Source organism: Oryctolagus cuniculus, chromosome 1 (assembly GCF_051225735.1).
Source record: "Oryctolagus cuniculus isolate XC-2025 breed Fujian yellow rabbit chromosome 1, ASM5122573v1, whole genome shotgun sequence".
Classification (NCBI taxonomy): domain Eukaryota; kingdom Metazoa; phylum Chordata; class Mammalia; order Lagomorpha; family Leporidae; genus Oryctolagus; species Oryctolagus cuniculus.
The window spans coordinates 232,081,820-232,577,500 of NC_142867.1; the positions used below are offsets into that span (position 1 = coordinate 232,081,820).

A 495,681-nucleotide genomic window follows, 5' to 3' on the forward strand; every position below is an offset into this window, starting at 1 on the left:
GGAGAGAGGTCTTCCATCCACTGGTTGACTCCCCAGTTGGCCACAACGGCCTGAGCTGCGCCAAAATCCGAGGCCAGGAGCTAGGAGCTTGTTCCAGGCCTCCCAAGCGGGTGCAGTTGCCCAAGGACTTGGACCATCTTACACTGCTTTCCCAGGCCGCAGCAGAGAGCTGGATTGGAAGTGGAGCAGTCGGGACACGAACTGGCGCCCATATGGGATGCCAGCACTGCAGATGGCGGCTTTACCCACTGCGCCACAGCACCGGCCCCCTCTATTTTATTAAGTCTTTGAATGTGGACACAATGAAATGAACTCTGGGAAGGAATAGGAGCCAGGAAGCCTGGGCTCCATTCACTTTTTTTTCAGTCTTGTTGCTTTGAGTTGGTCATTTAACCCCTCTCTGAACCTCAGCATCCCCACCTGAGGGCAAGAGGACTGGGCTTGTCACTGTCTGGTCCCCAGAAACACGGGACCTCAGCTTGGCGAGCCGGCTGCCACTCAGACTTCTCTTTCCTCTTGTTTTATTACAAATGGCGTCAGTTTGTACCAGGACTGACTGCAGGGCTGGGGGCGTTTGTGCCGATTGCAAGGGGCGTCCCTTCCTTTAGGGCACTGCCGCCTCTGGTGGGGAACTGTCCCGTGCCCGATCCCTGATGGGAGGCCCAGCAGGGCTGTGCAGCTTGCCCTTTGCAGGCAGGAACTGGGACCCTCTATGCCACAGCTGGGCCAATCCGAAGCCAGGAGCCTCTTCTGGATCTACAGTGTGGGTGCAGGGGCCCAAAGACTTGGGCCATCTTCCTCTCCTTTGCCAGGCCATTAGCAGGGAATTGGATGGGAAGTGGAGCAGCCGGGACTCCAGCTGGCACCCATATGGGATGCCGGCACTGCAGGTGGAGGCTTAACCTTCTACATTGCGGCACTGGCCCTTCCACAGTACTTCTGCTTGGTGTGCTGTACATAGTGGGGTTTCCGTGTAAGGTAATTACGGGAAACTCATTGGTGGGACTGGCACTGTGGCATAGTAGGCTAAGCCTCTGCCTGCAGTGGATTCCAAACGGAATCCCGGTTGGATGCCGGTTTGAGTCCCGGCTGCTCCACTTCAATCCAGCTGCCTTCTAGTGGCCTGAGAAAGGCATGGAGGATGGCCCAGGTGCTTGGGCCCCTGCACCCACGTGGGAGACCCGGAGGCAGCTCCTGTCCTGGCTTTGGATGGGCCCAGCTCCAGCTGTGTAGCCATTTGGGAAGTGAACCAGCAGTTGGAAGACCTGTCTGTCCTTCTCTCTGTAACTCTGCCTCTCAAATAAATAAATACATCTTTTAAAAAATGATGATGATACAAGAATACGTCAAAAGTTTATGAGGAAATGGAATTAAAAGATGAGTTTATTTTAAAAAATGTGAGGGATGGGCATTTGGCCTGGTGGATCCCACACTGGAGTGACAGCTCAGTAGTTGGACCCCCGCCACCCAAGTGGGAGACCCAGACCGAGTTCCAGGCTCCTGGCGTTGGCCTGGCTCAGCCACAGCCTTGCAGGCATTTGGGCAGTGAACCAGCAGATGAAGAACTTCTCTCTCTGCTACTCTGCTTTTCAAATCTTAAAAAATTAATAAATAAATAAAAATCACTGGCAGGACAGTCTGGAAGTCTCTTCCACTCTGAATTTGTACCGCTGCGCAGAGAATACCTCTTGGGCTGTGTGACTGCCCTGCCCCTGGGTGCGGTCACCTGCTGTGCACGTGTCATCTGATGCTGGTATCCTGGTATCCTGTGGGTTCCCGGTGGTAACCAACACGGAGGGCGGGGAGGCCGGGGTTCTGATCCTCGGGATAGGGTCGCCCTCAGGGATCCCTGCCCCTGGCCGACCGGGCACTCCTGAGGGTGACGGCATCGGGTTCCTCACAGAACGCAGGACTGCGTCATCTTTCAGTTCCAGGACTCACTCCTCTGCTTGCCGCCTTTCGAGCTTGACCTCATTGCTGAGACAGGGCCCTGTCCTTTGTCACAGCATTGTCCTGTATTACATTTGATGATGCCTCGAGAATCCCGACAGGACAGCATCTTACACCCCTCAGACAGAGTGGACTCGTGTAGGTTTCCCATCGGGCTCAGAGCGTTCCTTCCCGCAAGCTTCCTGTGATGACAGCCGTGTCATAGTGGGAGTTGGACATCACCGGTCCCAGTGCCACCAGGACAACCAGAAGCCGTGGCAGAGCCACAGGGCTGAGGCTGCTTGTGGTGTAACAGGTTAAGCCACCAATTCACAGTGCCGGCATCCCATATGGGCACTGGTTCAAGACCTGGCTGCTGCACTTCCGATCCAGCTCTCTGCTAATGTCCTAGGAAAGCAGTAGAAGATGGTGCAAGTCCTTGGGCCCCTGCACCCAACTGGGAGACCCAGAAGAAGCTCCTGGCTCCTGGCTCCGGTCTGGCCCAGCCCTGGCTGTTGCAGCCATTTGAGGAGTGAACCAGTGGATGGCAGATCTCTCCTTTTTTCCCTCTGTAATTCTTTCAAATGAATAAAATATATCTTTTTTATGATTTCTTTATTAGAAGATTTACTTATTTATTTATTTGAAAGAGTTACAGAGGAGAGGCAGAGAGAAGGCAATCTTCCATCCGCTGGTTCACACCCCAAGTGGCCACAGTGGCTGGAGCTGGGCTGATCCACAGCCAGAAGCCAGAAGCTACATCTGGGTCTCCCATGTAGGTGCAGGGGCCCAAAGACTTGTACCATCGTCTGCTGCTTCCCCAGGCTCGTTAGCAGGGAGCTGGATCAGAAGTGGAGCAGCCAGGACTGAAACCGGTGCCCATTATGGGATGTCAGCATTGCAGGTGACAGCTTTACCCTCCACGCCACAGCACCCACCCTTTAGATAAATCTTTTAAAGAGGAGAATGTTGGGAGCGGTGTTGTGGCACATCGGGCTAAGCCACTGCCTGCCACACTGGCATCCAGTATGGGCCCCAGTTAGTTCCAGCTGCTGTACTTCCGTTCCAGCTCCCTGCTAATGCGCTGGGGAAAGCAGCAGAAAATGGCCCACCTGCCCTACCCAGTGAATTTTTTAAATAATTTTTATTTATTTGCGAGGCAAAGAGAGCTCCCATCTTCTTACTCACTTTGCAAATGGCCTGCTGTAGCCTGGACTGGGTCAGCGGAATCCAGGAGTTAGGAACTCAGTCCAGGCTCCCACGTGGTTGAGCTGTCCCCTGCTGCCTCCCAGGGTGTGCATTAGCAGGAAGCTGGAGTCAGGAATGGAGCCAGGACTGGACTCCAACGTGGGATGCAGTGTCCCAACCAGCATTAACCTCCAGGCCAAACACTTGCATTCTTTTTTTTTTTTTTTTTGACAGGCAGAGTTAGAAAGGTCTTCCTTCTGTTGGTTTACCCCCCAAATGGCTGCAATGGCCAGCATGCTGCGCCAATCCAAAGCCAGGAGCCGGGTACTTCTCCTGGTCTCCCATGCGGGTGCAGGGCCCAAGCACTTGGGCCATCCTCCACTGCCTTCCTGGGCCACAGCAGAGAGCTGGCCTGGAAGAGGAGCAACCGGGACAGAATCCGGCGCCCCAACTGGGACTAGAACCCAGTGTGCCGGCACCGCTAGGTGGAGGATTAGCCTTTTGAGCCGCGGCACCGGCCCCAAATGCATTCTTGTTATCAGGTTTCCTGTAGATGCAACTAAAGCAGCTGAAAGCTCCAATCTAGCTCTTCACCAAAACACTGCTGTAAAGGAATTTTTCCTCTGGTTTACAGCCAGGCTCCATTTAGAAAAAAAAAACACTTCATACAAATTTATGTATTTCAGAAACTTTGTTTCCTTCTGGCACCTTCTGCATGTGTGCATTAAATGTGGGATGTGACCCTGGAGGGGAACCTGGGCCAGCAAAAATGATTTTGCCATTTTTTTTCTTACAAAGGACATTGAGACAATTGACACAATTTGAATCAAAATATACTAAAACTTTTTTGTAGAAAGTTTTATTTATTCGAAAGAAGGAGAGAGACAAAGAATTCTCATACCAGTGGATGGGAAGTTCTCCAAATGCCAGCCATGGTTAGAACTGGGCTGAAGGGACTGGCGCTGTGGCATATGTCCCAGCTACTCTGCTTCCTATTCAGCTCTCTGCTATGGCCTGGGAAAGCAGAAGATGGCCCAGTGCTTGGGCCCCTGCGTCCACATGAAAGACCTAGATGAAGCTCTTGGATCCTGGCTTCGGATCAACCCAGCTCTGTATGGTCTTAGTCCACCCAAACGAGGATGGACTGGGTCCAAGGAAAGGTAAGCCCACCACTCGCCCGTTCCCCAGCCTCCCAATCCCAGAGATAATCAGACGCAGTTGGGAGTCAAGTCAAGCAAGAACTCATTTATTGTGTGCCTAGCAAAGCCTTTTAAAGCACAAAACTGCAGAGTCATTGGGGCAGGGCATAAGGATCAACCAGTTACTTAAAAGGTCATTTTATGGGGCGATTTTTCATAGTACTAGCTATATGTCTACACTCGTCATCAGTTGTCGTCACTTCCCCTGATGCTGTGCAGCCAATCAGCTTTGGTGGTAAACAACTCTGGGTTCCGCCCACCTTACTTCCTTTGGGTGCCATCTTTGAATTGCCTGGTGTGTCTAATTTCCCCACACAGCTCTGGCTGTTTGAGTCATCTGGGGAGTGAACCAGCAGATGGAAGACCTTTCTCTCTGTCTTTCCCCTTCTCTGTAACTCTACCTCTCAAATAAATAAGCAAAATCTTAAAAAAAAAAAAAAAAAAAAAAAAGACGGGGCCAGCGCCATGGCTCACTTGGTTAATCCTCCACCTGCGGTGCCAGCATCCCATATGGGCGCCGGGTTCTAGTCCTGGTTGTTCCTCTTCCACTCCAGCTCTCTGCTGGTGCCCGGGAAGGCAATGGCAGATGGCCCTTGCTTGGGGCCCTGCACCCACATGTGAGAGCAGGAGGAAGCACCTGGCTCCTGGCTTTGGATGGGCGTAGCTCCGGCAGTAGTAGCCATTTGAGGAGTGAACCAATGGAGGGAGAACCTTTCTCTCTCACTGTCTATCTGTCAGATAAATCTTAAAAATAAATAGGAAGAAGAAAAAGAACGGTGCTGAAGCTTGGAATCCCAATTCCACCTGCCCCCTTCCAGGGCACACAAGCTGGGATTGGGAGTGGAACAGGGACTCAACCCCAAATATTCCAGTATGGAACGGGGGCACCTTAACATCCAGGCCACCCACCCACCCGTGCTCTACACGTATTAGATAATAGTATTCTGCCAATGTTATTTTCATGACTTTAGTAATTGAACTAAGATTATGAAATTGAATTTCTTAGGAAACTGGAATTGATTTAAATGGGTATGATGTCTAAAACATTTTCTAGTTTTTCGGGGGAGTGAGTATATGAGGGCAATTCAAGGACATGGGAAATGAAAATAAAAGGTATATTTATTTTGGCATAAAAATGTTGAAGTTCATGCATAGTTTTTTCATAATCACATTTTCCACGAACTTTTTAAAGTGCCCTTATACCTGTGTGCATATGTGTGTGTACATGTGTATGCAAGCACATACAGGGAGGATAGTAAAAGCAAACGTAGTCAAACTGAGGAGTATCTGAAAGAGAGGGAGAGACAGAGAGACCGTCCATTCACTGGTTCACTCCCCACGTGGCTGCAAAGGCAGGGATGGGCCGGGCCAAAGCCAGCAGCTTCATCCTGCTCTCCCATGTGAATGTTGGGGCCCAAGCACTTGGGCCATTCTCTGCTTTCCAGGTGCATGAGCAGGAAGCTGGATTGGAAGTGGAACAGCCAAGACTTGAACCAGCATCCAGTGTGGGATGCTGTTGTCACAGGCAGCGACCTATCGTGCTGTCCACAATGCCAGCCCCAAAATTACTATAATTTGTCTAAATTTGACATTATTTCATAATTAAAAGGAACCCCGTCTGGAGAACCAGGCCACTGGCTGTTTTAATGAGGTGACACAATCAAGCTCTAGAACTTACCACTCTGAAAATGGGCTCTGGTGACTAAGGTGATCTTGAGGTCATCCTGTAGTGGGGGGGAAAGTTGACAGGAAACACATTTTGTAAAAGTACTTCCTTTTTGGGGCCATGCTGTGGCGAGCTGGAAGGGCAGCTGCCTGCAGTGCCAGCATCCCATATGGGCGCCGGTTCGAATCCCAGCTGCTCCTCTTCTGATCCAGCTCTACTATGGCCCGGGAAAGCAGGAGAAGATCGTCCAAGTCCTTGGGCCCCTGCTTCCGTGTGGGAGACCTGGAAGAAGCTCCCGGCTCCTGGCTTGGGATTGGCACAGCACCGGCCACTGAGGCCAATTGGAGAGTGAACCAGCAGAGAGAAGACCTCTCTCTCTAACAGACTTTCTAATAAATAAATCTTAAAAACAACTTCCTATTTAAAGGTGGTGGGTGAAACAAGTAGGATTTTATTTCATATGTTACTTGATAAGCAGAGAGAGGGCATTCCCACCCATTGGCCCACTCCTCAGATGCCTGCTACAACGCCTGGTTGAGCCATGGCTGGGAGCCTGGGACCAGGAACACAAGCCAGGTCTCCCATGTGGACGGCAGGAGCCCAATAACTGGTCGCTACTGCTGCCTCGCAGGGAGTACGTTAGCAGGAAGCTGGAGTCAGGACAGAGCCGGGTATGGAACCCAGGCAGTGTGGCAGGGACACAGGCATCCTAATTGCTAGGCCAAACCCGCTCCAGAATCGTAACCCAACGCAGAATGTGATTTAATACGTGGAGTGCCTGCTTGATGGTTTGGGCCGAAAGAGGAGCACAAAGGACAGGTTAGTTTCATCCAGGGCAGTTTCTCCCACAGTGCTTTTCTTCAAGTTCCTGAACAGAAAGGACTGGACAGCCAAAGAAGCTGGGGGAGTGTCATGCTAATGGCACACCAGGTAAGGAGCAGGCATGGAGCAGGCAGAGTAGACAGACGGAGAGACAGACGGAGGTTCACTCCCCAGATGGCCACAACGGCCGGAGCTGGGCTCATCCAGGCCAGGAACCAGGAGCTTCTTCTGGGTCTCCCACGCGGGTTCAGAGGCCCAAGGACTTGGGCCATCTTCTACTGCTCTCCCAGGCCATAGCAGAGAGCTGGATCGGAAGAAGAGCAGCCGGGACTAGATCCGGCACCCATATAGGATACCAGCACCACAGGCGGAGGATTAACCTACTGGGCCTTGGCGCTGGCCCCAAGACCTCTCTCTCTGCCTCTCCTCCTCTTTCTCTGTAACTCTGACTTTCAAATAAATGTAAAAAAAAAAAAAAAAAAAAAAAAAAGACTGACGTTTATTTACATGTGTCGACCCCTCAACTAACAGCAAGGAAAGTGGAAGCGATGAAAGGAGGGTGAGCTGTCAGTTACTGAGACACAGCTCACACTGGAGTCCTCATCCAAACAACCGGAAGGCGTCCGGCACCGCAGGTGAGGTGTCCGTGTGCTCCCAAGTCCAGCTTCCTGCTGATGTGCATCTGGGAGGCACGAGGGACCGCCTCAGGTCTCTGTCCCCGCCATCCACGTGGGAGACCTGGACTGGGTATCAGTTCCTGTCTCTGCCTGACTCCGCCAGAGAGACAGAAAGATCTGAGTGTGGCATTGAGGCATAGTGGGTTAGGCGGCCACCCGCGACACCAGCATCCCAAATGGGCACCGATGCAAGTCCCAGCTGCTGCACTTCTGGTCCAGCTCCCTGCTAATTAACCTGGGAAGGTAGCCCCTGTAACCGTGTGGGAGACCCAGAAGAACCCCTGGCTCCTGGCGTCAGCCTGGCCTGGTCTTGGCTGTTGTGGCCATTTGGGGAGTGAAGCAGCAGAAGGAAGATCTCTGTGGCTCTCCCACTCTTTCTGTAACTCTGCCTTTCAAACAAAATAAATCTTAAAAAAATCTTCCATCCACTTGCTCACTCTCCAGATGGCCGCAACAGCTGGAGCTGAGCCAGGCCAGAGCCAGGAGCCAGGAGCTTCATCCAGGTCTCCACACGTAGGGGGCAGGGGCTCAAACACTGGGGCCATCTTCCACTGCTTTTTCCCAGGCTATTATCTGGGAGCTGGGTTGGAAGCGGAGCAGCCAGGACCCAAACCAGCACCCATATGGGACGCCGGCATTGCAGGCAGTGGCTTTACCCACTGTGCCACAGTGTCGCCCCCCAAAGTGAGGTACTTTGCCATAGACGGGGACGTCCCAACTATTAGGCTGGATGCCTGCTCCCAAGTGCGGCCATTTTAAAGTTCCAGGACTTGAAGTGCACTCCGTGTTCTGCAGCCCTCACCATCGTCCATCTGCAGGAGTTTTTCATCTTTCCACACGGAAACTGTCCCCAGGCAGCAGTAGCCCCCCATGCCTCCCCATCGTGGGCAGCGTTACTCACCTTGTGTTTCCACGCACCTGACAGCTCTCACGTGTGCAGTCTGTCCCGCGTCTGGCTTCAGGGTTCCTCCAGCCGCTGCTGTGAAACCAGGGTGCCCCTGCAGCAGGGCAGCCTGCCTGCCAGTGACTTCTGAATCCGCCCCTCCATGGGCAGGAAAACAGTGACTGCCCTGTAACCTGAGGGGCCCGGGGCGTGGGCGGGAGACCGCTCGGCAAGCCAGCATCACCCACCGCCTGTGTCTCTCCCCACGGTTGATGTCTTGCATAAATGCAAGAGGTATTGGGACCGTGTAGGTGCCCGCAAGGGAAGGGAGATACAAATCCCGCCCCACCCCGTGCTGCTCAGCCCCCCAGGAGAGATACCGGGTGGGGTGGGGGGACAGGGAGTGGATGGGTTACAGAGCAGAGCGCGGCCTGTGCTGGCCCTTGTCTTTCCCTTAATGGGTTTCTCAGAATGGGGGCGGGAGGGTCATTATCTGCCTCTTCCCACACCTAGCAGGTGTCAGGCTTGCGCTGAAATCGGTGGCAGGCGAGGGAGGCAGACAGGAGAGCCCAAGAATGACTTTGTAAAAACGGCTCCTTTCCAGTGCCAAACGCAGACAGGGGCGGGCGAGTGAGTAGGAGCTGCGGCGGGCTGGGAATACGGGTTCTTGGCCATCTCAGAGCAGACAAAGGAGCCACAAAGCAAGATGGGAGGTCCTGCCTCCCTCCAGAGCTCGCTCTCTCGCGTCCATCTCCAGTTTCGTTTGTGTTGCCGGTGGCAGAAGCCGCAAAGCCCCCTCTTCACAATGGGAGCAGGATGACCTCAAAGACCCGGTGTTTGCCGGAAGTGCTGGAGAGCTAAGCTGTGTAAGCCATTTTCTACCCAGAACTAGATGTTGGCCTAAACATTTTGCCAAAACGGCTGCAAGAGAGGCCAAGGATGCCATTAGCTGTTTCCAGAAACGCACCCCCTCCCCCGGGGAGGAGTTGCTAGGCCCTGTGTGTGTGTGTGTGTTTCTTTCTTTTCTTTTTTTTTTTCATGCAGAAGATTGCAGGGAATGTCTCGCAGCTCCTGCGTCTAGCTGCGTCTGGGGTGTGGCCGTGTCTCAGCTATGGAGCAGGCACAGAGGAGCTGCCCACCCATCACCCAGCCGGGGCGGACCGCAGAGGCCCGGCCCGGTTCTGCTGCAGAGCCCAGCACCTCGACGCTTCTTCCAAGAGGGCTGCTCCTTCCTGGGCCTGACTGCACGGGCATGAGCTGGGGTCGTCCCCCGGGGCAGCCCCCCAGCTGCCCCCGCGCCAGGGCAGGGACCCCAGCCCGCAGACGGCTAGGGCAGTGAGCCCCAGAGATTGGGGGACGCGCCTATCCTGTCCCTCCTCAGCCGCTGGGAGGCAGGGTCCACACCGCCGAGCCCGCGTCTGCGGACCCGAGCCCCCAGGTCACGCTGGCCCCGGAGGGGGCAGTACCCGCCCTGGGGAGCGAGCCGGGGGATGGGAGCCCTCTGCCTCTCCCTCTCTGTCGCTCCGCCTTTCAAATAAACGTGATTTTTTAAAGACTATCTACCTCATAAAATAACTGCAACGGCTAGAAAAATAAAACCAGAATCTTAGCCTGGTGCCTGGCACACAAGCAAAGCTCAATTCGTTGCAGGGGAAGAAGCGTCAAGCCCAGGTACGCGACGGACGCGAGCCGTGAGGAGCCATCAGGCCCCCGAATCCGTCGGCTTCGTTTTTCCCGGTCTGGATCTGGCCTCCGCCTCTGCCCACCCCCTCCAGCCCCCGGGACCCCCAAACCACGCTCCCCTTCGCGACGCCCCCGGCCTCCGCCCCGGGAGGAAGCGGGGCTCGGGTGACCTCAGCATCCCCGGCCACACTGCGGCAGCCGCCCGCGCCCCGCCCTTCGCCGCAGTCCCGCAAGGGCTCCCGGGGGCACGGGGCGCGGTGCAGATGCTCCGCCGGGCCGGATTGGAGGACGCGGGCTGCGGCGAGGGCGCCGCCCGGCCCGCCGGGGCGGGGGCGGCGGCTCCACTGCGCCACCGCCCCCGCCCCCCGCGCGCGCCCCAGTTCCCCATCCCCCAGGGACCCGCCCCCGCTCGCCCCGTCTCCCCCACCCCGCCCCCCGCATCGCCGCTTCGGCTGCTTCCGGGAGCGCTCGGCCCTCTCCGCCGGCCGCTCGGGCGGCGAGCCGGCGGGAGCTCCGCCCCCTCGCGCCGCGCAGGGCGCTTCCCCCGCGCTCGCGCCCGCCCGCCGCGGGAGCGCGCGTTTCCGCCTATAAAAGGGGCGGGGCACGCGCGTCGTCGCCACTACCGGACCGGAGGCCGCGGAGCCGCTTGGGTCCCTCAGCGCCTCAGCAGCCGTCAGCGCGCCGCGCCCACGCCCCTCGCCCCCGACCAGGAGCCGGTGAGAAGGGCCGCGGGGACGCTCGGGGCGGGAGCGGGGCCCCGGGCGGCCGACCCCGGGGCGGGGGCCGCGCAGCCCCCGGGCGGGGCGGGGCGGCGCGCGGACAGGTGAGCCGGGCCGGCCTCGCCGCTCGCTCCGGCCGCCGCCTTTGCGGCGCGCGTGGGCCGAGCCCGGGCGCCGGCGCTGGAATGTCACGGCCGGGGGGAGGGGGCGCGCTGGGCCCCTCCCCGCCCTCGCCCTGCGCCCGGCCGCGGCCCGGCGCTGCCCCATCCGGCCTCGGCAGGTAGCTGGGGGCTCCCTGGTCCGGGTCCGGCCACCGCCTCCTTGCGGGGCGCCCCCACCGCACCCCACCGCATCGCCCCGACCCCTTTCCTGGCTGGGGAGCGGCTTGAGCGGATCCCCACCAGCAGTGCCAGCCCAACCCTCGAGGGAGGCAGGGCCCGCGGCCCGGGGCTCTCCGACCTCGGTTTTATCCTTCTTGGCAATTCTGGACCCTGTCTGGGCGAGGGCGAGGTGGCGGCCTCCTCTTTCCCTGTAATGGACATTTCCCTCCCCAGTTGGGATTCGCTGGCAAATAATGGGGAGATGTTGCACTGGCTTGGTTTGAGACCCGAATCAAATAATAGGTTACAGGCCGCCCCCTCCCCTTTCATTTTTTTCTGAGACGGAGTCTTTCAGGGGGGGAGGGCAGAATATTAATTTGTTAAAAACCCTACGACCAGGCTAGCGCGGAATGACAGAGCAGTCTTTTGTTTGAAAACCATCCTGCGAGTTCGCTAAGACGCTTCCCAAAGAAAATTGCTTTTCAAAGCCTCGTGTATGGGAATAAAATGTATTTTAGATATGGGGCTTGTCAAAGGTGGGAGATGAATACGTTTCTGCTTTATTTCTGAGAAGTCTGCACAGCCCAGAAAGCTGGGGCGGGGCGATGGGCGCGCTGCTGCAGACCTCTGATCTCTTATATAATAGACCCTAAAATACTCAGTCCCTTTGTTCTGGCTTCATCATGGAATTTCAGAAAAACTTGCCATCATGGCTGTCAGGAAGAATAGAGGGAGACCATCTGAAGTATTTCCATGTGTTGAGAAATTGCGTCGTCATAGCAATTGGACTCAAGTGAGACAGAACGCATCGAAGATGGAAGAGGGGGTGCCGCAGCCAGGCGACGCGGACCTGAAGACTGGCGGCCAACGCTGGGCTGTGCGGAGCCCCCAGCCGGGCTTCCCGCTTCTGGAACCGGGCTTAATTCCCTTTCCTGACAGCCGATGTCTTCCATGTTGAAAACTCACCTCGAAGTCAAAGTTTAAAAGACGTGCGGCAGGGTGAAAAAAAAAATGCCGCCCGCCACCAGGGCCTCTGTATAGGAAATGAACAGCAAGCCTTTACTAGTAACTGGGCTGGGAATTCCCCAGAGGGACCCTCGAAGTGTGTCACCTGCTCTCCAGGGACCCACGCATTTGCTGTGGACTAGACAGGGGAAGCAGTCCTGGGGGTAGGCTGGGGCCTGGTAACTGGCTCCCTGATAGGCTTTTGGTCTTGGCAGTGTGTTTCCTCGGAATCTAGTAATTGGAGGAATCTGATATGTTGCAGGCTGCGATCTGACGGGGAGGCGGAGGTGGGGTGAGCGGTTGAAGTGGATCCTTCGGTTCCCTGGGTTAGGATTCTCCTTCCTTGCCTTCGTCCCGGGGTGGGGTTGGCTGCAGATCCCGAGGGAGAAGTCCTCAGGAATAGTCCCCGTCCTGTGGCTGCTGGACCTGCACGTAGGGCAGCGGGCCCCAGGGCGCCTGCCTTTACAGTCAGTCTTCTGTGGCCGTGGGAGGCCTCCAGCAGTCACGCAGCCGGGTTTGCGTCTGCCCATCAGCTGTGGCCGAGCAGTGGAAGAATGCGGCGCCCTGGTGGCCCTGCTGACTCCAGGAATGTGTTGGAGGACCCAGACCGCATAGCTGATCACTTGAGCCACTTGACTGGAGCAGCTGGGCCGTGAACCGTCCCCTCCCTTCCACCTGCTTTGCATATTCCTCCTGCACCAGTTTTGAACAGGAAATAGTATTTTGTCAAAGGCGTGTGCCAGCCAGGCCCAAGGCAGTGCGCTGCGGCTCCAGTCCTTAGTTTCTGATGATTTCATGAAATCAATGAAGGGATTTAGGAATCCAGTCCTGGGGTTCTCAATTAATTTATCAGAATGTGGGTCAAGGGGAGGGCATGTTTAGTTTTAAAAGTTTATTCACAAAAGAATAAAAAATATATCAATTCACGCCTGTCAGGCTTCCTCCACCCGACAATAAACCTTGCCTCTAAAAAGTATGTTCAGTATTATTACTCTGACAAGTGAGAGAACAGGCTCAAAAGAGGGAACGACTTGGCTACAGTAACACATTTATTTATTTATTTTGGATATTTATTACTTATTTGAAAGGCAGAATTAGAGGCAGAGGCAGAGAGAAAGTCGTCTTCCATTTGCTGGTTCACTCCCCAAATGGCTGCAACGGCTGGAGCTGTGCCGATCTGGAGCCAGGAGCTTCTTCCAGGTTTCTCACATGGGTGCAGGGGCCCAGGGACTTGGGCCTTCCGCTGCTTTCTCAGGCCATAGCAGAGAGCTGGATCAGGAGTGGGACTTGAACCAGCGCCCGTATGGGATGCCAGCACTGCAGGCAGCAGCTTTGCCTGCTACACCACAGCCGGCCCCAGCACATTTAGATAGAAAATGAAGTGCCGAGACCTAGAGCCTTGGTTCCCGCTCCACGTTTATAAATGCCCAGTGGGATCTGGATGCCCTGTGGACCGTCAGAGAAAGTGCTGGGAAGAGATCTGAAATTGGATTTTTACCGGTGCCCACGTAGCTGACAGATGTTTTCTTCACCTGAAGCCCTCTCATTCAGTGTGCGCTCAGTCGCTTGTGATCTTGCTCTCCCTCCCTCCCAGACTCCGCATTCCTCCGTCATGTTGTCATCGTTTCGTAAGCGCAGAGTCCAGGTATTTGACCAGCATGCAGAAATGTGTTGCCTTCCTGGTTTTGCTTGGCTTGCAGTGCAGGCGCGTGTGGCGTGCGGGCACGAGGGAATAAAGCCCTGTGTGCATGACCTTTCTGTTCAGCAGATCGGTTAGGCTTTGTTGGAGCTTTTGGGCGTTACTTGATCAGCAGTCATTATTCAAAACCTGCAGCGCCCTCCCGGTTTCGCCTTCCTCTCTTTCTCTTTAAAGCATGAATATGTTAATTTCTTACCACCATCCTGATATTTGCATGTAGTTTGCTGTTTTTTTTTTTGAACTGATGGCTGCTTGGTTCTTGGGAACCAAGGGACTTAAATTGCCCTAGATAATTGGAAAAGATAATCTGAAAAGATAGTAAAAATAAAATTTTAAAAATTTGACAAATATTGTGACCTTGGGTTTGTTTTCCTTTCTCTTGAGTGACTTCTGCCACGGTTCCTATAATGAAAAGGCTGTTGTTACCTTTCCTTGTTTAAAATTTCTTTTGTCTCTTTTATTTGTGTATAGTTTTTGCATGTTTGCTAAATTTGACCTTTTTTAAGAAGAAAAAGATGCATAAAATCAGAATCTTGATAGTGCAACATGAGAAATTGTAAACTTTGGAAATTTCTAGTGATTACGGGTGATAACGCAAGCCCTTTTACAAATCAGATCAGTTAATTTGTGGGGTTTATAAAAACAGGTGACATTATAATCTTCCTGTTGTGAGTTGTAGAAGCAGTGTGTTTTTAAATACCTCTCGTCTGGATTTTGCAGGTTAAGCGGTAAGTAGCAGCGAGATAGCACTTGGGAAGCACCCAGAAGTGAGTTCTCAGCACTACCGTGCGTGTCTGGGTTTTGATGCAGTGCAGTATGAGTCTGCTTTCTGAGAGTGAAGGCCGCTCACCTCCGCAGCTCTGCGCTGAGCGGTTGAAGTGAAGCAGTCAGTGTGAAGGCTGACGGAGATCCACAGTCCTGACTGGAATGTGGCTGGATCAAGAGTACTGTAGTTTGTAGTCCTGTGTCAGAGCCTCACTTTGTGAATTCTTAGCTCTGTGCTCACCGTCAGATCTGCAGTAAAGCCGGCGGCTCGGCGGCTGTGCAGGTGTGTGAGTCGGCTGGTACGGTGTGGTTTCGTGGTGCTCGCCAACTCTGTGAGATTGGTTCCCTGGAGAGCCCTCCACGTCCACGGGACTTCTTTTGCTTTGCGGATCTGGAGTTTGGCAATAGGCTGGTTCCCCAAGCCATGGAAGAAGGGATTGTCAGTCCTGCACATCTGGGCTCTGTGCAGCAAAGCAGAGCTATGAGTAACGTGTCCGTGACCTTTGCTTTGGGTGAAGTTTATGAATTTTTCCATGGAGCCACGAGATCCGTTCATCTCATCAGTCCCTAAAATTCCCTTTCTAGGGAAACAGTATGTCTTGTATCCTGTCTGAAAACCAGAATTCATTTTCTGTAGCATTCCAGACCCCTCTTCGCGTGCCGAGAGAATGGCAGTCCTGATGTTCTGTGTCTCGCTGGCTTCCACAGAGACAGTGGTGCTGAGTCCCTGCGCTCTGAGGTCTGTGTGAGGGCGCCCAGAACCACTCACTGCAGGTGCCAAGTTCGCAGAGTCCAGAGCATTTGACCTTTGTTTAAAAATGTTTGCACCTGCAGTTTTTGTGTTGCTGAACACAGTGTGACTCCCACCCACCGCCTCTCCCTCGCTCCTCAGAGATAGACATGTCCCCTTGTGCAGAGGGCATGCTCCTGCAGTGTCTGTAGATTGTGGAAAGGCATTAAACTCGCCTCCTGGGATGCCTCGCACGGTGACCTCTTGGCCTGCGTCAGTAAGGCGGACATGTCCGGCCTGCGTCAATAAGGCGGACATGTCCTGCCTCCTGCGGACATCGGTTTTCAGCGGTGACCTGGGGAAGTCTCCGAGATGGAGGAGTCCTTCTGAGGCGTGCTGTGTCCTTGGATTGAATCACAACTTTCTAGCCAAGGTTCATGTCTAGACCCTGCTCTTCCTCCCCAAGACCTTCTGATTTATTACAGTGGAGGACATAGTTGTCTTACTTTATCTCCCTGAGATCAATTCACAGTACTTGATGAATGACGTGGTGAACAGTTTGCTGCAATGCAGCATTTATAAATAGCCTGCCCGTTCAGTCTTCTGTAATACAGTTTGCAGAAATGTGACCTTCTCCTTCATGCCTCGATGGGAGGCTGTCCTTAAACATACAGAGAGTGCATTGAGCACTTCGTGCCCCCGCTTCATTCTCTGTGTACGGGAACTCGATGGGCAAAATCAGTTCCACCACTTTGAGATAAGCAGTCAGTGGGTTGCATTCTGAGAAATGGTCTCTGCTGCAGTTTTTAGGCAGTCAGTGGAATGGATAGATAGGCTGAGATTGCTGATTTTTTTTTTAGTAGCACATTTTCCAGATTCTTCCTTTCTAGCACTCTCTAAAGGTGTTAATCTCAAAAGACTAGGAGCAGCCTGGAACACGCTGTGCAGAGCGCCTTATCAGTCTGCCGCATATTGCCAGGGGAGAGGCCGGCTCTGGGTGCTGGAAGCAACCGGCTGCCTGAGAGCAGGGTCCGAGAAATCCCAAGGAACTTTGTTGCAGTTTTGGGTTAGAGATTGTAACACCTTCTGGTGGCAGTAGTTCTTGATGATATTCACGAAAAGTTTCCCATGTTTAATGTGGTCTGAAAATGACCCTTTCAGGAACAAAAGGAGACCGGAATTTATTTATTATTATTATTATTTTGAGAGGTAGAGAGATCAGAGAGGGGCTAGCGCGGTGGCACAGAGGATTAAGGCCCTGCCTGCAGCACTGGCGTCCCATGCAGGCACCACCTCGTGTTCCCACTGTTCCACTTTCAGTCCAGCTCTCTGCTGTGGCCTGGGGAAAGCAGCAGAGGATGGCCCAAGGGCTTGGGCCCCTGCACCCATGTGGGAGACCCAGAAGAAGCTGATGGCTCCTGGCTTCAGATAAGCCCAGCTCTGGCTCTTGCAGCCATTTGGGGAGTGAACCATCGAGTGGAAGACCTCTCTTTCCATCTCTCTTTGTAACTCTTTCAGATAAATAAATCTTCAAAAAAAAAAAAAAAAAAGAGAGAGAGAGAGAGACCGGAGAGAGAGTCAGCTCTCATCCATTGGTTCAGTCCCCAAATGCCTGCAACAGTGAGGGCTGGGGATTCAGTCCAGGTTTCCCAGGTGTTTGGTGCACTTGAGCCATAACCTGCTGCCTCCCAGGGTGCACATTAGTAGGAAGCTGGAGTCCGGAGGTAAACTTGGGCTTGAACCTAGGCACCCTGATACGGGCTGCAGGCATCCTAAGCAGCACCAGGCCGAATGCCCATCCCCTACTGGAACTCCTGTAGATAAACTAGGGACAGCTCTCTATCAGATTAAGAGAGGGGAAACTTGGGGCCTGCACTGTGGCATGGTAGGTTAAGCCTCCGCCTGAGGCACCAGCATCCCATATGGGTACCAGTTTGTGTCCCGGCTGCTCCTCTTCTGATCCAGCTCTCTGTTATGGCCTGGGAAAGCAGCGGAGGTGGCCCAAGTCCATGGGCCTCTGCACCACGTGGGAGGGAGCTCCGGGCTCCTGGCTTTGGGTTGGCCCAGTTCGGGCCGTTGCGGCCATTTGGGGAGTGAACCAGCGGATGGAAGACCTTTCATCTGTCGGTAATTCTCAGATGAATGAATAAAAAAAGAGAGGAAACTTACTAATCCCTAACTTTTTTATTGCCTCTTATAATCACAAACAGTGAAAATTTCAGTGCTGCCTGCGGTGGGAGTGACTTGGTGACTTGCAGATGCTCAGCTCCCTGCGCCAGCCAGCGCAGCTTGGCAGAGCGCCCACCTTCTGACGGCAGCTGATCTACTGCAGGAAGAACAGTCCATTATTGCCTGACCAAAGTACTTGGTGTAGAATTGACTTGTTCTACTTCACTGGGGCCACAAAGAGGGCCTTTTAGGTTGATGATTTCAGCAGGGCCTCACCGAGCCTCCCTGGATTCATGGGGTCGAACCAGCACTCCTGGCCCACGCAGGGGGCTTGCTCAGGTGGAGTCTCGGCTGTGTTAGGATGGAGTTTTTGTTTTTATTTATGTGGTTGAAAGGCAGAGTTTACAGAGAGAGGGAGAGGCAGAGAGAAATCTTCCGTCTGCTGGTTCACTACCCAGATGTCTGCTGTGGCCGGGGATGGGCCAAGCTGAAGGCTAGGAGCTTCCCCCCATCCCCGATGTGGATGCAGGGCCCCAGCACTTGGGCCATCTTCCGCTGCTTCTCCAGGCCACAGCAGAGAGCTGCATCAGAAGTGGAGCAGCCGGGACTTGAACCGATAGCTGTAGGAGATGCCAGCGGTGCAGGAAGAGGCTTACCCACCGTGCCAAAGTGCCAGACCCACTGGGATGGAGATTCTTTTCCCGTTGGGAAAGGCCGCTCCCAAATGTGATTTCCTAGAGAGCCCCGTGGCAGCTGAAGGATTTCAGAAATGCCGTGAGGCTGGCGGTTGGGGGCAGGACACATGCCGGCCACTTTAATCCTGCAGGCTTGGACATCTTCCAGGAGCCCCGTGCTCCTGTGCTGTGTGGTTTTTATTTCATGTGTGATTATCCTTTTCTTTGGAAAATCTCTTTGCGAGAAAATTTTGTAAGCGAGCTAATTAGATACATAATATTCTGATGTTTTCCCATCTTAACTGTTTGTTGAGGGGTGAGAACAAAGGAGGCAGGGAACAAATGACTCTAATCCTGATTGTTTACCAACTGAAGAAAACCCAGTTTTAAAAAACAGCAAATGGTTGATATAGCCCCTTCTCCTCTTTTTGCCTCTGAAGTGAGGAGACGGAAAAGAGAAAGGAATTAATAAATAACCCAAAGGCTGTCAATAAAAGATACATCAGCTCCAGTCATGTTAGGAATCACTGATTCTAGTGTGCAAGCCTGGGAAGCCAAGGACGCTGGGTCACCTTGAATTTTATACTCAGTAAGGTTAAGATGAAACCTTTTTTTATAGTTCCTTTTTGGTATGTTCCTTAAAGAACTTTTAAATATGGTAGGGAAAGGCCTGGCGAAAGCCCTGGCCTGCAGTGCCGGCATCCCATATGGTCACCGGTTCAAGTCCCAGCTGCTCCACTTCCGATCCGGCTCTCTGCCATGGCCTGGGAAAGCAGTGGAAGATGGTCCAAGTCCTTGGGCCCCTGCACCCGCATGGGAGACCTGGAAGAAGCTTCTGGCTCCTGGCTTTGGATCAGCTCAGCTCTGGCCGTTGTGGTCATCTGGGGAGTGAACCAGCAAATAGAAGACCTCCCTGTAATTCTTTCAAATAAATAAAGATAAATCCTTAAAAAAAAATTAAAAAAAAATATGGTCGGGAGGAAAAACTGAGGTGACAGAATGTGATAGTGCTGAGATGAGAGGTTAGCAGGTAGAGACCGCTGAGGCAGGGCTGCGGAGGGAACAGGTTTTCCTTTGACTTGGAGATTTGCATGGTTTCAGTTGGCAGAGTTGGGAGAAGGGGACATTCCTGGCCGAAGGCACTGTGCTGGGAGAGGAAGCCTGCCCAGGGCTGGGACGTGGGGTGCAGCTGTTGGAGGCAAGTGCAGGGCGTGTGAGGGACAAACATTTGACTTGCAGTTACTGTGGTGGCAGTGGCAGTGTCCCCTGCCAAGTCCCTTGTTGAAGGCAGCCTTCCCCCAGCCGATGTACTTAGGACGCAGTGTGGGCCAGAGCGCCTGTGCAATTAAGCATCACTTCAGAAACTGGCCGGAACTGGCCCTTGGTTTTTCATGGTCACCCTCAGTGTTTGTTTGAGACTGTGCTCTTCCACAGCTTTTTCAAGCTTTTTCAAGTTCCAAGGCTGCGAATCTGTGCCGCGTTGAGCTGGTTCCCTGCGGTTCCGCCCTGTCGCAGCATAAAGAGCAGCTGCTTTGTCGGTGCTGTGTCCAGGAGTCACTCCCCCTTCTCCTTGGATGGACACCTGGTCGTAAAGCTGTAATCAGGCCAGCGCCGCGGCTCACTAGGCTAATCCTCCGCCTGCAGCACCGGTACACCAGGTTCTAGTCCCGGTCGGGGCGCCGGATTCTGTCCCGGTTGCCCCTCTTCCAGGCCAGCTCTCTGCTGTGGCCTGGGAGTGCAGTGGAGGATGGCCCAAGTCCTTGGGCCCTGCACCCCATGGCAGACCAGGATAAGTACCTGGCTTCTGCTATCGGATCAGCGCGGTGCATTAGCCGCAGCGCGCCAGCCACGGCGGCCATTGGAGGGTGAACCAACGGCAAAGGGAAGACCTTTCTCTCTGTCTCTCTCACTGTCCACTCTGCTTGTCAAAAAAAAAAAAAAGCTGTAATCACATCCTTTGTTTGCCATTCTTGGCACAGACCTAGCGTTCACCTGTCTAGGGTGCCTGATTTACAATATGGGAGTGAAAGGTTGGTAACTGCCCCCCGTGCACCCCTCACACACTGCTTCAGGGCTGCTGTGCAGCAGCTGTAACAGCTAGCATGTCCTGGGGCATTTATTCAACAGACTTCTCTCTTTATGTATTTGAAAGGCATCGTTAGAGAGAGAGAGAGAGAGAGAGAGAGAGAGGGAGGCAGGCAGGCAGAGATTTTCCATCTGCTGGTTCACTCTAAATGGCCACAACAGTAAGAGCTGGGCCGACCCAAAGTTAAGAGCCAGGAGCTTCATCCAGGTCTCCCACGTGAGTGCAGAGGCCCAAGTACTTGGGCCCTCTTCTGCTACATTCCCAGGAGTGTTAGCAGGGAGCTGGATCAGAAGTGGAACAGTTGGGACTTGAACTGGTGCCCGTATGGGATGCTAGCGCTTACCCACTATGCCACAGCGCCGGCCGACATTTCTTAATGACCTCTGTGTGCTAGAAACCATGGATAGAAAGATTAGGTCAGGGTTGCGGGTGGGAGGGAAATTATGGGGCCGGGGGGAAGCCATTGTAATCCATAAGCTGTACTTTGGAAATTTATATTCATTAAATAAAAAAAAAAAAGATTAGGTCACTCAGTCTGATCTTACCGTGGGAAGTAGACATTAGTGCTTTGCTAATCTACAGAAAAATGTGATTACATCAGGAAGGAGAGGGGAGGAATGTGGTGTGCAGCTTGGTAAGGAGGCCGACGCCTGCAGTGTGCTCCTTACAGCTGCCCTCCGATGTACGCAGGAGCTGCCCAGGCAGAGAGAGGTGGGACATTGAGACAAGGAAGCACGTGCACGTGGCCTGGAGTCTTCATGGCAGTCGCGTGTTTTATGTGCCGAGAGGACAAGGCCGTGGTGAGACGGTCCCAGGCAGGTGTGTGGAGCCGGATGGGGAAGGGCGTGCTGCAGAGGGAGCCGCCACGGGCTGGGAGTGGTGTGGCGTAGGGTTTATGTGAAAAAAGGCTGGAAAAACAGGACGACAACACAAAGAACTGGTTTGTGGTTGCTGTGTGGGGAATAATGTGGAAGGGATGGTGATGCAGCTAAAGCCATCTCACGTGCTGTCCCCGTCCTCAGAGCCCGGCAGGTGCATGCGATGCGGCCTTGCCACCGCCAGAGCGGCTGCGGTCACTAAGAGCTGGAATGTGAGCTCCCAGCCTCGGGAGTTGACCTCTTGGCTGAGCATGGCGGAGCTCCCTAGCCAGCTTCCCTTCCTGATCCGTCTCCTGCTTGCCGTAACTTTTCCCTCAGCTGGGGCTGGGACAGGACGATGGGAGGAGCCCCAGATGTTTCCTGGGTAGCCCAGTTTTTATACCTTTTGTAAACAATAAGCTCTGGAACAATAGCTGGAAAAGCAGAAAGCTTATCTGGTTTGCTTCCTTACCAAACCCCACGACCACGCCATTTTCACTTGCCATTTTGGGTCACACTAGGGTTTTTCTTTTTTTTTTTTTTGACAGAAATTTATTAACATTGAAAGATGCTTAGTGCTCGCTCCGGCAGCACATATACTAAAATTGGATGTTAGTGCTCGCTCCGGCAGCACATGTACTAAAATTGGAACAATACAGAGATTAGCACGGCCCCTGCGCAAGGATGACACGCAGATTCGTGAAGCGTTCCATATTTTTAAACCCTGGTGCCACCGTCAAAAAAAAAAAAAAAATTTAGTCTTCTGTGCCATGAGCATCAGTGCCTTCCAGAGGGTGAGCTGCACGCTTGGAGTTCTGAGGGTGACGGAACACCAGTTTTCAGGATCCCCGTACTTCTACAAATGTGAATTCTTAATCCTTTGCTTCAAACTTCTTGCTCTGTGCATTGTAGCTAAGGTGACTTTCATACCTTTGTTTAAAAGATCTCCGAAATCTACCATCCATGGATAAGCTAGTCCAGATAAGTGAGACCTCGTCATTTCAACTTCTAGCTTCCTATTAGCACCTGTGTCACTGTGGCCAGAGTGAGGCCTGCCCGTGAGGGCCTCAGTTCTCGTCCCTCTGAGGCACAGAACTGCCCATGTGGTGCCAGCAGAAGCCACACTGTACCCAACCCAGCACACGTTTTCCGCCCCCATACACCACGCTCCGGGTCACCGAGGCAGAGAGGGAAGCTGGCCTTTCTGAGAGGGCATGCTACAGAAACATTCTGTCAGTAGTCTGTACCTGTCTCTTCTGTAGTCCTTGATTGGTTAGAGGACAAAGTAGCTCTTTCTTGATTAGATCAAGGAGCATATTCTGGGCTTCTCACAAAAATAGGCCAAGTTCTCATTTTGACATTAAAATTTGATGAAGGTGCCAGAAATCTGAGAGCTGAAAGTTGAGGCAGATTGAGCGCTGAGGGTAGTGCCGCCTGCCTGATTGGCCTGCACTGGGGGGCAGTTTGAAGTTGGTGCTGAACTTACATCGTCTGTTTGCTTTTTCAGAATAACAATAACAGAAGCAGGGTAAATCTTCCACAACACCTTTTTTTTTTTTTCCAAGCTACACGGTGACTTACGCTTGCCTGCGTTCTGATGAACTAAGCCTGTTCGTTTTCCGGGCTCTAGGGCAGTCTGAGGACTTGTAGGGTTGGCGTTTAGGAGCAGCTGAGACATGAGCTGCTCTAGGCAAATGGTTGTTGTTGACATTAAGGACCCAGGTACGTGTTACAGGCCGAGGTCTGGAAAGATGCAGAGGGACGCTGGTCTAGATGTGAGTCAGCTCATTCTAATCTCCACGCAGTGACATGCATAGACCCACTGCAGGACTTGATCTCCACGCGGTGACACGCAGAGACCCACTGCAGGACTTGGGATCTCCACGCAGTGATGTGCAGAGACCCACTGCAGGACTTGGGATCCCCACGCAGTGACGCGCAGAGACCTCTGCAGGACTCGGGGATGGACTTGCCGAAGGGGCTGTTTCCTTGGGTGCCCAGAGTCCTGGTTGAGCGGACAGCAGACACCGCCGTCCTCCCATCCCTGTCTTTCACTTGCTTTGTTGCGTGTTGGTTAGGCGCCCTCTGACGTGTGTGTGTGTGTGCCGGGGAGGGGGGGGGTTGTCATTTTTAGCTACACGGCCAGGATCTGGGCTTCATTGTTAGGCCATAGAAGGGGCTCCCTTCTCAGCGTGTGGCTGCCGGGCTGCTGGTCGTCCCTCTAACCTCCAGAGAGGCTGGTCCCAGTGAATCCGTCACCATGTCAGGCACTGTGTCTTTCCAGAAAATGGACCCAAGCGGCGTCAAAGTGCTGGAAACAGCCGAGGACATTCAGGAGAGGCGGCAGCAGGTCCTGGACCGATACCACCGCTTCAAGGAGCTCTCAACCCTGAGGCGCCAGAAGCTGGAAGACTCCTACCGATTCCAGTTCTTCCAGAGAGATGCGGAGGAGCTGGAGAAGTGGATTCAGGAGAAGCTTCAGATCGCGTCTGATGAGAACTACAAAGACCCGACCAACCTGCAGGTACGCGTGGCCCCGGGACCCTGCCGAGTCGGGCCCGACCATTCCGGCTCCAAAACCAAAGCTGTTCCATGATGGTGTTGGGAGACGGCGTGGCAACGAAAGTGTAGCTGGGATGTAGGGCAGGGTTTATGTATGCACTGCTCCGAATAACCCGTATAGTGAGGGTGAATGGGAACTCTTGCAGGAACGAGCTGATTTATCTTTTCTGAATATTTTAAACTGATGGTTCTCACACCAGTGTTGAAATTCCTGGGGATCCTTTTACATTTTTCAAGGAAGGTCTGGGTTGATCTCTTAGAATGTGTGTGTGTGTGTGTTGTGAAAAGCACACTGACAGTGTTGTTGCTAGCACATTTATACTGATGAGCCTTTAAAGAAGTTCAAGTCTTATCAAAAGCAAAGCCGCAGAGAGAGAGGAAAAGATAGAGAGATCTTCATCTACTGGTTCATTCCCCAGATGACTGCAACTGCTGGAGCTGGGCCAGGCTGAAGCCGGGATCCTGGAGCTTCGTCTGGGTCTCCCACGTGGGTGCAGGGGTCCAGTCACGTGGGCCGTCTTCTGCTGCTTTTCCAGGTTTACTAGCAGGGAGCTGAATTGGAAGTAGAGCATCCAAGACTCAAACCGACACCACTGCAGGCAGTGGCTTAATCTGTTATGCCACGATGCTGGTCTCATAAATAAATCTTAAAAAATAAATAAAGGCCTACTCCCAAAACTGTTCTTTTGAAAAAGGGAAAGCCGTTCTTGTCATTGATTTTGGTGAGAGATGTTTCGGGAAAAAAAAAAAGTCTGGTAGCAAGTGGAGCAGTAGTTGGGCTTCTGGGTTCTTTCACACAACACTGGCTGAGGTACAGTTTCACCTAGGCCTGTGCTCAGTACTTGGTGTCAAAGCTATTAAGAAGTGGAATGTCAGCACTTTCAAAGACTTTGGCTTCTAGAACCAGTGAAATGAAGTATCATGTTGTGAGTGAATATGGATGAATTATTCAAGGGTAAACACAGTGTGGGGTTCTGTATTTCTTGAAGGGGTTGTCCACACAAAGGCTAATTTCCTGATAGAAAATTAAAATGAGGATACTTTGTAGCCTAGCTGTCTGCAGAATGGTGGTCATGGAGAGCCCTGTGTCCCAGGGCCAGGAGAGATGCAGTCAGGGGATGTGCGTGTCTGAGCGGGTGCAGAGTGATGTTCCGTACTGGAGGGCGTGGGGGCACGGTGATGAGTGCCGTGCGGCCCCGCCTGTGCTCACTGCCTTGTCACCTCAGGGGAAGCTTCAGAAGCATCAAGCCTTTGAGGCCGAAGTGCAGGCCAACTCTGGAGCCATCGTCAAGCTGGACGAAACTGGGAACCTGATGATCTCAGAAGGGCATTTTGCGTCTGAAACCATCCGGGTGAGTAGAGCTGGGGCTGGGCGGATGGGGACGTGGAGCGCGCCTGTGTAGCAGTTTGCATTGCTGACAGATAGCCTTTGCCAGCGTTTTCCAACAATTTATGAAGTTTCCTAAAGCAGTTGCCAAATCTTGCCTCGGTTATGTGGTTCAGCATGAAGTATTTGTACAGTCAGTGAGGACATCAGTGTTCTTTTTATAGATTATACTCTGAGTGAGATCCCATAAAATACACGTGTAGATGGGCTTCAGATGGGAGAGCCTGTTAGTGCCCTCTGGGGTTGGGATGCAAAGGTAGGAGCCGTTGCAGCACTGAACGGAAGTCGTCTCAGTGCGGAGGGCTGAGTCTCGGTGGCTTGCCCTCAGAGCTGGTGACAGGGTTCTGGGCGGCCAGCCAGTTCGAGGCTGTGCTCCGAGAAATGACTCGTGGTGCCTCTGTTCCATGGTGGTGGCGAGAGGCAGGAGTCCTCGCTCACTCTGGCCCAGCTTGCGTTGGTGCCGGTACGTTGGAGTGGAGCAGCGGTTGGTCTTTCTCTGCTTTGTTTCCCGTTTCCAGTCCCAAGGTGCTGAGGGAGAGCAACACCCTTATGACGAGGTGTGCACACGAGTTTCTCACGACTGGACTCTCTCTTTACTAGACCTTGTGTCTGGCTGTGTGTTTGGTTTGGTTCTTTGTCATCTAAAGGCCATTGCACTAGGACCCAGGCTTGTCTAGTCCTTGTCACGTCGCAGCAGTCCTGGAAGCCGTGTTCTTGAGCCTCAGCTGGAGGGTGGGGAGTGACCCTGCCCTCGTCGCCCTTCGCAGTCTCCATGCCCTCTGTGACTGTCGGTTGCCCCACATTTGCCCTGCTGATCTCAGTCTCATCGTGAAGACCTGCCATTAGCTCTGGGCTTATGACTAATAATTATTAACTATGACTACTAATAATTGCCAGTCAAAAAATGGATTCCGAATGCCATATGACCAGCTGTTTATACATTCAGCTTATTTGGGCAATATAATATATATTTCTGTAATTAAATGCAAATATTTATCTGCCCATTTTCCCATTATTTTGTAGAGTGTCTTGCAGTAAATGAAATCAGTACGCCTGTTCTTTCCTTGATAGAAGTTGTTTTCCCAGAGTACATGGGGTTGCTGCCTAGTGGTGTAAGCAGGTCCCAGATGGTGAACCCGAGGACTGGGTCACGGGCTGGGTCCAGTGAGTGACCTGGCAGGAGGGGAGACCCCACCGCTGACCTTGTTCATGTCGGAGTGCCCTCTGTCCTGTTAGAGAGCTAATTAAAGCAACAGTGAAAGTGCTGTGCACTGTTTGCCGAGTCGCTGTTTGGCTCTGGAGAGTTTGCTGATCTCGAATGTTTGTAGTAAGCTGGCAAGGTGGCCCTGCCCTCCATGTGATAGCAGTGCAGAAACAGGGGCTCAGTCTGGGGAACTTTCCAGGTCACCCCTCTCTGAGGCATGGCAGGCTGCTCCTTCCTCTCCAGTCCCATTTATTGGCTTAATTTTCATTCCCGTCTTCTTGCCTCAGTTTTTCCACAGCTGCTTCTCTGAAAGCTCCTGTCCCTGTTGAGACGTCAGACCAGGCTTTCCTGTCCGCCACCCCGCCCGCATGGGGTGTGTGGGTGACACACCTGCCTCCCTGCCCACTCACTTTCTCAGACCGTAGGAAGCCTGTGAAACCGGACTCTGCCTAACCTGTAGTCTGCAAGATCAGATACAGCACCAGTGGGAAGGTTGTTTAGTCCTGGAATCAGCCTTGCCCTAGTTCCTGAGTGTGTGAAAACGAAGTTTGTGCGAGGTTTCTCTCGAGTCTCCTGTGGCCGGGAGCTCTTGACTTTCACGCCCACAGTTCCGGTAGTGATCCTGGCTCGGGAGCTTAGTCGGCCACATAGCTCAGCACTTCAGTTTGGCAGGAAGCCGTAGCACAGAGGAGGGCGGGTGGGTGGGAGGCCTTGTCTGTGTCCGTTATAACCTGTGTGTCACTGGTTTAGACTTTCACACCGTACCGGACGGCGTGGCGCCCCATAGTCACGGCCACCCACATCGGGTCCCACATCCGAGTAGGTGGAGCACCGACTTGTGTGGTTGTCTTTCCGCCTTGCCTTGCAGTGCCTCTCGCTTTCTCCTCCGTGGAGGCTCGCGCTGGTCCCAGCAGCGCGCACGTGAAGGGTGTGACGTTGATTTCCCTACCGCTTTCTCCTTTCCAGGGAAACACACACCCTGGTTTCCAAGGGAATCCACCCGTGTTGACTGTCTCCCTGGCTTCCACGTTTATCTTGCTGGGAGTGGCCTGTCAATGATGGGTGGATCCCAGACTTCTCTCCTGTTGGTTTTCTTCTGTCTCTCAGCGTTTTCACAAGCTCCCAGGATCTCGGGTGGGTGTCATCACGGCACTGAGGTTGGATTGGCCACCGGATTGATTGTCACTCCCCCCACTTCCTGACAAGTCCTTACTGTGCCTGTGCGGTGAGCACCTGAAGATGCTGGGAGCTGAGTATGTTTGGCCTTGTGGCTGCCACTTGTGGAGTTTGAAATAAGCCTCGTGAAATGTTATACCACGAGCTGCATTTTTCCATCAAAATCCCAGAACTTCTGCCGAGAATAATTTTTGGAATAATTTCAGGACGTCCATCCTTTCCACGTTTATGCTGAGGTTTTCCTGTTGTGCCTCGTCATCTCTGCAGTCATGTCTGGGAGGCATCTTTGTGTTTCTGCTTGCCTCTGTGGCTTCCGAGTGTGCCCTTCAGTTACTTCTCAGTTCCCGTGTTAATTCCTCACTTCCCTTCCCTAGCTCCAGCCTAGGAATCCCACTTTAATTATTTAATAGTTTTCCTAAAGTGAAGTAGAATAAACCTTCCTATGAAAGGTCGGTTGTTGTTGAAAACACACCAAGCCACTCTGAAGGGTGCGCTTCCACCCCATTCCGTGAAGCGGTAGGTAAGCTGTCGGACCGTGCGGAGGAGCGCGATCCCGGAGCGCCGCTTGTAGTCTGACGGGAGGTCTGCTTTTTACCCGCAGACGCGTTTGCAGGAGCTGCACCGCCAGTGGGACTTACTTCTGGAGAAGATGCGGGAGAAGGGGGTGAAGCTGCTGCAGGCCCAGAAGCTGGTGCAGTATCTGCGCGAGTGCGAGGACGTGATGGACTGGATCAACGACAAGGTGCGCCTGGGGCGGGAGCGTTTGCCACGCCCTTCCCAGTGCGGGGAGAGGCCCCTCCAGGATCTGCAGCTGAGAGGCGCGTGGGTGGGGGCGGGGAGTTGCTGTCGCCTGCTGGGTCTGTTCTGCTCCATGACTCTGAAACCAGAGTCTGAGGCAGGAGTGCTGTGAGCTCAGCCTCTTCACTGTGGGAGGAGCCCACGCGCCCTGCGTCCATTGACGCTAACATGGCCCCATTTCCAGTCTGTGTGTTTCCTGGTAGGTTTCTGGGAGCCTCTGCCCCCAGGCTGGCTGCTGACACTGCTTTGTTGTGGCCCTGTGTAGGAAGCAATTGTGACTTCCGAGGAGCTAGGCCAGGACCTGGAGCACGTGGAAGTCCTACAAAAGAAATTCGAAGAGTTTCAAACAGATATGGCTGCTCACGAAGAAAGAGTTAATGAAGTGAACCAGTTTGCTGCCAAACTCGTTCAGGTAAACAGCCGAGAGCTGTGTGCTGCTCACGCACGATCACGTTGACTCTCCAGTGTATTCTGACGGCGATTTTGGTTACTGGCTTCCCAATTTCTGAGAGCACGTTTTTGTAAGCACACACACCTGAGACTGTCGTTGAGGTCTGAGGAAGGCCAGTGCTGATCACTCCTCGTGAGAGCATGCTTTCAACTTGCAGGAAGGGCAGAGTTCATGTGGTCTGTTTCCTCCACCGGTTTTCGGGTGGAGCCAGAGGAAGCTTTTATTGGGCTGTGGAAGCTGGGTCTCAAGGTTTCTCAGACGAGGGTGTGGCGGCAGCTGCTTGCTTGGCTTTGGCAGACACCCATGGGGCCGGCCTGCTCCTCCCTTCCCTTTTGACTTGAAGCTTCCTTGGACTCTGTTGGGAGCCGGGGGAACCCTGTATTCACTGGGCTCTTCCCCTGGCAGGCAGCTCTGGAGCCCATTAGGTGGGGAGCGACATCCCTTCCCCAGCACCTGTGTGTGCTGTTCCCTGAGCGGCTCCCTTATCCTCTCCTTCCACTGCGAAGTTCAGGGTGCTCCGGACACGTCAACAAATGGGAATTCTAGGGAGATTGGACTCGGGAGGTATGGGTTTCACATTTGTCGATCTGCTTCAGGCCTGGTAAGTGTTCCCTTTCTCTGATGAGTGATTAAGAGGAAGGACAGCCAGTGTCCCTCAGAAGACCTCAGCCTTCCACAGTGACGGGTGTGCCTCCGCACATGCTGGGCCATCCCAGGGCTGTGCGTGAGGGGAGCAGGCAGGCCAAGCCCCCGGGCTCACAGACAGATGGTGCTGGACCCTTGAATTACATCACCTCTTTACCTTACATACGTATTTTTAAAGATTTATTTATCTATTTGAAACGCAGAGTTAAAAAGGGAAAGACAGAAATCTTCCATCCACTGGTTCACTCCCCAAATGGCTACAGTTTCCAGGGCTGGGCCAGAGGGAAGCCAGGAGCCTGGAGCCATACTGGTCTCCCACGTGGGTAGTGGACCATCATGCACTGCTTTCCCAGACACAGCAGCGTAAGCTAGACTGGAAGCAGAGCAGCCAGGGCTTGAACCAGTGCTCCCGTAGAGGATGCTGGTGTCGCAGCACAGCCCATCCCACCGTGCCACAGTATCAGCCATCCTTTATATGTTTTTTGTTGTTGTGTTAAGATTTGTTTTATTTAAAAGGCAGGATTACAGAGAGAGGGAGATACAGAGAGAGATCTCCCATCTGCTGGTTCACTCCCCCCATGTCTGGAATGGCTTGGGCAGGGCCAGGCCAAAGCCAGGTGCCTAAAACGCTGTCTAGGTCTCCCATGTAGGTACAGGGGCCCAAGTACTTGGGCCATCTTCTGCTGCTTTCCCAGGCACATTAACAAGGAACTGGAAGTGGAGTAGCCAGGACTCAAACTGGTACCAGCTTAACTCACTGTGCCACAACGCCAGCCCTAGTTGTTATTTTTAATGGAATCAAAACAAAAATACCAAAATGTGGCTGATGCAGAAGGATATTTTTATTTTTAAATTTTAAAATTCTATATATCTTTTATTTATCTATTTATTTATTTTTGGACAGGTAGAGTTATATACAGTGAGAGAGAGAAGAGACAGAGAGAAAGGTCTTCCTTTTCTGTTGGTTCACCCCCCAAAATGGCTGCTACAGCCGGTGCACTGCGCCAGTCCAAAGCCAGAAGCCAGGTGCTTCCTCCTGGTCTCCCATGCAGGTGCAGTGCCCAAGCACTTGGGCCATCCTCCACTGCCTTCACGGACCACAGCAGAGAGCTGGACTGGAAGAGGAGCAACCAGGACAGAATCCAGCGCCCCAACTGGGACTAGAACCTGGGGTGCTGGTGCCGCAGGCTGAGGATTAGCCTAGTAAGCCGCGATGCCGGCCAAAATTCTATTTATATGGAATTCAATTCTATTTATCTATATGGAATTCTGTGTATCTATAGATCCTCTACCCACTGGTTCATTCCCAGATGCCCACAAACAGCTAACCCTGGGCCAGCTAACCCAGGTACATGGTGCTACATCCAAGTCTCTCATGGGCAGCAAGGACCCGGATACTTCACCCATCAGTGCTGCCTCCCAGGGTGCGCCTGGCAGGAAACTGATTCAGAAGCAGAGAAGTGGGGCCGGCACTGTGGTGTAGTGGGTAAAGCCGCCACCTGCAGTGCCCTCATCCCATATGGGCTCTGGTTCAAGTCTTAGCTGTTTTACTTCCAGTCCAGCTCTCTGCCATGACCTGGGAAAGCAGTAGAAGATGGCCTAAGTCCTTGGGCCTCTGTACTCGCGTGGAAGACCAGGAAGAAGCTCCTGGCTGCAGGCTTTGGATTGGCCCAGCTCTGGCCATTGGTGGCCATCTGGGGAGTGAACTAGTGGATGGAAGACCTCTCTTTTTGACTCTCTGTAACTCTGCCTTTCAAATAAATAAATAATTAATATTAAAAAAAGGAGGAGCCGGGTTCTAGCCAGGCACTCCCAATATTGGCTACAAGCATCCCAAACGACATTTCAACTGCTGTGCCAAACACCCACCATGGAGCAGGAGACTCAGAAATGTTTCAAGTCTAGAGCAGGAGCAAACCCGTCAGCCCCGAAGCCTCGTGAACTCGGCAGTGCCCGGTTCCTGAGCAGGTGGGTAAGGCAGTCACGGGGTTGCAGCCCAGGTGTTTGTTAACATAAAGGTGTTTGTTACTGATGCGCAGAACCACTGTCCACACTAGCACCCTACCCTGAGGGACAGGCAGTGGATCTCCTCTTCTACGTGAGAAGTAGAAGCTCTTCCGAGTTGCAGTTCATTGAGTTTCAAACACAAGACCAGTATTTCTTCTGCTGGGATTTTCTTCGGCTTGATGAAGATTTGCTCGGATACCCGGAGGAGCCACCCCCAGTGTAGCAGTGGGAGGAGCCTGAGGCTGTAGACCCCACCCTGTCTTCTGCTCTGCCTTGTTTAGGAGCAGCACCCTGAGGAGGAGCTGATCAAGACTAAGCAGGATGAGGTGAACGCGGCCTGGCAGCGGCTCAAGGGGCTGGCTCTTCAGAGACAGGGGAAGCTGCTCGGGGCAGCCGAGGTCCAGCGCTTCAACAGGTACTGAGCCCGAGTGGGTGCCTTTCTGCCGGGCAGGGCTCGGTAATGGTGTGCGTGGCGTGTATGTGGGGTGGCAGGGCAGACTGGGTCTTGGCCCCGTGTAGTACTCACTGTTCCCTGCACGGTCATGCTGCTAACGGGTGCCCTGTTCTGTAGGGATGTGGATGAGACTATCAGTTGGATTAAGGAAAAGGAGCAGTTAATGGCCTCTGACGATTTTGGGCGAGATCTGGCAAGTGTTCAGGCTCTGCTTCGGAAGCACGAGGGCCTGGAGAGAGATCTTGCCGCCCTAGAGGACAAGGTGGGTCTTGAAGGCTGCTAATCCTACAGGCGGTTCCCCCGGGTCAGGAGAGGAGCTCTGACAGGGTGTGTTTCTAGGTCAAAGCCCTGTGTGCCGAGGCTGACCGCCTGCAGCAGTCCCACCCTCTGAGTGCCACCCAGATCCAGGTGAAGCGGGAAGAGCTGATCACCAACTGGGAGCAGATCCGCACTCTGGCAGCGGAAAGACACGCGCGACTCAACGACTCGTACAGGTGGAGACCCTGCCCCGTGCTTCCCAGCCGCTGTCGCTGACTTCTGCAGAGAGCAGGGGCGGGCGGGGCTGAGGGTACCCACCAGGTAGAGCCCACCTGCCTAGACAGTGCCATCGCTTCTCCTTCACTGTGTTTGGCTGGAGACGGCAGCTTTAAAGTGCATGACGTGCGTGTAGTCTACAGCTTCTTTAGCCTGTATCACTGCAGAGTGCCCGGGCACGGAAACGTGTCCCTGCAGCTCTCTGGGCGTCCTGTGGCATAGCCTGGTAGCGAGTAAACAGGGACTGGAGAGCAAAATCATGCTTCGTCCCCGCCAGGGGTTGAACCCAGGAATCAGTAGAGAATCTGGGATGAGATTGGGGCGTTATAGTGAGGGAGAGAACTCAAGTGTTTTGGTTTTTTGAAGGTTTATTTACTTATTTGAAAGGCAGGGTTGTAGAGAGAGATCTCCCATTTGCTGGTTCACTCCCTGGATGGCCACAGTGGCCAGGGCTGGGCCAAGCTGAAGCCAGGAAGCAGGACCTGCTTCTGGCTCTCCTATGTGAGTGTCAGGGGCCCAAGCACTTGGACCATCTTCCATTGCTTTCCAGGTCATTAGCAGGGAGCTGCATTAGAAGTGGAGCAGCTGGGACTTGAACCGGCGCCCATTTGGGGTGGTGGCGTCCCAGGTGGCAGCTTAACCTGCTGTGGCATAATGCCAGTGCTGGAACCTGAGTCCTGAAGGATGATTTCAGCTCTCTCTCTCGCTCTCCTTTTCATTCTGCACTGAGCAGAGTGTGTATTTCCCAGACGAGAGTTGGTATGGTTTTTCAGAATTGGGAGAACATGGAAGAGCCGTGGGGAGGCCGTTTGCGCCCTGGGACCTGCACTGGAGACGTCTGGGGGTTGACCTGTGCTTCTCCCTAGGCTCCAGCGCTTCCTTGCCGACTTCCGGGACCTCACCAGCTGGGTGACTGAGATGAAAGCCCTCATCAACGCAGACGAGCTTGCCAACGACGTGGCCGGGGCCGAAGCCCTTCTAGACAGGCACCAGGAGCACAAGGTAGTGTGCAGGGCCTGCCAGAAGTGAGGCCGTTAGCCTAAACGTGAGCATGTCGCTGAGTGGTGAGGACCGAGTGGGAGTTGTCAGCACGGTATCCACAGGTGGCTGTCCCCGTAAGGATTGTTGGGCTTGTCTCTGGAGACCTGCTCTACCTGCTCTGATCGAGAGCTGACTGGATCCATTGTCAGATTACCTGGGACCTACAGAAGCAGAGAGGCTGGTTCTAGTCGGGTACAGCTGCACAACTTCACATACCCCTGTGCCATCTGAAAAAATGTCTTTGTTAAGCCAGATTTCATGGTTGGTTTGAATAAGTCTAAGTGTGTTTTTCTGGTATTTCCCCGAAGTATGTTCCATGGGAAACGAGTTATGTGAGCTGTAATAGGTATTATCTTGAAAGGGAAGCAGTTTTTGTTTTTTTTTTTTTTAAGATTTATTTATTGAGGCCGGCACCACAGCTCACTTGGCTAATCCTCTGCCTGCGGCGCTGGCACCCCGGGTTCTAGTCCCGGTTGGGGCGCCGGATTTTGTCCCGGTTGCTCCTCTTCCAGTCTAGCTTTCTGTTGTGGCCCGGGAAGGCAGTGGAGGATGGCCCAAGTGCTTGGGCCCTGCACCCCATGGGAGACCAGGAGGAAGCCCCTGGCTCCTGGCTTCGGAGCATGCTGGCCGTAGCAGCTACTTGGGGGGTGAACCAATGGAAAAGGAAGACCTTTCTCTCTCTCTTCTCTCTCTCACTGTATATAACTCTACCTGTCCAAAAAAGAAAAAAATGATTTATTTATTGAAGGAGTTACAGTGGGTGAGAGAAAAGGAGATACAGAGATCTTCCATCCACTGGTTCACTTCCCAAATGACAACAACAAACCATGCTGGGCCAGGCCAAAGCCAGGAGCTTCATCTGAGTCTCCTACATGGGTGCAGGGCCCAAGCACGTGGGCCATCCTCTGCTGCCTTCCCAGGCGCATTAGCAGGGAGCTGGATGGGAAGTGGAGTGGCCAGGACCCAAAGCAACCCATATGGCATGCTGGTGCTGCAGGCCAAGGCTTTAACCCACAGAGCCACAGTGCCAGCCCCAGAATGGAAGTTCTTTAAGCAAGCTTGGGAAGCACTGCTACATAGGATTTTTTTTTTTTTTTAAGATTTATTTTATTTATTTGAAAGACAGAGTTACAGAGAGAGGTTGAGACAGAGAGAGAGAGAAGTCTTCCATCCGCTGGTTCACTCCCCCAGATGGCTGCAATGACTGGAGCTGCGCCGATCCAAAGCCAGGAACTTCCTCTCGGTCTCCCACGTGGGTTCAGGGGCCCAAGGACTTGGGCCATCTTCCACTGCTTTCCCAGGCCATAGCAGAGAGCTGGATCGGAAGTGGAGCAGCTGGGACTAGAACCTGCGCTTATATGGGATGCCGGCGCTTCAGGCCAGGGCTTTAACCCGCTGTGCCACAGTGCTGGCCCCTAAATAGCATCTTTAAAATTGTTACTCTGAAGCCGGCGCCGTGGCTCAATAGGCTAATCCTCCACCTTGCGGCGCTGGCACACCGGGTTCTAGTCCCGGTTGGGGCGCCGGATTCTGTCCCGGTTGCCCCTCTTCCAGGCCAGCTCTCTGCTGTGGCCAGGGAGTGCAGTGGAGGATGGCCCAGGTGCTTGGGCCCTGCACCCCATGGGAGACCAGGAAAAGCACCTGGCTCCTGGCTCCTGCCATCGGATCAGCGCGGTGCGCCGGCTGCAGCGGCGGCCATTGGAGGGTGAACCAACGGCAAAGGAAGACCTTTCTCTCTCTGTCTCTCTCTCTCACTGTTCACTCTGCCTGTCAAAAAAAAAAAAAAAAAAAATTGTTACTCTGAAGCCCTCTGAGAGAGTCTAAGGCTCTGTTAGCAAATCAGTGTACAAAAGTCAAACATTGTCCCTGTGTGCTAGCAACAGAAGCTGAGTTTTGAAAATACTGCTTATAATCACAGCAGAAAATGTAGGGTACTTGGGAATAAATGTAACAAAAGTTACTCACATTTGTGGAGAAAGTGATAAACTGTTGAAAGACATGCCAGGAAACTGAGACAGTGACTGAGCTGGCGTGCAGCTGGCGTGCCCTGTTGTATAAATTCTCCCCAGGATATCCATGAGGGCATGTCCAGAAGTTCATGGGAAAACTACTTTGCTTTCAAAATTTTTTGCACCAAGATAAACTTATCTTTTAATTCTACTTTTCCATGAACTTCTTGGATTATTCTCATATGTTCAGTGCCAGTCAAAAGCCCAGTGTGTGTGTGTGTGTGTGTGTGTGTGTGTGTGTGTGTGTTTGTGTGTGTTTGTAGATAAGCGAATTCTAAAATTGACTTGGAAGAAAAATGGTCAAAAGTAGCGGAGGTAATTTTGAAGATTTCAGTGGAGCCTGGGGAGGGACCCACCCTGTCCGGGGCTATTAGAAAGTTAACCTGCACCAGGGGACAAATAGACCAGTGGAGGAGACGAGCCAGCTCGGCCAAGTGAGTGGGCGGAAACTCGGTGAATGGCGAGTGGCACACAGCTCCCGCGCAGTCGACTTCTCGACTTCTCGGTAAGCGGTGCACGCTGACGACCCAGACTGCTCTGGGGGAGCCTGGCCAGGCCTGTCGTCTTCTTCATTCAGGAGGTGATGGTCTGACTGCAGTGACTGGGAAAGTCCACCACTTGCTCTCTGAGCAGCTGCCGGCTGTAACTCGAACTTTGCCTCCCTGCAGGGTGAGATCGATGCTCACGAAGATAGCTTTAAATCTGCAGATGAGTCCGGACAGGCATTGCTTGCTGCTGGCCATTATGCCTCGGATGAAGTGAGGGAGAAGGTAAGAGGAGAACAGGAGCTCCAGGGAGGACACGAGCTTCTTACCGCACGTCCGACAGCTGTTACCGCCCCGTAGAGGACCCGTAGTGGAGCTGTCCTGCACCAGTAGATAGCAAAAGAGGCAACAGATCCTTATAAAGCGATAATATAGGTATAAAATTTCCTGAGGAACATTAGGTACATACACGAGAGCCCTCCCTTACCTGCAGTTTTGCCTCCCATGATTCCAGTCACCTGTAGTCAACCACGGTCTAACAATATTGATGGAAAATTTAGAAATAATTCATGTTTTCAATAGCCTTGATTACAGTGCATTATAATTTGTTATTTATTATTGTTGTTAAACTCTTACTATGCTGAATTTGCTGGATTTACACATGTGAAGGAGAGAAAACCATGGAGTTCAGTGCTTTGCTCCCAGTCATCCATGAAACAAACGTCCTTACAGCTTAGGGAGACTACAGTGTACATTTCTCTTTTAATAAACAGGAGAAGAGATGTTGCGAAGACATTGTTACCAGTAGCTCCAAGCCTCAGCTCTGTCCTGGGCCTTCGTGGGTCTAAGGTGTTTCATGAAGCACCCCTTGATTGAGTTTAAACGGCTGTTTCACTCACTTCACATCCATGCACTTTGCTTTGACCTATGCATTTACTTAGCATTTTTACCTGAAACAGTTGTAATCACGTGCCAACAAGCTACCACTTGGTTCAGTAGAACAGGGCCTGCCTGCTTGTGTTTGGTGCACACGCAAGGTGTTTCATGTATTTCTTGTGACCTGATTTCCACATACAGCTGAATGTAGCTCATCCCCTTTCACACATCAGAAAAAGGCCTGAGGTTAGCGCTAGGATCAGAAATTGTAGGGCAGCCTTTGCATCCGGCGAAGGCCTCAGGACTAACGCTGGCTCCCCTCCTTCCCAGCTGACTGTCCTCTCGGAGGAGAGAACCGCCCTGCTGGAGCTGTGGGAGCTGCGCCGGCAGCAGTATGAGCAGTGCATGGACCTGCAGCTCTTCTACCGCGACACCGAGCAGGTGGACAACTGGATGAGCAAACAAGAGGTGAGCCGCGAGCAGGAGCCCGGCCTCTTCACTGAGCGGGAAGCCCGAGCTCTGTCCACGTCTCAGGTGGTCAGGGTGTTTGTTTGAGGAACTTGGCCTCATTTCAGTCCTGAATCAAGTGAGGAGAGGACTTGGCCACCCTCTGTCCCTGTGCAGAAAACAGGGCCCTCAGGAAAGGGCCCCAGAGTTTGAGGTTAGTGTGATGGGCATTTCCTTCCCTCCCTCCCTCCCTCCCTCCCCTTTTTCACTAAAGTTTTGTGTTTTAGAATTTAGTGTTATGGATAATCTAATTCTCGTAGGAACTACAAAAGCTATTTGTAAAAAGTATTAGTGGAACAAGGAGTTCATGATGATGCCAGATTGACGTTCAGTGACTCTGCAAGGACTTCAGACTTGGCGGCAGAGCTCAGAAGTTACTCACCTCTTTCTTTTTGTGTGTTGGCCAGAATACCCTTTGCTTTCAAGTCTTAGGTGATTAGAGGGCTAGGGCATCGCTGTGAACACTGTGTGTCCTCTTGCAAGGCGTTCCTGCTGAATGAAGACTTGGGCGATTCCCTGGACAGCGTGGAGGCCCTTCTGAAGAAGCACGAAGACTTCGAGAAATCCCTCAGCGCCCAGGAGGAGAAGATTACAGTAAGGCCCCTGTCAGAGCCTCCGCCGATCCTTAGAGGACACCAGAGGCCTCTTTTTCTTTCTTTCTTTCTTTCTTTCTTTCTTTCTTTCTTTCTTTCTTTCTTTCTTTCTTTCTTTCTTTCTTTTTTTTTTTTTTTAGCTTTATTTATTTATTTGAAAGAGTTAGAAGGAGAGGCAGAGAGAGAGAGGTCTTCCATCCACTGGTTCACTCCCCAGATGGCCGCAGTGGCTGGAGCTGGGCCAGTCTGAAGCCAGGAGCCAGGAGCTTCCTCTGGGTCTCCCACACAGCTCTAGGGGACCAAGGACTTGGGCCATTCTTTGCTGCTTTCCCAGGCCACAGCAGAGAGCTGGATTGGAAGTGGAGCACCTGGGATACAAACCGGCGCTCATATGGGACACCGGCACCACAGGTGGTGGCTTTGCCCGCTGCGCCACAGCGCCAGCCCCCAGAGGTCTCTTTTTCTAAAGCATCTCTGAACAGATTGTTGGAGGATCTGTGTCCCGAGCACTTAAAATCGCAGGTGATGATACGCCGTCTTGTTGGAGACAAAGCGATGAAATACCTGCTGGGTGGCAACCTGGCAGCTGAGGAATTAGGAGTAATTCAGTTAGGCTCTGCATCTGACCCCTGTCAGACACCAGGTCGCTGCTGTTATCTGCATTCTTGAGTGGAGCTAGCACGGTCTTGCTGTATCTGGCTACTAACACCAAGCACAAGTTACAGGAGAAGATGTCACCAGCCTTGACGCTCGCCTCGACCTGTGCTGACTTCACAGTGTTCTGTCCCTGAGCAGCCGTGGCCTCTCCCTTGAGATGAAGGTAGGGAGTCGTGTGCTTACCAGTGAGAAACTGTGTCTTCCTCTCTAGGCTTTAGATGAGTTTGCAACCAAGCTGATTCAGAACAACCACTATGCAATGGAAGACGTGGCCACCCGCCGCGATGCTGTAAGTGTCCAGGCTCTGTGTGTGCCTCCCTGTCTGCACGTGAATATCCCCTCTACGACAGATAATGCAGTGGAATCCCGTGAGCTGGACATCTTGTTGGGCGTGAGGACTGGAGACTCACGGGAATCCTTGTCTTCCAGCTACTGAGCCGCCGAAATGCCCTTCACGAGCGAGCCATGTACCGCCGCGCCCAGCTGGCCGATTCCTTCCACCTGCAGCAGTTCTTCCGTGATTCTGACGAGCTCAAGAGCTGGGTCAACGAGAAGATGAAAACGGCCACGGATGAAGCGTATAAGGTAAGGCGCTGTGGCACTGCTGTGCAGCACTGGTCAGCCAGCCAAGCGCAGCTCCCACAGAGGCAGTGCCCAAAGAGCGCCCAGTCTAACGTCCACTGACGTGCATTGCGCGTGAAGAGGAGTACGGAGGTAACGTGGCAGCGCAGGTTTAAGGTCGGCTCCCTTCTTTCCTTTGTCGGCAGGACCCATCCAACCTGCAGGGCAAAGTTCAGAAGCATCAGGCCTTTGAAGCTGAGCTCTCAGCAAACCAGAGCCGCATCGATGCCCTGGAGAAAGCCGGGCGAAAGCTGATTGACGTCGACCACTACGCCAAGGATGAAGTTGCAGCTCGCATGAATGAGGTCATCAGCTTGTGGAAGAAGCTGCTGGAGGCCACCGAGCTGAAAGGTGGGGACAGCGTGACGCTGCATTGTGCCGGCCTTTCCCTCTCGTGCAGGGTTTGAGGGACACACCCCACCCCGCCAGGCAGGGTGTGGGGGACTGCTTGCTGTGTAGGAGCTGGCCTGGGTTCTTGTCGCTTTGCTGGCTTGGTCCGTGTGGTCGAGCACGTGAGGTTGACAGGGGAGTCTGAGAAGGAAACAGTTGGGCTCCACTGTGAGCCAAGGGCACGAGTGCTTCTCACGGCCTGTCTCCTGACGTCTGGAAGGCTTTCCCAGACAGCTTCCGATTTACCCTGTAGGAAGTAGGACAGAGGTCACAGAGTGTGCTTTCATCATCTCTGTAATACAAGTGAAGCGCTGTTGGTGCCAGCGTCGTGTTAACCAGCAGGAACTGGAACTTCCCTCCCTGGACAGGAATAAAGCTTCGCGAAGCTAACCAGCAGCAGCAGTTCAACCGCAACGTGGAGGATATCGAGCTGTGGCTGTATGAAGTGGAAGGTCACTTGGCGTCCGACGATTACGGCAAAGATCTTACTAATGTCCAGAACCTCCAGAAGAAGCACGCCCTGCTGGAGGCCGACGTGGCCGCGCACCAGGTAGCCTGCGCCTTGGGGGCTGGACGCAGGAGTGGCGGGACTTTGAAGACCAGGCTAGTCTGGGGAGGGATGCGGTGTGCTGGCTTTCCTAGATGACTCGGGTGCTTCTGCTGCTCACATTAAGTAAGTGAAGTCTCACCTGATAGCCTCTGGGAGCCTGAAATGAGGAAGGAGACGGCAGCCAGACCCCCGTGGGGATGGCAGCAGGCCCATGTTAACTTTTTTGGAGATACCATAACCCCTTACCCAAAAGATCAACGTTAGCCTGAAAACGTCCAGAACATAGTGGCTCAACACCAGTCCAAACTCACGACTTTGTCCTGTGCTGTTGGCAGGATCGAATTGACGGCATCACCATCCAGGCCCGCCAGTTCCAGGATGCTGGCCACTTTGATGCTGACAATATCAAGAAAAAGCAGGAAGCCCTCGTGGCTCGCTATGAGGCTCTCAAGGAACCCATGGTTGCCCGAAAGCAGAAGCTGGCCGATTCCCTGCGCTTGCAGCAGCTCTTCCGTGACGTGGAGGATGAGGAGACGTGGATTCGAGAGAAGGAACCCATTGCTGCATCCACCAACAGAGGTCAGTCTGCCTGCACCAGGTGGGGATCAAGCCAAGGAAGGGCCGTGCGGTATTGGCATGGAGGGGACGCACGTCGGAATAACAGGGTCAGGTTTAAATTATTGCCCTGGTGCCGTAGGGGTAGTGAAGAGTTACAGGTTGGTGCTGACCTCTCTCTTCGTGGCTGGGTAACGAGGGAGTGTTTCCTGCTTCCAGGCAAGGATTTGATTGGAGTCCAGAATCTGCTGAAGAAGCACCAGGCCCTACAAGCAGAAATCGCCGGACACGAGCCCCGCATCAAAGCAGTCACGCAGAAGGGCAGCGCCATGGTGGAGGAAGGTGAGTGGGGTCGTCTCCGGACACGGCTGGTTTTGCTCTGTGTGTCCCCGCCCTTGGATGTGGGCACGGCTTCCTGGGCTAAGGGGCTGGGATCCACCTCTCTCTTACTGTGTCACCCGGACGGGGCCTCACGTTTTCTGAGCCTGGATTTCCTGCATTCACAACACCTCCTCCTGATGAAGTTGTGAGGATCACATGAGCTGCGTAGGTGGAGCGGCTGGTGGAGGCCTGCGTGCGTGTCGCAGTAACTGAACCGCGGGGCGCCGGCTTCACTCTGTCTATGATGTATCAGGATGCCTACTGTGGCGTCTGCTTCTTAGAGTCTAGAAAGATCTACAAAAGGAGTTGGAAAGGGCCTGGCCCGCCGGTCACAGCAGTGAACGTGCCAAGAACACACAGAGGCTGCTTCTGATCCCTCTGTGACTGTCCGTCCTCAGTTCCCCTGCCTGGAGTGGCCACTGTGGCACACTGAGTCCTGGCTGCTCCTCACCTCCAGCCCAGCTCCCGCTAATGCACCTGGGAGGCAGAGGTGATGGCCCAAGTACTTGGGTTCCTGCCACCTGTGGCTGGCGTTCCCAGTCCTGGTTTTGGCTCAGCCTCATTGCAGTTGTTTCGGGCATTTGGGAGGCGAACCAGTGAATGGAAGATCAGTCTATCTATCTTTCTCTCCTGCCTCTCTGGCATTCTACCCTTGGAATAAATAAATGGTTAAAAGAATTCCCATTGCCTTGCAGGCCATTTTGCGGCAGAAGATGTGAAGGCCAAGCTTAACGAGCTGAACCAGAAGTGGGAGGCGCTGAAGGCCAAAGCCTCCCAGCGGCGGCAGGACCTGGAGGACTCACTGCAGGCCCAGCAGTACTTTGCGGACGCCAACGAAGCCGAGTCCTGGATGCGGGAGAAGGAGCCCATTGTGGGCAGCACGGACTACGGGAAGGACGAGGACTCTGCCGAGGTGCCGTGAGCCCAGAGCACAGGCGGGGAGAGCGGGTGGTGTGGGACGTCGGCATCGCAGTGCCCGTGTCTGGAGGCGTTTGGAAATCTGTTCTGTACCTGCGGAGGGCGATTACCTGCCACCCGCATTGGCCTTTCCTGTGTCTTTGTCCTCTGCACCACACACATACGTGCAGTACAGACACACCAGCGTGCACAGGAGCACAGCACTCACGCCTGCGTCTGCTGATCGTCTGTTCTCTGACCCTGACTCAGACAGGCCTGGGTCTAGTCTCCAGACCTGCCTCTCTGCCTGCTGGTCTTCACAAACCAGAGGGAGCTGAATATTAACATGAGCTGCACACGATTCTCCCCAAACCTGGGAGAACTGCACACCCTTTGAAGAGGGAGGTGGTGGGAAATGACCCAGCCCAGAATGCGGAAGGGGAAGGGCGGTCTGGTAGCCAGCTCTCACTGAGCTGCTGATGCCCTGGTTCTTAAGCTGGAGGGTGGCGGCTTCGCGACGTTCCTGTGTGTCCAGATGTGTCCAGATGTGTAACGAGGGAGAGAGTGTCGCGCAGGAGAAGACAGGCTCCGGGGAGGGGCATGCTGGGAGGCAGCCGAGGCCGGAGATGGCTGGGCGGCCGCTGCAGCTGTGGCTTCACTTCCAGGCCCTACTGAAGAAGCACGAAGCCCTGATGTCTGACCTCAGCGCCTACGGCAGCAGCATCCAGGCTTTGCGGGAGCAGGCTCAGTCTTGCCGGGTAAGTGTCTGGTTTCAGGTCACTTGTGGCGGGGTGGACAGCGCGGGGACAGGGAGAGATGAGGCCAGACACTGCCAGCAGGTATTATGGTCTCAGCAGCATTCTTTTTTTTTTTTTAAGAATTATTTTATTTATTTTGAAAGAGTTAGAGAAGTCGTCCATCTTCTGATTCATTCCCCAAATGGCTGCAACAGCCCAGGATTGGGCCAGACCAAAGCCAGGAGCTTCTTTTAGGTCTCCCGCATGGGTGCAGGGTCCCAAGGACTTGGGACATCCTCCACTTCTTTCCCAGGTTCATTAGCAGGGAGCTGGATGGGAAGTGGAGCAGCCTGGGTCCCGAACCAGCACCCATATGGGATGCCAGCACTGCAGGCAGAGGCTTAACCTACACCACAGCACCGTCTCCAAGATTTATTTATTATTATTTATTTGAAAGAAGGAGTAACGGAGAGGGAGAGACAGATCTTCCATTTTTTGATTTACTCCCAAAATGGCCACAATGACCTCAGTTGAGCTGGGCCAAAGCCAGGAGCCTGGACGTCCATGTCAGTCTGCCACATGGGTGACAAGGGTCCAAGTACTTGGGCCATCTTCTGCTTTCCCAGGCACATCAGCAAGGAGCTGGATGGGAAGAGGAGTTGCTGGAACTTGAACCAGCGCCCGTACAGGATGCCAGTTTTGCAGGGAAAAGATTCTTAACCAGCTGCACCACAGTGCTAGCGCCACAGGCACATTCTTGTGACTTTACTGTTAACTCCTGTGAGGCACAGGCTTCCAGACAGTTTAAAAAGAGAGTGTTAAAAGATCCGAGACCACTACAACTCCTGCTTTGGTGAAGAGTGGTCTTCAGTGTGCATGTGGTTAGTTTGGGGCTGCTGTTAGAGCCGAGTGTCGGTGTTCCTGTGCCACACCGTGGGCGTCCTCTGACCCGCCTTGCTTGTCTCGGTTTTTCAGCAACAAGTTGCCCCCATGGATGATGAGACCGGCAAGGAGCTGGTCCTGGCTCTTTATGACTATCAGGAGAAGAGTCCTCGAGAAGTGACCATGAAGAAGGGGGATATTCTCACTCTGCTCAACAGCACCAACAAGGCAAGCATGGAAATTGGCTGTGTTCCCATCACAGCACCACCGTGTTTGCTCAGTGGGTGTCTGTGGGCGGTCTTGTCTCCCTGAAATGAGGCTGGCTGGAACTGGAAGCAGTGAGGGCCTCCTGTGGGTCACCCCCTTCAGATGCTCTTACCTATTCTTCCTGTGGCTGTCTCTGAGCTGCTGTTGGGCAAGTAGTGCAGAGTGGCAGTCTCCAGGGCGACCTTTCCCACGACTGGACAGGGGACAGGTGCCGATGGACCCCTCTCCCTTTAGCCGCAGTCTACCTCTAACTCGTATGTCTTGGTGGTTAATCTGGACTGCAGGCTGTGTCATCGCCCCACAGGCCCGCAAGCCTTGTCTTCCCCAGGCTAAGTTCTGCCTGGTTTATCTTACCACCTTTCTGCCTTGACATATTCTGGTTTGGTAGTGGCCTTGCGAAGAGGCCCACCATCTTCCGTGTGTTACCTGACTAACCCTGAGCGATCCTGCCTCTTCTGTCTTAAGACATTGCCAGGAACTCACCCTCATCAGATAGCTTGAGACAACCGGTGATTCCCAGCTTTTTGTTGACTGACTGACAGCCATGCCAGCCTCTGCTGTAACCCTGGTTCATACAAGAGCAGTGTTGTCCAGCAGCACTTCGTGTGATGGTGGGAATAGTGTGTCTGTGCTGCCACTTGGGCAGCCACCAGCCATATGTGACAGTTACTTAAAACACGACTAGTGCAACTGAGTTCCTAATTGAGTCTGCTTCCATCCTGCTGAAAGGTAGCACTGTGGCCGGTGGCTGCCCTGCTGGACAGCAGTTGGGGTCAGCAAAGAGAAGGCCAGCATGCCCGGCAAACGGCACTGCTGCCGCTTTTGCGGCCCTCTCCATGCCTGGTTGGGCAGCAAGAGAGCCTTGTACAATGTGACTTAAAAAAAAAAAAAAGTATATTTATTAACTTGGGAGGCAGGCACGCAGACAGAACTCCCAGTCAGTATGGTTCATTCCACAATGAAGGCATTCCACAGTTCCTGCATAGCTTGAGCAAGCCTGACCGAAACCAGGGTCCAGGAGCTCAGTCCAGGTCTCTCCTACAAGTGGTAGGGACCCAACTGCTTGAACCATTGCCTGCTGCCTCCCAGAGTGTGCATTAGCAAGAAGCTGCGATCAGAAGCAGAGCCAGAACTTGAAACCGGGCCCCGGGGTGCGGGACACAGGTGTCCCACGCGGCAGCTCGACTGTTGGGGCAGATGCTCCTCACAGGTAGTGTTACTGTCACTGGCCTCTTAACATGAGTAGCAGTCTGTCTTGTGCATGTAATACACACAGGCACGCAGGCCTCTCTTGGGTAAGGAATTTGCTTTCAGTTATGTTCCTACTGTTTCTCAGGACTGGTGGAAAGTGGAAGTGAATGACCGTCAGGGTTTTGTGCCCGCCGCGTACGTGAAGAAGTTGGACCCCGCGCAGTCAGCCTCCCGGGAGAACCTTCTGGAAGAGCAAGGCAGCATAGCGCTGCGGCAGGAGCAGATTGACAATCAGTAAGGACCATGCGGTCGTGCCAAGGGCCGGCTGGCACTGGGGCTCCGTCGGTGTCTGTGGCGGAAGTGTGGGCAGTGTCCTGTGGCTTCTGGAGCCCGGCCACACTCTCCCTGCTGTCCCCACGTCCCTTGTATTTCACAGACCTCCCTGTGTGTGCCACAAGTCCCTGACTGGTGGTCCTGTTCCTGTGTGTTGTTTTCTTCCCTAGTTCCTAAGTTTCTCTCCCCTAACGGCATCGTCCCGAACCCTGGCGTCCTAACCTTTCTGTCCGTGCTCAGGTGCTTGGTGCCGTCCGATCTGCAGAGGTTCCACGTGCCTGCAGCTCCGCTGGGAACGCTGTGTCCCCAGCGGCTGTGTGTGATGAAATGGAAGTTACTGTTCCCAAGTGGCCCTGTCCACTTCCGTATGCCAAGCCCTTGTGGTACCTGTGTCCCTCCTTCAGGGCGCATCTTTCCGCACTTAAATGAAATCAACAGTTGTGGACATTTAGGAAATATTCAGAAAAGACATTCCCACTGGGGTCGAGAGTAACAGCTCTTCTGACCCTGATGGGGGCAGGGTTATTTGTTTCTGTTGAGCCAGCACAGGTTTGAGTGTGGCTTCTTATTGTGGCCTAGGTCACACATGTGAGGATAGTTCAAAAAGTTCCTAGAAAATGGAGCTAAAAGATACGTTTACCTTGGAGCAAAAATTCTGAAGTCAGTACTCATTTTCTGTGAACTTTTTGAAGACCCGCATAGGAGCACAAAAACAGTAGACTGCCTGTGTGGCTGAATCACCTGTTAGCGCTCAGTACAGTTTCTTTCTAGGTTCGTTTGTTCCCTGGCCTTGCTTTGTGAAATTGCCAGCGTTTCCAGTACAGGAAAGCCTGCCTTAAGTACGGCAGACTTGTCAGGAAGGTGAAGGTGAACTAACCCTCTAATTCAACTCGGCTGCTGTTTCTTACTGAGATTCCCGTCAAGGCCTGGACTGCTTCTAAGAGCCTTTGAGCGACTCCTTCATTTTCCCCACTCGAAGCATCCGCCATCGCGGCACCGGTTGGAGCTGCTGCTCTTCGTCCCTGTGGATTAACCCCACTAATGTGTGCGTGCTTTTGCTGTACCCCTTCTGTGCAGGACGCGCGTTACTAAGGAGGCCGGCAGTGTATCTCTGCGTATGAAACAGGTGGAAGAACTGTGAGTAGGCGGAGAGCCTTGCTGAGCACCCATGTCCGCTGCTGCCCCGGCCACGCTCCCTCTGCCGCTCTCTTGAAGGCCCTTGCTCATCCAGACGTGAGGTGGCGGCAGGAACCGCGTGTGCAGCTTTCACTCACAGGGAAGAGGTTTTGGTGGAGCTGTGTCAGTCAGTGGTGCTTTTCCTTGGCTGCCTCTGTGCACAGCCGTGTGTTCAGAGTGGTGCTGGTTTGCTTCCTGTTAGTTTTGTGGTGGGGAAGTGCCGTCCGCGTGCACCTGAGAGCCGGTCCACAGCGCTGCCTGTCGGGAGAAGAAAGGCCTCTCACAGTGTGCTCTGATTCTCCGTAACCGACTGCTGGCTTAGCTGTTCGGGAAGCTCAGATTTGGCGGTTATTCTAGACTTTTTTAAATCTTTTAACTTTAATTCTGATCAAGTTCATTGTTGTCATATCTCCAAATATATTAGGAGTTTGACCTTTTGTATTTTACTTCCCACGAGTTATACTGTTTTGATTCTTCCTAAAAAAATCTTCCAGAAATGGAATAGTACAGGTATCCTGTACTCTGATTTTCCTTCTGAACTTGACAAAACTTCCTGAGAAAGGTTTCACTTTGTAAGTGACCTGCCAATCGGGAGATACAGACATGCTGTATCAGACTGTTTTAACCCTCAGTGAACCTGTCCCCCGACACACATACCTGGGGGCTGCTCAGAGAATGAGCCAAAGGAGGGAAAAAGTGCTGTGCGTGCATTGTGCCCAGCGAGTTCATCTCATCTCTCAGCTGTAGTCGCATGAACCCTGTGTCGCCATGCTGAACGCTTGGTTGCCGCCATTTGTGGTTGTGATGCTGTGAGCGCAAACTTGGCCTGGGGATGAGTGTACCTGGCTGGCACAGCCAGCTGTGAGCAACGAGGCGCGTGCTGCCCCTGACGCTGTAGTGTGGGTCCCTGGGATCGTCATCTTCATGTGTGTCCTGGCCCTCTCACTAGGGCATCATCATTGCACACTCACACCTTGGATCCACACCGCAGAGATGCCTAGTGGTTTGCCTTTCTGTTAGTGTCTGCAGGCAGCTAACCGCCTTCCTTGCCCTCTTGTCACCCTCTTGACGTGCGTCAGGTATCACTCGCTGTTGGAACTGGGAGAGAAGCGCAAAGGCATGTTGGAGAAGAGCTGCAAGAAGTTCATGTTGTTCCGTGAAGCCAACGAACTCCAGCAGTGGATCAACGAGAAGGAGGCTGCTCTGACCAGCGAGGAGGTCGGCGCGGACCTGGAGCAGGTCGAGGTGCTGCAGAAGAAGTTTGACGACTTCCAGAAGGTACAGGAGGCCTCACGGCTGTGCTGAAAGCTTGTTTCGATGTGGTTCTTGTGCCTTTTGCCTGCAGGATACTGGGATGAAAATTCCGCAGGTTACTTCCCACCGTCCTTGTGGGCGGCCTCTGCTGCTGTCCCCCTCGGTGGACTTCAGTTGAATGTTCTCGGATGAGTTTAGTTGCAAGGAAAGAAATTCTGTTTTTCCTACATGTTTTAAGAATTTTTCTTTTTTTAAAAAAGATTTATTTACTTATTTGACAGTCAGAGTTACACAGAGAGAGGAGAGGCGGGGAGGGGGGGAGGTCTCCCATCTACTGGTTCACTCCCCAATTGGCCACAACGGCTGGAGCTGTGCCGATCTGAAGCCAGGAGCCAGGAGCTTCTTCTGTGTCTCTCGTGTGGGTGCTTTCCCAGGCAATAGTAGAGAACTGGATTGGAAGTGGAGCAGCTGGGACTCAGAACCGGCACCCATATGGGATGCTGGCGCTTCAGGCCAGGGCATTAACCCACTGCGCCACAGCGCCGGCCCCAAGAACTTTCCTAAACCCAAGATAAAAAAGGTGTAAAAGGATTCCTTTTTGAACTGGGTATGCTTTGCCTAACATGCAGTCAAGCCCAGGGTGCTCGGCAGTGTGTAGCCGTCACCTTGGCCATTGCCATCACCCGTGACTCCACAGCCCCAGGCGGCAGCTAATCTACTCTGCCGTCTGGATTGAGCTGTTCCGGACTCTGATATAAGTGGAATCACACATGACTGGCCTATTTGAAATAATGCAATACATTTTCTTTGTGTGTGTGTGTGAAGATTTTATTTATTTACTTCAGAGGTAGAGTTACAGACAGTGAGAGGGGGAGAGAGAGGGAGAGGGAAGTCTTCCATCTGCTGGTTCACTCCCCAACTGGCCACAGTGGCTGGAGCTGCGCCACTGCAAAGCCAGGAGCTTCTTCCGGGTCTCCCACGTCGGTGCAGGGTCCAAGAACTTGGGCCATCTTCCACTGCTTTCTCAGGCCACAGCAGAGAGCTGGATGGGAAGAGGAGCAGCCGGGACTTGGGCATCCATACGGGATGCCGGCACTGCAGATGGTGGATTAACCTGCTGCGCCACAGCGCCTACCCTGCAATACATTTTCAAGTTCTGTCCTTCCTGTGGTTTCCGTTAGAACTGCATTCCTTTTTTTTTTTTTTTTTTAAGATTTATTTATTTATTTGAAATTCAGAGTTACACAGAGAAGGAGAGGCAGAAAGAGAAAGACAGGTTGTCCATCTGCTGGTTCACTCCCCAATTAGCCACAATGGCTGGAACTGCGCCAGTCCAGAACCAGGAGTTTCTTCCGAGTCTTCCACGTGGGTGCAGGGGCCTAAGGACTTGGGCCGTCTTCTACTGCTTCCCCAGGCCACAGCAGAGAGCTGGATCGGAAGAGGAGTGGCAGGGACTCTAATCGGTGCCCATATGGGATGCCTGCACTGCAGGCAGTGGTTTTACCCGCTATGCCACAATGCCAGCCCCAAGTATTGCATTCCTTTGTATTGCTGAGTAATATGAGAAGACTTCAAAAAGTCTGTAGAAAAATTAAATTAAAAGGTAAGTTTTATTCTTCTACAGAAAATTTTGAAATATGCTTATAGGAGGGGTCGTCAACAAGTTAATGCATTTTTTTCATAGGACACATTTTTCTGTGGACTTTTTGAGGACCCCCAGAAACTTATCTTAAGACAATTCCATTTTTCCTTCTTTTGAGCAAAAGCTCCCATTTACTCCCCAGATCTCTGGGGCTGGGCCAGGGGCCTCTGCCAGGAGTTGAGAACTCAACCCGGGTCTCCCACATGCTGGCAGAACCCAGCACTTGAGCCGTCACAGCTGCCTCCCAGGGTTTACGTTGGCAGGAAACTGGAGCCACGTAGCAAGCCCAGGCACTCCAGTAGGGGATGCAGGGGCCTTTACCCAGCATCTTGTTATAATTACTGTTATTTCAAAGGTTTATTTATTTATTTGAAATTAGAGAGACAGAGAGGTCTTCCATTTGCTGACTCATGCCCCAAATGGCCACAATGGCTGGAGCTGGGCAGGTCTAAAGCCAGGAGCATCTTCCTCTGGGTCTCCCACATGTGTTCCAGGGGTCCAGGGACTTGGGCCATCTTCTGCTGCTTTCCCAGGCACATTAACAGGGAGCCGGATCAGAAGTGGAGCAGCTGAGACTCAAACCGGCACCCACATGGGATGCCAACACCTGCTACACCATAGCACCAACCCCTTTAACTGGCTGCTTAACCCACAAGGCCAAGCTGCCTGCCCCAATGAACTTTTTTTTTTTTTTTTTTTTTTGACAGGTAGAGTTATAGACAGTGATAGACAGAGAGAAAGGTCTTCCTTCTGTTGGTTCACTCCCCTAATGGCCGCTACGGCCGGCGCTGCGCTGATCCGAAGCCAGGAGCCAGATGCTTCCTCTGGGTCTCCCATGTGGGTGGCAGGGACCCAAGTACTTGGGCCATTATCTGCTGCTTTTCCCAGGCCATTAGCAGGGGGCTGGGTTGGAGGTAGAACAGCTGGGACGTGAATTGGCACCCACAAGAGATGATTGCTGTCCCAGATAGCAGCTTGTCCACTGCTCAGTGCTGGCCCCGCAACTGATTTAGGATGCATTTTTGTTTGAAAGTCAGAGAGAAATCTATCAGCTGATTCACTCCCCAAGTGGCCTCAATGGTCAGGGCTGAGTCAGGCTGAAGCTGGGAGCCAGGAGCTTCATCCAGCTCTGTCACTGGATGGCAGGGGCCCAAGCACTTGGGCCATCTTCTGCTGCTTTTTCCCTGGCCATTAGCAGGGAGCTGCATTGGAAGTGGAGAAGAAGGACTTGAACTAGCACCTATTAGGGATGCTGGCTTCACCGGTGGTAGTTTCACTGGCTAGGCCACAATGCCAGCTCTACTTGTAACCAATTAAAATAGCGGCGGCGGGGGTTGGGGGGCATTATCCTACGGCCGTGCATTAAAATTTCATCACATTGGGGCTGGCATTGTGGTGTGGCGGGTTGAGCCACCACCTGAGACACCTGCATCCCATATGGTTGCCAATTCATGTCCTGGCTGCTCCACTTCTGCTCCAGCTGCCTGCTGATGTACCTAGGAAGGCAGCATGGTACCTAGGAAGGTACCCATGTGGGAGACCCAGGTGAAGCTCCTGGTTCTCAGCCTCTGCCTGGCCCAGGCCTGGCTATTGTGGCCATTTGCAGGGGGAGAGGGGTAGGGGGTGAACCAACAGATGGAAGACATCTGTCTCTCCCTCTCCCTCTCCTCCATCTCCCTCTCCTTCTCTCTCTCTCTCTCTGCCCTTCAAATAAAACAATCTTTTGAAAAAAGTTCATCACATTTTAAAAACAGTATTTCTTTTTTATTTTTTTAAAATATATTTGTTTATTTGAAAGACAGAGTTACAGAGAGGCAGAGGCAGAGAGATTCTCCATCCTCTGGCTCACTCCCCAAATGGCCTCAACTGCTGGAGCTAGGCTGATCCAAAGCCAGGAGCCAGGAGCTTCCTCTGGGTCTCCTGTGGGGGTGCAGGGGCCCAAGGACCCAGACCATCTTTCACCACTTTACCAGGCACATTAGCAGGGAGCTGCATCAGGAGTAGCCAGGACTCGAACCAGCACCCGTGTGGGATTCCAGCACTGCAGGTGGTGGCTTTACCCGCTCCACATTGCCATTATTTCTTTCCTCCCACAATTTCTAAAAGTCTGTATTTGACAAGAATAATGAATTAATTATATATAGCAAAGTCAGCATGAGACCGTTCGCCGGACTCTCCTGTTGGCTTGCTGCTTCAGTAGTCAGTGAGACCTGGCTGTCAGGACTTTCCTGACCTAGACCGCTGTTGAGGATAGAAAAGCCCATCCCAAGTTCGCTGTGGAATGGGTCTTTCTAGGTTCAAGCCCGTGTCTGACTGCCTGTTGGTATCCTCTGCTTTGACTTGTGGATTTTCTTATGTCTGTATGGCTTGTGCTTTAAAGGATCTGAAGGCCAATGAGTCCCGGCTGAAGGACATTAACAAGGTGGCTGAAGACCTGGAGTCGGAGGGGCTGATGGCCGAGGAGGTGCAGGCTGTGCAGCAGCAGGTGGGTGTCTGCGTTGCCCGGGGGCTTCGCTGCCTTGAGGAAGCACCTTGGTCCCCTCCTTTGCCTTCTCGGCCCAGCAACAGCGTTTCCTAGTGGAGAACTGTAGCTCGGCCCCAGGTTGTTGAGGGCTCAGGGTGACCTAAGCCATTTCAACTCCTTTGGGCCAGTATCCCTCTACGTACCGTGGGGACTCCTGTCTCCTGCATGTGCCTGTTAAATATCAGAGTTCAGTGTTTGAACAGCCCCCAGTTAATGGTCATTTTATGAGTCCTTAACTGAGTGAGATTTTACATGTAAATACGAGGTTTGAAGTTCTGCTGGCCAGTTGGGCTGGCGTTTGATCTGACAGCTGGGAGCATTCCTGAGGGGGGTGTTTCCTCGTAATGACGCTGATCTCCCCTCTTCTCGTAGGAGGTGTATGGCGCGATGCCCAAGGTAAGTCCAGGGGCCCTGTGTGGACCTGAACATGAGAAGGGTGCAGACCCTGGGAGGAGGTGGCACCAAGTGCAGAGGAATCCGTGGGGAAGAAATGCTGGGAGCTGAGGGCTGCTCGCCATTCTCCAGCAGACCAGAGACATCCTGTATCTCTAGTGGCTTCTCGTGTCTTATTGTTTTTATGTGAAAGGCAGAGAGACCTACAGAGACAAATCTGTCCTCTGCCGGTTCACTCTCCAAATGCCCACCACAGCTGAGGCTGAGCCGGGCCACAGCCAGGAGCCTGGCGCTCATCCCGGGTCCGCGTGGCAGGCAGGGCCCCACGTACATGAGCCGTCACCTGCGGCCTCCTGGGGTGCAGTAGTGGAAGCTGGAATTGACGCAGAGCCGGGAGCTGAACCCCAGCTCCCTGCTGGGAGGTGCCGGTGTCCCAGGTGCTGTCTCTGGCTGCCGCACCTGCCCGTCCTCAGTTTTCTAACTTTTCTCCCAGCGGTCATTTAAGTCTGCTTACGACCCTTGTCAGAACTAATCCTAGGAGCGTGCCCTGAAGAAAAGCTGGTTGCTTTCTTAGTGAATTTCCTCATTCTCCCCATTTATTCTACTGGGTAAAAAGAATTAGAATTTTTCTCCCGTTTGCTTAATTTTTCTCTACCAGCCTTGCCACGAGTTCCCTGCCAGTGATAGGCTCTGAGGTATGGTGGGGAAATGCGCTCTTGCGTCATGTAAGTGTGCACCGCCCTAGGCCACACTCGAGGCATCCACAGGAAGGGCTGAGCGCCGTGTTGGGTGCGTGCTGCACGGCTGCTAAACTCTTTTCTCCTGTGAACAGGATGAAGCGGATTCCAAGACGGCCTCCCCGTGGAAGGTAAGAGCGCCGTGGCCAGTGGCTGCCCAGGGGTCGCGGGAGCGCTCCCTTTCTGATGTGCTTTTCCGAGGACTGAGCTTGTCTCGAGCCTGTGGCCATTTCGGGACTTGTTTGGGCTGGTTTCTCTCTCACCTTGGCATTCCGCTCTTTGACGCTGTTACGTCTTGAGATTTGACGTAGAGAAGGAAGCCGCATGTTCACATGGAATGCTCAGTGTGGCTAAGTTATGTTTCCCTCCCTCTGTAAGTGGGCACTGCGTCGGAGCAGGGTCCCGCTGGTAGGGTTGCAGTTGGCACAGAAGTGACCAAGCACACAAGGGAGGGTGAACTTTCCATTTGTCTGCCTGACCCCTTGCCCATGGCCTAAGAAGAGCTTTGCAGAAGGTTCCAAATCCAGGGGAGAGTCACAGAGGCAGACAGGAGATGCCTTCCAGCTGTGCAGACGTTTCTGCAGACATACAGGTGTGGTGCTCAACCAGTGTGGGCGCCACTGTGGCCGGAGTGCAGGGACGTGTGTGTGTGTGTGTGTGTGTGTGTGTGTGGTTTCCACAGCTGTGGCCGGAGTGCAGGGACGTGTGTGTGTGTGTGTGTGTGTGTGTGTGTGTGGTTTCCACAGCTGTGGCCGGAGTGCAGGGACTTGTGTGTGTGTGTGTGTGTGGTTTCCACAGCTGTGGCCGGGAGTGCAGGGACGTGTGTGTGTGTGTGTGTGTGTGGTTTCCACAGCTGTGGCCGGGAGTGCAGGGACGTGTGTGTGTGTGTGTGTGTGTGTGGTTTCCACAGCTGTGGCCGGGAGTGCAGGGACATGTGTGTGTGTGTGTGTGTGTCGTTTCCACAGCTGTGGCCGGGAGTGCAGGGACGTGTGTGTGTGTGTGTGTGTGTGTGGTTTCCACAGCTGTGGCCGGGAGTGCAGGGACGTGTGTGTGTGTGTGCCGTTTCCACAGCTGACATGCCAGTGTCTGCTTCTGGCATCTTGCTTCTTCGCTCCTGACCCAGCTCTTCAGGAATCTGTCAGTTGAGCTTTAGGCAGGTTAGAGAGCAGATTTCTACTTGATCAGCGTATGTCTTCTTGAAATGCAAAGACATGAAAACCTAGACACAGGCCCCAGGCTCTGTGGGCATCCCTCACGGAGACTCTTTACAAATTGAAGGTTTTGGGCCATTGTGTGTCAGGTGAGTCTGTCGGCATCCGTTTTCTAAGAGGTCAGATAACAGGTTTGTTTTCTTTTTTAAGCAGTTAAGTGTTCTTGATGAAGGCATGCATACTTTTTTAAAGCTATAAGGGCTATTAGACTCTTAATAAACTACAGTTTAGCATAAACATAACTTTTCAAAAAAGATTATTTATTTAAAAGACGGAGTTACAGGGGGAGAGGCAGAAGCAGAGAGAGAAGGCTTACATCCACTGGTTCACTCCCCAGATGGCCACATCAGCCAGCACTGGGCCAGACCAGAGCCAGGAGATTCATCTGGGTCTCCCGCATGAGTGCAGGCACCCAAGCACTTGGGCTGTCTTCGCTACTTTCCCATGTGTATTATCAGGGAGCTGGATCAGAAGTGGAACAGCTGGTACTCGAACCAGTGCCCTTATGGGATGCTGGTGCTGTAGGAGGCGACCTAACCCCCTAAGCCACAATGCTGGCCCCATAACTTGTTTTTAAGATTTATTTTATTTATTTGAAATGGTGACAGGGGAAGAGACAGAGAGACAAGAGCTCTTCCATTCATTGGTTCACTTCCGAAATGGCCTCAACAGCTAGGGCTGGGCCAGACTGGAGCCAGGAGCCCAGAACCCCATCCGCGTGTCCCACATGGGTGCAGGGGCCCAAGCACTTGGTCCATCTTCCACTGCTTTCCCAGGCACATTAACAGGGAGCTGGATCAGAAGTGGAACAGCTGGGACTAGAACTGGTGCCTGTATGGATGCCAGTGCTGCAGGCTGAGGCTTTAACCCACTAAGCCACAGCACCAGCCCCCCTCTTTTTTTTTTTTTTTTTTTTTTTTTTTTTTTTTTTTCAGTTGTTTCTCTTTGAGCTGTTATAGTCCTGGCTTTCCACTTGTCATCACTGAGCAGTCTGACTGTGCCGCTGGGTTCCTCATGACTGCGGGGGGGACTTACAGACGTGACTTGTAGACGTCCCTGCTCAGGGTGTTGGTGGCATCCCTTTGGGGTGATGCTGGCTGACCCTTGGGACCTGGCGGGCGCACCTGCCGCTCAGGTCGCTGCCTGGGTGGCAGACCTTTGATGACTTTCCCTTCTGCTTTCCTCCCTGTGTAGTCTGCCCGTCTGATGGTCCACACCGTGGCCACCTTTAACTCCATCAAGGTAAGTGGTTTTCTTCATGGCCTTCCTTCCTGTCCGGTGGCGCTCTGGGCCTCGTCCGTCAGCTGTGACGTTTCTCAGTCTCTGTGCTGGTGTGTCCTGGGCACAGCAGTCCCCATGGCTGCAGGGAGGCGTGGTGGCCTTTCCTGGTCGAGAGCTCGCCACTTTGCAGTAGAGTAAGTTTTGCCTTCAGCCACCGGCAGGGTGGAAGCTGTAAGGAGTCTGCTGTCGGCAAAGAAGGGATGCCCATTTCACGCCTTCTGTGAGGCCCTGGGTGCAGCTGGGGCTCTTCCTGGGGGCTGTGGCCCAGGGTAAAGCTGGGCAAGACAGCAGCTTTGTTGGGATTTGCCCACTCGCAGTGTTTGCAGCAAGTGCTCCCTGCCAGGCACCAGGCTAGGAGTGGGAGGGAGGACACGTGAGCTGCGTCCCTTGCTGCTTCTGAGGGGATTCCTAGGTCCAGTTCTTGCTAGCGTTCAAGACATTGAACTTGGTTCTGACTCCAGCTTTGCTGTTGTATAGTAACCGGTGAGGCAGGGGGCAGCGGGCAGCTGTTTTCCCAAGGCCTGGCTGTGCGTGTGACAGGAGGGTTGCAGCGGAGCTGACGCTGGCTGTCGTCAACAGGAACTGAACGAGCGCTGGCGGTCCCTGCAGCAGCTGGCTGAGGAGCGGAGCCAGCTCCTGGGTAGTGCCCACGAGGTGCAGAGGTTCCACAGGTGAGGGCCCGCTGCTGGGCCAGGGAGGGGGGCGTGCGCCCCGCCCTCGCTGACTGAGATTGCCACGGAAGAGCTGCGCCTGCCGCACCAGGCCTGGACCTGACCCGGGGGCAGGCGGGCACACTGCCGAGCAGATGCACGTGTGCCCTCCTGCTTGCCAGAGGTCTTGGGGGGCCACCGACAGACGTTCGTGCGTGTGTCCTGTAACCAAGGAGCGGTGCTCAGCAGTCTAACGTGCGTGTGTGGGTCTTCCCCGTAGGGATGCTGACGAAACCAAAGAATGGATAGAAGAGAAGAATCAGGCGCTGAACACAGACAACTATGGCCACGACCTGGCCAGTGTGCAGGCCCTGCAGCGCAAGCATGAGGGCTTCGAGAGGGACCTTGCGGCTCTTGGTGACAAGGTAAGAGCTGGCCAGGGTGGACACGGTCTCAGGACAGACTCCCTTTCCTTCTGCCTTCTCATCACTGTCTTCCTGCAGGTAAATTCTCTTGGGGAAACAGCTGAGCGCCTGATCCAGTCCCACCCTGAGTCAGCTGAAGACCTGCAGGAAAAGTGCACGGAGCTGAACCAGGCGTGGAGCAGCCTGGGGAAGCGCGCCGACCAGCGCAAGGCCAAGCTGGGCGACTCGCATGACTTGCAGCGCTTCCTCAGTGATTTCCGGTGAGGAGGCGGGCGTCTCCCGGAGCTCTGGCGCCCGGAGCCTGCTGGGCAGTCCTGGTTCCTCCTGAGAGCACGCAGGGCGGCACTGCAGACTGCCGATGCCGGGAAGTCTCCATTGTGGCCCACGCACGCACCCGCCCGATCCCCCGCCAGCAGTGCGGTTTCCGCGTGCATTCCATAGATACACCTCTTTCCCGCCAGCGTCTCTGCCTCAGCAGTTTTAGGGCCACACAGAAGCTGAAAGACGAACACAGTGCAAGCGTCTGTGTGCCTTCGTCTGCACTCCCGGTTAGCGCTGGCCCTCCCCGTGAGCACTGTAGCCTGTCCCTCGCAGGAGAGGACCTCCTGTGCGGTCTCGTTTCCACACGTCCACACTCGCGTGTTTCCTCTCGGCCTCACACGCTATAACCGGGGCCCACCTGCTGATCAAGGGTCCGGCTGAGGACCTCCACTGCACTTGCGGGGCCTGTGCCCGTGGCCCCTCTCCCTAGAACAGTGCCCCTCTGCCCTGCCCTTTGTCTTTCCTGACACCCTGCACGCTGGCTTTATCCTCATGAAAAGCTTCTCACTCAGCTGTTACTTCACAGCGTGAAAGGATCTTCATTACAAACCTGTTTATTTTAACTCTGAGGAACTCTGGGTTTGTTTATTATTATTATTATTATCCACCAAGAAGAGGCGGTTTTGAGACCCTTTGCTCACAAACTAGCCCCATTTGATAGATTTAACTACATCAGCCCAAAATAACCTTTCGAGGCAAGAACTAGGTGCTTCCCTGTTTCCTGGGCAGAAGGCCTGCCTGCCAGTTAATGTAACAGCTGCCACCCTGTGGATCTGGTTTCCAGGGACCTCATGTCTTGGATCAATGGAATACGGGGCTTGGTGTCCTCAGACGAGCTCGCCAAGGATGTCACTGGAGCCGAAGCCTTGCTGGAGCGGCACCAGGTGGGCCGACCTGCCTGCCGAGCGGCAGACACGAGGCCGCCCTGGGGCTGCGGCCCGCCTCTGTGTTGTGGTTGGTGGGGACGCTGCTGGGCACCACTGCCAGTTATCTCATCCTGCCCTCCTCTTGGCAGGAGCACCGGACAGAAATCGATGCCAGGGCTGGCACTTTCCAGGCATTCGAGCAGTTTGGGCAGCAGCTGTTGGCTCGCGGTCACTATGCCAGCCCCGAGATCAAGGAGAAACTCGCCATCCTGGATCAGGAGCGCGCAGATCTGGAGAAGGCGTGGGCTCAGCGCAGGATGATGCTGGACCAGTGCCTGGAGCTGCAGGTGCGTGGCCCCGGTTCTGGGCGGGGCTCTCCCTGCCGAGGCCGCACCGCCTCACCTGCCTCTCCCCTTCTTCAGCTCTTCCACCGCGACTGCGAACAAGCCGAGAACTGGATGGCTGCCCGGGAGGCCTTCCTGAGCACGGAGGACAAGGGGGACTCGCTGGACAGTGTGGAGGCTCTGATCAAAAAGCACGAGGACTTCGACAGAGCCATCAACGTCCAGGTGAGGCCTGCGCCCTGGCGTCTGGAGCTGGAGTCCTCCCGGTTGGGATCGTCTCTGTCGGCTTGTTCCCCTCTCCTCTCAGTGATGAGAATGAAAGATGGCTGTCAACTCAGTTTTCTCAGCTGAGGGCTTTCGCGGCTTCTTTAAAGTCAAACACTTGGTCTCAACTCCAGAAAACAAGTACAGTGTGCAGTCACATCTCCAGGCAGTGGTTGTGTCCTCTGGGAAGAACGCTCTGGGCGTGACGAAGCAGAACCCCTTTACGTGCAGAATGATACCCTTGAGGTTTCCATCATGGAGCTGCCAGTGGAAATGATTGAATGATTTATTTAATGATTCCAGGGGGGAGCCAGCAGACATGTAGGTGGGCTAGGGAGTACGTGGATATAAACCAGGAGGTCACACAAGTCTTTGATTTAGAAATGTTTTGTTGAGAATCTGCCCACCTTGTCCTGTGGTGAGGCCTACCTTCTGTGTGGTATCAGTGTTCTAGCCCCTGTGCCACCTGGAGCCTTCCTGAGTGCAACTCTCCTCCAGTAATGATTAAAATCAAGCTGGCTTCTGGCTTTTACTCTCCAGCTTCTAAAGTGTCATTGTATTCTGATCCTGTCGCCGGCTAGTTCCCAGTCACCCAAAACAACAGCTTTCTTCTCTAGAGTGGCCGGCCGTCTGGGAAGGCCCAGTCGCCGCTCACTGACCTCACGCCTTCGTTTGCCGACAGGAGGAGAAGATCGCTGCCCTGCAGGCCTTCGCCGACCAGCTCATCGCTGCTGGCCACTATGCCAAAGGAGACATTGCAAACCGGCGCAATGAGGTCTTGGACAGGTGGGTGTTCCCGGTGCTATGTCGCCACAGCTCCGCGGGGATCTGTCCCCTCCTGTGAGAGCGCGGGTCTGCTCCGGCTTCCGGCTGCCTCCTCCACGCAGCTGGGCTCACTCTGGGCTCCTGGTTTCTCAGGTGGCGACGTCTGAAGGCCCAGATGATCGAGAAGAGGTCGAAGCTGGGAGAGTCTCAGACGCTGCAGCAGTTCAGCCGCGACGTGGACGAGATCGAGGCTTGGATCAGCGAGAAGCTGCAGACGGCGAGCGACGAGTCGTACAAGGACCCCACCAACATCCAGGTGAGCCGGGCCGAGCGGGGGTCTGCAGGGAGCCCCGTGGTCTTGTAGCTGCTGCTAACTAAGGGGTCTTTAGATGGGGAAGTCCCTGCACAGCAGTGGGGCAGCCAGTGAGAAATGCTTTAATAACCTGAGCTGGTGGCAAACACACTGATTCAGAGCCGTCTAAGAACTGCCTCCCTCACTCGTCTGTGCTCGGAAGTCTAGAGCCCTCTGGGCACGGGCCGCACACGGAGCTTCCCAGCAGTGTGACGGCAGGGTGAGTGTGGAGTAGCTGCTGCGTGCGTTCACACCAGTGTACTGAACTGTGTTCTTTCCATCTGTTTTTGTAGCTTTCCAAGCTGCTGGTAAGTGTTTGATTCTCTAAGAGTTGTAGTTAAGTGAGTCCTGGTACTTGTGCTCCTCTCATACATCACTGTCGTTGTGGCCACACGGCCTGCCGGTGTCTTCTCATCCATCCTGTCATTCCTAATCTCCCCGCGCCCTCCGTCCCAGTGTCCCTGTGGGATATGGCTTTCTCTGTCGTAATTAGCCTGCAAGCCCTACTCCTGCGCCCGCAGTTCATCCCTTAGCCAAGTTCTGTACAGTGTTTGATTTGGGGGGCAGTAGTTTTACTGCTTTCCTTCAAGGGGTGCCTGTTGGAATAGGCATCTTCTGTATTGATTTTGGTCTGGTCTTTGGTGGCCCAGCCAGGGAGTCTAGCCAGGGGTGCGAGTTCTCTGCATACCCAGGTCTCTGGGCAGGAGCAGTGAGAAGGCTGTGGAGAGGCAGAGGAGCTGTGTCTGGATCTGAGCGGCCCAGCCAGGGAGAGGTCAAGGTCAGAGCAGACCATGCTGAGCTCAGATTGGGAAGAAATGAAGATACAAGTGGGTTTCAAAAAGTTTGTTCAAAATGGAACTAAAATATAAATTTATTTCTTTCGGTGCCAATAAATTTTTGATTTCCATGCATGGTTTTTTATTTTTTGTTGTTACTATGTACTTGAATGGTAGAATTACAGAGAGAGGGAGAGACAGACAGAGTTCTTCCATCCACTGGTTCGTTCCCCAAATAGCCACAATGGCCAGAGCTGGACCAGTCCAAACCCAGGAGCCAGGAACTTCTTCCCGGTCTCCCACATGGGTGCAGAGACCCAAAGACGTGGGCCGTCTTCCACTGCTTTCCTAGGCACCTTAGCAGGGAGCTGGATTGGAAGTGGAGCAGCTCGGACTTGAACCAGCCACCCATATGAGATACCGGCACTGCCACGGTGGCTTAATCTACGCCACAGCGCCAGCCCTGCATAGGTTTCTCTTAATGCACATTTTTCATGAACATTTGGAAGACTCCTTGTAGAAGAGAAGAAAGGGGATTTGAACCAGAGAGGTCAGAACCAGCAGCAGAAGTGGGCCCTGGGCTCCTGTGAGGGTCTGTGGTTGTGCGCTCGGAGCAGGGACAGGGACACTTCGCGTTAGTGCCACCTTGTTCCGCAGTGGCTCCACCCTTGGACAGTTGCTGCCCCTGAAAATGAAACATTTGCTGCAGAATTCTTCCCTGGCTATACTGCTTTATTTCCTTCTACTGTTTCTTCCCGAATAACACTGTTCCCAAGACCCTGCCTTTCTCTCCCTGCCCAGTGTTTTCCTGGAACTGTGCCGCAGCTGTGTCCGTGCAGTAGTGTCTTGTAGTCATTCAGCACCTGTTTCGTTATGAATCCGTCCGACACCTCGGGCCCGGCTCCAGCTGCCCTCGCTCCCCCAGCCCTCTCTCCCTAGTGAGAATAAAGCCTGCCCGCAGTCAGACCTGGGTTTTGACAGCACCCAGTGATTGGATTCACGGTGACTACCTGCTGATGGGCAGGGTCCGCAGCCGCTGTCCCCAGGGAGAAAGCTGCCCTCGGGTGGCTGCAGCCTTCGATGGCGGCGTAGTGCCGCTGTGGTCACAAGCCAGCGGGGCGCACACTGATGGACAAGTAGAGCAGCGCTGAGATTGGCCAGTGCCGCCCTCAGTGTGAACAGGATGTCCCTCCCACCAGCTGGCACGCTGCGTCCCTCCGTGGGGCCCCTCATCCCTCAGAGCCCCGTGACGCTTCCCACAGATCCTGAGTGCAGGCGCCCCGGCTCCTCACACTGACCACTGCTCCGTCCCCCGCGGCGGTCCCCGGCAGGAGCTGGTTTTGAGAGGTGGTTTTTGGTGTTTTAGAGCAAGCACCAGAAGCACCAGGCCTTCGAGGCTGAGCTGCACGCCAATGCCGACCGGATCCGCGGCGTCATCGACATGGGCAACTCCCTCATTGAGCGTGGGGCCTGTGCTGGCAGTGAAGACGCCGTCAAGGTACCGTCCCGCAGCGCCCGCTCGGCCCCAGCGCCCCACGTGCGACCCTCGCGTTGTCCTGACTTGGAAATGCGGTCTCAAGAAAATAAGTGGGTTAATAAGGCTTGGCTGCATTGCACGTGGGGCGTGCCCGCGCACGTGGCCCCAGGAGCGCCTGCCTTCTGCTCACCGATGGGCCCAGATCCGGCCTCGGGAGACAGGGTTCTTTGTGAGTCTCGCCATCTGAGGGCGTCCTCTCTTCCAGGCCCGCCTGGCTGCCTTAGCTGACCAGTGGCAGTTCCTGGTGCAGAAGTCAGCCGAGAAGAGCCAGAAACTGAAAGAGGCCAACAAGCAGCAGAACTTCAACACGGGCATCAAGGACTTCGACTTCTGGCTCTCCGAGGTACCCGGGACGCGGTGCCCTCTGCCAGCAGCACAGTTCTCACCTCCGGGCACTCGCTCTGTTAGCTCTGTTAGCAGGGCCAGACCGCAGGCGCCAGGGCTCACCACCAGCCCTTGTGATAGAACGCGCACCAGAGAGGCGTTTGCTGCGGCAATCACCGTGGCTCACTGCCCGCCACGGGCGTGAGAGGGCGGGGTCATGGGGCCTGGGGGCCGGCAGCCGGATTCGTTCCTTGGAGGAAATCTGGAAAATGCAGAGCGAATGAAGGAACAGGGGCGTGTTAGAGAGCTGCGCTGCTGGTGTTGTAGAGTATGTCTTTCCGTTCCACACTTGGCCTTTACCCTGGTCAAGCTCACCGTGTAATTTCTCATTGCTGTGTCTTGGCCGTGTGCTCCCAAGTCCCTAACAGTTCTTCCTGACACGTGAGTGACTGCATACGTGCCCTGCAGGGCTGTACCACAGGTAACCGCTCCGTGGTCTTGGCTGCCCGGGGCGCTCCCGCTCTGGGGTAGAGATTTTGTTGGGACGGTCACCTTTGTCTGTCAGCCTTTGCCTGCACTAGGGAGCTCCCCGGGCGAGGACTGCGGTGCCTTCTGCCCCCGTGCCCGTGACGGCTTCTGCCCAGCTGCCGTAGTGACGGACACAGCGGCTCTGCATCTGCGTTTGACTGCCAGAGGAGCATGGCGGGCGGGGTAGACGACCCAAGCCAAGTGACAGCTCTTGATGGAGAGGTGTCCAGCTGTCCCAGCAAGGACCCGAGGGACAGGCAGGCCTCCGGGATTCCCCAGAACACTCACCGGCCGTTCCCTGGTGTCCCCCTGCCAGGTGGAGGCCCTCCTGGCGTCTGAAGATTACGGCAAAGACCTGGCTTCCGTCAACAACCTGCTGAAGAAACATCAGCTGCTGGAGGCGGACATCTCCGCGCACGAGGTGGGTGGGGCTTGGGGGGCCCCAGCGCGGCGCTGAAGGCGGCGCTGCCCCAGGCTGCTCTGGCTAAACGGCTGCGGGGCCATGGAAATGCTGCAAGTGCGGGCTTGTTGTGTGTGTGTTGTTCTGCTTTTGGAGGTTATGCTGTTCACGTGAAAGGCAGAGGGAAAGGTTGACTCCCCAGATGCTGCATAGCTGGGGCCAGCCCAGCTGCAGCCAGGAACCAGGAGTCCTGTCTGGGTCTCCCACGTGAGCGGCTCCCGGGAACAGTAGGAAGCAGGATCAGGAGCAGATCCGGGACTCCTGTGTGGGAAGCCAGTCCCAGCTGCCCATCACCGCGTCCCTAGACTGCACGTGCAGATTCTGGTTATCAACAGCCACCATTGAAAGTGCATTCTTAGGTGAATGTTGAAAGCCCAGTTTCAGAGGCCTGCTTGCTTGCAATCCTGTAGTGCTCTGAGGGGCAGGCTGATGGGCTGGAGACAGGCATCACGGGGTGGAGGGGTGGGGGCGTGGGGGCAGGAGAGGCCTGCGGGCCCCAGGGGCTGCCAGGGAGCCCCCGGGCACGGGGAGGACCAGGTCTGTGTCTTGAGGTCGGAGGTGGTCCCGGGAATCTGCGCTCACCGTAACAGCACACAGAACATTGTGTGGGCTCAGGCACACGGACGCTGCGTGGAAGAGTTGCTGAAAGCTGAGTATGGGCCGTGGACTGTGGGTGTCTGCCGTGGTGCTCGTGTTGCGCCCGTAAAAGATGCTACCCTTGGGAGAAGCTGGAACACCACTGCTTTTGCAACTTCTCGTCAATCTGTAGGGGTTTTTTTGTTTTTGTTTTTGTTTTTTGACAGTTAGAATGGACAATGAGAGAGAGACAGGGAGAAAGGTCTTCCTTTTACCGTTGGTTCACCCTGCAATGGCCGCTGCGGCTGGTGCGCTGTGGCCAGCGCACCGCGCTGATCCGAAGCCAGGAGCCAGGTGCTTCTCCTGGTCTCCCATGGGGTGCAGGGCCCAAGCACTTGGGCCATCCTCCACTGCCTTCCCGGGCCACAGCAGAGAGCTGGACAGGAAGAGGGGCAATCGGGACAGAATCCGGCGCCCTGACCGGGACTAGAACCCAGTGTACTGGCGCTGCAGGCGGAGGATTAGCCTAGTGAGCCATGGCGCCGGCCTCTGTAGTTATTTTTTAAATATTAAATAGCTGATAATTCAGTTCAAATGGTAAACTTGTTTAAGTTAGCATAAGTAATATTTTTATGATCAGTAGCTGTTTTCCTGAAACATACAAACAGGTAGTGAGGATAGTGGCATTAGTTACGTGTTCGCCAGCCCCTTTTAATGTCCCACGTAATAGAAGACGTCTGGCCTCCATGGCTGCTGCTGATTCATTCTGTTGCAGCGTGTCCCGTCACGTATGTGGAAGAGTACGGCTTTGGGCTGGACTTGCGGGGCAGTAGCCTAAGCTGCCACTTGGAACACTGGCGTCCCATGTCAGAGTGCTGGCTCTGTCTCGGCTGCCTGCTAACGTGCTGTGAAGGCAGCAGAAGACGGCCCTGCCACCCACGTGAGAACCCAGCATGGAGCTCCTGGCTCCTGGCAGCTGCCTGTCCCAGCCTGGCTGCAGGCTGTGGCAGCCACCTGGGGAGTGATCTAGTGGATCTCGTAGATCTCAGTCTCTCTCTGTCTCTCTCTTTCTCTCCCCCCCCCCGTTGCTTTTTTTTTTTTTTTTTTTTTACAATACAGCTTTACATAGGCAGAAAAGAAAGGGATACCTCTTTGTTTGTTTAAGATTGATTTTAGGGGCCGGCGCCATGGCACACTAGGTTAGTCCTCCTCCTGCGGTTGCTCCTCTTCCACTCCAGCTCTCTGCAGTGGCCCAGGAGCGCAGTGGAGGATGATCTGGGTGCTTGGGCCCTGCACCTGCGTGGGAGACCAGGAAGAAGCACCTGGCTTCTGGCTTCGGATTGGCATAGCTGTGGCTGTTGTGGCCATTTGGTGAACCATTGGATGGAGGACCTTTCTATCTGTCTCGCTGTCTGTGACTCTACCTGTCAAATAAATAAATAAAAAGATTTATTTTATTTATTTGAAAGGCAAAGTTAGAGGGAGGGAGAGAGGCCTTCTGTCCGCTGGTTCACTCCTAAATGGCCTCAGTGACTGGGGCTGGGCCAGTCTGACGCAGGAGCCAGGAGCTGCTTCCGGGTCTCCCACGCAGGTGCAGGGCCCAAGGACTTGGGCCTTCCTCTCTGCTTCCCCAGGCGCAGCAGCAGGGAGCTGGAGTGGATTGGAGCAGCCGGGACTGGAACCATGGCGCGCCCACGTGGGAGGCCGGCACTGCAGGCGGCAGTGTTGCTTCCACACCACAGCTTCTGTTTAGCTGCAGACTGCCAGTTGTCTTGGAAGTGACAGGCCCACTTCATTCATTCGGAGCAGCGTATCTGTCAGATACTCAAATCCGAATGACCACGGACTGTTCTTTCAAATAAAAAGATGGATATTGAGTAAAACTAACTTGTGCTGCCTTTTTGAGGACATTTTCAGTGAAATGGCATTTTTTATTGCAAGGCAGCAGTGAAGAAGTAGGTTCTGCTGGTGCCATATGCCATGCGTGCATTCCAGCCGAGCCCCCGCCACTGCCACACCTTGGTGCAAACGGCAAGGAGGGCACATCATGTCCCAGTTTGGTTATGAAAATAGTTGTGGGGGCCGGCACTGTGGCACAGCGGGTAAAGCCGCCGCTTGCAGTGTCTGGTCCCACCCGGCATCGCATATGGGTGCTGGTTCAAGTCCCGGCTGCTCCACTTCTGATCTCTGCCATGACCTGGGAAAGCAACACAAGATGGCCCAAGTGCGTGGGCCCCTGCACCGCATGGGAGACCCAGAGGAAGCTCCAGGCTCTTGGGTTCGGATCGGATCAGTGCAGCTCCAGCCATTGAGGCCATTTGGGGAGTGAACCAGAGGAGGGAAAACCTTTCTCTCTGTCTCTCTGTAACTCTGCCCCACAAATAAATAAATCTTAAAAATAATAATAATACTATGTGCAACCTCCCAGTAAGGAATCCCAGCTCATCATTGTCCAGCAGAGATTGCACGGGAGCCCAGACTTCTGACCCCGCCTCGTGTCTCCACACCAGGACCGCCTCAAGGACCTGAACAGCCAGGCCGACAGCCTGATGACCAGCAGTGCCTTCGACACGTCCCAGGTGAAGGATAAGCGCGACACCATCAACAGCCGCTTCCAGAAGATCAAGGGCATGGCGGCCTCCCGGCGAGCCAAGCTGAGCGAGTCCCACCGCCTGCACCAGTTCTTCCGGGACATGGATGACGAGGAGTCCTGGATCAAGTACGTGCTGCTGGGGCGGGAGGCGGGCGCCGCTTGGACTGGCCGGGGCGGCAGGCCCCCCGGGACCGTGGTGGGCAGACAGGAAGGGCACAGGCTTGGGAACCTGCTGCCTGGGTCCCCGCTCTGCCACACTCACCTGGCGTGCCTTGTGCCCCCTGGCCAGGTGCGTGGCAGGCAGCAGTGGCCCACAGTGGTCACACTGCCCTGCCCTGGGCCCCGTGAATCCTGGGTGTATTGAGGAGTTGCTGTGTGGCTGGGGGGAGGCCTCGTGCTCACAGAGGGAGAGTCGGGGTGCTTTTGCTGTCCTCTCCCAGGCTGCCGGATCTGTCTCCCTTCTGCAGTTGGTGTGGTGTGTGACAGACCACTCAGGACAGCCTCCTCCACCCTCACTCCGGGTGCTGAGTTACTAGCGTGGGTGTAGACGCCTCTGTGCTCACACGCAAGCGTGCAGCAACATTTGCGGGAAAACAGGATTAAAGGATGTTTATTGTGGTGTAAAAATATTTAGAAATCCACGCACAGCTTCTTTTTATTTATTTATTTTTTATTTTTTTTAATTTTTTGACAGGCAGAGTGGACAGTGAGAGAGAGAAAGAGAGAAAGGTCTTCCTTTTGCCGTTGGTTCACCCTCCAATGGCCGCCGCGGCCAGTGCGCTGCGGCCAGCGCACCGCGCTGATCCGATGGCAGGAGCCAGGTGCTTCTCCTGGTCTCCCATGGGGTGCAGGGCCCAAGCACTTGGGCCATCCTCCACTGCCTTCCCGGGCCACAGCAGAGAGCTGGCCTGGAAGAGGGGCAACCGGGACAGAATCCAGCGCCCTGACCGGGACTAGAACCCGGTGTGCCGGCGCCGCAAGGCGGAGGAGTAGCCTAGTGAGCCGCAGCGCCGGCCATCGGCTTCTTCGTAAAACCCACTTTCCGTGGCTGTGTGAGTCGGGCTCCTGAGGGCAGCCCTGGTGCCTGCCGTCATCACGCGCGGCCCCTCCTCTGTGGAGGCCGGCATGGTGAGCAGGGCTTGCAGGCCCGTGCAGGACGGCGCCATCTCGGGCACGCTCACAGGGGAGGTAGATTTGGTTTTGTGGGTGGTTTTGTGGGAAACTGGCCGGAAGCGTTTTTCCTGGAGATAGGTAGACGTAGGTGGGCTCATCCGGGTCCGAGGCTGAGCTGACCTCTCCCTGAGAAAACGCAGGCGTGCAGAGGCCGACTGCTCCGCCGCCCTGCAGGGAGAAGAAGCTGTTGGTGAGCTCCGAGGACTACGGCCGGGACCTCACAGGCGTGCAGAACCTGAGGAAGAAGCACAAACGGCTGGAGGCAGAGCTGGCTGCGCACGAGCCGGCCATCCAGGTGGGGCCCGCGGCCGCCCTGCCCTGTCCCTGCCCTGTCTCTGCCCGAGGTCGCGCGGCACTCGGGACCCCTCGGCCCAAAGCAGCAAGGTGCTCTCCCTGGAGGCATGAGCAGAGGCCCCTGGAAGCAGACGCACGGCACCCCCGTTCACCTGACCGTTCCTGCCCAGGGTGTGCTGGACGCCGGGAAGAAGCTGGCTGACGACAACACCATCGGCCAGGAGGAGATCCAGCAGCGCAGGGCCCAGTTCCTGGAGCACTGGCAGGAGCTGAAGCAGCTGGCGGCCGCCCGGTGAGCGCTCAGCTCTGCATGCGTCAGCCCGCGAGTGGGGTTCCAGGGCTTGGTGGCACGCAGAGGGCTTGACTGAGCTGTCATGTCCCCCTCCAGGGGTACCGCCAAGGACAGGGGCGCTGTTGGAACCCCAGGGGAGCTCGTGCCCATTTGCGTCTTCTCTGTCCTCAGGGGTCAGCGGCTGGAAGAGTCCCTGGAATACCAGCAGTTTGTCGCCAACGTGGAGGAGGAGGAGGCCTGGATCAACGAGAAAATGACCCTGGTGGCCAGCGAGGACTATGGGGACACTCTCGCTGCTATCCAGGTCAGACGCGCTCGGGCTGCCACCTGCTTCCCTCTCGGCCACTGGTTGGGTAAACAGAGTCGGCCACGAGCGCTGCGTGCGTGTGGCCCTCTGTGAACAACACTGCCTGCCCGGTAGCACCCATGCCCTCGTCCTGGCTTCTGGGTCGCTCTCAGCTCCCCGCGGCCACACACAGCACAGCGTCTGTCTTCCACCCCGGGAGGGCGCCTGACGGGAGGGTGTAGGCGGGGCAGCGCCCTCTCCAAAGCCCCCCAGGGCGGGGGTCCTCCCTGTGAGCCTCTGCTCGCAGCCAGGTTCCCGGCCACCGGGGCCTGCTTAATTCTGCCCTCTCCCTCTGCGTCTGGTCCCACCCAGCAGTCCCGTGTCTGCCCAGATGTCCGTCTTCCCACAAGGACGCGGTCACACCGGCTAGCGTCCGGCTGCTCAGGAGGGGCAGTGGAACTTCGTGCTTGAGTTGCAGGAGCCTGGGAGGGCGTTGTCCCCGCTTACCCACTCCAAGGAAGGGAACAGGGACAGTGCTGGGGACATGCAGCCGAGTGAAGCCCAGTTGTCTTAAGCCCGCTTCGTGTCCGCTCCTGGGGCCTGCCGGAAGGAATGAGGGGCGCCCCTTCCGAGAAGCCTTCCCTGACCACGCCCCCTCGGCCCCTCTCCCTGGGGTCGTCCTCGCTGCCGCCTGCTTCTGCTCCCTGTGTGACGGCCTCCTCCCCAGGAGCTCGCCAGCAGCTCACCCCCACCTAGGCTCGGCGTGGGGCGGGCAGGTGGGTGGTGTCCGGTGTTCACCCCACAGTGCGCCTGCCCCCAGGCTCTGAGGAGCCGGCCTGGCCACTTCCTCCGCAGGGCTTACTGAAGAAGCACGAAGCTTTCGAGACGGACTTCACCGTGCACAAGGACCGCGTGAACGACGTCTGCACAAACGGGCAAGACCTCATCAAGAAGGTGAGCCTGACGGGGCTCGCTCCGTGTCCCTCCCCCAAAATTAAAAAAAAAAAAATTCATAAGGAAGCTGAGCCTGGTCCTGTGATGAGACGGTCGCTCCTGCTCCCAGGCACCCACACACGGGTCGTGTGGAGCACCCTGCTCCCAGGGACCCGCACACAGGCCGCGTGTAGCCCCCGTTCCCGTGTCATGTGCCCAGGGGAGACGGTGACCGCCAGCGCCTGCTGCCACAATGCTCTGCCGTAATTAAGCAAGCCCGGAAGTGCCACTGGTGGTCCTTCTGCGAGGCTGGCCCACTGCTCTGCCCTTGGCTCACTTCCGCATAGACGTTGTACTGCCACGGTAGAAACCACGAACAGCAGAGTGTGGAGCTCGGGTCGCCCATCCCCGCCACCTGTGCAGAGCCACGTCAGGCGAAGCGGCAGCTGACCCCAGCTTACCCGGAGCCTGGCCGCTCCCCAGGACGCACTGGTGTGGACCGGTGTCCATCAGCAGCCCCCCTACAGGCTCCTGCTACCTCTCCCAGCACCGCCAGGCCAGGGTCCCACGTCCCCGGCAAAGCCACTCGGGTGTGGTGGTGTCACAGGGGCCGTCTGCTGCCACAGACACGAGTCAGGGTGCTGACTCAGCAGGGAACAGCACAGAGTCGGTGTTCCCCGAGAGCTTGCTCGCCCTGAGCAGCGGATAGCCAGTGTGAGGGAGCCAGGCAGACCCAGCCGCGCCACCCCAGCTGCTGACTCCGCTCCCTGACGCTGGGAGGCCGCTCACTGCGGATGCTGGTGGAGAGCCCCTGCTTCACCCTGCAGGATCTGTCTTCTCCCTGAATTTCTTCTTCTTTTTAAGGTTTATTTATTTATTTGAAAGAGTTTGGCCGGCGCCACGGCTCACTAGGCTAATCCTCCGCCTGCGGCGCCGGCACCCCAGGTTCTAGTCCCAGTCGGGGCACCGGATTCTGTCCCGGTTGCCCCTCTTCCAGGCCAGCTCTCTGCTGTGGCCCGGGAAGGCAGTGGAGGATGGCCCAAGTGCTTGGGCCCTGCACCCGCAAGGGGGACCAGGAAGAAGCACCCGGCTCCTGCCATCGGATCAGCCCGATGTGCTGGCCACAGCATGGTGGCCATTGGAGGGTGAACCAATGGCAAAAAGGAAGACCTTTCTCTCTGTCTTCTCTCTCATACTGTCCACTCTGCCTGTCAAATAAATAAATAAATAAATAAAAGTTACACAGAGAGGGGAGAGGCAGAGAGAGAGAGAGGTCTTCCATCTGCTGGTTCACTCCCCAATTGGCCGAAACACCAATCTGAAGCCAGGATCCAGGAGCTTCTTCCGAGTCTTCCCCAGTGGGTGCAGGAGCCCAGGCACTCGGGCCATATTCTGCTGCTTTCCCAGGCCATAGCAGAGAGCTGGATTGGAAGTGGAGCAGCCGGTTCTCGAACTGGTGCCCATATGGGATGCTGGTGCTTCAGGCCAGGGCGTTAACCCGCCTGCGCCACAGCACCGCCCCCCCCCCCCAATTTCTTTTTTTTTTTTTCGGCCCCCGCAACTTTTTAAGTTGTATGCTAACTTGTGTTCATTTTCACCAAGACTGAACTGGGTAATTAGAGATGAACAGTTTTCAGCGTACGTAGTGTCAGAACCTGCTCCTGAGCTGTTGGTGCTGCACACAGCTGTTAGCTCATATTTAAGGGATAATCATTTAGGCTTTTTCAGTTCTTTATTCTCACAAATGCTGACGACTGCACCATCATAAGTTAAAATGTCGGCACATTCTTCACGATTTCTTAGAAATAGATTTGCCTGGGCTGGCGCTGTGGCGCAGCGGGCTAAGCCACCTCTTGCGACACCAGCGTCTCATGTGGGCATCTGTTCAAGTCCCGGCTGCTCCACTTACGATCCAGCTCCCTCCCTGCTAGCACGCCTGGGAAAGCAGCAGCAGACGGCCCAAGGCTTGGGCCCTGCCACCCACACGGAAGGCCGGATGGAGCTCCAGGCTCCTGCTCAGCCTGGCCTGGGCCCTGCCCTTGCAGCCATCTGGGGAGTGAACCAGCAGATGAGCGATCCTTCCCTGTGTGTCTCTCACTCTGCCTTTCAAACAAATCAGTAACTCCGAAAGGCAGAAGGAAGGAATGGGGCCGCCAGGAAGAGCGTTCGTCTGGGGGCCCTCACTCTGCCTTGCGGTGGGAAGTCAGCCTCCCCTCCCCCCACAGCGGGCAGGAGTGGGAGCAGCCCAGGGCCTCCCAGGGGGCACGGAGGCGGTGCTGCGGCGGGAGGGCCTCACCCCCGCGTCTCCTGTCGCCCAGAGCAACCACCACGAGGAGAGCATCTCTGTGAAGATGCAGGGCCTGAGCGGGAAGGTGTCGGACCTGGAGGGCGCCGCGGCGCAGCGGAAGGCCAAGCTGGACGAGAACTCGGCCTTCCTGCAGTTCAACTGGAAGGCAGACGTGGTGGAGTCCTGGATCGGTGAGCCGCCGCCCCAGGCAGGACCGCCTGTCCCACGGCCAGGGCTGGGCCGACCCAGGGTTAACAGCTGCAGGCCTCGCAGCCCCCACGTCGCGGGGCTGCCTCAGCACAGCCTGGGGCCTGGGGCGGGCGAGGCTGCATCCCGCAGTGGCTGCCTGGTCCAGCTCCCATCTCCCAGTCTGGACTCGAGTTCCTGCTAACGCAGACCCTGCGAGTCAGCAGTCACAGCTCACGGGATTGGCTCCCGGATTGAGTTCCTGGCCCAGCCCGAGGCAAATGCCAGTGCCGGCGTGTGGGGAGTGAACCAGCCGGTGGGAGAGCGCTCACATACCCCCCTCTCTCAAGACGGTTTTGTCACTGGCACACGGGAGGGGACTGAGGGCCCCAGGCCTACTGCGCCTGTGCCCTGGTCAGAGCCCCTCTCGGCGGAGGAGCTCCTGGGGTTCTGACCTCGAGACCCCGTGCCCCTGGTGGTCATGTGACAACAGCGCTCCTGCCCCACATCGGGCCAGGCTGGACGTGAGGTGCAGGCAGGGAGCGGCGGCTTGGGCGGGTTTAGAGACCTCGGAAAGCACGTGGTGGTGTGGCTGGGGCTCATCGCCTGAGTCCGTGTGCGGCGCTGGGGAGCAGGGGGAGTTCTCCACGCTCGGTTTCTGGTAGGTGAGAAGGAGAACAGCTTGAAGACGGACGACTACGGCCGCGACCTGTCTTCCGTGCAGACCCTGCTCACCAAGCAGGTGGGTGTGGCGGCTGCTGGCCGGTCGCCTTCGCTGCCGTACTGGATTGTCACTGGGCAGTGCTCATGACCAGGTGCTCCCCGGGGAGCAGCCACATGCACAGCGCAGGGCCCCGTGGACCTGAGATGCAAGGGTGCCTCTCGGGGGCGCCTCTCGATCCGATCCTCAGCCTGCCCGGGCTGTGGGGAAGGGAGAACGGGAGGGGCCGCTGGGAGGAGGGCGAGGGGCGGGGAGGGGCGGGGCCGCAGGGGCCGAGGCTGCAGCCGTCTGCAGTCTGAAAGGGCAGGGGCTCGGCCGACAGTGGCCTGGCGCCCTGGGGGGCAGCTCTCGCGTCACTGCAGTGGGCACTCATCGACCTGCCACTCCTCGTTCCAGGAAACCTTCGATGCTGGCCTGCAGGCCTTCCAGCAGGAGGGCATCGCCAACATCACCGCCCTCAAAGACCAGCTGGTGGCCGCCAAACACGTGCAGTCGAAGGCCATCGAGGCCCGGCACGCCTCCCTCATGAAGAGGTGGAGCCAGCTGCTGGCCAACTCGGCCGCCCGCAAGAAGAAGCTGCTGGAGGCTCAGAGTCACTTCCGCAAGGTGAGGGGGCCGGGGGCGGGCTGCGATGGCGGCACGGAGGTGGCGTTGGCAGAGGCCACAGCAAGCCAGACCTTTGCCTGGGGAGGCTGCTGCTCCCCGGCCCAGGACAGACACAGGCACGCGCCAGGGGCCGAGGGGGCAGGTGTGGGGGACGCCCCCGCCTTTCCTGCTCCAAACCCGCCACCCCCCGCCCAGGACGGCGCCTCGGCCTGGCCCCTGATCCATTCCACTGCTCCAGGTGGAGGACCTCTTCCTGACCTTCGCCAAGAAGGCTTCGGCCTTCAACAGCTGGTTTGAAAACGCGGAGGAGGACCTGACGGACCCGGTGCGCTGCAACTCCCTGGAGGAGATCAAGGCCTTGCGCGAGGCCCACGACGCCTTCCGCTCCTCCCTCAGCTCCGCCCAGGCCGACTTCAACCAGCTGGCCGAGCTGGACCGGCAGATCAAGAGCTTCCGCGTGGCCTCCAACCCCTACACCTGGTTCACCATGGAGGCGCTGGAGGAGACCTGGAGGAACCTGCAGAAGATCATCAAGGTGCGCCCCGCCCCCAGGGCCAGCCCGGGCTGTCGCAGAAGCGGTCAGCGCCGCGGGGGGCCGCGTTCCTGCGTGCTCGGCCTGGCCGCAGGGGACGAGCGCCGCCCGCTGTGTCCGCAGGAGCGGGAGCTGGAGCTGCAGAAGGAGCAGCGGCGGCAGGAGGAGAACGACAAGCTGCGCCAGGAGTTCGCGCAGCACGCCAACGCCTTCCACCAGTGGATCCAGGAGACCAGGTGCCTGCCGGCTGGCCCCGCCCCACACCTGGCCCGGGGGGCGGGGGGGCACAGAAGGGCCGGCCCGGCCTGCTCAAGCCTGGAGCCGGAGGCGGGCCCTGCCCTCCCCAGAGGAAGTCGCTGGATGTCCTGGCCCGGGTGCGAGCACGCGTGGCCCAGTCAGCCCGCAGCAGCTCGGCCGCGATGGCGGCGCAGGCTCACGCAGTGTGGGGCTCTGACGTTCCTGGTTTTGTTTTTCTTCTTTCTCGTGTCTTCTCTGTCCCCCCCGCCCCGACTGCCGCTGCCGTGTGGACACCACCTGTCCGGCTGCTTGGATCCCCGCTCCGCAGAACGTATCTCCTCGATGGGTTAATATCGTCTTCTTCTTTCCCGGGCTCGCGTGTGCTGTCTCGTGTGCTTGTCCGTCTGCCCCCGTCCCCGTGGCCTGGCTTGCAGAGGATCCAGGATGGGCCTTGGTGCCCGGGCAGGCTGTGCGGCCCCTGCCCCCACACCCCTGCCCCTGCCCCCGCCGGAGCCCCTCCCGCCTTCCTGTCCAGACTCCAGGGGTTCTGTCCGGGGAGGAAAGGTGCCCAGGCGAGGACGCCAGAGCCTCCCCGGAGCCTGGTGCCTGTGCAGCCGCGGGGCCACGTCAGACTTCCCTCATGCCCATTTCCCTGTCTGCCCAAAGGGGCCAAGTTCAGCGCAGGCGGCCAGCGGGTGTGAAGCCACAGGGAGCTGGCAGGCTCAGGCTGGTGCAGTCGGTGCACAGCTGGGGGGGGGGGGGGCTGTGTGGTGACGCCCCCCAGGGCTGAGGCAAGGAGGGAGGAGATCAGAGCTGTGCCCTGCAGAGAGCAGGCGTGTCCAGCGCTGCCTGGGGAGGGGGCCGCCGGGCTCACCCAGGCTGCAGCCGCCCACACGGCCACCGTTGAGGTTCTGCAGACAGGAATCCGGCGAGGGCCCCGCCGACCTACGCCGTGGCGGTGTCTGGCTTGAGCCCCGGGACCCAGCCTGGCTGCCTGGCTCTCCCCCCGCTCCCACCCTGCCTGCTGCTCTCGCCCTTCTTTTCCCGAGGTGCTGTGCTCCCCTCCCGTGTGGCCCAGGCCACGCGAGCTGCTGCAGGGCGGCCTACCTGGTGCACAGGCGCCACCGGCTCAGCTCGCCTGGCCCTGGCCCGCGGCGCCGCCCCTGCGTGCCCCGCTCCTCCTCCCGCGTATTCATTTGGTTTCTCTTCTCTGACTAGCATAGCATATCGCCGGGTCATCCGTGTCTATCAGTATGAAGTTGGGGATGATCTGTCTGGAAGGTTTCTCTCCTCTTTTTCTTTTCTTCCCTCACTGTGGTTTTACCGGTGCACTCTTGACTCCCCAGGCGGCTCCGCTTTCTGACTAACCCACCGCCCCCGGCCGCTTGGGAAGGAGGGTCTGTCCCCCTCGCCGGTGCTGGCACCCAGGGCCTGGGGATGTGCTTGTCCCTGGGGGCCGTGGTGTGACTGTGGGTCTGACCTGCTGGGGCAGGAGGAAGCTGGCGCCTTGCTTTGCTAGAGCACTTTGAACTTGGGGGGAAGCTCAGCGCTCACCCCGGCCCTCGGGGTGTAGAGGGTAGGTTGGGACAGGGTACGGGGAGGCTGGGCTCAAACCCCCAAGGCTGTGTGCACTGTGTGACCTCGTGCCTGCACGTGACCCAGCTCTCGTCTCTGTTCACTGGTGCCCGCCTGTGACTTGCACTGTTTGCTGGGAGGGAGGCAGCTCCCACTGCCACCTGCTCTTCAGGCCCTGGCCCTGGCCCTGTGCGTATGGAGCCCAGGTGTGGGCTCGCTCAGCCCCTCCCTCCTCGGGCAGACGAGAGCCACGTCTGGTCCCAGTCCTCGGCCCCGGCTCGCTGGCTCATCCGAGGGCCTGTGCTCTCACCCTAGAACGGGCCCCTCCCTGGGAGCCTGCAGGAGGCTCTCGGGTGCTGTCAGCTGCTCGGCCCCGCCTCTCCTGACGCGTCCACTGAGGCCGCAGAGAGTGCTGCCAGGGCCACCCGCTGGTTCCCGGGTCGCCCTCCAGGGCCTCGCTTCTCTGGGGCGGAAGAGCCACACGGACAAGGGTCTCAGGTTGGGAGCAGGCTGAGGGGCTGCTCTGGCCCGCAGGGTGGCCAGCGGAGACGTCACCTCCCCTCCCTGGCTCCCAGGGCCGGCAAGGAAGAGACACGATAGCAGGTGGCTCCGCTTCCTTAGGATTCGGAGGCCGCCAGGCAGGGCTCCAGCCGGGGAACCTGAGCTCGAGATCGGGCCCTCCTCACTGCGCTTCTCTGTGCAGGTCCTGCATGGTGGAAGAGTCGGGAACCCTTGAATCCCAGCTCGAAGCCACCAAAGTGAGTAGCATCAGCCGGGAGCCAGCGCGGGCACTGCTGGCTGGTGTGTGACCCTCCTCCCTGTGGCTCAAAGCGGCCTGGGCTCGGCAGCTTCCACCTGATCCCTTCTTGCCAACACAGAGACCGCTTTGGTCTCAGTTCGGGGACAGCAGGACTGCCGCTGGCTGTGGCTCCCTCTGCCGGGGCGGCTTGGGCCTCTTCAGCCTCAGCCGGAGCACAGCGCCCAGGAGGGCACCCAGTCCCACATCCGTGTCCCTCCCCAAAACCTCCCCAGCGCAAGCACCAGGAAATCCGGGCCATGAGGAGCCAGCTCAAGAAGATCGAGGACCTGGGGGCGGCCATGGAGGAGGCCCTCATCCTGGACAACAAGTACACGGAGCACAGCACCGTGGGCCTGGCCCAGCAGTGGGACCAGCTGGACCAGCTGGGCATGCGCATGCAGCACAACCTGGAGCAGCAGATCCAGGCCAGGTGCTGCCGCCGGGCTGGGGCCGGGGTCACGGTCACGGTCACGCGCTGCGGGGGGCCCGCTCCTCACTCACTCACTCACTCTGTGCCATTTGCAGGAACACAACGGGGGTGACTGAGGAGGCCCTCAAAGAATTCAGCATGATGTTCAAGTGAGTACAGCCGCCCCCTGCGGCCGCCCCTCGCGTGGGAGCGGTCGGCACCCCAGGTCTGAGCAGCCCTCGGGCCTGTGCCGCAGGCACTTCGACAAGGACAAGTCCGGCAGGCTGAACCACCAGGAGTTCAAATCCTGCCTGCGCTCCCTGGGCTACGACCTGCCCATGGTGGAGGAAGGCGAGCCGGACCCCGAGTTCGAGGCGATCCTGGACACCGTGGATCCCAACAGGTGAACGCCTGCAGGGGCGGGAGCGGCAGCGGCTCTGGCCTCCTGCCCGCCACCCGGCTCACGCCGCCCGCCCCTCTGCCCCAGGGACGGCCACGTCTCCCTGCAGGAGTACATGGCTTTCATGATCAGCCGCGAGACCGAGAACGTCAAGTCCAGCGAGGAGATCGAGAGCGCCTTCCGGGCCCTCAGCTCCGAGGGCAAGCCCTACGTGACCAAGGAGGAGCTCTACCAGGTGCGGCGGGGCCGGGCCCTCGAGGGGGCGTCCCCACTGGAAGTGGAACCCGGGGTCTGCTCGGGAAGGGGCAGGAGGGCGCGGCCACTGAGCCGACCTGGGCCCCTCCCCGCAGAACCTGACCCGCGAGCAAGCCGACTACTGCGTGTCCCACATGAAGCCCTACGTGGACGGCAAGGGCCGCGAGCTGCCCACCGCCTTCGACTACATCGAGTTCACCCGCTCGCTCTTCGTGAACTGAGGCTCCGCCCCGGCCCGCCCGCCCACTGCATGCCCGCCCCCACCGCTGCTGCTTCCCCTAACCGCGCCTGCTTAGCTTGGGATGAGGCTCAGTAGAGGGGGCTTCACTAACCGCTCCCGGCCCAGTGCCAGCCCCTGCTGCCGTGGGGACCCCGAGCCCGCTGCCCTCATTCCGACTCAACCTCGGCAGCGGCCCGCGCTCCGCTCTCCTGCCCCCAGACCCCGTTCTCACGAGAAAATAAAGGACGAGACACGCCCCTAAAGGCTTTGCTCCTTCATTCAGCTCAGAAACATGCCCCGCCCCCGGCGCCCTCAGGTGGCCACTTCGGCAGCCAGCCGGTCCAGGTCCTCTGTTTCCCGGGGTCCCTGCGCGGTGAACTCTGTGCTCAGCTGCCACACCTTCACGGTGCCCTTGGCATCACCAGCAGCCAGGAGCTGCGTCTGCTGGTGGTTGAATTCCAGGCAGTAGACGGGGCTCCCGTCCTGGGTCTGCTTGATGGAAACTGTGGGCTTCTGGGAGCTCCTGTGGAGGTCAAACAGCAGCACCTCCCCTGCAGGCAGGGAGAGCGGCGGGGGGAGGCCGCGCAGTGAGGCCGGGGCAGCGGCCCCCGAGCCCCGTGAGCTTGGCCCGGGAAGCGGGCGTCCACGGCGCAGGTGCAGTTCCCGCCCGTGGCCAGCGTGCTCAGTGGGGCGTCCGGAGGGGGGCCAGCCTAACGCACGACAAACCCGCGCCACCAGGGCCCCTGCTTCCTACCTTCCCCAGAAGCAGCTGCGAAAACCAAGGGGCGCACTGGGGACCAGCGCACAGCGAACAGGTACTTGTGCGACAGCTGCAGCGAGGCGAGGGGCTGCGCCTGCAGCATCGAGTACAGGTGCACGTGGCCGTCAGTGCCCGCGCTCAGGAAGAGATTCCTAGACAGGGCGGGGCAGAGGGAGGCGCCCCGGCTCAGCCCCCAAAGACCCCGGCCCGCGGCGGGGCCGTCACGGCTGGTGGGCGCCCTGGCCCACCCTGCGTCTGCCGCCTCTACCTGTGGAAGGGGGAGCAGCTCACGGAGTAGACGGGGCCGCCGTGCGGCGAGAAGGTGAACTGCGCCGGGGCGCGCAGGGGCACCGAGCTGGGCATGCGCGTGAGGGCCGCCTCCTCGGCCGCCCGGGAACACTTGAGGGGGAAGCCGCCTTCCGTGCCCAGGACGAAGAGGCTGGGGTCAAAGCTGGAGAAGCTCACCGCCGTGGCGCCCACCTCCGTCTCCCCCCGGGAGGGCTGTGGACAAAGGGCAGCAGCCGGGTCGGCGCCAGGCCGGCACGACGCTGTCCAGGCAGGCGGCCACAGCGCGGGCCCGGCACCCCGGGCACCCCGGGCAGCACCCGGAACCCGGGGCCCAGACCCCTACCTTCTTCAGCTTGGTGCTGCGCGGCAGCTGCTGCGTGGCCAGGGCGAAGCCCTCGGCGAGCTGCAGGCGGCCGGCGCCGCCCGCCTGCCAGAGCAGCACCTTGCCGTCGGGGGCCACGCTCAGCACCTGGAAGCGGTGGCCGTGGCGGGGCTCGGGCAGCCAAACCACCTGGGGGAAGCGGGCCGGGCACAGAATGGAGGAAGGGGGCGCAGCTGCACCCCCCCCCCGCGGGGAGACCCAGGGAAGGCTGGGAAGGCCGGAGCCAGCTGCACCCAGGCAGGGCAGCTGCCCGGTCCCAGCTCCGCCCCAAGGCTGACCTGGTACACGGGGTCCGTGTGGGTGTCGTCGGAGAGGCCTGTGCGGCACAGCAGCGGGTCCTCGGGCCGGCTCATGTCCCACACCAGCACCTCACCACTGTACAGGCCTCCTGCAGGGACCAGAGCCGTGCCCACCCCGTGGAGCAGCACCCGGAGCCCTCCGGAGGGGACGTCCCAGCCCCCACCCCCCGTGCCCCGGGGGCAGCCGCTGCCCAGCTCCTGGCCGCTCCCTGCAGGCCGCCCGCCTCCTGGGGCCTCTCCGCCCGCCCCGCACCCTCTGGTCCCTCCGAGCGAGCTCCCTGCCCTGCAGCCCCAGGCTGCCAGGGTCCAGGCACCTGCTGCGTCCTCCCAGCAGGTGGCCAAAGCCAGGCCCACAGGCAGGAGGGTGGACAGTCACGGCGGGCGAGGCGGCAGGCGGCGGCGCTCACCTGCGACGTGGGCTGGCTGCGTGGGGTGGAAGGCCAGGCACGTGACGGCACTGGGCACCTCCACCACTGCCGACGGCTGCCGCGGGTGCAGGCCTCGCCGGTCCAGGTTCCAGGCACACACGTAGGACCTGAGTGTGCTCCAGTCCCCATCGTCCAGCCTGCACAGGGACAGGCCTGAGCGGCTCCTGCCACCCCCGCCTCTCGCTCCCAGACGCTCCGGGTGTCCGAGGGGCACGCGACGGCAGGTGGGAAGCCGGTGCGACAGGGAACAGGCACCAGCGACGGCTGAGGGGCAGGCGCGGCGGGAGCAGAGCTCATGGCCCCAGGTGGGCCTGTGCCCCGCAGCCTGACGCCTGCTGCCCCTGCTCTCTTCTGCCAACCTGGCGCCAGCCCTGCCCGGCAACCCTGGGCAGGAAGACTCCCAGGACAGCCGCCCCACACCGCGCGCCCCCACTCACCGGCCGTAGGCACAGGCCACCACGGAGCCGGTGCTGTTCCAGGAGACGCTGGTCACATGTAGCCCCTGCCCTTGGGCGGGGGGGTAGCCCAGAGTGTGCAGACAGGACACCTGCAGACAACACCCCCACCTGAGCGCGGCAGTGGCCTCAGACGTGGGGTCTGCTCAGGGCCACGTGTCCTGGAGGGCGGGGCCCGAGACGCAGGCCGTGTGGGGATCCGGAACGGCCTGGGGTATTCCTGGGGCCACGCAAAGTTAAAGCATTCAGCACGGAGCTGGGAGGCAGGGATGAGGCCGCGACTGTCCTCGCCACGACGCTGGATGCCGTGGTGCGGCCGTGAGGCCCTGCTGGCGACTCCAGCGTCCTGCATCCGAGCAACAGCCCAGTGCCGGCCGCCCTGCCCCTGGGGAAGCAGCGGAGGGAGGCCCAAGTGGCTGGGCCCTGCCACTGTGTGGGCGACCAGGACGGAGTTCCCAGCCCCGGCTTCAGCCCGGCCCATCTGGGAGTGAGCCAGTGGATGGAAGTCCTCTCTCTCTGTCTGTCTCTCTGTCTCTGTCTCTCTCTCTGTCTCTCTGTGTCTCTCTGTCTCTCTGTCTCTGTCTCTCTCTCTGTCTCTCTGTGTCTCTCTGTCTCTCTGTCTGTCTCTGTCTTTCTCACTCACTCTGCCTTTCAAATAAATCAACCTTTACAAATGAGAAGAGCTGCAGTGGTCTAATGTCATGTAGCGTGCAAAGCGTTTCCCGCAAAGCGTGGTCTGGGTGTCAGCACCGGCGGGCACACAGGAACAAAACCCCTCCTGCAGCGCCAGCATCCCAGGGACGCCAGTTCGAGTCCCGGCTGCTCCACTTCCGATCCAGCTCCCAGCTAATGCAGCTAGGAAAGCAGTGGAGGATGCCCCAAATATCTGGGCCCCTGCACCCGCGTAGGAGACCTGGAAGAAGCTCCTGGCTTCAACTGGCGCAGCTCTGGCCAGTGCAGATATTCGGGGAGTGAACCAGCAGATGGAAGACCTCTGTCTCTGTCTCTAACTCTCCCTTTCATACAAAATAAATATTTAAAAACAAAACAAAACAAAATGCTGGCACCGTGGCTCACTAGGCTAATCCTCTGCCTTGTGGTGCTGGCACTCCAGGTTCTAGTCCCGGTTGGGGCACCGGATTCTGTCCCGGTTGCCCCTCTTCCAGGCCAGCTCTCTGCTGTGGCCCGGGAGTGCAGTGGAGGATGGCCCAGGTGCTTGGGCCCTGCACCCCATGGGAGACCATGATAAGTACCTGGCTCCTGCCATCAGATCAGCGTGGTGCGCTGGCCGCGGCGGCCATTGGAGGGTGAACCAACGGCAAAAGGAAGACCTTTCTCTCTGTCTCTGTCTCTGTCTCTCACTGTCCACTCTGCCTGTGGGAAAAAAAATAAAAAGAGCTGTCCATGGTGCCAGCACGAGGGACAGGGACCTGAGATCACGAGGTCTCGGCCACAGTCACACCTGTGGGCCCCACGACCCAGCAGCAAGCGGCCAAAACCCCAGAGAAGCCGCCCAGCGGCCCGTGGGCACAGGGCAGAGCCGCTGGGCGGAGGGCGGCAGCTGCATGTTGAGGGCCCCGAGAGCCGCACGGGGACACGTGCGCCGAGTTCACAGCCGTGTCGCCCACGATGGCGAGGAAGCGGGCGCGGCCCAAACGCCCGACAAGGAGCAGCAGAAGCGCGCGAGGCCGGGAAAGCGAAGGGCCACGGGAACCTCGGCAAGGCACAGGCGCCCCGAGCCGGGGACGGGGACGGGCCCGGAACCAGGGTCATACGGCACCACGTCAAGCCACGCAGACGCCCAGAAGACGCCACCCAGAAGGCGGTAACCCTGGAGCAGCTGCCAGAGGCTGGGGGAAGCGAGGCAGCCGGCTGGCGGCGACACACGGGCTTCTTTTCTTCTTCTTGTTTTTAAAATATTTATTTATTTACTTTGAAAGAGTTACACAGAGAGAAGGAGAGGCAGAGAGAGAGAGAGGGAGAGAGGGAGGGAGGGAGGGAGGGAGGGAGGGAGGTCGGTCTTCCATCTGCTGGTTCAATCACTAAATGGCCGCAATGGCTAGAACTGGGCTGATCCAAAGCCAGGAGCCAGGAGCCTCTTCCGGGTCTCCCACGCAGGTGCAGGGGCCCAAGGACTTGGGCCATCTTCCACTGCTTTCCCAGGCCACAGCAGAGAGCTGGATGGGAAGTGGAGCAGCCGGGACTCGTACCAGCGGCGCCCATGTGGGATGCCGGCACTGCAGGCGGCGGCTCCACCCACTACGCCACAGCGCCAGCCCATAAGCTTCTGAGTGAGGCCAACGTGTTAGGGTGGGGATTTGGTGGAGCAGTGAAGATGCAGCAGAGGGCAGGCTGGCGCTGTGGCGCAGGCTAAGCCGCCCCCTGCAGTGCCGGCATCCCACGTGGGCGCCGGTTCAAGTCCCGGCTGCTCCACTTCTGATCCAGTTCCCTGCTGATGGCCTGGGAAAGCAGTGGAAGATGGCCCAAGAAGAGACGCAGAAGAGGGCCCAGCCCTGGCCATTGCAGCCATCTAGGGAGTAAACCAGTGGATGGAAGACCTCTCTGTAACTCTGCCTCTCAAATAAATAAATCTTAATAAATCTTTTTTTTTTTTTTAAGATTCATTCATTTGGTGGCCAATGCCGTGGCACAGTAGGTTAATCCCCTGCCTGCGGCACCAGCATCCCATATGGCCGCAGTTCCTAGTCCTGGCTGCCCCTCTTCCCATCCAGCTCTCTGCTGTGGCCAGGGAGCGCAGTGGAGGATGGCCCAGGTCCTTGGGCCCTGCACCCCATGGGAGACCAGGAGAAGCACCTGGCTCCTGGCTTCGGATCAGCGCGGTGCGTCAGCTGTTGCAGCCATTTGGGGGGTGAACCAACGGAAGGGAGACTTTGTCTCTGTCTCTCCCTCTCACTGTAACTCTACCCCTCAAATAAATAAATAAATAATTTTTAAAAACTAGGTCTTATCTAAAAAAAAAAAGATTCATTTATTTGAAAGAGTTACAGAGAAAGGTAAAGAGAGAGGGGCCTTCCATCCACTGGTTCACTCCCCAGATGGACACAACAGTTGGAGCTGGGCCAATCTGAAGCCAGGAGCTTCCTCCAGGTCTCCCACGTGGGCGCAGGGGTCCAAGGACCTGGGCCATCTCCCACTGCTTTCCCATGTGCCCCAGCAGGGAGCTGGACTGGAAGTGCAGCAGCCGGGACTCACACTGGCGCCCATACGGGATGCTGGTGCAGCAGGCCAGGGCTTTAACCCACTGTGCCACGGCGCCAGCCCCTGTAAGTAAATCTAAAAAACAGAAGGAGCAGCTTGGGACACCAGCAGGACGTGCAGCCGCAGCTGGGTCTGGATCCCACCTCCACTCCCTGCTCGCGGGGACTGGCCCTGGGAGACAGCAGACAGCTGAGTGGCTGGGTGTCTGGCACCCACATGGGAGACCTGGACCGAGTTGCCGGCTTCTGGCTGCCAGCTCTGGCTGTGGGCATTCAGGAAGTGAACCAGCAAACAGGAGACTGCCATCCCTTTCCCCCTGTCTGTCAGACAGAAGGACAAACTGATGGCGAGGCCTGCGCCGCGGGCAGACAGACTACAACGTCCCGTGAGCTGTACTGACAGGGTGTGAGGGTGAATGACAGGTGAATTTTTTTTTTAAGATTCATTTATTTGAAAGGTAGAGCATCAGAGAGAAAGGGAAAGACAGATCTTCCACGCACTGGTTCCCTCTGGCCAGGCCGGAGCCAGGAGCCCCATCCTGATCTCCGATGGAGGTGGCAGGGGCCCAGGCACTCTGCCCCCACCCCCACCCCCACCCCCACCCCGCGCACTGGCAGGAAGTCCGATCAGAAGGAGCAGCCGGGTCGTGCCCTGCACCCCGGTGCAGCCTACACACAGGCGTGGCCACTGGTGCAGCAGGTAACCCAACCCTTGGGACGGGGACGCCTGCGTCCCGCAGCTGCGAGACCAGGACCAAGACCCACTGACCTGGTCAGTCCGCCCCTCCAACTTTTTTTTTTTTTGACAGGCAGAGTGGACAGTGAGAGAGACAGAGAGAAAGGTCTTCCTTTGCCGTTGGTTCACTCCCCAGTGGCCGCTGCGGCCGGCGCGCTGTCCATTTCAAATAACATTTTTACAAAATTAAAATTCTAAACCCATTTTTTTCTTGAACTTTGACTTGACGGTTAGGGGTTCGAGATGGAGTGTGCGGCCGCAATACCCACAGCCCGCCTCAGGGCACAGACGGGAGCCTCGGCCACTCTGCCTCCCACCCAGCCTCCTGCCAGCGTGCACCTGGGTCGCAAGAGCTGATGTCACCTCCCCGGAGATCAGATCCATGGGTCTGCCCTCAGCCTGCCCAGACCTGGCTTCTGTGGGAGTGAACCGCAGGCGGAGGGTCTCTAGTTCTCTGCCAGCCTCTATCTCGCTACCTTTCAAAGAAAATTTTTAAAAAAATTTTTTTACATTAGAGATCGGGGCTGGGGCTGTTGGTACAAAAGTGGCTTAGGCTGATGCCTACAGCACCTGCAGCCCACATGGGCACCAGTTTGAGTCCCGGCTGCTCCACTTCCGATCCAGCTCCCTCCTCGTGTGCCTGGGAGAGCAGTGGAAGATGGCCCAAGTGCTAGGGTTCCTGCCCCAACATGGGAGACCTGGAAGAAGCTCCCGGCTTCGGCCTGACCCAGCCCTGGCCGCTGTGGCCTTTCAGGGAGTGAACCAGGAGAGGCAAGTCCTCTCTGTCTGTCTCTCACCTTCTGTCATTCTGCCTTTACATATTTTAAAATATTAGATATCTAAGTAAATGTTTAGACTCTAAAATGAGTCTTTTTCTCGCAGGGCCTGGTTAGTTCTTGCTATAAAAGACTGAGCTCAAGGCCTCCCAGACACCCTGACACCGTCTGGCCTGACCGGAGAGCACACGGTCTCTCCATCTCACGCCTGCTCCCACACCGCGATGCCGTCCAGTGAGGCTCTCACCACGGCCAGGCCAACGCCGGCTCAGCTCGCTTGCGCCTCCATGATCACAAGCTAAACAACTCCTTTTCTGCATTAAGCAAAACCATTTTTAGAAGTAAAAACTGATTTTTTTTTAATTTGAGACAGACAGGCACAGTGGGGGCCGGTGCTGTGGTGTAGCAGGTGAGCCACGGCCTGCAGCGCCGGCCCCCACGTGGGCGCTGGCTCATGTCCCGGCTGCTCCACTTCCGATCCAGCTCCCTGCTATGGCCTGGGAAAGCAGCAGAAGATGGTCCAAGTGCTTGGGCCCCTGCACCTGCGTGGGAGACCCGGAATAAGCTCCTGGCTCCTGGTTGCTGCAGCCATCTGGGAAGTGAACCAGCTGATGGAAGATCTCTATCTCTCCTTCTCTTTCAAAATAAACAATTTTTAAGATTTATTTACTTACTTGAGAGGTAGAGTTACAGAGAGAGGGAGAGACAGAGAGAAAGGCCTTCCATCCACTGGTTCACTCCCCAAATGGCCACAACGGCCGGAGCTGGGCTGATCTGAGCCAGGAGCTTCCTCCAGGCCTCCTGTGAGGGAGCAGGGGCCCAAGCACTTGGTCTGTCTTCCACGGCTTTCCCAGGCCACAGCAGGGAGCTGGATCGGAAGAGGAGCAGCCAGGACATGAACTTGCGCCCATGTGGATGCTGGCGCCACAGGCAGAGTCAGCCCAGTACACCACAGTCCCAGTCCCAGTAAAGAAATCTTTACAAAAATAAACAATGAAAAGAAGCAGGGATCCACACATGGACCAAAGGCAGCCACGGGAACGGGGAACCCTGACGGTCAGCAGCCAACACTTTCCCTCCCGAGAGGAGGGGGCCGCACAGACTCCTTAGGTCGCGTTCTCCCCCTTGTTCTCTTCCTCTGAAGACTTATTTACCTGTTTATTTGAAAGGCAGAGTTACAGGGAGAGAGAGACTTAGGTCCAAGCACTTGGGCCATCTTCCGCTGCCTTCCCAGGCCATTAGCCGGGAGCTGGCTCAGAAGTGGAGCAGCCGGGACTCGACCTCTGCCACGTTTCCTAGGAAACAGGAGGACGGCACGCGAGGAGTGAAGGCTGGGAGGAGGGCTAAGGGCTCCGGCTACCTGACCACCCAGCTCGGTAAAGGGAAGGGCACGCTGCCCGCATCCCGTGAGCCAGCTCTGCTTCCAATCCAGCTCCCTGCTAACGCGTGGGCCATCGCCCACTCTTCCCCAGGGGCGTCAGCGGGAGCAGAGGAGCCGGGACTTGAGCAGCGTCCGTGTGCGGTGCCGCAGCTGCAGGCCGTGGCTCTGCCCGCTGTGCCACCCCACCCGGCCTCATGGAGTCTGTGGCTCCTGGCTTCTGGCTTGGGCCAGCCCTAGCCCTACCCGTTGCAGCCATTCGGGGAGTGAGCCAGTGGATGGAAGATCGGTCGATCTCCCTCTCTGTCCCTCCCTCTAACTACCTTTCAAGTAAGTACAATAAATTTTTAAAAGAAAAGAGGCCGGGGGCCGGCGCTGTGGCTCCCAGCCTCGAATCCTGCCTCTGCTGCCACCCGGGGTCCACTCCTCCAAGTGCAGAGACAGGAGCGGAGGAGCGCCACGCCTCACCCCTGCAGCAGAGGCGGAGCGTGCTGTCCAGACTGGGACGACTGCGACTGGGGGCAGAGCAGAGTGGCGGCACCTACCGTCTGCTGGTGCTCGGTCCAGTTCACCTCGAAGCCATCGAAGGCGTGGCTCTGCCAGTTCTTGTTCAGCTCCCGGATGACCATGGCCTCCACTCTCCGAAGAAAGGCTGCAAGCCGGGGGGCGTCATGGTGCGACAGCGGCTGCACGCTGGGCGGCTCGGGGGCCTCCGTCTGCACCTGGGCGTCCACATGCTGCCGGGCCTGGGCAGAGGCCTCCGCGGTGGCGATGCTAGCCGTCTGGCAGCTTTTCTGGGGGCAGGGATCAAAACAAGGGTCACGGCTGGCGCCGCGGCTCACTAGGCTAATCCTCCGCCTTGCGGCGCCGGCACACCGGGTTCTAGTCCCGGTCGGGGTGCCGGATTCTGTCCTGGTTGCCTTTCTTCCAGGCCAGCTCTCTGCTGTGGCCCGGGAGTGCAGTGGAGGATGGCCCAAGTGCTTGGGCCCTGCACCCCATGGGAGACCAGGAGAAGCACCTGGCTCCTGCCATCAGATCAGCACGGTGCGCTGGCCGCAGTGCGCCAGCCGCGGCGGCCATTGGAGGGTGAACCAATGGCAAAAAGGAAGACCTTTCTCTCTGTCTCTCTCTCTCATACTGTCCACTCTGCCTGTCAAAAAAAAAAAAAACAAACAAGGGTCACCTCCCCGCCTCCGGTGACCCACACGTTTCCCTGTCGAGAATCCCAGTGAGAGAGTATGTGGTCACTTTGTCTGCCCCAGAGGAGTCCCGTGTGGTTTCAGCTGGAGAGGACTTGGCAGCCTCTCTGTGCCGCTGAGGGGGGCGGCAGTTCCATCTGGCCATCAGAGAGCCAGGGACTGCTTCGGGGGCGGCCGTTGCCTCCAGAGGGCTCTCAGGTCCCCCCAGCCCCAGCCCCGGCGTTTGTCCCCTGATCGCGGGGTAGGGGTGTGGACGAGACTGTGGGAGGAAACACCAGCTGCCCTCGTGCAGGGAGAAGTCCAGTCTTTACCAACCAAGGGCTCTCTGGGAGGTGGCCACCGTGTGGACACTGCGGCCCGCGAGAGGCTCTGCTCACGTGGCCTCTCCCAGGACAAGAACAAGGCCTGGACGCGTCCCGGCTCAGGAGGCCGAGCCCAGGGGAGGGCAGGGGCTGCCCCGTCCTCTCGGCTTGTCTCCCGGGACACCGCGCCCCTCCCGCATCAGCCCTGGCTGTCTCTGGTCGTACCCCGGGCCCTGTGCATGGCAGCCGGCGTGCAGCCGACCAGCCTCTGTATGAAAGGGACCCCAGACGCTGGCTTGTCTGGGCACTCAGGACACAGCGAGGTTCCTGTGTCCCTGGTGCTCACACGGGGCAAGCACGACACAGATGAGGGAGAAACCAGGACAAAGTCGCCACCCGCAGGGCTGAGGCTCACCCATAGGCCACGGCGGGAGGGGGACGAGGAGAGGCTGGGTAGGGAGGGTGGGAGAGCAGCAGACCTCGCTCAGAGAGGGTGGGGGAGGCAGAGACCTGAAGCCACACAGCCCCAGGTCATCAGGAGGGGAGTGTGGGAGGATGGGACAGGGACACAGGGCCGTCCCGCCGAGGCCAGGGGTCTGCCTCGAGACCGGGCCAGCGCGTCCCCAGTGCAGGGCAGGTGCGGGAGAGGCAGGCACCTGGCAGCCATGCAGGGCCTGGCCCAGACCCAGACGCCTCCCGCGCTCACTCATGGAGGCATCCAAGACTCCCCAGTCACTGGGCTCTGGGCAGAACCTGGGAACAGACAGGTGACTGGAAGCCACGGCCCAGAGAAGGCCACCGCCCTGGCACACTGAGGAGGGCAGGGCCGGGCCACGGGGCATCTGCTGGTGGCCCAGGACCTTCAGAGGCCGTGTGTGCACCGCAAACTCCCTGAAGCCATGATGGCAACAGTGCAATGATTTTTTAAAGATATTTATTTATTTATTTATTTAAAAGGCAGAGTTAGAGACAGGGAGGGAGAGAGATCTTCCATCTGCTGGCTCACTCCCCAGAAGGCCACAACGGCCAGGGCTGGGCCAGGCTGAAGCCAGGAGCTTCTCCCAGGTCTCCCACGTGGGTGCTGGGGCCCAAGCACTTGGGCTGTCCTTTGCTACCTCCCCAGGTGCATCAGCAGGGACTGATTAGAAGTAGAGCCGCTTGGGGGCCAGCGCTATGGCACAGCCGGTAAGGCCACCGCCTACATCCCACGAGGACACCGGTTCCAGACCCAGCTGCTCCACTTCCAGCTCTCTGCTGTGGCCACAGATGGGCCCAGCTCAGGCCATTGTGGCCATTTGGGGAAGGAACCAAAGGGCAGAGGATCTCTCTCTCTCTCTCTCTGCCTCTCAAAATAAATCTTAAAAAAAAAAATAGTTGACTCAAAAGAATTTTTTTTCTTTTTTCTTTTTCTATTTTTTTGACAGGCAGAGTGGACAGTGAGAGAGAGAGACAAAGAGAAAGGTCTTCCTTTGCCGTTGGTTTACCCTCCAATGGCCGTCACGGCCGGCGCACCGCGCTGATCCGAAGCCAGGAGCCAGGTGCTTCCTCCTGGTCTCCCATGGGGTGCAGGGCCCAAGCACTTGGGCCATCCTCCACTGCACTCCCGGGCCACAGCAGAGAGCTGGACTGGAAGAGGGGCAACCAGGACAGAATCCGGCGCCCCGACCGGGACTAGAACCCGGTGTGCCAGTGCCGCAAGGCGGAGGATTAGCCTAGTGAGCCGCGGCGCCGGCCTGACTCAGAAGAATTTTAAAAAAGTGGACCAGCTGCTGGTACCCACATGAGATGCTGGGGCTGAACACAGCACCACCCCAGCGCAACCATTTTTTTAAAGACTCATTACAAAAAAGAGATAAATATAGATTAATTTTCAATTAATCTATGTACCTGAAAGGCAGAATTAGAGAAAGTGGGAGAAACAGATCTTGCACCTGCTGGTTCACTCCCGAGATTCCAGCTGAAGCCAGGAGCTTCTCCCAGGTCCAGGCACTTGGGCCACCACCTGCTGCCGTCCAGGAGCGTTCTCGGGAAGCCAGATCAGAAGCGGAACAGCCAGGATCCAAACTGGCGCTCTAACGTGGGGTATGGTTGTCCTGGGCGGTGGCGGCTTAACCAGCTACGCTACAGCGGCCGCCCCAACGGTGGCAACCACTCAGGGCTAACCACCAGACTCTGTTTCCACAGCTTTGACCTCACCACCCGCGAGGACTCTCAGGCATCCTAGGAGGGGGGCCCCTCATTACAGGTGGAACAAACCTAACCCGACACCGCAAACCCTCAACTTCCTAAGCACGGCTGTGACACCACAAGTGGAATAGTCCACACCTGACCTCATGTGACGGGTTCCAGTCCAAACGCAGGTGCACTACACACCGAATAAAATTACGGTCTGGGCCACCCGGGATACCCCAGTCCGCATCGGAGGGTCAGCTGAGTACCAGCTGCTGCACCTAAGAAGTCGGCACACAACGGCTGATCGCTGGGGTCCCTGCCACCCACGCGGGGCGCACACACGGGGCACACGCGGGGTTCCGCACTCCCAGCTTCGGCACGGCCCAGCCTCAGCCGGGCAGGCATCTGAGGAGTGAGCCGGCGGATGGAGGAGCTCTTTCCCGGTCTCTCCCTCTCGCCACTCCGCCCTCCGATAAATAAAACTGGGGCCGGAGTCGGGGCGCCACCATCCCACGCGGGTGCCAGTCGGGTCCGACTGCTCCTCTCCCAATCCAGCCTCCTGCTCATGTGCCCGGGAGAAGACGGCGCATGTACCTGACCCTCCTCCCCCGTGAGGGACCCAGCTGAAGCTCCTGCTTTGGCCTGGTCCAGGCCTGCTGTTCCGGCACCTGGGGAACGAACCAGCAGATGGAGGATCTGCCCCATCCCGTATCACTCTGCTTTTCAAATAAAGAAAAACAGAGTGACAGAGAGAGGGAGAGGCAGAGAGAGGCCCTCCGCCCTCCACCTGCCGGTTCACTCCCCAGATGGCTGCAACGGCCAGGACTGGGCCAGGCTGAAGCCTGGAATCCCATCAGTGTCTCACGTGAGCAGCAAGGGCCCGACTACTTGGTCCCACGACACTGACCTCGGCTTTTTGTTGTTGTTGACAGGCAGAGTGGACAGAGAGAGAGAGAGAAAGAGAGAAAGGTCTTCCTTTACCGTTGGTTCACCCCCAAATGGCCGCCGCGGCCGGTGCACCGCGCTGATCCGAAGCCAGGAGCCAGGTGCTTCTCCTGGTCTCCCATGGGGTGCAGGGCCCAAGCACTTGGGCCATCCTCCACTGCACTCCCGGGCCACAGCAGAGAGCTGGCCTGGAAGAGGGGCCACCGGGACAGAATCCGGCGCCCCGACCGGGACTAGAACCCGGGGTGCCGGCGCCACAGGCAGAGGATTAGCCTAGTGAGCTGCAGTGCTGGCCAGGACCTCAGCTTTTTAAGATGTTAAAAGCCTGCCCGGGGGCTGGCGCTGTGGCACAGCAGGTTAAAGCTCCGGCATGCAGTGCCCGCTCTGCCGGCTCCACTTCCCATCCAGCTCCCTGCTGTGGCCTGGGAAGGCAGTGGAAGATGGTGCAAGTCCTTGGGCCCCTGCACCCGCGTGGGAGACCCAGAGGACACTCCTGGCTTCAGATTGGCCCAGTTGCAGCCGCTGCGGCCATTTGGGGAGTGACCCAGAGGATGGAAGACCTCTCTCTCCCTCTCTTTGTAACTCTTTCAAATAAATAAAATAAATCTTTTTTTTTTTTTTTTTGACAGGCAGAGTGGACAGTGAGAGAGAGAGAGAGAGAGAAAGGTCTTCCTTTGCCGTTGGTTCACCCTCCAATGGCTGCCGCGGCCAGCGCACTGCGGCCAGCACACCGCGCTGATCCGATGGCAGGAGCCAGGTGCTTCTCCTGGTCTCCCATGGGGTGCAGGGCCCAAGCACCTGGGCCATCCTCCACTGCACTCCCTGGCCACAGCAGAGGGCTGGCCTGGAAGAGGGGCAACCGGGACAGAATCCGGCGCCCTGACCGGGACTAGAACCCGGTGTGCCGGCGCCGCTAGGCGGAGGATTAGCCTAGTGAGCCGCGGCGCCGGCCCAATAAAATAAATCTTTAAAAAAAAAAAAAAAAGCCTGCCCGCTCATCTCCAGCCAGCGGCTCCCCCATCACCCCTGCTCAGGACGCTGCCCGAGGAGCGCCCCCAGGGACCTGGGGCTCAGAAGCCCTCAGGCCCCCTGCACCTCAGCCCTCCCCTCCCTCTGCTTTCCTAGGAATCCCGCGTGCACACCTGGGGAGGAGGGGAGGGAAGGGGAGGGGAGACCCCAGCCCCAGGCAGCGTCCCTTCATCAGCACGGAGCCTCGGAACCGCACTCAGGTGTGAGGCCCGTGCTGCTGGCCAAGCACAGGGCCAGGGGGCGGCGTGGCCACACACAGCGTCCACCGCGCGGGTCCGTGAGGCCTCCAGGGGCACGGGGAACAATGAGCCAGCAGCAGGCCGTCTCCTGTTTACTCCAGGTTGCCTGTGCAGTAAACCAGGGCAGGAAGCAGCTCCTCCAAGGCCAGAGTCAGCCACGCACAGAGGGCTGCCCCGGCTACCGCCCACGCCAGCAGGCCGCCTCTGCCCACACTAAACATACTGAATAAAATCACGGTCAGGGCCCGAGAGCAGAGCTGCCCGGCAGACTCAGAGGTCCAGGGGCAGCTTGCACTCTCCTTGAAGAGAGGCCAGACACACGCGCACCCGCACGCGCACGCACGCCAGCAGGGGGTGACGCGGGCACAAAACCTGCTGAAGGTGCACCTGGCCCAGGGCAGGCAGCAGGTCTAACACAAAACAGGAACCAGCTACTCTATTTCCGATCCAGCTCCCCGCTAAGGCACCTGGGGGGGGGGGGGGCAGCGGAGATGGCCAAGATGGCCAAGACGGATCCAGAAGAAGCTCCCGCTCCCGGCTCCAGATCCAGCCAGCTCCGGCCGTTGCTGCCATCTGGGGAGTGAACCAGCGGACGGGAGACCTCTGAGAGGACAGGGCCCAGGTGAACACCTGAGGCTCGTGAAGAGATGGCACTAAGTCAGGCCAGAGCAGGAGATTTCAGAATGTTCCAGAGACAGGCTGTGAGCCGCACTGTAACCAGAACTTCTCCACGTGGGCGGCGCTGTGGCACAGCGGGTAAAGCCGCCGCCTGCAGCTCTGGCATCCCATAGGGGCACCAGTTCTAGTCCTGGCTGCTCCTCTTCCCATCCAGCTCTCTGCTGTGGCCTGGGAAAGTAGTAGAAGATGGCCCAAGTGCTGGGGCCCCTGCACCCGTGTGGGAGACCCGGAGGAAGCTCCTGGCTTCGGCCTGGCCCAGCCCCGGCCACTGCGGCCATTTGGGGAGTGAACCAGCGGAAGGGAGAGCTCTGCCCGCCCCGGCCCGCCTCCGTCTGTCTCTTTAAAAAATAAATAAAAGCTGGGGGGTGGGGGGGAGCCCAGGCTGGCCCAGCCGCAGGGACGAAAACACCAGAGAAGGGCTCAGTGATTTTCATCTGAGGTGGAGATGCACACTCGAGGGTCTGCTCCCCCAGGCGGGCACAGCCTGCACTCAACCAGGTCTCCCAGAGGGCGGTGGGGGTCCGTCCACCCGAGCCAGCACCACTGCCGCCCGGTGCACAGTGGCGGAGGACGGAGCCCAGCCACGGCTCAGCCCCGGGCGGAGGACGGAGCCCAGCCACGAAGCCACGACTGAAACCCAGGTAGAGGACGGGCCAAGCCACGGCTCAGCCCCGGGCACTAACCACCAGGCCAAACCCCCACTCCTGCGGGGGCTCCTATTACCCTTTTTTGCTCGTCTAGATTTTTCTAAACTTCAGTTCACTTGGAACAAGCAACTTCCCGCGCTCCTGGGGCCCTCGCCATCCTGCGACTACCGTCGCCCAGGGAGCCAGAGCTGGCGGGGAAGCGCCCTCACCCCCAGCCCTCAGGGTCGGGGCCAGGACCCCCCAGGGGGCGGGGCTCAGGAGGCCAGGTGGGAGCCCACTCCCCACACCGGCAGTGCAGGCCCAGCCTCGGCTTCCAACTCCAGCTTCCTGTGAACACCCCCCCGGGGGGGGGGCAGCAGGTGCGGCTCAAGCATCTGGGTCCCTGCCACCCCACGGGAGACCCCGAGGGAGCCCGGCCCGGCCCCAGCGGTAGCGGGCACCTGAGGGACGGGAGATCTTGGTCTCTGCCTCTCATATAAAGTGAACTAACAGGTAAGGGGTCGGACAATCACCTGGCTAATCCTCCACCTGCGGCGCCGGCATCCCGGGTTCTAGTCCCGGTTGCCCCTCTTCCTGTCCAGCTCTCTGCTGTGGCCCGGGAGGGCAGAGGAGGATGGCCCAGGTCCTTGGGCTCTGCACCCCATGGGAGACCAGGAGGGAGCTCCCGACTCCTGGCTTCGGCCTGGCCCCCGCTGCAGCCATTCGGGGAGTGAACGAGCGGATGGAAGACCTCTCTCTCTCTCTCTGCCTTTCAAATAAATAAATAAATAAATAATAAAGTGCAAAAACAAAAAGGCCTGGCCTCAGAACCCCGCCCGCCCGGGGCCCGCACCCTCACCGTCTCCCCGCGGATGCCCTGGACGCCCCTCCACTGCGAGGGCACGGACGCCACGCCCAAGGTCTCATCCTTAAGCGGCCCCGGCCGCCCGGGCCCCTCTGCGCTCGGAGCCCCGCCGGTAGCCAGCGCCGCGACACCCTCGCCTCCCGCCGGACACAGCGGCCCGGGCAGCGCGCGGGTTGCCATAGAGACGGCGCCGCCCCCCCCTCGCGCCGGCGCACTCCGGCGCGACCGTCACCTCCCCCTCCTCCCGCGGGTCTCCGCGAGCTGAAGCCTGGGATTGGAGCCTGACGGCACCATTTTTGAATGGGTCACAGCGCCTAGTCTAAGAGCCAAGAGAAAAAGAATGATGCTTTATCGACGAAGGCGAAAAGCGTGACTAGTTTTGAGTAGTCCCTTTACACCTCGCTCCTGCCCAGAAAGTGCATACTCGGGTTAGGCGTGACTACTCCTGACCGACAGGAAGTGCGGAAGGGCAGCACGGGTGCCAGGCTCAAAGATGGCGCCGAGCAACCCCGCGCAGAGGCGCGGGCAGGGAGCGGAGGTCCTGGCGGGCGGCCAAGTTCAAGGCCTCTGAGGGTTGGGTGCTCTCTCGGAGCCTCGCGGGGCGCCCCTGGGGTTGGCGGGCAGCTCGGAGTCGAGTGTTGCCCTCCGGTCCTGGTTTCTGCCTCAACACAGTGATGAGAAACATCCCATGCGCACCACAGGTTGAAGAATCGCGAGGCCCCGCTGAGGTGGATACAGAAAAGTGCTTTTTAAATCAAAACTGAGGGGCCGGCGCCATAGCTCACTCGGTTAATCCCCTGCCTGCAGCACCGGCATCCCATATGGGCGCCGGTTCTAGTCCCGGCTGCGCCTCTTCCAGGCCAGCTCTCTGCTGTGGCCCGGGAGTGCAGTGGAGGATGGCCCAGGTCCTTGGGCCCTGCACCCCATGGGAGACCAGGAGAAGCACCTGACTCCTGCCTTCGGATAGCCGCAGTGTGCCGGCCATAGCGGCCATTCCGGGGGTGAACAGACCTGTCTCCACTGTCTATAAGTCTACCTGTCAAATAAAAAATAAATCAATCAATCAAAACTGAGGACACAGGCAACTAGCAATTAGTGAGTGCCTGCCAGACGTGTTGATCGTCTTAAACCCTCCCCCGAGGGAGCAGCTGTTTTTATTGTACGTCCACGAGGGGGGAGGAGGGGGCGTAACTGACCCAGGCCGCTGAGTAGGACCCCACGCCTGGTCCTGAGGCTCTGGGCAGGAATGCACGGCCACAGGTTCCTCTTGTCTCAGAAATGGCTGTGGCCTGGGTGCCGTCCGGGCCGCCCAGTACCAGAGTCCTCCTTGGAACCCCTTCCGGCCAAGGCCCCGGGACCGATTCCATCAACAACGCCGGGAAACCTGAGTGCGATAGAAATTACTGCCTAGAAAGGAGCTGTCACCGGCCGGCTTGCCTCAGCTCCTTCTCGCCGAGGGAGTTCATGAATCACAGTTGAGAGACACAAAAGTAGGGGTAGCAAAGCAAAAGTGTGTTTAAGTACTTCCCAAAAACGCAGTGGGCCAGTGGAGAGAGCAGGTGGCAACCTTCCTTCTGGGGTCGGCTTTTTATGTCTTAAGGATGAAGGGTGTTGACTGATGATGTCGCTGGATTGCTCATGATTGCTTTGTTTTTTAAGATTTGTTTATTTATTTATTTGAAAGGCAGGGTTAGAGTGAGAAGGAGAGGCAGAGAGAGACAGGTCTTCTATATGTTGGTTCACTCCCCAGATGGCCTCAATGGCCAGAGCTGGGCTGATCCGAAGCCAGGAGCCAGGAGCTTGTTCTGGGTCTTCCACGTGGGTGCAGGGCCCGAGGACTTGGGCCATCTTCCACTGCTTTCCCAGGCCCCAGCAGAGAGCTGGATCAGAAGTGGAACAGCCGGGACTCGAACCAGCACCCATATGGGATGCCGGCCCTGCAGGCGGTGGCTTAACTCCTCGCAATGCCACAGCACCGGCCCCTGTTGGCATTTGTGACTGACGTCTAGGAGTTGCATACCTTTGGGCTCTCCACGCTCTGACTCCAAAGCTGAGCTCCCATTTTACGAGGACGCTTTAACCAGGAGGTAAACCCCTAAGTCTTGGGTGGGACCTGTAGCAGTGTCTCTGGTCCCTCCCCCTGGGTGAGGGTTTCGTAGCCCCACCCCACTGCTCATGCTGAACCATGTACCCGAATTAGACAAGGTTCTCCTTGTGAGGCCGTCTTAAACACTGGGAGAATTTGCAGGCATCAGTAATGAAGTGCATAGCTATGGGATTGAGGGGTCTGGATTTGAAGCCCTTCTTGGACTTGGGGCTGAGACTGGGACCACAGGTGGAGCTTCCCTAGTTTCCCATGTTTGAAACCAAAAGTGCTTCAGAGTTGACACTTTTTTTTTCCAGGTTTTGGAATATTTGCATGTCCCTAGTGAGCCATTCTGACAATGGGAGCCAAGTCTGGACATGAACACGAAATTCATGTCTGCTTCCTAAACACCTTATACACATAGCCTGAAGGTGAACTTACACATGTTTTTTAGAGTATTTGTTCAAAATGCCAAATGGCTGCAATAGCCAGGGCTGGGCCACGCTGGAGCCAGGAGCCAGGAACCCAATCTGTGTGTCCCACGCGCATGACAAGGACCAAGTACTTGGGCCATCATTCCCTGCCTTCCCAAGTGCCTTAGCAGGAAGTTAGATCAAAAGCGGAGTACAGGAGCCAGAGTTGTGGCACCACCCTTTTGACACCAGCGTCTCCTGAGTTCCTCTTTGAATCCCAGCTGCTCTGGTTCCGATCCAGCTCCCTGTTTATGTGCTGAGAGACCCAGGAAGAGCTCCTGGCTCCTGGCTCCTGGCTTCCGCCTGACCCAGCCTCAGCTGTTGCAGCCATTTGGGCTGTGAACCAGTGGATGGAGATCTTTTTCTCTGTGTGTTTCTGTCTCTATTTCTCTGTCACCCTGTCTTTCAAATAAATAAATAAATAAATCTTCCAAAAAAAAAAAAAAAAAAAGCAAAGGAGGCAAAGTAGCTGGGACTCCAACTGGCATTCTGATATCTGATACTGCACCACAGCACCTGCCCCCTTTATGCAGTATTTTTAGTGCACCTGTGTTTGGACTCTGAGGGTTTGAATTTTCCAGTTGTGATATCAAAAATTTTAGATTCAGCCGGCACCGCGGCTCACTGGGCTAATCCTCCGCCTGCAGCAACGGCACCCCGGGTTCTAGTCCCTGTCAGGGCGCCGGATTCTGTCCCGGTTGCTCCTCTTCCAGTCCAGCTCTCTGCTGTGGCCCGGGAAGGCAGTGGAGGATGGCCCAGGTCCTTGGGCCCTGCACCCGCATGGAGGAGGCACCTGGCTCCTGGCTTCGGATCGGTGCAGCGCACCGGCCGCAGTGTGCCAACTGTAGCGGCCACTTGGGGAGTGAACCAATGGAAAAAGGAAGACCTTTCTCTGTCTCTCTCTTTCTGTCAAAAAAAATGTTTTAAATAAATAATAAACTAAAAATAAAAAAGTTTTAGATTTAGGGGATGGGCAGTTGGTGCAATGGGTTGAATTCCCATTTGGAACATTTGCCTTCCACGTTGTAGAGTCTTGTTTGAATCCTGGGCATTAGCAGGGAGTTGGATCAGAAGTGGAGCAATCGGGCCTTAAAGGAGTGGGCACCACAATGCTGGCCCCCACTCTTCATTTTAAATAAATAAATAAATAAATATTTATAAATAATGGTAATAAGTACTAATGATAATAATTACTAAACACGTAGTCTTTCAGTCATTATTCCCTAAGCAATGCAGTAGAACAATTACAGAGCACTTACATTCCATCAGGTTTATAAATAATCTGGGGGGAGCCGGCGCTGTGGCAGAGCGGGTGAAGCCACCGTCTGCGGTGCGAGCGTCCCACATGTGCGCAGATTCGAGTCCTGGCTGCTCCACTCCCAATCTAACTCTCTGCTGTGGCCTGGGAAGGCAGTGGAAGGTGGCCCAAGTCCTCGGGTCCCTGCACCCGCATGGGAGACCCAGAAAAAGCTCCTGGCTCCTGGCATCAGATCGGCACAGCTCCAGCTGTTGCAGTCAATTGGGAAGTGAACCAGCGGGTGGATGGAAAACCTCTCTCTCTCTCTCTCTCTGCCTTTCTTTCTCTCTCTGTGTAACGCTAACTTTTGAATAAATAAATAAATATTTTAAATAAAATAATAATAACCTGGGGGCCAGCATGTGGCAGAGCAGGCTAAGCCACCATGTCTGAGCACCAGGTCTGGTCCCAGCTGCTCCACTTCTGAACCAGCTCCCCGCTCGTGGGCCTGGGAGAGCAGCCCGTGCCTGGGCTCCTGCCGAATGGAATTCCTAGCTCCTGGCTTCACCCCAAGCCTGGGCCAGCCAGCCAGCGTTCAGCCATTTGGGGAGTGAACCAGTAGATGGAAGATACCTTTCTTGTTCGCTCTCTGGCTCTGTCTTTCAAATAAATAAATCTTAAAAAACAAATCTCATGCTCCATGTTGGAGTGTCGGGGTTTGACTCCTGGTGCCACATCTGACGCAGTTTCCTGCTGAGGAGGACCCGGGAGGCAGCAGCAGTAGCTCAAGAAGCTGGGAGACCTGGATTGAGTTCCCGTCACAGCCTCAACCCAGCCCTCGGGAGCATCCGGAGTGAACCAGTGAATGTCAGCTCCATCTCCTCCACTCTCTGCCTTTCAAATAAATACTTTTTAAAATTCGTTTTATTTGTTTCAAGAGCAGAGATACAGAGTGAGAGACAAAGAGAGAGAGAGAGAGAGAGAGATCTTTCTTCTGCTGGTTCGCTCCCCAAATGGCCATAATGGCCAGGGCTGGGCCAGACCAAAGCCTGGAGCCAGGAGCTCCTTCTGGTCTCCTACCTGGGTGCAGGTGTCCAGCACTGGCCATCCTCTGGTGCTTTCCCAGGTGCATTAGCAGGGAGCTGGATAGAAGTGGAGCAGCTGGGACTCAAGCCAGTGTCCATGCGGGATGCCGGCATTACAAGTGCAGCTTTGCCTGCTACTCCACAATGCTGGTAGCCCCAGTAATAATTTCTTTTTACGGTGATCTGTGTAGCCAGTGTTGTGGCACAGCAGGTTAAGCAGCTGCCTGGGATGCCAGCATCACATGTGAGTGCCGGCTCCAGCGGGAAAGCAGTGGAGGCCCTGTCATGGCCCGTGGGCCTGGGCTCCTGCACACACGTGAGAGCCCAGGATGGAGTCCCCGGCTCCTGCTTTCGCTGGTCTGGCCCTGACCATGTTGGCCATTTAGGGAATGAAGCAGAGGATGGAAGAGCTTTCTCTCTTTGTCTCTCCCCCTCTCTCTGCCTTTCAAATAAATAAATAAAATATTTTTAAAAGAAAAAGTAATTTAGGACAGATTTAAAGTGTATGGAAGGAGGTGAGCATTGTGGTACAGCAGGTTAACCCGCCACTTGGGACGCCCACATCCGTGTCCGCTGGTTGAGGCCCAGCCCAGCAGTCCAGCTTCCATTGGACAGAAGCAGAACACCCAGGACTCAAACAGGTGTTCCTGTATGGAATGCCAGCGCCGGCCTGCTCTGAGCAGAGAATTTCTAAAATTATTTGTTTACTGTCATTTATTGGGAAGCAAAAAGACAGAGAGAGAGATCTTCCACTCACTGGTTCACTCCCCGAATGCTCTCCACAGCCACGGCCGAGCCAGGCTGAAGCCAGGAGCTTGGAACACATTCCAGGTGTCCCACGGGGTGACCTTGCTTGAGCCATCACCTGCCGCCTCCCAGCTTGGGCGTCAGCAGCAACTGGAGTCAGAAGTGGGGCTGGGAGTGGAACCCGGAACTCCAGTGTGGAACGCAGGTAGCCCTGGTGGTTTCTCAACCATTGCCCCATGCCGCCCCACCCCCACCCAGACACCTGACATGTGCTAAGCAGATCAGTAGCTACAGAGGGAAGAGTGATCCCAGGAAGTAGGTGCTGCCAGGTGGTGTTCACCGCCCCGGGGTGGAGGTGGGGGTGACTCCTACAGAGGAGATGGACCCAGGGACCAGGTGGGGGCATCTGGGGACTGTGCAGCCAAGGAAGGACCCTGGGCAGGGGTGACACCTGAGAAGTCAAGCCACCCCTCCAAGGCCAAGATTCCTTCTCTGTCTCCCTTCCCTCCCCACCCAAGCCCTCCCCTCAGGCCCCAGCCCACCTCCTCCCGGAAAGGCCCCAGTCAAAGGTGGACCGAAGACAAAAGGAGCCTCAATAAACTCATTAAACCGCTCTGTGGGGGCAGCCAGGAAGGGAGGGACAATGGCTGCCGCTCTCCCTGCTGGGGCCCGGGGCAAAGATTCCGCTCAGCTCCGGAGGTCACTGCAGGAGCAGCCCCAGCCCCGAGCCGAGCCGCCGTCCACCCTCCCGGCACCAAGCCAGGGCAGGCTTTTGGGATCTGCCGCCCGAGCTCCATGCCAGCGCTGTTAATGAAGGGTTAGTAGGATCATGGATGGGAGGGGCAGGTGCTAGGGCCCGGCAAGTTAAAGAGCTGCCTGCTACGTCCTGCCCTGCTTCCAGTCCTGTTCCTACTGTGCACCTGGGAGGCAGCGGAAGGCGGCCCCACCACCCCTGCGGGAGACACAGAATTCCAGGCTCCTGCTTGAGCTGTTACTGGTATTTGGGGAATGAATCAGTGGAACTCTGTGGCTCTGGCTCTGTCTGTCATTCTGACCTTTTAAGTAAATAAATAAATTATATATATATATATATATGTATGTATGTATATTATAGGTGTTGTGGATGGGAGTTAGGGGCCTGGGTTTGAAGTCTTGCTTTTCTGTGCGGCCTGCTGTGTGATCGCACATCCTCCCTGTCCCCACTCTGAGCTGCACCCTGCTCTCCTGGATTCTTTGTCTTCCAGCTCTGCTGGGCACTGGCTCCTGTTTATTTCTAGACTGAGATACAAAATTATCTTCTATCTTCTTTTTAAAAATGTTTTAAAGGATTTATTTCTTTGAAAGAGTTACAGAGAGGGAGACACAGAACCAGAAAGAGAGATCTTCCACCTGCTGGTTCACTCCCCAGCAGCAACAACCAGGGCTGGGCCTGCCTACAGAGGTGACCGTTTTGTATAGGCTCTTTGTGTTGGCGGCTTTGAAAGACCCCACAAATGGACAATGGAGGTAAAACAACCAGACATTCCTGGTCCCAAGCCCCGGGTGCTACAGTCCCATTATAAAGTTATGATGTGGCCAGCGCCACGGCTCACTAGGCTAATCCTCCACCTGCGGCGCCAGCACACCGGGTTCTAGTCCCAGTCGGGGCACTGGATTCTGTCCTGGTTGCTCCTCTTCCAGGCCAGCTCTCTGCTGTGGCCAGGGAGTGCAGTGGAGGATGGCCCAGGTGCTTGGGCCCTGCACCCGCATGGGAGACCAGGAGAAGCTCCTGGCTCCTGGCTACAGATCAGTGCAGTGCAGCCATTTGGGGGGTGAACCAACAGAAAAAGGAAGACCTTTCTCTCTGTCTCTCTCTCTCACTGTCCACTCTGCCTGTCAAAAAAAAAAAAAAAAAAAAAAAGGCCGCCGTGGCAAAAAAAAAAAAATTATGATGTATTTATTCTGAGGCTATGGTTCAATTCCATCTGATAATAACTTGGCTAGTTTGGGAGACCTGGAAGACGTTTCTGACTTGTAGCTTCAGTTTTGGCTGTTGTGAATATTTGCAGAGTGAACCAGTGGATGGAAGATCTTTGTCTCTTCCTCTCTCTCTGTCGCTCGCTCTCTCTCTGTTGCTCTGCCTTTTAAATAAATAAATAAATCTTTTAAAAAATAATTTTTGTAGGGGCTAGCACTGTGACTTAGTAGACTAAGACTCCCTGTGGCACCGGCATCCCATATGGGCACTGTTCGAGTCCCAGCTGCTCCTCTTCCAATCCAGCTCTCTGCTGTGGCCTGGGAAAGCAGTAGAAGATGGCCCAAGTCCTTGGGCCCCTACACACACGTGGGAGACCCGGAGGAAGCTCCTGGCTCCTGGCGTCAGATCGGCGCAGCTCCGGCCATTGTGGTCATTTGGGGAGTGAACCAGCAGATGGGAGACTCTCTCTCTCTCTCTGCCTCTCCTCTCTCTGTGTAACTCTGACTTTCAAGTAAAATAATTAAATCTTTTAAAAAAATTTTTTTAAATATTTATGTGGGGCCAGGACTGTGGCAAAATGGGTTAAAGCCCTGGCCTGAAGTGTCAGCATCCCGTATGGGCACCAGTTCTAGTCCCAGCTGCTCCACTTCTGATCCAGCTCTCTGCTATGGCCTGGGAAAGCAGTAGAAGATGGCCCAAGTCCTTGGGCCCCTGCACCCACGTGGGAGACCCAGATGGAGCTCCTGGCTGCACCTCGGCCCAGCCCTGGCTGTTGTGGTCATTGGGGAAGTGAATCAGTGGGTGGAAGATCGACCTCTTTCCTCTGTCTTGGGCCACCTTCTGCTGCTTTCCCAGGCCATTAGCAGACAGCCTGAATCAGAAGTGGAGCAGCTGGGACTCGAACTGTTGCCCATATGGGATGCCGGCACTGCAGGTGGCAGTTTTACCTGCTACACCACAGCGCTGGCCCTAACCATGCATATTTTTAAGGAGCCAGAGCACACCGTGTGCAATAAAACAGCGATCTCTTGTTTCCATACGGAACTCTGCCAGGAGCAGCCTAGCGCCCTGCCAGCGCTGGTCTTGTGGACCAGGGATCTCGGGACGAGCCTTGCAGGCCAGTATTGTGGCCCAGAGGGTTACACTGTGGCCTCCAGTGCCATCATCTGTTGTCAGAGTGCCAGTTCAAGTCCTGGCTGCTCCACTTCTGGTCCAGATCCCTGCTAATGCAACTGAGAAAGCAGAGGCTGAATGATTGGCCCTATGGTATAGAAGGTAAAGCTGCGCCTGCACCCATATGGGTGCTGGTTCAAGTCCAGGCTGTTCTTCCTCCCATCCAGCTCCCTGCTGTGGCCCAGGAAGGCAGTAGAGGATGACCCAAGTGCTTGGGCCCCTGCACCCACATGGGAGACCTGGAAGAAGTTCCCAGCTCCTGGCTTAGGACCAGCTCAGCTCCAGCCATTGTGGCCACTTGGGGAGTGAACCAGCAGATAGAAGACCTCTCTATCTCTCCCTCTCTGTACCTCCGCCTTTCCAATAAATAAATGAAAGCCGAGGTGGATGGCTCAAGTGCTTGGGCCCTGCCACCCTAGTAGAAGACCCACATAGAGTTCCAGCCTGGTCATTGTGGCCAACTGGGGAAGTGAACCAGTGGATGGAAGAGATATCTCTCTCTCTCTCTCTCTCTGTGTATCTGTCTTTTCTCTTCTCTCTCTCACTCTGTCTTTCAAATAAATAAAATAAAAAAAGGGAACAGGGTCTGGGAGCCTCGGGGCTGGGTTAGCCGTCAGCCTGCCTGAGCAGCCAGTGCCAGGTTAGCAGAGTGAAATCAAGGAGGCCGCGGCTCAAGTCCCGACTTTCTGGCCCTTTGGTGCCAGGGCAAGTGACCTCTGAGCGTCGATGCTTCATCTGGTGTTGGTTCTCTTGCCTGTAGAAAAAGAAGATAACACGATTTGGAAAAAGGGTTCAAAAGGATCAGGCTACAGAGGCTAAAGCTGTGTGACGTGCCTCTCCTGCACAGAGCCGACGCTCAGTACTTGGTAAAGTCAGTCTTCCTGAGCCCGCTGGTGTGCACACAGCTACACAACGCTGTGTTTTGGAAAGTTCTTGCTCCCAGAGGGAGCTGGGCCCCAGGGTCACGGAACATCTGGCCACCTCCCTGCCTGCCAAGCTTTAGGTGGGGCTGAGGAGGCCATTCTCTTTGCCCCGCCCCTTGCAGCCTGTTTGGGATCAGAGCACCTAGGTGGAGTTGCTACAGTTGCGGAGTGACACCCCAGGAATCCAGGAAGCTGGAGAGGAAGGGAGAGGGCCGTCTCGCACACTAGAACTGAAGCTGCCGTGTGCTGAGCCCGAGCCGTGCTGGGTGGCAGCGATTCTGAGCACTGGAGCGCAGGTAATCTTTGTGTGTGTGTGTGTGTGTGTGTTTTAAGATTTAGAAGTATTTACATTCTTTATAGGAGAGGGAGAGGGAGAGAGGAGAGAGAAACAGAGCGCCCATCTGCTGGTCCATTCTCCAAATGTCCTCAACCGCAGAGGCTGGGCCAGACTGAAGCTTGGAGCCTTAGAGCTCAACCCAGGCCTCCCACACTGAAGGCAGGAACCCAGCTACTCGAACCATCGTCTGCTGCCTCCCGGGGTCTGCATTAGCAGGAAGGCAGCAGTCAGGAGCCGGAGCTGCGCCCTGACCCAGGCACTCTGATGAGGAATGAGTGTTCCAACGCCCATTCTTGGGTCTTTTTTGTTTTACATGATGGTTATCTTGCTGGTTACAAATTTTTAATTTATCACTAATTTTTATTTTATTTGAAAAGCAGAAAGGGAAGGAGAAAGATTTCTTCCATCTGCTATTCGCTCCCCAGATGTGCAGCTGAGCACTCCCTCTGGTTCTCCTACCTGGGTGACGAGGACAAGGTTTTCAGCCATCACTACTGCCTCCCGGGGTCCCCACACGCAGGGAGCTGGAGTCTGAGGTGCAGCCCTGACTGGAACCCAGGCATTCCCACACAGGATGCAGGGGTCCCACGAGCATTGCTGTTCTGTGCCAAGTGCCCGCCTCTTTTCTCTCTCTCTCTCTTTTTTTTCCCTTAAGATTTATTTATTTGAGGCCAGTGCCACAGCTCACTAGGCTAATCCGCCACCTGCAGCGCCGACACCCCAGGTTCTAGTCCCAGTCGGGGCACTGGATTCTGTCCCGGTTGCTCTTCCTCCAGTCCAGCTCTCTGCTGTGGCCCAGGAAGACAGTGGGGGATGGCCCAAGTGCTTGGGCCCTGCACCCGCATGGGAGACCAGGAAGAAGCACCTGGCTCCTGGCTTCAGATAGGCGCAGTGCCGGTCATAGCGGCCATTTGGGGGGTGAACCAATGGAAGGAAGACCTTTCTCTTTGTCTCTCTCTCTCACTGTCTAACTCTGCCTGTCAAAAAAAAAAAAAAAAAGATTTATTTATTTGAATGGCAGAAAGAGAGAGAGAGAGAATTTTCCATCTTCTGGTTCACTCCCCAAATAGCTACAACAGCCAGGGCTGGGCAAGACCAGAGCCAGGAGCCAGGAGTCAGGAACTCCATCGGGGTCTGCAACGTGGGTGGCAGGGACCAGTTGGGCCCTCTTCTGTTGCCTTCCCAGGCACATTAACAAGGAGCTGGACAGGAAGCACAGGGTGACAGAATGACCTTCCCTGCCCCTTTTGTCTTTTAATGTGATATAGTCACAAAGTTCAAAATTCAAGATGTGGGGGAAGGTATTTGGCACAGCAGCTAAGAAGCCACTAAGGACAGCTGCACCCCATATCCGAGTGCATGGTTTGAACCCTGGCTCCCCTTCCCATCCTGTGTCCTGCTGATGTACACCCTGGGAGGCAGCAAATGACGGCTCAACTACTAGGGTTGGGGCTACCCACATGGGGGACCTAGAATGGGCTCTGGACTCCTGGCTTCAGTCTGGTCCAGCCATATCTGTTGTGAGCATTTGGAGAGTGAACCAGCAAGATCTCTGAGTCTCTGTCCTTCAAGTAAAATGAAAATGGATAAATAAAAAATGTGTTTAAAAAATTCAAAATGTATAACATGGACGAGAGAAAAAAAATCAGATCTCCCTCCCAGCCAGTCCTCTGGCCGCTCAGTCCCCTTCCAGAGAGAACCCTGAGATTTGTTTCCTTAACACGTGCGCGCATGCACACACACACACACACACACACACAAATCAGTGAATGTGTGTCTTTTTGTTGTTAAAGATTTTATTTACTTATTTATTTGAGAGGTAGAGTTACAGAGAGTGAGAAGGAGAGACAGAGAGGTCTTCCATCTGCTAGTTTACTCCCCAAATGACTGCAACAGCCAGAGCTGAGCTGATCCGAAGCCAGGAGCCAGGAGCCAGGAGCTTCTTCCGGGTCTCCCAGGTGGGTGCAGGGGCCCAAGGACTTGGGCCATCTTCTACTGCTTTCCCAGGCCACAGCAGACAGCCAGGACTAGAACCTGCAACCATATGGGATGCGGGCGCTGCAGGCGGAGGATTAACCTACTGTGCCATGGCGCTGGCCCCATCTGCTCCCCTTTCCCACCGACGGTAACATACTAACCAGGGGCTCTGGACTTTGTTTTCCCGCTTCCCCAGCTCTGGTTCCCTCGGCTTTTATGACTGCAGGGCATTCCAAGGTATGGCTGTAGCCTTTGTCCCCAGCAGCCTAAAGAAGTCATTAGGTTGTTTCCTTTTGCTTTTACAAACCGAATTGTCCTGCGAGAGGCCTTGTTCACGTGTCACCTGACAGCTGTGCGGCCACTGCGGAGGGTAGACTCCTTCAAGGGGAACTTCTGAGTCAACCTGTGTGCTTTTAACAGCTGCTCTGATGGCTAAACTGCTGTCCAGAGAAGCTGCATCCATTGAAGCCGCCACCAGCAGAGACAGTGCCTCTTCCCACCCCGGCTCAGGCACGCAGCCAGGGCGCAGGGAGGTGGAGTCTAGAGCGCCCCCGACGTGCGTCTGGCACGGCGCCTCTGAGTTACTTCCCAGTTAGTCTTTCCTTTTCAGAGAGGTCCCGTTCTGGCCGGAAGCTGGACCGGGAAGCAGACCCAGGCGCTCTGGTCCGGCATGGCGGGGTCCCCGGCAGCACGCTAACTGCTGCCCTACACCAGATTTCCACCCCTCCCACCAAGTTTATGGGGTACCCTCGAATTAGTACCCATCTTACAGGTGTAACTCCCGAGACTGGGGCTTCACGATGAGGTAACACTCAGTTGTTCTCCCCCACCACCTGGGGCACAGCCTAAAGCCAAGACACTCGTGACTGTCAAACCTCTCGAGTGAGCAGGGTCCCTCAGAGCGCCCCAGGAATGTGCAGGCTGGAGGGGACGGTGGGGGCCTCTGCCTTTTCTTCCATCTGGGAGTCCTCGGCTTTTATCAGCGGTGACGTCATTGATTTATGCCTCGGATCCGTCTCATTAACAGGTGACTAATGGTGTGGAATATGCAGAAGACAGGGACCATCGCGGACTGTCTCAGAGGCTGCAGAGCCACGCCCCTGGGTGACAGTGGGCGGATGATATGTTTTGTGTGATCTATCAAGTGCATTTGTAAAAAGCTGAATGAGTTGCCAACTTCTAAACACCCAGAGATCTCATATAAAATTGTATCTCTATTTTACTGTTAGAAAAATCAAAGCTGGGAGGGGGAGGCAGGGTACAAAGGAAGACGGTTAATGGCACAGCGGAGCGGGCGGAGAAGGGAACTGGCGTCTGGTGTTCTACGCACTGGAGGGTAACTACAGGTAAGAACACTTAATTGTAAATTTCAAAATAAGGAGTAGAGTGAATACTCCCATCACAAAGAATATAATTATACATGTTCCAGGTGATGGTTTTGCCAATGACCCTGATCTGACCCTTACAATGTATAGGCGTATTGAAGTGTCACACTGTATCCCATAAGTATGTACAAGCATTATGTGTCAGTTAAACAGGAAAAATACTTTTTAAAAAAAGAGCACTTGGGGCGGATTAAGCCTGGAACGCCTGCATCCCATATCAGAGCACCTGGTCTGGGTCTCACCCCCTCTGATTCTTTTTTTTTTTTTTTTTTGACAGGCAGAGTGGACAGTGAGAGAGAGAGACAGAGAGAAAGGTCTTCCTTTTGCCGTTGGTTCACCCTCCAATGGCCGCCGCGGCCGGCGCGCTGCGGCCGGCGCACCGCACTGATCCGATGGCAGGAGCCAGGAGCCAGGTGCTTTTCCTGGTCTCCCATGGGGTGCAGGGCCATCCTCCACTGCACTCCCTGGCCACAGCAGAGGGCTGGCCTGGAAGAGGGGCAACCGGGACAGAATCCGGCGCCCCGACCGGGACTAGAACCCGGTGTGCCGGTGCCGCTAGGCGGAGGATTAGCCTAGTGAGCCGCCGGCCTACCTCCTCTGATTCTAACAGCAGCTGATGGCTCAAGTACTTGAGTTCCTGCCACCCCCCTGGGCTATTTGGGGCGTGAACCAGCAGATCTCTCTCTCCCATTTCTGTCTCTGTCTTTCACATGAATACATACAAATCTTTACAAAAGAAAAGAAGGAAGAAAAACCAAAGGCCTGGCAACCACAGGGTTCCCACATCAAATACACTGGTGTAGCAAAGCCCTTGGCCATCACCAGGACCCCGGGGGCCCCAGTGCCCCCTTTCGGTGACAACCCTGCTGCACCCATGGCAAAGGTCGCCCCTCCGGAAATCTAACAGCAGAAAGCAGTTTTGCCTGCTCTTGTACTTTATACGATGAAATTGCCATCGCACAGCGTCTGCTATTCTGTGTCTGAACACCGTGCTTGTGGGCTCCATCCACGGCACTCTGCAGCTGCTGGTCATGTATCCTCACTGTCCAACTCTCACAGCGCGCCTCCTGCTGCGGACAGTGTTTCCAGATGTTGGCTGTGATGGATCTCGCTGCACGTGACACTCTCACCTACACACCTCTCACACCAGGCCGCAGCAGTGCCGCTGGTGACACGGCCAGGAATCAAATTCCCGGGAGCCGAGTGGGCCCGTGCCTTGCCCAGCACAGTTTTCCTCGCTGGTTGTACTGACCGGCCTCCCAGGAGTTGTGGTGAACTCACCGGGTGCCCTACTCCTTGTTATGATCTGGCAGGCCCCGAGAGGCACTGGGCTTTGCGAACCCTGGACAAGGCACCTTCGGAAGGTCCTTCTAACTCCTAACCTCCATCCTTCCTGAAACAAATGGGAAGCCAAAGGCTCTCAAAAGGGTACCTGCTTTCCCCTCCTCCTCCGTCATTCTCCACTGGGGATCCTTTTCAACACGCCCCTGCCTTTCGGGAGCCCGGAGACCTGGAGGTGGGGAAGGAGTTGGCCAGATGTGGGAGGGGGGTGACTGAAGAACGTTCTACACTGAGGGTAAGCAGCAGCGCATACTGAAATCTGGATGCCGAGGGAAGAAGACCCGTTTCTAATGAGGGCAGGGCTGCCTAAAGGATTTGGGACCCATGGGGGATGGGCTGCGGGCACCGCAGTGGAGACCAGGATCTGAAAACACCGAGCAGATTAAGGAAGAACCTGCCCCCCCCCCACCACCACCACAGTGCCCCTCTGGAGAGAGGCAGAGAGCTAGGAAGAGTGGCTGTGGGTTGGAGGGGGGTGGGAAGGGAAGAGCCTGGGGGAGGGGGAGGGGGCGAGGGGTGTGTGTCCCATTGTCATGTAAATATCCCCTCCCGGCGGCTCCCGGGCAGATTTAAATTCCCGGCAATTGGGGAAGTCGCAGTCCTCAGCTTCCTCCTGCCCGGCGCTGGGGTCAGCGTTTCCTGGGAGCATGGCCCCCAAGCGCCCGTCTTTGCTCCTTCCTCACGCGAAGAAGCCAAGAGCAGCTCCTGGCCCGAGGCCGGCGGACACATCGGCCTCTCGGGGTTTGTTGACCGGAGGTATGTCCATGCGGCAACTTTTTTTTTTTTTTAGACTTAAAGAGATTTACGAGGATCGGCACCGCTTTTTTCTCCCCCTCCCAACCATCCATTCTTGAGATGGGACCCCAAGCTCCCTGTCGGGTTTCACTCGTGGAGTTGAGTGGATTCGGCTTGTGGGAAGGGGGAGCCAGAAGGGGCGGAAGTGAGACCCAGAGCACATGGGCGCTCATCCCCGCCGCGAGCTCCCTCCTCTGGGGCTCCGTGGCTGGGCAAGGGGAGCAGCAGCCAGCCGAGGGCTCTTCCTCCGTGCAAATCGGCCAAATTCCGGGTCCCAGTGCCTCTATCTTTCCGCTCCGACCTGCTCCCCTGTGTCTGACGCCAGTGACCCACAGCTCTGACCTGAACTGCCACCTTCTCCTCCCTTCTATCCAAGCCAAGCCAGTCACGTGACTCACCCCCAGGTCTCAGGTCGGGACTGGACTTCCGGGTCTCGCGCACCTGGGCCCTCCGACCTCTCCAGGTTCTGCTCTGGACACGCACCTGGACGCCTCCCTCACACCCTGAACCACTCCTCAGCTCCTGCTCTGCTCTGTCCTCTCATCTGGCCCCGGATGCCCGCTTGCTCCGGGCCGGGGCTATTTCCTCTGTGCCTACCCTGCCCCGGGGAGCCCCCCTCCAAGCTCTCTTGAGGTCTTGTCCTTTGAGCTTCTGCTCCAGGCCATCAGGAGTCCCCTAATGTGCCCTGCTGGCATCATCTCACCCCTGCCCCCACTAGACCAGCAAACTTGGAGCTGAGGACTGTATGTTGCTGACAAAGAGCTTGGAACAGGACACAAAGTTGACTGTGGTGGTGCCTGGGGTCTCTCTGGTAGGGTGGGAGATGGCAGGGGCTTTGGGTAGGTAGGAGCCACCGAGTGGGTCGCTGGGGAGTGGGGAAGGAGCACTGGGCTCGTCTCCGCCCTCCCGCGGATCCCTTCTGCCGTTTCACTTCCACTGCGTCCCAGGCCCACCACGCGGGATGCAGAGGCCTCCCAGCGTGGGCAGCGGCAGGGGTTGAGACCCGTCCTGTGGCCAAGTCCTCTTCCCTGACAGGGTTTAGCGGGGCTGTTTCTCAGGCCTGCCAGTCTCAGCAGAGCCCTGAAGCAGGCGAGTGGTGCAGAAGCACAGAGCAGCACAATGTGGCTCAGGCCTGCCTCCTGCCATTCAGCTCCCTGCGGCGCTGGCAGAGCGGAAGGGCGAAGAGGTGCAGCCTGAGCCCTCCTGAACCCTAGCAACTGCTGTGCAGCTGGTTGCCGACAGCGGGTACCCCACGTATCAGAGGGGGAGAAAGGAGGCGCAAGGCATGGGCGCCTGGTCAAGGCCGGGCTGCTGAGATTTCCCAGGCTCCTCTCTGGTTCCCCTCGTTCATCCCTCTTCAAAGGAGGCTGGGGAGGGGAGAGGGTCAGGAGCCGACGCCAGCTGCTGGTGGGAGCCCGCGGGGGAGACCCAGTACTTGGGGCAGGCAAGTGCTCTCTCGGGGTGCCCGGGCCGCCCCCGTTTCCTGAAACGCGGCCCTTGCTTTGTTTCTCTTCCTGATGTGCCTCTCCCAAGGGCTGCTGGGAGGCTGGGGGAGCCCGCTGGCTCCTGCGAGCGCTGCAGGGTGCCGGGGCCCCCGTGCGTGCCCGGGAACCGGGGTCCCCAGTGCCGTCGTGGGGCGCAGCCTGTGTGCGCGTCCCTGAGCATGGTGCGGCCAGGAGCCAACTGCGACTTAAAAAATAACAAAGTCGGAGTCCTATCCGCTTCAGTGAGGGCGAGCGTGGTTTTGTGCGTGGGTTTGTGCCGCTCGCGTGGACAAAGTGGAAAAATCGCTGCAGCGCCAGGGCCTTGTCCCGCGCCGGCCTTCGCGGGTGTGACGAGGGTAAAAGCTGCCTGGCGCTGGGGGAGACTGAGCGAGGACGACAGAGCCGTCCACCCGCGGGGCCGGCCGTCCTAGTCCCCGCGACTCCGCTCAGTGCCACCACTGGGCAGCCGCGACTCGGCCACGGTGAAAGCGTCCGCCTCGCCGAGTCGGCAGATGCTGCACACCGGGGTTTTGTTTTTCCCTCTCTTTTTCCTCGGGAGCTGGCTGTCAGACATGAGCAGTGTATCCCAGATGCGAATAACTTCCTTCAGAAAGGTGTCCACTGCGAGAGCTGGGCTCGCGGAGGGACAGGTTCACGCGCGGCCGCGTTCGGGAAAGTTCCAGCAAGTCAGCTGTGGTTCCAACCAGAGCGTTTCCGGCCACTCGTGACGTGAACAGCATCCGAGCCTCGGGAGCCGGCAGGACCTTGTGGGTGCTGGGACCCTCGCGGTCCGCGTCGCGTCGCGTCGCCCGCGCGGGGGTCGCCGCCTGCCCCCCGCGGACCCGCCAAGGGCCCCAGCGTCACGGCTGACTGGGCTGTCACTTCCTCAGAGGGACGCGGGCTGCGGGGCGCGGGGCCGCTTCGGGTTCCGCGAGCGCCCCCCGAGGGAGCGCCCCGCACGCCGGCCTCCCCGTCTGCAAGACCGGACGAGGGCGCCGCCGCTCGCAAACTCCCGCGAAGAGGGAGGCGCCCAGGGGCCCCCGGGCTGGCGCACGTCCCGGGGAGCAGCCCCGGCTCCTACGAGGCCTGCGCCGCCGGGGGCCCGCGAGCTCGCAGCCCGCGGACAGGGGAAGCCGCGCCGCCACCACGTGACGCGCCGCCGCGCGAAGCCCCGCCCCTCGGCCGCCGCGCGCCAGTGTCCCGGGTCGGGCCTGAGAAGGGGACAGACGGGGGGAGGGGAGCGCGGCGCTGGGGGGCCGGCCCCGGACGTCGCCGCGTTCCTTCCGCCCGCCTCTTCGCCCAGGCCCTGTGTCTCCTCGCGGCGGCTCCGCCCCCTCGCCCCGGCGCCCCGGCCAATGGCGAGGCGGCGCGAGCCTCTCCGGCCGGGGGCGGGGCGTGCGCGCGGGGCCTGGCGCGCCTGCGCCCTGCCGCCCGCCCCTCGCCGCGAGGAGGAGGTGGAGGAGGAGGAGGCGGCTCGGGGAGAGCGAGCAGCGAGCTGGAGCGCGGAGCGCGAGTGAGGGAGCCGAGCCGCCCGCCCGCCGCCGCCGCCGCCGCCGCCGCCGCCGCCCCTCCGCGAGCAGCAGCCCCGGCCGGGGCCCGGCGCGCCGCCCCAGCCCCTCCCGCGTCGTCAGGCCGCGAGGGCCGCGCGCGCGAGCGAGCGAGCGAGGGGGAGGGCGAGCGAGCGGCGCCGGGAGGAGGCGGCCGGACCGAGCGAGCGAGCGCCCGCGCGTGTGGCGTGAGGGGAAGCCGCCCGCCGCCCCCCGCGCCGGCCCTTCTCTCCCCCTCCCCGCTCCGCCCCCGACCGCGGAGCAGCACCATGTCGGCGCCGGCGGCCAAAGTCAGTAAGAAGGAGCTCAACTCCAACCACGACGGGGCCGACGAGACCTCAGGTGAGGAGCGGCGAGGCGGGGGCCGGCCGCGCCGCCATCTTCGGCTCCCGCCCCGGCCCGCGGGCGGCCGGCGGGGCCCGGGGCGCGCGCGCGGGGGGCGCCGGGCGGGGGGCGGCGCGGCCGGCGGGGGCCCGCGGGCGCGGCGCCCCTTTTTGTGCGCGGCGGGGCCGGGGGCCGGGTGGCGCCGCGGCGGCGGGGGCGCTGCGGCCTGCTCGGCGCGGGCGGAGGAGACCCCCCCTTCCTCTCCCCCCTCCCTCGCTCTCCTCCCCCTCCCTCCCTCCCGAGAAGCCGCTCTTTATTGTGCTCCGCCATGATGCCTCGCTCCCATCAGCCGCCGCCGCCACATGGTGCGGCCGGACGCGGCCCCGCGCCCGGCCTCCCCGCGCCGCCCGCCTTCCCGCCCGGCCCGCGGCGGTGCCCCCGGCGCCCCCCGCCCGGAGGCCGGGCCCGGCGGGGCCTGCGCCGGGGCCGGCCGGGAGGATGCTCGGGCCGGCCCGGGCGCGCTCCCCACGTGGGCCGGCCGCCGCGCCGGGGGGCTCGGGAGCGGCCGCCCGGGAGCCCGGGCCGCTCCGGGAGAGGCGCTCGCGGCAGGGCTACCGGAAGTGGCCCGCGCGCTCGGGCCCCTGCACGCCCACCTCTCTTTGTGGGGTTTGCAGAGCTCCCCGGACAAAAGGGCAGCCGAGCCGGAGCACACCCCCTTCCCCCCTGCGCCTCCGAGTGGCCTGGCCCCGTAGCGATCGCGCGCCGACGTCGCGTGGGGCTGAGCTGAGGTCAGCCCGCCTGAATTGGGGTGGAGGACTGGGAAGGTCAGGTTCGAGTCTCGTGGTTCTTGTTCGAAGAAGAAGGCGAGGCCGAGTGGAGTGTTCCGGTGGCGAGGGGCTGCCGCGTGCCCTCCCTGGCCGGGGGGCGTAGCTCGCGTGCTTTGTAGCTGGTATCCAGCGGGGCCTCCGACTTCGGGCAGGGGCTGTCGGGGTGCCGTGGAGGTGGCGGCGGCGGCCTGACTGACGCCTCTCACGATCTCTCCAGCAGCTGGCTCTGTGTGCAGTGCGGGCAGAGTAAACACGGGTTTCCTCTCCGCTTCATAGTAGAAACTTTAATGTCGGGTCCCTGATTTCTTGTACTGGAACTTTTTGAAGCGATGGGACAGCAACATTGCTGGGTGTAGCCAGCGAGTAGCATGATTGGTGAATGGTCTTAGTGAAAGTTATGTGTCAGCTACATGCGTGAACACGTGGAGAGCGTGCCTTGTGGTAGGCACTTTTTAAAAAATATCTTTATTGAAACGTCACATCGGTGTTGCTTAATACCAAAACCAGTGCTTGTTAAATTTATCTGTTAATTAGTATTGAGTCTTATGCTCCTTTTTCTTGCAGAAAAAGAACAACAAGAAGCAATTGAACATATTGATGAAGTACAAAATGAAATAGACAGGTAATACTTCCCATAGCTTGCATTGGAGGAGTTTTCTGAGGAATCTAGTGGCCTGGTAATTGGTAAAATGCATGTGTATCCACTGGCTAAAGGGAGCTAATTCTGTGTTGGTTACAAATACTACCCAGATCCAGTGTTATTTTTTCTGTGAAATATTTGTACAGTGACAAAGTTCTCAGTGAAATTCCATTTGCCCTGCTAAGACGGGTTTGCGATATTAAAGGCTACAAATTGTCTGAATGAGTGTAGGATCTCTAGTAGGTTAGTATGATTGGCATCAGTGTTGCTCTAACTAGTCTTAGAATTTTGTTACTTACTAAGTGACTTTGTTGAGAAAGTGCTTGAGGGACACAGTTGAAGTTTGCCTGGAAATAAGGTAGAGAGACGAAGTGAATTTATACAGTGTTACCAGGATGCTCAGCTTGGGCGCTGACGGAACTGCCCTGTGGAGTGCTGGCTTCAGCTGTAAACCAGGTGAATTGACTGTGTAAGTAGGTACTCTGTACAGTCGTAAGGCTAATAAACGTTCGGTTCTGTAGTCTTGACCAAATCTTGTGTTTGTTAAATACTGTCATTGTCAACATGTCCTTTTCCATTTGCTTCAGACTTAATGAACAAGCCAGTGAGGAGATTTTGAAAGTAGAACAGAAATATAACAAACTCCGCCAACCATTTTTTCAGAAGAGGTCAGAACTGATCGCCAAAATCCCAAATTTTTGGGTAACAACATTTGTCAACCATCCACAAGGTATGTTTGTGCTGTGGGCAGGGCACCGTTAGAGGATGGCGGGTGTGGGGTTGTTAGCGTGGGGAGGCCCCGCTGAGGACTTCTCCCAGCTTGCTGGTCAGAGGGTTGACTTCCTCAGAGCGGGGACGAGACTTGCAGGTGATTTCTTGTAGTTCATTCAGAGAGGCCCGTTCTAGCTAGGAATTGAGTTTAACTGCTTGATGAAGATGGGGACAGCTCTCTCACCGAGTGCTCTGACTTTAGTTAACTTAGAAACACTAGAAAGGGGTCACTGAAGTCAACGTCTGTGTGAGCTCACGCTGATGTGTGAATTGCTGGTTTAGTGTCTGCACTGCTTGGGGAGGAGGATGAAGAGGCGCTGCATTATCTGACCAGAGTGGAAGTGACAGAATTTGAAGATATTAAATCAGGTTACAGAATAGATTTTGTAAGTATCAAGAATCCAGCTTAGCAGTGTGGAAATTAACTTGAACTTTGGCTAGAAGAGCCGTTTGTGTTCATTTCTGTTCTTCTAATCATTTGTTTTAGTATTTTGATGAAAATCCTTACTTTGAAAATAAAGTTCTCTCCAAAGAATTTCATCTGAATGAGAGTGGTGACCCGTCTTCGAAGTCCACCGAAATCAAGTGGAAATCTGGGAAGGTATGCTTGAGGACTTGTTGGTGGGTTTGGTTGCACCACTTGGCAGTACCTGCTGCTCTGGGCGTCTGGTACACACAGAAGCTGAAGAGAAGATGCTCCAGTATGTCAAATCCAGATACAAAGCTTAGAGCTCTCGTTGGAAGTTACCCTGCGGACTGAAGATTGGAACTGTAGCTCTTTGGGTTTCTACATTGGTGGTGGAGCTTATCAATGTCTTGATACTTCGCAAAATCTTTATGTGTGCATTTAAGGAGTAAGATACGTAACACATGCTTAGTGGTTGTTAAGGCGGAACTAATTTTAGATAAACTTAGCTGGTAGCTTCCCTTTGGGAAAAGCATCGTAACAGCACTGGCAGCGTGTGTGACAGGTGCTGTGTGTTTGATTGTTCTTATCAATAACGCAGCTGTTACTGTACTGATGACTTCTGCTTTGGGCCAATTTTTTTTTTTTTTAATTATAGAGAAGTTTAGATGTGAAGAACTTATTTAAAGTTCCCTCCATTTGAATTTAGGATTTGACGAAACGTTCAAGTCAAACGCAGAACAAAGCCAGCAGGAAGAGGCAGCACGAGGAGCCAGAGAGCTTCTTCACCTGGTTCACTGACCATTCTGACGCGGGTGCGGATGAGTTAGGAGAGGTCATCAAGGATGATATCTGGCCGAATCCATTACAGTACTACCTGGTGAGTTGAGGCTGTTCGTTTGTGCGAGGCTGCTTGTATCTAAAAGTGAGGACTTAGGGAAACTCTGTTTCAGGTTCCTGATATGGATGATGAAGAAGGGGAAGGAGAAGAAGATGATGATGATGATGAAGAAGAAGAAGGGTTGGAAGACATTGATGAGGAAGGCGATGAGGATGAAGGGGAGGAAGACGAGGATGAGGATGAAGGGGAAGAAGGGGAGGTAAAGAATCTGACTAAATCCCAAAAGATGACTTCAAAGAATTAACTGTCTTGTACGTTATGTATTTAGTATCAAACTGTCCCAGAACTGATACTGGGGGATTTGTGAAGACGACTTCAGACAGTTGTCTGGGGGTCCAGGAAGTGCTTGATAAGCTCCCTGTACTAATGATGGCACTGGCATCGTCCCCTTGTCTTTCCTAGCCAGTTTTTAAAGTGACAGCGTCCAAATTGTAAACCATCACTCAAATACGAGAGCTCTGCACGTTTTGGACAGGATTTGTTAAAAAGTCCAATTAGAAGAGATAGGCTTTGTTTGGGATTATTTGGTCAGAAATAAATGGGTCCAGTAGTTTGCTTAGGGCAGAGAGTCAGTGGTTGATGTAAGGCAGCACCGCTGGTCTCTTCTGTCTGGATTCAGTGTAAGTGGGTGATAGAGATGGAGAAAATGGGCACATTGTCATTGCATTCTGGGGGGTCCGTTGTGGTTCCTGTCAAAGCTAGCAGGGGACCTTAGAATTAACCCTGAAGATTAACTCCCACTTTCTCTTTCAGGAGGATGAAGGAGAAGATGACTAATAGAAAACACTGATGGATTCCAACTTTTTTTTTTTTTTTTTTAATTTTCTCCAGTCCCTGGGAGCAAATTGCCGTCTTCTTTTTATTTTTTTCCCTCTTGTGCTCAGTCTCCCTGTTTTTGAGGTCTCTTTTCTCTACACCATGGTTCTCACCTTATTGTGGGGAAAATACCTGAAGCAGAATACAATGGGAAAAGAATCTCTACCCCTTTCTGTTCCAAATTCATTTTATCCCTCTCGTCTCGACAAAAACTGTATGGAATCAACACCACCGTGCTCTGCGGGAAAAAGAAACCCTCCTGCTCCCGGCTCTGCTGGAAGCTGGAGGGTGCCAGGCCCCTGTGTAGTAGTGCATAGAATTCTAGCTTTTCTCCTCCTTTCTCTGTATATTGGGCTCAGAGATTACACTGTGTCTCTATGTGAATACGGACAGTTAGCATTTACCAACATGTATCTGTCAACTTTCTCTTGTTTAAAAAAAGAAAAAAAAACCTTAAAAAAATGGGGTTATAGAAGGTCAGCAAAGGGTGGGTTTGAGATGTTTGGGTGGGTTAAGTGGGCATTTTGACAACATGGCTTCTCCTTTGGCATGTTTAATTGTGATGTTTAACGGACATCCTTGCAGTTGAAGATGACACTTTTAAATAAAATTCTCTCCTAATGATGACTTGAGCCCTGCCACTCGATGGGAGAATCAGCAGAACCTGTAGGATCTTATTTGGAATTGACATTCTCTATTGTAATTTTGTTCCTGTTTATTTTTAAATTTTCTTTTTGTTTCACTGGAAAAGAAAGATGCTCAGTTTTAAACGTTAAAAGTGTACAAGTTGCTTTGTTACAATAAAACTAAATGTGTACACAAAGGATTTGATGGTTTTCTCTCAGAACAGAGGAACTGAGTTTGACTTGTAAGTAACGTTACTGTCAAACTTTTATCACCGTAATTGCGTAGTTTTTGATATGCACTTTGCAGGACGACCTCAGGACTATGTGGATTCAGTAAAGGGGTTTGAATTAATGTAGTATTGTCTCCCCACACCTGGGAACCATGGGCATGGCTTGCCTTTGCTTTCTTAAAATATCACATCGTTTGGAGAGCATCTTGCTCAGCTGAGTTCTGAGTGTTGTACTTTTACCAAATTGGCAGTTTTTTTTAAAATGGGCTTTTATTTACTTGAATATGTTAGTGGCTGCCACCACCATCAGACAGACCTGGTGCCTTGACGCCAAGGGAGACAGGAGACGGTCGCTGTCGGGTCTTCGCTGGCGCTTCAGTGTGGCCCACGGGAAGAGACTGTCAGAACGGTCCCCTTGAGGCTGGGGGTGTTGCCTCAGTCCCGGTGGGAAGATGCCCACTGCCCTTGTACAGAGCGTCTTTGAGAAACTCTCAAAGTGGATAAGCTTTTGAATGCTGTGAGTGGGCTGAAGTTAAATGCCACTTTTTTCACAGATGAATTATTGAGCACCCTGGACAAATCCAAAGCTTGGGATGTACCAGTAGGCGAAGTGTGACAGGCTCGGCGGGGTGGGGAGTGCGTTGTGCTCAGGTCTGGAGGGAATCCCTCACTGTGTGCTCCAATAAAGGAACATGAAGATGTTTGTGGATGGGTCATTCTCGTCTTTGGTTTTAGACATTCACGTTCTCAGAGACTAGAGAAAGGGAAAATTACAGTACAAATTACAGTGCAGATAACCTGTAGAAAAGGGTATAAGCTGGGCTGGCGCCATGGCTCACTAGGCTAATCCTCCGCCTGCGGGGCTGGCACACCCGGTTCTAGTCCCGGTCCGGGCGCCGGATTCTGTCCCGGTTGCCCCTCTTCCAGGCCAGCTCTCTGCTGTGGCCCGGGAGTGCAGTGGAGGATGGCCCAGGTGCTTGGGCCCTGCACCCCATGGGAGACCAGGAGAAGCACCTCGCTCCTGGCTCTGGGTTGGCGCAGTGCTGGCTGTAGTGGCCATTTGGGGGGTGAACCAATGGAAGGAAGACCTTTCTGTGTCTCACTAACTCTTTAAAAAAAAAAAAAGGTATAAGCTAGGCAGTATGAAATTCATTTTAATTGAAATGTAAGTAAAGGTTTCTAAAGAAATTATTGGGTAACTTGGGTTTTAACTATTCAGGAGAAAGTTCCTCAATAGGTAAGCCTGCAGTGCTGTTTTTTGTTTGTTTTTTTTTGGCCACAGCTGGTGGTGTCTTGGGTGCTGGTGAGATCCTCATGCTGTTGGGTTTTCCATCACTGATTTTAGAGTTTGTTGAGAAACGGAACTGGCAGCCACACACCCGTGAGGGCTCTGGCTGGGCTGGGCCTGGGCCTGACCAAAGCTGGGATCCTGGAGGTAACTGGGGCTTCTGTGAGAGGTAGGAAGCTGCCTGAGCCGTTACAGCTGCTGGCCAGGGTGTGCTTTAGCAGGAAGCCGTAGTCTGGACCCCAAGCCCGTGATAGCCAGGTGCTTCCAGGAAGGGAGGTGGGTCAGGACCCCGCAGTGTGGCTTAGTGGAGCCACGTCTTGGGATGTCGAGTTTGCCAGCTCTGCCAGTGGCACCCGGGGAAGCAGCCGAAGGTGGCTGAGGTGCTTGGGCCCCTGTACCCACGTAGGAGACCTGGTTGGAGTGCCCAGTTCCTGGCTTTTAATCTGGCCCAGAGCTGGCTGTTTTGGCCTTGGAGTGAACCTGGCAGTGGAAGGTCTCTGAGTCTGCCTTTTAAATGAACAGAAAGTGAGCAGGCAAAATGGCAGCCTTCACCCACCAGCCCTCGGCCCCACTGTCGCCTCCGGGCGGGCTCTGGGACTTTCAGCGGGCTGGTGGGACAGTTGGAGCGGCTGGTACTGAGCTTGATTGGCTGGCACGCGTGCGTCACATCTGGTGTTAGCTGCTTGGCTCTGACACAAACATGAAGTTTTGGTTCTTGCATGCATTTTTGGGGGGTTTTGGGCTTGATAATCACTGCTGTTTTCAGTCCAAGAAATAGGTTTCTGCCTTTTTTTTGTGGTGGTGGATTTTGCTTAGGGATCTTGATTATTACAAAAACAGTTCTGTGTAAGGGCCGAAACTCAGGGTTTCCTGGGGAAGTTCTTTGATGAGATCCGTGAACAGTTTACTCTTTATTTGAAAGGCAGAATTAGAGGTCTGCCATCTGCTGGTTCACTCCCCAAATGGCCGCAATGACTGGAGCTGGGCCAGGCGGAAGCCAGGAGTTTATTCCCAGTCTCCCACATGGTCGCAGGGCCCTCGGGACTTGGGCCATCTTCCACCAAGCAGGGAGGAGGATTGGAAGTGGTCCTCACAAAACGGGTGTGTATATAAACAAGGACAAAAGGGTGTGTTCCAGATGGACAAACACTGCGAAGGTAGGTGTGCGGGGAGGGGGAGGCGTCTATACAGCCTGGTGGGGAGTTCTAGCTTCCCTCCAGCCTGGCGGTCCAGTGATGGCAGTTAGCTGGAGAGTGGGCTGCACTGTTCACGACCCAGTGGGTGCTGGACATGAACCTGAGCTCATGAGGAGGCCCATCTCCGGGTGGTCCCAACAGACACTGGCGGGCTGCTCAGAGCCAGCCCAGGGCTTGCTCTCCCAGTGCAGGTGTGTTAGGTGGGTTCTGCTAACTGAACCCTTTTTTCTGCCAAGGGTCGTTTGGATATAACATTCCCAGGCCTAAAACATTACCAGCTGTTGTGGAATAGTGGGGAAAGCTGCCGCCTGCAACACTGGCATCCCATGTGGGTGCTGGTGTGAATCCCAGGTGCTCCCTGCTAACAGCCCGGGAAAAGCGGGGGAGGATGGCCCATGTGGGAGACCCGGACGAAGCTCCTGGCTCCTGCCTGGTCCGGCCCAGTGACTGGCCATTCAAGCACTAGGCCAGCAGATGGAAGTACGTCTCCTGCCTGCAGTTGCCTTGGCAGGCCAGACGTTCCCGCCCCTGCTAGTGTGGGGTGGGGAAACACCTCAGCAAACTTGGACAGTGAATTCAGCTCTGGCTGTGGGGAGAGGAGGGAAGCCTTCCCAGGAAAGTGATTTCCAGTTATTGGGAAGTAGCCTTCACCCATCAGTTCAAATATGGAGATCTATTTGAAGGGAGACAGCTTTCATCTGCTGGTTCACACCCAAAACAGCTGCAAAACCTCCGGGGCTCCACCAAAGCCAGGAGCCAGGAACTCCAGGTCTCCCAGACAGGTGCAGGGACCCAAGCACTTGGGGGTAGGGAGCTGGACTGGAAGGGAAGCAATCAGGACTTGAGCCAGCACCCACAGGGGATGTCCACGTCGCAGGCATGGCCTTCGCCTGTGTACCGCACCACCAGCCGACATTTCTAAGTGCTGCTTGGCAAGGCTGGTTAAACTTTTATTTATTTTTTTGACAGTGGACAGTGAGAGAGAGAGACAGAGAGAAAGGTCTTCCTTTTGCTGTTGGTTCACCCTCCAATGGCTGCCGCAGCCGGTGCACCGTGTTGATACAAAGGCAGGAGCCAGGTGCTTCTCCTGGACTCCCATGTGGGTGCAGGGCCCAAGCACCTGGGCCATCCTCCACTGCACTCCCAGGCCACAGCAGAGAGCTGGCCTGGAAGAGGGGCAACCAGGACAGAATCCGGCGCCCCGACCGGGACTAGAACCCGGTGTGCCGGCGCCGCAAGGCAGAGGATTAGCCTGTTGAGCCACAGCACCGGCCTTTTTAAACTTTTAAATGGTGGGTAACAACACACAGCTCAGGACAGTGTGATGACCCCATTTAAGGGGTTGACGCTGCGGCGTAGCAGGTAGAGCTGCCCCTGTGGCACCAGCATCTGGGCGCTGGTTCAAGTCCCGGCTGCTCTGCTTCTGATCCAGCTCTCTGCTGTGGCCTGGGCAAGCAGTAGAAGATGGCCCAAGTCCGTGGGCCCCTGCACCCACATGGGAGACCGGGAGGAAGCTGGCTCCTGGCTTCAGATCAGCGCAGCCCCGGCTGTTATGGGGAGTGCACCAGCAGGTGGAAGACCTCTGTTTCTTGCCTCTGTTTTTCAAATAAAATCTTAAAAAAAAAAAAAAAAAAAAAAAAAAAAAACCTAGTATGTGCCAAGTGCTTGTGTTAAATGTCCAGCCCTCAAAAACTGGGCGGCTGGCGTGGTGCAGCGGTTACGCGGCCAGCTCAGCGACGGTGTGTGAGCCGCCCTCACTTCTGACCCCTTGGACGAGGTGCCGTCCAGTGAGGTCTTGGCACGGTCCTGGGAGGCTGGAGTGCTAGGAAGTGACGAAGCAGCCGGCCCTATCACGGAGAAAGAGCCAGGGTCCCTCGTTAGGGCTACTTTCCTGAGACGGTGGGGGTTGCACCAGCGTGTCTCCCGGTGAGGCGGGCTTGGGTGACAGCCCAGTGACCGCACCTGCGAGCTCAGGTAGGTGGGGGCCTGAGGGACACTGGGTTCATTCAGCGTCATTTGCCATCATTCCAGGGAAGCTTTGCTTCCTAACGACGTCCGTGTTCTTGTAGTGACTGACGCCTAGACAGAGCCAACCACTCCGTGGGGTGACTGCTTTGGGATTAGCCCATTTCACACCAAGGACATCCCGACGAACTGGCCTGGAGCCTTAGCGGGGGTGGGGGGCGCCCAGAGGCGGTCGCAGCCCCGAGCGCACTCGCTACGCCGGTGAGCAGCCGCCAGGGGGCGCCTCCCGGCCCGGGGCGAAGTTGGAGAGCCCGGGTCCGGCCCCGGGGCGCGGGGCCTGTGTCACACCGAGCGTGGCCTGCAGCCCTGGGGCCGCGGAATTTCAGAACTGGGGCCTCCAACCTCATGAAGGCACGGGATGCGGGGCGCGAGTCCGGTGCGGCCGAGGGGCGGCGCTGGTCCCCAGGCGCCGGGCGGGCCAGCAGGTTTCGGGAGGGGGCGCCCGATCCCGCATCTCCGGTGCCGCTTCCCGGGAAGTTTCAAGTTTGAAAGTCCTGGCGGAGGGGCTGGGGCTTCCGGCACCGGAGTGGCGGAGAGGAGGGGCCCAGCGTTCGGAGCGGCGCCATGGAGGAGGGGGCGCCGCGGCAGGTGAATGGCGCGCGCGGACGGGGGTGCGGGGCTGCCTCGCTCGCCGCCCCGGGCGCCCCAGTCGCTGGCGCGTCTCCAGCCCCCGGCTCTAAACCGGCGGCCGGCCCCCGCGACTCCTAGGCTGGGCAGACCTGAGCGCTGGGAACGTCCCCAGGGTGGGTGACGCAAAGCCCCGGGCGGGTCAGCCCCGGAGCTCCTCTCGGTGCGCCCCTGACTTGCCTGGAGGCAGTTCCTCCAGGCGGGACCCTAGGGCCAGTGGGAATTCGCTGGGAGCGCACAGCCGGTGCAGGCTGGCGCGCGGGAGCAGAGGCGGGTGTGTGCCCCAGGGGGCGCCTCCCAGGGCCCAGGGGCACCGTCGGGAGTGTTCGGTTCGGCGCGTGCACGCCCGCGGAGGGCCCGGCTCTGGGCCAGGGCGGGAACCTTCGGATACGCAGAGCGCCCCGGGGCGAGCTGGCGGCGGGCGGCGCGAGCCCAGGAGCTCCGCTGCGTGCGTCGTGGAGGAGGGACGGGGCGGGGGTGTCCCACCCTGGAGCGCGTGCGGCGGGGTAGCGTGGGGAGGAGGACTCCAGCCCGGGGCACGCAGCACCGGGGTGTGCCCGGCTGAGGTATAGGAGCCAGGGGCTGCCTGGTGCCCCCACCGCGCCCACCCCGGCAGCCTGCAGGTGGCCGGCCTCTTCCACCCACTGCGCCCAGAGCCTCTGCCGGTTCCAGGCGCAGCGTGTACACATTTTCCGATTTCCTCCCAGCCTCCGCCCTGCCGCGGCCCGGTGACTCAGGACCCCGGCGGCCGGGCCCCCAGCTCCAAGGGCTCTTTGTTTGCTCAGGGCTTTGGCTCCAGCCCTTCTGCCTGGGGCGGTCAAAAGGATTTCCTGAGCCTCGCCCTGGCCGCTGACGGCCTGGCCAGTGGGCCCTGAGGAGGCCTGGGGTGGGGGTCCCCGAGGCAGGGCAGCCAGCCCCAACACTGGGCTGGGGAGATGGCCGGCAGAGAGGTAAGTGGTGGGGGTGGGGGGCGGTGGCTACCTTGGCCGCCACCACCGTGGGCTTTGGCACGGGTTGGTTTGAGCACAGGCCTGGGGAGGTTTTCCTCTCCGTGGCTCCATCCTGGGGTGAAGCGAACTTTCTGCTTCCTCCCGGGCCCCCCTCAGCACTGCTGCCCCGCTGCCCGTCGTGGCTTTGGGGTGTTGGAAGGAAGCCCCTTGGTCCAGCCCGGATTCTGCTTTGATTCCAGACTAGGAGGCCGCAGTGTGGCTGGCAGGCAGGGGCCGGGGCCTCCTCTCTGTGTTGGGGGTGTGGGCCCGGTTCTTAGCTTCTCTGTGTCCGTTCCCACATCTCCAGGCCCAGCACGCCGGGCAGTGAGAGTGGTGAATGACTGCCCCGTGTCTTCTTGGCAAGAGTGTGTTCTGAATCTGGGCCGGCAGTTAAGACACTGGTGGGGGCACCCCATCCGACGGCCCAGGGTCCACGCCCGCCCGCAGCTCTGGGTTCCAGCTTCCTGCTCGTGCCCACCCGCAGAGACCCGGATGGAGTTCCCAGCTCCTGCCTTGACAGCACTTGGGGAGAGAACCAGGAGATGGGAGCTCCCTGTCTCTCAGATACATTTCTTTTAAAAAAAGATTTGTTTATTTATTTGAAAGGCAGAGTTACAGCAAGGCAGGGCGGCGGGGGGAGGGGGGCTTCCGTCCGCTGGTTCACTCCCTAGATGGCCACAATGGCCTGAGCTGGGCCAATTCAAAGCCAGGAGCCTGGAGCTTCTTCCAGGCCTGCCTCATACGTGCAAGGGTCCCAGCACTTGGGCCACCTGCTGCTGCTTTCCCAGGCCATAGCAGGGAGCTGGATCAGAAGTGGAGCAGCGGGGACTTGAACCAGTGCCCATATGGGATGCCGGCGCTGCAGGTGGTGGCTTTACCACTACGCCACAGCACTGGCCCCTCAGATAAATTTTTTGTCTGGGTGCTGAGCACCAGAGGCAGAGATGTGTCCCAAGATGTGTCCCCGTGTGGGTCCTGCGCGCCGTCTGCCCCAAGCCCCCGTGTGGGTCCTGCGCGCCGTCTGCCCCAAGCCCCCGTGTGGGTCCTGCGCGCCGTCTGCTCCTTGCCCCCGTGTGGGTCCTGGGCGCCGCCTGCCCCAAGCCCCCGTGTGGGTCCAGGGCCCCGTCTGCCCCAAGCCCCCGTGTGGGTCCTGCGCGCCGTCTGCCCCAAGCCCCCGTGTGGGTCCTGGGCGCCGTCTGCTCCTTGCCCCCGTGTGGGTCCTGGGCGCCGCCTGCCCCAAGCCCCCGTGTGGGTCCAGGGCCCCGTCTGCCCCAAGCCCCCGTGTGGGTCCTGCGCGCCGTCTGCCCCAAGCCCCCGTGTGGGTCCTGCGCGCCGTCTGCCCCAAGCCCCCGTGTGGGTCCTGGGCGCCGCCTGCCCCAAGCCCCCGTGTGGGTCCTGCGCGCTGTCTGCTCCTTGCCCCCGTGTGGGTCCTGCGCGCCGTCTGCCCCAAGCCCCCGTGTGGGTCCAGGGCCCTGTCTGCTCCTTGTGCTGCGCCCTTGGAGGACCCACCAGGCCTCACCCTTCTCCGTCCGCAGCAGCCTGGATCCGGTCAGCGGCCCCTGGAGGAGGAGAAAGAGGCCGTCCGCCGGGCCATCCAGAAGGAGCTGAAAATCAAGGAGGGCGTGGAGAACCTGCTGCGTGTGGCCACGGACCGCCGCCACCTGGGCCACGTCCGGCAGCTGCTGCGGGCCTCCAACCGCCGCCTGGAGCAGCTGCATGCTGAGCTGCAGGAGCTGCATGCCCGCGTCCTGTTGCCCGGCCCGGCCCCGGCCGGTGAGTGGGGAGTCGCCTTCTCCCACAGCCCCTGCTGAGTGGCCCAGGAGGGGAGGGAGGGAGGGAGGAGAGGGCCAGGCCCTGGGTGAGAGCGGGGCCCTGGGTGACGGGTCCGTGTGCCCCACCCTCCCTGCACACAGAGCCTGTGGCCTCGGGCCCCTGGCCACGGGCGGAGCAGCCACGAGCCCGGCACCTGGAGGCTCTGCGGAGGCAGCTGCAGGTGGAGCTTAAGGTGAAACAGGGGGCTGAGAACATGACCCACACGTGTGCCCGCGGCACCCCCAAGGTAAGGCCCGGGGGAGGGGCGAGGCTTGGCTCACGGACGTCAGGGGAGGTGCATCCCAGCCACTGACCCCGTCCTTGGTCTGATGGGGACATGCACCCTCAGGTCCCAGTCGGGTGGGAAGGCGTGGCCCTCACCCCTGGTCCACCAGGGAAGACCCCGACACTGGTCCAGTGGGGTCCCAGCTGGTCCCAGCCTCGACTCCCAGCTTGATGTAGGGAACCTGGCCCAGTGCTCCTCTGACAGGAAGGACCTGATGGGGGAGGCGGCTTGACCCCTGTCTGATCTGATGGAAGAGGCTTAGCCTTCCTTCGATCTGATCTAATGGAAACAAGCTTAACCCTGGCCCTGGTCTGATGGAGGAAGCTAGCCCTGGTCCTGATGTGAGGGAGGAGGCTTGATCTTAGCCCTTGCAGGTCTGATGGAGGAAGCTCTGCCCGCTACCCTTGCCCTGGTCCGAGAAGGGAGGCTCGGCTGTAGTGTCTGGTTTCGCTCTGTGGGGGGGGGGGGCTAGGCACTTGGCTTTGACTCTGGTAGGATGGGGGTGTCTCTGGCCAGCCCTGGTCTCATGGGCACGGGTCACGTCCCCGTAGGAGAGGAAGCTGCTGGCCGCTGCCCAGCAGATGCTGCGGGACAGCCAGCTGAAGGTGGCCCTGCTGCGCATGAAGATCACCAGCCTGGAGGCCAGCGGGGCCCCTGAGCCAGGTGAGGCTTGGGGAGGCGGGGCGGGAGCGGCGGGGTGGGGGCGGGGCGGGGCTGCTGACCGCTCTCCCCCGCCAGGCCCTGAGCTGCTGGCCGACGAGCTGCAGCATCGACTGCGCATCGAGGCCGCTGTGGCTGAGGGCGCCAAGAACGTGGTCAAGCTGCTCGGCGGCCGGAGGACGCAGGACCGCAAGGCCCTGGCTGAGGTCAGGCCGTGCCCCTCCCTCGGGGGTCTGCCCGTCTCCATGCGCAGCGGCGGGAGTCACTGCTGGACGGGCCACGCAGGCTGGCAGCGGAAGCAAGGGGCACATGTGGTGGCGACCTCAGGCGGGGTGGCTCCGGGTGGCGCGGGCCAGTGCCCCCCACCCCGTGCCCCATGGCCTGCCCCTGCCCGTGTCTCCTTTGCAGGCCCAGGCCCAGCTCCAGGAGTCCTCCCAGAAGCTGGACCTCCTGCGGCTGGCCTTGGAGCGGCTGCTGGAGGGCCTGCCTCCCACCCACCCTCTGCGCAGCCAGGTGGCCCGGGAGCTGCAGGCGGCGCCGCTGCTTGGGAACCCCCAGCCCTCAGCGACACTTGGGAAGCCCACCGCCCTGACAGGTAGCCGGGGGTCCCTCCCGCTGCGGAGCTCCCCTTCTCTTTGGGGGACTATGGCAGGAAGGAGCTTCGGGGGAGGGTTCCAATCCTGGCCCCAGCACCCCAGCGCCCACTGGGTTAGGACCCTGGGCAAGCGACGGCCCTTCTCTGAGCCTCAGTTTGTGCATCTGTGGAATGGTGGTGCTGAGAGCCCCTGCCTCTTAGGGGTGATGTAATCAGTGCTCAAACACGGTAGCCGTTACTACTTTCAAAATTATTTAATTATTTGCTTGTGCTTAATTAAAAGGCAGAGAGAGAGAGAGGAGTCTTCCAACCCTTGGTTCACTCCTCAGATGCCTACAATAACCAGGACTGGGCCATGCCAGAGCCAGGAGCCAGGAACTCAATCCGGGTCTCCCCTGTGGGTGGCAGGGACCCAGTTACGTAGCCGTCGCCTGCTGCCTCCCAAGCTGTGCGTTAGCGACCACAGTTTGTACCCACGAGGGTGGGGGGAAGAGCTGGGTTTTACCCTCACTGTTCAGATGGAATCTGAGGCCAGGGCTAAGTGGGATGGAGCCAGGCTTCTCCCTCGCCACCCAAGATCGCATCCCTGCCCTGGTGCGGAAGCTGGCGCGACCTGTGGCTCCCAGCAGCCTGGCCTGGCCTGGGCCCAGCTCCTCTGCCCGTGATCCCGCCCCCTGGTGTAGGAAGGAGGGCTGCTGGGCTGTCTCAAGGATACCCAGTGGCCTCCAGAGCCTGCTCTGGGGACCTAGGGCCTCGGGCAGCCATGTCCCTGGCGTCCAGGGCGCCGTGGGGGCAGTGGGACGAAGGCGCCTGACAAGCAGTCCACGGATTCTGCGCAGGGACCCTGCACGTCCGCCTCCTGGGCTGTGAGCAGCTGCTGACCACCGTGCCTGGGCGATCTCCAGCGGCCGCGCTGGCTGGCAGCCCCTCTGAGAGCTGGCTTCGGGCCAGGGCCAAGCAGCCGCGCGGCGGAGGCGGCCTGACCAGTGAGTTGGGGAGGAGCTGTGAGGGGCGGCCATGGGGAGAGCCTGTCCTGAGCCCGTCCTGAGTCCCCGGCCCTGCCCTGCAGGCGAGGTGCTGGCAGTGCTGAAGGTGGACAACCGCGTGGTGGGCCAGACGGGCTGGGGACAGGTGGCCAAGCAGTCCTGGGACCAGACCTTTGTCACCGCCCTGGAGCGCGTAAGGCTGGCCGTGGTGCGGTCCTGGTAACGGTGGGCCACGGGCTGGAAGGCCCTCCGGGGCAGGTCACCTGCCGCACCCCATGCCCTTCAGCCTGGCCTCCCCAACGTAGGCCCGCGAGCTGGAGATCGGCGTGCACTGGCGGGACTGGCGGCAGCTGTGTGGCGTGGTCTTCCTGAGGCTCGAAGACTTCCTGGATAATGCCTGTCACCAGCTGACCCTCAGCCTGGTGCCGCAGGGGCGGCTCTTCGCGCAGGTGCCCCGAGAGCCCCCGAGTGTATCAGGGATACTGGAGACAGGGCCGGCCGGGGAGGGCTCCACGCCCCGGGGCCTGGGTTTCCCCCAGGGACTCATGAGAATGGGGCTGCTGTGGCTCTGGGCCCTCCGGCTCCCGCATTGGTTGAGGGGGAGCACGGGCTGGGGTCGGAGGGCGGGGAGGCACTGTGGCCGGTGGGGAGGGCGGGACCGTCTCCAGCCCTGTCCCTGGCCTTGCAGGTGACTTTCTGCGACCCAGTCGTTGAGAGGAGGCCCCGGCTACAGAGACAGAAATGCATTTTCTCCAAACGGAGAGGTGTGCAGGGGCCAGGGCTGTGCATGGATGGGGCGGGGCTGGGGCATGGGGGGGCGGTTCCCTGGCACTGAGCCGCCCTCTCCCCCCAGGGCAGGACTTCCTGAGAGCGTCCCAGATGAACCTCAGCATGGCAGCCTGGGGACGCCTGGTCATGAGCCTGCTGCCCCCCTGCAGCTCGCCCAGCACCATCAGCCCCCCAAAAGGGGGGCCCCAGGCCCCGACAACACCACGGGGCCCCTCGGAGCCTGTGTCACCCAGGTAGGCGCCGCCTCGCCCCAGACTGCCCGCTGCTCTGTGGCATCCGCCTCTCCCCAGGGCCAGCCGGTGGCTGTCTCTCCATCCCCCGCCCCGTCTGTTTGTGTGACCCGCTGTCCGTCCACTACCCCCTCCTGCTGTGCCTGCTGCTTCCTCCCTGTAGTGACTTCCTGCCCAAGAAGATCCCCTTGGGAGAAGAGATGCGGCCCCCGCCCAAGCCCCCTCGGCTCTGCCTGCCCCAGGAGCGGACCCCCGAGGAGACTCCGGTGAGGGGCGGGCAGGACTGGGGGGCCCTGTGGGAGGGTGGCAAGCCTGGCGGGAGGGCAGGAACACAGCTCAGCCCTGCCCTGCCCTGGGCCCCCTCTACCTCGCAGTGCACCAAACGCCCGCACATGGAGCCCAGGCCTGGACTCGCGGCGCCCCAGCCGGCCTCCCCCACCAGGTATAAGCGAGTGTGTCTGTTCACCACCACTGCCTGGTGAGTGCCTACGCTGGCTCGCTCTCCGGCTCTTACTTGCCAAGCTGACATTATTGAGCGCCAGGTGTATGCCAGACTCCTGGGAATTCCTGTCCAGGAACCTGCACCCTGCAGGGCTCTGCCGTGAGCCCCTCAATGGGCAGGGCCTCCCAGGGCTGGGCATGGAAGGCTTGGAGTGGCCCTGGGTGGAGGCCCAGACTTTGACCTGGGGTGGGGGCTTCCTGTGCTCAATCTTGCAGGAAGACCCCCCGGCTTCAGGACTTCCGCTGCTTGGCTGTGCTGGGCCGGGGACACTTTGGGAAGGTGAGGGGTGCGGGTGGGAGGACCCCTGGGGTAGTGAGAGGCGAAGGGAAGGCTCTCCACACTGCCCCCCTGCAGCCACCCCCCTGTGGCCCTCAGGTCCTCCTGGTGCAGTTCAAGGGCACGGGGAAGTACTACGCCATCAAAGCGCTGAAGAAGCACGAGGTTCTCAGCCGAGACGAGATGGAGAGGTGTGCAGTGGGGCTGCAGGCACCCGGGACCCTGGCCTTGGGGGGACCCGGGGTCGCTGGCGCCCAGGCTTCCGCTGAAGGCTCCTGGGCTGTGCAGTGGTGACCCTGTGCGCTCAGCCCAGGCCTCGTTTCTGTCTTTTGTGTGTGCGTGTTTGTGCGTGTGTGTGTGTGTGTGTGTCAGAGTTCACACTCCCATCTGCTGGTTCATTCCCCAAATGCTCACCAAGGCTGGGGCTGGGCTATGAGGCCAAAGCAGGAAGCTGGGACCTCACTCCAAGGGCCCCACCTGAGTGACAAGAACCCAGTTACTGGAACTGTCACCACTGCCTTTGGGTTCCGCATGAGCTGGAAACTGGAGTTGGGAGCCAGGGGCAGGGTAGCACCCAGGTGCTGCACTATAAGACGTGGGCACGCAGTCGGCGTGCTGACTGGTAGGCTGAGCGCCTGCGCCTGGGTCCTGTTAGCGCCTGCAGCCGTGACCGGGGTGCCCTTGGACAGGGCCCCCATTCTCTGAACCTCAGCTTGCTCTTCTGTAAAGAAGGGTGCAGGCCCAGTGACCCCTGTGAGCTCCAGTTCATGGAGAGCGGTCACTGCCTGCTGACGCCCCAGGGAGCCAGGGCTGTCGTGTGAGCGGCGGGGCACAGCCCAGGGTCTCTCCTCTGAGCCGCTGCCTTCCCCGCCAGCCTGTACTGCGAGAAGCGGATCCTGGAAGCCGTGGGCCGCTCAGGGCACCCCTTCCTGCTCTCCCTCCTCGCCTGCTTCCAGACCTCCAGCCACGCCTGCTTTGTGACAGAGTTTGTGCCCGGGGGTGACCTCATGATGCAGATCCACGAGGAAGTCTTCCCGGAGCCCCAGGCCTGGTGCGTTCCCGCCTCTGCCACTGCGTCTCGCAGCCGCCTCCCCGGTCCCCTCTCGCTGGTAGCCCCCATCCTGCTTCCTCCAGGGTCCCCCGTGGCAAAGACAGGCCTTGGTTCAAACCCTGGCACCAACTCTGGTAGTATTTGTTTTTTTCAAGCATTTATTTATTTGAAAGATAGAGTTAGAGAGAGGTGCGTTAGCCAGGAGCTGGATCTGAAGTGGAGCAGCCGGGACTTGAACTGACGTTCATGTGGGATGCCGGGGTCCTAGGTGGCTTAACCAGCTGCACCACAGTGCTGGCCCCACCCACAGGTTTTGTGATCCTGGACCTCAGTTTGTGTAGCTGGTAATTGGGCTTGTGGTAGCTTTCACTGGATCGTGGCGTAGAGGAGAGGAGTGAGGAGTTAGCACAGGGGCTGCAGCTGGAGTCACTGTTCGCCCTCTGCAGCTCCGAAGTCCTGGTTGGCACAGCGGCTCTGCCATGAGCCAGGTGACCCCGGGTGCCCTCTCACCCGGAGTCGCCGATCCTCACTAGAACCACGGGCAGGATGAGTTGGGTGCTGGGGGATGCCGGGAGAGTAAGGTGTGCCGAATGCTTGGCACAGTTGAGCCCAGGGGAGGGTGGGCTCTGGGTGCACCCAACCTTGGGACCACTGAAGAAGCCCCCCAAGCCCAGGCCTGATGCGTGTCCCAGTCTCTCGCCCACATCTGACTGCTCAGGACACCTGGGGCCTCCCTGGGGCCTGTCCTGGGCCTGAGCTTACCCACTCCTTCAGCTTCTACTTGGCCTGCGTGGTCCTGGGGCTGCAGTTCTTGCATGAAAAGAAGATCATTTACAGGTATACCAGTTATCCCAGAGTGCCGGGGATGGGGTGGGGCGGTGGGGGGTGAGGAGGGGGCACGGTGGGGGGCGGTGGGGGTGGAGGAGGGGGCACGGTGGGGGTGGTGGGGACCGAGGAGGGGGCATGGTGGGGGGGCTGCCCCCCCGGGCAGGTGCTCTTCCAGGATGCCGGGGGTGGTGGGGGCTGAGGAGGGGGCACGATGGGAGGGCTGTCCTCCTGCGGCTGCCCCTGCGGCAGGTGCTCCTCCCAGCCCCCCGTGATCTGCCCCTTCCTTGCCGTCAGGGATCTGAAGTTGGATAATCTCCTGCTGGATGCCCAGGGCTTCCTGAAGATTGCAGACTTCGGGCTGTGCAAGGAAGGTGGGGGCTGCGTCCTCCGCTGTGCCCGCCTAGCCCAGGCCGACCGGCGTCCCCCACCCCCACCCCCACCCCGAGCCCTGCTTCCCCCGCCTTGGCCTTCCCCGGAGCGGGCAGCTGGCCCGTCAGCTCTTCTTCCTAGCTTGCACTGCACCCTGGGCCAGAGCGAGAGCCCGCAGACAGGGCTGGGAGAGGGCACTCCGTGCCGCCTTCCGTGTGACCTTGGCACAGGAGCGTGGCTGAGACAGCTTCCTCATACAGCCGGACGGTTCCACTTCCTAGTGCACGTGGCCGGGCTTGGCGCGGAGGGTTCTGGGACCGGGGCTCACCAGGCAGCCTTTGGCGGGGTGTTGCAGGCATCGGCTTCGGGGACCGGACCAGCACCTTCTGTGGCACCCCGGAGTTCCTGGCCCCCGAGGTGCTGACCCGAGAGGCCTACACGCGGGCTGTGGACTGGTGGGGGCTGGGCGTGCTGCTCTACGAGATGCTGGTGGGGGAGGTGAGTGCCGGGGGTGGGGGCGGCCTGCCGGGGCCTGTGGTTGGGGTGGCCAGGCACCCTGCTGAGCCCCGTGCCCACAGTGCCCGTTCCCGGGGGACACGGAGGAAGAGGTGTTTGACTGCATCGTCAACGCGGATGCCCCGTACCCCCACTTTCTTTCAACCCAAAGCCTGGAGCTCATTCAGCAGGTGAGTATGGCAGGGTCCCGGCTGGGCGGGGGTGGGGCAGCTGCTCCTGGGCTGGGGCCTCTGCCTCCGGGTGGCGCTCGCCGCTGCCCAGTGCACTTGGGGGGCCTGCGGCGCCTGGCAGTGCCGGGCCCGGGTGCCCCACGTGCGCTCCTGCCCTGTCGCAGCTCCTGCGGAAGACCCCAGAGCAGCGTCTGGGGGCGGGCGAGCAGGACGCAGAGGAGATCAAGGCTCAGCCGTTCTTTAGGGTGAGCGGCCGGGCGGCACGGTGCCCGGTGCCTGGCAGGGTGGGGGTGGGAGGAGGGGTGGGGTCACAACCCCCAGGGCTGCGGCTGCTGGCCCCTCAGTTCCCCCTCTGCTCTTGGCCCCAGGCCACCGACTGGCGGGCCCTGCTCGCCCGCACCGTCCGGCCTCCCTTCGTGCCCACCCTCTGCGGCCCCGCAGACCTGCGCTACTTCGAGGGCGAGTTCACGGCGCTGCCGCCTGCGCTGACCCCGCCTGCCCCGCAGAGCCCCCTCACCGCCCGCCAGCAGGCCGCCTTCCGCGACTTCGACTTCGTGTCTGAGCGATTCCTGGAGCCCTGAGGCCCTCTCCCGGCGCCTCCGCCCCAGCCCCGGACTGGCCAACCCCCCGCTGCCCGCAGGCCCAGGCCTTCCACAGTGCTTCTACGCTTTGGGGCCCCAGGTAGCGGCCTGGGGACTGCCAGCGTGGGCTCCGCCCAGCGTCACTGGGCAAGGTGCACCCTCCCCGGCCTCCCGCCCTAACCCTGCCTCCTGGGAAGACCTGGGCCAGAAAGGGTGCCACAGCGAGGAACAGTTTATGTTTTTAATACTTGACTTGCTTTACGGATCATTAAATTTGTACAACTGTGCATTGGAGGCGGCCCGGCTTGGGGGGGTGGGGTGGAGCCCGGCGTCCATCTGTGCGTGAGCCCTGGAAGCCACCGCTGAGTGAGGCTGGGATCCTGCCTGGCAACAGTGCAGAGGCCAGGGAAGAGTGGGCAGCGCCGAAGAGCCCCAGGCCACACCAGGGGCTGGCCCCGGGCCGGGCATACACAGCCTCTCCGGTTTTTAGGCACGAGATGGTGGCCCTGCCTTCAGTGGCCCTAAACAGCCTGGCCGCTGTCCTCGTCCTCTTCCTCCTCGGCCCAGAGGGTCTCCCAGGACCCCGAGGGCCAGCCGCAGAAGAAGTGGGCCAGGTTGCGGGTCAGGCCGCGGTCGAAGGGGTTGCTGGGGCGCTGGCGGAGGTAGGCGATGCGGTGCGAGGAGAGGAACTCCCAGGTGGTGGTGTTGCTGGCCACCAGGTAGAGGTGCGAGGCCAGCAGCAGGCTGGCCACCAGCGAGAAGAGGCAGAGTAGCAGGAAGGCGGCGAACAGGAGCCCGCTGGAGCGCAGCCACAGCCCCCAGGGCTGGAAGAAGCGGAGGCCGGACCTGCGGGGCGGGGACAGGGCGTGGGGCTGGGGGCGGCAGGGGAGCCCGCTGCCCCTCGCTCCGCCCAGGCCACCCCCGCTCGCCGGGTGGTGGCGGTGGCACCTACCAGGCCAGGTAGAGGCCCCACAGCAGCACCACCAGCTGCAGGGCCAGGTAGGCCACGAAGAGCGGGTGGTTGCGCTCCCCGACGCAGTTCTCCATCCAGGGGCAGTGGTGGTCGTAACGGCGGACGCAGCGGCGGCAGTCACGGCAGTGCCGGGACCGCAGGGGCTGCTGTGGGCATGGACGGGATTGGGGCTCAGTGCGGCCCTCCCGTGGGGCCAGGAACTGGGTCTGGGAGGCCTTCCTCGAGCGGGGGTGGGGTGGGGGTGGCTGGGACACCAGGCAGCACTCACCAGCACCAGGCAGTATCTGCAGCGCCGCAGGGGCATGGCCGGGGGAACCATGGCCGTCTGCTCCTCCTTGGGCTCCTCCTGGAAGTCAAGCATGTTGGGGGTGAGGCGGGGTCCCCTGCGGAGACAGATGGCACCGGCGGGGGTGGGGCCTGCCCCGTGCAGAACGCAAGGGTGGAGTGGGGAAGGACCCCCGGCCTGTGAGGCTGTGTGGCCTTCAGGCTGCTGGCCCGCTCTGGGCCGTGGTGGATCCATCCCTGGGGCCAGGTACGGGGCGTAACAAGAAAAGCCGCCACCAGCAACGCCATGATCCCATGGCACAGCACTGTTCCTGTCCCGGCTGCTCCACCCACCCGCCCTCCCCTCCTCCCTCCCTTCATTTATTTGAAAGACAGAGTTAGAGAGAGAGAGAGAGAGAGAGAGAGAGAGAGATCTTCATCCACTGGTTCACTCCCCAGATGGCCACAATGGCTGGAGCTGAGCCAGGAGCTTCTTCCGCGTCTCCCACGCAAGTGCAGGGGCCCAAGGGCATTACCCCGCTGCACCACAGCACCGGCCACTGCTCAGCTTTCAATCCCGCTCCTTGCTAATGCGGATGGTGGCACAAGCCTGTGGGTCCCTGCCACCCACCTGAGAGCCGGATGAAGCTCCTGGCTGCAGCCTGGCCCAGCCCTGGCCGGCTGCGGCCATTTGGGGAGTGAATCAGCAGAGGGAAGATATTTCTCTGTGTCACTTTGGCTTTCAAATAAATAAGTCTTTTTTAAAAAGCATTCAGGGACCAGCACTGTGGCGCAGTGGGTTAAAGCCCTGGCCTGCAGTGCCGGCATCCCATATGGGCACTGGTTCGAGTCCCAGCTGCTCCACTTCCGATCCAGCTCTCTGCTGTGGCCTGGGAAAGCAGTAGAAGGTGGCCTAAGTGGTTGGGCCCCTGCACCCACATGGGAGACCTGGAAGAAGCTCCTGGCTCCTGGTTTCAGATCAGATCAGCTCTGGCCGTTGGGGCTAATTGGGGAGTGAACCACTGGATGGAAGACCTCTCTCTCTCTGGCTCTACCTCTCTCTAACTTTCAAATAAATAATATATATATATATATATATATATATATATATATATATATATATAAAATAGCATTCACCCAGTGCCACAAGAAGCCCGCAGCACAGGCCCGGTGTGCAGGCTGTCGCTGGGGTCTGGATCCCCGTGGGCCCCTCGGGGGTCTCGTTACCTGGGCCTGGGGCTGGGCGTTCACGTAGCCTGGGTCCATGAGCGACACAGCCAGGTACAGCAGCAGGGAGCCCAGCACCAGCAGCAGGAAGGTGAGCGGCAGCAGCAGCTGCCCCTGCTCTTCCCACTGCCGCAGCTCTGGGGGCCGGAGAGGGTGGTGAGGTTTCGGCTGGGCGGGACCAGAGGGGCAGGGGCGGGGACGGGGGCTGGGCGGGACCAGAGGGGCGGGGGCGGGGCCGGACCAGAGGGGCGGGGGCGGGGCTGGGGCTGACCAGAGGGGCTGGGGCGGGGTGGGGGCGGGGGCAGGGGCTGGGCCTGACCAGAGGGGCTGGGGCTGGAGAAGGGGCAGGGGCAGGGGCTGGGGCGGGGCCGGGGCGGGGCTGGACCAGAGGGGCGGGGGCGGGGCGGGGGCGGGGCCTGACCAGAGGGGCTGGGGCAGGGGCTAGGGCTGGGGCGGGGGCGGGGGCGGGGCCGGACCAGAGGGGCTGGGGCAGGGGCTGGGGCAGGGGCTGGGGCGGGGGCGGGGCCTGACCAGAGGGGCTGGGGCAGGGGCTAGGGCTGGGGCTGGGGCGGGGGCGGGGCCGGACCAGAGGGGCTGGGGCAGGGGCTGGGGCAGGGGCTGGGGCGGGGGCGGGGCCTGACCAGAGGGGCTGGGGCAGGGGCTAGGGCTGGGGCTGGGGCGGGGGCGGGGCCGGACCAGAGGGGCTGGGGCAGGGGCTGGGGCAGGGGCTGGGGCGGGGGCGGGGCCTGACCAGAGGGGCTGGGGCAGGGGCTAGGGCTGGGGCTGGGGCGGGGGCGGGGCCGGACCAGAGGGGCTGGGGCAGGGGCTAGGGCTGGGGCGGGGGCGGGGCCGGACCAGAGGGGCTGGGGCAGGGGCTAGGGCTGGGGCGGGGGCGGGGGCGGGGGCGGGGCCGGACCAGAGGGGCTGGGGCAGGGGCTGGGGCAGGGGCTGGGGCGGGGCCGTGGGCTGGGGTGGGGGGCGTGGCTGGAGGTGAGCAGGTGCTCCTCGCTGAAGGCAGGCCTGGAGGTGGGGTCCCAGCGTGGCTGCTGCCCAGCGTGCAGGCCCGAGAACAGGGTGGTAGGGAGCCATGGACGGTTACAGGCAGGAGCTGATGGGTGGGGTGGGGTGGTTGGGGGAGCCTGGAGGAAGGGGTGGGGGCGAGTGACGCCTGGCAGGGGGGTGGAGGGGAGGGAGAGCAGCCTGGGCCCGGGTGGGGCTCTGGGGAGGTGGCGAGGGGGGTCTCGGGGGCGTGCCACGGCCAGACAGCGGAGCGTGGCTTTGAAAGGCGGCCCGAGGAGAGGTCCTTTTCGGATGGGGAGACCTGAGCAACCCCTTCAGGTGGAGGAGCGGGGCTGGGGGGATGACAGGAATGGGGGGCGGCGGTGGGAGAATGATGCTATCGCGGCGGCCGGATAGGGGACGGGAGGGGTCCGGAGGGGGGCGCTCAGCGCTTGGCTCTGGCGGGCACCGGATTGTCCCAGGATGGCCAGGGCGGCTGGGTTAATGAGGGGTCAGCCGGGTCGCGGGCGGAGGGCAGGTGGCTCTCGGAGTGACGGATGGGGAGGGGTCTCGGCAGCCGGCGGATCTCGGGGGAACAGGCAGGGGGCTCCGGGGAGCCCCAAGCGTCTGGGGAGCCACGCGGGGTCGGGTGGTCCGGCTCACCGGTGTCGTGCAGAAAGAGCACCAGCGTGATCCCCCAGGTCAGCACGGTGTGCCCGGTCCGCACCAGGACCCCGGGGCTGAGGAGCGCCCAGGGCGCCATCGCCTCGGCCCGGGGACCCACCCGGAAGAAGCGCCCAGAGGGGCGGGCCCTGCGAGGGAGAGGCGCCGCAGCCGCCCGAGGATTGGCGGGCCCGGGAGGTGGGCGGGGCATCGTCGGGCGAGCGAGGCTTCCTATTGGGTGACAGCTGAGGCCGAGCGAGCCCTCAAGCCAACAGGTGCCCGAGGAGGCGGAGGGCGGGCCCGGCGCGCGCGCAGCCGGCGAGCGCCCCACGCCGGCCCCCGCCAGCCAGGTAACTTTTGGAAGCCCTGGGCGTGCGGACCCCGCTCTCTGGGCTCCGCCCCGACGGCATCGCGCATGCGTAGAGCTCCCGCTCCAACAGTCAGAGGCTGTGCGTGCGCGGTGAAGGCTGGCACCCGCCCCGCCTCCGGTCGTTGGTCAGGTGTGGGAGGTCAGCGGGGGCGCGTGGGCAGCCGTGGCCGGGGGACCCCCAGCCGAGCCCGGGACAGGCGTTGAGGCCCTGCCCCGCTCACCCATGCGGCCTGCGGTCTGCGGGGCCCGCGTCCTGGGGTTGAGTAAGGGGGTGCGCTGTCCCGCGGGGACCGCCTCGCCTCGCGGTGCGCTGTCCCCTCGCGGGGTACTGTCCCCTCGCGGTGCGCTGTCCCCTCACGGGGTACTGTCCCCTCGCCTCGCGGTGCGCTGTCCCCTCACGGTGCACTGTCCCGCGGGGACCACCTCGCCTCGCGGTGCGCTGTCCCCTCGCGGTGCGCCGTCCCCTCGCGGTGCACTGTCCCTTCGCGGTGCGCTGTCCCCTCGCGGTGCGCTGTCCCTTCGCCTCGCGGTGCGCTGTCCCCTCGCGGGGTACTGTCCCCTCGCGGTGCGCCGTCCCCTCGCGGTGCGCTGTCCCCTCACGGGGTACTGTCCCCTCGCGGTGCGCCGTCCCCTCGCGGTGCGCTGTCCCCTCGCGGTGCGCTGTCCCCTCACGGGGTACTGTCCCCTCGCGGTGCGCCGTCCCCTCGCGGTGCGCTGTCCCCTCGCGGTGCGCTGTCCCCTCGCGGTGCGCCGTCCCCTCGCGGTGCGCTGTCCCGCGGGGACCGCCTCGCCAACACCCTGCAGAGTCCAGCCCGACCCCCGGCTGTCCGCCTGGCCCCAAGGCCTCCCGCCGCCGGCTCTGTCTTCCCACGGGTCCTCCTGCAGCTTCCTCTGACCAAGGCTGTTCTGATCGCTCCACATCCCTGTGAGTGTCGGTGGGCAGAGGCGTCTCCGTCCTGCGGGGTCCACGCCCCCATTCACCAACCTCATAGCCCTGGGGCAGCTTAGGGGGTGGGCGACTCGGCAGGGCCAATCAGAACCTTTCTGTGCGATTTCAGACGCCTAAAACTTTTTTTTTTTTTTTTTTTTTAAGATTTATTTATGGGGCTGGCGCTGTGGTGTAGTGGGTAAAGCCACCACCTGCAGTACCAGCATCCCATATGGACGCCTCTGTCTCTCTGCCTCTCCTCTCTCTAACGCTTTCAAATAAATAAATAAAATTATTTATTTGAAAGTCAGAATTACACACAGATTGAAGGAGAGGCAGAGACAGAGAGAGGTCTTCCATTTAGATGCTGGTTCACTCCCCAGATGGCCACAATGGCCAGAGCTGCACCGATCTGAAGCCAGGAGCCACGTGTTTCTTCCGGGCCTCCCAAGTGGGTGCAAGGGCCCAAGCACTTGGGCCATCCTCCACTGTTTTCCCAGGCCACAGCAGAGAGCTGGATTGGAAGTGGAGCAGCTGGGGGCCGGCGCCGCGGCTCACTAGGCTAATCCTCCGCCTTGCGGCGCTGGCACACCAGGTTCTAGTCCCGGTTGGGGCACCGGATTCTGTCCTGGTTGCCCCTCGTCCAGGCCAGCTCTCTGCTGTGGCCAGGGAGTGCAGTGGAGGATGCACTGCACCCCATGGGAGACCAGGAGATAAGCACCTGGCTCCTGCCATCAGATCAGTGCGGTGCACCCGCAGCGCTGGCCGCGGCGGCCATTGGAGGGTGAACCAACGGCAAAGGAAGACCTTTCTCTCTGTCTCTCTCACTGTCCACTCTGCCTGTCAAAAAATAAAAATAAAAAAAGTGGAGCAGCTGGGACTCGAACCAGTGCCCGTATGGGATGCTGGCACCGCAGGGGTGGCTTTACCCGCTACGCCCCCGTGCCGGCCCCTTGGGGTCCTTAAGCATCAGGAATAGGATAAAGGGCAGCGGTCCAACTCCCTGAGAGGCACAGAAGTGAGAGGGAGTGAGAGGGAGGCTCAGCCTGGCCTGGGCGTCCAGATCCCGCGTGCTGAAGCTGGTGCTAGCCGCTTAGTTGGCGTTTCCCACCTGTGGCCACGCCGGGTCGGCACTGAGCTGTTTCCCACCTGTGGCCACGCCGGGTCGGCACTGAGCTGTTTCCCACCTGTGGCCATGCTGGGTCGGCACTGAGCCACGCCGGGTCGGCACTGAGCTGGGCGCCGGTGACTTGCAGCTCAGCTGTGATCTCTGTGCCCGTCACCCACGCAGGTCACCCTGCAGCTGCCTGCTCTGAGCCCACCGCTGTGCCCGTGCCACGGGTGAACAAAGCTGGACGCTTGCTTGAGTGGCAAGAAACAGGTTTTTTTTTTAATTTTAAAAATGTTTATTTTCATCTTACAAGGCAGAGTGATCCAGAGACTCTTCCATCCGCTGGTTCACTCGCCAAATGCCTGCTGCGGCCAGGCATGGGCCAAGACAAAGGCAGGAGTCCAGAGCTGCCGTGATGGCCGGGACCAGGCACTAGGGCCGACACCTGCTGCCTCCCAGCATGCATCAGGAGGGGGCTGCATCGGAAGCGGAGGTGCGGATGCGGCCAGTTGTGTCTGTTAGCTGGCCATCATGGAAATTAGGACTTTCCTCCACAGGCGTGGCTCTCGGTCCTTGAGAAAGACCCTCCCCAGTGGCCGGGATGCAGTCTCACTAAAGGCCCAGGCAGGACCTCAAGTGTGAGTCGTTTGGGCAGGTGCTCTGCGCACAGGTGCAGGGGCTGGCCACCAGGGGTCGGCCACACACACCTCGAGGGGACCGGGGTCATCCAACCATGTGGCCTTGGACTGTTAGCCTTTAGGACTTTCCATGTGTGAGTGGGGGTGGCAGATGAAGTCATTTGTACTCAGAGTGTGTGGTTTTTGTAGGCCCGGGGTGAGGCCTGGCCAAGGAGAAGGCTCCAGGCACGGATGCCAGGAACACTCCCGCCTGGCTCCCACCCTCCCTCCAGGTGCCAGGCCCCGCACTGCCGTGCCCTTCCTCCACTGGGTGCTGCTGTGGTGGCACCCGCAGGGTGCTGGGGCCTCCGCCGCCCTCCGTGACCCTGGGTGTGGTCTCCTGAGGCCTGGGAGCCCAGCCTGTCCTTGGCTCTGGGAGCCCGGCCACACCCTGACATGCAGGGTGGGTCCCTGCTGCCTGCCCCTCAGGCACCTACTGCCCCAGGTCCACACCCATGCCTGTCTTGACAACTCCCATCTTGCCAGGGCAGAGCGCAGTGGGTGCACCCCAGGAGGGCGAGGGTGGCATCCAGTGTGATGGTGCTGTGAGGACGCTGGCTCCTGGGCCGCCCATGCCCTCACGCTGGGAGACTGTGTCCCCCTCCCCCGGGCGTCTTCCAGTGAGCTTCCTGTAGGTTTGCATGGCTCTGGTTCTCGTCAGGTGGTATTTCCTGGGGAGCCGTGATACAATGGCCCTCTGGCTTAGCTATCAGCGTGCTTTGGGAGAGGATGGTCGTGTCTGAAGGCACTGCATGGCGATATATATCTCCTCTTTTACGTTCGCTTTTATTTATTTGAGAGCGAGATCTTCCATCTGCTGGTTCACTCCCTACATGCCTGTAACAGCCAGTGCCGAACTAGACTGAAGCCAGGACCCTGTAACTTGATCCGGATCTCCCACGTGGGTGGCTGGAGCTCAGATCACCTGAGCCCCATGGCTGCCTCCCGGGGTCTGCATTAGCAGGAGGCTGGAATTTAACCCAGGCGCTGAGCCAGCGTCTACATGTCTACCCTTCATCTGGCAAGTTTTTTATGTTTTAAAATATTTATTTATTCATTTATTTGAAAGGCAGAATGACACAGAGGGAAGGCCAGAGAGTGAGCTTCCATCTGCTGGTTCACTCCCCAAGCAGTACACGTTCTGTTTATAAACGCCCCAGCGCGGGGGACCCCAGCAGAGGTGGACTAACAGAGCAGGGATGCGGGGGAGGCTCTGGGCACGGGAATGGTGGGGACACAGGCTGGGGAGCTGCGGGAGGGCGCGTGGGCCCATCTGGGAGTTCCTGCTTCCGCCCTCGCTGTGGCCTGAATGTGTCCCCCCGGAGATCTGCGTGCTGGCAACTTAGTCCCCGATGCCAGCGTAGGTCACGGGGACCCCTCTCTCCTCTGCCTGCCAGGTGAGGACCCCTCGCCCTCCCGCCTCCCGCCTGCCGAGGACACAGGAGAAGGCGGGACCTTCGTCTTGGCCATTCAGGCCAGAGAATAAACTTCTGTTCTTTATAAATTCCGGGTCACAGGTGTTGTATTTTGCAGCATGAAGTGGACTCAGATACTGCTGTGGTTCGCGTCCCTGAAGGGCTCCCGTACCGGAAGGCTGGGTCCCTTGGGGAGGTGGCGCGGTGCGGGTGCTCAGAACCGCAAGGACCTCTTCCTCCTCGGTGCCCGCGCCAGGCGTTTTCCCGGCGTGACGGAAGCTGACTCATTTGCAGAGGCCTCCTTTGCCGTGGCAGCCTCGAGGCCATGAGTCACTTGACCTCTCGGAACCTCAGCGTCGTCGTCCGTGAGATGGGCCGCTGGGTGGACTACCGGGCAGCGCGACCCACACGACGCACTCAGCACTGTCGCCTGCCCGGGCTGGCACGGCCCTCCCTCCCCGGAGTGACCACTCCCCAGATCCCAAGACGGACCAGGCTCCCCAATGTCCTTTCTGCCCAGGCCCCGAGCCCCTCGGGTAGCCGTGGGCGGGGCTCTCACCGGGAAGGAGAGGCTTGGTCCAGGCCCTGGTCAGGGGGTGAGAAGGGGGGACCTCGTTCATGGAGGGGGGGAGGGTCAGATGCTCAGGTCCCAGCACATTCAGTCCCAGCCTGGGGCTCCCACGGGAAGCCTTCACTCAGGCGCCTTCCACGGAGACGGGGAGCCACAGGCTCAGCGTGGCCTCAGGCACGGGAGTGCAGGGCACCTGACACTGGGCACCGTGGCCCCAGCGCCGGGGTGGGAACCACGCATCCCGGCACCCCAGCTGCGGACCCTCCGCGGGAACGCACCCCCACGCCCCTGGGGCCAGGCCTGGCAGTTGGCATCGTCTCTCTTCTCTGAAGTCTCTTGGAAGAAGCCTCCTCCAACTGCACCGGGGACACAGGTGGGCTCTTCCCTCTCCCAAGCCCCCCACCCAGCCAACTCCTGCTGCCCTGAGCCTGTGCACACCAGCCTGCAGGGGGCGCCACATCTCCTTCCCGTCTGTCTCCCATCACACAGCCCTCCTGGGCACAGGCGTGGGCAGAGAACGTGGAGGAGCCAGGTGCCCGAGCGACGGACCCACCCAGCGCAGCCCTCCCCCCAGAGCTCCCGCTCCTCAGGCCCCTCTGGGGCCCTGGAAGCCAGGCGGCAACCCACACCCCCGCGCAGGAAAGACACTGCTCTTCTGCACTTCGCACAAAAATGTATTTCTGTGACATCCCCAAGTACAGACGTTTGCCCCGGCCCCAGGTGGTAAAGCGACGCGAGGGGAGCCCTGCCGGGGCTCTGGCTGGGCCGAGGCGGCCGTCCACCACGCGGCGGGAGCACGGGGCCACCGCCCCCCTCGGCCAGGGGAGACTCCAGGAGGAAGGGCTGGGCACCGTCCCTGAGCTGCCGGCTGCGGGGCAGGACTGCTGGCAGAGTCCAGAGCAGGCCCAGGGGCCGCCTGCGGGGCCGGCTCCTTCCTTGGCCTCCCCACCTGTGTCTGATGAGAAGCGTGCGGGAAGGAGGGGCGCACAGGTGCTGCTTTTCGGAGCAGAGCCCGGGGCAGGCCCAGTGGCCACCACGGCGGCCCAGCTGCTGGTCTGGAGGCGGCCGCCCGCTGCTGCCCTGAGGGACTGCGGTGGGAACCTCCTGCCTGGGGAGGCGCATGGCCTCTGGGCAGCAGGGTGCGCGGGGTGCAGGAAGCAGGCTCAGTTCTGCTGGTGGGGGTGCCTGGGCACCTTGGGTGCTTGTGGGCAGAGGAGGGTGAGGGAGGGCCGGAGCAAGCCCCCGGCTCCGGAAGGTGCAGGCGGGACGTGTTGGCAGAGGGGCAGTAGCTCACCCCTGAATTTCTGATGTCCCTGGGCTGGGGCCTGCGGTAGCCTGGGGCCTGGTGGGAGACTCAGAGGCAGCCTCCGTAGCAGCGTGGCCGCAGGCAGGCCTGGCCCAGGAGCTGCAGAGCCGCAGGGAGCCCCGCTCCTCCAGGGGCCTCTGGGGCGGGGACACCTGGCCCTAGGCCTGGGAACGCGCCCTCTCCTGCCCCGATGGCCTGCAGCTGGGAGCACCAAGGCGTCGGAGAGACCCGGGAGGACCAGTTTTCAACTCTAAGCCCCGTCAGCCGCACCCAGGGGCCCAGACGGGCCTTCAGGGGTCTGGGTGCCAGCCGGGGAGGGGCGGACAGGACAGGTCCGGGCTCTCGCTGGTCATCGGCCTTGGGGCCTCGGGCGGGGCAGGGGCAGGGTAGGGTGGCAGCGATGCAGGCTCTCGGTGGGGTTTGAGAATGGCCATAAAGCTGCGAGGACTCGGGGAGGGTCTCTTTTGTTTCCGTACAGAAATCATACACACAAAACTTCACACTTCCTAACCAAAAAAAATAATATATATATATAATATATATATCTCACTAATGTTAAGGAAAAGCGTCGGTTGTGCAAAAGTCCCCCGCGTCTTTGTGTCCTGCGGGAGGCTCCCAGAGGGCCTGCGGCGGGGCTGCGTGAGTGGTGCCCCGGCCCCGGGTGCGGAGCGCTGGCGGGCGTGGCGGAGCCTCTATCTGGACGCGTCCATGTTCTCCTCTTTGAAGGTACTGCAGTGCTCAGTCACCTTGCTGGAGACAGGGGGCGGGGTAGGACAAGGCTGGGGCCAGCAGCCCGCCCGCCCCCTGGGGGGCTCACTGGGGGGCTCTGATGCTGGGGACACAATGGCTGGTGGCGCAGGCAGGAAATGGCACCAAGGCCACCGTGGCCGCCAGCCTCCCTGGCTCCTTCACCCCACCCCTGGGTCCCAGGGTGGCTGTGGACCCGGGTCTCTGGAGGCCGCTCAGGCCTGGCCCCCAAGCCCTCTGTCCCCCTCTGCCCTCTCCCTTCCTCTGTCCCCCTCTGCCCTCTCCCCTTCCCTTCCCACGAGCCCACGGGCATTCCCACACTGGCTGCTCACGTATTTGCTGGGGAAAGGCGGGGACAGCTGGGCTGGCACAAGGCCCTGAGGCACTGTGGCCACCAGGCCCCGGCGCCCCAGCTCCGCTCTCAGCCTGGCCCCCCGCGACTGCTGACTGCGGCTGTCGGTGTCACCCGACCCTGGCCAACACGGAGCCGCGAGGCCGGGGCTCGCTGCAGCCTGCCTGTGCTGCTGGGGTCCCCTGGCCAGGGTGGGGAGGGGGCTGCCTCTGGGCCTGCTCCAGGGTCACTGGCTCAGGCACTCACCTCAGGCCCCGTCTCCCCGGGCCTTCCCTAACGTCCTGGGGAGCCTTGCGGACTCCGCGTAGACCCGCTGGGCAAGGACCGGCGTGGCCTGTCCACGTCTAACGCTGTCTCCGGCTGGCTCTTCGCTCACTCTACCCAGCCTCACCCTCATCTGCCAATGACGGTGTAGGCGGAGCCTCCCGCTGAGAATGATGGCAGACCCCTGCAGCCCTCAGCCCAGCGAGGGCGGGGCCCCTGCCCCTACACTCGGCGCCGCGTTCAACTGGGACTGCAGGCCCAGGGCAAACCTTGACCGGGCTCCCTCCTGCTGGGCCCTGGCTGTTCCTGCTCATTCTGCCTCGTGGCGCCTCTGGCACTCAGCTCAGGGGGCGAATCAGAGCCCACGCGGTCTCGGACACCGCGGTGAAGCCAGCAGCTTCGCCGTGTCTGAGCCTGGCGCCCAGAATCCCACGTGCCTGCCCATCTGACGTCCAGGACGTATCTGAGCCCACCGAGCCCTCCTTTTGGTTGGAATGTCTTTGGCTAAGAATAACCAACAGCTCGGACTTGCTAACGTCCAGTGATGAGCCGATGGGATTTGTCAGGAATAAAAGAAAAACAGAACTCACAGAGAGGCTTACAAGGGGCTTCTGTCCTGAGCTCGGGCCTCTAGTTTCCTGCCCCCCGTGGCTGGAAGGGCGCTGAGAGAGGCCCTCGCTGGCCACACATACACTCCACCTCCATGCTCCGCCCTGAGTGTCCCTGGGCATCTCGGCCGACATGCCACACCGCTCTTACCGGGCCATCTCCTTGGTTTCCTGCCGCGCCGTCGCCATCTGGATCACGTCCCTCAGCAGGGGCAGCCCTCCTTCTTTGATCAGCAGGGGGCAGTACTTGTCCGCTGTGGGTGGGGCACAGCAGATGATGGGGTGAGTCTCACCAGCCGAGGCCTAGGACCACCTGCGCCCTGCCCCTTTACTCCCTACCCCTGGGAGAGCGGATGGAGACCCAGGCCTGGGCTGAGGGTCCTGGGGGAAGCGGGGATGAACCACAAGGCCCAGCCCCATGGCCAGGAGTCCCTGTGGCCACCTGGGGGAGCAGGCGGAGAATCCTGGGAACGGACCCTTCCCGACTGCGGTCCAAAGCGGCTGCTCCCCCCCCCCCCCCGAGCTTGTCCTGTGGAAAATCTCACCCAAACCAGTGGCTCCTAAACATGACCCTTCGGAAGCTTTGTCCCTGGATCTCCTGACTCAACAGCTCCGGGGACGTGTGTTTGTTTGTATTCCTAACGAAACCCCACCAGGTAATTCTGGTAACTGGCCAGCGATGTCTGACTATCCACTCCTAGGGAGGCGGGGAGCAGAGAAGGTTCTCTGTGGGGCTGGCACCGTGGCCGCCACCTGCAATGCTGGCATCCCATACGGGCATCGGTTTGAGTTCCGGCTGCTCCACTTCCGATCCAGCTCCCTGCTAATGTGCCTGGGAAAGCAGCGGAAGATGGCCCAATCCCTGCACCCACATGGGAGACCCAGAAGAAGCTCCACACTCCTGGCTTCAGCCTGGCCCAGCCCCAGCTGTTGTGGCCATTTGGGGAGTAACCAGCAGATGGAAGATCTGTCTCTCCCCTTCTCTCACTTTGTAACTCTGCTTTCAAAAAAAAAAAAAAATTTTAAGAAAAATAAAAAACATGGGACTGGGCTGGCGCCGCAGCTCACTAGGCTAATCCTCCGCCTTGCGGTGCTGGCACACCGGGTTCTAGTCCTGGTTGGGGTGCCGGATTCTGTCCCGGTTGCTCCTCTTCTAGGCCAGCTCTCTGCTATGGCCCGGGAGTGCAGTGGAGGATGGCCCAGTTCTTGGGCCCTGCACCCCATGGGAGACCAGGAGAAGCACCTGGCTCCTGGCTTCGGATCAGCGCGATGCGCTGGCCGCAGCACGCCGGCGCGGCGGCATTGGAGGGTGAACCAATGGCAATGGAAGACCTTTCTCTCTGTCTCTCTCTCTCACTGTCCACTCTGCCTGTCAAAAGTAAAAAAAATAAACAAACAAACATGGGACTGGCACTGTGGCGCTGTGGGGAGCAACTCGGACTAGACTAAGTTACTGGAATTAAGACTTATTCTATGCATCTGTTCTCCCACAATATGGCGCTGGGAGAGGAGAAAACAGCTTCTACGCAGCTGCCTCTTGCCAACTTGAGTGATGACCTCCAGGAGCTGATCCTGCTCCTGATTGGAGGAGAGCAGCGTACTCGGCGTGTGGGTAGCAGAGTTGGGATTGGTGGAAGAGGACTATAAAGGAGGAGAGAGACAACATGCACCAGGAACATCTATCTGAGGGAACACCTGTGCAGCCCCCGAGAGAGCCGGCCGACGGTGTGCCACTCCCCTGCGGAAGTGGGGAAGGTGGCAGGGGGCCCGCCCCTCCATGGAGGTGGAGGGACGGTAGCCAACCTGGGAAGAACCAGCAGCAAACCCGGGGAGGGCCGAGCAGATGAAAGAACAGCGCAGGGTCCTGTGTCGTTCCTCCACGAAGAGGGGGAGCGACATAATGGTGCCGTGACTCGGATATGAAGCCTAGGCAGGGCTTAGTGTCGTTCCTCCACGAAGAGGGGGAGCGACATAATGGTGCCGTGACTCGGATATGAAGCCTAGGCAGGGTTTAGTGTCGTTCCTCCACGAAGAGGGGGAGCGACATAATGGTGCCATGACTCGGATAGGGAACCTAGGAGGGAAGAAGCGGATAGGAAACCTAGGAGGGAAGAAACGGGAAGAAGTGGGAAAATACCGGAGAGAGAGACTAGCAAAGAGCCTAGGGGAAAGCCGGACGGAAAAGGTGCCAGAAGAAGCTATTGAAAGCCTAGGCATAGACTCGGATACGGACTACGGGGGGGAAGCTGGGAGAAATCTCTAAGGTCGAAAGCGAAAGTGAAAGCTAGAACAAACAGACTTGGATACGGACTGTGGGGAGAAGCCAGGAGAAATGAGGGAGGAATATTGTTGGAAGAAAAGTTAGGAAACATACCGGGTAGAGAAAAATGTTAGGGAGGATGTAGCCGCGGGGGCAGGCCGAGGCGGAGACGTAAGCCAGCTTGGAATTCTTTAAGTCAGCCCGGGGAGCAAAAGGCGAAAAGTTAAACCAGAGGCGGAAACGTGGGCCAGGTTGGAATCTGTCAGATTAGCCCGGGGAGCAAAAGACTGGAAGCCAAACCGTGAGGCGGAAGCGTGGGCTAGGTTGAATTCGCCAGGTAAGCCCGGGGAACTTGGATTGAATGCTAGTGGCGGAAACGTGAGCTAGGCTGTGTGATTCGCGGAAGCCGCCGCGTGCAGAGAGAGCACGGGGCGTGAATAGATAGGGAACGTGGGGCTAGTGCGAGGCCGTGGTGTGGGCACGAAGGGGCGCGGAGACCGCGGAGTGCGCCCGCGAAGCCGGGAAGCCGCGCAGATGAGAGAAGCGCGGGCTGAAGCGGCTCAGCACTGGGAAGCTGCCGAGAAGCAGCCTCGGGGCGGGCGCCAGGAAGCCACAGGGATAAGAGAAACAGAAGTTTAGAAGTAAAATGAGAGAAATAGGAATGCTGGTAGATAGAAGTAAAATAGGTGAGATAGGAATGCCCGGAGATAGAGAAATAGAGAAAAATAAGGCCTCCCCTCAACATGGCAATGAGAGAGCTTGGATTCGGTCTGCCTGATTAGGGAGGTGGTGAGCACCTGCGGGCGGCTAGCAGCTTATGCGCCGCAGGTCACCGAAGACAGGCACGAATTAACATCAATAAGTCTCCCCACAATACCGCAATGAGAGAGCTTGGATTCGGTCTGCCTGATTAGGCGATAAGCACCAGCAAGCAGCTCGACCAGAGTATGAGCTGCAGGTCACCGAAGATAGGCACGAACCAACACCAATAAGTCTCCCCACAATACGGCAATGAGAAGGCTTGGATTCGGTTTGCCTGATTGGTAGGGCTTGTAAGTACCTGCAGGCAGTTCTAGCAGAGCAGAGCATGCGCTGCAGGGCACCGAACACAGGCACGCATCAGCGCCTAAAAACCTCCTCACAACATGGCGAAGAGAGGACCCGGATTCGGTTTGCCTGACTGGTAGGGCTTGTAAGCACCTGTGGCAACTGTAGCAAGCAGAGCAGAGTGTGTGCCGCGGGGCACCGAAGACAGGTGCGTATCAACGCCAAAAAATAAAAAGAAAGGGGGATCTGTGGGGAGCAACTCGGACTAGACTGTTACTGGAATTAAGACTTATTCTATGCATCTGTTCTCCCACAATATGGCGCTGGGAGAGGAGAAAACAGCTTCTACGCAGCTGCCTCTCACCAACTTGAGTGATGACCTCCAGGAGCTGATCCTGCTCCTGATTGGAGGAGAGCAGCGTACTCGGCGTGTGGGTAGCAGAGTTGGGATTGGTGGAAGAGGACTATAAAGGAGGAGAGAGACAACATGCACCAGGAACATCTGAGGGAACACCTGTGCAGCCCCCGAGAGAGCCGGCCGGCGGTGTGCCGCTCCCCTGCGGAAGTGGGGAAGGTGGCAGGGGGCCCGCCCCTCCATGGAGGTGGAGGGACGGTAGCCAACCCGGGAAGAACCAGCAGCAAACCCGGGGAGGGCCGAGCAGACAAAAGAACAGCACAGGGTCCTGTGTTGTTCCTCCACGAAGAGGGGGAGCGACATGGCGCAGTGGGTAAAGTGCCGCCTGCAGTGCCGGCATCCCATATGGGCACTGGTTGGAGTCACAGCTTCTCTACTTCTGATCCAGCTCTCTGCTATGGCCTGGGAAAGCAGTAGAAGATGGCCCGGCCGGCGCTGCGGCTCACTAGGCTAATCCTCCGCCTAGCGGTGCCGGCACACCGGGTTCTAGTCCCGGTCGGGGCGCCGGATTCTGTCCTGGTTGCCCCTCTTCCAGGCCAGCTCTCTGCTGTGGCCAGGGAGTGCAGTGGAGGATGGCCCAAGTGCTTGGGTCCTGCACCCCATGGGAGACCAGGAGAAGCACCTGGCTCCTGCCTTGGGATCAACTGCGGTGAGCTGGTCGCAGCACGCTGGCCGCGGCAGCCATTGGAGGGTGAACCAACGGTAAAGGAAGACCTTTCTCTCTGTCTCTCTCTCTCACTGTCCACTCTGTCTGTCAAAAAAAAAAAAAAAAAAAAAAAAGAAGAAGAAGAAGAAGAAGAAGATGGTCCACATCCTTGGGCCCCTGCACCCACGTGGAAGACCCAGAGAAAGCTCCTGGCTTCAGATTGGTGCAGCTGCAGCCACTGTGGTCAATTGGGGAGTGAACCAGTGGATGGAAGACCTCTCTCTCTCTCTCTCTTTCTCTCTGTTTCTCCCTCTCTCCCTGTGTAACTGACTTTCAAATAAATAAATAAATCTTTAAAAAAATAGATAAACCACTAACTAACCTAATTTAAGAAAAAAATAGAGACAGCAAGCTGTCTGGGGAGCTGGTGCCTAGTCCAATGCTTGGGATGCCTGCGCGACTCCTGGCTCCAGCTCTTGACGCCAGCTTCCTGCTAATGCAGATGACACAACGCTAATGGCTCAAGTGAGCCGTCTCTGGCGCCCGCGTGGAGACCTGGCCTGAGAACCTGTCTCCCGGCCGAGGCACAGCTGTTGTGGGTTTTTGGGCGATGAACCAGCAGATGGGAGCTCTCTGTCTCTCAAATAAATTTTTAAAAAGATTTATTTTATTTACTTGAAAGGTAGAGTTACAGAGAGAGAGAGAAGGAGAGAGATGTTCCATCTACTGGTTCACTCCCCAAATGGCTGCGGTGGCCAGTGCTGGGCCAAGCACTTGGGCCATCTTCTACTGCTTTTCCCAGGCCATTAGCAGGGAATGGGACAGGAAGTGGAGCAGCTGGGACTTGAACTGGTGACCATGTGAGATGCTGGCATTGCAGGCAGCAGCTTGCCTGCCAGGCCCACTTGCGGAGACGAGGCAGGGGCCGGCCGCCCCCGGCACTCCCGTCCTGGGCTGTGAGCCCCGGGTAGGCTGGCCTGCTTTCTAGCTGGGGGTGTCTGAGCCCAGGACAAGCGGACACTCACGGTAGACAGACACGAGGTTGTACAGGGCCCAGGTGGCCCAGTGCTGGCTGACAGGAGAGATGCCCTGAGGCAGGAGGCGGAGAATGGGCTCGAAGGACCTGCGGGAGGAGAAATGGAGGTCACTGCTGAGGCTGGCCGGGGAGCGGGGAGTGCGCCTTCTTGTCCAGTGCTGCCCGGAAGGTCCTAAGGACAAACACGATGCCGGGGCGGGGGAAGTGGGCCCTCGGGGGCACACTGAGCAGAGGAGGCGGGGCAGGGAGCTGGAGCCCCGGCAAGGAGGGGGCCCAGCCTGGGGCTGTGTGCAGCTGCGCCTCCTACAAGGGCAAGCCACAGTCATGCTCCAGACACCCGGGAACCATCCGTGCAAACACGCGGGGCCGGCATGGCTTCTCCCTCCCCGGGAACCACAACACCTGGAGGCAGGCCTCCCCATGCGGGACTTTCAACTTCAAGGTCCGTTGGAAAGTGACTCACTCGCAAGAGAATGTGGACGCCCACGCCTGGCGACGGTGAGCCCCGACGCCAGCCGGGCTTGGGGTGCGCGCTCTGAGCGTGCGGGAAGGGGCTGAGGAAGGAGGGAATGAACGGGCAGGCTGGGGGCACGCGTGGGGGCAGACGAGCGGGAAGGGGCCGAGCTGCACAGGTGGGCTCCGTGCCCTTTGCCCCGTGCCGCACCTCCATGGCTGAGAACGGAAACCCAGCAGAGGCCTCGAGGGGCGCGCCCCTGCACGCGCCCGCCCGCCCGCCCGCACACCTGTAGTTGATGTTCCTCCGTGAGTTTATGTCCCAGCTCTGGATGGCTGCCCACATGCGCTCCTCCACCTCCGCCCGCCGGGGTTCACAGACGCCCCAGGCCTCGGGCCCGTCGAACATGATGTGGGAGAGGACGCCGCAGGCATTGTAGGAGACCTCGATGCCATCAGCCTTGCTCTCCAGCAGGTTGCTGTGGGGGGGGGGGTGGGGTGGAGAATGCAGCCCACTGCCTCGGCCCCCGTCGGACAAGCCAGAGGCCCCTCGCTGCTGACAACCGGACGACTGCCACAGGGGACTCGGGGCCCCTAGGACAGGCTTCCGGGAGGACCATGCACGCAGGGTTGAGAGAGGAGCCCCGTCACAGAGGACAGGCCGGGCGCAGGGAGACGTGCCAACCTGAAGACACTGATGAACTGGGACGTCATCAGCTGCGGCCGCAGCTCCTTCACCTCTGCCACGTTCCCCAGCAGCCCCAGCATGTTCCGATGCAGCTCCTGCTTCTCTGGGAATTCCTGGAAAAACGCCAGCCATTGGGGCCACAGCAGCGGCCCTTGTGCAGGGTCTGGTGGTGCAGCTGAGAGCTCTGGGCGTCGGTCTGGCTGTTCCAGCCGGAAAGGCGGAAACAGGACCTGCTGCCCACGACCTCCCAGTGCCCAGGCGATGCTGGGTGCACACGGGCAGGGATCAGAAGGTGGGGGTTGGGGGAGGCGCGGTGGGTAACGCTGCCGCCTGCAAAGATAACACCCATGATCCCACATGGGCACAGTTCATTTCCCGGCTGCTCCACTTCCGACCCAGCTCCCTGCTGATGCGCCTGGGAAAGCAGTGGAGGACGCCCAAGTGCTCGGGCCCCTGCACCCGCGTGGGAGACCTGCATGAAGCTCCTGGCTCCTGGCTTTGGCCTGGCCCAGCTCTGGCTGTTGAAGCTCTTTGGGGAGTGAACCAGCGGATGGAGGATCCCTCTCTCTCTCTATCTTGCTCTCTGCCTCTCCTTCTCTGTAACTCTTTTAAACAAATAAAGAGATGAAGAAGAAAAAGGAGGAGGAAGGGGGGGAGCAGGGGGGGCAGGAGGGGCAGGAGGGGGCGGGGGGGCAGGAGGGGGGCAGGGGGGCAGGAGGTGGCAGGAGGTTCCTTGCCACAAGGAGGAAGGCTGCTGAGGGACTGGACCTCAGGGACACACGTGCTCTAGGGACTGAGGTATGTAGCAAAGGGATCATCTTGGGAATTTGAGCAACAGCCTGTCCTACTGGGCAGAAGTCTGTGCAGCTGACCCGGCAGGGGGTGCCAGCCAGACGTGGCTGGACTGGGGACCGCGGGCTGAGCTGGGGTCAGCTCTTCCCCAGCACTGGGGTCCCAAGAGGGCCCTGCCGGGACACCGGGCCGGAAGCACGTGCTGGCGCGAGTCCCGCTGGGAGAGCCTGTGCCGGCCCTGGCTGGGGCGCCCGGGGCAGGAGCGGCGCGGCTGGGGCTCAGTGCCACCTTCAAGCAGTCGAGGAAGAGCCGCATGCCGTTGAAGTTGAGGAACATCTCACAGTTGTCGGGCGTCTCGTCCGTGATGTTCCACAGGGCACTCCAGGAGAACTCCATCACCTGGTCACACTGCGGGCGAGGGCGGGGCAGGGCTCAGCCGGGCTCCACACCGCGGCGGGGGCGGGGTGGGGGACGGGCCGCGCGGTCCGCGGACAGACGCTCGACTTACGATCTTGTCCAGCAGCTTTTTCTGGATCAGCTTCAGCATGGTCTGTGGGCAGAGAGCAGCTCTCACCAGAGGGCCGGGCTCGCCCGCCGCTGCGCCCGGGCCGGGCGGGGAGGGGAGGCCGGGGTCTGCTTCTCGCCCTCTGGGCACAGCCTCTCCTGCTGCATGCTGGGACTTCCCAGAGACACAGGAGAGGAGTGGGGCCAGCGCTTGGGGCAGTGGCTAAGACGCCACGTGAGACACCCACAACCCACGTCCGAGAGCCTGGGTTCCCGCCCCAGCTGCACTCCCAATTCCAGCTTCCTGTGACGTGACCCCGGCCGGCAGCAGGGGATGGCCCAAGCGCCTGGGAGACCTGGATGGAGCTCCAGGCTCCTGGCTTTGGCCTGGCCCAGCTCTGGCTGTCGGGGGCACCTGGGGAGCGAACCAGAGGATGAGCCCTCTCTGCCTCTGAAGTAAAATCACCCAGAGCACTGTGCTTCCTTCGCCGCTTTAGCAAAACCAGAGCGAGGAGGAGCCGGCGCTCTCCCTCCGCGGCTCATGCCCAGGGCGGGGGCGGGGGAGGGCAGCGTGCGGACAGGCTGGGGGCTCGCGGTGTGGGGCGCGTCTGGTCTGAGGGGGCAGCAGTGACCTGTCAGTGGGACCTAAGGGACCGGTCGAGGGGACTGGCAGGGTGACAGGGCGCCCCAGGCGGGAGGATTTAGGGGGCCGGGGAAGTCTCCCTCGGGTCCAGCCCAGGCCGTCCTGACGCTGGCGGGGGGGGGGGGGAGGGGGGTTGCGGACGCACCACCACGAAGCCCATCTTGCCCACGGCCTCCTTGTGGTCGTTGTCCACCTGGCACACCAGGGCGTTGCACAGGTGCACGGCGATGCGCTGGATGGACTCGTCCTGGCGGCTGGGGCTGAGGATGCCGAGCAGCAGCTCGTTGACGCGGCGGTACTGGAACTCCAGCTCCTCGGGGATGCTGAAGTTGCACAAGGTGAGGCAGCAGTTCCTCTGCACCTGGGCCACGCGGGAGAGGGGCGCAGCGCGGTCACGCCGGGCTCGGAGCAGAGCCCCGGGCCCGGGGCAGCCAGAGGGGTGCTCCCGGAGGCTTTTTGGAAGAGGCGGGTCCAGGGCTTTCTTTCTTTTTCTTTTTTTTTTTTTTTTGGACAGGCAGAGTGGACAGTGAGAGAGAGACAGAGAGAAAGATCTTCCTTCCGTTGGTTCAACCCCAAGTGGCCGCTATGGCTGATCCGAAGCCAGGAGCCAGGTGCCTCCTCCTGGATTCCCATGGGGTGCAGGGCCCAAGCACTTGGGCCATCCTCCACTGCACTCCCTGGCCACAGCAGAGAGCTGGACTGGAAGAGGGGCAACCGGGACAGAATCTGGAGCCCCGACCGGGACTAGAACCCGGTGTGCCGGCGCCTCAGGCGGAGGATTAGCCTAGTGAGCCGTGGCGCCGGCCCAGGGCTTTTCATTTGTAAATGATATATTCACACGGAAGGATGCAGAAATGGCAAACGTATGGTTTTTCCATAACCCTACAGTGAACCCCGCGTGCGCACGGCCTGCCAGCACCCAGCACCCAGCACCCAGCAGCCGTGTCCTGGCTTCTCCAGGGGACAGTCCTGCAGCACTGCTGCCTTCCTCAGCACGGGCTCGCGCGATCACCCCCTGCGCTACGTCCCTCAACTGCGCCCGTGACGTCCACGGCTGGCTACGGTGAGCGTGCATCCTGGGGCCCATGGCTGTGGGCTTCTCCAGGGCACACGTGCCTCGTGGGACTTCTGCGTCCCAGGACCCACATCTTCTGCTCTGCTAGGTACCACCGGACTGCTCTCCACACGGCGGGACAAGCCCCTCTCCCACCAGCACGGTACCAGCTCCAGCTGCTCCACTTCCTGTTTCTCTCTGCACTGTCTGCGCATTATTATCTTGGTGGTGTTCTCTGAACATTTTCCTTGTCATTCTATTTCCTTCCTTCTTCCTTTGTAATGTAATTTTTAGAAGATAAAGTCCTATTTGTCTTTTATTTGAAAGGCAGAGAGAGAGAGAGGGAGGGAGATCGGTTTTCCATCCTCTGGTTCACTTCCCAAATGGCTGCAATGATGGGCCGCACTGGGCCAGGCCAAAGCCAGGAGCCAGGAACTCCCCCCAGCACTCTCACGTGGGTGCAGGAGCCCAAGGACTCGGGCCATCTGCTGCTGCTTTCCCAGGCGCATTAGCAGGGAGATGGATCAGAAGTGGAGCAGCAGGACTCCAACTGGTGCTCATACTGGATACCTGTGTTGCAGCCCATGGCTTAATCCACTGCACCACAATGCTGGCCCCCTAGGTATTTTTTTTTTTTAAAAGAGATCTTCCATCTGCTGTCCCACTCCCTAAATGACCACAAAGACTGGGGATGGGCCAGGCCAAAGACAGGAACCAGGAATCCATCCCACATGGGTGCCACGGGCCCAAGCACTCGGGTCATCTGACGGTGCTTCCCCAGGTGCGTCAGCAGGGAGCTGATTCAGAAGCAGAGCGGCCAGGACTCAGATCTGTGCTCCAACCTGGGACGCCGGCATCGCAGGAGGCAGCTTGACCTGCTGTGCCCCAACACCGCCCCCTCGCCCTTCCCTTCTCGTGAGGTATTGCAAGTTTAGCAGACTTCATTAATTGTGTAGTTTAAAAGATACCATCCGGGGCCGGCACTGTGGCGCAGCAGGTTAAAGCCCTGGCCTGAAGCGCCAACATCCCGTATGGGCGCTGGTTCTAGTCCCGGCTGCTCCTCTTCAGATCCAGCTCTCTGCTGTGGCCCGGGAAGGCAGCAGAAGATGGCCCAAGTGCTCGGGCCCCTGCACCCACGTGGGAGACCCTGAGGAAGCTCCCGGCTCCTGGCTTCGGGTCAGTGCATTTCCGGCTGTTGCGGCAATCTGGGGGGTGAAACAGTGGATGGAAGACCTCTCTGTAACTTTCAAATAAAAAAAATAAAAACCTCTCTGTCACTCTTTCAAATAAAAAAATAAATCTTTAAAAACCAATACCATCCCCCAATATACGTCCTTAGTTTGCATTTAGTTTGTCATCTGAGAAAAAGTCCAAGTTATAAAAGCAATACTTCCTGTAAAAAGCTCAAATCCTGAGAAGAAATACCCGAGAAGTGCCCACAGTCAGTGTTCAGTAGGCATCTGCTAGATTTCTCCACCATGCAAATGCACACACGGGGCTGGTGCAGGGGGGGGGGCACAGACACGGGCTGGTGCCGGGGGGCACAGACATGGGGCTGGGGCAGGGGGAGGGGGCACAGAAATAGACTCGGGACTGGGGCAGAGAGGAGGGGCACAGACACGGGCTGGTGCAGGGGGAGGGGGGGCACAGACACGGGGGTGGGGCAGAGAGGAGGGGGCACAGACATGGGGCTGGGGCAGGGGGAGGGGGGCACAGATGCACACACGGGGCTGGGGCAGGGGGAGGGGGGCACAGATGCAGACACAGGGCTGGGGCAGAGGGAGGGGGCACAGATGTAGATACGGGGCAGGTGCAGAGAGGATGGGGGCACAGACACGGGGCTGGGGCAGGGGAGGGGGCACAGACACAGACACGGGGCTGGGGCAGAGAGGAGGGGGCACAGACACGGGGCTGGGGCAGGGGAGGGGCACAGACACAGACACGGGGCTGGGGCAGGGGGAGGGGGGGCACAAAGGAAGGCCGCAGGGCAGAGCTCCGGCATGCAGGGCACCTCCCTGCCCTCACACGCAGTCTCCCATGAACCCCACTGTGCAGAGGGAACCGCACGCTGCTGTTCAGAGCCCAGTTCCTGAGACACTGGGGTTTCCTCGGAGTCCTTCATCAAACAAGGATGGATGTGTTTCCTCTTTTCCCTCCGGGGACATCTACGTCTGTGGAACACCGAGGTCGCAGGTGAACACAGGGCAGGGTTTGGTGCAGAGGTTAAGGAGCTACGTGGGGGCTGGCGCCACGGCGCAGCAGGTTAATCCTCTGCCTGTGGTGCCGGCATCCCATACGGCGCCGGTTCTCATCCGGCTGCTCCTCTTCCGATCCAGCTCCCTGTTATGGACGGCCTGGGAAAGCAGCGGAAGATGGCCCGCTGGCAGAGTGTTTCAACACTCTCTCAAACTCTCCCCACGCTGGGTAGCACCCACTCTTAGGACAAAGTGTAATCTCCTCTTCTTTTAATTTCCATTTCTCTTAGGACTTACTAATTCACTTTAGGGTCTCCAACTAGCACTTAAAAAAAAAAAAGACATCTGTTCGGCCTGACCGCAAACTCCATCTCAGTGTAGAGACGATGACCACTCAAGTTCCAGTTCACAGGCAGGGGAAGGGGCTTCCCACCCCGCAGAGCCTGCGTCCCCACCGGGGCCCTTCTGCGGGAACCCACATACCCATGGCCCTGATTCTGCTTCTAGGATACAGCTGAGGGTCAGCAGGTAAGTAGAGGCAGCAAAGCACTGGAAGACGAAGAGCACCCTAACCGGTCAGCCACGGGGCAGGTCCCCTAGCTGACCTGAGGCTCACACGCGTGGGCTGCTTCCGCGCCTCTCCCTGGATGGGGATGCTGGGGTCAGCGATTATGAGACTGAAACATTAAAACTGGCTGGATCCGGAGTCTGTGAACAGCTGTCACCTTCTACTGAATCCATTCTCACACTACCAGGAAGATCTCTGTTTCTTAAACATTAGGCGTCGAGGGCCGGCGTCGGGGCACAGCCGGCTAAGCCGCCCTCACTGCCGCCGTCTCCTAGGAGCGACAGTTTGCGCTTCGGCCGCTCCATTTTCCATCCAGCCCCTGGTTCATGCGCCTGGGGAAGCAGCGGAGGACTGCTCCCTGGCGCCCACGTCGGAGACGCGGATGGAGCTCCAGGCTCCTGGCTTCAGCCTGGCCCAGCCCTGGCTGTTGGGGCCATGTGGGGAGCGAACCACATGGAGTTCTCTGTCTCTCCCCCCATAACTCTGCTTTCCAAATAAACACAAAAATCTTTAAAACGATTTGACATACTCTTGTAATCAGAAAAACATTATCACAAAGCTTTTACTAGGGAAATATGTTTCTGGGGCTGCTGTCTTCAACGCCAGCCTCCCGGACTGGAGCGCTGCCTCAAGTCTGCTCCCCCCAGCTACCTCCTATTGTTCTCGGGGAAACAGCGGAAGACGGCCGAGTGCTTGGGCCCCCGCGCCCATGCGGGAGACCCAGATGAAGCCCCTGGCGCTGGCCTGGCCTGGTCCTGGCTGTCGAGGCCACCTGGGGAGTGAACCTGTACATGGAAGATTTCTGTTTCTCTGCCTCTTCCTCTCTCTCTATAACTCTGACTAAATAAATAAATCTTAAAAAAAAAACTATGCATAGATTTCAACATGTCATCAAAATATACTTATCTTTTCATTCCATTTTCCATGAACTTTTTGAAGTACCCTTGTAAGTGTTCACAGACTAAAATCCAGAACAACGAAAATCCAAATTCAATGTTAGTGGTGGCTCTCGGTGGGTGTTGGGATTATGGGCGACTTTTATTATTTTCTTTGTATCGGTAATTATAAATGTTCTACACTAAAATTTCTAATTGCCTTTGTAATAAAAGCAGCTATTAGGAAAAAAACAAAACCATGGGGCAGGAGGGCGGAGGAGACAGCACCACGGAGGCCCCGAGGCAGGAGGCAGGGTGCCCGGGCTTCCAGGTGGAGCAGAGCAGAGCGGGTGGGGGCTGCGGCGGGGCTGGGCTCCGGGAGCGCTGCCCGGGCCAGGGGAGCCGGGAAGGAGCGGCGCAGGGTTGGGGCGGCTGGGCCGGCGCGGGCAGGGGCTCACCGTCACCTCCTGGTAGGACTCCATGCCATTCAGCACCACCTGGATGACCTGCCGGCGCAGCCGGACGCTCTGCTCGGCGCGGTACTCGGAGTTGGTCAGGTAGAAGAGGGCGGCGCTGCCTGTCACCTGGATGTTCTTGTCATACTTGTGGCACTTGAGGGCTGTGATGACCAGCTGCAGGCAGACGGGGCAAGGGCCAGGCTGGCAGGTGCTGGGCAGGCTCTGCCTGGGCCTGGACCAGGGCCCCTGGGGCAGCACCTGCCTGATCCTGCTCAAACTAGGCCGGGCCTGGGCACGACCCAGTGCGGCACTGCGAGGTGGGGCTGGGGTTCAACAGGCAGTGCCGTCTGTGCCCCGGGATGGGAAGTGGGGACACAGTGAGCCACGTGCACCCCAGCCGCTCCCGGGGGGGCTGGGCAGGAGGCCGAGGGCCCCAGGGATGGGAAGTGGGGACAGTGAGCCACGTGCCCCCAGCTGCTCCTGGGGGGGGGGGCTGGGCAGGAGGCCGAGGGCCCCAGGGATGGGAAGTGGGGACAGTGAGCCACGTGCAACCCAGCCGCTCCCGGGGTCGCTGGGCAGGAGGCCGAGGGCCCCGGGGATGGGAAGTGGGGACAGTGAGCCACGTGCCCCCAGCTGCTCCTGGGGGGGCTGGGCAGGAGGCCGAGGGCCCCGGGGATGGGAAGTGGGGACACAGTGAGCCACGTGCCCCCAGCCGCTCCCGGGGTCGCTGGGCAGGAGGCCGAGGGCCCCGGGGATGGGAAGTGGGGACACAGTGAGCCACGTGCCCCCAGCTGCTCCTGGGGGGGCTGGGCAGGAGGCCGAGGGCCCCGGGGATGGGAAGTGGGGACAGTGAGCCACGTGCCCCCAGCTGCTCCTGGGGGGGCTGGGCAGGAGGCCGAGGGCCCCGGGGATGGGAAGTGGGGACAGTGAGCCACGTGCCCCCAGCTGCTCCTGGGGGGGGGGGGGCTGACCTTTAGGGCCCGCAGGAGCTGGTTGCAGCGCTCGATCCGCGCGATGTCGAAGAGCAGATTGATGGCCCGCGACGTGATCTCGGGCCGGTGCTCCGTGTAGGCCTCGATGGCGTTCAGCACCTGCTCCTCGTTTTTGTCCCCGCTCACCTAGGGACGAGGCACCGCTCAGAACCACACAGACCCCAGGCCGGCCCTCCCCGCTCCCGCGCCCGCCCCTCACCTTATAGGCGGGAATGTGTGTGAGGCGGCAGAGGGAGGTCTCGAAGAGCCCGAGGAACTGCAGCGGCCTCTTCAGGGCCCGGAACGGCGTGATGCTGCTCTTGGACGGCTCGACGCTGCGGGGTGGGGGGTGGGGGGCGGGGGGTGGGGGGTGCGGGTCAGCACTGGGGCGGGGCCTGGCGGGCGCTTAGCGGAGGCTCTCTTCCAGGCCCTTTGCTTTATTTACTTTTTCCCTCTTTAAGGGCAGGGGACATGAGTCGCCCCTCCTGCTGGAAGGCTGGCAGGGCCACACTGCGGAGGAACCGGTGGGTGGGAGGTACTGGTGCAGCTGCCCTGGGAAACACTGGCAGCCATGCTAGCGGGGGAACGCCCCCCTCAGGTTCCACCAGTGCCACGAAGGGTAAGCTCATCAACCAAACACCCGGGCGTCTGCCTGGGGCTGGGACTTCTCGCCATGACGGCTGGCGGCTTCCTGTGACACCTAACGGGTGGCAGGTGTGGCCACACCGGGCTCCCATCAGTCTCCAAGGGGCTGCTGACCGCCCAGTCTCTCCTCACACCCCCGCTTCCGGCCTCTGCACGCGCTGCCCCCTCTCGGGAAGACCGGCCTCTGCACGCGCTGCCCCCTCTCGGGAAGACCGGCCTCTGCACGCGCTGCCCCCTCTCGGGAAGACCCGCCTCTGCACGCGCTGCCCCCTCTCGGGAAGACCGGCCTCTGCACGCGCTGCCCCCTCTCGGGAAGACCGGCCTCTGCACGCGCTGCCCCCTCTCGGGAAGACCCGCCTCTGCACGTGCTGCCCCCTCTCGGGAAGATCGGCCTCTGGGAAACCCCGGAGGAGCTTTCGGGACAGTGGAAGTCACCCCTCCTCCTGCCTCTCCCGACCCTCAGGGCACGCCCAGAGCCACGGCTGTGTCCCCAGTGGCTCTGGGTGAGTCCACGCGGAGCCGCAGCGGGTGGGCCCACACCTGGTCTGCCCGGCCTCCTCGTCCATCTTGGAGATGCTGCAGTTCTCCAGGATCATGTGGCCAGAGATGTCCAGGGACATCAGGTTCCCCAGCTTCTGCACAAAGAGACTCAGCACCTTCCGAGTCAGCTTGAACTTGTAGTAGCTGGAGAGGCGGTCTCGGGAGATGTCCAGGTGTCTGGGTTGAGGTGGGGGCCACGGGTCAGGAGCTGGGCAGGGGCGGAGCTGCCTACCAACCCAGCCCTCAGCCCACAGCAGGGGAGTGCCCGTGACTGCCACCCTGTTCCAGGCATTCCGAGAACTGAGAACCTCCAGCCAGGACCCAGCTGACCTAGAAGGTTTAGGGACTGGGCCATGTCTTCCATCCCCACCCTCAGCCCGGCCAGGTGCTCTTGAACCCTCTGGGATGGACAGCACGCCGCCCCCCCACGCCAGGCCCGGTGAGCTCTGGGCCGCAGCTCACCGCAGCTTGTGCAGCTGGACGATGACCCGGATGTGGTCGTCCGACAGGTCCATGTTGTAGAGCACGAGGGACACCAGGCTGTCCTTCCACTGGGTCAGGAAGGCGGCGTCGCTCGTCTGGATGCCCGAGAGGTCCAGGGCGGCCAGCGAGCTGAGTGGCCGCAGCAGGGACTCCACGGGGACCCCGTCGATCATGCGGCCCAGGTTGAGGAAGCGCAGGCGGCTGAAGCCCTCGAAGGTGAAGTCCTTGACCAGCACCTGGCAGGTGGGGTTCACGAGGCACTCGTCCTCGCAGCCCCCCGGGTTCTCCTCCTCGTAGAAAATGTTCGCGCAGCCGAAGAGGCTCAGGGACACCAGGGTGTGGCTGAAGCTGCGCAGCGTCTGCAGGCTCTTGGCCGACAGCTTCTCGCAGTTGGTCAGGTACAGCTCCACCAGGTCCTGGGCAGGCAGGGCTCCGTCAGGCCGCCCCGGCCCGGCCCTCGGTGCCCGGAGGCTCGGAGTGGCCCTGCCCTTGCCCGCGGCTCCCAGCAGCCTGCCCGGGCCCACTCCGAGCGCCTGGCAAGGCAGCTCTCACCTGCTTGCGGATGGCTTCCAGGTCCTGGTCCTGCACCAGGTCCTCGCGGAGGTGGATGCGGGTGAGCCGGGTGCTGCGGGGGTCGGAGAAGAGGCTGAAGAAGCTCTCGTGGGGCTCGAAGTTGCAGGCGGCGTTGACCAGCTCCACGTACCTGAGAGGTAAGACGGCCCGGCTCAGGGAGGGCTCGGGGAGGGCTCGGGGAGGGCTCAGGGAGGGCTCGGGGACCGGCAGGCGGCTCCCCTTCACAACACAAGCCCTCCCCTCCCGGAAGTGCCTGATTGGATCCCGACTACACGGCAGGTGAGAGCAGGGGTGCCCTAGGGGGCGGGGCTCTGCAGGCACTCGTGGGTGACCTCCTGGTTTGCAGGGTGCCCTTCCCCGCTGCAGTCTCCACGCTCGCCAGACAAGCACAGCCACCGGCCCTTCTCCAAAGGCCCACTCCGGCCACACCCTCCACTGCACCACCCCACTCATCTTATCAGCCCCTCCCAGGACCTTTCAAACAGCTGGGGACAGGGCAAGGCCTCCCTAAAACCCAGCTGGGACGCCAGCACGTGCAGGAACCCTGGGCTGCTGGCACCAAACTCCTGGCTTGGCTGTGTTCCACCTGCACAGCGTCAGCCGGGTAACTGAACGCCCCTGGACCTCAGGGTCTCCGTCTGTCAAATGGACACAACTCTGGGCTGCAGAGTGCCCACGCTCCTGCCACACCCCCAGGAAATGCCTGAGTCCCATACTTCCCCCTGCAGCCTTGGTCCAACAGCTCCCCTTCCGGGCCTCAGGAGATGCCTGCGGGGTGGGGGGGTCCCTGCGGGGGCTGCACACAGATCTGCATGATCTGGTCCCTGCTCACGGATCCATTCTCCTGGCACTGGAATGTGAGCCCACGCGCCCACACTCGTGTCAATTCACAGGCATGTGTGCAGGTACATGCGTGTACACACGTGCCACACAGCACGCGACTCCGCCAAGTACATGCAGCTTTCCTACCACCTCAGCCCTGAGTGCACGCTTCAGGCTCACACCTGCAGGTGCGCTCAGCTCTGCACACGCATGCCAGCATGCACACACAGACCTCTGCAGGCACGGCTACACCTCTTCTCTTGCACCCAGAGACGTCCATGACAGCCACACCCCCTCCTACACGCGAATCCACAGCCATGCCCCCGGGTGCACCACAGACCCAGTGTCTCCACTCTCGCTCACGCTAAGACCCCTGCCCAGCCCCAGCCCCAGCCCCAGCCCCGGGGCTTGCTCACTCATTGACAAGCCGGTCACAGATCTCGCTGGGCAGGAAGACGTCAGGGTGTAGGCGCAAGGTCTCCTTGTCCAGCAGGTAGCCCAGGGTGCCGTCCAGGTTGCGCAGGCAGAGGTCGGTACAGAGGGCCATGAGCGACTCGGGCGTGTCAGACGCCATGCTGGGGGCAGGCGGCTGGGCCTCTCCAGGTCAAGGCCCCCAGGGGCAACAGTGACTCCCTGGACTCACAGGATCATTGGCAGGACCGCGGCCTGGGTGATGGGAAAAAAGTCAGGTGAGTCCCATGTGAGGGCCGGAGCCCTGGCCGCCCCGGCTGCTCCCGTGGCAGGGAGACCGAGGCCACACACGTCACACTGAGCAGCAGCTTGGCGGAGCCAGGGCCAAGCCCCGAGGTCTCTGACCCCTCTTGCTCCTGTCTGTGCGTGAGTCAACACGACAGGAACGCAGGTCGTGTTTAGGCATTTCTTTGCCTTTACAACACCTGCGGTGGACGCGTGTGTCGGGGAAGCTGGTGTTTGGAGGGGGATAGGAGAGACTCTCATCTTCGCCATCCATCTGCTCCTCACCACCTTAGCAGCCACGCTGAGGGGTCCGGTGGGTGCTCCCTAGCCTGCACACAGCCATCAGGATGGAGGGCTGAGTACGAGCAAGGCTGTGCAGACGGTATCAAAGAATCTCATGATGCATGATGAAAAATGAAGCCTCCGGGGTGGGCGTCTGGAGAGCAGTTAAGCCCAGGATGTCGACATCCCACACTGGAGTGCCCGGTTGAGTCCTGGTTCTGCTTCCCGTCCAGCTTCCTGCTAGTGCACCCTGGGAAGGCAGCAGGATGGCCCAGGTCCTTGCCACCCACACGGGAGGCAGGATTGAGTTCCAGGCTCCTGGCTCAGGCTGGTCCAGCCCCACCCGTTGCGGGCATTTGGGGAATGAACCGGCACGTGGAAGATTTCTGCTTGTCTCTCTGCCTTTGAAATAAAATGCAAGTGGGGGAGGGGGTCGTGCGGCAGGTGAGGCCGGACCCCAGGCTGGATCGCTGCGTTGAGTCCAGCTTGCCCTGCTTCTGAGCCAGTTTCTTGCTCCCGCGTTCTGCGAGGCAGCGGATGACGGCTCCAGTGTTCGGGTCCCCACCACCCTGTGGGAGTACCAGATGGGACTCCGAGTCCTGACTTTGGCCTGGCCCAATCCGGGCTGTTGCGGACATTTGGGGAATGAACTAGTGGATGTCTGTCTGTCTCTCTCTTTCTGTTCCTCTGCCTTTCAAGTCGATGAAAATAAATACACATTTTTAAAACGACAATAAATGTTTAAAAATGAGGGTTTCCTCCAGGAGAAATGCAAACACGTCCATGTACAAACGTGCTCGAATGATCGTGGTAACAATCTTCGTGATAACCAAAGAGCAGAAATAACCCAAGTGCCTGTGAGGTGACGAACGGATGAACAAAACGTGGCTCGCCCGTCCCTGGGAATCACGTTCGGCCACGGGAGGCACTGACACACATGAGCCTTGGAAATCACGCCACAAGAAAGCGAGCCGTCACCGAAGCTCACGTGCCCTGTGACCCCAGGCCCACCAGTATCCAGCCACACAGCACATTTACAGAGACGAAAGCGGATCAGTGACCGCTGAGGGGTGCGGGTACCTTCCTGGGTGAACACGGTGGCCTGAGGCTGAGGGGGACGGGGGGCGACCGCTGAGGGGTGCGGGTACCTTCCTGGGTGAACACGGTGGCCTGAGGCTGAGGGGGACAGGGGGCGACCGCTGAGGGGTGTGGGTACCTTCCTGGGTGAACACGGTGGCCTGAGGCTGAGGGGGACGGGGGGCGACCGCTGAGGGGTGCGGGTACCTTCCTGGGTGAACACGGTGGTCTGAGGCTGCTTGCGGGATATGAGCCTGCACACCCAGGCAGGCCAACTGCACGGCGTGGGAATCACATCTCAGTAAGTGTCACTTAAAAAACTGAAAGTGGAGGCAGGTGTTTGGCCCAGCAGTGAAGACTCTGGCTGAGCCGCTCACGTCCCACGTCAGAGTGTCAGCGTTTGCTACCTTGATGTTGACTGCAACTGCCACCTAACGCAGCCCCTGGGAGGCAGCGCTGCCTCAGGCAACTGGGAGAGCTGACTGAGCTGCTGGCTCCTGGCTTCCGCCTTGGGGAGTGAACCTGTGGCTGGGAAGGTTCTCTGTCTCTCTCGGTCCCTGTCAATCCAATCCTCCAATCAATCAATCAATTCTCTTAGAAAAGAGAATATGAAGAAAGAGAAAGGGCAAGCTACAGACCAGAAGACAATTTTAGTAATATTTCCAACTAAGGACTCGATTCAGAATATATAAGCAGAGGCCGGCGCTGTGGCGCAGAGGGTTAACGCCCTGGCCTGAGGCACCGGCATCCCATATGGTCGCCAGTTCAAGACCCGGCTGCTCCATTTCCAATCCAGCTCTCTGCTGTGGCCTGGGAAAGCAGTAGAAGATGGCCCAAGTCCTTGAGCCCCTGAACCCACGTGGGAGGCGAGGAAGAAGCTCCTGGTGTTGGATCGGCACAGCTCTGGCCGTTGCGGTCAATTGGGGAGTGAACCAGCAGATGGAAGACCTCACTCTCTCTCTCTCTCTCTCTCTCTCTGCCTCTCCTCTCTCTGTGTAACTCTTTCAAATAAATAAATAAAAAAAAAGATGATATAAGCAACTTCTGTGTGTCAGTTGGGAAAAAAAGACAGCACCCAGGCAAAACATGGGAGAACGGCTTGAACAGTGTTTCACAAGGGACAGCGGGACGGACGGCGTGCACTTGAAGAGGACTCAGCGTCATGAGTATCAGGCAAGTTGCTAGGAAACCACAATGAGATGCCACTTCCCCGCCACCAGCCGGCTCTGCTGGGACAGTGACAGCGGCGGCAGCAGGAGAGGCAAGCCCAGGCGTCCACGAAGACACGGGCAGTGCCCAGCTCGAGTCGTGTCTCAGATTCCAGCTCCTGCTTCCTGGAGACGCGTTCTGGGAGGTGGCTGGTAACGGCTCAAGGGGACAGAAGACTGACCTCTCTCTCTGGTTCTGTCTCTTTGAGTCTCAAATAAAATTAAAATAAACAAACAAATTGTTAGATTTTTTTAAAAAGATCTGGGGGTGGAGGTGTTATGGTATAGTGGGTTAAACTGCTGCTTGCAACATTGGCAACCCATGTGGGCACCAGTTCAAGTCCCGGCTGCTCCACTTCAGATCCAGCTCCCAGCCAATGTACCTGGGAAGGCAGCAGAGGACAGCTCAAGTGCTTGGGTCCCTGCACCCATGTAGGGGACCCTGATGAAGCTCCTGGCTCCTGGTTTCAGCCTGGCCCAGCTCTAGCCATTGTGGTCATCTGGGCAGTAAAACCAGCAGACAGAAGGTCTGTCTGTATTTTGTCTCTCCCTCTCTCTGTAGCTGTCTTTCAAATAAATAAAATCTCAATTCTTTTTATTTGAAAGGCAGAGTTACAGAGAGAGGGAGAGACAGAGAAAGATCTTTCATCTGCTGGTTCACTCCCAAAAGGCTGCAATGGCTGGAGCTGAACCAATTGGAAGCCAGGAGCCAGGAGCTTCTTCTGGGTCTCCCACATGGGTGCAGGGGCCCAAGCTCTTGGTCCATTCTCCACTGCCTTCCCAGGTGCATTAGTAGGGAGCTGTATCAGAAGCGGGGACAGCTGGGATTCGAATCGGTACCTATATGGGATGCTGGCATTGCAGGTGGCGGCTTTACCCACTACACCACAGTGCCAGCCCCAATAAAATAAATCTCAGAAATAATTAAGAAAAAAAGAATTGGACAATGGGAAGTCTCCCACCCTGCTGTGGGCGTGTAAACTGGCGTGAACTGGGATGTAATGGGAGCACTGTTTAACTTCACCTACAGAAGCCGAACACACACAGGTTCAACGCTGAGCAACTCCACTCCTAGGCAGATGGCTGACAGAAGTGCGTGGCTAACTGTGCACCTGGAGACACGTGCTGGAATGTTCACAGCAGCCGCATGACTGTCTGTCGCTCCCCCTCTTCGTGGAGGAACGACACAGGACCCTGCGCTGTTCTTTTGTCTGCTTGGCCCTCCCCGGGTTTGCTGCTGGTTCTTCCCGGGTTGGCTACCGTCCCCTCCACCTCCGTGGAAGGGCGGTTCCCCCTGCCACATTCCCCACTTCCGCGGGGGAGCAGCACACCGCCAGCCGGCTCTCTCGGGGGCTGCACAGGTGTTCCTTCAGATGTTCCCCTTAGATGTTCCTGGTGCATGTTATCTCTCTCCTCCTTTATAGTCCTCTTCCACCAATCCCAACTCTGCTACCCACACGCCGAGTACGCTGCTCTACTCCAATCAGGAGCAGCTCCTGCTGTTTATTGGTTGAACTAGAGGCAGCTGTGTAGAAGCTGTTTCCTCCTCTCCCAGGGCCGTATTGTGGGAGAGCAGATGCATAGAATAAGTCTTAATTCCAGTAACAGTCTAGTCCGAGTTGCTCCCCACAGATCCCCCTTTCTTTTTATTTTTGGCATTGATACGCGCCTGTCTTCGGTGCCCCGCGGCACACACTCTGCTCTGCTTGCTAGAGTTGCCCACAGGTGCTTACAAGCCCTACCAATCAGGCAAACCGAATCCGGGTCCTCTCTTCGCCATGTTGTGAGGAGGTTTTTAGGCGCTGATGCGTGCCTGAGTTCGGTGCCCTGCAGCGCATGCTCTGCTTTGCTAGAACTGCCTGCAGGTGCTTACAAGCCCTACCAATCAGGCAAACCAAATCCAAGCCTTCTCATTGCCTTCTTGTGGGGAGACTTATTGGTGTTGATAACGTGCCTGTCTTCGGTGACCTGCAGCGGGTAAGCTACTAGCCACCAGCAGGTGCTTATCGTCTTACTAATCAGGCAGACCGAATCCAAGCTCTCTCATTGCCGTGTTGTGGGGAGGCCTTATTTTTCTCTATTTCTCTATCTCCGGGCATTCCTATTTCTCCTATTTTACTTCTATCTGCCAGCATTCCTATTTCTCTCATTTTACTTCTAAACTTCTGTTTCTCTTATCCCCGCAGCTCCCCGGCGCCCGCCCCGAGGCTGCTTCTCGGCGCCTCGCCCCGCGGTGGCTTCCCGGCTTCACGCGCTCCGCAGTCTCCGCGCCCTTTGTGCCCGCACCATGGCCCCGCACTAGCCCTGCGTTCCCTATCTACTTGCGCCCCGTGCGCTCTCCCCGTTCGTGCCCCGCGCGCTCTCTGCGCGCAGCGGCTTCCGCGAGTCACACAGCCTAGCTCACGTTTCCGCCACCGGTATTCAGTCTAAGTTCCCCGGGCTAACCTGGCGAAATGCAACCTATAGCTTACGTCTGCACCTTTCGGTTTGGCTTCCCATCTTTTGCTCCCTGGGCTAATCTGACGGATTCCAACCTGGCTTACGTGTCTCCGCCTCTGGTTTAGCTTTACGCCTTTTGCTTCCCGGGCTGACTTGACGAATCCCAAGCTAGCTTACGTCTCTGCCTCAGCCTGCCCCCGCAGCTTCATCCTCCCTAACATATTTTTCTCTACCCGGTATGTTTCCTAACTTTTCTTCCAACAAATTTCCCCTCTCATTTCTCCTGGCCTCTCCCCACAGTCCGTATCCAAGTCTAAGTTTCTTCTAGGTTTCACTTTCGCTTTCGACCTTAGAGATTTCTCCCAGCTTCCCCGCCATAGTCCACATCCGAGTCTAAGTTTCTTCTTGGTTTCACTTTCACTTTCAATCCTAGCTTTCAATCCTAACTTCTTTCCCACAGTCCGTATCCGAGTCTATGCCTAGGCTTTCGATAGCTTCTTCCGGCACCTTTTCCGTCCGGCTTTTCCCTAGGCTCTTTGCTAGTCTCTCTCTCTGGTATTTTCCCACTTCTTCCCGCTTCTTCCCGCTTCTTCCCTCCTAGGTTTGCTATCCGAGTCACGGCACCATTATGTCACTCCCCCTCTTCGTGGAGGAACGACACAGGACCCTGCGCTGTTCTTTTGTCTGCTCGGCCCTCCCCGGGTTTGCTGCTGGTTCTTCCCGGGTTGGCTACTGTCCCTTCCACCCCCGCGGAAGTGGGGAAAGTGGCAGGGGGAACCGCCCTTCCACGGAGGTGGAAGGGACGGTAGCCAACCTGGGAAGAACCAGCAGCAAACCCGGGGAGGGCCAAGCAGACAAAAGAACAGCGCAGGGTCCTGTGTCGTTCCTCCATGAAGAGGGGGAGCGACAACTGCCAACGCCAAGCACGGCACAGCGGCTGAACGGCCCCCGACACTGGGGTGGGTAATCATGGTGCGCTCCCAGTCAAATACTGCGTGGCAATGGGAACGCACAGACTGCGGCCTGGATGAACCACACCGTACGGAGCGAAGGCAGCCAGGCATCAAGGAGCATCTACGTCCTCGACCCATTATCCGTCCTCCTCCACTTGGGCCCAAAACAGGGGCATCACGGGAGATGGGAGAGGCGAGGGCTGTGGTTACAGGGTGGTGGCCGGAAGGCAGGCTCTGGGCCTTCCTCTGAGGTCTGGACACACGGGCAGAGGCCCTGCGGATATTCACGGCGCTGTCTGACACGGATCGTTCAATGAAAAGGCGGCAGATGGCTGAACGTGAAAGACGCCCATGTTGAGAAGGCAGCCAGGGCCCGGTCAGGCGCTCACCCACTGAGTGCGGCCCCGGCTACAATCCGTGGCTGCAGAGAGAAAACCAAAGCCTCCCGTGCAAGCCGAGTGCACAAGAAACCATTCACAGAACCAAGGGCAGTCAGGAATTCGTCCCAAACCACCATCTGCCCGCCGGGGTCTCCTCCACAGGGAGCGGGAGCAGGCCTCGCCGACGCCCGGTGCCAGCCTGCAGGGTGGCGACGGCATTCTGGGAGTGTGCGGGAGCTGCATGGGCGCGCAGTGGCGTGCCTCTCCTGATGCCCGGCACACTTCAACAACCTATCTAACTACAGACTCTGTGGCCAGGCCGAGCCGGGTTTTGACCCAGTTTCCCGCCTCAGTAACCCCTCTGCCGTTTCCTCATCTGGAAAATGGGGGCACAGTCCCCACGTCACTGGGCTGCTGGGAATCGGGCCCAGGCCTGACCCGCAGCTGGTGACGCTCCCGTCTCACACGCCGGAGACGCCGGCTCGGGACAGGAGGCCGCTGTGTCCTTAGAGGACCTGCACGTCACCTCTGATGGCTCCAGAGGGGTTTAGGACCCAGCATGGGCCCTGCGTGAGCCTTCCGGGCTGCCCAGGAAAGGAGACCACAGAGCCCTGAGGATCCTGGAATCAGCCGGTTCAGAGTTCAAGCGCGCCATTTACTGGCAACAGTGCTGGGGTCACACACCCAGCTTCCAGTCCCAGCCTGGCTGTGGGAGGGCCGGTGGGCTGGGGCAAGGGTCTCCACCTCTGTGCCTGTGGCCTTTTCCCTCAAATAGAGGCCTGTCTACAGCCCTACGCGACCATCACACAGCTACGAAGACGGGGCTGGGCACAAAGCAGCTGCTCAATAAAAGACAGGTCTTATTATTATCAGAATCATTACCTCCAACTGTCTCCCCTGCCCTGGCCCCCAGACACAGCAGGGTCTGTCCCAGCCCAGCCCAGCCTCTGGCCTGGGTTTCCCACAGGCCCCTTGTGTCAGCTGTGCCCCTGGCAACATGACACCATCGAGGGAGGGCCGGTGAGCAGGAGGCGGGGCCCTGGCTTGACCTCCCTGTGCCTTCCTTCGTGTCCGGGTCTTCAAGGGCCCAGCAGCTCTCTTGCCTGGGGAGCTGGAGCGAGGCAGCGGTGCTGGCAGGGAGACCTCGCCCTGTGGAAGCGGACAAGTCCAGTCTCTTCCAGCAGCCACGCAAGGCCTCTGGAGTCAGAACCAGCTTTGTGCCTCCTCGGCCCCTCTGGCCCTTCCTCCGGGCGGCATGGCCTCCTTCATTGCACGGGCAAGAGGCCTGGGCTTAGGTCAGCTTCAGACCTCTGCCCAGGTCCTCCTCACTCAACTGGCACCCTGCAAAGCCAACTACTGTTCCACTTTGAACTCGGCAATACTGCTCCTGTTCTCCCCGAATACGCTCTCCAGGAGGTGCCCCTGACCGCCGGCCTGGCGTCCAAGCTGCCTGCCAGGTGCTCCCGCGTGTGTCCCCGCAAGTCCTTCCCCAGCAGCTAACACCTCGAGGCCAGGCCGATGAAATCAGCCGGCTTCCTTGATTGACAGCAGCGCACGAGAACAGACGCCAGGCTGCCTTGTCTGGCGCGGCCTCCCTGGGCCTGTGGGTGTCAGGGTGAGCAGCCAACGAGGTCCTGACCTCTTGGAGCACCGCACTGACGTACGCACGTGACGGGGACCAGCGCGCTGAAGGCCAGGGAGGGCCCCAAGGCTCCGGGTTCAGAGCCTGGACAGGCGTCCCAGGAGGGAATGTTTCAGCCAAGAACCAAAAGACGAGCCCTAGGGAACGCCGGTGGTGGGGAGCGTGGGGCAGAATCGTGGGAAGAAGGGAAAGACGGGTGCGGGCTGCAAGGCGAGGGGGTGCAGGCGACACTGGCGCCATGGGCCCGGGGCCAGGGCCGTTTGCTCAATGAACAAAGGAGGCACTGAACACCCAGTGCGGGGCCGACACACAGGCAGGCCTGCGGCGGAAATGACCAGGCCCATGAAGCCAGGGAGGATGGGCACGCTCTCCCCGTGTCCCCGCCCCCGTGCCCATGCCCCAGGACCCCGCTGCAGAGACCCACTGCGGGTCTGAGCCCAGGCCCCCAGATGGCTGCTCTGCCTCGACCCGGCTCTCCAGGTGGAGGGGACAGTGCCGTGGCACCGTGGCAGTCACCAAGGGCAACCACAGCCCCCAAAAGACAAGCCGGGCAGGTGGCGACATCTGCCAACTTCCCCTTGGCAGAGCTGCCCTGCTGCTTGGGGCTGGGGTGAGCTGGAGGAGGAAGGAGCAAAGGCCAGGGTCTGGACCACCCTGCTCCCTGTGCCCCCTCCGGCTGCAGGCCCGGCAGCCGCCAGAGGCAGCCACCTCTGCCCACTGTACCCCTAGGGACCCTCACTCTCACGGCGGCACCGGCCCTCTGGCACCCTGGCTCTCACAGACCACCATGTGGGCAGGCCCTGCATCTGTCTCCACCTTGTCCTTGCAGGTTCTCTAAAGCTGAGTCCATTGCGAGCTCACGATGCCCTGGGGGGAGGGGCCGGACAGCAGCCACTGCCGCCTCCATGCTGGCTGCTCCTCGCTTACCCAACAGAGCTGCACCTCCTAGGAGCCTGCACTGCCAGCTGGCTGGGCACCGTCATGGCTCATTCAGCCCTCTCCGCCCTCAGCCCTGGGACGACAGCCCTGGGTCTGCCTGTTCACACAGCCTAAGGCTTGCTGTCACCAGAAGCACCTCCCTGGAGTGCTGCAAGGTGAGCTGTTAGCCCATTTTCTGGTGAAAACACTGAGGCCGCACAGCTAAGTGTGCCTGAGACGGGAAAGCTGTCGAGCAAGGGACGCAAGCCTCCCTAAACCCTGTATCCCTGGTCCTTGCATCCACCCCACGGTGTGGAGGGAACTGAGGTCCAGAGGAGGCAGCCGGGGACCCAGCCAGTGTCTGGACACCCAGGGGACAGACAGGCTCGGGGAGCCAGAAGTGCTGTGTCTTGGCACAGCACCTGCCCTGTGAAACTTTAACCCAGGAGCTGGGGGAAATCCCGAGCTAATGCTGGCGGCTCTCCAGGAGGGCGCGGGTCACGGGCCAGAGGTCGGGGATGGGAGGCTCCCGCGAGGCAGGTCGGGGCAAGTGCCCTGGGACTCCAGGGGCAAGGGTGCAGGGGAGGGTCAGAGGTCACCTGGCTTTCGAAGTCTGCAGGGCAGATTTCTGGGAAGACGCAGAGAGCGAGGGGGCAGACGGCCACATTGGCACCAGGTGGCTGCTGGTGCCACCTGGGGGCGGAGGCCTTGGGGACGCTGTGGTAGGCCAGGAACCAGACTGCCTGGGTTCTCTTCTTACAACCAAACTTGTCTGCGACCATTACCACAGTGAGCACCGAGCAAATACCAACAATGCAGTGAATTCCCTCAACACCCGTGCGAGACACCAGTTATTATAATCTACAATTTAGGGGTCTGGTGCTGTGGCACAGCGGGTAAAGCCGCCGCCTACAGTGCTAGCATCCCATATGGGCACCAGTTCGAGTCCCAGCTTTCCGATCCAGCTCTCTGCTATGGCCTGGGAAAGCAGTAGAAGATGGCCCAAGTCCACCCGCGTGGGACCCTGAAGAAGCTCCTGGCTTCTGGCTTCAGATTGGCTCAGCTCCAGCCTTTGCGACCATCTGGGGAGTGAACCAGCAGATGGAAGACCTCGCTCTCTTTCTGCCACTCCTTCTTTCTCTGTGTAACTGACTTTCAAATAAATAAATAAGTAATCTTAATAACAAAAAAACCCTACGATTTAGGGACCAGCATTGTGGCGCAGTGGGTTGAGCTGCCCCCTGTGGCGTCGGCATCCCATATGAGTGCCGGTTCGAGTCCCAGCTGCTAACTTCTGATCCACTTCTCTGCTAAGGCACCTGGGAAAGCAGCAGAAGGTGGCCCCCGCACCCACGTGGGAGACCCGGATGGAGTTCCAGGCTCCTGACTTTGGCCTGGGCCAGCCCTGGAAATTGCAACCATTTTAGGAGTGAGCCAGCTGATGGAAGATCTCTCTCTCCCTGTCTCTCTTTGTAACTCTGCCTTTCAAAGAAATAACTGACTCCTTTAAAAAGCACACGATCTACAACTGGCACACGAGGCAGCTGAGACTGCGTGGCTGAGGAGTCTGGGGACTGGGCCCGGGTGCACCCCAGTGTGCGTACAGGACTCATCTGCTCCAGACCCCTGTTGTGAGCTTGTCATGCGCACTCTCGTTGGAGCCACCAACCTCTGTGGGACACACAGTTTTGAGTCCCAGATGAAGAGACTGGTTCCGTCATGCAAGGGCTTGCACGAGGTCCCCTGGCCAGTGCTGGACTCCAGGGCCCAGGCTCCCACCTGTGCTATGGACAGCCCCCTGCCCCGAGCCTCTGCTTCCTCATGACCCTGAGCGTCCCAGTGCACAGATCCGGCACTGCTGCCCTCAGTCCATGGCATATGTCATTTCTTCATGAAGTTATTTTGGAAGGCAGAGTTACAGAGAGGGTAGGGAAAGACAGAGAGAGAAATCTTTGCCTGCTGGTTCACTCCCCAGATGGCCACAAAGGTTGGGGCTGACCCACCCAGGTCTCCTACGTGGATGCAGGGGCCCAGGCGCTCAGGCCACCCTCCGCTGCTTTCCCAGTGCGCTAGCACGGAGCTGCGCTGGAAGTGGAGCAGCCGGGACTCAAACAGCGCCATGTGGGATGCTGGCGTCGCAGGCAGTGGCTTGACCCATTGTGCAACGCTGCGCCTTCCCCCTGTTGCCATAGGACTGGCAGCTTCCTGAAGGCAGGGGCTCCCTGTGGCCCTGGGGCCTGCCTCACGCAGTGAGCTGGTTGTGAGGGAGGGAGGTCCCCAGCCCGCGACCTCCAACCTCTTCCCCACCAACGCGCTGTGTGCGAGCGGCACCTGCCTCACGGGGTGACCGGACAGAAGCTATGGAACACTGGTGCTACGCACCAGTTCCCACAGTGACCTTTCTCAGAATGACGCTCAGAATCCGCTGACCCTTCTGTTAAGTCTGGAAGCCGGCAAACCAGCTTCCGTGATCGAACCAGATGGAAGACATCGGTCGCCAAGCAGAGAGCTCACAGGGGTCTCTGAACTCCCATTCCAGGAGTCAAGTACAGCAAGGAGGTTGGGTGCTGGGGCACGGCGGGGTAAGTTGCTGCCCGGGACCCCTGTGTATCCTAGATCAGCGTGCCTGGGATCAAGTCCCCCTCGGCTTCCCACCGCTGTGCACCCTGGAAGGCAGCAAACGATGGCTCCAGTTCTTGGCTTCCTGAGACTCTCGCGGGAGACCCGCATAGATTTCCCGGCTCCTGGCTTTGGCCTGGCCCAGCCCTAGCTCTTGTGAGCATTTGGGGAGTGAACCAAGCAGATGGAAGATTTTCTCTCTCTCTCTGTCACACTGCCTTTCAAATAAACAAACTTTAAAATACAATTAGAAGATATTAGATTTTTTTTTTTTTTTTTTTTTTTTTTTTTTTTTTTTTAGAAAAAGAACAGCTGAAGTCCTGAAGCCAACCAAGACACCTCGGGGCCACCTGCAGCCCTCTGCCCGTGGGCGCCCAGATGCACCTGCAGAGCCCGCGGGTGCCAAGACCAGAGCTGTCAGCTTTATGGCGCACCCAAGTCTTTCACAACCTGCGTCTCCTTCAGCCTCCCAGCAGCCTTCACAGTTAGTGGGAAGAGGCTGACGTTCTTTCCAGGGAGACCCAGAGCAGGGTGGGCCGGCCCACGTTCACACAGCAAGGCAGCTGCGGTGCCCGGGCTTGAACCCAAGTCTCCAGGGTGCTAGCCCAGCGCCAGCCACCACAGCCTGTTCCAGGATGCAGGCTGCCTGCTTCAGGTGCTCTGGCCTTCCACTTCCGCCTCCTCTGACCCGGTCGCCCTGCTCAGCCTATGACCCAGGCCTGCCGATGCAGCCTGGGCTTGGCAGGTGAGGAGATTCACTGTGGCTCTGCTCCCTGGGAGGCAGGCGCAGTGGGTGAGCCTCTGCCCGGCACTTGCAGACCAACAGTCTCCACCCGCTGATTAACCACACGCACCACCCCACACCTAGGCCCAGACACCGCCCTCCCCCACCCGTCTCCGGGCTGCACTCATTCCGACACTCCCGTTTCACCTAGGTTATACAGCCAGATGGGGATTTGTTGGGCTCTTTAAAAGACAAACAGAAACCTAATCTTCCAGTGCTGTCAAGGAACCCAGGCTCACGACACTGGTGTCACTGCGGGGTGCCAGGAGAGGCCCACCTTCTCTCCCCCAATATTCCTGCAAATTCCACCATGCAGAGAGGCTTCTGGGGTGGCCGACACCACCAGCAGGTGCTAAAGACAGGCTCACACGCGTGTGCAAGTATGACCCAAGCACCGCACTGAGCACACCATCGACTTCAACCCAACAGTTCTTTCCACAGATGGGAAGCCTGACGTGGGAGCAGGTGCCCCACTCGCACTCACACAGCCCGGAGCCGGTGGTGTTCCATGGATGCCACCCCCCCCCCGATTTTATTTTATTTTATTTTTTTTTTATCCCATCCGCGGCCATCCCGGAGGTGGTGGAAGACGGGTACTTAACACACAGGGCCGGGGAACAATGGCCTTTTGTCATCTGAAACAGATCCGCATTTTCTCCGGCCACCAGACACTTCAGCGAGCCCGGCTCTGACCGGGTGCCCACTGGAGGCCCGTGACCCGCGTCCCGTGGACAGCCCCCCACTCCCTCCCCACCGTCGCCCAGGCCCTGGGTTCACCGCTCCTGCCCTCCCTCACCTGGCTCCAGCTGACCTGGCCTCCCGCCCCCGCCCCCGCTGGAATGCCCGTGCCACCAGACCTGTGCGGCGCCCTCCTCCTGTCCTTTCCGCTCAAACACCACCTCACCGGAGGCCCTCCCTGGCCAGCCTCCCCACCCCTGGCCCTCCCGTGGTCCTTCCCGATCCACTTTCTGATGGTCTGTTATTTGCTGAATGAACAAAAGAACCCGGGCTGAGAAGCCCTGAACCCACGGCAGCCCTCTTGCGCCTTGTCTGAACCCCGAAGACAGAGTCGGTGGGCACGCTCCTCCAGGGGGCGGTCCCCCCGGGACATCAGGCCCCCCGCCCTCCCTTTCCGAGCGGAACGCACTCACAGGCAGTCTGGGGCTCCTCCAGAGACAGCGAGCCAAGCTGCACCCAGGGACCTGTAGCGGCCAGCAGTTTCACTTTCTGCTAACCTGGCCTCAGGTTGCAACTCCACCCATGCACCGTGCCATCCCTTTTGGGAGCTGATCCAGAGCTCCAGGCGTCCCGGAGGCTCAGGGGGTGGGGGAGCGTAAGCATCCCCAACAGGTAGGAGGGGCGGACGCGCGGCCCTGTCACCCACACGGATCCCCCACCTTGCAGGGGGCGTCCGACGGGGCGGCATCTGCTTTCGGGTGCAGGAGGGAGCCCTCCCACCGCTGGCCGAGAGCGACCCTTGCACGGGGCTGAGCGGCGATGCTTAGGCCGGGGACACAGATGGAGGAGGCGGACGCACGTTAAAACATCCTTGGCCGGGGTCCTGGACCTACCCTGGGATGGGGCCTGCCCTCAGCGTCGCGAAGCGGCCGAGATGCTTCCTGGGCGAGGAGGGGCGCAGGAGGGGGCCCGGGAGAGCCCGGGGCCAGAGCGTCTCAGCTCGGGGATCTCGTCAGGCTACGGCCGGGGTCCGGGTTAGCACTGGGGTCGGCGGGGCGGAGCCTGGGATCCCGGGGGCTGGAGCCCCAGGCGGGAGGGGGTCACGGCGGCGACCCCGTGGCCGTTACCTTGCCCGTCGGGCTGAGGGCCACCGGGTGCTGGCTCCCGGGCCCGGCCCCTCCCCCGATCCGGCTCCTACGGCTCGCAGCCTGCAGCCGCCGCCGCCTCCGCTGTCAACAAACCCCGGGCGCGTCACTTCCGGGGCCGCCCCTTAGCAACAGCGCACGGGTTCCCCCGGTGGGTCCCGCGGCGAACGCGGGCGGCGGCGGCGGAAGGTTCCGGGGCTCCGCGGGCCGCCCCGGGCCCGGCCTTGGCCGTGCGCACGTGCCCGGGGCTTTGCGCGAAGGACCCCGCGCTGGGCGCGCGCTCCGGCCCTGCCTTGCCCGCGAGCCCTGGACCGGCTGCAGCTTCCAACCCCGCGTCCCGCGCGCCGTGGGTCGCGTGGCCTCTCCACGGGCGGCTCCCGCTCTGGGGCCCCCCTCGATCCCGCCCCGGCCGCACGGCTCCTCCACACCGCGAATCCGACCCGGAGCGTGCACGAGGACCCGGCGCGCTGGGCGGGCTCCGCACGCACTCTCATCGCGCCCCTCCACTCTCCACTCCACTCCAGACCCCTCCCCGCAGCTCCGGACGCTTCCCTGTGACCTTGCCCGTGACCTAGGCTTCTCCCGCACCTGCCTTCTGGGCCTCAGGCTCAGCTCAGAGGCTGTCTTGTCCCTCATCTCCCCGAGCCATGAATGTTGTGGGGTTTTTGTGTTTCGTAGCAGCTTTTAGTCTTTGACCATGCACAACCATGTTGGGACAACCTTGAACCCTTTAAAAATCCGGTTGATGGGTTAAAATTACCGCAGCCTGGGGCAGGGGTTTGGCCCAGGGGCCTAAGTCGTCTCTGGGGCTGCCCACGACCCATATCCGAGTCCCTGGTTTGACTCCCTGCTGCTTCCTGTCCAGGCGCACCCCTGGGCGTCAGCAACTGATGGCTCGGGTGCTGGAGACCCGGATGGAGTTCCTGGCTCCTGTTTTGGCTTGGCCCTGGCTGTGGCAGGCATTTGGGGTTGAACCAGTAGATGGAAGTTTTTCTCTCTCTTTCTCTCTCTAACTTTGCCTTCCAGATAAATAAATAAATAATTTTAAAAAATCCTAACCATACCTTGGCTTCTTGTGCTCCCACAGCTGGGTGTGCAGGACTTAGTTTTTAAAAATATCCGTGTGGGGATAGCACTGGCATCCCATATGGGCACAGGTTGAAGTCCCGGCTGCTGCACTTCCGATGTAGCTCCCTGCTAATGCACCTGGGAAAGCAGCGGAGGATGCCCCAGTGCTCGGGCCCCTGCCACTAAGAAGAAGCTCCTGGATCCTAGCTTTGGACCAGCCTAGTTCCGGCCATTTGAAGAGTGGACTGCAGATGGGAGATTCTCTCTCTCTCTCTCACTCTGCCTTTCAAGTGGATAAATACATATTTTTTAAAAATGCATGTAAGGGCTGAAACTGCAACACTTTTTTTTTTTATTTGACAGGCAGAGTTAGACAATGAGAGAGAGAGACAGAGAGAAAGGTCTTCCTTCCATTGGTTCACCCCCCCAAATGGCCACCACAGCCGGAGCTATGCCGATCCAAAGCCAGGAGCCAGGTGCTTCCTCCTGGTCTCCCATGCGGGTGCAGGGACCCAAGTACTTGGGCCATCCTCCACTGCACTCCCGGGCCACAGCAGAGAGCTGGACTGGAAGAGGGGCAACGGGGACTAGAACCTAGCACCCATATGGGATGCCAGTGCCGCAGGCGGAGGATTAACCAAGTGAGCCATGGCGCTGGCCCAAACTGCAGCACTCCTAAGGGAAGACATAGAGGTAAATCTGTGACACTGGGTTAAGCAATGTTTGGTTAGACAGGACACCAAAAGCATAAGCAACAACAATAAAATTGATAAATTGGATCTCATAAAATTAAAAACTTGTGCCTCAAAGGGTACCCTCCAGAAAGTGAAAAGACAATCCACAGAATTAGGAAACATTTGTCAGTTAGCTATCCTTGAACGAGTTTCCGGAATGCAAAAGAACTCAACTAAATAGTGAGGGGGTAGGTAACCCAAATCCCCAAGTAAGTGCAGGAAAGACGGGAAACAAAACCGCAGTGAGATACAATTTCACACCTCGAGGATGGATATGATCAGAGACAGACGAGAGCAAGTGTTAATGGTGTGGAGAGATGGGAACCCCCATTCATCGCTTGTGGGAATTTAAAATGCTGCAACTGCTGGGGGCGGCCCTGTGGCGTGGCGGGGAAAGCTGCTACCTGCAGTGCCAGCATCCCATATGGGTGGTAATTCGACTTCTGGCTGCTCCATTATTTGAGTTTCGGCTGTTCCACTTCCAATCCAGCTCCCTGCTGTGGCCTGGGAAGGCAGTGGAGGATGGCACAAGTGCTTGGGTCCCTGCACCCCATGGGAGACCAGGAAGAAGCGCCTGGCTCCTGGCTTTGGATCAGCCCAGCTCTGGCCATTGCGGCCGTCTGGGGAGTGAACCAGCGGATGCAAGACCTCTCTTTCTCTCTGTCTCTGTCTCTACCTCTCTCTGTAACTCTGTTTTTCAAATAAATAAAACAAAGCTTAAGAAACACACTCTGACAGCTCCTCAGAAAGTTACGTGTAGAATTACCATGTGATCAGGCACTTCCACTTCTGGGTCCTCCACAAGAGAAACCGAAATATGGGCGGGTGGTTATGATGCTGACTCGAAGTCTGAGCCGCAGATTAGAACTCCTGGATTCCCAGGCTCCTGCTCTGAGAGGCAGAGGGGTGCCCTAGGAGTTGCGTTCCTGCCACCCACCTGGGAGACTTGAATTCTCCGCGCCTGGCTTCATTGTGGACATTTGGGAGTGAACCAGTCGTCGGGAGCTCTCTCTGTCTCACAAATTAATAAATATTTAAATTGTGCTAAATGGAAAAAAAAATCACAGAAGACCATAGATTGCATGATTCTGTTCATTTGTCCAGAATAGGCAGATCTAAAGAGACAACAGCTCAGTAGCTGCTTAGGGCTGAGAGGTGAGCGAATGGGGAGTGACCGGTGGTAGGCACAGTTATTTGTTTTTGGGGTGATCAAAATGGCCTGAGGATGGGTGGTGATGATTGTTGGGTGACACTTGTATATTCACCACTCTGTGGATGTACAAAGAACAATGTCACTGGTCACTTTTAATGTATACTTTTAATGTATGCTGTCTGCACTTATCCCAACAAAGCTGTTAAAATGCATTTCTAGACATATATGGTTATACATAAATGCATAATACAGATGGATTTTAAAATACAGTCACGTGGTGCTTAATGATGGGAAATGCGTCGTTAGGCAATGTTACTGTTGGGAGACTCTTAGAGTGCGCTTAGACAGCTTAGATGACACCGGTCGCTCAGCGTCGGCTCTTGATGCAGTCAAGAGTCAAGGTGGGGGCCAGCGCTGTGGCCTGGCGGGTAAGTCCTGGCCTGCAGTGCGGCATCCCAGGTGGGCTCCCAAGCACTGGAGCTTTCCGGGATGCATCGGGAGGAAGCTGGATCGTAAGTGGAGCAGCCCAGACATGAACCAGCACTCCTGCAGGGGGTGCAGGTGTCCCGAGAACTGACTTAACTGCTGAGCCACACACCTGCCTCTATTCATGTATTTGACAGCAGAGAAGACAGAGAGAGGGAGCACACTTCAATCCACTACTTTGTTACCCAAATGTCCTCAATGGCCAGGGCTAGGCTAAGGCCAAAGCTAGGAACCAGGCCCTGAATCCAGCCCTCCCCTGTAGGTGGCAGGAACCCAATTACTTGGGCTATGGACGGCTACCTCCTAGGTCCTGCAAGAGCAGGAAGCTGGGGGCAGGAATTGGCCCAGGTATAGAACCCAGGTACTCTGATGTCGGGCGCATGTTTCTTTCTCTTTTTTTGAATTTTTTTTAAAATTTATTTATTTGACAGAGTTAGACAGTGAGAGTGAGAGACAGAAAGGTCTTCCTTCCATTGGTTCACTCCCCAAATGACTGCTATAGCCAGCACTGCGCCGATCCAAAGCCAGGAGCCAGGCACCTCCCCGGTCTCCCATGTGAGTGCAGGGGCCCAAGCACTTGGGCCATCCTCCACTGCCCTCCCGGGCCACAGCAGAGAGCTGGACTGGAAGAGGAGCAACTGGGACTAGAACACGGCACCCATATGGGATGCCGGCACCACAGGCGGAGGATTAACCAAGTGAGCCACAGAGCCGGCCCCTCCTTCTTTTTTCTTTTTAAAGATCAATTTTTTTTTTCAAAAGGCGGAGTTACAGTGAGAGAGGGAGAGAGAGAGAGAGGTCTTCCATCTGCTGGTTCATTCCCTGGGTGGCTGCAACAGCTGGAGCTGCACCGACCCAAAGCCAGGAACCAGGAGCTTCTTCTGGGTCCCCAACACAAGTGCAGAGGCCCAAGGACTTGGGCCATCTTCTACTGCTTTCCTAGGCCACAGCAGAGAGCTGGATCAGAAGTGGAGCAGCTGGGACTAGAGCCAGCGCCCATATGGGATGCCAGCACTGCAGGCGGCAGCCCCTGGGGCGCAGGTTTCTAGCTGCTAGACCAGATGCCTGCCCTGGGTGCTGCACTTTTATGTGACTGGCAGTGCAGTAGGTTTGTTGACAGCAATGTTACCACTGACATGTGAGTGATGTGTTGCCCAATGACATTGGGATGGCTATGATGTCACTAGGCCATAGGCATCTTCAGATTAATTTTGACCTTAGAACCACCATTGCATATGTGATCTACTGCTGGCCAGAGCATTGTTACATGGTGCAGGACTGTGTAACTAGGATCGTATTATACAGATACTTATGTGACATGATTTTGTCAGATAATAGAGTTCTCCTTGATTATTTTAAAAGGTTGCATAGTTTTCCAAAAATTGCAGTTTTCTTATTAGCTGAATTTGGTTGCCCAAAAACCAATGTCTTTACTGTTATAACATAATAAGCCACCCCTTGTAACATCGGCATCCCATATCTAAATACTGCTTTGAGTCCCGGCTGCTCCCCTTCTGATCCAGCTCCCTGCTAATGCACCTGTGAAAGCAGCAGAAGATGGCCCAAGTGCTTGATCCCTGTCACCCATGTAGGAGACCCAGACGAAGTTCCTGTATCCTGGCTTTAGCCTGGCCAGCCCCAGGGAGTGAACCAGGGGACGGAAGACCAATCTCTCTCTCGCACTGTGACTTTCAAAAAAAAAAAAAAAAATCTTGGCGGCGCGCGGGGGGGGGGGGGGGAGACATGTAGGACACAGTGAACACAAACAGCTAGTAGAAGATGAGTAGAAAGGGGGGCTCAGTCATGAGAATAGTGAGTGACAGGTGTTGTGATGCAGCGGGTTAAGTTGCCCCTTAGAATGACTGTTTCACACATCAGAGTGTTGATTTCAGTCCCGCCTGCTCTGCTTCTGATCCAACTCCCTGCTAATGCGCTTGGGAGGCAGCAGATGATGGTCCCCGCCGCCCACGTGGGAGACTCAGATGGAGTTCCTGGCTCTTGGCTTCGGCCTGGCACAGCTGGGCCCTTGCAGCCATCTGGAGAGTGCTCCAGCAGGTGGAAGGTCTCTCTGTTTCTCCCTCTTTCTGTAACGCTGCCTTTCAAATAAACAAATACATCTTTAAAAAAAATTAAGACCTAAATAAATGGAAAGATACCTCATGTCCATGGGTTGGAAGACTCAATGTTGCTATGGTGACAATAGAATCCAAACCAATCTAGATTCGATGCAATGGCCACCCAAATCCCAACCACCAGATTTTACAAAAATAGAAACATTCATTCTAGTATTTATCTGGCATCTATGGGACCCCGAACAGTGAAAGCAAACTTGAAAAAGAAAAAGTTGGAGGTGCTGGCACTGTGGCGTAGCAGGTAAAGCGGCCACCTGCAGTGCTGGCATCCTATATGGGCACTGGTTCGAGTCCCGGCTGCTCCCCTTCCAATCCAGCTCTATGCTATGGTCTGGGAAAGCAGTAGAAGATGGCCCAAGCCCTTGGGTCCCTGAATCTGCATGGGAGACCCGGAAGAAGCTCCTGGCTTCAGATCGGCACAGCTCCAGCCATTGTGGCCATCTGTGGAGTGAACCAGCAGATGGAAGACCTCTCTCTCTCTCTCTCTGTCTAACTCTGACTTTCAAGTAAATAAATAAATCAATCTTAAAAAAAAAAAAAGAAAAAGAGGCTGGCACCGTGGCTCACTAGGCTGATCCTCCACCTTGTGGCGCCGGCACACCGGGTTCTAGTCCCGGTCGGGGCGCCGGATTCTGTCCCGGTGGCCCCTCTTCCAGGCCAGCTCTCTGCTGTGGCCAGGGAGTGCAGTGGAGGGTGGCCCAGGTGCTTGGGCCCTGCACCCCATGGGAGACCAGGAGAAGCACCTGGCTCCTGGCTTCGGATCAGCGCTGCGTGCCGGCCGCGGCAGCCATCGGAGGGTGAACCGACGGCAAAGGAAGACCTTTCTCTCTGTCTCTCTCTCTCTCTCTCTCACTGTCTAACTCTGCCTGTCAAAAAAAAAAAAAAAAAAAGAATAAAAAAAAAAAAAAAAGAGAGAGAGCTCATCTGCATATCAAAACCGTGAGACGCCAGCTTTCCTTCCCAGGACGAATGAGGAGGAGCTAGGCGGCTACTGAGGATTGACGACGGCGTAGAGAGACTGGAACAGGAGCGTACGTTGCACGGAGTGTGAAACGTTGCAGCTGCTATGGAAAACAGGATAGCCCTTCCTCGAAAAGCTAAACGTGGAACGGCCGTGTGACTCAGCAACGCCTCTGCCGGGCGGTGAAAGCCGGCCCAGACGTTTGTATGCTGATGTTTGCTGCAGTGCTGTTCACAAATTTCTAGAAGGTAGGACAACTTTGGTGTCCCTCAGCAGATGAGCTGGATAAGCAAAATGGAACACATTCATATCGTGGCATTTTCTTCATTCATACAAAAGGACCAAGTTGGTTTCCATGTTACAACGGGGTGGACCTTGAAGACTAACCAAGTGACAGAAGCAGACGTGAAAGACCAGACATGGGGCAGCTGGGATATGCACAGTCATAGAAAAAGAAAGTGGATTAGACACTACCTGGGTTGTGGGGATGGAGAATCATGGGATGGGAGTTATTGCTGAGTGCGTGGCTTCTATCTGGGGTAATGAAAAGCTTTGTAAACAGTCGTAAAGGTTGCAAGTGGAATTGTGAATACAGGGGCCGGTGCTGTGGCGTAGCAGGTAAAGCCGCCGCCTGCAGTGTCGGATCCCATATGGGCGCCGGTTTGAGTCCTGGATGCTCCACTTCCAGCCCAGCTCTCTGCTATGGCCTGGGAAAGCAGTAGAAGATGGCCCAAGTCGTTGGGCCCCTGCACCTGCATGGGAGACCCAGAAGAAGCTCCTGGCTCCTGGCTTTGGATCAGCACAGCTTCAGCTGTTGAGCCAATTAGGGGAGTGAACCAGCGGGTGGAAGACCTCTTTCTCTGTGCCTTTCCTTTTCTCTCTGTGTAACTTGGACTTTCAAACAAATAAATAAATCTTAAAATAAAAAATTGTGAATACAATTAATGGTGCTGAGTTGTACATCCAGAAATTGGTAACAAGGGAAAAATTTAAAAAATATATTTATTTGAAAAACAAAGTTATAGACAGAGGGAGGGACAGAGAAATCTTCCATCCACTTGTTCACTCCTCAAATGGGCACAATGGCCAGGGCTGGGCCAGGTCAAAGCCAGGAGCCTGGAACTCCATCTGGGTCTTCTAGGTGGGTGCAGGGGCCCAAACACTTGGGCCATTTTTCCCTGCTTTCCCAGGTGCATTATCAGGGAGCTGGGTAGGAAGTGGAGCAGCCGGGACTTGAACCAGCACTCATATGGGACGCTGGCACGGCAGGCAGCAGCTTAACCTGCTGTATCACATAAATATACATACTTATATTTATCGCAATTTAAAAGAATTAATAATGTAATATACCCAAGCCATTGAATCACACATTTAAATTGGTGAATTTTATGGTACATGAATTTCTCTCCCTAAAGCTGTTTACGTATAAACATCAAAGCATGGAAAAAGACATGCCATATGTTCAGTCATCAAGTTTTTGCTTGCTCTGAGAAAATGGAGTTGGGCCCTTTAAATATTCCTCCCGTGTGGAAGGGTTTTCCTTCCTGCTTCTGGCTGCTTGCTAGGCGGCCTTCTTCACCCACGGGGCTTCTCCGGCACGGGGCTTCTCCGAGCACGGGGCTTCTCCGGCGGCTCGGGGCTTCTCCGGCACAGGGCTTCTCCGGCACCTGCCTCCTGCTGCGTTGCCAGCTGCCAGAGGCTTCTCCCAACACCTGCCCCAGGCTGTAATTTTAGCGGGGAGCCTCTGGTGAGACACCTCCCTGGAAACAGCTTTCCCAAGCCCCTTGGGCTGGATTCGCAGTGGTTCTGTGAGTTGGCACCGTGGCTGATTTCCAAGGTGCCACAGCCCCGTCCTGTCCATCAGGGTCTGGCCCTCAGCCCTGGGGGAGTCCCCACCCTACAGTAGGGGCTGCTCCTAGTTGTCTGCTATTCCTATACTGTTCAATGTTCTCTCTATTTCTGACTAGCAACTTCTTCTAATTCCAATCATTTGGGATTGTTAATAAATCTTTCTATTAAACTTTCGTTGTACAGATTACTATGTGGTTTCTTTTAATTGGTTCTGGACTGAAGCATCATGCTAGCAATAGGTAAGAGAAAGCAGGACCGGGACTGGCATTGGTCTTAGTGGGTAAGAGACCTGTGTCCCAGATCACAGCACCTGGGTTCGAGTCTCGGCTACACTCCAGAGTCCAGCATTCCTGCCAACATGGACCCTGAGAGGCAGCAGATGATGGGTCAAGTAGCTGAGTCTCTGCCATCCCTGGGGGAGCCCTGGATTCAGTTCCTGGCTCCCCGCTTTGGCTGTTGCGGGCATCTGGGGCGTGAACGTTTGGGGCAGATGGGAGCTGTGTGTCTATTTCTCTGCCTCAAGAAAGGGAGGGAGGGAGGGAGGAAGAGAGGGAGGGAGGGAGGGAGGCAGAGAGAGGGACTGGTGTTGCAGTGCATACAGTGGGTAAAACCGCTGCCTATGATGCCAGCATCCCATATGGGCACAAGTTTGAGTCCTGGCTGCTCCACTTCTGATCCAGCTCCCTGCTAACGCACCTAGGAAAGCAGGGAAGGATGGCCCAAGTGCTTGTGCCCCTGCGTCCACGTGGGAGGCCTGAAAGAAGCTCCTGTATCCTGGCTTCAGCCTGGCCCAGCCCTGGCCATTGCAGCCACGTGGTAGTGAACCAGGGGATGGAAGACCTTTCCCTCTGTCTCTCCCTGTCTCTGTCTGTAGCTCTGCCTCTCAAATAAATAAATGAAAATGAAAATAAAATTCTTCAAAACAAAACAAAACCATGAAGTAGAATGGTAGACCAGGGGCTGAGGGAGAGGGAATGGGGGGGTGAATGCTCGTTGGTACAGAGTTCTAGTTTGCTAAGATGAAAAGCATTCTGGAGGAGGAGGGTGGTGATGGTTGTACAACATTATGAAAGAACTCATTGCCACAATGGGGGCCAGCACCGTGGCACAGTAGGTTAATCCTCCGCCTGCAGTGCCTGCATCCCATATGGGTACTGGTTCTAGTCCTGGTTGCTTGTGTCTTTCCAGAGAATGCGGGACCACCCATTTGGGTACCAGTCAGAAACACGAAGCCCGCAACTGACAGTCAACCAGAACCAGCTGAACCAGACTGAGAGTCCGCCTTGTTAGCAGACGCACCTGCCCTATCATCCTACCCTGAGAATCTGCCCAGAGCCACATCCATTATTGTTTTATACTCCACCAGCTCTGGTCAGCCACTGGAACGGCCCACAGCCTGCGTGCGGTCACGCCAGTCCTGATTACCACTGTTCCTCATTCCTACCCCCATCTGAGCAAGCACTCCTGTGGTCTCCTGTTTTGAGCGCTGGTTAGTCAATGACGGGTAAGATCCCCTGGGGGACAACTAAGGCACAGCCACATCCAGAGACCGCATGGACACGCGGCCAACAATGGTATGGCCAAGAATCATGCCTCCTGTTGCTCAAAAATAAATGAGAAGGGGAAATGTGGTAGAATGAGAAGGCCATGCCAAGATGGCCACTGGCAAGCAGGCATTAATTACTCAGGAATGGCTTCGGAACCCTCCTGGCAAAGGAGCCTGCCTGGCAACAGACAGTGATTGGTTAGGGCATAGACTGCCCCTTGACCGGATTGGCTGCCTCGGCCATTTAAGCTGCTGCACCAACTGAAATAAACGAGTCTGCAGGCTGCTTGCCTCAGGCCTGCTTTCACCCGACTCCCGGGGTCTGTGTGGTGACTCCGCGCCTCTTGCCCCCACCACGCTCCTCCTCTCAGAACTCCTCCTCTCAGTCCTGGCTGCTCCTCTTCCAATCCAGCTCTCTGCTGTGGCCTAGGAAAGCAGTGGAAGATGGTCCAAGTCCTTCATGGGAGACCAGAAAAAGGGCACCTGGCTCCTGGCTTTACATCAGTGCAGCTCTGGCCGTTGCAGCCATCTGGGGAGTGAACCAGTGGATGGAAGACCTCTCTCTCTGTCTCTCCCTCTCACTGTCTGCAATTCTACCTCTCAAATGAATAAATAAAATCTTAAAAAAAAGAACTTATTGCCACTGAACCGTAAAAATGGCAAGAAAATAAAACAGATAGACATTGCTCATGAAGATAGATGCAAAAATTCTTATTTATTTTTATTTAAAAATTTTGTTTTATGTTTAAGGCAGAGAGAGAGAGAGAGAGTCAGAGAGATCTTCCATCTACAGGTTCACTCCCCAAATGGCCACAACTGCCAAGGCTGGGCCAGGCTGAAGCCAGGAGCCAGGAGCTTCTTCCAGTTCTCCCACGTGGATGGCAGGATCTCAAGCACTTGGGCTGTCGTCCGCCACATCCCAGTCACATTAGCGGGAAGCTGGATCAGAGGCCGAGTGGCCAGCGCTGGAGCTGGCTCACTGATGCCGGATGCAAGAGCCCCAAGCTGAGGCTCAGGCCGCACACGGCAATGACAGCCTCCTTATAACTTAAAGTTCGAGTCCTTTGACCAACATCTCCCCGTCTCCCCACCGTTGCAGATGCAAAACTTTTAACAAAATTTCAAACCAAACAAAATTTTAACAGAAGAAATAGAATTACTCATAGGGGCTGGTGTAGTGGTCCAGCGAGTTAAGTAGCCATAATCCCAATATGAGCGCTGGTTCAAGTCCTAGCTGCTCTGCTCCGATCTGGATCCCTGCTAATAGGTCTGAGAAAGCAGCCAAAGAGACTGCTGGCCATTGCCTTTGCAGCCATCTGGGGAGTGAACCAGTGGGTGGAAGATCTCCGTCTTTCTTTCCCTCTCTGCAACTCTGCCTTTCAAATAGATAAAGGTTTTAAAAGTTAACACCAAAAAACCATAGCCATAGAATTTATGGCTATGTGTTGTAGAATTCCCAGGAATCCAGGGACAGGCATTTGGCATAGGGATTGAGACGCCACTTGGGACACCCACATCGCACATCCGAGTGCTGGTCAAGTCCCAGCTCCTCTGCTCCCCATCCAGCTTCTCGCTGGTGCCCCCGGTGCCCTGTTGGGAATGAGCAATCAGAAAGCTCCCACTGGTTTTATCACATGGTCCAGCAACTCCACCTCCAGGCACGTGACCCAACGCAGTGAGAACAGGGTCCTGAGGAGACTCGCACACCCGCGTTGGAAGTGACTCAGGTGTCCGACAGACGAATGCAGAAACAAAGTGTGCTGTGAACACCGGCCGGGGTTGTCAGAATCACAGGAGCCAGAGAGCAGGAGGGTTCCCAGGCACTGGGGTGGGTGTGTGTGTGTGTGTGTGTGGATGGGGAGTGGGATGGCTGTTTAAGGTACATAGGTTTGCAAGACAGAAAAGTTCTGGGCATAGTTGCATGGCCACGTGAACATACACAACTCTACTGAGCTGTACACTTAAACCAAATATGTGAAAATGGCAAATTCTGTTTTGCAAAATTTACTTCAATTAGAAGTAAGAGAGATGGGGCCAGAGCTGTGGCATAGTCGGTAAAGCTGCTGCCTGCGACGCTGACGTCTCATATTAGTGCCGGTTCGGGTGCTGGTTCAACCACTTCCCAGTGCAGCTCCCTGCTAATGTGCCTGGGAGAGCAGCGGAAGATGACCCAAGTGCTTGGGCCCCTGCACCCATGCGGGAGACCCGGATGAAGCTCCTGGTTCCAGGGGTCAGCCCTGGTCATTGTGGCCATTTGGGGAGTGAACCGACAGATGGAAGGTCGCTCTCTCTTCATCTCTCCATCTCTGTAACTCTTTCAAATACCAAAAACAAACAAACAGAGAGAAAATAACAAAAAAAAGAGGAGGAAATGAAGAGGAAAAATGAAAGTGGGAGATGGGCTGGTGTTGTTGGGATGCAGCAGGTTTAGTGCCCTTGGGACCCTTGCAGTGCTGGTTGGAGTCCCAGCTACTTTTACTAAACATTCCACTAAACAACATGTTACATACATAACTGACAGGCTGGTGTTTAAAAAAAGATTTATTTATTTATGTGAAAGGCAGAGTTACAGAAAGGGGTTGGGGGGGGAGAGAGAGCATCCATCACTAACTCATTCTCCATGGCTGCAATGGCCAGAGCTGGGCCAAGCCCAGGCCAGAAGCCAGGAGCTTCCTCTGGGTCTTCCATGGCGGTGCAGGGCCCCAAGCTCTTGGATCATCTTCTTCTCCTTTTCCAGGTGCATTAACAGGGAGCTGGATCAGAAGTGGAGCAGCTGAGTCTTGAACCTGTGTGGGGAAATCAGTTACACGAAGCAATTCAAAGATGGTGTCGAGAGGAAGTAAGGTGGGCGGAAACCAAAGTTGTTTACCACCAAAGCTAACTGGCTACGAACACCAGGAGAAGTGGCAATAACTGATAGCAAGTGTACAGACGTGGCCAGTCCTGTGAAAATCGCCCAGTAACATGGCCCTTCCAGTGACTGGTTGGTCTTTATGCCCCGCCCCATTGACTCTGCAGTTTTGTGCTTTATAAGGCTCTGTTTCACGCGACATAAACGGGTTCTTGCTAGACTTGACTCCCCGCTGCATCTGACTGTCTCCGGGATCGGGAGGCTGGGGCACGGCGGGCGGCGCGCTTACCTTTCCTTGGACCCAGTCCATCCTTGTGCAGGTGGACTCAGACCCTGCAGCCTGCACCTATATAGGACACCACATCACAGGCGGAGGTTTAACCTGCTATGCCGCAGCACCAGCTCCAATAAATAATTTTTTTTTTTTTGACAGAGTGGACAGAGAGAGAGACAGAGAGAAAGGTCTTCCTTTGCCGTTGGTTCACCCTCCAATGGCCACAGTGGCTGACGCACCGTGCTGATCCAAAGCCAGGAGCCGGGTGCTTCTCCTGGTCTCCCATGCGGGTGCAGGGACCCAAGTACTTGGGCCATCCTCCACTGCACTTCCCTGGCCACAGCAGAGAGCTGGCCTGGAAGAGGGGCAACCGGGACAGAATCTGGCGCCCCGACCGGGACTAGAACCCGGTGTGCCAGCGCCGCAAGGTGGAGGATTAGCCTAGTGAGCCGCGGCGCCGGCTATAAATAAATCTTAAAAAATTTAATTCCTTGGGGCTGGCGTTGGGGCAGAGGGAGCTAAGCTACCACCTGCAATGCTGGGATCCCACATGAGTGGTGGCTCCACTTCCTATCCAGCTCCCTGCTATTGCCCCTGGGAGGGCAGCAGACGAGGACTCAGGTGCGTGGGTCCCTGCCACCCATGGGACCCGGATGGAACCCAGGCTCCTTGCTTTATTCTTGCCCAGCTCAAGATGTGGCTATTTGGGGAGTGGATCAGCAGATGGAAGACCTTTTTATGTCTCTCCCTCTCTGTTGCTCTGCCTTTCAAACCTTTTTTTTTTTTTAAGATTTTATTGATTTATTTGAAAATCAGAGTTAGGGACGTCTTCCATCTGCTGGTTCACTCCTCAAATGGCCACAACAGACAGAGCGGTGCCAGGCTGGAGCCAGGAGCCTCTTCCTGGTCTCCCATATGGGTGCAGGGGCTCAAGTACTTGGGCCATCCTCCACTGCTTTCCCATATGCATTAGCAGAGAGTTGGATCAGAAGTGGAGCAGGCAGGATACAAACTGGTGCCCATTTGAGATGCCTACACTGAAGGTGGCAGCTTAAACTGCTGTTCCACAGCACCGGCCTCTGCCAATCTTTTTATTTATTGGAAAGGCAGAGTTACAGAGAAAGGGAGAGACGGGGGGAGAGGAGAGAGAAGAGGGGAGAGGGGAGAGGGGAGAGGGGAGAGGGGAGTGGGGAGAGGGGAGAGAGAGATCTTCCATACACTGGTTTGCTCCCCAAATGGCTGCAACAGCCAGGGCTCAGCCAGGGGAAAGCCAGGAGCCACGGACTCAGTCTGGGTCTCCCCTGTGGTGTGGCGGCAGGGCCAGGGTCCCGGGCTATCATCTGGTGCCGTCCCAGGTGCAGTAGCAGGAAGCTGGATTGGAAGCAGGGCGGCTGGGATTTGAACTGGCGCTCCAACATGGGGCGCTGGCATGGCGAACAGCAGCCTACCCAGCTGTGCCACATCCCGGGGCCACCACCTGCCACAGTTTCACTGTGCCGTGGGCCAACACTGCTGATTGATTTTTAAATGTTCCACTTCTGTCAGAGGTAGAGAACAGCGCTGGCCTCTGTTTATTCAGATAATTGATACATGCAGCACAAATGCATGATTAGTCACCGATTTGTGAACAAAACCAGGAAGCTCTCAAACATTTTTTGAATTTCAGGAGTGCTGGTGCTGTTACAAATTAGGTAAAGCTGCCGCCTGCAGTGCCGGCATCCCATATGGGCACCAGTTTGAGTCCCGGCTGCTCCTCTTCCAATCCAGCTCTCTGCTGTGGCCTGGAAAAGCAGTGAAAGATGGCCCAAGTGCTGGGGCCCCTGCACCTGCGTGGGAGACCTGGAAGAAGCTCCTGGCTCCTGGCTTCGGATCGCCACAGCTCGGGCCGCTGCGGCCAATTGGGAGTGAACCAGCGGATGGAAGACCCCTCTCTCTCTGCTTCTGCCTCTCTGTAGCTCTGTCCTTCAAATAAATAAATCTTAAAAAACAAAAAATCAAAAACCTAGCACTTGGTTTGTTTAAAAAAATATTCTGTAAGATATTGGTGGAGACAACAGCTCTAACATACCTAAAACAATGCAATGGGGGCTGGCGCTGTGGCATAAAGCCACCGCCTGCAGCGCCGGCATCCCATATGGGCGCTGGTTCGAGTCCCAGCTGCTCCTCTTCCGATCCAGCTCTCTGCTGTGGCCTGGGAGAGCAGCAGAAGATGGTCCAAGTCCTTGGGCCCCTGCACCCACGTGGGAGACCCAGAATCTCCTGGCTCCCGGCTTCGGATCCGCTCAGCTCAGGCCGCTGCAGCCAACTGGGGAGTGAACCAGCAGATGGAAGATCTCTCTCTCTCTCTGCCTCTCTGTAACTCTGCCATCAAAAAAATAGGGACCATTATGCACACACCACCCGCACACGCGTGTACAGGCACTGGGTGGCCACCGTCTTTCCTAGGCAAGGATTTCCGAAATCTTGGCTTGCCTGGCCTTTTCTATTCATTCCCATTCCTTCTACCGTCTTGAGTCTCGGTAGCGGTACGTAAGTTCCACGCTGGTGCATGAAATTCAAACAACTAAGGCAACACTGCCTCTCAGCCTGTCCCTCCAGCCAGTCCTCGCGGACTCAGCAGAGAACAAGACAGCCAGGGGCCCCACAGTTCTGAGGAGACAGAAGCAATCCCGCCAGTCAGTGACAGCCAGGGTCCGTAAGGAAGAAGTCAGGGCGACAGGAACACCGCGTACGCGGACGCCGAAGCCCGAGCAAGCGCAAGCCACGGCCCACGGCCACACAGCCGGCACGGTCACGTGCCGCGCGCGGGGGGCGGGGCGGGGCCCCGGCCTCGGTGCCTGGGACTGGGCGCCCCGGGGAGGCGGGGCCACAGAGGGCCGCACGTGATCCGGCGGGGCGGGGCCGGGCCGAGAGCGGCGGAACGCGCATGCTCGCGGGCACGTTTCCGGCCGGAGGGTTTTGCCGAGCGCCCCGCGTCCCTTGGGGGGCCGCGGTGGCGGTGGAGACAGCGGCTGGGGGGGCTCCGGAAGTCAACGCCATGTCGAGCCTGCACCGGAGCCGGTAAGGGGCCCCGGGGGCCGACCCGCCAGGCCGCCGTCGGCCGGGCCGCCCCCTTCTGCGCCTCAGAGCCGGGGCGCGGCGGGCGGCGGGGTGTCCACTCCGCGCCCTCGGCGGAGCCCGGCCGCTCTCCCTCGCTCTCCCTGGGCCTGGGGGCGGCGTCCGGTGCCCCGTGCCGGCCTCGTCGTCCCGCGCCCCGTTCTGCCCACTTCCCCGGCCCTGGGGAACCTGACCGCGGGCGGCCCCTCCCCCGAGGCGGGAGCTGCAGGCTGGGCTCCCCTCTAGGACTCGGTTTTCTAACGGCCCGTCCTTGCCAGCGCGGGCCCGGAGGTCCCGCAGCGGGGAGGGCTGCGTGCGGGTTGCGGGTCGGGTTACTCCTGGTTCCCGGGGCTCGCCGAGCTCAGGTGGTGGCGGTGCTGGGGGCTGGGCCTGGCCAGCACAGAGCCCAGAAAATGCCAGCTCACTGTGTAGTGGGATGTGCCTAAGCCTGGGGGGTTCGTGTGACGCCCTCTGGACGAGAATATCTTCGGGTTTCTTCACTGACGTTCTGATCTTCCGAGCACAGAGGAAGAGTGACCTCGGTTGTTTTAATGATTTATTTTATTTTATTAGCATTAGAGAGAGAGGGAGAGGGAAGTCTTCCATCCACTGGTTCACTCCCTAAAAGGCAGGGCTGGGCCGGAGCCAGGAGCTTCCTCTGGGTCTCCAACGCGGGTGCAGGGCCCAAGGACCTGGGCCATCTTCCACTGCTCTCCCAGGCCACAGCAGAGAGCTGGATCGGAAGTGGGGCAGCTGGGACTTGAACCAGCACTCTTACGGGATGTCGGCACTGCAGGCGGCGGCTTTACTTTACCCGCTACGCCACAGCGCCAGTTCTAATCTATGGTTTTCTAGTTCCCCAAAGTTGGTGCGGACCTTGACTGGGCCTTGCTATTTTTTTAAAAAGATTTATTTATTTACTTGAGAGGTGGAGTCACAGAGAGAAGGAGAGGCAGAGAATCTTCCACCCGCTGGGTCACTCCCCAGATGGCCACAACGGCTGGAGCTGGGCCAATCCAAAGGCAGGAGTCAGGAGCTTCTTCCGGGTCTCCCACACAGGTGCAGGGACCCAAGCACTTGGGCCATCCTCCGGTACTTTCCCAGGCCACAGCAGAGAGCAGGATTGGAAGTGGAGCAGCTGGGGCTAGAACCAGCACTCTTACGGGATGCCGGCACTGCAGGCGGCGGGCGGCTTTACCCGCTACGCCACAGCACCAGCCTTGAGCTTTGCCATTCTAAAAAATTATTATTCCTAGTTGAGAGGCAGAATGATGGGGGAGGAGAGGTTATCCACTTACTGGTTCCCTTTCCAGGTGCCCACAGTGGCCGAGGCTGGGCCGGGCCAAAGCCGGTGCCAGGAGCTCCATCAGGACCCCGCCTGCGGATGGCAGGACTCAGTGCTTGAGCCGTCATGTCTGCCGGCCAGGCGCATTAGCAGGAAGTGGGTCCCGAGCAGTGCTGTGTGGGATGTAGGCATCTGTTTTTGTTTTTAGTTTTTTTAATTATTTATTTGCAAGAGTTACAGGAAGAGGGAGAGACAGAGAGGTCTTCCATCTGCGCGTTCATTCTCCAAATGGCCATAATGGCTGGAGCTGGGTCAATCCAAAGCCAGGAGCCAGGAGCTTCTTCCTGGGCTCCCATGTGGGTGCAGGGGCCCCAGCACGTGGGCCATCCACTGCTGCTTTCTCAGGGGCATTAGCAGGGAGCCGGCTGGGAAGTGGAGCAGCCGGGACTTGAACTGGTGCCCGTGTGGGCTGCAGGCATCCTGAGTGGCAGTTTAAGGGGCTGTGCCACAGCGCCTGCCCCAAGCTTTGGCTCTTGTGTGTCCTGAGGGAGCGGAGGGGACAGGTTGGGGTGGGCGGAGCCAGCGAGCTGGGGGCTCCCTGGGGTGGTGCTGCATCTGCCCTCTCTCCCTCTAGGATCGCAGAATTCCAGGACGTGCTGAAGGAGCCCTCGATCGCGCTGGAAAAGCTGCGCGAACTCAGTTTCAGTGGTGAGGGGCCTCTCTGCACTGGGGTTCCCGGGGGGGGCCTCCCTGCACTGGGGTTCCCGGGGGGGGGCCTCTCTGCACTGGGGTTCCCGGGGGGGGGTCTCTCTGCACTGGGGTTCCCGGGGGGGGGCCTCTCTGCACTGGGGTTCCCGGGTGGGGGCCTCTCTGCACTGGGGTTCCCCGGGGGGCCTCTCTGCACTGGGGTTCCCGGGTGGGGGCCTCTCTGCACTGGGGTTCCCGGGGGGCCTCTCTGCACTGGGGTTCCCGGGGGGAGGCCTCTCTGCACTGGGGTTCCCGGGTGGGGGCCTCTCTGCACTGGGGTTCCCCGGGGGGCCTCTCTGCACTGGGGTTCCCGGGTGGGGGCCTCTCTGCACTGGGGTCCCCGGGGGGCCTCTCTGCACTGGGGTCCCCGGGGGGGCCTCTCTGCACTGGGGTTCCCGGGTGGGGGCCTCTCTGCACTGGGGTTCCCGGGTGGGGGCCTCTCTGCACTGGGGTTCCCGGGTGGGGGCCTCTCTGCACTGGGGTTCCCGGGTGGGGGCCTCTCTGCACTGGGGTCCCCGGGGGGCCTCTCTGCACTGGGGTTCCCGGGTGGGGGCCTCTCTGCACTGGGGTCCCCGGGGGGCCTCTCTGCACTGGGGTTCCCGGGGGGGGCCTCTCTGCACTGGGGTCCCCGGGGGGGGCCTCTCTGCACTGGGGTCCCCGGGGGGCCTCTCTGCACTGGGGTTCCCGGGTGGGGGCCTCTCTGCACTGGGGTCCCCGGGGGGCCTCTCTGCACTGGGGTTCCCGGGTGGGGGCCTCTCTGCACTGGGGTCCCCGGGGGGCCTCTCTGCACTGGGGTTCCCGGGGGGGGCCTCTCTGCACTGGGGTCCCCGGGGGGCCTCTCTGCACTGGGGTTCCCGGGTGGGGGCCTCTCTGCACTGGGGTTCCCGGGGGGCCTCTCTGCACTGGGGTTCCCGGGGGGCCTCTCTGCACTGGGGTTCCCTGGGGGGCCTCTCTGCACTGGGGTTCCCGGGTGGGGGCCTCTCTGCACTGGGGTTCCCGGGTGGGGGCGGGTGCCTGAGGCCCCCTGGCCGGTTTCGGGGCCGCCCTGCCTCAGCCCTTGTCCGGCTCCCGTGGAACCGAGCAGTGACTGGGCGCCAGGGTCTCCGGGAGCTGTGGGCCTGATGGGACTGGGGGGAGGGGGCGGGGCGGGGCCGTGCGAGCCGGGTTGGGACTTCCTGCTTCCTCGGCGGCTCCCTCCGTGGCGGAGTCTGCCCTACTGCCGGCCGGCTCTTGCTTCTCTTCCGCCGAGACCACAGTGAACTTTGGTTAATGGTGAAATTCCAGCCTTGAGGCGCTGACCGAAGGAGCGGAAAGCTGACCTTGCCCTCCCGGGGTGGGGGTGAATCTTGCCGCGAGCCTGTGCAGATCCCCGCAGGTCTCCCGCAGCGCCTTGTCCCCGCCCCGCCCCGCCGGTGGTCTCCACCTCCCGTGTGGGGACAGCTGCCTTGGGCTCTCCGACAGCCGTCGGGAGAAGTTGTCTGTGCTCAGGGTGCTGCTCAGGCCTTTGAGGGCAGGTGGCGTGTGCCAGGGGTTCAGGACCTGCGTTCAGGTCCCCGGTTCTTTCCTGACAGATATGAGGGGTTTCAGAAAGCTCATGGAAAATACAGATTACGAAAAAAACAATTTCGCCATTTTTTTTTCTTGCATCAAAATAAACTTAACTAGCGTGGGCTTGGGTGCAGTGGCTAAGGTGCTGTGTCCCGTGTGGAGTGCCTGGGTGTAAGTCCGGGTCCGGTTCCCCTTCTGTGGTGACGTGCGTTCTGGGAGGCGGCGGGGCTGAGTCAGCGCACTGGATCCCTGCCACCACGTGGAGTCCTGGATCGCACTCCAGGCTCCCGGCGTCTGCCTGGCCCAGCCCCAGCCGTTGCAGACGCTGGGGAGTGAACCAGCGGGTGAGATAGCTGTCTCTCTCACTGTGTGTCATCTGTTTTTTTTTTTTTTCCCTTGTATTTCTTTCAAATAAATAGGAATACATTTAACAAAATGAAAAACTTATCCTTTAATTCCATTCATGAGCTTTTTGAAGCTCCCTTATACGTTTCCTGTCTGTAGGTGAAGACATGGGGCACTCGCCCCTGCTCCCTGGGCTACAGTGAGCCCCAAGCAGACACTCGTCTCTGAAGCGCGCAGCACTTAGCATCCACAGCTTAGTGTTTTGTTTTTTTTTTTTTTCCCCACAGGCAGAGTGGACAGTGAGAGAGAGAGACAGAGAGAAAGGTCTTCCTTTGCTGTTGGTTCACCCTCCAATGGCTGCCGCGGCCGGCGCGCTGCGGCCGGCGCACCGCGCTGATCCGATGGCAGGAGCCAGGTGCTTCTCCTGGTCTCCCATGGGGTGCAGGGCCCAAGCACTTGGGCCATCCTCCACTGCCCTCCCTGGCCACAGCAGAGAGCTGGCCTGGAAGAGGGGCAACCGGGACAGAATCCGGCGCCCCGACCGGGACTAGAACCCGGGGTGCCAGTGCCGCAAGGTAGAGGATTAGCCTATTGAGCCACGGCGCCGGCCCACAGCTTAGTTTTTAAAGTGTTTTTATTTGAGAGAGAGACAAATAACTCCCATTCACTGATTCCACCCTCTAAACGGCCAGGGCTAGGCCAGGTCGAAGCCAGGAACTGGGAACCCGTTCAGGTGACTCACGTGGGTAGTTGGGCCCACTTTTGTTTGTTTGATTTACTTGAAAGGGTTACAGAGAGGCAGAGGCCGAGAGAGAGGGGTCTTCCATCCTCTGGCCCACTCCCCAGTTGCAATGACCTGAGCTGTGCCGATCTGAAGCCAGGAGTTTCCTCTGAGTCTCCCACACGGGTGCAGGGGCCCAAGGACTTGGCCATCTTCTACTGCTTTCCCAGGCCATAACAAAGAGCCGAATAGGAAGTGGAGCAGCCGGCACCCATATGGGATGCCGGTACTGCAGGCAGTGGCTTTACTTGCCACACCACAGCCCAGCCCCAGGGCCCACTTCTTGAGTCTTTACATTTGCCGGAAGCTGGAAATTGGAGCAGTGCCAGGACTCGACCCTGGGCACTCCCACCAGCAACTTTTTTTTTTTTTTAAGTTATACAAGTTTCATACATTTCATATATGAGATTTGGGGACACAGTGACACTTCCCCCCACCTTCCCTCCATCCCACTCAGCATCTTAACCGCTAGACCAAACAGCTGCCCCCGAAGCTCAGCTTGCGTTCCACAGGTCCTGTGCAACACCTGCTGTGTGCGTGCCCGGGGATCACAGGGGCGGCTCCTGTGTTGCTGGGGCTGTCCCGGTGCCACGCCACTTAGGTTGGGTGCTGTGCGGGCAGGGGCCTGGCTGACTGCAAGGACTTGTGGGTGGTCGAGGCCCTCTGAGGAGGAGGTCCCTAGGATGGGAAGCTGCTGTCCTCGGACGAACAGTCCACAGCTCTGGGCTGTGGGCTGCAGCCGGAGCCTGGTCGGAAATCACACAGAACTAGCGTCCAGTCTGGTAGTCTTTCTGTCAGAAACTGATTCTTGAGGAAATACGCGCTGCCCATGCTGCTCTCTGCGGACTGGCCCCGAGGTGGAGGGCTGGGGGTTCTGGGCCCCTGGCCTGGGGCGTGACCTTTGCCTGCTGTGTCCACAGGCATCCCCTGCGAGGGTGGACTGCGGTGCCTGTGCTGGAAGGTGGGTGTGCCTGCGGGGGCTTCCGGCTTCCGCTCTGCGCCCGGGCCCAGAGTCCCTGCATGGGCTGCCCCCCTCGCCCCCAGCCCCTTCTCTTGTGCGCCTGCCCTTGCTGTGTGAGGAAGCTTCCTGGGAAGTTTGGGTTTTCTGTCTGGGTGTTCCCTCCGGGGTCCCCTGGGAATGGGACCCTCTCTCATGCCAGTGAAGATCTCTGCTTCCTGGGGCATACGGGGTGTGTGTCGGGACGGAAGCGAGGCTGCACTTTGCCCGGGGCTGTTGGCTAAGGTGGTGGCAGCGCCATGTCCTGGTTTCTAGCCCCCTTGAGCGCCAGATTTTATCGTTGCTTGGGAGTGTGAGGAGGAGCAGAGGCCAGGCCGGCGTGGGCTGAAGGAGGGGGGCCCGGTGGGAGGAGAGGGAGGCTGCCCCACCCGGGCCTGTGCTAGGGTTTGCACGGAGTTCTCTGAGGCCTCTCGGTGCCTGCCTGCGGTGCGGGGTGGGGGCGAGGGCGTCACCGAGCTGTGTTCCCCTTCGTCTGTGCAGATCCTCTTGAACTACCTACCCCTGGAGAGAGCCTCATGGACTTCCATCCTGGCCAGGCAGAGGTACGCGCCCCGGCAGAGCGGTGACGGGGTCCTTCCTGCCGGACGGAGGCGCTGGCGCTGCTCCTTGGGTCTGCGGGCGTCATCCCGTCTCCTCTTCTCTCCTGCAGGGAGCTGTATTCTCAGTTCCTGAGGGAAATGATTATCCAGCCTGGCATTGCCAAGGCCAACATGGGTGTGTCCAGGGAGGATGTGACCTTTGAGGACCATGTGAGTCGGAGTCGGTAGCCGGGACTGGGAATACAGAATGGGGTTGGGCTTTGGGGCAGGCACAGTTGTCCCCCTGTCCCTCTCCCTGCGCCCTGAGCCGGAGGCTGGGTGCAGCTTGGTGTCGGTCCCCTCCGGCCCTGCCTGTCTCTGTTGGGCTGCTCAACCGCTGACGATGCTCGCCTCTTCCCAAGCCCAGCAGTGGCAGAGACGGTGGCCAGCGTCCAGGGAGGGGACCCGGGCGGCCCTGCACTGTGCACTTCAAGGCCTTAGTCTCAGTGCTCAGCCCCCTCCCCGGAAGGTGCCAGGTTGTGCAGCTGGAGAAGTCCGAGCTGGCAGGCGTGAGGCCGCACCGCCTTTCTGTGGTCTGCAGGAAGCCCCGCTCTGGCCTCAGCCCTGAGTTCCTTCCTGTGCGTTGTGGTGCAGGGGTGCAGGGGTGCAGGGGTGCAGACGGGCTTCAGGCCTGTCCTCCAGGGGAGGAGGGGTGAATGCAGCAGGAGCAGACCTGGTGATAGAACATTTGTTAGTCCCTTCCATCGACAGCACGTGGTGTGCACCTGTTAGATGCTAGTTCCTAGAGCCACGCAGCAGACAGCACAGTCCCTGTCCAGCGGGATGTGGTCGGAGCACGCCACAGAGCATGGCTGCTGGCCGAGGGGTGCGCGTGACCTGGAGGCCAGGGAGGGCCCGTGCTGTCTCCTCCGAGTGCTCGCGGGCTGTCTTGACCACAGCTGGCCCTGTGGGGGGACTGCTGCTGTGAGGCCGCTGCTCCGGCCTCAGCTGGAATCTGCCGGGGCCAGCTGGGCCGTGGACAGAGAGTTGCTTTTCTCCATGCAGCCGCTCAACCCCAGCCCGGACAGCCGGTGGAACACGTACTTCAAGGACAACGAGGTGCTGCTGCAGATCGACAAAGATGTCCGGTGAGCAGCCCCGGGGCTGGGGCTGGGCCGGGGCTGGGGCTGGGGCTGGGGCTCCAAGGGGTTTCTGCTCCCGCCTCGTCCATTCCTTCCCCAGCCCAGGCTCCCAAGGGGGTGTTTGAGTTGCTGGAGTGGGTTGTCCTGCAGGGCCTGTCCAGGGCCTGCGGGAATGGGGCTGGAGAGGAAAGTGAGCGTGTGGGGTCTGTGCCTGCATGTGCACGGCTCTCCTGAGCCCGCCCAGGCATGTCTGGCTTCCCCGATCACCTGTCCAGAAGTCTGGAGTCCCTGCAGTAGGCCAGGCTCAGGCCGAAGGTGAGGCCGAGCACTGAACGGACAGACTGGCCCCCTCCTAAGGAGCTTGGAGCCTGGAGGGGAGGATGGCAAGGCCGGCATTGATTCAGCCGAGTGGGTCTCACAGACCCGCTGCCCAGCACTCGTGTAAAGGCCGTGAAGTACCAGCTCAGGGTGCTTCAGGGGTTAGGGAAGGTGCCGCGGAAGCAGCGTTTGTGCCGAGACGTTAGGGGCGGAGACAGGGAAAGGCCCCGTGGGCAGGGAGCTGCTGGTGGCAAGGCTCCAGCCCATGGAGCTTGGCACCTTGGAGAAGCAATGCCAAAGCCAGTGTAGGAGGCGGGGCAGACCTTGGACTTGACCTCCACTGCATGGGGCAGTGATAGGGTCCCATGTGTATTTTTTTAAACATCGTTGAGAGCTGCAATGTGTTTTGTCATTCGCTAAAGAAATGTGGCAATGCTGGCTCCGCCCTGTGGGGTGGTGAGTTCGGCCGTGTGCGGGATCTCTCGTAAGGCCGGGCAAGGAGCTAGAAGGGAGGCCCACAGCCCCGGAGTGGCGAGGGCGCGGGTACTGGGGCACACGTGTGGTGAGCAGCTAAAGTGCCACGTGGGATGCCTGCTTCCTAGGTGGGAGCACCTGGTTTGAGTCTTGGCTCCTTCACTTCTTTCTTCTTTTTTTTTTTTTTTTGTTAAATAAAACCTTGTTTATTTTCATCTAATTGAATGGCAGTGTGATGTGAGAAAGACAGACAGACAGACAGACTTCCCATCCACTGGTTCCTTCCCAAATGCCTGCAACACCCAGGGCTCGGCCAGACCAAGGCCAGGAGTCTAAAACCCATGCAGGTCTCCACGTGGGTGGGCCGGGCCCGTGAGCCATCGTCTGCTGTCTCACAGGATGCATTTGCAGGGAGCTGGATGCAAGGCAAAGCATCCGGGACCCCAGCCGGCGCTCTGACGTGGGGTGCAGGTGTCCACAGCGCCTACCCCTTGGCTGCTCCACTTCCGTCACAGCTCCCTGCCAGTGTGCACGCTGAGAGGCAGTGGGTGATGGCCCAAGTATTCGGGCCCCTGTTGGAGTTCCAGCTCCTGGCTTTAGCCTGGCCCAAACGCCTGGCTCTTGCGAGTGTCTCGGGAGGAAATCAGTGAATGTCTTTCTCTGAATATCTCTGCCTTTCAAACAAAATGAAAACAGAAGTAACAACAAAGCAGCTTGGGTTCTGCTGTAGCCTGTTGAGTTGGTTTCAGTTCCACCTTAATCGGTCATTTGCTGTGACCTTGGGCAGGTGACTCAGGACTGAGCCTGTTTGGCCTGTACAGTAGGGGTCGGAGGGGTCAGACCAGGGGCGTGGTGCAGGGCCTGGGTCTGCACAGGTGAACAGGATGTTGTGCCGATTCTGACGCAGCACGGAGGCCTTAGAGCCCCCAGATCCTCAAGGATGGGCTCTGGGAGCTCACCCTGGTCCCTTTGCATCCGGCCTCTGCGTCCTCCCAACACGCCGGCCTCCTCACACAGGACAGCGTTTCCAAGGGCAGCTCTGGGTGCCTGGGTCAGGTGCCCCTCATTCAGCAGCTTCTCAGGGGTGCTGAGGGCCCGTGTGCGGAGGGATAGGAGTAAGTCGCCCACAGTTCCTGTTTCCAGTCGGGAAGACGCATAGGAGACGGGAACAAACACATCAGACAAATGCGGCCGGTGCTCTGAGCTCTGGGGGAGCTAGAAGCTCCAGGGAAGAGGCGGAGCTGGCGGGAGAACCCTGCGGCTGAGTGACCTCGCCCTCCCCTGGGCGCTGCTGCTCTGCCCAGCCCATCATCGGGGGTTCCCACCTCCCTTCGCAGGTGGGTGTGGGTGCAGCTTCTACCTGTGAGGTGTCCTAAGGCCGTGTTAAGAACCACATCTTGGGGCCAGCATTATGGCATAGCAGTCTGCAGTGCCAGCATCCCATATGGGCACGGTTCAAGTCCCGGCTGCTCCACTTCTGAGCCCGCTCCCTGCTAATGGCCTGGGAAAGCAGTGGAAGACGGCTCAAGTGTTTGGGCCCCTGCTACTCACACGGGGGACCTGGAAGAAGCTCCTGGCTCCTCCTGGCTGTTAGCGTGGTCCAGCCCTGACTGTTGTGACTGTCTGGGGAGTGAACCAACAGATGGAAGATATCTCTCTGCTTCTCCTTCTCTCTCAAATCAATAAATAAATCTTAAGTCAATAGATAAACAAGAACCAGTCTTGCCTGGTTCTAGGGAGGGACTGGGGAGATGAGCCATGTCTTGGCCTGGTGTGCGTCACACCATGAGCTGCGTACAAGTGTGGAATACATGCGTGTTCTGCAATGCGTGTGTTTGTTTTTTTTTTTTTTGTTTTTTTTTGTTTTTTTTGACAGGCAGAGTGGACAGTGAGAGAGAGACAGAGAGAAAGGTCTTCCTTTGCCGTTGTTTTACCCTCCAATGGCCGCCGCGGCTGGCGCGCTGCGGCCGGCGCTCCGCGCTGATCCGATGGCAGGAGCCAGGAGCCAGGTGCTTTTCCTGGTCTCCCATGGGGTGCAGGGCCCAAGCACCTGGGCCATCCTCCACTGCACTCCCTGGCCACAGCAGAGGGCTGGCCTGGAAGAGGGGCAACCGGGACAGAATCCGGCGCCCCGACCGGGACTAGAACCCGGTGTGCCGGCGCCGCTAGGCGGAGGATTAGCCTAGTGAGCCGCGGCGCCGGCCAATGCGTGTGTTTCAAAAACTCTAGAGACTGTGGTCTTATTTTCTCCTCGCTCGGTCTTGGACGTCTCCCCGTGTCTGCTGTGTGAGGTTCCGTCGCATAGCGCGTACCTACTTAACCAAAGCGTGCTCACCTGTTGTTAACTCTCTGGCGCCTGTGAAGTATGTATTTTTAACGTGGGAAGATGTTTGTGGTTTAAGGGAGGAGTTGGATAATAAAGACACTTAAAAACTGTGTGTGTCTGTGTGTCTGCGTGTCTGCAAGTATGTGTGAAATCTGGGTGAGCACACGAGCACACACGCGTGACTGGCTTTCTGTGAGCACGTTATTGGAGAAAGAGATTGCATCGCTGGTTCACCTGCAGACGCCTGCCGCAGCCAGGACAGTGGAGACTGAAGCCAGGAACTCAGGCCAGGTCTCCCAGTTGTGTGGTCGGCACCCAGCTGCTGGAGCTTCCGCCTGCTGCTGCCCAGGCACCCGGATACAGCCAGGTGTCAAGTTTTGTGATATAAAACAAGCAAGAACTTGCTCTGAGGGATGCTGGGATCTCCTGGCACCAGGGCGCCGCTGGCACAGCCAAAACCCCTCTGAATAACGGGATTCTCTGTGTTCCCCCGACAGGAGGCTGTACCCGGACATCTCCTTCTTCCAGAGGGCCACCGAGTACCCGTGCCTCCTCATCCTGGACCCCCAGAATGAGTTTGAGACCCTTCGTAAGCGTGTGGAGCAGACAACACTAAAGTCCCAGACGGTGGCGCGGAACCGGAGCGGCGTCACAAACGTGAGTGCTAGTGTGCACACAGTCCCCTCCCCCCAGTGTGCACACAGTCCCCTCCCCCCAGTGTGCACACAGTCCCCTCCCCTCAGTGTGCACACAGTCCCCTCCCCTCAGTGTGCACACAGTCCCCTCCTCCCAGTGTGCACACAGTCCCCTCCCCCCCAATGTGCACACAGTCCCCTCCCCCCAGTGTGCACACAGTCCCCTCCCCCCAGTGTGCACACAGTCCCCTCCCCTCAGTGTGCACACAGTCCCCTCCCCTCTGTGCACACAGTCCCCTCCCCTCAGTGTGCACACAGTCCCCTCCTCCCAGTGTGCACACAGTCCCCTCCTCCAGTGTGCACACAGTCCCCTCCTCCCCAATGTGCACACAGTCTCCTCCTCCAGTGTGCACACAGTCCCCTCCTCCCAGTGTGCACACAGTCCCCTCCCCTCAGTGTGCACACAGTCCCCTCCCCTCAGTGTGCACACAGTCCCCTCCCCTGCAATGTGCACACAGTCCCCTCCCCCCCAGTGTGCACACAGTCCCCTCCCCCCAGTGTGCACACAGTCCCCTCCTCCCAGTGTGCACACAGTCCCCTCCTCCAGTGTGCACACAGTCCCCTCCCCCCAGTGTGTACAGTCCCCTCCCCCTCAGTGTGCACACAGTCCCCTCCCCCCAAGTGTGCACACAGTCCCCTCCTCCCCAATGTGCACACAGTCCCCTCCTCCAGTGTGCACACCGTCCCCTCCCCCCAGTGTGTACAGTCCCCTCCCCCTCAGTGTGCACACAGTCCCCTCCCCCCAAGTGTGCACACAGTCCTCTCCTCCCCAATGTGCACACAGTCCCCTCCTCCCAGTGTGCACACAGTCCCCTCCCCCTCAATGTACACACAGTCCCCTCCCCCCAGTGTGCAAACAGTCCCCTCCCCCCACAGTGTACACACAGCCCCCCAAGTGTGCACACAGTCCCCTCCCCCTCAATGTGCACACAGTCCCCTCCCCCCAGTGTGCACACAGTCCCCTCCTCCCCAATGTGCACACAGTCCCCTCCCCCTCAATGTACACACAGTCCCCTCCCCCCACAGTGTACACACAGCCCCCCCAAGTGTGCACACAGTCCCCTCCCCCCAGTGTGTACACAGTCCCCTCCCCTCAGTGTGCACACAGTCCCCTACCCCCAGTGTGTACACAGTCCCCTCCCCCCAGTGTACACAGTCTCCTCCCCCCACTGTGCACACAGTCCTCTCCCCTCAGTGTGCACACAGTCCCCTACCCCCAGTGTGCACAGTCTCCCCCCCACAGTGTGCACACAGTCCCCTCCCCCCAATGTGCACACAGTCTCCTCCCCCCAGTGTACACACAGCCCCCCCAAGTGTGCACACAGTCCCCTCCCGCCCAGTGTGCACACAGTCCCCTCCCCCCAAGTGTGCACACAGTCCCCTCCCCCCAGTGTGCGCACAGTCCCCTCCCCCCACTGTGCACAGTCCTCTCCCCTCAGTGTGCACACAGTCCCCTACCCCCAGTGTGCACAGTCTCCTCCCCCCAGTGTATGTACACACAGCCCCCCCAAGTGTGCACATAGTCCCCTCCCGCCCAGTGTGCACCCAGTCCCCTCCCCTCAGTGTGCACACAGTCCCCTCCTCCAGTGTGCGCAGTCCCCTCCACCCACAGTGTACACACAGCCCCCCCAAGTGTGCACACAGTCCCCCCCAGTGTGCACACGTCCCCTCCCCCACAGTGTGCACACAGTCCCCCCCCCAGTGTTCCCACAGTACCCTTCCCCCAGTATGCACACAGTCCCCCCCAGTGTGCGCACCGTCCCCTCCCCCCTCCCCCCTACCCCCGCCCGTCTTTCCCTTCCTGCTGTGACGGTTACACACAGCGACTCGCCACTCTCTGTCTCTGCCTGGAAGTCAGGCCTCTCAGGCTTACTGCGCTGCGAGTCCCCTCGTGGGGGTAGATGCCTGTGGGAGAGCTGGGGTGGGTGTGTGGCGTGGACTAACTCATCCCTTGGGTGCCTGCATCCAGATTGGAGGGTCTGAGTTCGAGTTCTGGTTCTTTTGCCTCTGACCCAGCATCCTGCTGGTGCATCCTGGGAGGCAGCTCAGGCCTCTGCCACCCACATGGGGACCCACATAGAGTTCTGGGCTCCTGGCTATGGCCTGGCCCAGCCCTGGCTGCTGCAGGCATTTGGGGAATGAAACAGCAGATGGAAGATTTCTCTCTGTCTCTCTGTCGCTTTGCTTGCCTTACAGTTAGATAAGTTTAGGAAAGAAAAGAGTCATGACAGGCGTGCATGTGTCAGGAGGTGTGGCGTGAGGGAGAGCGAGCGGGAGGCCCTCCCGAGGAAGTGGCCCTCGCTGAGCTCACGGCGGGGGAGACGCATTGCGGGGAGAGCGTGTGTGTTCAGGAGTGGGGACCCAGTGCGGACAGAGGCAGGGAGGAGGGGGAGAAGGTGCCCAAGGGTGCAGAGGCCGTGCGGGGCAGGGATGTGAGGTTGCTCTGTAGTGGAGAGGCCACCCTGGAAGCAGCTGCGGTCTCCATGCAAACGTGGGGGCCGCTGGGGCTGGAGGGGAGAGGGTCGGTCAGACTTGGGAGGTCGAGTTGACTTGTGATGCCTCAGTCACGTTGGTGGTCGAAGCCGGGTCTTCTAGCAGGTTCCTGTAACCTGGGGAAGCTGCTTGTAGCAAACAGGTGTATTCCCTTAGTCTCTGTGTACGTCTTGTATTCCCTTAGTCTCTGTGTACGTCTCCTGCTGGGGCCACTGCGGCTGTGGTTTATTCCCCAAAACCTCACTGTCCTGCCTCAGTGGGGGAGCCCCCACGTCCTCTGCAAGACATAGTCGGTGCTGCAGAATCTTCCCCGAGAGCCGACGGGGATCAGGGCTCCGAGGGGCGGCCAGGCAGGTGCAGCCGACCCAGTGTCCACGGTCCTACGCAGGGTCGTGTGTCCAGCAGAACTGCGGGGCAGTGCATGTGTCTTGGCTTAGCAGCCCTGTGGTTTGCTGTATGGGCAGCCCTCTTGGCTGCAGACGAGACTGGCTCCTGTCATTCCCTGTAGTGACTGGGGGCTGAAGGCTGAGCGCTTACCCATGTTAACTTTGAGACCTGGGCCTGGAGGCAGAGAACCTACCAGAAACTTCATCCCCGCACCTCTGCACCTGTGCTTGGGCAGCCCAGCGTGTGTCGCTGGCAGGTGGTAGCAGGCTCAGGTTCCATTGTTCCCGCCCCGCCTGGCTGTTCTGTTGCCAGGAGAGTGGAAGGAGGTCGTGGCTGTGCGGATGCTTGGATAGCTGGGAAGCACTGGACAAGCTCAAGAGGCGGTCGGTCCCGGAGGCCTGTGCTCTGGGCAGGAGACGGCTGGCTTAGGCTCATGTCCCAGGGATGCCACTTAACGAGGGACCGTTTTGGGCCTCAGTGTCCGTGTGTGGAGGGCATGGGAGACGGTTAGAGGTTGCTCGTTGGCTTCGGTGGAGGGCCGCTTGCACAGCACTGCCTGGCGCAGGGAGAGCTGTCAGCGGAGTTCCTGAGCGGTGGGTCTGTGTGCACACGTCAGTGGTGCAGGGCAAGACGGAGGTCAGCGCCCCCAGCCCCTGTGCTCCGAGGATGGCTGCATCCTCACCTCTGCCCGGGTCCTCTCGTGCAGCCGAGCCCACCTCTGGAGCTCCGGACTGGGCGTAGGGCACTGGCCTTGGCATCCAGCTCCGAGGGAACCTGACACACAGCCTGTGTTGGGGACCGTGCCGTCCTGCACGCGTCCTTTGCAGGGGTCGTCCCCCCTGGTTCTAGAATTCCCAGCACTCTGAGCAGGTGAGTGCAGTGCGCCTGTGGACACTGCCCATCGCCTGCCACGCTGCCTTCACGCGGTCATTCTGTGTGTAGAGCCTGTGGCATCACTCCAGTTGAATCAGCTGAGCAGCCTTCAGGTGGGTCAGGAAGCGTTATTTTCTTCCAGAGTAGGAGCTGCCCCGATTTTTCCCTGATTCGTTAATTATTTCCATTTTATTTAAATGGCAGAGACAGAGAAAGAGATCTGTCACCCGTTGCTTCACTCCCCAAATGACTGGCAGCCGGGGCAGGGCCAGGGCGTAGGCAGGAGCCTGAAGCGCCAGGCAGGTCCCCACGTGGTGGCAGGGACTCAGTACTGGAGCCGTCACTGCCGCCTCCCAGGGCTGCAGCAGCAGGAAGCTGGGCGGGAGCAGAGCTGGGACTTGAACTCAGAACTCCAGTGGAGGCTGTCGGGACTTTTTCTTTCTTTTCTTTTCTCTTCTTCTTCTTCTTCTTTTTTTTTTTTCTTAAGATTTATTTATTTGGGAGGCTAAGCAATAGGGAAAGAAAATCTCCCATCTACTGGGTTGCTTCTTAAATGATTGTAACAGCCAGGACTGGGCCAGGCCGAAGCCAGGAGCCAGGAATTCTGTCCAGGTCTATGGCGTGGGTGGCAGGGGCCCAAGCACCTGGGCCATCCTCCACTGCTTTTCCAGGCACATTAGCAGGAAGCAGAGTAGCTGTGATAGGGGATGCTGGCGTCCCGGGTAACCCTGTGGGTAGTCTTAACCGGCGTCTGACCTGCTAGACCACTGCCCACTGCCCACTGAGTTTGTGAGGACATGACCCATCAGAAATCGAGGAGCATCTGTGTCTTCTAGAAAGTTCTTCCACACTACCTCCACCTCAGAGGTCTCTGCTGTCTGGTGTTTATCGCTGTACGTTCAATTTTGGTAGAGTGCCCTGTGTTTCGGATTTTCGAGCCTGTTTCCTCTCGGTGGGGCCCATATTTCCTGTGAGCTGGAGGTGGAGCCCAGTGGCAGCCCCCATGGCATCATGCTGTCCTCCCTGCCCCCCCCCCCCCAGATGAGCTCCCCACACAAGAACTCGACATCGTCGTCACTGAATGAGTACGAGGTGCTGCCCAATGGCTGCGAGGCGCACTGGGAGGTGGTGGAGCGGATCCTGTTCATCTATGCCAAGCTCAACCCTGGCATTGCCTACGTGCAGGGCATGAATGAGATCGTGGGGCCCCTCTACTATACCTTTGCCACTGACCCCAACAGCGAGTGGAAAGGTAAGAGGGCCCTCGGCTGCCCGCATCTCTCATGGGGTTTCCTACACGTGGACCGAGACTCGCCGGGCTGGCCCCGGCTAGCCAGCTTCCTCTCCTGGGGGCCCCATGCTCCCTCTGTGTCAGCTCTGGGACCAGAAGGGTCCACCTGACCACCTAGGGCGCTGGCTGCTTCGTGATTTCTTGACATGGAAGCGTGACCTTGGGTGGAGAGGAGCGGATGCGTGGTTTGGAATTGGCATCCAGGCAGCAAGGGGACAGTGATGGAGATGTGAGAAGATGGTGGCGAGGACGGAGGAGGGCTGAGCCTGGCCTTGCAGCTGGCGACTTGGCGGGGCTTGGCGGTCGGAGGGTCCATCGGCGGGGGGTGGGGCTTGAGCTGCGTCTGTCTGCCTGGCCCTATCATCTCCCAGAGCACGCCGAGGCAGACACCTTTTTCTGCTTCACCAACCTCATGGCCGAAATCCGGGACAACTTCATCAAGAGCCTGGATGACTCGCAGTGTGGCATCACCTACAAGATGGAAAAGGTGTATTCCACTTTGAAGGATAAGGACATGGAACTCTACCTGAAGCTGGTGAGGACCCCGACCCCCGGGCAGGAGGCCCCCGAAGGCCTGGCCCCATGACACCTGGCTTGAGACGGGTTGAAAGTGGCGACTGCTGCGCTGTGGGGACGCTGTGCCGTGTGCCAGGGAGGCTGGCCCACGTGCCGAGGCAGGCCTAGAGAGCCGGGCAGCTGATGGGAGGCAGCGGGAGCGTGAGAGCAGTGCCTGCGTTGTGCCAGGCACAGTGTGGGGCACTTAGCACCCCTGAAGGGAGTTAAACCTTCCATTTTTAAGAATTAAGGGGCAAATTAAAAAAAAAAAAAAAAAAAGACGTGAGGGAGGGGCAGGCCTTGCGGGGCAGTGGGCTGAGCGCCGCTTGGGATGCCCACATTCCTGATGGCATCTGCTCGTCTCCACTCGGTCCACTGCTGCTTTCATCCTGGGGCAGCAGATGTTGGCTCCGGGGCTTGGGCCCCTGCCACCCACGTGTGAGACCCAGATGGCGTTCTGGGCTCCTGGCTTCAGCCTGGCGCAGGCCTGGCTGTTGCACACAACTGGGGAGTGAGCCAGTGGATGGGAAGTATTGCTGTCCCTTTCTCTGTTGCTGTCCCTTTCTCTGTTGCTCTCTGCTTTTCAAGTAGATGAAAAAGTGAGTAACTTAAAAAGAAAACTAATTTTGAAGATGATCGTAGCACCATTCCGCGTTTATTTCAGAGAACCGCCTGTGAAAAGGCGCGTGAGCAGGCAGTTGGCACCGTGGTTACCGTGCCGCTTGGGGCGCCCATGCCGCATATTGCAGTGTCTGGGTTCAAGTCCCAGATCGCTCCTAAATCCTGACTTCTTGCTGATGCACACCTTGGGGGCAGCAGCTGATGGCCCATGTCCTTGGGTCCTTGTCACCCCGAGGAGGACCTTGTTGAGGGGTTCCTGGCTCTTGGCTGCGCCCTGACCCGGCCCTGGCTATTGTGAGCTGAGCGTTTGGGGAGCAAACCAGCGGATCCAGCATCTCTTCTCTCCCTCTCTGCCTTCCAAAGTAAATCAGATAAATGCGGGTTTTTTAAGATATGCATATAAACAAAATAAAACATAAAAAGTTTTGTGAGGAAGAAAATATATATAAATGTCTCTCTTTTTTTAACTTTTATTTAATAAATATAAATTTCCATGGCCAGGGCCAGCGCCGCGGCTCACTAGGCTAATCCTCCGCCTAGCGGCGCCGGCACACCGGGTTCTAGTCCCGGTCGGGGCGCCGGATTCTGTCCTGGTTGCCCCTCTTCCAGGCCAGCTCTCTGCTGTGGCCAGGGAGTGCAGTGGAGGATGGCCCAAGTGCTTGGGCCCTGCACCCGCATGGGAGACCAGGAGAAGCACCTGGCTCCTGGCTTTGGATCAGCGCAGCTCTGGCCGTAGCAGCCATTTGGGGGGTGAGCCAACAGAAGGAAGACCTTTTTCTCTGTCTCTCTCTCTCTCACTGTCTAACTCTGCCAGTCAAAATGAATAAATAAATAAATATAAATTTCCAAAGTACAGCTTTTGGATTACAGTGGCTCCCCCCCCCCATAACCTCCCTCCCACCCGCAACCATCCCATCTCCTATTCCCTCTCACATCCCATTCACTTCAAGATTCATTTTCAATTATATTTATATACAGAAGATCAATTTAATATATACTAAGTAAAGATTTCAACAGTTTGCACCCACACAGAAACACAAAGTGTAAAGTATAATTGTCTCTTTTAAAAAAGATTTATTTATTTGAAAATCAGAGAGAGGTCTAACCTCTGCGGTAGACCCCTTCCCCCCACCACCACATGGCTGCAGTAGCCTGGGCTGGGTCAGGCTGAAGCCAGGAGCCAGGAACTTCATCCAGGTCTCCCTTGTGGGTGCAGGGGTCCAGAGACTTGGGCCATCTGCTGCTGCTTTTCCCAGGCCATCAGCAGGGAGCTGGATTAGAAGTGGAGCAGCCAGGACTTGAACTGGTGCCCCCATGGGATAGTGGCATTGCAAGTGGTGACTTTTCCCGCTGTACCACCACCCCGGCCCTGTACACGTCTTTATACAAGTACAGAAGGATGTTTTTGCTGTTTTGTAGCAAGCTTTTCAGTTAGAGTATTCACTGGCTTGTCGGAGAGCAGCGGCCTACCGGTAACATTGCTCTGTAGGGCTGTTGTATAGACCAGGCTTGGTGCGTGTGCCTGGTGGTGGCCGTGTGCCCAAGGGTAGAACCTGCGTGGTGTGTTCCGTGTGTTGTTGACTAATTAGAGGCCGAGAGAGGGAAACAGAGCTCCCTTCCACTGTTTCACTCCCCCGAATTCCTGAAGTGGCCCCCTCCCCGTCTCCCCTGTGGGTGTCAGGAGCGCAGTCACTAGTCCTCTCCACCGCCTCCCAGAGTCTGCGCCCTGAGGAACCTGGAGCGAGAGCCCGGGCGCACACCCAGCTACTCTGGTACCGGAAGTGGCGTCTTAACCGGGGACTTAGCCGCTAGGCCAAGTGCCTGCGCCAGCATGATGTTTGAGGACTATGTGTTGTTATTTCTGAGTCTGGGGGTTGCGTAAAAGTGAATTTGGGGCTTCTCTTAAAAATCAGAGGCTCTGACGAGTAGCTGGCGGCCAACAGTGGCTTCCCCCTTCCAACCGAGCGAGGCCGTGCCGGGCCGCCGCTCGGCACCCCTGCTGTGTGTGTGGATGCGCTGCCACCGGCAGGCGGCCAACCCCTGCCCCCTCTCCAGCAAGAGCAGAACATCAAGCCCCAGTTCTTCGCCTTCCGCTGGCTCATGCTGCTGCTGTCCCAGGAGTTCCTGCTGCCCGACGTCATCCGCATCTGGGACACGCTCTTTGCCGACGACAACCGCTTTGACTTCCTGCTCCTCGTCTGCTGCGCCATGCTCATGTGAGTGCGGCGGGACCCGGCCAGTCCCCGGGGGACACGAGGGCAAGACCCCCAGCCCGCGGGGTGGGCTGCGGGGAGAAGCGGGCAGGGCCCGGGGCCCACGCTGGGCTGCTTGTTTCCTCAGCCTGATCCGGGAGCAGTTGCTGGAAGGGGACTTCACCGTCAACATGCGGCTGCTGCAGGTAACGGAGCCTGAGGGGCGCAGCGGCCGGAACAGGCGGGGTCGGAGTCCGGACTCCCGCGGTAGACCTGGTTCAGATCTGGGTTGGGATCCTGGCTGTGCCACCCACCTTGGGTGTTGTGTGGCCTGCAGAAGAGGTGCTGCCCAGATGCCTGAGCGTGGCCAGGGTCTTTGGTGGCTGCAGTGTCGGCCCAGGGAAGGCGAGTGTGGCGCACGGTGGCTAAGAACAGGGGCTCAGGTCACATCTCTGTCCAGCTGTGCTTGCCATGTGACCCAAGCTGCAGGGCGTCCTCTCCAGGCCTCGTGCTTTTACCAGTGCCTGGCCTAGGCTGGTTTTCCGTAACTCCTCTGATGAGATCTGTACAGAGGGCACGGCTGCACTGGGCGGCTCGGCACTCAGCCACGCACAGCCCTGGCCGGGTCCCAGGCTTCCACAGAGGCAGAGGAGCTGTGAGGCAGGCTGGCGTTGGGCTCGGCAGGGTTGTGAGGCCTTGGGCTGGTGCCGTGGAGTTAGTGATTTGCAGGGGTTCGGGTGGACACGCGCAGTGGTGTGGGTGTGGCTGAGGCGGCAGCGGGCTGCCCTCTGCCCTCAGGGGCATGTCGGTGGCTTTCCTCCGCCCAGGATTACCCCATCAACGACATCTGCCAGATCCTACAGAAAGCCAAGGAGCTCCAGGACTCACTGTAACTGGGCAGCCAGAGGCTGCCCGCCCCTGGGCCCTGGCTTCTGGGCCATACAGCCACGAAGCCAACAGGACCCCCGCCCGAGGGAACGCTGCAGGATCGGCTACTCCGGGCCTTCTCGCCCTGGCTTCTCCACCAGGCCGCTCCCGCCGGGGGCGCGCTGTGCCTGCTCTTCCCAGCTGCCGAGCCCTGGCTCCGCTCCTGCTCTTCAGCCCTGGGCCCTGGTGCTGAGCAGGGCTGGAGCAGTGGAGTCGTTTCCTGGAGCTGGGACCGGGAACACCAGGAAGCTGCAGGGCTCCGCTGCCCTGCTGTCCTCCTTTCTCCTTGCCTGCTTCCGGTCTTCCCCTGGTTGCTGGGTAGGGGAGGTGTGCGGCAAATGGGCCCGAAACCGTTTCTTCTGGGGCTTGGTGCTTCGGCTGTTGCCCTGGGAGAGTGGCACTGGAGGCGTCTAGAGACTGCCAGGCCTGCTCATGCCCTCAGTCCCTCCCGCCAAGCACGTGTGCGATCTGGTGTCCGCTGGTGGTTACCTGTCTCTCACCCCGGGGTCTCTGCTTCCCCTCTGGGAAGGGGGGGTGCCTGTGGCCCCCTGGGTCTCTGTTCCTCCTCCTTGATCTCCACCTCTCTGTCTCCATATCTTGTCTCTCCTCAGAGGGTGTGACTCTCTCCTCTCTGTTCCACTCCCCCTGCCCTTCTCTCTTGGGGTGCCTTATCCTGGGTCCCCCCCTCCACTCCCCTGAATCGAGGAGACAGACTGAAGAGTGTGGCTCAGCAAGGCCTCCCCCCACCGCTCTCTGCCATGCTAGGAGTGGGTCCTCAGAGCCTCCCGTGGCGACCGTGAACCTGCTCCCCATGACAGACCCCAGAAACCAGCAGCTGGTGACCTGGGAGCAGAGCCTCCCCAGGGTGCCCGCGGCCCTCCTACCTTGCGGCAGCTCTGCTGAGCAAGGTCCACATGCGGCAGAGGCGCTGCATTCCTCAGCCTTCGGGGCCTGGCCGCACGTGCTGTCCCTTGAAGGGCACGTGGGGCTGCAGAGGGCCTGCCTGGGGCCAGTGTGGCTGAGTGAAGGCTCTGCGGCCTGTCGCTTCCGGAGGAGGGCACCGCTACCCCACAGGGGTGAGTGCGGGACGGGCCCTTCTCTCGTCACCTGCTGGGGCTCTTCCCAGGGTTTGGGTGGGCACGCTGAGCAGGGGTGCGGCTTGCTGTACCTGACAGCTCTGCCTGCTCTTTGAGGAGGGCAGGTGGTTGCGTCGGGAAGGCTAGTTAACCAGTCCTGACGGCAGGCAGGGCCGGGCCCCGGTGCCCCCTTGCCCCTCGCGCCTTCCTCAGCCTGCACCACCTGCTGTGGGCCCCTGGAGGCTCCATCCCAGGCTCTCCCTGGGGCGCTGCTGGGACTGTATGCACCTGCCTTTTTGCCTCTCCCGCTACAGTCTTTGGGACGGTTGCACTATTTAGACTCTCAGCTGTTTATTGCAGATTGGTGAGTGCAGTGGGGCTGAGAAGGTAGAGCAAGCAGTTGGGGGAGCCTATCCTTGATTTCCTGAAATCAGGATCTCCTCCCCTTGGTCCTGGGGTCTACCTGGTTTTCCAGCAGGCCCTGCCTGGGAGGTTCCCGGAGTGTGGGAGACCAGAGCTGGCACCCTCACCAGACTCATGGGCCCCTGAGGTGGGGCAGTTACAAGTGCTTCCCACCAGCCGGGGCCACCACCTACCCACTTGTCAGCTGCTGGCTCTTAGCAGCCCGAGGCTTTGGCCACTGCCGGGGACCCAGCAGACACTGCCCAGGACACCTGATGCGTTCCCTTTTGCCTGGACCCTGTCCTCCGGCCTGGGACCATACTACTTGAATCACTACATCCGATTGCCTCAGTGGCAGAGTGGGGTCCATTGCTCTCTCCTTGGGCTTGACAGAAAGGTCAAGAGCCCAGGGGCAATTTCTTGGTTCCCCAGCCCAGTCCACCTGAGCAAAGGACCTGCCCTGGCAATTTCCCCCTCCCCAGTTTCTCAAGGGAGGCCCCACAGAGCCCGAGTGCCTGAAGCTCCTGCCTGGAAGCTGCCCCCGGACTTTGGACATTTCCAGGTTGGGTTGTCAACTCGGCAGGCCTCGCTCCAGAGAGTCCGTCAGGCTGCTTCTGTTCTGTCATCTTGTTCCTTCGATCAGTGCTGTTGATGACAGGTCGTCTTTAATAAATCATGTGTTCTTTGCAAAGGGCGCTGGTGCTGTGATGGTGCAACGCCTGTCGGACCAAGGGGCAGGAAAGCAAGGACTGATCCAAGAACAAGGCCAGGAACACCCCCTTCGAGGAGCCTCTTCAGCTCTTTCCTGGCTGAGGGGTGGACGGTTGTGTGCTGGGGATGGCGGTGCTGCAACCATGAATACACAGCAAATTATCTGTTAGATTTCAGAAAGCCTTAGGCATCTCATTACATGTAGAAAAAGCATTTACGCTTTCATGCTAAAATTCTAAGCGAATCAGGCGTAGAATGAATGTACCTCAGTACAAAAAAGGCTCCTTATGTGTGACTCCCGTAGCTGGTGAGTATACAACAAGAAGTTGAACACTTTTCATCTAAAATCAGGACAAGCCAAGGGTGCCTGCTCTTGCCACTTCTAGTCAACATAGTGCTGGAAGTCTTAGCCAGAGCAATTAGGAGAAACAAGGAGATAGAAGGCATCCAGAAAGGGAAGGAAGAAAATGAAGTCTTTGCTGACAATGGGTCTTCTGTCTAACAAACCTATTTGCACCCACAAAACCACTGGAACTAATGAGTTGCAAGGTACAAAGTCAACGCACTGGTCAGTAATGTTTCTATAAAGATCAGCTTATCAAAAGACATGACCTCGTGTACAATAGCTACAAACATGGTAATGATGGATAAGCCTAGTGAAAGATGTGAAAGACCTGCGTGCTGAAAACCATAAGACTGGTGAAGGCAGTTGAAGAAATAAATACATGGGAAGACAGCCTATGTTTATGGAGCTGGAATACAAATACATGGGAAGACAGCCTATGTTCATGGATCTGAAATACAAATACATGGGAAGACAGCCTATGTTCATGGATCTGGAACAGCTATGCTGTCAACTGCCCATCCTGCCCAAAGCAATCCTGGATACATTTCCTATCAAATTTCCAGTGTCATTCTCCACAGAAACAGAAAAGGTCCTAAAACTTGCAGGAAGCTGTAGGGAGCTGCAGACACTAAGGCAATCTTTAGTGAAAAGCACAAGGCTGGAGGCATACTTGGCCAATTTCAAAATATGCCAGAGGCCTACAAAAAGTGCATGGAAAAGGTGCATGGATTAAAAAAAACTTGGACTTTTTTTTTTTTTTTTTTTTGACAGAGTTAATAGAGAGAGAGGAAGGTCTTCCTTCCATTGGTTCACTCCCTAATTGGCTGCTACGGCCGGCGCTGTGCCGATCCGAAGCCAGGAGCCAGGTGCTTCTCCTGGTCTCCCATGCGGGTGCAGGGCCCAAGGACCTGGGCCATCCTCCACTGCTTTCCCAGGCCACAGCAGAGAGCTGGACTGGAAGAGGTGCAACCGGGACCAGAACCTGGGTCCCATATGGGATGCTGGTGCTGCAGGCGGAGGATTAGCCAAGTGAGCCACGGCACTGGCCCAAGACAGAACTTTTTCAAAATACTGTTTTGGGGGTTGTTTGAGAGGCAGAGGAGGGAGGGAGTGCTCCCATCTGCTGATGGGTACTGATGGCCATGCGTTAGCAAGAAGCCAGGATTGAGAGTTGGGACAAGGCTGAGACTTGAGCCCAGGCTCTCATACGGATGGGATGGAGGCAGTCCCCAGCAGCATGATCACCAGTAAGCCAAACATTTATTTCCCACTTTCATGAGTTTTTTGAATTGCCCTCATATTATAATGCTACAGTGAAACAGCATGATACTGGTATCAAAATAGACACATCAGCCAATACCGCAGAAGAGAGCCAGGAAGTGAACTCATTTGCTGTCAACACCATGGGAAAGGGACAGTTTCTTCAATAAGGGGTCATGGGAAAACAGTAGACACATACAGAAGAATGAAATTGGACCCTTCCCCCACATCATGTTCAAGAGTGAATTCCAGGCCCTGGGGGCTGGGGCTGTGGTGGAGCAGGTAAAGCCATTGCCTGTGACCCTACATCTAACAGGGGCGCCAGTTTAAGTCCCAGCTGCTCCACTTCCGATCCAGCTCCCTACTAACACCTGGGAAAGCAGTGGAAGATGGCCCAAATCCTTGGGGCCCGGCACGCACGTGGGAGACCCAGAAGAAGCTCCTGGCTCAGGCTGGCCCAGCTCTGACTCTTGTGGTCACCTGGGGAGGGAACAAGCAGATGGAAGAGATCTCTAATGTATCTCTTGTCAATAAATAAATAAAGCACTGGAACTATTGGAGAAAAGCAAGGGAGAAGTTTGCAGCCTCGGTTTGGGCTTGACACCAAAAGGTGAGTCAATTAGCAAATACAGATGTCACACTTTTTTTTCTTTTTTTTTTTTTTGACAGAGTGGACAGTGAGAGAGACAGAGAGAAAGGTCTTCCTTTTGCCGTTGGTTCACCCTCCAACCGGCCGGCGCACCGCGCTGATCCGATGGCAGGAGCCAGGTGCTTCTCCTGGTCTCCTGTGGGGTGCAGGGCCCAAGCACTTGGGCCATCCTCCACTGCACTCCCAGGCCACAGCAGAGAGCTGGCCTGGAAGGGGGGCAACCGGGACTAGAACCCAGTGTGCTGGCACCGCCAGGCGGAGGATTAGCCCAGTGAGCCGCGGCGCCAGCCTATATGTCACACTTCTTAAAAACCTGCTGCAGGGGGGCCAGCGCCGTGGCACAGGTAGGTTAATCCTCCCCTTGCTGTGCAGGCTCCCCATATGGGTGCCGGTTCAGGTCCTGGCTGCCCTTCTTCCAGTCCAGTTCTCTGCTGTGGCCTGGGAAAGCAGTAGAAGATGGCCCAAGTCCTTGGGCCCCTGCACCCGTGTGGGAGACCAGGAAGAAGCTCCTGGCTTTGGATCGGTACAGCTGCGGCCGTTGTGGCCATTTGGGGAGAGAACCAACAGAAGTCCTTTCTCTGTCTCTCCCTCTCACTGTAACTACCTGTCAAAAGCTTAAAAAACAAAACAACAAAAACTTGCTGCAGAACAAAGGAGACAATAGAGAGACAGCCCAGCCTGTGGAATAGGGAAATGTATTTGCAAACCATTTATCAAGTGGTCAGTATTCCAAAAGGAACTTTAACTCGAAAGCAACGGAACAGCATGATTTGAAGATGAACAGAGGACTGAAGAGACACTTCTCAAGACTCACAGCCGGTCAGCGCTGAGCATCAGGAAATGCACATTCAAACCAGGGTGACGGGGTGGGCGTGAACCTCAGTTCAGGATGTCTGGGCTCCGTATTGGAATGTTATTCCCAGCTCTGGGACCCGACTCCAGCTTCCGTGGCAGGCAGGGGTGGTGGCTCCTAAACTCCCTGTTCCCAGCTGTGAGCATTTGGGAGCCAGGAGAGGGGGACCCTCCTTGTGTGGTTTATCAACTTCACCTGTCAGAATGTTACCAAACAGAAGGTAGGTATTGGTGAGGATGTGGAGACAGGGGCCTTTATGGGTTCCAGAGGACCCAGCAGTCGCACTCCTGGGTGTGTGTCCCAGGGGTCTGAAACCAGTATGGCGAGGAGATGGCAGTCTGTTCAGGGAGGTATGGTGCTGCTTGACCACAATGCGGAACCAGACGTCCATCAGTGCATGAGTGGATAAAGAAAATGCAATTGATATGCACAACGGAATACTGATCAGTCTTAAAAAAGGACGTTTTTTAAAGGTTTATTTTAATTTGAAAGTTAGACAGAGACAGGCTTTCCATCTGCTGGTTCACTCCCCAATTGGTTGCGAAGACTGGAGCTGAGCTGATCTGGAGCCAGGAGCTTCCTGGTCCCCTACGTGGGTGCGGGGGCCCAAGGACTTGGCCATCCTCCATTGCTTTCCCAGGCCACAGCAGAGAGCTGGATCAGAAGTGGAGCAGCCTGGACTTAAACCGGCGCCCATATGGGATGCCGGCGCCACAAGCCGGGGCTTTAACCCACTGTGCCAACGCGCTGGTCACAGGAAGTGAGGCAGGCCCAAAGAGACAAAAACTGCCTGAACTCAGCCACGGACGGACGCAAGCAATGGACCTCGCAGAAGCAGGGTACCGTGGTGGCTCCTGGGCGGGGAGCGGGGAGCGGGCAGATGTTGGCTCCGGGCGAAGCTGCAGCTGGGAGGAGAAGTGTCCGAGGTGCGATGGGCACGTGGCGACCAAGGTAGTGATAAGGGACGGTTCCAAACCGCCAGGAGAGAAATCGCCGGATGTGCTCGTCCCCCAAAATTGGTGTTTGAGGCCAGGGCTATGCTAATCAGCTTGATCTAATCACCCGCGCCGTGTCCACTGTCAAAACATCACGTGGCACCCCGTAAAACACACAGTCATGTTTGGTCAATTTATAACTAAACACTGGACACCCACAGACGTCATAAGACAAGGCGCCCATATCAGTGACAGTCGTGTTTTTCCACAGTCGAGATGGTCAGCGCAGGGCCAACGCCGGCCTCGGGTGGGTCCCGGGTGCACGCACCGCGGCCCCGCGCTCGGACTCTGACCCGCGCCGTGGTGGTCAAGAGGACGCTCGGGTCCTCGGTCCCTCCGCGAGGAGCCGCGGCGAGAACCGGCCCAGAGCTTGGCCGGCCGAACTCCCTGCGCAGGCGCAGAGCAGGTCCCCCCCCCACCCGCGCACAGGCCCCGGGGCGGGGGCGGAGCCAGGCCCGGTGGCGACCAATGGGGAGCGGCAGCGATGGCGCCACGCCCCCTCCTGCTCGCGTCTTAAAGGGGCAAAGAAAGGGCGCGGGGTCGCGCTCCTGAGGCCGGGCTTGCTTTCCCTGGGTGCTGGGTGCCGGGTGCCGAGCCCTAGGGAGCGCTTCTGAGCGCAGGGGAGGACGGCGTGCCCTCCACGGCCCCGGCCCCTGGCGGGCTCCGCGGAGCGGCTCCTCTAAGAGCCCCGCCCGGCTGACCACTCTCCAGCTCGGCCATGCGGACGCTGCGGGCCGCTCTCACCCTGACGCTGGGCGCGGGGCTGGGCGCCGTCGCCGAGAGCTGGCGGCGCCAGCGAGCGGACGCGCGGCCGGCGCCCGGGCTGCTGGGCCGGCTGCCAGTGCTGCCCGTGGCCGCGGCGGCTGAGCTGCCCGCCCTACCCGGGGGCGCGGGGGCCCGCGCGGCGGGCGAGCTGGCCAAGTACGGGCTGCCCGGGGTGGCGCAGCTCAAGAGCCGCGAGTCGTACGTGCTGTGCTACGACGCGCGCACCCGCGGCGCGCTCTGGGTGGTGGAGCAGCTGCGGCCGGAGCGGCTGCGGGGCGCCGGCGACCGGCGCTCGTGCGACTTCCGCGAGGACGACTCGGTGCACGCGTACCACCGCGCCACCAACGCCGACTACCGCGGCAGCGGCTTCGACCGCGGCCACCTCGCCGCCGCCGCCAACCACCGCTGGAGCCAGAAGGCCATGGACGACACCTTCTACCTGAGCAACGTGGCGCCCCAGGTAGGGCCGGGGCTGCAGCGGCGCGCGCTGGGGTCCCGCACCCCCGGCCAGGCGGGGCACGTGGCGAGCTGGCGCGCTCGGCCTGCCCGGCCCCTCCCTCGCAGCCCTGCCACCTGTGCCTGGAGCTTGGGCTTCCTTCTCCCCTCGCGCACCCCCCAGGGCCTGGGGCGGCCCCGGGACAGGGAGAAGCTGAGCCCCCCTCCTCCCAGGTGCCCCACCTCAACCAGAACGCCTGGAACAACCTGGAGAAGTACACCCGCAGCCTGACCCGCACCTACCAGAACGTCTACGTGTGCACCGGGCCGCTCTTCCTGCCCAGGTGGGCTTCCCAGCCAGCCGGGCCAGGCTCGCCCGGGGTCCGGGGCAGCACTTGTCCACCCTGAGGTCTCAGCGAGCCTGTCCTGTGTCCCCGCCGAGGGCCCTGCACGCCCCTTCCCTAGCCAGACCCGCGGGCACCCCCTGGACTGTCCCCTCTGCTGTCCCCTCTGCCACCACGCTGAAGCCCCTGCAGGCCCACAGCCCCCACGGCCTCGCCGCGCAGCCTCCCAGCCCCGGGTGCTGAGCTGCCCTGGGCACGCACCGCGAGGCCGGAGGTCACGGCTGGCAGCCGACGGCGGAGCCTGTGCACTTGGGATGGAATCCCGCCTTAGCACCAGTCCCCTGGCACCATGGACAAGCGGCCTCAGTGGGGACGGGACCTGTGACGTCACGGTCACCAGGGGGACTGGGTGGGTCGGCGGCAGCACGTGCGTAGCCAGGGCCTGGGCCACTGGGAAGCTTTCAATAGCAGGTGCCTCCCAGGGCCACGGAAGTGGGGGAGCGTGCCACAGCGTGGCACCTGCTCTGTGCTGGGCCCGGGGCTGGGAGTTCAGGCACTGTCCTTGACTGCTGACCTCTAGGGAGGAGCCAGAGTGACCGCATGCCCACGAGGACAGACGAGCATTCAGAGGCCCGATTCCACCAGCAGCATTTATTGCCTCCCGCTCTGCCTGACCCAGAGGGCGAGGGGCCCTGCCCAGGAGGGGCCAGGCAGGGGCAGCAGTCTCACAATGTCCTGCGGGTGGGCAGAAGCTGGAGGTCAGGTCAGGGTGGCTTCCTGGAGGAGGTGGGCATGGCACTAACCAGGACCCCGGCCGTCCTGCAGGACGGAGGCCGACGGGAAGGCCTATGTGAAGTACCAGGTGATCGGCAAGAACCACGTGGCGGTGCCCACGCACTTCTTCAAGGTGCTCATCCTGGAGGCGGCGGGTGGGCAGATCGAGCTGCGCTCCTACGTGATGCCCAACGCGCCCGTGGACGAGGCCCTGCCGCTGGAGCGCTTCCTGGTGCCCATCGAGAGCATCGAGCGGGCCTCGGGGCTGCTCTTCGTGCCCAACATCCTGGCGCGGACCGGCAGCCTCAAGGCCATCGCTGCCGGCGGCCAGTGAGGGCGGGGCCGAGGGACCGCGCTGGGGCGGGCACAGTAAAGGCGGCTGCTTTTGGAGACGAGTCCCAGCTGTGTGCACGCCGGGTGACCCGCGGCTGTCCCGCCACTGTCCGGACCCAACGGAGCCTTCAGCTGGGCTGGGCGCCAGCTCGGGCGAGCCCAGGCTGCAGGGCGGCCAGGGAGATGAGTATGGCTTCCTGGAAGACAAGTGTGGCGTGGGCGGGGCCCCGGGAGGTCGGACCGGATCCGCCAGGCGGGCTGCCCCCTGCTCCGTCCACACCACTCCAGATGCGGCAGGTGCGTGTGAGGCCGGGAGGGGGCGCTGCCAGGGCTGCAGGCGGCAGGCAGCTCACCGGGCCAGCAGGAGCGCCCAGGCCCCCACTCTGCACTCCCAGGCTGTCCCTGCGGCAGACCTGTGGTGCTAAGCCCCCCCTCCCCCACCACACAGCCTGGCCGGCGGCGGCACGCATGCAGGCTCACCTCGGTGCGGATGGTGCGGCTGCCCTGGCCGGGGCAGGTGTTGACGTACAGGTCAAAGAGGACGCTGGGTTCAGCCACCTCCAGGTTGGGGTCGGCATCTACCGCGGCTTCCAGCCCTTGGAGGCCGCCGAACACCACGAGGGCATGCCTGGCACCGAGGCAGAAGTCACCGGAGGGCGTTCACCCAGTGGCGCACTCCCCGCCCACATCCCCCCACCCCTGCAGCCCCTACCGGAAGCTGGGCAGCTGGGCGGAGGCCACCTCGGAGCCTCGCTCCGACGTCCCGATGGTCAGGTCGTAGCCATCCTGGAAGGGGGCCTCGGCAAACACAGCACCTGGGGGCGAGGCCGGCTCAGGGGGGGCTCCTGCTCCCCGCAAGCCACAGCCTCTTGGCTGTGTGTATGCTGGGGGGAGGGCGGAGGGGGAGCTCAGGCGGAGACAGGAGTCGCACGCTGGCCTCCCGCCCTCCTGGGAAGTCCAGGGCTGGGCTTGGCTGGGCAGGAGCCCCGAGAGCCATGTGTGTCTGGCCCTCTGTCCCCATTCCCAACGCCACAGCAGACACTATGAATCCATCATGATGCTCCCCCTGGAGGTGCTGGGCGGTGGTCCGGGCGGCCCATCCAGGGAGCCTGAGGCCCGGGCACAGGCTGGCAGGACCCCTGTCTTACTGAGGCAGGAGGCCAGGCGGACAGTGTAGCCCCAGTAGAGGCCGGCTTTGGTGCGAGGGTCCTGCGCCGACACCACCTTCCCACGGTAGGTCTTGCACTCTGGAAGAGAAACAGAGGCTGTGAGGGCCGGGTGGGGGCCCGGGAGCTGGGAGGAGGGGGTTGGAGCCCCCGGGGCCAGGAAGTCCCAGGTACCTGGGAGCTGCTTCTGGCTTAGCTGCACGGTCACCCGAAGTCCCGGCTCCAGGTTCCGGTCTATCTTCACCTCCTGGGGAGAAACCAGAGGACTGCGTTGCCTCCTGCGACCAGCAGGGGTCGCCACTTCTCCAGCCTCTTGCTAGGGGCTGGCGACTGACCCTGGGGTCCAGGTCAACCTAGCACCGTCCCAGGATGAAACGGGCCGGACCTGCTCACAGACCACTCGTCTGTGAGAGGTGGACTCGGGCCTGGCAGAGGAACCCACTTGGTACCCCGTGTCCGGGCCGGCCACTGCCCCTCCTGGCCTGGCGGGGAGTGAGTGCCGTGGAGGGTAGCCACTGTTGCTACTTCCTTCCCTTCCTCCTTCACCAGGGTCTGCCGCCTGCCAGCTGCGAGCGCTGATCTCTGCTCCGTTCTGAGCACCCTCCCCGACCGTGTGAACAGGTGGGGCTTCGTGCCCCAGGACCGCTGGGTGACAGGGACCTGTTTCTGGCTGCGTCAGTGGTGAGCCCGAGGACCGGCCTTCACTGACCTACCAGCTGCCTGTGTGCGGGGGCGGGAGGGCAGCAGCAGATGGCCCAGCGGCCTGGGTCCCAGCACCCACGTGGGAGAGCGGGTGGGGCTCCTGGCCCAGGCCTCGCTGACACGCCCTCTGGGGTGTGACCAGAGGTGCCAGAGCTGCCTCTGTGTCTCCCCCATACACAGATCAATCTTTCCCGGCCTCCTCGAGTCCCCTTTGTGGGGAACTCCCAGGCGGGGCCTGAGCCCACGCCCCCACCATGCCTACCTTCTTCATGCCGCAGTTGACGAAGGAGCCGTGGCCTGGCCGGGTGGGCCGGTCCACCACGACGCCCTCACGGAACTCGGCCTCCTCGTCCTGCCGCATGTGGTGGGGGCTGTCCAGGGGGTTCAGGAGCCCTGGGGCGGGGGGACAGGCGGTGCCCTGGGTCAAGTCCGGGCTCTGCTCAGGCCGGCCTCCCAGTGGGCCAGCCAGTGGCTGAGCGGGCGTGGGAGGCGGGGGCCAGGTGTACCTGCGAACTGCAGATCCTGGTGCTTGGGGAAGAATGCCTTCCTCAGGTACCTGGCCAGGAAGGCAGATGGCAGAGGTTCCGGGGGCGGCCACTCCCACCGCCCCCTCCCCACGCTCAGGGAAGTCGCCGTCTTACTGTGGACACTCCAGGTACTGGAGGATGCGGGCCAGCTGGACGCATGCCTGCCCCTTCTTGCCCACTCCCTTGAACTCCCCCTCGACGGTCCTGGAGGGGAGGAAGGCCGCGGCGTGGGGCGAAGCGGCCGCTGTGACGCTGCGCCCCACGTCGAGCCCCACTGCTAAAGCCCCTGGGAAGGCAGTGGAGGATGGCGCAAGTGCTCGGGCCCCGCCGTCCGTGTGGGAGACCCGGCTGGAGTCCCAGGCTCCTGGCTTCGGCCTGGCCCGGCCCCTGCTGCTGTGGCCCTCTGGGGAGTGAGCCAGGGCACAGAAGGGCTGTCTCCTCCTCTCTCAGCCTAAGGGCTGCCCCCTTAAGAGCGCCTCCCACCGCATCTGACCTCTGCCGTCAGGGCCCCTGCTCCTCCCCGGGCCGCCTGCCCGCGGGGTGGCCGCTCACTTGGCATCCTGGCCCTCCTCATCGAACACCACGACCTCGTCCACGCAGAAGATGGCGCAGGCCCTGGCAATCTGGCCAGCCAGGTAGGTGCGGAGCTCTGGCGACTGGGCGTTGTCCAGGATGGAGCCCGGCAGGGCCACACTCAGGGTGTAGGGCCGTCCTGGCCAAGAGACGGTACCCCTGGTCAGCCTGGGGCCACGGCTCCCCGCGCTGCACCCCACCCCGTAGCGCCCCAGGGAGAGCAGCAGGGGCCTCAGTCTGCCCGGGGAGAAGTGGACAGAGTGGCCTGCAAGGCCCCTCTGGGCGGGGCAGAAGTTACGCAGCTGGTCGGGGCGCCCGTGCCCCCGCGGCAGTGACCGGGCAGGTCCTGCGCATGCGCAGTGTGCGTCCCCGGCTCACCCCGGTCCTCTGCGCGCGTGGCTGCTTCCTCCTCCTGCTGCTTGGCCGCCGCCTCCTGGGCGCGCTGCCGCTCCAGCTTCTTCACCATCTTCAGATCTTTCCACTTCTTTTTCTCCTCTTTCTCTGGGTGAGAGGACATCTTGATTGGGAGGAGGGAGGAGGCTCCGTGGGTCGGCCTGGGTGAGCACCAGAGCCTCCCCGGCTGGGGTCCGGTGGGACCCAGGGGGGACACGGCCGCTTCCTTCCCCAGGGGCCGGTGGAGAGGTCTGGGGAAAGGCGAGCGGGCTCTGTCCCCACCCCCGCCCTGACTTACTCTGCTGCTTCCATTTCCGCCACTCCACTCGGCCGTGTTCGCCCTGCAGCAGGGGTGGGCGTGGGTTAGGAGTGTGAGGCTGGGGCAAGCCTGGGACCCGCATTCTGCAGAGAGCCACGGCGGGCGTCCTGCTCACGTGCGCCCTGGGACAAGCAGGGGGTGGCTCCTCCGCCCACCTGGGAGATCGGGATGGAGCTTCAGGCCCCTGGCTGTGGCCTGGCCTCAGCCCGGCTGCTGTGGGCATTATTTCCAGTCCACGAAAATAATAAACCAAAAAGCATTAAGCGCGTGAGGCTGCGAGGAAGCCAGGCGGCAGGAGGGCGGGACCCGGCGGATCCCCAACACCTGGGGCCAGCCTGGCGCACAGTGAGCGAGCGAGAAACGGCTGCGCGAATTCCCACGAGGCAGGGGCCCGCTTCCCGCCTCCAGCCCCGGCCACAGCACCGCCGCGCCCCCAGCCTCTGCTGCTCCCCCGGCCTGCGAGCACGCGGCTCCGGGCACCGGACCAGCGGGCAGCAGAGCGCGGGAGGGGCGGCCCGGCGCCGCCGCAGGCCCCTCCACGCGTCGCTCTCACGCCGCAAGCCTGCCCCCCCGGGCCGGGGTCCCCCCAGCCAGACACCCACCGGGCCGCACGGCCGCTTCCGCACGCGCTCCGCCATGTTCCGCCGCACTGGACACGCCCCTGCCAGTCAGGTCCTCCTCTTCCGGCCACACCTCCACCGCGCGGTCCAATCGGAGAGAAAAGCGAGAGGCGCACTGGACACGCCCCTACCAATCAGCCCCTTCTCTTCCAGCCACACCTCCACCGCGCGGTCCAATCGGAGAGAAGGGCGAGCGCGGGGGCGTGGCCGGGCTGCGGCGGGAGCTCCGCGGGAGGGGCGGAGCTAGTGGCCGGGCCGGGTGGGTGCCCGCGCGGACAGGGTCTGGGGTTGTCCTGGACCCCCCGACGGCCCAGGAGCCACCCTCCACGTCGGGGCGAGCTCCAGCTGGAAGTGACCCTACAGACCTTTCACTCCAGTTCTTTTGTGAAGATGTGTTGGTTTACTCTTTGGATTAACACTTTTTTTTAAGCAGTCTCAGCTTCAAGGAAAATCGAGCGGACAGCACAGGGTCTCCGCTAACGCCATGCTCCGGCTGCCACACGGTGACAGCTGACGAACAACACGATTCATCACCGGCTCGGGCTGTGGTCCACAGGGTGTCAGCACAGGTCTGCTCTCTGACCCCGGGCTCCCTCCCAGGCCCTGGCAACAACTCATCGTTCTTGTCTACAGCTTCGCCTTTTCCAGAATATTCGTTGAAGCCGCAGAGTACGCAGCCTTTTCAGATTGGCTTCTTTCTTTCCTTTACGATTTATTTATTTGAAAGGTAGTGCTACAGAGAGAGGGAGGGTCAGAGAGGGGTCTTCCATCCGCGGGTTCACTCCCCAAATGGCCTCGACAGCTGGAGCTGGGCTGACCTGAAGCCAGGAGCCAGGAGCTTCTGCCAGGTCTCCCAGGCAGGTGCAGGGGCCCAAGCACTTGAGCCATCCTCCACTGCTTTCCCAGGCCACAGCAGAGAGCTGGGGCAGCCAGGACTCAAACCAGTGCCCATCTGGGATGCTGGCACCACAGGCAGTGGCTTAACCCCCTGCCCCACAACACTGGCCCCAATAAATACGCCTTTATAAAAAATGTAAAAACACCTTAAACTTTTCTAATTAAAACAGATTTAGTAACAGTTGATATTTCAACGTAAAATTCCAAGTCCATATGCCAGACTCTGGAGTATTTCCAATGTCTTCAAGACACACAAATACGCTTTGGCTATCTGTTGCCCCACACTCAAGGGTAGCATTTTAATTGCTGTGCCAAAGCCCTGCTCCTAACCGGTGTCTTAACCAAAGGACAAATACCCATCCTGACGCTAACCGGGTCGCACAATTCACCGCATCCCAACAGTACCCAGCCATGCGGAATCCAGATGAAGGGCTGGGGCCCGCGAGGCTGCCTCCCTGGACGCCGGCAGCTAGGGCTCCCTGGCCGCTGCACCCCGTCCCCCTCGGGCTCATCAGTGAGCGACTCGCGAAACCCAGGAAAGTGCTGTATGCAGGATTACGGTTTTATTACCCAGAATGCAACTCTGAAAGGGCCAAACAAAACAGGTGCCCCGGGGCTGGCGTAGCACGGTGGGTTGAGCCACCACTTGCAATGCTGCCAGCCCATGTGAGAGCGCCGGTTCAAGTCCCAGCTGCTACTTCGGATCCAGTTTCCTTCTAACGCGCCTGGGAGGCAGCAGAGGATGGCCCAAGCACCTGGGTCCCTGCCATCCACGTGAGACCGGGATGGAGTGCCGGGCTCCTGGCTTCAGCTGGCCCAGCCCCGGCTGTTGTAGACATTTGGGGTGAACCCAAGTTCTTGGGCCACCTTCTGAGGATAGAATATCTCTTCCCTGTCGCTACCTTTCAAGTAGATACACATAAGTAAACTTATTTTTAAGTCTGCGGCCAGGTCTCCCCTGTGGGCTCACTGCTGAGCCTCTCAGACACTGAGCCTGGGAACTCCCACAGGGGCCAAACGCCCCCACCCAGGTAGTTTCCCAACACCACCTGCTCCTATCAGTTCCCATCACATGCACGCCAGGAACAAAACCCACAGCCTTGCTCCCCAGGGCATCTCCGGGACAAGCGCTGGTGCTGCGCTCCCAAATCTCGGTGCCCTGGGCAGGTGCAAGGCGCTGGGGCCGCCCCGGGGCTCCCCGCCTTGTACAACGCAGACACCCAGGGACTGAAGGGTGCTCCAGGAGTGCGCGCAGACATTAGCTCCTCCTCCTGGCCATGCCTCCCACCCATGGGGAGGTGCCTGCCGCACTGTGGCCCCAGCCCCGGAACCATCAGATGGACAGAGGCTGAGGATGCAGATGGCCGCAACAGCCCGGGCTGGGCCAGAGCAGGGAGCCTCGTCCTGGTCTCCCCACGTGTGGCGGACCAAGCTCTTGGGACGTTATCCGCTGCCTCCCTGGACACACCAATAGGAAGCTAGACCGGAAGTGCAGCAGCTGGGACCAGAACCGGCGCTCTGCCAGGGGACGTGGCCGTCCCAGGCAGGCCCGCCCCGCTGCGCCACACACCAGCCCCCTAGGGCTCCATTTTACCCACAAAGGGACATTTGTGCAAGGGGGTGGGGGGACCGGAGGCTCTCCAAGGCTCCTCCCCAGCCCTCACCAGAGCGGGGAAGCCGAGAGACGCAGCCAGAGAGAGTGCAAATAAGTTAGAGCTTTATTGCGCACGGAAATTATTGGAGACGGAGGCCCCGCCCACGGTCCAGGCCAGACAGGGAAGGGGGGAGGCGAGGCCGCGCCGGCCAGGGCCAGGGCAGGGCTGGGACCCACAGCCCCTCCTCCAAGGCCCGAGAACTGGCTGGGCAGGCCCCGGCTGCCCCCCTCTCCAACCCCGGGCAGGGCAGGCACTTGTGGGGAGCCGCCGGCCGACTCCGCGGTGGGGGGAACGCCGGGTGTGGCGGGGGAGGGTCCCCGGGACCACGGACCCCCGGGCGGGAGCCAGGCTCCTCCGCTCAAGGCCTCAGCTCTGCCTTCCACTTCTGCAGCTTCTCGTCCATGGCGCGCAATGTGGACTCGTCCTGCAGGGACGCGGCTCCGTGGGACCCCGCCCACGCTCCCGGGAGGCGGCAACCCCGCCCCGCCATGCCCCGCCCTCACCTTCACAAAGCAGAAGCGGATGTAGTGGTCGAAGTGCTGCTGCTGGGGCTGGCTGAAGAAGATGGACACGGGGATGGCCACCAAGCCCTGCGGGAGGACAGCGGCTCTCAGCTCCCGGACAGCCCCTCCCAGAGCCATACCCGGGCAGGGGAGACCCCCAGGCCTGTCACCCAAGCCCCTTCTCGTGTCCATGGAGGCGGCGGAAGCAGAGGGCGTGGCGGGGGGACCACGCAGCAGGCAGGGCGGGGCCAGAGAGGACAGAGGCTTTGGCATCACGGGTCAGCGCTGGGCGGACCTCGCAGGAACAGGCCAACTCCTCCACGCACAGACGGGATGACTGACACCCAGACGGGGCAGGAAACCCTGCCGCCACCACACGGCCCCCTTGTGCAACCAGGAGCTCCCCGAAGCAGGTGGAATCCTACACCGGGGTTCATGCCAGGGGCTGGGCTGGACTCTGGCCCATCACAGTGCACACCCTGTGCAACTGTCCACGGCGGCCCACCTTGTTCTTGATCATCCACTTGACGAAACGTCTGTCGTAGGGCTCATCCGCAGCACCGGGCAAGTCGGGCATCTTGCTCTCTGGGGGGTGAGGGCCACGCTGAGCCTTAGGCGCCCCCAGGCCCCGCCCCGCCCTGCCCGTGGGAGCAGCCAGGCCCACTCACTGAAGTCCGAGATGTCCGTGATGAGGAAGTAGCTGCCCTGGGGGATCACGGGCCTCAGGCCCACCGCCTGCAGGCTGCGCGCCATGTGGTCGCGGCGCCGCTGCATGGCCTGCGGGAACTGCACGAAGTAGCTGCACGGCTGGCCCAGGTGCTGCAGCTCCCGCTCGAAGCTCAGGGCCACGGCGGCCTGCGCGGGGTGCACGGACAGGTCGGGGGGGGGGCCCTGCCTGCGGGCCTCTCCCTATGCCCGCCCCCCCGTGGGGGGCTCCCGCCCCTCCTCACCTGGCCCTGCGTGGGGCAGTGGAAGATGGAGTTCTGGTGCACAGTGCGCAGGTGCCTCATGAGAGCGTCGGGGCCCAGGGCCCAGCCCACCTGCGGGAGCAGCACGGGTGGGCGGGACCCAGGGCCCAGCCCACCTGCGGGAGCAGCACGGGTGGGCGGGACCCCTGTGCCATCCCCGGGCCCACCCAGCCGGCCCCACCCGGTCCACTCACCTTCCAGCCGGTGGCGCTGAAGGTCTTGCCGGCGCTGCCGATGGTCAGGGTCCGCTCCCACATGCCGGGGAGGCTGGCTGCACGAGGGAGAAGCTGCTGGGTGCGGGCAGGGGCAGCGGCCTGGGCCCTCGGCGCTCGCCCGCCCTAAGCTGTTCCCCGGAGCTCTCGGACCTCGCGCGGCGCGGCCCAGGCTCCAGCCCCGCCGGGCTCACCGATGCTGGTGTGCTGGTGGCCGTCGTAGACCAGCCACTGGTAGACCTCGTCGGAGATGCACAGCACATCGTGCTGCCGGCACAGGTGGGCCACCAGCTCCAGCTCGGCCTTGGAGAACACCTGTGGGGCCCAGGGAGGCCAGACCCCTGCCGCCGCGGGCCTGTGTGCACTGGCCCCGAGTCCCCACGGGCACCGGGAGAGGCCCCTCACCACCCGCAGGGTCGCCCCCAGCCCTCACACCCTCCCTGGGGAGCCTGCCCTGCCCCGGGTGTCCCCATGGCCCGCCCACTTCACAGAGGGAGAAGCTGAGTCCCCGGGGCAGCAGGTCAGGGAGAGTGGGGACCTGGGCCGGTCCGGAGGGGCTACCGGGAGGAGGCGTCTCGGCACCTTGCCCAGGGGGTTGTTGGGGGTGTTGAGGACCAGGGCTTTGGTCCGAGCGGTGAACTTGCTGGCCAGCTCCGCGGGGTCCAGGCACCAGTTGCTGCTGGAATCTGGCTCCTTGTCTTGGGAGGGGCTCTGGGAGGTGGGAGGGGTGGCAGTACTCACCCACCTGGCTTTCCACTCCCCCACACCTCTGCCCCCACCCACTCCACCTCCCAGGGCCCACGCCAGCTCACCCACTGGAGCCATCTGCCCACCCACTCCCTGCCCGGCATCTTACCGGCCTCAGGGACACGAACACGGGGCGGCCCCCAGCCATCAGGGTCATGGGCTCGTAACAGTCAAAGAAGGGCTCCATGATGATGACCTGGCGCGAGGACCGGATCAGCGGGGGCGGCGCCGCCCCGCCCGCTCCCCCCAGGCCCGCCCGCTCACCTCGTCTCCCTCGTCCACCAGGGCCTGGAAGGCTGTGAACAGGGCCCCGTAGGCGCCCACGGTCACCAGCACGTTCTTGAGCGGGTCCAGCTCCTGGCCCAGCAGCTTCCCGAAGAAACTGGCCAGGATCTCCGTGAGCGGTGGGTAGCCCTGCCGGGACAGCGCGGTCAGCTGCCGCTAGGGGGCGCCGGCACTGCAGGCGGCGCCGTCCCCGCTGGTGGGCTTTAAACGAGCAAACCTTCCAAGGAGAAATCTGACATCTATCAGTCATGAGTTAGGGTTTTATAGCCTTAAAATACTTGTTTATTTGTTTTAAAGTACTTTTTAAAAAAGATTTCTATTATTATTTGAAAGGCAGAGTTAGAGAGAGACAGAGACAGACAGATCTTCCATCCACTGGTTCACTCCCCAAACAGCCGCAATGGCCAGGGCTGGGCCAGACCAAAGCCAGGATCCAGGATCTTCTTCCCCGTCTGCCACGTGGGTGCAGGGGCCCAGGCACTGGGGCCATCTTCTACTGCCTTCCCAGGTGCATTAGCAGGGAGCTGGATGGGAAGTGGAGCAGCCGGGACTCGAACCGGCGCCCACATGGGATGCTGGCGTTGCAGTGGTGGCTTTACCCCATACGTCACAACACTGGCCCCTGAGAGTATTTTTTTAAAACAAATTTTTGAAAGAGATACAAAGAGACAAAGATCTCCCACCCACTGGTTCACACCCCCGAAGTCAGGAGCTGGGAACTCCGCCCAGGGCGCCCACGGGGGTGGCAGGGGCTCAAGCACTTGGACCATCATGCTGCTTCCCAGGGTGCATCGGCAGGCAGCTAGGAACAGGGGCAGGGCCAGGACTCCCCCAGGCGCCCTGACACGGATGCGAGTGTCTTAACTGCTAGGCCGAACGCTCCCAAGACCCCTGTTCCAATCCAAGGCTGGCAAATATGAAGTATATGGCCCTTTACAGAAGGGGCTGGTCCCATCAGCAGCCTGGCTTTTGGGTTTGGTTCCGGTGTCACCTCCTCCAGGAAGTCTTCCCTGATCTCTACCTTCCTCCTCCAGTTTCATTCCCTTTCCTGCTTCCGGCCCCCCACCCCCCCACTCCACTGCCCGGATCAACAGCCTTTGCTGTAGCTGGTTTCTCCTCTGCTTTCCCCACTCGGCCTTGAGGCACAGGGCCTGGGACAGAGGGGGTGTCCAGGAGGCCCGCCCTCCCTCCCGCAGGGCCGGCGGCGAGGCGGGCACTCACGAACGCCCTGGTGTACTGGTTCAGCATGAAGTCCCCAGTGACGGCCTGCCGGAAGGCTTCCAGGGCGAAGTCCGGGGGCGGGAAGTCGGGGAAGCCCTGGCCCAGGTTCACGGCATCACACTCGCTGGCCAGCCGGACGTACTCCACCCTGGGTGACAGACGGAGAGCTGGTGGCCCACGCCTCCGCCCCCACCCCCTCCCAGGGCGGGACGAGCGGTGCCCGGGGCTCATGTGGCCAGCAGGTGTGTGCGGGGGTCCGTCCCACGCTGGCCCAGGCCCTGAGCCAATCACGTGGAGCTGCCCAGGGGACTTCAACCTTCTTGACGACCACCCACAGTCAGAAACCTCTGAGCTCCCTGGCCCCAGGACGCACGGCTCAGCTGCGGGTGCCGACCGCTGGCCCGGCCTGGCCTGCTCCTTCGTCCAGAATGCTTGCCACAAACCCTAACTCGTCAGTGCATTCGCTGTGTCTGTGCGGCCCGTCCTGCTGCTGGGCCACCACGGGGACCCGGAGCTGAGTTAGCACCTGCCGTCTCCCGGTCAGCGCCCGCCATCTCCTGGTCAGCACCCACGATCGCCCAGTCAGCACCCGCCGTCTCCCGGTTAACACCCACTGTTAGCACCCTGCCATCTCCCGTTTAGTGCCCGCTGTCTCCCGGTCAGCGCCCACCGTCTCCCGGTCAGTGCGAAGGCTCGGCCCGCCCTCCGCTTCACGTCTGCCCGGCCCCAGGTTAGGCTCTTGGCCTCCCTCTGGACAGACTGGGGCCCCACCAGCTCCAGCCCCACCATTGCGACCTTCCTCCTGGCCTTGCCGCGTGGCCTCTCGGGGAAACCGGAGAGCGGCTGGGGGTGAGGAAGAGCCGGAGCTGTGGCTCTGGGCTGGCTGGGAGCCGGGGCAGCCAGAGTCAGGCTTGGCGGGGCTAGACTGGTGTCAAAATCAGTATCATTTATAACACGTTTTATTTATGTTCTTATATATTTGGTGTTTTTTTAATTAATTTATTTGAAAGGCAGAGTTACAGAGAGTCAGAGGCAGAGAGAAAGAGAGGTCTTCTATCTGCTGGTTCACTCCCCAGATGGCCACAACGGCCAGAGCTATGCTGATCCGAAGCCAGGAGCCAGGAGCTTCCTCTGGGTCTCCCACGTGGGTGCAGGGGCCCAAGGACTAGGGCTGTCTTTCACTGCTTTCCCAGGCCACAGCAGAGAGCTGGATCAGAAGTGGAGCAGCTGGGACTCGAACCAGCGCCCATATGGGATGCCTGCATTATAGGTGGTGGCTTTACCCGCTATGACATAGCACAGGCCCCATATACTTATATATTTGAAAGGCACAGCTGGCGCCGTGGCTCACTAGGCTAATCCTCCGCCTTGCGGCGCCGGCACCCCGGGTTCTAGTCCCAGTCAGGGCGCCGGATTCTGTCCCGGTTGCCCCTCTTCCAGGCCAGCTCTCTGCTGTGGCCAGGGAGTGCAGTGGAGGATAGCCCAAGTCCTTGGGCCCTGCACCCCATGGGAGACCAGGATAAGTACCTGGCTCCTGCCATCGGATCAGTGCGGTGCGCCAGCCGCAGCGCCGCCGGCCGCGGCGGCCATTGGAGGGTGAACCAATAGCAAAGGAAGACCTTTCTCTCTGTCTCTCTCTCTTTGTCCACTCTGCCTGTCAAAAAAAAAAAAAAAAAAAAAAAAAAAAAAAAAAAAAGGCACAGCGAGAGAGATAGAGAGAAAGGATCTATCCACTGTTCACGCCGTAAATGGCTGCAACAGCCAGGTCTGGGCCAGGCCGAAATCAGGAGCAAGGAGCTCCATCCGGGTCTCCCACGTGGGAGGCAGGGGCCCAAGGACTTGAGCCATCACTGACTGTCTCCCAGGGTCGCTTGGATCACAGGCGGAGCTAGGACTTGAGCCCAGCACCCTGACAAGGGCTGTGAGCACCCCAAGTGGCCCTCAGTGCCCCACCGCGGCTGCTGCCCGAGAACATCGCGTCCGTGTACAGCCTGTCGCTCCCCTCTGCCCTCAGGGCTCCGCAACGCCCTGGAGCCAGACAGCTGAGGCTCAGGGTGGGCAGAAAGTCGGCCGAAGCCACGGGCAGCACCGGACTCAGAGCTGGGTGGTGGATGCCCACGGCTGCAGGAAGCCAGGCCCTAGGGCCCGAGGCTGGGCCTCCAGGGAACGAATCCTCGGGCTCCCACCCCGGGGCCAGCCCTGGGCCTCCGGGCGCTCCCCTCCCGCCCCAGGCGCTCCTTCCAGGCCCCTGCTCAGCCCCGCCCAGGAGGCTCGGCTGCTCTCTTCCCTCTCTGTAGGAGGAGACCGGCCACAGGCCCCGCCTCTGCCAGGCCTGCCCCCCCCGAGCCTGTGATGCTGTGACAGACACACCCGGCCTTGGCTCCTAAAGCCTTGTACTCTCCAGTGACCTGGTCTACTGTATGGCAACCAGATGACTGGGGGCCCTGGATGGGGACCCCAATCCTCAGGCCCCGAGGTGGGCTGGGCAGTCAGGGAGCCCAGACATGAGCAGAACCGCAGGGCGGGGAGGGGGCTGAAGGCCGAGTCGACCAGCCAATGGCCGATAACTGATCAACCACTCCTCCGTGATGACACTTTGGTGAAACCTGCCGGACCCGTGGGGTTACAGCCCGCTGTGCGCTGGCAGGGGCACAGGAAAACCGACCTGTTCTGGCCCGGATCCTAACCCTTACCCGCAACCAGGGCCACACGGCTGCCCCGTGCACCCCACAAGGGCACAGGGCTGGGGCCTAAGGACCGGGCCGGACTCTGCAAGGCCTTTGGGGCTGGCTCTGCTGTGCAGAGAACGCGGGGCGCCCGGGGGAAGACGGAGGTGCAGGATCTGCATGGACCCGGGGCCTGCACACTAGGGAACTCAGGGGGAAGTGGTCCCGGCTCTTCCCAAACTCACAGGCCAGCACAGGGCTCGCTGCACCCGGCCCAGGGTCGGGGTGATGATCAAATCTGCTACAGACGTTTCCACTGCAGCCAGCGCACCACCAGTGTGGCAGCCCCGGCGTGACCTGGGCCACGGCCACTGCACCAGAGTGACAGTTCCAGCGTGACCTGGGCCACAGCCACTGCACCACCAGTGTGGCAGCGCTGGCGTGACCTGGGCCACGGCCACTGCACCAGTGTGACAGCCCCGGCGTGACCTGGGCCACGGCCACTGTACCACCAGTGTGGCAGCCCCGGCGTGACCTGGGCCACGGCCACTGCACCACCAGTGTGGCAGCCCCGGCGTAACCTGGGCCACGGCCACTGCACCACCAGTGTGGCAGCCCCAGCGTGACCTGGGCCACGGCCACTGCACCACCAGTGTGGCAGCCCCGGCGTGACCTGGGCCACGGCCACTGCACCACCAGTGTGGCAGCCCCGGCGTGACCTGGGCCACAGCCACTGCACCAGAGTGACAGCCCTGGTGTGACCAGGGCCACAGCCACTGTACCAGTGTGACAGCCCCGGCGTGACCTGGGCCACAGCCACTGCACCAGAGTGACAGCCATGGCATGACCTGGGCCACAGCCACTGCACCAGTGTGGCAGTCCCGGCGTGACCTGGGCCACGGCCACTGCACCACCAGAGTGACAGCCCCGAGTGACCTGGGCCACGGCCACTGCACCAGTGTGGCAGTCCCGGCGTGACCTGGGCCACAGGTGCTGTTTTCCCAGGGTACGTCTCCCTTTTGTATTTAAAACGTATTGAAAAACAAGCGAATATGGGTACAGCTCAGTTCACAACCCAAATGTCCGTCAACTGAAGACTGGACCAGGAAATTATGGGATAGGTACACCATGGACTACTACACAGCGGTACAGAAGGAAATGCCGTCATACGTGACACAATGGACGAATCTGGGAAACATCACTCCCTGCCCTAAGCCGGCCCCAGAGGGACAAGCCCCACGCTCTGCCTGACCTGTGGCAGCAAACAGAGCCCCGAACCGGCCATCTGTGGAAGTGAAATTAACCCTTCGAGATCCAATGACTTGGAACAGCCTTTGTCTCGACTGCTAAAGGGACAGTCTTTCCCACACAATTACTTTTTCCTTAGCATAATCGTACGTGTATAAAGTTAAGTGAGAATAGGTCTTAGTGAAAATAAGACTGGGAATGGGGAGGGAGACGGAGACGGCGGGAAGAATCACCGTGTTCCTAAGCTGTACTTAGGAAATGTGGAAGTTTGTATTCCTTAATAAAAGGTTTCTGGGGAAAAACCAGGACCTGGGGTCCCCACTGGGGATGCCTGCGTCACGTGTCGGGGCGCTGGGTCACGTCCTGGGCGCTCTGCCTCGTGCCACGGCGCCTGGAAGCAGCGGGGCACGGCTCCTGTTCCCGGGCCCTGGCGCTCAGACGGGGACCAGGACGGGGCTCCCGGCTGCTGGCTCCAGCCTGGTCTGGTCCCGGCCAGTGCGGGCACTCGGGGAGTGAACCAGCAGGTGAAGATCGCCCCGGCTCTGTGTCTCCTCTCTGTCTCTCGGCCTTTCAAATAGAAGCACAGCTTGAACTAGTGAGCCCTGCAGACGTGTGGTGAGGGCCGCCTGGGTCCGCCTCCCTTGGCTCTCACACTGGGCACACCACGGGGGGTGGTCCCAGCAGTGCCTCCCACAACGGTGCTGCGCCTGCAGGTGTCGTGTGTGTGGCCTCCTGGACAGCTCGGGCCCTGCAGACGGCTCCTGGCCCCTAACGCCACGGCAGGGCCGCGGAAGATCACCGCACCATGCCGCTCGGGCACTGGAAGCAAAAAGCCTGCAGGGTGGATGCGTTTTTCTTTTCTTTTTAAATGTGTGTATTTTTGATCCACGGAGGGAGGGGTCCACAGATGCAGACCCTGCACCTGGGTGACGGCCACTGCACGGCGTTCTCCCTGACCCCTCAAGGCCCCTCACAGAGGCAGAACTGTCCCCAGCCTGAGCCGGGAGCCGACGCTCAGAGCAGATGAGCCACCCATCTCAGGGCCACAGCCCAAGAAAAGCAGAGACTGGAATCCGACACTTTGGGTCTCGCCCCCTCCTGCTTTGTGAGCGCCACGGCTGTCCTGGGTACCACCGCGCGGCTAGTGAGGGCCAGCCCCTGCCCGAGGGGACACCCACGCACCCCCCAGCCCCGCCGGCTCACCAGGGGTTGTGGTCGATCCCGGTCAGCCTTCGGGCCTGCACACGCTTGGCCATGGCGAGCTGCAAAGAGCAAGTGGCAGGTCAGTGTTGGTCCGAGTCACCCAGGGCGCCTGCCCCCCACCCGCCGTGGCCCCCGTCCACCGGCTCCTAACATGCCAGCAGCCCCAGTGCCACGTGTGCTGACACAGAGCCCTGACAGCCTGCTGAAAACTTGCCGGGGCTGGCGGTGTGGCGTGGCAGGTAAAGCCACCGCCTGCAGTGCCGGCATCCCATACGGGCGCTGGTTGGAGTCCCAGCTGCTCCTTCCGATCCAGCTCTCTGCTATGACCCGGGAAAGCAGTGGAAGATGCCCAAGTCCTTGGGCCCCTGCACCTGCGTGGGAGACCCAGAAGAAGCTCCTGGCTCCTGGCTTCGGATTGGCACAGCTCCAGCCATTGCGGCCATCTGGGGAGTAAACCAGTGGATGGAAGACCTCCCTCTCTCTGTCTGTAACTCTGCCTTTGAAATGAATAAAAAAAATTTTTTTTAAAGAAAACTTGCCCCAGGACCCAGGAAGGGCAGAGGGCGGCGACGGCACCGGCAGCAGCTTCCACCCCCAGACCCCTGCTAAGCTCTTCCGTTTAACTCTCAGACAATCCTGCTGGGCCCATTCTACAGGGGAGGAAACTGAGGGAGGAGTGGGGGGAGTGACGTGTTCAAGGTCACACGACAGATACACTCAGCCTCGGGGGTCAGAGGGTCTTACCCCCACCCCCCCGACTCTGCTCCCCTGCGTTTCTTCCAGGACAGCCCCTGGTTCACCCGCAGGTGTGCAGAACTGGCAAGGCCCGAGGGCCACCAGACCCTGAGCCTGCCGTGGCGGTGACCTGGGACAGGGGCCAGGGTGCCTCCTGGCCTGTCTCCCATCAGAGCAAGGGGAGCACGGGTCCGCTCCCGCGGGTCTAGCAGGCCCCCCCCCCACTCTCCCCAGCCACCCGATGCGGCCAACAGAGCCTTCCTGTGGCTAACGGTCTCACCCAGTCCCTTAGCACGGTCACTGGGCGGGGGGCGGGGCGTGATAACCTCCATTAACGGGTGGAGACACTGAGGTGACGCTGTGGCAGCTACGGCCCTGGGGCCCAGCACTGGAGGGGAGCCCCCAGCCCACTGTGGGAAGGCCAGGTTTTCCCGCACCAGAATCCTGCTGGTGTGAGCGAGTCCGAGGCCAGCACGGCCGCTCTGACCCTCCAAGGAAGCCCAGAGCTCAGGCGCAGGCCGGGTGCTGGGCACCCACCCAGGCGTCTGAATGGAGGGCAAGCCCTGCCGGGGAACCTCGTGAGAACACGTCTGGCCAGCGATCGCCTAACGCTGAACAATTTCTCACTCACCATTTCCTCACTGTCCAAATTTTTCTAAAATAAATGTTTGCTCGTATGATTAAAAATTGTAGGGGAAAAAGTCACATTTTAAGATTTATTTTATTTATTTGAAAGGGGAAGAGAGAGAGAGAGAGAAATATCATCATTCCACTAATGGTTGCAAATAGGTAGGGTTGGGCCAGGCCAGAGCCAGGAGCCAGGATGAGGCCAGGACAAAGCCAGGGGACCAAGCACTCGGGCCACCTTCAGCTGTTTTCCCAGGTGCATTCGCGGGGAGCTGGATCAGAAGTGGAGCAGCCGGGACTTGAACCAGTGCCCGCATGGGATGCTGTTGTTGCAAGCAGCGGCTTAACCCACCGCGGCACAGCGTCAGCCCCAAAGTTACGTGGTGGAAGCCTGTTACCTGTGACTCAGTGATGCCGAAACAGGCTACAAAGTTGTAAGTTCAGTATGAACGGTCTCTGCTTTATGTAAAAAAAAAAAAAAAAAAAATCCACCACCCTGATATACATGAGCATTTGTGTATATATACACATTTTTACGACGTGAGCGGAAAAAGAGTTTGGAAGAAACAACATCAAATTGTTGCCAGGGCTGGGGCTGTGGCGCGGGGGTCACGCTGCGTCCCATGGCAGAGTGGCTTCGCTTCAATCCAGCTCCCTGCCAATGCGCCTGCGAGGGGAGGGGCTGGTGGTGCTTGGCCCCCGTACCCACGTGAGAGACCCGGATGGAGCTCCTGGCTCCGGGCACTGGCCTGGGCCAGCTCTGGCTGTCGTGGACATCTGGGGAATAAATCCAAGGAAGAAAGTTCTTCGCGCGTGTGTGTATGCGTGCGTGTTTGTGTGCGTGTGTGTGCGTGTGTGCATCTTGTCTCTCCCTCTCTGTCACTCTGCCTGTCAAAGGAAAAAACAACAACAAAAAAACCGTAACAAAGAATTGCTGACAAAGCCCCCGGGCGGTGGAATTATGGGGGATTTCAGTTCTGTGTGCGTGCCCGTCTTCCCCTCCCAACGTCTCTCCTTGTTTTCATTTTTGCCTGACACAGGCGTGGGCTGCAGCGTGTGTTCCGATGCCCGAGATGCCTGTGATGGGGGTGATCGGTACCCCGATCACCTTCACCGCCTCCGTGTGGTGAGCGCCTGTGGGACAGCTCAGGACCACGTCCTGGGTGCCCGTCTCCGACGCCGAGTCTTTCTGGGGAGCCCCCATCCGGTGGGTTCAGCGTGTGTGTCTTCTGCACAGCTCTCTGAATGCAGATGTGTGTCCCAGCCTGAATCAGCAAACGGGCACAGCGGTCGGAACAAGGGCGGCGCAGCCCACGTGATGTCAACCGGGCTTAGGAAGCGGAGAGAAATAACGGGGCGCCCTGGAAACAGGGGGTGCTCAGGGAGTGGCCTCCAGGTGCATCCAAAGTGCTTGGACCAATAAGGACATTAGTGTGTGTTCTTGGGCTTGCGCACATAGCACATTCATTTGGCCAACATTGTCGAGCACCTACTGTGTACCAGGCGCTGGGCTGTGCCCGGGGGGCATCGGAGGGGCAGCAGCACCCACGCAGGCTGTTCAGATGCAGAGCCACGCACTCCAGACTAGAGAAGCTAGAGCAAGAGACAGACCCACATCCAGGCGGCAGTCAGGGAAGGCTTCCTGAGAGAGGCGGCTCATGCACGGCTTCAAAACTGGGGTCCAGCTGGATGCCAGGACCCGGGCCATGCAGGCGGCAGAGCGTCGGCGCTGCGGCACTTACGGTCTGGTGCAGGCACCGGGCGGGCGAGGCTCCAACCTTCTTTCCCCAGAGCGGCCTCAGCAAGTGCACGCGGATGCCGGCTGCGTTCCCAAACATGCTTCCCCGGGCCACGGGGCGCCGCCGGCTCCTCCGCTGGGGGCAGAGAAGGGAAGAGGGCCGGCCAGAAGTGGCCGCGTGCTCGGGACGTGGTCCCCCCGCCACCGCTCTAACAACAACAAGGCAATGTGGTCACCGCGTGCCCGGCTCAACCTGCACGGTGCTCACGGCCTCGCTGGGGCACACATGCCTGCCAGCAACCAGCCTGGAAGACGCACAGCGCCGCCCGCGGGCCGTGGCCTGGGGAGGACCGTGTGGCACTGCGCACAGTGTCAGCCGCGGCAGCTCCTGGAGCTGAAGTCACATCTCCCCGGCCGGCCTTCTGTTCTGCAGGGAACCTAGGTGCTGGCGTCGGGGCACAGCAGGGGGAGCCGCCACTTGCAATGCGGGAGCGCCAGGTGCGTCCTGGCTACTTGGCCTCCACTCCAGCTTCCTGCTAGCGCACCTGGGAAAGCAGGCAGCAGGAGGGCCCCAGCACCTGGGCCCCCGCCACGCACATGGGAGGCCGGGCTGGAGCCCTGGCTCCTGGCTTCGCTCTGACCCAAGTCCGGCTGTTGTGGCCATGTGGGGAGTGAACCAGAGGATGGAGGACCTCTCTCTCTCTCTCTCTCTCTCTCTCTCTGTCATTTTGCCTTTCAAGTAAATAAATAATCTTTTAGAAAGTGAAAATAGAACCCCCAGATGGGTAGAAGCTATTTGTAACAAAAATAAGAATTTCAAGGGAAGAAGAGCGAGGCGGCTGATGTGCACACGGGTGAGCTCAAGCCCTTGGTCATTACCAGCAGGATGGATGGGGACAAGCGCCGGTGACGAAGCCGGCAGACAGGAACCTCACACACGCCGGTCCCCACGCTGACGCGGAAGCTGCAGACACTTTGGGAAAGTCTGGCCGCTCCTCGAAATCTTTTTTTTTTATTATTTTATTTATTTATTTTTTAACAGGCAGAGTGGACAATGAGAGAGAGAGACAGAGAGAAAGGTCTTCCTTTGCCGTTGGTTCACCCTCCAATGGCCGCTGCGGCCGGCGCACCGCGTTGATCCGAAGGCAGGAGCCAGGTGCTTCTCCTGGTCTCCCGTGGGGTGCAGGGCCCAAGCACTTGGGCCATCCTCCACTGCACTCCCTGGCCACAGCAGAGAGCTGGCCTGGAAGAGCGGCAACCGGGACAGAATCCAGAGCCCTGACCAGGACTAGAACCTGGTGTGCTGGCGCCGCAAGGCGGAGGATTAGCCTAGTGAGCCGTGGCGCCGGCCTGAATACATACAAATCTGAAACACAGGCAGCCACGGGGCACGGCCACTCCACGTCTCGGCACGTGTCAGAGAAACAAAGGTGGGCGCCCCCAGAAGCTCTCCTGTGGCCACTCAGGGTGTTATCTGTACCGGTCAGGCCCGAACACAGCGCAATGAGCCTCCACGGAGGGGTGGCGTCTGGTAACAAAAAGGAACAAAGGAGGAGCCGGCGCTGTGGCTCAGCGGGTAAAGCTGCAGCCTGCAGTGCTGGCATCCCACGTGGGCGCCGGTTCAAGTCCCGGCTGCTCCACTTCCGGTCCAGCTCTCTGCTGTGGTCTGGGAAAGCAGTGGAAGATGGCCCAGGTCCTTGGACCCCTGCACCCATGTGGGAGACCCAGAAGAGGCTCCTGGCTTCTGGCTTGAGTCTGGACCAGCCCTAGCTGTTACAGCCCTCTGGGGATGGAAGACCTCTCTCTCCCTGTCTCCCTCTCTGTAACTCTGACTTTCAAATAAATAAGTCTTAAAAAAAAAAAAAAAAAAAAAAAAAGCCCAATCCCGCGTCTGACATGGACAGCTCCTGAAAACGTTCCGTCGCGTGAGGCCAGAAGCCGCGTAATTCCACTCACACGAGGTGGGGGAGTCCGCGGCGGCAGTCACAGGAGCAGGGGACAGGGACTGTGTCTTGGATGCAGCAGGGCCTGGGTCCCTGCCGCCCACGTGGGAGACCTGCAGAGTTCCCGGCACCTGCTTTAGCCTGGCCCAGACCTGGCTGCTGCGGGCCTCCGGGGAGAGAACCAATGCGTGGAAGCTCGCTCGCTCGCTCTCTCTCTCTCACTCTCTCGCTCTGTCACTCTGCCTTCTGGTAAATAAATCCATCTTTCAAAGACGGCGTCTTGGTGGTGCCCACGGCCACGTGTCTCCCTCCCTGCGGAGAGCCTGGCTGTGCCGGAGGACGCTGAGCCCAGCCACATGGGAGTCACTCCAGGATCGGCCCATGTGGGGAAGGCAGCGCGGTCCCCGGGCAGTGGGCCTCGAGGCCCTGGGTGGGGACACTGTACAGACGGCCACACCCAGCGGGCATCAGGGTGGACCCAAGGGGGGACTGAGCGTCACCTCACAGAGGCATCGCTAGTTGGCTGGGGGTGACCGTGGCCGTCTTCGTCCACTTCCTGCTGTGTAACGGAATGTCTGAGCCGGGTAATTCACAAGGAATGGAGGCCGGCGCCGCGGCTCACTAGGCTAATCCTCCGCCTAGCGGCGCCGGCACACCGGGTTCTAGTCCCGGTTGGGGCGCCGGATTCTGTCCCGGTTGCCCCTCTTCCAGGCCAGCCCTCTGCTGTGGCCCTGGAGTGCAGTGGAGGATGGCCCAGGTGCTTGGGCCCTGCACCCCATGGGAGACCAGGAAAAGCACCTGGCTCCTGGCTCCTGCCATCGGATCAGTGCGGTGCGCCGGCCGCAGCGCGCTGGCCGCGGTGGCCATTGGAGGGTGAACCAACGGCAAAGGAAGACCTTTCTCTCTGTCTCTCTCTCTCACTGTCCACTCTGCCTGTCAAAAAAAAATAAAAATAAAAATAAAAAAAAATAAAAAAAAATAAAAAATTCACAAGGAATGGAGACATTGCTCACCACCCCAGAGCCTGGGAAACCCCACGCTGTCTCGCTGCGACATCGCGGCGGATGGAAGAAGGGTAAGAGAGGACGCCCACCTTGCTTTTGCAACTTTCAAATAAATAAATTACATTTTTTAAATATTTATTTATTTGAGAGGCAGAGGCAGAGAGAGAGGTCTTCCATCTGCTGGTTCACTCCCCAGATGGCCACAAAGGCTGGAGCTGGGCCAATCCGAAGCCAGCAGCTTCTTCCGGGTCTCCCACGTGGGTGCAGGGGCCCAAGCACTTGGGCCATCTTCTACTGCTTTCCCAGGCCTTAGCAGAGAGCTGGATAGGAAGTGGAGCAGCCAGGACATAAACCGTTGCCCATATGGGTTGCCAGCACCACAGGCGGAGGCTTTGCCTACTATGCCACAGTGCCAGCACCCCCCCCCTTTTTTTTAAGATTTACTTGAAAGTCAGAGTGGGGTGGGGGAGGGAAGGGATGGAGAGGGAGAGAGAGACTGACTTTCACCTGCGGTTCACTCCCCAGTTAGCCCCAAGGCTGGGGCAGCGGCAGGTGGACGCCAGGCCTCCCACACGGACAGCAGGGCCTCTTCTGCTGCTGCCTCCTTGGGCCATTAACAGGGAGCTGGATTGAAGGTGGAGCAGCCAGGACTCGAACCAGCGCCCACAGGGGATGCCGGCACTGCAGGCTGGGGCTTTACCCCGCTGCGCCACAGCGCCGCTCCGTAGTCTGGTTCTGATGCTTCCCTCTGTCTTCCAACTGTGTGTGATTTTAGTCTCACCTATTAGGAAAAATGCTAGGAAAATGTGCTTATGTGCAGGGCAGAGACACCTGGTGGAAGGGACACTGACACGGAGACAGAGCCCTCCCTCGCGCAGGGTCACCCCTCAGATGCCTGGGACAGCAGGAGGCTGAAGCTGGCAGCCAGGAACTCAGGTCTCCCGTGTGGGAGCCTGCGCCGGAGTCCACGGCCGGAGTCCACGGCAGCAGGAAGCTGACACCCAGGGCCAGCCCCGGGCATCAAGTCCAGGCACCCCGCTGAGACACGCGCACATCCTCACTGGTGTCTTCACCCCCAGGCCAGATGCCCGGCCCTGCCTTGGTGTCTTCGGCTGAGCGCGGGACCTGCGGTGGCTGGCGTGGCGCAGTGGGTTACGCCGCGGCTCACAACGCCAGCGTCCCGGATCAGAGCGCCAGTTCGAGTCCCAGCCGCTCCGCCTCCGACCCAGCTCCCTGCTAACGCTCCCGGGCAGGCAGTGCGTGACGGCCCAAGCGCGTGGGCCCCTGCCACCCTCGTGGGAGACTCAGATGGAGTCCCTGGCTCCTGGCTGCAGCAGGGCCCAGCCCAGGCCATTGAGAGGCCATTTAGGGAGTGAACCAGAGGATGGAAAACCTCTCTTCTCGTTCTTTTAATCTCTTTTGCTCTCTGTTACTGTCTTTCAAATAAACGAATAAACGTTAAAGCAAGCAAGCAAGTTGGAGTTGCTGTAGTGGACAACAGGAAGTGGTAAGGATTCTTAGTGACCGGGGGCGCACCCCGGTCCCACGGTCAGGTCCTGGGCTCATTCACCCCTCCCCCTGCTCGGCTGGGACAGCAAAGTTAGAGGGGGCGGGAGTGGGGGGGTCTTCCCTCCCCCGCGATGGGTTCTGATAGGCCAGGCTCTGTCTCAATCATTGCTTAGGGGGCAGCCCCTACTAAGAAGTGAATTTGGTAGACTGTTCCGGCATACTTAAACACGCTGCTTTCCCCTCTCCCGCACACGCACTGTGGGAACCTGGCTGGGCTTCCAGAGGTAAGACTCACAGGGGTGCCGGCTGCCACGCCCGGGCCCCGGAGTCCCTCGCCCTTGGACGCGTTCACACCAAGCGCCAGCAACTCGCCCACCACGGCTCGGGCTCTCCGCCGGGTACCCGATTCCGGGGAGCCTTCTGCTCCGTATGCTGTGATTCTCCACCTCCGTCGTTTAAAAATCACTTACGTGAAAGGCAGAGTGACAGAGAGGGGAGAGCGCCCTCCCATCCGCCGGTCCGCTCCCCAAATGCCCACAACAGCCAGGGCCGGCCCGGTTGAAGACAGACGCCGGGAGCTTCACCTGGATCTCCCACGTGGGTGGCAAGCACCCAGGTACCTGGGCCGTCCCCTGCTGCTTTCCCGGGCGCGGGCGCAGGGCGCTGGATGGGAAGCAGAGCCGCTGGGACTCACTGGCACTCGGCCAACAGCAGACGTGCGCACTGCACCCCACGCCCCGCGGCTGCCTTTGTCTCTCGAATTCTGGGAGCAGCCCTGAGACCTCTCTGCTGGTCTGAGACCTGCTGGGTCCCTGCCGAGAGGAGAGGAGGGAGCCGCTCACCTGGAGACCGGAGCTGACACCGCTGTGACCCACCTGGTCTACCATGAGAATGCTCTTCTTCATTTTTAATGAGAAACCTTACTCTTTTAAAAAGTTTATTCATTTCTTTTCATTTTCAAATTGAGAGGCAGAGGTGGGGGATCTTCCAGCCGCTGCTTCACTCCCCAGACGCCTACAACAGCCAGGGCCCAGGAACTCCCTCCGGGTGTCCCACATGGTGACGGGACCCAAGTACCTGGGCTGTCACTGCTGCTTTCCCAAGGTGTGCAGCGGCAGGAAGCCGGACCAGAACCTCAGCTGGGACTTGACCCGGTCCTCCACGCAGGGTGAGGGCGTCCCGCGGCCCCCAGTGCCTGCCCAGAAGGCTCTGACTTTGTCACGAAGGAGAACTACAGACAGGCGTTGATAACCCAGTGACGCACACCGTGGCACGCACACCTACTCTAGAATGTTCCAGGAGCGGCACAGCCGCCTGCACCTCCCGTCCACACCTGCAGCGTCCTTTGAAGGTTCATGGAAAATGCATGTTAAAAAACAACAGAATATGTGTGGGTCCTAGAGATTTCTTTTCACCAAAAAAAACCCTTTCATTTCATTTTTCCACGAACGTTCTGAAACTCCCCCACGAGCTTGGCCCACCGTGAGCCCCCCCAGGCCCCGCCCTTTCCAAACCGAGTCCTCCCCACAAAGACTTTCAAAGCCTCCCTGAGCGCTGGCAGTGGACGACCTGTGCAAAGGTGGGCACCCCCTCCTCCTGCCCGTCCTCCCAACCACGCCCTCGGGCCAGGCCCTGGCGTTGCACTGAGACAACGGTGGGGTGGGCACCGGCCTGGCCACAGAGCTCCCGGTCCCATGGGGGAAGAGACCCCGCCCCCCAGCGGGACCCCTCTCATACAGAGGTGAGTGCCTGCTTGAACCGAGACAGGCAGCGTGGAAACCCTAAGCCCCTGCCCTGCGAAAGCCCCTTTCTTTGCAAACAGGGTGGGGGTGCATCCTAACCCAGCAGGGTCACTGTCCTCGCAAGGAGGGGAGGGAGACAGAGGTGGGGATGTGGCCTCTGCAGGCCGAGGGACGCTGCGGGCCGCCGGCAACACCACAGCCTAGGGACGGGCACAGACGGCTCCTTCCCTGGAGCCTTGGGAGAGAGCATGGCCTTGCGGACGCCCCGAGCTGGGGCTGCTGGCCCCCAGACCCCAGACACGGCCACCTCCCGGTTACAGCAGCCCAGGGAAACTGAGGCAACGGGACACCGGAGGGTGCTCTCCTCACTTGCCCCGGGGACAAGGGGTCGGGGAAGGCTGCTTGGATGCGGCTGAGGCCCAAAGGGAAAACGTACCAGGGCGAGAGGTGGGGGTGAGCAGAGCCTGGGGTGGAAGGCAGCTGTGTGGGCTCCAGGAGCGAGAACCCGGTTGTGATGTTGTTCCTTTCAGCAGAGAAAGGGGCCTTGGACGTGGGTGAATCGTGGGTGCTCCAGTGCAAGTGTGAGTTCGCACCTGTCTCTGTTGGTGTCGTGAGCTTGGGGGTTTAGAGGGGGCGCTTTCCCCGACCTCGCATGGGAAAGAGAGGCCATGGTGGGGGCAGTTCCAGCCGCAGGCAGAAAGAGTACAGTGGCTCCAGCGGCAGCCCCCACCCAGCCCCTCTGCCTGATGCAAGGGGGTGGGGTGGGGGAATGAGGCGGCTTGTGGGCATGTTGTTCCTGAAGCTGCCAGCAGGGGGAGCGCAGAGCCAGTCTTGCGGGCCAGCTGGCCCTGGAGGTGGGGCAGTGAGGGGTGCTGGGGGAGACCCGGCGTGAGGTCTGTTGGTCTCCTAGTCTGGAGTCCTCCTAAGACTGCGAAGGAACCAGGAGCCTGCACAGGGGCCACTCGCATCACCAGGGCCAGCCCCAGGGACGACTCCCCTCCTCTCCTTGAGGCCAGCCTTCCCTGGCCGGCTCCGACGGCCCTCAGCGCTGTCCTCCCGCAGCGATGGCCTCTATTTCCTGCACCCTTCTCTGTGCGGGGCCCACCACGTTTTTTTTCTGGTTTTAGCTTTTGGTGAGGCACGCATGCTACAAACTCCACCATCCCCCCGCGTTTAGGTGCACAGTTCCGTGGTGGTAAGTGGGTCGCACTGCTGTGCAGCCGTCACCACTGGCCCCTCCTTGGGACACTGTTCATCTCGCAGGACTGAAACTGCACCCGGCAGACAGCACTGCCTCCCCCCACGCCCCCAAGTCCCTGCAACCACCCTCTGCTTTCTCTCTCTGAGTCTGACCACTCCAACTCAGGTGCCATCATTTAAAGAAAGTTATTTATTTACTTGAAAGGCAGAGTTAGAGAGAGAACTTCCATCTGTTGGTTCACTCCCCAGATGGCCACAACAGCCAGTGCTGGGCCAGGCCAAAGCCAGGAGCTTCTTCCGGGTCTCCCACGCGGGTGCAGGGCCCCAAGCTCTTGGGCCATCTTCCACTGCTTTCCCAGGCCACAGCAGAGAGCTGGATCAGAAGTGGAGCAGCTGGGGCTCGAACCAGCGCCCATGTGGGATGCAGGGAAGACCCCACCAAGATGCTAAACCACACACCCATGGCCACAGCTGACAAGGAGCAGAGCCCAGAGCCAGCAGGGACTCCACCCAGCCTCACACAAGAACGGCAGGAACCCCAGCACCACAGCCATCGCCCGCTGTCCCCCAGGACGCACAGGACCTGGGGTGCATGGGGGAGGCAGAACTGAAGGCAGCAGCTCGACCACTCGGCCCAACGCCCACCACGGTCACATACGTGACAATGCTCCCTGATGCACAAATACTTCGCTTTTTACAGAGTTCAAACACAGAACAGCCACACAACCTGGCAAATTCTACCCCTACGAATGCACCTCAGAGAAGAGCAAACTTGTGTCCACACAGAAATGGCCAGGTGTCCGCAGCACCAGCACTGCCCACAGCCGCGGAGTGCAAGGAACCCCGTGCCCCGACAGATGAACGGGCACAGGGCACTTCCATTAGTGGGACAGATGAACGGGCACAGGGCACGTCCATCAGTGGGACAGATGAACGGGCACAGGGGGCACGTCCATCAGTGGGACAGATGAATGGACACACAGGGCACGTCCATCAGTGGGACAGATGAATGGGCACACAGGGCATGTCCATCAGTGGGACAGATGAATGGGCACACAGGGCATGTCCATCAGTGGGACAGATGAACGGGCACAGGGCACTTCCATTAGTGGGACAGATGAACGGGCACAGGGCACTTCCATTAGTGGGACAGATGAATGGGCACAGGGCTCTTCCATTAATGGGACAGACGAATGGACACACAAGGCACGTCCATCCTATGGGACAGATGAACGGGCACACGGGGCACGTCCATCAGTGGGACAGATGAACGGGCACGGGCACGTCCATCAGTGGGACAGATGAACGGGCACACAGGGCTCTTCCATCAGTGGGACAGATGAACGGGCACACAGGGCTCTTCCATCAGTGGGACAGATGAACGGGCACACAGGGCACGTCCATCAGTGGGACAGATGAACGGGCACGGGCACGTCCATCTAATGGGATATTAGTCAGTCTTCAGGAGGAACAACACACGGAGCCATGCCACAGCGTGCACGAACCACAAAAACATCACAACACAGCAAAGAAGCCCAACCTGGAAGGCCACGTACTGTTTGAGTCTTTCTACATGATTTATGCAGCACGGGCCGACCCACAGGGAGAGGATTCGTGGTGACTGGGGGTGGGGCAGTGGTTTTGGATGGGTACAGGGAGTTGTACTGGGGTAGTGGAAAAGTCTGGAAACTGGAGGGGTGGAGGAGGCACAACCACTGAATCTCTGCTTCAAAATGGCGAGCGGTGTGTCAACAGAATTTCAACTCTTTTTTTTTTTTAATATTTATTTATTTATTTGGAAGTCAGAGTTACACACAGAGAGAAGGAGGTCTTCTATCCACTGGTTCACTCCCCAAATGGCCACAATGGCCGGAGCTGAGGCAAACCGAAGTTAGGAGCCAGGAACTTCTTCCGGGTCTCCCATGCAGGTACAGGGCCCCAAGGACTTGGGCCATCTTCCACTGCTTTCCCAGGACATAGCAGAGAGCTGGATTGGAAGTAGAGCAACCGGGACTTGAACTGGCGCCCACATGGGATGCCGGCACTGCAGGTGGCAGCTTTACCCACTATGCCACAGCACCAGCCCCTCAAATCAGTTTTTAAAGTGTGTGGTAATAAAAAAAATCAGAGAATATAAATCTATTTGCATTTTTAAAGATGTATTTATTTGCTTTGGTGTTCTTAAACTTATTCATTTGAAAGGAAGAATGAGAGAGACAGAGAGATCTTCTATCCACACTGCTTCACTCCCTATATGGTTGCAACACTCAGGGCTGGGCCAGGCTGAAGCCAGGAGCCTGGAGCTCCATCCAGGTCTCCCACGTCGGGGCAGGGGCCCAGGCACTTGGGCCGTCCTCCACCACCTTCCCGGGTGCATTAGCAGGGAGCTGGATCAGAAGCAGAGCAGCCGGGACTTGAACCAGTGCTCAAAGGGGACGCCGGCGTCCCACGTGGCGGCTGGCCACAGCTCCCAGCATTTTATCCTTGGTGCTCCAGGGATGTCCTGAGATGTCCTGAGATGTCCCCCCGAAGCCGCGGCTGGGTGGCCTCCTCCGGGAGGTCGGGACACCGGGAGCTCTTCCTCACTCAGCCGTGCCTGCACAAGCAGCGGCCAGCTGGCCCCGGCGCCCGCATCCCAGCGCCAGCAGCTGCTCGGGCTGCTCCGTGCTGTTCCGGCCGCATTCCACCTGCAGTCCCTCTGCTCCTGGTCTGTCTGCTGTTGGCCAATCCCCTCTGCGGATGACCCGGTCTGGGAAGTGTCCCGTGGCTTTATCGCAGGGCGCCAGGGGGCACGGCGCCGTGCTTCTCCACGTGAGCCAGCCACGCGCCTGTCATCTCCACAGCCGCCTGCAGGAGCTCCTACCGCGTGCACTCGGTCACAGGTAACCTAACGCCGCAGCTGAAACTGAGCCGGGCCCGTGCTGTTTAACCAAACCACGGCACCTAAAACTCACTCACATCGAACTGTGCCGAACAAGGAGAGCTTGGTTACGTGCGCAGGTTTGTGCCCGACGATGCTTCAGGGGGCAGCAGCTGATTAGGGACTGGACCTGCGGCGGGGACTCGGAAGTCCCACCCAGTCTGGAGGTCGGGAAGCCGCGGGGTCGGACAGAAGCCGCTGGTGAGCTGTGTGGCTCCTGGCAAATCATTAAACCTTTCGGAGCGTCCTCTCTGCACCCGGGATGAGAGCAGCCGCGTCACAGGGCACGGGTGAGGAATGAGTAACACGCACAGAGCACTCGGTGTGCTACCTGGCAAGCGGTCAGACTGGATAAAGTCCGGGGCCTCGGATAGCCAGTGTCCGACAAATGTCACTACCGTTACGTAAAAACAGATCTGCGGGGGTGCGCGGTGGCGAGGGCGGCTCGGGTGCTCCGGCTGCAGGGCAGGGCTGTAGTCACCCCCCACGTGACCTTTCGCATCCTTCCAGCACAATGTCCAGGCGTGGAAGAGCTCAGGCCACCTCGCGGCCAGGCCAGGCCAGGGGCCTCCCCCAGCGCACACCCCCATCGGCCTGGCAGGGGGCAGGTGCACGGCCCCTGGGTGCCTGTCAGTGGCCCCACGGGGGCGGCCGTCAGCCGTGCCCACCGCCCCTTGGTTCAGCCAAGCAGGCTGTGTTGACATGGGACAGAGTCCAAAGCCACCTCGGCTTGGCTCCGCAGTCAGCCCGAATCCAGGTCGCCTCTAAGTGCCCTCCCCTCAGGAACACACACGCCCTTTCCCTCCAAGGAGACTTTGCACACCCTGGCGCAGGCTGTGTCCCTGAGCCCACTCAGATCCACCTGTGTCCACCCAGGCCCTCCACCTACTGTGCGCCTCCTCCTACTACGCGGCCTGGCCTCCAGTGCTAAACCTCCCAGCCCTCACCACAGCCTACTAGGCAGGGATTAGCGTCCCAAATTGAAGCTCACTCAACAGAGGGCGCCCTGCTGGGAGGGGTCCAACCTCCGGCTGCTGCCTCTACGAGCTCCCGTGCCCACAGGAAACCACCAGGCTCCTGGGAACAGGGGCTGCACCTGTCCGGCTTCCACCTGGTGAGGCAGCCGGCGCCGGCAGGCACAGCGAATGGAGACCCAGGCTGGCCCTGCGTCACCTAAGCCCACCAGGACAAGGGGAACATTTGCTTTGCTGCTTCTCACACTTGGTACCTGGGGTGACACGAGTGCCCCACTGGGCAGAACCGGCCGGCGTCTCGAAGGACACACGGCGTCCCTGGGCCCCAGATGCCAGGGAGCCTCGTTACTGAGACCACACAAACCCTGGCACCTCTAGAGAAGGGGGACGAGAGCGCGGGGACACCAGCTCAGCTGAGACCGGTCCACGACACGAACACCCACAGAAGAGCACGGCTTGGCTTGAGATGCCCAGCTCCGCCACGAACCGACTGCGGGCCCTGGCCCAGGTTCCTCTTCTACAACCCGCAGGGGGCCGGCGTTGGCGCCGCCGCCTATGACACTGGCATCCCAGAGGCGCACCGGTTCGTCCCGGCTTCCCCCTGCCTGCTGATGCGCCTGGGAACGCGGTGGAAGCCGGCCGAGTGCTTGGGCTCCTGACGCCCCTGTGGGAGACCCGGACGGAGCTCCAGGACCCTGGCTGTTGCAGCCACTTGGGGAGTGAACCGTGGACAGATCTTCTCGTCCTGTGTCTCCTTTTCTGTCAATTTGCCTTTCAAATAAATACATAAGTCTTTAACAAACAAACAGAAAACAATACAAGAGTCCGTGGGGGGCCGACTTTCAAAGTGCCCCTGCAGTGAGAGTAACATTTAAACACGTGGGGGGGAGGGGAGTGCAGGTGTAGCGGGTAAAGCCACTGCCTGCAGTGCCAGCATCCCACATGGGCACCGGTTCACGTCCCGGCTGCTCCACTTCCCATCCAGCTCTCTGCTGTGGCCTGGGAAAGCAGTGGAAGATGCTCCAAGTCCTTCGGCCCCTGCACCAGCACGGGAGACCCAGAAGCTCCTGGCTCCTGGCTTCAGATCGGCGCAGCTCTGGCTGTTGCAGCCACTTGGGGAGTGAACCAGCAGATGGAAGACCTCTCTCTGTGTCTCTGTCTATATGACTCTTTCAAATAAATAAATAAATCTTAATGGCATACTAAGGGGAGCCTCGGCCTGTGCGTGCCATATAGGTGCCAGTCCGTGTCCTGGCTGCTCCTCTTCGGATCCAGCTCTCTGCTGTGGCCTGGGAGAGCAGTGAGAGACGCTCTAAGTCCTTGGGCCCCTGCACCTGCGTGGGAGAACTGAAGAAGCTCCTAGCTCCTGGCTTTGGATCGGCGCAGCTCCCACCGGAGCCGGCAGAATGTGTCTCACTGGCACAGCCTCCAGTCACAGGCGCGACCCTGAGCCAGAGGCCCAGCCGGGGGCGTATGCCCGTCTTCGGTCTCTGCGTCTCATCTCCGAGTCACAGACTGAAGTCACTTCCCCTGTGCGCCCCGGAGGCAGCAGGTGACAGTCCAGGTGGGAGCCCCATGGAGTCCCAGCCCCAGCTGTCGCAGGCATGTGCGGAGGGAACCAGCAGACCTCTGTCTGCCTTTCAAATAAATAAAACGATTAAAAATATCTATTTTTAAGTCACTTCTTTGGGGAAGCCCCTCCCCCACCACGTTGTGCCCCCAACCCCAAGGCCCTGGGCTTCTGCCCCAAGGCGCCCGCACAGGGCCAGCTGCCGGGCTGTCTGCTGTCCTTGCTACACGCCAGGACTGGAACCGTGTGCCTGTCCCTTTCTCCACCAGGTCCTCAGCCTGGCGGCTCTGCCAGCACACAGCAGGTCCACAAAGCATTTGGGGCTGATGGTCCCAGGAAGAGACCATGGGGCCCAATGACCTCTCCCCAGAGCGGGGAGGGGGACAGGAGAGTGTGACCTGTGAGAACTCCTGGGGGCAGCTTTCCCATCCCTGGGCCTCACTTTTCCATCTGCAGAATGGGGCTAATCTGCAGGCAGCACGGAGCCCCAGGAAGAGCCTGCCCGGTGCCGGGTCCCAAGGTCGGAAGGGACCGAGCCCTGGACTCCATCCTGGACTCTGCTCCTTTCCACCGTCCACCCCGGCTAGCCTCCCGGACCTGTCCCCGTGTGCAGTCCACAAACTGTACAACCGACCAAAACAAAAAAACAAAAAGCCAGCTTCCTGGTGGTCTCTGTGGAGGGAGGGGATAAGCTGGGATGTGGGCATTCCCGTGTGAACTCTGCCAGCGCTCAGACTCCAGCTTCTCCACCTCCTCCGCGACACTGCCGAGCCCCCCAAGCCCGGGGACCTCCGGGGCCGTGCAGCCGAACCTGCGGGCGCTGCAGAGCCCCCCCAAGCCCGGGGACCCCCGGGGCAGACAGCTGAACCTGCGGGCGCTGCAGAGCCCCCCAAGCCCGGGGACCCCCGGGGCCGTGCAGCCGAACCTGCGGACGCTGCCGAGCCCCCCAAGCCTGGGGACCCCCGGAGCCGGGCAGCCGAACCTGCGGGCGCTCGGCGACGCCGCGGCCTCGTCTCACGCCCAGGGGTCCCCCCGGCCCGGGCACCACGCGTCTCGGCTCCCAGGCAGGCGGCGCATCTCCCCGCGCAACTGGGCGCCCACACCCGCACGGCCCGGGGCGCCCATCACACCAGCGCGGGGCTACCCGCTTGCGGGGTTCGGGAAGCCGCCCCAGTGAGCGCACCCCCCAGCACTTCTCCTTGCAGCCTGGGAGCTGCGGGGTCGCGGGAGCGTCCCGCCGGAGCTATGGAGCCGCAGCCCGGGGTTTCGCGCTCCTTCGTGGTGCGACCGTGGGAGCGGTCTGCTCTCTGCGCAGCGGTTCCGCACACCGATGGCATCAAACGCGTCCAGCGCTCGGCCACAACCAAGCCCTCCCAGCCTCGGCTCCCGGCCCCCGCGCCGGCAACTCACCCGCGCCGCCGCCGCGTCGCCTCCCGTCCGCTAGCACGCCCCGAAGGTTACGGCCGTGCCTGTCTCTTTAAGGGGGCCGGGCCCGGGCCCCACGACTTCCGCCCCGAAGCAACATGGCGTCGTCGCAGGGCTCAGAGCGGGGCGAAGCGCAGAGCGTTCCCCTCAAAAAGATGGAGGCGCCCTGGCCGCCGCGGTCGCGCCCGGCGGTGACGTCACTTCCGGGGCGGAGGAGGCTGAGTGGTGCAGTGAGGGACAAACAAAAGGAGGCGCCGGAGGAGCGCAGTGGCCGGCGGCGGGACGGAGCGGCCGGGGGCTCGGGCTGCCTGCTGGGCGGCCGGGTGCGGCGAGCCCAGGTGAGTGGGCGGGGTGGGGGGGAAGGGCGCGAGCTGTCATCTCCGGAAACCTCCTGGGACGCGCGCCCGGCCGGCTGCCCGGCCCCCGGCGCAGCGGGCAGCTCGAGCGCTGGCCGCCCGGAGGCCTCCCGCAGCCGCGGCGTTCGGCCTCCCTCCGTGCTGTCCGGCGCCCGAGTCCCCGGGGCCCCTCCCTGTCCCCGGCGCCGCGGCGCGCGAGCCCCCTCCCAGGCACCCCGGCGCCCACGTACCGGGTGTTTCCGCCGCGGCTCCCCGTGTCCCCTGTCATCCCCCGGGTGCCCCCAGATCCTCACCCCTCCACACACACGCCCCCCGGCCGAGAGGTTCCTCCTCGGTTTCCGGCCCCCTCCCTCCTGCTGGCCCCGCGTGGACAGTGCCCCGACGTGGTTCTGGGGCCTCTCGGGGCTGGGGGTCCGGGGAAGGCCAGCCAGCGCGACCCCTGCGCTCCGCATGTAGCCGGGCCCGAGAGCCAGACCCACGGCGGTCTCGGGGCCTGGTCCGGCCGGGGCTGAGCTGGAGGCCGGCCAGGTCGGGGCCCACGCGGCGCAGGAGCCTGGCGCCGGGGTCTCCGGGGCTCCTCGTGACTGCGCGGCCTCGCTGGCCCGGCCTGGAGCGGACTGAGATGGGCTGGCCCTTGGCTGATGCAACTCTTGCCTTTTTTGGGAAGGAGACTTGGGCTGGGGGTTGTCCTGCAGTCGCCCTGATTAGGACTGGTCTGTGGAGGTGCCCCTTCCCCCGCCCTGGGGGCCTTGTCCACCTCTTCTGTTACCCCCTGGCCGGTGGTCTGCGGATGCTGGCCACAGACACTGTGGGAAGCGGGTGGGGGTGGGGGGGAGGTCCTGCTTTGGGGCTGCCTCCCATGGGCAGGATGGGGCCGCCCCCCCCACGCCCCACCCCCGGGGCCGTCTCCCCCCCCCCCCCCCCGCAGTGGCCGTGGCCCCTGTGAAGGTCAGCTATTGCTCTGGCTCTGGACGGGGGGCGTGGACAGGCGTGGGGGGATGCCGGGGTGGGTGGCGGGCCCCCGTCTGCCCATGCTTAGAGAGGGCTGGGGCTAGGCGTCCAGGGCTGGGGTTCCCCACTTAATCACCCTCCGGCACACCCACTAGGAAGCAGCTTTCTTTGTAGACTTAGAGGGGCCTCTCTGGAAAGTCGGGCTCCTGGGGTTGCCCTGTGCAGCCGCCTGGCTTAGCCTGGACCTGGCCTGCGGGAGTTGGCGGCAAGGAGCCACCTGGGTTTTGAGAACTTGGAGACGCTGAGGCGCGCGGGCCGTGGGCCCAGGCGCCGTGGGGGTTCAGATGGGGCAGACGCGGAGCCCCGGAGCCCGGCCCTCGGCCGCTTTGTCGTGGCATTCATTCATTCAGCCATCTTTTAGTAAGCGCCTGTCCTGGGCCAGGAGCGGTGCCGGGAAGACACGGGCCCTGGCCCTCTCCGAGCTGCAGTGTGGGCGGGGAGGTGCTCAGACCGGTGTAACCGAGGGGTACCACAGGGGCAGCCGGGGAAGGGGCGGTCAGAGGCCCAGCCTCAGTGTCCCCATCCTTGCTGAGGAGGGCGGGGCGGGGCGGGGCGGCCGTGGTGGCCATCACAGCAGGTGGAATGGCTGGGTCCCCGGCCTGTCTCCCTGGCAGGCCCTGTCCTCGGCCCTGTCCTCCCAGCCCAGTGCCCGGGAGCTGGAAGAAATGACCAGAGGATCCATGACCCCTCCCAGAAGTGCTGAGGTCCTGTGGCCTGCCCGCCTCCCAGCCCTGGCGGACTCCTGTCCATCCTGTGCCCTCCCCGGCGTCTGCCAGACCACCTGCTCCCCTGACCCTGCTGCACCTGCCAGCTGGGGTGAAGTTGATGCTCACTGCACACCTGTTGACAGGTGGATGACGGGCAGCTGTGGCTGTGCATCTGGGCAGAGCCTGCAACTGCCTGCCCCACCCCCTGTCCCCGTAGCTCCTCTCTGGCCACTTCCACTTGCAGCTCTAGATCTGGCCATGCTGAGCCACGCCTCATTCCCACACGCCACGCGAGGGGTGCTGCCCCTCCTGCCTGGGACAACGCTCTTTCCCCAACTCCTGTCCTCCTCAGCAGGTGATGTGGGCACCTCTTCCTCCAGGAAGCCTCCCTGGGCTCTCCAGATTGTAACTGCTAGCCTGGCCGCTCCTCAGGGGACCGACTTCTGCGGGGAGGGCTCCCCTGTCAGCCCGGAGATCGGCCCGGCGCCGGCACCCACCAGCTGTGGGACCGTGCTGGCAACACGGCAGGTAGCTCTGACAGCCACCACGCGGCCCGCTGACGACAGCTCTCGCTTCCTTCTAGGGAGGCAGCGTCTATGGAGCAAAAGGAATGCCAGGACCCTGCCCGGCCAGACGTGGGCCAGCCTCAGCGCCCACAGCCGACGCACAGATAGCAGAGCCGTCCTCCGGGTAAGACCGGGCCCCGTCCTGGCCCTCCCGCCCCTCCCGTCCCAGCCTCCACCACCTCCGGCGTGGGGAGCAGGGGGCAGTGCCTCTGTCTCCGTTGTACTTTGCTCTTCTCGCCGTGGGTCTGGGGGATCCAGACCAAAGGCGGCGAGGACAGAATTCTTCTCCCCCGTCCTGCTCCCGACCATGGGGCCGGCTGAGGCCTGTCTGGTGTCGTGCCCTCTGAATGCCAATGTTGTGTCATTGTGGACCTCTTATCAGTCCGGGTCGCTAATAGCGCTGCCCCATGACCGCGGCTCCCGCGTGACCGCGGCTCCCAAAGAGTGTTCCGTGGAGCAGCAGTCTCTGCTCACCATGTGAGGGATTTGGGGAAACAGCGGCGCATTGTCCTAGCTCTGAGGGCGGGAGAGAGAGCTGGTAGACCTGGACTCCGTAGCGGGGCCTGGGCCGGAGTCCAGGCTGGCCTGCGCTTGCTGAGTGCCCGTGGGCCTCGGTTTCCTCGTCTTAGGAAGGGGACAGCACTAAGGCCTGCGTCCCTGCAGGACGTGCTGAGGCACTTGGCAGAGTGCGCGCCCCAGGGTGCGGGGCCCGGTCACAGCTGGCGCATGCGGAGACTGATCCGCCTGGGTGTTGGAGGTGTGAGAAGCAGCGTGGTCCCCATTTAGAGACGCGGAAACCGAGGCTCGGCGTGCGGAAGCAGCTTGCCCACGCTCCTCAGGAGGGCAAGTGTGGAGAGACGTGGGCCTGGGGTGGGCCTGGCGTGGTGGGCCAGGGGCCTCTGCCCTCACACCCAGGTCGCCCTGCACCCACATCCCACCGCGGCTCCTGAGCCTCCCCTCCGAGATGTTTTTTTTAAGATTTATTTTATTTATTTGAAAGAGTTACAGAGGGGCAGAGGCAGAGAGAGAGAGAGAAAGGTCTTCCATCCGCTGGTTCACTCTCCAGAGGGCCTCAAAGACCTTAGCTTAGCAGATCGATAGCCAGGAGCCAGCAGCCTCCTCCAGGTCTCCCACGTGGGTGCAGGACCCAAGCACCTGGGCCATCCTCCACTGCCCTCCTGGGCTGCAGCAGAGAGCTGGCCTGGAAGAGGAGCCGCCGGGAAAACTGGGCACCCGTGTGGGATGCCGGCGCCGCAGGCAGCGGCTTTGCCCGCTACGCCACAGCGCTGCCGCTCCCTCCGCCCCACCCCTGTTGTGGGATTTTAAAGGATACAGTAATCTTGGTGGTGGTGGTGGTGGTTACCGACATGGTGGCGTGTTTGCTGCCTGTCTGTACCGTTTGGAGCTTTACCGTGAGACAGACAGTGAAAGCCCCCCCCCCCCCCCCCCGCCCCAGCGTCTCGGGTCTGAATGGGAGGAGTGGGTCTTCTCGCCTGCCGGCCTGTCGGCTGCTCTTCACAGAAGTCAGGTCGTGTGGGAGCTGCCCGGTTGCAGCTTGCTTTGGTCTGGTTTAGTGGTGTCCCCCAGACCTCTCTTCCCGGCAAGGGGTGGGCAGATCTGTGCCACCCCACCCCCACAGCCCTCCTGGTGACCGTGCTGGGAGTTGGCGGCAGCGGGGCGAGATGGGAAGTGCCTGGTGTGTGATCTGGTCGGCGCTCTTGTTTACTGGGACAAGGTCAGCAAACCCTGGCCCTGCCCGGTAGGGGCTTCCTGTTGCTTTCGAAGAGGCCTGAACTGCAGATGCTCGTGCCGGGTGCCGGGCAGGGATCAGGAGCCGCTGGGCCTCCTTATCTGAGATCTGAATTCCTGCCTGTGCCAGGGGCAGCTCGGAGGGAGTAGCGTGGGCCCCCGCCTGGGAGGTCCGGGCCTGCGCTGGCTGCCCGAGGGGGGCCCAGGCCGGGGGTTGGGAGGACACACAGGAGTCAGCTGGGAGCCCGGCCCCTCTGGGATGCTCAGGGTTCAGCTGGTCCTGACTCAGTTTACCCTTGCAGCATCCAGTGGAGGCTTTGGCCTTGGTCCTTTTGCAAAGCTCCTTTGGGTGGGTGGGTGGGTGGGTGACGGCAAGGGGGAGGAGGCCCCGCGAGCCGGGTCTGTGACGGGAGAGTGTCGTGGGCCGAGCTGATCTGGGCGTGAGGCCCTGCGGGAGCTGCTGACTTCTCCCTTCCCTGGTGTTCTCTGGGCTCACGGTCCTGCCCCCGCTCGGCCCTCTCCCACGTTTTTTGTCCCACCCTCCCCAGGAACCTCTTTCTGCTCCGTGGGACGCTGCCTGGCTGGGAGCCCCAGGCGTGCGCCCGACGCGCAGGTCCTCCTCCCGGGCAGAGGAGTGTCCTCTGTCTCTGTGTCCCTGGTCATCCTCGGCGCCACGCCCAGGGTGCCAGGCACCTGCTGGGGACTGCATGCCTCTGCCCACCTGACCCTTGCCACAGCCTCGCTGTGGGGTCAGTGTGTCCGTGACAGATGAGGGACCAGGTCTGTGGCCCCGGGACGCGGAGCCAGCTCTGTTGGCTTGGTGGCCTGCGCTCCTCTGCTCCCCCCTCCGTGGCATCGTTTCCTCTAATTCTCGGCCCTTCAGGGAGCTCCTTTGAAACGCTGTACCCACGGCCCGCCACCCGAGACCTGGGGGGTCAGCTCGGCAGGGCTGGGCCTGGGAGTGTGCACTGCGGAAGCTCCCCCAGCGCTGGGGAGGCTGGCGGGCTACAGACCACGCTGAGGGCCGCTGGCTGGAGTCCATGCCTTCACCCTGGTCCTTGGCTCTGCTGGACGAACCCCTGAGTGCCAGGAGCCCCGCCCGTGGGGGACAGAAGTGGGCTGAGCTCGCCGCAGGCCTGGGCCTGGATGTTGCTGTTCAGTGACTTCCTGCTGCGTGTGCGCGTGTGGACGTGTGTGTGCACGCATGCCTTGTGCACACGTGTGCATGCGTGACGGGGAGCAAGGGTTTGCCCTTCCCACGACAAGGCTGTGCTGGGCGCGGTCTCCGGGGCTTTTACTCCGACCGCAGACGCTCCCTGCTGGTTTCTCGCACCTCGCAGCGAGTTCTTGAGTTCTTCCACCTCTAGACGTCTCTTGAGGGCTCAAGACTTCAGAATTAAATTGCCCGCTGCAGCGTGGCCGCTGCCTGCGAGGACACTCCCCCGAGTGAGTGCCTGTAAGGTTCCGCAGCTTTCACACGCCACGGGGACACCGCGGGCACGCCTGCCGGGCCCCGCCTCCTGACATCGGATCAGCATGGCGGCAGGAGCCGGGCCCTAGGGGGCCGGGTCGGGCTCCCTGGGGCAGCCCCCTCCAGCCCGGAGCCCAGAGACAGGGCAGCAGGTGCTCCCTCGTGCCAGACTCCCTTGGTGCTTGCTGGCCGCTCGCCGGGCCTGGCCGGTGTCTGCGGCCCCTGTGGGTTACCCCGGCCTGTGTTTCATAACCCGTTTAGGAAGCAGCACTGGTGTTCAGAGCAGGTCAGGACCTGTCTCCAGGGCCCCTCTGCCCGCGGGGCCCAGACCTAGCACCAAGCTGGGCTGCCTTCCTGACTTTGCTCAAAGCGATGCCTGAGAGACCGGTCAGAGTCCAGCCTGCTCCGGCCCCTGAAGACGCTTTGTCTGCATGCGTCCCTCGGGAAAGGGGCAGTGGCATCTCCAAGGGCCTGGGTACCCTTGCAGAGGAGGGATTCAGGCCTGGGGTGGGTCTTCCCGCCACCTCTGGCTGTGTGACCCTGGGCGGGTCACCTCGCTTCCCTGGGCCTGAGACCTCACGCCCGTAAAGGGGCTGATAAAACCTCCCGTAATCTCAACGCTGCAGAGTCTGTGTGGCAGGCACTGGTCGGAGCTTCCCGCCACAGCCCTGGGAGGACCAGGTGCACCAGCCCGTTTTACGGTTGAAAGCAGGGCCCGGCCAGGCCGAGTGACTGGCCCGGGCCACACCTGGTGCGGCGGGGAGCCGCCTCACTGGCCTGCGTGGGGGTGGGAGCTGAGGCACAGGAAGTGCTGGGTGCTTGGTGGATGCCTCGCGCCCCACCTGCTGCCCCGTGTGGCCCAGGGGGTGTCCCTCGCTGTCACCCTCCCCTCCAGAAAGCAGGCTCCACCTTGCAGGTTTGCAAGAGGACCAGCGTGTTTGGGAAGCCCAGCCCCAGCGTGAGGCAGAGTGAGGCCGACACCGTCCCTCCCCAGGAAGTGAGGGTGTGCCCTTCTGTGCAGGGTGAGTCCCACGCCAGGCAGCACCCTCAGCCCGCAGCCGCTGACTCACCCCAGCTGGGTGTGGGGACCCGGAGCCCAGTGTCCCGCTCGGGGGCGGGGGCGGAGTGTGTGCGCCAGAGGAGGGGTGAGCCCTTTCCTTCCCCTCCTGGCGCTGAGACCAGAGGAAGCACGCGGCCCTGAGCAGAGCCACAGGCCTGGGACTCCCATGGGACTGGGCCGCAGCCCGGGGCCTGCCCGGGCCCCTGGGAACGGCGCTGCCCCCTTCCCGGGAGAGGGCTGGGCGCAGGGCGGGTGCCAGCCTCCCGCCTGGGAAGTTTTCCCTCTGGCTCTGTTTGTTCCTCAACAAAAGGTCCTCTGTGCCCTGTTTACCCGCTGCCTGCACCCGCCCGCGCCCAGGTGTGGGAGCTGCCAAATCTGCCACCGCGTGGGGTCGGGCAGGCTTAGGGGCGCCCCTGCGCGTAGGGGAGACAGCGTGTCATTTCTAGGGCACCCCGTGCATAGGGGAGATGGCGTGTGATTTCTGGGGCGCCCCTGCCTGTAGGGGAGATGGTGTGTGATTTCTGGGGTGCCCCTGCGCGTAGGGGAGACGGTGTGTCATTTCTGGGGCGCCCCTGCCTGTAGGGGAGATGGTGTGTGATTTCTGGGATGCCCCTGCGCGTAGGGGAGACGGTGTGTCATTTCTGGGGCACCCCTGCACATAGGGGAGACAGCGTGTCATTTCTGGGGCACCCCGTGCATAGGGGAGACGGCGTGTCATTTCTGGGGCACCCCTGCACGTAGGGGAGACGGTGTGTGATTTCTGGGACACCCCTGCGTGTAGGGGAGACAGCGTGTCACTTCTGGGGCACCCCGTGCATAGGGGAGATGGCGTGTCATTTCTGGGGCACCCCTGCACATAGGGGAGACGGCGTGTGATTTCTGGGGCACCCCGTGCATAGGGGAGACGGCGTGTCATTTCTGGGGCACCCCTGCATGTAGGGGAGACGGTGTGTGATTTCTGGGACACCCCTGCGTGTAGGGGAGATGGCGTGTGATTTCTGGGGCACCCCTGCACATAGGGGAGACGGCGTGTGATTTCTGGGACACCCCTGCGTGTAGGGGAGACGGCGTGTGATTTCTGGGGCACCCCGTGCATAGGGGAGATGGCGTGTCATTTCTGGGGCACCCCGTGCATAGGGGAGACGGCGTGTGATTTCTGGGGCACCCCGTGCATAGGGGAGACGGCGTGTCATTTCTGGGGCTCTGTCCTGCAGGAAGCACCAAAAGGAAGTGGACCCTGTAGAGCAGGGTTGACGCCCGGTGCTGCTCGCGGCTGCCTCTCTCTCCGGGGTCCTGAGCCTAGAGGGGTCTCCAGGAGTCACGGGAGGTCCTGGGGCCTCTGGGTGGCCTGGCCCCTGCCTGGAGATACCCGTTCTTTGGCTCAGCCCGCACCCAGGTCTGTCTCCCTGAATTCCGGTTATTTTGTTTATGTGTTTATTTGAGAGTCAGAGTTAGAGCTCCCATCTGCGGGTCCATTCTCCAGACGCCTGCAGGGGCCGTGAGGGCCGAAGCTGGAAGCCAGGACCGCAGTCGGATCTCCCACGTGCGCGGCAGGGCCCGCTGCCTGAGCCGTCGCAGCTGCCTCCCGGGTCTGCGTCAGCAGGAGGCTGGATCGGACGAGGGCTCGTCCCAAGCTGAGTCTTAACCACCAACCAAACGCCCACCTCCATTACCCTTTTTTGTTTTTGTTTTTGTTTTTAAGATTTATTTATTTATTTGAAAGGCAGAGTTACAGAGAGGCAGAGGCAGAGAAACAGAGAGGTCTTCCATCCGCTGGTTCACTCCCCAAATGGCCACAGTGGCTGGAGCTGGGCTGATGCAAAGCCAGGAGCCAGGAGCCTCCTTGGTCTCGCACGTGGGTGCAGGGGCCCAGGCACGTGGGCCATCTTCCACTGCTTTCCCAGGCCATAGCAGAGAGCTGGATCGGAGGTGAGCAGCCGGGACTCGAACCGGCGCCAATATGGGATGCTGGCACAGCAGGCAGCAGCGGCTTTACCCTCTGCGCCACAGCACCAGCCCCCACGCCCATCTTACTTTAATTCCCACGGGCACCCAGTTTGTATCTGTGAGCCCGTTTTGTAGCTCTAGTATTTCCACCCCGCACTTGAGGAGGCTGACCCCCTGGGCTCCAGTGAGGAAGTCAGCGGTGGAGGTGGCGTGTGGGTGCCCGGACTCGGGTCTGACAGGGACCTTTTCCTGATGTGGTACGGGGCAGCTCCTCCTCGTACGCTCTCTCCCAACCCTGAGAAAGCCACAGCATGAGCAAGGTCTTTGCAGTTTCCCCGGGAGTTTTGTTCATAGGCGCCAGCGTCGTGGCTTGGCCGGGTGAGACGTCGCTAGTGCTGCCTGCGTCCCGTATGAACGCTGATGGGAGTCCCAGCCGCTCTGCTTCTCCACCAGCTTCCTGCTGATGCCCCTGGGAACGTGGCGGAAGGTGGCCCAGGTGCCTGGGCTCCTGCCACCCACACAGGACACCCGGTCGGAGTTCCGGCCGCCGCAGCCGTTGGGAAGTAAGCCAGCAGGTGGAAGAAGGCGCTCTCTGTCCCCGCCTCTCCCTCTGCAGTGCTGCCTTTCATACAGCTCAAGTCAGGGAACCAGCAGCTTGCTATTTAAGGATGTGGACGTGGCCAGCGCTCCGCAGTCTCCCCCACCCTCAGACTTGTCCCCATGGTTCCAGGTAGATCTTCCCAGGTTCGCTGCACACGCAGTGACAGGTTTGTGACTGATATACTCTTTTTATGTCTTCTTTTTTTTTTTTTAAGATCTATTTATTTATTTGAAAGTATTACAGAGAGAGAGGGAGGGACGGAGAGAACGAGCTTCCATCCGCTGGATCACCCCACAAATGGCCACAACAGCCAGAGCTGGGAGAGGCTGAAGCCAGGAGCCAGGAGCCCCATCCTGGACTCCCACGTGGGGGCAGGGGCCCGTCTTCCGCTGCTTTGTCAAGTGCTTTAGCAGGGAGCGGGATTGGAAGTGGAGCAGCCGGGACTCGAACTGGTCCCTTATGGGATGCTGGCACTGAGATGGCGGCCTAACCTGCTGTGCCATGGCACCGGCCCCACACTTTAAGAATCTTATTTATGTATTTGAAAGGCAGAGTTACAGAGAGGGGGAAAACAGACAGATCTTCCATCCCCTGGTGTGCTCACCAGACGCCCGCAACAGCAGGAGCCAGGAACTCTACCCGGGTCTCCCGTGTGAGTGGCAGTGACCCACAACCTGGGCCATCGTCTGCGGCCTCCCGGGCACATTATTAGCAGGAGCTGGATCAGAAGTGCGGTGTAGCCAGGACTTGAACCAGGCACTTCCACGAGGGATGCCGGCGCCCTGAGAGCCGCACTGTGGTGAGGCAGGTTAAGCCACCCCTCGAGTCGTTCATGTCGCATATTATGGCAGGGACCGAGTTCTTCTCCACACCTGATCCAGCTTCCTACCAGTGTGCACCCCAGAAGACAGCAGGTCATGGCCCAAGTGGCTGGGTTCCTCCTGTCCATGTGAGACCCAGAAGGAGTTCCTTGGCCCAGTCCTGGCTGTTGCAGGCATTTGGGGAGTGAACCATTGGATAGAAGATAACTCCCCCCAACCTGCCTTTCAAATAAATAAACACAACTTTTTAAAAACTTTGAAACTCTAAACAGAAAGGCTAATTGCCTAATTATTGGTTCATGCTGTGTATTTGTGTTGAAATACTATACTGTGTCTCATAAAGATGCACAGGTATTACATATTTATCAACAACTTTTTACAAATGGAATAATTGGAGAAAATGAGACGCCGGCCTGAAGCGCTGTCCCCGTTAGAGCCCGGCTCCCCACCCCTCTCCTCCTGGCCCTGCAGCCCCCCTCCCAGCTTCTGGTTGCGGTGACGCCTTGTGTGAGTGGACTCGTGCAGTGTCCTCCCGGGACTGGCTTCTCTCCCGGTCACGTTTGTATATTCTTGTGAGTTAGTGTGTCTTGGTCATCTTACATACAGCGTCACTATATACAGCTCTGCGCAGCAGGCAGCATTATTCCTCTTCTCCATCCGGTCTCCCATGTGGGTGCAGGGGCCCAAGGACTCGGGCTGTCTATCACAGCTCTCCCCGGCGCGTCAGCGGGAGCTGGGTCAGAGGTGGAGCAGGCGGTGGCTGGCCCTGCTGCGCCAGAACACCATCCCCGTTATTCCTGTTCTGAGGTTTGCAAAAGTGGGGGCAGGGGTTTGGATACAGGTGACGGCACTGCATCCCACGTGCAAGAGCCTGGGTTCGATTCCCGGCTCTGCTGCAGCGCCCGCTCGTGCGGACCTTGGGAGGCAGTGGTGGCTGCAGGGACTGGGGCTCTGCCGCTCACAGGAGAGTGCCGAGCTGAGTTTTCAGCTCCTTGCTTCAGCCCCAGCTGTGAGCTGGGCCATTGCAGTCGTAGTGGAGTGAACTAGCAGATGGACGGTCTGTATGTGTGTGTGTGTGTGTGTGTGTGTGTGTGTGTGTGTGTGTCTTTGCCTCTCAAGTAAATAAATAAAATGATAGAACACAGGGGCCGGCCTTATGGCACAGCGGGTCAAGCTGCTGCTTTCGGTGCCAGCATCCCAGCCGAGTGCCGGGTGTCCCAGCTGCTCTACTTCCGATCCAGTTCCCTGCTAATGCCCCTGGGAAATCAGCAGACCATGACCCAGATACTTAGGCCCCCGCCACCCGTGTGGAGGACCTGGATGGAGTTCCAGGCTCCTGGCTTCAGCCTGGTCACTGTGACCATTTAGGGAGTGAACTGGCAGGAGGGTGATATCTCTCTCTCTCTCTCTCTCTCTCCCTCTCCCTCTCCCTCTCTCCCTCCCTCTCCCTCTCCCTCTCCCTCTTCCTCTCTCTCTAACTCTGCCTTTCAAATAAAATAAAATAAGTCTTCAAAAAATTGTAGAAAATAAATACTATTTCAAAAACAGAGGCTTGGCTGGGCGTGGAGTCGTTTGGCACTGGAGCTGGGTTGGAGCCCCCACGCCCCCACAGCTCCAGCTCTGCACACCCCGACTCTTCCCGCCACCGAGGGGAGCGTGGGGGCTTCTCTGGTTTGCTCATTTGACTCCTCAGGGCCAGGAAGGCCCCAGCTCTGCTGCAGGGACCCGGTCCCCCTCTCCAGCCCCCCCATACTGCCTTGTGGGAAGGGCCCCTTCTGCGTGTCCCTGGGGCTGAGCAGGCCAGGCCAAGGGGGCACCCCGTGAGCGGCGGCGTCCTCGGGGGCCGAGCTCCGTCCGCTGTGCGGGGAACTGGCCGAGCCCCCCCCCCCCCCCCCCGGGTGTGAGGAAAGCCAGGCCGGCGGGTGGAAATGGTGACTGTTCTGGTGAATTTTTGTGTGATGAGATGGCTCAAGCGCTCAGAAGAGCACAAAGCCGGGGCTGGCGTCAGCTTCGTCAGCCTTCGTGTTCTACAGGAGTTGCACTGTTGTAAGCACACGCTCGGGGTTTCCAGCTCAGCCGAACCCCCCCCCCCCCAGCCGAAGCTGCCGTCTGGGTGCTGCGCCCGTTCCTGTCCCTGCACTGCACCTGGGTGCAGCCGTGCCGGAGCCCTTACATAACCCGTGTGTCATCCTACAACTTGTCTGGCTCCGCCTCGTCGCCACCTCCACCGATTCAGAGCTCTCCATGGTTTGAATGGAGCGATCTGCCTTTCACCTCCTAGTGAATATCTAGGTGGCTTTTTTTTTTTTTTTTTTTTTTTTGGCTGTTGCAAACAGCCCTGCCCTGAGCCAGTCCGACTGCTTGTGGGAGTGTCACCGGGAGGGAAACGGTGGACTGGGGGGCGTGTGCATCCCCGCCCCCCACCTCGCGTTGCCACATCTTGGCCAGCCCAGGGACTGACGTGGTGGTATCCCAGCATCTGGGTGTTTGCATTTGCCTTCCTTGATTACTGATGAGGTTAAGAATCTTTTCAGGCACGAGTTTCCATTCGCATATTTTCCCTGTGAGTTTCCCTGCTGGACTGTCTCTTTGTAGAAGTCCGTCTTTGGTCCGGATGTTAACCCTTCAGTGGCCAGGCCTGCTGGAACCCTCTCCCCCCAGCCCGTGGCTTCCTTGCGCGCGTCTGTTGCTGTGCCTGGTCTCAGCTTTAATGCGATCATGGGATCAGTCTTTTCCCACAGGAGTTTGTGCAGTTTGTGCTGACATAGCCTTCCCTGTCTTAGCAGTAAGATGGTTTCTTGGATTTTTCTTTAAACTGCTTAAAGTTTAAAAGTGCACATGTCTGTCTCTCTCTCTTCTTCTTCCGTTTGAGAAGTTTGGAGACACAGAGCCCCCCGTTCACCGGTTTGCTCCCCACCTGCCTGCGATGGGCAGGCAGGCTGGAGCCAGGAGGGAGGAGCTATTGCTGCAGCTCTCGGGTCTGCACAGGGGGGAGCTGGAACCCAGATACCAACCCAGGACTCAGGTGGGGTGCCCCATCCCGGCCATGGGTCTTCCTTTTATTTTTCTCTCTTTTTGAAAGGTAGAGAAACAGACACCTTCTCTCCTCCTGGCTCACGCTGTAACAGCCAAGACTGGGCCGGCTGAGAAGCCAGGCGTCAGGAACCAAGTCCAGGGTGCTCCCCGGGGGGCGGGGACTCGGGCACCCGGACCATCACCTGCTACCCTCCAGGGCGCACCCCAGCAGGAAGTGGAACAGAAGGTGATTCTGGAACACTCCTGTACAGGATGTGGGGGTCCCCGGGGCGGCCCCTAATTCAGTGGAATTTATTTTTGTAGAAGGAAGGATCTGGGGCTCTTTCCACCGGAGAAACAGCACCATTCAGGGGTGCCCGTCCTTCCCTCCAAACTGGCAGAGTCGACACTGGCGAGGTTTCCAGGAGCCGGAAACCGGGTGGGGTCTTTTTCAAGGCTTGCTGTTCCGTTCTCTTGGTCAGTCCACGTATCCCTTCATGACCTGCACAGGTGGAGTTCCTGTAGCTTTGTAGTGAGCCTCAGCATCTGGTAGGTGTCCCTTCCTGCCTCACTCCTACCTGGCCGTTCTCCATCCTTCCAAGTAGTGATTAGAGACGTTTTTTGTCTTGGGGCCGGTGTTGCACAGTACACTAAGCTGCCACCTGCCGGTGTCCGTTCCAGCTCCCTGCTCATGTGCCTGTGGGGGGCCACCCAAGTCCTTGGTTCCCTGCACCCACGTGGGAGACCCAGGTGGGAGCTCGGGGGTGCTGGCTTTGGCCTGGACCAGTCCCGGCTGTTGGAGGGTGAACCAGCAAATGGAAGATCTTGCTCTCTCACATTCCCTCACCTTGAAATAAAAATAAATAAATCTTTAAATACATTTTTCCTTAATTACTTAGTAATGTGTTTCTAGTAAAAGGCAGAGCTAAGCCGGGTGAAGAGGCTGTGGGCAGCGGTGTGGTCTCACTGCAGGGGTAACTCGGGCTAGCGGCTGCGAGGTTGCATGGTTGAGTGGTGAGATTACACCTGACCAGGCCAGGCCAGGCCAGGCCAGGCCAGGATAGGCGGGCGGCTCAGCAGGGAGGCAGAGGGCTGAGCGCGCAGTCCGGTTGAGGCCGGGGGTTTTAAGGAGATGGGTCTTTGTCTTCACACATCTCCTCCTGAAACAAAAGACTTTATGGATGTAAATAGAAAAACTCCTATCTGAGTTTTCTCCCTGAAGTTACCAGACAGGAGGAAGTCTGGCTGGCACGCCCCACCCCCCACCCCCTTAGAGGAAGGGCAGGGAGGGCGTTTGAAGTTCAGATACTGGGCTGCCCCTGGCAGGTTATCGGGATGACTTTGAGATGCATATGCCAGACGTAGACGTCTTCTCTTTAGGCCTTTGTCACACCACACATAAGCTCATATCTGACTTCCCACCTACCACCTGGGTGCCTGAATCTTCCTCCTGGAGCCTTCCCCAGCCAGTCGACTGCCACGGGTCTCGCCCCTCTCCTTCCTGGGTCCGGTCTGGTCTCACAGCCCCTCCCCTACTTCCGAGTCCTGGACTCTGCCTGAGGGGCCTGGCAGGAGCTTGGTGGTCCCTGTGCCTCAGGGCACCTGGTCTCTCCTTCCCCCAGCCCTGGTGGGTCCCAGCGCACTTAGGTGGAAGCCAGAGGGACTGCACAGCACGCTTGCTTTTTGTCTTTTCCCTGCTGCTCCCTTTTCAAACCCTGCCATCTTTGTCCTCTCCTAATTCTCCATCTCCTGGGGCAGCGACCTGACCTGCAGTGACCCTACCTGTCTGCCCCGCCCCCCCGGAGTTGAATACCTGACCCCGCTTTTCTTCTTTCTTTATTTACCAGCCTTGGCTGTCCCAACCGCAGAGATAGTGCATGCTGGTTAAAAATTGAAGTGGCTGTTTTAGACTTCTTTTTTTTTTTTTTTTTTTTTTTGACAGGCAGAGTGGACAGTGAGAGAGAGAGACAGAGAGAAAGGTCTTCCTTTGCCGTTGGTTCACCCTCCAATGGCCGCCGCGGCTGGCGCGCTGCGGCCGGCGCACCGCGCTGATCCGATGGCAGGAGCCAGGAGCCAGGTGCTTTTCCTGGTCTCTCATGGGGTGCAGGGCCCAAGCACCTGGGCCATCCTCCACTGCACTCCCTGGCCACAGCAGAGGGCTGGCCTGGAAGAGGGGCAACCGGGACAGGATCCGGCGCCCCGACCGGGACTAGAACCTGGTGTGCCGGCGCCGCTAGGCGGAGGATTAGCCTAGTGAGCCGCGGCGCCGGCCTGTTTTAGACTTCTGCCTTCTGAGAGAGCCCCTCCCCACGCCCGGGTTATCACGTGGGGTTGCTTTTGCCAGTCTGGATCTCAGCTTTCTCCCCGAGGCTCTGCCTGAGGGCTCCCTCGGCCTGCTGGGAAGGCCCTGCCGCGTGCTGCTGCCCTCCAGCCTTGCCGTGCTGCCTGGCCTGTGCGCCAGGCCCCAGCCGGCCATGCCGCATGTCGCCGAGCCCTCTGCGTGGCTTTCACCTCTGCGTGCTTGGCTGCCCACGCACTTGCCCCCCTCAGCAGGTGTCTGCTGATGTCGGTTTTGTCCTCTGCCTCCTGCTCACTTCCACTCCCAGCCGCTGGCCCTGAACCCAGGGGCCTGTCTTTATCCTCAGCCACGGGTGGGAGAAGGTGCACAGCGACCCGACCGACGGCACTCTGCCTGCCAGTGACAGAGAAAGCCTGGGGGCCCCACCTGACAGCTCTCCTGGGTACACCTGGGCGTGCTCACAGGCGCACCGGAAGGGAAGGGAGCCAGGGGCTCGGAGAGGTGCGGTCACACCTGCCCAGGGTCACTCTGCTTGTGGATGGCAGAGCCCCAGACGGACCCTGGGCTGTCTCTCCATATCCTCACTGCTCTGCAGGACTTGCGCTGTGCCTGCCTGAGGGCCCACACAGGCAACGGGAAGCCCCATCTCGCTGGTCTTTGCGATGGTGCAGGGCGCTGGTCACCGCCTGGATGCCGGGGTGCTGCCCAGCTCTCCCTCTTTGCTGGCTGGCAGCAGGGGTGGTCAGGACAAGGACAAGGGTGTCTGGTGGCAGCAGAGCCCTGCTGGAGTGGCTGGGCCGTGGACTAGGGGGAGGAGGACCCAGGCTGGTCGGGGCCTGGGTGCACTCACCCCTCAGTGCCTTGTTTCCACTTTTTTTTTTTAAGATTTTTTATTTATTTATTTGACAGGTAGAGTTACAGACAGTAAGAGAGAGACAGAGAGACAGAGAGACAGAGAGAAAGGTCTTCCTTCCGTTCGTTCACTCCCCAAATGGCCACTATGGCCGGAACTGCACCGATCCAAAGCCAGGAGCCAGGAGCTTCCTCCCGGTCTCCCATGCAGGTGCAGGGCCCATGCACTTGGGCCATCCTCCACTGTCTTCCCGGGACTAGAACCGGCACCCATATGGGATGCCGGCGCCGGAGGCGGAGGATTAACCTGGTGCGCCACCACGCTGACCCCTGTTTCCACTTTCTGTAAAAATTAGATTCATTCATTTGATATTTGTTAGAATGACAGAGAAATCTTCCATCCGCTGGTGCATTCCCAAATGGCAGCGATGGTCGGGGCCGGTCCAGGCCGAGGCCAGGAACCTGGAACTCCATCCAGGTCTCCCCTGTGGGTGGCAGGAGCCCCAGTACTTGAACCTTCCCCTGCGGCCTTCCCAGGGGCATCAGCAGCAAGGAGCTGTCTCGGAAGAGGAGCAGCCAGGACTTGAACCAGCGCTCCAGTGTGGGACGCCAGTGTCCCGAGCAGCGTCCCGGTGCCCGCCCCAAAAGCGTTTTCTGCCACCTAGAAAAGTGCCCCCAGTCCCCCGCACCTGCTGCCTTCCCTTCAGGTGTGCCCAGGGGAGCCGTGAGGTGGGGGTGTGCCCCGACGGACCCCCCTGCACACCGGAGCTGAGGGCTTTCTCTGCCACTCAGGGGCCGTGTGAGGCCGGGCAAGTAACCTCTCCCTGAGCTTCGTCTCTGTGCCTGTGAATCGGGCGAGAGGAGCCTTGCCCAGTCTCCAAGAGGAGGAGACTCTGCCCCCGCTGCAGCGCGGAGGAACCCGAGGGCTTTACGCTGGGCAGAGCCGGCCCTGGAGAATCAGGTCCAGAGAGGCAGGAAGAAGACGGGGCGGCGGGGAGCCTGCGGGCGCAGGGGCAGGGGCGGCTGTGCAGCCGTGCGTACGCTCGGTGACTTCGGTGTGCATTTTACCACAACACAGAGAAAACAGAAACACAGGCACACAACGGCGGGCGCCGGCTCCTGTGAGGACCCGGGGCGTGGCCCTCAGCCTCACGGGGAGCTGCTCTAGCTCTGGCAGGTCCCTGCCTGGGGCTCCCTCTGCTTCCGCAGGGCAGGAAGAGGGAGGGCCCGGGCCACATCCCCCTGAAGCTGCTGCCCTGCTCGCCCCCACCCTCGGCCACGCCCTTCTCACCCCAGCCGCCTCCCCTCCCGGCCTCTCTCAGGGTGCAGCTCCAAGTCTGCTGAGCACCTGCTGTGTCCTCTGGGGGCACCTGGCCTGGCCCCACCCTAAGCCAAGCACCTTAAGTGCATTAGATTCCAGGGACTCTTGGCAGCAGCCCTGGGAGTTGCTGGCCCAGCAGGAGCCCAGGCCCACCTCAGTGCTGCTTCCTCCATCCTCAGTGTGAGGGGAAACAGCCCCATGGCCCAGGCAGGGGCCCTGCAGGCCCTCTGACCGCCTGCCACCACCTGTGGGGGCCTCACCGTGGGGCGGGGGCCCGGCAGGCCCTCTGACCACCTGCCACCGCCTGTGGGGGCCTCACCGTGGGGCGGGGGCCCGGCAGGCCCTCTGACCACCTGCCACCACCTGTGGGGGCCTCACCGTGGGGCGGGGGCCCTGCAGGCCCTCTGACGGCCTGCCACCGCCTGTGGGGGCCTCACCGTGGGGCGGGGGCCCGGCAGGCCCTCTGACCACCTGCCACCGCCTGTGGGGGCCTCACCGTGGGGCGGGGCCCCTCTAGCCCCAGCAGCCCCTGGATTCGGTGCATGCACCCTCTTGTCTCATCCTCCCTGAACTCCCATCAGAGAGGGACAGCGACTTGTCCAGAGTTGCATAGCAGAGGTGAGGAGGAGACACTAACGCGGCTTGGGGTGACCCCTCCTCCGGACAGGTGCCCCTCACGAGGGCCTGAGTTCAGTCCTGGGCCTTCTTAGCCACGTGACCAGCCCAGGCTCTGCCTCTGGACTGAGCACCCAAGGCAGGGGACACGCCTTAGTCACTTTGATTGCGTCCACAGGACCCAGCCAAGCACTGAAGGAAGTCCAGGACGTGCTGTGAGGCTGGGCGGAGTGGGGACAGGGCAGGGCAGAGTCAGACCTGTAGGGGAGGGGCTCCTTCCCACCCTGGGCGGTGTCTTCCCCCTGAGCCTCAGGGTGATCACCTGTGCCCACTGCCAGGAGCCTGGGTGTTCACCCCTCCTCCGCAGAGAGCCTGGCTAGGCGACCACATCCTGCCTGGACAGAAACTGCCCCCACCCCAAGGGCCGGCTCCCCGCCCCGACAGGCTGCCGCTGGCCCTCCGGCTTCTCTGGCAAGGCCCTCCTTCCTTCCGGCCCCCAACCCCTGGGCCCCCGCCCTGGATGAGGACTCGGAGCCAGGAAGCCAGGTCTCTGATTCACAGCCCTCAGCGAGCACCCCTCTGCTTCCCCGGAGTGTGGGTGGGGTGCGGCTCCAGCCGGTCATTAAAGGGCCTGGGCCTTCCTGTGGGCCAGGCGCTCCTCTGGCCTCCCCAGGAGGGCTGGCCCTGGGCTGGAGCCGCCAGCCCGGGGCGGGTGGTGGTGTCTGCTGGCCCTGCAGTGACCTGCGCTCTGGAAGCTCCGGGCTGAGGCTGGGAAACTGGCCTCCCGGGCCCGAGACCATGGGCAGGTGCGGGGCCAGCCCTGCGCAGTGGCATGGACCCAGCAGTAGAAGGAAGGGCCTGCCGGCTTGGCGTCAGCCCTGCCACTGGGCAGCAGCGCGGCCTTGGGCAGGCGGCTTTGCCTCCCCCAGCCTGCGTTCCCCCCAAGTCCTTCCTCCCGGACATCCGAGAGATTCCATGAATGCCCGCGTGGGACGTGTGTGCCCCATGCCCGGGCCCTTGGCGGCTGCTGTGGCCTTCGTGACAGGCCGCCTCTGCTCTGTCCCCAAGCTGCCTGCCTCACACCGGGCCTGGGGCTGCTTCCCGTCCTGCCTGTCCCCGGGCATCCCAGGAGGCGCTCGGGGTTTACAGAGGTCCTGCCCAGGAGGTGTGCCTTACCACAGTCCTTAGTGACGCCCGTCATCCTAGCTCCAGGTTGACACAGGAATTCACAGTTTGTCTTAGAAATCCAGACTCCGGCTTGGAAACCAGTGCAAAGTGAAAGCACGGTTGTGTTTTTAAAACCACACAGGAAGGACCCCCGCGTGGACCTGGCGCCGTTGTCCGCTTTTCCAAATGTTCCCTGGAATACCCACTTACTTCCCCTCTCGTGCCCGTCCTGCAGGGCGCTGTGAGGACAGCCTCCCCGGGCAGGTGACGGTGGCCGGCCCAGGACAGAGCTCCTCCGCGCGCTCACCTGACTGCGCGCTCACCTGACTGCGCGCTCACCTGACCGCGCGCCGCCCTTCCCAGATGCGGCTCCAGGCCCGCTGTCTCCCAGACCCAGCCTTCGTTAGAGCCGTCGGAGCCACGTGTTAGACAAGGGGTTCCCAGGCACCCGAGCGGGGCGGACTCGGGGCAGAAGCGGCTCTGTGGTTTCTCATTCCTTTCTCTGCTCGCCGCCAGAGAGGGTTTTTCAGGGGCCAGGCCCAGCCATGTCACCCAGCCTGGGCGTGGTGGGATGGACAGGGCAGGCGTGTGCTCTCTCCGTGGGCCAGGAGCCTGTCTGACGGGCTGTGTGTGGCCTTCCGCTCTGCAATCACGTACATGCACACATGTGGGGCGGCGTGCACGTGTGTGGAACTTCCCGCTGTTCGCAGGTGAGCGTGTGGGCAGTGCCCCTGCGTCTGCTGTGCGCGTACCTTGAGAAGCCCCTCCGCCCTGCGCTGTCTGTAGTCATCAGGTGGGTGGACTCGCAGCTGGAATCCCAAACACTCTTACTGGAAGGCAAAGGGCACCGCGGGGCACGGCGAGGCCGCACTGGCTGGCTGTCCAGTGAGGAGGCTGCCCCCCCCACGGTTTCCCGGCCGACGGGCGACCGCATGATTCCTGCTGAAGGGCCAGCGGTTGGCTGCCAGCCTGGAGGTGGAATTTTCGGGCACTGGCGGGGTTGTCACTGTCTTCTTCCCCTGACCCCCCTGGATTGCGGGAAGGCAGAGCCCCACCCCACTGTGGTAACACCCCCGCCGTGGTAACCCTCCCTCCGGGTTCCTTGCAGGTGGAACCATGATTCCGGTGACGGAGCTCCGCTACTTTGCGGACACGCAGCCGGCGTACCGGATCCTGAAGCCGTGGTGGGACGTGTTCACCGACTACATCTCCATCGTCATGCTGATGATCGCCGTCTTCGGGGGCACGCTGCAGGTCACGCAGGACAAGATGATCTGCCTGCCTTGCAAGTGGGTCACCAAGGACTCCTGCAACGACTCCTTCCGCAGCTGGGCAGCCCCCAGCCCGGAGCCCACCTACCCCAACTCCACCATCCTGCCGGCCCCTGACGCGGGCCCCACGGGCATCAAGTACGACCTGGACCGGCACCAGTACAACTACGTGGACGCCGTGTGCTACGAGAACCGGCTGCACTGGTTTGCCAAGTACTTCCCCTACCTGGTGCTGCTGCACACCCTCATCTTCCTGGCCTGCAGCAACTTCTGGTTCAAGTTCCCGCGCACCAGCTCGAAGCTGGAGCACTTCGTGTCCATCCTGCTCAAGTGCTTCGACTCGCCGTGGACCACGAGGGCCCTGTCCGAGACGGTGGTGGAGGAGAGCGACCCCAAGCCGGCCTTCAGCAAGATGAACGGCTCCATGGACAAGAAGTCGTCGACCGTGAGCGAGGACGTGGAGGCCACCGTGCCCATGCTGCAGCGGACCAAGTCGCGGATCGAGCAGGGCATCGTGGACCGCTCGGAGACGGGCGTGCTGGACAAGAAGGAGGGGGAGCAGGCCAAGGCGCTGTTCGAGAAGGTGAAGAAGTTCCGGACGCACGTGGAGGAGGGGGACATCGTGTACCGCCTGTACATGCGGCAGACGATCATCAAGGTGATCAAGTTCGCCCTCATCATCTGCTACACCGTCTACTACGTGCACAACATCAAGTTCGACGTGGACTGCACCGTGGACATCGAGAGCCTGACGGGCTACCGCACGTACCGGTGCGCGCACCCGCTGGCCACGCTCTTCAAGATCCTGGCGTCCTTCTACATCAGCCTGGTCATCTTCTACGGCCTCGTCTGCATGTACACGCTCTGGTGGATGCTGCGGCGCTCGCTCAAGAAGTACTCGTTCGAGTCGATCCGCGAGGAGAGCAGCTACAGCGACATCCCCGACGTCAAGAACGACTTCGCCTTCATGCTGCACCTCATCGACCAGTACGACCCGCTCTACTCCAAGCGCTTCGCCGTCTTCCTGTCGGAGGTGAGCGAGAACAAGCTGCGGCAGCTGAACCTCAACAACGAGTGGACGCTGGACAAGCTGCGGCAGCGGCTGACCAAGAACGCGCAGGACAAGCTGGAGCTGCACCTGTTCATGCTCAGCGGCATCCCGGACACGGTGTTCGACCTGGCGGAGCTGGAGGTGCTCAAGCTGGAGCTGATCCCGGACGTGACCATCCCGCCCAGCATCGCCCAGCTCACGGGCCTCAGGGAGCTGTGGCTGTACCACACGGCGGCCAAGATCGAGGCGCCCGCGCTGGCCTTCCTGCGCGAGAACCTGCGGGCGCTGCACATCAAGTTCACGGACATCAAGGAGATCCCGCTGTGGATCTACAGCCTGAAGACGCTGGAGGAGCTGCACCTGACGGGCAACCTGAGCGCCGAGAACAACCGCTACATCGTCATCGACGGGCTGCGCGAGCTGAAGCGCCTCAAGGTGCTGCGGCTCAAGAGCAACCTGAGCAAGCTGCCGCAGGTGGTGACGGACGTGGGCGTGCACCTGCAGAAGCTGTCCATCAACAACGAGGGCACCAAGCTCATCGTCCTCAACAGCCTCAAGAAGATGGTGAACCTCACCGAGCTGGAGCTGATCCGCTGCGACCTGGAGCGCATCCCCCACTCCATCTTCAGCCTGCACAACCTGCAGGAGATCGACCTCAAGGACAACAACCTCAAGACCATCGAGGAGATCATCAGCTTCCAGCACCTGCACCGCCTCACCTGCCTGAAGCTGTGGTACAACCACATCGCCTACATCCCCATCCAGATCGGCAACCTCACCAACCTGGAGCGCCTCTACCTGAACCGCAACAAGATCGAGAAGATCCCCACGCAGCTCTTCTACTGCCGCAAGCTGCGCCACCTGGACCTCAGCCACAACAACCTGACCTTCCTGCCCGCCGACGTCGGCCTGCTGCAGAACCTCCAGAACCTGGCCGTCACGGCCAACCGGGTGAGTGGCCCGGCCGCGGGTGCCCACGCGGGAGGGCGGCCCCCGGAGGCCCGGGATGGGAGTCCACCCCCATGGCTCCCACGGCCACCTGGAGGGGGCGTGCGCGGGGAGGGCTTCCCACACCAGGGCTGGGGAGCCCACGTTTGCTGCTGAGTTCTCCTCCTGCCAGAATGCTGGCGGGAAGGGGGGGTGGGCTGTCCCCGAGCTTACTCTGAGCCAGGCCCACGGTTCTCTCCTGGTGCTGGGCCGTGCACGTGGGACGGCCTGGAGCTGTCCCCAAGCACATTTGGAGCTGGGGGGCTATTCTGGGTCCACCAGGGACAGAAACGGTGTGCGTGGCCGCTGCTGCTGCCTGAGGTGACCGGCACTGCTCACGCCGCCCTCCCCTCCCCTCCCCTCCGCGTTGGGCGGTGGTAAAGGACAGAGGTAGGCTTGATGGGACCGGGTTGTCACCCTCTGCTTTTGTGGAAAGGAAATTTTGCAAACCTCTGGGGGCCGGGTGTGGGAAGCCCCGCCCTGGAGGTGCTGCCGAGACTCTGGGTGGCCACGTGCACCTGTCTCTCGCCCCGCCTCAACCCTGGGGTTGAGGGCAGGGTACTCCCGGGTTTGCGGTCCAGCTTGCTGTGCATGAAGCCACGGCCCCTGGGGGAGCCTCCCCGCCCTGCTCTCGGGTGGAGAATGTCGTGGCGGGGGAAGCCCAAGGCCCGGCCCCCGAGACCCAAGCAGAGAGCAAATACCTCAGCCGTGCTGGGCGCCCCGTTGGCTTCCCGGGTGCGTGCCCGGGTCGTCCTGTGTGGGGTGCGACTGGGAGGGCAGTAGCCCCTGCTCGGGCCCCTCCCCGGCATCACTCACACCCCAGCCAGCTCAGAGCCTTCCTGCTTTCTCCCCCACGTCTCCCGCTGCAAGCCAGCCCGTCCTGTCCTCCACGGAGCTGGCATTGTGACAGAGCTTATCTCGGCCCCTGAATCGTGACTCAGGAGGGAGTGTACACGGGCAAGGGTCACCTCTCAGCTGGTTTGGCTCCCACTGTTCAGGAAAACCAGAGTCCCCGAGGAGAAGCCACCCTGGGGAAGCACCAGTTGACCGTCTGATGAGTGGGGTCCGGGGTTCGGGGTGAGCACATGGCTCCTGCGCCGCGGGGCTGGGCTGGGTTGCCCATAGGGCTCAGTGCTGTTCCCGGAGCCTCCAGCCTGCCCCCTCCTGTCCTGCACCCCGGCTCCTGGCGCAGAACTTGCCTGTTAGTGTCACGCCTGGTGGCTGAGGTCACCCTCAGGAAGGCAGCTGGCGGCAGCCCCCCTCCCCCGTCCCAGAGGAAGGAGACCCTCTGGACGCCGTGTTTAGCGCAGGCTTAATCACATCCTGTCCTGCCCTGGGCCCTGGAGGCCTTTGTAGGGAAGAAGGGCCCGTGGGCCAGTCGCAGGCCGGCCCCTCGTTTGGGCTGAGACCTCGGCCCCTCTGTGTCCGCACTCCTGGGCGCCCTGGCTCTGGGCAGCCGCTGTGGACCGTGGTGGGCGGGGAGTGCATGCGGCGGGCGCACACTCGCACCTGTTCATGCGTCCCTGCGCTGGTGGGCTCCGGGACTCGGCAAACACAGTCGGGCTGTGGAGCTGGCAGCAGGGGCGTGGGGTGAACAAGACGCACAGTAGCGTGGCGGTGGGCGCACAGTCCAGCCGGAGCGCTTAGGAGCACAGAGCAGTGGCCCCGGGAGGTGGGGGAGGAAGAGGGAGAGTGGAATGTTCTGGCTGGGAGGGGCAGGGAGGCCTCTGTGGGGGAGGGGCAGAGAACTGAGCCCCTGGACTGTGGACTCCCCTGCAGGGCGGGCGGGGGAGGCCCCTGCCCCCACCTCATTTCACCGAGGCTGCCCTGGCTCCCGTGTGCCCGCCTGACACGCTCACTGGGGTCCTGCGGAGGGAGTAAAGGGAAGAAGGGATGAATGAGGTGACCCTTAGCTCCCAGAGGTCACTCATGCTGTGGCCCTGGGGTGGGAGTGAGAGGCAGCAGAGGGGGTGCGGCCTGAATTGACCAAGGCTGCTGGGGACGGAGAGCGTGGAGCGAGGGTCCGCAGGAAGTGGGTGAGGGAGCCGTCTGGGGGAGGAGGAAGCCCAGGTTTTCAGAGGTGGGGATGTGTCCCAGCCAGGGGCCCACCTTGAACGCGCCTAAAGCTGGGGGCAAAGTCCCCTCCAGACTTGACACCGTCCCCAGGGACGGGAGGCTGCCCCGAGCTTCAGGTGGGTGATGGCAGCGGAAGACCAGGCCGGAGTGGGCGGGCACACAGTGCGCAGGGGTCAGAGGAGGCGGGGTCAGGTCTGCCGGGTTGGAAATGGCTGACCACCTGGGCCAGGCGGTCACAGGTGAATGGCCGCAGAAGCCGGCTGGCCTTGGCGCTGAGACAGGCAGCTCGCAGAGCCCGGGAGCGAGGGAAAGTTGTCTTTTTCAAAGACCAGAGGCCTGAGGCATTTCAGTGCAAATGGGGGAGCAGAGAGGGGAAGGTGGGGCTCGGGTGACGGGTGACGGCCCCATCGGTGGATGCACTGTGGAGGGGGGGAAGGATGGGTGTGGCCACGGCAGGGGGCGAGGGGGGGTGGCCACGGTGGGGGGGGCGGGGCACTGAAGATGCCTCCTCTCTTCCCAGTGCTGTCTGAGAGAAGCGGGGCTTACCTCCTGTCCCCTACTGCACGCCAACTCCCCGGCCTCAGTCTGCTCAGCGGGAAAGTGGGGACAGTGACAGAGCCCCCCCCCCCCCCGAGGGTGGTTGCGGTGCCGGTTCCTGGTCACCCTTCTGTCTGGCGGAGGGTGCGTCAGGACCGGCAGGTTCAGGAAGAGCTCACACCCCCACCCCAGCTCCCCGCCCAGCCGGCAGCGTGGGCCATGGAGCCAGGTTCAAGTCCTGCCTCTGCCACGGACCTGCCGTTTGCTTCTTCAGGGCCTGGTGACCCCTCTGTAAAAAGCAAAGAAGTGTGCAGGGCCTCGATGGGGTCACGTGGGTTCAGTGAGCCCGCAGCATCGGTGCCCCGAGGGAGCCTGGTGCTGCCTGTTACGTGGAGGGGGGCCTCCATGTGGCCAGGACCGGCCCCTGGCTCTCATGTCACCTGGTGACCTGACCGAGACCCTGAGGCCCAGGACACAGCTGGGATGCTCACCCCTGTCCATCAGTGCCCCCCACTTCTCAGAAAGTTAGCAGGGGGGGATTTTTCTCAGCATAACCCATGCTTTCCCCAGTTTTTCTGAAGCCAGGCAGGGGTAACAGCCTGGCTCCCATTGAGCTGGGGGAGAAGGGGTGGTGGCCACTGCCAGGGTGACGTGTCCCCTCAGGGCCCTGGGTGCTGGGACCGCGGGAGCCAGGCAGGCCCCGTCAGCCCCTGGGAGCCCACAGCCCAGAGACAGCAGATGCAGGGGTCGGTAGTGTGGGGAGGACACGGGTGCCAGGGGACCCAGGAAGCACTGCAGGGGGTGAGGGCAGAGCTGAGATCTTGCGTGCGGTGGACGCAGACTTTGGCCCAGATTGTACGGGTGCCAGGACTCCGGGGCCCGACCTCGGGAGGGTCAGAGAGGGTGAGGTGGAGCCCGGGGGGCCCGGCCTGGCCGCCCTCCTCACTCCCGGTCCCTCCGCCCGGCCTGGCCGCCCTCCTCACTCCCGGTCCCTCCGCCCGGCCTGGCCGCCCTCCTCACTCCCGGTCCCTCCGCCCCCAGATCGAGGCGCTCCCTCCGGAGCTGTTCCAGTGCCGGAAGCTGCGGGCCCTGCACCTCGGCAACAACGTGCTGCAGTCCCTGCCCTCGCGCGTGGGCGAGCTGACCAGCCTGACGCAGATCGAGCTGCGGGGCAACCGGCTGGAGTGCCTGCCCGTGGAGCTGGGCGAGTGCCCGCTGCTCCGGCGCAGCGGCCTGGTGGTGGAGGAGGACCTGTTCAACACGCTGCCGCCCGAGGTCAAGGAGCGGCTCTGGAGGGCCGACAAGGAGCAGGCCTGAGCCGACGGCCCGCGCAGGACCCCGCCGCGCTCCCGGGCAGCCGCCCCGGCCTTGCAGGGCAGGAGCCTGGGCCGGACGTGCGAGGAGGACGCGGACAGGATGGCGTGCGAGGGGCTGGCCCCTTTTCTCCCTCGGAGACTCACGCCCCCCAGGGCAGGCGCCTGCTGGGGAGACCAGAGACCGAAGCAGACTCAGCAGTATTTGGACAATCAGGGTCTCCGCGGAAGGCCACGGCTGCCCCAGAGGCGGAGCCCACACCAGAGGCGCTGGTGGTATTTATCTCTCCACTCGCTGGCTCGCAGCGCCTCCCTCCAGACAACTTGCACATTCCCAAGAGAGTTCGGCTCGGGTGGGCTGTGTCTCCTTTCCTCACTCGGCAGCAGGCAGGGACGTGAGCAGGGGGTCACCCCGCCGTGCAGGCCGGGCCTGGGGCTGGCCTCATCAGTTTCTGATTTTTTTTTTTGAAGTAAAAAAAGAAGTGTTTTTTTTTTTTAAGCTTTGAAAATGAATGGTTTGGGTATTAAAAAGAAAAAAAACTTAAAAACACACACACACACACAGAGGACACTATAGGCCAGTGAGCACAGTCTCAGGTGGGGTGGCCGGATCCCTGGACGCCGCGGCAGACCCGGGGTTGTATTTCCTGCCCCCGGGCGGGGGGGGGGGGTGCAGGGGGCAGGGTGTCTCCCGTCTGCCGTGACTTGGTCCCCAGGTGCAGTCTGTTTCTCTACTCTCCTGGGGCGGGGATTTTTGTTGTTGTTATTGGTGGTTTTTTTTTGGTGGGGGGGGCCTTTTGGTGTCTTGTTTTCTTTCTCCTCCATATGTCTTGGCAGGCGCTCACTTCTGTGGCTGTCAGCCAAAGAGAATGTTCTGGAGCTGCCAAGAGGGAGGAGACGCGGGGTGGCCAGTCCCGGGATGAACGGTGCTCCACACCCCCCCCGCCCCGCCCCGCCCCTCCACGCACAGTGTTAGGAGACAAGAGGAGCTGCTTCGCCCGGGCTCTGCGTCCCGCCTCGTGTGTCGTGGGCTTGCTCAGTGCCACCACCAGCCCCTGCTGCCTGCACAGGCCCTGTCGCCACGGGGGCAGCCTCACCGTGCTGGCTTCCACGCCGGTATTGCTCCCAGGCGCTGGCCTCGCACACTGTCAGGCCTGGGGGCGGGAAGCTCCCCTGCTTCAGAGCGGCCACTCGGGTCCCTGCCTTAGATCACCCACACAGACACTAAGGCACGTTTTAGCGTCTCCCGTCTCAATGATTCTGTCCGTCCGTCTGTCCATTTGTGTTTTCCCTGCGTTGTGTCATTGGATGTACCCCTCGGAAACAATGCACACTAGCCTGTGGCAACCACAAAGCAATCCGTTACATGTGGGTCTGAACTCGCAGAGTTCAAATATCAAATAAATGTGTAACAGAGAGGAGGAGCCTGCGGAGTGCTGCGCATCCGGGACCCCGCCCTCCCCGCTCGGCTGCCTGCCGGGCCCTCTTACCTGGTGCGAGCGGCCAGTTCTCTCCTGGGAATCGGAGCGCCTGAGGCCGTGACATGGACAGAGCATCTGCTGTGTGCCAGGCCTCCCGGGGCCAGCACACTCAGGCCCGTGGTGGTCCCGGTCTTCCTCCCAGCTCAGTCTTCCCCTGTGTGAGACTTGGCGGACCCCTCCCATGCGCCCATACGCCCACCTGAGCAGTGGACAAGCCCACTCTGTACTCTCCGAGCGCCAGGTTTCTGCAGAGGTGGGGTTGACAGTCACGGGGTGGGGGTGGGGGTGGGGGCGGGGGCTGGCCTGCCTCCCGGGCCCTTAGGCGCCTGCTGAAGGTCCTGGGACCCCAGGCAGAGACGAGGAGGACAGGGCTGCCTGTTCTCGCCGCATCTGTGAAACCAGCAGGGCCCGGGCCATGGCCATGGTGACGATGGGGGCCCGGGCTCCCAGTGCCGTCAGCGGCCTGCGTCCTCCTCTCGGACCAGGAACTGTGCACTGGGCTCGCGGGGCCTGCACCAGGGGTCTGGGTGAAGAACAGGCCGTCAGGTCTGCCTGTCACTCAGAGATGAGGCCTGAGCTGCTGCTTGGGCACTCCGGAACAAGCCACTGGCTGTCCTTCGCTCCACGGCGACCCTGGGCCTGAGCAGGACTCCCTCTTGCCTCTGACAGGTGCTGCGCAGCTGGCCTGCCCCCCCTACCAAGACCCTCCTTTGCATCTGCGGAAGAGGGCTTCCCCTGCTGTCCGGCCTGGCTCCCTCCCCACCCCCTCCACTCCCGCCCCCCAGGGCCCGGAGCAGGAGGGCTGGATCTGGAGCTGGTTAGCTTCTGGGAAAAACAACAGTGTGGAAACACCGCCCACCCACTTCCCAAAGCTGAACAAACAGCGGAGGCCGGCCTCCTCCACCCCACCCCCCCCCCCAGCACGTTGTGCTCTGCCTGAAGCCACAGCGGCGATCTTTTTTTCATTAGAAGAGCCATTTGGGAAATGTGGGCAGGCTGAAAAAAGGTTTTTAAAGGTTTTTATATAAGCAGTCCTCAAAAAGTTCATGGGAAAAAAAAGCATATTATTATTAAACTGTTTTGCACCAAAATAAGTTTATCTGCTAATTGCACTTTCCCATGAACTTGGGGAAGCACCCGTGTTTTCCACACGGATGAGCCCCCGTGGACCTGTGGACGCCGGGGAGGCACGTGCGGAGCCGGCCCGGGCCAGCGTCCTCAGCCCCACACGGGCGGGGCTCCTTCTGTGGGCCCCAGATCACAGGTGGGACAGTAAAGGCCCCCAGGTCTGGAATGCCTACTCGCTCTGCCTCCCTGAGTCTCTCCTAGTCTTGGGTAGGGGTCTCCGGGGCCCAACCCGAAGGGCGCTCCCGGCTCCCCGCACCCTCTGCCTGTGGATTTGGTGGTTGGTTGCATCCGAAGGGCCGGGGACGGCTGGGAACATCCTGCCCCTGGCTGACTCGGCGCCTCCCTCTCCACCCGGCCCAGTCCCCGAGTGGGGGGGCTCACCCCTCCCCCAGGCCTTCCGGAAGCCTGGACAAAGCAGCACCGTGGCCCAGAAAACAACACTTGACTTGGGGCCAGTGTCCCCGAGACGCCCTGTCCCTTCGCCGTTCAGGGCGTCATTTCTGGGAAGGCCGAGGCCAGCGTTTTAGAGCCAGAGTGGCCCTGTGGGCGGAGCAGACTGGAAGAAGGGAGGGGTTTGTGCTCTGCTCTGCCCCTGGCCTCCCCCTCTCCTCCCCCCAGCCCCACTCCCTGGCCCCTTCCTCTTTCTAAGCTACCCCTTACTTTCTGCCTTGCTCTGTAAAACACCCAGGCCGGCTCCGCCCTGCTGGCCCCCAGGCCCCGTCTGCACCTCGCCCCTCCTAGATGTTGATACCAGGGGACTTTCTCATCCTCACTCAGGCATTCCTCCGAGTCCCAGTGGCTGAACCTCAGGTGTCCCCGTCACCATCACCCCGCACCAGCCCGGGGCTCTCAGTGCCTGCTGAACCGCAGTGGTCTCTGGAAGGAGCCCCAGGGGGGCTGTCTAGTTCCAGGGAGGAGGTAGGAGAGGGCTAATCCTGGATCAGTGGGGGCTGGGGGCTGGGGCACGGCAGATCCAGGGCAGGAGTGAGGGGGGGCGCAGAAGGCTGGGCTGGGGAGGAGGGGCTCAGGCTGGAGGCACCGGCTGCTGTGTGTTTCTAAGGAGAGGCCTAGGTGGCCTGGTTGGGTGTTCTTTGGGTAGGAAAGGGTTAAGCACTCCTGGGCTTCCCAGGCTGCAGCCAACCTCCCCTCTTGAACTTTCTCCTCCCCTGAACTGGACACAGTGCCCAGAGCCACCCAGCGCTGTCCAGAGCTCCCCATGGCCTGCCTGAGCCCCTCGCAGCTCCAGAAGGTAGGGGCTTGCAGGGAGGGCGCTGGGAGGGTCAGGTTGGGGGGATCCTCCCAGCCCCCCAGTACTCGCCCGCCCCTTGCGTTTCCCACAAGCCCAGAGGCCTGAGGCCGCAAAGTCAGCCCTGAACTTTACACACACACAGCCCCTGGCGTGCAGCTCCCAGGGCCCAAAACCAGAATAAAGCAACTGGATCCGCCAGTCCGGCGCTGGCCTGGGCCTGGGCAGCTTGGCCGGCCTGAAAGGCTACACCTGGGAGTTAGAGCAACACAGCCTTTCAAAAAAACAAAACAAAGCCTGTAAATTCCTGCACGGAGACTTGACATCGTGGCCCAGACCCTAGAATCTTTGTTTTGTGTTCAAAGTCTGCCTGGACAGTGGAGACGCCACGGCGATCCCATCAGTCCATCGGCCGGGACGATCCGGGGCCAGCCAGGGGCTTCCCGCGGCGTGGTGAGCAGCGAGAAGCCGCACTGGGCTGACCTTGTGCTGGAGCCCTTGCGCCTACAAACAGCCCCCTCGCCTGGGGGCTCATCTCCAGAGTTCCCAGCCCCGTGCTGGCCAGCTCCAGCTCTAGGCAGCCGGCCCCCAGGTGGTCAGAGGTGGTCTGTGTGTGTCCCTGACGTGTGTCCCTGACGCACACACGGCTGCCCTGGGGAGAGAGCAGGGCCCGAGGTGTGAGCGCCCGGGTGTCCAGTGGGCGGCAGGCAGCTAGAACTGGGCGGGCATCCACCAGGGCGGGGTGGGGGAGGGGCAGGAGCTGGAACACGGTCGCTTTGTGGTGGGCGCCCCTGGGGGCCTCCCAGCTGCCAGGCCCCACCCCTCTGGGTAGCCTCAGGAAGAGGACTGGTCAGCATGAACCCCCCCCCCCCCCGTGTGCTGTAACGCCCAGACCAGCCCCTGCCACCCTGCCCGCCCGCCCGTCCCCTGCCCTGCAACTGGAGACTCCACACATCCTGTTCCCTCCTCTGGAATTCTCTCCCCTTCCTGGGCACTTCCCAGTGACACTTGCCCCAGCCCCTCCCCCTCCTGCCTTGTTCGGCCTTTGGCCCCTGCCCTGGACCCAGTCTGAGACTGGGCTGCTCTGCAGGCAGCACCCCGGGCTTCCTTGTGATGGTATCTCCGGCTCCAGAAGCCCAGTCAGTGTGCAGGGCAAGAGGGCAGGGTTGGAGAGAGAGTGGACTTCGGGCAAGCTCCTAGAAGGTTCTACCGCGCCTGGGAAACAAAATGTCAGCATTCAGAGAGGAAGAGGGCGCTACGGCAGTGAAGAGGAGGGCGTGGGGAGTGTTAACCAGGCACCAGCCCTTGCCGTGGGCAGGTGTAGGGGACCCAACTACCGGCCCCTCCCTGCGCGCAAGGGCAGAGGCGTGGGAGCCAATCAAATATGACCCCCACTGCAGGCAGCGGGAGAGGAGGGAGAGGACCAGTGCACCACAGATAAGGGCAGAGGGAGGGAAGAGCCAGCCCGGGCCCCTGCTCCACCTGGGGAGCCTATCTTATCGCAAACAAACTCGCTTTCCTCTCTCTCTCTCTCTCTCTCTCTCTCTCTCTCTCTCTCTCCTCACTTCTCTACTGAACAACAAGTCCACGGGCCAGGGGAAGCCACTCCCTGGAAGCAGGCTGCGACAAGTGTTAGTTGAATAAATGAGTGAGGTTATACTTCTGTGTGACACAAGCCCACCGCGGGGGGTGGGAGGGAGACCCTCTCCCCTTCCCCGTCTCCCCTCCTGTTCCACTCCGCTGAAACCCAGCAGCCGGCAGCAGCTGCTCCTCGCTAGGGGACAAGCCCCTCCGCCCATGGCTGGGGGATGGAGGAGTGAGCTGGACATGTGGTCGCACCTACGGTGGGGCAGCCGAGGGCAGGCAGAGCCTGAGGCTCCCTCCCGCCTGCAGTTCCGGGAGGATGGGTTCCTGGTGCTCGAAGGGTTCTTGTCTGTGGACGAGTGTGCGGCCCTGCAACAGAGGATTGGCCAGATAGTGGCCCGGATGGACGTCCCGCCCCACTGCCGCACCGAGTTCTCCACCCAGGAGGAGGAGCAGCTCCGAGCCCAGGTAGGTGCCTGGGGCAGGCAGGAGGTCTGACGGGGGCCCAGGCCCTGGGAGATCCACGAGACCCACGGCTCCTCCTGACAGCCAATCAGGCCCCAGCATCCCCCTGCCCTGCACCTGGCTCCGCCCCCAGGGGCCTCTCCTTCCCTCCTCACCCCTCGCCCCAGCATGAGGGAGGCATCACTGTCCCCATCTCACAGGACAGAAAGACGGGCTCAGGTCACTTGCCACGAGTCAGGCAGTTAGCAGTGGGGAGAGTCAGGATTTTTGAAGTTTTAAATGTTCATTTATTTTCATCTACTTGGAAGGCGGAGCTACAGAGAGAGAGAGGGAGAGCGCTGTTGGCTCACTCCCCAAATGCCTGCAACAGCCGGAGCCAGGAGCCCCACCGGGGTCTCCCACGTGGTAGCAGGGGTCCAGGTGCATTGGCAGGAAGCTGGATCAGAAACGGAGGAGCCAGGACTCAAACCGGCACTCCCGGGGCCGGCGCTGTGGCACAGTAGGTTAATCCTCCGCCTGCAGTGCCGGCATCCCACATGGGCGCTGTATCGAGTCCCAGCTGCTCCTCTTCCGATCCAGCTCTCTGCTGTGGCCTGGGAAGGCAGTAGAAGATGGCCCAAGTCCCTGGGCCCCTGCACCCACGTGGGAGATGGGGAGGAAGCACCCAGCTCCTGGCTTTGGATTGGCACAGCTCCGGCCATGGCGGCCATTTGGAGAGAGAACCAATAGACGGAAGACCTTTCTCTCTGTCTCTCCCTCTCACTGTCTGTAACTCTACCTCTCAAATAAATAAATAAAATCTTAAAAAAAATTTAAAACTGGCACTCCCAAGCGGCTGCACCACAGTGCGCCCCTGGCCCAAGTCAGGATTTGAACTCGGATTCATCCGCCCCCAAGTCTGTGCTGCTCACAGCTCTGCTGTGCTTCCTCAGTGGCCCCTGGGCAGCCCGTGGTTCTGCAGGGTCCACCTGCGTGAGCCGCAGCCCAGGCAGCCCCGGAGCTCCGGACGCTGCCACCCAGTGGCCTTGTAGCCCAAGGGACAGGACCCGGGACAGGTGCAGATGGGTGCGGTGAAGCCCAGGGCTGTCCCACACAGAGCTCCTCACCGGTCTGACCGCAGGCGTCCGCGCGGGGCGCTGAGCTCCGGTCCCTCGTGTTGGCGGGGCTCACTCACCCTCACGGCGAGGAGCTGCTGCCACCTGGTGGGCGCGAGGGGACCTACACACGGGGCGGCGGCATTGAGAGGGAAGGGTTTCCCTGCACACCTGCCTTCCGGGTGAGGGAGTGGAGACAGGAGTCCCAGAGACAGGCCGCTGGACGGCCCACGGAGGGCGGGGCTGCCTGCCGAGAAGGCTCCAGGAAGCAGGGGATGCAGAGGTGGGGACCAGACGAGCAGAAGCCGCGCACGCCTCGGTTTATAACGCGTGCGAAGGCCTGGCACAGTGCCCAGGACTCGGTAAAACTCTCAGAATGCATGACCGATGTCGCAAAAAGCTGAAGTGGACATGAGACGGAGGGAGAGAGGGAGAGGGAGAGAGAGAGAGAGAGGGAGAGAGAGAAAGGAGAGGGACAGGGAGGGAGAGAGGGAGGGGAGGGGGGAAGAGAGGGAGGGAGAGAGAGAGGGAGAGAGGGGGAGATGGAGAGGGAGGGAGAGAGAGAGAAGGAGATGGAGAGGGAGGGAGAGAGAGAAAGGAGAGGGAGAGGGAGGGAGAGAGGGGGAGAGGGGAAGAGAGGGAGGGAGAGAGAGGGAGATGGAGAGGGGAAGAGAGGGAGGGAGAAAGGGGGGGAGAGGGAGAGAGAGAGGGGGAGAGGGAGAGAGAGAGGGAGATGGAGAGGGAGGGAGAGAGAAAGGAGAGGGAGAGAGAGAGGGAGGGGGAGGGAGAGAGGGGGAGAGGGAGAGGGAGGGAGAGAGAGAGGGAGGGAGAAAGAGGGGGGAGAGAGAGAGAAAGGGGGGGAGAGAGGGGGGAGAGAGAGGGAGAGAGAGGGGGGGGGAGAGGGAAAGAGAGAGGGAGGGAGAAAGAGAGGGGGAGAGAAAGGGAGGGAGAAAGAGAGAGGGAGAGAGGGGAAGAGAGGGAGGGAGAGAGGGGGGGAGAGAGAGAGGGAGATGGAGAGGGAGAGGAGAGGGAGGGAGAGAGAGAGGGAGGGAGAGGGGAAGGGAGGGAGGGAGAGAGAGAGGGAGGGAGGGGGGAAGAGAGGGAGAGGGGAAGAGAGGGAGAGGGGAAGAGAGGGAGGGAGAGAGAGAGGGAGGGAGAGGGGGAAGAGAGGGAGAGGGGAAGAGAGGGAGGGAGAGAGAGGGAGGGAGAAAGAGGGGGGAGAGAGAGAGAAAGGGGGGAGGGGGGAGGGAGAGGGAAAGAGAGAGGGAGGGGAAGAGAGGGAGAGGGAGGGAGGGGGAGAGGGAAAGAGAGGGAGAGGGAAGGAGAGAGAGAGGGAGGGAGGGAGAGGGGAAGAGAGGGAGGGAGAGGGGGGAAGAGAGGGAGAGGGGAAGAGAGGGAGGGAGATGGAGAGGGAGGGGAGAGGGAGAGGGAAAGAGAGAGGGAGGGGAAGAGAGGGAGGGAGAGGGAGAGGGAGAGGGAAGGAGAGAGAGGGAGGGAGGGAGAGAGGGAGAGGGAGAGAGAGAGAGAGAGGGAGAGGGGAGGGGGGAAGGAGAGATGGGTGTCCTGCCGTCTCCCTTTCACGCTGTTCTGCCTTGATGGTTCTGAGTTATTTGACAACTCTGTAGGCTGCACAAAACTGATAATAAGAGGCCGGTGCTGTGGCGTAGCGGGCAAAACTGCTGCCTGCAGTGCTGGCATTCCATATGGGCGCTGGTTCAAGTCCCGGCTGCTCCACCTCCGCTATGGCCTGGGAAAGCAGAGGAAGATGGCTCAAGTCCCTGGGCCCCTGCACCCACGTGGGAGACCCGGAGGAGGCTCCTGGCTCCTGGCTTCAGATCCTTTCAGCTCCGGCCATTGTGGCCATTTGGGGATTGAACCAGCCGATGGAAGACCTCTCTCTCTCTGCCTCTCCAATAAATAAAAAATCTTTAAAAAAAAACTTATAATAATGAAAGGCTAACCCATAGCAGTTTATTTTATTTTTTAAACATTTATGTATCCAATCCAAACCCGAGAGGTTCACCCAGGTCTCCCATGTGGGTGCAGGGGCCCAAGCACGGGCCATCTGCTGCTGCGTTCCCAGGTGCACTAATTAGCAGGGAGCTGGACCGGAAGTGGAGCAGCCGGGACTCGGGATGGTGGCTCCTTTGGAATGCTGACATCATCGAAGGCAGTGGCCTAACTCGCAGTACAGCAGCTCTGGCCCCACTAACATGATTTATTTATTTATTTAGTCAATTTATTTGAAAGGCGGACAAACACACACACACAAAGACACAGACAGAGGAATCTTCCAGTTGCTGGTTCGCTCTCCCAACGGCTGCGGCAGCCGGCACCCAGCACCCTCCTGGGTCTCGCGTGTGGGTGGCGGGTCCCCAAGCGTTTAAGCCGCCACCTACTTCCTCCCAGGAAGCCGGACTGGAAGCCGAGTAGCTGGAACTAGAACCGGGCGGTGCAGTGTGGGACACAGGTGTCCCAAGTGGCGGCTTAACCACTGAGCCACGCGCCTGCCCCTGCCTGAGCGGTTTTTGTGCGGAAGTGTACACACACGGTCAAAACCATTCTTGGAATTTGGAAATTCAGCCTTTTTCCAAGAGGATGATGTGCAGTGTGATCTAAGTGCAGCCGGCCATCAGCCCTGCCGTCACAAGGGGGCGCCACTAACGCTGTGTGTTTTTTTAATATTGCATTTTTGCATCCCATCACGGCTATAAGATCCCATCTGTGAATGCTGTACTGTACAACCATTCTGTTACCCACTTTAGGACAGAGTCATAATTCACACACGGAGCGGCCGTTTGGCCTAGTTAAGGATGCCTGTGTTGAAGATGGGCATTTCCCACAGGGTTAAGGTGCTGCATCCCATACCGGAGTACTGGGTTCGAGTCCCAGCAACTCCACTTCTTCTTCTTCTTCTTTTTTTTTTTTTTTTTTAGGATGTATTTATTTTGAAAGCCAGAGTTACAGAGACAGAGACAGAGACAGAGGGAGGGAGGGAGGGAGGGAGAGAGAGAGAGAGATCTTCCATCTGTTGGTTCACTCTTCAGATGGCCGCAGTGGCCAGCACTGAGCAAGGCCAAAACCAGGAACCAGGAGCTTCAGCTGGGTCTCTCATGTGGGTGCAGGCGCCCAAGTATTTTGATCATCCTCCGCTGCTTTCCCAGGCCGTAGCAGAGAGCTGGATCAGAAGTGGAGCAGCCGGGACTCAAACCTGTGCCTATATGGGATGCCGGCGTCACAGACAGTGGCTTTACCAGCCATGTCACAAGGCCAGTCCCCCCAAGCTACTCCGCTTCTGATCGGCTTCCTACTAACGTGCACCCTGGGAGGCAGTCGATGATGGCTCAGCCACTGGGATCCGTGCCGCCCACTGGGAGATCCAGACTTTGTCCTGCTCTCCTGGCTTCAGCCTGGCCCGACACTGGCTGTTGTAGGCCTCTGGGGAGGGAGCCAGCGGGTGGAAAAGTCTCCCTCTGCTCTCTGCCTGTCAAATGAAATGAACAGAGTTGCTAAGAGACTGTGACACTTGCCTGTGTTCTGTATTGGCGTGCCTGGGTTTGGTCCCTGGCTCCAGCTTCCTGCTGATGGGGACCCCGGGATGCAGCCACGCTGACTTGGGGAGTTGGGTGCCTGCCATTGGTAGCTTCTCTTTTTTAAAAAATGCCTTTTTATTTTATCTTTGAAATAGTTTATTAGTTTATTTATTTGAAAAGCAGGGAGAGAGAGAGAGGGAGGGAGAGAGGGAGGGAGTGAGAGAAAGAGAGAGAGGGAGAGAGAGAGAGAATCTTCTGCCTGCTGGTTTACTTCCTACATGGTTAAAAGAGCAGGGCTTGGCTGGCGCCGTGTCTCACTAGGCTAATCCTCCACCTGTGGCGCTGGCACCCCAGGGTTCTAGTCCCAGTCAGGGCGCCGGATTCTGTCCTGGTTGCCCCTCTTCCAGGCCAGCTCTCTGCTGTGGCCCAGGAATGCAGTGGAGGATGGCCCAAGTGCTTGGGCCCTGCACCCCATGGGAGACCAGGAGAAGCACCTGGCTCCTGCCATCGGATCAGCGCCGTGCGCCGGCCGTGGCGGCCGTTGGAGGGCGAACCAACGGCAAAGGAAGACCTTTCTCTCTGTCTCTCTCTCTCTCACTGTCCACTCTGCCTGTCAAAAAAATAAAATAAAATAAAAAAATAAAAAAGCAGGACTCAGTCAGGCTGAAGCCAGAAGCCAGGAACTCCATCAGGGTCTCCCACATGGATGGCAGGGACACAAGCTCTTGGGCCATCTGCTGCTGCCTTCCCAGGCACGTCAGCAGGGAGCTGGATCGGAAGTGAAACAGCTGGGATTTGAACCGGCGTCCACTCAGGACACTGGAGTTACAGGCTTCAGCTGTAGCAGCTTCGCCACAAGGCTGGCCCCTCAGTGAGCCCCGTCTATGTGTCCATCTGGCCTTAACCCCATGTGAGTCCCGGGGTGCGTGCGTTGCGGTAAGAGGTTTGCAGGACATTCTGCGTTTGCAGCTTTGGGCACTGCTTTCAGGCACTTGGGGTTCCAGGTCACTGCCTGTGCCTCTGGACAAGGCCAAGAAGCCCCCTGGGGAGGGAGGCACCCGAACCCTCTTCTTCTGACCCTGGGCTCCCTCTCCGTCCCTACTGTCCGCTCCCCACAGGGCAACTCTGACTACTTCCTGAGCAGCGGCGACAAGATTCGATTCTTCTTTGAGAAATGCGTTTTTGACGAGAAAGGTTTGGAGACGTGGGGGAGCCCTGTTGGGGGCGGGCTGGACTCGGGGACCGGACGCCCGGGGCCGGGTGGGCACGGGGGCCAGCAGCCTCCCTCTCTTCTACCTCTACCTGTTCTTTGTGTCACAGGGAAGTTCCTGGTCCCTCCGGAGAAATCGGTCAACAAAATCGGCCATGGTGAGCCGGGGCCGCGGGAGCACGAGAGGAACTGTGGAAACTGAAGCTAGGGCGTGAGGGAGTCGTCCTTGAAGTCCATAGTGAGCGAGAGGCCAGGCAAGAGGCATTTCTGCCGAGGTCCTTCTAATCCCGTGGTGCTAAGCCCGTGACACAGCGGCCACGGTCCCAGGAGGTCACAGCAGTCCCCCGCACAGATGGGCGTGGGCAGGCTCCTCCACTTGCGTTTGCCTGCCCTGGTGGGGTCTGGGTCCAGGCAGTGGGGAGGCTGGCATGTTAATGTGGCCCCTATCCTGAGATCCCGAAAACCAAGGGGGAAATTCTCCCCTGCCCTTTTTTTTTTTTTTTTGACTGGCAGAGTTAGACAGTGAGACAGAGAGAAAGGTCTTCCTTTGCCGTTGGTTCACATCCCAAGTGGCCGCTACAGCCGGCGCTTCGCGCCAATCTGAAGCCAGGAGCCAGGTGCTTCTCCTGGTCTCCCATGGGGTGCAGGGCCCAAGCACTTGGGCCATCCTCCACTGCCTTCCCGGGCCACAGCAGAGAGCTGGCCTGGAAGAGGAGCAACCGGGACAGAACCGGTGCCCCATCTGGGACTAGAACCTGGGATGCCAGCGCCGCAGGCAGAGGATTAGCCTATTGAGCCGTGGCGCCAGCCCCCCTGCCTTTTTTTAACATGATCATACATTATAATTTATCTTGTTGAAAAACTTAAATTTACTTTTATTTATTTATTTTTATATTTTTCTTTCTTTCTTTTTTTTTTTTTTTTTTTTTGACAGGCAGAGTGGACAGTGAGAGAGAGAGACAGAGAAAAAGGTCTTCCTTTGCCGTTGGTTCACCCTCCAATGGCCGCCACGGTTGGTGCGCTGCGGCCGGCGCACCGCGCTGATCCGAAGGCAGGAGCCAGGTGCTTCCTCCTGGTCTCCCATGGGGTGCAGGGCCCAAGGACTTGGGCCATCCTCCACTGTACTCCCTGGCCACAGCAGAGAGCTGGCCTGGAAGAGGGGCAACTGGGGCAGAATCCGGTGCCCCGACCAGGACTAGAACCCGGTGTGCTGGCGCCACAAGGCAGAGGATTAGCCTAGTGAGTCATGGCGTGGGCTACTTTCATTTATTTTAAAGGCAGAGATAGAGAGAGAGAGAGAGAGAGAGAGAGAGAGAGAGAGAGAGGGAGGTCTTCTATCCACTGGTTCACTCCCCAGTTGGCCATACCGGCCGGAACTGTGCCGATCCGAAGCCAGGAGCCAGGAGCTTCTTCCAGGTCTCCCACGCAGGTGCAGGGGCCCAAGCACTTGTGCCACCTTCCACTGCTTTCCCAGGCCACAGCAGAGAGCTGAATCGGAAGTGAAGCAGGCAGGACTAGAACCAGCGCCCACATGGGATGCCAGCACTGCAGGCGGTGGCTTTACCCACTACGCCACAGCGCCAGCCCTGTAACCACTATAAAGGATAGCATTAAGCACACTCACCCTCACTTTTCGTAATCACCATGACAGTGGCAAATAACCACAAGGAGTGCCTGACTCGTGCCAGGCCCTGGGCTGTGGCTGTACATTCGGGGACCCACTGGGTGCTACCGCAGCTCTCTTTCCAATCCTCATTTTACTGGTTCCCTGAGGTCACGTGGAGGAAGGGACAGGCCTTGCAATCCCTGGTCCTCTGTGGGGGTGGGAGTCAGGGCCTGATGAGGGTCCCAGCCGGCCGGAGGGCCACGGATGAGGCCGTGGGTGGGCTGAAGGTGCCTGGGGGCCCCTCAGTCAGTCACAGACCAGCAGAAGGTTGGGCGCACACTATGTGGGTGTGAGTGTCAAGGGGGGGCCAGGGTGTGGGAGGGCCACACAAGGCATGGGGCTGGCCTCTGAGCCCACCTCTGTTCTGCAGCCCTGCATGCCCTTGACCCTGTCTTCAAGAGTGTCACACACTCCCCCAAGGTGCAGGTGAGCAGAGGCGGGAGCAGGGGGTGGGGGGCGCGGACGCGGGTGTCGGCAGGACGGCGGCCTGAGTGGGACCTGTGCCTTCCTCGCAGGCCTTGGCCAGAAGCCTGGGCCTGCAGATGCCCGTGGTGGTGCAGAGTATGTACATCTTTAAGGTGAGCTCCCCATCCGCCCCAGCCTCAGTTTACCCTCTGTGCAATGGGCACAGCGCTCTTCCCAAGCCCTTCTCTTCCAAACCTGCTGGGATTGTTGTTAAGCTGGTGGGAGAACGTGTAAGGCTAAGGCGGCCGGCACGTAGCAGGTGCTCGGTAAAACTCGTTGGTAGGGGCGGGGGGCATTCAGCACAGGGGCTCAGTCACTGCGTGGGATGCCTGCAGCCCCCGTCATTTCAGTCCCGGCACCGCTGCTGATCCCAGCTTCCTGCTGGTGTGCACCCCGGGAGGGAGGGAGCAGAGGCCCCCGCCACCCATGTGGGAGACTGGCAGATGGCTCCAGGTGCCTGGCTAGGTCTCAGCTGTTGCAGGCACGTGGGGAGTGAACCAGCAGACGCACGATTCCGCTCTGTCTGCCTTTCAAATATAACTAAATAAATAAATAACTTAGAAATGATCGGTGAGAGGAGGAAGGGGCCCCCAGGACTCCCGCCTCCCTTCCTTGGCTACTGAGAGGCCCAGCTCAGTGCCACCACCTCCAGGGAGCCTTCCAGATTCCTTGAGAAGAGAAGATGGGGCCTCTGTCTGACTGCAGCCATGTGCACCAAGGTCCGGGCCCTGGCCTCCCGCCCCTTGGTTCTGCTTTGTGATCTCCTTGGGCACGTGTGTGTGGTCTCCCATGGAGACTGCTAGCTCCCTGTGGGCCCAGACTGGCGCACAGTAGGTGCTTAAGAGCCGGGTGTGGACAGGGAATCCTGGGCGGTGATGGCCGGCAGTCAGGGCCCGGCTTGCCGCTCGCCCTCCTCACCACACTCTTCCCCTCTCTTGCAGCAACCGCACTGTGGCGGTGAAGGTGAGCCCCGAGCACCCAAGGCGCCCAGCAGGGGCCATGGGTGGGAGCTCTGGTCAGGCCTCTGGAGTGAGGAGAAGCACCTGCTGATGTCCGTGGGCCGGAGCCTGGGCGGGGAGGAGGAGGAGCGGCCGTCCCTTTCCGCCCAGGATAGTGGATCCGGAGGGAGCCCTGGAGCCCTTGGCACAGTGCTTCCGGAACCCGACAGCTCCCGTGGCTGGTTAAAAATACAGACTCCCAGGCCTCATTCCTGAAGAGCTTAAGCCAGCAGGTCTACAGGGCCTGGGAACCTGTATTTTAACAAGTTCCTTGCAGGACAAATTAAGCGTAGAACTTGCTGGTCGAGTTGCAAAGCTTTCCAGAGGCACAGCACCGCGGCAGGCAGTTACCCACATCTGCTCAGATGCCTCTGCTGATGGGGGGGCTCACCCGCTCCCCCCCCCGGCGGCCCCCTCCTTCCCTGCCCCCCACGCAGCTACCCACATCTGCTCAGATGCCTCTGCTGATGGGGGGGCTCACCCGCTCCCCCCCCCCCGGCGGCCCCCTCCTTCCCTGCCCCCCACGCAGCTACCCACATCTGCTCAGATGCCTCTGCTGATGGGGGGGCTCACCCGCTCCCCCCCCGGCGGCCCCCTCCTTCCCTGCCCCCCACGCAGCTACCCACATCTGCTCAGATGCCTCTGCTGATGGGGGGGCTCACCTGCCCCCCCCCCGGCGGCCCCTCCTTCCCTGCCCCCCACGCAGTTACCCACATCTGCTCAGATGCCTCTGCTGACGGGGGCTCACCCGCTCCCCCCCGGCGGCCCCCTCCTCCCCGACTGCCTCCGTGGACCATGCCCTGCCCCCCACCATGCAGCCCAGGGAGTCCCTGGGAGGGGAGACTCCCGCCCCCACCCCGGCCAGGTTGCTCTGCCCCCGTCTGGCACCGTGGTCCCTGATTCCTCTCCCAAGTGCTTTGAAGCCCCCCACCCTCCTTCCTCTGGACACCGAAGCCCCTCCCCACAGCCCTGCGAGGCAGGGTGTGGTCCTTGCCACTTCAGGGTCCGGACACCAAGGCCCTGAGGGGCACCCTCTCGTCCTGGGCCAGGAACTGATCGAGGGGAAGCTGGCCCTGGAGGGCTCCAAGAGACCAGGGAGCGGGGCATGTGGCCGCGGTGAGGGGCACGGGGCACAGGCTCCGGCTCCTCACCCCCAGGCGCCCCTGTGCAGTCACCCCCCACCAGGACGCCTCCTTCCTGCACACGGAGCCCCTGGGCCGGCTGCTGGGTGTGTGGATCGCACTGGAGGACGCCACGCTGGAGAACGGCTGCCTGTGGTTCATCCCTGGCTCCCACACCAGTGAGGACCCCGGTGTCGCCCTGCCCACCCCCCCACCCCCCCCCGCCATCCCCAGGGAGAGCGGGCTCCAGGTCCACCTTGGCCTGCAGGCGGAGTGTCAAGGAGGATGGTGCGGGCGCCTGCAGGCACCAGGTTCCTCGGGGCCGAGCCGGAGCGGGACCACAGCCTCTTCGTGCCCACACCAGTGCGCAGAGGTAGGCGGGACGCGGGGATGGCCGGGCACAGGGGCCGGGCGGCTACAGAAAGGGCCCTGCGAAGTTAGGAAGCCGTGTGGTCATTGGCAAGTCCTGGATCAGGCTCGCACCCAGACTCTGCTACTTTTGGGGCTAATGACTGAATCACTCAGCCTCAGTTTCCCCACGGGTACAGCATGGAGGCGAGACGAGGTCTGTGAGACGTTCATGTGGAATCTGGGTCGTGCACGGCAGTGCTCCACGGACGTCCCATCAGTCCGTGCGCCTGCCGAAGGAAGAGGGAAAGCCGAAGGAAGAGGGAAAGCCGAGGCCATGTGCAGCGTCGCGGGCGCGGCCCTGGCTCGCCGGGGCAGTGCACAGACCACGGCCTTTCCCGACGCCGGCCCGGGCCTCAGTGCCGTGCTCTACATGGCCTGGCACGTTGGAGCAAGCTGCGGGGACGGGGGTGGGGGTGGGGGTGGGTGGAGGCAGCCCCGGGCTGGGGGCGGGGCCAGCGTGCAGCTGGTGTCCTTGATGGACCTGTGTCCCCAGGGGCCCTAGTCCTCATCCACGGAGAAGTGGTGCACAAGAGTGAGCAGAACCGGTCCGCGCGCTCGCGCCACGCCTACACGTTCCACCTCATGGAGGCCTCCGGCACCACCTGGAGCCACGAGAACTGGTGGGTGGCAGGGTGGGTGCGTGCACCCCTCCCCCAGCCCCGACGAGCCCCGGGGACTGGGAGCAGTGACCCCGGCATCTCAAGGTCGTCTCTTCCGTCCTCTGCAGGCTCCAGCCAACAGCTGAGCTGCCTTTCCCCCCACTGTACACCTGAGGGCCCTCGGGGCTGGGGCCTGCCCGTCCAGGCCGAAGCTGTGGGCTGCGACGCCGGCGCCTCCTCTGACCTTGGCTCCCCTCCCAGCCGCCACGGGGAGCCCCATCTTCCGTCCTGGACTTCCTTCTGCCGATGTCTCTGCCCCTGAGCCCTGCGGAGAGGCAGGAGCGGGGGTGGGGGATGGGGTGATAGAGCAAGGCCAAGTCCAGCTTAGCGGGAGGCTTCCCCAAGATCTTCGTTCCTCTGCCTCCCTGCCGGGACGTGGCCCCTTCCCCTTCTCCTCTCCCGTGGGCTGGAGCCCGGTCTGACATGCACAATAAAAACAGCTGAAGGCAGCGCCTCTGAGCCCTGTCCCGGCACCACAGCTCTGCTGCCACCACTGCTGGCACTCTGGCCGGCCGGCGTGGACCACGTGGCTTCGGTAACAAGGTCACTTTCCCTGGGCTGTGCTGGGTCCTCGTGCAGGTGAGGGGGCCGAGCAAGGCAAAGGGAAGTGACCTGTCGGGTTGCTCAGCTCCATCTGGGCCTGGGCTCCTCCCCTTTCCACTGCCCTGTCCTCTGCTGGGGGAAGGGTGAGAGGCCCAGGCCAGGAGTCAAGGTTCCTGCAGGCTCTGGTCCCAGCCCTGTGACCAACTTGCTCTCAGGCCAACCTCCTCCTCTCGCAGGGCCCTGTCTCCCCCCGCCTGTCCCAGGGACAGGGCCAGTCTAGGGAGACTTGGGGCCCGTCCTGTTTGGGCATGCTTGGCAGGCATCCAGGCCTTCTGAACAATTACCAAATCCAAAGCCTGCTTGGCTGCGATCTGGCCCAGAGGTCGCAAACACCGAGGTTCCAAAGCATGGATACGATTTGTTTAGGCCTCCCCCCTTTTTTTTTTTCAGTAATTTTTTAAAACTGGGAGATTTGACATAATCCAGGTTTCTGGGCTTCCTTGAAAGAGTCGCCAATCATCAATGCTGGACCTAAGTCTGGTGTTGTGGCGCGGGCGATGGGCCACCACCCGTGACACCAGCACCCCACACAAGCACCAGTTTGAGTCCTGGGTCTCCCACCTCCCATCCTGCTCCCTGCTTGTGCACTTGGGAAGGCAGCGGAAAATGGCCCGAGTGCCTGGGTCCCTGCCACCCACGTGGGAGACCCGAAGAAGCCCCTGGCTTCAGCTTGTCCAGGCCCCGGCCATTGCGGCCATTTGGGGAATGAATCTGCCAATGGAAGACCTCTCTCTCTATCTCTCCCTCGCTCTGAAATCCTTTCAATTAAATCAATCAATCTTTACAAGACAATGCTGGTCCCCTAAGGGTGCCAGTTTGAGCCCCACCTGCTCCACTTCCGATCCAGTTCTCTGCTGTGGCCTGGGAAAGCAGTAGAAGATGGGCCCCTGCACCCACGTGGGAGACCCGGAAGCTCCTGGCTCCTGGCCGGCCCAGCTCTGGCTGCTGCGGCCATTTGGGGAGTGAACCATCGGATGGAAGACCTCTCTCTCTCTGCCTCTCTGCCTTTCAAATAAATAAATAAATAAATAAGTCTTTAACAAAACAAAAACAAACAAAAGGATACTGGCCCCTGCCTCCCAAGGAGCTGCCTCCATAGGGGCCCAGGCCACATTCACTGCCTTCCCCGCCTCCCTCCGCAGCCCTGGGCAGTCGCCGACTGGATCCCCCCCCCACCAAGGCACAGGTGAGGCCACTCAGCTGTGGGGCAAAGCTGTGCTCTTTCCCAACATCTGGCCACCTCCTTTGGCCAGCAGAAGGGAGCCCGAGAGAAGGGACCGGTTTGTTAAGTCTGCACTGAGCCCACAGATGTCTCTGAGGGAAAGGCCGTGGTGACTCCCAGGCAGAGGTCGGCTCTCGGAGCTCTGCCCCCGGCTGCTGGCTCGGTGGGCCGTGTGGTTTTCCTGCCAGGATGGCTGACACGAGCGAGTCCCAGGACTCCTGCTGTGCCTTCCTCCCAAGGCTGGGAAGCGCTCATGGTTGCAGGGGCTGAGCCCCTGGCGCAGGTGGTCCGCAGCCTGGCAGAACTGGGGCAGCCCCAGCAGGGCCAGGCAGGCACCCCCTAGTGGAGGCTTTCTGACCTCGCAGGAAACGCCCCCCAGCCCCCAGCCCCTGCTCGCTCTGCCTGGGGGAGCCGCGGTGTGCACAGGCCTGGAGGGTGCGGGGGACCCCTTGGCGAGGAGCCGGCGCTGCTCAGCCAGGCAGCATGGGTGGCGTGGCGCTGGCTGAGCCAGGGTGTCTCCCTGCAGCCTCTCCGCACCTCCTCCCACCCTAAGGGGAGAAGCCACCCGCACCCGTGCTCTGTCCTCCCCTACCTCCCAGGGAAGCCAGGAGAGCAAAGGCCCCTCTGGCTTCCGAGCACAGCCCACAGGCCCCTTGTCTCGCCTGGCTCCTGGCTCGTGTGAGGACTGCTCTTGGGCGACGATGGCACTGTCCCTCACAGACTGCTCATCCCGGGAGGGCCCCCGCCGGACACCTCGCCACACCTGGGGGGGGGCGGCTGTCGTTAACCCCCTCTTGCACACAGGAAAGCCGAGGCTCAGAGCGGTCAAGCAACTCACTCGTGGTCACTCGGGAAAGCCGTGCAGCTCACGGGAGTCTGACGCGAGCCAGCAGGCGCGCCCGCCGCGAGTGTCCACTCCACGGCGAGACGGGGCGTGCGGGGCCACTCACGTCCTCGGGCTGTACTACCCTTTAAGCCCCTGTTTCTCCTTAAACGGCAGCAAAACTAAAACCAGGAGTGCTTGGCTTGTTTTTTTTTTTTTTTTTTTTTTTTTTTTAATTTTAAATCTGAATCAACTGAAAACCCAACCTGCTCCCTGCTCTTTCGGCTCTCCACGCCGAGCGGCTGGCTGGCTGCCTGGGGGCCCTCGCCCCCCGCGCCCGTGGCCCCCGCTAGGCCATCAGCAGTATCAGGAGGTAGAGAGGCAGCAGGAGATTGTCTATCTGCGTGGTGTACGCTTCGAGCAGGGACACGGTGCTGATGGAGCCCAGGATCCAGGCGTAGCCGCAGTTCAGGTCCACCCCGCTGTCGAAGACCAAGATGAGCGCCACAGAGATGATCTGTGCGAAGATGGACGTCATGGTGCCCTCGAACGTCTTCTTGGTTCCAGGCCAGCGGATCTCGCCCATGGTGCTGCCGAAGATGGAGGCCACGGTGTCGCCCACGCCCACAGCCAGGACGCCGGCATAGGGGACCAAGGCCCTGGCTCCTCCCAGGCTGCCCTTCTGGGCGCAGGGCCTGGGGACCAGCCAAATGGGAAGGGACATGCCCAGGAGCAGGTAGATGTGCGTGAGGATGAGCGGGCCGCTGTCCCGCTCGTCCAGGAAGAGCGCCAGCAGGCTGCGCAGCGGGTGGCCCAGGGGCTTGATGCGGAAGTAGCGCACGTACTCCAGGAAGATGAAGACCGCCAGGCACACGGTGGCGGCCACGTAGAGCAGCGGCCGGTCGAAGATGATGCCGGGGATGTAGGTGGCCACCACGAGGAAGTGGAAATACTTCCGCGCGATGGTGGGGGCCTGGTGCTTCTTGCACTCGGAAGCGGCCCGCTTGGCGTTCTGGTACAGCACCACCAGGCAGGCCAAGGCAGCCAGCAGCGACCAGTAGGCAAGGAGGTAGACGCGGGTGTCGGTTTGGAAGAGGAACTGCAGGAGCCAGAGCAGGGGGTTCCTGCGGGTGAGCCAGTGCAGCCAGGGCAGGACCACGCCGAGGCCCAGCACGCAGGTCATGAGGTGGAAGAAGATGGACGAGGCCCAGGTGCCCGAGTCCATGAAGACGAAGAGGGTGCTGAAGAAGACCCCCAGCAGCACCATGCCCACCACCACCACGAGCAGGAAGCAGTCCACCGGGTCCCCCTGCGTCTCCACCACGGTCAGCGAGCGCTTGATGAGCTGGTTGAGCAGGAAGCTGAAGCCCCCCAGCACCAGCAGCGCCTCCCCGGGGGTGAAGCAGCGGGGCAGCAGGTACAGCAGGATCATGTTCAGGTACACGAAGATGAGCAGGACTTCCAGAACCTCGATCACCTCGCCCACGCTCAGCGAGTGCCGCATGACGTACAGGATGACGCCGCCCGCCAGGCCCGAGATGGCGCACGTGTTGGTGGGCACCGGGCGCGTGATGCCCAGCGCCAGCACGGAGGAGAAGAGGGCCACCGCCATGCCGGTGGCTGCCACCACGACGCCGAAGCGCTCGAAGTGCGGGTTCTCGGCCGCCTGGCAGCGCTGCTTGACCACCAGCCCGAACAGCGGCATGACCACCGAGGCGGGCAGCAGGCCGCTGTTGGCCGCCACGCGGAACTGGAAGACCGCGTTGCCCTGCTGCAGCAGCCGGTCCCACTTATACTGCACGTAGAAGGCCTGCACCGCCAGCGCCACGGCGCACCACGAGTACCGGTCCCACACGGCCGCGTGGACGCTCAGCACCACCGCGAACACCACGGCCGCCTCGGCCAGCACCGACCCGCTCAGCGGCGCCACGGCCTCCGCGGCCCGGGGAGGGCCCTCTCGGGTCATGACTGCAGACCCGGGGCTCCGAGGAAGCCGCGGTCACCGGGGACGCCTCTGGACTCGGGGCCCCGCCGCCCCGCCAGGCAGAGGGCGGCAGCTCCCGCCCAGCCGGAAGGCTTCTCCAGCTTCGACCCGGGGGCGCCACTACGGCCCACTGGAGAGCTGGCGCGCGGCCGCTCGCTCCCTGCGGCGAGGCCGTCTCCGCGCCTCCGCCGCCCTCACAGTCCTCTCGGCGCGCGCCGCGGACGCCTTATCTCCCCGCGTGGCGCCATCTTGACCCAGCCCGTCCATCACGTGACGGAAGCCCCGCCCCCGCGCCCCGGTCAGGCGGTGCCGGGTCACGTGGGCGCGGCGTCTGGGGGCGGGGTCAAGGCGCGCGCGCGCGAAGATGGCGGCGGCCGCCGGCGGGCAGAGTGTGAGGTGCGGAGCGGGGCCGAGGCGGCGAGGGCGGCTGCGAGGCGCTGGGTGGAAGCCGGACGGGAAGCGGGGCGGGAGTCGGGGACGGGATGGGGCGGCGGTGGCGGGGCGAGCCTCTGCTGGGTGGGCGGAAGCCGAGACGGGGAGCGGTTAAGTCCAAACGGTCCCCGCGCGCGGGGCTCTGAGGGGACTTGTCCGGGGAGGCCGGCTCCTCCGCGTCTCCTCGCCGGGGCCCCTTTCCCTCTTGCCCTCTCGGCGCGGCCCCGGGCGCCCCACCCTCGTCTCCTCGCTCGGGGCGCGTCGCGGTGGCGGGAGGACCCAGGCGGAGCCCGAGCCGCAGCGCCCCGAGTTGCGGTCCGCCGGGTCTGCTCGCCCTGTCCCGCGCCTGGAGTGCGTGAGGGGACGAGCCCAGACCCTCCAGGAGCTCGCAGGGCGACTCTTAGAGAGAGAGACGCAGTTCTGGCCGGCGCGCGTCCGGCGCGGAGATCCGGGCGGGCTTCCAGGCCGAGGCGGCCGGACCTCCGCAGCCGCCTCCCGCGCGACAGCTTGGAGCGGCCCTGGCTCTTGGCTGGTTCCCGGGACCCGCAGGGCTCTCCCCGCCATTTTCGGGCTCCCTGCACATCCAGAGGGGCCTGGCACGGGCCTCTCCCGCCTCGCACCGCGGGCCCGGCGCCCGTCTCGTGGCCGGGGGAGCTGGGCCGGCGCGCTCCTCCGCTCTGCCTTGGGGACGGCGCGTCGCCCACCCCGGGACTGTCCTGGGCCTGTGGCAGCGGGCGACCTGCATCCCGGGCCCAGCCTCGGGGAGAGTGAGGACTGAGCCGCGGGTGCCTGTCGCCCGGTTTCGGAGCCCCTGCTTGCTCGGAAGGCCGCCGGGAAGCGCGTGTTCGTGGGAAGGGCGGGGCGTGTGTGGGATGAACTGGCGCCTGCCCCACGCGCAGGGATGCCTCGCAGCTCAGTTTGGGGAGCGTTGTCCGTGGCCTCCGAGAAAGTTTGCATATTGGCATTTTAGCTGCCTTGTGCGTGTGTTTTATCTGAAACTGCTGGGGAGAGGGCGAGAGCGCCCTCCCAGGGCCGAGCCAGGCTGAGGTGGCAGGGGCTTGGGCTCGGCCCTGGCGCTGCCTCCCGCCTCGCAGGTGCAGGTGCGGCAGCAGGGGGAGTAGGCAGGACGTGGTTGGCGCTCCGGTGGGGCTTGCCCGAGTGTAGCCTCAGGTCCCTTGGGTTCTCCAGGTGGAAGTCGGCGAGGTGTGGGTGTGCTAAGAAAGAACGAACGAACTGGAGTTTGAAGAGCTTTTGCTGCTAAACTTTGTTTACACACAAGAGCCGCCCTGGCCTGGCAGAGACAGCCCCAGGTTGATCAGATGCCTGGACAGCCCGGTGAGGCCGCGAGGCAGAGTCTCCCCCGGGGGCAGGCGCCCAGGCACCTGCGCCTCACGCGCTTCGCAGGAAGTGGAGTGAGAACTCGGCAGACGCTCTGATAGGCTGGGGCGCTCTCGCAGCGTCGGAACCCGGGCCCGGACCCGGCCCCAGCCGCTGCTTGTGTTCGTCGTCCCTGTGAATCAGCCTCGCCACAGCGGGGTGGCCGTGTCAGCCTTGGACCGCGGGACTCACCGTGCAACGAGTACGGCTTCCTGGTAGTTCAAAGGATCCGTCCAGATGCCTCTCAAGGAAGAGAACTTCCTGTGTCCAAGAACTGCATGTGTTCTGTGTTTTAATTTTTTTGTATTAATTTTATTTATTTGAAAGCTAGAGTTACAGAGAGATGTAGAACCAGAAAGAGAGAGGTCTTCCATCGAGCGGCTCGCTCCCCAAATGGCCACAACGGCCAGAGCTGAACTGATGCAGAGCCAGGAGCTGCTTCCGGGTCTCCCACGCGGGTGCAGGGGCCCAAGGACTTGGGCCATCCTCCACTGCTTTCCCAGGCCACAGCAGGGAGCTGGATCGGAAGTGGAGCGGCCGGGACTCGAATCGTTGCCCACATGGGATGCTGGCACTGCAGGCCAGGGCTTTAATCTGCGCCACAGCACCGGCCCCAACTGTATGTGTTTTAGAAACAGAGTTCCTTGTCTGCTGGAATGTTGGACCGGAAGTCAATGCATTTAAAATTTTGTATTTTAGGCTAGTTATTTAATGTCTGCGCTTTAGTTTTTTTCTCATACCTAGCTCAAATTTACTCTGCAGGCCAGCGCCGCGGCTCACTAGGCTAATCCTCCGCCTTGCGGCGCCAGCACACCAGGTTCTAGTCCCGGTCAGGGCTCTGGATTCTGTCCCGGTTGCCCCTCTTCCAGGCCAGCTCTCTGCTGTGGCCAGGGAGTGCAGTGGAGGATGGCCCAGGTGCTTGAGCCCTGCACCCCATGGGAGACCAGGAGAAGCACCTGGCTCCTGCCATCGGATCAGCGCGGTGCGCCGGCCACGGCAGCCATTGGAGGGTGAACCAACGGCAAAGGAAGACCTTTCTCTCTGTCTCTCTCTCTCACTGTCCACTCTGCCTGTCAAAAAAAAAAAAAAATTTACTATGCAAGTGAATCAGAGATACTGCAGCACATAGAAGTACTTCCTTGAAAATCCGTAGAGAAGATGTTTCTCTGGGAATTCAGATGACCATCACGGGTTCCACTCGTGTCTTGCGTCTTGAGAATCGGCTGGTCAAAGCTTCAGGTCCCAGTTTGAGGTGAGGCCTCTCCTCCCTCGGTCGATCAGAGCGCCGTCTCTCCTCCGTGGCTCCATTCCTCTAGAAGCGCTGTTAGCATCCCAGCCTCGGTGCTTGCTTTCTGAGGAGTCTGCGTGGCGTGGACTTCATGTTCTTTGTCGTTCCCAACCCTGAGCTTACGAACATCGGGGAGGTCTGAGACCTATTTGTATTCTCATTATTTCTAAGCCATTAAAGAACCAGTAATGTGGGGCCGTCGCTGTGGCTCAGCAGGTTAACGCACTGACCTGAAGTGCCGGCATCCCATATGGGTGCTGGTTCTGGTCCCGCCTGCTCCTCTTCCGATCCAGCTCTCTGCTGTGGCCTGGGAAGGCAGTGGAAGATGGCCCAAGTCCTTGGGCCCCTGCACCTGCGTGGGAGACCCAGAAGAAGCTCCTGGCTTCTGATCAGCGCAGCTCCGGCCGTTGTAGCCATCTGGGGAGTGAATCAGCAGATGGAAGACCTCCCTGTCTCTCTACTTCTCTCTATAACTCTCTTTCAAATAAATAAAATAAATCTTTTTTTTTTTTAATTTATTTTTTGACAGGCAGAGTGGACAGTGAGAGAGAGAGAGAGAGACAGAGAGAAACGTCTTCCTTTGCCGTTGGTTCACCCTCCAATGGCCGCCGCGGCCAGCACGCTGAGGCCGGCGCACCGTGCTGATCCGAAGCCAGAAGCCAGGTGCTCCTCCTGGTCTCCCATGGGGTGCAGGGCCCAAGCACTTGGGCCATCCTCCACTGCACTCCCGGGCCACAGCAGAGAGCTGGCCTGGAAGAGGGGCAACCGGGACAGAATCCAGCGCCCCGACCGGGACTAGAACCCGGTGTGCCGGCGCCGCAAGGCGGAGAATTAGCCTAGTGAGCCGTGGCGCCAGCCAAATAAATAAAATAAATCTTAAAAAAAAAAAAACCAGTAATGCTTATTCCCAGAAATATTTCCTTCCTGATAAACTACCATTTTCTCTTTTATTCTGCCTCATCTCGGCCTTCCCCACATTCCTTATTTTTTCCTGTTTATCATGTTCCAGTTAGATCGAGGGCTGAAAGGGACAGATGCCTTCCTTTGGTGTTCATTCATCCAGCATGTTTTCCTCAGGCTTGTCCTGTGCCTGCCACCGTGTCACGGTGAGCTCTGCCTGCCTCCAGGATGAATTTTTGGGTGTGGCGTGAGGCAGATGGCAATGTAATGGCTAAGCTCTGAGGTCATGCAAACCTGGATTCCAACGCTGGCTCCGTTACAAGTTATATTTGTGACTTTAGGAAGCAAGGCACTCTGGAACCTCGGTTTCCTGATGAGATAATGAGGATAATGACAGTATCTGCTCAGAAGTAAGCTGACAATTCAGTAAGACGAGGTGCTAAGCTGAGGAGCACAGGACCTAATGCAGTGCAGCAAACATTGGCTCTTCCTGTCGTCAAAAATGGGAGCCCATGCCGGCGCCGCGGCTCACTAGGCTAATCCTCCGCCTTGCGGCGCCGGCACACCGGGTTCTAGTCCTGGTCGGGGTGCTGGATTCTGTCCCGGTTGCCCCTCTTCCAGGCCAGCTCTCTGCTGTGGCCCGGGAGTGCAGTGGAGGATGGCCCAAGTGCTTGGGCCCTGCACCCCATGGGAGACCAGGAGAAGCACCTGGCTCCTGCCTTCGGATCAGCGTGGTGCGCCGGCCTCAGCGTGCTGGCCGCGGCGGCCATTGGAGGGTGAACCAACGGCAAAGGAAGACCTTTCTCTCTGTCTCTCTCTCTCACTGTCCACTCTGTCAAAAAAAAAAAAAAAAGGGAGCCCGCATTCTGGCATTCTGGCTAAGGTCGCCGCTTGCAGCACTAGCACTGGTTCATGTCCTGGCTGCTCTGCTTGCAAGTCAGTGCCCTGCTAATGGCCTGAGAAAAGCAGCAGAGTGGAGCCCAAGTGTTTGAGCCCTGTCACCTGCGTGAGAGAGCTGGATGAAGCTTTTGGCTCCTGGCTTCTGCCTGGCCTAGCCCTGGCTGTTGTGGCCATCTGTGGTGTGAACCTCTCTCTCTGCAACTCTGCCTTTAAAATAAATAAATCAGATTTTTTTTTTCTTCCAAGAAACATCATTTTCTTTTAAAGATTTATTTATTTATTTGAAAGCCAGAGTTACATAGAGGAAAGGCAGAGAGAGAGAAAGGTCTTCCATCCCAGGTTCACTTCCCAATTGGCTGCAGTGGCTGGAGCTGCGCCAGTCTGAAGCCAGGAGCCAGGAGCTTCCTCCTGGTCTCCCACGCAGGTCCAGGGGCCCAAGGACTTGGGCCATCTTCTATTTTCCCAGGCCATAGCAGAGAGCTGGATCAGGAGTGGAACAGCTGGGATTTGAACCGGTGCCCATATGGGATGCCGGCACTGCAGGCTGCGACTTTACCCGCTATGCCATAGTGCCAGCCCTCAAATTTTTTTCTTAGCATTAACCCGTGCTCGCTTCGGCGGCACATGTACTAAAATTGGAATGATACAGAGAAGATTAGCATGGCCCCAGTGCAAGGATGACACACAGATTCGTGAAGCGTTCCATATTTTTTTTTTTTTAAAGCATTACTCCTTGGAAAAAAGATTTGTGATGTTTAGTTGTCTTTAATCCTCTTTGATGGGAAAATCCTGAAAGATAGTTTTTACAGACTTCATGCTTTGTGTTATAGTCTTTTTTTTTTTTTAGATTTATTTATTTATTTGAAAGAATTACACAGAGAGGAGAGGCAGAGAGAGAGAGAGGTCTTCCATCCGCTGGTTCACTCCCCAGATGGCCACAGCGGCCGGAGCTGCACTGATCTGGAGCCCGGAGTTAATGGGGATATGTTTTCCAGTTTATCCACGTAATTACCATACCTTGCATTCTTCTTGCTCAATGTTTGGTATATTTTATTAGAAAACTTTTCATTTTTTTCTCTTGCAGATAGACATCTAAGCAGTGTTAACTATTTTAGGTTACTATTCTAGAAACTGATTTGAGATCTTACAAAGTATAATCTTTCTCCTTTTTCTAATAACTCATTTTTGAGATAATTTTTTAAAAGATTTGTTTATTTGAAAGGCAGAGTTAATGGAGGGAGAGAGGGAGAGGGAGAGTTATCTTCCATCTGCTGGTTCACTTTCCAGCCAGTGCTCTTAGGGGATGCCAGGGTCACAGGCAGCAGCTTAACCAGCTGTGCCACAACACTGGCCCCTTGAGATAGTTTTTTTTTTTTTAAAAAAAAAAGACTTAAGTATTTATTTGAAAGAGTTACAGAGAGTGAGAGGCAGAGAGAGGGAAGCCTTCCATCCACGGGTTCACTCCCCAGATGGCCGCAAGGACCAGGGCTGGGCCAGACTGAAGTCAGGAGCTTCATCCGGGTCTCCCACGTGGGTCCAAGGGTCCAAGTGCTTGTGTCCTCTGCTGCTTTCTCAGGTGCGTTAGCAGGGAGCTGGATCACAAGTGGAGTAGCCAGGACTTGAACTGGTGCTCTGCAGGGCATGTTTTAACCCACTGCACCACAGTGCTGGCTCCGAAATAATTTCTTAATGGTTATATTTTGAGAGTTAGTTCTAGGCTTAAAAAAGCCTAAAAATACGTTTAGTGCAATTCCAGAGTCATGAGTGAGAGAAAGACCTGGGCAAAGTACATGGTGGGAAGTATATGTGGTGACTCAGTGGTGGCAGGGACTCTAAACGATGTATTTTTTGTTTGTTTTTAAACATTATTTGAAAGGCAGAGTTACAGAGAGGTAGAGGCAGAGAGCTAGAGAGAGAGAGAGAGGTGCTGCGATGACCTGAGCTGTGCTGATCTGAAGCCAGGAGCTTCTTCTGGAGCTCCCGTGGGGGCACTGGGGCCCAAGGACTTAGGCCTTCTTCTACTGCTTTCCCAGGGCATAGCAGAGAGCTGGATCAGAAGTGGAGTAGTCAGGATTCAAATTGGTGCCCCTATGGGATGCCCATGCTGAAGGCATAGGCTTAATAGGCTTAACCTAGGCCGGCGCCGCGGCTCACTAGGCTAATCCTCCGCCTTGCGGCGCTGGCACACCGGGTTCTAGTCCCGGTCGGGGCGCCGGATTCTGTCCCGGTTGCCCCTCTTCCAGGCCAGCTCTCTGCTGTGGCCAGGGAGTGCAGTGGAGGATGGCCCAAGTGCTTGGGCCCTGCACCCCATGGGAGACCAGGAGAAGCACCTGGCTCCTGCCATCGGATCAGCGTGGTGCGCCGGCCACAGCGCGCTGGCTGTGGCGGCCATTGGAGGGTGAACCAACGGCAAAGGAAGACCTTTCTCTCTGTCTCTCTCTCTCACTGTCCACTCTGTCAAAAAAAAAAAAAAGGCTTAACCTACTACACCATGGTGATGAAATAGCTGTGAGGTGGTGTAGTCAGGTTCGTATATAATCTGAAAGCACAATTACCCGTGTTTCTCTCATTTTTCAGGAGCAGTAGAGAGCTGTGGACAATCCTGCTTGGAAGGTCAGCTCTCAGAGAACTGGTAAGGGTAATGTTCTTGTGGTTTCTGTGGATTCTTTGTGTAGTGAACAGCACAAAACTACCTTCCTTGTCTTTGAAGTAGGGAGTGAAACGTATTTTTACTTCTGAAACTGTGTGTTACGCAGTCCCTGCTCTCCGCAGGCATGGGAACCTGTCCCGTAGCCCGGCTGCTGACGTGTTCTGAATCTCCCTTTGACAAAGGTGTCTCAGCAGCACTGAGTGTTGGCTGCTGCGAGCAGGGGTACAGATACCTGTCTCCCCTCAGGCTGAGACTCCGGTCTTTCTCTGCGCACCTTTCCTTCCCGTTCATCAGCCTCCTCTAGCTCTTAGCGGCGGTGGTTTGTAGAACGTTTGCAAACAAATAATCAGTGAAGAACAGTGCTTCCTGTTTGTCCTTGGGTGTCCTAAGGATAAGTGTTAAGATTACATCCAGGGACTGGCACTGTGGCTCAGATGTTAAGCCACCAGAGTGCTGGTTCAAGTCCTGGCTCTTCCACTCTGTCCAGCTTCCTGCTAATGTGCCTGAGAAGGCAGCGGTTGATGGCCCATGTGCTCGAGCACCTGCCACCCACATGTGGAAACAGGATGACGCCCCTGGCTCCTGGTTTTGGCCTGGTCCAGCACTGGCTGTTGTGGCCATTTGGGAAATGATCCTGTAGATGAAAGATTCTCTCTCTCTCTGTTCTTCCCTCTCTGTCTCTGTGACTTTTAAGCAGATAAATAAATATTTTAAAAAATATTACCTTCGATTACTATTATTGTTATTAAAATTAACAAAATGAATATTATATCCATTTTAGAGCCTACTTTAAAAAAAAAAAAGTTATTTTCATTTGGAGGCAAAGTGAAGGAGAGAGAGAGAGAGATCTTCCATCCACTGATATACTCCTCAGTTGTCCACAACGGCTGGGCCTAGATCATGGCAAAGCCGGAAGCCTGGAACTTCATCCAGGTGTCCCACATGGGTGGCAGGGCCCAAGCACTTGAGCCATCATCTGTTGCCTTCCAAGAGGCAGAGGTAGAGGAGCTGGGAGTCAGTTGGCACTCTGATGCAGGGTGCATGTGTCCCAAAGGTTACTTAACCCACTATGCTTCAATGCCTGCCCCTTTAACATTTTTTGATATTCCTTTATCTGATGATTCCAATTATGAAAATGTATTTTAAGAAACAACTGGGGACTGATGCTGTGGTATAGTGGGTAAAGCCACCGCCTGCAGTGCCAGCATCCCATATGGGCACCGAGTCCCGGCTGCCCCACTTTCAATCCAGCTCTCTGCTATGGCCAGGGAAAGCAGTAGAAGATGGCCCAAGTCCTTGGGCCCCTGCACCTGTGTGGGAAACCAGGAAGAAGCTCCTGGCTCCTGGCTTCGGATTGGTGCAGCTCTGGCCATTTGCAGCCAATTTGGGAGTGAACCAGCAGATGGAAGACCTCTCTCTCTCTGCCTCTCTTTCCCTCTCTGTGCAACTCTTGACTTTTTAATAAATAAATAGATCTTTAAAAAAAAAAAACAACCTGAAAATAGTTTTGTGTGCAAAGCTCTTCACCATCACAAAATTGTTTAATAAAGAATTATAGTCACTATAAGTGTATCTAACATGAAAGGAATGGTAAATAAATTTTGATCTAGTCACTTGATAAGATAGCATGCAACGACCGGACAGTATGTTTACCGGGGCCGACCCTGTGGCACAGCACGTTGGGCTGCTGCCTGCAGCACCAGCATCCCCTATGGGCACTGGTTTGAGTCCCAGCTGCTCCACTTCCAATTCAGCTCCCTGCTGATGCGCCTGGGAAAGCAGTGGAAGGTGGCCCAAGTCCTTGGGCCCCTGCACACACTTGGGAGACCCAGATGCAGCTCCTGGCTTTGGCCTGTCTTAAACCCAGGCTGTGTCTGCTATTTTGGGAGTGAACCAGCGAATGGAAGACCTCTTTCTCTCTGCCTCTGAATCTCTCTAACTCTGACTTTCAAATAAGTAAATAAATCTTAAAAGAAAAAAGTATGTTTATCAAGGTTTTTATAAGGTTAAATTATTATGCTACAATGTTAAGGAACGAATTCTAGATTCAAAATGATTCCAGCTGTGGGAAAAACACATATTAAAAGGAGTTAAGAGTCGTATCCTGGTGTCTGATTAAAACTGCATTTGTATAATTGCCTTTTTCTTTTCCAGAATCAGATAGAGGCAGAACTGAATAAACATTGGCAGCGGTTGTTAGCAGGGCTTTCTTACTACAGACCTCCCAGGTAAGGCGGTCTCAGTGTCGGCTTGGAGTAATTCCCCTGGGAAGGCTGGCGGCGGTGCATCCATCCTCAGGTGCCTTTGTGCTGTTGCGGAGCTAGGAGTGGGTGCAGGCGTCAGAATGCAATCTAATCACCAGTGGGAAAGAGCAGTGCGCTTTTTTTTTTTTGGTCTATTGAAAGAAAGGGAAATTTCTTCTTGAAATACATTCCATTCACAGGAACTCCATCTGGGTCCCCCACATGGGTGACAAGGCCCAAGCACCTGGGTTATTTTCATTGCCTTCCCAGGTGGATCAGTAGGAATCTGGATCGGAAGCAGAGCAGCTAGGACGTGGTGCTGTCGTGGTGGGACGCCACCATCACTGGAAGCAGCAGCTGACCCGCTGTGCTGCCGTGCCAGCCCCCCTCATTCCTTTTCTGTTTGTCTGTTTGCTGCAGATCATAGAGACTGTGGTAGATGAATACACAGATTGTTTGCTAAGGGAATTAAAATAATGCACTTGTAGGGCTAGGGTCATTTACCTTTTTTTTTTTTTTTTAAGATTTATTTATTTATTTATTTGAAAGAGTTACACAGAGAGAGGAGAGGCAGAGAGCGAGAGGTCTTCCATCCGATGGTTCACTCCCCAGTTGGCTGCAATGGCTGGAGCTGTGCTGATCTGAAGCCAGGAGCCAGGAGCTTCTTCCAGGTCTCCCTCTCGGGTGCAGGGGCCCAAGCACTTGGGCCATCTTCTACTGCTTTCCCAGGCCACAGCAGAGAGCTGGATGGGAAGTGGAGCAGCCAGGACTCGAACCGGCACCCATACAGGATGCTGGCACTGCAGGTGCAGGCTTTACCTGCTATGCCACAGCACTGCCCCCCGCCCCCCTTTTTTTTTTCTAAGAGTTATTTGGAAAGCAAAGCAAGAGCGAGAGAGAGAGAGATTCCATCCATTCATTTACTCCCCAAATGCCCAGAACTGCTGCACTGGGCCAGGCCCAAGTCAGGGGTCAGGAACTCCATTTGGGTCTCCCAGGTGGATGGAAGAATCCAAGCAGTTGGACCATCAACCACTGACTTCCTAGGCATATTAATAGGAATCTGGATCCGAAATAGAGGCACCGAAGCTTGAACTAGGCACTCCGATATGGGATGCAAGCATCCGAAGTGAGCTCACCACCCTCCTTTTTATTGTTGTTTTAAAAAGATTTACTTAGAAAGAGCTGCAGAGACCGGGAGAGACGGAACTTGCATTCACTGTTCACTCCTCAGATGGCTGTAACAGCTAGCGTTGGGTCAGGTGAAAGCCAGGAGCTTCATCTGTCTCCCACGTGGGTGGCAGGGGCCCAAGTACTTCCACTGCTTTCCCAGGCCATTAGCTGGAGCTGGAGTGGAAGCAGAGCAGCCAGGACTCGAACCTGTGTCGCAGACACTGGCTAGACCCCATCCTTCCTTTCCTCTCAGCTGTGGCGACGCTTTAGTCTTTCCTTGGTTTTCATGACCTTGAGTGGTTCTCAGGAGGACTGGTTGAGCATGTCATAGTATGTCATAGTATGCTCTCAGTGTGGAGCTGCCTGACGTGTTCCTCGTCAGTAGACTGGAGTTGTGGATTTTGGGGAGAACAGAGAGATGAGGTGCCGTTCTTACTAGAAGGCGTGTGTCACCCTCCTGAGATCTCTGCTGATGGGAACGTGGGCAGTTGGGTAAAGTAGCGTTTGCCACGTTTCTCCTCTGTAGGGTTGTTTTTCCCCTTACCTTACCCTGTTCTTTAGCAGTGAGTCAGTAAGCGCAGCCTTCTCGGTGCAGGTGGTGGTAGAATTATACTGCACCTCCTGAAGGGGGTGGTATCTGTGTATGTGAGTTACAATTCCTCCATTTATTCACTCATCATTTCTATTAGTCTAGACTCAAGTTTATTATGTATTTTATACTTCATTCCAGCTTTCAGGTTGCCTTTTTTTTAGAGATTTATTTATTTATTTTTTTTCTTTTTTTTTTTTTTTTTCTTTTTTTTTTTTTGACAGGCAGAGTTAGACAGTGAGAAAGAGAGACAGAGAGAAAGGTCTTCCTTTTCCATTGGTTCACCCCCAAAATGGCCTCTACGGCCAGCGCACTGCGCCAATCCGAAGGCAGGAGCCAGGTGCTTCTCCTGGTCTCCCATGCGGGTGCAGGGCCCAAGCACGTGGGCCATCCTCCACTGCCTTCCCCGGGTCACAGCAGAGAGCTGGACTGGAAGAGGAGCAACCGGGACTAGAACCTGGGGTGCCGGTGCCGCAGGCGGAGGATTAGCTTCTTGAGCCACGGCGGCGGCCAGGATTTATTTATTTATTTGAAAGGTGGAGTTGAGAGAGAGAGGGAGGGGGAAGGAGAGGGGGGAGGAAGGAGGAGGGAGAGACTGAAAGATATCGTCCATGGCTGGGACTGGGCCAGGCTAAAGCCAAGAGCCTGGAACTCCATCTGGGTCCTCCCACATGGGTGGCAGGAGCCCAGATACTTGAGCCATCTTCTGCTGCCTTTTCAGGCACATTAGCAGGGAGCCAGATCAGAAGTGGAGCAGCTGGGGTGCGCTCATGGGATGTGGGCAGTGGCTTAATCTGCTGTGCCACCATGCTGGCCTCTCACTTCTTTTTTTTTTTGACAGGCAGAGTAGACAGTGAGAGAGAGAGACAGAGAAAGGTCTTCCTTTGCCGTTGGTTCACCCTCCAATGGCCACTGCGGCCGGCGTGTTGCGGCCAGCGCACCGCGCTGATCCGATGGCAGGAGCCAGGAGCCAGGTGCTTTTCCTGGTCTCCCATGGGGTGCAGGGCCCAAGCACCTGGGCCATCCTCCACTGCACTCCCTGGCCACAGCAGAGGGCTGGCCTGGAAGAGGGGCAACCGGGCCTCTCACTTCTTAATAGCTGTAGGGTATTTGGTAAATTATTTGTGTTGTGTTAATTTTATTTGTAAATGACTATAGTAATATTTACTTTCCAGGATAGCTATAAGGTTCAGAATAAGTAATGTAACCTAATGAATCTACAAATAATATTGTTATTACTGTGTTTCCTAAGACACATGGTATATTTTTATTACCTAGGCATAACCAGCTCTGTTTATAAAGTGTGTAGAGGTGAATGTATGCGTATATATTTTGTAGATACCTAAAGAACAGAAAAAAAATCTTGTAAAAATCTTTACATACTTTTATCATAAACCCTAGAGTTGTTGAGATTGAAAGCATGATCCACTGTTCTTTTTATAGTTCAAGTTCAGCTGAGAAAGTAAAAGCTAATAAAGATGTAGCTTCACCACTGAAGGAGCTGGGGTTAAGAATCAGCAAGTTTTTGGTAAGTGAAAACTCGCCCTGCTTTAATGTGTTACCGGCAGTGAATGTGCGTGTGCTATTGTTAGTGATTTTTATTGGAAATTCAGTCTATTACAGTTTGGGGGGTTACATTGAACATATTGGTCTTAGAAATACTCAAATTGGCAGCTCTCCTAACAGGTACAAAGCGAAGTAATGATCTTTAAGTCGAGTACGTTTTTATTTAAATATGTAGCATTTTCTTTTTTAGAAGCCCAGGTAATGCCTGTTCCTGAGCTGATGAGCTTAGCCAGTTAGCGCAGTTGTTGCCTGTAGCTTTGTCATGGAAATTGTGTGTCAGTTTACTGGCTCTTCTTCCTGTTTGGATTGAAATTGCTGTGTTGTGTGCAAGCTCTGGAAGGATTTTTGTTGATTCAGGATCTGTGCTTGTGGAGAACACGTGGTTGGATGCTTTGAGTCTTAGTAGCTGCGCTGCTCTCCACTTACAAGTCTGCATTTCAGGGTCTTGATGAAGAACAGAGCGTGCAGTTACTCCACTGTTACCTCCAAGAGGATTACAGGGGCACGCGGGACTCACTGAAGGTTTGTAGCTGCGTCCAGCTCCTCTCGGCCGCCTGTATCTTTTGTCCTTGTTGGTTTTGGATAGTATAGGGTTTTGGCACAGGTTTTTTTTTTTTTTTAAGATTTTATTTATTTGAAAGGTAGAGTTACGACAGTGAGAGGGAGACAGAGAAAGGTCTTCTATTGGCTGGTTCACTCCCCAAATGGCCACAACAGCCAGAGCTGAGCCAGTCTGAAGCCAGGAGCCAGGAGCTTCTGGGTCTCCTGTGTGGGTGCAGGGGCCCACAGACCTGGGCATCCTCTGCTGCATCCCCAGGCCACAGCAGAGAGCTGGGAGGAAGTGGAGCAGGGGCCGGCACTGTGGAGTAGTGAGTGAAGCAAGAACACGTGCTAGTGCTTCTGTGAAAAGTGGAAATGGAAGAGTGGGCATTCGGCACACTGGTTGACACTGCTTGGAGGGTGGGTTGGAGTAGTGGGTTAAGCCGCGGCCTGCAATGCCGGCATCCTGGCTGACTGCTCCACTTCCAGTGCAGCTCCTTGTTCATGGCCTGGGAGTAGCAGCAACAGGTGCCCAAGCACTTGGGCTGCTGCACCCGCATGGCCCCTGGCCCCTGGCTCCTGGCGCTGGCTCCAGCTTTAATCTGGCCCAACTCTGGCCATTGCGTCCATTTGAGGAATAAACCAGTGGATGGGAGATCTCTCTTTGTAACTCTGACTCTAAAATAAACTTCAAAACAAAACTAAGCATGTTAATGTGGGAACACATGCGTTTCCACCAGTGGGCTAAATGTCCACCTCAGGATGTCAGAGATTCTGAAAAGGATTTGGGGGACCAGCGTTGTTCTGTGGGTGAAGCCACGGCTTACGATACTGGCATCCCATATTGTAGTGTGGATTCGAGTCCCAGCTACTCCACTTCTGATCCAGTTTCCTGCTAATGTATCTAGGAGGGCAGTAGAAAATGACCTAAGTATCTGGGTTCCTGCCAGCCATAAGGGAACCTTTTTTTTTTTTTTTTTTTTTTTAATTTATTTGAAAGAGTTACAGTGAGAGAGGGAGAGACAGAGAAGGGGAGGGTGATCTTCCATCTGCTGGTCCGCTTCCCAGATGGCCGCAGCAACCAAGGCTGGGCCAGGAGCTTCATCTGGATAGCCCACGTGGAGCAGGGACCCACGTGTTTGGGCCATCCTCTGCCACTTCCCAGGCACTCAGCAGGGAACTGGATGGGAAGTAGAGCACCTGGGATACGAACTGATGCCCACATGGGACGCTGGCGCTGCAGAGGGCAGCTTAACCCACTGCTCCACAGTGCCAGCCCCCATCTGGAAAATTCCCTGGCTCTTGGCTTTGGCCTGGCACAGACCTGACCATTGTGGCCATCTGGGGAGTGGACCAGCAGATAGAAGATCCCTTTCTGTCTCTCTCACTCTGCCTTTCAAATAAACAAATCTTTGAAAACATGAAGAAAATGATTTGGGAAAATGGCCATTCTACCCAGGCCCACTTTTTTTTTTTTTTTTTAAAGATTTGTTTATTTATTTTGAAAGGTAGAGTTAGAGAGAGGGAGAGGACAGAAATATCTTCCATCTGCTGGTTCACTCTGCAAATGGCTACAACAGTCGGGGCTGGCCTGATCCAAAGCTAGAGCCAGGAGCTTCTGGGACTCCCACGTGGGTACAGGGGCTGAAGCACCTGGGCCGTCCTCCACTGCTTTCCCAGGTGCATTAACAGGAAGCTGGATTGGAAGTGGAGCAGCAAGCAGTGGCTTTATCCACTACACCACAGTACCGGTTCCCAGACCTGCATTTTATATACGAAGAACCTGAGATAAGAGAGGCACTGTGCTTTGGAGCCCAGTTTTGGGTGCATTTAAGCAAAATATTTACAGAATCAGGCTGTTACAACTTTAAAGAAATTTTATTAGATTTTTAGTATTTTTTTTAAAAAAGACATTTATTTTATTTGAAAGGCAGAGTTAGAGAGATTGATATTCCATTCGCTGGTTCACTCCCCAAATGGCTGCATTCGGTGGAGTTGGGCCAGGCTGAAGCCAGGAGCTTCTTCTGGATCTCCCATGTGGGTGCAGGGGCCCAAGCACTTGGACCATCTTTCGCTGCTTTCCCAGGTGCGTTAGCAGAGAGCTGGATTGGAAGTGGAGCAGCTGGGAACCAAACTAGTGCCCATATGGGATGCCGGCAGCTTAACCTGCTATGCCACAGCACTGGCCCTTGGATTTTTAATTTTTCAGAAAAGACTTATTTGTGTATTGAAAGGATGAGGGACAGAGAGATCTTCCATTTGCTGATTCATTCCCCAAATGGCCACAACAGTTAGGTCTGATGCCAGGAGCTAAGAACTCCATCCTGGTGTCCCGCATGGATGGCAGGAGCCCAAGTACTTGAGCCACCTTCCGCTGTACTCCCAGGTGCGTAAGCAGGAAGCTGGATTGCAAGCGGAATAGCTGGGACTTGAACTAGGCACTCTGATAGAGATGATGCTGACGTGGCAAGTGGTGGCTTAAATTACTGTGCCACGACACCAGCCCCTAATTTTTATTTTTCACTTGAGAGGCACAGAGAGACAAAGGTCCTATCAACTGATTTGTTCCCCAGCTGGGGCTTGGCTGGGCCAGGCTCTGGTGAGAGTGGGGGGAGGAATTAGATCCAGGTTGCCGTGTAGGTGGGAGGAACCCAGTTAAGCACTAGCACTGCCTCTCAGGGTCTGCTTTAGCAGGAAGCTAAAATAAGGAGTTGAAACCAGGAATCAAACCCAGACACTCTTTTTTTTTTTTTTTTTTTAATTTATTGATTTATTTAAAAACAGAAGAAGAGGCTTAGAGAGAGAGAGAGAGAGAGAGAGAGAGAGAGAGAGGTCTTCCATCCGCTGGCTCACTCCCCAGTTGGCCTCAAGGGCTGGAGCTGGGCTGATCCGAAGCCAGGAGCCAGGAGCTTCTTCTGCTTCTCCCTCTTGGGTGCAGGGCCCAACGACTCAGGCCATCTTCCACTGCTTCCCCAGGCCACAGCTGAGAGCTGGATCGGAAGTGGAGCAGCCGGGACTTGAACCGACGCCCAGATGGGATGCTGGCACTGCAGGCAGTGGCTTTACCCGCTACGCCGTGGTGCCAGCCCCAACAAGGGCAACTCACCACCAGGCTAAATGCCCACTCCAGGCCATCATAACCCTGAAGGATGAGGCAGAGTTTCCAACTTTTCCTTTGCTACCGGAGCTTTGACTTGCAGGGTGACTTCTTAACTGTTCTGTTTCCTTCAGGTGGTCCTGCAGGATGAGAGACAGAGCCAGGCCTTGATCCTGAAGGTCAGTGCAGTCCCCATTTTAATTCTGTGCTGTCAAATTGGTGACGACTTCGTGACCTGGTTCTCTCTCTCTTTTTTTTTTTTTTTTGTTATTTATTTTTTTGACAGGCAGAGTGGACAGTGAGAGAGAGAGAGACAGAGAGAAAGGTCTTCCTTTGCCGTTGGTTCACCCTCCAATGGTCGCCGTGGCTGGCGCACCGCGCTGATCCGAAGGCAGGAGCCAGGTGCTTCTCCTGGTCTCCCATGGGGTGCAGGGCCCAAGCACTTGGGCCATCCTCCACTGCACTCCCGGGCCACAGCAGAGAGCTGGCCTGGAAGAGGGGCAACCGGGACAGAATCCGGCGCCCCGACCGGGACTAGAACCCAGTGTGCCGGTGCCGCAAGGCGGAGGATTAGCCTAGTGAGCTGCGGCGCCGGCCGACCTTGTTCTCTCGAGCTTTGCTGGCTTTTGACTCTTCTGCTGGCCAGCACCGAGTGCCTTGTGGAGGAGCTCACGCGCTCGCTGGGAAGCCGGCTGCTTTGTTCACTGGACCAGCGGAGGGGCTTCCCCAGGGGGGCTTCAGCTCCTGGTGGTGAAAACTGGCCCATGAGTGTGGAGATCCAACAGGCTTAATTGGTTTTTCTGTATTCCTGTATTTCCCATCCTCCCTCTAGCAACCTTCACACTTAGGATCTTGCTTTGAAGTGAAATTTGACTCAGTTCTGATGTGGTTTCCTCCTCATTTAGTGAGAATTAAGCGCGTTAGTTAGAGACATTAGGACAGACACGTTAGTTAGAGACATTAGGACGGACACGTTAGTTGAACAGTGGGACATAGATCAGTGATGTTTTTGTATGTGTTTTCATGTCCTTGGCCTGTCATTTTATAGCATTGTGTGTTTCTTGAATGTTCTGAGGAATCGTGGTAGAAAACCTTTTTGGAAACTTGATTTTATTCTGAGGTAATACTTGCATAACTTACATGTGGATTTTGAAGACCTTTTGCTTCTTTTGCCTAATTTATTATATTTTATTCAAATCAGACTTTTGCATTTTCAGGTAAGTGTTCTGATTAGCAGTAGATCTAAAATTGAGTATCTCTGTGCAAAGGTGAATAACTGGTTCTAGTCTTTGGGTTCTTCCCAGATTGCAGATTATTACTATGAAGAAAGAACCTGTATTCTACGCTGTGTCCTGCACCTTCTGACTTATTTCCAAGATGAGCGGCACCCATATAGGGTAAGCTCCTTTAATCCTTTTGGTTCCTTTCACCCAGTATCATTCAACCATTGAAAGTAATTTTATATTATCCCTATTCATTTGAATATTTTCCCTTTTAAATGAATTATTTTGATTTTTTAAAAGGTTGAATATGCAGACTGTGTTGATAAGTTGGAGAAGGAGCTAGTTTCAAAGTACAGACAGCAGTTTGAAGAGCTTTATCAGACTGAAGCCCCAACATGGGAGACCCATGGGACCCTCATGGTATGTGGTGACTGTGCTGTCTGGCGCTGTAGCAGAGTTGCACGCGTTTCCTCTTAGAGCTCCATGTTCAGTTATTTATTCACTCATTCACTGAAGATAGATGCAGATTTCAGTTTATGTCATATAGATCAAAACTGATGGCTTCAGGTAATGCTACTGCTTCAGGGCCTTTTTCCTTGACTTTATCAGTTACTGTATTTGTTTCCTTACCAAAAGATTTTCAGTTCTTTTTGTTGCTGTTGGTTTTTTTTTTTTAACTTTTATTTAATGAATATAAATTTCCAAAGTACAGTTTATGGATTACAATGGCTTCCCCCCCATAACGTCCCTCCTACCCGCAACCCTCCCCTCTCCCACTCCCTCTCCCCTTCCATTCACATCAAGATTCATTTTCAATTCTCTTTATATACAGAAGATCAGTTTAGCATACATTAAGTGAAGATTTCAACAGTTTGCTCCCACACAGAAACATAAAGTAAAAAATAATAGATGATTTTTAAAATGATGATGAAATCAGATCAGACCTATTGTCATGTTTAATCCCAGTGAGAGTCAAGCTGGGAATTGATAATTTCTTCTTCTTTTTTTTTTTTTAAACAGAAGATCAGTTTAGTATACATTAAGTAAAGCTGTCAACAGTTTGCACCCCCATAGAAACACAAAGTGAAATATACTGTTTGAGTACTCGTTATAGCATAAGTCTCAATGTACAGCACATTAAGGACAGAGATCCTACATGAGGAGTAAGTGCACAGTGTTGTTAAAGATTTATTTATTTATTTTTTGTTACTTGAAAGTCACAGTTTCACAGAGAGGGAAGGAGAGGCAGAGAGAGAGAGATCATCCATCTGCTGGTTCACTCCCCTATTGGCCACAACAGCCAGAGCTGTGCTTATCTGAAGCCAGGAGCTTCTTCCAGGTCTCCCACGCAGGTGCAGGGGCCCAAGCACTTGGGCCATCTTCTGCTTTCCCAGGCCACAGCAGAGAGCTGGATCGGAAGTGGAGCAGCCGGGTCTCGAAACGGCGCCCATATGGGATGCCGGCACTGCAGAAGGCAACTTTACCTGCTATGGCACATCGCCGGCCCCCAAAATATTTTCTCTTAACGGTTAATGGAACTTATCTAAACCCAAAGGTTTCATCTTTTTATGATCACTTTCCGTTTATTTAGAAATGTTTGTTTATTTATTTGGAAGGCAGAAAGAGAGGGAGAGAGAAAGATCAGTTTTCCATCTGCTTATTCGTGCACCAAGTGGCCACAGCAGCTAGGGCTGTGCTGGGCTGAGGTCAGGAGCCTGGAACTTCATCGGGGTCTCCCTTGTGGGTGGTAGGAACTCCAGTACTTGAGCTTTGGTCCGCTTGCCAGGCACGTTAGCAGGAAGCTGGGTTGGAAGCAAAGTGGCTGGCACTTGAACCTGCGCTTTCATGTGGATGTAGGCTACCCAAGCAGTGGCTTAGCCCACTGTGCGTCAGTGCCGGCCCCATGATCACGTTGTATGAACTGTGTGAAATTAGGCTGGTTATTTCATCCTAAGCCCTAAACCAGTTTGCATTTTTAGATAATAATAAGATCTTTTTTGTTGGGAAAGTAATACATTCTTATTAAAACACACCAGTCAGCACACAGAAGCTATTTACAATATTTGGTAGAAGGAAGGAGCCCATTTCTGATGTGGTATATACATTGTTAATGTCTCCCCAGAAAGTTTGCCATCCAGCAGAAAATAGCAACAAAAGCATACGTTTCCCAGGAATTAACTTACTGCAGTCCAGCATCTGAAGTGACTAGAACTTCACAGTGCTTTAAAGGGTGTACAGGAAGACATGACCGAAGGAAAGACACACCACACTGCTGGGTTCAGAGACTCCCAGAGCCTCGAAAATGCCAATTTCTGTATGCTTGTTTTTTTTCCCAAAGATTTATTTTATTTATCTGAAAGGCAGAGTGACAGAGAGAGGGGAGAAGCAGGGGAAGGGATCGTCTGTCTTTGGTTCTCTCTCCAAATGGCTGTGACAGTTGCGTCTGGGCCAAGCTGCAGCCAGGAGCCTGGCATTCCGTCTGCATCTCCCACGCGGTGGGAGGGGCCGGGTACTTCTGCTGCCTTCCTGGGCATGTCAGCAGGGAATAGACAGGAAGCGACACAGGACTCAAACCAGTGCGCTAATATTTGATGTCAGCATTGCAGGCAGTGGGCTTACCTGCTGTGTCCCAACACTGCCCAGGCTGTTTGTATTAAACTTAGAAATTTAATACAGCTCTGAAAAAAATAAAAATATGAAAATATTGAAAAAGGAAAATTAACCTTACAAAGTAATAAAGCTGTAGTAATTTAAGGAATAGACTTGAATAGAGCATAATAGAAAATGTAGCTGTGGATCGAAAAACCAGTAGGAAATTAGTGGTAGCATTCAAATCGGTGAGGAAACACCATGGGGTAGCCATCTAGAAAAAAGTGCTATCTCTACATTATGCTTTTTTTTTTCCGTAATAATTTATTTTATTTATTTGAAAGAGTTACAGAGAGAGAAAGAGGGAGAGACACAGACAGCTTCCCTCTGCTGGCTCACTCCCCAGATGGCCACAACAGCCAGAGCTGGGCCAGGCTGAAGCCAGGAGCTTCTTTCAAGTCTCCCGCATGGGTGCAAGCACCCAAGCACTTGGGCCATCTTCCGTTGCTTTCCCAGACCGTTAGCAGGGAGAAGGATTGGAAGTGGAGCAGTCGGGACTCAAACCTGCGCCCATATAGGATGCCACATCACAGCTGGCTGCTTTATCCGCTATGCCACATGCCGGCCTCTCATTCATACTTTTTACCAAAAGAAGTTTCTGATTAAAAAAATGTTTTAAAGATTTGTGTATTTATTTCAAAGTTAGAGTTAGAGAGAAAGATCTGCCATCTGCTATTTCATTTTCCCGGTGGCCGCAGTGTTTTGTCAGAGCTGGGCCAGGCCAGCCTAGGAACTTCATCCAGGTCTCCTAAATGAGTGACTGGGGCCCAAGTACTTGGGCTGTCTTCCGCTGCTTTTGCCAGGCCATCGTCAGGGAGCTGGACTGAAAGTGGAGAAGCCCTGGACACGAACCAGCGCCAGTATGGGATGCCTGTGTCACAGGCAGTGGCTTAACCTACTGCGGCACAATGCTAGCCTCTGTATTGTTTATTTTATGCAGTTGTGAATCCAAACTGAATCTTTGTGTTTACATTTCCGCATGGCTCCAAGTAGTCTGTGTGTGCATAAGTTTTGATAAATTTTAACTTCATAATTTATGTATACTTTCTGTTTATAAATGATAGACTATTATCTATTCATATTTTATACATTCATAACATTCCTAACTTTCTCAGTTTTTTCAATGTTGGCTTCACAGTATGCAAGTTTTTCCAAAATGCTACATATCAAAAAAAAAAAAATTAAGCCGGCGCCGTGGCTCAATAGGCTAATCCTCCACCTTGCGGTGCCGGCACACCGGGTTCTAGTCCCGGTTGGGGCGCCGGATTCTGTCCCGGTTGCCCCTCTTCCAGGCCAGCTCTCTGCTATGGCCAGGGAGTGCAGTGGAGGATGGCCCAGGTGCTTGGGCCCTGCACCCCATGGGAGACCAGGAAAAGCACCTGGATCCTGGCTCCTGCCAGGATCAGCGCGGTGCGCCGGCTGCAGCGGCTGCCATTGGAGGGTGAACCAGCGGCAAAAGGAAGGCCTTTCTCTCTCTGTCTCTCTCTCACTGTCCACTCTGCCTGCAAAAAAAAAAAAAAAAAAAAAAAAAAAAAAAAAAATTAAAAACAAAAAAAAAACACACACACAAAAAAAAACAAGCTGGGGCCAGTGTTGTGGCATAGTAGATTAAGCCACTGCCTGCAACACTGTCATCTCATATAGGCCTGAGTTCGAAGTCCTGTCTGCTCTGCTTCTAACTCAGCTCACTACAAATTTGCCTGGGAAAGCAGTGGAAGAGGGACCAAGCACTTGGGCCTCTGCCACCCACATAGGAGACTGGGATGCAGTTCTAGGCTCCTGGTTTTGGCCTGACCCAGCCCTGGCCTCTGGCCATTTTGGGAGTGAACCAGTGGATGGAAGATTCTTTCTCTCTTTTTTTAAAGATGTATTTATTTTACTTGAAAGGCAGAGTTATAGAGAGGCAGAGAGAGAGAGAGGTTGTTCATCTGCTGGTTCACTCCCCAAATGGCTGCAACAGCTGGAGCTGAGCTGACCTGAAGCCAGGAGCCCAGAGCTTCCTTTGGGTCTCCCATGCGAGTGCAGGGGCCCGAAGAGTTGGGCCATCTTCTGTTGCTTTCCCAGTCCATAGCAGAGAGCTGGATGGAAAGTGGAGCAGCCACAGGGGATGCTGGCACTGCAGGTGGCCTTTTACCTGCTGCGCCACAGCACTGGCCTCTGGAAGAATCTTTCTCTTGTTCTATCTGCTTTCAAATAGGTAAATGAAAAAAAATAAATCTACATATAAATGGACCTGTGTAGTTCAAACTCATGTGTTGTTCAAGTGTCAACTGCATTAAGAAGTGTGATGCTGAATTTCTAAACTTTTTTTTTTCTTTAAAAGATTTATTTATTTGAGAAGCAGAGTTACAGACAGAGAAAGGGAGAGACAGAGAGAGGTCTTCCATTCACTGGGGCGATCAGGAGCCAGGAGCTTCTTCCTGGTCTCCCACGTGGGTGCAGGGGCCCAAGCACTTGGTTTCCCAGGCCTTTAGTAGAGAGCTGGATTGGAAGTGGTGCCGCCGGGACACGAACCGGAGCCCACAAGGGATCCTGGCACTGCAGGCAGAGGCTTAACCCTACTACGCCACAGTGCCGGCCCTGATTTTTTCTTAGATATGTTAATGTTACTGATTAAAATATACTTTTTAATGTTTTTAACAAATTTTTTTGTGTGAGGTAGTGAAAGCTCGCATCTGCTGGTTTGCTCCCCAGACACCTGCAGTGGCTTGGGCTAGGGTAGGAGCCAGGGACTCCGTTCTGGTCTCTCTCACGGCTGACAATGAACTCAGTCACTTGAGCCTTCTCTGCTGCCTCCCAAGATCCACTTTAGCAGGAAACTGGAGTCAGGAGTATATGGAGCTCAGACCCAGCACTCTGAAATAGGACGCGTGTGTGTCGACCGAAGCGGCCAGATTCTCACTCCTGTTGCTGATTTTTAATTTGATTCTATTACGATGAAAGAACACATTCTGTATAATTGTGGTCTTTATATATATGTTTATATTCTTTATATATATATATGTGTATATGTATATATATTTTAGAGTTTTAATATATAGTTTAAGAGTTAGATCTTCTATCTCTAGTTATCTGCCCAAATGACTGCAATGGCTGTGGCTGGTCCATACCAAAGTCAGAAGTCAAGGGCTTCATCAAGATCTCCCATGTTGGGGGCAGGGCCCAAACACGGGGCCATTATCCTCTGCTTTCCCAGGCGCATTAGACGGACTAGAAGTGGAGTAGCCATTCAAACTGGCACCCATGTGAGATGCTGGTGTCGCAGGCAGATTGTAGTTTTTAAAAATGTGCTTTCCCACAATATGATGTTTCTTGGTGAACGTACCATCTGTGCTTAAAAAGAATGTATGTTTGCTAGTAGTTGAGTGTAGTACATTCTGTAAATGTTAGCCAGTTCAGTGTTGTTGATAATTTATGTCTTGCTGATTTTTTGTCTTTCCATTATATGGCATGATTTTGTTAGCAAAAGATTGGTAATAACATAAATGCGTGTCCAAATGGGCTTATAATTACAAATTATAGCATTTATATGCAGTGGTAAAGTATATAGCATTACATATAACAAAGGGGCAGATATAATAATTTATGGGGGGCCCGGAGCTGTGGAATAGCAGGTAAAGCCGCCACCTGCAGTGCCGGCATTCCATATGGGTGCCCGTTCGAGACCTGTCTGCTCCACTTCTGATCCAGCTCTCTGCTATGGCTTGGGAAAGCAGTAGAAGATGGACCAAGTCCTTGGGCCCCTGCGCTCGAGTGGGAGACCCGAAGAAGCTCCTGGCTCCTGGCTCCTGGCTTCAGATTGGTGTAGCTCCGGCTGTTGCTGGAGCCAGTTCGAGTCTTGCTTGCTCCAACTTCTGATTCAGCTCCTTGCCAATGTGCCTTGAAAAACAGCAGAAATGGCAGAAATGCTTTGGCCCCTGCCACCCACAAGGGAGACCTGGAAGAAGCTCCAGCTGGGGAGTGAACCGGCAGATGGAAGATATCTCGCTCGCTCTCTCTCTCTCTCTCTCTCTCTGGTTCTCCTCTCTCTGTGTAACTCTGACTTTCAAGTAAAATAAATAAATCTTTAAAAAAAAATCTATGGGATATCTATTTAATAATTACCATGTAGCTAAGAAAATGGATGAAAGAATTTTTTTTTTTTGAAGATCTGTCTATTAGAGATAGAGATATCTCCCATCTGCTTAAAAACTTAAAATTTTTAAAGTATGGTTTTTGTCTCACTTTATTTCTCTCCCATTTTTTCTTCGTTGGTTGTACAGACTGAGCGCCAAGTGTCTCGCTGGTTTGTTCAGTGCCTTCGGGAGCAGTCCATGCTGCTAGAAATCATTTTCCTTTATTATGCCTACTTTGAGATGTCACCTGCTGATTTATTAGTATTAACCAAGATGTTTAAAGAACAAGGATTTGGTAGTAGGCAGACCAATAGGCATCTGGTGGATGAGACCATGGATCCTTTTGTGGATCGGATTGGGTAAGTCCAAATGAGTTGAAGGTCATAAAGCTTAAGGTGCTCAGAGCATTGATGACGTCGATCGTGTGAGAGGGCGAAGGGGACGTCGTGCTTCTTAGTCTGTGCGTGAGAAAATAAACGAGTACGGCGCCACGCTCCGATTCGTACAAGCAGCAAAGACCCTGGGAAGCATTCTTGTCTCAGAAAAAGTGTTGTGTTTTACTTTTGTCTTACTGTCTTCATCTAAATGGGCATCCATTCATTCAGCAAAAATTTGTTGAGCAGCTGTTGGAGGCCAGGCACCGTGCAAATGCTAAGAGGAGAGTGATAAACAAGGCGTGGGTGTCTTCCTCAGGTCATAGGCTATGGGCTTGCTTTCTTTCTTTCTTTCTTTCTTTCTTTCTTTTTTTTTTTTTTTTAAGATTTCTTTATTTGAAAGAGTTAGAGATCTTCATCCGCTGGTTCATTTCCCAGATGGCTACAACAGCCAGGGGTGGGCCAGGCCAAACCCAGGAGCTTCCTCTAGGTTTCTCCCATGGGTGCTAGGGGCCCAAACATTTGGGCCATCTTCTGCTTTTCCCAGGCAGTTAGCAGGATTGGAAGTGGAGCAGCTGGGACATGAGCTGGCATTCATACAGGGTGCTGGTGTTGCAGACGGTAGCTTTGCCCACTATGCCATGATGTCAGGCATAGACGATAGGCTTTGAATTTCTCCATTATTTCTGTTTATTACCATGTAAATATCCATATTTGGTGCCTGTTCCTTCAGTGAGCCATGCTGCACTAGCCACTTGAGAAGTGAGAAGGTTTCTCTGGGTCAGATGGAAGTGGTGGTTCTAGAAACCAGCAGTAGATTGGCTCTGCCAGGTGTGGTTGGCATAAACGCACATGCGACCAACAGGTACTGGAAATGTGGCTGGTCACAGGTGCTGTAAGACTTCGTATGAAAGGGGATAGTAAGGGCCAGCGCTGCGGCTCACTAGGCTAATCCTCCGCCTGCGGCACTGGCACCCCGGGTTCTAGTCCCAGTTGGGGCACCGGATTCTGTCCCGGTTGCTCCTCTTCCTGTCCAGCTCTCTGCTGTGGCCAGGAAGGCAGTGGAGGATGGCCCAAGTGCTTGGGCCCTGCACCTGCATGGGAGACCAGGAGGAAGCACCTGGCTCCTGGCTTTGGATCGGTGCAACGTGCCGGCCATAGCAGCCATTTTGGGGGTGAACCAGCGGAAGGAAGGCCTTTCTCTCTGTCTCTCTCTCTTTCACTGTCTAACTCTGCCTGTCAAAAAAAAAAAAAAAAAAAAAGAAAAAGGGATAGTAAATAATTTGTTATTTTTGATAGTGAGGGTGAGATAGAGCGGTGAGGTATCGTGTGTTACTGCAGCCTCCAGCAGTGAGGTTCAGGACGCGTAATTGACACCGTGGTGCCGTTCTCCTTTCCAGCTACTTCAGTGCCCTGATTCTGGTGGAAGGCATGGATATCGAGTCCTTGCATAAGTGTGCCCTGGATGACAGGAGAGAACTGCACCAGTTTGCCCAGGATGGACTGATTTGCCAGGTGAACTTGGTGAACTTGGAAGAGCCTCTGTTCTTTTCTCAGATTGTTCATAGTTAATGTTTTCAACTACTTAACGTCATGAAGGGTAGCATTTTCAGTGCTTTGGAGTTTGAGGTTTTACATAATCAGCTCTAAAATAATAGCAGCCGTAAGGCCTAGAAGTCATGAGGTTCTGCCTCACTAGTTAATGTGAGTGTGGAGGAAAGTCTCAGATCTGTCAGTCACTGGGGCCGAGGTGGGCGCTGTACTGTGGGGGGAAGCAGCATCCTCCTGGGGTGGTGAGGGAGGAAACCCTGGGGGTGTCTGGGGTGGGGGGGCCTGTGAGCCAAGAGGACAGAGATGGGTGTAGAGGAGATGAGGAGAGTCATACACAGTTCAAGAAGGAGCAGGGTGCAGTTTCTGGAATCTCCTTTTGAATATGTACTTGACAATCTTACATTAAGACTATTTGAAAAAATATGTGGGAGAGGGAAGAGTAATTGAAGGGTGCATTAGTGAGGTGGCTGGAGGTTTGTGAAGAGTAAGATACCCCAATTGGAGGGCAAGGCCACTGTGGGTGAGTGAAAGGCTTACTGAGTATGTTAAGGGATCCTGCTGAAGGATTTTTAAATTAATTTTATTTCCTTTATTTGAAAGGCAAAGAAACAGACACATTTCCCATCTACTAGTTTCCCACATGCCTGCAAAAGCCAGGGCTGGGCCAGGCTGAGGCTGGAGTCCTGGGACTGAATTCGGGTCTCCTGTTTGGGTGGCAGAGACCCGCGTGGTTGATCCATCACGTGCTGCTGCTCAGCGTGTGTGTTCACAGGACACGGGGCCTGAACCCAGGCCCGCGCTGCGTAACGCGGCATCCCCGCCGGTATCTGGCGTGCTGCACAAGGCACCTGCCCCTGGGAGGAATCCTGTCCCTTTTCGTTGGGAGACACAGTGTGTTTTCTCCTCTCATGAAGGATATGGATCATTTGATGCTGACCTTCGGGGACATTCCACATCATGCCCCAGTGCTTCTGGCCTGGGCTCTGCTCCGTCATACCCTGAACCCAGAAGAGACCAGCAGTGTGGTCCGGAAGATAGGCGGCACGGCCATCCAGCTGAATGTGTTTCAGTACTTGACGCGACTGCTGCGGTCACTTGCCAGCGGGGGAAACAATGTGAGTCTAAGGCTGTTGGTGGTTGAGCATGGAAGTGGGCGGGACAGAACCGTGAAAGTAGTAATAAAGTAGTAATAAGTGAAGTGGATACTAGTGCTGCTGGTGTCGCAAGTAACCGTAGAGTATTTACTGTGCCATTCTGGAGACAGTAGAAAGAGCTGTGGTTGCCAGGGGGACTAAGGAGATGGGTGAATGGAGCATGGAGGATTTTGAAAGCAGTGCAACTTTGGTTTACTGGAATGATGACACCTGCCGTTGTCCTTGTCCAAAATTGAGGAACGTACGCCAAGTGTGAACCCTAGGCGATGGGATTTGAGTGCTAGTGGCGATGTCATAACTGACACTCGGTGTGGGGGTTGGTGGTGGGGGAGGCTGTGTGTGTGCAGAGGTGAGGGTAATGGGAAGTCTCTGTACCTGCTACTCAGTTTTACTGTAGACCTAAAGCCATCCTGGAAAGTAGGCTGTTGGAAAGAAAGGAGAACACTCGGCCAGCAGGCCTCTGTGCCGGCCGGGTTGGTTTGTTTTGGTGGTGGTTCGGATGCTGCATCACTGACAGCACATCCTCTGGTGCTGGATTTGGTTTTCCTGTCCGCATTGTCACTGGCGCATTTTGAAAGTGCTTTTGATTTTACTCTCAAGTGTTGTGATATTTGGGGTTCTGGCCTTCTTTTTTCTTTGATCTTGTAAGTAAACTAGAAAAGTTATAAACCTTTGGATTCTCTTCCCATTTGTTCCCAAGGGTGACATTAGTGTGATGGGTTGTGCTGACTCTGTGTTCAGAATGACTTCCTCCTCCTTTGCTTGCAGTGCACCACCAGCACGGCGTGCATGTGTGTCTACGGACTTCTGTCTTTCGTTCTGACCTCTCTGGAGCTGCACACACTGGGCAATCAGCAGGTCAGTGTCTGGCTTTCGTGAGGCTGTCTTCACTGCCCAGCTTCGCTCCCAAGTCCCTCTGCTACCCCCACTGGTGCTGTTTACCTTGTTAACTCGTTCATTGCTGTTCATTTCCATGTAGTATTATGTAAGTGATATATGGTAATTGTAGAAAAACTGGGAAACTGTTGAAAAGCATGTTCCATTCTACACACACACATACACATAAAAATATAAAAAAGATAGACTGACTTAACCAGGGAAAATGAGCCATTTTCTCCCCTTCCCCAACAGGATGTAATTGATACAGCCTGTGAAGTCTTGGCAGACCCTTCTCTTCCAGAACTGTTCTGGGGAACAGTAAGTATGTTGGAGTGCCGTGCTGTGGCATTCCCTAGAGCAGAAGACTTGATCCAGCGTTACTTGTGATAAGATTTATTTATATATATTGTATTTATGTTTATATGTGTCTTCTCATTTAATCTTCAAGAAAGTCTGTGGTGAAAGGTGATGCTTAGAGATGTGATGTGCTTTGCCCAAGGTCACATGCCTGGAGAGAGACAGCCAGGAGCCACTTACATCTGACTTGAGTCTGTAACCCGAATCATTGACCCCTGTTAGCGGTGTGTTATCCAAGTCCTCTTTCACAGGAGCAGATTCCTGTGATTCTACAAGTATTATTAGAGAACTGTAACCACATCTTAGCAGTCATTAGTATCATAACTTACTAGAGTGAGAATCTGGCTTAGGAGAGAACCGTTTCTCACCAGTTCTTGGTCCTAGCATTGACAACAGCCTAAACTGAACTTTAAGGTCAGCCTGCGTGTGTTTCCCCTGTGCTACAGCGTGACCTGACTCCTGTGTGTCTCGCCCTTTTCCTGAGATGCTGTCCGATCTTGCAGAACCACAATGTCCTGAGAGGCGCTGGTGTAAAACCATCTTTGATTTGAGGATCTGCTGGTGGTGGTGGCTAAATGCTGACATGTTAGCTGTTTTCACTTTAGTGGAAAAGTAGTTTAAGGGTGCACTGTGTTGTGTTTTTTACCCACCATTTTCACTTTCTTTGAAAGGCAGACAGACAGGCAGGCCTTTATCCTTTGGTTCATTCCCCAAATACCCACAGTAGCCAATGCTGAATCATTCTGAAGCTAGGAGCCAGGGATTCCATCTGCATCTCCCAGGCAGGGACCCCAGTACTTGAGCCGTTGTCTGCTGCCTCCCAGGTGCTGCTACCAGGAAGCTGGTTGGACACAAAGCTGGGAAAGTAACCCCCTTTGATACGGGATGTGGTGTCTCAGGCAGCATCCTAACTGCTGTGCAGATGCCTGTCCCAGCAATGTTGTCTTCTTAGAGGAACGTGGCTGGGGGTCACTGGATAGACTAGCAGTGTCTTTTCAGGGCCTAACAACCAGTTGTTTATATTTCCACTGGAAAAGGATGTTAAAATCTTAAGTTATTAGGGAAAGAGAGTATCTGTAAAGGGAAGGATTGATTCTGGCTTGTTGGAGGATTGCGGGGCAGTTTGGACCGACAGTGATTTCTCTTCTACCACAGGAGCCAACCTCTGGTCTTGGGATCATTCTGGACAGCGTGTGTGGAATGTTTCCCCATCTCCTCTCCCCACTCCTGCAGTTACTCCGAGCTCTCGTATCAGGAAAATCCACTGCCAAAAAGGTAAATTCTTCAGTCAGATGCCCTGCAGAGAATACAAGATATTTTTTTGGAACTTTCATTAGGAATCTGTTTTGGTTTCCATCTTGAAATTATGTTATGGCAAGAGTTATTCCGAAGTTGAATGAGAGATGTCAAAAGTGGCATCTCAATTTCTTTTCTTTTTTTTAACTTGTTTTTATTTTATTGAAAGAGACACAGAAAAATCTTCCATCCACTAGTGCACTCCCCAGATGCCTGCAATAGCAGGACTTGGCCAAGCCAGGAGCCTGGGCCTCAATGCAGGTCTTGCACATAGGTAGCAGGGACCCGGGAACCTGAGCCATTACCTGGTTACCTGTTGCCTCCCAGGGTGAGATTAGCAGGAAGTGCTGAGTCAGCAGGACTGGGACTCGCACGCACGCAGCACAGCCTGGGACGCGGGTGTCCAGGTAGCTTCTCACTGCTGTTGCAGATGCGTCTCCCAGATGTCTAGCATCTGTAGCTGGAAGAGGACAGTGCGTGAGAGAACCAGCCGGCTGTCACTAAGTGATACAGGCATTTGTCACTGAAGTGGTAAGGACTGCACTGTTGAAGAGGCAGCTGTCTGGAGTGAGGTGGGCCTCAGTGCTGAGGACTTGGCAAGCAGGGCAGACGCAGCTCCCAGAGCCTCAGAGTTGGCTGTGCCACTCACGTAAGCTGCGCACACCTGCACACAGTCTGGCTGAGAGCGCAGGAGACCCACGGCGTCCTGCAGGGCGTGTGTGACCGAGTTTCTTCCCGTCCCGTGGCAGGTGTATAGTTTCTTGGATAAGATGTCTTTCTACAATGAACTTCATAAACACAAGCCCCATGACGTGATCTCCCATGAAGACGGAACTCTTTGGCGGAGACAAACGCCGAAACTCCTGTACCCGCTGGGTAAGACGGAGATCCCTGGTGCGGGAGCCCTGTCACCGCGTGCGCGGTTAGACCTCCCACCGCGTGCCAATGCTTTCGTGTCAGCTGCTTCCCTCTGCTGTGTGTGGATTCACGGATAAATGGCGTTTTTCTTTTTAATTAACTTTTATTTGTAATGTCACCGCATTATTGCCTAGAGGTGTATGTTTAAAACAGTCGTCTCTGCATTCCTGTCTCCCTCAGATAATGTTGAGAATTTCATGTGTGTCCTTGTATTTCTTCTCACAAACTCACTCTAGATTTGCTGTTTCTTCTAATGGCTCTGGCTTACTCTTTTTAGTAACGACATAATTATCCTTGACGTTTCGTAATTTTCACCTTTTTCCTACTAAAGGACATTTGGAATACCAGGGTCTTTTTTTGCCAGCACACATCGTATTGTATTGATTTCACACACTGTTATGTGCTGATTTTTTTTTTTTTTTTTAGCAGATAGTGTCCCCAACATGGGATTCTTGGGTAACACTGTGAGTACACAGTGTAAATTTTGACTAGGTGCCCATCAGCAGATGAGTAAGCAAAATGTGCTATATTCATACAATGGAATATTATTGAGCCTGAAAATAGGAAATTCAGATACGCGTCACAGTGTTAGTGAACTTGAAGACACTGTGCAGACTGAAGGAGCCAGTCAGGAAAGGGTGAGCTCCGTGTAAGCCTGCTCCCAGGAGGCACTGAGAGTAGTCAGACGGACGGAATGGAGTGGTGGTGGCCAGGAGCGGGGTGGGGAGAACGGGAGCCTCGCCGAGAGTGACAGTCGCACTTGAGGATGGAGAGCGTTCTGTGGCTGAAAGAGATTGTTGCTCCGTCGCGTGACTGCCTGCCTGCCGCACGACGACCTTAGAGATGGTTAAGTGTCGTGTGTGTGTATTTTACCACAACTTCTAAAACAAGGAAAAGCTTTTGGAATAGATAATGGCAAATTAAGTTCTAGGAAAGGGCCATACCATTTTGTCTCCCTCACCTCTGAGCCGTGTGCACTCCTTCTGCTCAAGGAGCACAGTCCCCGGGGCATAGCCTTACTCTCTTTGTTGTTATCCCCCCTCTTTTTTTTTCTTTTTTAAGATTTATTTGTTTATTTGAAAGAGTTACACAGAGAGAGAAGAGGCAGAGAGAGAGAGAGAGAGAGGTCTTCTCTCCGCTGGTTCACTCCCCAATTGGCTGCACTGTCCAGAGCTGTGCTGATCTGAAGCCAGAAGCCAGAAGCTTTTTCCAGGTCTCCCACGCGGGTGCAGGGGCCCAAGGACTTGGGCCATCTACTGCTTTCCCAGGCCATAGCAGAGAGCTGGATCGGAAGTGGAGCATCCTGGTCTTGAACCGGCGCCCATATGGGATGCCGGCACATCAGGCGAGGACATTAACCTGCTGTGCCACAGCGCCAGCCCCTGTTATTGTTGTTTATATTTGTTTTATTTGACAGCAAGAGTTACAGAGATTGAGAGAGATCTTTTCCATCTGCAGGTTCACTTCCTAAATGACCGCAACAGCCAGGACTGGGCCAGGCCAAAGCCAGGAACCTGAATCTCCACCCAGGTCTCCCATATGGATAGCAGGGGCCCAAGCACTCAGGCCATTTTCCACTGCTTTCCCAGGTGCATTAGTAGCAAACTGGATCAGAAGTGGAGCAGGAGCTAATGCTGTGGTACAGTGGGTAAAGCCGCGGCCTGCAGTGCTGGCATCCTATATGGGTGCTGGCCGGTTTAAGTTCTGGCTGCTCCAGATACGCCTGGGAAAGCAGCAGCAGATGTCCCAAGCACTGGGGCCCTTGCACCCATGTGGGAGACCCAGATGAAGTGCTCCTAGCTTTGGTTTTGCCCAGTCCTGGCCATTGTGGATGGAAGATTCTCTCTCTTTTTTTTTTTTTTTTTGACAGGCAGAGTGGACAGTGAGAGAGAGAGACAGAGAGAAAGGTCTTCTTTTTGCCGTTGGTTCACCCTCCAATGGCCGCTGCGGCCGGCGTGCTGCAGCCGGCGCACCGCGCTGATCCGATGGCAGGAGCCAGGTGCTTCTCCTGGTCTCCCATGGGGTGCAGGGCCCAAGCACTTGGGCCATCCTCCACTGCACTCCCGGGCCACAGCAGAGAGCTGGCCTGGAAGAGGGGCAACTGGGACAGAATCCGGCGCCCCGACCGGGACTAGAACCTGGTGTGCTGGCGCCGCAAGGCGGAGGATTAGCCTAGTGAGCCGTGGTGCCGGCGATTCTCTTTCTACCTCTGCCTCTCACTCTCTGTAACCCTGCCTTTTAAATACATAAATTATCTTAAAAAAGAAGAGGTGGAACAGCTGGAGCTCAAATTGGCACTCATGGGATGGCAGTGTGTTAGGTGGTGGTTTAACACCCTGGGCTGCAATGCTGTCCCCACGTCTCATGCTTGTACTCTGTGTCACTGTGATTTGCTGGGCGATCCAGGCACCAGCTCTCCCATAGGGTGGTGGTCTGTGGTTGTCATTGGAGTGGAAAGCTGTTCTCTGTCCTCACTTTCCCAAGTGACAGGGGAGTTTGTTTCAGTGGAAACAGCTGCAGGAGCGCTAGCTACTCAGAAGAGCCGCAAATCTCTGTGCTTAACTGGTGATGCCTGGTGGCGGAACCACTTCTTCCTCTGTCCTCAGCGTGGACTCTTCTCTTCCCTCCGCAGGCGGTCAGACCAACCTTCGCATACCTCAGGGCACGGTGGGCCAGGTGGTGCTGGATGACCGGGCTTACCTGGTGCGCTGGGAGTACTCCTACAGCAGCTGGACGCTCTTCACCTGCGAGATGGAGATGCTACTTCATGTCGTTTCAACCGCAGGTAGCGGCTCGGGGAGGCGCGATGCTGCTGAGAGGTGGGGCTTCTCTGAGGGCTGCCGGTAGAGAGCTTGAAGTTCAAGTTCGGAGCCATCAAGCTTGTGCTTTGTCTGGTTTAACTACTCAGTCTTCTTAAAGGAGGGGTTGCCATTAAGTCACAGGCCTGTCTTTCCCCTTAGATGTGATTCAGCACTGCCAGCGGGTCAAACCCATCATCGATCTGGTCCACAAGGTCATCAGTACTGACCTGTCCATAGCAGACTGTCTCCTGCCCATCACATCCCGCATCTACATGCTGCTGCAGCGGTGAGTTATGGCTAGGCCTTGGCAGAGCTTCCGTCCAGGTTCACTCCCCAAATGCCTGCAGTGACCAGAGTTGGGCCAGGGGGAAGCTGGAAACTGGGAGCTGGAGCTGGCTATGGAGCCCTGCACTGTGCTGTGGGATGCGTGGTCTTAACCACTAGGCTGAACGTCCCTCCCACCTTCTTCTCTTTTTATATCCTTGCTTGAGCAGGGACTTGAGAAGAAAGGACTGAAAGATACTTGAACCAATTATATTATTCATTTTATTGAGTAACCTGCCCTCCAACCAGGTTAACAACAGTGATCTCTCCCCCTGTGGATGTCATTGCTTCTTGTGTCAATTGCTTGACTGTCTTGGCTGCTCGGAATCCAGCAAAGGTGAGACACCAAGCCTTCCCAACAGCCAAGAAATGGAGCGCTTGGTGTGCACCTGAGGATGGGTGGACGTTTCCCTCTTCTCCCCTCCTAGGTCTGGACTGACCTTCGTCACACAGGCTTTCTGCCGTTTGTGGCCCACCCCGTCTCCAACATGAGCCAGATGATTAGGTGAGCCAGCTCCTAGGGCGGGTTGACCCTGTTCCCTCGTGAGGGCCATATACACTGAGCTGTAGCGTAGCTTTAAAGAAATTTCTACCGTGTGTTCTGTGCACTTCGGGCCTCTGACTAGAGTGTGCGTGGACAGGGTGGAGGAGGTGAGAGGACCTGGGCACAGAGAGCGCCCCTTCCCCAGGGCAGCATCGTGGCTTCGTCTTCAAAGCCGGAGGGAGAGCAGTCTCTTCCACTTGCAGCCACTTGAGGTGGGGGGAGTTTGCTTTCCGCCTGGGAACCAGATGTGTCTGGATCTGGGGAATCAGCCTCAGTCATCCTGTGCTGAGTACTCGATTCACCCCCAGAAGAGCGGCACCGCTTCATAGGCCCGTCTCGCTCTGTTCTCTCGCTTTTGAGACAGAGATGTGTCCCTGGTGTTCATTTGCTTTTTCTCTGTGACTTGTTGAGGTTGTACATCAGTAAAACATGTGACGTTTACTCTGTATGAAATGGCCTGGGTTGTAAGAATTCCTTTTAGAACTTGGCTGTTGTAGGCCTGAACCATCTAAGAGTGCTCTGTGATCAGTGTCTTGAAGGCGCCCCATCGTTCTCTCCTCGCTTCTCTGTCTTCTCAGTGCGGAGGGGATGAATGCCGGGGGGTATGGGAACCTCCTGATGAACAGCGAGCAGCCCCAGGGCGAGTATGGGGTCACGATCGCCTTTCTGCGCCTGGTCACCACCCTTGTCAAGGTACAGCTGGACCAGTTCTGGAATCTTCCTTGCCCTCTGTTACTGCTGTTACCTCATCTGTGGGCAGAACAGCCGTCCTGAAGTTAGAGTGACAGCTTGTACATACTGAGTACCTACTATGCACCAGTAGTCTCTGTGGTACTGCACATACCGAGTACCTGCTGTGCACCAGTAGTCTCTGTGGTACTGTACATACCGAGTACCTGCTGTGCACCAGTAGTCTCTGTGGTACTGTACATACCGAGTACCTGCTGTGCACCAGTAGTCTCTGTGGTACTGCACATACCGAGTACCCGCTGTGCACCAGTAGTCTCTGTGGTACTGCACATACCGAGTACCTGCTGTGCACCAGTAGTCTCTGTGGTACTGCACATACCGAGTACCCGCTGTGCACCAGTAGTCTCTGTGGTACTGTACATACCGAGTACCCGCTGCACTGAAGAACCGTATGGGTAATGCAGTAATTGTAAAGTAAGATATTTTGATCGTAAGCCAGGGTGATGTTTACATTTTATATCAGAGCCTGCCAAGTTTCTGTATACAACATTTCCTATTTAAGATACACTCTGACATATCCTTTTTTTTTTTTTTTTAATTAAAAAATTATTTATTTATTTGAAAGACAGAGTTACAGAGAGAGAGGGAGACACACACACATACATCTTACATCTGCTGGTTCACTCCCCAAATGGTCACAATGGCTAGGGCCGAAGCCAGGAGCCCAGAACTCCATCCAGGTCTCCCACCCGGATGGCAGGGTCCCAAGCACTTGGACCATTTTCTGCAGCTTTCCCAGACACATTAGCAGGGAGCTGGATCAAAAATGGAGCAGCCGGGACTTGAACCGGTGCTCATACAGGATGTTAGTGTTGCAGGCCGTGGTTTAAAGTACTGCACCACAACAACAGCCCCACTGATGTTTCCTATTCAATTCTTTGTTTTTCTTTGTTTGCTTTTTGTTTTTAGTTAGTTGTGACCATAAGCTGATCACATAATCCATTAGTGTGTCACAACTCAATTTGAAAAATACTAGAATAGAATTAAAAGTGAGGATTTTTGGAGGCAGATAGAATTAGCCATACGTTTCAGCTTACTACTTGCATAACTTTAGGCAAGTAAAGGTTCCTCAGAGCGTCTGTAACATAGGAATATGTGGGCCACACGCTGTGGGCTGAGAATCACCCATGAAAATCAGTACGCTTTGTGCCTGCAGAATCAGTGTTGCTTAAAAAGGTAGAAACAGTTGTATAAGGAGACAGATACATATGTTTACATTTAAATAAAGAGTCTGTTTTCTAAGCTTAGGAAACTAAAGTTAACAGGAGCTGTTGCGGTGACAGACGTTGGGTGTAAGAGCTCCTTTCTGGTGTCCATGAAGGGTTGAGGTTAGGGACAGCTGGTGATCATGACAGTGAGGCTGACGTCCTTAACTGCCACAACCCTGTGTCTTTTATGTTCCTTCTGTCTAGGGCTCACGTTCATTGCTCGTCTTCATGTAGGCGCCTTCTGTAGCCTTGTCTTTTTAGTTGCTTTTTCCATCCTAGGGAAACCCACAATTTTGGCTGAAGTAGGATATTTGTTTTCACTAGTGGTCAGGGTTTACCAGGTCTTTTGGACCTATCAGTGGTCTGGGGGTTAAATCTCTAGTGAATGGCAGAAGCCCTTACCGCGTGCTTTCTTGCAGGGGCAGCTTGGCAGTACGCAGAGCCAAGGGCTTGTGCCTTGTGTCATGTTTGTGCTCAAAGAGATGCTTCCCAGCTACCACAGGTGGCGCTATAACGCTCACGGCGTGAGGGAGCAGATCGGTAAGGCGGCGGGGACAGGCGGGACAGAGGAGGCCCGGGGCGTGTCTGGCTCCCTGGAGATCTCTCTCTCCTTTCTCGGGATAAGGCCACAGCATTCCTGTTTTTTCCGGGGTCCAGGTTGCCTGATCTTGGAGCTGATTCATGCGATACTGAACCTTTGCCACGAGACAGACCTGCACAGCAGGTAATGTGGAGGCGATTGCTGATGCCCACCAGGGAGACGCGCTTTTACAGAGCGAAGCCTCCCGTTTCTCCCGAGGGCTCACCTGGGCTGTGTCCCGAGTTCGGTGGTCTGAAACTTAAATTGCGATTTGCTGTCACATGGGCCTGGTTACCGCTCCTGTGGAGGCAGTGGGGATGAGACTGTGGTGTTGGACATTTGTGCGTTCACATTATTTACCATCCTCTTAGGAGCTCTGCAAAAGTGAGGCTTGTTCCTTGCGCAGAGTGCCTTCCCAAGTCTGCTTCCCAGGTGACGGGTGCTGACCGCCACATCTGAGTCTGGCTTGTCCTCCTGGCTTGGCACATTGCGTCTAAGGCTGAGTCGTGATTCATTTCAGTGTATATGAGCATTTGGATTTGCTTCTGGGGGTGGTCTTTAGTCTTGAAATCTAAGTCAGGACAGTGATGAGTGTGCCTTCACCTGGCACGTCAGCCGTGGCCTTGGTCAGGTTTACCGTAGCCTTTACTTCCAGGGATGAACTTGGCAGCTCCCTAATAACTCAGAACTCCTCTGTCTTGCAGTCATGCTCCCAGCCTGCAGTCTCTCTGCATCTGCAGTTTGGCCTACACAGAAGCGGGACAGACAGTCACCAACATCATGGGCATTGGCGTGGACACCATTGACATGGTGATGGCTGCTCAGCCCCGAAGGTAGGGCTCCCCTCTCCCTCTGATGTGGCTGCTGGTCTAAGAATTCTAGTGTAAGTTAACTGGCAGCGGTAGCTGCTTGAAGATGAGCATGTTCTTCCTAGGACTTAGGCTTTCTGTACGCCAGTGGCTGCTGTGTAGATGGCATATAGCCAGGGGACTTGAGTACTTCTCCTCCTGCCTAGTTCAGACTGGGGCCTCTTACAAAAGATGTTGGACTCTGGGGTTATTATGGAATCTAATTCCTGGGAACACACGTGTAGCAAATGAAGTCACGTTGTCTGAATCGACTTTGGTTTCCACTTGGCACCCTAGTGACGGGGCAGAGGGCCAGGGGCAGGGCCAGCTGCTGATGAAGACAGTGAAACTGGCGTTCTCCGTCACCAACAACGTTATTCGGCTGAAACCTCCTTCCAACGTGGTGTCCCCCCTGGAACAGGCTCTCACACAGCATGGTAGGTATTTCTTTTTCAGTCAGTCTCGTTTCTGGCCATAAACACACATTTTAGGCAGTGTATGTGAGCGTTGGTAGTACTTTCTGTTACCTCCTTGAGGGAACTTGGGAGTACCCAGCTCATGGCCTGCGTTCACTTCATCCCTGCCTCTGTTGACCACAACAGTAGAACAGAGATGGAGGGTCAGACTCAGACTGCCTTGCTAAATTCTGTCTGCAAGCAGCTGTGGCTGTGGGTGTCATTAACAACTCTCGTTTCTGTTTTCTCACCTGTGAAGTTGGGGATGGTGATAATATTGGCATTCTAAGATCACAGTAAAGATTAGATAGATTTCTCTGTGTAAAGATGTGGAGAAGTTTCTGGTCCCTATAAGTGGTGTGTGTTACCTATACGTGGTGTGTGTGACCTATACGTGGTGTGTGTCACCTGTAAGCGGTGTGTGTCACCTGTAAGTGGCGTGTGTCACCTGTAAGCGGCGTGTGTCACCTGTAAGCGGTATGTGTCACCTGTAAGTGGCGTGTGTCACCTGTAAGCGGTGTGTGTCACCTGTAAGTGGCGTGTGTCACCTGTAAGCGGCGTGTGTCATCTGTAAGTGGTGTGTGTCACCTGTAAGTGGTGTGTGTTACCTATTTGCTCACTTGAACCAATTACTTAATCTCTTTGGGATTCAGTTTCTTCATTTCTAAGTAGGTGTTTAGATGTCTAAGAATCTTTCTAGCACTATAATTTTGGGATTTTTATGACTTTGTATTTTAATGCAGTGCCTTTTTCTGTTTATTAAAAGTATGTACTTTGGGGTCAGGCATTTCGTACAGTGGTTAAGATACCTCTTTGAGGGCCGACGCTATGGCATAGTGGGTTAAGCCATGGGCTGCAGTGCCAGCATATCAGATGGGTGCCAGCTTGAGTCCCGGCCATTCCACTTACTATCCAGCTCCCTGCTAATGCACCTGGGAAAGCAGCAGAGGATGGCCCAAATGTTTGGGCCCCTGCACCCACATCGAGAAACCTGGAGGAAGCTCCTGGCTCAGCCCCAGCTGTTGTGGTCATCTGGTTCACTTCCCAAATGGCCGCAACATTGACTCTCAAATCCTGACTGTCCCTTTGCTCCTCGGTTCACTGTGGCCCTAGTCCTTAAGGGTGAATCCCCTCCCTGAGTGGACTTCTGGGAAGAGCGGCACCCCAGTATCTAACCTGTGTCCTGTGCGTCTTCAGGTGCTCATGGGAACAACCTCATTGCTGTGCTGGCCAAGTACATCTACCACAAACATGACCCTGCTCTGCCACGTCTTGCCATTCAGCTGCTGAAACGTCTGGCCACGGTAGGGCCCCACTGAGCAAGCAGGGCTCAGGAAGGCTTCCTTGTGCTTTAGATTTCTCAGGCCCTTGCCCACGAGAAGCTGCGGCTAACTCGGGTGTGTCTGACTATCAAAATGACGTAGCACCCGCCCACCCTGAACCATGTGTGTTTATAGAAGTGTTTTTCTCTTTTGATTTACAAAGGCATACATGTTCGTTATATTTACTTAAATGTTACAGATTAATATAACATAGCAAACTAAGGTACCTTGTGTTGCCTTGTTCCAAGAAGCCCCGCGGGCAGGTTGGTACACATTGCCCCCATCACTTTTTATCGGTGTGTGTATACTAAGTAAAGGTGCCTGGGTATGCACTGTTGCTCTTTACAAACGCGGGCTTCTGCTGTATGTGGCGTCCGCGACTGGCCCGCCTCACAGACTGCTGTGTTGCGGGCTTCCCAGGTGGCGTACTGGCGGCTGCCTCATTCCTCGTAGTGCTGGCTGGCTGCTGTGGAAGTAGTGCTGCTGACGTAGTTGAGCTGCTCTCTGTCTTCCAGCATAAGCAGTGCTGCATGGAACTTGGGAACTTTACATCTCCTAAGGGACAGGGATAGGTGGCATTCAACTTTTTATTAGATGTCTGCAGATTGCCCTCCAGAAGATATTGTCCGATACCAAGTTGTACATCCTTGCCATGATGGCTGCATCAGGTTTTTGATCTTGCCAGTCAGTCTAATACACAAAACAGTTTCTTGCTGAGTTTGTATTTATTTAACCGTGAGAGGAGTTGAGTGCCTTCTTACGTTGGTTGCTATGTCTGTGATGAATTTGGAGTACCTTGCGCTGCTCTTCAAGGTGATGTCCCTTTTCACGCAAAGCCTTGTGTCTGTCTGGAGCTCTGTCATCTTCTCTGCTCTCCAGTGTGGAGGCTTTTCTGAACCAGCTCTAAGGCTGTGTGTCGGTCCCCACCAGGTGGCGCCGATGTCCGTGTACGCGTGCCTGGGCAACGACGCAGCCGCCATTCGCGATGCCTTCCTGACGCGGCTGCAGAGCAGAGTGGAGGACATGCGCATCAAAGTCATGATCCTGGAGTTCCTCACGGTCGCAGTGGAGACTCAGCCGGGCCTCATCGAGCTGTTTCTCAGCCTGGAGGTGAAGGACGGCGGTGACGGCTCCAAGGTGAGGCCCCCCGCCGCTGCAGACGGGCTGGGGGTGGTCCCGGAGCGCGGCTGTGAACGCCCCCTCTCCCCTTGCAGGAGTTCAGCCTTGGGGTCTGGAGCTGCCTGCACTCGGTGCTGGAGCTGATTGACACCCAGCAGCAGGACCGGTACTGGTGCCCACCCCTGCTGCATCGTGCTGCTGTGGCCTTCCTGCACGCCCTGTGGCAGGACCGCCGGGACAGCGCCATGCTGGTCCTCAGAACCAAGTACGTCCCGCTCTGGGCATGGCCTCACTGTCCTCAGCTGCAGTGGTTGGGGTACCTCAGGGGTCTCCTAGGATGGTGCTCTGGCAACGTGCATGGAAGTGCATGTGGGGGAGTGTTACACTTCTTGAGATCTTGATGCCAGTAAGCATCCTCTCTAAGGTTCAGCTGTGTGTGTGTTCCTGCCTTCTCCTGACTGCATCAAAGCCCCCGCCCTTTTAAGATTTATTTATTTATTTAAAAGTCTGAGTTATACAGAGAGGAGAGGCAGAGAGAGAAAATCTTGCAAAGTGTAGACCATGGGAGAGCAAGAATCTGGTTTCCACAATGTGTTTTCCTCCTAGGCCCAAGTTTTGGGAAAATTTGACAAGCCCACTGTTTGGAACCCTGCCTCCTCCCTCGGAGACGTCTGAGGTGAGCCGCAGTGGTGGGCGGGCGGTTGCTGCCAGTCTCTGGGCGGAAAGGTTGGGCTGGGCTGCAGTGCAGAAAGTGGTACCTGCCCCAGTTACACCGGAGCGTTTTCTTCACCAGAAACTTCCTTCTCCGGGCAGGGCCTGCTTCCTTCCCCTTTGCTGTCTTGTTTTGGGAAGGTGGCCTGCCCTGTTCTGGGTGGATGGCTCCGGGCTTCTCCCCTGTCTTGGGGCCGTGTGGCCCTGATGCTCCTGCCTGTTCACATTCGATAGGGCGTGCACTTGCCTGTTCCCACGTCTTGGGGCCCTGCCCTCCTGCAGGGTGGGGGCCCCCGGGAAGAGGTTTCTGCGTGTGACTGCTGTCTGTTCTGCTCTCCCCTCCACAGCCCAGCGTCCTGGAGACCTGTGCCTTAATCATGAAGATAATTTGCTTGGAGATATACTATGTAGTTAAGTGAGTCCTCTCCCCGTGTGAGATTTTCAGTAAAGGTTGGGGGTGGGGGAGATGGTAGTGGCCTACCACTGGGTGTGTGGCTGTGAGCCAGGGCAGAGGAGAGAGTTGGTTTGGAGCCATTTATGGAGGGCCAGTGAGCCGTGTCCCTGGCCAGTCCACTGATGGCATTTATAATTGTCAGAAAGAGTTATGGTGGCGCAAGCTCCATGTGACCGGGATTTCATGGCGGAGGAATCCTGGAAAGGCCTCAGCCTAACCCATTATGTTGAGCGAGAAGTGTGACCCCCACACCCTGGAGGTGATCCGGAGCCGTCTGCCTTTAAGCCCATGTGAGGTGGTTCTCCCTGCCTCAGCAAGGGTCTGTGCCCGTCAGATTCCCAGCTGCTGTCATGTCTTACCTGGGGGTTTTGTTTCTTCTTGACATCACAGGGGTTCCTTAGACCAGTCATTAAAAGATATACTCAAGAAGTTTGCCGGTGAGGAACGCTTTGCCTACTGGTCAGGGTACGTCAAGTCCTTGGCGGTTCACACGGCAGAGACGGAGGGCAGCAGCTGCACCTGCTTCCTGGAGTACCAGATGCTGGTGTCTGCCTGGCGGATGCTGCTCATCATCGCCACCAGTCACGTAAGCCTCCCCTCGGGCGAGTCTGCAGCTTGGGGTCTTAGCAGTGACGTGGTGAGATGCCTGCCAGATATGCCTTGAGATAAAGAACCAGGATTTGCCCTGAGAGCCAAAATGTTACTGATTCTGTGTCAAGAGGTTGGGCTTATCTGGGGTGTTTGAAGGGTGTTGGCTCCAACAAGAGATGTAATTTAAAATCCCGCGGACACCCACGACGGCCTCCTTAGCAACCTTTGGGCCTTGGACGTCTGAGGTGCACTCTCACTTCGCCTGCCACTCACGCAGCTGCCTGCTTGGCTTGCAGTGTGTGCCCCGTAGCTACAAGACAGCATTGTTTTCATTGGTTTTGGCCACTGCACTTCCAGGTCTTTGAGAAGAACAGGGCCATGGTCTCAACGCCACTGTGTGTCTGCTGAGAGTAGAAAAGAGAGAAAGCTATACCATTTGGGAAGAGTGTGCATTCTTGCTGGCATTTTGGGTGGTTTGCCACCATCGTGCTGGGTTGTAAGAACTTGGCGTCAACTGCTCTTCCTTGGGGGATCCAGTTCAATGTCTTGACTTTGCTAACAACTTCAGCTCGGTAGGTCCTCCGTGTTCCAGGCAGCTCTTCCTCCCCACCCCTCCACGCCCCAGAAATCTTTCATTTAAAAAATTCAAACTTCATGCTTTTCATAAATACAACTTTAGGGATATAGTGATTCCTCCCACCACACCCACCTTCCCACCCACACTCCCACCCCTCTTCCTCCTCTGTCCCCTATTTGCAGTCTTATTTTTTACTAAGATCCATTTTCAATTCAGTTAACTCAAAGTAAATAATTAACTCTAAGTAAAGAGTTCAACAGAGTTTATGAAAAACTCTTCTGCAGCAGTTGAGACAAGGGCTGTTCAAAGTCATTGCATCTCGAAGTGTTGATTTCACTTCTGTAGATAGATTACCTTTTAGGTGTTCTATTAGTTATCACAGATCAGGGAGAACATAGGGGATTTGTCCTTTAGGGGCTGGCTTATTTCACTAAGTATGATGTTTTCCAGTTTAATTCATTTTGTTGTAAACAATAGCATTTCTTTTTTTTTTTTTAATTGCTGTTTAGAATTCCATGGTGTACATATCCCATAATTTATTTTATTTTATTTTATTTATTTATTTGACAGGTAGAGTTATAGACAGAGACAGACAGAGAGAAAGGTCTTCCATCCGATGGTTCACCCCCCAAATGGTCACAATGGCCAGAGCTGTGCTGATCCGAATCCAGGAGCCAGGTGCCTCTTCCTGGTCTCCCATGTGGGTGCAGGGGCCCAAGCACTTGGGTCATCCTCCACTGCCCTCCTGGGCCACAGCAGAGAGCTGGACAGGAAGAGGAGCAACCGGAACTACAACCCCGTGCTGTGCCCATAATTTCTTTATCCAGTCTTCAGTTGATGGACATTTAGGTTGATATTTTAGCTATTGTGCATTGAGCTGCAGTAAACATGTAACTCTTTCATATGCAGATTTCATTTCTCTTGGGTAAATTCCCAGGAGTGGGATGGCTGGGTCATATGGTAGATATGTATCCAGATTTCTGAGGTGTCTCCATACTGTCTTCCACAGTTGCTGTACCATTTTACATCCCCACCAACAGTGGATTGGGATAGCTTTTCCTCACTTCCTCGCCAGCATTTGTTGTTTGTTACAGATTTCTGTATGAAAGTCATTCTACTGGGGTTGAGGTGAAACCTTACTGTGGTTTTGATGTGCATTTCCCTGATGGCTAGTGATCCTGAACATTTTTTCACGTCTCTGTTGGCCATTTGGATTTCTTCTTTTGAAAAATGCCTGCTTAAGTCCTTTGCCCATTTCTTCACTGGGTTGTTTGCTTTGTTGTTGAAGTTCTTGGTTTCTTTATATGTTCTGGTTATTAATCCTTCATCAGTTGCATATTTTGCAAGTATTTTCTCCCATTCTGTCGGTTGCCTCTTCACTTTTCTGAGTGCTTCTTCTGCAGTGCAGAGGCCTCTCAATTTGATGTCATCCCATTTGTCAGTTTCGACTTTGGTTGCCTGTGTCTCTGGAGTCTTTTCCAAGAACTCTTTGCCAATGTCTTGCAGGGTTTCCTCAATGTTTTCTAATAATTTGATGGTGTGGGGTCTTAGATTTAGGTCTCGAGTCTGTGTTGAGTGGATTTTGTGTGAGGTGTGAGGTAGGGGTCCTGCTCCACACTTCTGCATGTGGAGATCCAGCCTTCCCAGCACCGTTTGTGGAAGAGACGTCCTTGCTCCAGGGGCTGATTTTAGCTTTTTTGTAAAAGACAAGTTGGTTGTAGATCCAGGCGTCTCTTAATACCTTCTGTGAGACTGTCCAGACTGCTCCCACACTCAATGCACGGAACCTCGAAGGCGTGGGTGAGTGCACAGTCTCGCACTTAATAGACTCCTCAGGGTGTAAACTGTGTCACCTGCTTCAGAGGCACTTCAGGCAGCTTCTTGAGTTGTGACTCAGGAACTCCCACCATTCTCTTTCCCCTAGGAAATCTAGCTGGTTAAATCCAGAATATTATTCATTCATTCATTCATTCATTCAATGACATTTGGTGTGGTGGTTATGGTGCCCATGCTTCATATTGGAGTGCCTGGTACGAGCCCTGGCTCTGGTTCCGATCCAGCTTTGCTAATGTGCACCCTGGGAGGGCAGCTCACGATAGCTCCCGTGTTTGGGGCCTGGCTTCAAGCTGGCCTAGCCCTGGGTTAATGCAGGCGTTGGGAGTGAGCCAACAGTGGGAATCTCTTTCTCTCCTTCAAGTAATCATAGGTTTCGTCTTGTGGAGAGTAGCCTGTGAGGGAGGTGCATTGCAAACAAAGTCACAGTTAAAAACTACGGTTTCAAATTGTGAAACTACTTGTTTCAAATCCAGACGCTGTGCAGGGAACATGTCAGACAGGAGCAGGCAGCCAGAGAAACCCTCTCAGACGGAGGGGAGTCCCATCTAATACTTGTGTGGGAAGAAGCATTCCAGGGGAGAGTCACAGAGGAGGTGGAATTGCAGGCCCAGAGGCCCAGAGGTGGAAGAGAGCAGGGTGTGTTCAGGAGGGAGGAAGGAGGGGTGTCAGAAGAGGCAGGAGCCAGTAGGACAGGATCTCGGGGTCCTGGGCAGGTTGCACAGGTGGGCTTGCATTTCCCAGGCGCTGGGAAGCCTTTGAAGGGTCCACACAGAGGGAGGACCCAGAGGTGGACCTGACCAGGCCTTTGATGGACAGAGAAATAGCAGAGTCTCCAGTCCCATTTCAATTAGGGAGACAGCCAGTGCCCCTGAATTGCTTGGCTTCTGAAGTCTGGGAAATTGTCCCAACTAAACTTTCCTCTTTTGCTTTGCAGGCAGACATAATGCATCTGACCGACTCTGGAGTGCGTCGCCAGCTCTTTCTGGACGTGCTCAATGGCACTAAAGCCTTAGTAAGTGCGTCCGTCCCTGTGAGCTCTCTGCCGGAGGAGAGCACGAGGCCGACGGTGCCCTGTGCCCGGCGCCCAGCCTTCCCACTGTCTGCCTACAGGCAGCCATCCTTTTAGCTCCAGTCGGGGACGGGGGCTTTGTTCTGCCAAGGGCCTCTTGGATTTTTTTTTTTTTTTTTTTTTTTAAATTAAATCCATCTGCTGGTTTACTCCCCAGACAGCCACAGCGGCCAGAGCTGGACTGATTTGAAACCTGGAGCTAAGAGCTTCTTCCAGGTCTCCCATGTGGGTGCAGAGGCCCAAGGACTTGGGCCATCTTTCACTGCTTTCCCAGGCCATAGTAGCTGGATTGGAAGTGGAGTAGCCGGGACTCAAACTGGCGCCCATGTGGGATGCCGGCACTGCAGGTGGCGACTTACCCGCTACACCCCAGTGCTGGCCGCCTCTTGGATATCTGTAACATCATCATTCACAGGCCATACAGAATCGTCAGTGTAAACATTAGCCTGCTATAGATGGATTGGATTTTGAGTCCTACCTGCAGTTGCCTCGGCAGGGCCAGATGTTCCCCACCGCTGCCCTAACTCGTCTGCCGTCCCCCCAGCTCCTGGTTCCAGCTTCGGTGAACTGCCTGCGCCTCGGCTCCATGATGTGCACCCTGCTGCTCATCCTCCTGCGCCAGTGGAAGAGGTGAGCCTCGCGCCAGGAGAGGCGGCTGAAGCCAGCGCTGCCCCAGTCCTTGCTTACCGCGTGGTCTGGAGCTTTGCCTTTCCCGGGGGAGGAGGTGGCTGTGAAGTGTGCGAGCTTCGATGGAGGAGAGGGGAGCAGAGCGCACACACGGGCCAGGGCTCACTGGGGCGTCCCGGGTGCAGCAGGGCGTGTTGCTCCCCACCTCAGCCCCCCTGACTTTGTCTTAGCGAGCTAGGTCCTGTGGATGGAATCCTCGGGCCCTTGACGGAGGTCCTGGAGGGAGTGCTGCAGGCAGATCCGCGGCTGATGGAGAAGACCAAGGCCAAGGTGTTCTCCGCGTTCATCACCGCGCTGCAGATGAAGGAGATGCGCGGTGAGGGTTAGCGGGGGCCGCGGCGGCAGCCAGCCTGGTGGGCCTCCTCTAGCGGGGGCCACATGGGTATCCTGTGACTTGGGAGTTTTCAGTCTTGGGATTCCTGCCTCAAGAAGGCTCATTTGCCCCCCACCCCAGCCCGTTTCCTCCTGCAACACGGGGCAGTGACCTGTGCACCTGCTGTAGTTCCGTCTCTGGCTGGAAAGGAAGCCTTGCTGTGCGACGGGAGGTGACCTGTGCGCTGACAGTGCCCTCCCCGTCTGCTCTGCAGTCAGTGACATCCCCCAGTACTCCCAGCTGGTGCTGAGCGTCTGTGAGACCCTCCAGGACGAGGTGATCGCCCTCCTCGACCAGACCCGCCACAGCCTGGCCGCAGGCAGTGCCACAGAAGACAAGGACAGCATGGAGACCGACGACTGCTCTCGGCCCCGGCACAAGGACCAGCGTGACGGGGTGAGCGCGCGTGTCCCCGCAGACCGGCCGCCCTCTGTGTCTGGCCCTGGGGTGACCCCTGAGCGGGGGAGCTAAGTCACTTCACAGCCTCGGAGCAGGTGTTGGTGGAGACTGGGGAGGAAATGCCCCCAGGACAGGCACAGGGAGACAGGCTAGGATCTCGCAGGATCTTGTGACTTGGGGAGGAACAGGGGCCGTTTCAGTGGTGACTTAGGGGTCGGTAGAGGCGGCAGCTACAGGAGGAGCTGAGCAGCTTCCCTGGGGGTCGGGATCAGAGGAGGCTGCACTCCTGGGGACTGGATGGGTGAACGTGTGCGCTAGGGTCCAGGGCCGTGGTCGGAACTGAGCAGGTGCCGCTGGTCTAAGGGCAGCTTGGGGAGTGCGGTTGCAGTTCTGCAGCGTGAGCTGAGGCCACTCAGATTCCACATGCAGGATTGGGCAGTGTCCAGATGCAGACAGACGGCACTGCCGACGCTTGAAGGCGGAGCGGGGGGAGTGGGAGTGGGAGACAGAGGCAGCTCCTGGTCGTGTAGCGCATGCTCACTCTGGGAGAGAGCTGCTGAGAGGTGACCACAGGGGTCTTGGGCAGCCAGGCCAGAGTGACCCTCCTCCTTCCCTCCTTCACCCACGTGCACTCCTTGGTTCCAGCAGGTGTGTGTGCTGGGTCTGCACCTGGCCAAGGAACTGTGTGAGGTGGATGAGGACGGGGACTCCTGGCTGCAGGTGACGCGCAGGCTCCCCGTCCTGCCCACCCTCCTCACCACCCTGGAGGTGAGCCTGCGCATGAAGCAGAACCTGCACTTCACAGAGGCTTCCTTGCACCTGCTCCTCACCCTGGCTCGCACTCAGCAGGTAGGCGGCGGCCTGAGGGCAGGAGGAACCTGCCCAGGAGCTCCCCCGTCTCTGGGCCAGGTGGCTGCAGACTGCTTCGTGGGGAGGGAGGGGTCGGGGTCAGGCTCCGTCTTACTCTCGTTCCCTCCCAGGGAGCCGCAGCAGTGGCTGGAGCTGGCATCACGCAGAGCATTTGTTTGCCTCTCCTGAGTGTGTACCAGCTCAGCACGAATGGCTCGGGCCAGGTGAGTGCCGGTCACTCGAGACGCTCTTGGCCTGACCGTCTGTGTTCCCCCACCCGGGTGCCTCCATCTGCCCTCCAAGTTGCTGTTCTCTGCGTGGCTTGTTGAGTGCCCTTCGTCCCAGTCCCTAGCAGGTGTCTTGTAAGAGAAACGTGGTTCCTAACAGGACCTGCTGTTCACCCTGCACCGGCTTTGAGAAAGGTTCTTCCTGTTCCAGGCATAGGGGTGCCCACCAGACTGCAGACAGGTCCCCAGGGCCAGGCTTCAGCCAGGGCAGCTGTTGTCTCTGCTTCCTCCCAAGGGCACCGTGTGTAACCATGACTCCTCCGCCACCGCACCCCGGCATGGCCAGGAGAAGGGCCGGGGCGGCAGGAGCTCGGTGCAACCTCAGCACCCAGCACTCTGGAGCCTTGCTTCCTTTATTCAACAGGCAGCTCCGCATCCCAGGAGCGGGCGTCACTCGAACCCCTCATGTGCGTCCGAGGGAAGTGTTTGGTCTTGCAGCCCAGTCTCCCTGTAGAGGAAACGTGGGCGGGCCAGAGCAGGGCAGACACGCCCAGGTTCACACAGCTGGTTAGTGCAGGCCTGAGTCTGGAACCCAGGGTCCTGCGTCCACTGGCGTTGGACCACTTCTGGCCCTGCTGTGTGCCAGCAGTAGCTGTGCGTGATCCAGGTGTTCTCCCAGCAGCTGGGCACCGTGGCCTGAGCTTGCTGCTGTTTGTCCTAGGCACCCAGCGCCTCTCGGAAGTCACTGGATGCCCCCTCCTGGCCGGGGGTCTATCGCCTGTCCATGTCTTTGATGGAGCGACTGCTTAAGACTCTGCGCTACAACTTCCTGACGGAGGCTCTGGACTTTGTAGGTGTCCACCAGGAGCGGACCTTGCAGGTGAGGGGCTGCCAGCCTCCCGGGCTCAGGGCTCAGGGTGAGACGCAGCCATCCAGGGGCGTGGTGGGCGTGGCCTCGCTGCGGGCTGGCGTGCTGGTTGTGGTGCCTTCACGCTGAGGTGCCCTGACACTGCTGGCTGTCAGGGATGCCCAGCAAGGGGCTGGTGCAGGTCAGCTCAGACCGAAAGCTCGTGCTGCCAGGCCCTGAGCCCTCCCCTCCTTCCCTGGCGTCCTCTGCTCCCAGTGCCTCAATGCAGTAAGGACGGTGCAGAGCCTGGCCTGCCTGGAGGAGGCGGACCACACCGTGGGCTTCATCCTGCAGCTGTCCAGCTTCATGAAGGAGTGGCACTTCCACCTGCCGCAGCTTATGCGTGACGTCCAGGTGGGCTCTCGGATGCGGCTTGTTCAAGGGGCCGGGAGGCGGTGGGTGCTCCCAGGGCCCCTCTAGTGAACTGCAGGCCATTCCTGGACTGTGGGTCTTTGGCTTGGGGCACACAGGATTTGGTTTCTTGCTGTTGCTTTCTTGTTCTCCTCTGGCTGGACTCCCCCCACAGTGCAGGGCAGCTGGGTCGCTTCTGAACAGGGGCCGTGTTGGCCAGACCTGGACTCAGACCTGAGGAACAGGTCTGGGGCGGGACTCCGAGCAGGAAGAGGACAGGGCCTTCCGGCACTTGCTGGCTGTGGGAGGCTGGCCAGGTCACTGCTGCTCTCTGAGCCTTTGTTCCTTGGTAAAATGGGGGCGGTGGTCTCTGCTCCCTCAGTCCAGGGAGCCAGTCCTGCCTTGAACCCTGGTGCCGGGGTCTGCAGAGGGGCTGTCAGCTAGCACGGAGGTGGCCTGGGGCACGGAGGGGCTGAGAGATGTGTGTCCCTTCAGTCTCCTTGGTTGACTGTGTCTGCAGCCAGAGAATCCTACACACACGTGTGTGCACACACGCACACGCACACCCCTGCCCCCGCGTGTGTCCTAGGTAAACCTCGGCTGCCTGTGTCACACACACACACACACACACCCACACCCCTGCTCCCCGCGTGTCCTAGGTAAACCTTGGCTGCCTGTGTCACACACACACACACACACACACACACACCCCTGCCCCCACGTGTGTCCTAGGTAAACCTCGGCTGCCTGTGTCACACACACACCTGCCCCCGTGTCCTAGACCCCTGCCCCCCGTGTCCTAGACCCCTGCCCACCGTGTCCTAGGTAAACCTCGGCTACCTGTGCCAGGCCTGCACTTCGCTCCTGCACAGCCGCAAGATGCTGCAGCACTACCTGCAGGTAACAGCACACCACCCCCCTCCCGCCCCCGTCGTCTCCTGGGTGCCTCCCCTGGCTCGCTGGGCTCTGACCACTTCTTTCTCCCCAGAACAAAAATGGGGATGGCATTCCCCCGGCTGTTGCTCCCCGAGTGCAGCGGCCACCCACTGCCTCCACTGCTGCCCCCTCGTGCCCCTTGTCCAAGCAGCCCGCCGCCGACACAGAGGCCACGGAGCAGCGGGCGCTGCACACGGTCCAGTACGGCCTCCTCAAGATCCTCAGCAGGACGCTGGCGGCCCTGCGCCACTTCACCCCCGACGTCTGCCAGATCCTGCTGGACCAGGTGCTGGCCCGCGCGTGGACGGCGCTGCTGCGCTCCGCGGGGTCCCGGCACCCAGCCAGCTGCTAGAGTGGCTGTTCTTTCTCACAGTCGCTGGATCTTGCGGAGTACAACTTCCTGTTCGCCCTGAGTTTCACCACTCCCACCTTCGACTCCGAAGTGGCCCCCTCCTTCGGGACCCTTCTGGCCACGGTGAACGTGGCCCTCAACATGCTGGGGGAGGTGAGCTGGGAGCTGTCGCCGCCCCCCGCCCGCTCCCTCCGTGGCTTGGGCCTGCTCGTGAGGGCTGGTGAGGGGCTGCGGTGGGCTGCACTCGGGCAGCGGCCGGCGCTGTGCTGTGATTCACTGCTGGCTTGTCTTCCTCCAGCTGGACAAGAAGAAGGAGCCCCTCCCCCAGGCCGTGGGGCTCAGCACACAGGCAGAGGGGACCAGGACGTTAAAGTAAGGCCGCCTGGGGGACTCGGAACGGGCGGGGGCGCCCTGGGCGCTCGCCTGCTCCCAGCAGCGCCGCCCTCTAACGGCACTGTTCCCCAGGTCCCTCCTGGTGTTCACCATGGAGAACTGCTTCTACCTGCTCATCTCCCAGGCAGTGCGGTACCTGCGGGACCCGGCTGTGCACCCTCGGGACAAGCAGCGCATGAAGCAGGAGCTCAGCTCCGAGCTGGTATGGGTGGGCCGGCCGGAGGGCTGGGTGCTGCTGATATGGGTGGGCCGGCCGGGGAGGAGCCTGTGGGTGCGGCCGAGGGGCCAGGTCTCATCCGCCACCTTCTTTCACAGAGCACGCTGCTGTCCAGCCTCTCGCGCTACTTCCGCCGCGGGGCTCCCAGCTCCCCTGCTACTGGCGTCCTGCCCTCACCGCAGGGCAGGTCCACCTCCGGCTCCAAGGCCAGCCCCGAGAGCCAGGAGCCGCTCATCCAGCTGGTGCAAGCCTTCGTCCGGCACGTGCAGAGATAGGGCGGCCGAGCGCTGCCCCCGGCTCCTCCACCCGCTCCCCAGAGTTGCCAGGACTCCGGCCACTGCCTGCTGACATTATTTTTGTAATAAAGAGGTCAACAGCAGGGGCGGGGAGCCGCGCGGCCGCTGTGCACGGGCCTCGTTCAGAGTGCCGGTGCGGGCCTTGGAGCATTCCTCAGCTGCCGGCCACCGAGGCCAGCCCAGGGTCCCTGCCGCCCCGGGCGGGCCGTGTGCACGGGTTTGCAGATGCTTTCCAGGATCTATTGTTGCAGTTTTTGGTAATACTGTGGTCTATTTATACAAATATTAAAATACTGTTTATAGACAGCTGTGTGACACGTGCCTTCAAAGCCTTTGGCCCAGGTGGGATATTGCCTGCTCATCAACTCGCACACCTTCCAGTCACGGCCCGTTTCCTCAGCCTGCCCGGGTTCTGCCTCGGCTTCCCCTCGCTGCCCAGCGGCTGTGCTGTCGGTGTGGCCACTCTATTCCTGTTTAGCGTGATGCCCCCGCCTGCCTCACCCTGGACCCCCCCACCCAGAGCCATTTAAAACCTGCTGTCACGTGAGGTTTCAGTAGTCAGGCCGACCTGGGCTTGAGTCCCTGCTTAGCCACTTGCCAGGTGTGGGACCTCGAGGCGGCGGCCATTCTCACCTGCATAATGTGGACAGGGCAGCGTGGGGGCGTGAGGCGTGGCCTCGCTCCTCCCCACCAGGCAGACTCTGCAGGGCCCCCAGTCTGCACTAGAGGGCTCGCAGGGCAGGACGGCCATGAGAGGCACAGCTTCCTGGCTCACTGCCGTACGTCCCCACCAACCAGGAGTGGGCCAGACGTGCGGCCTCCACTGTTCCCCTCCTCGGGGCTGTGCCTCCCGACAGGAGCCCAGGCAGCTCGCACACGAAGGAGGGTTTATTGTTTGCCACTGGCTGGAGAGCAGACAGGCAGAAGTAGAAATGTCTGTTAAAAAGTGAGTGGGGCGTGGAGAGCGAAGGCTGCAGCCACCAGCTTGGCGTGAGCTGGGAGGTGGGGGGAGGGTAGCACCGGGCAGGCACTGCGCCGGGGCCCGACCCCGTCTCTTGCCAGGGTGTCCCCTCCAGGAGGGGCAGTACCCAGGCCCCAGGGGCTGCCAGGGCACAGCTGGCCTCACGGCTGTCCCCCTTCTCGGCTTCTGGCAGATAAGGGCAGGTCTCTCTTGTGCCCCTCACCCCGCCGGCTTCCTGGGCGCCCGCGGCTGCCCCAGTCTGGCTGAAGTGCTGGGGCCCCTCCTCCTAGCAGGAGCTGGGAGGGCCGGACTGCTGGGGGGCGGGGTGCAGGCAGGGGCTGGGCTCCAGAACCGTAGGTCAGAAGCGGGGCTGGCAGAGGCAGGGACCATTCAGCCTCTCGGGCTCCCTCACAGCAGGATGACCAGGGGCGTGGCAGGGTGGGTCAGTCCCACCAGAGCAGCTGCGCAGCGCAGTGTCCGTCCGTGCTCTCCTGCCCGGGCCGGGGGCGCTTAGCTGAGCAGCTCCAAGTAGGTGACGGGGACCTTGCCCTTCTTGTTGCCTCTCTCGCCAATGAGCCAGTCGGGGTCCATGCCAGGCAGGCTGTAGACGGTGATGAGCTGGGGGAGGGCAGAGGCAGCTCACAGCCTGGCCCCGGTGCCCGGCGTTCACTTCCACAGACAGGGACAGCTCCCCCCCCCTTCGCTGCAGACAGGCTGCAGGCCCAGTGCTGATCCCCATCCAGCCCCTTCCATGCTCCTGGCCTGGGCCTACCTCGTCAGCCAGCAGGGCCAGCTCACTGCTGTCCGCCGCCTCGTAGTCGTACAGCACCCGGGCCTTGCGGGTCCCGCTGGCGGGGGGCGCCACCTCCTCCAGGCAGAGTGCTGCCTCCCCCGGAGGGGCCAGGCCGGCCACTGAGGGCACCACGGGCATGGTGGCCGCGGCGGTGGTGGGCGAGGTGCTGCTCAGGGGAGGGGAGGCAGGCTCCGTGGTGCCCACAAACGTGCCTGGGAATCTGGGGGGAGGGAGCGTTTCAGGAGCCAGGCCCCACGGGAGTCCCACGTGCCCACCAAGACGCGCAGGAGCAGGGCCCGCCTCCGGCCCCAGGAGGTGCCTCCCAGCTACCCCAGCTACTCACATGGCACCCTGGGAGCTGGCAGCACAGAGAGGAAGCAAAGTGGGAAAAGGGTGAGATGGCCCCGCCCCCTGGCCCTGGCGTCCCCCAGCCCAGGCGGTCTCTAGAAACTGCTCCCCAGGCGCCTGGGGGAGTGCCCACCACACAGGGGCCCAGGCTGGTCTGTACCGTGGGGTGCTCAGGGTCTGGGAGCTAGGGGACCCGGGGCTCGGCCTGCGTCCACACCTGCCCAGCTGCTTCTGCAGGTCTAGCATGTGACGGTAGCACTGCGCGTAGTAGGTCGTCTGTGACTTGACGAACTCGTGGAGGCAGCGGAGGTGGTTCACCTGTGGGGAGGACGCGGTGCCTGTCCGACCTCACGCCCCGGGCCAGGGAGCCCGCGGGACAAAACCTCCACCCTCCCCAGCCAGACCCCAGCCCCGTGTTCCCGCGTGTTCCACACCAGCACCCACTCTGGCGGGGGAGGACCGCCCTGCCCCTCTCCTGAGACCCTGGTCACTGCCCACCCGGGGGGCGGTCTGGGGTGCAAGGGTGGGCTCACATGAGTGCTGCTGATCCCCTCCAACAGCAGCCGGGTCACTTCCGCCTGCCGGTCAAACTCCGTCTGGGCCACTCGGAGCTCCTGCTCAGCCTGGGCGGGGCAGGACAGTCAGCGCCAGCACCGGCTGCCCTGCTCCCACCAGGTCCACGCCTGGAGCCCCCAACGGGTCGCCCTGGGGGCAGGCCCTCCCCCTCCCCCCTCCAGGGAAGGCTGCCCCAGCGCAGGGCACAACCCAAGCCACAAACACCCAATTCCACAGCAGGAGGTACGTCTGGGCCCCGCCCCCCAGCACCGCCGTGGCCCCACCTCACCTTGTCCACCTCATCGTTCCAAAGCTGCAGAGACCACAACGGTAGGGTGAGCGGGAGGGGAGTGGAGGGTGGCCAGGACCCAGGGTCCAGGCCAGCCCCAGCGCCCCGGGACCCGACCCCTGCCCCCCACCCGGCCTGGCCAGGAGCTGAGCTTGGCACCAGGCCTGGCATGGCAGCAGGGGTCTGGCAGCCAGAGCGTCGACATGCCACATGCGGGGAGGGGCCGGCCAGCGGGGGGCCTGCTGCGCCTCTCCTACGGCACCAGCCCTCCGTCCCCCCCGTGAGTCCTGGCAAGGGCTGGGGGCTGGGCGGCCTGGGCCAGTCACTGAACCTGTCTGTCCTCCGGCAGGGAAAGGCAGCCTTGGGCCGGGGTCACACTGGGGGCCAGTGGCAAAAGAAAGCCACAGGGCGGCCTCCACCCTCCAGGCTGCTTCTTCCGCTCGGCCCGGGGAGGGGGGCGGGCAGTGTCCTCCAGAGTCTACAGGAGAAAGAACCCCTCCCCAGCCACCACGTAGGAGACCTGACCCGGGACAGCAGCCTGGAACAGACGGCAGGGCCAGGCCCCGTGCCCCAGCGCCAGATGGGCCCACACGGGGAGCAGCCCGCACGCGGGACTCGCCAGGCGTGCTGGGCAGAAGGGCAGCGCGGTGGGGACGGGCAGGGGGCCCACGCAGCTCCCCAGCCCGGAGCCAGCCCTGCCCACCTCCTGCCCCACCCCTCAGGCCTTGCCTGAGCCTCCACCCAGCTCCCGACACCCTCAGCTGTGCTACACAGGTGGCTGGCCACGCCGGCGGCCATCGCCGTCCCCTGCCTAGGGGTCTGTGAGGTGGGGAAGACCGACCCACCCCGGACTGCCATCAGGGGCGGTGGGGGAGGGGGTGCAGGCAGACCCTCAGGTCCCCTGCGGAGGGCGCAGTGCCGTCCTAGGCTCACCACACTGCGCGGTGCAGCTGGGAGGACCGGGCCAGGGGCAGGCACGGGCAGGGCTGCTTCCCGTCAGCGCCCCGGCCTCACCTGCCGCTCCTGGTCCCCAGGCGGTCAGGGCAGTGGTGCAGGGTGGGCACGGGGGCGGGGGCGCTTACCGCGGAGGCGCTGGCCGAGAGAATGTAATTACGAGGTCTAGTCTCCTGAAAGTCCGGCACCGTCTGGCGGGGAAGAGGTCACGGGGGCCGGGGTCACCCTGGGCCGGAGCTGGGGTCGAGGCCAGGAGGCCGCCCCAAGTCTCCCGGGGGAGCCAGGGACGAGGAGAGAGACCAACACCACACGGCCCCCGGTGCCCGCTCCGGCCACCTGGAGGTGAGGCGGCCAGGCAAGGACCCCGCGGGCGGGCATGCCGGGCGCCCGGGACAGATGCCCTGCTGTCCCAACACAGGCTGGGCCCGGCGCGCTTCTCCCGAGCCCCACTGGTGCCGGAAGGCCCCAGTCAGACCAACAGCACCGCCTGCCCGCCCCAGGCCCCTGCTCACACGATGAGTGACGGGCGGATGCATGGATGGACAGGGTGACAGGCTGTCAACATTTGCAAAAAGCTGACTCCCAGGCTCCGAGGCCTGCACCCCCAGGCCGGGCTCCCCGAGGGGGCTCTGGCGGGAGGCGAGCTGCTTGCAAAGGGCCCCAAGGCGGGGCCGGCCCGGGGCGCCCAGAAGCAGCACAGCACATGGGGCAGGTATACTCACATCTCCCTCACACTGAGCCAAGTTACCCAAAGCAGAACGCAAAGGAACAGAAACAGAGAGTTAGTGAGTCCACAGCGCGGGCAGGAGCGGCGCCCGGGGCCGGGGGCACCTGCCGCGCGCACTCGGGCCGCGGCGGGGTTGTCCACAGATGGCCTCGGGGGCCAGCAGCCTGGCCTCCTCGCCAGGCGGGGAAGAGGGGGCTGGTGCGGGCCACCCTGGCCACGCCCCCCGGGCCTGGACCTGACACATCGCGGCTCCTGCCACGGGCAGCGCAGACCCTCCGTGGCCCGGGGCTCCGTGGCCGCACTGTGGGAGAGGACGGCGGGGAAAGGCTGGGGCTGGTGCCGGGGCTGTCGGGGCAGCTGTGAGACTGCCTGGGCTGGGCGGGGGGCCTCCCTCCGTGGGGTGGGAGGTGGTGCCGAGGTCCCTGTACAGCCTGGCCGGCCAGGGCTGTGCTCACCTCAGGCCCGGCCCTCCCATGGCCGGCCCAGCCCTGGTCAGGGGTCCGGTGCTGTGTCCCTCGGCCCGGCCAGGCAGGGCTGCGCTGAGGGAGCGCAGGGCGGCCCTGCACGAGGCTTCCCCGCACCATCAGGGGCCCAGCGTTGAAGCAGCAGGTGGGGGAGTTAGTTGAGGGGGAGCCATGCCCGGGCGGAGCTGGGGGAGCATCCAGGGAGCAGGGGCGAGGGCATGCGAGACCCTAGCTGCTGCCGCGGGCTCAGAGGGGACCTGGGCCCGGCTCGGGCATGCTGGGGGGGGGGTGAACGCTTCCCTGGGTCCCGGAGCTCTGGGGCCACCAGGCTTCCCCGGGGGTGGGCACGCGGCGAGGCCCGCTGGCCCAGTGCCACTCCCAGGCCAAGGTTGGGGCTGCGGCCTTGCGGCGCACCAGGGCCCTTCACGCCGGAGGGGGCGGGGACACGCACCGTGGCTTTGGCCTCGGCGGCCTTGGCTTTCTTCAGCCGAGCCTTGCAGGCGTCCAGGTCCAGCCGGCGGTTGTGCAGGAGCCGCCTCTCCTTCTGCGCGGTGGGGAACGGGCGCCGGTGAGGCCCTGGGCAGCCCAGGACGCCCCGGGGCTTCCCGGGGAGCAGGGCGGCCGCAGGCCCCTCACCGAAATCGTCTTCCAGTCCCCCTCCAGGAAGTCACGCAGGGGCGTGAGGAAGCTGAGCGAGGCCGCGTGCGTGAAGTCCCTCTCGGCCGCCCCCAGGCGTTTCTCGGCTTCCGACACCTTGACCAGCGTCTTCCCTGAGAGACGGGGTGGAGGTGAGGCCGAGGCCGGGCCGCCGGGCCGCCGGGCAGGCTCGAGCCACCAGCTCGCCAGCCGGCCGGGAGTCCAGCCTCCGAATGCCTGCGGCGTTAAAAAGCACAGGGGAGCGAACCTTCCAGGATGTCGGCTGAGGAGCCCGGCAAAGCCTCCCCCGGAAGCGACATAAAACAGCACGAGGGGGGGGGGGGGCAGGGCCTGGGGTCGCGTCTGCCGTCGTCCAGCCCAGGGGGTAGCGGGGGGCCCGGGTCCCTGCCACCCACATCAGACACCTGCAGGGTTTCTGGCTCCTGGCTTTGGCCTGGCCCGACCCTCTCCCTCTCCCTCTCTCTTTCTGCCTTTAAAAAAAAATTGCCAGAATCACCCATTTCTGGGCGGCGCTGTGGCACAGGCTAAGCCTCCGCCTGCAGCGCCGGCATCCCGTATGGGCGCTGGTTTGAGTCCCAGCTGCTCCTCTTCTGATCCAGCTCCCTGCTGATGCACCTGGGACGGCAGCAGAAGATGGCCCGAGTGCTTGGGTCCCTGCGCCCACCTGGGAGACCCGGAAGAAGCTCCTGGCTCCCGGCTTCAGACTGGCCCAGCTCCGGCCGTTGTGGCCATCTGGGGAGTAGGCCAGCGGATTCTCTGTCCCCCCCACCCCCCGTCTGTAACTATACCTCTAAGTAAACAAATCTTAAAACAACAAAAAACATCCACTTCTGAACTGTGAAAATGGTCCAAAGACAAAAAGCAAACTGAAGCATTTATTCAAGAAAACCGTGACCCTGCGAGGGGAGTTGTCCTGGCCTTGGGGCTGCAGCCGCGCCTCCCAGGGGCCAGCCTGCCCCGCCGCACCGCAAAGCCCTCAGCAGCCATGCTGCCGGCTGGAACACACCACACACTGCCAGAGGCTGCAGGAGGCAGTGCCGGAGGCTGCGCACCCTCGGGAGGGGGGGGCACAGCTAGGAGCACCTCGGGAGAGGGGGGGCACAGCTAGGAGCACCCTGGGGAGGGGGGGCACAGCTAGGAGCACCCTGGGGAGGTGGGGGGGCACAGCTAGGAGCATCCTGGGGAGAGGGGGGGCACAGCTAGGAGCATCCTGGGGAGAGGGGGGAGCACAGCTAGGAGCACCTCGGGAGAGGGGGGAGCACAGCTAGGAGCACCTCGGGAGGGGGGAGCACAGCTAGGAGCACCTGGGGAGAGACGGGGGGGGGAGCCCCAGCCACGTAGCCAGCCTCGGCTGCAGGGAGCGAGGCTGGCAGGCGGTGGCGGCGCCGGCTATGAGCCTGTCCCCCGCTCCCACGCGTGCTGGCACAGCCCCCAGGCTCAGGAGACTCAGGCCCCGTCTCTGACGGCTCCCGGCAGACAACCCCGAGGGAGCAGGCTTCAGGATCTGAGCAGTCGTTTTTAAACTTTTTAAAGGTTCCTGGCCGGCGCCGTGGCTCACTTGGCTAATCCTCCACCTGCGGCGCCGGCATCCCATATGGGTGCCGGATTCTGTCCCGGTTGCCCCTCTTCCAGGCCAGCTCTCTGCTGTGGCCCGGGAGTGCAGTGGAGGATGGCCCAAGTGCTTGGGTCCTGCACCCCATGGGAGACCAGGAGAAGCACCTGGCTCCTGGCTACGGATCAGCACAGCGCTGGCCATGGCGGCCATCTGGAGGGTGAACCAACTGAAGGAAGACCTTTCTCTCTCTCTCTCTCTCTCTCTCTCTCACTGTCTAACTCTATCTGTCAAATAAAAAAATAAATAAAGGTTCCTTTTTATTTGACAGGCAGAGTTACGGGGGGGGAGAGAGAGAGAGAGAGGAGGTAGAGGGGACAGGGGAGGGGAGAGGGGAGGGGAGAGGGGAGAGGGGAGAGGGGCAGGGGAGGGGGGAGAGGGGAGAGGGGCAGGGGAGGGGGACAGGGGAGGGGGGCAGGGGAGGGGATAGGGGAGGGGAGAGGGGAGAGGGGAGAGGGCAGGGGAGAGGGGAGAGGAGAGCGGAGAGGGGAGAGGAGAGCGGAGAGGGGAGGGGAGAGGAGAGGGGAGAGGGCAGGGGAGAGGAGAGGGGAGGGGGGAGGGGGGAGCAAGCTTCCACGCTTGGTTTACTCCCGCATGGGCACGATGGCCGGGGACAGTCCAAGCTGAAGCTACTAGAAAGACAGAAATTAAACACTGACAACTCTGGGGCTGGAAGTACAGTAACTGAAAGGAAACACGAGCCAGCGGGGCCAGCGCCGGCCGGACACAGCAGGTCAAGCTGCTGCCCGTGACGCCAGCAGCCCACGTGAGCGCGGGTTCAAGCCCCGCCTCCCCCGCCTCTGCTCCTTGTAAGGCACAGAGGACGGCCCAGTGCGGGTCCCTGGCACACGTGTGGGGCCTGGAGGAGCTCCTGGCTTCAGCCTTGGGAGTGAACGAGTGGATGGGAGACCTCTCTCACACACACTGGTGCACAGGTAACCACAGTGACCACAGAAGGCCCGCAGAGTTCACTGAAAATACAAAATGCAAGAAAACTGCATAGATTCCAAATTTTTGCACCACACAGACTTCTATTCTAACTCAATTCCCACAGATCTTGAAGTAGCGTCATATGCTTTGTTTCTTTTTTCTCTCAGTTACTTAAGACAGCTGCACACAACAATAATGTGTAATCCTCTGTAGGACTTAGGGCGGTACCGCTGGCAGGCAGGGGAGGGGCTGGTGCCGTGGCTGGGGGCATCCACACGGGCACAGGTTCCTACCCGACTGCTCCACTAGCTCCCTGCCAACGACGTGGGAAACGCAGCGGCAGACGGCAGCGGCAGACACCCACCCGCGTGGGAGACCCAGAGGAAGCTCCTGGCTCCTGGCTGTGGCCTGGCCCAGCTCCGGCCACGGCGGCCATCTGGTAAACCAGCACAGAACACACATCCCATGTTCTGCCCTACATGTGGGGGCCGAAGTTAAAAAGAAGAAACTTCAACAAAACGAAGAAATAAAAACGTCCCTCTGGGGGCAGGCACTGTGGCTCGGCAGGTGGAGCTGCAGCGTGGATGCCTGCAACCCGTCTTCCCGGGCGCGTCAGCAGGGAGCGGGACAGGGAGCGGAGCCGCCGGGGCTCTAACTGGGCGCTCCCGTCGGGTGCTGGAGCCACAAGCGGCAGCCTAGCCCAGCACACAACGCCGGCACCGGGGCGCCCACGTCCTGTATCGGGGTTCTGGTTTGAGCCCCAGCTTGCTGCCGGTGCACTTGGGAAGCAGAAGGTGACGGGCTCAGGGCCTGGGTCCCTGTCGTCCACGCGGGTGTCCCGCACGGATTTCCAGACTCCTGGATCCGGTCTGGCCCAGACCTGAGCGTTGTGGCCACTTGGGGAGTGAATCAGTGGATAGAGAGAGATGTCTCTCTGTCTCTTCCTCTCTCAATGCTACTGACTTTCAAATAAATAAATCTTTTTAAAAATTACACTAAAAGAAAACCGTAAAATATAAAAGAAGGCAACAGGGGCGGAACAAAATGAACTGAAACAGTAAAATGGCATGTGTAAACCCAACCACAACACTGAATGTGAACGGACTAAACACTCCAGTCAACAGGCAAAGACCGTCGTGTGTGTGTGTGTGTGTGTGTGTTTCAAGATTATTTATTATTTGAAAAGTGGAGAGGCAGAGGCAGAGGCAGAGAGAGAGAGAGAGGGAGGGAGAGAGAGAGGGAGGGAGGGAGAGAGGTCTTCCATCCAAGGGTTCACTACCCAATGGCCACAACAGCTGGAGCTGGGCTGACTGAAGCCAGGAGCCAGGAGCTTCTTCTGGGTCTCCCACACGGGTGCAGGGGCCCAAGGACTTAGGCCATCGTCTACTGCTTTCCCAGGCCACAGCAGGGAGCTGGATCGGAAGTGGAGCAGCCAGGACTCGAACCAGTGCCCATACGGGATGCGGGCACTGCAGGCAGCGGCTTTACCCGCTATGCCACAGTGCCGGCCCCCCCTTGGTGATTTCTTAAAAGGTTAAATGCAACTTCACCGTGTGGCTTGGCCATCCCACTCCTGGCACACGCCCAGAAGTGAAAATGTGCGGGCACTCGGCCGAGTGGGCAAGCCGCCACTTGAGACATCTGCGAGCCACGTGGGAATGCACGGGTTCCAGTCCCGGTGCTGTTCCTGATTCCGGCTTCCGGCTAACAGGCACCTGGGAGGAAGCGATGATGGCCTGAGTCGTTAGTTCCTGCCACCCACGTGGAAGCCGGCACAGAGCTGCCGGTTCCTGGCATTCGCCTGGCTCAGCCCTGGCTGCTGAGGGCACCAGGGAGTAAAGCGACACATGAGAAACTCAGCTCTGTCTGCCTTTCAGATAAAGACTAATTCTTACAGAGGAGACACGGGACGCCCTCAGCCCCTGACCGGGTTCTGGCCCCAGCTCTGCCAGTGTGCACGTGGGAGGAGCAGGCGACGGCTGCCCCACGTGGGAGGCCCAGACTGCGCTGCCAAGCGCTGCCTGTGTGGGCATTCGGGCTGTTGCAGACGGAAGAGGTCTGCGTCTGCCTTTCAAATACATTTTAAAAAAATATTTATTATTTATTTGAAAGGCAGAATTACAGAGTGAGAGACTGATGTTCCATCTACCGGTTCACTCCCCAAATGGCTGCATCAGCTGGGGCTGCGCCAGGCTGAAGCCAGGAGCCAGGAGCTCCTGGGTCTCCCGTGGGCGGCAGGGGCCCAAGCGCCTGGTCGTCTCCCGCTGCTTTCTCAGGCCATTAGCAACACCTGGATCAGAAGAGGGGCAGCCGGGACTCAATCCAATGCCCACCGGGATGCGGGTGCTGAGGGCAGCAGCTTAACCCCCTACACCACACCAGTCCCAGGAAAGCCTTCTGCTCCCGGGCAGTTTAGAAAGACACCCTGTGCATCACGCTCATACATACATACATAAGTCATATATATAACACATATAACACATATGTTACATATACATAACGTTCCAATTACATGAAATACTAGAAAGAAAACTGGGATGGCTGTTGGGCACAGCGACTGAGATGCCACCTGGGGGCCAGCGCTGTGGCACAGCGGGTTAAGCTGCCGCCTGCAGCACCGGCGTCCCATATGAGCACGGGTTTGAGTCCCGGCTGCTCCTCTTCCGATCCAGCCCCCTGCTAATGCGCCCTGAGGGGGAGGCAGCAGAGGAGGGCCCAGGTGCTTGGGCCCCTGTACCCACGCGAGAGACCAGAGGGAGCGTCTGGCTCGGGAGTGAAGCAGGGGATGGGAGATCTCTCTATTTCTGTTTCAAATAATAAATAAGTAAGTAAATAACTTGAATTGTGGAGGTTTATACAACCCTGCAACTCACTGATGGTCACTCAAGTCCACACCCAGAACAGGTGCACGGGACGCCACGGAAGTCTCACTCAAGAACATTTCAGAAAACCCACAGAGGCTCTTTCGGGGCTCTGATCAGCAGGTGGGACACCAGCCAGGAAGCCGAGCTGCATAAAGCTGTGACCTCATTAAACCCTGCACGCAAAGCCCAGTGGGTTCCGGAAGGATCCTGTGCACGGACTGAGATGGTCACGTTTAGAACGAACGCGGGTGCTGCCCGCAGGACTGCAAAACCAGCAGAGAGAGGGAGGGCAGGTGGGCTCTGGCCCAGCCGAGGGGAGGGAGGCAGAGGGCAGCAGCGGGCCCCCACCTCGGGGCCGCCGGGCGGCGCACTCACCGTACGGCGTGCTGGGCCCCAGCTCGCTGGCCGCCTCAGCCATGTACTGAGCCAGCAGCTCCCCGTTGGTGACCCGCGAGGGGACCTTCCTGTCCAGCTTCTCGTACAGGAACTCCTCCACCCGGGCGCCTGCGGGGAGACGAGACAGCAGCCAGAGCCACAGGGTTCTCCGCTCCAAGCCCGAGGCCGTGGCAGCAGCCACAGAGCCACTCGGGGCCGGGACACGGGGGCGGCTGCCTGAGGCCGCGCACTGGGCACCAGGCCCTGCCCGCAGACACACACCTCCGGCCGAGCCTGGCTCCCCACCTCCCCGGCCTCGGAGCCCCCAGCCGAGCCCCCGCCCGCCGGCGCCCACTCACTGGGGTTGGGCTGCAGCAGCACCTCCGTCTGCCGTAGGATCTTCTCTGTCCAGTTCTTGGTGCTGTCCGCCCGGGCCAGGAGGTTTTCAAAGTGGGCGTCCAGCTCGGTCTTCTCGGCCTGACCGAATTTCTCCTCCGTGAACTGTCGGGGCAGGGCCGAGGTGGGAGGGCTCAGGAGGAGGGGCGGGTGGCGGGGAAGGGAGGGGAGGATGCCCCTGGCCCCCCTGCCAGCCCGCCCCCCCAAGCCAGGGGCCAGGGTCAAGGCACTCGCCCTGCACACGACGTACGGGGGCTCCCGACGCTCAGTGGCCGCACCAGGCTGGAAAGCCACGGCCTGCTCGGCTCAGTGTGCCCCCGTGTGAGCCCGGCTGGCTGACGCTGGGCCTGGGGCCGTGACAGCCGTCGCCTGTCACCCCTAAGAATGCACAGCACCCCACTATCTGGTCCCACCTCGAGCGGTGGGGGGTCCTCGGAGCCCGACTCTGACTACAGGACTCAGAATCGAGTCTCAGGGGACAGACAGGTGCAGGCTCCCGGGGGCCGCAGGCCAGTGAGTGGGACGCGCGCGGCCCCCAGACCAGGGGCCGCGTCCCTGTCTCGTTCTGTGTGGCCTTGGGCAAACGGCTCTCCTTGGCTGCAGCGGGGGGCCAGGAAGCGCATCTCTGGCCCAGGCAGAGAGGGAACCTGGAGCTCGAGGCTGGGCTCGGTGTGGCCGCGGCGGCCGAGAGCCGACGGGTGGATGCCCAGTGCGTGGCTCTGGCTACCTGGTGTGCTGGCCGGGAGAGCAGCCCGAGGCCGCTCCCACCCCCACAGCGGGTCGGTCAAGCAGATGCTGCGTGAGGGGCAGAGCTGGCTGGTGTGGTCCGGGGGTCTGGAGACCCCTCCCGGAAGGCCTTGGCAGTGCTGATGTGCGCAGAGGCTGCAGGGAGCCCAGCAGCCATCAATTATGGAGCAGTGCTGGGCGCGGCACAGCCAGGGCCCGCAGCTCCCTGCCCCCAGCACCCCCCCCCTCCCCGGGACCGGCTGCCCCGGCTGCAGCCTCCTGCCAGGCTCACCTCACCTCTGCGGGTGCTGTGGGAGCCTCCTTCTCCAGATACGGAAACCAAGTCGCTCTGGGCCTCGGGTTCCCAGGGGGAGCAGAGGAGCAAGATCCCCCGGGAGCCCGGTGGGCGGTGTCCCCGTCCCCGGCGCCCAGAGGCCGCCCCCACCCTCGCCGTGGGTTCTCGGGGCTCCCACCCCGCACCCGGGCTTTCCCGGGCTTCCGCCCCACGTCCCCAGGCGGTGCCCCCGCCGCGAGCCGGCTCGTCTTACTAGCACCCTGCCACTAGTACTCACAGCACCAGCGCCCTCACTCCCGCCCCTCCCACCGCCACCTGGAACGCCCTCCCGGGACCCCCCCCTCGCTTTGCCAGGCAGCTCAGGGCCCCCCACCAGGAAGCCATCCCAGAACCTGGGGACCCTGTCCCTGCCCGCGGGGTGGGTGAGGCTCCTAAAGTCAGGCTGGGTACTTGCAGGGGGAGGAGCCGCCCTGCTGCCCACCCCGGGGCAGCCTGGCCCCAGACAGGTGCCCCCCGTGGCCCCTCCGCCCCGTTCCCGGTGAGAGGCGGCTCCCTGCAAGATGGCAACAGCAGGGGGTGGGCGTGCGCAGTCTGTTTATAAAGCTCCCAGCTCCCTCCTCCACCCGAGGCCTGGCCGCGCCGGCTCCCACTCCAGCCCAGGTGACCCCCGCGGGTCAGGTGGAGCGAGGCCCCAGCCCAGGCCTCCCCACTCCCGGGCCGAGCTGTAGCCGGAAACCGGCAGATCAGGTTCTTCCCGGAGGCGGGAGATAGTCCGGTTGCCATACCAACGCGGGCGGGTCCCCCACCCCTGCGGCCAGGGGCGGCTGTGGGGTGCTCTGGGGTGGGCTGGCCCACCAGGCTTGGGACACCAATCCTCAAAGGACCACGGCGCTCCCCAGTCCACACGGCTTCTGAGCGGCCAGGCTGGGGCCGGAGGACCAGGCTGGGCAGAGCCCCCGGCAAGGGCAGGGGCCACACCACAGGCCTGGCTCCCACACCCGCCCTCGGGGGCAGGCTGAGGTCGGCAGAAGGTGGCTTGCCCAAGGTCACAGGTGCAGGAGGAACCTCCCCAACCGCCCAGAGCCGGCTTTTCCTGCGCTCACCCCCACCTTGGAAGGGCAGACAACCCGTCCCACTTCTCAGACTGAGAAACCGAGGCCCAGCAGGCCTGAGCCCCTTCCCCAAGGTCACAGGGGGGCGCCATCGGCCCACAGCCGCCTCCAGCTCTTAACCGGGGCTGTAGCTGCCTCAGTTTCCCCCCTCGCCCTCCAGTGCACAGGCCAGAGTCCTATCTCGGCATCAGCGGCCTGGCCAGCTTCCAAGGAGGGGCACCTGTCCAGGCCCTCGCCCTTGCCCTAGCCCCAGGCCTGGGGAAGGAAACAGGCCGCCCGGGGAGCCATGGAGCATCCAGGCACGCGAAGGGGGCCTGGGGAGTCGCCGCACCCGCCCATTGCACAGGTGCAGACTGAGGCTCGGGGAAGGGGCCGTGCAGAACGTGCGCGCTGGGCCCCCGGCCTCCGAACGGCCCCCGCCCCACCCCAGGCCCGCATCACGGCTGGACAGGGCAGGGGCCAGGCCTGCGGCCAGGCAGCTGGGCCGGCCAGCCGGCAGGCTCGGGCACCTCCCTCCGGGCGGCGCAGGGGCTCCGCGGGGACGGGGGCAGCAGGCAGAGGAGGGGCGTCCCCGCGACCCCCGGCTCCCCGCCGCCCCACATCCGGGCCCCCCGGGCGCACGACTCGGCGCCAGGCCTCACCTGCACGGCCCGGGTGAAAAAGATGCCCGCGTCCGACGCCAGCTTCTTCATGTTGAAGTCCATGGTGCGGCCCGAGCGCAGCCGGCAACCCCGGCCTCGCGCCGCCGCCCGCACCCCGCCCACCTGCTGCCGGCGCCGTCCCCCGCGCGCACCGCCCGCAGCCGCCCCGGGGCCCGAGCGCGGGGCGGGGCGCGCGGCCGGGGCGGAGCTAGACGGGGGGCGGAGCCGGCCGGGGCCCGAGCGGGGGTGGGGCGGAGCCAGCGAAGGCGGAGCCAGCCGGGGGCGGAGCCGGCCAGCGGCCCGAGCGCGGGGCGGGGCGCGCGGCCGGGGCGGAGCCGGCCAGCGGCCCGAGCGCGGGGCGGGGCGGAGCCAGCGGGGGGCGGAGTCGGCCGGGGGGCCGGAGCGCGGGGCGGGGCGCGCGGCCGGGGCGGAGCCAGCGGGGGGCGGAGCCGGCCGGGGGCCCGAGCTCGGGGCGGGGCGGAGCCAGCGGGGGGCGGAGCCGGCCAGGGGCCCGAGCGCGGGGCGGAGCCGGTCGGGGGCGGAGGCCGCGCGGGAGCTCGCTGCTGCCCCCTGGCGGCCTCCGCCGGCCCGGCAGCTCTCCCGCCTGCTGGTGAGATTAACCAAAACCCTACACCCGTGCTGCCCGTAATTACACGCTATTTGCCATTTCGCTAATGCCGGCAAGTTGGCGGGGTGCATGGATTTCAAAGTACACCTGCCATTTGTTTTTGGTCAGCAGGGGTGTTAGTGCAGTGGACCCAGCCACCCCGGGACGCTCCCCTCCCACTTCTGATCCAGGCGTGCCTCCACCTCTGCTTCTGACCTGCTTAGGGTGCCTGGGAGGCAACCGACGATGGCTCGGGTGCCACCCACATGGGAGACCCCAGTGGAGTTCTGGGCTCCTGGCTTGGCCTGGCCCAGCCCTGGCTGTTGCAAGCACTTGGGGAAGAGAACCAGTGGATGGAAGATCTATTTTTCTCTTGATCACTCTGCCTTTTAAATGAATAAAAAATAAACATTTAACAAAAACCTACAGAAAGACCTCTCTTTCTGTAACTCTGCCTTTTTTTCCTTTTCAAAAATTTATTTATTTGAAAGTCAGAGTTAACAGAGAGAGAGAGAGAGAAAGAGAGAGAGTCTTCCATCTGCTGGTTCACTCCCCAGATGGCTACAACAGCCGGAGCTGTGCTGATCCAAAACCAGGAGCCAGGAGCTTCTTCTGGCTCTCCCACGCGGGTGCAGGGACCCAGCACTTGGGCCACCTTCTACTGCTTTCCCAAGCCACAGCAGAGAGCTGGATCAGAAGTGGAGCAGCCGGGACTTGAACCATCGCCCATATGGGATCCCAGCACTGCAGGTGGCGGCTTTACCTGCTGTGCCACAGCGCCGGCTGCATCAAATAAAATAAATCTGTTTTTTTTTAAATCTGCCTTTTAGCAATTTTGAAATACACATTACAGTGTTAGCTATGCTCACTGCAGCCGTTGGGGTCTCTTGCTGCCCCGCCTCACTGGTGCCTCTTCCTCTACCTGTCTACCTGCCCTGCCTCATCCAGAAGCTGCCCCCCCCATCTCTCCAGATCTTTTCCTGGGATTTCTTTCCCTGTGACCCTGGGTGACAACTGACTGGGTGAGGAGAGGCCAGCTGGGGACCTGCCCTCCACTGCTGGGGCTGGGAGAAACTCCGGCTCCCCAAAGTTGGGGGCTGGGGGCGGACGTGAAGAGGGGTCCCGGGGGGGGGTCTGGAGCCCAGTGAGGGAGGGAGGGAGGAGGAGACGCTATTGCTGGGGGGGAGGGCGGGGTCAGAGGGTGTGGGGGAGGGAGGAGTCGGAGGGTGGGGGGAGGGCGGGGTCAGAGGGTGTGGGGGAGGGAGGAGTTGGAGGGTTGCGGGGAGGGTGGGGTCGGAGGGTGTGGGGGAGGGAGGAGTCGGAGGGTGGGGGAGGGCGGGGTCAGGGGGTGGGGGGGCTCTGCAGCCTCAGCCCCAGACAAGCGGAGTTGAGCACAGGCAGCCTGGGGGGAGAATTACCCCGCCCCCGCCCAGCCTGAGGTCTCCTTTTATAGGGTGGGAGTGGGCTGGGGGGGACTGCCGTGCACCTGGTGATCAGGCTCAGCTGCACCGTGGGGGGGGCGAGCCGAGCCCTCAGCCACAGAGCACGGCTAGGGCACTGGCTGCCCCCAGCCCCTGGCCCCTCCTCACTCCCTGCCTGGCCCCCAGGGAGAGGCAGGAGGGCCCTGCCAGAGTGCAGGGGCAGGGAGGTGCTGACCTTGAACCCGGGTCCTCGGGGAGCTTCCCTCGGGGCTTGGGCTGGCTGTGTACCTGTCTCACCTGTCTACCTCTCGGCTCCATGCCTTTGTTTTTAAGCTGTGTTTATTGGACAGGGAGGGAGAGCTCCACCTGTTGGTTCACTCCCCCAACTGCCTGCAACCCAGCAGGGCGGCGTTAGATCAGACCCAGGGGCCTGGTCTCCCACGCGGGTGCAGGGGCCCAAGCACCTGGGCCATCTTCTATGCTTTCCCAGGCCACAGCAGAGAGCTGGACCAGAAGAGGAGCAGCCGGGACTCGAACCGGCGCCCACGTGGGATGCCGGCGCTGCAGGCGGAGGGTGAACCCATGGCACCGGCCCCTCTCCTCGCCGGCTTCGTTCATCTCCCAGGCCCCCTCAGTGTGCGCAGGGCTGAGCCTCGAGTCCCGTGGGCGCCCACCGCCCAGAGCGCGGCCCTCTCCCAGTCCTGGTTCCCTCCGTGTGGGTGGAGTTCTGCAAAGCTCCAGGCGGTGTCAAGCCAGAGATGCACCTGCTGCGGTCAGTCCTCCCACGACCCAGGGCCCCGAGCCCTCCCGGCAGCTCCAAACCATCGCAGTCCTGGGGCGGGGGGTGACGCGCCCCAGGCCACAGGGTGACGAGCGGCGGCTCCAGCCTGGGTCCCGGGCAGTCCAGCCCTGGCAAGCGCTGTCCACCTGTCTGCCGCCGCCCACTGTCCTGGGAAAGCCCCCGCTCACCCGGCAGCTCTCGGTCTCGCCTCCCCACACTGGTTCCAACCAGCCCCCGGCTCCCACCCCCTGAGCCCGTCTCTGGCTCCCCGTCAGCGTCAGGTGCAGCGAGGGGGCCGGGACTGCAGCCCCGCGGCGGTGGCATTTGAAAATGGGCGCCTGTAGAGCGGGAGGACTTGCCCGTGCGGCGACCGCTTAGGATCAGAGGAGCCAAAGGGGCCGCCCCGGCTCCCTTCTCAAGAGGGGCCTGGTTGTTCCCCTTCAGCCCCTTTAAGGGTGGCTCCGCCCCCTGGTGGCCGCCCATGTCAATCTAATCCCGGTGGCCAATCGTCGGAGAGAAGACACTACTTCCGCGCCTCAACCGCACTTACGGGGCGGGGCACAAAGTGGCGGAGGCGGGACCAGCCGGGCCATGTGCTCCTCCCCATTGGCCCGAGGCCACAGCGGCGCGGGAGGCTTCGGCGATGCTCATTGGCCAAAGAAGGGCAGGCCGGGCGCGAGGGCACGCCCCCCGGCGGCCTCGGGTTTGGTTGCGCGGCGGCCGGGGAAGGAGACGCTGCCCTTCCACGGCTATGGGGTCCCGGGTGCGTTGCGGCGCGGGCTTAGTGCAGCGGGCGAGCGGGCGGGCGGCAGGGCTCGGGGCTGGGGCTGCAGCGGGCGGGGGGCTGTGCGGCCGCAGACGCACCAGGACGGTGCCCGGGCTGGAACGCGCGGGTCCCGGCGCGGAGGCGGCGTGAGACGGGGGCGGAACGGGGCGGCGAACGGGTCGGAGCGGGGGTAGGAGCCCGGGCCTGGAACGGGGCGGCGGGGGCGCGGGGGCGCGGGGGCGCGGACGCGGACGCGGAGCCCGGGTCGAGGCAGGCCCGGGGCTGGCGGGAGCAGGTGTGCCGGCCTGCGCACCTGCGGGGCCCTGCACCAGCCTCGGGGGTTTTCTGGGGTCACGGCCGGAGGAGGTATTGCTGGGGTCCCGTGAGGGATGCCCGGTGCCCACGGCCGCGCGCGGGTGAGGTGTCGGGGATGGGCAGAGGTTGGCTCAAGGTGGGGGCCGGGGCGGAAAGAGGGGTGCTCCAGTCAGCGGCGGTCGTGGGGTGTCCAGGGCGGGGGGAGGAGGCACGTGGGGCTCCGGGGCCGAGGTGTCGCCCCTGCCGCGGCGGGGGTGCGGGGAGCAGGGCCCTCCCGAGGCTGTGGGACGGGACAGGTGGCTGTCCTGGAGGGGCGCCGCGGTGGGCTAACGTCTGCGCTCTGGGCTCAGGCCGAGGGGCCGTGGCTGGGTCGCTGGGAGGGCAGGGGCGGTCCCGGGTACCAGCGGCTCCTCCTGTGGGCTCTGGGCTCTCCAGGCCTCAGTGCCCGCCTCTGGCTCCTGGAACGCGCGCTGCATTCCGGCCGTGTCTGCCGCGGGGACTCAGGAGCCCAGGGGGGGGAGCGGCCCCTGGGCAACACCGCCGCCGCCTCGGAGCCCCGGCCCAGCTTGGCCGCTGACTCGGTGACCGCAGAGGGGTTGCTGACCGCCCGGATCGTCCGTGTCCCCCAGCCCCAGAGCCAGCCGGATGGGATCGGCTCTGCTTCCCACTGTCTCTCGTGCCGGCCCGGCGACGTTGGCTGCCGTCCCAGGGAGACGGGGTCTGTCCCGGCCGGCGTGTTCCTTCCGCTTGAGGTCCCAGGAGACCTTGAAGGCCTCCTGGCGGTCGGGGCGCACCCGTGGGATCTTAGGGTGCACGCTTTCTGTGTGGCGGGCACGAGCTCCCAGTGCCCTTGTCCTCTGTGGTTCTGCCGGGGCTGCCGCTTCCTGCTCTGGGACGGACGGAGCCGGGGCTTGCATCAAGCAGTCTAGAGTCCAGTGGACCCGGTCCAAACCCAGCTCCGCGCCCATAACCGGCCGTGTCACTTTGGACTGCTGATTCAGGCTGCCTGAGACGCAGGGAATCGGGGGTGCGTTTGGGGGAGAAGGGTGGGGAGCCGCTGCCTTGCGGGGAGCAGTGTGCGTAAAGGACTCAGCACGGAGTACCCAGCACCCAGAGTGTGCAGTCGCTGTCGGTGGCCGGGGAGGCACCTGCTGCTGTCCCAGTCCTGGACCAGACAGAAGACGTAAAAGATGCAGTGACTCAGACGGGGGCCTGAGGTTGTGTTTAGCAAATGGCCCAGGGGTTTAAGAAGGGTGAGGAGAAGCGGCATAAGGCCCCGGGCTTGGGAGCGGCTTGTCCGTCTCCCTGTCCTGGGCCAGCGTGCGGGAGACGCTGGCCTCTGGCTCCGGGTGTTCGTGGCGGGCACGGGGTCTGTGGCAGTGTCTGGCTGCTGGCCTGCAGGGGCAGAGGCTCTGGCTTCCCAGGCTTGGGCTTTGCCGCGCCGCCTGCCCCGGTGTGGGAAGTGTGCCGACAGGTGCACGTTCTCGCGTCTGACTTGATCACCTGTCTCTTAGCCGCGTGGGGGCGACCTCTGGTATGCGCATCCCTGTCCTCCCGGGGCCTGGACGGTGCCCGGGACCCGGCCAGCAGCGAGGTGAAGGCCATCTCCTTGGACCAGCTCTCGGCCCCGAGGGCTGTCGCCTGGGGCGCTGGACCGGCCATGGAGTTCCGGCGGACAGAGGGCATGTCCATGATCCAGGCCCTGGCCATGACGGTGGCCGAGATCCCTGTGTTTCTGTACACGACATTTGGGCAGGTACGGCCTGGGGTGGGCAGGGGTCCGGCCCTGCCCCTCGGCCCTGGGCCCCTCGGCGTCCTGGAGAGCTGGGCCCAGAGGGAAGTCTGCATCGGGGGTCGGGGGTCCTGGGTGCACTTTCTCAGATGATTAAGGGGGTCACCAGGGCCCCGCCTGCCAGCCACAGATATGTGTGGTGCCCAGGCCGCTTGCCACGCCCACATCCGAGGGGCTTCCCGGTGCTGCTGGCAGCTGCTGGGGGCCAGTGGCAGCAGCATGTTTGAGGGGTCCTTGAGGAAGTGGGGGTTGGCACACTTGGGTCTGTCTTCTATGTAAAGCCGTGGGGGCCTCGGGCTCCTCGCTGGGAGAGGGGTGAGGATTCTAAGTACTCAGGTCAGGCCCTAGTGCCCTGCCTGGCTCCTGCATAGTCGGCGCCTGCTCCCCTACAGCTGTGACCCCCAACACTGATGGTCCCAGGAACCCTTGCTGGTCCCCCCCCCACCCCCCTGGCATTGGCACTTAGCTTCTGCCCCTCCCCTGAGCCGGGTGGGTGCCCGGTACCTCGGGATGCGATCGGCCGCCTCCCTCTGCCCTGCAGTCCGCCTTCTCACAGCTGCGGCTGACGCCAGGCCTGCGGAAGGTCCTCTTCGCCACAGCCCTGGGGACCGTGGCCTTGGCCCTGGCCGCCCACCAGCTGAAGAGGCGGCGGCGGAGGAAGAAGCAAGTGGGCCCCGAGCTGAGAGGCGAGCAGCTGGGCACGGTGCCCCTGCCCGTCCTCATGGCCAGGAAGATGCCCTTGGGGAAGAGAGGTAGGTGTGCGTGGGGGGGCGGGGGCAGCAGGGGCGTCCCTTCCTTGAGTGGCTGTGGGGGCTTGGCGGGCGGCCCCGGCATGGGAGGGACGAGCGGGTGTGGCTCAGGAGCCAGCCGCGCCGAGGGGTGTCTGAGCAGAACAGCGCTCCCGCCGTCCCCTCTCTCTGAGAGCCACCCAGACGGGCGCATGCGGCCAGCTGGGCCCCCGCACGGGAGGGCGGCTGGGTCCTGGCCCCGGCCCCTGCCCCGTCTTGTGGCTGCTGGCGGGATTCCGCTGCCCTGCTGATCTCGCAGCATGGGGCCTGCTGCGCCTGCGTGTGCGCCCTCTCCACCGCTCGCCGAGGCCAGGAGCGGGCCTGGGCGCTCCCGGCGTGAGCAGAGGTGTCCTCCCGATCCGCCCATTATCCCAGCACCGACAGCGTCCCTCTGTGGCTCAGGAGAGAAGGCCGCAGGCAAGGGCAGAGCAGGGCCCGCGAGTGCTGTGCAAGCTGGGTCTTCTTCCTTTCTTTCTTTTTAAAAGATTTATTTGTTTAAGTGAAAGGCAGAGTTGGGCTGGCGCTGTGGTGTAGCAGGTAAAGCCACCACCTGCAGTGCTGGCATCCCATATGGACGCTGGTTCGAGTCCTGGCTGCTCCTCTTCCGATCCAGCTCTCTGCTTTGGCCTGGGAAAGCAGTAGAAGATGGGCCAGGTCCTTGGGCCCCTGCACCCTTGTGAGAGACCCGGAAGAAGCTCCTGGCTCCTGGTTTGGGATCGGCTCAGCTCTCGCCATTGCAGCCACTTGGGGAGTGAACCAGGGATGGAAGATCTCTCTCTCTCTCTCTCTCTCTCTCTCTGTGCCTCTCCTCTTTTTGTGTAACTCTGACTTTCAAATAAATAATAAATAAATCTTTAAAAAAAAAAAAAAGGCAGAGGAGGAGGCTAGACAGAGAGAGGACTCCCATCCACTGGTTCACTCTCCAAATGGTGCAACGCCAGGGCTGGCCCAGGCTGAAGCCAGGAGCCAGGAGCTTCCTCCGGGTCTCCCACGTGGGCGCAGGGGCCCCAGCACTTGGCCATCTTCCACTGCTTTCCCAGGAGCATTAGCAGGGGGCTGGAGCTGGAGTGGGGCAGCTGGGTCTTGAACGGCGCCCACATGGGATGCCGGCGTCACAGGAGGCGGCTTGGAAGCCAGGTTTTCGCCCGTGGTGGCCCCGGGGAGCCGGGAGCCTCTCGCTGGCGCGCGCTGCTCTGTGTCTTGTTCTTTCCCGTCCCCTCTTCTCAGTTGGAAAACAAAACTGTTCTGCATTTTCAAACTCTGGGAGGGTTCCGAGTTAGCACAGGGAAGTTGAGTCGGGTGGGAAGTGGCTGGGCCCGCTCGTCCCCGCAGATCCGGCCCTGGGTGACGGGATCTGGCGACGGGAGATGGCAGGAGGGCGCCGAGGTCTCTGCTCCCCCGGGCGCGTGGCCTGCATGACCCCCCCCCCCCCCCCCGTTCCCTGCAGGCAGCTCCGGACGGAGGGTGCAGAGCCCCGGCAGCAAGAGCAACGACACACTCAGCGGCATCTCCTCCATCGAGCCCAGCAAGCGCTCTGGCTCCTCCCACAGCCTGGCCTCGGTGAGGGCGGGGCGGGCGCCCTCCGGAGGCTGCACAGGTGGGGGGCGGGAGGGGTCCTCAGCTTTCCTTGGCTCTCTCCCCAGCCCCTCCGCCTGTGCAGGCTTCAGTGGGTGTGGGAGAGAGGGTGGCGGTGTCTCGGGGAAGACGTCGGGCGGCTTCCTGCGCTGTGCCTGGCACCCCACTAGGGACTGGGGGCGTGGAGGTAGATAAGACGGAAGCTTGTCTCTCCTGGGGCGTGGCGTCTGGGTCATCGACTCGATTAGTCATTCAGCAAGCAAGCACCAAGCCTCAGCGCTGAGCCAGGCACTGCTCTGGGGACCCAGGACCGTCCAAAAGATGGCCGTCATCCTGGAGGAGCCCACAGCCTGCCGGGCAGGTGGTCACCCGCGTGGCTGACAGGCCTGGCTGGGGGTGGGCTCGCCCAGGAACCGATGGGAGCTGCGGCTTCCTGGGCCACGTCCGCCCCGTGGGGGTCTCTGAGGTCGGCAGGCAATGGGGTTGGTGGAGTGGGCGTGGCCAGGGCCAGCTCAGGCTGTACTTGGGAGGGTGTGGCGGATGGTGGGGGTTGGGAGGGGTCTGCAAGGGCCTCACTCCTTGTCCTCGCACTTCATGGTGTCCAGATGGCGGCCGTGAACTCATCCAGCCCCACGTGTCTGGGGCCGTGGGACGCCAGAGGGGTGGAGGAGTCCGTGAGCACGAGCGACGGCCACGCCGAGAGCCTCTACATGCAAGGTGCGGGCCGGGGGCTGGGGGCCCGGCCTGGGGCGGGGCGGCGGGGAGGAGCCGCAGCCCTCCCAGCTGGACCGAGGCCAGTGGCCAGGACCCGGCTGAGCGAAAGCCTGCAGACGGCCCAGCCTGCGGCCTCTGTGCCGCGTGGGCCCCGCTCCGGAGTGACTCCCTCCCCCGTCTCGCCCAGGCATGGGGCTGTTCGAGGAGGCCCTGCAGAAGTGGGAGCAGGCGCTGAGCGTGGGCCAGAGAGGGGACGGCGGCAGCACCCCCACGCCCGGGGACGGCCTGCGGGACCCCGAGACCGCTTCGGCAGCACTGTCGGAGGTAGGTGACCTGGCCGCCGGGAAGGCTGGCGCCGCGGACGAGGGGCGGCCCAGCCCGCCTGCAGCTGCAGGCCCTTGCCCTCTGGCACCGGAGGGTTTTATTCTACTTAAGTGGAATGTGCGTGACGGACGTGCCACGCTGGGCGCTGGGAGCTGCTTGGTGTGCGAGTCCCGCCTGGCTCCCGAGGGAGGCGTGCATTTGAGAGGGGGCGGGAGGAAGCAGGGCCCCGGCCAGCCGAGTCCGTGAGCGCATCGTGGGTTTTTCCCTTGCTGATGCACGTTTTTGGTGGCCGGCCAAGTGTTCTGCGGCAAATGTGACTTATTTCAGAAAGAACGACAGAAGAGGCTGGATGCAGAGGTTGTGTCAGGAGCACGGCAACTGCGTGTCCCAGGGCGGCTGTGTCAGGAAGCATTGCTTTGTGGTAGTTGGCGACACCAGAACGGTCGCGTGCCCAGCAGTGGGGCTGTGGGGGACTCTGCCAGCGTGACAGGGAGGGAGGGTTTTGTGTCTCCGCCAGGTGTCAGTGAGTCACAGGAGCCAGCGCTGTGGCGCAGCAGGTAAAGCCCCTGCCTGCGGTGCCAGCATCCCATATGGGCGCCGGTTCGAGTCCCGGCTGCTCCACTTCTGATCCAGCTCTCTGTGTGGCCTGGGAAAGCAGTGGAAGATGGCCCAAGTGCTTGGGCCCCTGCAGAGACCTGGAGGAGGCTCCTGGGGAGGGAACCAGCGGATGGAAGACCTCTCTCTCTCTCTCTCTCTCTCTCTCTCTCTGCCTCTGCGTCTCTGTAGCTCTGTCTTTCAAATAAATAAGACTGCAAAAAATAGAGCGAGCTAGAGGGCGAACGGCGTGCCCGGTGTGGAAGGTGCCGGCGCTGCGGACTCAGGAGGGGGGCGGCCGTGGGCCAGGGCTGCGGGGAGAGGCGGGAAGGCGCTTGTTTACTTGCCCGGGCCTTTGGCTTCTGCTTGGTTTCCTGATGTCTAGCAAGTACTCGCAGGAGCCTTGTGTGGGTGGCGGTGTCACAGCGCTGTTTGTGTTAGTCTTCTTAGACTTACTTGTTTGAAAGGCAGAGCTGCAGAGACAGAGGGAGAGCTTCATCCGCTGGCTCACTCCCCAGCTGGCCACATCTGCCAGGGCTGGGCCAGGCCCAAGCCAGGAGCCTCCCCCAGGTCTCCCACGTGGGGGCAGGGGCCCAAGGACTCAGGCCGTCCTCCGCTGCCCTCCCAGGCCATAGCAGGGAAGTGGATCAGAAGTGGAGCAGCCGGGACTCGACCTGGCGCCCATGTGGGATGCTGGCACCGCAGGCAGGGGCTTTACCTGCTGCGCCACAGTGCAGGCCCTGGTTTATTCTTTTGTTAAATAAAGATTTATTTTATTAAAAGGCAGAGTGACAGAGAGGGGTCTTCCATCTGCTGTTTCATTCCCCAGATGTCTACAACAGCTGGGTCTGGACCTCTGGCACTGGGCCATCTTCTGCTGCGTGCCCAGGCCCAGGCCCATCAGCAGGGAGCTGGGCCGGAAGTGGGGCAGCTGGGGCTGAACTGGTGCTCCCAGGGGCATAAGTGGTAGCTTAACCCGCCACACCGCAATGCTGGCCGCTGTTCTGTCCTTACACATTTCTGTACTGAAAAAACTGGAAAGCAAGTGCTGCCCCCCCCCCCCGCCATGGAGCCACTTGGCACACTCTGTCATCCACCTCAAAGTGACGAATCCCTCTGGTATTCAACCCAGAGGGGCTGAACACCTCACAGGTGAGGGGGCCTGGAGGGTGTGTGTCCAGGGCCCAGGTCTGCCCTGCGGGAGCTGTGACCACTGGGAAGGGGAGGTTTCTGTGCCCCCCCCCTCGTGCCTCCACCCCTGCCTTGTTCCTCCACCTGCATCTTCGGTGGCCGGGAGCCCGGTGGCCGGGAGCCGGGGGCACCGTGCACAGGGTGAGCGTGGGCAGGGATTGGAGGTGACTGTGCCATCCACGTGGGAGCCGTGAGCTGCTGCAGGAGGGGCAGGGAAAGGCCGGGGCTGCAGAGTGGGGACGTCAGCCCGCGGGGCCACCGAGGGGGCAGCTTGACTCCCCAAACTGTGTTTACGGCAGCACTCCCATCATTCTCTCATTGTGCCAGCACTGAGATGTCCTTAGAGGCCTCGTGGCTGTGCAGCCTGGGGCTTCGGTCCCCAGCTGCCCGGGAGACCCCAGGGCCAGCTGCAGGAGGTGCTGAAGTGCCCTTGGCCGGCAGCGTCCCTGACCCCTGACCCCTGTCACCACGGAGCAGGCCCTCGCCACGGTCTCTTTCCAGGTGGTTTTCTAACAGCTTCCTTGAAATGGAGTTCAAGGAATTCCGTTAGCGTTGACCCCTTTAAACTGTAGAACGCGGTGGCTTTCAGGGCACCGGTGAGGCGACAGTCACGTGTGCAGCCTTTTCACCTCCCCAGTAGGAGGCTCGAGTGTCGCGGCAGCCTGCTGGAACTGGCTTCCTTGCTGTGGCGCATCCGGGGTGTGGCGCGGGTCACTGCCTCGGTCCTGGGTACCGCTGAGCCGTGGTCCGGCCGGGCAGCGTGCACCTGTCACTGCTTTGTCCATTGGTGGCCGGGCGCCTTGTTCTCGCCTGCGGGCTGCAGTGGGCATCGGCGGACACGTCCCCGTGTGGACCGTGAGCGTAGGCTCTAACTAGGGGTGTGGTAACACCTGGGGTCACAGTGGCGGCACTGCCAGTCTGCCTCTGTGCATGGCTGGCGGGCGGGCAGGGGGCACGGCCACGGGGAAGGCAGAGTGGCAGTGCAGGTTCTCCACACATGGCACTAGCACTGCTTATTTATTTATTTATTTTTAAAGATTTATTTATTTGAAAGATAAAAAAGTTACGGGCTGGCACCGTGGCTCACTTGGTTAATCCTCCGCCTGCGGTGCCGACATCCCATATGGGCGCCGGATTCTGTCCCGGTTGCCTCTCTTCCAGTCCAGCTCTCTGCTGTGGCCTGGGAAGGCAGTGGAGGATGGCCCAAGTGCTTGCCCCCTGCACCCGCGTGGGAGACCAGGAGAAGCACCTGGCTCCTGGCTTGGGATCCGCATAGCGCGGCCGTAGCGGCCATTTGGGGGGTGAACCAATGGAAGGAAGACCTTTCTCTCTGTCTCTCTCCCTCACTAACTCTATCTGTCAAATAAAAGAAAGAGAGAAAGATAGACAAGAGTTACAGAGAGGGGTCTTCCATCTGGGTTCAGTCCCCAGAGGGTCGGAGCGAAGCCAGGAGCCAGGAGCTTCCTCCAGGTCTCCCACGTGGTACAGACCATTTCCCAGGCCATGAGCAGAGAGCTGGATCAGAAGTGGAGCAGCCGGGACTCGAACCTCTTAGAAAAGAGTTGCAGACTGGAGCCTCCTTACACAGACACCAAAATGTGAGGAAAAGAGGCGCAAAATAGAGGCAGTGCGCGGATTTGCAGCCAAACTGAATTTATTCCCACATTGCTGGAACGGGTGGCAGAAGTCCCTGACCCCGGGCCCGGCCTTTTTAAGGTGGGCTAGGGCTGGGGGATTCCTGGGCTGGGCGGGGCCCTGGGAACCTGGGAGGAATGAGGGTGGGGATGAAGGCCAGGGGTGTGAGACCCAGCTGAGGTTCAAGGAAGGGCAAGGAACACGTTCCAGGGCTGAGCTGTCTTTCGGGCAATGAGCAAGAATGGCCGAGGCTTCCGTCCTTGTTCCATCAGAACTGGCGCCCGTATGGGAGGCTGGCGCCACAGGTGGAGGCTTAGCCCACAGTGCCACAGCGCCGGCCCCTCCTTGTCTTGTCGCCTGTCCTGGACGTGAGCCCCTGACCTGACACACGACAGACAGAGTCTTCCCTCCCCTTTTCTGTGCTGTCGGTTAAAGCACAAAAGAGAGAGAGAGAGAGTGCTCTTCCATCCGCTGGTCACTCCGCAAGTGGCTGCAATGGCCGGAGCTGAGCCGCAGGAGCCAGGAGCTCCATCCAGGTCTCGCGTGTGAGTGGCAGGGCCCCAAGCACTTGGGCCCCCTCCTCTGGTGCTTTTCCCAGCCCATCAGCAGGGAGCTGCATTGGAAGTGGAGAAGCCGGGACACCCCATGGGATGTCTGTGTCCTAGGCGGTGACTTGACCCCATGCCATAGCGCTGGCCTCACACAGCAGTTTGACACTCAGGGTCAGGGTCACAGGTTGTTCCTGTGTTGTCTGCGCGGTGCATCTGGTGTCAGGCAGAGGAAAGCGGCACCCTCTGCCAGAACCGCAAGGCTCTGCCGGCCCCAGGGAGCAGGCCTGGCCCTGCCGGGGAGCCCAGCATGGGGGCCGCGGTCCCCCGGGGCCTGGCCCTGAGTCTGCTCTGCCGGCTCTGGCTGGGACCTGGCGCTTCCAGCCTCCTTGGGTTTTCTTGTGAAATGGGATCCCTGCCCTGGAGGGATGCATTGAGGCTGAGCAGGGGGGTACCCGGCCCTGGGGGACCCAGTGACCACTGCTCCCGGTGCCCGGCCCCGGGGCACCCACAGTGACCGCTGTTTCCACGGGCACCCCCTCTGCCCCAGCTCTTCTGGGTCTTTCTCCCCAGGGCCCTCAGGCCCGAGTCGGCTTCCATCTCCTCCCCGGAGTCCAGTTACCTGCAGGTGTAGGGTCTGGCAGCCTCCGTGGAAACAGAGAGGCCGCGCTAGCTAGCGGACACCTCCCTGGGGCCCAGGGTCCAGCACCGTCTCTTCCCTCACCCTGGCCTCTGTGCCAAGGCCTCTGAGGCCCCCCAGTCCTGTGCATTCCTTGGAGGCAATGCCCCAGGTGAACTGCAAACCCCTAAACCAGCGCCTATCCCTGCCCCAGCCCCAGCCAAGCCTCCCACTCCCCCGCCACCCCTGCCCCCCCCCCCCAGCACTAGGGACACCGCCCCTGCTCCGGGCCGGGCCGGCCCCAGGGGCACAGTTGGCCTTAGCAGGGATTCCAGCCCCCCCCCCCCCTTTTGTGGCCATAATAGGGTAATTACAGTGAGTGCCTGGCCCTAAGGGAGCCTGGAGAAGGGGCTTTGTTTTCTGGTATTTGTTTGTTTTCATTTTTTAAACATTCTTTATTAGTTTTTAAGATTCACTGTGACTTGTAGATAAACCCTAAGAGGCATCTCTCCCACCCTCCGCCCTCCCCCAGGAGGCAGCCTCAGGGCCTGGGACAGAGGAGATGGGATTTGCTGGGTGGTGCCCGGGTCTGAGCCCGGTGCACTTCAGTCTAGGGCAGGGGGAGCGAGGGGGAAGCCGCCCACCGTGCTTGGAAAGCTTCTTATTTTCTAAATAAGAGACAGAGAGAAGGGTCTTCCTTCCACTGGCTCACCCCCCAGATGGCTGCTACGGCAGACGCTGCGCCAATCCGAAGGCAGGAGCCAGGTGCCTCCTCCTGGTCTCCCACGCGGTCGCAGGGGCCCAAGCACTCGGGCCATCCTCCACTGCCCTCCCAGGCCACAGCAGAGAGCTGGATCAGAAGTAGAGCAGCCAAGACCTGAGCCGGCGCCCATGTGGGATGCCAGTGTCGCAGGTGGTGGCTTAGCCCGCTGCACCACAACGCCAGCCTCCCCTCGAAAGCTCTCCAGAACCCGCATTAGGAAGCGGAAGGAGACTGGCAGAATGCATGCTAACGGCAGAATGCGCCTAACTTGTGACTGCGAAGGCCGATCGTTTTAGCAGAGAACACACAAGATGCGGAGGTGTCTGACACATCGCTGGGGGGTGCGAACGTGTGGAATCCCAGGTGTGCGCCAGCCTGGGGCGCCTCTCCAGGGGGACTGCTGCCCTGGCCCCTCGCGTGTGGGTCAGGGTCGGGGTCGGGGTCACAGTCGCTGTCGTTGGTGCAGCCGGAGTCGCAGCGCCGGGAGTTCGCTGAGAAGCTGGAGTCGCTGCTGCACCGGGCCTACCACCTGCAGGAGGAGTTCGGCTCCACCTTCCCCTCGGACGGCGTGCTGCTGGACCTCGGTGAGCCGCCGTGGCCCCTCCACGTGCTTGCCGCACAGCAGGGATCCTGAGGCACCACGTTACCCACACGGCCTCGATGCAGGCTTGGGATCTGTGTGTCGGCATCTCCCAAAGGCCCTGCCGGACCCTCTGCTGTGGGCGCAGCCGGGTGGACCGGTCGATGCCGTGCAGGTGCGGCCACGGCCGAGGTCCACGGAGAGGGAGCCGTGCTGTTCAGCCCACGGCCAGAGTGCCGTACCTGGGCCCTGGGGACCCATCGCATCCCCGACTAGCCCTGGCCCTGCCAGCGCAGACCCAGGGGTCAAGAGGGGAGGCCGTGGCTGCACACCTCGCCTGCCGGGGGCTTGGGGACGGCCACCGCCCGTCCACGGCCTGTGTGTCTCCTCTGCCAGACCTCTTGGCTGCGGCGTCAGTGGCCAAGCGTGTGCTTGTCAGAGGGGAAGCCCTGGTCGGGGCAGCGGTGCCCTGGGGCCACGGGTGGAGCAGCGGGAGGAGGACCAGGAGCCGGGAGGAGGACCAGGAGCCGGGTGTTCCCTCAGAGGAAGCTGTGGGTATGGGGGGTCTCAGCCCCGGCCCCTCTCTAACCCCCCCAGAGAGGACGCTCATGCTGCCCCTGGCCGAGGGCTCGCTGCGGCTCCGGGGGGACGACGAGGACAGCCTGACCTCGGAGGAGTCCTTCTTCTCTGCCACCGAGGTGACCGCGTGGGGGTGCTGGGGGCGGGGCCATGGCCGAGCGCTGGGGCGGGCGTTGGGAGCGTGAAGCGAGGGCTGGCTGCTCCTGGGACTCGGCACAGAGGCCGAGACACGGCCGTGGGCCCCGTGGGTGAGAGCAGGCCTGCGCCTGGCCGCGTCTCTCGCTGCCCGCTCGCTGCTGCACACAGCGTGGCCTCTCGGGAGGGCTCCTGGAGGCAGGATGTGGAAGGCCAGAGCGGGCGCGGGCCCGGGCCTCCTGTGCTGTCCCCTTGCCGGCGGCATGGGCAGGCCCCTGGGACCTGGTGCTGCGGCTGACGCAGGCCCGCGCCTCCCCCGCCCACCCCTCAGCTCTTTGAGTCCCTGCCCGTGGGAGACGGCCCCATCCCGCTCTCCAGGCCCGCGGCCGCCTACGAGGAGGCCCTGCAGCTGGTGAAGGAGGGGCAGGTGCCCTGCCGGACCCTCAGGTGCGCTGGGGGGGGGGCGGGCGGAGGTGGGGGTCCGGGGGGCGTGGTGAAGGCCCAGGCTACACTGAGACTGGCGGTGACAAGTCAGTGCCGTTAACTCATCAGATGACCGCCAGGCCCTGTTCTCATCAAGGCCTGACCACAGCGACCCAGTGGGCGCTGTGCCTGACCCCAGGGTCTCCGGGTCCACACTGTGGCCTCTCAGCTCGTCTGTGATTGTGGGGGAGACGTTCGTGGGAAATGCATGAAGAGATTGTGTTGATCAAGCAATTCTGCACTCTCTGTCTCTCCCTCTCTCTGTAACTCTGCCTTTCAAATGATAAAATAAATCATTAAAAAAAAAATAAAGAGAGGTCTTCCATCCACTGGTTCACTCCCCCAATGGCCACAATGCCTGGAGCTGAGCCTGCCTGAAGCCAGGAGCCAGGAGCTTCTTCCAGGTCTCCCACGCGGGTGCAGGGCCCAAGCACTCGGGCCATCTTCCACTGCTCTCCCAGGTCACAGCAGAGAGCTGGATGGGAAGTGGACCAGCTGGGACTCAAACCTGCGCCCACGTGGGATGCCAGTGCTGCCGGCGGTGGCTTTACCCGCTATGCCACAGCACCGGCCCAGGATGTGGGCATCCTAACCACTGGGCTAAATATCCACCCTCCGCGTGGTTTTCTCATGATACAAATATGTCTTTGACTTGTGAGACTCACGTCATATTATTTAAAGAAAAAGGCAGAGACAGAGATCTGTCCCCCCAGTGCCTGCGCAGAGCCGGGAGCCCAGCCCAGGTCTCCCGCATGGGGGGCAGAGACCCAGCTGCCTGAGCCGGCACCGCTGCGGGGACTGGGAGTGGAGCTGGGCCTCGAAGCGGGTGCAGGCGTCCCGAGCGGCCCCACGCGGTACCGGCTTTTCTGTACACTGCGCAGGCCTGGCGCGTGTGTTCACGCCGTCACTGAGCCCAAGTGGCCGCAAACTCCAGGTGACACCACCGTGGCCCGGAGGGAGCAGTGGCGCCTGTTGGTCCCCTGCTGGCAAGGATGTAGGACTGCCCGGGGGCTGGGAGAGACCAGGCCGGCCTCAGGGAGCCTCGGGCTCCGCCCCCCCCCCCCCCCAAGGCCTGCAGGGAGGCGGGCCCCAGCCAGGGCTCAGGGCCCGGGCGCTGTGACCTTGTCTGTCCTCCCTCAGGACCGAGCTGCTGGGCTGCTACGGGGACCAAGACTTCCTGGCCAAGCTGCACTGTGTACGGCAGGCCTTCGAGGTGCGTGTGCGGGGCGCCCCTGCCCAGCCCCTGAGCCACCCTCCTCCCCACAGCTCACAGCCCCCTCCCCTCAGGGCCTCCTGGAGGAGAAGAGGAACCAGGCCTTCTTCGGGGAGGTCGGCCGGCAGATGGTGGCGGGCCTGATGACCAAGGCCGAGAAGGTAGCCGGGGCCTTGGTATCCGACTCTGTGGGTGGAGCTGCGTTTTCTTTTTGAATATTTACTGATCTATTAGAGGGAGAGAGTGCTTCCATCTGCTGGCTCACTCCCCAAGTGGCCACAATGGCCAGAGCTGGGCGGATCCGAAGCCAGGAGCCAGGTGCTTCTTCCTGGTCTCCCACGTGGGTCCGGAGCCCGAGCACGTGGGCGTCCTCCACTGCCTTCCCAGGCCACAGCAGAGAGCTGGGTCAGAAGTGGAGCAGCCGGGACTCCAGCCGGCGCCCATGTGGGATGCTGGCGTTTCCGGTAGTGGCTTAGTCCGCTGCGCCGGGATGCCGTCCGGGGCTTTGTTCTCCTGAATACCGTCTCAAGCAAAGCCGGGAGCTTGGACTCCATGCTCGGGCCCCGGGGAGCGGCGAGAGGATGAGGTTTCTTTCCTGTGCTGACTCAGGTCCCCGGGTCCGTGCTGCACCCTCGTCCCCGACCCCAGCCTGGCAGGGTCACAGAATCCACGCACAGCCCCTGCGAGGTCGCCACTGCCTGTCCTCGCCTGACCCGTGTCCCCCGTCCCGTCACCCGCGGGGGTTGCTGCCTGCCCACCCGATGCCCTGCCGCCCGGCTTCGTGCCGTAACGGTCCGTCTCGTCCACCTGGGCGTCAGCACGTGGAGCCCGTCGCACTGAGCCCGCGGTGGCCCGTCCTGCGGGCTGGCCGTGGCGCGTGCTGTCACTGATGTCGTTACCCCAGCTGCCCATGCTTGGGCTCGGGAGGTGTTGGGAGGTGTCCCTGGGGACAGAGCCCCGGATGCGGCAGCTCGGGCTCCAGAGAGGACACGTGGGAGGCCGGCTGACCTCTGACCTCCGCCAGCTTGCCCTTCCCGAGGGCCCTGCAGCAGGGCGAGAGCCTTGTTGCCTCACTTCTTGGCCAGGACCCGACATCCGTCCTCGTTTTAATCTCCGCCGTCCTGTCCATTGCTTCGCGGCTGATTGCGGGCGACGTTGCGTCATTTTCCGTCTCGATTGGCCACTTGTGGTTTGTCTTCTGTGGGTTTGAGCAATGCTTTTGCACAGGTCTCTCTCCAAATCCCTTCTCACGTGCCCGGGCAGTGATTCTAAAACACACAGCCAACCTCGGCCCCCGCCGCCGCGGGCGTGAGGCTGGGGCCTTGTCCTGCGCTGCCGCGCGGCACGTGTGCCCCGGCCTCCCAGGCACACCAGGCTCTGGGCCTTCTGCGTCTCGAACTCTGTGCCTCTTTTTTTTTTTATCAACCTTATTATGAAACAGGTACAGCAGAGAGTGAGAAAGCAGGCCCAGGGCCTCCGGGTGAGATGCCCAGCGCTGGCAGCAGGTGGAGCTGGCCAGCCGCCAGGCTCGCCCTCCCTGCCCCCGCACGTGTCTTCCGAGCCCCACCGCCCTCTCCCCAGGGGCTGCGGCCAGTGCAGGGCCCCGCACAGGGCAGGCTCCACAGGTCGCTGGCTAACAGGTCCCCGGCGGCTGCCCCGTTGAGCCTCACCGCTGCCTGCTCTTGGTGGACGTGGGAGCCGGGTCTGGAGCGGAGAGGGGCTGCCCAGGGCAAGTGGAGCCGGCGCTCGCAGCCAGGGGGCCTGACCCGCTGCAGCCTCATCCTCAGGAGGACGCGTGAGCAGGCACAGGACGGGAGGCCGCATGGGTGCTGGGAGCCAGTCAGGCCTGCTCTCTAGGGTTCCTCCCTCTGGTCCCCCCCCCCCCCCACTGTGGGGCCTTGGTGACAGGAGACAGGGAGAAACAGAGATTTCCTGTCTGCTGGTTCACTCCCCAAATGGCTGCAACCACCAGGACTGGACCAGGCCCAGGAGCCAGGAGCTTCATCCGGGATCCGGGTCTCCCGCCTGGGCGGCAGGGGCTGAGGGTCTACTCCATCCTCCACCGCCCCCCCAGGTGCATGAGCAGGGCGCTGGATCAGAAGTAGAGCGGCTGGGACACAGGGCGGCAGCCACGTGAGGCTTGTGCTGTGGAGGTGGCGGCTTTACCCGCTCGCTGCGCCATGGCCCCGGCCCTGGCCCAGGAGGACGACAGTGATGATGCAGTGAACGAAGCTGTGGCAGCCCCTGACCGCCGGAGCCTGTCCTGGGAGCAGGATGAGGCGGCGTCTGCCCCTCAGGGCCCTCCTGGCTGCTCGCCAAGCCTGTGTTTCAGTCTGTAAAGTGGGCCTAATCATGAGATCCCTGACGGGACAGTTAGACGAGTTGGTCCATGCTGAGACCAGAGCCTGGCACGTAGCGCCTCTGCATGTGGACACGCGTGCCCGTGGCTGCAGGTTGTGGCGGCACCCCTGCCCCGAGGGTGGCGTGTGGGTCCCCCCGGCCTGGGCTGACAGCCTGGCTGTGCAGCGGCCCAAGTGGGGGGCTGTCACCCCACCCATCTCCCCATGGAACACAAGGTCCCAGGGATTTGACTGCCTGACTCGGGCTCCTGTTCTCATGCATCCCCGCACAGCGAGAGCACGCCATGGGGCCGGGCACACCCTGCCGGCTGCCCTGGTGTCCGGCGTGTACCCGATACGCCCTGGTTCCCCAGAGAGGCGCCCTGCGGTGGGCGGGAGGCTGCCTTGCCTCGATTCCTCCGTGGCTGCCGCCAGGGCTGGGCCCCGGGCCTGCCAGGGCGTACTCCCCACCCAGCCGCTCCCCGTGAGCTCGCCCTGCTGGGTCTCCGGCCAAGCCCGTGAGCAGGTCGGGCCGTGCTTGTCCCCGCAGAGTCCCAAAGGCTTCCTGGAGAGCTACGAGGAGCTGCTGACCTACGCCCTGCGGCCCGAGACCTGGGCCACCACCCGGCTGGAGCTGGAGGGCCGCGGGGTGAGTGGGCGCTCCGGGGTCCCTGGGCCCTGGTGGGGGAGGGGGCGGCCGTGCTGCGCTCCGCCTTGGCTCTCCTCTGCTCCTGGCGTCCTGCCCGGCCCGGCCCGGCCCCGCGGCTCAGGCCCCGCCCCTCCCAGGTGGTGTGCATGAGTTTCTTCGACATCGTGCTGGACTTCATCCTCATGGACGCCTTCGAGGACCTGGAGAGCCCGCCCGCCTCGGTGCTGGCCGTCCTGAGGAACCGCTGGCTGTCGGACAGCTTCAAGGAGACGGTGGGCCGCTGCTCCCGCGCCAGCCCCTGCCCCTGGGGTCGGGGGCCGCCTGTGGCTCCCTCCCTGCTCCCGGGAAATCCAACCAGAGCAGGACGAGACGAAACAAGCAAGAGAGGAGGCTAGGATGAGAGCGTGGCGCAGACGCCGGCGGGCCAGCAGTGACCCCGGCAGCCGGCCAGGAACCTGGGCAGGGGGACCCCTGGGGCAGACGGTGGCTCAGTCCTGGGACCCGCAGTCCCGGGGCCGTAGCTCAGGTTCAGGTTTTCCACGTGTCTGATTCGAATCCAGGGGAGAACGGCAGGCACCAGGCCCATGTTCCTGCTGGGGGGCGGGGGCCGGGGGCCCGGCCTGTCCTGACAGCGGGCTGGCCCTCCTGTCTTTGATTAGGCCCTGGCCACTGCCTGCTGGTCGGTCTTGAAGGCCAAGAGGAGACTACTGATGGTAAGTGACTTGACAGGCCCCGGGGACGCCGTGTGTCCAGGGTCCCCTCCTGGTGCCCAGCTCAGCTGCCCCCTGTGGTGGATGCTGGCCCCTGCTCTGAGGGTGCGGGGCTCACCCAGGGGCCTCACAGAGCCCCCAGGCCCCACTGCACCTTGGCCCTCGTCAGTCCCGGCACCGCTGCCCTCTGCCTTGGCCAGGAACTCCCCAGAGGAACCTGTGGGACCACATCCGCCGTCAGGATGTGTCCAGGCCCCGCCGAGGGGCATGGGCGTCCGGGGGGGGGGCCGGTCCCTGCAGCCACAGCTCCATCCACACCCCCCGGGCAGCCGCTGGCTCCGCGGCCCTGTGCTCCGGCACTTCCTGTGCCACGCCCACCACAGCCCCGCCTCGCAGCACCCCGCTCACCCCACCTGCAGAAGGGAATCTGGGGCATCAGGGTGCCTCGCGCGGGCGGGCCAAGGCCAGCTCGAAAGCCCGGCCCTGGCCCCGCCGCCTTCCACAGGTGCCCGACGGCTTCATCTCCCATTTCTACTCCGTATCGGAGCACGTTAGCCCTGTGCTGGCCTTCGGCTTTCTTGGCCCCAAGCCCCAGCTCGCCGAAGTCTGTGCTTTCTTCAAGGTAATGGAGGTGGCTCCTGCTCTCTCTGCCCCAGCACAGGGGCTCAGGGGGCGCCAGGGACAGCGCCAGGGCTGGACCTGCTCCTGGGGCGGGGAGAGCACGGGGGGGGGGGGGGGGAGGAGTCTGGGCGGGGGCGGGGCCTCGGCCCCCACTGACGCCTGCCTGGGCCCCCAGCACCAGATCGTGCAGTACCTGCGGGACATGTTCGACCTGGACAACGTGCGCTACACGTCGGTGCCGGCGCTGGCCGAGGACATCCTGCAGCTGTCCCGGCGCCGCAGCGAGATCCTGCTGGGATATCTGGGGGCGCCGGGGGCCGGCAGCGGCCTGAACGGGGCGCTGCCCCAGGAGAACGGGCCCCTGGGCCAGCTGCAGTAGTGAGCACAGGCCGGGTGGGGGCGGCAGTGAGGGGGCTGTCCGGCCCCTCCTTGGGGTCGGCATCCGGAGGCCCTGACCCTGCCTGGGAATCCCGGGGGGCGGTCAGCAGGGCCTGGCAGGGGTGGGACGCTGAAACACCCACACCGCGGAGCTGCTGGTGAGGGGCTGGGAGGGACCAGGAGGACTCTGCGGTGATGGTCACAGCGTCCTGAGCAGGGAGCAGCCCGGGGCTGCCTGGTCACAGGGCCCAGGCTCCCACACTGGGGAGCAGCAGAGGAGCCAGGGCAGGGCGGGCCCTCCGCAAACGCAGGCACCAAGCCGGGATGCTGCCCTGTGGCATTCTGCGTCCTGCCGAAGGCTGACACTGACCCTGCCACCGCCAAAGACGAGGGCATGCGGGGCGGGGGGCTCCCGCCCGCCACCCACCGCCCCTGTGGCTGGGAACTCGCTGCGGGTCTGCCCTGGGGTGCTCCCCAGCAGGGGCAGTCAGGGGATGAGCAGGGCTGGACCAGAGCGAGCCTTCAATCACGCACACACGAACCCCGGGCCCCCGCACATGGCTGGTGGTGGCGCCTGAGCTGGGGACTTTTATTTATTGCCTTAAGACTTTTACTTTGCGCTTCTGCCCCTTCCAGGCGTCCGGCCTGCAGAAGCAGCTCCTGTTCCTGGCCTCCCGGTCTGGGGTGAGAGGCCGGGGCAGGAGGGCGCACCGAGGGGAGGGGACGCTGGGCGCGGCCCTGGTGCCCTCCCCCACCCCGACATTCCGTTCTTTTGCACACCCCGCGCTGTGAATGGAGCCCTGGGCCTGGCCCACACCTGCTCTGATTTGCTTCCGAGTCGCACGGAGGTGACGTTTCCTCGTCTGTGTGTACACGTCCGTCACGCACCGCCTCTGGCGCCCAGTGTTGCAGCTTCTGACAGAGCGTGCGCATCTGAGCTGGCTGCCCGCTCGTTGCCGGGACCTGCTCCTGCGGGTGCTGAGCACGGAGGTTCCGGGAGGGTGAGCGTCGGGGGCGCCTGCTGTGGGCTGACCGCTTGGCCACCTGGGAGACCCAGCTGGGGTTCCAGGCGCCTGGCTTCGGCTTGGTCCAGCGCCGGCTGTTGTGGGCAGCTGAGGAGCGACCCAGCGCATGGGAGATCTGTCTTTCTAACTAAAGGTTTAAGCCTGCCTGGTCTTCAGTGTTCTGTTCGAAAGGCCTTTACAGTTCTTTTAGCTTATTTTCAAACGTGTGGAAGACAGGAAGGAGTCACACCCCGCCCCGGCTGGAGAGCCTGCAGACCGCCGCACCGCATCATCACGCCTGCAAGAGCAGTAGTTCTCCTGCCCCCTTAGCCCTTCCCCGCCGGCTGGGGCTGGGCCACAGTCACGGAGCCCATCTGGTCGCCGCCACGGCAGTCAGGAATTGTCTGAAACAGGCTCGTTCAGGTGTGACTTGGATCCCAGGGGACGCACTGGCTTTGCTGCAGAGGTGTGCCAACGACCACGTGTGGTTCTAGAATATGTCTGTGGCTGGTGTCACGGGGCAGTGGGCGGAGCCTCCGCCGGCAGTGCCGGCATCCCATGTGGGTGCTGGTTCAGGGCCCAGCTGCTCCTCTTCCCACCCAGCTCCCTGCTGATGGCCCGCGTGCTGGGGCCCTGCACCCACAGGGGAGACCCAGATGCAGTTCCAGGCTCCTGGCTTCCGCCTGGCCCAGCCCTGATCGATGTGGCCACTGGGTGGGGGGGTCAGCCAGGGGATGGAAGATCTCTCTCCCTCTCTGTAACTCTACCTTTCAAATAAATCTTTAAAAAAGGAAGGGTGAGGTTTCAGGCACTGGTGCGGCTCTCAGCGGTGGCCTCGGTTACAGTGTAGATGATGCGTGCAGGGCCAAGCACGGCGTAGCCCGCTAAGCCGCTCCTGCCAACGCCAGCATCCCCTGCACCTCTGTGTCCCAGCTGCTCCCCTTCCGATCCAGCTCCCTGCTGCGGCCTGGGAAAGCAGTGGGAGTGGCCCAGGTGCTTAGGCTCCTGCACCTACGTGGGAAACCCAGAAGAAGCTCCAGGCTCCTGGCTTCAGCCTGGCCCAACCCCAGCTGTTGCAGCCATTTAGGGAGTAAAACCAGTGGGTCCAAGATCTGTCTCCCTCTATCTGTAATGCTGACTTTCAAATAAATAAATCTTGAAAATGAGCTACAAAAATGGCGTAGCACAAATGTGACAGCGGAAAGACAATCGTGTGCTTACTAAACACACTGCACCTGCTGTGTGCCACGCGCCACGCCAGTGGTGGTGGAGTGCTGGCACTGCCGGCACCGCCCGGCTTCAGGGAGTCTTACGTGGGCCCCCCCCCCGGTCACGCCCCCAGCAGGCAGATTTATGCCATGGAAGTCAGCAAGTGCCACAAACCGGAGGCTGCACTTGGCCCATGGTCCTTGGCACTCAGGCCCACCTTGGCCCAGTGTCCATGGCAAATGTTTACATTCTTCACCTTATTGTCTCCGCTGTGGACCGGGCACATTAGGAGGTATCGACTGCACCCCAGAGTCCCCAGTTCCGACCAGGCACCTGTCAGAAAACCAGCCCCAGCCCCTGAGGGACCCTCGCCCAGCCCTGGGAGGACCTGCCATCCTGCGGAGTGACAGAGACCTTAGCGCCCCCCCATCACCCTCTCTGCCCCCAGGCCATTCCTAAAGCCGGGTGGGGGGGGGGCCGGGCCTGCGAGGTCTTCCACCTGGGGAACCTGTGCCCACCAGGAGGGGCTGGGTTCCCGGGACGCCCCTCCCCCCAGGTGCCCCTCCAGGGAGCGTCCTGTGCCCAGCGCTGGGGAGTGACAGCAGGAGGGCGCCCACTGGTCTCACCGTCAGCCGCGGGGCCGGCCAGGGCTCAGGGGCACGTGTCCATCGGTCCACCCGACCGTGCACACAGCAGCCCCCGCGCCTGCAGCCATGGAGCGGGACGTACCCAGACCCCAGCGGGTGGTGGGAGAGGTTACCGGGGTGGGGGGCTGTCCAGGGGGCTTCTCCCCGGGCTCTTGGTCTGGGGGCTACAAGAGCGGTTGGTGAAACTTCAAGCGCCTCACATTCCATTTCTGGAACCTTCTATCTGAGCGCCGTCCCAGAGGCGCAGGACCCGGGCAGCCCTTTCCAGCCGCCCGGCACTTGGACAGCCGCCTCCTCGCGGACCTATTCTGGGAAGCTGCCGGCCTGCTCGCACCTCCTGCTTCTCCCCCGCTAACAGTGGCAGTGCCTGGGGCGGCTGAGGGCAGGTGGCAGGGCGGGGAGGCCAGCTGACCCGGCCATTGCGGAGTTCGGAGGCCCCCGGGGCAGCCCACGGACCCAGGCCCGCCCCCCGGCAGGCCGCACTGCTCAGAGGGACCCCCTTCATCTCAGGGGCGTGCCAGGCCCGCGTCCATCATGTTGCCTGGGGCCTCTCCAGGCGAGGCTGCAGCCACCCCACCCCCGGCCCATCCGGGCTCCAAGCCAGGAGTACCGGGTCCGCGGGCCCCAGGGATCGGTTTTTCTGTAGGCGGAATCCAGCAAGAAGCCCCCCCCCCCCCCCGCCCCATCCCCTCCCCAGACGCCCCCTGGAGCAGCACAAACGCGACAGGATCACTACGCCCTCGCGAAGCGAGTGCAAGCAGCCAGGCGCCCCGAGCCTCAGCCACGCCTCCGCCCCGCGGGAGAGCCCCCCACGCCGCAGTCCGCTTCGAGTCTCCGTGGGAGCCCCCCCGTGGGTCTCCGGACTCGGATCGGCTCAGCAGCCACGGGGCCGGCGCCGCCTCTCCTCTCTGAGCACGCGCTCCAGCCGGCGCGCAGGTCTCGCCGGCCAGCGGCGGGCTCCGGGCACCCGAAGAGCCGTCACCCCCGGGCGCAGGTCTCCGCCGAACCAAAGCTCCCACCAAAACGCAACACGCCCCCCGAGCTAGTGCCTGATTGGCCCGCCCTGCCCACACTGTGAGCCAGCCTCACCTTCTGATTGGCTGTTCTGCTGTCTGCTCTGGACTAGAACCCGCCCCTCTCCTGATTGGCCAGGCGCCTACCTGCGCTTGCTCCGGATTGGGCCTCGGCTGGGCCGGCTCGCTGGCTCCTAGGGGCTCTGCTCTCTGATTGGCCGCTCGGCCCAGCCCATGGCCTGCACGCTGAATGGCTGCGCCACTACCTGTATCGACCTCCGATTGGCTGCGCGGCGCCTCCCCGGCGTGATAGGTCGGGACCACCGCCCCCCTGGCTCCCCATTGGTTGCTCGGCGAAACCCGGTCTCCGGGTAAGATGGCAGCGGACGGACAGTGCTCGCTCCCCGCTTCATGGCGGCCAGTGACCCTCACCCACGTCGAATATCCTGCAGGTAAAAGGCGGCCCCGGCCCCGAGGACGCCTTCCCGGGGCCGGACCCTCGGCCGCGGGCGCTCCGGCCCGCGCGAGCCCGCGCAGGGGGCGCCGGGGGGACCGGGGTGGGAACTGTCAAATAGTGAGCCATGGAGGGGCTCGGCCGGCGCGCGCGCCGCGCAGGCGCAGTGGGGCGGCGATGAGCTGGGCGAAATTGCGAGCGGCCCGCGGGCGCCCAGTGCGGCTGCGCGGCCGGGGCGCTCCCCCGGGTCGCGGGGCGGGGGGCGCGCGTGAGGCGGTGAGGGGTCCGCGGCCGGGGCCTCGGCGCGCCCTCCCCGGGGTGCTTGGGGGGGTGCCTGTTTCGCGCTGCCTCGCCTGCCCGAGAGGGAGCTCGGGGTTGCGGGGAGTGGGCGCGCCGAGGCCGGGCTCGCGGGTCCTCGTGCGTCCACGCCCCGGGCAGGGCAGGGCGCTGCAGCGGGGGGCCCAGGGGAGCGGGCCGGCGGGCGGCCTCAGGGCTCTCGGCCGCCGGAATGAGCCCCCGGGGCAGACACTGCTCCCGGAGCGCCCCCCCCCCCCGGCCCGGTCCAGCGGGCGACGTCGTGCAGGGTCGCAGGGCCCGGGCCTTCGGCGTGGACGTGTGCAGGATCCATTACGCGCGGGCCCTCAGGCGGGGCCGAGTGGCGCAGGCAGGGCCGCCTTCCGGGGACGGTGCGGGAACCTGCACGCAGCTCAGCCGCCCCCGCCCTCCCGGGACCCTGCCCTGCAGGACGAGGCCGGGGGACCCCACGGAGGAGGGCCTGCCTGCCCACGCGCCTGTCGGGGCCCCAGGGCTGCGCGCCAGCGCACTTTGACCCCGGGCGCTCTGGGTGACACCCGCCCGCCCGCCCGCCACCATGCACTCATTCATTCGTCCCATCAGGGAGCCGTTGTCCGCAGGCCCCGTCCGGACGCTGGGCCCTGGGCTGGCGCTGGGTTCAGGCCTGCCCTGGACGAGGGCAGGGGCTTGGCCTCAGCATCTGCAGGGCCTCCCCTGTGCGGCCTTCCGGTAGCTCCTGGGAGCACGCAGGGCCCCCTGAGGGAGACGGGGGTGGCTGAGCCTGCGGACCTGTGCCGCGCAGGTGGGCACCCCTCACGGCCCGGCCGCTTGCGCCCGTCATCCGTTCGTCCCAGGCAGTTGCTGAGCCGGGCTCTGGGGAGAGAGCCCGGTCCTGCTCCCACGGAGCCCGCGGTGTCCAGGGAGAGGCGGTCCCTGGCCTGACCCCGTCTCAGACCCCCGTCAGACTGGGCTCAGCGATGCTGGGGTCGCGCCCGGCTGCGCTGGGCACTCCATTTCCGTTTGCTGAGTTAACCTGCACAGCATCCCAGGTGTCTGGCACCCCAGAAGTGGGGCAGAGCGCCGTGCGTTCGGGGAACCAGAGTTTGGTCCTTGGAATTAGAACAAGGTGGGGGGCGGGGGCGCAAAGGGACCTGGGACCGGTACCGGGCAGGGCCTGATGAGCTAGGCTGGGCGGGACCATCCGGGAGCGGTGGGAGCCACGGAGGGACTTGGACTGGAAAGTGCCAGGCCAGGTCAGATCCACGGCGGCAGGGTGGCCCCAAGGTGGTGCCGGCCCCCCCCCCCCCCGTGTGGAATAGACGATGGAGCGGCCGCACCAGCCACTCCCTGTCCTCGGAGCCTGGTGCTGTGGCGTCAGAGAGCCAGGATCCCAGGGCTGGCGGGGCTGGCGGGGAACAGCTACACCAGGTGCTGCTGGCTCCCTCGGGCCAGCGCCAAACCAGCCCCACCCTGAGGAGGAGAGGAGAAGGCCAGGTGTGTGTCCACCCTTCTGGCCCTTGTGGGCACGTTCCCTGCTGCCCGGGGGCGCTGCACTGCTGGGGGGGCTCATTTCCCACCCTGGGTTCCTCCAACCTGGGTGAGCTCTGACGTGGCTGTGTCCCGGGTTCCAGGGACAGACCTGGGTGTCTTGCAGGGTCGGGGCATGGGCTGTACACGGCTGCAGGGGCTCGGCGCCCATGACCCTGTGCACGAGGGAGAGCGCTGAGACTCGGAAGGCAAAGTCCCTGCCCAGGTCCCTGCGGGCAGCGCAGGCTGGCACGGGAGCTGCCCATGCTCGCCGCCTCCACGTCTCCCTGGGAGTGGCCTTTGGACTCGGCCTGAGCCCTGCCCTCAGCTTCGGCACCCCCATGCCAGAGGGGGCTGGCGGTGCTCACGCTGCCGCCATCCCCGGCCGCCACTCTGGAAAGCTGGGGGCAGGAGGTGGCCGGTGGTTTGCCCATGGAGAAGCAGCGAGAGGCTGCTGTCACAGCTGGCCGCCACCTGGGGCCGGGCCCGCCTGTGGGGAGCCCTGAGCGTGGCATGCTCACCAGAGGCCTGGGCTTGGCTGGCAGCCCCAGCACGTGCCCCCTGGCGCGGGGCCCTGCCTGCAGACAGCCGGCGTCACCGCTGCTTTGGCCGGCGACGGGCACAGGCCAGATGCCGCCTCAGCGTGGCCGTGTGAGTTTGCAGGAGTCACGCAACCCCTGCACACCTTGGCCTCTTCCTCCCGGAGTGGGGGCAGTACGGGCGCGTGCTCTAAGCGCATGGTGAGTGTGAGCGCTTGCGCTCGGGCATGACACGGCTGGGACCCGCTTTCTGGCTCCACCCCTGCTTGGCAGGGGCAAGAGTGGACACACTCTTAAAGATTTGTATTATTTATTTGGAAGGCAGAGTGACAGGGACAGACAGACAGATAAAGAGATCTTCTATCCTCCGGCTCATGCCCCAGACGGCCGCAGCGGCCAGGCAGAAGCCAGGAGCTGGGACTCCATGTAGGTCTCCCGCACGGGTGGCAGGGACCCAGGTACTTGGGCCCCGCTGCTTCCCCAGGCCCATCAGCAGGGAGCTGGACTGGAAACAGCAGCCAGGACTGGACCCAGTGCCCGCTCGGGGGTGCCGGCGCTACGGGAGGCGGCTGCCCCCGCCTCTGCTGACGCCCGTGCTCTGTCCACGCCTCGGTCTTCTCTCTCTGCCTGCGCCTCGGTCCTCTCTCTCTGCCCACACCTCGGTCCTCTCTCTCTGCCCGCGCCTCGGTCCTCTCTCTCTGTCCACGCCTCGGTCCTCTCTCTCTGCCCGCGCCTCGGTCCTCTCTCTCTGCCCGCGTCTCGGTCCTCTCTCTCTGTCCCCGCCTCGGTCCTCTCTCTCTGCCCGCGCCTCGGTCCTCTCTCTAGTCCCCGTCTCGGTCCTCTCTCTCTGTCCCCGCCTCGGTCCTCTCTCTCTGTCCCCGCCTCGGTCCTCTCTCTCTGCCCGCGCCTCGGTCCTCTCTCTCTGTCCCCGCCTCGGTCCTCTCTCTCTGCCCGCGCCTCGGTCCTCTCTCTCTGTCCCCGCCTCGGTCCTCTCTCTCTGTCCCCGCCTCGGTCCTCTCTCTCTGTCCCCGCCTCGGTCCTCTCTCTCTGTCCCCGCCTCGGTCCTCTCTCTCTGTCCCCGCCTCGGTCCTCTCTCTCTGCCCGCGCCTCGGTCCTCTCTCTCTGCCCGCGCCTCTGTCCTCTCTCTCTGTCCCCGCCTCGGTCCTCTCTCTCTGTCCCCGCCTCGGTCCTCTCTCTCTGCCCGCGCCTCGGTCCTCTCTCTCTGTCCCCGCCTCGGTCCTCTCTCTCTGTCCCCACCTCGGTCCTCTCTCTCTGTCCCCGCCTCGGTCCTCTCTCTCTGCCCGCGCCTCTGTCCTCTCTCTCTGTCCCCGCCTCGGTCCTCTCTCTCTGCCCGCGCCTCGGTCCTCTCTCTCTGCCCGCGCCTCGGTCCTCTCTCTCTGCCCGCGCCTCTGTCCTCTCTCTCTGTCCCCGCCTCGGTCCTCTCTCTCTGCCCGCGCCTCTGTCCTCTCTCTCTGTCCCCGCCTCGGTCCTCTCTCTCTGCCCGCGCCTCTGTCCTCTCTCTCTGTCCCCGCCTCGGTCCTCTCTCTCTGCCCGCGCCTCTGTCCTCTCTCTCTGTCCCCGCCTCGGTCCTCTCTCTCTGCCCGCGCCTCGGTCCTCTCTCTCTGTCCACGCCTCGGTCCTCTCTCTCTGTCCCCGCCTTGGTCCTCTCTCTCTGCCCGCGCCTCTGTCCTCTCTCTCTGTCCCCGCCTCGGTCCTCTCTCTCTGTCCCCGCCTCGGTCCTCTCTCTCTGCCCGCGCCTCTGTCCTCTCTCTCTGTCCCCGCCTCGGTCCTCTCTCTCTGCCCGCGCCTCGGTCCTCTCTCTCTGTCCCCGCCTCGGTCCTCTCTCTCTGTCCCCGCCTCTGTCCTCTCTCTCTGTCCCCGCCTCGGTCCTCTCTCTCTGCCCACGCCTCGGTCCTCTCTCTCTGTCCCCGCCTCGGTCCTCTCTCTCTGCCCGCGCCTCAGTCCTCTCTCTGTCCGCGCCTCTGTCCTCTCTCTCTGCCCACGTCCCAGTCCTCTCTCTCTGTCCGCACCTCAGTCCTCTCTCTGTCCCCACCTCGGTCCTCTCTCTCTGTCCCCGCCTCGGTCCTCTCTCTGTCCGTGCCTCCATCCTCTCTCTCTGCCCGCCCCTCGGTCCTCTCTCTCTGCCTGCGCCTCGGTCCTCTCTCTCTGCCCGCGCCTCCATCCTCTCTCTCTGCCCGCGCCTCGGTCCTCTCTCTCTGCCCGCGCCTCGGTCCTCTCTCTCTGTCCCCGCCTCGGTCCTCTCTCTCTGCCCGTGCCTCGGTCCTCTCTCTCTGTCCCCGCCTCGGTCCTCTCTCTCTGTCCCCGCCTCGGTCCTCTCTCTCTGCCCGCGCCTCGGTCCTCTCTCTCTCTGTCCCCGTCTCGGTCCTCTCTCTCTGCCCGCGCCTCGGTCCTCTCTCTCTGCCCGCGCCTCTGTCCTCTCTCTCTGTCCCCGCCTCGGTCCTCTCTCTGCCCGCGCCTCTGTCCTCTCTCTCTGTCCCCGCCTCGGTCCTCTCTCTCTGCCCGCGCCTCTGTCCTCTCTCTCTGTCCCCGCCTCGGTCCTCTCTCTCTGTCCCCGCCTCGGTCCTCTCTCTCTGCCCGCGCCTCGGTCCTCTCTCTCTGTCCCCGCCTCGGTCCTCTCTCTCTGTCCCCGCCTCGGTCCTCTCTCTCTGTCCCCACCTCGGTCCTCTCTCTCTGCCCACGCCTCGGTCCTCTCTCTCTGTCCCCGCCTCGGTCCTCTCTCTCTGTCCGCGCCTCAGTCCTCTCTCTGTCCCCACCTCGGTCCTCTCTCTCTGTCCCCGCCTCGGTCCTCTCTCTGTCCGTGCCTCCATCCTCTCTCTCTGCCCGCCCCTCGGTCCTCTCTCTCTGCCTGCGCCTCGGTCCTCTCTCTCTGCCCGCGCCTCCATCCTCTCTCTCTGCCCGCGCCTCGGTCCTCTCTCTCTGTCCGCGCCTCAGTCCTCGCCTCGGTCCTCTCTCCCCCTCAGGTGATCTCTCTGGACACCTCCTCGCCTACCTGAGCCTCAGCCCCATCTTTGTCATCATTGGCTTCGTGACGCTCATCATTTTCAAGCGGGAGTTACACACCGTGAGTCTGTGCCCGCCCGCCCCGTCCGCTGGGCGGCCCCTTGGTCCTCGTGCCCCGGCTCTCTCTCCCCCTGTCTTCAGGTGTGTGAGCCTCCTGGCCCCTTCACCAGTCAGCCTGGGGGGTCCACTCGGAGGCCGCGGCCCCCAGGCCTGGGCGGCCCAGCTGAGCGCCCGTCTCCCCCCGCAGATCTCGTTCCTTGGGGGCCTGGCGCTGAACGAGGGGGTCAACTGGCTGATCAAACACGTCATCCAGGAGCCCCGGCCCTGTGGAGGTAGGGCCAGGCCGGGGGCCCAGCGGGCCAGGCCGGGGGTCCGCCTCCTCCCGTGATGCCCTGCTCTCTCTCCCCCAGGCCCCCACGCAGCAGTGGGCACCAAGTACGGGATGCCGTCCAGCCATTCCCAGTTCATGTGGTTCTTCTCCGTCTATTCCTTCCTCTTCCTGTATCTGAGGTGAGTCTGCCCAGCCAGGGCTGCCAGGAACTCCCTGCCTGCCCTCCCGGTGCCCCCGGGGGCGGGGAGCCGTGGCAGAGGTGCCTGGGCTGCAGGCTGTGGGCTGAGGCCGTCGGCTGGGCCTGTCTTCCCAGGATGCACCAAACAAACAACGCCAGGTTCCTGGACCTGCTGTGGAGGCACCTGCTGTCGCTAGGGCTCCTCACCGCAGCCTTCCTCGTCTCCTACAGCAGGTACGGGGGGGGGGGGGGCTTCCCTGCAGCCTCGTGGGCCCTGGTGGACCCACTGCGGACCTGAGTCCCAGGCCTCTGGTTTGGAAAGGGGCAGGACCCCGGAGTCCAGGGAGGGCTGCCTCGCCGCGTCAGCTGCCCTTCCGGCCCCCTGCAGGCAAGGCAGATCCCAGAGCCTGGGGCAGATCCCAGCCGAGTGCTTCCTTCACTCCTGGAGCCGAGGGGGCAGCTGGGGGGTGCCTGCCCTCCACACGCAGTCAGGCCGCGTCCCGGGAGTCTGTACCGTTCATGGCTCTCTACCGGGCGTGTGCAGGGCCCTGGGCAGCGGGCGCTTGGCGCTGCGATTGTGCGAGCGCAAGTCTCTCTGTTGGCCTTGGCCCAGGGTCTACCTGCTGTACCACACCTGGAGCCAGGTGCTGTACGGGGGCGTCGCCGGAAGCCTCATGGCCGTCGCCTGGTTCGTCTTTACCCAGGAGGTCCTCACCCCGTTGTTCCCCAGGATAGCAGCCTGGTAACTGCCTCCCGCCCCTTCCACCTTCCTGGGCACATGGCTCCTGCCGCTCGTGCGGGTGGGACGTTGATGGGAGGACCCAGGCCTCCTGACCCGGCCCAGACTCACGGGGAGGGCCCAGTGCCCGGGAATAGGGCCTGGGGCTGCCAGACCTCCTTGTCCCCCAGGGCTTACTGTGTGGGCAAAGGGGTCCCCCAGTCCTGGCCTCGGCGCTCAGGGTTCCAGCGCGCAGCCCGTGTGTGCACTGACACCGCTGGGCGCCTCCAATGCTCTGGGGGTTTGGGTCAGGCAAACACCCTTAGGTGAGGGGAGGGGCGGGCCGGTGCCCTGACCGGCCCTGGCTGGCTGCGTGTCTGTCCCTCCAGGCCCATCTCCGAGTTCTTCCTCATCCGAGACACGAGCCTCATTCCCAACGTGCTCTGGTTTGAGTACACAGTGACGCGGGCAGAAGCGAGGTGAGTTCCGGGGCACGGCTGTCTCCAGCCCCTGGCTCGGCAGGCACGGCCTCCTGGCACTCCTGGGGCCCCACTGCACAGAGGAGACCACTGAGGCCCAGGGACAAGGGGCGTCACTCGCCCGACGTCTGTAGGAGGTGGGTGGGGGTGGGACCTTCAGCCTCCACCTCTGCCCGGCACCCGGGCACCGTGGGGTGGTGTGGTTTAGGTGCATTCTTCCGTCTGGGTGCACCGAGGCGCACCGGGAGCTGCCCCCGGCCCACTGTGCACCACGCTGCCTCGGCGCCTCCTGCTCACTCACCCCAGATCCTGGGTGGGGGCTGCAGAGTGGCGCAGACTCTCTCTGGGGTCCTCGGGAGCCAAGGACAGGGCAGGCTCCAGAGGCAGCCTGGGAAATTTGCTGAGGGATGGTGGGAGGAACCCCGGACCGGGCGTCCCAGCTGCCAGAAGTGTGTTCAGTGCATCGAGCTTCGGGGCGCGGCCTGAGACCACGGGGGCGGAGGATCCGTGGGTCTGGGCAGGGCAGCCCCAGCAGTGGCAGGAGCGCTCTCCACCGCGCGGAGTGGCCGGTCCTGCCCGGCCTGAGACCTGCTTTTGTTTACCCGAATCTCCACACACGGCTGCTTTGTGCCAGGCTGTGGGCCTGGGGTGAGGCAGCCGCGGCCCCCACCCAGCAGCACGGGCACAGAACAACTGCCCACCCCGAGACCGCGTGGGGGAGGGCAGTCAGGCAGGCCGGAGCTGGGGCTGGATCGCACGGGGCCTGCACCCCACTGTTAGGTTTGTGGATTTTAACAGGGACCCTAGACAAGCCCCAGTCAGCCCCTCGAGGACAGGGGAGAGTGTTCCTGCTCCCTCGGGTTCCTGGGCCCGCCGTGGGTGTGTGCGATCCTGTGCTGCCGTGTCCTGGCCCCCACCCCCACCCAGCCCCCTGGAGCCACACGCTGGGCTGGGGGGCCTGCTGACCCTCCCCGGGCCCTGGCCCCCTTGGGCCGATGACCGCGACTACTGGGGTGGACATTTGCCCGCTTCCTTGCAGCCGTGAGTGGGGAGGGGAGCCCTGAACTCCCGGCAGCGCCCCACCTGAGCCCCACTTCATTCCGCAGGAACAGACAGCGCAAGCTGGGGACGAAACTGCAGTGAGCAGGGGGCGTGGCTGGGCCCAGCTCCAGATCTGGCCTGCACCACGCCTCGCAGGACGGACGAGATGACGGACAGCAGGAGGACGGACAGAGGGACGAAGCTGAGACCTCTACAGACCCCAGTCACCAAGTGGAGCCTTTTTTTTTCTTATTTTAATTTTGATGAACAAGGTGGACCAAAGGGCTGAGCCGGCCCCTCTGCCAGGACCCTGGAGGACCTGCTGCTTGGGGACCACATGGCCGGAGACCCTCCCTGCACTGCTGCTGGCCCCCGGCCAGGCGGAACGTGCCCTCGGCGTGGGCACCAGGGCGCCGGGGAGAGGACGAGGGCTTGCGCCTCCGGTCTCGGGCAGGGTTCCGGGGGCGTGACGAGTACCTACTATTTATTTTTTGGTTTTCTCCAAGGCGGATGGGATTTCAGAGGTGGGGCCTGAAGGGCCCGCTCTGGGTACGGTGGGGCCCGGGGTGCAGCCCACCTTGTCCTGGACCAGAGGGTGGCCCACAGGGGTGGGGGGCCAGGAGTGGAGCCCCTGAGCCCCCGCCTCCCCGCCACTGTGCCATTCCAGTGTTTCCCTGTCTGGGGGCGGCTGCGATAGGGGTGGACCCGGCGTGGACCCTGCATCACAAGGGCTTTCTCTGGTCCCGTGCCCATGACGACAACCCCTCTCTCTGACAAGCGCCCGCGCCGGCAGGCGGGCACGCCTCAGCCGTTCCCAGCTCGCTGTCCTGCCGCCCGGTGGTGGGCCCTCCTCCCCACGCGGACAGAAGGCCGCGGGAGCCGGGTGAGGGGAGCCAGGCAGTGGGCGCCCGCCGGGCTGTCCTGCTCGCCCCTCCCCCACGGCCCGGGGCAGGGCGCGGCTCCCGCTGCGGGACAGGGTGCCCCGTGTCCCCCCGCCGCGTCGAGGGCCCCGTCTGCTGATGAAGCACAACGTTCCGGTGCTTTCTTCCCTCTTTGTTGGAGACAGTGTCCAAAAGCCATTCCGGACGCCAGGGCCAGGGGCTCCCGGAGGCAGGTCGGGCCCCCCCCCCCCCTTCTTGTTTTTATTTTGTACTTTTTGCCTGAGACAAGCCAAGTGTGAGGTGGTTTGACTTCAGAAAAATCAATGAAATTGTTTACTATCATTTTAAAATAAAATCTGAAACTCGGGTGGCCTGAGCCCACGTCCACGGAGCTCCTGGGACGAGGCCAGAGGCGGCCATGGGGACGCGTGGCCTTTAGGGGCAAAGACATGGTCAAGGCCATAAACCCAGAAGTGGCTCCCAGATGCCTGGTCCCCTGCGGCCATGTTGGGGGGCTTACAGAGGCTCTGTGCCGCCTCTGCCCTCACGGCGTGTTGGGGACTCCGCCGCGCGGAGCTGCGTGGCACGGGCTGGCTCCGGTCCCGCCAGGCTCCCCGAGGGCCCAGCCTGGACTGCGGACAGCTGGGTCGCTCTCGTCCGCTTTCTCACCCGGCGCTTCTGGAGCGAGTGGGCGAGCGAGTGGCTCACTCCGGCGGCCATCATTGCAAGCTGTAGGGGGGAGACGCAGTCCCCCGCGAGGGCTGGCCGGCTCGCCTTCTCGATCCGGCAAGCAGAGGGGCCCGGGGTGACAGTCAGGGGCCCTGGCCGGCTCCCCTGGGGCTGGGGTCATGTGACGTCATGGAAGGCGACCAGAGGTAGTGGTCCCAGGTGCGCTACGGGAACTTGCCCAGCTGGTCACGGGGCCCCATGGCCCGACTCCACCTGTTCCTGGGGCCTCGTGCCCTGGCAGGCCCTCTGGGGACCGCTGGGTCCCGCCTACATGGCTGAGGGGCTGTTGGGTGGTCAGGCCTGTGGGGCCCCAGTTCCTTCAACACCTCTGAAGCCATGGCCCAGCCCTCCCTCCCTCCGCACGCCTGAGCGTGGAGCGCTTTCTGTCCACGCCCCCTCTGCACCCCTGGCCTGGTGGGGACAGGCGTGGTGTCTGGGAGTCCCTGCCCTGGAATCAGTGTCTTCTCGGGGCCCCTCCCTCACCTGCAAAGTGGAGCCAGTCACAAGCCCCGGCCCCAGGCTCGGGTGTCTGCCCGGCAGGTTCTCTGAGGGCAGAGTGCCCGCTTCTCCCCGGGGCTGCCTTGGCCCGCCCTGGCAGCCATTTGCCTAGGCAGTGGCTGGGGGTGTGTGTGGGTGAGCGTGTCCCCTTGGCCCCCACTCATGCTGGGCTCGGGGCCACATTACCCAGCCCCCCGTCCTGGGCCTGCTGGGCCCCTCGGCCCACGGGTCTTGGGAAGGCTCCAGCCAGGGGCAGGCAGGAAATGGCTGGTGAAGGGAACCTGGGGCCTGGCGCCCTGGGGGCGGAGCTGACCGCTCTTACTCCAGCCTGAGGACCCCTTGGGGCCCCTCTGGGAGCGCCGGGGCGAGGCGCTGGGCCCTCGCGGACACACGTTCCCAGCACACCTTCCTTTATTCATCACCTCGCAGGTCCACGTGGCACACGTGGTTCACGTGACCCCCTGAACGTGGGTCGGGGCCCCGCGGAGTGGCAGCAAGCGTGCTGGGGCTCTGAGCCCCGGTACCCACGGGAGCAGGCAGCGCCGCGGTTCCCCGGCACCGGGAAACCTCTCCCGACCCGACAGCCCCGACTCAGGTCCCTGGGAGCCGCGTCAGGCCACAGGCTGCGGCCTGGCTGTGGAGGTGGCCGGGGCTCCGCCAGGCCGGTTCGGGTCCCAGAGCAGGCCCAGGTGCATGGGCCGCTGGGGGGCGGGGCCTCAGGTCCTGCTCAGCGTCTGAACTCGGCCCCCGGAGTCAGGCCACGGCCGCTCCTGGGCTGTCCTGCGCAAGGCACTTGGCTGGGCCTGCAGACCCCATGAGTGTCCGGAGTTTGTCCCTGGCTCACCCAGAGCTGGGGGCCGGGGGTCAGGCACGGAGGGGCGGTGCCCCGGTGGGCGTGGCTCAGAGCTTGGCACGCGGGTGGTGCTGCAGCAGCGTGCGCATGTCCAGGAGAGCCCTCTCCAGGTAGTGCGCCATGCGGGCCGCGTTCGTCTCCGCACAGCTGTTGTAGGCTGACACGGAGAAGTTGATGTGGGCCTCCATGGGGTTGTAGCACACGCCGTAGCCGTCCGGGACCACGGGCCCGAAGAACATGACGCAGTCTGTCTTGGCGGGCACCTGAGGAGGGCGGGACGGAAGCTCACGCCCCGGCCCCGGCCCCGGCCCCCCTCCCGCTGGCCATGGCACCACCCTCCCAGCCGGCTCTGCCCAGCGCCCTCTCCCACACCCCCAGGTCACCTCCCCAGGGCCATCACTGCCTTGCTGCCTGTGTCTCTCCCGTGAGCCCTGGAGGGGCAGGGACCGTGGCCTGTCCTTGCTGTGCCTGGCCAGCACCTGGCACAGCTTGGCACAGATCAGGCATTTGCTGGTTTTCTACCGGGCCAGTGAGGAACAAAGGTGATTCTCCCGGGGCGGGGTACGGCTCGGCGGGGGAGGGTGTAGGAAGGGGGAGGGGTGATGCTCCCCAGCCTGCCTGGGCCGTCGCTGCCCCCAGCTCCTCCCAGGCAGCTGAGCCGCTGGGGCAGGGGCCCCTCCCCCCGGTGTCTCGGCGCAGTGCCCACCTGGCTGGTGGAGAGGTTGAAGTGCATGGCGATGGCGTAGGAGGTGTCCATGAAGATGTCAGGCATGCTCACCAGGTCCTCGATGGCCTGCAGCTTCAGGCCCAGCAGGTGCCGGTCGAAGGCCTCCCCTCGGATGGCCTGGGGGGAGGGGACGCATCACAGCAGGGGCTGTGCCGCTTCGGATCCCTGGGGACCCTGAGCCCCACTCCCCACCCCCTACCCTGTGCAGGCAGGAGGGACTGGCCTCCCAGGGGACAGTGCAGCGGCGGCTCAGCCCCTGGCCGGCGGCGGGCTCAGGCTTGGGGCTGCAGTGTCTGAGTGTTGGGGGCGGCCACTGAGTTTCGTGCTTGGCAGCAGGGAGCTGCAAATGGACGCGGCCTGCACGTGACGTGCACAGAGCCTGGCGCAGATGGGCACCGAGAGATGGCTGGCGGGGAGGGGTCCCCCGAGGGCCCGGCTGTCCCCCAGCTGGTGCAGACCCTCAGCATCCGTGACGGGGCAGGGGGCCCAGGCTACCCCGGGACCCAGGACCAGGGCAGGCAACGGGCCCGGCCTTGGTTTCTCCAACTTTAAAATGGGTAAAAACAGAAACTTCAGTGGGGCCACTCACGCGGTCAGTGTAGGCTCGGTGCGCCTGCACGGCCTTTCGCAGCAGCTCCACCTTCTGGTGCTCCTGGGGACGGGAGGGGGACGGGAGGGGGACGGGGAGCTGGCGCTGGCCCCGCGGTCGCTCCCCTGCCGGCACCGCACTGCACTGCAAGCTCCCCCAGGAGATGCCTTTTCTCTGTGGCTGAAAGGAAGCCCCCCCTCCTGCTGGGCCCCCCCAGGGCCCACCCTTGTCCCGGCCTCTCACCGTCACGCTGGAGTCGTCCATGGCCTTGACGAAGGCCAGCGAGTCCACGGAGGCCGAGCGGATGGTGTCCGTGCGGCCCAGGTGGAACATGCGCAGGGAGGCACTCTCGTAGGTGGCGCACGCCTGCCCGTACATCCTGGGTCGGGAAGACGCGGCTGAGCACAGCCCTGCCGGTGGCTGGCCCCGCCCCAGGCCTCATCCTCTGGCACGGGGGCTGGGGGGGGGGTGTCACCTGTAGTAGGCCAGCTGCAGGGCCATCTGGACGAAGGCGTCGGGGCTCAGCTTCTGCGACTTGGGGAAGTCCTTCCCGAAGTGGTGGAACACCATGACGGTGATGTCCAGGTCCTGGATCATGCTGGGGGGGCGGGGGCGGGGAGTGGGCGAGGAGCAGGCACGGGGCAGCCCCCGCCAGCCCGAGGAAGGTCAGAGCCAGCTCCAAGGACAGGGCCGAGCACGGGCCTCCAGGCTCAGGGGCTGCCCCCGGGGGTGGGCACAGGGCCGGGCGGGGGGCGCTCTTACATGCCGAGGTTCTGCTTGGCCTTCTCGATGTCACTCTTGACCTCGGGGGTGATGTTGAACCGCAGCTTCTTGGGCATGGGCAGGGGCACCATGGGCGAGCGCACGAGCTCGGGTTTCTTCCTGCGGGGATGGCAGCCCTGGGCTCACGCGGTGCCATGGGCTGGATCCATCCCGGGAGGGTGGCTCCCTGACGGCTGTGGGGGGCACCCAGGGAGACCCACGGTTTCGTTCTGGACGCAGCCTTCACTCCTGCGCTCAGGTGCCCAAACAGAGGGCGGGGGGCTCGTCTGGGACACACAGCCCGACGGGGCTGGTCTGGAATTCAAACCCGGGTCTGATGGACACCAGGACCCTCGCCTGCGGCCGGCTTCCTCAGAACAGAGATCCCCAGGCCCAAAGACAGCGACACGGCCGCGTGAACCGGGCCTGTGGCCTGCGTGCCGCCTGTCCCAGGAGCGAGGCGCGGGGAGGGGGAGCAGCCCTACTCACGTGAACTCGATGACGTAGTCCACCAGGGTGACGATGGGGGGCCCCTCCGCGGCCGCGTGCTCGTACACCAGCCCACAGGAGCCATCCTCTGCCACAATGAACTGCAGCGGGGCGGGGACCCCGTCAGCCCAGCCCCCCACCCAGCCACTCCCTGGCCCCATGGGAAGGGTCTCCCCGAGGTCATCTCAAGGGGTTTGCTAGTTCTGGCTGTGGTTAATAGTGCCGACAGCCCCCACCCCCGCCCCAGGCTGTTCTGAGCACGCACCCCCTCAGCAGACCCCACTGGGCCCTCAAAGCCCTGGAGCAGGGGGAGCCACCCCCGCCCTCACAGGCACACTGCACCGCGCTCCTGGCCTCAGCTCCCAGGTGGTCTCTGACAGGCAGAAGGGGTGTGCTGGGGGTGCCGGCGGCTCCCGGGCCAGGGGGCAGGCCCGGTAATGATGGGCTGGCTGCCCGGTGATTACGGCCGCGTCCAGCCTGTTGGCTGCCCGCCTGCTTTACAAGCTGGGAGGCCGGGGACGCCGGGCGCAGGGGAGGGGCAGGAAGTCGGGGTGGCGGCGGGGGTGGGGTGGGGATGGGGGGATGTTGTGCCGGGGGGGGGGGGGGGGGGCTCACCTGCAGCGTCTTGTCGAACCACCGGTTGCCGCTGTTGAGCTTGCTCCCGCCCCCGTGCAGCATCTGGCCGGCCACATGGTTGCGGTACACGTCCTCCGAGACCCTGGGCACGGCGGCGTCCAGGCACACGGTGAAGATGCTCTTCTGGATGGAGCGCACCGACTCCCGGTTCACCTTGTCTGCAAGGCGGCGCGGGGTGGGGCGGAGACAGGGCTGAGCCTGGGGGCTGGGGGAGCGGGGCCCTGCCCGGGGCTGCTCTGGGCTGCGTGCGCCCCTCCGGACCTGGGGAGCACCCTGCCTGGGGGCATCCGACGGGTGGGCTGGGAAGGGGAAGCCCAGGGTCGCACAGGGAGCCAGGGTGCCTCAGGGACCTGACACAGGTGCTCGGACTGGGGGCCATGCCCCTGATCAGCAGAGACTCGGCAGTCTGGGGGTGCCGGGGGCGGAGGGTGCGTGCAGGCTCCTAAGACAGAGGACTTGGCTCCAGCCTCCAAGTTGCTGCTCAGACAGAAGCCACCCCCACCGGACCAGACTGAGCCTCACGTATAAAGGGGGCGGAGGACCCCGTGGGAGCCGGTGCGGCCCGGCCGCGGGCGGGGCGAGGCGGCTCCTCCCTGCGCATGCGCGGCACCTTTGATGAGGGTGCTGTACGCCTGGGCCCAGGAGTTGCGGTGGTTGGAGGTGAGGATGCCCACGGGCTCCTTGTTGGTTTGCAGGGACGAGTTCCAGATCTTCTCCAGCTGCGTGAAGATCTGATCCGAGGTGAGGGGCGTCCCGTCGCTGTGGTACACGTCCAACTCAAAAAACTGTCAGGCCACGGAGGGAGAGGGGGGCTGGGCGCGGACGTCCGGCCTGGAGCAGCCCCGCCCCGCCCCTCCCGGCCTCCTCCAGGCCTCCGGGGGTCACAGCGGCCTGGCGGGTGGAGTGCGCAGGGGCTCCCCCTGACCTCCCAGCTGTGCGCAGCGGAGAGGAGGGCCCACAGCCGGCCCCGCCTACCCCCACCCCCCCACCCCCCGCCACAGACTAGGGCCCCCACCTGGTAGTTGTGCACCACAGTGATGTGCATGGGCGGCTTTTTGGTCTTTAGGAAGTTGACGACCGTGTCCTGCTTGGGGCCCGGCACGCGGCAGGAGGACAGGATCTGGTAGTACTGGTTCATGCACAGTGGCTTGCCTCCGAGGTACTCCACGGGCAGGGTCTCGCTACGGCGCACAGGGACGGTCTGAGGGCGGCCCCCAGTGGCCCCGCACCCTCTCCACCTGAGCACTGCTGGGCTGGACTCAGAGAGTCACCCGCAAACTCCCTCCCTGCCCCGCGCAGGGCTCCAGGTCGCCCCTGCAACCCCTGGGAGTCCTGAGCTTGGACAGGGACAGTGTCACCAGGAGGAGGTCAGAGGCCAAAGCCTGGGGGCTGACAGGAAGTGAAAGTGACCGTGACCGAGTATGGCCCGGGGCTGGGTCAGCAGAAGGTGTGGGAGGAGGCAGGGCTGCTCACTTGTCAATCATGGTCTTGAAGTCCAGCACGCCTTCGATGAGCTTGGCAGCGAACCTGGAGAGACAGATTAGGGGTTAGAGACTGTGGGGAGGCCCAAGGGCCAGGGGCACCTGCTGGGCAGGGCAGGGCTAGGGAGAGGCCAGTGGCCAAGGGAGGGCCTGGCAGTGCTCAGGTTGGTGCTGGCTGCTCCCAGCTGCCGAATACCAAGGTCCCGAACCCCAGCCTGGAGTCCGGAGCGGGTGCCACTCTGCACCGTCCGTTGTGCGAGGGCCCAGGACCGTGGGCAGTGGCTCCAGGAGTCTGCTCCACGAGGTCCCTTCCCTTACCGGGCCTCTGCGTCCCCAGCCTGGCCTTCCTCTCTGGGCTGCTCGGGCTGACCCACACCAACCACCCCGATACCGGGGTTGCCTCTGTCCCCAGCGTGGGGGCCACCGGCTGGAGCCCTGGCCCTCCCCAGGGGCCCTTGGCCCCTTTAAGACGAGCCGGTGCCAGCCGTGAGTGGCTGGTCCTTCGGCCAGAGGTCCCTACCGCTGGTATTTTTATCTCCGCTAGGACTGGAACAGGAGCCAGGGCAGGTGACACTGCCGAATGTGGAAAAGGGGACTGTGTATAAAGGTCACCCTTACGGGCAGCTGAGAGAGCAGAAAGGAAGGAGGAAGTGTCCCCTTCCGGGGGCCAGGAAGGCGGGGGTCTGCGGAAAGGAGGGGCCTCCGGGCCAGCTTCGGGGGTGGACAGCGGCGTGGCCCCAGGGTCCCAGCCTTTCCCATGTCTCATCCTCATGTCGGGGGGGGGGGTGGTGAGACACGAATAGGGCTGGGTCCCTCCAGTCCCCCGGGTAGGACCCCCGGCCTCAGCCGCTCACCGGAGCTGGCCCTGCAGATCCACAAAGTCCTGCTTCGGCAGCATGACGCCCGGGCTGGAGTAGACCACCACGGGCTGGCGGTACTGGAGGTAGGCGGTCTTGAGCCACCACTCGGACAGCTGCGGGAGGACCAGGACCTGTCAGGGGGCTGGGCACGGCCCGGGGCCTCTTCCTCCCCCCCCGGGCTGCCCCGGCCCCCGCCCCTCAGCTCACCACGGCCTTCCCACCCTCCTCCCCAGGGCTCCGGCGATCAGAACACACCGCCAAGATGAAGATTCCAGAAAAAAAGCTGGGCAGGAACCATGGGGCCGGGGGAAGGGCAGAAAGGTGCCCCTTTCCTTATCCAAGGGTTCTGCGACGTTTTATCAGTTAAAGGCAGAGGAACCAGGGAAGAGAGCCGCAAAGGAAGTCCAGCGAGCGTGTGCTTGGCCGCCCCCAGCAAGAGGCAGAGGGCGGCTGGCGTCAGAGCAGGCCGGCGAACACTCTGAGCAACCCGGCGAACACTCTGAGCAACCCAAGGCTGGCCATCCGGAGAGCGGGCCCCCCGCGAGGACCACTCATGGCGCTGTGGCCAGGTGTGCACGGACACCTCGTCTCCCCTTGCCCTTTGGGGGCCAGCCATGGACTTGGTGTTCACAAGCCCCCACCTGGGGCAGTGCGCGCTCCCAGGAGACCGTGACCCCGGGCCCTGTGCTGGCCCCCTCCCTGGTGCACGAGCCCTGCTTGGAGTCCCCGCCGTGCTCCCTCACCCAAGGCAAACGGCAGCAAGATGTACCTCCTCACTAGGCGACAGGCTCCCCGTGAGGCGCCGCTGGCTGGTGGCACCAGGCCACTAGCCCTGGGCCCTTGGCAAGGGGTAAGAGGGAGGCAACCTGTGCCAGGTTGCACGGCAGGTGACTTCTGTGTGCTGACTCATGGCCTGGGCACTGGACCCCTGGGCCAGGGCCTCCTGCAGAGCTGCTGTGGGGTGCTGAGCTTCCGGCCTACCTCTCAGGGGCTCAGTGTCCCCATCGGGATGTCGGGGGGAGCAGACAGGTGCTCCCTCCCCTTAGGCACATAGCCAGGGGCCTGCGCTCCACCAGCGGATCTCAGAGGGTCCAGCTGGAGCTCGGGAGACAGGCAGGTGCGGGCAGGCCCCCGGTGAGCTGCTTGGAGCCCTGTGTGAGTAGGGGGGGGCGTCCTCACTCCTTCAGCCAGAAGCCCCTGTGGGAAGGAGTCCCACACTAAACAGAGATGGCAAACCCCCGCCCTCGGGCTGCGGGGGCCTCTCGGGGCTGGCTGGCCTCCTGTTTCTGGAGTGTCTGGCCCTGACCTGCTGAACCTCAGTAAATGCCAGCACCTCCCATGTCCCACGGCAGCCCCCGCAGTCCTGAGCCCTGGGGTCAGAGCTGCACCTGCGCACCCCGTGGCACCTCCCAACCTCACAGCTCTTCCGAGAGCCACAGCCCAGCTCTGTGTCTCTCCTGCAAGCTAGCTCCTCCCTCCCAGCCCCCCTGGGCCCCCTCCCACCGCTGCTGCTGATACTGCCCCCAGAACAGTCCTAGACCTAGCACCAGCCCTGCTTCCTGCCCGGCCTGCCCACCGCCTCTGGCTCCCCCAGCAGCCGAGGCCGCTGTCTCATCTTGGTGTCAGGTGCACGGGGTGCCGCAGCGGAGGGGGTGTCACCGGGTCTGGCCCTGCCAAGGCAACCGCAGGTGAGACTCAAAGAAAGTCAGTGACTTTGTAGCAGGCTCATTTTTAAGTTGATACTCTTGCACGGTGCCAGTGAATGATGCTATAAATACTCAAATGGCCCTTGGCAAAAGAAAGGTTCCCACCCCCGGCCTACAGAAAAGCTCACCGGGCCTCGGGGTGGGCACGTTTTGCAAAGTGAACGGGTCAGCCAGCAGCAGGGCACCCAGGCCCTGACACCTCGCCCCCACCCCCCAGCCGTCCCGCCAGCTCAACGCATGATCTATCACTCGGCCGTTCCGGCACTGGCCTGCCACTCCAGCCTCTGTCCCACAGCAGGCCAGGCCACTGCCACCGCTGCCCTTGGGTCTCAGGGCCAGCACCCCCCCGTCGCCGGCCTCCTGCACACGCGACGTCAACTTTCTGCCTCTTTCCCCATCCGCCCTTCGAACTCCACTGCCCAACGTGATCTCTCCCCACCGCCTTCTGTCCTGTTTGTCACCCTTCTCTCCCCTTCCTGGACGCCCGCGCCGAGGGGCCAGCAGCTCCGCGTCCTTCCTGCCTGCCCCGCACACTGCTGTCTGCCAGGGAGGCTAAGTGCTTACGAAACTGGAGCAGCAAGTGGGAGAGCGTGCCAGGGCAGCTCGTACGGGAGAGCGCCGGCGACAGCCCGTCCCAGCCACCTGCGCCCCCCCCCCCGCCCCCTCACTCACCCAGTTCTCCGTCTTCCTGGCCCTGCGCTCCAGCCCCTTCTGCAGGCGCTCGCCAACGCCCCCGGAGGTCTGGAACTCCTCTACCAGCTGCTTGGTGTGCGCCCACTCCTCCTCGCTCACGATGGGCTGCAGCGCCTGGAGGTAGTGGCCCAGGGACTGCTGCAGTGGGGGCACGGGCAGCCGCGGCAGCGCATCCTGGTGCGCCTTGAAGCGCCCCGACACCTTCATCAGGGACGAGGGCTTGAGGAGGCCCAGGGGCTTCACCTGCAAGCAACACAACACCTTGCTCATTCTCCCAGCAGCCCCGGAGCCGCGGTTGGGGCGCTTATGTACCCATCCCAGGGCGGGGAGTGGGGGTGTAGAGACAGCCTCTTGGGTGGTGCCCACCCTGGAGCTATAGGGGGCCCCGCCCTTCAGGGGCCTGGAGATGCAGGTAGGATGGGGTGGGGCCATCGATCTGGGCAGGGCTCAGGGGAGCCACGTCAGGCTGAGTGCACCTGCCGGCGTGGCTGAGGTGAGGGCCCTCCCACCTGTCTGGGTGCCCGGCCCCACCTTTCACCCTGGGAAGATGAGCCAGCCAGTAGAGAGGTGATTGCTCTCACCTCCTTCGCTCCTAACCTTTCCAGGTTGAGAAATAGAGGGAAGAGAAAATCAGAGAGCCAGTGACCACACCTCTGGGTGAGGTCAAGGCCTTGGGCTTTCTCCTTGGCCGTGGGTGGGGGACGGTGGAGGCGGCTGCAGCAGGAGAGCTGAGTGGCCTGGCATGGAGGGTGAGGGGGACAGAGGCAGAAAGTGGGAGACTGGAGGTAGAGTTCTGGGCTGCCGGCGCGGCGGGCAGGCAGGCGGCAGAAGCTCCGTCCCGCACCTCCTCTCTCTGGGCCCTGCCTGCCTGCCTCGGCCGCGTCTCTAAGTCTAACTGTGCTACTGAGCAGGTGAGCTTCTAGAACCTAGGCCACCTGCCCCCGCTGGAAACAGAAGACATGAGCCAAGATGCAGGGGGCAGGCAGGTGGCAGCGGCTGTGCCAGCATTGGGCGGTTGGGAGTGGCAGGGGGGCTTCCCCGCCGTAAAGGCCCTCCACCCTCCCCAGCTCCCAGGAGTGGAGGAATGGGGCTGGGGAGGGGCCAGCGGCGGGCCCCGGAGTAGGAGGAAACCTGGTAAAACGCCTCTGGGTGGGCTCAGCGCCAGGGAGGCAGGCCAAGAGGTATTAACAAATCCACCTGTCCAAATCTGCGAAGATCTGTTTGATGTGGGAACACTTGGCTGGAAGGCAGACAGTGCCTGGCTGCTGAAATTATAAACGGTAACCCTGGAATCGGGGCTGGTGCGAGGGAGCAGACACCAGGGAAAGGCCGTTAGTGGACAGCGGCCACCAGAGCCCTGCCCGCCTCCCCACCGCCAATGCTTCCCTGCAGGATGCGCAGGGGCCCTTGTGGGCCACCCCCTACCAAAGCCGGGAGCCACACGTGGAGGACTTCTGGTTTGAACAAGAAACCAGGGTGCGGAGCCTGGGGGCCTGGGCTACGTTTGAATGAGCAGACCCAGGGGGCTCTGGCCGGCTCTCTCCGTGCCTCAGTTTCCCCAGTAGCAAAGGGAGGACCTGGAAGCTGTCTGTGGGGGTGGGACACAGCTTCGCCAGCAGTGGCAAAGGTGCCAGGACCCCCCGTGAGCTGGGGGTGCCCCTGCAGCTCTCTGGCTGGGTCTGAGACAGTGGGGTACCTGCAGAGCTGTGCCTGCATCAGAGAGAGGAAAGGAACCCCAACAGGGCAGCCGCCCGGGGCAGGGGGACTGCCACCTGCTGCCTCCTGCGCTCCCGCCGACTTTCTGAGCTGCCCAGTTGGCTGCCTCCATGCGAGCTGCCCTGGCAGCCCCGGTGGCCGTCTGGTAAACCCGAGGAGAGCGTTTAAGTGTCGGCCACCACGGGCATGGGACTCAGAAAAACAGGGAGAGGCAGTGCCGGTTCAAGCCGCGCGTCTCCACCTCCCGCTCGGTCTAGGGGTGCGTGCGGAGGCCCGCGTCCTCGCTGTCTTTTCCGGGTCGCTGGAACTGCGCGCCGCGGGACGCGAGTTCGATCCGGCCCTGACCTTGCGCCTCCACCCCCTCCTCTGCCACACCGGGGTTGGGGGGGATCCCCCTGCAGGCCCCGCCCCAGCCAGAGCCCCCGGCCGCGCCGCTCCCAGGCCCGCGCCCCGACCGGCGCAGTGGCGCAGCCGGCCCGGCCGGGGCCCTCCCGCCCGGACTCCGTCCGCACTCACCATGGTCCTGGCGGCAAAGGCTAACATCTTTGCTGTCTGCCCGCGGACGCGCAGGCCGCTCCGCCCACCAAACCGGGCAAAGTCCGCTTGGCTGCTGCGGCCGGTGGGTCCCCGCTAGAGCTTCAGGGCCAAGGTCGCCGAGTCACCGCCACCAGCCGGTAGAGGCGGCCCCGCGCCCACCCACCGGGCCGGTCGGGCGGCGGGCGGACGGCCCGGGGAGGACACCGGGGCGGGGCCTTGGTCACGGAGCCCCGGGCGGCTAGCCGCGAGCCCGGGGCGGGGCCACGGCAGGCGGGGGCGGGGCCAACAGCGGGCCCGGGGCGGGGCCACCTTGGGGCGGGGCCAATAGCGAGCCCAGGGCGGGGCCAACAGCGGGCTCGGGGCAGGGCCACTGCGGGGAGGGGCCAATAGCGAGCCCGGGGCGGGGCCACGGCAGGAGGGGCGGGGCCAACAGCGGACTAGGGTGGGGCCACTGCGGGGCGGGGCCACGGCGGGCGGGGAGGCGAGCGGCGCGCAGCTAGCGGTTGTGCGACACCGTGGAGCGCTGGGGCTGAGGCAGAGGGGTAAGGCGAGGTCAGGGTTCAGCTCTTCCCCCCGCCTCCAAATGCCACTGAAGCTGTGCGCCCTCATAGGCGGCAGGAAGACACAGGGTGACGGGAATGTCCTCTGACATTCTTTAGATTAAGATGACAGCCGGGACCGGCTCCCAGAAACATGGCTGCTGCCCCCCCCTTAACCCCTCCACAAAAACTTGACACCCGCGAAAGTACGGCTGCCGGGCGGGCCACTAGCGGTCGAGCAGCGGCGCGGCAGTTGGGGCGCAGTGCGCATGCTCCCGGGCGCCCCGCACTGACATGGCGGCCCCTCAGTGCGCATGCTCCGCAGGCGCCCCGCACTGACATGGCGGCCGCCCGTCGTCGCCGCGGCCGTCGCGAGCCGGCCGTTGCTGGGCATGCTCGCTGAGCGCCCGGCACCAGCATGGCGGTCGTCTCGGCGGGGGTGACTTTAATTCTCGGTTTTCGGTGATAGCAGACCGGCGCTCGTTGCTCTCCGGAAAACTCGGAGCCCGTGGCAGAGCCGGGGACCTGAAGAGCGGGTGCGGGGTGAACGCCGAGAGGGGACTGCGGGCGCCGCGCCGGCTCCGCGGAAGATGGCTGAGGGCGAGCGGCAGCCGCCGCCAGGTAGGGCCGTGGTGTGGGGCGCAGCCGGGAGGGGCTCGGGGGCGGCGGGGCTCGGGGGCGCCGGCCGGGCGGCGGGGCTCGGGGGCGGCGGGGTGCGGGGGCCTTCGGCGCGCCTGCCCCGGCGGAGGAGTTAGCCGGAGCCCGGCGGCTGCCCGGTTTATGAGCGCCGCTGGGGCCGGGGCCGGTCGCTGCCCTCCGCCCCCAGGCCCGGGGCCGGGCTCTGGGGTTTATGGAGAGAAACTGCCCCGGGTGTGCAAACCCCTCGTTTATAGGAAGGCGGGTTGAGCAAGACAGAGACTCGCCGCGGGCATCAGGGCCTCTGAGCTGTGTTTGCACTGGGGCCTCGGCCGGCGGGCTGGCCTTAGGGGACCCCGGCCTCGTGCGGGAGAGGGCGGTGGGCGGCCCGCGACCCCTGCCCGGCCTGGCATTCCCTGGGCGCTGCGAGAGGCCTCCGGAGGGCGAGGCGCCCCCCAGCTCCCCAGGAGGAGAGCGATAGACAGACCCGGGTCTGGGCTGTGCGGGCTCTGCAGGCTGGGGTCGTGGCTGCCTTGGGCCGAGCCCCCCGTGCAGGTGCAGCGCGGGCGGGAGGCCCCCAGGGCCCCGCACTGCCCGGAACGAGAGAGAACAGATTCTCCTGGACCCGGCTCTGCCGCGGTGGGGGCTCGGCGATGGGTCGCGGTCCGAGCCCCCGGGGGCTTGGGGAGCGTGTCTGCAGCTCGGGTCTCCGTCTGAGTGACTTCCAGGCCGTCCTGGAAGGACACAGGTTCCTGCCCCGGGAGTGTGCATTGAGGCATCTGAGGCGTTGGTCGGTGCAGGGCCTCCCGGAGGGCCTGGCCTGGACGTGTCCCCCCCGCCCCCCCACGCTGCTGGCCTTGCCCGCAGGAGCCGTTCTCACACCGACCGAGACCGGAGGCCTCTGCCCCGCAGCGTTTGGAGCTGGGTGCGGGGGACGTGGAGCGCGTTTTCCCATAACAGCGTCGTGCCGGTTACCGCCTGGCCTACAAAGCTTTTTATGTAGCATCCTGCCTGAAGTAGCAATTTACTAATAGTAGGGGCCTTAATTTGGGTTCTGGGAACAAGGTTTGCCGGCCAGGAGGCGGGGAGAGAGCTTCCGGTCCCTCTTGCTGGGGCCCTGGTGTGCCTGTGCCCTGCCCTTCTCCCACACGGGGTCCCCTCTGTGTCCCGGGTGTGCCTGTGCCCGGCCCTTCTCCCGCACGGGGTCCCCTCTGTGTCCCGGGTGTGCCTGTGCCCGGCCCTTGTCCCGCACGGGGTCCCCTCGGTCTCCTGGGTGTGCCTGTGCCCGGCCCTTGTCCCGCACGGGGTCCCCTCTGTGTCCCGGGTGTGCCTGTGCCCGGCCCTTCTCCCACACGGGGTCCCCTCGGTCTCCCGGGTGTGCCTGTGCCCGGCCCTTCTCCCGCACGGGCCCCCTCTGTGTCCTGGGTGTGCCTGTGCCCGGCCCTTCTCCCGCACGGGGTCCCCTCTGTGTCCCGGGTGTGCCCGTGCCCGGCCCTTCTCCCGCAGGGGGTCTCCTCTGTGTCCCGGGTGTGCCTGTGCCCGGCCCTTGTCCCGCACGGGGTCCCCTCTGTGTCCCGGGTGTGCCTGTGCCCGGCCCTTGTCCCGCACGGGGTCCCCTCTGTGTCCCGGGTGTGCCTGTGCCCGGCCCTTGTCCCGCACGGGGTCCCCTCTGTGTCCCGGGTGTGCCTGTGCCCGGCCCTTCTCCCGCACGGGGTCCCCTCTGTGTCCCGGGTGTGCCTGTGCCCGGCCCTTGTCCCGCACGGGGTCCCCTCGGTGTCCCGGGTGTGCCTGTGCCCGGCCCTTCTCCCGCACGGGGTCCCCTCTGTGTCCCGGGTGTGCCTGTGCCCGGCCCTTCTCCCGCACGGGGTCCCCTCTGTGTCCCGGGTGTGCCTGTGCCCGGCCCTTCTCCCGCACGGGGTCCCCTCGGTGTCCCGGGTGTGCCTGTGCCCGGCCCTTCTCCCGCACGGGGTCGCCATCGGTCTCCAGCGTGTCTAGTATTTTTCCTTTCCTCATGGCCTCCCTGGAGCCCCAGGTGTCACATATTCCAGAACCTTCTTAGGTTGCTGTCTCTTTTTTCCGTGGTTGGTGTCATTTAGGTTTGAGGAGGAGGGCGGTGGAGCAGACTCCTGCACCTGTGGCTGGGGCCCTGTACGCCCCTGCAGACGTGCATCTTCGCAGGAAGTGCACGTCGCCAGCTGCAGACTCGGGCCACAGCTCCCTGTCCTCCCTGTGCAGAACCCGTGGGCCCAGCTGCACCCTGGGATTCGGCTTTTCCTGGTTCAGAAAGCAGCACCCCATCAGCACAGACGAGATTACCCGAGCCAGAGGTGCACACATCTGCACAGTGAGGTGCCGGCGCTCCTCAGTGCTTCAGTCTCTGTGCCGAGTGAACGTGGGACAGACGCACTGAACACACTCTGTGCCGAGTGAACGTGGGACAGACGCACTGAACACACTCTGTGCCGAGTGAACGTGGGACAGACGCACTGAACACACTCTGTGCCGAGTGAACGTGGGACAGACGCACTGAACACACTCTGTGCCGAGTGAACGTGGGACAGACGCACTGAACACACTCTGTGCCGAGTGAACGTGGGACAGACGCACTGAACACACTTTGGGCGTCAGAGCTTCTTGGACGTGGGGTTATGAATCAGGAGTTGAGGGCTTATACTTACCAGGGTCCTAAAATGAAGGGGGTCCTCCCAGTGTGTGTGTGAGACAGAGCGCGCGCGCGCACGCGAGAGATTGCTCCTCTATCCGCTGGCGCTCTCCTCACATGACCGCAGCGGCCAGGCCTGGACCAGGCCAGAGGCAGGAGCCGAGAGCTCCATGCTGGTTTCCCGCGTGGGCAGCAGCGCCCAGGGACGTCAGCCATCATCTGCTGCCCCCGTGCGCTGAGCAGGAAGCTGGGTCAGAGCAGAGCGGGGACCCAGGCTGGAAGGGGTTTTTCTTCTCGCTTTGGAGTCACTCGGATTTCGGGAATCACCCCGCAGTCACCAGTGCGTCGGTCCCGAGTGCACTCACGAAGCAGCCGCCCGTTCAGGCTGCGGCCGGCCGGGGCCATGCGGCTCACAGTGAGAAAGGGGAGGTTTTGGGGGCTGGCGCTGTGGCGCAGTAGGTCAATCCTCCACCTGCAGTGCCCGCATCCCATATGGGCGCCAGTTCTAGTCCTGGCTGCTCCTCTTCCAGTCCAGCTCTCTGCTGTGGCCTGGGAAAGCAGTAGAGGATGGCCCAAGTCTCTGGGCCCCTGCACCCATGTGGGAGACCCAGAAGAAGCTCCTGGCTCCTGACTTCGGATCGGCACAGCTCTGGCCGTTGCGGCCGTTTGGGGAGTGAACCAGCAGATGGAAGACCTTTCTCTCTCTCTCTCTTTGCCTCTTCTTCTCTCTCTGTGTAACTCTGACTTTCAAATAAATAAATAAAAAACTTTAAAAGGAAGGTGAGGTTTCGATGGAGAAAGTGCGGTGGCGCCTGTGCCCGGGGAGGCCTCCCGTGAAGAGCGTGGGAATTCCAGTTCGTTAAGGAAGCGAAAGGATGAGAAGCAGAGCGGGAGGAGCAGGAGGAGGATTCAACAAGTGGCCATGCCGTGTCGGGGACGTGGACGTGGGACGTGGGACAGCGGCGCACTCCGCTGTAGAAGGCGTGGCCTGTGGAGAGGAGACAGCAGCGAGGAAGAGGAGGGTGAGGTCGCCAGGGAGCCGGGAGAGGAAGGCGAAGGGCTGGCGGAGGAGGCCTCTGGGGGGATCGGGTCAGTGTCGGAGCAGCAGGCGCGATGGAGCCTCGCCGGAGCCAGCCCTCGTCCGCTGTAGAACGGGAGGCCGAGGCGCTGGAGCAGGAAGCGGGGCGCGTGGCGTGGCGGGAGGCGCAGGTGCACACTCCGGGTTGTAGAGGCGGGACCAGGAAGGAGCAGGGGTAGGGGGACACAGGAGGTCCCGGGCTGCCGTGAGCACTGGGGGACATGAGGCAGGGAAGGTTGGGAGCTAGAAAGAGTGAAGAGGGCCAGAGGCGGAGGAGGAAGCCGGGCCTGGCAGAGCCCGGGCCCAAGGGCAGAGTCATCAGCGACTCAGCATGGGGCCAAGGAAGCGCCCAGAACACCCAGTTCTTTCAGCAGGAGGCAGCTGGGGCTGGATAACCATCTGCCAGGAAAACAGCCCGGGGTTCACTGGGGTTCAGCTCCATCATTCCTCCAGCTCTGGGACATGAGACGTCTTTTTTAAGAATTTTTTTTTTTTTTTTTTTGACAGAGTTAGACAGAGACAGAGAGAAAGGTCTTCTTTCCATTGCTTCACCCCCCAAATGGCCGCTATGGCCAGCGCGCTGCGCCAATCTGAAGCCAGGAGCCTCGTGCTTCCTCCTGGTCTCCCATGGGGTGCAGGGCCCAAGCACTTGGGCCATCCTCCACTGCATTCCCGGGCCACAGCAGAGAGCTGGCCTGGAAGAGGGGCAACCGGGACTAGAACCTGAGGTGCTGGTGCCTCAGGCGGAGGATTAGCCTAGTGAGCCGCGGGGCCGGCCTTAAGATTTACTTATTTGAAAGAGCAACAGAGAGAGAGAGAGAGGTCTTCCACCGCTGGTTCATTCCCCAGATGGCCACAACGGCTGGAGCTGCGCCCATCAGGAGCCAGGAGCTTCTTGCACAGCGCTGGCCCCGACACGAGAAGTCTTAGCACCTGGCGTCGGACTTGCTTTCCCCGTTGTTTGTGTGGCCGCTGTACTAGGCTGTTGGGCCTGTCTCTGCAGCTGCGTTTCGGGGTTTGGACTCAGCTGAGAAGCCCACAGAAAAGCCCTCCGCAGGCACTGGCGGCTCCCGTTTAAAACTTCCTGGCACCTCGGTCTCGTCTCTGCTGTGCTTCCCTGGTCACCTGGGGCTGCTCTGGTTCCTTCTTCCCGCCCCTTAGCTTGGGTCAGAAGCGCGAGCGCGGGTGGCGTGGACAAAGCCCGTCTTCACCTTCGTGTTAGGGGCAACATCCCGGGCGGTCGAAGCTCACTGAGGTGTTTCCGTTTTCAGTTGGAGTCAGGTTTCTGAGTGGGTGTAAGTTTCGATCTGTTGATGTGTCGGAAGTCCCACCCCAGGATTTTTATCACGGGGCTGGTGAAGCCCGCAGGGGAACCCGCGTGAGGAGTGAGGGCCGGGTCCGCCGCGGGGGCTCTCGGAGTTTCACCGTCCCCTCTGCCTCAGACACGCAGGACTGTCGATGGCGCGCGGGTTTATTCCATGAGCAAAAATAGGGGTTTTGGTTAGAAAGAGCAGAGCAGCCAGGCCTGCGCTGGTGCTCCGCTGTGCGGTGCGGGCGGCAGCACCGGCCCCTCCTGGGGCGCCTGCAGCTCGGAGCGGGGCCGCCGCTGCACGTCTCCCTCGCTTCTGGAAAATGGGAAGGCTCCCTGCAAACTGGGGTTCCCCACGGTTACAGACAGGCTGTCCTTGTGCTGGAATAATGGGAGCTGAGAACGGGAGTTGTGTGAGACACACCCTGTGGAGGTGACTGAGAACCAGGAGTTGTGTGTGACACACACCCTGTGGAGGTGACTGAGAATGGGAGTTGTGTGAGACACACCCTGTGGAGGTGACTGAGAACGAGGAGTTGTGTGTGACACACCCTGTGGAGGTAACTGAGAACGGGGAGTTGTGGGTGACACACACCCTGTGGAGGTGACTGAGAACGGGAGTTGTGTGTGACACACACCCTGTGGAGGTGACTGAGAACGGGGAGTTGTGTGAGACACACCTCGTGGAGGTGACTGAGAACGGGAGTTGTGTGTGACACACCCTGTGGAGGTGACTGAGAACGGGGAGTTGTGTGAGACACACCTCGTGGAGGTGACTGAGAACGGGAGTTGTGTGTGACACACCCTGTGGAGGTGACTGAGAACGGGGAGTTGTGTGTGACACACCCTGTGGAGGTGACTGAGAACGGGGAGTTGTGTGTGACACACCCTGTGGAGGTGACTGAGAACGGGGAGTTGTGTGTGACACACACCCTGTGGAGGTGACTGAGAACGGGAGTTGTGTGAGACACACCTCGTGGAGGTGACTGAGAACGGGAGTTGTGTGTGACACACCCTGTGGAGGTGACTGAGAACGGGGAGTTGTGTGTGACACACCCTGTGGAGGTGACTGAGAACGGGGAGTTGTGTGTGACACACACCCTGTGGAGGTGACTGAGAACGGGAGTTGTGTGTGACACACCCTGTGGAGGTGACTGAGAACGGGGAGTTGTGTGTGACACACACCCTGTGGAGGTGACTGAGAACGGGGAGTTGTGTGTGACACACCCTGTGGAGGTGACTGAGAACGGGGAGTTGTGTGTGACACACACCCTGTGGAGGTGACTGAGAACGAGGAGTTGTGTGTGACACACACCCTGTGGAGGTGACTGAGAACGGGGAGTTGTGGGTGATGCGCACCTGTGGAGGTGACTGAGAACGGGGAGTTGTGTGTGACACACACCCTGTGGAGGTGACTGAGAACGAGGAGTTGTGTGTGACACACACCCTGTGGAGGTGACTGAGAACGGGGAGTTGTGGGTGACACACACCCTGTGGAGGTGACTGAGAACGGGGAGTTGTGTGAGACACACCCTGTGGAGGTGACTGAGAACGAGGAGTTGTGTGTGACACACACCCTGTGGAGGTGACTGAGAACGAGGAGTTGTGTGTGACACACACCCTGTGGAGGTGACTGAGAACGGGGAGTTGTGGGTGACACACCCTGTGGAGGTGACTGAGAACGGGGAGTTGTGGGTGACGCGCACCTGCGGCGGTGACAGAGAATGGGGAGTTGTGTGTGACACACACCCTGTGGAGGTGACTGAGAACGGGGAGTTGTGTGTGACACACACCCTGTGGAGGTGACTGAGAACGGGGAGTTGTGGGTGACACACCCTGTGGAGGTGACTGAGAACGGGGAGTTGTGGGTGACGCGCACCTGCGGCGGTGACAGAGAATGGGGAGTTGTGTGTGACACACACCCTGTGGAGGTGACTGAGAACGAGGAGTTGTGTGTGACACACCCTGTGGAGGTGACTGAGAACGGGGAGTTGTGTGAGACACACCCTGTGGAGGTGACTGAGAACGGGGAGTTGTGAGTGACGCGCACCTGCGGAGGTGACGTGTCATCTCAGCGTTGGGCCCAGTGCACACGCTCCTGGGCGTGTGTGTTGAGATGGACTGTGCCGTCTTCACAGTGATGAGATACCATAAACGTTGTAGTGCAGCTTTCCCTACTTCTCACTCGCTAGGCTATTTATTTATTTGAAAGACAGAGAGGGAGGGAAGGAGCGAGAGGTCTTCCGTTCTCTGAGTCACTCCTCACGTGGCCGCAACAGCCATTTGCCAGGGGCTCGGACCGGGGCTCCCAGCTGGGTGGCGGGGCCCGAGCTTGGGCCATCAGCTGCTGCCCCCCAGGCGCGTTGGCAGGAACAGGCTCTCCACAGTTGTGAAGAGGGCTGGGTGTGGTGCCGTGGCTACACTGGGACGCCGCATTCCCTGTCGGAGTGCCGGTTCAGATCCCAGCTGTGCAGTGCCCTGGGAGGCCACAGGTGACGGCCAAGCTGGAGCAGGGGGACCCCTGGCACGTGGAGACCGAGGCCGAGTTCTGGCCCAGCGCTGGCTGCTGCAGGCATTTTGGGGAGTGAACCAGTGGGTGGAAAATCCTTGTTTGCGTGTCACTGGCTTTTCCGTCGACGACGGGCTGGGGAGGTTCTGCTACAGAGCCGTGTGGTTATTTGCACATCGCCGCTGTGTGTGGTTTTGTCTGCCTTGAGCACATCTGAAGGTTGGCTTCCTCTAAATGGACCCATGGATGCTGGGCAGGCAGTGTGGTTTTTAACTACTGTTGTTGGTTGATTTTGCGGCAGAGAGGTGGGGTGAGAGAGTTCCCGTTTGCAGGTTCACTCCCTTGCTGGGGCTGACACCAGGAGCCGGTGTGCGGTCCGGGTGTCTCGTGAGTGTGGAAGGAGCCTAATTCCTGGAGGCGTCCCCACTGCCTCCTAGGTCGGCGCTGGTGGGAGTTGCGTCCAGGCACTCTGACGTGCGATGCAGGTGTGTGGCTGCTGGGTTGCGTGTCCACTCTGAGCAGTTTCCGCCTTAACCGACAGCGCTGACTCGCCGCCTTCGCAGGCCCTACAGCTGCGCTTCTGCTGCAGTGTGGAGCTCCTGCTCCCCGTCCCGAATCAGCCGCCACGTGTTTTTATTTTTTAATTTAATTTTTAAAAAATATTTATTTATTTGAAAGTGAGAGAGAGAGAGAGAGAGAGAGAGGTCTTCCATCTGCTAGTTCATTCCCCAGATGGCTGCAATGGCCAGGCCCAGGCCAGGCTGAGGCCAGGAGCCAGGAGCTTCATCTGGGTCTCCCATGGGAGTGGCAGGGGCCCACGCACCTGGGCCGACTTCCCCTGCCTTCCCAGGCCATTAGCAGGGAGCTGGATGGGAAGTGGAGCAGCCGGGACTCGAACCAGCGCCCCTGGGATGCTGGTGTCCCTGGTGGCGGCTTCTCCGCTGCGCCAAGGCGCCGGCCCCAGCCAGATGCTTTGACTCTGCCAGCCTTACCAGGGAAGGATCGGGTAGGTGATCTTTCTCAAATATTTTTCAGTTCAGATATGTGTTTTTTCCTTTGCATTGCCTGAGTGTGTCTAAAAGGTTGACTTTCAGAAGGTCACTTTTTTTTTTTTTAAAGATTTATTTATTTATCTGAGAGAGTTATAGAGAGAGAGAGGAAGAGACAGAGAGAGAGAGACTCTTCCATCCGCTGGTTCACTCCCCAAATGGCTGCAATGGCCAGGGCTGGGCCAGGTCGAAGCCAGGAGCTCCCTCCGGGTCTCCCGCATGGGTGTGGGGGCGAAAGCACTCGGGCCATCTGCTGCTGCTTTCCCAGGTGCATTGACAGGGAGATGGATCAGAAGTGGAGCAGCCGGGACTGGAACTGGTGCCCATGTGGGATGCGGGCGCTGCAGGTGGTGGCTTCACCGTCCACGCCGCAGCTCCGGCCCCTTGTTTTCACTTTTCTTTTTTTTTTTTTTTTTTTTTTTTTTTTTTTTTTGACAGGCAGAGTGGACAGTGAGAGAGAGACAGAGAGAGAAAGGTCTTCCTTTGCCGTTGGTTCACCCTCCAATGGCCGCCGCTGCAGCCGGCGCACCGCGCTGATCCTGGCAGGAGCCAGGAGCCAGGTGCTTTTCCTGGTCTCCCATGGGGTGCAGGGCCCAAGCACCTGGGCCATCCTCCACTGCACTCCCTGGCCATAGCAGAGAGCTGGCCTGGAAGAGGGGCGACCGGGACAGAATCCGGCGCCCCAACCGGGACTAGAACCCGGTGTGCCGGCGCCGCAAGGTGGAGGATTAGCCTATTGAGCCACGGCGCCGGCTTGTTTTCACTTTTCTAACCGAGCTCATCCTGCCCGCTGGGGAGTGGGGCTGGCGGGACTCGCTCCTCACTCCTCCCACTCCGGCAGGCGGCAAGGCCGGGGCGTGGCTTCCCCGTTCACCGAGAGTGGGGTGAGGGAGGAAGGGTTCTGTTCACTTGTTTGCTTTTTTATTTTCTTTGGTCAAGATTCCTCGGAGGAGACCCCCCCTGCCGCTCAGAACTTCGTCATTCCCAAGAAGGAGATCCACACGGTTCCGGACATGGGCAAGTGGAAGCGCTCGCAGGTACCAGTGGGCTCTGCATGGGCCGGCCAGAACCAGGGCGAGGAGCGTGGGCCTCCTCAGACACATTGGTCTCCAGGCGTGACTGGGTAGTGAGCTCCTGGCTGTGTTTGCTTTTGGAGCCTGGGGGGGGGGGGGGGAGAGGGGAGAGGGGAGGAAGTACGCCCTGTCACTCAGGGGTAGCGCGCAGACGGGCCTGGTCAGGCGGGTCTCGGGCCGGCCCTGGGGAGTCGTGTCCAGGTTCTCAGGAGCCAGTGTCCTTTGAGTGTCAGTGATGGGGGGCGGGTGTCACCTTGGTGCTTGGTTGCAAGTGATAGCAAGTGTGGGAGCCACGGAGGGGTGATGTCGTGGAAGTGGTGGTGAGGGGGCGCGGCTGAGCACACACGTGGCACGGGGACCCGGAGCCCTGGGCGGCAGTTTGGTTTTCCTTGCTGTGCTGCCCAAAGGGTGGGCAGAAGATAACGGCTCGTGCCTCGCGGGCGTCTGGTACAGGCCGTGGGGAGCCCGGGGCTGAGACCAGAGAAGCCGCTTGCAGATTCGCAGGGTGGGCTCTGGGCCGGCTGCGGTGAGACGCCCCGCGCCGGGGCCCTCAGGTGGAGATCCTCCGTGAGGAGATGCTGGGCCGACACCGAGCCCGGACCTTGCAGCCCTGTGGCTGGCCTCACGGCCCTGGAGGTCACGAGAGCCCGTCTGGCTCCTTCCCAGCCTGCGCACGGAGCCAGGGAGCGTCTGTAGATGGATGGTTATCGCGCCCTGCCAGTCCTCCTCAGGACACACACGCGGCCTCACACGCGGCCCCAGGCCTTGCGTCATTGCGGTTGCGCTCCCTGTTTCTCAGTCCAGCCCTGCGTCATTGCGGTTGCGCTCCCTGTTTCTCAGTCCAGCCCCAGTGACAGCTGAGGGATGGCTCTCTGTGTAGGGGCCTCCTGTGCGTAGTCGCCTCGGGTGATGTCCGTGGCCTCCACCCACTAGGTGCCAGCAGCACCCCTTGCCCCAGGTGCCACAGCCACAGATGTCCTCAGCCGAGGGCTCCCTGTTGCGGCCGCCGCCTCCCGAGCCCGCCTGTGTTTGCAGACGCGATGCTGCCCCAGCTCTGCTCCTTGCATCCGTCCGGAGAGGGACGGCAGACGTGGCCGCAGCGCGGGCCAGGGCCAGCCTTGCTGGGCCGAGGGCGGCTGTGGACAGTACTGGGCGCTAGAGGAGTGTTTAGTGGTTTGCTTCTCGCCTCGCCTGCCCTGGCGGCCACAGGTCAGGGCTGAGGAGAAGGGAAGGGGTCAGGGAGAGGCCGGGGCTGCGGGTGGACGGGGTGGGGGAGCCCCTGCCCGCACAGCCGCCTTCCAGGGCCCGCGCTCAGGCCTCTCTTCACGCTCAGTTTTCATGAGCCTGTTTTGTGTTTGTTTTTGTTTTAATTTTTAAAAATGTATTTGGGAGACAGAGCTCTTGTCCGCTGGGTCACTCCCTAAATGGCCCCAACAGCTGGGGCTGGGCCAGGCTGAAGCGAGGGTCCAGGAGCTCAGTCCAGGGCTCCCGTGAGGGTGCAGGGCCCAAGCACTAGGGCCATCCCAGCTGCCTCCCAGGGTGTGCGTGGGCAGGAAGCCGGCTCGGAGAGCCAGAGCCAGGACGCAAGCCCAGGCGCTTGGGTGCAGGGCGCTGTTAACTGAGCACCGAGCGCTTCCTCGCCCTGTGCTGGGGTGACCTGCAGCCTGGCGGGCGGGGGAGTGCCCAGGTAGCATCTGGCGTGGGCGTGCTCGGACAGGCAGCTCCCCTGGGAGCCGGACAGCGAGCCTCTGGGAGAGGCGGGGCAGCAGCCGATGGCTGGGAAGGTGTTCCCTGGACCCCTGTGGTGTAGCACAGTGGTCAGGCACTGGCCACTCAGCTTTGTGGGCAGACTGGCCGAGTCCTCGCTCCACGTCGTACGAGGGCTTGGTCTCGGGAGGCCCTGAGCAGATCTCTCCTCGTGGAGCCTCGGTTTCCGCATCTGTTCACTGGGGGCAACAGCAGCGCCCGCACGCGTCCCACGGGGGGAGGGGTGTGCAGAGCACTGCGGGGGCCGGGCATTGTTGCTGGGGGCTTGACGTCCTCACTTCTGTGTGGCAGGCGTACGCGGACTACATCGGGTTCATCCTCACCCTCAACGAAGGCGTGAAGGGGAAGAAGCTGAGCTTCGAGTACAAAGTCTCCGAGGTAGGCACAGGCGGGGAGCCGGGCGCGGCCGCTCCGTGGGCCGCGTGGGGCCGGGCGCAGCCGCGGAGGCTCAGGTGTTTGGGTCTGTGGACAGCTGGGCACTTACAGAACTGGTGCAGGCGAGTGTCTCTCCAGGAGTCTGCCCTTCGCTGGTCGCTGTCTTGATCTGCCTTTGGGAACGTGAGGAGGTGACAGAGGACGTGCGCCTGCTGGAGATGCCCCGGTGGAAGTGCGTGTGGCCTCGGCAGAGGCCGGCCCTGCGGCAGCGCGTGCGCTCGGGCTGTGCCCCCGTTTGTGTGAATCGCCCGAGAGTGCGGCTGGGACCCTGGGCACGGCTGCCCTGCACACGTGTTGTCCTGGCTCTGCTCTCTGGTCTCCTGGGGGCTCCTCTCGGGCCCAGGCGTGCCACGTTCAGGGTGCTGGTCTCCTGGGGGCTCCTCTCGGGCCCGGGCGTGCCACGTTCAGGGTGCTGGTCTCCTGGGGGCTCCTCTCGGGCCTGGGCGTGCCACGTTCAGGGTGCTGGTCTCCTGGGGGCTCCTCTCGGGCCCGGGCGTGCCACGTTCAGGGTGCTGGTCTCCTGGGGGCTCCTCTCGGGCCCGGGCGTGCCACGTTCAGGGTGCTGGTCTCCTGGGGGCTCCTCTCGGGCCCGGGCGTGCCACGTTCAGGGTGCTGGTCTCCTGGGGGCTCCTCTCGGGCCTGGGCGTGCCACGTTCAGGGTGCTGTGTCCTTTGCCTTTGGGTTCACGCTTGCTCTCTGGCTGCTGCAGAGACTGGTGTCAGCGTGGGGAGGCCAGGTCTTGGAGCTCGTGAGTGCAGGGCGTAGCGTGGGCCGAGTCCCAGCGCTCCAGTGGCCTCTTGGGTTTGTGTCCCAGTTGGCCCTGAGCCACCTGGAGCCTCTTATCTCTGACGCGAGGGCGTGAGCGGCCTCTCACGGCTTGACCCACCCAGCCCTGTAGCCACGGCCTGTTGGGTAAGAGCTGGCCCTGCCCTGGCCCAGTTTTGCACCTGTCCCCAAAGGCTTTGTTCCCAGAGCCCTCGTACCCAGCGCCAACGCGGCTGCCTCTTCCCTCCCTCTCTGGCCCCCACATGCCGAGGCCCCGTTCTGCCATGTGAGGGGAGCGAGCCCTCCTCGGGCCTCTAGGCCTCCTCTTGGGCCAGGCTGGAGCTCTGGGGTGGTGACGGGGGAGAGGGGCTCCTCAGAGAGGACGTTGCAGTGACCTCAGCACCTGCTTGGCTGCCCGGTCCCTTTCTGGTCCGTGGTGTCCCTGAGGCCTCGTGTAAACGGGCCCAGCGCCTTGCTGCTCTGGCCGAGTCACAGGTGCCGTCACACACCTGAGACTGACGCACACCACTTAGGGGACGAGTGACCTCGTGCCCTTTGAGCCTGTGCCCCCCTCGCTGGCCCCAGGGGAGGAGGCGGAGACCCCGCCTCAATGCCTTTCTCGTGTCAGCTGTTGCTGACCCCGCCCTCATTGGGGAGGCACTTCCGGAGCTGGAGTTAGTGCGGGCAGCAGAGCGGTGGGCGGCGGGCAGGGAAGCCTGGCCTGGTCTCTAGAGTCTTGCAGATGCTGCCCACAGGGCGTGGGCGTGGGCGTGGGCGTGGGCGTGGGCGGCTCGCAGCACAGCCGCGCTGCCTCCTGCGGCCCGCCGGGGCTGGGTGCGAGGCCCGGCTCCCCCCGCCAGTCCGCTCAGCGCCGCAGCTCTGTCCAGACCGGTGCTGAGGCTCTCCAGGCCTGCTGCTGGCTCACTGCTGCCTCCTACTCTTGAGAGTGACAAATTTCAAGTTTTTGGGAAAAAGCTGATGATAGATAGGGTTATTTTTGTTATGGTTCTGTTTGATAAAAAGTTGGCTGGTGAAAATTCAGGGGTGATTTTCCGGGGCTCTGAGGCTCGGGCGTGGGGAGATGATGCTCCAGCCGCTTCCTCCCCAGCCCCCCAGCAGACAATAGCTGTGGCTTGCCCTGGGCGGAGGCCTGGGCCTTTAATTGTTCATTGGTCCAGCTGAGCCCACAGCTGGGGCCTGGCTCCCGCTGGCCCTGGAGCCGAGTCTCCGGGGAGTCGGGGCTCGCTGGTGCGTGCTGGGCCTGGCTGCCCGCGTCAGTCTTCGTCAGCCCAGCTGCTGCGCCAGGTCCGGCTTGGGTGCCCGTGTCAGCGGCTGCTGGTGGCCTGGCGTGGGGAGCCGGGCTGTGGCAGCATCTGGCGTCATGCAGCCCTGCCGCCTGCGGTGACGGGGCAGGGGAGAGTCCTCCTGCAGGCACCTGCCCATGCTCCCGTGCCCTGGGCACAGGCGGGGGGCACGCGGCGGGCAGCGCCAGTTACACAGCCTGTGCGGGCCTCGGGCCTGCCGCCCGCCCTGTGGTGAGCCTGCTTCTCCCCCTCCGGGCGCCTTTTTCTGTGGGCCTCACCCTGCTGCCTCCTCCCCGCGTCAGGATTTTCTGGAAGTTTTTCCTTGTAGCCTTCATTCTTGGAACACGGGCGAGATCTGCTTCCCTGCAGGGCCCCTCTTGCCGGGACTGCCTTCCCGCCAGCGTCTCCTCCAGGCCCTTCCCAGAGCGGCGCGTCCCGCCCGCCCCCAGCACCCCTGAGGTCCCACGCAGCGTCTGGGGCGTTGAGCCACCCCCACCTGCGACACCAGTTCCCTTCCCATTCCTGGTGGCCCAGCACCCAGCTCTCCACAGGGTCGGCTGCGGGAGGACCCACGCCGGCCCCCTCGTTAAGGGCTGGCGGGAACTCCTGCTCCCATGTTGTCCCCGTGAGCAGGTGCCGTGCGTGGCAGTTGCGGGGGCCTGCGGCTGCGCATCCCCAGCCCGTGCTCAGGGAGCTCAGGTCTCTTGCATGTGGTCTCATGGCGACTGCAGGGCGTTCACGCAGGACCAGGACCCAGGCCCGTGGCCTTCAGCCTACTACGACACTCGGGCCTGTGCCAGGGCTGGCGGGGCCGCACCCCTGATGGGTGGCGTCCCGAGCTCGGCACCAGACCACGTGCGACCTGGGCTGGAGCCGGTGGTTGTCCAGTGCCTCCTGGTAGGCCGGCCAGAGACACCCCGGCCCGGCCCCTCAGCCTCGTGTTCGTCCTGCTCTGAGCCGCCTTCATTTTCAGGACAGCTAGGAAGAAACGGGGAAAGCGGGGAGAGCAGCCAGTCCGTGCCGGCCTGGGTCCCCTCGGGCAGGGCCTGGCCCCCCGCCCTGGGGTCCACTAGTGACAGGGCCTGGCCCCCCACCCTGGGGTCCACTAGTGACGGGGCCTGGCCCCTCGCGCTTCGCCTCCACAGGCCGTAGAGAAGCTGCTGGCCCTCCTGGACACGCTGGACCGCTGGATCGATGAGACCCCGCCCGTGGACCAGCCCTCTCGATTCGGGAACAAGGCCTACAGGACCTGGTACGCCAAGCTCGATGAGGTGAGGCTGCCGCGGGCCGGCGCGGCGCTGCCGAGAGCAGGTGTCTGGAGCCCTGCATGTCCGGGTCCCAGGTGCAAATTTGCGAGTCAGCCACCAGATCCAAGTGCTCGTAACTGCCCCGCCATCGGCGGGGACTGCGGCTGCGCTGGCGCCGCTCTCGGCACGGGGCTGACACGGGGCTGTCTGTCCAGGGGCTGGTGGGGGCCGTTAAATAAAGCCGTCCATCCACACTGGACAGCCATGCAGCCGCGGGAGAGGACGAGGGGGCTGTGTGGGGAACTCGTGGGAGGACTCGCTGACCTGCCGTCAGGACAGAGGGGCCAGGGGCCAGTGGCTGTGGTGAGCCACCGTTTGCTCAGGGACCTCGGTGGGAGGACCCGGGGGCTCCCTCAGCCGGAGCAGGTGTTACCTGCTCAGACGGACACGGAAATGCAGGATGGCAGCCCCTCCGTGGGAAAGCAGTGTGGGCGCAGGTCAGGCCTGGGGGGCCAGACCCCCACCGCTTCTAGGACACTCTCGGGTCAGCTCAGTCCTAGTGCTGGGCGCACCGTGGGCAGTGAGCGGAGGGGAGGGGGCGCGCACGTGCACAGGCACACACGCACACGCCCTGCCTGGGGCAGCCTGCGGGCTTGCGACAGCCTAGTCCTCTTGAAGATCTGGTGGCCTGTAGCAGAGGTGGCTGGCGAAGCAGAGCCGCAGCGTGGATCTCCAGGCTTTCAGCCGCACGCTGCCCCCCGTGTCAGGCCGTAGACATTCCAGTGCTCCTGCAGGGCCCTCGTGTGCCCTCCCAGACTCGTCTGGTTTCCATCCCTAAGTTGATTTTGTTTTTGAACCTGACGCGTGTCTCAGACCCAGGCGGTGGTCCTGTGACGCCACAGGTCTGGCTCTCTGCAGTGTGGACTCCACCGTGTATACGGCACAGGTCTTCATTGCCCGTGATGGGCTTTTCCGCGGGTCCCACCCCTCGGCTTCTCGGAACACCCTGGCGTGTGTCTCTGGGTAGACTCAGGGCGCCAACCCAGCTGCCGCGGGACAGTGGTCCCGAGCCCCAGTGAGTTCCCAGAGGGAGAGCTGAGGGGTAGCTCTCCCGACCCCCCTCCACGCTCCCCCTCCCCCCGCCGCCACCTGTGCCCTGGAGGGAGGGGTGCGCGGGACAAGCTGCTGCGTGGAGCCAGCTCTCTGCCTGCCCCTGTGGCCCGGCAGAGCGGGGAGCCAGGCCAGACGCTGCCGAATCTGCCGCGGCCACCTGGTGTCTCTTGTTATCAGGAAGCAGAGGGCTTGGTGGCCGCCGTGGTGCCCGCCCACCTGGCAGCTGCTGTGCCGGAGGTGGCCGTGTACCTGAAGGAGTCCGTGGGCAACTCCACGCGCATCGACTACGGCACAGGTAGCTGCCGCTCGCAGGCCCTGCCTGCTGGTGGGGGCCGCATGTTGCTCAGGGCCCCCGTGGGTGGGGGCGTGGCGGTGTGGGCGGCCTGGAGCCGCGGCCCTCGGCCTGGTCCACCAGGGGGCGCCGGTGCCGCAGACGGTGCTGCCTGCATGCACAGCGCTGACAGCGCACGTCACCCGGGCGATCTCTCGCTGGCTGCGCCTCGGGCAGCTGCTGGCGGACGGCCTGAGGGAGAGCTTCTTGCTGACCACTGCAGCCTCGTGTGCACTCCCCTGGCCCCTCCCTCTTTTTTAAAGATCTTACAGTATTTTGGAAGGCAAAGGTGCAGAGATGGGGAGAGAGAGATGTGCCAGCACACAGTCACTGCCCAGATGACCCCCACAGCCAGTGCTGGAGCAGGCCTGCGGGTCTCCCACAGGGGGCCGGGGCCCAAGCACGTGGGCCATCCTCTGCTGCCCTCCCCGGCACCTCAGCAGGGAGCTGGATCGGACATGGGGCGGCCGGGACTTGAACTGGGATGCCGACATCGAAGGCAGTGGCTTACCCAGCTGCGCCACAGCCACGGCCCCGCCCTTGTCTCTTCGTCTCTTTGGCTGTGCTCTTGAGCTCTGGCGCTGTCGTCCAGGCCAGCCTGGCTGAGAGGGATGCGTGGCCCCGGCCAGGGCGGCCCTGTTTGCAGGGCTCACCTTCCTTTCCGTCTGGGGAGGTGGCGCACAGGCCCTCTTGCAGCTGGGGCCTGGGAAAGCTCTGTCCCCTGCCGATGGGGCCAGGTCCAGCAAGCAGGGAGCCAGAGGGGCCCGGGGAGGCGGGGCAGTGGCGATGGCCGCTCGCTGCTGCAGCCGCAGCTCTCTGGGCCTGCCCGGCTCTGCCGCTGGCCCTCCATGCGGGGCCAGCCGCTCCTGCTGGGTGCGTCCTGGGAAGGAAGGCGGGGCTCTTCCTCCTCGTTGCCAGCGCGTGCCGCCGTTGCTGCTGGCAGCCACGCTGGGCTCTCCGGGTGACGGCGACGGCTGAGCCTGGCGTGGCTGACGTGATAGTGGCCCTGATGCAGCGCTGGTGTGTGTCCACACGGGCGACGCCCCGCAGCCCCAGCCTGCTTCTTCTGCAGCTCTCTTCCCGGCCTCGCTCCCGGTTTTATTAGTGGTCTCCATCCGACTCCTTAGGGAAGGGACAGGTGTGCGTGTGTGGGCTCTGCCCCGGCACCTGGGATTGGACAGTCTGTGAGCAGACACGGTGCGGGAGTCGGGTGTAACGCCTGTCTTCCCTGCGGGGTCGGAGGTCGGAGTGCCCACGTAGCAGGTGCAGTGGGTAGGGTGGGGCGCCTGGGACGCCTGCGCCGTGTCGGCTGCTTTGCTTCCCGGGAGCACTGGCGGGCGGCCGCAGTGGTGGCTGAGACCGGCCCTGCCTGCCATCCATGCAGGAGGTCGGATGGAGCTCCTGGCCCTGGCCTCGGCCTGGCCCGGCTCTGGCTGCCGTGGGCATTTGGGCAGTGAACCAGCGGATGGAAGGCTCCTCTCTCACTCTGCCTTTCAAGGGAAAATTACGTAAAACTTTATTTCTTTTATTTGTTTGAAAGAGTGACAGAGGCACAAAGAGCTCCTTCATCGACTGGTTCCTCTCGCACTCCCAGCAGGGAGCTGCATCGCAAGGGTGGCTCGAATGGGTGCTCTGACGCGGGGAGCAGGCGTCGTGGGTGGCAGCTTATCCCTCTGCACCACAAAGCCCGCCCCAGGCTGGAGAACACTGAGAGGGGCACACCGTGGCGCAGTGGGTAAGCCGCTGCCTGCAGCGCCAGCATCCCGCTCGGGCGCCAGTTCCAGTCCCGGCTGCTCCACTTCCTGTCCAGCTCCCTGCTAATGCACCTGGGAGAGCAGCAGAGGACGGCCAAGTGCTGGGCCCCTGACCCACGTGGGAGACCCGGAGGCAGCTCCTGGCTGTGACCTGGTGTTGTGACCATTTGGAGAGTGAACCAACGCATGGAAGATTCTCTCTCCCTCTCTCCCTCTCCTCCTCTCCTTCTCCCTCTCTGTCTCCCTCTCTCCCTCTCCCTCTGTATCTCTGCCTTTTGAATAAATTGAATCCTTAAGAAGGAATACGTAGAGAGGAGTCGCTGAGTGGTTTGATGAGCCAGCCAGCTACGTCTAAAGGCCCATTGGGGAAGTCAGCGGCCCGGGCCCCGGAGGAGGCAGCGGGTGGTCCTGGGCTGGCTGCAGGGCCTGGTTCTTTCTGGACGGGAAAGCAGCCCCAGTGCCTTGGCATCAAGCCCCCTCCCAGGGCCGCTGACCTGTGACGTGGGCTCGGGGAGAGCAGGGTCAGTCACGGCTCTGTTTGTGGAAGACTCAGCGTGGCCGTGGCCGTGGCCGTGGCCGGTGTCTCTCCCCAGGGCACGAAGCAGCCTTTGCCGCTTTCCTGTGCTGTCTGTGCAAGATCGGGGTGCTGCGCGTGGACGACCAGATAGCCATCGTCTTCAAGGTCTTTAACCGGTGAGGCGCGGCCGAGACTCCTGCCGGGTTTGGGCTCACCCCCAGGGACAGGCGCGCGGCCCAGAGGCTGTTGGTGCTCACCGGGGTCTGTGTGGGAGACACCAGGCTGGCGTGGCCTCAGTGGCCTGGTGTGGGTGCAGCAGGTCTGTGTGGGAGGCACTGGGCTGGCGTGGCCTCAGTGGCCCGGTGTGGGTGCAGCAGGCCTGTGTGGGAGACACCGGGCTGGCGTGGCCTCAGTGGCCTGGTGTGGGTGCAGCAGGCCTGTGTGGGAGGCACCGGGCTGGCGTGGCCTCAGTGGCCCGGTGTGGGTGCAGCAGGCCTGTGTGGGAGACACCGGGCTGGCGTGGCCTCAGTGGCCCGGTGTGGGTGCAGCAGGGTTGTGTGGGAGGCACCGGGCTGGCGTGGCCTCAGTGGCCCGGTGCGGATGCAGCACGCCTGTGTGGGAGACACCGGACTGGCATGGCCTCAGTGGCCCAGTGGTAACAGGTGCAGCACGCCTGTGCGGGAGACACCGGGCTGGCGTGGCCTCAGTGACCCAGTGGTAACGGGTGCAGCAGGCCTGTGGTGGAGCCCAGGGACGGGGCTGCCATCTCTGGGGACCTTAACAGTTGGAAGTGGAGGGCAGAGGAGAGGCAGTGCTCCCATGGGGAGCCCAGGTCTTGGGGCTTTCTGCGGCTTTGTGCTCCTGGGTAGGCGTGGCCTCGGGGCACCCAGGCTGTCTTACTGTTGGCTCTCTTCCTTCTCCCCTCCGTGTAGGTACCTTGAGGTTATGCGGAAGCTCCAGAAAACCTACCGGATGGAGCCCGCCGGCAGCCAGGGGGTGTGGGGCCTGGACGATTTCCAGTTCCTGCCCTTCATCTGGGGCAGCTCCCAGCTGATAGGTACGGGGGCGGGGTGGGGGGCACCGCTCCTCCCAGTTGTCCTGCTTGCAAAGCAGGCACCGCACTGGCTGGGCTGCCGGGAAGTGATGCGGGCTGGAGCAGGGCCGTGCGCCTGGTGTGTGACAGCCTGGCGGGAGGCGCGCTCAGCTCCGGGCAGCGTCGTCCACTGTTGGCAAGCAAGGGGCCCCTCGGGAAGCTGCCGCCTAGGGCCGGGCACCGGGCCCGCCCGTGTGGGCTCAGGTGCGCCTGCCTGCTGGCGCCCTCCCACCTGGGGGCTCTACCAGAGGGTGGGGTGGGTGGCGCTGCGCCCGGCGCTGTCCTCAGGTCTCCTTGGCGAAGCCCTGGGAGGGTCCCTGCCGGCACAGCCGGAGGGAGGCAGAGCTGGGCGGAGCTTGTGAGCGCTCAGGGCCCCTTAGCCCGGCGGAGTGTGAGCGCTGTGTGCTGGGGGCTGCGCCTCTGCGAGCGTCCTGAACACGCGGGGCACTCCAGGACCTTCACGGCAAGCGGCATCAAAGATCAGTTTATCTCGGCGCAAAAACGTCTGAAATCCACCCGCCGTATGTTTGTCATTGATACACATTTTCCGTGAGCTTTTTGAATCCCCCGTACCTCCACAAACCTCTGTGGTGTGGCCTGGTCGCTCGACAAGGCCGCCAGGTGCCAGCGAGGGACGCAGTCAGCCCGGGACGCCGAGCCCGCGGTGCAGGGGGTGGAGGGGTGCTCGCTGAGATAACCGAGCCGGCTCGGGCGTGGCGCACGCAGCACGGCACCGAGGCTGTGGCTAGGTGTGCCGGGCCCCGTGACCTGCCGCAGTGGTGCCCATGGGTACGTGGGTGCGTGGACAGGACCCTGGCCCGGCCCGGCCCTTGGGTGGGTCCCCCTGCCCGGCCCCGTGCCCAGGGCGGGGCTGGGAGGCTCCGATCCTGAGGCCCAGGGCTTCTTGCTCTTCCCAGACCACCCGTTCCTGGAGCCCAGGCACTTTGTGGACGAGAAGGCCGTGAACGAGAACCACAAGGACTACATGTTCCTGGAGTGCATCCTGTTCATCACCGAGGTGAGGGCCGCAGGGCTGGCGCCGGGGTGGACGCTCACGGAGCCCTGCTCGGCCTCTCCAGAAAGCTCCCACCAGCTCTGCCTGGCCAGGACCTGCCCCCCAAACCTAGTGTCTGTCCTGAACCCCCCGGGGCCCCTGGGCAGGGCTCAGACACAGTCCCCAGCTGGCCTTGCCGAGGGGTGGGCGTCACGGGGGGTGTGTTCCAGGCAGGGCCCCGCGGCCGGCGGTGGGATGATCCCGCGGGAGCTGCCAGGGTGGAGGGTGACGGCTGCAGGCCCAGCGGCCGCCTGGCGACAGGGCAGCTTCCCCCGGAGCATGGTCTGCCCCTCCAGCCTCCGAGTCAGACGTGGCGTCAGGACCGGAGAGCTGGGCACCGTCTGCTCCCGGTGCCTCTGGTGGTGGGAGTGGGCTGTACACACACACCACACACCGCACACACACACTGCACACACACACTGCACACCACACACACACACACCGCACACACACCCACACACTGCACACACACACCGCACACACACACCGCACACACACACACACACCGCACACACACACACACACCGCACACACACACACTGCACACCACACACACACACCGCACACTGCACACACACCGCACACACACACCGCACACACACACTGCACACCACACACACACACTGCACGCACACACTGCACACCACACACCGCACACACACACACTGCACACACACACACTGCACACCACACACCACACACACACACTGCACACCACACACCGCACACACACACTGCACACCACACACACACACTGCACACACACTGCACACCACACACCGCACACACACACACACCGCACACACACACTGCACACCACACACACACACTGCACACACACACACTGCACACCACACACCGCACACACACACCGCACACACACACTGCACACCACACACACACACTGCACACACACACACTGCACACCACACACCGCACACACACACACACCGCACACACACACTGCACACCACACACCGCACACACACACCGCACACACACACTGCACACACACACTGCACACTGCACACACACACTGCACACACACACTGCACACTGCACACACACACCGCACACACACACCGCACACCACACACACACCGCACACCACACACACACACCGCGCGGCTCCCAGTGGCCTTGGCTCTGCTGCCTGCAGAGGGGTCGTCTCCTGCATTTCGCAGGCGCCCGCGTGCGGGCTGCAGCCTTGCTGGTCACCTCCCGGACACCGCACACCCGTGACCGCCGAGCCCCGCAGAGGGAGAGGCTGCCGGAGCGGCCTTGCTCCGAGCTCCTGGTCTGGTCAGCAGCGGCCCAGGCGGCTGCGAGCTCCAGATGCCAGAGGGGAACGACTCGGTTTTTCCGAGTCAGCAGATGCGGCCGGGGCTGCCGGCCGGGTGGCCAGCGCTCCGCTCCCGGTTCTGCTGCCTTCAGCAGTGCGGCGGACTCGAGGTGGGGGCCTCGGGCAGCCAGCCGCGCGCTGCTCTCCTGGGAGTAGAGTGAGGAGACCCCGTGAGCTGGAGGAGCAGGGCCGGGAGAGGGTGCAGTCCGCTCCCAGCTGGCAGCTTGGGCCTGGAAGGCTATGCTGTTTGGCGCCCTCTGGTGGCTGACCAAGCTCCTGCGTCCCTGTCGGTGTTGGGTTTTTTGTTTGTTTTAAGATTTATGTATTTGAAAAGGCAGAGTTACAGGAAGTCAGAGGCAGACAGAGAGAGGTCTTCCATCCGCTGGTTCACTCCCCAGATGGCTGCAACAGCCAGAGCTGGGCTGGTCCAGAGCCAGGAGCCAGGAGCTTCATCTGGGTCTCCTCCGTGGGTGCAGGGGCCCACTTGGGCCATCTGCTTTCCCAGGCCATTAAGAGGGAGCTGGATTGGAAGTGGAGCAGCCGGGACTCGAACCGGTGTCCGTATGGGATGCCGGCACTGCAGGCGGGGGCTTCACCCGCTACACCACAGTGCCAGCCCCCCTCCCCTTAAAGGTTCATTTATTTATTTATTTAAAAGGCAGAGTTACCGACGCAGAGAACCCTGTCAGTAGTTGTGGGGAGGCAGGGCAGGCCGGGCCTCGGCAGGGGAGCTGATGCCACGTGGAAACTTGGCGTTTCTGCTTGTTTGGGCCCAAAGCTTCCCCGAGTCAGGGCTCCAGTCCTCTGCTGGAAGGCTGTGCTGACCACTAGGTGGCACTAAAGCCACACTGGACTGGGAGAGGCTTTCGTGGCTTTAAGTGAGGGAGACCGGAGCCGGAGGAAGGGGCGGGCGCAGCTTGTGGCTGCTCAGCACATTTCCTGCAAGGCCAGGCTTCTCCTGGGCTCCGGGCTCTTGGGCCTGGTGTTAGACGCTGGTGCCAGGAGGGCGGCCCCAGAGCCCAGGAGGGGCCGGGGCCAGCCTCCGCCAGGCCTGTGTGGCCGCCGCTGGCCCCCTTGCTCCTCGGAGCAGTGGGCGGTGTTTTGCAGTCCCTCCGGGGTGAGTGAGTGGCCGGCCCGGCTCCCGTGTGCAGGACGGGGCACTGTCGGCCCTGGAGGGCCGGTGCAGCCGGGAAGTTGGGAGAGGGGCCAGCCCCTGCCCGCGCTCCCGCACAGGGCCTCCACCTGGGAGGGCTTCGGCTGCCGCGGGAAATGCGGCCCCGGCGCCTTTAAGAGCCCAGGGCAGGCAGGAAAAGAATTTCAGTTTCAATCTGGCTTCTAAATTTGGAGTTTTGGGAAGGGAGGGATCGGGTTTCAGCTGGGAGGGAGGGAGCTGACAGGAAGGCGCTGTGCGAGCCCCGCCCCGCCCCCCCTCCCCTGCTGACAGGCCCCGCTTACAAAGGCCGGCCTCTGGGGAGTGCAGCAGGAACGGCGTCTGGGAGTGATTTCCTGCTCAATATGGCTGCTCTGACTCACCGATTCCCCTGGGGTCACCGCGGGCCTGCAGCCCGCTCCGCGCCTCCCTTTGTGGCTGCAATGAGCTCATTTTTTTTGTCTTCTCGCCCCCGATTCTTCCCCCTCTTCTGTTTGCCTTTCCCAGAGTTGCAGTCTCCTTCTCAAGGACTCGAGGCCTGGGCCTGGTGCGGCTGGGGGGGGGCAGCCCCCGGCTTTCCTGGCCCTGCCGCTGGCACTGCTCCAGCCCCCCGTGCTCTTTTGGGGCTCCCCTCCGTGCCCCTGGAAGCCGAGCAGGCCCTGCGCCTGCGCCTGGCTGGTTTGCTCACCGGGCCTTGTCCAGAGTGAAGCTCACGCGGCCCCGTGATCCTGGCGCGGGAGGGTGGAGTTGGAGGGAGCTGGGCCTGGCAGCGGGCTGCGCAGGGGGGAGGCCCCAACGGGCTGGGGCTCCTGCGCCCTCGTGGAGGAGGGGGCCTGTGTGAAGGGACCAAGCCCCCCGGGCCCGCCGAGGGGCCTGGGGCCAGCCGGGAGATTTCAGCGCTAAAATGGCAGCTTTTTGACTTCCATCGGCAAAGTTTTATCCTTGCTGGAGAAGCCAGAGGCCGCCGAGAGGGGCAGGCGGCAGCAGCTCCCTGGGGGCGGGGCCGGTGCCTCCTGAGCTTTCCCCATGAGCAGGTTAGCAGGCCCCGGGATGGAGAGGGCTCTGGGCTCCTCCTTTCTCTTCTCCCCAGAGCAGCCCAGCCCCCTCCACAGCCACTATGCAGTTTCTTCTGGAACCTTCCACAGACTCAGGTCCAAGTCGGCTTCCTTTCCAGACTCAGGCTCTCTGTTTTTTTTCCTGATCTGTTTGCTGCAGCCGGGGCCTCAGGTGCCGAGTCCTGGCCCCCGCAGGGATGCTACCTGCCAGCTGGGGGCTGGGGGAGGCGCAGGGTGGCCGTGACCTGCTTCCCTGTGGGATCCGAGGGCTGCAGGCAGGTGCCCACGCTTCACCCACGTGCTGTGCTTCCTGCTGGCGTGCGAACTGCCTGGGCTCCGGGTGCGCCGGGACTGGAGCCGTCCATGCCCCTGCGGCTGCTCCTGGCGGCCAGGGCCCCCCTCCTGCACCGGCTGGCCGTGCAGAGGGCTGGGGGCGCCTGTGTGCGGTCGCACCCTCCTTGGCGCTCTCCCAGCTCTGCCCTGGCAGGTGCAGGCCGAGGGGCGGGATGCAGGCTGCTCAGGGAGATTGTGTTCTCCAGGGGTCGCAGGATCTGGTGGGTGGCAGGAGTCAGACTCCTTTTACAGCTGTGGCAGAAAGGGGTGACTGGGAGGGGTGGGCAAGAAGGGGTAGACTTTCCCGAGGGGAGCCCGTGCACCCGTGTGGGAGAGCGGGGAGGGGCTGCGGCCCCCGCCCCAGCCGAGGCCTCTCTCCTCCAGATGAAGACGGGCCCGTTCGCCGAGCACTCGAACCAGCTGTGGAACATCAGTGCCGTGCCCTCCTGGTCCAAAGTGAACCAGGGGCTCATCCGCATGTACAAGGCCGAGGTGAGTGCGCCTGTCGCTGCCGCTCCCCCGCGCCACGGTTCTCGGGGTCCCAGGCCGGCCCGTGTGACGCTGGGCCTCCGAGACGCCTGTGTGGGGACTGGCTGGCCGGGAGACCCTGGCGCGCACTCAGGTGGAGGCGAGGCCTGCTGCGGCCAGGGTTGGGTGGCAGAGGGGGTGGCTTCCCTCGTCACGGGACCGGAGACCCCTGCGTGCTCTCTGTGCCTGGTCTGTCCCCGCCGCACAGCGCTGAGGTGGCCTGGGAGCAGTCTGGTCCTGGGGTGAGGGCAGGCGCCACCTGCCCGTGGCCATGGCAGTGACCGCCTCCGGCGTCTTCGTGGGCTCCCCCTGCTGGGAGGCTGCTGCCCTTCTCGACCCAGGGTGTGTCTGCCCGGTGGGGAGGACGCAGCTGCTGCCCTGGCTTGGCACGCAGGTCTGAGGACCGCTGGCTGTGGCTGGGCCGTGGGAGTGGAAGTGCCTCACCTGAGGCCCCAGCCCGGACCCGGCCTGGCCCCGGTGTCGCCTGGCCCCAGCGTTGGTGTCGTGTCACCCACCTGAGGCTGCCGACCTCTCTCGCAGCCGGGGGAGGGGCTCCTGGTGGTGCAGATGCTCCTTCACCATGGCCATGAAGGGGTTAATGCCCTTGAGCTGCCGGCCTGGCCCTCTGTCCCCTTCCCCCTTCAGCCCCTCCCCCTCAGCTCCCTTCCTCTGACTCACAGCCCTTGGTTAGGTGTTCAGGTGTTTAGGTTCCAGCCTCCAGTGCGTGGCTGTGCTGGGCCACCCGGCTCCCTCCTGCCCTGCGCCAGACTGGCCGTGCCTTCCTGGCCGAAAGTGCCCAGTGCCGTCCTCTGCGGGTCTCTTCCCTTGGGTGACTTTAAACTGACCTTGACCCTGGGTGCCCCAAGGGTGGGGTGAGAGGCCCTGGCCCCTTCCCCTCCCTGCTCCTTCCAGAGGTGAAAGGACTTGGAGCTGCTGGGCGGAGCCAGGGGGAGCGCAGGGCCTGTGCCCGGGACACGCCCACTGCCCACTGCCAGCAGGAAACAGGGACCCGGAGCTCGGGCTCCGCCAGGCCGTGTTCAGGCGCTGGCTGACCAGTCAGTAGCCAGCAGTCCCTGTTCTTTCAGACTGGTTCTTTAGGCCCAGGGAGGAACTAGGAGGACCCTCAGTCTGCAGGTCCAGTGGGCGTTAGCGGAGCCGGCTCGCTGGCCAGCGTAGGCTGCTGGAGGGAGGAGGCCTCGCTGAGCAGCACCCAAGGCGGACCGGGCCCGGCAGTAGTGGCCGTGGCACAGGACTGGCTCTCTGCCTCCACGTCGCCTGGCCCGGCCCCAGGGCCTGCTTCCCCGTGGAAGGTGGGTCCTCTGAGACCCTGGGGTCCCGGCCTCCAGGCCTGGGCCTCCAGCTGCATGGACCCCATCAGCTGCATCTGGTCTCTGCCCCAGGGGCCGGGGGTCCGTGGGCGGAGGAGACAGAGCTTCAGCTCCTGCCCCTCTTGCTTTTGCAGCTTTGCTGGGATGAGAGCTAGAAGCAAGTTGACCTTTGACCCTTTCTGGAATTTTCGGGCCGGAGCGGGGAGTCCTTTTACAGACTCCCACCACTTCCTGATGACATCAGCGCAGTGGCAGCTGCCTTTGCCTCTGGCCTGGGCCTGCTCTCCTCCCCCAGGGACCACCCCAGCTCCTGCTCCCCACTTCCTGTGCGCCTGTCCTGCACCCCTCGGAGCTGACACAGCCACTGTGGGAGGCGAGGGGACGGGCGTCAGGACACCTGTGTCGCCTGGAGGTCAAGAAGTCAGAGGCCGGCGCCGCGGCTCACTAGGCTAATCCTCCGCCTAGCGGCGCCGGCACACCGGGTTCTAGTCCCGGTCGGGGCGCCGGATTCTGTCCCGGTTGCCCCTCTTCCAGGCCAGCTCTCTGCTGTGACCAGGGAGTGCAGTGGAGGATGGCCCAGGTGCTTGGGCCCTGCACCCCATGGGAGACCAGGAAAAGCACCTGGCTCCTGGCTCCTGCCATCGGATCAGCGCGGTGCGCCGGCCGCAGCGCGCTGGCCGCGGCGGCCATTGGAGGGTGAACCAACGGCAAAGGAAGACCTTTCTCTCTGTCTCTCTCTCTCACTGTCCACTCTGCCTGTCAAAAAAAAAAAAAAAAAAAAAAAAAAAAGAAGTCAGAAAGAGGCGGCTCCCCCACGCAGCCTGGGGACCCTCTCCTGTGGTCAGGGGCCGGAGCGCACCACACTGGTGATGCCCCGGGTGCAGAGAGGCTGGGGCTGCCTGTGTCTCCCCCCTGCTCAGTGCTGCTGCCCCCCACTGCCCCGCCCCTCCCTGGGGGGCAGGCATGTCAGCTGCCTCTGGCTGTCTCAGTCTGCAGCCCAGAGAGGTGGAGGGAGAGGGCTGGGGCATGTCCTCAGACGGGGGTCGGGGCTCCAGATGCCCCCAGCCCGTGTCTGGGGTCTCCAGGGGCTGCCCCCAGGCTGAGGGCCGGGGATCAGGGCGGCCCCTTCCTTGGCTTCTGCTCGCTGCTGCCCGTCTGGGGCTGGGGCGTCTGTTGGCAGGGGTGACAGGGACAGAAGAAACCGTCATCACCCCTCAGGCCGGGGCCGGACGAAGCCCCCGGCCTCGCTGCGGGCCGAGCTGCCCCGGCCTCGGCTTCCTGGTCAGGCCACCGCAGCGCGGCCCTCAGCGCCCGCCCTTTCCTCCCTGCAGTGCCTGGAGAAGTTCCCGGTGATCCAGCACTTCAAGTTCGGAAGCCTGCTGCCCATCCACCCCGTCACCTCCGGCTAGGGGGGCCGCGGGGGCTCCTGGCTGCCCGCCCGCCCCCTCCCTCTGTTCTTTCCGTGTGGTGAGAGGCTGTTTACTGGGTGGGCTTGAGGGGGCTCCGAGCACAGGCCGAACCGCCCAGGTTGGGAGAGATGACCAAAGTGTAGCCAGTGTGCTGAGCTCACCTGCAGCGGACGGGCAGGAAGGGGGCCTGGGCCCCCGGCTGTGGGCCCCCTCCGTCCCCGGCTTCACTCGCCTCCCCCCCGTCCTGTGCGGCGGCGTTCAGAGGCCCCGGCTGTCCTGTGGCATTGTGGGACGGAGCCGCTGGCCTTGCCCACTGCTGCCCCCCCCCCCCCCCCGCCTTGGTGAGGCTGCGGGCGGCTGCTCCTGGGATCCTGGGAGTGGGCACTTCCCAGCCCTGTCCAGGGGGCATCTGCCTTAGGGCTGGGGCCGCCTGGGCTTCTCACCCTGGCTTCTCCCCTTTGGCCGAAGCCCCACCCCCCTCCCCCTTCCTAGCGGTAGCCTGCCTGTGGCAGCTGCCTTTTGGGCTCCCTGGAGGGCCCAGCTGTTGGGGTGAGGCCTGTCTTTCCAGAATGTTCTGGGGTGGTGGTGGTAGAGACTCAGGGAGGGGCTTGGGCCCGTTGTGTCTGCAGAGCCTGGATTCCCTCGGTGGTCCTGGGCCCGGCTGTTTCTGCTACCTCTGTGCCCCGGGCAGCGGGCGAGCGGGCTGTGGGGGGCACAGAAGGCAGCAGCCCTCCCCCAACTTCTCCCCTTCCCTGCACGGGGTGAGGTGATGGCTCCCTGAGCCCAGCCCCTGGCTCTGAGGCCGCGCAGGCCCCGGGAGCAGGGGTGTGGCTCAGCTGCTGGTCCCTGAGCCCCCCGGGCTGTCCTGGGCCCCCAGGCCTGCCCTCCTCGCCTCCCCTTTCCTGTATTGGGGTCTACACAGCAGACATGGGCTTGACCCGGGACCTGGCCGATGGCCTGGACAGAACCATGAGCGTCACAGACGTCACTTTCCAGGGGAGCCCCAGCAGCCCGGGGCCAGGCCAGTGCCCTCCCGGCCCCGCCCCGTGCCCCGCCCCCGCGCCCCGGCCCCGCCCCCGCGCCGTCACTGCTGTTTGGATTAAAGCCTCTGTTCCGCACCTGCTGCCCGTGTGCGCCGACTCCTTGACGCCTTGTGCGTCCTCCAGCTCTGGGGGCTGGTCCTTCCCTCGGGCCAAGGTGTCTGGGGCAGTGGGACGCGTGACCACGCCCTGGAGAGCAGAGCCCTGGCCTGAGCCCTGGCTGTCCCCTCCGTGCCAAGGTCATAAGTCACCGAGTCTCCAAGCCCCCGTCACGTCATCTGTGCAGTGGGGACAGTCGCGAGATGCCTGCCGGAGTGGCTGACACGGGCAGGCCTCAGCCCGGTCCTGGCACACGGCGAGCGCCTGTCCCTGACTCGCTCAGCCCCCTGCCCGACCTTGGCAGTGGGATGCCCTCCTCCCTCTGTTCGTGTCCCTGTTGCTGCTCTGCCCTGGGGCTTCCCGGGACACCGGACAACAGAGCGAGGCCTCCCGCGGGACCGGGAGGCTCGGCCGCAGGTCACCGCCCACCTCCTGGGAGGTCCTGGAGCCAGGAGCCCTGAGTTCAAACCCAAGGCCCTGCTACTGGCCGGGAGACCCTGATAGCTGCCTGCGTCTCTGTCTTTAAAAATGTTCCTTCTCATCTACTTAAAAGGTGGCGTGTTGGAGACAGCGTTGCCCTCCGCTGGTTCCCTCCTCAGATAACTGCTGTGCCGGGGCCGGCCAGGCAGGGGCCGGGAGCAGGGAACTCCCCTGGGTCTCCTGGGGGTTGTCAGGGCCCCAGCCCCTGAGCTGGATCCGCTGCCTCCCAGGAGGCGTTAGGAGGGAGCTGAATTGGAGGTAACGGAGCTGGGGCGCGAATCAGCACTCCAGTGGGCTTGACCGGCTGGGTGTAACCCCCTCTGAGCCGCAGCTCCCTGGGCGTCCTGGCCCCAAGGCCTGGGGCGGCGACGGCTGTTAGGGTCCTGGCGCTGACCCAGAGGCCAGGGAGGGGACTGCAGGCTGTGGCCAGCACGCGCACGGCCCCCAGAGCAAAGGGTCGGGCTCCGCTGAGGTTTGCACTGCACGCAGAGAAGGGTGTGGCCGGCCGGGAGGGGGGCTGAAGGGTGGCCCGTGGGTGCTGGGGCTGCGTTTGGAGGCCCTGTCCGCAGGAGGCGCGGGGCGACCCCGAGGTCGGAGTCTGGCAGTCGGGTCCCTGTGTCTGGCAAGGGGCTGCTTGGGGCGGGGGGGCGGTGGCGGTGGGACAGCTGCTGCTTCCACCCGGTGACACCACACTGCCCAGGTGGAAGGTGGGGCCAGCCTGGTCTGCTGTGACCGAGCGAGTGGGCGGGACCTGGGGTGTAGGGAAGCTTCCTGGAGGGGGCGCCGTGCACACCCCCACACGCCGGGTGCTGGAAGGGGAGAGGGGCTGGGGGATGCAGGAGAGAAGGGCTGGGCCCCCTGCAGGTGCCCGGGGAAGGACACCTGGGAGGGGAGACGAGAAGGAGGGCCAGGGTGCGATTTGCTCCCAGCGCACGCTGTGCCCCCACCCGAGTGGGTTTGTGGGTGGGAGAAAGCGGCCACCAGAGTGGGGGTGGGGTGGGGGCTGGAGAGCAGGGAGGAAGGCTGGCCTTTTGTCTAATTCAACAAGCTTTGAAATGAAAAAAAGGTGAGACTCTTGCCTTCAGGTTCCACCCAGCTTAGTGGCTTAGTGGTTCAGAGAGGTGGGGGTGGGGGAGGCCGTCGGGAGGGCTGGGTCCTGGGCACAGGCCCCTGAGTGGCAGCGTCGCCCACGACCCTCTGCTGGGGCCCAGAGGGCGGAGGTGTGGGCGTTCGGGTGAGGCGTGCTCTGCGGGAGTGCACCTGCCACCTGCTCTCCACAGAGACTGACACCAGGGAGCTGACCCCATTCCTGGGGGAGGTGGGGGCGCAGGCCCTGTGCTGCATGTGGCTGAGTGAGGGTCTGGGCTGGGGATTTGACACCCGCCCCCCGCCCTGTGACAGCTGGCTGGGTACTGGAGCAAATCGGCAGGGCTGGGGAAGGGAAACTGAGGCAGGAGTCAGTGCCGAGGAAGAGGGACCCAGGGAGAGAGCAGCCGTGGGGAAGCAGCCAGGTCGGGGGAGGCTGCTGGGGGTCTCAGGCTCCAGGGACGCCCCAAGCCCGGCCCTGCTGGTGCCCCAGCCCCGCTGGCCCCCTGGGGTCCGGTCACAGGCGTGTCTGCTGCGCAAACTCCCCAGGCACTGAGCAGTTTGGCCCTGAGCCCAGTACCCCTCCCCCCCGCCCCGGGATCCCCCACCGGTCACTTCTCGGGGCTCAGCTGAGGCCTCACTTTGCTGGGAGAGGCCTCAACTGGCCCCAGATCCGGCCCGGGTCCCGACTGTCCGTGCGGGCGGGCTCGGCGCAGCCCGGGCTCAGCTGGCAGGGGCAGCCCGCTCTGCACAAGCTGTTTACCTGGGGTTCTTTGTGGGCGCTGCACACCACTGCTAGCCCTCGGAGGGCCAGCAAGACCTGCGGCGTGGGGGCGGGGGACACGTGTGGGTGAGCCAGGACCACAGAGAGGAAAGGGAGCGAGGCGAGGCCCAGGGAGGAGAGGCCCGGTTGGGATTCCTCTGGGGCGGCGCAGGCGCACAGGGCCCTGCCCCCCGCGAGCGAGTCCCCGCCGAGCCTCAGCCCAAGCCGGGTGTCCAGCAGCCGGGCCTCGCTGGAGTCTGGGTGGAGCGCGCATAGAAGGGGCAGGTGCCTCGCGCGGCTGTTTGCCCTCGCGTGGTGTTGGCGCGGAAGCTGGACATTTGCATTGTGCGAGGTGTTGCAGTCAGCAAAGGAGCCGGAGCATCCGGGGACTGGGCTATCCGAGGGGGAGGGGATGTCCTGGAACCGTCCCCGGCAGACAGATTCCAAGGCTGCCGGTGTTTTTCTGGGAAGACATTTATGAGCCCTTAACTGGGGGAGGCAGCTACAGACTGCAGGTGAAAGAGGACACAGACACGCACACGCACACGTGCACACACACGCACACACACCCAGCGATCTGCATTCCCTCTGTGGGGTAATACATTTCCTTTATTTGCAAGGCAGAGTTAGAGGGAGAGATCTATCCACCGGCTTACTCCCCAGATGGCCGCAGTGGCCAGAGCTGGGCCAGGCAGGAGCCAGGAGCCTCTTCGGGGTCTCCTGTGTGGGTGCAGGGGCCCAGGGACCTGTGCCGTCCTCCACCGCTCTCCCAGGCGTGCTAGCAGGGGGCAGAATCCCAAATGGAGCAGCCAGGACTCGGACTGGCGCCCACATGGGATGCTACGCCACAACGCAGCCCCAAATTTTGTTTTATGTGAATGGCAAAGAGGGGAGAGAGAGCAGTATTCACCCCCCAAATGCCTGCAACGGCCAGGGCTGGGCCAAGCCGAAGCCGAGAGCCAGGGACTCGACCCAGGTCCCAGGTGGTGGCAGGGCCCGGCTTCCCGAGCCTCGCTGCTGCCTCCCGGGGCCAGGAGCCAGAGCCGAGACAGCCAGGGCCGCACCCTGGGCTGCCGGCGTCCCGAGAGCGCCAGCTCAAACACCCCACGCCTGTCCGTGTCTCCTGGGACGGAGGACTGGGAAGCAGTGGCAGGAATTTTTGGAAAATCCCTGTTTTTTCTGCTTCTGAATATGGTTGTGAAGAGGTTAAGCATCACTGAACCAAGAAAGAAAAAAGTACCCAGTTTGCTCTTTTTCGTATTTTGATTAAAAGGTATTTATTTATATATATATATATATATATATATATATATATATATATATATATATATATATATATATATAGGGGCAGGGCTTCCATCCATCCGTTCCTTCCCCCAAATGCCTGCAGTGGCCCAGGCTGGGCCAGGGCAGGAGCTGGGAGTCAGGAGCTCCATCCGGGTCCCCCTGTGGGGGCGGACACCCGGCTACCTGAGCCGTCACTGTGGCCTCCCGGGTCTGCAGGGGCCGGGACGGGAACTGAACCCAGGTACTGGCGGGGGAGTGCCATTTGGGGAGTGAACCAGTGGATGGAAGACTCCTCCTCTCTCCCTCTCCCCCTCTCTCCCTCTCCCCCTCCCCCTCTCTCTCCCTCTCTCCCTCTCCCCCTCTCCTCTCCCCCTCCTTCCCTCTCCCCCCCTCTCTCCCTCTCCCCCTCTCCCTCTCCCCCCCCTCCCTCTCCCCCTCTCCCTCTCCCCCTCCCTCTCCCCTCCCTCCCTCTCCCCTCCCCCTCTCCCTCTCCCCCTCTCCCTCTCCCCCCCTCCCTCTCCCCCCTCTCTCCCTCTCTCCCTCTTCCTCCCTCTTTCTCCCTCTCTCCCTCTCCCCCTCTCCCTCTCCCCCTCTCCCTCTCCCCCTCTCCCTCTCCCCCTCTCCCTCTCCCCCTCCCTCTCCCCTTCCTTCCTCTCCCCTCCCTCCCTCCCTCTCCCTCTCCCCCTCTCCCTCTCCCCCCCTCTCTCCTTCTCCCCCCTCCCTCTCCCCCCTCTCTCCCTCTCTCCCTCTCCCTCTCTCTCTCCCTCTCCCTCTCTCTCTCTCTCTCTCTGTTGCTCTTTTAAATAACTAAATAAATTTTAAAAAGGTGGGGGTGCAGGGGAGTTCTCTGTTCGTTTGAGTCGGAGACCCCTGGAAAGAGCAGGTAGACGGCACCGGGGCCTCAAGGGGTGGGGGGCAGAGGGGAACGTTTTTTCTTCTTAAGGATTTATCTTGCTTGAAGGCAGAAGTACAGAGAGAGAGGGAGAGAGAATCTCCCGTCTGCTGGTTCACTTCCCAGGTGGCCGCCATGGGAATGGGGCTGGACCAGGCCCAGGCAAAAACCAACAAAACACAGAGACCCCGCTCAGGCCAGCTGCCCCCCCAATTCAGGGCCCTGTGCCCCAGGAACCGGACCTGTGCCACCCGGGCCCGGGTCCCGCGGTCCCCGAGCCACCGTTCACTTCTCCAGGACAGGCAGAGCCGTGGGGACGAGGCCCTGGGTCTGCGCCACCCTGTCCCACGGGCCGAGCCCAGCCGGCTCAGCACCTGCCCTCCCCACCTCCGCATGTCGGGCTGAGCACCCTGTGGCTGGTAATGTGCCCATTTCACAGAAGGGGAGACTGAGGCCCAGGTGGGCTAGGTCAGTGGCCAGCGGGGGGGAGAGGCTAAGCTGGTCATCCCCCAGCCCCCCACCCCCTTGAGCCTGCAGGGGCCCTGCTGCCTGTGCTGTCCCCACTCTGGTGGCCCCGGCCTGGCCCTGGCCAGAGCTCCTGCTCCCTAGGAGGCAGAGAGGTGGACGAGGAGCAGAACAGCCCCGCGTCTCGGGCACACAGCTCGGCATCCGCCACGAGACGCAGGTGCCTTCCACGCCCCCTGGGGACCCCGACTGCGAGCCGAGGGGTGGCCTCAGGTCCCTGCTTTAGGGACCGTGAAGGTGGCCGCCAGGTCTGCAGCTCATCCTGGTGGGGGTGGGGCGGAGCCGGGCCCCTCGAGGACCCAGGCAGGGGTGTGGGTGGGGGCTCACCGCACCCCAAATCCTTCCTCCCTCATCCCTCCACCCCCAAATCCAACCCCATTGGCCGTCCCCCACTCCGTAACCCAGGTCTGTCCACTGTCCCTGCTCGGCGGCCGCCAGCACCGCCTGTGCGTGCCCCCAGCCCGCCCTCTGCACCCGGCGTACCCTGTGCTGTGGAAGGGGAAGCCCACCAGACCCCTGTGGGGCGCCCCGCGGTCCAGCCCCTCTGACCCCTCCTCCTCTCTCTCACGCTTGGGGCTGGCACTCTGGCACCTCTGCCCGTGACGCTGGCATCCCACATGGGTGCTGGTTCGAGTCCTGGCTGCTCCACTGCCCATCCAGCCCCCTGCTGACGGCCTGGGAGACACAGCAGAAGGCAGCCCACATGCTTGGACCCCTCGCTCCTGGCCCCTGGCTTCGACCTGGCCCAGCCCCCACGGCTGGCGGCCATGGAAACTCCCTCCATCTCTTCGCCTCGCTCTGTAACTCTAACTTTCAAATAAATAAACAAATAAATAAATAAAAATTGAAAAACAAGAATGCCAAGCCTGTTGCTGCCCCGGGGGCTGTGCACCTGCTGTTTCCGTGGCAGGCACTGCCTGGCCCCGGCCGAGCTGCTGCTGCTGTTCGGGGCTCGGTTTGGATGCCGCCCCCTCAGGGGGGCCCTCTCTCCCGAAGGTGCCCGTCTACCTCTTATCACCTCCTCTCTCGTGGGGTGCGAGCTCAGTGCGGGCAGGGGCGGGATGGCTGTGACCAGCGTCAAGTTCTGGGTGCCTGGACCCCTGGCCGGCCCCGAGCAGGGCGGTCCCCAGCGACTGTTTCTTTAATGGTGAATGAATGAATGGAATGAGTTAGCCGTGGAGTTATCCTAGAAGAAGCCGGACCACAGGTGCAGGGCAGGGCCCTGGGCGCCCCCCAGTGCCCACGCAGGGGTTCTGGGGGTCCCTCAAGGTCACACTGGCACCCGGAGGTTTTGTGGTTTGGTGGCTCCTCCCAGGCTTGCGCAGTGCCCTGGCCGGAGTGTGCTTCTAGTGCGGAGATGGACAAACATGGAAGCACACCACGATGCCCCGCGGGGATGAAGCCGGAACGCCGGACGGGCAGTCGGGGCGACAGAGCCCCGAGCCGCTCAGTAGGAGAGCAGGGGCCGGGAGGACAATGCTGGCGGTGGACAAGCAAGTGCAAAGCCCTGAGGTGGGAGCAGGGATGGGGAGAGCAGCGGGAAGCCAGCAGGGGTGCGTGGCGACGTGGTGAGGGTGCTGGGACCAGGGGCGCCTTGGGGACCGCAGGGAGGACTGGTGCTGTATTCCGAGCAGGCCCGAAGTAGGGGTGGGGTGGGCGGGGCTCGCTCACGCTGGCCTGGTTCCTTCTCAGCCCTGTCCAGTGGCATCTCACAGAGCTTGAGCTCAGCCCAGGCGGGAGGCTACGCCACGGCCACGGCAGACACTGCTCCTGGAGACGCTGAGGCCGAGCCCCGCCCGCCCGCCGGTTCCGGGGTTCACACCGCTGGGATGGTGAGGAGGGGAGGGGCGGTGGCAGGGCAGGGGCGCAGGGCGGGGGTTAGGGCCGGCGGCCGTGTGGTTAGGAAAGTGGCGGGGCAGTGATTTCGGAAGGAGGCTGGCGGGATCTGCTGCGGGCTGGGTTTGGGTTTGTGAGAAAAGCAGTCGGGGCCCAGGTGTCGGGGCGGCGGGGTTGGGTTCCGACAGGCGAGCTCTGGGACGCCAGGACCCCAGGGGTATAGAGGTCAAGTCCTTGGGCCCTGCCAGCACGTGAGAGCCTGGACGGGATTCCCGGCTCCTGGCTTCAGCCTGGCCCGGCCCTGGCTGCTGTGGGAATTTGGGGAGTGAACCAGCGGATGGGAGATTCCCTCTCTCTCTCTTTCTCTCTCTCTCTCTCTCCAGATTTATTTATTTGGAAGGCAGAGATGGAGGGAGAGAGGTCTTCCATCCGCTGGTTCATCCCCCAAATGGCCACAATGGCCAGGGCCAAAGGCAGGAGCCAGCAGCGCCATCCAGGTCTCCCGGGCGGACAGGGACCTCTAGACCGCAGTGTGGGCACGTGCCCAGGCCCGGCCAATCCAAGAGCCCCCGCCCCCACCCACAGTGATGGGCTCCGAGCTGAGCGCGCGGCCGCGTCTCTCGCCTTGTCCGGGTCTGCAGCTTCCTGTTCAGCGTCCTCCAATCCAGGACAGGAGTCCTAAGTGGTTAGCGGGGAGCAACACTTGTTTAAAATGCAAACGTCAGAGCGTTTAATCCGTGTGCAGAATCACCAGAACCACACACTGCGTGTTGTGGCTTCTCCTTAGGGTGCCTTGAGCTGGCCTGGAGCAGCCGCCACCCCAGGCCAGGCCCCTGGAGCTGGCCGAGGGCGTGCACGCCGCCTGGGTACAGCCCCCACCAGCCCACGACTTTGCCTCCCCATGTGTGCCCCTCCCCCTGGGGCCAACAGGCGCTGGATTCCCCGTCCTGCCGGCCTACGACTGCTGTCCTGAGCCCTGGCCCCCCGTTCCCACAACCCCCACCCCAAATCGTGGCAGCGGGCTGGTCCTCAGGGGTCTCTGAGCCTGGATGGGGGAGGAGCCCCAGCCTGGGTCTAGATACAGTCTCTGGTTGGCGTCACCATGCCCTCCGAGCTGCCGCGTGCCCGGCCCTGCCCCAACCCCAGTCCTCTCTGTGCCACGCGTGGGAGAGGGGCACCAGGCTGGGCCTGGGGGCCAGGGTGGACAAGGGCATGGCGTGGACAAGCACACGTGTCCCAGTGGGGTGGCAGGAGCAGGGTCCCCAGCCGAGCTCATGTGAAAGTGTGCCAGACGGCACTTAGAAAACCCAGACTCTGGCAGGCGCCGCGGCTCACTAGGCTAATCCTCCACCTAGCGGCGCCGGCACACCGGGTTCTAGTCCCGGTTGGGGCGCCGGATTTTGTCCCGGTTGCCCCTCTTCCAGGCCAGCTCTCTGCTGTGGCCCGGGAGTGCAGTGGAGGATGGCCCAGGTGCTTGGGCCCTGCACCCCATGGGAGACCAGGAAAAGCACCTGGCTCCTGGCTCCTGCCATTGGATCAGCGCGGTACGCCGGCCGCAGCGTGCCGGCCGCGGCGGCCATTGGAGGGTGAACCAATGGCAAAGGAAGACCTTTCTCTCTGTCTCTCTCTCTCACTGTCCACTCTGCCTGTCAAAAAAAAAAAAAAAGAAAAAAGAAAACCCAGACTCTGGGATGCGGTCATTGTGCCCTGGCCAGGCTTGTGCATGCCACAGAGCAAACCCAAGAGGTGGCCGCGGAGGGACAGGAAGGTGCCAAGAACCAGCGAGCAAGCCCGGTGACATCCTGCCCCGCCAGCCAGCTGGGCCCGAGCTGAGCACCCACGGACTGCCCGGATTCGGAGCCGCTAGACTGTGCCTAAGCCGGGGCCGGGAGCCACGCAGGAGAGGACCCAGGCCGCAGTGCGGGCACCCGGGGGTCCCGAAGCTGCCCACCAAGCCCGAGCGTCCGCAGGCGCCCCTCCCGCCGCGGACCTGTTCTGATCCCAGGCCCTGTGTTTGTTCCTTCGTGCCCTCTGTCCCCAGGCTGGGGCCCGGGGGGGGGTGGGGTGTCAGAGGAGCCACTCAACTTCTACGCAGGCTGCAGGGGTGGGGTGGGGGGTGGGGGGTGCGCAGTGGCCCGGGGCGTACCTGGGGGGCGTGCTTGGGAGTGGGGGGTGGGTGGGTGGGGTGGAGTGGGAAGTGCCGGGCTCCTGAGAATGTTCCAGAAACAGCAGGAAATGGCTGGGAGGGAGAATCAGAGACCCAGGGGCCTGGGGCTGGGGACCGGCAAGCAGTCTCACCGCTGTTCCCTCTTCAGTCACCCCTCGGGATGGGCAAGTAGTCCATTCATTCATTCACCCAGGCAGTTATTCATTTCCTAAAAATATTTTTTAAAAGTTTATTTGAGAAGGCAGAGTTACAGCGAGAGAGAGAGAGAGGGAGAATCTTGCACCTGCTGGTTCACTCCCCAAATGGCCGAAATGGCCAGGCCTGGTCCAGGCTGAAGCCAGGATCCTGGAACCCCTCCAGGTCTCATGGTCAGTGGCAGGGGCCCAGCGCCTGGGCCATCTTCCGCTGCTTTCCCTTTCAGGCTCATCAGCAGGGAGCCGGATGGGACGTGGAGCAGCTGGTTCTCGAACTGGTGCCCTTATGGGGTGCTGGTGCCACAGGCGGCGGCTTCCTCTGCTGCGCCCCACGCACGCACGCTCATCTACCTGTCCATTCACCTATCTACCATGCAGTTATCCATCCGCCCATCTGTCCGTCCGTCCATCCATCTACCCATCCACCAGTCTGTCCATCCGTCCGTCTACCCAGCCATCTCTGTCCGTCCGTCCGCTCAGCCGCCAGCAGTCGCAGTCACACACGGAGGGCTTGCTGCCTGCAGACACAGCCGGCCCTGGGGACCCCCAGGCACCTTCCCGGGCACCCCCGGAGCGTCAGTTATGGGAAGACAAGGCACACGCACTTCCTCCCCTCCTCCCCCACGCCGGTGCGGAAAGACCTTCTGAGGCCTCGTGTGGGCCCCCAGGGAGTGTGGGTGGAAAGCCAGCCTGCTCCTGCGGCAGCGGCTCTCCTATTGGGCGCCTCCTGTATGCCCGCCGGTACCCTGGAGGCCTCGCCCCGCACTCATCTTGCACACCAGGCACGGAGACCCCGGGCAGGCGGCCGAGCGCGCAGATCCTCGGGTCCGAGGGGCTTGGGCGGGACGGCCCAGGAGGCCGCCCAGCGCTTGGCCTGGGGCCTGACAGTCTCTCTCTCTCTCTCTCTCTCTCTCTCTCTCTCTCTCTCTCTCTCTCTCTCGGCCGAGCTCTAACAACCTGCGGGCGAGGGGATTCTGCGCACCGGCGCTGCGCCGCCCCTGCCGCCCCCTCCCCCCAGCCGAGGGACTGCGAGGTGGGCGTGGCCGCGGAGCCGGGCCCCTGGGGAGAGGGGCTGATCCCCCCGACCGTTTGCTTCCCGGGCTCAACCGGGAAAACTGGTTGGGGCAGCCGGCGCGACTGCGTTTATCCCGGCCGGTGCCCGCCCCCGGCCCCGGGCGCAGCCCCCGCCCGCCGGCCCGGGCGAACACCTGCCGCTGCGTCTCCGGGGCCCTGGGTGCCAGGCGCCGCGCGCACACACCGGCTGGGACGCAGTCCGAGCACCTCCCGCGGGCCGGGCGCGGGCTGCCTGCCCCATCTCCGCCCCGGCCCTCCGTCCGGCCCGCCCCGTGTCCACTGTCCAGTCTCTGCGTGTTCTGTTCCTCCGCGTGGATCGCTCTTCCGCCACTGCCGGTCCAGCCCGGGCGGCTCACCCGGGGCGGTGTCTCCCCTTCCCGCCCCGTTGGTTAGGAGGGGACCAAGCAGCTCTCCAGGCCTCTCGGCCGCCTGGGTCACCCGCCGCCTCCTCGAGTCATCTGACCAGTGGATTTTGCAAGGCCAAGAAATAAATCTTTGTTGTGAAATTCCCTGACATTTGGGGCTCCTTGCAGCAGCTCGGTAGCCTGCGCCAACAGACACAGCCGCCCGTACCTTTCCCGGCTCCCCACGCACTCTCTGATCCCCACATGTAAAGGCCCCCCCCCCCCCCAGCCAACCCTGCCCAGCCCTACTTGATTTTTAAAAAAAACACTACATTGGAACCAGCATTGTGGCATAATGGGTTAAGCTGCCTGCAGCACCAGCATCCTGTATGTGCGCCCGTTCAAGTCCCGGCTGCTCCACTTCCAATCCAGCTCCCTCCTGGCCTGGGAAAGCAGCGAAAGATGGCCCAAGTCTCTGGGCCCCTGCACCCATGTGGGAGACCTGGAAGAAGCTCCTGGCTCCTGGCTTCAGCCTGTCCCTGCCCTGGCCATTCTCTCTGTAATGACAGAGAGGGAGAGACAGAATATTCCATCTGCTGGTTCACCCCCCCAGATGGCCGCAATGGCCAGGGCTGTGCCAGGCTGAAGCCAGGAGCCAGGAGCTTCCTCCAGGTCTCCCACATGGGTGCAGGGGCCCAGAGACTTGGGCTGTCTTCCACTGCTTTCCCAGGCCATTAGCAGGGAGCTGGATCGGAAGAGGAGCAGCCGGGATACAAACCAGCGCCCACATGGGATGCCGGCACTGCAGGCGGAGGCTTAGCCCAATGTGCCACAGCACCAGTCTCAGCTCTGACTTCCAAAATGAATAGATAAGTCTTTTAAAATTTATTTGAGAGACAGAGTGCGTCCATCACTACTTCATTCCCCCAAGTGCCCCCAAGGGCCAGGGGACAGAAACGGCTCTAGGAACTCGGCCCAGGTCTCCCACGCAGGTGGCAGGGACCTGACTAGCGACTTGGGCGCGCATTAGCAGGAGCCCAGCCAGGGCCACTTAGGACAAGGAGCTCAGCTTCGCGGGGCAGGGCCTGGGTGTCTGTGGGCCCCAGGGCGAGGGAGCGGGAGGCGGGGTGGGGGGCAGACAGAAGTGCCCTCCACAGCCGGGGTTTCCTTTCTGACTTCGACGGCATCCACGCCGGCTAGGATCCATGCCGGCTAGGAGCTGACCCCTCTCCTCCGGCTGTGTCCCCACGGCCTGGGACTGCGGGCTTGCTGGGGCGGGGGCTGATCCAGCTCCCACGTCTGGGTGTCTGCCTGCGCCTGGCTCTCTGCGCTCCCGGCCCAGTGCTCGTCCTACGAGCCGACCTCCTCCGCTCCAGCTGCAGCCCAGGTCGCTGAGGCTGTGCCCGCTCCCTGCCAGGTCATCCAGCGAATCGCCCTGGGAGGGGCTGAGTGCCCGGCTCCCTCCAGAGCGCCCTGCAGCAGCACCCTACAGATCCGCTCAGAGCAGAGCCAGGGCAGCGCCAGGGAGGGTGCGTCCGTCCGCCTGGCTGCTGGCTGGGTCTTGGGTGTCGAGGGCTGAGCCTGCCCGGGACAGGGCGGACACGGCTGCCTCCTCCCCTCTGCTCCACGGCCGCTGTCCGGCCAGCCCGGCGCCTGTGCTTCTGTGAGAATGTCCCCGTTCCTTCTAAATCTGGCAGTGACGCCCGCTTAGTGTAGGAGACTTGGAAAACGTAGACATCGATGATACGGGTCATCCGTCATCCCCCACCTGGCAACACAGTCTGTGTGTGAGCGCCTACTGAGTTTTATTTTTTTAAAAATATTTATTTATTTATTTGAAAGGCAGAGTTACAGAGAGAAGAGGGGGGAGAGAGAGAGAGAGAGGGGAGAGAGAGAGAGAGAGAGAGAGAGAGAGAGAGAGAGGTCTTCCATCCACTGGTTCACTCCACAAATGGCCACAGTGGCTGCAACTGGGCCAGGCCACAGTCAAGAACTCCATCCGGGTCTCCCACGTGGGTGCAGGAGCCCAAGCACTTGGGCCACCTTCTACTGCTTTCTCAGGCCATAGCAGAGAGCTGGATAGGAAGTGGAGCAGCTGGGACTCAAACCAGCACCCATGTGGGATGCCGGTGTCACAGGCAGCGGCTTTACACACTGGTTTTAAGAAATGTTTTTGGGGACCCGGCGCCGCGGCTCACTAGGCTAATCCTCCGCCTGCGGCGCCGGCACACCGGGTTCTAGTCCCGGTCGGGGTGCCAGATTCTGTCCCGGTTGCCCCTCTTCCAGGCCAGCTCTCTGCTGTGGCCCGGGAGTGCAGTGGAGGATGGCCCAAGTGCTTGGGCCCTGCACCCCATGGGAGACCAGGATAAGTACCTGGCTCCTGCCTTCGGATCAGCGCGGTGCGCCGGCCGCGGCGGCCATTGGAGGGTGAACCAACGGCAAAGGAAGACCTTTCTCTCTCTCCCTCTCTCCCTCTCTCTCTCTCTCTGCCTTCCAAATATATAACTGTCTTAAAAAAAAAAAAAGTGAGGGGGCCGGCAGTGTGGCTCACTTGGTTAATCCCCCGCCTGTGGCGCTGGCATCCCATATGGGCACTGGATTCTGTCCTGGTTGCCCCTCTTCCAGTCCAGCTCTCTGCTGTGGCCCAGGAGTACAGTGGAGGACGGCCCAAGTGCTTGGGCCCTGCACCTGCATGGGAGACCAGGAGAAGCACCTGGCTCCTGGCTTTGGATGGGCACAGCGCCGGCTGTAGCAGCCATTTTGGGGGTGAACCTACGGAAGGAAGACCTTTCTCTCTCTCTAACTCTGTCAAATAAATTAAAAAAAAAAGTTTTTGGAACTCGTTCTATCGGAGAGGCGGGGGAGCCAGGGATGCTCCCATTTGCTGGTTCACACCCAGATGCCCGCAGCGGCCAGGGCGGGCTGGGAACTGGAGACTCCATCCAGTCTCCCACGGGGGTGGCAGGGCCCCGAGTGCTGGCCCCATCCCTGCCGCCTCCCGGGTGCACCTTAGCAGGGAGCTGGGATGCGGAGCGGAGCCGGGACTCGAACCCAGGCCCTCTGGGAGAAGACGCGGGGGTCGCAACCGGCATCTTAGCCCGGCCCAACACCCGCCCCATTCAGCTCCCCCCGCCTGCACACGTGCAGAGAGCATGTCGCCTGTACCTCAGGTGTCCCCAGACCCCAGACTCCCCGGGAGGGCATCTCGGGCCGGCCCTTCGGTGTCTGAGCAGAGCACCCCTTCTCTGCCTCCAGAGCTGGGAGAGGTGGGGCGCCAGCCAGCCCTCAGCCCTGGCCGCAGGTTTGGGACAGGACCCAGGCTCCGGGAGCGACAGAATCCTCCCCTGGAGTTTTTCGGAGCTGACACCCAGGGAGGCGGCCGGCATGGGCGGCCAGACCCCTCCGGGACGGGAGGCCGGGAGCTGCCTCCTTCACTCTCCGGGAAGCTGGTCTGCAGGAGGCGCGCGAGCTCAGGTGCAGGGAAGCCACAGGAGGCTGCCGGATTCGTGCCTGGATCCAGCTGAGCCTGAAGCCAGCGGCACGCCCGCTCACCGCGCCACGAGCCAAGCAATCCCACCCTTGGCCCACGCCGGTGCCAGAGGCGCTGCTGGCCCCTACAAGTGACAAACGCAGCAAGGAGTCGGCCCCTTGTCCCAGGAATCCGGAGCTTGGAGTACGCAGGGCGTGGGCGTGTGCCCCCCACCTGCGGGAGCTCTGGGGACCGGCTCCCAGCGCCACTGGGACTTAGCAACAGACAGCTTCAACATGCGGACCACGGGCGCCTGCCTGGTGATGTCCAGCATTCTTCCCCAGGCCGCTGCGGCCTCCGGCAGGTGGAGACCGGCCCGTCGTGGTTGTGTGCGACCTTGGGCAAGGGTTCGCCGTTCTGAAGCCAGGATGTTGCCAGCGCCTACCTGGGCGCGGAGCTGAGCCGAGCCAGCCCGCGTGGAGGGGTCGCTGCTGTTCTGGGTGTTCTAGGTCAGTCGGGTACCAAGCGGGCACTTTGTCGACGCTTCATCCAGCCGGTGCAGACAGAAGGACCCGGTTCCTGGTGTGCACGCTCTGTGCAGGGGGGGGGGGAAACACGCACGCACACACACACAGTGCACACATGCGTGCACGCGCACACACGTATACATGTACATACACACGCGCACACGCAGTGCACAAACACGTGCACGCGCACACGCACACACGTATACACATGCATACACACGTGCACGCGCGCGCGCACACATGTGCATGCGCACATACACACACGTATACACGTACATACACACGTGCACACGCACGCGCACACGTACACACACACACTCACCAGCCAGAGCTCAGCGCCCTACTCTGGCCCTGCTGGGAGCCTCGTTTGGCCCGGTATTTGGAGTCAAGGACGGCAGGCTCACGGGTGCATGTGCGCATGCGCCTGTGTGTGCAGGGGAGCTGCCAACCTTGGGAGGGCCAGGGACCTCCCGGAAGCACCCCCAAATTCTGCCCACGGGCTCTTGTGGGGTCTGGCCGAGTCCTTTCACTGGAGGCTCTTGTCTGTGGAGCTGGGCTGGACCCCTGCCTTGCCTCCCACCCTCCTTCAGGGGACGCCCACAGCCCTGGACCCCCACCCCCGCCCCATTCCAGCCTGTCTGGTGTGTTCCGCACGGTGCCATGGATGTTTGCGGCTGGCTGTGGTGCGCGGGGCCAGGGGCTCCTGGGGCGGCCGTGGGCGGGTGAGGATGCCCAGGGCTGCAGACAGGGCCCTCAGGGCGGTAGCGGGGCTGTGCGGTGCACCGGCTGTTTTGTGCGGAGGGGCTTAATGCGCCCCCGAGACGGCCAGGCGGTTGCGTGTTGGCTCAGCCATGTTACGCTGGGGGCATTAACCCTCTGTGTGACTGCCCAAGGTCCAGACGGGAAGTGGGGGGAGGGAGCCCTCTGTTCCGTGGGCTCCCGGGCTCTCCGTCTCCGTCCTTGGGTTTTTCCTTCGACCCCAACGTGCCTGAGAAGCCTAGCGCAGCTGACGCGTGGACAAGCCGGCGGCGGGCGGGAGACACCCGGCCTGGGGTCCTGCTGAGTGCGGGGCTGCCATCTCGCACCCCAGGGCCCCCACGCCTCTGCCGCGGGGATCCCGGCCGGGGGTACCGATTCCCCAGCCCCTCCCGGCGCCCAGCTCCGCGTTCCCAACAAAGGCTGCCGGCCACGTGCGCCGCTTCGACGCGGGCCCGACGCGGGCCGCTCTCGGGCTGGGGTCCCCGCTGCCGCCAGGGCTGGGGCGGTACGCGGCGCGGCGCCCCAGGTGCGCGCGCGGAGCGACCCCCGCAGCCCCACCACCCCCGGTCGCGCCTTGCCCACTCCCAGGCGCGGCCGCTGCAGCGCCCCGCAAGCGGCGCTAGGGGGAGCTGTGGCAGCTGGCTTGGTGGATGGACTCGAGCCGGCGCCTCCAACTGCGATTTCCTTGGACTTGCGGGAAGGTGGGGGGCACGGGGAGGGGGAGGGCGCCGTGCCCCCTCCTCAGCAGTTCCACGCTTCCCGTGGGAGGCCTAGAAGACAGGCCCGGGGGTCAAGGAGCCTTGCTCCCCGTGGCTCGCGCCGTCACGGCCTCTCCCAAGCCCCACCCGCGCCGCGGCCCCCCGAGACCCCCCGCCCGCTGGAGCGCGCCCCCGAGAACTTCGCCTCGTGCCACACCGGGGACCCCGATACGGACAGTCCCGGGAGGCTGGGTTGGGGGACCCCTGGGCGGCAGCCCCTTCTCTGGCTGCGGGAGGCGTGAAGGCTGGGAGGTGTGGGGTGGGGGCGCGAGCCTCGCTGCGAGTGGCGGGGGGGGGGGCGCGAGCGCCCCGGGGAGGCAGCCAGAGGAGAGACACCGGGAGACACCACGGAACCCGCAGCCAGCAGCCGGGCAGTCTACCGTTTTCTTTAGAACGCCCCCCGCCCCCCATTCTTCCCGCTCTGAGCGAAGCTGAAGGCGCCCCGCGCGCCCCCGGGCCCGCACGGCGGCCCCAGAAGCGCGCGTGGCTCCAGCCGGGAGGGCGCGAGCGGCCTCCGGGCCTCGGCACGGGCTCCCAGTCTCAGGTCAGCCCGTAGGTGGTCAGGGCGAGCGCGCTCCGAGCCTGCCTGCCCGCGTCCGCCGGGGAGGGGGCGGGCGCGCGAGCGAGAGGGGAGGGGCCGCGGCGGAGACGCCGCCAGCACACCACCAAGTGGCACCGAGCAGTGATAACAAACTCAACTTAAAAAAAAAAAAAAAAAAGAAAAAAGAGAAGGAAAAAACTTGCCCCAAGTTGCAGCCCGAGACACGCGGACGCGCGGGCGCAGGCGCGGGGCGGGGAGCGTGGGTGGCCCCGACGCCCCCAGGCTGCGGAGGGCTGAGCCTGGAGAGGCCGAGCCGGCCCCTCGCCCTCGGCTCGGCAGGAAACTCGCCGGAGACCCTGGGGCGGCCGGCTCCCAGCGGGGCGAGGACCTCGCAGGCCGGGCGGCCCGGGAGGCGCGCGCCCCCGGCCCCCGGCCGCCGACAGCCGCCCCCTCCCCCTTTCCAGCTCCCACCCCCGGGCCTGCGGATGTGGGCAGCTCCAGCCCGCCCAGGCTCGGGAGCGCTGGGGTTCCCACGGCGGGGGCGGGGCGGGGGCGTCTGTCCCCACCGCCCCCGGCTACTCGACTTTTTATTCAGATTATAAACTTCCACACTTGATCCGAACGGCTCTACCCGGTGATACACAATTGGGTACGCACAAAAAAAAAAAAAAAAAAAAAAAAAAAAACAACCACCACGGGCGCTGGAGGCTGGAGAGGGGCCGGCCGCCGGTCTCGGGGTGCGCGGGGGGCCCCACCTGCGTACAACAAAAGGCTTTTCGGTTAGACAGGCCCCGCCGGGCCGGAGACACGGGCAGGCGCGGACAATGCTGGGGGCCGGGGAACCAGGTGCAGGCGTCCACTTCCTTTCTTGTTCGGGGCGCACCGCAGTGCTGGGCATGCCGGGAAGTGTAGTCCGCGGGCGCCCACCCCCGCCCCCTCCCCACGCCGCGTCCGAGCGGGTCGGGGTGTCCGGCGCCGCCCGCGGGCCCGGGAGACGCGCGGGGGCCGCGGAGCCGGAGAGGGGCGGGGCGGGGAGGGGCTCGAGAGCCCGCCCCGGGGAGAAAAGGGAAAGAAAAAAAAAAAGTTGAAGTGTTTTCATTTGGAGAACTTTGGAGGCCGCCCCCAGAGACGGAACGCGCCCCGAACGTCGCCTGCGCGCAGAGTTTGCCTTTGTTTTTGCTCGGGATTTCACAAGTGCCGGCCCTCGCCCCGCCGCGGGGCTCGGGGCACGCAACGCCGCGCCGCCCCGGGGGGCCTGCCGCCCGGCCGCGCCCCCCGCCGCCCCCCGGGCAGCGGCCCCCCAGCCCCCGCCCCACGCGCCCGGCTGGACGCCGCGGCGACCCCAACCTCGGAGCTGGAGAGGAGTGGGGGAGACACAAAGCAGACTTAAACGGGCGCTTTTTCGCTGCAAAAAAATAAAAGTCCAAGGTTTTCGATTTCTCTCTCTCTCTGTCTTTTATTTTACAATTTATAAAACATCGGCCGCCGCCCCCCCACCCCCCTCACTGCGTGCCCCCAGCTCAGCCCCGGCCAGGGGCTCGCCGCTTGTCTTTGTCTGTCCCCGGCCCCGCGGGGCCCCGGGGCCCCGTGCCCTCGCAGCTCCCTAGAAGGCGACAATAGCCCGAGTCCAGGCGCCGAGGCTGGCGAGCGCCTGCTTGGCGCACAGCTGCCCGTTGAGCGGCGGCGGCTGTTGCTCCGAGGAGTCCGGCTGTCGGCTCACCAGCCCCGAGAAGCCGGAGCCAAAGATGGAGATCAAGTTTGAGATGTTGGACGCGTCCGGAGACGAGTCCGGGCAGAAGTCCTCGAAGCGGGCGCGCTTGCAGGGGGCGAAGGGGGCGCCCCCGGGGGGCTCGGCCCCCAGCTCGCCCGCGTCCTCCTCGTCGCCGTCGTCCTCCTCCTCCTGGCCGGGGTAATACTTGCGCTTGCAGCCGGAGGCGGACGCCAGGCCGGGTCCCGGAGCGCCCTGGCCACAGCATGGGCAGTGGGCGGAGGCGCAGCAGTCCTGGTGCAAGTAGCCGTTCTCCACCGTGGTCACCACGTGAGTGTCCAGGTCCAGTACGGTGGTCTGGCTGCTGCAGTGCACGCTGAAGTCCGAGGGGGCCGGGTACGCGCCCCGGTAGAAGCCAGGGGAGGAGGCGGGGGCCGGGGAGGCGGGCGGGGAGGCGGCGGCGGCGGCCGGAGGGGCGGCCCCGGGGGGCGCGGAGGGCGCGGAGCAGGCGGCCGAGGCGCGAGGGTCCCGCGGGCAGAGCGCGGAGGGCGCGGGCGGCGGCGGCGGCAGCGACAGCGGCGCAGGAGCCGGCTGCAGCGGCTCCAAGGGCTGCCCGCGGTGGGGCGCGCCGTGCGGCGGATGGAGCGCGGCGCACCCGGGCGGCTCCGTGAGCGCCCCCGCGCCGCCCGCGGGCGCCCCGGCCGCCGCGCAGCCCCTGGGCGCCGGGTGCTGGAGCTGGTGCAGCTGCTGCTGGAGGTGCAGCTGGTGGAGCTGGTGGAGCTGGTGCAGCTGGTGCCGAGCGGCCGGCTCGCGCGCCTCCGCGTCCCCGCCGCCGCCGCCAAGTTGGAGCGGGCCGAAGTCGGCCGCGCTGGCGGGCATGCCGGGCGCCGCGTACGCGAGGTGCTGGTGCTGGGGCGGCTGCTGCTGCTGCTGCTGCTGCTGCTGGCGCCGGTAGAGCTCGGCGTAGCGCTCGTTCAGGTAGAGCTGGCGCGCGTTGCGGAGGACGTAGGACACCAGGAGGTTCTTGTGCAGCTTGATGCCGCCGCGCTGGGTCCGGGAGCTGTGGATCTTGCGCAGGGAGATGCTGATCAGGCTCTGGGCGTCCAGGGCGCACTCCATGCTCCCGCGGAGACGGCGGCGGCAAAGCAGCCGCCGCCGCCGCCGCTGCTAAGGCTGCCGCTGTTTCGGCCTCCAGCCGGCCGCCGGGGCGCCGCCGGGCACGGGGAACGAAGCCCGGGTCAGCGGGTCGGCTGCGCTCCGAGAGGAGCCGCCACCATGCGTTGCGCGCCACCCGCGGGCTCGCGCTCCCCGCGCGGCGCCAAAGCAATGAGCCTCGGCCGGCCCCGGCCCCAGCTATTTAGCCGGGTGCCCGGGCCCCGCCCCACACCGGCTGAGCCAATAGGAGTGCGCAGAGCCTCCCGAGTGACAGGGGCTGCCCGCCCCGGGGCCACCCGGCCGGCCAATCAGACCAAGGCGGTTCCTTTGTGCTATTCAAATACCGAACGGGCCTCCAACGCCGCCGCTGCCTCGAATGTTCTCCTGGGGCCGCGGCGCCGCGCGGGACTCGGAGCCGCCGGGGTCGCGGTCTGCAGCGCGGGTCGCCTCGCGGCGGCCACTGCGGAGCCCGCGGCTGCCCCGGGCCTGGCTCCTAGGAGCTGAGGGATCCACTCACCTGGGCACCGCGGCGACAGCTCCTCCCCCTTCCGCACGGCTGGGCCTCACCTGCAGCAGGTGCGCGCGGCTCCCGGCTCCCGGCCACGCGGCGCCTCCTCCTCCTCCTCCTCTGCTGGGCCCCGGATGATTCTCGGGAGCCGAGGCCTTTGCGAGGGGTCAGTGGGGGCGCCGGCCTGACGCGGGGGGACCCCCGGAGGAGAGAGGTTTGGGGTTCCCTCCCACGCAGAGGATGCGGGCCTGGCTCCCCGACTTTGTGGCCCAGGTCTCTCTGAATGTCCACGGAAGGGCCGTCCTCCCACGGGAGAAGCCCGCGCATGGTCACTACTGTCCTCCGCGGAGACGGCTCCAAGGGGGCGGGGTAGACACCTGGCCACCAGGCGCGGCCCCTGGTCTCCTAATCTGGGCCTCTGTAACCTCCCCTTCCCTGCCTGGCTGGGGCAATGGTGATGGGCTTATTACCCGGTGCCTAGCATGGGGCAGGCCCCTGCCAGAAGTGCCCGGACTCCTTGCTGCACCACTGGGCAGGGCAGGGGCCATGGGCGCCGAGAGGAGTGACCTGGGCCCCCATGGAGCTGCTGCCCACAGAGCCAGGGTCTGGGCCAGGCCGGGGACCTCCAGACTGCAGGTGACTGCCAGGGTGGGGGCACTGGCCAGCTGTGTTGACAAGGTTTCCCTTCTCACCGGCGGTCGTCCAGAGCCAGCTTCTCCCCACCGGGGACAGTGACGGTCAGAGGACAGTGGACAGGACTGCTGCTTCCCATTCCCAGCGCTCTGTCGGGACCCGGAGGCCACGTGGGTGATGGCTGCTTGGAGAGGGGTCCAAGGAGCTAGGGTGGCACTGCGCCAGGAGCCCCTGCGGTCACCTGAGGAGGGGGCCTGGGAGTCAGGAGTTCATGGGGGGCTGGAGGGGGCCCGGGGGCAGACCTCCTGCTGTTTCAGGTCCTCTCTCCCTGGGGCCGATCTCGGCTCCTGCATCTCCCCTTGGTGGGTCAGAGACCCCGCCGACCTGGCCTCCCTTTCTTTCTGTTTTCTTACATTGTTTATTTGAAAGGCAGAGATACAGAGTGAGGGAGAGGAGAGAGAGAGGGAGAGAGACCCTCCATCGGCTCGTTCGCTGCCTAAATGACCGCAATGACCAGGGCTGGGCCAGGCTGAAGCCAGGAGCCAGGAGCTTCTTCCAGGTCTCCCACAATGGGTGCAGGGGCCCAGGGACTTGGGCCATCCTCCACTGCTTTCCCAGGTGCATTAATAGGGAGCTGGATCGGAAGTGGAGCAGCTGGGACTCGCACCGGCGCCCACATGGATTAACCCGCTGAGCCACAGCACAGCCCCAGTCTCCTTTCCTAGTCAGAATTCTTGGGGGTGGGGGGGCAGCGCTGTGGCCAGCAGGTTAAACCCCGGCCCGAAGTGCTGTATCCCATATGGGTGGGGCCGGGGCCTGCCCAGGGTCATGTGGCTGCAGGCCCAGGGCTCTGTGCTTGCCTGGCAGCAATGAACCGGTCTGGGCGCCTGTGCCCAGCAGCACTGCTCCCTGCGCCCCCCGCAGGAGCCGGATGGAAATTCCAAGGACACGCACGCGTCCCAGCTGCGATGGCACCTGTAGCTGACAATGCACTGCGCGTTCCTTCCCTAGTGCGTCTCAAAGTCACACGAAGCCAGGTTTGAGGTCCAGCACCGGCCCGCGGAGGGGACCGGGGCTCTTGTCCACGTCCCAGCTGGAGGGCTCCAGCACGTGCTATTCCGCTTGTCCTTCCTCCTGTCCTTGCCCAGGAGCTCCTGGGGAAACCGAGTCCGGGCTCATGTGCCATGCTAGAGCCCGAGCGGCTGGGAAGCAGTGGAGCCAGGATTTGAACCCAGGGCCCGGGCTTGCTGGGGGTCTGTGGAGCGGAGCGTGCATCTCAGGACCCGGCTGCTGTGACGGTGAGCTCGCCTGGACTCCTCCCCGCCCATTCCTGCCGCCTGCTCTGGGATGGAGCTGCAGGAGCCGTGGCGCTGGCTCTCAGTCCCCGCCCAGCTGCTCTGGGCCCAGAGCTGGGTGGGGGGCAGGGGAGCCGGGCCTCTCCTCTTGGCACCACTCAGCCCCCACCCAGCCTCTGCCACAGGCGGGTCGTGAGCCCTGGTACTAGGGCCCTTTCCGGGCAGGCGTGGTGACACTGGCATCCCACAGCAGCGCAGGTGTGGGTCCCGGCTGCTCCACTTCCGATCCAGAAAGCAGCAGAAGGGGTCCTTGCCCCTGCGTGGGAGACCCAGTGGAGCTCGGGCTCCTGGCCTCAGCCTGACCAGGTACTGGCCAGCCTGCCCCCCTGGGGCGTGAAGCAGCTGATGGAAGATCCCTCTCTCTCTCTCTCTCTCTCTCTCTCTCTCTCTCTCTCTCTCTGCCTTTCACATGGGTAAATATGTCTTCACCCCTCACGTGGCCCCCTCCTTGTCTGAGGCCCACTCACTCGGTCACCCCCTCTCTTCCCAGGAATCGGGGGGTGGGGGGGTGGGGGAGGGCTGAACAGTTGTCTGTCTTTATAAGAACACTTGGTCTTTTTTGGGGTGGCCTAGGGCGGGGAGTGGCTGAAGGGGGCGGGGCTCCAGCCGAGCCATCTGGTGGTTGCGGGGCACACAGTAGGCACTCGTGGCCTTTATGGTGCAGGTGAGGTGCAGGGGAGGCCGCCATGGCTCAGGGCAGGGCAGCGGGGTGCGGGCGGTTATCTCCTAGGTTGTGCAGCGCGACTGGGGGCAGCACGGAGCGGGCCAGGCTGCGTGGGTCGGGGGGCTGGCCTCTGGTGTCTGGGTCCCCGAGGAAGGTTGGGGTGCTCGCCTTCCCCGGAGCTGGGGAGGCTGTGTCTGGCCCTGAGTCACCGCTCCTTGGAGGACGATACTGAACGCTTCAGTATTTACCGAGCGCCTGCCGGGGCGGCTGGAGCAGGGTGCGGCGCCACGGGGGACCTGGGCTCCCGGCGAGCTCCAGGCAGTGTCAGCCCTGCCTCTGAGCACAGCCACGGCACAGGCACTGGAAGCCACCTCCGGGCTGCCCTCCTGGGGCCGGGAGGCATCTGGGAAGGGTCCTGGTGGCCAGTGGGCTCTGTCCCGTGGGGCCGGGCTGAGGGGGCAGGGCGAACTGGGAGACGGGCTTGGGATTCATTTGTTCATTTTCTCCTGGTAGTTCCAGAACCTTCTTTTGGAATCGCTGGGAATGGACCAGGGAAGAAGACGTGAGAGGCCACGATTCAGAGGGGAGCCGACAGGATCAGCCGACCCACAGTAGTGGCTGGGGGTGGGGGGAAGTGGCAGGGGAGGGGTGGTGACTGGCGGGAGGGGTCGGTGGCCTGGAGGAGGTGGTGTGGGGGTGGGGCCGCGGGGGGGGGGCTTCCAGCAGAGAGATCAGCAGGGGGCCCAGCAAAGGGGCTGGTACACAGTAGGCGCTCAATAAATACTTGTGGCCTAAGTAAGTCAATGCATGCAAGTATGCAGCAGACGTTGGTCAGAGCTGGAAGGGCCTGGAGGACAGACTTCTCCCACGTTCGATCTCAGGTCTGTGGGGGGGCGGGGACTGACGTGCTCAGGGCACCAGGCCAGAGTGGGGGCCGGAAGCCAGATGTCCCCTTCCTGGTCCGGCCTGCAGCTGCCCCAGTGCCGTCTCTGTGGCTAGGGGTGGACCAGGCCACCGCAGGGGTCACTGTGGCAGGAGGTGCTTAGATGGGATGTTTTGGGCAGCACCCACGGAGGCTGTTCCGTGGCCGGCGGCACGGGCAGTGAGGCCGGGGTCCTGCACAGAACCAACCAAGGGGAGGGCAGCAACCCGCCGGTGTCCTGACAACAGGCCCTTGGGTGCACCAAGACAGACCAAGGGCGGCTTGGTGAGGCAGAGCTGCTGCCGCGTGGGCCGTCTCCATGGCAATCAATGGGGTGGGGTCAGCGACATCCCCATTTCGTGGATGAGTCCACGGAGGCGCGGCGAGCCTGGGCGACTTGCCGGGGTTACACAGCAAGGAAGGAGCGACAGGGCTGGGGGGGCGGGGGTGCTCTGAGCAGCGGGAGGGGTGGAGGCCCCACTGCTCCGTTCGCTGGTCTTCTGGGTGAACCGTGGACCGTGAGGTATCTCGCCCCGGGCCTCTGCCCAGCACTTGCAGAGGGGGCCGAGTGCCCCTTGGTCTTAGGTTGGCTGGTTCACTCACTCACCGTGGCCTCAATGCTGGCGCTGCGCCGAGCCGTGGGAACGCAGGCAGCTCTCACGGCCCGGAGCCAGGCTGAGGGAGCCTCTTAATCTCCTGGGCCAAATCCGATCGACGAGTAGTGTCTGCCTGGAGCCCCGGGGTGGGAAGGGATCTGGCACATGCCCCAGTTGATTAGTGATGTCTGCAAGGGGCTCAGCTGGGAGCCAGGTGGGGAGCACGGTGGGGTGAGGGGGCTGTCCTGGGGTGCAGATGCGGTCCTGGTCTGACAGAGTGGGGGCCAGGGGGGTCAGGAGACGCAGGTTCCGGCCCCGGACTGGCCCTGTTATGCCCAGCCGCGAGCCACTGCCTGTCGTGGGCCTCAGTTTCCCCACTGGCCCATTTTCCTCTGCAAAGCCGCGGGGATGAGTCCTTGAAATGAAGCAAGAAGCCTCCCCCCCCATTTCTCGGAAACCTCTAGAAGCCACCCCCCCAGACAGGCCAGGGTCACCCTGGGCGTCCTGGGCAGGGGTGGGGGCGCAGACCTCTGGCTCCCCGAGTCTGGGCCTGGCTGCTGCAGCCAGGAGCTCCTTGGAGCCAGCAGCCGAATCTTGGGTTTTTCCCACTTGAGCGGGGGTGGGGTGGGGGCGCAGCACGCATGGGGTCTGCCTCCCCTCCCCACCCAGGAATGAGAGTGGGCGCCGTGCGCCAGGCCCGGGACGGCCCCGAGGTGTCTTCCTTCCCCTAAAGCGCTCTGACAAGGTGAGGGGTCCCCGAGCCCCCCGTACAGTCCAGGAAACAGGCTGCGAGAGGGGAGCCCGGACCTGGGGCCGAGCGAGCCCCTCCTCCGGCCGGGCCGGGTCACCCGTTCATTCCTTTGTCCATGCATCTTCCTGTTCTTCCGCAAACATTAAGTGCCTGCTGTGTGCGGGCTCTGGGTCAGCTCCCAGGGGCCTCCCTGAGACTGGCCACGGGGACCAGCAGGTGAATAGATGGGGCGACAGGGCTTCCAGCCCCTCACCCAGCCCCCGCTTCGCGGGCTGACGCCCAGCAAGGCCGTTCCGGAGCCCCCCGCGCGGCCCACCCTGTGAGTGCCGCTGGCCGGGAGCCAAGCAGAGTGTTTGCTTTTGTTGTGAGAGCGTTTCTCAAGAACTCACTTCTCAAGTATGTGCCTGAGTGTGTGTGTATGTGCGTGTGTGCGTGTGCGTGTGTGTATGAGTGAATGTGCACGATTGCACGTGTGTATGTGTACATGTGCATGTGTGTGGAGCATGAGTTGTGTGTGCACGTGAGCATGCGTGTGCATATGTGTGCATGAGCGTGTGTGTTCACATGTTTGTGCAGTGTGTATGAGTGAATGTGCATGCTTGCATGAACGTGCACATGTGTGCATCTGTGTGTGCACATATGTACAGGGCATGTGCATGTGTGTGCATGAGTGTGTGCGTGTGTGCATGTGTGCACGTGTGCATATGTGTACATCTCTGTGTGCACATGTGTACATGGGCATGTGCAGTGTGTGCACGAGGTGTGTGCACATGTGCATGAGTGTGTATGTGTGTGCATGTGTGCACGAGGTGTGCATGTGTGTGCATGAGCACGTGTGTGCACGTGTGTATAAGTGGCTGTTTGCACATACATGTGCATGCTTGCATGAGTGTGTGCATGTGTGCACCAGTGTGCACGAGTGTTTGTGCCTGTATGCACGTGTGTGCGTGCATGAGTGTGTGCATGTGTGTGCGTGGGCGAGAGGGACTGTGGGAGGGAGCCTTGCCTGTGACCTCCCAGCGGCTGAGCCGGGGAGAGGGGAGGGGAGAGACCCCAGGCAGGAGCACGGAGCCCAGTGGCTTGTGCGGGGGATGGGACCTTTCCCAGGACGGCCCCCAGGGCGGGTGAAGCAGGTCTCTGCGTGGTAGCTCCAGTGCCCTCGTCTTAGCTTATTTATTGAGCACCTACTGTATACTAGCCCTGCAGCTCTCCCCGTGAACCAGCTCATTGTGTCTGTGGGATAGGACTTGGGGTGGAGGTGCCGTTAGTATCAGGCCCATTTCACAGACGAGAGGTGGAGACGACTGGAACCCACCGGCTTGCCCGCAGAGCAGGCCCCTCTGGGCCCGGGAAGGCACCGGGCAGCGAGAGCCGGGGCCCGTGATGGTCCAAGCGCACCTGTGCACGCGCCGACTGCCCCGGCTCAGGTCCCAGCCCGCTGCCACCGCTTTCCCGAGCTCTGCCCGGGGCTGCTGGTCTCTGCCGGCCTGGTCCTCCCTCCCGGCTGGGTCGGTGCTCCCTCCCGGCTGGGGCGGTCCTCCCTCCTGGCTGGGGCGGTCCTCCCTCCCGGCTGGGGTGGTCCTCTGCTCGGCCAGGAGGTCAGCTTTAGACCCGCTGCCTCGTTCGTGAGAAAAAGGGACATTCTTTAAAACGTGTTGCTGATTTATTAGAAAGGTAGAGTGACAATGACACACACACACACACGCACACACACACACCCACACCCCCCCACACACACGCACACACACACGCACGCACACACACACGCGCACACACACACGCACACACACGCACACGCACGCACACGCACACGCACACACGCGCGCGCACACACACACACGCACACACACACACACGCACACACACACGCACACACACACGCACACACACACCCACAACCCCCCCCACACACGCACACACACACGCACACACACACACGCACACACACACGCACACACACACACGCGCACACACACACGCACACGCACACGCACGCACACACACACGCACACGCACACGCACACACACACGCACACACACACACACACACGCGCACACACACGCACACACACACAGGGCTTCCACCTGCTGGCTCACTCCCCAGACGCCTACAGCTTTCGGAGCTGGGCCAGGAACTCCATCGGAGCGTCCGCCACGGGAGCCAGGCGCCCAGGCGCTCGGCCGTCTTCCGCCGCCTCCGGGTGCACGAGGAGGAGGCTGGACTGGCAGCGGGGGCAGCCCCTGGAGTCCAGCTGCCCTGGTGCAGGGCGTGGGCTTCCCCAGGGGTGGCCTCGCTGCCCAGCACCTGCCCCACGGTGGCTTCCTAAAGGGCCGGCGGCGCCAGGCAGGGTTTGCTGCAGTGACAGACATGCTGGCCCCTTGGTGGCCTCGCCGGGCTCCTCCCACCGTGTGATTCTGTGCCCAGAGCCTCCCACCGCGGGGGCCACGCGGGGTCTGTGCCCCTGCTCCAGCTTTGCCCGGATCCCTGCGTACGGAAACACACCCGACCCGACCCGGGGGCAGGCGGCCCTGCCTCCCCCTGGGCCGACACAGCCCTTCCGTGGGCGGGGGACTGGGGGAGGCTGGTTCGCTGCCCTGGCTGATGACGGCTGTTGAGTGAGCACCGTGTCCGGAGCCCGTGCAGGCCCTAAGGGAGGCCCAGGCTGCGGCGGCCTGCATGGCACTCGGGCAGGCGCGTTTACTTCTGTGGACCACAGCTTCATTTCTCACGGTACCAGCAGTCGCGGGCTCGCTTCCGGCCGAGGCACCTGCCTCCCGCCGTCTGGGCTCACCATGGACAGCAGCACAGCGCGGGCGGCGCTCCGGCGGCACCTGCCCCTGTGAGCCACTCAGCTCTGGCCCCCCGCGGGCGAGGCAGCGCAGACAGGGCTTCCAGGGTCCCAGAGGAGGGGAGGGAGGATGCTGTATTCAGAACTCAGGATGGCCTGGGCTGTGTGCTCACGGTTCGTGGGGTTTTATCTTGTTTTTAAAAAGATTTATTTATTTTATTTGAAAGGCTGAGTTACAGAGAGAGGGGTGGATATTGAAAGAGAGAGAGAGAGAGAGAGAGAGAGAGAGAGAGAGAGAGATTGAGAGATTGAGAGAGAGAATCGATCTTCCATCTGCTGGGTCACTCCCCAAATTGCCACGATGGCCAGGCTGGGCCACGCAGAATCCAGGAGCTGTGTAAACATCTCATCTCAGGGGCCGGCGCTGTGGCGCAGCGGGTAAAGCCGCCACCTGCAGCACCCGCATCCCATGTGGGCGCTGGTTCGAGTCCCGGCTGCTCCACTTCTGATCCAGCTCTCTGCTGTGGCCGGGGAAAAGCAGAGGAAACAGTCCCTGGCACCTGCGTGGGAAACTCAGATGGAGTCCCTGGCTCCTGACTTCAGACCGGCCCAGCTGCGGCCATTGATGGCCATCTGGGAAATGAACCAGCGCATGGACTCTCTCTCTCTCTCTCTCTCTCTCTCTCTCTCTCTCTCTAACTTTCAAATAAATAAATGAATCTTTAACCGCCCCTCCCAGGCGCTTGTATCATACCCATTCTACAGATTCGGAGATCAAGGTCCCCCACGGAGCCTATGCCCTCCTGTCCCAGAGCCCTTGTTCTGCGCCACCCCAGGACGCTGGCCCCAGCCCGTCTCCCAGATGAGGGGACCGAGGGCACGGGGCTCCCCTGCTCAGCCTCGGGGTGCAGGGTTGGAAGGTGGCGGGGCCAGGGCTGCCACACCAGTCTCTGCTTCCGCAGGACCCACGAGCTCATGGTGCTGCTGCGTCTGCGTGGGCCAGACCCCCAGGGAGCAGCCCCCAGGGGCCTGGGCTTGGGCCAGAGGGAATCCCTTCCGGCAGGGCCAAGGGGCAGCGATCAGCGGTGGCGGCGGGTGGCGGCGGGGTCTTCGCAGGACGCTGGCCTGGGCTCTGGCCAAGCTCCTCCCACCGAGGGGCATCGGCTCCACCCCCAGCCCCCTACTAGGCTGTGGGGCATGGGGGGCACAGCTCCGCCGTGAGAATCCCCGGCCTGGAGCCGCAGCCCGGACGAAGACCGTGCGCGCGAGGCTGCTTGGTACCTGGCGCGGTCCCTCCGTGCCGAGCTGGCTGCCGGGGGCCGGGGCAGAGCCCCCCGCTCCAGGGCCTCGCGGAAGGCGCCGCCAGGGAGCCGAGCTGCGGGCAGAGGGCCCCTTTCCGGCTCGCTTTCCTCCTCCGCCTGGTGGGGACCGCGGACCGTGTAGAAAGCTCCGGGACACGCCCATCAGACCGGCATCCCAGCCCAGCCCACAGCACACGGGGGAGCGTGGGGGCTTCCCCCGTGTCCGCCCAGCCGCGCGCGGGCCCCCAGCTCCCGGCAAGAGGCACGACCCAAGCTTCCCCCGGCCCACGGCGGGGGCCACGGGGGCCGCCAGCTGCCCACGCCCGGCTCCTGCGATCCCAGCACCGCGCCCTTGGCAGACAGAGTGTGGAGAGAAAACCGTGCGGTAGCAATTTTCCTGTTGGAAATCTGGCAAGGTGACTAGAGATTCTAGAAGTTTCTCCGCTTATCAAGGACTCTTGTCTGAGCAAATTCACTGCTACGAGAATCAAGGACTCGATTCCTTTTAGCTGTATTTGTTTCAGATGTCTATGAATTTGCCTTTGAGCGTTGCTTTGGCTACATCTTAAAAAATATTTGTTTATTTTATATGAAAGGCAGAGTTACAGAGAGGCAGAGAGAGAGAGAGAGAGAGAGAGAGAGAGAGGTCTTCCATTCACTGGTTCACTCCCCAGATGGTCACAACAGCTGGAGCTACGTCGATCCAAAGCCAGGAGCCAGGAGCTTCTTCCAGGTCTCCCACGTGGGTGCAGGGGCCCAAGCACTTGGACCATCTTCCACTGCTTTCCCAGGCCCCAGCAGAGAGCTGGATCAGAAGCAGAGTGCCCCGGACTCGAACTGGCGCTCGGGTGCGGGACGCTGGCATTGCAGACGGCAGCCCAACCCTCTGCACCACGACGCCGGCCCCAGCGGTGGGCTCCGGACAGCTCCAAACACCTGCAAACACCTGCAGGTCCAGGCACCGTGGCCACGGCCCTCCGCTCCTCGTCGTCGACACGGACAGCCAGAACCGGGTGCATTCATTCGAAGGAGCTGAGCGCCGAGGGCGAGGCCGGTCCTGCTGGCCGCCGCTGGCTCCTGTGACGTTGGTGGCGGCCACCGTGAACGGGTCCCGCAAGCATGGCGTCGCATGGAAGGAGCGCATGGTTACAGGGGCTTCCTGCGGGCTTGTCTGCGGGGGGGAGGCTGGGCTGCTGCTCTCTCCGCTTCACTTTCCCCTCTGCCGACGACTACAGGAGTCCCCTCTGTGGCTAAAACCCACACTTTCCAGCCCCTGCTGTGGCGTAGCAGGTAAAGCCGCCGCCTGCAGTGCCGGCATCCCATATGGGTGCCAGTTCGAGTCCCGGCTGCCCCACTTCTGATCCAGCTCTCTGCTGTAGCCTGGGAAAGTAGTGGAAGATGGTTCAAGTGCTTGGGCTCCTGCACTCGCGTGGGAGACCCGGAAGCTCCTGGCTCCTGGCTTCGGATCAGCGCAGCTCCGGCTGTTGCAGCCAATTGGGGAGTGAACGAGCGGATGGAAGACCTCTCTCTCTCTCTCCCCCTCTCCCTCTCTCTCTGCCTCTGCCTCTGCCTCTCTGTAACTCTGCCTTTCAAATAAATAAATAAACCTTAAAAAAAAAAAAAAACCCGCACTTTCATATGAGCACCGCGTGCCAGCCAGGTGCAACACTGGGGCCCCAAACCCGCACTCTGAACGTGATCTGGGAGGCAGCGGGAGACCCCCCCCCCCCACCGTCACGAGGGTCTGTCACAGAGAAACCATCCTGCAGCTCCTTTAAAAAACTTACTTGAAAGGCAGAGCGAGCTTGAGGGAGGGCGAGAGAGCGGAAGAGAGAGGCCTTCCGCCCGCCGGCTCACTCCCCGCATGGCCGCCACAGCCAGGGCTGGGCCAGCCGCTGACCGGGCCGGGCTCCATCCGGTCTCCCGGCACCTGGGCCGCCCTCCGCTGCTTCCCCAGCCGCATCAGCAGGGAGCTGGGTGGGAAGGGGAGCAGGTGCTGGGGCAGGGAGCTGGCGGAGCCCGCCCCACCGCCGGCGCTGTCATCCCCAGCCCTGGCCTCACTGCGGCGGCCGCCTGGGCAGGCTCCGAGCCTATGTCCCCATTCTGTGGATGAGGAAGCTGAGGCTGGCCGGTCGCTCCCCAGTCCCCCCCACCCCCACCCCGGCCCGGGAGGGGTGGGCTGTGATTCACAGGGACGCCTGTGCGGCAGGGCACGGTCACGGTCACACTGACCCGGCCTGGAGACCGCCCGTTCCCAGGCTCGGCCTCGCTGTCGGCCAGCACTTCCTGCCCCGCGGGCGGGCGGCGGGACAGCGCCTGCCTGGGGTGGCGGGCGCCAGCCCGCCCTGAGCCGAGTCTGCGGGAAGAGTCAGGAGTGCCCACAGTCTGACGGCGGAGGCTGCCTCCACAGCCGGCCCCCACCCTCGGGAAGGGGGTCCTCCAGCCTGGAGCATGACTCCGCGCCTGTTTCTGCTCCTTCAAAAACACCTCCGCCGGGATGCCCTCCTTGCCAGCCCCGTGGGGCCCTTTCTCAGTCCCTGTGGCTCTGGCCACCTCTGCCCAGACCCCTCCTGTGGGTTTGAGGTCCGGTGGCGTCTGTCCATCCCCCAGGCGCTCTCTACTCCCTCACTGTTGGCTCCTTCTGGGGTTGGGGTGCGTGGGGGTAGGGCCGCCCCTTAGGAGGCAGGAAAGCCCAGGCCCGGGTTCTGGGACCTCAGAGGACGTAACCTCCTCCCTTGTCGCTCTCTGCACCTGCCCGCTCCTGGCCCCGTCGCTCCAGCTGTCTGGCCGGGGTCGGCCACGTGCACACCCTGCGCCCCTGCGGCCTGGCTGGCTGAGTGCGGATCCTGGGAGCTCCCGGGGGGCCGGCCCTGGGCCTGGGGCAGCTCCTCCTCTGCCCCCGCTCCCCGCGGCTCCTTCCTGGGGCTCGGAGGCCAGAAGGCACCCCCACCCTCTCCGGCCTCCGCACCACCAAGTCCCACGCACGAATTTCTCACGCAGGGAAACTGAGGCCCCGAGAGACGCCGGCCCTGCCCGTGCCCCTGCTCCCTCCTTGGCTCAGCTGCTCCAGGCTGGCCCTGCCGCCCACCCCTGTGACCCTCTCCAAGGGGCCCTGGGATTTGCTCTTGGCTGCAACTCAGAGAGGCGCAGACGGCCCTGCGGGAGGCAGTGGGGCTGGGCAGCCCCCGGCTCCTGGAGCGCACGGCTGTCACCTTTAGAGCACCACAGGGCTGCTTCACCTCCAGGCATCAAGACAGCATCCCAGGCAGAAGCCTGGGGGTGGAGACTGGAGAAAGGTGAAGGGCAAGAGACCCCTGCCAAGGGAGTTCCTGTTTTATCAGAAAAAAATAAAAATAAAAAACAAACAACAACAAGAACAACAAGAACTCACCCTTGATTTCATGGTCGACCCCAGCAGGGGGCTCCTCAACTCATCCATCTCTTACTCTTTTTTAAAGATTTATTTATTTATTTGAAAGGCAGAGTGACACAGAGAGGGGGAGAGAGAGAGAGAGAGAGAGAGAGAGAGAGAGAGGTCTTCCATCTGCTGGTTCTCTCCCCAAATGGCCACAGCGGCCAGAGCTGTGCCGATCCAAAGCCGGGAGCCAGGAGCTTCCTCTGGGTCCCCCACGCGGGTGCAGGGGCCCAAGCACTTGGGCCATCCTCCACTGCCTTCCCAGGCCACAGCAGAGAGCTGGATGGGAAGCGGAGCGGCCAGGACTTGAACCGGCGCCCACATGGGATGCGGCCCTGCAAGCAGCGGCTTTACCCGCCACAGCGCCGGCCCCATCTCCGCTCATCTCACGGCCAGAGTCGGGTGGAGGCCCAGGGCCGCAGGGCAGTCTGGGAAGAGGGTGTCCTTGTCGGGCGCATCTCCCACAGGGACAGGAGCAGGGGCCTGCCGGCCGCCCCCTGCCGGCACACAGCAGGACGCCTCTGGTGTGTGTCCCCGGAGAGCCCGGCGGGGCGGGGAGGCTGGGCAGGTTCCCGGTGGCTCACAGCAGAGGCGCCCGTGGGCGGGGAGGGGGCGCTGGGGAGGGGTCTACATTCCCCTCCCCAGGAGACCGAGCCCGCCCTTGGAACCTGCGCGTCTGCAGGAGGAGCCCAGGACCAGAGGCGCCGCTGCCCCGCAGAGCTGCGCCCATTTCACAGACGGCCAGGCAGAGGCCCCGCCCCCGCCGAGGTCCTGGAGCTGTGGACGGCAGGGGCGGGTCCTGTCCAGTCTCTGAGTCAGCACCCAGGGCCCAGGGGCGGGCGCCTCCTCACCCTCGCCGGCTTCCGGCCGTGACCGGCAGCGGGCATGGGCGAGGGACGTGGAGACGGAGATGGAGACGCAGGGAGGATGCCCGGTGTCAGGGCCGCGTCCGCGTCTCCTGCCCACAGCCTGGCATTGCCGGGCTCTGCCGGCGCTCGGCTGGGGAGCAAGGAGCCCCGGCCTGGGGGGGAGAGCAGCCCCCTGGCCGGGCTGGGACACCTGACGGGGGGTGGGGAGGAGCCAGCCGGGTCCCAGGCTGCGCCCTGAAGCACCACGGCGGCTTTGCCAGGACAGCTGCCCGGAGAGAGTGTGGGACTTCAGGCAGACACGGGCGGGAGCCCACCTGGCAGAGGGCAGCACGCATGTGCCCCAGGCTAAAGTCGGAGCTGCCCAGTGTTACATTTGTTGCAAGTGAAGAGACCCTGCTACAGCGGCTTAAACAGATGGGAGGTTCTGGCTGACCCAACCAGAGCCCGGGTTGGACGGGGCAGGTGCAGGGGCTCAGAAGCCGCCAGGCATCCTGGCTCTCGATTTGTGGAGTCGTTTCCCTAGTCACTGCCTCCCGATTGCAATGTGGCTGCTACACCTCCAGCCCTTGTGTCCGAGGTCCAGCCCTTGCGTCCGGAGCCCCTGGGGCCCTGTGCCTGCCCCGAGGCAGGAGGCTCAGCGTTGGCCTGCTGGGGAATGTTCTGGTTTCCAATCAAACTTTGAGATTTAACCCCCCCTCCCCCAGCCCTCTGTGTCTGCTGTTGGCTCAGATGACAGCTGCTAGGGCAGCGCTGTGGCGTAGCGGGTAAAGCCACCACCTGCAGTGCCCGCATCCTGTATGGGCGCTGGTTCGAGTCCCAGCTGCTCTACTTCCCATCCAGGCCCCTGCTAGGGCACCTGGGAAAGCAGCGGAAGATGGCCCAAGCGCTTGGGCCCCTGCACCTGCCTGGGAGGCCCGGATGGAGCTCCTGGCTCCCGGCTTTGACCGGGCCGGGCCCTGACCATTGCGGCCATCTGGGGAGGGAACCAGCGGGTGGCAGAGCCCCCTCCCGCACCCCTTTCTCTCTCTCCTCTCTGTAACTCTGCCTTTCAAATCAATAAATAAGTCTTAAAAAAAAAAAAAAAAGGCAACAGCACCGCCCTCCATGGGCCGCAGCACAGGGGCTGAAGTCTGTGTGCGGCCGGACGCCCCGCCCGCCCCGGCCACGTAACAGGTGCTCCCCGAGGGAGCGGCAGGGCCGCCGGGGAGCGCCACCGGGAAGCCGCCGACGCTGCGCAGCCGCGGAGGAGAGGGCGCGGGCGGCCTCCCGCGGCCCCGCCACGCCCACGCCGCGCCCTGCTCGGGAGGACTACAATCCCCAGAAAGCCGCGGGGCGGGGAGCCGGCGCGCTCCGCCCAGCCCTGGAGCGCGGCATCATGGGAGTTGTAGTGCGGCCTCGCGCCGCCGCCGTGCGCAGGGCCGCCGGTGCCCGCGGGGCTGGCAGGGGGCGCAGGCCTGGCCCTGGCAGGGTCTGCACCTGCCGAGGGCCCCTGGAGTGAACCCCGGAGAGGCGGGGGGCCCTGCCCGGCTCCGAAGCGTACTCCAGGGGATCCTTTGAGAGGCGGGGCTGGGGGCCTGCCCCGCCCAGGGCTTCTCGGACAGAGACCCCTGCGGCGTCCGACCTGGACCTAGAGTGCCCTGGCCGGCCCCGATCGTACCCCTTTGGTAGGCAGCGCTTAAGGCTGGGGTGGGCGGGAGAGGGCCGTAGCCCCCCCTCATCGAAAAGGCACTAGGGGTCCGCCAAGGGCGGGGTGGGGGTGGGGAGGCTTGGGCTGAGCTTCCAGGGTCCTCATGGTGCCCTGAGGGTCTGAGGGCAGAGAGGGGAGGGGCTGAGGGGGTGGGGAGGGAGCAGGCCCGCCCCCCTGGAAGGGCTGGGAGCCTCAGAAGGAGCCCATTGGAGGCCTGATGAGTGTGGCCAGGGGTCAGGGGCAGAGCCTGGACGCGGCCCAGAGGTCCAGCTTCCCAGGCCCTCGCTGGTCCTCAGAGGCAGGGGGCTTCCCAGCACAGGGCCGCCCCCAGAGCTGGCATGGGGCGTCCTGGGGTTGTCCCAGGAACAGGCAGGGCGCAGGGGGCACGGAACCGGAGACCCTCCCTGGGTTCAGCTGAGCGAGATCCAGGAGAAGCCCCTTCCCCGTTCACACCCCCCACACCCACACACAGAGGTGTGGAGCCCCTGGGCCGTGTTGGCTGCCCGGCTTGTCCCTGCCGTGGTCCTGGGGGCCACAGGACCACACTGCGCAGTCCAGTGTCTGGGCTGGGGCGGGGTGTCCGTTTCCCCGCTTGGAGGCCTGGCTCGGCTCTGGTTTGTCTTTGATTAATAAAAAATGGGCAAGGAAATCAAGTGCCCCTCACCAGTGCGGTTCAGACGGCAGCAAAACGACGTCTCCAGGCTCGGGGGCTTCCTGTTGGGCCAAGCCTGGAGCGCTGCGTGGGCTGGCCCCGCCCGTCCGCTCACCCTGGCCCCGGTGGGGCAGGTGTGCCTGTGCGGCGACGCACGCCGGGTCCTCGGAGCCCTGGCCGTGCGAGAGCCCGGGCAGCCCCTTCCCACGGCCAGCCTCGGGTGCTGGCGGGGCAGAATCCGCCTGCTCGGCGCCTCGCTGGCGTGCGAGGTCGGAGTCTGCACGCCCAGCCATGTCAGAGCCTCCTGGGCCAAGTGCGGGTTCCCGGGCTCCTCCCACCCTGAGGCCCTGGGAGGTGCTGGGGGGGTGGGCAGCAGCGGTGGACGTCGGGGTGCAGGACTGCCGCGACTCACGGAGCAGCCAGCCCTGGGCTCACCCAGGCCGGCTCCGGCTGTCGCTCACTGGGACACTCCGCCTGGGCCTTGGTCTGGAGGCCGTGGTGGCTCCCGGGGCTGCCCACGGTGGCTGAGCGGTGCGTGGCGGCTGTGAGGTTACCGGGAGGGAGGGAAGTGGAGGCGACTGCGATTGCGTTCTTCAGCTGTTTAGATGGCGCCGATGGCCGTGCCCACTGTGGGTGCCGTGCCCTTCCCTGCGGAACCAGCGGCCACTCAGCTGGGCGCTGGCCCGGGGCTCTGGGGTGAGGCTTGGAGCATCTTGCTGGTGGGGAGGAGAGGCAGGCTGTCCCCTGGGAGGAGGTCAGGGGTGCCGGCCGGGACCTGGGGGTGTCCCCCCCCGGGGAGCCCCCCCCACCCCCAGGTTCCTGGTTCAGCTGGGCCGTGCCCTCCTTCAGGAATAAACCTGTAACCCGCCTGGCCCATCAGAGCACCCTGGAAGTCATGTGACCCAGGACAGGCCAATGGGATGCGGTCCTGGGACTTGTATGCAAAGCATGGGAAGTGAAGCCCCACCTACTGGGGAGCCCAGGCCGTCCTGGACGGGGTCAGCGGCTGCAGAGCTGAGGCTGGGAGGGCTGTGAGGGATGGGCGGGGCAGGGAGGCCATTGTTTGAATGCCTGGGTCCAGCCTCGCCTGAGGCCGTCTACACCCTTGGCTGAGGACAGTGTGGCCGGGGTTTCCATCCTCACAGCTCGTTCTGACAGATGCAGAACGCCTGCCTCCCCACTGGCCCATCCGTCCACCCACCCGGCCCGCGCCGACACCTGCTGTGGACCAGTCAGTCCCTGTGCTGTTCTGAGGCCCCAGGCCTCAATTTGAAGGGGGGGGTGACAAGGTTAGAGCAGTTTTGTGGCTCATGGGACACTGGGAGCTGCTTAGAGACAAACGCTGAGGACTGTGGGCCTGAGAGCCTGTGTGGTCAGCCAGGGGGAATCTGGGCAGGCTTCCTGAAGGAGGGACCTTAGTGGCATGGGCAGGGCTCAGCAGGAATCAGGGCGGGGAGTCTCACAGGCAGGTTGGAGAGACCGGGAGCGCTGAGCCCTGTCGCCTGGTGGAGGGGACGGCACTTTACAGACTGCGGGGGTTCGTGGGAAGGTCGTGCTCACTGCTGACCCTAAGTTGCCAGCTGACTGTGGTGGGCTGGGGTGAGCGCTGGCTGGCCCACTGCCCTGGGGGCCCTGTGATGGCAGAAGCCAGCACTCCCCGGTGTCTGCCCGAGGCCACCCCGCCCGGGCGTGGGGGGGTCCCCGCGAGCGTGTGCTGTCCCAGCGTGGGGGGGTCCCCGCGAGCGTGTGCTGTCCCAGCTCCGAGGCCACCTGCGTCCTGGGCACTGATAGAAGATGAAGGAAGGTGGTGCCGCCGCTCGCCCCCAGGTCTCCCTACAGGTCGGCGTTGGGCTCTGAGGCCTGCTGGGCTGGCCACGCCGCGGCCAGGCGAGGACGGCGCAGGGAGGGGGGACGCGGGCGCAGGGCGGTGGCCTTGAGGGGGGTGCTCATGGTGGCGCCGCTGTGGCTCTTTGCTGGGCTGGTGAACTTGGGACGCAGGGTGAGCCCTGTCTCTGCCAGAGCTCCTGAGGCACAGGCAGGGCTGCCCCGGTGCCCTACCCCCGCCCCTGCCCCAGTGCCCTGCCCCCTGCCCCTGCCCTGGTGCCCTACCCCCTGCCCCTGTGCCCTGCCCCTGCCCCGGTGCCCTGCCCCCTGCCCCTGTGCCCTACCCCTGCCCCGGTGCCCTGCCCCCTGCCCCTGCTCCTGTGCCCTGCCCCTGCCCCGGTGCCCTGCCCCCTGCCCCTGCCCCTGCCCTGGTGCCCTGCCCCCTGCCCCTGTGCCCTACCCCTGCCCCGGTGCCCTGCCCCCTGCCCCTGCCCCTGCCCTGGTGCCCTACCCCTGCCCCGGTGCCCTACCCCTGCCCCGGTGCCCTGCCCCCTGCCCCTGCCCCTGCCCTGGTGCCCTACCCCCTGCCCCTGCCCCTGTGCCCTACCCCTGCCCCGGTGCCCTGCCCCCTGCCCCCGCCCCCTGCCCCGGAGCACTGCCCCCTGCCCCTGCCCCCGCGTACCCTGCCCCCTGTCCCCAGAGCCCCTGTCAGGCGCCATGGGGCGGGCAGCTCCACCAGGCCAAGGGTGCATCTGTGTAGCTCCCTGGGGTGTCCAGGGCGGTGCCGGGCACACAGCAGGGCCCAGTGCGTTTTGTCTGCAATGTGAGGCTGTGAGTCCCTGCTTCCAGTCCATCACAATCACTGCATTAGAGCGACTTTTATTTTTTAATCTTTTAAAAGCCTTGTTTATTTATTTGAAGGAGGGAGAGAGGAAGGAGGGAGGGAGGGAGGGAAGGAGAGAGAGAGAGAGAGAGAGAGAGAGAGAGAGAGGTCTTTCATCTGCTGGTTCATTCCCCACATGGCCGCATAGCCTTGGCTGGGCCAGCTGGTTCATTCCCCACATGGCCGCATAGCCTTGGCTGGGCCGGCTGGAGCCAGGAGCCTCATCCAGTCTCCACGCAGGTGCAGGAGCCCAAGCACCCGGGCCGTCCTCTGTTGCTTTTCCAGGTGCGTTAGCAGGGAGCTGGGTAGGAAGTGGAGCAGCTGGGATTCGAACCAGTGCCCATGTGGGATGCTGGCACTGCAGGTAGTGGCTTAGCCCACCGTGCCACAGCGGCGGCCTGGGATCTTATTTCTCTCCTGTCCTCTCTCCTCCCCTCACATTGAAGGAAGCCCCAGACGCCATAATCGCTTCACTGGAAATACTTCAGTTTGGAGCTGTAAAAACCGGGGGCTTTCAACCCTGGGAGCTGGGAGGCCTGGGCACCCAGAGCAGACCTTCGGGTCCCCCGAGTGTGACTGCGTTTCCCACGCCTGTCCTCAGCGCTTGCACCTCGTGCACGTATACAATGTATCAACATGTAACTGCCGACATGCTGCTATGTGCCTGCGCGTTGTATACCATTTAAAAGGCAGGAGTCCATATGTAATTATTTTCCCTTGAATTAGAATCTAAATAAGAACTACACATTGAGATTGATTGCTAGGTCTTTCATTTAATTTTTAATTCAATTTTTAAAACTCTATTTGAAGGGCAGAGAGAGAGAGAGAGACAGATTTTCCATCTGCTGGTTCACTCCAGATGCCCACGACAGCTGGCGCTGGGCCAGGCCAAAGCCAGGAGCCAGGAGGAGCCCCATCCGGGTCTCCCGTGTGGGTGGCGGGGCCCCAAGGCCTTGAGGCATCACCTGCTGCCTCCCAGGGTGGGTGTTGGTAGAGTCGGCACCAGAACCCCGGCCCCCCGACCTGGGATGCAGGCATCCGGGTGGCGTCTTGAGCGCTGTGCCCCCCGCTCCCCCCAGCACTGTGTTTGTCCCGGCTTCTCCACTTCCCAGATGTCGGCCTCCCCTGGAGTCTGCATCCAACTCGGCTTTGCTGGTTTCGGGGAGGCTGAGGTGCCAGGGCTCCTTCCCCACCAGGGTCTGCGCCCCCGCTTCCTCCTCCCGGCCGGCGGTGGCCGGTGGCAGCCGGTGGCAGCATGGCCCGGCACGCTCATTCCTGAGGGTGAAGATGCCATTACCCGCCGGTCCTTCTGCCTCTGTTAGCCGGAATGCCCCCGGGCAGGACCTCGCCCGCTGACCTGGTTCCTCCGGGATGGGAGGGCAGGTGCACGGGCCTTTCTCTCTCCCTGTCTCTTTGTAAAGATGCATTTTATTTACTTGAAGAGCAGAGAGAGAGAGAGAGAGAGAGAGACAGAGAGAGAGAAAGAGAGAAAGAGAGAGAGAGAAAGAGAGACAGAGAGAAAGAGAGAGAGAGAAAGAGAGACAGAGAGAAAGAGAGACAGAGAGAGAAAGAGAGACAGACAGAGAGACACAGAGAGAGAGACAGAGAGAGAGAGACAGAGAGAGTCCATCCGCTGGTTCACTCCTCAAATGCTGCAGCATCCAGGGCTGGGCCAGGCAGAAGCCAGGCGCCAGGAGCTCCTTCCAGGTCTCCCACGCGCGTGCAGGGGCTCAGGCACGGGCCGTCCTCCGCGGCTTCCCCAGGCTCATTGGCCGGGAGCTGCAGCGGGAGCGGGCAGCCGGGCCGGAGCCGGCGTCTGCCGAGCCCGGGGCTTTTCTCTTAGCCCCGCCTTCCCCCTGTCTCTTGTGACAGGCAGGCGGCCGAGGCTTCGGGCCACACAAAGCCAGGGGCTGGACGCTCCCTATCCTCACCTCTGCCCACCTCTGCCGTCCCTGAGGCGAAAGGCCGCAGCCTCAGCCCTCTCCTAGGGGGTGCCCTCTGGCGCGGGTCCCAGGAGCGGTGGGCCATGGGGGGGGGGCTTCTCTGCTTAGCCACAGCCGCTGGCTCGCTCCCTCCCAGCCTTCCCTCCCTGGGGGCGTCCACACAGACCTGACACCTCCTCTCGGAAGACCCAGGCGCTCATGCAAAGTGTTGTGGTTTTTTTTTTTTTTTTTGACAGGCAGAGTTAGACAGTGAGAGAGAGACAGAAAGGTCTTCCTTCTGTTGGTTCACCCCCAAATTGGCCGCCACAGCCAGCGCTGCGCCGATCCGAAGGCAGGAGCCAGGCACCTCCTCCTGGTCTCCCATGGGGTGCAGGGCCCAAGCACTTGGGCCATCCTCCACTGCACTCCCTGGCCACAGCAGAGAGCTGGCCTGGAAGAAGGGCAACCGGGACAGAATCCGGCGCCCCGACCGGGACTAGAACCCGGGGTGCCGGCGCCGCGGGCGGAGGATTAGCCTGGTGAGCCTGAAAGATAAGCAGCAGCTTCAGCTTCCTTGGGGTGTGGCCGTGTGGGGAACTGCAGGTTGCAAGCAGCACTTGAAGAGGGAACTGGCCATTTTCTGAGCACCTGTCAGGCATCAGGCCGTTGCCTGGCAACCTGTGTGTGTGTCGGGGGCAACTTGACCGTCAGAAAAACTGGGCCGGAATACTGGTTGGGGGGCCGGCTTCCGGGCAGCGGCTAAGTTGCTGCCTTGGGACGCCTGCATCCCACTCCTGGTTGGAAGCCTGGCTCCCCGGCTTCTGACCCAGCTTCCTGCTAACGCGCCCCCTGGCAGCGGCAGCAATGGCTCAGGCACTTGGGCCCCTGCCACCCACGGGGGAGACCCGGATGGGGTTCTGGGCTCTTGGCTTCAGCCTGGCCCAGCCCTGGCTGGTGTGGACATTTGGGGACAGAACCAGCAGAGAGAAGATTCTCTGTCTGTCTCTGTCTCTCTGTCACTCTGTCTTTCAAATAAGATGAAAAAAGAATCCCGATTGGAACGGCACTACACAGCCATGTGCCCCTGGGCCTCTCGTGGCCCTGTGTGAGGCTTGGGACAGTCATCCGGGAGACCTGCGGGGGTGGCCTGGGCAGTGCCTCCCCTGGGCGGGCAGAGCAGCTGCCCCGCCCCCGAGGGTGGGTGTAGCCCCGAGACCCTGGGAGTGGCCGGGGCAGAAGGATCAGCCGGAATCTGTGTGGCTGCTGCTGCCTCTCCCAGGCGCGGTGACGCCAACCTGTCTGAGGAAGCCGATGGTTCCAGAAAGACAGACTCGTGGGCTGACCGGTGCCTTGGAGGGAAAGCACGTGACGGGACCGACGGAGGGAGCAGAGTCTCTGGCTGACCCTCGGAGCGGGGCTGGTGGAAGCCGGTGTGGCCAGCCTCACCCTGGCTGTCACGCGGCACTGCCACGTGTGAGTGTGATAACCCACGGTCCTCGCCAGGCAGGATTCTTCAAGGATGAAGTGAGATAATAATCAAACAGTCAACACGTGTACAGTGTGTGCTGGGGACTCCGTAAAAGCTGTGGAAACACGGATCTAAAGTGCACATTGGTTTTGGTGCCCCTGGAAGCCGTGGGTGGCTGAGGGGCCCCGGGCGCGTGTGACCTGTGCCGGGAAGCCCCGCTGACTCTGGTCTGGCTCTGCCTGGGGCAGTGTGCTCCCCGCCCTCACGGAGCCTGCTTTTTTATTTTTATTTATTTTTTATTTTTTTTTGACAGGCAGAGTGGACAGTGAGAGAGAGAGACAGAGAGAAAGGTCTTCCTTTGCCGTTGGTTTACCCTCCAATGGCCGCCGCGGCCGGCGCGCTGCGGCCGGCGCACCGCGCTGATCCGATGGCAGGAGCCAGGAGCCAGGTGCTTCTCCTGGTCTCCCATGGGGTGCAGGGCCCAAGCACTTGGGCCATCCTCCACTGCACTCCCTGGCCACAGCAGAGAGCTGGCCTGGAAGAGGGGCAACCGGGACAGAATCCGGCGCCCCGACCGGGACTAGAACCCGGTGTGCCGGCGCCGCTAGGCGGAGGATTAGCCTAATGAGCCGCGGCGCCGGCCTATTTTTTTAAAGATATGTTTGTTTATTTGAAAGGCAGAGTTATAGAGAGAAGAAAAGAGAGAGAGCGTGCGAGAGATCTGTCCACTGGTTCACTTCCCAAGTGGCTGCAAAGGTTGGGGCTGGGCCAGGCTGAAACCAGGAGCCCAGAGCTTCATCCGGGTCTCCCACGTACTGGCAGGGGCCCAGACACTTGGGCCATCTTCCCAGAGCCTTAGCAGGGAGCTGGATCGGAAGTGGAGCAGCCGGGACTTGAACTGGAGCCCACATGGGATGCCACACTGCAGGTGGTGGCTTTACCCGCTGCGCCACAGCACGAGCCCCCAGAGAGGGACCTTAAACCAAGACAAGGCACGGAGGAAGGTGTCCTGGAGGAAGTTACGGGGGAAGGGCTCGGGGAGGGGTACCAGGTCAGCCTGGGGAGCTGGCCGCCACCTCAAGTCCCAGGATTCCACGGTGGAGCCAGCTCCAGCAGGAGGGCTGGGAGCCTCCCGAGGCCTGCGGTGGCCGCGCTGGCGCGTGCTGCTCCGTCCCGAGCGACGACCGAGCCCCAGGAACACCAGATGCAAATCCAGGTGGCGAGGCCTGGGGGGAGAGGGGAGCAGGTGCCACCCCCCTCCCCCGCGGGCTCTGCGTCCCACGTACGCCCTCCCATGGACTTCCCCATACGGTGTGCCCTGTTGCTCCTCCTGTGACCTCCCAAGTTCACACAGAGAAGTGGAGGAGGCAGGATTTGAACCCAGGTTTGGGGACTCCAGGGATAACGCTCGGGACCTGTGTGAGGAACGGTGGCGCAGGGACGTCTGGTGGGGATGGTGGGTGCCCTCGGAGGAGGCAACTGGCCCTCGTTTGTGGCACAAGTGGATCCAGCCGTGTCAGCATGCCACCAGGTCAAGTTCAAGTTCAAGTTGCCAAAGGGGGGGTGTCGTGGGGGCAGAGGTGACCGAACCTGGTGTTTGGACGAGGGGAGGCGATCGGGTTCCAGACGCTGCAGCTGCCATTCTGGCCAGTGTCAGCGGCTCCTCTGCAAATGTGGGTGTTGTTTAAAAAGCTTCATTCACTTGAAAGGCCCAGTTACACAGAGAGAGAGGTCTTCCATCCGCTGGTTCACCCCCAGATCACCACAACACCCAGGGCTGGGCCAGGCAGGAGCCAGGAGCTCCATCCGGGTCTCCCACGGGGGTGCAGGGGCCCGAGCACTGGGGCCATCTTCTGCCTCTCCAGGCGCATCAGCAGGGAGCTGGATCGGAAGTGGAACAGCCGGGACTCGAACCAGCAGCCATATGGGATGCCGGCGGCAGCTTAACCACGACACCAGTGCCTCCCCTGTAAGCGTTAACCGAGTTCCTGCGACCGTCTCAG

The 495,681-nt window shown here is 60.6% G+C and overlaps 20 protein-coding genes, 3 long non-coding RNA genes and 2 other non-coding genes across 126 annotated transcripts; 16 read left to right on the forward strand and 9 right to left on the reverse strand.

Moving 5' to 3' along the window:
• The first annotated feature begins 10,497 nt into the window (after positions 1 to 10,497).
• SPTAN1 (spectrin alpha, non-erythrocytic 1) lies at positions 10,498 to 77,728 on the forward strand. 24 transcript variants are annotated; one of them, XM_089320777.1, is made up of 59 exons: positions 10,659 to 10,763; positions 13,686 to 13,736; positions 23,356 to 23,595; positions 24,860 to 24,985; positions 28,002 to 28,142; positions 28,464 to 28,610; positions 31,583 to 31,716; positions 31,873 to 32,017; positions 32,095 to 32,249; positions 33,156 to 33,291; positions 36,008 to 36,109; positions 37,031 to 37,168; positions 37,691 to 37,801; positions 38,669 to 38,746; positions 38,887 to 39,042; positions 39,225 to 39,429; positions 39,837 to 40,018; positions 40,354 to 40,597; positions 40,793 to 40,915; positions 41,650 to 41,867; positions 42,517 to 42,609; positions 43,564 to 43,698; positions 45,074 to 45,222; positions 46,339 to 46,398; positions 47,517 to 47,715; positions 51,714 to 51,818; positions 52,230 to 52,253; positions 53,083 to 53,118; positions 55,393 to 55,440; positions 56,059 to 56,150; positions 56,410 to 56,554; positions 56,633 to 56,814; positions 57,660 to 57,759; positions 57,891 to 58,088; positions 58,164 to 58,310; positions 59,032 to 59,135; positions 59,268 to 59,430; positions 59,760 to 59,774; positions 61,609 to 61,740; positions 61,985 to 62,122; positions 62,948 to 63,052; positions 66,178 to 66,386; positions 67,608 to 67,728; positions 67,898 to 68,019; positions 68,191 to 68,323; positions 69,161 to 69,259; positions 71,557 to 71,716; positions 72,377 to 72,453; positions 72,829 to 73,038; positions 73,277 to 73,573; positions 73,694 to 73,806; positions 74,136 to 74,153; positions 75,026 to 75,088; positions 76,086 to 76,140; positions 76,415 to 76,611; positions 76,707 to 76,760; positions 76,847 to 76,993; positions 77,078 to 77,225; positions 77,341 to 77,728. In XM_089320777.1, the coding sequence occupies exons 2-59, from the start codon at positions 13,704 to 13,706 to the stop codon at positions 77,464 to 77,466; spliced, it is 7,533 nt and encodes a 2,510-aa protein (XP_089176903.1). In that variant the 5' UTR covers positions 10,659 to 10,763; positions 13,686 to 13,703; the 3' UTR covers positions 77,467 to 77,728. The 24 variants fall into 24 exon arrangements, with proteins under 24 accessions (XP_069913689.1, XP_069913677.1, XP_069913684.1 ...); XM_089320783.1 differs by lacking the exon at positions 75,026 to 75,088; XM_089320779.1 differs by lacking the exon at positions 59,760 to 59,774.
• On the forward strand, positions 21,687 to 21,790 carry LOC127488588 (U6 spliceosomal RNA). Its single transcript, XR_007916338.1, has one exon. It is a non-coding gene; the product is annotated as a U6 spliceosomal RNA (small nuclear RNA).
• On the reverse strand, positions 77,725 to 94,443 carry DYNC2I2 (dynein 2 intermediate chain 2). Of its 4 annotated transcripts, none has more exons than XM_008251000.5 (9): positions 94,235 to 94,443; positions 86,731 to 86,979; positions 80,060 to 80,169; positions 79,602 to 79,759; positions 79,174 to 79,283; positions 78,857 to 79,024; positions 78,494 to 78,726; positions 78,220 to 78,377; positions 77,725 to 78,016 (listed from the first exon to the last, which is right to left on the reverse strand). In XM_008251000.5, exons 1-9 carry the CDS (start codon positions 94,418 to 94,420, stop codon positions 77,778 to 77,780), a joined length of 1,611 nt encoding a protein of 536 aa, XP_008249222.1. In that variant the 5' UTR covers positions 94,421 to 94,443; the 3' UTR covers positions 77,725 to 77,777. The 4 variants fall into 4 exon arrangements, with proteins under 4 accessions (XP_008249222.1, XP_069913730.1, XP_089176960.1 ...); XM_070057629.2 differs by having other exon boundaries at positions 78,220 to 78,319; positions 94,235 to 94,435; XM_089320834.1 differs by lacking the exon at positions 94,235 to 94,443 and adding an exon at positions 85,962 to 86,102.
• A 9,429-nt stretch (positions 94,444 to 103,872) lies between these two features.
• LOC103345796 (uncharacterized) lies at positions 103,873 to 107,441 on the forward strand. Of its 3 annotated transcripts, none has more exons than XR_011385363.1 (3): positions 103,873 to 104,217; positions 106,076 to 106,216; positions 107,263 to 107,441. It is a non-coding gene; the product is annotated as an uncharacterized LOC103345796 (long non-coding RNA). The 3 variants fall into 3 exon arrangements; XR_011385362.1 differs by lacking the exon at positions 106,076 to 106,216 and adding an exon at positions 106,266 to 106,383 and having other exon boundaries at positions 104,051 to 104,217; XR_007916328.2 differs by having other exon boundaries at positions 104,076 to 104,217; positions 106,082 to 106,216.
• A 2,077-nt stretch (positions 107,442 to 109,518) lies between these two features.
• On the forward strand, positions 109,519 to 118,295 carry SET (SET nuclear proto-oncogene). 2 transcript variants are annotated; one of them, XM_051838440.3, is made up of 8 exons: positions 109,519 to 109,717; positions 114,503 to 114,560; positions 115,166 to 115,308; positions 115,632 to 115,735; positions 115,837 to 115,950; positions 116,465 to 116,635; positions 116,709 to 116,855; positions 117,410 to 118,295. In XM_051838440.3, the coding sequence occupies exons 1-8, from the start codon at positions 109,609 to 109,611 to the stop codon at positions 117,431 to 117,433; spliced, it is 870 nt and encodes a 289-aa protein (XP_051694400.1). In that variant the 5' UTR covers positions 109,519 to 109,608; the 3' UTR covers positions 117,434 to 118,295. The 2 variants fall into 2 exon arrangements, with proteins under 2 accessions (XP_051694400.1, XP_051694399.1); XM_051838439.3 differs by lacking the exon at positions 109,519 to 109,717 and adding an exon at positions 112,659 to 113,129.
• Positions 118,296 to 123,121: 4,826 nt separating this feature from the next.
• PKN3 (protein kinase N3) lies at positions 123,122 to 134,391 on the forward strand. Of its 8 annotated transcripts, none has more exons than XM_051838445.3 (22): positions 123,122 to 123,425; positions 125,989 to 126,226; positions 126,367 to 126,512; positions 127,103 to 127,214; positions 127,290 to 127,417; positions 127,620 to 127,806; positions 128,646 to 128,792; positions 128,876 to 128,985; positions 129,098 to 129,241; positions 129,481 to 129,556; positions 129,646 to 129,814; positions 129,975 to 130,077; positions 130,186 to 130,253; positions 130,529 to 130,592; positions 130,689 to 130,780; positions 131,464 to 131,640; positions 132,415 to 132,477; positions 132,763 to 132,839; positions 133,193 to 133,335; positions 133,416 to 133,523; positions 133,688 to 133,768; positions 133,892 to 134,391. In XM_051838445.3, exons 1-22 carry the CDS (start codon positions 123,402 to 123,404, stop codon positions 134,102 to 134,104), a joined length of 2,670 nt encoding a protein of 889 aa, XP_051694405.2. In that variant the 5' UTR covers positions 123,122 to 123,401; the 3' UTR covers positions 134,105 to 134,391. The 8 variants fall into 8 exon arrangements, with proteins under 8 accessions (XP_051694405.2, XP_051694401.2, XP_051694402.2 ...); XM_051838447.3 differs by having other exon boundaries at positions 123,289 to 123,425; positions 125,992 to 126,226; XM_070057666.2 differs by lacking the exon at positions 123,122 to 123,425 and adding an exon at positions 124,255 to 124,414.
• ZDHHC12 (zDHHC palmitoyltransferase 12) lies at positions 134,332 to 138,365 on the reverse strand. 3 transcript variants are annotated; one of them, XM_051838452.3, is made up of 5 exons: positions 138,231 to 138,365; positions 136,569 to 136,705; positions 135,346 to 135,423; positions 135,057 to 135,223; positions 134,332 to 134,928 (listed from the first exon to the last, which is right to left on the reverse strand). In XM_051838452.3, exons 1-5 carry the CDS (start codon positions 138,328 to 138,330, stop codon positions 134,727 to 134,729), a joined length of 684 nt encoding a protein of 227 aa, XP_051694412.2. In that variant the 5' UTR covers positions 138,331 to 138,365; the 3' UTR covers positions 134,332 to 134,726. The 3 variants fall into 3 exon arrangements, with proteins under 3 accessions (XP_051694412.2, XP_051694409.1, XP_089177024.1); XM_051838449.3 differs by having other exon boundaries at positions 134,332 to 134,950; XM_089320898.1 differs by having other exon boundaries at positions 134,332 to 134,950; positions 135,346 to 135,460.
• Positions 138,366 to 143,958: 5,593 nt separating this feature from the next.
• ZER1 (zyg-11 related cell cycle regulator) lies at positions 143,959 to 179,186 on the reverse strand. 5 transcript variants are annotated; one of them, XM_070057676.2, is made up of 16 exons: positions 178,817 to 179,186; positions 164,664 to 164,913; positions 163,405 to 163,555; positions 162,832 to 163,268; positions 162,370 to 162,546; positions 161,405 to 161,519; positions 161,185 to 161,331; positions 160,214 to 160,387; positions 155,209 to 155,424; positions 154,425 to 154,466; positions 154,205 to 154,324; positions 153,122 to 153,237; positions 152,727 to 152,915; positions 151,973 to 152,070; positions 146,731 to 146,833; positions 143,959 to 145,358 (listed from the first exon to the last, which is right to left on the reverse strand). In XM_070057676.2, the coding sequence occupies exons 2-16, from the start codon at positions 164,819 to 164,821 to the stop codon at positions 145,301 to 145,303; spliced, it is 2,301 nt and encodes a 766-aa protein (XP_069913777.1). In that variant the 5' UTR covers positions 164,822 to 164,913; positions 178,817 to 179,186; the 3' UTR covers positions 143,959 to 145,300. The 5 variants fall into 5 exon arrangements, with proteins under 5 accessions (XP_069913777.1, XP_069913781.1, XP_089177017.1 ...); XM_070057680.2 differs by having other exon boundaries at positions 179,051 to 179,184; XM_089320891.1 differs by having other exon boundaries at positions 160,220 to 160,387; positions 178,817 to 179,167.
• A 7,947-nt stretch (positions 179,187 to 187,133) lies between these two features.
• Positions 187,134 to 192,068, forward strand: LOC127488586 (uncharacterized). Of its 5 annotated transcripts, none has more exons than XR_007916335.3 (3): positions 187,134 to 187,349; positions 188,642 to 188,942; positions 191,737 to 192,068. It is a non-coding gene; the product is annotated as an uncharacterized LOC127488586 (long non-coding RNA). The 5 variants fall into 5 exon arrangements; XR_007916334.3 differs by having other exon boundaries at positions 187,149 to 187,349; positions 188,642 to 188,957; XR_016225788.1 differs by lacking the exon at positions 191,737 to 192,068 and adding an exon at positions 187,637 to 187,692 and having other exon boundaries at positions 187,161 to 187,349; positions 188,642 to 189,311.
• A 2,943-nt stretch (positions 192,069 to 195,011) lies between these two features.
• TBC1D13 (TBC1 domain family member 13) lies at positions 195,012 to 220,106 on the forward strand. 10 transcript variants are annotated; one of them, XM_008252764.5, is made up of 12 exons: positions 195,012 to 195,184; positions 197,140 to 197,213; positions 200,847 to 200,887; positions 201,425 to 201,486; positions 201,594 to 201,693; positions 202,528 to 202,610; positions 206,220 to 206,379; positions 211,212 to 211,422; positions 211,833 to 211,996; positions 214,693 to 214,853; positions 214,978 to 215,035; positions 217,927 to 220,106. In XM_008252764.5, exons 1-12 carry the CDS (start codon positions 195,051 to 195,053, stop codon positions 218,113 to 218,115), a joined length of 1,437 nt encoding a protein of 478 aa, XP_008250986.4. In that variant the 5' UTR covers positions 195,012 to 195,050; the 3' UTR covers positions 218,116 to 220,106. The 10 variants fall into 10 exon arrangements, with proteins under 10 accessions (XP_008250986.4, XP_069913794.2, XP_008250982.4 ...); XM_070057693.2 differs by having other exon boundaries at positions 214,756 to 214,853; positions 217,927 to 218,125; XM_008252760.4 differs by lacking the exon at positions 217,927 to 220,106 and adding an exon at positions 215,628 to 217,925 and having other exon boundaries at positions 214,756 to 214,853.
• A 2,450-nt stretch (positions 220,107 to 222,556) lies between these two features.
• On the forward strand, positions 222,557 to 224,756 carry ENDOG (endonuclease G). The gene is made up of 3 exons (XM_008252767.5): positions 222,557 to 223,273; positions 223,483 to 223,592; positions 224,418 to 224,756. Exons 1-3 carry the CDS (start codon positions 222,767 to 222,769, stop codon positions 224,698 to 224,700), a joined length of 900 nt encoding a protein of 299 aa, XP_008250989.4. The 5' UTR covers positions 222,557 to 222,766; the 3' UTR covers positions 224,701 to 224,756.
• On the reverse strand, positions 224,229 to 229,036 carry SPOUT1 (SPOUT domain containing methyltransferase 1). 2 transcript variants are annotated; one of them, XM_002723894.6, is made up of 12 exons: positions 228,982 to 229,036; positions 228,359 to 228,401; positions 228,046 to 228,168; positions 227,647 to 227,806; positions 227,209 to 227,298; positions 227,074 to 227,123; positions 226,830 to 226,960; positions 226,040 to 226,112; positions 225,848 to 225,946; positions 225,412 to 225,514; positions 225,180 to 225,327; positions 224,229 to 224,896 (listed from the first exon to the last, which is right to left on the reverse strand). In XM_002723894.6, the coding sequence occupies exons 1-12, from the start codon at positions 229,015 to 229,017 to the stop codon at positions 224,828 to 224,830; spliced, it is 1,125 nt and encodes a 374-aa protein (XP_002723940.1). In that variant the 5' UTR covers positions 229,018 to 229,036; the 3' UTR covers positions 224,229 to 224,827. The 2 variants fall into 2 exon arrangements, with proteins under 2 accessions (XP_002723940.1, XP_089177242.1); XM_089321116.1 differs by having other exon boundaries at positions 228,046 to 228,184; positions 228,359 to 228,534.
• A 2,560-nt stretch (positions 229,037 to 231,596) lies between these two features.
• KYAT1 (kynurenine aminotransferase 1) lies at positions 231,597 to 258,615 on the reverse strand. 16 transcript variants are annotated; one of them, XM_089321050.1, is made up of 15 exons: positions 257,977 to 258,113; positions 243,709 to 243,913; positions 240,976 to 241,101; positions 240,605 to 240,663; positions 235,488 to 235,635; positions 234,246 to 234,395; positions 234,091 to 234,177; positions 233,817 to 233,945; positions 233,429 to 233,549; positions 233,217 to 233,293; positions 233,005 to 233,094; positions 232,723 to 232,909; positions 232,560 to 232,639; positions 232,055 to 232,141; positions 231,597 to 231,975 (listed from the first exon to the last, which is right to left on the reverse strand). In XM_089321050.1, the coding sequence occupies exons 2-15, from the start codon at positions 243,802 to 243,804 to the stop codon at positions 231,910 to 231,912; spliced, it is 1,503 nt and encodes a 500-aa protein (XP_089177176.1). In that variant the 5' UTR covers positions 243,805 to 243,913; positions 257,977 to 258,113; the 3' UTR covers positions 231,597 to 231,909. The 16 variants fall into 16 exon arrangements, with proteins under 16 accessions (XP_089177176.1, XP_089177168.1, XP_089177191.1 ...); XM_089321042.1 differs by having other exon boundaries at positions 243,709 to 243,840; positions 257,977 to 258,111; XM_089321065.1 differs by lacking the exon at positions 240,976 to 241,101 and adding an exon at positions 243,075 to 243,231 and having other exon boundaries at positions 243,709 to 243,840; positions 257,977 to 258,037.
• On the forward strand, positions 258,197 to 286,205 carry LRRC8A (leucine rich repeat containing 8 VRAC subunit A). The gene is made up of 4 exons (XM_051838510.3): positions 258,197 to 258,329; positions 260,649 to 260,755; positions 278,658 to 280,822; positions 284,513 to 286,205. The coding sequence occupies exons 3-4, from the start codon at positions 278,666 to 278,668 to the stop codon at positions 284,786 to 284,788; spliced, it is 2,433 nt and encodes an 810-aa protein (XP_051694470.1). The 5' UTR covers positions 258,197 to 258,329; positions 260,649 to 260,755; positions 278,658 to 278,665; the 3' UTR covers positions 284,789 to 286,205.
• An 84-nt stretch (positions 286,206 to 286,289) lies between these two features.
• On the forward strand, positions 286,290 to 302,304 carry PHYHD1 (phytanoyl-CoA dioxygenase domain containing 1). 7 transcript variants are annotated; one of them, XM_051838531.3, is made up of 14 exons: positions 288,171 to 288,311; positions 288,575 to 288,642; positions 289,005 to 289,092; positions 290,224 to 290,270; positions 290,533 to 290,691; positions 296,434 to 296,509; positions 296,636 to 296,683; positions 298,562 to 298,617; positions 298,707 to 298,769; positions 299,598 to 299,619; positions 300,826 to 300,954; positions 301,044 to 301,148; positions 301,680 to 301,806; positions 301,914 to 302,304. In XM_051838531.3, exons 2-14 carry the CDS (start codon positions 288,610 to 288,612, stop codon positions 301,957 to 301,959), a joined length of 999 nt encoding a protein of 332 aa, XP_051694491.1. In that variant the 5' UTR covers positions 288,171 to 288,311; positions 288,575 to 288,609; the 3' UTR covers positions 301,960 to 302,304. The 7 variants fall into 7 exon arrangements, with proteins under 7 accessions (XP_089177257.1, XP_089177270.1, XP_051694492.1 ...); XM_089321131.1 differs by lacking the exons at positions 289,005 to 289,092; positions 290,224 to 290,270 and adding an exon at positions 286,290 to 286,518; XM_089321144.1 differs by lacking the exon at positions 289,005 to 289,092 and having other exon boundaries at positions 287,836 to 288,311.
• Positions 302,305 to 304,699: 2,395 nt separating this feature from the next.
• DOLK (dolichol kinase) lies at positions 304,700 to 306,763 on the reverse strand. The gene has a single exon (XM_002723876.6). It carries the CDS (start codon positions 306,457 to 306,459, stop codon positions 304,843 to 304,845), a length of 1,617 nt encoding a protein of 538 aa, XP_002723922.3. The 5' UTR covers positions 306,460 to 306,763; the 3' UTR covers positions 304,700 to 304,842.
• NUP188 (nucleoporin 188) lies at positions 306,721 to 359,230 on the forward strand. 10 transcript variants are annotated; one of them, XR_016225798.1, is made up of 44 exons: positions 306,721 to 306,873; positions 313,952 to 314,006; positions 316,179 to 316,252; positions 319,473 to 319,557; positions 320,037 to 320,117; positions 323,367 to 323,411; positions 324,537 to 324,629; positions 324,756 to 324,875; positions 331,367 to 331,578; positions 332,994 to 333,108; positions 334,059 to 334,259; positions 335,067 to 335,156; positions 335,430 to 335,495; positions 336,690 to 336,809; positions 337,580 to 337,706; positions 340,381 to 340,533; positions 340,709 to 340,835; positions 341,123 to 341,210; positions 341,302 to 341,378; positions 341,996 to 342,110; positions 343,795 to 343,915; positions 344,033 to 344,099; positions 344,660 to 344,788; positions 345,101 to 345,240; positions 346,456 to 346,562; positions 347,511 to 347,717; positions 347,795 to 347,964; positions 348,306 to 348,375; positions 348,758 to 348,825; positions 349,255 to 349,450; positions 352,803 to 352,880; positions 353,482 to 353,567; positions 353,795 to 353,940; positions 354,212 to 354,393; positions 355,042 to 355,245; positions 355,377 to 355,469; positions 356,194 to 356,352; positions 356,596 to 357,319; positions 357,463 to 357,630; positions 357,719 to 357,952; positions 358,040 to 358,171; positions 358,317 to 358,390; positions 358,484 to 358,613; positions 358,727 to 359,230. XR_016225798.1 is itself a non-coding variant. In XM_051838506.3 (44 exons), the coding sequence occupies exons 1-44, from the start codon at positions 306,842 to 306,844 to the stop codon at positions 358,901 to 358,903; spliced, it is 5,259 nt and encodes a 1,752-aa protein (XP_051694466.3). In that variant the 5' UTR covers positions 306,722 to 306,841; the 3' UTR covers positions 358,904 to 359,230. The 10 variants fall into 10 exon arrangements, 7 of the variants coding, with proteins under 7 accessions (XP_089177061.1, XP_089177060.1, XP_051694466.3 ...); XR_016225802.1 differs by having other exon boundaries at positions 355,045 to 355,245; XM_051838506.3 differs by having other exon boundaries at positions 306,722 to 306,873; positions 356,596 to 356,733; positions 357,556 to 357,630.
• LOC127488587 (U6 spliceosomal RNA) lies at positions 311,980 to 312,086 on the forward strand. Its single transcript, XR_007916337.3, has one exon. It is a non-coding gene; the product is annotated as a U6 spliceosomal RNA (small nuclear RNA).
• Positions 359,231 to 359,794: 564 nt separating the features above from the next.
• On the reverse strand, positions 359,795 to 373,828 carry SH3GLB2 (SH3 domain containing GRB2 like, endophilin B2). Of its 6 annotated transcripts, XM_070057779.2 has the most exons (13): positions 373,624 to 373,828; positions 370,813 to 370,954; positions 370,454 to 370,582; positions 364,652 to 364,785; positions 364,467 to 364,559; positions 362,953 to 363,015; positions 362,202 to 362,348; positions 361,871 to 361,894; positions 361,560 to 361,649; positions 361,244 to 361,344; positions 361,022 to 361,036; positions 360,658 to 360,898; positions 359,795 to 360,503 (listed from the first exon to the last, which is right to left on the reverse strand). In XM_070057779.2, the coding sequence occupies exons 1-13, from the start codon at positions 373,684 to 373,686 to the stop codon at positions 360,396 to 360,398; spliced, it is 1,350 nt and encodes a 449-aa protein (XP_069913880.1). In that variant the 5' UTR covers positions 373,687 to 373,828; the 3' UTR covers positions 359,795 to 360,395. The 6 variants fall into 6 exon arrangements, with proteins under 6 accessions (XP_069913880.1, XP_069913885.1, XP_069913886.1 ...); XM_070057784.2 differs by lacking the exon at positions 361,022 to 361,036 and having other exon boundaries at positions 373,624 to 373,827; XM_070057785.2 differs by lacking the exon at positions 362,202 to 362,348 and having other exon boundaries at positions 373,624 to 373,826.
• Positions 373,829 to 377,050: 3,222 nt separating this feature from the next.
• Positions 377,051 to 397,923, forward strand: MIGA2 (mitoguardin 2). 3 transcript variants are annotated; one of them, XR_016225858.1, is made up of 18 exons: positions 377,051 to 377,195; positions 379,028 to 379,269; positions 379,847 to 380,057; positions 381,541 to 381,653; positions 382,274 to 382,385; positions 382,570 to 382,706; positions 388,523 to 388,640; positions 389,234 to 389,334; positions 389,682 to 389,797; positions 390,974 to 391,046; positions 391,121 to 391,207; positions 393,936 to 394,034; positions 394,172 to 394,306; positions 394,694 to 394,747; positions 395,250 to 395,366; positions 395,541 to 395,743; positions 396,380 to 396,591; positions 396,985 to 397,923. XR_016225858.1 is itself a non-coding variant. In XM_089321150.1 (17 exons), coding segments are annotated over exons 2-17 (1,773 nt in total). In that variant the 5' UTR covers positions 377,051 to 377,195; positions 379,028 to 379,173; the 3' UTR covers positions 396,381 to 397,541. The 3 variants fall into 3 exon arrangements, 2 of the variants coding, with proteins under 2 accessions (XP_089177276.1, XP_051694471.3); XM_089321150.1 differs by having other exon boundaries at positions 396,380 to 397,541; XM_051838511.3 differs by lacking the exons at positions 396,380 to 396,591; positions 396,985 to 397,923 and having other exon boundaries at positions 395,541 to 396,157.
• Positions 397,924 to 399,913: 1,990 nt separating this feature from the next.
• DOLPP1 (dolichyldiphosphatase 1) lies at positions 399,914 to 409,446 on the forward strand. 6 transcript variants are annotated; one of them, XM_051838535.3, is made up of 8 exons: positions 399,914 to 400,068; positions 405,412 to 405,512; positions 405,699 to 405,783; positions 405,862 to 405,961; positions 406,096 to 406,194; positions 406,574 to 406,702; positions 407,068 to 407,157; positions 408,264 to 409,446. In XM_051838535.3, the coding sequence occupies exons 1-8, from the start codon at positions 399,993 to 399,995 to the stop codon at positions 408,298 to 408,300; spliced, it is 717 nt and encodes a 238-aa protein (XP_051694495.1). In that variant the 5' UTR covers positions 399,914 to 399,992; the 3' UTR covers positions 408,301 to 409,446. The 6 variants fall into 6 exon arrangements, with proteins under 6 accessions (XP_051694495.1, XP_051694497.1, XP_089177308.1 ...); XM_089321182.1 differs by having other exon boundaries at positions 399,986 to 400,068; positions 405,412 to 405,592; XM_051838534.3 differs by lacking the exon at positions 399,914 to 400,068 and adding an exon at positions 401,553 to 401,858.
• A 1,253-nt stretch (positions 409,447 to 410,699) lies between these two features.
• CRAT (carnitine O-acetyltransferase) lies at positions 410,700 to 421,627 on the reverse strand. 3 transcript variants are annotated; one of them, XM_051838512.3, is made up of 14 exons: positions 421,335 to 421,627; positions 419,082 to 419,345; positions 416,698 to 416,816; positions 415,836 to 415,889; positions 415,378 to 415,543; positions 414,973 to 415,147; positions 414,342 to 414,520; positions 413,727 to 413,827; positions 413,238 to 413,357; positions 412,951 to 413,073; positions 412,719 to 412,854; positions 412,476 to 412,538; positions 411,866 to 412,003; positions 410,700 to 411,422 (listed from the first exon to the last, which is right to left on the reverse strand). In XM_051838512.3, the coding sequence occupies exons 1-14, from the start codon at positions 421,359 to 421,361 to the stop codon at positions 411,207 to 411,209; spliced, it is 1,881 nt and encodes a 626-aa protein (XP_051694472.1). In that variant the 5' UTR covers positions 421,362 to 421,627; the 3' UTR covers positions 410,700 to 411,206. The 3 variants fall into 3 exon arrangements, with proteins under 3 accessions (XP_051694472.1, XP_089177285.1, XP_089177293.1); XM_089321159.1 differs by lacking the exon at positions 421,335 to 421,627 and adding an exon at positions 420,300 to 420,395; XM_089321167.1 differs by lacking the exons at positions 416,698 to 416,816; positions 419,082 to 419,345; positions 421,335 to 421,627 and adding an exon at positions 416,162 to 416,360.
• Positions 421,628 to 421,820: 193 nt separating this feature from the next.
• PTPA (protein phosphatase 2 phosphatase activator) lies at positions 421,821 to 451,853 on the forward strand. 2 transcript variants are annotated; one of them, XM_070071405.2, is made up of 11 exons: positions 421,821 to 421,897; positions 422,364 to 422,515; positions 432,077 to 432,174; positions 434,269 to 434,355; positions 437,627 to 437,752; positions 439,019 to 439,136; positions 441,520 to 441,619; positions 442,376 to 442,500; positions 443,454 to 443,554; positions 447,855 to 447,962; positions 450,658 to 451,853. In XM_070071405.2, the coding sequence occupies exons 2-11, from the start codon at positions 422,485 to 422,487 to the stop codon at positions 450,733 to 450,735; spliced, it is 972 nt and encodes a 323-aa protein (XP_069927506.1). In that variant the 5' UTR covers positions 421,821 to 421,897; positions 422,364 to 422,484; the 3' UTR covers positions 450,736 to 451,853.
• A 4,387-nt stretch (positions 451,854 to 456,240) lies between these two features.
• Positions 456,241 to 460,779, forward strand: LOC149128900 (uncharacterized). Its single transcript, XR_016225876.1, has 3 exons — positions 456,241 to 458,419; positions 458,600 to 458,739; positions 459,127 to 460,779. It is a non-coding gene; the product is annotated as an uncharacterized LOC149128900 (long non-coding RNA).
• A 9,226-nt stretch (positions 460,780 to 470,005) lies between these two features.
• On the reverse strand, positions 470,006 to 471,611 carry IER5L (immediate early response 5 like). Its single transcript, XM_070066575.2, has one exon. The coding sequence runs from the start codon at positions 471,401 to 471,403 to the stop codon at positions 470,180 to 470,182; it is 1,224 nt and encodes a 407-aa protein (XP_069922676.1). The 5' UTR covers positions 471,404 to 471,611; the 3' UTR covers positions 470,006 to 470,179.
• Positions 471,612 to 495,681: the final 24,070 nt, after the last annotated feature.

Excerpts from the sequence above, each read along its gene's own strand:
- SPTAN1 (XM_089320764.1), top strand. The coding sequence starts at position 13,704 with ATGTTGTCATCGTTTCGTAAGCGCAGAGTCCAG. Across the intron at positions 36,110-37,030 it reads CGGATGAAGTGAGGGAGAAG|CTGACTGTCCTCTCGGAGGA; the intron begins GTAAGAGGAGAA and ends CCTCCTTCCCAG. Across the intron at positions 61,741-61,984 it reads GCAGTGAAGACGCCGTCAAG|GCCCGCCTGGCTGCCTTAGC; the intron begins GTACCGTCCCGC and ends CCTCTCTTCCAG.
- DYNC2I2 (XM_008251000.5), bottom strand. The coding sequence starts at position 94,420 with ATGGCAACCCGCGCGCTGCCCGGGCCGCTGTGTCCGGCGGGAGGCGAG. Across the intron at positions 86,980-94,234 it reads AGGGCATCCGCGGGGAGACG|AAAAGCTGCCAGACGGCTAG; the intron begins GTGAGGGTGCGG and ends CCCTGCCCCCAG. Across the intron at positions 78,378-78,493 it reads AGCTGCTCCCCCTTCCACAG|GAATCTCTTCCTGAGCGCGG; the intron begins GTAGAGGCGGCA and ends CGCCCTGTCTAG.
- SET (XM_051838440.3), top strand. The coding sequence starts at position 109,609 with ATGGCCCCCAAGCGCCCGTCTTTGCTCCTTCCTCACGCGAAGAAGCCA. Across the intron at positions 115,309-115,631 it reads ATTTGTCAACCATCCACAAG|TGTCTGCACTGCTTGGGGAG; the intron begins GTATGTTTGTGC and ends TTGCTGGTTTAG. Across the intron at positions 115,736-115,836 it reads CAGGTTACAGAATAGATTTT|TATTTTGATGAAAATCCTTA; the intron begins GTAAGTATCAAG and ends CATTTGTTTTAG.
- PKN3 (XM_051838441.3), top strand. The coding sequence starts at position 123,402 with ATGGAGGAGGGGGCGCCGCGGCAG. Across the intron at positions 129,815-129,974 it reads TCGGAGCCTGTGTCACCCAG|TGACTTCCTGCCCAAGAAGA; the intron begins GTAGGCGCCGCC and ends TCCTCCCTGTAG. Across the intron at positions 130,078-130,185 it reads GGACCCCCGAGGAGACTCCG|TGCACCAAACGCCCGCACAT; the intron begins GTGAGGGGCGGG and ends TCTACCTCGCAG.
- ZDHHC12 (XM_051838449.3), bottom strand. The coding sequence starts at position 138,330 with ATGGCGCCCTGGGCGCTCCTCAGCCCCGGGGTCCTGGTGCGGACCGGG. Across the intron at positions 136,706-138,230 it reads GCTCTTTCTGCACGACACCG|AGCTGCGGCAGTGGGAAGAG; the intron begins GTGAGCCGGACC and ends TCCGGCCCCCAG. Across the intron at positions 135,424-136,568 it reads ACGCCCAGCCCCAGGCCCAG|GAGGAGCCCAAGGAGGAGCA; the intron begins GTAACGAGACCC and ends CTTGACTTCCAG.
- ZER1 (XM_070057676.2), bottom strand. The coding sequence starts at position 164,821 with ATGGCGTCTGACACGCCCGAGTCGCTCATGGCCCTCTGTACCGACCTC. Across the intron at positions 162,547-162,831 it reads GTCCAGCTGCACAAGCTGCG|ACACCTGGACATCTCCCGAG; the intron begins GTGAGCTGCGGC and ends ACCTCAACCCAG. Across the intron at positions 154,325-154,424 it reads AAAAGCTGCTGGACAAGATC|TGTGACCAGGTGATGGAGTT; the intron begins GTAAGTCGAGCG and ends CCTCGCCCGCAG.
- TBC1D13 (XM_008252759.4), top strand. The coding sequence starts at position 195,051 with ATGCTCGCGGGCACGTTTCCGGCCGGAGGGTTTTGCCGAGCGCCCCGC. Across the intron at positions 197,214-200,846 it reads GCGCGAACTCAGTTTCAGTG|GCATCCCCTGCGAGGGTGGA; the intron begins GTGAGGGGCCTC and ends CTGTGTCCACAG. Across the intron at positions 211,423-211,832 it reads CCCCAACAGCGAGTGGAAAG|AGCACGCCGAGGCAGACACC; the intron begins GTAAGAGGGCCC and ends ATCATCTCCCAG.
- ENDOG (XM_008252767.5), top strand. The coding sequence starts at position 222,767 with ATGCGGACGCTGCGGGCCGCTCTCACCCTGACGCTGGGCGCGGGGCTG. Across the intron at positions 223,274-223,482 it reads TGAGCAACGTGGCGCCCCAG|GTGCCCCACCTCAACCAGAA; the intron begins GTAGGGCCGGGG and ends CCCTCCTCCCAG. Across the intron at positions 223,593-224,417 it reads GGGCCGCTCTTCCTGCCCAG|GACGGAGGCCGACGGGAAGG; the intron begins GTGGGCTTCCCA and ends GCCGTCCTGCAG.
- SPOUT1 (XM_002723894.6), bottom strand. The coding sequence starts at position 229,017 with ATGGCGGAGCGCGTGCGGAAGCGGCCGTGCGGCCCG. Across the intron at positions 228,402-228,981 it reads GGAAGCGGCCGTGCGGCCCG|GGCGAACACGGCCGAGTGGA; the intron begins GTGGGTGTCTGG and ends CCCCTGCTGCAG. Across the intron at positions 227,299-227,646 it reads GAGGAGGGCCAGGATGCCAA|GACCGTCGAGGGGGAGTTCA; the intron begins GTGAGCGGCCAC and ends CCTCCCCTCCAG.
- KYAT1 (XM_089321050.1), bottom strand. The coding sequence starts at position 243,804 with ATGTTTGGGAACGCAGCCGGCATCCGCGTGCACTTGCTGAGGCCGCTC. Across the intron at positions 234,178-234,245 it reads TGGTGGACGAGGGAGACGAG|GTCATCATCATGGAGCCCTT; the intron begins GTGAGCGGGCGG and ends TCCTCGCGCCAG. Across the intron at positions 233,095-233,216 it reads TCAGCGCCACCGGCTGGAAG|GTGGGCTGGGCCCTGGGCCC; the intron begins GTGAGTGGACCG and ends CTGCTCCCGCAG.
- LRRC8A (XM_051838510.3), top strand. The coding sequence starts at position 278,666 with ATGATTCCGGTGACGGAGCTCCGCTACTTTGCGGACACGCAGCCGGCG. Across the intron at positions 280,823-284,512 it reads TGGCCGTCACGGCCAACCGG|ATCGAGGCGCTCCCTCCGGA; the intron begins GTGAGTGGCCCG and ends CTCCGCCCCCAG.
- PHYHD1 (XM_051838531.3), top strand. The coding sequence starts at position 288,610 with ATGGCCTGCCTGAGCCCCTCGCAGCTCCAGAAG. Across the intron at positions 290,271-290,532 it reads GGAAGCAGGCTGCGACAAGT|TTCCGGGAGGATGGGTTCCT; the intron begins GTTAGTTGAATA and ends TCCCGCCTGCAG. Across the intron at positions 300,955-301,043 it reads CATCCCTGGCTCCCACACCA|GCGGAGTGTCAAGGAGGATG; the intron begins GTGAGGACCCCG and ends CTTGGCCTGCAG.
- DOLK (XM_002723876.6), bottom strand. The coding sequence starts at position 306,459 with ATGACCCGAGAGGGCCCTCCCCGGGCCGCGGAGGCCGTGGCGCCGCTG.
- NUP188 (XM_051838506.3), top strand. The coding sequence starts at position 306,842 with ATGGCGGCGGCCGCCGGCGGGCAGAGTGTGAG. Across the intron at positions 343,916-344,032 it reads CGGCGTGAGGGAGCAGATCG|GTTGCCTGATCTTGGAGCTG; the intron begins GTAAGGCGGCGG and ends TCCGGGGTCCAG. Across the intron at positions 345,241-346,455 it reads ACAGGCTCTCACACAGCATG|GTGCTCATGGGAACAACCTC; the intron begins GTAGGTATTTCT and ends GTGCGTCTTCAG.
- SH3GLB2 (XM_070057779.2), bottom strand. The coding sequence starts at position 373,686 with ATGGACTTCAACATGAAGAAGCTGGCGTCGGACGCGGGCATCTTTTTC. Across the intron at positions 364,786-370,453 it reads GGGGCCCAGCACGCCGTACG|GGAAGACGCTGGTCAAGGTG; the intron begins GTGAGTGCGCCG and ends CCCGTCTCTCAG. Across the intron at positions 363,016-364,466 it reads CCGCCGAGGCCAAAGCCACG|ACGGTGCCGGACTTTCAGGA; the intron begins GTGCGTGTCCCC and ends CTTCCCCGCCAG.
- MIGA2 (XM_089321150.1), top strand. The coding sequence starts at position 379,174 with ATGGAGTTCCGGCGGACAGAGGGCATGTCCATGATCCAGGCCCTGGCC. Across the intron at positions 389,335-389,681 it reads CCTTCTTCTCTGCCACCGAG|CTCTTTGAGTCCCTGCCCGT; the intron begins GTGACCGCGTGG and ends CCCACCCCTCAG. Across the intron at positions 394,748-395,249 it reads CCAAGAGGAGACTACTGATG|GTGCCCGACGGCTTCATCTC; the intron begins GTAAGTGACTTG and ends CGCCTTCCACAG.
- DOLPP1 (XM_051838534.3), top strand. The coding sequence starts at position 401,687 with ATGGAGCGGCCGCACCAGCCACTCCCTGTCCTCGGAGCCTGGTGCTGT. Across the intron at positions 405,784-405,861 it reads GGAGCCCCGGCCCTGTGGAG|GCCCCCACGCAGCAGTGGGC; the intron begins GTAGGGCCAGGC and ends TCTCTCCCCCAG. Across the intron at positions 406,703-407,067 it reads TTCCCCAGGATAGCAGCCTG|GCCCATCTCCGAGTTCTTCC; the intron begins GTAACTGCCTCC and ends CTGTCCCTCCAG.
- CRAT (XM_051838512.3), bottom strand. The coding sequence starts at position 421,361 with ATGTTAGCCTTTGCCGCCAGGACCATG. Across the intron at positions 419,346-421,334 it reads CCTTTGCCGCCAGGACCATG|GTGAAGCCCCTGGGCCTCCT; the intron begins GTGAGTGCGGAC and ends TGTTGCTTGCAG. Across the intron at positions 413,828-414,341 it reads GGTTCGACAAGACGCTGCAG|TTCATTGTGGCAGAGGATGG; the intron begins GTGAGCCCCCCC and ends GCCCCGCTGCAG.
- PTPA (XM_070071405.2), top strand. The coding sequence starts at position 422,485 with ATGGCTGAGGGCGAGCGGCAGCCGCCGCCAG. Across the intron at positions 432,175-434,268 it reads GCAAGTGGAAGCGCTCGCAG|GCGTACGCGGACTACATCGG; the intron begins GTACCAGTGGGC and ends TCTGTGTGGCAG. Across the intron at positions 437,753-439,018 it reads GGTACGCCAAGCTCGATGAG|GAAGCAGAGGGCTTGGTGGC; the intron begins GTGAGGCTGCCG and ends TCTTGTTATCAG.
- IER5L (XM_070066575.2), bottom strand. The coding sequence starts at position 471,403 with ATGGAGTGCGCCCTGGACGCCCAGAGCCTGATCAGCATCTCCCTGCGC.